At 42.5% G+C, this 576,716-nt stretch overlaps 1 protein-coding gene across 1 annotated transcript; it reads left to right on the top strand.

Annotated features, from left to right (window-relative positions):
- The first annotated feature begins 166,532 nt into the window (after nt 1-166,532).
- On the top strand, nt 166,533-448,472 carry TDRD3 (tudor domain containing 3). The gene is made up of 14 exons (XM_065405303.1): nt 166,533-166,641; nt 251,547-251,631; nt 262,017-262,082; nt 293,766-293,926; nt 313,405-313,546; nt 341,759-341,830; nt 343,985-344,134; nt 344,914-345,054; nt 353,226-353,382; nt 353,970-354,095; nt 395,037-395,884; nt 397,960-398,085; nt 440,139-440,273; nt 448,171-448,472. Exons 1-13 carry the CDS (start codon nt 166,601-166,603, stop codon nt 440,256-440,258), a joined length of 2,235 nt encoding a protein of 744 aa, XP_065261375.1. The 5' UTR covers nt 166,533-166,600; the 3' UTR covers nt 440,259-440,273; nt 448,171-448,472.
- Nucleotides 448,473-576,716: the final 128,244 nt, after the last annotated feature.

Genomic DNA, 576,716 nt, shown 5'->3' with positions numbered 1-576,716 from the left:
ACTCTTCCCCAGGGCAGGCTAGCAATTTACACTCCTCACTTTGTTATACTCAAGTGCCCAGTCCCTTGTCTTCTGGACACCCGCAATGTATTCTGATCCACGGACTACATGGATGCAGTACACCTCAGTTCAACACTTTCCTTAGCACAAGGCACTTACACATATTTATAAGAAGAACTGAAGTTTAACATAGCTTGAGCTAAAGTTTCAAATAAAAAGAAGTTTAAGGATTTGTAAACAGAAAATTGCAGGTAAAAGCATAACAATTTATAGTCTGTACTTATTAACAAGTTATCTTCCTGTATAATAAGGTTTTTCTCACCCAACCGTCAGTTCATGTAGTGCTTGTCCAATCCAGAGAGCTGGGATCCACTTTTCATGATACTGATGTTGGCAGATCTCCTCCATAATGGAGAATATTTTGTGCTATTTTTCCTTCTATTATACAGCCCCAGACTTTTGTCTCATGTCATGATCAGCTGTTTCATTCACTTCAGCTTTGTCTTAAGTTTGTTCTTAAGCAGAGACCACACATGACCACCCCCACCCTTCAATGAAGTATCAAGAAACTAATCAGATACAGATGTAGTATGCCTGCCTGGCAATGTCATCTTGTCTGGTAATGCCTGTGTCACAGGATTGGCAGAAGAGTTTTGTCTTATTGAGGTAATACAAGATAACTTTTGTCCAGCTTGTCCTCGTCCATCCCTCCACAAATGCAAGTCGACACCACACCATTCCATTTTATTGCAAGCACGTTCTTTCATTTCTGGTCATAGAATTTTGTCATGGGATTGGCCCAGCACATTTTCTGTCTGCCCTGCGGTCACTTGTGGTCTCTGGGGATCTAGTCATGGATGCGGTTGTCCACCTATTGTCTTGCTTGCAAACTACATAACCCGCCCATCTCCGCTTTGCGTCGTAAATCACCTGCATTACATCAGTCACCTCTGTATGCTTTCTGATCTCCTCATTCGGTATGTGATCATGGAGCAATATCTTACACATTCGCCTTTCCATTGCTCTCTGGATGACAGCGAATTTTTCTTCCTTCGCTTTCGTCATTGACCAGCTTTCCACCCTGTATATCATTGCTGGCAGAACAGTGGAGTTAAATAATTCTTTCCTTTTCTTCTTCTTGTCTCCATTAGAGACATCTTTATTTTGTTGAAACTTTCCCACCCCGCCTTTCTCCAGAGCATCCTTGGTTTTGGCTCTGAGTGTTATCATCTCTATACCAGTACTTGAACCGGAACAAGGTTTGGAATATGACCTGTTGGTCAATCTTTCCCATGAAGCAAATAAATAAGTTTATCTGAGTTTTGTAAAATTGGCCTCTTTCCAATACACTGCAGCTTATCTTTCTCCTTGTAGTATTGCACTGTGGGCAAAGAGGTATTTCCTGCAACAAAGGCAGATGACCAGACCCGAGAAACATGGTTTCCTCCACCAGGTCAAGGCTATCAGAAAAAACCTTGAACCTCTCCTTTGAGACTTTTGTAAAATTTCTGGACACTATGGCAACAGTGAGGGGGAAAAATCAGGGCATGAACTTACATTCTCATAGAACTGATAACCTCATTGGATTGTGCCTTTTAACTTCTACAAGTTGCCCCTTGGAGGAAAGACTACAGATTTCAGTATACATCTGTATCCCTAAATATATTCTAGATCAATAGATGTATACTAGATCAGGTTACTATCAACTTCCTGATTTATGACAAACATACTCCTGCTGATGTTCTTAAACGGGGATGTTCATCAGTTAAAGAAAGGGGTACACTTGTAGCCCTTTCCTGTCAAGAGATACTACAAAGATCACTTGTTCTTTCATGGAAACCTCTCCACAGGTTGTTACTATCCTAAAGGGATAGTATCCTAAAGGGCCAAGATGTGCATTGGAAAAGTATTCCACTACAGGCAAAGCACACAAGCCTCCTGTTGGATTATTTTACCAAGATGTGCAGGTAAGCTTCCTTCAGATCAGTAGAAAAATCTGCTTGAGATATTGCAGCACAAGTGGTGGTGTGATAATCTGGCCTACAAATTTACCCTTACTGTAAACAACTGTAAAAAGTGAGTGAATGTTCTTAACGAGTCACAATTCCCATCAACATTTTATTGTTGAAGACAATATTTGCATGGAGGGGAGAGAGGCGGGAAGAGAAGGATAGAAAGACTGAATTCTGGGAGGTGGGGAATAGAAAAACTGAATTAGTCCAAACAAAAAGGCTTGCTGATCTAATTCAAGAACTATGTTAAGATCATACCAGGTGAACAACAGTGTGAGACCAGAAAAATATCAATGAACCAAAATTGGTGCGTCAGAAGTTAGGCCTAATTGGTGGACAAAATTATAAGAAGGGCCATTACACCCCATCATTTTTTTTTCTTTTTTTTTTAAAAAGAGACCCCAAAAAAACAACTAGGTGCAGTGGAAGCTGGCCAGAAAAAATACTGACTGACAAGGGGGAAGCTAGCTACCATAATGCTGGCTAAAGAAGGGGAAGGAGCAAGCTTCATAATTATGGCTGCCACACCCACCAGCTCCTGGGATACCAGGCCTTCTTCATTCTAATCCTGAAAGACATCCTGACCAGAAAGAGGGAGCCAGCTCCGGTGAAATCCAATATAACACCTGGGATGTGACACTCTCCTGCGTGTTCTTTTCCTTCCCCACCTTATTTCTTCTCTTTCCCTCCTTTTTCCTAAAGTCTAAGAATCTAACTTAGTCAGCCAAGACTATATTTTGCAACACTCCCGTAAACACTGTGACCAAAAAGAGGCAGCTAAATCTAACGCCTTACACAACCTGATGCTATTATGAGTTTGCCATGTGCTGTGCCTATGTTTCTCCAGCAATGTGGTTTCAAGTGAGAGTCAACATCAGACAGAAGCTTCATTTTCTATGTTCATTGTTCTTTTCTCTCCCCTTTTTGTGGATGTTCATCTTGTTTTGTCTTCTAGGAAACAGATTTGGACTTGAAAAACAAACAGCTCTACCCAGTCTTAACTAATTTCTCTTGCCCAAAAGAATAGCTACTCTCTAAGATACAGTCAAACATGGAGGAGTTTCCTTCTAAAGACTCTCAGCAGCTAGAGAAAGAACAAGGAATGTAGTTAAAGTGAAAGCCTCATTTAATACTTTCCATTTCAAAATGTTTTAAATTGGTTTTTTGTTGTTGTGTTGTTGTTTTTTAAGATTTAAATATTAATCTCTACTGGTGCAGATGCAGTTCAGTTGGGAGGGTGAGAGGAAGGAGTTACATTTTAGTAATACACAAACCAAGTAGTGTAGACGCAGTGCTCTTTATCAGTATCACATCAACTTGGAAAACCTTTAGTGAGATGACATACCATATGATCAATCAAGAATAGATGTTTTACCTTACTTGACAGCAACTAATCAGGTGTGATAGAAAAATGAAGATGGAATTCTTGAGAAAAACTGTTACCTATGTTTTCTTAACCGTTGTTCTTAGAGATGTGTTGCTCATGTCCATTTCATTCTCGGTGTGTGTGTGCCCACGTACACAGTTGGAGATTTTCACCTTAGCAGTATCCATGTCAGCTGTAGCTCCCCCTTAAGTGCTGCCATGCTCATGCGTTGGTATATTAGGCACTGCTGACCCTCGCCCTCTCATTACCTTCTTGACGGCAACTCCGACAGAGGGGTAGAGGGCGGGTAATAGAAGGGACATAAGGAACACATCTCGAAGAGCAACAGTTACAAAAAGGTAGTTAACAGTTTTTTCTTCTAATGCTTGCTCATGTCAATTCCATTTTAGGTGACTAACAAGCAGTATCCTCGGAGGTGTGTTCAGAGTTCACAGTCTAGCGGCTTGCAGTACTGCTCTACCAAAGCCAGCATCGTTCCGGAACTGCTGGGTAAGTGCATAATGGGATATGAACATGTGAACGGATGAAGAGATGGCCGCCCTACAGATGTCCTGGATAGGCACTTGGGCTAGAAAAGCTGCTGAGGCGGCTTGCGCCCTGATTGAATGGGCAGTTACGATCATCGGAGGTGGCACCTTTGCCAGATCGCAGCAGCAGCGAATGCAGGCAGTGATCCAAGAAGAAATTCTTTGAGCAGACATTGGATGACCTGTCATCGTGTCAGCCACCGCAATGAACAATTGTGTCGACTTGCAGAATGGCTTGGTCCTTTCAATGTAAAAAGCTAGCGCTTTCCTGACATCTAGGGAATGCAATCTACACTCCCCCTCCAACTTATGCAACTTTGCAAAAAAAAAAAAAAAAAAAAAAAGACAGGAAAGTACATGTCCTTGCCCATATGAAACTGCGAGACCACCTTGGGCAGGAAAACCGGGTGCAGCCGTAACGGGACCGTATCTTTGTAGAAGACCGTATAGGGTGGCTCCAAGGTAAGCACCCTTATATCAGAGATCCGGCGGACGGATGTTGTTGCTAGTTGCAATATGACCTTCCAGGACAGGAGGAGGAGAGAGCAGGAAACCAGAGGCTTGAAGGGGGGGGTTCCGTAAGCCATAACAACACAAGATGCAGGTTCCATGGGGGAACGGGGTCCCTGACATGAGGGTAGACACACTCGAGGCCCTTGAGGAAACTAGCAGTCATGTTCTGGGAGAAAACTGACCTACCCTTGAGCGGCGGACGGAAGACCAAAATAGCAGCCAAGTGGACCTTGATAGATAAAAGGGACAGGCTTTGGAGCTTGAGCTACAGAAGGTAGTCCAGGATCAACTGCAGCAAGGCCCGCTCAGGTCGGATACCCTTATCTGAGGTCCAACAAGCAAACCACTTCCATTTGGCCAAGTAGGTCACTCTGGTAGAGGGCTTTTTGCTGCACAACAGGACCTGCTGGACAGCAGCCGAGCACTCCTGCTCCTCCGCATTTAACCTTGTGGTAGCCACGCAGTCAGGTGCAGCACCACCAGGTTCAGATGCAGAAGACTACCATGGTTTGGGGACAGCAGATCCAGCCTGAGCGGCAGCCGCAATGGAACAGCCACCGAGAGGTTCAGCAGTGTGCCAAACCAGTGCTGGTGCAGTCAAGCCACCACTATGAGGACCACATTCGCCCTGCCCTGCTTGATTTTCATGAGAAGACTGAATCAGCGGCACTCGAAGGAAGGCATATAACAGGAGCTGAAAAGCATCTGACAGGGAGCCATTGTCCATCCCCTGAATCAAGCAGAAAACATGGCATTTCCTGTTCTGCCTAGATGCAAACAAGTCTGTGACAGGTTAGAGCCCCTCATCCGGGATGTCACCTGATGTGCTGGGGTCCCACTCAGCTCTCCGGCCCTGCCAGACTGTTTCCCTTGCACTGGGTTGCTGTGCCAGCCTCTCAAGCCCCTTTCCAGCACACACCCAGGCAAGACCACACTCAGCAGACACAGACTGCAGTAAGATCTGTGTGAGAGGATTCACCCAGCACTCATGTGCACACCCACAGTGGAAAGGTAAACCCCAGATAATATTGTCTTGCGCTGTATAGAAAGATCTGAACAGCGCAAGCTCATAAAAATTTGCCCTCTCCCTCAATGTGAAGAAAGATATGCACAACTTCTTACCCCCGCCCCGCCCAAGGTATGAATTACACAATCTGGATTATGTTATAAACAAGAAATAAGTTTATTAACTATAAAAGGTGGATTAAGTGATTATAAGGGATAGCAAACAGAACAAACATTACCAAGCAAATAAAATAAAACACGCATACTAAGCTTAAGATCTTAAAGAGACTGGTTTCAAGAAGTAATTTTTCACTCTAAATGTTGAATTAGGCGGAATGCAGAGTTTCTGTATCTTAGAGTTTCAGCTATTTCTCTTTACAGATTAGACTCCTCTGTCTCAGTCTGGACTCAGCCCTTGCCTTTCCCACTGCTCAGTTCTTTTGTCTCTTCAGGTACTTTCAGCAGTCTTTCTTCTTGGGCAGGAAGGCAACGGAGAAGAGTCCTGTTTGCCTTACTCCCCAACCTTAAATAAGATTTACATAAGGCAGGAATCTTGTGTTTCCCAGTCTTGACCTTCCCCTCCTTTTAGTGGAAAATTACTTGAAGTCCCAGAAGTTGTTTAGTACCAGGTGACCGGACCACCTGACCTAGTAGTGTCACAACTACATCCCAGGACACCTCTCATGAAGGAGAGTGTGTGACGAGGTGTACCTACCCCACACCAGCCCCGAAAAGGTTAACTGTGCTTTACAGGCTGAGGAAGCCCCTCCCCTCAGACTCTGCTGGGCATGCTCAGCCTGGAGGCGGAGTATAAAAGGAAGCAGCCCAGCTTAGTCTAGGGACGCTACTGAAGGGAGAGGACACAGACTGCAGGCTTTCCCCAGGGAGCAGCTGCAGGCCCTGACCCCAGGAGCCAGGACAAAGAGGCCCAGACGGACTCCAGACTGCCTGACTAGCCCCGGGAAGAGACCAAGCCGGCGGGAGCTAGGCCATTAGAGGACCCCAGAGACCCGAGGGAACCATGGAGCTTCACCAAGGGAGAAAAGGGGAGGAAGCAGCCCAGGGGACTTAGAATCTTCTCCAGTGAGTGAAAGGGGGAACTGGTCAGAGTGTTTCGGGAGGATCCCCGCTGAGTAGGTGGTGAGCACCGCCACTATCGCCAGGGCCCTGGGTTGGGATTCGGAGGAGCAGGGAGGGCCTGAGTCCCCCTCCCCGGACACCACTCCCTACCCCCAAGTAGCACCCCACTCCCCCAACAGGCCAATAGGCCACACAATCCCACAGGGGTAGGCCACCCTATTGCCTGGCCATTAGGCCACGCTACCCTGAGAGAAAGGGCCGCTTACTGACTCCGGCCATTGGGCCACACTGCCCTGAGAGAAAGGGCCGCTTACTGACTCCGGCCACTAGGCCGTACTACTACGTTTGCAGTCAGGGTAACCAACATAGGACCTGACACACTGCTATTCAGTTATTCTTCCCTTCTAAAAAAATATATATATCTCAGTTATGCCATATGCATGTCATAAGCATATTTCCATAAAGCATATGGGGTGTAATGTCACACGGTCCACTTGGGGAGTTCGCCACCTCTGGAAGATGAAGCTGACTGCTTCCAGATGGAAGAACCACTTGTGGCGAGACAAGGTGGTCCAGCTGAGGTGATCCGCCAAAGCGTTCCTGGCCCCGGGGAGATGTGCAGCTACAAGATGGATGCCGTGTTGTACACAGAAGTTCCAGAGCCTGTGGGCTTCCTAGCAAAGGGCAGACAACCTGGCCCCCCCCTTGCTTGTTGATATAGAACATAGCTGCTGTACGGGGATGGAACCGAGAAGGGAACCCCCTCCAACACGAATGCAGGATTCTGCCACCATGTGAGTGACAACAGTACGTGGTCTGGGACCCTGACCACACGGTTCACGCCATGTCTGTTGGGGATGTAAACCAATGCCAGCCTCACCTGCAGGGACAATGGGGAAGAGCCGTGCGTGCCGGACCACGTAAATGCAGGCCATCATGTGGCCCAACAATTATAGGCACGCGTGAGTGGTGGTCAGAGGGTGGGCTTGCATGCATGAGATCAGGTCCGCCATGGCTCAGAACTGAGCCTCGGGAAAGAAGACTCTGGCCAGAGTAAAGTTGAGGACCGCTCCAATGAATTCTATGCGTTGTACTGGAATTAAGGTCAATTTTTTCCTCATTTATCAACAGCCCCAGGTCATGACAGGTGGAGCAAACCAGATCAAGATGCCGCCGCACCTGATCTCAGGACCAGCTCTTTATTAGCCAGTCATCGAGTACAGATAAATTTTTACCCCTCAGTGCGTCAGGTAAGCGGCCACTGGCACTATGCACTTTGTAAACACTCCCAGGGCTGACGAGAGACCAAAGGGCAGCGCCTTGAATTGAAAAGGGCGGTGGCCCAACACAAAATGGAGGAAACGCCTGTGCCCCGGGTAAATGGAAATATGGAAACTGTGTCCTTTAAGTCGAGGACAGGATACCAGTCTCCGGGATCCAGGGAGGAAATAATAGAGGCCAGGGAGACCATACGAAACTAACTTCTTGAGAGACTTGAGGCAATGCAGGTCTAGAATGGGTCTGAGACCCCCTTTTGCAATTAGGAAAGTGGGAATAGAACCCTTTCCCCTTCAAGTCTGGAGGGACTTCCTCTATCGCCCCCAGGCGTAGGAGGTTCTCAACTTACTGAACGAAGAGTTGTTCAAGAGAAGGGTCCCTAAAGAGGGACAGGGGAGGGTCGGCGACAAATTGCAGGGTGTAGCCCAAAGATATTATGTTGAGCACCCAACAGTCTAAGGTCAGCCGGGACCAGACCAACCGGAAGGGGTGCAGGCGGTTCTGGAAAGAGCAGGGGGATGGATCCCTGGAAGTGACTGGGGTGCCATCCTTGGGAGCATCCTCAAAACACTGCTTCTGGCTTCCTTGGTTCCTGGAAGAACCAGGCTGGGCAGAGGAAAGAAAGGTTAACGCCATTTACATCCTTTGTCTCGGTCCTTTCTGCAGGAGCTGGACCGGGGACACCCCAGGATCTCAATAGAGGTGGAACAGCTGTCTAGCCTGCTGAGGGGTGTGAAGGCCCATGAAACAGTGTGTCACGTGAGTATTTAAGCCTGTGGAGCCATGCGTCAGCCAGCTCCCAAAAGAGCCCTGCTCCCTCAAATGGAAGAGTAGTCTGCATCTCCAGGGACAGCCCAGAGCACTGTAACCAGAAGCTACACCTCATGAACACCGCAGAGGTGACTACCCTTGCCGCCAAGTCCGTAGTGTCCCAGGCCATCTGGAGGACGCCTCTTGCCACTACTTCGTTCTTTTCCACCAAGGTGGTGAATTCCTAGGCTCAGTCCTGTGGGAGGCCCTCCTTGAACTTGCTGATGGAGTCCCACAGGTTCAAGTTGTACCTGCCTACCAGGGCCTGATGGTTAGACACCAGAAATTGCAGGCTGGCTGTCGAATAAATTTTCCTGCCATAAAGTCCAGCCTCTTAGCATCTATTTTTTGTTGTGCCACTCGCCTGGCCCTTTCATTGACAGCGGACACGACCAGGTTACCCACCCTCCAGTGGGATCCAGGTACTCAAATCTCTTTGCGGGGATACAGTACTTCTATTCTGCCTACCTCCAAGAAGGTGGAAAAGAAGAGGGGGTCTTCCACACAGACTTGGCAATTTTAAGGACCCCTGGGTGGACAGGCAACACGGCCCATGCCAGGGTGAAGGAAGGTATGACATTCAAGAGGTTGGACTCCTCTGCTAGCTCCTCAACCTCCAAGTTCAGGTTGGGAGCCACCCTTTTGAGCAGGGCCTAGTGCTCCTTGAAGTCTTCCAGGGGGAGGCACTGCTCGTTTCTGAGGGGCCCACCACTGCTTTGTCCAAAGACAACTGCACAGCATGGGGAGGGCCAGCTTCCCCTTGCTTGTCCGGGGATGGTTCCTTGGGCATCGGGGCCCATTCTTTTGCTCCCATGTTGCATTCAGCACCATGCTCCAACTCTGGTACCGGCTGTGCCGGGGGCAGCTTGTCCACTGTGGCCTCGAAGGAACAGTGGGAGTACAGGATTGGCATCACAGGTACACCCCACAGGTTCAAGTACTGCCACTGAGTGGGTCATTGCCCCTGCCTCCACGCCGCTGCCGCAGGAGCTGTGCCGGTCTCGATTCAAGTTTTATAGATGAGGGGCTGAACTCCCCTTCAGGGTCGGACCATTGCCCTTCCGGTGACCAGGGCAGAGCCGTAGATGCCTGAGACTGCCATGATGATGGGAAACGGACGCCTGCAGTCCGGAGATGCTCCGCTGCTTTAAGGGGGTGGTCCCATAACTGGCTTGCCCATAGATGCCGGGGCCTTGGCCGGCTCCGTCACCTGGCTTGGTGTTCGAAGTGCCTATCGGCCTACTTGCTCTTTGGCCGCCAGGACCGCTTCAGGCCCTGCTTGTCCCAGGAGTCAGAGGTGGGTCCCTGACTGGACTAGGGCTCCAACTGCAGTGGTACCCCCGAGCAGCTCCGGAGCGGGCACATGGCCTGATAGGTCTTTTGCCCAAACCCCCCTTTTTCTGCAGTGCTGGTGGGCTCATCAACTTCGACAGCTTCTTAGGCACCGAGGTGCGGGAACGGTGACAAATGGATTCTGGTGCCAATGGTGCGCTGCGCGCCAGTGCTGAGGTGCCGGGCGTGGAGTCTGATCGAGAAGGCTCTGAGGTAGTACAAAGCGCAGCCTCCATGAGGAGGGCTCTCAAGCGGATATCCCGCTTCTGAGTTCAAGGGCAAACGTTTTAAGGTCAAGTGCAGCCATTTCCAGAATGTATATAATATCTTGCATCCTGAACCTTGCTTCCTTCATTAATAGAAGGAACTATCAATCTTCATTTGCTATCTTTTCAGGGACCACAAAGAACCCAGAGAAAATCCCTGAATGATGTTCTGAGCAGCTTTAGTCCCAGGTCCACCATATGAACTTTTTTTTTTATTTTTTAAATACATGTTTGCCAGCACACAAAAAAGAGAGTCTCTTAAAATTCTGTAAGAGTCCTCTTTTCATATGACATTTGTTAGAGTGGAAGCAATTTGAGATAGAAAGTATTTAGCTTCCCCACTAAACTGGAAAGTTTACATTATCTTGTGTCAGATATCTATATTGGCATCTGCTCTGCAAAGTTGCAAAAACATTTTCCCCATCGTTATAGTTGGTGGACAAGCTGGCTGGAAAGACTGCTTGTTAAATGTATTCTGAGAAATTCTGAAAGCTTATCTGTAATTCCTCACAAGGATGTTTTTCATTCCACAGAGAAGAAATTTGTTTAGTTCGGATGAATCTTTGAGAGTCTTCCGAGGGATGACCCAGATAACTTAATCCTATTGAAAGCATCTTGAAAGTAACCTCCTTATGCAATACTTATGTCAACTGAAAAGGTTAAGTGCTGGTAACTGATCTGGACCAAAAAAAGCAGCTTTAGCCAATTACACAAGATGCTCATTTGTAGCCAATTTGTGGGAGGTACTTCTGGAACTATAATGCAGCAGTAAAAATAAGCAAAATTCATTTAGCAGATTCCCTTTTTTATCTGAGGTTTCCTTCCATTTAGAATTTAATGAACTAGCTTATATGTGAGCCTCTTCTCCTAAGTGGAAATATTGAAGTTAAGATCTAAATTTTTGCTTCAAGAGGATTAAGGAATTTGGGAGAAATCCCTAGCTTTACTGACCTCAGACAGGAAAAAACAGAAAGGGAACAAACATTTTCAAGGTCCCTATTGACTAGCATACAGCTGAAATAGTACCACTTCAGGATGCAGCAAAATTAGTGATTTTGAAAATCAATTGCCTCCACAGCTCCTAGCTACTGACCAGTATCAGACACGATGAAGCAACAACGAAGTCCTCCTCCAAAGACTTAGGAAGCTGATCAAAAAGCATTGGCTGGGAACATAGCATCTTGTTGTTGTTCTGATATACACAGTGTTCTGATATACACTGTGTGAATAATAGGCACCTGCTACAGTGACTTAAAAAGTTAAGCCACACTCGAGACACGTCTTCCTTATTACTAACCTTTTAAATCAAAAATTACAACCATTTGGTTGATCAATTCATAAAAGCAGACTGGACTATCAACTGCTGGGCCACTCTACTTGGTTCTGTGGAGAACCACCAAGTGGAAGGATAGACTAGGCTCCTCTAGCAAGTGCATTGGAAAGATTCAGTAGTACAAGATTTTCAGGCTGATATCCTGCCTGATTCCAGCAAACTTGATAGATTTACCAAAACTGGCGGGGTGGAAGTACGAAACTACTCTGATAGGCGAGAAACACAAATAAAGCTTAGTAGAGCGACAAACTGGGCTAGGTCAAACTTAGGAAGCTGGTAGGCATAGCAGATTTAGCACATCTATAGGTTATCCTAGGAAGGATTGATTACGTTACAGTTGCCAAAAATCCAATTTCAGATTTCCAGCAGTGTGAGAATATATTTATATTTTTAAGCTCTAAAAACAAAAGACACCTTACACCAGGAATTAATTCAGGAAAGCTCTATGTCCTGTGTTATGTAGGACGTCAGACTAAAAGATCACATTGGTATCTTATGGCCTTAAAAACAAAAACTTGCAGCTGCAGGCTGATGAATGCCTTAAAACCACTTGTGTTCAGAGCTAGCCAACAGCAATAATTAGACCACTGGATTACTGTTTATGAGACGCTGTAGCAAGGTTGAGACTCAACAGCACGGCACCTCCTGCTGGTCGTCCAGGGAATTAGCTCTTTCCAGCCCAGAGTGCCCTCTGCAGGCCGGTGTCTCGCCTGCCGCTGGCCCCATATCCTTCCCAGACCCCGGTGCCCTTTGCCCAGGGGTTCTACCCACCGCAGTACCCCCTCACTCTGGGTCTCCCCTCCCAGGGGAACCCCCAACCCCCACCTTGCCTCACTGGCTACTGCCAGTCTCCATTTAGCCCCTGCTCACTGGGGCAGACGGCAGTCTGTAAACCACTCATCATTGGCAAGGGGGGTTGGACCAACTACCTCTGCCTATTCCTGGGCTGCACCTCTACAGCCCTAGTACCCTTTTGTGGGCCCTTAATACAGCCTGCAGCCTGGGGCTTTGCTAGGCTGGAGCTCCCCAGCTACCTCTGTCCTTGAGCTCCTGGCTCACAGCCCCTTTATAGGGCCAGCTGTGGCCTGATTGGGGCGTGGCCTCAGCTGTGGCTGCTTCCCCAGTCAGCCTTTCCCCAGCCACAGCCCTCTCCAGGGCTGCTTTTAACCCCTCCTGGCAGGAGCGGGGTGACAGCCCCACTACAGAAGCAAATCAGCACTGGACACTAGGCAACAGGTCATTTAGTTTCCATCAATGAATACAAATATTTAAGCAAGCACATGCTCACTAGTATATTAACTTGAGTCCCTGACCCAAGGAGCTTACAAGTCACATACAGAATAATTCTGGACAATATGCATAAGTTGCAAAAAACGTTGACTGATTTCCAGGTATGGGGCTGGAAAGAAGTTTTCCACCAGGTCAAATTGGCAGGGACCTTGAGATTTTTTGCCTTCCTTTGCAGCATGGAGTGTGCTGGGATAATTTGGGCATATCTCAATTCCCTGCCATTACTAGGGTCTCAAGCAGTGATGGTACCTTGATCTCTCATGTTCTCTGCCAGGCCACACAACAGTTTAGTCTCCTCAGGAATGAAATGCTTTAGTCTAATCAAAGTTATTGGGTTCAGTGAGGTATCTGGATTAAATTTAATAGCTTGTGATATTCTCGTGATCAGACTAGATGACAATGTTCACTTCTGGCCTTGAATACTTGTTGTCCTTCATGACGAAAGATGATGCTGACAATGGTATTATGTCTTAAACTATATGAAACTAAGGCCTGGCCTACACTACAGACATAGGTTGCGTTAAGTCGACCTAATTACATATGCATCTACTCTACCAGGTCCCTTCCACCAATCTAAGTGGCCTGTAAAGTCGACTTCTGTACTCCACCTCCGCAAGAGACATAGAGCTTAATTTGACATCCATGGATTGACATGGGGATAGTGTAGATGCTACATTGTGTAATTTGAATTACTTGGCCTCCAGGACGTGTCCCACAATGCTCTGCTGTAACCACTCTGACGAGCGCTTTCAACTCCACTGCACAGCAGCCACATATACAGGAAATAGCCCATCCCTTGGTAAAGCCCCAGGAACTTTTGGATTTTCATTTCCAGTTTGATCAGCATGGAGAGCTCACTAGCACAGCAGATCATGGAGACTCAATGCCCAAATGTGCTCCAGCATGGAGTATACAGGAGGTGGTGGATCTTATTGTTGTGTGGGAAGAAGAGTTAGTGCAGACACAGCTGCACTGCAGCAGAAGAAACACTGACATCTATGCAAAGTTTGCACAGAGCCTGGGGAGAGGAGCTACACCCGGGACACGCAGCAATGCCGCGTGAAAATATAAACTTTGGCAAGCGTACCAAAAGACAAGGGAGGCGAATGGTTGTTCTGGTTCTGCCCCAGAGACATACCACTTTTACAATGAACTGCATGCAATTCTCGGCAGCAATTCCACCACTACCCCAAAACACAGTGTGGATACCTCCCAGGAGTCTGAGTCCCAGGCCACCTCAGGCAACAAAGAGGACACTGTGGATGAGGAAGATGAGAAGGAGGAGGAGGAGGAGGAGAATGGGTGACAGAAGAGAGGTGGATCCATTCTCTCCGACAGCCAAGACCTGTTCTTAACCCTGGAGCTCATCCCTTCACAGGACCAAGTGGTGGCCCAGGGTGATGCCGGGGAAGGCACCTCTGGTGAGTATACATTTCCAATCAAACTGTAGTGGGTACATTCCATTATATTATAGGTTTAATCTGAAAAAAAGAAGGTTGGGTACTGGGTATCTGCTTGCCAGTGAACACTCCACCTATGCTGTGGGTGCGCCCCAGAAAGACTGCTTATGTGCATAGGGATGATATGGGAATCCTCCATTGAGATCGCTAGGAAACTTTCATAGAGGTACTCTGCAATCCTCTGCAGAAGGTTTCTGGGGAGGGCTGCCTTATTTCTTCCACCACGATAGGACATTTTCCCACACCACTCCATTAACAACTCTGCTGGCATCATTGCAATACACAGCATAGCAGAGTAAGGATCAGAGACGCTTGCAGCATCTCCTCTCTTGCCTTCTCTGTTACCCTCAGGAGACACATATCACATAGGGTCACCTAAGGGAAATGGGGGAAGTTTTCAGTGCAAGTACATGAATCGCAAACAACAGAACAAATAATCCACCCCCCCCTTTGGTGAAATCCGGGTCCCACAACCACACTTTCCCTAAGGCTGTTGTTGACAGGGACCAAAGTGTATTACAAGCAGCATTAAGAAAAGGTGGGGAGAGCTTCCTGTGTCTGTTCTCCCCTTCCCACCCTCCCCCCGGGCCGCCTTGATTAAAAAAAAAAAAAAAAAAAAAAGTGGGAGGCTTAACACTGGTGCCTGTCCTCAAGTACTGTCCATGTTGCTAGGGGGAAGGGGTTATTGCTCAACTGCCCAACTGTGCTCCTGACAACGGTTTTACAGAAGTAGCAGCACAAGACCTGTTGCCCATGCCTTACAGCCATACTCACCATGGCTGGAGCAGCAACCAACTCACGCAATAGCTAGGGATTCTGAGTATATTGTTGTTTGCAGTGAAGTATATTAAGGGGTGTTTTTTTGTTTTGTTTTTTTAAAATCAGCCTTGCTCCAGAAACAATATATGCACTGACAATGGTTACCTTGTGCTTTGTATGCCTTACAGATGAAAGCTTGTCCTTCGGTTAATCCTCCACACTGGGAGAGAGGCTTTCCCAGATTAGAAAGCAGAAAAAGAGGACTCGGGATGACATTTTCACCGAGATAATCAACACCTCTGGGCCAGCCAAGGCTGAGCTCAGAACATGGAGAATTTCTCTCCCCGAGAAACTAAACATGGACAGCAGAAGTGCATCCCAGGAGCAGGAGTGTGCCACGCAGGAGGAGATGCTGCGGATTATGAGGGCCAATCAGACATGTTGGAGCGTCTGGTTGAGCTTCAAGAAAGGCAACACAACGCTAGACTCCTTGCAGCCAAGAAAACAGATCAAGAAAAATATGCTCTTTATTTATTCAACACATGGTTAGTTGGTTCATTTTACAGAAGGGGGGAAAAAAGTAATGGGGAGATTGGTTTGGGAAGGAACAATGCAGGTAAGCTTCACACATTACTGTGGCTCATTGCTGAAATGGGTTTTCAAAGCCTCACAGAGACACAGAGCCGGTCTCTTATTACCGTGGTATCTGTCTGCTCAAAATCAGCTGCCAAGCAATTGGCCTCAATCACCCACCCCGGGGAAAACTTTTCTCCCTTTGTTTCACAGATATTATGCAGCACACAGCAGGCAGCAATAACTATGTGAATACTGCTTTCTCTGAGGTCTAACCTACTAAGCAAACAGAGCCAGCAACCTTTTAAACATCCAAAGGCACATTCCACCACCATTCTGCACTTGCTCCTCCTATTGTTGAGCCATTCCTTACTGCTGTCCAGTCAGCCAGTGTATGGCTTCATGAGCCATGGGAACAAAGGATAGGCTGGGTCTCCCAGGATCACAATTGGCATTTCAACATCAACAATAGTTATTTTGTGGTCTGAAAAGAAAGTTCCTGCTTGCAGCTTTCTGAAGAGACTTGAGTTCCTGAAGATGCGCACATCACACATCTTTCCTGACCATCCGACATGGATATCAGGATATCCCTGTGATCCACCAGCTCTTGCAACACCATTGAAAAGTATCCCTTTCAGCTTATGTACTCTTTGGCAAGGTGTTCTGGTGCCAAAATAGGGATATGCATGCCATCTATCGCCCCACTACAGTTAGGGAACCCCATTGCAGCAAAACCATCCACTGTGATTGCCCAGAATCACTACCCTTCTTAGCAGAAGTCAATTAATGGCCCTGCAAACTTGGATCACAACAACTTCCACAGTGCATTTACCAACTCCGAATTGATTCCCCGCTGACCAGTAACCGTCTGGCACTGCAAGCTTCCATGGAGCGATAGCCACTCGCTTCTCCACTGTCAAAGCAGCTCTCATTTTAGTACTTCTGCACTTCAGGGCTGAGAAAAGCTCTGCCACAAAAAGTTCCTGTAAAGTGTCTTCTACATTTGAAAGTTCTGCAGCCATTGCTCGTCATCCCATAGCTGCACAACCATGCAATCCTAGTCAGTGCTTGTTTCCCTGGACCAGAAACGGCGCTCAACCATGTTCACCTGATGTGCAACTGCCACCAGCAACTGCAAACTGTTTTGCTCTATGGCTTGCAGAAGGGCTGCTTGTGTGACATTGCAATGTTCCGCGTGGCAGCTCCTGTCTCAGCTTCAGAAATACTGCAGGTTAGGGGGATCAGGTGTTTGTAATGCTAACACAACTGCACAGCTGAGCAGGGTCCATGTTGCTCAGGCTATGGGGTATGCGCAGCTAAGCCAGGCTTTCAAAAAAAAAAAAAAAAAAAAAAAAAAAAAAAAGGTGCAAAAAACCTTGTTTAGTTTGCCAGAGATATCAGGGAAAGGAGGGAGGAAAGTGCATCATGGGAGACCGAACTCATGTTCCCATTACCACCCATGACAATGTTTTGGTCCCATGAGGCGTTGCAAACCCTACCCCAAATCCCATTAGTCTAGTTGAACTGTGGGATAGCTATGCACAGTGCACTGCTCTGTGCATCACTGCAAGCGCTGCTAGTGAGGACACACTTCACCAAGCCAATAAACGTGTTGTGCACATGCAAGATTGACTTAATTTGAAGGCTCGATGTCAACTTACACAAAATAGACTTCACTTTCTAGTGCAGACATGATCCAAGATGTGTAAACTTACTGTTCTCATTTTTTAAAAAGGAAGACTGTTCTAACCAGAAGAGATGACGCTGATGTTCATCGTTTGAGAATGAACTGCAGTATCTTGAATGACAGAAGACTTGCTACCTCATAACTATGAGAAGTCTTCACAAAGTATTTTATGTTACAAGTCTATTTAGACACACAAACCAACAAGTTTAAGTGACAACAGCTAAGCTAGTCTCAGAACATGAATTATATACTGTTATGAAGGAGGTGGGAAAGGGTTTTCACCACACATTTGCCCTGAAAGGGTTAATGAAGACAAAGAAGGGGGCTAATTAACCCAACAGGCCATTAGGTGAGAAGTATCAGGTGACTAAGTAATCCCCTGAATGAGGGAGGGAGGGAGCCCAGCTGAGGAGGAATGAGCTGGGTTGGGCTATAAAGGCAGGAAACTGGCAGCAGAAAGGAGCTGCTGGGCAAGTCTGTAGTCACTCCCTGGGAGAAGGGAGGTAGGACAGGACTCAGGGAAAGGCCCTAAGGTCTAAGAGGGAACAGACCTTGACTGCTGGCTAGAGGGTCTCTCATCCGACACCTGGAGTAGAGGGCAGGCCTGGGTTCCCCAGCCAGACACTGAGGGACTATGAAGAAGGCTGCCTGAGCCTGTTTATTTATGGAAAAGACTTTCCAACCCCAGCAGGTGAAACCATTTGGTGACCTGGCTGGAGGCAGAGTCACGAAGAGGCAGCAGCAGCTTGCAGAGTGAGAGAGGTTCTGCAGACCTACATAGAGAGGTGGAAGGATGACATGCAACCGCGGGAACGGGTATCAACCCTGCAAGCTATTCCCCAGAACTAGTAGGAGGAGACACCATCTTGGCGGTCACTGGAGCACTCCATCACAGGGTTTTTTTTTTTTTTTTTTTTTTTAAAGTACAAGATAGTATTAAACACTATTTTAGCAAGCCATGCAGCCCTAACAGGTTAACCCAATTTTTGCACGCCTTAAATGCGATTACTACATTCATTATGTGGTTTGCCTCAGACCGTTATAACTAGTTGCCCTATGACGAAACAGCAATTGGTACAGAGTACAGCAATTTAAATCCAATGACCAATACTGACATTTTTACTGGGTGCATCTAGACCAGGGGTAGGCAACCTATGGCACGTGTGCGAAGGCGGCATGCAAGCTGATTTTCAGTGGCACTCACACTGCCCGGGTCCTGGCCACTGGTGCAGGGGGCTCTGCATTTTAATTTAATTTTAAATGAAGCTTCTTAAACATTTTAAAAACCTTATTTACTTTACATACAACAATAGTTTAGTTATATAATACAGACTTCTAGAAAGAGACCTTCTAAAAACATTAAAATGTATTACTGGCACGCGAAACCTTAAATCTGAGTGAATAAATGAAGACTCAGCACACCACTTCTGAAAGGTTGACGACCCCTGATCTAGACATATCATAGACCAGTAACCATTTTTTCCAGTTTAGCCAGATTTTATCAGTTATATTTTAGCTTTTCATTCAAACTGGCAGTATTAAAAACTGTTTTTAATGGAGAGACTGTCTAGAAGCAGTGAAGATATGCTAATGTTAAAGTTGTGGAAGATATTGGGTTAGTCACCAAACACAGCAGAAGCAAAACTTTAAGTAGTCTTACCATATCATCTGTCAGTGTCTTGATATTTAAATGCTGTAAATTAAGGAAAAAACAGTCATGTCACTACCTTACTTGTAACAGTGTGTAGCGAGGCGGTGGGATACCCCACAGCCCCGCTAAGGGACGAACCTCCCCTAACACCAACGTGGGCGGAGCCACCGGGTCCGGAGCCCGCCCCTCAGAGGTCACGGCGCCGACCCGGAAGTATAAAAGCCCACCTGCCGAGCTCAGTGGAGAACAAGCCGGCAGAGAGAGCAGACGTCTGTGGCCAAGCTCCCGCTTGGGAGACAGCAGCAGGCCGCGACCAGCCTGCTGACTCACCAGGCCAGCTGAGCCTACCCCTCGCCCGTTACCCTGAGGAGGACTGGCCAAGCCTGCCCCTTTCCAGCTACCCCGAGGAGGAGCCGAGCCTGCCCCTTTCCTGCTATCCCGAGGAGGAGCCAAACCTACCCTTCGCTACCTACCCGGAGGAACCGATGCTGGTGGAGAGCACCGAGGACACTAGTACGGCCCAGGTACCCTACGACGGGGAGTGTGGAAGTAGCCCGGGGGCAGCTGACCCCAGTCTGGCTGCAGCACTGCCAGAGCCTATGTCAGTGTGTTGCGGCCAGGATCCCCACTGACAGCAGCGAGTTTCCGCCGCTGCTAGGGCCCCGGGCTGGGATGCAGTGGAGTGGGAGAGCCTGTGTCCCCCCTGCCACCCACTCCTTGGGTGGCAGACTCCCCCTTTTCCCTGGCCTAGAGAGGCTGGGACCTGTTGCTCATTGACTCAGCCCCTGTTTAAGGGCCTGGGTTCCTGACTATTTGAGTGCTGCCCTGCCCTGACCTAGGGCCTGGGCTGCTACAAACCCATTGGCTCAGCCCCTGCTTGAGGGCCTGAGCTCCAGACTGCATGGTTGCTGCCCCGCCCTGATTGAAGGCCCGGGGCTTTTTCTGACCTATTGGCTCAGCCCCTGCTTAAGGGCCTGAGCCCCTAACCGTGTGTTTGCTGTCCCGCACTACCACTGGACCAGGACTGACGGCAGACCAGAGCAAGGCGGTGGGATACCCCACAACCCCGCTGAGGGCCAAACCTCGGCCGAGACTACTACACAGCTGGTCTACTTTAAGTGGATTTAAAAAAAAAAAAATCTACAAAAACAGCAAAAGTTCAATGTGATTGAAGCCTTAAAGCTATTTTAATAAACTAATTTGAAATTAGAACCTCACAAGAAATTGCCTTAGAAGTTAGTATTACTTCTATGGGTTTTTAGGGTATTTTTTGGTTTTATTGGGGGGGAGGGGGTGTTCTTGGTGCTACTGCTTACTTACAATTGACAGCAAATTATTTGAGACACACAGCCATTTATATTTTCCAATCTCTAACAAAACTGTATAGTTACTGGACTCGTACTTGACTGAACAGAAAATAAAGCAATACCATGCAAGTACAGCCTAAAACAATTCAAATCTTACCTGTTGACCTGTGATATGTGAACTCTAGAACACCTCCCAGTAAATCAGGCAGGGGGGGTAACCAATACAAAAGTGTCTTTTGGTTCTAAACTAGGGTTGTCAATTAACCGCAGGAAATGCATGCGATTAACCCAAAATAAATTAACTAGATTAAAAAACAGTCACGATTCATCGCAGTTTAAAATTGCACTGTCAAACTATTAAAAATATTTTTGGCCGTTATTCTACATTTTCAAATATATTGATTTCAATTACAACACAGAATACAAAATGTACAGTGCTCACTTGTATTATTTAATACAAATATTTGCACTGTAAGAAAGATAAACAAAAGAAATAGTATTTTTCAATTCACCTCATACAAGTCCACTCAGTCCTATTTTTTTTCTAGCCAATCACTAAGAGAAACAAGTTTGTTTATATTTATGGGAAATAATGCTGCCCGGCTCTTATTTATAACGTCACCTGAAAGCGAGAACAGGCATTCGCATGACACTGTCGTAACCATTGTTGCAGCCACTGTTGCAAGGTATTTACAAGCCAGATATGCTAAACATTCATATGCCTCTTCATGCTTCGACTTGAAGGCTCTCAAGTTTTACACAATAAAGAGATTGCACTATAGTACTTCTATAAGGTGAATGGGAAAATATTATTTCTTTTGTTTATATTTTACAGTGAAAATATTTGTCAAATAAAGTGAGTATTGTATACTTTGTATTCTGTGTTATAACTGAAATCAATATATTTGAAAATGCAGAAAAACCATCCCAAAATATTTATAATTTAAATTGGTATTCTACTAAGTGCAATTAAAACTGTAATTGTCACTTTTTTAATCTCACAATTGTGATTTTTTTTTTTAATCGTTTGACAGCCCTATTCTAAACCCTTCTGTGCGCACCATAGTTGAGAAATTCTCAAGTTGAAAGGGAAGTTGTTAGCTGCTCCATATATTACCTCTACTTGCTGAGGTCTCTTGTCCTTTAAGGTAGTTTGGGAGGTTGCCTGTACTGGTGTTTTCCCAAGATGTGACAACATTTATCAGCTAAGAAAATAAAATGCTGCCCCATAATACAGCTGCCACCAGACACACAAGGGATCTACCAAGCAATGACCTAAATGCAGGGGTATAAGAGAAGGAATATTTATGGGGAAAATATTAAGTGTTCAGCATTGTCCTTACTCTGCCTTCACTGAAATCAACAAAAGTTCTATCACAGGACTTCAATGGGAGAAAAGTTAGGCCAATGCTGAACATTTAGGAAAATTTCTATGTAAACTTACAGTGGGATGATAGCAAATATTGAGGATGAAATGAGGACAACTGGGTACAATAATAGAAAATTGTCTTATGACGACCTTTTATCCAGGTCCCTCAAAGTCAGACTTCACAGTGGGTGTTCCTCATCTCCACAGCAACTAGAGGCAGAGTCTTTGTTCAGAGCCTGGGCTTACGACCATCTTTTAAGAAAAACCCTTCAAAAACAATAGCTTTCAAAACTAAAAATACTGTCGTCCTGGAGAGTTCTCCCTAAGAAGTGGTCCTAAGCCCAGGCTCAGAACAAATATCTGGTCTGCCTCCAGTTGCTATGGAGACAGGGAGCCTCCATTGTGAAGACGGACATGGAGGATCTTAAATGAAAGGTCACAGTAAGACAGAATTTTCCCTCTCTCATTCCATTCCACGTCAGATGTGTCACTATGTTTTCTACATTACACTTTTAGTGAAGGAGGGGGGGGATTAAATTTATCCATTAAGAATTCAAAAGAAACTTACAGGTTCTAGAACACCTTTCTACCAAAGCAATAAATACTTCAGCAGGGATGACTATGTCAACTCTATAGTGTCTGAGAAAGTAGTAGAGTTCAAACAGTGACCAGAACAATCACGGTGGGGCATTGTGGGACACTTCCTGGAGAACACTAAGGTCAACATTGGTAACGCAGGGTCTACACTGACACTGCATCACGCTAACTACATGGACCTAAGCACTACACCTCTTGTGGAGGTGGAGTGATTATGTCGGCGTAGTGGGCAAGTTACATTGGCAAGAGCAACATTTTCATATAGATCAGGTGTGGCCAAACTGCGACTTGTGAGCCACATGAGGCTCTTCTACAGTTAAAATGTGGTTTGCGGGGGCCCCCCATGCCCTCTCATTCTCCACCTACCGGGGGGGGGGGAAGAGGGGAGAGAAGAGCTCAGGGCTTTTGCCCTGAAGGGGGGGTGATGGGGCTAGGGGCTTCTGCCCAGTGGGAAGGGGGTCCAGGGACTTCACCCCCATTCTTGCTAAAGCCCCAAGCACCAGCAAGCGCCTCCCCTGGGGCTGAAGCCTCAAGCCCTGCCACAGGGCAGAAATCACGGGAAGATGTCCTGGCTCTCAAACTTCTGATTATCATCATATGCGGCTGGGAGGATCAGTAAGTTTGGCCACCCCGATATAGATGCTTAGTGTTAAGTCAACATAAGCTGTCTTGTGTCAACTTAACTCTGTAGTGTAGACCAGGCTTTACTCCAGAAGCCTTACAACACGTCTCAAGCAACTGCTTAGGGCCATGCTAAGAGCCTGGGTCTCATCATCATCTGGGGAGAAGCAACTATAAGAAGAATTTTTTTTCTTAAGCGGATGACCACGAGGGGCCACAACTGGGACACTGAACAATGCAGGATAACGAGCAAACAGCTCAGGAGGAATTTGACTCAAACCAGGGATGGCAGGAAGAAGTCCAGCAGTGGAAATGTCAACTATTCATTTTCTGAGGAACTGGATAGGATTTCGATTAGTTACACTACAAATCAATGCAGGAAGGTTGTGGATCCCACTGTCCACTCTATTCTCACCCCCAAAGAATGACCAGCAAAACTCAAAGGATGTGCACAAGGCCAGTGAAGAACTGTCCCTGGAAAACCAGGATCTCTTCATGACCCCAGACCCTGGCACTGGTCAGGTACACTAACTCCTCACTTAATGCTGTAGTTATGTTCCTGAAAAATGCCACTTTAAGCTAATCCAATTTCCCCATAACAATTAATGTAAATGGGGGGGTTAGGTTCCAGGGAAATTTTTTTCACCAGACAAAAGATTATATTATATACACACATACATACACACACACACACACACACACACACAGTGTGTGTGTGTAAGTTTTAAACAAACAATTTAATACTGGTACACAGCGATGATGATTGTGAAGCTTGGATGAGGTGGTGAAGTCAGAGGGTGGGATATTTCCCAGGGGATGCCTTACTGCTAAATGATGAACTAGCAATCGGCTGAGTCCCCAAGGGTTAACACATTGTTGTTAATGTAGCCTCATGCTCTACAAGGCAGCACGAATGGAGGGAGGGGAGACAGCATGGCAGACAAAGGCGCACACCGTGTGTGAGTGAGAGAGAGAGAGATGCGCATTGCCCCTTTAAGTACGCTGACCCCACTCTAAGTACACTGCCTTTTTAAATAGATCAGCAAGTTGAGGCAGCAGCTCCTGCCAGCAATTTCCCTCTGTCCTGAGCCCTGTCATTTGTCCCCCCTACTCTTTGGAAATGGGGTAAGCGGGGTGCAGGTGCAGAGGGAGGGGGACACCCTGACATTAGTCCCCCTCTTCTTCCCCCCACCTTGCACAGCAAGCAGGATGCTTGGGAGAGCAGCTCCAAGGCAGAGGGCAGGAGCAGCACATGGCAGTGGGGGGAAGGACAACTGAACTGCCAGCAACTGATAGCCTGCTGGGCAGCTGCCACACAGGGAACTTAGGGGAACAGGGAGCTGATAGGGAGACTGCCAGTCCACCCTGGTTCCAAACCCCGACCAGCTAGCTCCAACAGGCTGCTCTTCCTGCTTTGTCCACTGCTTGCAGGTGGCTGCCAAAAGACATTATAAGTGAGCATTACGCAACTTTAAACGAGCATGTTCTCTAACTGATCAGCAACGAAACAACGTTAACAGGGACGACTAAGTGAGGAGTTACTCTATAAGACTAGCCCAATTCCTGCTGTGCAGAAACCCATACTGATCCCCAGCCAAAAACCCAGGCTAGGATAGAGAAGGCAGATCCTCTCGAAGGAGCCTTGGCATGGAAGTCTCTCTCTTTACAATTGATTACCATTATTGTGCTATATTGCCACACTAGCTTCTGTTCCGGTTGCCCCTTGGCTGCAGACATTTTAGGCCGACATGAGCTTTAGTCTCCAGCCTCTGCAGGCTGCAACAGCTGTCCCAGCCAGGCTAATGCCCTGGCTATCAACTGTTTTCAAGTCCATACTACAGGAGGCATATGCCCACCCATCTATTTCTTTTCCTTCCCCACATCTGTCCTGCCTAGCCAACACACCACCACCCCAAGCCCCATTTGCCAGCTCACAATGGCAGCCAGCAGCATGGTGCAGCCTGCACTCCAGACACCCTCTGGTGGCATATTCCAATAATGAAAACATTAATTTGTGCGAAATTTAGTCTGAGACAGTGGTCAAGAAAAGAAGTTTGGTTAGCATTCTCACTTTACATGAGGTACACATCATTGTATACCTGTAAGGGTACAAGGACCACAACTCCTTGCTTATTAATAAATGCCCTTCAACACACATTCTTACAGAAAAAGCTTTGCCTTAGGGATAGCAAATCTCTTAATGGCTGCTCTTAGGCTTACATAGAGAACGACTGGGAACTATGTGCTTCAGACAATGGTTACAGAACCCTATATATATTTTGCTACAAACTTTCACCATGGGACAAAGCAGAATCTAAGCTAAGACTGACAAATTGCTCAATTTTTGTCTGGACAGTATGGGAGCTAACTACAAGGTCATTCTCCCCAGTGTAAGTCACAATTCCCTGGCACTCCTGCACCACCATCTTAGTGACCAACTTCACAACTTATCTTGCTCATCTGCCCTTTGCCTTTTTGAATAAGACCATTCTCTTCCTTCAACTCTACCCACCTCAGTGTAATGTAATCGAGTCAGGACAGCCCAAAGGGGATGTAGAAGGCATTATTATCCAGCTAACACACCAGATGCCCACGTGCTAAATCTCTGACATAGTGTTAGCAAATCTGCAAACCCAAACTGAAAACAGAATTTCCACCTCCCCCAGTCTCTAAGGCACAATGCCAAATCCTAGCAGCATATCCTACAAGACAAAAACCCCAATACAGCCTCCTTATGCACATACCACTTACCATCGCTGAGATTCCCCCAAAACTGGGAAGAATCTCAGGGAGGGGAAAGCAGAAATGCATATTAAAAAATGTTGTCAGTCTCTTTTGGAACACAAAAGATGATTACTTGTGTTTTTCTCCTATGCCCACAGCCAAGGAACCCACAGCGGCCAGATCATCAAGGACAGGGCCTATATCAACAACTGAGCAGGGGGTGAGAACCGAAAACTCAGGATGATATGTTAAGGTACCTCACTGCAAAGTCAAACAAACAAAAATAAAAACAGGCGGGGAATTGGAGGCTGTACTTTGTATGGGGGGGGGGAGGGGCCTCTCCAGGGAGATTATTAAAGTGGCCAAAGAGAGTGTCACAATGACCAGGGATAATGTTACCATAGCAAGAAAAACTACTGAAAGAGAAAGGGACATGCAGAAGCAAATCCTGAAAGCAAGACGGACCCAGAATGCTCTGCTACATTACATGCTACTGTTCAGGGAACAGACAATGCAGGGTTGTAAACTAGGACCCAACCATGTTCTGCAACCTCTGGATAATACAGCATACTGGGAACACCAGAAACTCCTCCCCTCTGTACTGCCACAGCATTGTTCCCAGAATTTATTCCCTTCACGGACCCAAACTCAGGGCAATAAGAACAGCTGCACCTGGGAGTCCAGCTGTTTTGAGCCATCTAATGCTCCTAATAACTTTGAACTTTTCCTGTTTGAAGTCTTCTAATGTTGAGGGGCAGAGGGAGAGAGGCAAGGCACCTACACTTGCTTGTTACTTGAATCCCCCCTCGCTGTGTCATTTTGAACATTTGATTATTGTTCTAATTAAAGAATGTAATATAGCAAAGAGAAAAAACTTTAAAATGAATCTTCAACCATTTTTATTTTTAAAGAGTCAATGCATTTTACACAGAAAATCTATAGATTTTAAATTCATAGGATTTTTTAGGCATAAACAAAATAAAATAAGGATTGCCCAATATTTCACTTCCACCACTCAAACACCACTACAGTGCTCACAATCCATTCCACCCACCCTTCACGGGTTAACAGATTGATGTCATGTTGCACTTTTTCCAGGTCTGAGATTCAGAAGTAAGAGCTATAGACATCCCTGACAATATTGCCCTGACAGTTTCCATTTTCTACTGGAGCCTAGCTAACCGCTGAGCAAGTCTCTGCACCTCTGCCCAATTTTTCCGCCTCTCATCATTAAAGCTTTTTCCCTTATTCTTACCAATGTTGTGCAAAATGCAGCATGCAGCTCTAATCTTAGGCACATTTTTTTCCCTGTAGACTCTAATCTATTCCACAGACAGTTCCGCCATCCTTGCAAAGGAGCCAAACACACAATCCAACTACTTCATTCTCTGCCATAAATCATTAAATTGGTTTGGAAGTACCATCAGTCATCTCTCTACAATTTAGGCTGATATAATGACTAAGTAAGATTCTGTCACGGAGGTCACGGAATCTGTAACTTCCAGAGACCTCCATGACATTTTCCTCTTCAGCCCCAAGGCAGAGGAGCTGGAACTATCAGCTGGCGAGGGAGCACACTGCTCACTCTGAGCACACTGCTCAGCAGCAAAGCAAAAGGACCATGTGATGCCACATGCTTAGTATGTGGCAAGTTGCCACTGTGTACACACAAGGATGCAAATTGAAAGAAGATATAGCCCTCCCATATGCACAGTATTAGTACAGCTTACATACTACAAATTAAATAATGTGCATCAAATCAATATGGCTTAAAAACCCGCAAATAGACAAGCTAAAATTAGTGCTAGAGAATATTTTAGGCATATGGCGGAACAGAAGTTGAGGCAGTGATCTAGTGTTTTAGGTGGAAGTTTGCTTTCTCCCAAAAGTAGAAACTATGATAAACGAGGCCTTCATTCTCTGCCATAAATCATTAAATTGGTTTGGAAGTACTAGCAACCATCTCTCTACAATTTAGGCTAATACAATGACTAAGTAAGATTCTGTCACGGAGGTCACGGAATCTGTAACTTCCAGAGACCTCCATGACATTTTCCTCCTCAGCCCCAGGGCACAGGGGCTTGAACTATCAGCTGGCGAGGGAGCCCTGCAATTGCCCAGCCACCGCAGGGGGACCCCACAACTCCCAGCCACCGGACCATCGCTCCAAGCTACCGTGGGCGGCAGGGGTCCCAGCAGCAGTGGGTGCTGGACTCTTCTCCCTACCCATTTTGTCACAGTTATTTTTAGTAAAACTCAGGGACAGGTCACAGGCTTCTGTGAATTTGTTTATTACCCGTGACCTGTCCCTGACTTTTACTAAAAATATCCGTGACAAATCTTTAACCTTAATAATGGCTACCAGAAACAACTTCCCATTAGGGAATGTTTAAAGGGATTGGACAAAAGAAGCTTGAATAGAAGGGTTTGACAAACAGATGAATGTTCACCAGCAGAACTGTAGACTTTAGTGAAGATGGCAGATACTTAACTTTTCAGAAAGCTAGATATTAAGGAAGCTAGCAGACACTTTGTTCACCCAGCCTGGAGAGGCCTAAGACCAACAATTTGCAGGCTCAGCACTAAAAAAAAAAAAAGTGAAAATACACCAGATTCTTATACTACTTAAAATACAAGAGTATTCAAGATGTCAGAAACTACTTTTTAAAGAGCCATCAGCTTTCTGCAAGCAAGACCCCAACACTAAGGGGGGGAGGGAGAAAGGAATCAAGTATGAGTCATCTTGTGGGAAAGAATGCCTTTGACCTTCACACACCTTCAATAGGTCCTTCACAGCTACTTCTGAGAGTGGCTGCTCACTGTCTTTGAAGTCTTCCAAATTAGGAGAAGAGAAGCATAGACAGATTGTTTACCATATTCACAGATTGTGATGAACACGGAGTTTTACAGCTGGGTTTTGGTTTCACTGACCTGGAAATTTTGTGGTTGCAGGTAGATACACAAGTCTGGAAGTCAGGATTTGGGGACCATTCAAATCAAGATTGTTGCATGGGGCATCCATTTTTCTGAATGGGTTTAGATCTTTTGCAAACAATATGACTAAAAAATTAAGAAGTCTAAGATGACTCGTTTTCCCAGGAGCCAGAGTTGTTTATCTGACCCGTTCTCAGATTGGTTCAAAACAAAGAGAAACAAACCTTCTTGGTTGGGTCAGTTCCAGATTATCCATTGGTAGCCAGAGCCAAGACACGAAATTTTCAGAGTCAGGGAACAGATCTGGCCCAGGAAATCAGATCTTTGCAGAAATGCAGGTCACCCAGAGACATGCAGTTCTAGACCCAATACCGATGTCGATTTAGAAGATACAAAGTCAAGTTCCAAGTTTGCCAATTCTCTTAACAGAAAGGCTTCTCTTGTCCTTGTCTGTGATCACATGGAGATGAGCGAATCTCAAGGAAGCGATCAGAACGTTTCTCTTTGACTCAACATTAGCCTCAAGATCCCAGAGATCAGCAAGGTTTCTTAAGATTGTGGTTTCTTAATGAAGATAGATTGCCAAGAGAAGATCTGGGATCGCATATATGTTCTCTTGCCTGCAGAGTGCTATTACCACAGCAAATTCTGAAGGTCCAAGAGTTCATGTTAGCCCAAACAATAGGAATTGACTGAAAAATAAGGTTGCCAGTCGCAAGCCTGAACAATCTCATGAACCAGGCAATGAGATGTCATCTCTGACACTGAAGCATGTGAAGTACCTTTACTGATAGCCATTTGAGCAACCTACAAGCATCTGATATTTTAGGTACTTTTTCGGCCACTTCAGGTCCAACCACCATCTTACCTTCTCAATCTTTTGATAACAATTAAGTACCCAAATAACCTGGTTTTTTTGTGTGCTTTTACCCTATACTATACAGGAGACTAGCGTTTCTCAAATAAGGGGTCCTGAGCCAAAAGGGAGTTGCAGGGGGTCACAAGGTTATTTTAGGGGGCTCGCAGTATTGCCACCCTCACTTCTGCACTGACTTCAGAGCTGGGCAGCCAGAGGGCAGCAGCTGTTGGCTGGGTGCCCAGCTCTAAAGGCAGTGCCTCTGCCAGCAGCAGGGCATAAGTAAGGGTAGCAGTACCACAACCCTCCCGACAATAACTTTGAACCCCCGCACAACTCCTTTTTGGGTCAGGACCCCTACAATTAAAACACAATGAAATTTCATATTTAAATAGCTGAAATCATGAAATTTACAATTTTTAAAAACGTATGACCATGAAATTGACCAAAATGGACCCTGAATTTGGTAGGGCCTTACATATATGGGATGACTGCACTTATGGACTGCAAATCAGTGTGGAAGGGTTACAATGAGGAATCTGTGCCATTATACTGGACTGCCCCTAGGTACTGTATTAGGAATCATTAACTGTTAGAAGTAGTTGTCTGGGGTATTTGCAGCTTTTATTTCTAGCAGCACTAATAAAGTAAAATGGAGAATTCTTGCTGCAGTCCTGGACAGAATCCAAAGCTCTGATCAACTGTATTCAGTATTGTACAGCCCCATTCTCTGTTCAATCATGCAACTCCCCCATCATTTCTTCAAAATCATAGTTAATGACTCACCATGTGTTCACAAAGTTTTAATTTGTGAGCAGCAAGTTGTGACCATGACTAAGATCAGATGAACAGTTAAAAATCAATTTATGAAAGAGTAAATCCTAAGGTGCTCTTTTACAACTGTGTTTGCAATACCATTAGGTATAATAGATTAAGAACTGTGGGAGACATGTTGAGAAGTGAAGACTACGGTTGCAAGAAAGAATGTTAAATAGCTGTCTCAAAAAATATGAAGTCCAGTCCAAAAACATACTGATCAAGACACAGTCTATTATCCTTCCCTTCTATGATTATGAGAAAAATAATACTTTGTCATGTCAAAATAACTCACCCTGTGAAAGTAAATTTTTTACAGAGGATTTTTAGATAGTATAAGGAATTCAGAGTTTGAAATTAAAGAAATCACCAGTGTACAGGAATACCAGGTACAAGTTATCCTGACCTAACTGTAAAGTCAGTCAGATCATTAATGACTATAAGAAACAAAATTGGTTAGACACTCACTAACTAGAGCAGTGGTCACCAACTTGTCAATCGTGATTGACTGGTCGATCCTAGAGGGTCTCCCAGTCGATTGCGATCTCTGGCAGCATAGTGTGGCTGCAGCTAAGGCAGACTCCCTGCCTACATGGCCCCACACCGCTCCCGGAAGTGGCCAACTCAGCCCCAAGGGTGCGAGAGCAGGGGTCTCCCTCTGTGTGCTACTCCCACACGGGCCTGAGAGCTGCAGGAGCAGTGTTTGCAGAGAGGGGCAGTGCGGAGCCATATGCCCTCCACCCCTGCCAGGGGCCGCAGGGGCACGTTGGCCCCTTCCGGGAATGGTTTGGGGCCAGGGTAGGCAGGGAGCCTGCCTTAGCCTCGCTGCGCCCACCGGTAGATGCCGGAGGTAAGTGCTGCCCGGCGGGAAGCTGCACCCTAACCTTCATCCCTGAGCCCCCTCCCAGAGCCAGCACCCCATACTCCCCTTGCACCCTGAACCCCACCCTGAGCCCCGTCGCAGAGCCAGCACCCCAAGCCCCAGCCCTGACCCCCCTTCCAGAGCCCACACCCTACACCCCAACACTCTGTGCCAGCCCAGAGCCCCCTCCTGCACCCAAACTCCCTCCTAGAGCTTGCACCCCTCACCCCTCCTGCACCCCAACCCCTTTCCCCAGGCTCAGCCCAGAACCCCCTCCCACACTGCAAACCCCTCATCCCCAGCCCAGCGCTCACACCCCCTCCTGAACACCAACCTGGTGAAAGTGAGTGAGGGTGGGGGAGAGCGAGCCACGGGGGGGGGGGGGGGGGGGGGGGAGTGGGCAGGGCCTCTGGAAAGGAGAGAGGTAGATCCTGGGTTGCCCTTATATTCAAAAAGGGATCTTGGGCATAAAAAGGTTGGAGACCACTGAACTAGCGGATGAAATCTATTAGCCAGAAAACGAAAAGCTCCCTCACCAGCAAAATCTACCCGATAGTCTACATAGAAAAGTTTAGCAGTTATACTAATATAGTTAGACATATGTAACGCTTCATGTGCACACTCTTACTCAAGTTCTTTTGTTAATTTCTTTTAGTTTAGCTAAAACATCTATCCAAGCAATATGAACTAAACAGGAAAAAATATATATATACTCAATAAAATAAGAATATCTGGGGTGTGAAATATACTGATATAACTATGTTGATTTAAATTCACACTTCAGGTTATACCCAAACAAAAACTGTTCTATGAAGACCACACTTAACTTTAATATCTTTCTGAGAGATCCTGCCCACACTTAACAGCTGGGAAACAGTAGATGCTGTGGTTTAAAAAAAGCATCCTTAACCCAGCTAAGAGATTCTCACTTTCACTATCAAATTGTGGCTATCAAGAGTGCTTTATCTGAACTCCTTCTTAATTATCCATTATGCAGCCTTCTAGGTACCACTTTTGATTTTTTTTTAATTTTCCATGAACAGCCAGCAGCTCCTGAACCCTTCTGTGTTAGTAGATCAGAAGCATTGTATTTAGTTTGTGACAGCAAACCCAGTTTACAGGAGCCCAGAGGTCCCCAACAAACAAAATGTCCTTCCACACATACAATATGAATTTAAAGGAATACTGGCAACGTCAATCGTTGTTTTGAGCCAGTTCTCTCTCTTCCCCCAGTCGACATGCCCGAGCTGTCACCACTGACCATCCACTCGCTCAGGTGAGCACTCAGCATGCTGAAAAGAAAGCCCCATCCAGTCCCGCCTCTAACAAGTACAACTTTCCAGACCCTCTCTCTGGGCGGTCAGCTTCCCCTCTCCCTGCAGGCCTCGCACGGCACTTGAGGAGAGAGGACTATATGAAACTGGGAAAGTGAATTTGGCAGGAGACGGAAGAGAAAGCACAGCGCCCGGATATTTGTGATTTTAAAACTGATTCGAGCCCACCTTTCCTCCTGGGACGGGTCGGGAGGAAAGGCAGCCACTGGGCCCCCGGGGCCAGGGAGGGGCAGCGCCGCCAGCCTTAGGTGGTCAGCGTGGGACACACCCAGGGGCCCTGGAGCTGACTTGACCGGGCAAGGCCGGGATTTGCTTCCTGCCCCACTGACTAGGGCAGCAGCAGGAGCCCTGTGCGCGCAGCGGTCGGGGAGCCCAGTTACACTAGCCGCTGCTGGCCGCCTCACACTTACAAATTTGGGTTTCCTGCAGTCCACAGCCGCGTCCTCGGGGCCGGCCCCACTCCCCGCCCCGGGGGGCACCTTCCTGCGAAGCAGCTTGTTCTCTCGGCCGCCCCGGGCAGGCGGCGGCGACGAGTCGCTGTAGCGCTGCTGCGGCCGCCGCGGCTCCATGGCCCGCGTTGGTCTTTTTCCCTGGCAGGTCGCAGGCGGGGCGGGTGGGTCACTGACCCGCCCAGGCCGGCGGATCCGGGGCTCTCCCCTGCTGGCGCCGCTGGCCTCGGCCGCGCCCGGCGCGTGTCTGTAATTAGAGCGGCTTAGCTGGGCGGCGCGGGAGGGCTCAGGGTAAAGCCGCCGCCTCGGCCCGGCAGGGGATTTAGCCGGGAAGCTCCTCTAATCTCGGCCGCCTCCGGCTGCTCGCTCTGCCCCAGCAGCCGCGCTAGGTGCTCGGATGCGGAGAAGGAAACTCCGGCTGTGCAGCAAACGGCTTCTCCAGCGCGGCTCTCCGCGCCGCAGGACTATCTGCCGCGTCCGAATAGTCCCGCCACTGGCAGTCCGCTCCCGAACTAACCAATCAGGAACCGCGGCCGAGCATGTCTGTTTTATCATTGGTCGGACCTTCTGTCAATCCCTGCCAATCAGCTGTTTGCCCGGCGAGGCTGAACCAGCGGTGTTCTTCGAACCACAGGGGCAGCCCCAGCCGGACTACATATCCCGAAAAGCAACGCGGCGATAACCACGCGGGGAATAGTTAGCATTGCATGCTGGGAACTGTAGTCGCCTTTGGGTGGAGCGTCTCCCAGCTGCGCACAGAGGGATTGGTGTACCCAGCAGAACTTGGGGCGGGAAACCAGAGCTAGGCGCTCTTATTCTTGGGGAGCTGTCAGCTCACGGGCGAGTCATGCTGACGTTATGACAAGGAGAGAGAACTGAGGTGTGTGTGAAGTGAAGCTAAATATGTGTCCATACGCACTGTCAACATAGGAATCAGTATAGAGAAAAACTAGCAGCTCCATTTCACTCCAGTTGCATTCACCGTTACAATGGTCCTTGCAAGTTGTCAGATCAGTTCCCTCAGTTGACCAGATAGTATGCACCTCTGGTATAGGAGTTGATCCCTGTGTGCCACGGGTGCTGGAGCAATTTGTATAATAGGGGTGCTGAGAGCCAGTGAACCAAACTGGAAACCCTGTATATAATGAAATCCACTTCAAGCCAGTGGGTGCAGCAACATCCCCAGTTCCAGCACCTATGCTGTGTGCCAGATAGATTCAGCCTTAGGATACTCTGAGTAGAGTGACCACGTTTTACTTGAAAATGGGGAATGCTCCTCTTCTAAGGAATTGTCCCTCAAACATTTCACACACAAAAAACGTTTTGTTCAAAATTAACTCTAGGACCAGAAGAGGCTAATTTTCAAAGATGGGACACCAAAGGGCTATTGACCACTGGAGACTTATTCCAGGACACAATACTAATGAACTTTGAACAACTCATAATTAAATTTAATCTACCTGCTCAGTTAGACATTTTCTAGATTCAGTTACTAAAAGAGAAACTCTACTCTTGGGGAGGAACTGATTAGAAAAAACATACATACAGTAGGACAGGTTAACCAAATAAGCTCCTATTTCTATAATAATAACTATATACCTCAAATTCTATAACCTAGACTCAAGATTCTAATATTCCTCTTAAAAATAATAGCAAGAAGTACTGTGAAGCATATCATTATTACTATGCATGTCACTATTTTCTTTCAATATTGAACAAGCATCTAGATCTATATTTTAGATGTTAAATGTGATTTTCAATTATCCTCCCTCATACATTGTTTATGGAGCTGTCATCATGACAGAAGACTAACAGTGAGATGACATAGGTTCTATTCTAACATTACAGTTATTTAAAATATTTATAAGTTATATGGAAAACAGGGTGAATTGTAAGGTGACAACATTGGTATGCTAGTCAAAACTGGAGAAACTCCAAGCCAATGGTTCTCAAACTTTTTTACTGGTGACCGCTTTCACATAGCAAGTCTCTGAGTGCGACTCCCCTTATACATTAAAAACATTTTTTATATATTTAACACCATTATAAATGCTGGATGCAAAGCAGGGTTTGGGGTGGAGGCTGACAGCTCATGACCCCCCATGTAATAACTCGTGACCCCCTGAGGGGTCCCGACCCCCAGTTTGAGAACCCCTGCTCTAAGCAACTTCAGAAAGACGTAACAAAGTAAATGGCCATCTCAATGGCAGATGAATTTCCTTGTTGATAAATACAAGGTAATAGACATTAGAAGGAATTAACTCTATATCTGTGCCTATGTCCTGAATATTTTATATCAAATAACAGAAGTAAAAGGCACAAGTCTCCTTTTGCTTCCATTATGTGATATAAAATACTCGTTACCCATTGTAATTTTTTCTTTGTTGTTTGTCTTTAATGCAATAAAAATAAAATCAAATTAAAAACCCAGAATAATTACAATCACCTTTTCTAAAATAACTTGACTTGCTTAAATACAAAACAATAACAAGGAAACAGTACAGGCCTTGATCCCTCAATTTGTTCTATACAGGCAGACCCCTACACCCATGTGAACCCCATTGAAGTGTTCTGTGTGTGTATACCTATAACGTTCCATATAGCCTTTTGCAGGATTTGGGTCATAATATTGTTTTATGGAAGAATAGGTTAATTTAGAACAGGAGTTACAACCAAAATTATTATATGAATGTGTGATTTTTCTTAAAGTACAGTAAAGCACTTGTGCTTTGGTAGGTTTCTCTAGCGCTTTAAATTCTGATTGGAATTCTTCATGGGGGGTATAATTAGCACAACACTGTTTAATGTCATGCTTAATTATTTTCCAGAATGTTTTGATTAGAAAATTAATCTGCCTGTGTAGTGCAGATGATAGAGCTGTTTAAATGGGACCTTTTAAATTGCACAGTTGTAGAATGCAATAGTTGTACCAGTAGATCAGTTTCAGAGTACCGTATTGAATCAATAGCAAGCAAATAAAGAGAGAGTAGTTGATTGGACATGTTGTAAAAATATAGTTAAATGTCATTAAGTAAAAAAGGTGATTATTTTAATCCTGAACACAAGGGGGTTTTAGTAGAGTTATCAATTATTATTATTTTATAGTCCCCCAACTGTGTTTGCTAGGTGATTCACAGAACAAATAAAAACAAATTAACTCTACCCCCCAAACCATCTAATTTTATACATGATATAATGCCAAGGAATCACACAATATGAAAGGGAAAGGGTGAGATAGAGAAGACTAACAGTAATAATATGATTATACATTTACTCAGTTATGGCATGCACATAGTTTGATAGTTCTGTTTTCTTGTTGTTTCTTGCATTTGTTTGGTTTTGGACCCTGCTCAAAGTAAACAGAGTTTTTCAACTGGACACAATACTCCAGATGTGGCCTCACCAGTGCCGCATAGAGGGGAATAATCACTTCCCTCGATCTGCTGGCAATGCTCCTACTAATGCAGCCTAATATGCTGTTAGCCTTCTTGGCAACAAGGGCACAATGCTGACTCATATCCAGCTTCTCGTCCACTATAATCCCCAGGTCCTTTTCTGCAGAACTGCCGCTTAGCCAGTCGGTTCCCAGCCTGTAGCAGTGCATGGGATTCTTCCATCCTAAGTGCAGGACTCTGCACTTGTCCTTGTTGAACCTCATCAGATTTCTTTTGGCCCAATCCTCTAATTTGTCTAGGTCACTCTGGACCCTATCCCTACCCTCCAGCGTATCTACCATGCCTCCCAGTTTAGTGTCATCCGCCAACTTGCTGAGGGTGCAGTCCATCCCATCATCCAGATAATTAATGAAGCTGTTGAACACAACCGGCCCCAGGACCAACCCCTGGGGCATGCTGCCAACTAGACATCGAGCCGTTGATCACTACCCATTGAGCCCGATGATCTAGCCAGCTTTCTGTCCACTTTATAATCCATTCATCCAACCCATACTTTTTTAACTTGCTGGCAAGATTATTGTGGGAGACCGTATCAAAAGCTTTGCTAAAGTCAAGATATATCACGTCCACCGCTTTCACCATATCCAAAGAGCCAGTTATCTCGCCATAGAAGGCAGTCAGGTTGGTCAGGCATGACTTGCCCTTGGTGAATCCATGTTGACTGTTCCTGATCACCTTCCTCTCCTCTGAGTGCTTCAAAATGGATTCCTTGAGGACCTGTTCCATGATTTTTCCAGGGACTGAGGTACACCCCTGTTGCACCCTCCTCCTTGTGTTTCCTCCCGGTATCCCATTTCCCCACTTACCTCTGGGCTTATGTCACTGTGCCCCAGCAAACCTAGTTTAAAGCCTTCCTCACTAGGTTAGCAAGCCTGCCTGTGAAGATGCTCTTCCCTCTCTTCATTAGGTGGATCCCTACTCTTCCTAGCAATCCTTATTCCTGGAACAACATCCCACCTGTCTCCTCATCTTGGGAGTGGTGGTCGTGGAACCCCCATCCCTAGGACAATGCATCCCATGCCTTCCAGTCGATGGGGTCTCCTTCTGATCCCTTCCCTCAGATAACTCTTTCAAACCATTCTCCGCCATAGTACCTGTGCAGAGAGCCTGAAAACGGCTTCTTACCTCTATTTGCACTGGGACTACATGGGTTCTCCTCTTTCTTCTTTGGAGGTCACATGCTGCCAATTTTCTTCCCCGTTCTGCACTGCCCTCTCTGATTCTTCAGCATGGATTATTAGCTAATCCAATCATACTATGTAACTCCAGTGTTGTTTCAAAGTGTGATTGCCCTCATTCCAACTAGCTCAAGTGTCATAACTCTAATGTACTAACTCCGATCTAACTGTTGCAGTGAAGACAAGCTCTGACAGTTACACAACAAGGGCCCCAATTCTGCAAACATTTATGCATATATTTAATTTTATCCATCTGACTTCAATAGACTAATCATATGCATACACTTAAACAAGTGGATGTTTGCAGGATTGGAGCTTTGACTTGCTTGTCCAGAATCTCCCAACCCCAATCTCTTTTCTACACTATTGCTTAATTCCCCTTCCCGCCAGAAACAAACTGTCCATATTCTGGGATATGCAGCATAGTTGTAGCTGTGTCGGTCCCAGGATATTAGAGAGACAAGGTGGGTGAGGTAATATGTTTTATTGGAACAAGTTCTGTTGGTGAGAGAGACAAGCTTTCAAGCCACAGAGACCTCAAGAAGAACTCTGTTTGGATTGAAAGCTTGTCTCTTTTACCAACACAAGTTGGTCCATTAAAAGATATTACCTCACCTACCTTGTCTCTCTCATATTCTAGAATGAGCCTGATCCTGCTGCTGCTGCTTCCTTCCTGCTAGGTCATTTACGTGAGTCTTAGAACCTGGGTCAGCTGACAAGCTCCCAGAGCTGGGCTGCATGAATAAAATAACACTGTAGAGATTCAGGGTATGTCTTAACAGCAGCTAGATACCTGTGGCTGGCCCATGCCAGCCAACTCGGGTTCCTGGGGCTCAGGCTGTTTCATTGCTGTGTAGATTTCTGGGCTCAGACTGGAGCCCCCAAGCTCTGGGACCCTCCCACTTTGCAGAGTCCTAGAACCCAGGTTCCAATCTGAGCCCAGAAGTTTACACAGCAATGAAACAGACCTGCAGCACGAGCCTGCCCTCTTTGTTTTACATCAAATACGTCAATTATTATAAACCTTCCTTCTCTTTCTTATCTAGTTTTTTACTTATTTTTCAAGGTATAGAAGCATCTGCCCCAATTATCCCTAGCACCTACACTAATTTTCTCTCTCAGTTGTACCTACCACACTATGCAATTTGGCAAGCATTAACAGAACATACATCCACGCCTCTAATTTTTATCAGTTCCTACAGTACCAAGAACAGAGGTCATACTTAGTTCACTGTAAGCTTAACATAAATGCAAAGCATGCTGGGAGCGTGGTTCACAGTTATACAGCTTAGCATAAGTGCAAAGAATACAAAGGTTCTAGAAATATTGACTAACAAAAAAAATATTTAAAATGTCATACTTGAACACTAAACCCAAGGAGAATACTACCAAGTGATATTTCTAATAATTTAAAGATATATGGTATTAATTTTAAATCATTTTTAAAATTTTAACTTGTCAGTGCAGATTCACTAGTATACCCTTAGCAGCATAAAGAAGCCCAAGCTTACTGGTTAATTTAGCTCTTAATTTGCACATGACTTATTCGTTCGGAGGGCAGTGTTAGTGAGACCAATGCTATGTGAAGCATGGCAGGAAGACTTCAGACACTGATTCCCAATGTCTTTGTGTTTTAAGGTCTTCCCCAGCACTCCTGTCTCAGTTCCCCTGTCAGTGCTGCCTCCATGTGCAGCTGATCTGAGGCAGCAGTGCCATGAGAATTCTTTCAAGCACTGACACTTAACCTCTAACAGTAATGATGGTTGGACCGAGTGATCTACCAATGAGAATTCTTGACGCACATGATCCTCATGCCACTGAGTCAATACAGGCAATAGAATTGAAACATGCAAATTAACTGTCAAGATAGAATGGTGATTGGTTGAGTTACCATCTGATGTCATAATGGGCCCACTTAAGTTACCTGAACTGTTAACCTGACCATATTTGTAGCCTAAATCATAGAATCATAGAATATCAGGGTTGGAAGGGACCTCAGGAGGTCATCTAGTCCAACCCTCTGCTCAAAGCAGGACCAATCCCCAACTAAATCATCCCAGCCAGAACTTGGTCAAGCCGGGCCTTAAAAACCTTTAAGGAAGGAGATTCCACCACCTCCCTAGGTAACCCGTTCCAATGCTTCACCACCCTTCTAGTGAAAAAGTTTTTCCTAATATCCAACCAAAACATCCCCCACTGCAACTTGAGACCATTACTCCTTGTTCTGTCACCTGGTACCACTGAGAACAGTCTAGATCCATCCTCTTCGGAACTCCCTTTAAGGTAGTTGAAAGCAGCTATCAAATCCCTGCTCATTCTTCTCTTCTGCAGACTAAACAATCCCAGTTCCCTCAGCCTCTCCTCATAAGCCATGTGCTCCAACCCCCTAATCATTTTTGTTGCCCTCCGCTGGACTCTTTCCAATTTTTCCATATCCTTCTTGTAGTGTGGAGCCCAAAACTGGACACAGTACTCCGGATGAGGCCTCACCAATGTCAAACAGAGGGGAATGATCACATCCCTCGATCTGCTGGCAATGCCCCTACTTATACAGCCCGAAATGCCATTGCCTTCTTGGCAACAAGGGCACACTGTTGACTCATATCCAGCTTCTCATCCATGGTAACCCCTAGGTCCTTTTCTGCAGAACTGCTGCCATTCGGTCCCTAGTCTGTAACAGTGAATGGGATTCTTCCATCCTAAGTGCAGGACTCTGCACTTGTCCTTGTTGAACCTCATCAGATTTCTTTTGGCCCAATCTTCTAATTTGTCTAGGTCACTCTGGACCCTATCCCTACCCTCCAGCGTATCTACCACTCCTCCCAGTTTAGTGTCATCTGCAAACTTGCTGAGGGTGCAGTCCATCCCATCATCCAGATAATTAATGAAGCTGTTGAACACAACCAGTCACAGGACCAACCCCTGGGGCATGCTGCCAACTAGACATCGAGCCGTTGATCAAAACCCATTGAGCCCGATGATCTAGCCAGCTTTCTATCCACCTTATAATCCATTCATCCAATCCATACTTTTTTAACTTGCTGGCAAGAATATTGTGGGAGACCGTATCAAAAGCTTTGCTAAAGTCAAGATATATCACGTCCACTACTTTCACCATATCCAAAGAGCTAGTTATCTCGCCATAGAAGGCAATCAGGTTGGTCAGGAATGACTTGCCCTTGGTGAATCCATGTTGACTGTTCCTGATCACCTTCCTCTTCTCCAAGTGCTTCAAAATGGATCCCTTGAGGACCTGTTCCATGATTTTTCCAGGGACTGAGGTGAGGCTGACTGACCTATAGTTCTCCGGATCCTCCTTCTTCCCTTTTTTTAAAGATGGGCACTACATTAGCCTTTTTCCAGTCATCCGGGACCTCCCCCGATCTTTTCAAAGATAATGGCCAATGGCTCTGCAATCACATCCGCCAACTCCTTTAGCATCCTCGGATGCAGTGCATCCGGCCTCATGGACTTGTGCTCGTCCAGCTTTTCTAAATAGCCCTGAACCACTTCTTTCTCCACAGAGGGCTGGTCACCTCCTCCCCATGCTGTGCTGCCCAGTGCAGTAGTCTGGGATCTGACCTTGTTCGTGAAAACAAGGGCAAAAAAAGCATTGAGTACATTAGCTTTTTCCACATCCTCTGTCATTAGGTTGCCTCCCTCATTCAGTAAGGGGCCCACACTTTCCTTGACTTTCTTCTTGTTTGTAACATACCTGAAGAAACCCTTCTTGTTACTCTTAACATCTCTTGCTAACTGCGACTCCATGTGTGATTTGGCCTTCCTGATTTCACGCCTGCATGCCTGAGCAATATTTTTATACTCCTCCCTGGTCATTTGTCCAATCTTCCACTTCTTGTAAGCTTCTTTTTTGTGTTTAAGATCAGCAAATAATCATATCAGTGACATACAACAATCATTAACAACTTAATTAAATCCTAGTTTCTTCAAATATAGCCTATGCATAATACTTTGATTAATTTTAACTACATGGAAAGTTTAAAGTATGTGCATTATTCTGGGATTAAGATCATTGTTTACAAAGGAAGAACTGACTCAGATGCTAAATTTCCAAGGACCTAGTTGTTAATTTTATCTTACAAACTAGTTAATGGATTTACCTGTACATTTTCAGAAAATTAATTTGATACTCAAAGTGTAAATGCCCTAAGTTTGAATAGGATACACTATACTTTTTCCTACAGAACAAAGAGGTTTAATTCCTGCTTTAAGTACACAGCAAAACTCAACCTTAACTACAGAGTCATATAACCAGCAATGTCATAATGTGCATGTGGTAGGGGGTCTCTTACTTCTTTGGAGCTTGGGTTAGGAAGTCTTTTGTTAAGAACATAAGAATGGCCATAGTGGGTCAGACAAATAGTCCAGCTAACCCAGCATTCTGTCTTCTGACCATGGTGGGCACCAGATGCTTCAGAGAGAACAAACAGAACAACAGAACACTTTATCGAGTGATCCATCCACTGTCATCCAGTCCCAGCTTCTGGAAGTCGGAGGTTTAGGGACACTCAGAGCATGGGGTTGTGTCCCTGATCATCCAGGCTAATAGCCATTTATGGACCTATCCTCCATGAAATTATCTAATTATTTTTTGAACCCAGTTATACTTTTTGCCTTTACAACATTTCCTAGCAACGAGTTCCACAAGCTGTGTGTGTGTTGTGTGAAGAAATACTTCCTTATGTTTATTTCAGACCTGCTGCCTATTAATTTCATTGGGTGACCCTGGTTTCTGTGTTATGTGAAGGGGTAAATAACACTTCCTTATTCACTTTCCCCACACCATTCATCATTTTATAGACCTCTATTGTATCCCCCTTTAGTCATCTCTTTTCTGAGCTGAACAGTCCTAGTCTTTTTAATCTCTCCTCACATGGAAGTTGTACCATACTGTTAATCATTTTTGTTGCCCTTCTCTGTACCTTCTCCCATTATATCTTTTTTGAGATGGGATGACCAGAACTGCACACAGCATTCCAGGTATGGAAATCTGTGGATTCATATAGTGCAAGGGTTCCCAAACTTGGTTTGTGGCTTGTTCAGGGTAAGCCCCTGGCGGGCCACGAGATGCTTTGTTTACCTGAGTGTCCACAGATACAGCCGTTCACAGCTCCCAGTGGCCGTGGTTTGCCGTTCCCGGCCAATGGGAGCTGTGGGAAGTGGTGGCCCGGCCATTGGCTGGGAACGGCGAACCATGGCCACTGGGAGCTGGGAGCAGCCATACCTGCAGATGCTCAGGTAAACAAAAAGTGTCTCGCGGCCCGCCAGGGGCTTACCCCTGAACAAGCCACAAACCAAGTTTGGGAACCCCTGATATAGTGGCATTATGATATTTTCTGTCCTATTAGCTATCTCTTTCCTAATAGTTCCTAACATTCTGTTGGCTTCTTTGACTGCCACTGCACACTGAGTAGATGTTTTCAGAACACTATCCACCATGACTCCAAGATCTCTTTCTCAAGTGGTAGCAGCTAATTTAGACCACATAATTTTGTATGTATGGTTGTGATTATGTTTTCCAGTGTGCATTACTTTGCATTTATCAACATGAAATTTCATCTGCCATATTCTTGGCCAGTCACCCAGGTTTGTGAGGTCTCTTTGTAAGTCTTTGCAGTCAGCTTTGGACTTATCTTAAGTAATTTTGTATCATCTGCAAACTTTGCCATCTCATGGTTTACCCCTTTTTCCAGATCATTTATGAATATGAACTTTAGGGTACAGACGTGGGGACCCGCATGAAGACCCCCTAAGCTTATTTCTAAAAACTCCCCAAGGCACAAATTCTCCCTTATACCTTGGATTAAGTAACGCTGCCACCACCAAGTGATTTAAACAAACATTTAGGGAGGGCCACTTGGAGCCCTACCTTCCCCAAATATTCCCCCAAGCCCCTTCACCCCTCTTCCTGGGCAGACTTGAGAATAATCCCCCAAACCCCTACACCCCCTTTCCTGGGGAGGCTTGAGAATAATATCCTCACCAATTGGTACAGGTGAACACAGACCCAAACCCTTGGATCTTAAAACAATGAAAAATCAATCAGGTTCTTAAAAGAAGAATTTTAATTAAAGAAAAGGTAAAAGAATCACCTGTGTAAAATCGGGATGGTAAGTACTTTACAGAATAACAAAAGACTCAAGAACATAGAGGATCTCCCCTCTAGGCAAAACCTTAAAGTTACAAAACCAGGGATAAACCTCACTCTTAGACAAAGGAAATCACAAGCCAAAATAAAAGTAAACTAACGCATTCCCTTATTAGTACTTATTAATTCTAATGGAATTGGATTGCTTGCCTTCTTGATCTGTCTCCGGCAAGCACACAGAACAGACAGACAAAGCCTTTCCCCCCCACCCCAGATTTGAAAGTATCTTGTCCCCCTATTGGTCCTTTTGGCCAGGTGTCAGCTAGGTTACCTGAGCTTCTTAACCCTTTACAGGTAAAAGAGGAATTAACCCTTTACAGGGTAAAGAGGGATTTTATGCTACCCTTAGCTGTATGTTTATGACAGTCCTAGCTGCAGGCTCAAATTCTGCTGGAAGGCAAGGATTAATGAGAAAGAACTAGAAGCAGGTGGAGCCCAATATTCTATCAGGAAACCAGTCTGAAGTTCATAAAGAGAAAAGGAAGAAGGAGTCAGGTACTGGCTAGTAGAAAACTAAACAACCATACTGAGGGAGCGTGTGCTACAACTATGACTTTGTTTATTGTTTTGAAATGAAGTTTTGGAGTTTATTTTTTTCTCCTTAAAAAAGAAGTAATTATTTTTGTTTAAACAGTAAGACAAAGGAATTTAGGACTTTTATTTGCCATAATCCTGAAGAAAGGAAATTTTGAGACTAGATTTAAAGTAAATCCTGAAGAAGATTTCCTTTTTCCTTATTGGTTTACCTTGTTCGTTTGTTTTTTATTGCAGATAGACCATTTTACAAATACAGTCCTTTATGAAAGAGAACAGAGATGAGTTTTCAGTGTTCATGCCATGTAGCAATGCTTTCTATTTACAGAGCAGACTACTAGATATTTCCCCCCCTGCTTATCCAGTGTGCTGCTTGCAATTTCCCATCTAGGCTTGCTGGCCCAACTGCAGCTGCTAAACTTAAATATAAGCCTGCTGATTAACCATCCCTCAGAGTCTTCCTTCCTGTTTTTCTGTTAACACCTTGCTGCTGGTTTCTCATTCCTGTGTGTCTAGTTGCCTCTGTTAAATGGTGACCCCTAAATTAGGGTTGCCAGGTATCTGGTTTTCTACCAGAACACCCAGTTGAAAGGGGACCCTGATGGCTCTGGTCAGCACTGCTGACCGGGCCATTAAATGTCCGGTTGGCGGTGCAGTGGGGCAGGCAGGCTCTGTGCCCAGTTCCACACAGCTCCCAGGAAGTGGCTGGCATGTCCCTCTGGCGGGGGGCAGCCACGGGGACTCCATGCGCTGCCCCAGCCCTGAGAGCTGGCTCCGCAGCTCCCATTGGCCAGAAACTGCGGCCAGTGGGAGCTGCGGGGTGGTGCCTGTGGACATGGGCGGTGCCTGTGGGCAAGGGTAGCATGCAGAGCCCCCTGGCTGCGCGTGCACCTAGGAGCCAGAGGGACATGCTGGCTGCTTCCTGGGAGCCGCCTGAGGTAAGCGCCGTCCGGAGTCCACACCCCAAACCCTATTCCATGCTCTAACCCCCTGCCCCAACCCTGAGCTTCCTCCCGCACCCAAACTACCTCCTGGAGCCCGCACCCCCTCCTACACTCCAATCCCCTGCCCCAGCCCCCAGCCCCCTCCTGCACCCAAAGTCCCTCCCAGAGCCTGCACCCCCTCCTGCCCCAACCCTGAGCCCCCTCCCACACTCTGAACCCTTCATCCCCATCCTGGAGCCCCCTCCTGCTCCCCAAACCCCTCATCCTTGGCCCCACCCCAGAGCCCGCACCCCAACCCCCCGCCCCAGCCTGGTGAAAATACCGAGTGAGCAACAGTGCGGGAGAGCAAGCGATGGAGGGAGTGGGGATGGAGTGAGTGGGGAGCGAGGCCTCGGAGAAGGGGCAGGGGCGGGGCCGGGCTTTGGGGCAGGGGGTGGTGTAAGGGTGTTCGGTTTTCTGCGATTAGAAAGTTGGCAGCCCTGCCCTAAATAAATAATGAATGTTATGGGCTTGTTGCTTATTACAATTGTTTCTGCTAAGAATCAGGATTAGCTACTCCATCTTTGCTGCAAAGGAGGATATGTAGATTCGTCATAAGTCAGTAACTGGGAGGATTTGTACCTGATTCTGGGTTTTCGACCTTCTGTCATCATTTACACTTATACGTAATGGATGTATAATGCCACTAATCTAATATGGTAGTGTGGGACACCCATTCAGCACTTATTTTGTACAGGTGCAAAACTCAAGGCAGTGAAAATCCATAGTTTTCACTGATTCGTGCTCTAACATAGCAAATACCCGCAACCCAGAAAAGATTTATTTAGATGTCCCAATATGAGTTTCTCCGTAGGATTGTTCTTTAAAAGACTTTTATCATCATATTTTACTCTTATTCTATGATGGTTGTTATGGAATAAAAACAAAGTAAAAAGTTCATAAAACTCCATTCAGAGTATCCTAGCATGACTGCCTCCCCCCCCAATATAAAGGTGAAGGAGGCACTCTTATGGATAGCATATACCATGGAGTTTATATCACTGTGACGGGGTGACGACTCACTGGCACGGCACCTCCTGCTGGTCATCCAGGGAATTAGCTCTTTCCAGCCCAGAGTGCCCTCTGCGAGCCGGTGTCTCACCTGCCGCTGGCCCCATATCCTTCCCAGACCCCAGTGCCCTTTGCCCAGGGGTTCTGCCCACCACAGTACCCCCTCACTCTGGGTCTCCCCTCCCAGGGGACCCCCCAACCCCCTATCCCCACCTTGCCTCAGTGGCTACTGCCAGTCTCCATTTAGTCCCCGCTCACTGGGGCAGACGGCAGTCTGTAAACCACTCATCGTCGGCAAGGGGGGTTGGACCAGCTACCTCTGCCTATTCCTGGGCTTCCCCTCTGCAGCCCTAGTACCCTTTTGTGGGCCCTTAACTCAGCCTGCAGCTTTGCTAGGCTGGAGCTCCCCAGCTCCCTCTGCCCTTCCCCCGCACTGCTCCACCCTAGGTACGAGCCTCAGCTTCCCAGACAGCCAAGTCCTTTTCTCACTAGATAGAGTATGTCCTTCAGTCCTTGGCCCTCAGCCTTCTTATAGGGCCAGCTGTGGCCTGATTGGGGCATGGCCCCACCTGTGGCTGCTTCCCCCAATCAGCCTAGCATTTCTCCACCACAGTCCTCTCCAGGGCTGCTTTAACCCCCTCAGGGCAGGAGCGGGATGATCACCCCGCTACAATCAGCCACAAATTTTTACACCTCAAACAAAATTTTACATACTGTAGGTTAATAGTACTAAGTCCATAACAGTTTTCCTGATCTATTCACTAACATTTCTAGCTAGAGTTTACATTAATGAGTAGCAGAAGAAGCTGCAGAGTGAGTATCACTTGTCTACTTTTTAAATAGAACTTATGTCCCCATGTTAAAATTGAGAATATGAGCAAAAACACAGAGAGGAAGGTAAATTGGCTTCATTAAACATTTGCAATTAAAATTTTAGAAATAACTTAGCACAGAGAGAGTTTTTTAAACTAACATAATTTAACATCATTGCATCATTTAACATCAACATAATTTAAATTAACTAACATTGCAGCTGTGGAAACATGATATACCTTCTCCAAGACTCTGCCTGGATAAAAAATAAAAGTATTGTGTAAATCAAATGGACCTTTATGAGGACATAAGAAATATAATTTGTGACACTATTGAGGACATACTTATTATATGAAGTTCAGGTTTGTACTGTAATTATGGGCCAAAGTCATCCATGGCCTAATTCCACTAAAAGTCAGTGGGACAAGTTGACTGGTATAGTAAATTATAAATTGATAAGTGGATCTAAAGTGCCATAATAAGGTGTATGTTACATACTTTTAGACTTAGGCTGGGATTTTCAAAGGAGCCTAAAGGATTTAAACGCTGATATCCCATGCACTCTGTCCCTATAATATTAACTGTCCATGGTAATAAATATTGTAAATGCCAAAAGAAAATAAACTTATTTCCTGAAAAAAATTGTCAGTGAGGCCCTGCACAGAGGTAAATGTTCACACAAGCAGATCCCTTTGTTGGAAGATGAGGCAAGGACTTCTCCGGACATGTACTGTAAGGTAAGGGTGCTTGATGTAAAATAATTACCTTTCTTTGCTCCTTGACAGCTGACAGATTTTTTTCACAGGCTGCTTCCTTCTGGTGTAATTCAGTAATTTCTTGTGATTTGTTTTTTGCTATTTGCTCGTCAAATTTCCATAGCCTTCCTAATTTCTGTCTTTCATTTTTACCTGGTATAGTTTATACTCCTATCTATTGGCTACATTAGGGATGAATTGCCATTTTCTGAAGGATATTGGTTACCTTGAACAACCTCTTGAATCTTAACACTTACCTATACTTATTGTTTTGTTTTTAGAGGTATGTGTACCTTCTGTGATTCAGTTATTATAACAGGGGTCGGCAACCTCTGGCACGCAGCTCGCCAGAGTAAGCACCCTGGCAGGCCGGACCAGTTTGTTTACCTGCCGCATCCGCAGGTTCGGCCGATCGTGGCTCCCACTGGCCGCGGTTTGCCGTCCCAGGCCAATGGGGGCTGCGGGAAGCGGCGCGGGTGAGGGATGTGCTGGCCGTGGCTTCCCGCCGCTCCCATTGGCCTGGGACAGGGAACCGCGGCCAGTGGGAGCCGCGATCGGCCGAACCTGCAGAGGCGGCAGGTAAACAAACTGGCCCGGCCCGCCAGGGTGCTTACCCTGGCGAGCCACGTGCCAGAGGTTGCTGACCCCTGTATTATAAAGTGAATAAGGCTCCAAAATGAGTCTAAAGATTTTAATTTTTAGCTCAGTGGTTTGAGCATTGGCCTGCTAAAACCCAGGGTTGTGAGTTCAATCCTTGAGGGGGCCACTTAGGGATCTGGGGCAAAAATCAGTACTTGATCCCGCTAGTGAGGGCAGCAGGCTGGACTCGATGACCTTTCAGGGTCCCTTCCAGTTCTATGAGATAGGTATATCTCCATATATATTATTAATTTTCTTATTTGACTGTCAGGTCTCTTTGACTAATTTTCTTATTTTTATTTTAATCCACTATTCTAAAGTTTAGTAATGCAGTTTTTTATATGATCCTTTCCACTTAACTTAATTCTATCATGGACACTATTACTTAGTGGGTCAACAATAATTAATCCTTGAAACAATTCTCATGTGTTATTTAGGACAAAGTGGAAAGTAACCTTTCCTCCTGTGAAAAACTAATTCAAGGCATTGGAAAATTACTTCACTAAAGTGTACCCCTATGTGAAATATGATCAATGTATACCATGGGTAGATAAAGTTGCCATTATGACTATTTCATTAGATTTTGTTACTTTTTTGTTCCCTTTAACATTGTGGACTCAGTGGACCCAATTCTTTATTGCCTTACACTTTGCATAGTCATGTTACACTTGTATGAAGTGAATACAAAATGCTACTGTAACACAAGCAGACCCCAGTCGTCAGGGGGTGGAATGGAACCTGGGAAACTCTGGAGCTTAGGGCATGAGTCTCTACTGCAGGGGTGGGCAAACTTTTTGGCCCAAGGCCACATCGGGGAATAGAAATTGTAGGGCGGGCCATGAATGCTCACAAAATTGGGGTTGGGGTGCGGGAGGGGGTGCTGGCTCTGGGGTGTGGCTGGGGATGGGGAGTTTGGGGTGCAGGAGGGAGCTCCAGGCTGGGATTGAGGGGTTTGGAGAGTGGGAGTGGGATCAGGGCTGGGGCAGGGTTTGGGGTGTGGGGAGAGGCTCAGGCGGTGCAGGCTCCAAGCGGCAATTACCTCAAGCGGCTCCCGGAATCCGTGGCATGTCCCTTCTCCGGCTCCTATGTGGAGGCGCGGCCAGGCGGCTCTGCTCGCTGCCCCATCTGCAGACACTGCCCCTGCAGCTCCCATTGGAGCACGTAGGAGCTTTAGCGGGCCATGCCGGCTTCTGGGAGCTGCATGATGCGGCCCCCAATCCTGCGACCCGGCCAGAGTGCCAGAGCGGGGCCGAGCCACGTGGTGTGACCCCTGACCCAGCACCCCGGCTGGAGCAGGGCAAGCCGTGTGGTGCGGCCCCGACCCAGCGCCGCGGCTGGAGCACCAGAGCAGGGCCGAGCCGCTGGTGCAGCTTGCGGACCGGCTTAAAACAGCTCGCGGACCGTAGTTTGCCCACCCTTGCTCTACTGCATGAGTTAAAAGCCATATGGCTTTTAGCTAAGTCTGTAGAGCAGACTCATTAGTCTCTCTATCTTAGTGGTCTCAGTGCCACTCGATGGGACAGAGCACCACACCCAGGTGTGTGGGTTACACTACCATTCTGGTGTTATGGAACTTTTTTATCTTCTGTTTTGTGACATTTCTGGAATGTACTTCTGTCATCACCTCCAGTGCAGCATAACTGCCAAGTTCTAGATAGCTGCTTGAGTGACATTTTTGTGAGGGTGAGCCTGTGAAGTTAGCAAGCTTTTTCTGATTCTTTCTTTTTCCCCAGCTAATGATGCTGATACTTCTATTTGAGGATTTAAAGTACCTTCACCTATTTATATAAGGTAAGTGTTGTTATCCCCATTTTACTCATGGTGGGTAAATTGAGGCATCAAAAGGAGACTTTCTCAAGATACTACAGTGAATCAGAGACCGAGGTCACGGTGGGAATGGAAGCCAAGATCCCTGATTCCCAATCCTGTATGTTAGCCACATGACCGTCCTTCCCCAATTTGTATTTAGCAGTGGATTCCCCCCCTTACCTATCTGTCCAAACTCATCCATCTTTTTTCTTCACCATTATCTCTTTCTTTGCCTGTCACCAGCTGTTTCCTTTAGCCCTCTTTTCCCAATAGTCACACTTCCTTCTGTCATTTCCATCTCTGAATTTCTTTGTAACCCATCTGGTCCTGTTACCCTCACACCGTGGCCAATTTCTGCTAGTGGAATGTGCCGCTTCTCAAAGCCAGGAAGCAGCAGTGCTGCCAATCTTTGCCCAGGAAACAAGTTCCTCCCTACTGTGCTCTATTGAGAGGTACAATGGGAAGGAGTGAGCCAATCCAGGGAAAGGTGAGAAGGGGATGTGTAGGAGAAAGCCTTGTCTGCCTACTCAGGAATAGCTTCTAACAGTAAGGTGGGGAAATACTTCCTTGCTGCCAGTAGTCCTGCTGCTGAGTGACAGGTCAACTGGCATGGATGAGAAAGTGAAAGCAGAGGCAAATGTATGACTGTAACTACAGGTAACACTTGGTGTATATGGTACATCTGCCCTTTCCTATCCTTTATTACCAAGTAACCATTGTATTAGAATACTACTAGATGAGGATTCTGTCAAGTATGAGTGCTCTTCAGTGCCTGTCAGCTTTTCCCAGCTTCTAGTTTAACACACTTTGTTGTTTCTCTATGTCAGTAGTCTAGTCTAGTTTGGTTGAGGTGGAGCCCATTCCTTCTGCATAGGTAATTCCTTTCCCCAAAATTTTCCATAATAAATTGAAAACCATTCTCTCTACCCTACTATATTATCCATGCATCCAAAATCCCACAGATGCTCTTGGAAACTTTTCACATGATATCACAATGCACGGTGCCTCTGGAGATTCCAGCCCAAAGTTTCTTCTCCAACAAAACCCATGCCCAGAGCAAGGAAACAAAACAGTCAACCACCAAGATCTATCAGTGGGCCATAGGCAAAACCCCCTCATGTCCACCACACAGGCCTCCCTGCATCCTGCTCCCAACTGGCTCCCCCTTGAGGGCACTCACCACCTCCCCATACTTGTAGCAGGTCTTGAGACTGTCATTGAGTGAGTCCTTTGGGCAAAGCAGAGAGGACACAGGCTTCAGGAAGTCGGGGGAGGCCAGGCAGGCCCCCCGGGAGGGAACTCTGGTGCAGAAGGTGCTCCCATGGCAGTGCGCTTTTTCTCCTTGTGGAGATACTGGTGAACTTTCCCCACACACAACAGATGATTTATTGATAAGAACAAAAATTATTTTAAAAAAATTAATTATTAAAAGTACAGAGAAAATGGAGTAAAAACAAGAAGAAACTGCTTAACATGCCCAGATTTACACTGTGAGTGAGCTAAACTAGGTAAGGCTTTTTGAGCTTATATTACAGAAAAAAGCAACAGAGGGTCCTGTGGCACCTTTAAGACTAACAGAAGTATTGGGAGCATAAGCTTTCGTGGGTAAGAACCTCACTTCTTCAGATGCAAGTAATGGAAATCTCCAGAGGCAGGTATAAATCAGTAGGGAGATAACGAGGTTAGTTCAATCAGGGAGGGTGAGGTGCTCTGCTAGCAGTTGAGGTGTGAACACCAAGGGAGGAGAAACTGCTTCTGTAGTTGGATAGCCATTCACAGTCTTTGTTTAATCCTGATCTGATGGTGTCAAATTTGCAAATGAACTGGAGCTCAGCAGTTTCTCTTTGGAGTCTGGTCCTGAAGTTTTTTTGCTGTAAGATGGCTACCTTTACATCTGCTATTGTGTGGCCAGGGAGGCTGAAGTGTTCTCCTACAGGTTTTTGTATATTGCCATTCCTGATATCTGACTTGTGTCCATTTATCCTCTTGCGTAGTGACTGTCCAGTTTGGCCAATGTACATAGCAGAGGGGCATTGCTGGCATATGATGGCATGTATAACATTGGTGGACGTGCAGGTGAATGAGCCGGTGATGTTGTAGCTGATCTGGTTAGGTCCTGTGATGGTGTTGCTGGTGTAGATATGTGGGCAGAGTTGGCATCGAGGTTTGTTGCATGGGTTGGTTCCTGAGTTAGAGTTGTTATGGTGCGGTGCGTGGTTGCTGGTGAGAATATGCTTAAGGTTGGCAGGTTGTCTGTGGGCGAGGACTGGCCTGCCTCCCAAGGTCTGTGAAAGTGAGGGATCATTGTCCAGGATGGGTTGTAGATCACTGATGATGCGTTGGAGAGGTTTAAGCTGAGGACTGTAGGTGATGGCCAGTGGAGTTCTGTTGGTTTCTTTTTGGGGCCTGTCTTGTAGCAGGAGGCTTCTGGGTACACGTCTGGCTCTGTGGATTTGTTTCTTTATTTCCTTGTGTGGGTATCGTAGTTTTGAGAATGCTCGGTGAAGATCTTGTAGATGTTGGCCTCTGTCTGAGGGGTTGGAGCAGATGCGATTGTACCTCAGTGCTTGGCTGTAGACGATGGATCGTGTGGTGTGTCTGGGGTGGAAGCTGGAGGCATGAAGGTAGGCGTAGCGGTCGGTGGGTTTTCGGTATAGGGTGGTGTTAACGTGGCCATCGCTTATTTGTACGGTGGTGTCTAGGAAGTGGACCTCCCGTGTAGATTGGTCCAGGCTGAGGTTGATGGTGGGGTGGAAGCTGTTGAAATCATGGTGGAATTCTTCCAGGGTCACCTTCCCATGGGTCCAGATGATGAAGATGTCATCAATGTAGCGTAGGTAGAGAAGGGGCGTGAGTGGACGAGAGCTGAGGAAGCGTTGTTCCAGGTCAGCCATAAAAATGTTGGCATATTGTGGGGCCATGCGGGTGCCCATAGCGGTGCCACTGGTCTGGAGGTATATATTGTCACCAAATTTGAAATAATTGTGCGTGAGGATAAAGTCACAGAGCTCAGCAATATGTTGTGCCGTGTCATCATCAGGGATACTGTTCCTGACACCTTGTATTCCATCTGTGTGTGGGATGTTTGTGTAGAGAGCCTCTACATCCATGGTGGCTAGGATGGTGTTTTCTGGGAGGTCACCAGTGCATTGTAGTTTTCTCAGGAAATCTGTGGTGTCACGGAGATAGCTGGGAGTGCTGGTGGCGTAGGGTCTGAGTAGGGAGTCCACATATCCAGACAGTCCTTCAGTGAGAGTGCCAATGCCCGAGATGATGGGGCGTCCAGGATTTCCAGGTTTGTGGATCTTGGGTAGTAGATAGAATAACCCCGGTCGGGGCTCTAAGGGTATGTTGATTTGTTCCTGTGTTAGTGTAGGGAGTGTCCTGAGTAGATGCTGCAGTTTCTTAGTGTATTCCTCAGTGGAATCTGAGGAAAGTGAGGAATACACTAAGAAACTGGAATACAAGGTGTCAGGAACAGTATCCCTGATGATGACACGGCACAACATATTGCTGAGCTCTGTGACTTTATCCTCACGCACAATTATTTCAAATTTGGTGACAATATATACCTCCAGACCAGTGGCACCGCTATGGGCACCCGCATGGCCCCACAATATGCCAACATTTTTATGGCTGACCTGGAACAACGCTTCCTCAGCTCTCGTCCACTCACGCCCCTTCTCTACCTACGCTACATTGATGACATCTTCATCATCTGGACCCATGGGAAGGTGACCCTGGAAGAATTCCACCATGATTTCAACAGCTTCCACCCCACCATCAACCTCAGCCTGGACCAATCTACACGGGAGGTCCACTTCCTAGACACCACCGTACAAATAAGCGATGGCCACGTTAACACCACCCTATACCGAAAACCCACCGACCGCTACGCCTACCTTCATGCCTCCAGCTTCCACCCCAGACACACCACACGATCCATCGTCTACAGCCAAGCACTGAGGTACAATCGCATCTGCTCCAACCCCTCAGACAGAGGCCAACATCTACAAGATCTTCACCGAGCATTCTCAAAACTACGATACCCACACAAGGAAATAAAGAAACAAATCCACAGAGCCAGACGTGTACCCAGAAGCCTCCTGCTACAAGACAGGCCCCAAAAAGAAACCAACAGAACTCCACTGGCCATCACCTACAGTCCTCAGCTTAAACCTCTCCAACGCATCATCAGTGATCTACAACCCATCCTGGACAATGATCCCTCACTTTCACAGACCTTGGGAGGCAGGCCAGTCCTCGCCCACAGACAACCCGCCAACCTTAAGCATATTCTCACCAGCAACCACGCACCGCACCATAACAACTCTAACTCAGGAACCAACCCATGCAACAAACCTCGATGCCAACTCTGCCCACATATCTACACCAGCAACACCATCACAGGACCTAACCAGATCAGCTACAACATCACCGGCTCATTCACCTGCACGTCCACCAATGTTATATATGCCATCATATGCCAGCAATGCCCCTCTGCTATGTACATTGGCCAAACTGGACAGTCACTACGCAAGAGGATAAATGGACACAAGTCAGATATCAGGAATGGCAATATACAAAAACCTGTAGGAGAACACTTCAGCCTCCCTGGCCACACAATAGCAGATGTAAAGGTAGCCATCTTACAGCAAAAAAACTTCAGGACCAGACTCCAAAGAGAAACTGCTGAGCTCCAGTTCATTTGCAAATTTGACACCATCAGATCAGGATTAAACAAAGTCTGTGAATGGCTATCCAACTACAGAAGCAGTTTCTCCTCCCTTGGTGTTCACACCTCAACTGCTAGCAGAGCACCTCACCCTCCCTGATTGAACTAACCTCGTTATCTCCCTACTGATTTATACCTGCCTCTGGAGATTTCCATTACTTGCATCTGAAGAAGTGAGGTTCTTACCCACGAAAGCTTATGCTCCCAATACTTCTGTTAGTCTTAAAGGTGCCACAGGACCCTCTGTTGCTTTTTACAGATTCAGACTAACACGGCTACCCCTCTGATACTATTACAGAAAAGAAACACTGTTTTTTGAATATGAAAGTAACATGAAAGTAATCTGTTCCCATCGCATTCTGTCCCAAGAGAGCCTCACTTCTCTGTATTCAGAGACCCCTCTTCCCTTCACTCTAGGTCCACTTGCCTGGCCTGACACACCTCGTCATCTAGGACAGCCACCTCCCATTCTCCAAGCCAGTTTTCTCCCAGTTACCTATATTCACACACAGTAGGGTTTTAGACTTGCTGCTTTCTCTACACACAGTTTTTGCATGGATTCATCTATATTTAGAAATCAATATAGTAAAATCAGTGTGAAAACTGTGCATAGACAGGGCCTAAGTCTTTTGCCTACTTAGGTTTGACCCTGCATACCTCCATCACAGTGTGGGTTGGCAGGGTCAAAATTGAGTGAGCAGCATTGTGACCTCGTGCATGGGGGTTGCAGCGCTGCTCAGGTCATGAAGGAGAGGCCATGGGGCCAAACCTGAGATAACTTTCGTGTTCCAAAACCACAGTGTTTCTTCTGTAACATAAGCTTAGAAAACCGTACCTAGTTTAGCCCACTCAAAGTGTAAATCTTGACATGTTAAGCAAACAGTTTCTTCTTGTCTTTATTTTCTCTATGCTTTTAATAATTCTTATTCTTATAAAGAAACCATCTGTTATGTATGGGGAATGGTCACTAGTATCTCCTCAAGGAAAAAAGGCACAATGTATAAGAGAAGTACAGGAGGCAAAAGAGATTGCAGAACCTAAAACCACTGCTCTTATCTTGGTCAATAAGACATGAACAAAGGTATCCAGTCCCAGGAAAGTATGTTTCAAAGTGCTGTGGTGGGCAAACACCTCTGGACACATCAACAGAACCAGGAACAAGACAAGAGTTGGCAGGAGGGTAAGGTAACAGGCATACAGTTATTATACAATAAAACAATCATTTGCAAATTTCCTTACTTCATTAAAAAATAAAATATGTTTCCCTTTGTCACAATATGAATACATTTGGCCTGTAAACATAATTTTAAACTATCCCTGGGACTTTAACAATTCACAGTCTACACATTGTCTCCCTTTCACTACATTTTATTGGACCTACTCAGATTATTTCTTAAAGGGTGATTGTAATGTTTTCCTAGTAACACTAAACTCATAGATTTTAAGGCTAGAAGGGACCATCATGATCATCTAGTCTGACCTCCTGCACATTGCAGGCCACAGAACCTCACCCACCCACTTCTGTAATAGACCCATAACCTCTGGCTGTTAGTGAAGTCCTCAAATCATGATTTAAAGATTTCAAGTTACAGAGAAGCCACCATGTACACTAGTTTAAACCTGCAAGTGACCGGTGCCCCATGCTGCAGAGGAAGGCAAAAAAAAAAAAAAAACCCAGGGTCTCCGCCAATCTGACTCAGGAAATTTTTTTTCCCCAACCCCAAATATGGTGATCAGTTGGACCCAGAGCATTTTGGCAAGGCAAGACTCAACAGCCAGACACCTGGGAAAGAATTCTTTGTAGTAACTCATAGCCCTCCCCATCTAGTGTCCCATCCCCGGCCATTGGGGATATTTGCTACTAGCAGTTGCAGAACAGCTACGTGCCATTGTAGGCAGTTTCATCATACCATCCCCTCCATACATGTATCATAACTTGAAGCTAGTTAGGTTTTTTTCCCCCTCTGCTCCCCTTAGAAGGCTGTTCCAGAACTTCGCTCCTCTGATGGTTAGAAACCTTCATCTAATTTCAAGCCTAAACTTGTTGATGACCAGTTTATATCCATTTGTTCTTGTGTCAACATTGGTGCTTCACTTAAATAATTCCTCTCTCTCCCTGCTATTTATCCATCTGATATATTTATAGGGAGCAATCATATCTCCCCTCATCCTTCATTTGATTAGGCTAAACAAGCCAACCTCTTTGAGTCGCTTCTCATAAATCCATTCCTCTGATCATCCTAGTATTCCTTCTCTGCACTGTTCCAGCTTGAATGCATCTTTCTAATAATGCCTCTGAATTAATTAACATGAAAACTACCTTGTCATCCTCAAACAATGAAAGTCTGAATCAGAATCCTTTCAAGCCAATCTGTACCATCTTTTACACTAGATTTTGTTAATCTGAAAATGTGAGGCAGGATTTCCTCCAGAAGTATTTGTAGTATGGACTTTTAGTTCCTTCAGTCCCCTTTGCTGCAGACTGCTGCAAATGTTGACATTTAAAGTAATTTGTAATTTCAAAACAGTGTAGGCATACTGACTTACAAGTTAAACTTTGTTTTTCAAAGTCTGTGATGGAATTGTTCAGATGTCAGATATGGGAGAACTAGCAAGTAGAGTCTCATATGTGAGTTAGATGCATAAAACAGAAGAACTACATTGTCCTTGCTTGTCCCCAAGACCTTTCACTCTGAATCGCTGGCCTTATCTACATGGGAAAGTTGACCAGAACAGAACTATTCCAGAATAGCTCCCTATATGGACAATATATTCTGGAATTTGTTCTGGAATAATTACTCTGCTATGTGATTATATAGGGTAAGTGCTAAAGACAGGAAGCTGCCTATTTAAAGGTGGCCTCTTGTCCCATGTCCACTGTATTTGCTATATAATAAATATGTGACTAGTCAGACAAACTGAGCTACAATTCTAATATTTTTAGACTTAAAGAGCGAATGCATAGTATTATATAATCCAATCATATTTCACTTGTCATCCTTGTGCCTATTGTAATTTCCACTCAATAGTGCTTGTGGGGATATACTTGTCAGATTATCTTTAGTTGTGATTGAAGTAGAGAAAAATTGGCCTGTATTTCTAAAGATGAACTCTGCTATTGTACAGCTGTTTGTTCTAAACTTGAAGGTTATATAAATCACATTCATACAGCTTCTCTCTCATTTATGTGAATCATGTCTTTGCAAATGTTAGTGATTTTAAGTGCCACAGTAATCTAAAATGTCATTGTTCAAAAAAGTTTGGAAAGTTGCTTGATTTTACTTTGTTTGCAAATGACAGTCGTTCTTGACTTCTGGTAATATTTTGAAGCACAGACCAAACCTTGTTTCAATAACTACATATTAGCTGGACAATAACAAATGAAATGCAGAAGTGTTCCTGTGTCTGCGTAACATTATCAGCATTCATGAGAAGCTAATAAGTCTATTTTGAACATCCTAATTGGAGTTCTGTGTACTCTGCGTACTATGAACTAAGATGTCTGGGTGATTGCTAAGAACTTGATTGTTCCTTGTGCTGATAACTTACAGGAGATTTTAATATTCGAAAGTCCGACTAGATGGGCAATTTACTGCATTTTATCATGGCTCAGTTTTAAACTGTAGCAGTTTGTCATCTCAAGGGAAAAAATAATACTAAACATCTGCACCAATGATATTTAAAATCTCTGTATTCTTGACTTTGATTCATACAATAGCCAATTTACGACAATCATAGGAATGCATAGGCCTTTCACAAAAGCCAGGTATAAAAATACTCAAGAGGGGATCAGAGATTGGATTGGAAAGAATGCAAAACTACTATTTAACTGCTGTATGCCTGCTATTTAATCCTATACGCAGGATTTAGCTTGTGGTTCTACAGTAGGATTGGAAAGTAGAGAAGGTCAGACTAGATGACCCCAAGGTCCAGAATCTATGAAGGGGGTGAAGGTGAAGATGGAGAAAAATAATTGGGAAATGGTACTTTTTGAATATCTATTTAAAAGGTTCTATGCAGTGTTGTAGCTGATATTAGAGAGATAAGGTGGGTGAGGTAATATATTTTACTGGACCAACTTCTGTTGGTGAGAGAGACAAGCTTTTGAGCTACACAGAGCTCATCTTCAGGTCATGGAAGATCTGGATTCCTTGGCCCCATTGCCACCATGGCTGACCTTACCCACTTTTTGGTCGGTGAAAACTGACTGCTGGTCTCCACAGGAGCTGTATACATCCTTCAGTGTGGCCAGTCCACTATCAAGGCCTGAAGCCTGGGTTCCAGTAGTCAGGTGAATCTGACCCAATATGTTAATCAATGGTGTAAGGAAGAGAGTACAAAAACCCCCAACTTTCATAACTGAACTGCAACTTTGAAATCAGATGCTTTCAGAAGAAAAAGCAATTGCTTTGGATTATATTAGTGATACTAGCCTTGCCTGCTGAGAGGGAGAGGAAAAAACCCATCATGAAATAAAAATGACAGAAAATAACTAGTGCACAAAGCCACTTGTACAGAATTAAAATTAGCTGAATCATGCTTGCACAGTGCAGTGGTAGTTTTCAGCCTTCAGAAGACTGTGGTGTCTCTCTTGTTCCCACAGCAGCAGTGAGCTCACAATATATGTGAAAGAGTGCCATTCTTATTGTATACTAGCAACCCCAGTGATTAATTTAAAGAGCTATACTGATAGCTCTTTTCCTGTTTGGAAGGATGATTAACACTTTTACACAGTATCAGCAAGCAATGTGGAGAGAATTGTAAGCAGGGTCTGAATGAGCTCTCCCCTGACATCTAGTGATGAACTTGGGAGAAAAGATTTCAGGAATGGACTGAGTTTGCTTAAACACACCTACTCTGCCTAGGTGTACAGCATCATGGAGCTGCTTTGCCAAAGTGATCAATTCTGGCTAGTGTTGGGTTACAAATCACTTATGTATTGAATGCCGGGGTAATGAAATGTTGTTATCCTTGTATGAGTAAAGGGCAGCAGAACTGCACTTAGCCTGCCCTAATTGAGGGGGTCACCCTCAATTGAACCTCACTTGCTAGGCAGGGGGTAGGGATGCCAACGTCTAGTGCTGGGAAGGTGGGGGGGAAATGGAGTGTGTCACAAAATATGTGGTTCTTCTTTTTCCACTGTTTAAAGATAGAACTGATCAGATTTAATTGAGAGCTATTATTTTGTTTAGTGCTCAGTAGACCTGAAATCACTGGTAATTAGCTGCTTAGTATTAGATCTGGTGTGGGATAGTATTGTAGTGAAAAAGACTGCATAGCCAGCACTAGCAGTGAGGTTTCTTACTACTTGCTGAAACTGTTGAGAGCTGGGTTAAGTGGTAGAACCTTGAAACATAAGGGTGGTAGCAGTAGGATCATAGCCAGCAGCCACAGAGTGAACAATGGTGATGGCAGAGTGAATGATGGCAGTAGTGGGCAATGACGGTGGAGGGAATGGTGGAACTGTGAGCCAGTTGCAGCAGCAATATCAGTCACAGCAGCTGAGGTGTTGCTTGAAGTTTTCCCCCATCTCTCTGGGGTTGTTGGACTTTTGCACTGCAAGGTGAGAAACTTAGGCAACGGATACTGTTCAATGTACTACGGGGTGTTTCCTTGTGCTTTCAAATTGTGGTTGTGGTGTTTTCCCAAATTAATGTTGGGTTTGTTTTTTCTCTTTTATTAATAGTTTTCTTTGCTATACACAGGCTCAGTGCTTGCAGGTGGGGAAGTATTGCCTTTTAGAGGCTCTTGGTGTGGTGTTTAATTTTCCCAGATTATTGGGTGGGCTTGAGCCAGTTCTGTTTTGTATTGTTAAGTGACACACCTAGATATTGAAGCCAGCCCTTGTTGCTGCTGACTCCACCTGGCAGAAGGGTTACAAACTGATATAATTAAAAAGTCTCATATTCAAACAGTTTGTTAAAAAGGGGTTGTCAAGACCCGCTGGAAATCATTCTGATAACCAGATGCTGATTTTTCTGCTCTCTGCTTGTGGTGTTTTTATAGGTTCCTGTTAGAAAATAGAAATTACAAACAATTAATAAAGAGAAATTAGAAAGGCATGTCTGTGATATTCCCCCTCTTGTTATCCAGACCGGTGATCTGCTAGGTCACTCCAATCCTTGACTCTGGGAAAAGGGGTAAAAAGTGAGGTGGCAAAGTTTGCAGATGATACTAAACTGCTCAAGATAGTTCGGACCAAAGCAGACTGTGAAGAACTTCAAAAAGATCTCACAAAACTAAGTGATTGGGCAACAAAATAGCAAATGAAATTTAATGTGGATAAATGTAAAGTAATGCACATTGGAAAAAATAACCCCAACTATACATACAATATGATGGGGCCTGATTTAGCTACAACAAATCAGGAAAAAGATCTTGGAGTCATCGTGGATAGTTCTCTGAAGACGTCCACGCAGTGTGCAGAGGCGGTCAAAAAAGCAAACAGGATGTTAGGAATCATTAAAAAGGGGATAGAGAATAAGACGGAGAATATCTTATTGCCCTTATATAAATTGATGGTACGCCCACATCTTGAATACTGTGTACAGATGTGGTCTCCTCATCTCAAAAAAGATATATTGGCACTAGAAAAGGTTCAGAGAAGGGCAACTAAAATGATTAGGGGTTTGGAACGGGTCCCATATGAGGAGAGATTAAAGAGGATAGGACTTTTCAGCTTGGAAAAGAGGAGACTAAGGGGGGATATGATAGAGGTCTATAAAATCATGAGTTGTGTGGAGAAAGTGAATAAGGAAAAGTTATTTACTTATTCCCATAATATGTGAACTAGGGGCCACCAAATGAAATTAATGGGCAGCAGGTTTAAAACAAATAAAAGGAAGTTCTTCTTCACACAGCGCACAGTCAACTTGTGGAACTCCTTGCCTGAGGAGGTTGTGAAGGCTAGGACTATAACAGCGTTTAAAAGAGAACTGGATAAATTCATGGTGGTTAAGTCCATTAATGGCTATTAGCCAGGATGGGTAAGGAATGGTGTCCCTAGACTCTGTTTGTCAGAGGGTGGAGATGGATGGCAGGAGAGAGATCACTTGATCATTACCTCTTAGGTTCACTCCCTCTGGGGCATCTGGCATTGGCCACTGTTGGTAGACAGGATACTGGTCTAGATGGACCTTTGGTCTGACCCAGTACGGCCGTTCTTATGTTCTTCTGTTCTTATGAGCCAGCCTTACCCTGCTCTGCTGTGAGAACCCCCACTCCTGGACTGTTCACGCATAGCCTCTGGCATATAAGCTGCTCCTTCGATTGTGCAGCCGAATGACACTAGCCAATATCTCCAGTTCCAGACACAATCCTAGGAACCTTTGACTTGCAGTGTCCAGTTATGCCAACTGGATGCTGCAAGCTTATATGAGTTTGTCAGTTTAACAAAGAAATTGATATGCACCAGGCTTGTTATCCCAAGGGGAGTCTCTGACACACTTCAAACTAAACACACTGCTTCAGGTAGAATAAACAAACAAATGTATTAACTACAAAGATAAATTTTAAGTGATTATCAGTCAAAGCACAACCAGTCAGATTTTGTCAAATGAAATAAAAGCAAAACACATTCTAAGCTGATCTTAACACTTTCAGTGCCCTTACAAACTTAGATGCTTCTCACAACACGCTGGCTGGTTGCTCTTCAGCCAGGCTCTCCCCTTTGATCAGCGCGTCAGTTGCTTGGTATGGTGTCTGTAGATGTAGGTGGAAGAGAGAGGAAGAGCATGGCAAATGTCTCTCCCTTTTATCATGTTCTTTCTTCCCTCTTGGCTTTGCCCTCCCCCTCCCATAGAGTCAGGTGAGCATTATCTCATCGCAGTCCCAAATTGACCAAAGGAAGGGGGGTGACTCACTCGAGAGTCCAACAGATCCTAGGCCAGTGTCCTTTGTTCCTGTGAGGCTGGGCTGGGTTTGTCCCATACATGCCCTGATGAGGTGTGAACTGCCCCTCTGCTCTTGGAGAGTTTTGCCTGGGCCTGTTTTAAGCCACAAGGACACATTTTCAGCCTCATAACTATATATACATGAAATTAAATCCTATAACATTACTGTAACAACAATTACTATAACAACAATGCTCAATGCATCATGAGCCTTCCGAAGACACCCGACATGACAAACTTTGCATTGGATACCACACTATCATATAAGGATGAACATAGGGGTGCTGGGTGTTCCCCCGAGGTACAGAATGTCACAATGTCCTTGGAATTATTTTGAATTTAGAATATTTACTGCAGTGTACTGGCTATTTAAGGCTACTGAGGGAACACCCCAGGGCTAGCACTACTCCTTTCCAGGATTTTCTTCTTAAGATATACCTGTAGGACATGGAATGCCATCACTGAGTGGAAGGAAGTGGTCTCTGGGAGGCAGTAGGGGGAACATTCTAGAATGCTGACTTTGTTTTGGTCTTGAGATCAGAGTGCTGCATGTAGGGTGCGTTGGAATTCCTTTCAGTGATGGAGATTAAACTGGCTCCTGGCAGTGCCAGCCAGGCCCCCATCTCAGAATCAGAAGAGCTGGGCAGCCAATCTCTAGTAGCTTTGGAAAGGTGGGTTGCAATAGCGGAGTATAAGAGTCCTACTTTTTCCACAGTCAGATTAAGACCTGCATGGAGGTAGGGCAAGTAAGCCTTTCATCTTCATGTTTTCCTTTTCTTTCAAACCTATGCTAGTCTGGTTTTTCTTAGACCAAGGAAAAGAGGTTAGGCAGGGAAAAGGAAAATGTGTGGGTTTCGTTTTTATAGGACATGCCTTTTAATGTTTGACTTGCCATGAGCAGGCTTAAAAACGAGCAAGCCAGGTGGGCTGATTTTGTTGTTCATGCATTGGAAGTGTGTGCCTGTTTTCTTTGGCTGGCCATAGATAAATAAACCAATGAAGCCAATGTCAAGAAAAGCCTTTGGACGATGTCACTTGAAGTATATTGAGTCAACTTATTATGATGGACAAGGCCACCTTGATAGCCCATATACCTAGGTCCAAAGCATGGCTGATAGCTACTAGTGCAACTAACCTGAAAATAACAAATGCTTTTGTAAGCTCATTAACTGTATGAGCTTCTTGTGGGGGGGGGGGGGGGGGGCGGGAACTAAAGGACATGCCTTCTGTAATGGATTGGTATGTAACTCTCAAGGCTGGCAAATACTTGATAATGAATAGAGAGATCATATATCTGAAGAAGATACATTTCCTAACTAGTGAAGTCTTTTAAGGAGAGCTCTGGTGGCAAGACACCCCTTCCAGAGCTTCATCTGAGGATACATGATAGACCTGTACCCCTTCCAGAAATCTCCCTCTCATCCAAACCTAGCATCATTTTTCCTGCCTCCCTTCCTCAAGTCATTCCTTCCTGCTCAGGCCACAGGCTGTCTTGATACTCTCCTTTCCACCCATTCCAACCAATCCTCACATCTTTGACATCTGCACTCCCTTCTATACAGGCTTGCCTGCCCCTCTTTAATCACCCTGGATGGCATTAGGGAGGGGGCCCATCCTCCAAGGCACTTAAGGGAGTGCTAGATATCTGCTTTCCCTACACTGGACATGTAGGAGTGGGAGTTGTCAGGTAAGTGCTACCATTCATAGAGTCTTCTGGGAGTGATAGGAAAAAATGCATCTACTGCCTATTTCTACCGCTTCAGGGACAAAAAATCCTTGCAGACTTTGCGAGGATGCATGGGTCTTTTACTTGTACATGGCAGCAGGAAGTAGAACATATGGTTTTCTATTGACTGGGAGAGGTTGCTATCATACCTCATGGGAAGGGGCAAATCTGGGTTGCAATCCAGTTACCCACCCAGAATGCTCTGAAAGAAGGGTTTGAAAGCCAAGGAAAGAAGCTCCAAGAAATTCTGTTCAACATCAGACCCAAAACAGAGACAGTCCAGATCGGGATCTCTGAATCCAATCCCTCTTTCTGCAAAATGTGAAGATTAAGACAAGAGGGAGGTGTCATTTAGCTCATATCTAAAGATGGTAACTCTGACTCTAATTTCACCCCAGTTTTTCATCAGTGTAACTTGATATATGGCTTAAGTAGAACTTATGTAGTGCATAGGCTTTTGCTGGCCCTTTGCACAGGCATGAATGTTACTCATTGTGCACAGCTACTGAATATGCACCCAAATTGGTGCAAGTTATGTTACTTGACTACTTACAGCTGTTTTATGACCATCTTAATTTACTTATTGTGACTGCAGATTATGAAATTCTGTTTGAAGTTGAAACTAATTCCAGTTGACATCCCCCCCGCCCTTTTTAAGTACAGTACAGGGACAGCGCTAGGGGGACTTGCGGGGGCCTGAGCCACCCCAAAATTTCTTAGCCTCCCCCGTAGCCACCCTTCCCACTGCAAAGGTCAAACATTATACAGGAGTATGGGTAGCATGGTATGGTATTGCCACCCTTACTTCTCTACTGCTGCTGATGACACTGCTGCCTTTAGAGCTGGGTGGCCAGAAAGTGGTGGCTGCTGGCTGGGTGCCCAGCTCTGCAGTTGTGTATTGCTGCTGGCAGCAGTGCTGCCTTCAGAAGTAAGGGTGGTATGTGCCCACAAGATGTATAGCGCACTGTCCCCCAGTTTTCTGTCTAGGCCACTTTAGTCCCTGCACTGCAAGGGGCTGGCACCACCCCTGGTACAGTATCTTAAATATACAAAAAAGCTTTGATGAGAAAGGATGACCGCAAGCAAAGGAGCCTCATCTCGCCAAATTAAAGACAACAAACTGCCTCGCAGAAGAAAATGTGCTGTATATGAAATACAGTTTATTAACAAAACTGCAAAACTTAAATGACTATCTCAGCTTTCATAAGGACATGCTGCTCTAAACATCACTATGCAGTTGCTGAAAGGCAGTCAAGCATGGCTGAAGTCCTTATTGTGGGCAGTAAATCTAGATTAAATTCAACTCCATTTATTGGTTCTATATTTAATAAAAGCTGTTGACATTAGTGTCACTAAATGGTTTGTGTTGTACCATGTTACAGTTTAGACCAACTGATGGGAAAGTTCAGATATTAGTGCTTGGAAATCACACACTGTAAACTGATTATTTTTAACTTCACTAAAACTAAACGTTAAAGGTTTTAGAGGAGCACATCTTCCCAGTAAGTAAAGTTGGTTTAAAGAATAGTGATTGTGCTATGATCATGGTCTGAGGGTTAGATTTAATGTCTGCTGTACCTACTCCACTTACTCTAGTTACCTGTGCCACGTGGTGCTGACCTGAGGAATGGCACTAACTGCTTTTAAAGCAACAAATTAATGAACAAAACTAATTAAAAAAACCTATTACTACTAATAGGAGGTGTAGGTATTTACATTTTCTAAATGGGATCCTGTACTGCATTAAAATATATGGTACTAAACAGTAAATTGAAGGAATAGTGAACGTTTGTGCCTGGATGTCATTCTCCTTAAATGAGGCACAGACAGTTAGATGACTTTCATTGCTGCCAGCTGTCAATGCACTTGAGAAAAGCTGAGCTGCTCATATGATGGAGGCTGCACAAGAAGCTTGCTCCCTGAACACAATTGGTAGCAGAGAATGACTGAATTAAATAAAATAGATGTGTGTTTACTCTCTTCTAGAAATCCTTCTAGCCAAACACAAGCTGTCTGGGTTTTTTCCTAAGGAGAACTTTTCGTACTGCAGTATGTTAACCACTCTTTGAAGCCACTAAGTCTCATAACTGCATATATCTAGATAGAGGCAATATAAAGCAGCTTTGCAAAAATACGCTTGCCCAATTGCCTGGGACAAGTAACTTTTTTTGACAGGCAAGTAAAATATTTTTGGCTTTTGTTGTTGTAATTTGTCATGGCAAATAGACATTCAGGCCAGAATTTTAAATTTAGGCATACACAGGTGTGAGCGTACATAGAATGTACTTAATTTATGGATCTGAATACCCAATGTGCATTTACAAATCAGGTATTTATACTGCACTTTGCCAGTTACCCACACTATGAGTGTTTGTGTGCATAAATTAGAAATACACAATTGTATATAGCTAATTATGAAAAATCTGGCCCATATGTTTTATTAACCCACTTCTGTTCCTTCTCATTAAACATGGTTGCTCTCAGTATTCAGTGGGAAATTAGCTGAAAGCAGTAAAAAGAGGCAAGTGAAGACAAGTTAAAGCAAATTAGTTAAAACAAAGAAGAGTGCTTAATTTTAAACTCACCCTGTACATTGTTCATATAATATATGGTGGCTGAGGAGGCCTGGACAACTGTGTTTAGTTTGCATGTGCCCCTTTAAGACCCCGATGCCAGCCAACTGATACACTGGAAATACTTAGATTAGATAGGTATTGAGCACTGTATAGATTAGAAGTTTTAATGCAGACGCCTATTTTAAGAACAAATGCAATCCTAACAAGGAAGCAAGGCGTGTGTATATGTGTGTATAGCTTTCAGTCTGTTTTCCCCCCCACATACATCAGTAATTGTTTTATCACTGAAATACAGAGCCTGATGCAGTGTAAATCAGCCTAGCTCTTTGAGGATTTAGCTCATACTGTTGTTCCAACATGGTTCAGTATCCATTGTCCTGAAGGCAGGGCTGGATTAACTCATCTCTGGACCCTAAGCAAAAACCAGCTCTTAAGGTCATCACTGAGCTAGTCTTGCAGGGAGAGCAGGGGGACCTGGGCTGCTGGGAAGTTGGGGGGATCCCTGGTACAGGAGCCAGTCCCACGGCAGCAGCGAGGAGGAACACTGTCAGCCACCCCATTGCCCATTCAGGTTTGGCACCGTGACTCTCTGATGATGAGAGGGGGTGGTGGTGAGGTCAAAATTGAGTGACTGGCCATTGCAATCTGGTTCATGGGGGTCATAGCACCACTCAGGTTTAGCCCTGCCACCCCCACGTCATGATGTAGGAGCCATAGGGCCAAACCTGAGGGGGGCAGTCAGTACTGCTTCTTCTTGTCACTGCCATCTGACCAGCTACCTGAATCAGACCAGCCAGAGTTCAGGATGCCCCCTCCTGCCCACAAATTGGGCCCCATGCACATGCTAAGGTTTCTTATGCCTTAATCCAGCCCTGCCAAAAGGTGCAAATGCTGCTCTTAAGAGTGTTTGTATCTGTGCATCCTGGGACATATGAACAATCATTCCATATAGCCATAGCAACATGTTTTTGGAGCAAGGAGTTTTGGGAAGCTTCTAACCTAGACATCCCAGTATCCCTGTCCAAACAAGGCAAATCATTCTGACAATTGCTTAATATTCTGCTTAATTTTCTCAGCTATAGCTAGAGTTACCACTATTTCTAATAGGGATGTCTACCCAGAAGAGCTATTTATCCTACTGATGGTGTGACAAGGAAGGTGCCAGAAAGGCCCTAGGGGCAGGGCTAGCCTCACCCATCTGGACCTGTCCATCATGTATGGTAGGGAGGAAACTGCAGTCAGCTGGTGGGGAAGGAGTAGGATTTTTCTAAGTGGGAGACTTGGAGTCACAGAGGGAATGACCAGCTTGGAGTTCTCCCCCCAGACCTATGGAGAGTGCAGCAAACTCTCAGGGTAATCCAGAGAGATTTATGAAGGCCTGCAAAGGGCAGGACCTCTTGCAAGTTGTAAGGAGCTGGGGCCTGTGCTGAAGATACCCACTCTAAGTAACGGAGTGTGGTCAGGTTCTCCAACTATCTGAGTGAAAACTTCAAGGGGACTCCTTTACAGATGGCTTGAGAGGAAAGATTGCCTAGACATGGAAAAGTCTGAGAGAAAGGTGGTTGAACATTAAGGATGGACAGAAAGAGCAATATAGACAATTTCACCTGTTGAGATGAAGAGGTTACTAAGTACCCAAGTTCCAGACCATTCTTATACTACCTTTGTATATTTTCAAGTTAATAATTTCATAATTATTTAGATTACATTCCATGCTTATGTTATTGTCTCTTGTACAATGCGTTCTTAAAAGATAAGTTAAATATCAACCAGTAATATTGCTTAGCCACACATTGCTAAGTGCTGTGTGGCTCAGCTTGGCAATTGTCTTGCTCCTCTGCCACACACCTATTAAATGAGGTGGTTTTTAATCCACCCCCACCTTTCTTTTTCTTGAAAGAATATTTTGGTGTCTGTCATGGTCTATTTCTTTAGTATAGTATCTTAGCACCTCACAATCATTAGTGGATCTTTACCTTCACAATACACTTGTAGTGTAGGAAAACACTACTCATTTTACAGGCGGGAACTGAGGCACAGGGTAGATTAAGTGACGCATCAAGGTCACATAAGGAATCTGTTCCTGAGCAAGGAACTGGAGCCAGGAACTGAACCCAGGTCCAGTCTCATTCCAGTGTCCTACCCACACGCTTTCTACTCTTTGAAGTCTTAAATCACTTGGCTACTCCCGCACAGTACGTAATAATTCTCAAATAGAGAGGGCATTGAGAACAAAGAATCAGACTGATTAAATTTCTGTGACCTACCTTTGCGTATTTAGTACTTTGCTTTTGTAGCTATGTACTCATGAAGGAATACAAATTTGTGCTGAATAAAAAACTGCAGTGGCAATCTGTGCCAGACTGTATCTGGCACTTGTAAAGTACAATTAGGGTGACCAGATGTCCTGATTTTATAGAGACAGTCCTGATATTTGGGGCTTTTTCTTACATAGGCGCCTATTACCCCTCGCCCTGCCCTCGTCCTGGTTTTTCATAATTTCTATCTGGTCACCCTAAGTAAAATATTTGTGATTATACAATAAGCTTGCACTTGTAATGGAAGAGAGCAAGCTAGTATAGGGACTCAGAGAGGTAGGTGACAAGGTTATATTGTTGGCAAGGAAGATGTTAATAGCCTTGTTTTCATAGTGTAAAGCGGCAGATGGTGCTTATTACCATACTATCTGAGAACCTCACAACATTAATGATTTTTTTCCCTTACAGTACCCATTAGATGCTGAGAGCAATCCCCATTTTAAGATGGGGAGGTGAGGCACAGAGATTAAGATAAAGCTGTTAAGTGACCAGTTATTTTAGGTATCTCCAATTCTTGGTGCCCCACTTGAAACAGTTTAAATAGCCCTCGTTTTTCAGAAAGTGCTCTATGCTAACTCTCTGCAAATCAGGCCTTTTAATGTATTGTATGTTGCGGCCCCAAAAACAGAGGTACTCAATCATTTGATGCTTTTTGAAACTCTAGCCTAAGTGGCTTGTCTAAGGTCACACAAAGTGTTAGGCACACCAGATCTCCTGAGTCCATAATTGTCCTCAACTGGCTCTGTTCAAGGAATGCATTGGCTGTCCTGGGGGACTCAAGGGATTCCATTCCCAAGAGATGTTCCCGCTACTGTAACAGAAGCATATTGGCTGTGTACTGTGGAGAAGCTTGTAAATGCTCAGAGCATAAACAGATAAATGTCATCCCCCATGGTTGTCAATTGAACTTCTTTCTTGAGCATGATGTTAAATATTTTAACAACGATTTTAATATATGGCTCAGAATCCCCATTTACATTTGGTCTATGAGGTGGAGTCCTATCTGAATACCATGCACTGAAGTGCTAGTGTGTTGACACCTGCCTATTTGCATATCACTGGCATATGAGTGACTGAGATTAGGAATGGCAAATTTGTTCAGAAAAAATAAAATCAACCCCCGCTTTTCATCTCTCTGCCAAAACAAATATAGGAAATATTTTCCATGCCTCAGTACTGATCTCCCCTATTTCCTGATTCTTCAGATAGCTGTAGTTTGTACTCTCGCCACACTTCTCTGACAATCTACCCAGTTTGTCTTTCCCAGTGATCCTCCAGTCTTGCTCCATCCCCATGAAATTTTCCTAAGGAGCAAAAGTAAGGAAGCTAGGAGCAGCATAGTTTCAGTTGAGAATATAGAACCTTATTTAAAAATAAGGTAAGAAGGCTCATAGAATGAAAGCTACCTTGCTTAATTGCATGGTATTTAGTACTTGTAATTATTAGGCCTTTGGCACAGATAATGTCTATAAACAATCAAAATACAGACTATGAAACATGCATATATTAGTAGCATTGGCATCGTGTGGTCATGACAGATAAAAGTCCTTGTAAAAGTACATTTTGTTCCTTTTGTAATGATTTCAGTCTTAAAATTATGTTGTTTTTATGCAGCTATATTTAATCATTCCAAGAGTGAATATCCGTGGCTTGTTCAAGTGTGTTCTCCTTCACTTAATTTCTTATCACTGACAGCATTCCAAACACTTGTCTCAATTTTCAGATCAAAGCTGATGAAATCCAGATCTCTAAAGAACTGAATTGCCTCATGTATTTTTGTTCATCACAAAGAAAATAAACAAAACCAGAACAATCATTTAAAGTGTGTTAGATATTTTAGTAGCATCTCGTTCACTGCAAGCAAATTTTCCTTTTTTAACATCTCTGCTTTGCCCTTTTCTTACTCTGTTGAGTTCATAAAATGGTTAATTATTAATTCTTGTCTCATGCATGCACTTTTGCTCAGTAATGGGGCAAGAATGCCTGCACTTAGTAACTGATTAATTACTAAGGATCCACTGTGATGCTTTGCGGGAGTGCCAGGGAAGCACTTGTCTATGCCTGCTGTAGGTCAACTCCCCAACTCCGCTAGCCCTGGCCAACACAAGCACTACCCTCTAGGCCTACACAGGCCCCACTCTTTCGCTACAGGTTAGCGATGGGCACACTCCAACCCCCAAGCTCTCCAAGTGTCTCCTTGAAATGTTCAGCCCCTGTTCCTCTGGACACTCCCAGTATTCACAGAATCACTGCTTCCAAAGAAACAGTACAGCCCAGCTTACCAGTGTCACCTCAGATCATCACTTTGCTTGACACGCTGCACTTAGATTTGTTTATAGTGAAAACAAGTAAAAGTTTATTTCGCAAAGTATAGAGTTCAAAGTAATGACAAGTAGACGTATTGGAAACAAATGGTTACAGATAAAATAAAATCATAGCACACATTCTAGAATCAACTAGGTACTTTGATGTTTTAGAGCAATGCTCACTCAAAGTCCTTTCAGGCTTGACTGTGATCCTCTGTTCATGGGATACATTGTCAGTTTGCCTCTGTGGTGAAAGATGCAGGGTGTCTCTTTGCACTCCCAGATATATCTGAAAAATCCATTGTCCTTACTCATAACATGATGCTCCCTGCTGGTTGTATTTTCCTGTATACTCCTTCCTGGTACATTTCACAATCTTTGAATCAGCATCTGGCTCAGGAGGCAAATATACATGGAGTTTGGGGAGACTAGAGAGGGAGATAAGCCTGTTACCCCTTCCTGAAAGAAACCTGTCCAAGACATGTTACTTGCCTTAAGAACATAATTTTCAGTATAGATACATAGTCCTTAAATATTAGCTGTGCATAAGTTTTGCAATGATTATGGCAATCAGTGAGTGGTTGGCTCTCAGTAGAAACCTTACATGCCACTCTTTATTGAATTAATATGCATATATTCAATGCAGGGGATCCCTTTAAAATCCTCTACACCCCATGTGCCCTCTGCTAATGGGCATCAAGAAGTTATTGAGTCACATCCACCACCACTGGGAGAAATTTCTGCTGGCTTCAATACTGAATTAACCAGATTTAAGAAATGATCACACTAAATGATTACAAAGATCAATTTCTTGTTTTTTTTTTCTTGAAACAAGTTGCACTGAACAGAAACAATTCAGAAGTAAGTAACCTTATATGCCTTCTATACTAGCAGGAACTTAAATATAAACAAACATCTAATTAAGCTACCCCCTTAAGAGAGTCAGATAAGAAAGCAAAAACTGAAGAGTTAGGGGTTAGAGTCAATAATCTGCACCATGGTAGCCCTGGAAAAAAAGTCTATTATTCAGGGATTATGCGGCTTTGTGTAAGCTCCCACAGTACAGAAGCAGAACTATGTTTTTATTAAACCCAGCCCAGACAACCATAGATGATCAGGGAAGAACTTGACAGGGTGAAATAGAACTATGCTAGTGTAGAGGGCAGGAATGGGTTGATAAAAAAGAAAAGATGGGTGTGATACTCTGAAAACTAACTTACAAATGTTACTATTAATTTGTACTTTAAAGTATTAGTTACTTACCTGTGAGGATGTTTCATGCCATTTGAGGATGATTTTCCTTTTACTTAGAATAATATGTGGAAAACTTTTCAGAAACAAAGTTTTGTATGATTACATGAGTACTTCATTTTGCTTGTGGCTTCATTATGTCCATGTATAGCTAGCACTTTGTACTGCCAGATCGAAAACTTGCAACAAATTTAGCCGTGGCATATAAATTCATAACTTCATACTTCAAAAATTGTACATGATATTGCACATATCCTACTAATATCAAATATGTTTTCCTGTTCAAGACAATGTGCTACTAAGGTTTTCAAAATTATTTCTACTGCTTTTAGATTCAGATTTCTAAAGTAACAAACAATATATTAGTTAAATTCTCACACCAGACCTATGAATCAGGAAAGCAGCATGTTCTTTAATCTGCAGTAACTGTAAGTAGACACTGTTATTGTGTGCTCTGGCAGTCCCTATACAAAATTGGCAATGAGGAAAAAATTGCACTGTGACACCAAGGCCCATTGATGGTTTGCTACTCTGTGTCAGCCATTCTTGTCGGGCCTTAGACCGGGGTCGGCAACCTCTGGCACGCGGCTCGCCAGGGTAAGCACCCTGGCGGGCCGGGCCAGTTTGTTTACCTGCCGCATCGGCAGGTTCGGCTGATCGCAGCTCCCACTGGCTGCGGTTCGCTGTCCCAGGCCAATGGGGACTGTGGGAAGCGGCACGAGCCGAGGGATGTGCTGGCCGCCGCCCCCATTGGCCTGGAGCGGCGAACCGTGGCCGGTGGGAGCCGCGATCGACCGAACCTGCCGACGCGGCAGGTTAACAAACTGGCCCGGCCCGCCAGGATGCTTACCCTGGCGGGCCGCGGGCCAGAGGTTGCCGACCCCTGCCTTAGACACTCACTACACCTAACACACAGTTATCACAATCTCTATTTAAACGGTGTCATTGAAGGTATCATGTACAAACTGGTAACATGCCGTGTGGTGTGTGTACTGGATCTGTACAAAGGGTTATAAATATGTACTAGAATTATGTTTTAAAAATGTGTTTGGCAAGCAATGCATATGCACAGTCTGCCTTAGCCAAAGGACCATGTATTTGCTTGTCTGACCAGCCTGGTCATCAGGCCGAGACAGTGAAGAGATATTTACATATAAGGTAAACAAAGCCATCAGGAAAGCAAGTGGGGAAAGATGAATATTTAACAGTTGTGACTCGGGGATGGAGACTGTGCTCCAGGAAGTCTTCCAGCCTCTTGAATCAGGGTCAATAAACTTTGGGAAGACAGCATGGCATCTATACCCCGGCAGGGAAGAAAAGCTTGGTTTGGGTTTACTTTTCAAAGCATAAATTGCAAAGGTTTACTGTGCTATAAAGACAGGGTATCTGAACCTCAAATAATGATAAGCAATTGAATCAACTGATTGTATACACAATATTACCGTATTATACAAGTGTATTGAGTAAGGACTTTTATGAAAGCTTGCGGCACACTGGTGATTAATATCATTGTTAAATGTATGCAGTAACACTGTATGAGGATTTATGGATACTCATAAGAACATAAGAATGGCCGTACTGGGTCAGACCAAAGGTCCATCCAGCCCAGTATCCTGTCTACCAATAGTGGCCAATGCCAGGTGCCCCAGAGGGAGTGAACTTAACAGGTAATGATCAAGTGATCTCTCTCCTGCCATCCATCTCCACCCTCTGACAGACAGAGGCTAGGGACACCATTCCTTATCCATCCTGGCTAATAGCCATGAATTAATCTAGTTCTCTTTTAAACCCTGTTATAGTCCTAGCCTTCACAACCTCCTCAGGCAAGGAGTTCCACAGGTTGACCATGCGCTGTGTGAAGAAGACCTTCCTTTTATTTGTTTTAAACCTGCTGCCCATTAATTTCATTTGGTGGCCCCTAGTTCTTATGTTATGGGAACAAGTATATAACTTTCCCTTATTCACTTTCTCCACACAACTCATGATTTTATATACCTCTATCGTATCCCCCCTTAGTCTCCTCTTTTCCAAGCTGAAAAGTCCTAGCCTCTTTAATCTCTCCTCATATGGGACCCGTTCCAAACCCCTAATCATTTTAGTTGCCCTTCTCTGAATCTTTTTTAATGCCAGTATATCTTTTTTGAGATGAGGAGCCCATGTCTGTACGCAGTATTCAACATGTGGGCGTACCATCGATTTATATAAGGGCAATAAGATATTCTCCGTCTTATTCTCTATCCCCTTTTTGAATGATTCCTAACATCCTGTTTGCTTTTTTGACTGCTGCTGCACGCTGCGCGGACGTCTTCAGAGAACTATCCACGATGACTCCAAGATCTCTTTCCTGATTAGTTGTAGCTAAATTAGCCCCCATCATATTGTATGTATAGTTGGGGTTATTTTTTCCAATGTGCATTATTTTACATTTATCCACATTAAATTTCATTTGCCATTTTGTTGCCCAATCACTTAGTTTTGTGAGATCTTTTTGAAGTTCTTCACAGACTGCTTTGGTCTTAACTATCTTGAACAGTTTAGTATCATCTACAAACGTTGCCACCTCACTGTTTACCCCTTTCTCCAGATCATTTATGAATAAGTTGAATAGGATTGGTTCTAGGACTGACCCTTGGGGAACACCACTAGTTACCCCTCTCCATTCTGAACATTTACCATTTATTCCTTCCCTTTGTTCCCTGTCTTTTAACCAGTTCTCAATCCATGAAAGGATCTTCCCTCTTATCCCATGACAACTTAATTTACATAAGAGCCTTTGGTGAGGGACCTTGTCAAAGGCTTTCTGGAAATCTAAGTACACTATCTAAGTACTCACTGATATTATGCTTTAAAATCTGTGACCAAACACAGGGAGAAACAGGTTTTTCCCAAACAGGAGGGAAGGCAGCTATCTACCTGTGTCCAATGAAAACTAAGCATTATGGAATCAAAACAATGGAGGCTCCATTTGCACACAAATCAGCAGGGGGATGTGAAGTCAACAGGAAGGGAAGAACATCAGGAAGTCTCCCTGTCTCTTATAATAGGGTCAATGAATGTTGTGAGATATAAACAGAAACATAAAGCCATTTTTGTATCCATCACTTGGGGGGAATGAAAGGGTCAGAGCTCTTGAAATCACAGAATGCTGGGTCTTTCAACCAAGGGAGTTGATGTCTCTGAGAACTGAAGTTAGGTGAGAAATCTGCTTAGGCAAAGACTGTAAGTTACTGAAGTTAAATTTTAGTCTTAGAAGCATATTGTTTTCTTTTTGTTTGTAAACATTTCTGTCTTTACTCCTTATACTTGGTATCACTTAAACTTTGCCCCCTTGTAAAATAAACTTCTTTTACTTTTACTGTAAACCAGTTCAGTGCTGTGAATTGGAATAACAGTGTTTGTCAAACCCTAGTTCACTTAATGAGCTTCAGTGTATTGTCTCTTTAAAGGAACAATGAGCGTAATGAATTGTGTGAATGTTCCGGGAGAGGTCTGGCGAACTTGGGAGTTGGGGTATGCTGTTTTTTACCTGCAAGGCAAGGTTTGGACTGTCAGACTCTTGAAGAGTTTGCTGGCAAGGCAGACAAGCTGGTATGGTAGCGAGTTGTCAGACAACTTAGCAGCAGGGCCAGTTCCAGGCACCAGCGCAGCAAGCAGGTGCTTGGGGAGGCCAACGGAAAGGGGTGGCACGTCCGGGTCTTCGGCGGCAACTCGGAAGGACTTGCCGCCGAATCACCGCTGAAGAATGAAGTGGCGGCGTTGGAGCTGCCGCCGAAGTGCTGCCAATCGCAGCTTTTTTTCCCCCCGCGCCGCTTGGGGCAGCAAAAATGCTGGAGCCAGCCCTGCTTAGCAGAAGCAAAATTCTCATTTGCTGAGGCTGAGAGGAGTAACAGTAACTCACAAATCTGGGAACCCAAGCAGATTGTCACACTGAGCAGATAGTTTTGGAGAAATTTGGGCTGGGGGGGTTTTGGGGTCACCCTGCTAAAAGTAACTAAGGCTGGTGAAAGCCAGGGTCTGGCATGCATGCTTGTATGCAGGCTGTTAGTGTCAGGGCTGTGAGCCACAGCAGTACAGGACTGAAGGCACCCAGTGCTGCAGGGTAGGTGGTGACACAACCCCTCACTGGTCTGGGTTGCACTCCCATCTTACAGAGGGAGGAAGCTGGCATAGTACCAAAGTTTAGACCCTGTCCATTGTGGTTCTGTAACCGGCTAGAGGTGTGGTCACTGTAACCAGGTACAGGTAACATAGTTCATCTTGTATCCACACAACAGCTTTTTTGCCAAACATGCTGCATGTTTGCATCTAACACACTACTCAATTGTATTTTATTAATACCTTTAGGCCTGGTCTACACTACGATTTTAGGTCGAATTTAGCAGCGTTACCTCGATTTAAGCCTGGACCCGTCCACACAACTAAGCCCTTTTTTCGACTTAAAGGGCTCTTTAAATCGATTTCTTTACTCCACCTCCGATGAGGGGATTAGCACTGAAATCGGCCTTGCCGGGTCGAATTTGGGGTAGTGTGGACGGAATTCGATGGTATTGGCCTCCGGGAGCTATCCCAGAGTGCTCCATTGTGACCGCTCTGGACAGCGCTCTCAACTCAGATGCACTGACCAGGTAGACAGGAAAAGGCCCGCGAACTTTTGAATCTCATTTCCTGTTTGGCCAGCATGGGAAGGTGCAGGTGAGTGCACCTCAGCAGAGGTGACCATGATGGAGTCCCAGGATCACAAAAGAGCTCCAGCATGGACCGAACGGGAGGTACGGGATCTGCTTGCCCTATGGGGAGACAAATCCGTGCTAGCTGAACTCCGTTCCAGTAAACGAAATGCCAAAACATTAGAAAATGTCTCAAAGGGCATGAAGGACAGAGGCCATAACAGGGACGCACAGCAGTGCTGCGTGAAAATTAAGGAGCTAAGGCAAGCCTACCACAAAACCAGAGAGGTAAATGGAAGGTCCAGGGCAGAGCCGCAGACATGCCGCTTCTACGCTGAGCTGCATGCCATGCTAGGGGGTGCAGCCACCACTACCCCAACCCTGTGCTTTGACTCCATCAATGGAGAATCACGCAACACGGAAGCGGGTTTTGGGGACGAGGAAGATGATGATGAAGAGATTGTAGATAGCTCACAGCAAGGAAGCAGAGAAACCGGTTTCCCCAACAACCAAGATACGTTTTTCACCCTGGACCTGGAGCCAGTAACCCCTGAACCCACCCAAGGCATGCTCCCGGACCCTGAGGGCGGACAAAGGACCTCTGGTGAGTGTACCTTTGTAAATATTACACATGGTTTAAAAGCAAGCGTGTTTAATGATTAATTTGTCCTGGCATTCACGGCCAGTAGTACAGCTACTGGAAAAGTCTGTTAATGTGTATGGGGATGGAACGGAAATCCTCCAGGGACATCTCCATAAAGCTCTCCTGGATGTACTCCCAAAGCCTTTGCAAAAAGTTTCTGGGGAGGGCTGCCTTATTCCGTCCGCCATGGTAAGACACGTTACCACTCCAGGCCAGTAGCACGTGGTCTGGAATCATTGCATAACAAAGCATGGCAGCGTATGGTCCCGGTGTTTGCTGGCATTCAAACAACATCCGTTCCTTATCTCTCTGTGTTATCCTCAGGAGAGTGATATCATTCATGGTCACCTGGTTGAAATAGGGTGCTTTTATTAAGGGGACATTCAGAGGTGCCCGTTCCTGCTTGCCTGTTTGGCTGTGGCTGAACAGAAATGTTCCCCGCTGTTAGCCACGCGGTGGGGGGAGGGGTGAAGTGATCATCTCAGAGAATTGCGTGTGTGTGTGTGGGGGGGTTATTTGGGTTTGTGCTGCACGCTAACTCGCAAACCGCAGCCCCTCCTTTTAAATTGCCAACCCATTTTAAATGGCCAACCCAGCGGCCGCTTGGTATGGGAAATGAGGGTGCTGCTGTTTGAAACCATTCCCACATGTTATGAAGGTTAAAGAAGCCAAAAGACTGTGGCTTACCATGGCTGCCTGCAAGCCGAATTCTGTTGCCTGGCACTGCTTGAGTGATCTCTCACACCAAACCGGCAGGCCCTCAATATAAGAGGCAAAATGCGACCTTGTAACGAAGGCAAAGGTGCTGTGTAATGTGAGCAGCAAGGTTTAACGGGAAAGAGTGTACCTATTGTTCTCTAAAATGTGTCTTTTTAACTACAACTCTCCCTTTCCCCCCACCAGCTGCAAATGTTTCTCCTTCGCAGAGGCTAGCGAAGATTAGAAGGCGAAAAAACCGCACTCGGGATGAGATGTTCTCTGAGCTGCTGCTGTTCTCCCACACTGACAGAGGACAGCAGAATGCGTGGAGGCAGACAATGTCAGAGTGCAGGAAAGCACAATATGAACGCGAGGAGAGGTGGCGGGCTGAATGGCGGGCTGAAGAGAGTAAGTGGCGGGCTGAAGAGGATAGGTGGCGTCAGCTTGCTGACAGAAGGCAAGAGTCGATGCTCCGGCTGCTGGAGCATCAAACTGATATGCTCCAGCGTATGGTTGAGCTGCAGGAAAGGCATCAGGAGCAGAGACCGCCGCTACAGCCGCTGTGTAACCAACAGCCCTCCTCCCCAAGTTCCATAGCCTCCTCACCCAGATGCCCAAGAACGCGGTGGGGGGGGGGCCTCCAGCCACCCAGCCACTCCACCCCAGAGGATTGCCCAACCAACAGAAGGCTGGCCTTCAATACGTTTTAAAGTGCAGTGTGTCCTTGTCCTTCCCTCCTCCCCCACCCCACCTGGGCTACCTTGGCAGTTATCCCCCTATTTGTGTGATGAATTAATAAAGAATGCATGAATGTGAAGTAACAAGTGACTTTATTGCCTCTGCAAGCAGAGATCGAAGGGGGGAGGGGAGGGTGGCTAGCTTACAGGGAAGTAGAGTGAACCAAGGGTAGGGGGTGGTGGTGTTCATCAAGGAGAAACAAACAGAACTTTCACACCGTAGCCTGGCCAATCATGAAACTGGTTTCAAAGCTTCTTTGATGTGCGCTGCGCCCTGCTGTGCTCTTCTAACCGCCCTGGTGTCTGGCTGTGCGTAATCAGCGGCCAGGCAATTTGCCTTAACCTCCCACCCCGCCATAAATGTCTCCCCCTTACTCTCACAGATATTGTGGAGCGCACAGCAAGCAGTAATAACAATGGGAATATTGGTTTTGCTGAGGTCTGTCCAAGTCAGTAAACTGCGCCAGCATGCTTTTAAACATCCAAATGCACATTCTACCACCATTCTGCACTTGCTCAGCCTATAGTTCAACAGGTCCTGACTACTGTCCAGGCTGCCTGTGTATGGCTTCATGAGTCATGGCATTAAGGGGTAGGCTGGGTCCCCAAGGATAACTATAGACATTTCAACATCCCCAACTGTTATTTTCTGGTCTGGGAAGAAAGTCCCTTGCTGCAGCTTTTGAAAACAGACCAGAGTTCCTGAAGACGCGAGTGTCATGTACCTTTCCCGGCCATTCCACGTTGATGTTGGTGAAACGTCCCTTGTGATCCACCAGTGCTTGCAGCAGCATTGAAAAGTACCCCTTTCGGTTTATGTACTTGCTGGCTTGGTGCTCCAGTGCCAAGATAGGGATATGGGTTCTGTCTATCGCCCCACCACAGTTAGGGAATCCCATTGCAGCAAAGCCAACCACTATGACCTGCACATTTCCCAGAGTCACTACCCTTGATATCAGCAGCTCTTTGATTGCGTTGGCTACTTGCATCACAGCAGCCCCCACAGTAGATTTGCCCACTCCAAATTGATGCCCGACTGACCGGTAGCTGTCTGGCGTTGCAAGCTTCCACAGGGCTATTGCCACTCATTTCTCAACTGTGAGGGCTGCTCTCATCTTGGTATTCTGGCGCTTCAGGGCAGGGGAAAGCAAGTCACAAAGTTCCATGAAAGTGCCCTTACGCATGCGAAAGTTTCGCAGCCACTGGGAATCATCCCAGACCTGCAACACTATGCGGTCCCATCAGTCTGTGCTTGTTTCCCGGGCCCAGAATCGGCGTTCCACGGCATGAACCTGCCCCATTAACACCATGATGTGCACATTGCCGGGACCCATACTTTGTGAGAAGTCTATGTCCATGTCTATTTCCTCATCACTCTTGTCACCGTGCTGCCATTGCCTCCTCGCCTGGTTTTGCTTTGGCAGGTTTTGGTTCTGCATATACTCCAGGATAATGCGCGTGGTGCTTATAGTGCTCATAATTGCCGCGGTGATCTGAGCGGGCTCCATGATCCCAGTGCTATGGCGTCTGGGCTGAAAGAAGGCGCGAAACGATTGTCTGCCGTTGCTTTCACGGAAGGAGGGAGGAAGTGGGGGCCTGACGACATGTACCCAGAATCACCCGCGACACTGTTTTCGCCCCATCAGGCATTGGGATCTCAACCCAGAATTCCAATGGGCAGCGGAGACTGCAGGAACTGTGGGATAGCTACCCACAGCGCAACGCTCCGGAAGTCGATGCTAGCCTCGGTACTGTGGACGCAGTCCGCCGACTTAATGCACTTAGAGCATTTTGTGTGGGGACACACACAATCGGCTGTATAAAAACGATTTCTAAAATACGGACTTCTATAAATTTAGCCTAATTTCGTAGTGTAGACATACTCTAAATTTAAGCTATGCCAGAATGCCTCATCAGGAGACAGAGTGCCTGGAGAACATGTTCACACAATGACAGTAGTAGTATATGGGTCAATACACTCTAAGATGTGCTTCTGCAGGGAGCTGGGAGAAAAGAGGACCAGAAAACCAGTTATAAGAGCAGGATACAGGAAAATCACCATGTAGCATGTAGCTTTTGGTGAGGTGAAACATTGTTAGCTACCATGGTGTTGGGATTCCCTCCAAGACTTTTTCTATTCGGCTTATCCACAATACCTTCACCAGTTCTCTGGGATCCAAAACACTCAGTTCGACTCTGGATTTCATCACTCAGGTTCCTTTATTTGGCATACAGCAAAGCTATGCTGAGTTGATCAGACTCAAGCATAGGGAGTGGTTATATGGCATACCAAACATCCAAAGTTACACAGACAACCTCTTCCTTTATGTACATTTACACATTATATGGCATTTGCTATACATTACACTGCACATTTTTGGACTGACTTGGTTATTTTGCAGGAACCAGTCCCTGCACAGCATGCTCTGTCCATGTGCTGTTCACATAGAACCTGATCTTTACATTCCAGGTTTATTTTCTCCATAATCCCTAGCATCAAGGTGTTGCTGCTTATCTTAGCTAGCACAGACATCCTGACTCCAGCATAATGTTTGTCAAACCTTAACCTACAACTTAACCTTCCATTCACCTTCCCAGTTATGCCCACTAAGAGATGAGGCAAGTTACTTATGCCAAGCCAGGACTACACATGATTACTAACCATTTTTGCCGTGTGATGTGTGGACACAACAATATCACAAACTGGTTACAAATTCATAGGAATTCTAGTATGGACAGAATTTTACTGATTTGCCCAAGGTGACATGGCAGAGTGAGGACTAGAACCTACCCATCATGACTACCAGTGCCGTGCTCTAATAAATCATCTTCTTCAGCCCCAAGTTAAATTATTCCTGTTTTTAATTTTAATTTTTCTATTAGTTATTGTTTATCTTATGGTGTAGGGGTGAGGAAAATATAGGGAATTATATGGATTTATTTTTCTGTCATATAAACTTTCCTACTGCATTTTAAAACTATTGGGCAATTTTCTATTTCAAACAGCTATTTTGCCCCTTTAAACGTGCCATTATGTACATATCTCATCCATGCAGAAAAGGAATGCTGTATCATCAGGCAGAAATGCAAGCGTGAATGAAATTTTGGTACAGTATCTCATCATGGTTTTAAAAATAATGTTTGTTCAGATTTCTCTCTTTGCAAAATGTGAGCCAAGAACCAACCGACCTTGTGACAACTAACAATTATAGACCACGTATTTCTGAAATATGCTTTAAAAGATGCAGCCTGAGGCATGTTCTGTTTCCTGTAATGTCAAAAGAAAAATTAATATAAAGTGGGTCCTTAAATGAGAAGAAAATAAATTGATGTTTGGCATTAGCTGAAAAGAAACATCTTTCTTTCTTCTTTTACTTCTTATTTACTTTTGCTTTTCTTCTTGTAAAGAAGATTTTGTAGTTCATCACAATTTTTCACTCAGACTTTACAAGTGGAGCTTGGTAAAGACTGGAGCGATTCGGGAGCCCAAACTTCCCATTTCAAAAGCATATGTTAAAACTGCAAACAGTGCATGCAGATAGGAATGTTAAGTTTCCCCACATACAAACTAATTTGGGGTTTGTAGGGGGACGATTAAGCTCTGCTTGAGATAAATGTGAATCATTCAAGAAACTCCATTTTGGAATCGCCTCCACAGCTATTGTATTGCTGTGGCGATGAGATAGTGGCCATTTTTCTCCAACACCCTGTGTGCAGGATTTGAAGGCTACTGAAGCTTTGAAATCCCTAGTCTAGGAGTATCTCCTCTGGCCTCCTATCAGCTTGTCTTATTCAAGGATTGTGTAGGACTTCCATCTGCAACACAAAAGGGATGTCTCTGTCTTTATGTCTTGGTGAAGAACTAGAGCAGGGTCCCCATCTTGTCATTTCACTTTCTGCACTCTATCTAGAACGATGAATTTTGCCCTATCCATAACTTATTTGTGCAAAAGTTGGCAGAGTTTGGAAGTATTTATCAATCTAGTCCTTATCATAGAATCATAGAATATTAGGGTTGGAAGGGACCTCAGGAGGTCATCTAGTCCAACCCCCTGCTCAAAGCAGGACCAGTTCCCAACTAAATCATCCCAGCCAGGGCTTTGTCAAGCCGAGCCTTAAAAACCTCCAAGGAAGGAGATTCCACCACCTCCCTAGGTAAAGCATTCTAGTGCTTCACCACCCTCCTAGTGAAATAGTGTTTCCTAATATCCAACCTAGACCTCCCCCACTGCAACTTGAGACCATTGCTCCTTGTTCTGTCATCTGCCACCACTGAGAACAGCCGAGCTCCATCCTCTTTGGAACCCCCCCTCAGGTAGTTGAAAGCAGCTATCAAATCCCCCCCTCATTCTTCTCTTCTGGAGACTAAACAATCCCAGTTCCCTCAGCCTCTCCTCATAAGTCATGTGCTCCAGACCCCTAATCATTTTTGTTGCCCTCCGCTGGACTCTTTCCAATATTTCCACATCCTTCTTGTAGTGTGGGGCCCAAAACTGGACACAGTACTCCAGATGAGGCCTCACCAATGTCGAATAAAGGGGAATGATCACCTCCCTCGATCTGCTGGCAATGCCCCTACTTATACAGCCCAAAATGCCATTAGCCTTCTTGGCAACAAGAGCACACTGTTGACTCATATCCAGCTTCTCGTCCACTGTGACCCCTAGGTCCTTTTCTGCAGAACTGCTACCTAGCCATTCGGTCCCTAGTCTGTAGCAGTGCATAGGATTCTTCCGTCCTAAGTGCAGGACTCTGCACTTGTCCTTGTTGAACCTCATCAGGTTTTTTTTGGCCCAATCCTCTAATTTGTCTAGGTCCCTCTGTATCTGATCCCTACCCTCCAGTGTATCTACCACGCCTCCCAGTTTAGTGTCATCTGCAAACTTGCTGAGAGTGCAGTCCACACCATCCTCCAGATCATTAATAAAGATATTAAACAAAACCGGCCCCAGGACCGACCCTTGGGGCACTCCGCTTGAAACCGGCTGCCAACTAGACATGGAGCCATTGATCACTACCTGTTGAGCCCGACGATCTAGCCAGCTTTCTATCCACCTTACAGTCCATTCATCCAGCCCATACTTCTTTAACTTGGCGGCAAGAATACTGTGGGAGACCGTATCAAAAGCTTTGCTAAAGTCAAGGAATAACACATCCACTGCTTTCCCCTCATCTACAGAGCCAGTTATCTCATCATAGAAGGCAATTAGGTTAGTCAGGCACGACTTCCCCTTGGTGAATCCATGCTGACTGTTCCTGATCACTTTCCTCTCCTCTAAGTGTTTCATAATTGATTCCTTGAGGACCTGCTCCATGATTTTTCCAGGGACTGAGGTGAGGCTGACTGGCCTGTAGTTCCCCGGATCCTCCTTCTTCCCTTTTTTAAAGATGGGCACTACATTAGCCTTTTTCCAGTCATCCGGGACCTCCCCTGATCGCCATGAGTTTTCAAAGATGATGGCCAATGGCTCTGCAATCACATCCGCCAACTCCTTTAGCACCCTCGGATGCAGCGCATCCGGCCCCATGGATTTGTGCTCATCCAGTTTTTCTAAATAGTCCCGAACCACTTCTTTCTCCACAGAGGGCTGGTCACCTCCTCCCCATACTGTGCTGCCCAGTCCAGCAGTCTGGGAGCTGACCTTGTTTGTGAAGACAGAGGCAAAAAAAGCATTGAGTACATTAGCTTTTTCCACATCCTCTGTCACTAGGTTGCCTCCCTCATTCAGTAAGGGGCCCACACTTTCCTTGACTTTCTTCTTGTTGCTAACATACCTGAAGAAACCCTTCTTGTTACTCTTAACATCTCTTGCTAGCTGCAACTCCAAGTGTGTTTTGGCCTTCCTGATTTCACTCTTGCATGCCTGAGCGATATTTTTATACTCCTCCCTGGTCATTTGTCCAATCTTCCACTTCTTGTAAGCTTCTTTTTTGCGTTTAAGGTCAGCAAGAATTTCACTGTTAAGCCAAGCTGGTCGCCTGCCATATTTACTATTCTTTCTAGACGTCGGGATGGTTTGTTCCTGCAACCGCAATAAGGATTCTTTAAAATACAGCCAGCTCTCCTGGACCCCTTTGTCCTTCATGTTATTCTCCCAGGGGATCCTGCCCATCTGTTCCCTGAGGGAGTCAAAGTCTGCTTTTCTGAAGTCCAGGGTCCGTATTCTGCTGCTCTCTTTTCTTCCTTGTGTCAGGATCCTGAACTGGACCATCTCATGGTCACTGCCTCCCAGGTTCCCATCCACTTTTGCTTCCCCTACTAATTCTTCCCTGTTTGTGAGCAGCAGGTCAAGAAAAGCTCTGCCCCTAGTTGGTTCCTCCAGCACTTGCACCAGGAAATTGTCCCCTACGCTTTCCAAAAACTTCCTGGATTGTCTGTGCACCGCTGTATTGCTCTCCCAGCAGATATCCTTCATTTGCAATTGTAAATGTTGGGTTGTCAAGTTCTAATTTGCTCATGCAAATTTAGACAAGTATAGAAAAATTATTGGTTCATAGAGAATAAGCCTTATTTAGTACTAATTACACCCAGTGCAATCCCATTAAAATCAAGGATGAAGGAAAAGGTTTCCTAGACGAGAGCCTGTGTCTTCCCTCTCCCTTACAAAGTGGTCGGTCTGTTAATTCTGCTATAATTCTGACTGATGCTATATTTATTAGGCAGAGTAAGGACTGTTGATAATTTGTGGGTTGCTCTGCTTTAGATCGGGGAGAAAATGTGAAGTGCTTTTCAAAGGCAATACCATGAAACTCAGTGGTGTGATTGTGTTCAACAGGAATTGATAATGCGGGGAGCTATAAGCTGTTTTGCAAGCCCACCCAAAAACTCTATGGCCGGTTCTGGTTGTTAAAAGGATCTGACTGCGCTTCAGGTTTGGACAAAGCCAGCTGCTGCACTGCAGGTAAACCCATAATTGTGTCACAAAAGCTGCTGCAAGGAGGGACTGCTAGGGAAACACAGGAGTGGTGTCGCACATGTGGTCCTTAATTTCCCCCCCACTCCCAGCTGATTGCTCCAGGAGCTTGTGAAGCTAAACAGGAAAGGTGGTGGTGAAGATGTTGTGGCATTGAATGGGAATCCATTCTATCCTCCTGCTCCCCAGTCACACAAAGGAATCCCAGTTTTCCCTCAACATAAGGTAGGGGAAAGATTCTGCTCCTGCACCTGACACACCCTCCAGCCCCATTAAAAATCAAAGAAGGACCATTACTGATTACACACTCAGCACCAGAGGGGCCTAGTCTCCAATCACCCCACAGCTGAAGTCTGCTAGCAAAGGTCACAGACCACTCACTTGCCTTCACCATTACTGCCGCTGTGAAGAACAGCTGTCACATTGAGAAGCCTCCATGTGGTTCTGGGCGGGGGGAATCATGGTGGTTGAAAGGGTATGTTATGACAAAAGACTAAATAAGTCAATCATACCACTTTAATTAATGGATTAATTAATGGATTAATGGATTTAATTAATGGGAACACAAAGGAGAAAATATCAGGAAAAAATCAAGTTATATTGTCTCATTGTTTCCTTGTCCCCTCCCATCCATTTGTTGTCTCTTGTTTTACACTTAGGTTATAAACTCTTTGGGGGTAGTGACAGTCTTTTGTTCTGTGTTTGTACAGCACCTAGCCCACTGGGGTGTGGGTCCATGATTAGGCTCCTAGATGCTATAGTAATATAAATAGTAAGTTACCACACTAAGACGGTTTACAAGTTCCATCCAGCCACATTTTATTCTTGGGTTCTGTTTCCAACCAACTCTATCTGCAACCACTTGCAGCTCATAAGTCCTTTCACCTATGCCACGCAGAATGTCCCATGTCTTAAAGGCGCAGCAACCTCATACACTCATGACAATTCTTTAAGCCTCTACATCAGTATGTCGGTGGAAGGATTATTTTCATAGAGTTGTAGATTCCAAAGCCACAAGGGAATGCTGCTGGCCGCTTCCAGGGTGCAGCACAGTCCGTGGTGCCAGAACAGGCGGGAAGCCTGCCTCTGCATCCTGGCTGCGCCACTGACCGGGAGTCACTGGAGGTAAATCTGCGCCCCAACCCCATGCCCCAATCACCTGCCGCAGCCCTAAGCCCCCCCCAACCCAGAATCCCTTCCAGCACCCCAAACCCCTCATCCCCAGCCCCACTCCAGAGCCTGAACCCCCATCCCAGAGCCCTGATCCCCTCCTGCACCCCAACCCCCTACCCCAGCCCTGAGCCCCCCCAAACCCAGAGCCCCTCCTGCACCCCAAACCCCTCATCCCTGGCCCCACCCCAGAGCCTGCACCCCCAGCCCAGAGCCCTGACCCCCTCCTCCACCCCAACCCGCCACCCAAGCCTAGAGTCCCCTCCGACTTCCTGAACCCCTCATTCCTGGCCCCACCCTGCAGTCCTCACCCCCACACTCCAACCTAATAAATAAATAAATACAACTATGACATTGTTGGCATCACTGAAACTTGGTGGGATAATACACATGATTGGAATGTTGGTGTGGATGGATACAGCTTGCTCAGGAAGGATAGACAGGGGAAAAAGGGAGGAGGTGTTGCCTTATATATTAAAAATGTACACACTTGGACTGAGGTAGAGATGGATATAGGAGATGGAAGTGTTGAGAGTCTCTGCGTTAGGCTAAAAGGGGTAAAAAACAAGGGTGATGTCATGCTAGGAGTCTACTACAGGCCACCTAACCAGGTGGAAGAGGTGGATGAGGCTTTTTTTAAACAACTAACAAAATCATCCAAAGCCCAAGATTTGGTGGTGATGGGGGACTTCAACTATCCGGATATATGTTGGGAAAATAACACAGCGGGGCACAGACTATCCAACAAATTCTTGGACTGCATTGCAGACAACTTTTTATTTCAGAAGGTTGAAAAAGCTACTAGGGGGGAAGCTGTTCTAGACTTGATTTTAACAAATAGGGAGGAACTCGTTGAGAATTTGAAAGTAGAAGGCAGCTTGGGTGAAAGTGATCATGAAATCATAGAGTTTGCAATTCTAAGGAAGGGTAGAAGGGAGAACAGCAAAATAGAGACAATGGATTTCAGGAAGGCGGATTTTGGTAAGCTCAGAGAGCTGATAGGTAAGGTCCCATGGGAATCAAGACTGAGGGGAAAAACAACTGAGGAGAGTTGGCAGTTTTTCAAAGGGACACTATTAAGGGCCCAAAAGCAAGCTATTCCGCTGGTTAGGAAAGATAGAAAATGTGGCAAAAGACCACCTTGGCTTAACCACGAGATCTTGCATGATCTAAAAAATAAAAAGGAGTCATACAAAAAATGGAAACTAGGACAGATTACAAAGGATGAATATAGGCAAACAACACAGGAATGCAGGGGCAAGATTAGAAAGGCAAAGGCACAAAATGAGCTCAAACTAGCTACGGGAATAAAGGGGAACAAGAAGACTTTTTATCAATACATTAGAAGCAAGAGGAAGTCCAAAGACAGGGTAGGCCCACTGCTTAGTGAAGAGGGAGAAACAGTAACAGGAAACTTGGAAATGGCAGAGATGCTTAATGACTTCTTTGTTTCGGTCTTCACCGAGAAGTCTGAAGGAATGCCTAACATAGTGAATGCTAATGGGAAGGGGGTAGGTTTAGCAGATAAAATAAAAAAAGAACAAGTTAAAAATCACTTAGAAAAGTTAGATGCCTGCAAGTCACCAGGGCCTGATGAAATGCATCCTAGAATACTCAAGGAGCTAATAGAGGAGGTATCTGAGCCTCTAGCTATTATCTTTGGAAAATCATGGGAGACGGGAGAGATTCCAGAAGACTGGAAAAGGGCAAATATAGTGCCCATCTATAAAAAGGGAAATAAAAACAACCCAGGAAACTACAGACCAGTTAGTTTAACTTCTTTGCCAGGGAAGATAATGGAGCAAGTAATTAAGGAAATCATCTGCAAACACTTGGAAGGTGGTAAGGTGATAGGGAACAGCCAGCATGGATTTGTAAAGAACAAATCATGTCAAACCAATCTGATAGCTTTCTTCGATAGGATAACGAGTCTTGTGGATAAGGGAGAAGCTGTGGATGTGGTATACCTAGACTTTAGTAAGGCATTTGATACGGTCTCGCATGATATTCTTATCGACAAACTAGGCAAATACAATTTAGATGGGGCTACTATAAGGTGGGTGCATAACTGGCTGGATAACCGTACTCAGAGAGTTGTTATTAATGGCTCCCAATCCTGCTGGAAAGGCATAACGAGTGGGGTTCTGCAGGGGTCTGTTTTGGGACCGGCTCTGTTCAATATCTTAATTAACGACTTAGATATTGGCATAGAAAGTACGCTTATTAAGTTTGCGGATGATACCAAACTGGGAGGGATTGCAACTGCTTTGGAGGACAGGGTCATAATTCAAAATGATCTGGACAAATTGGAGAAATGGTCTGAGTTAAACAGGATGAAGTTTAACAAAGACAAATGCAAAGTGCTCCACTTAGGAAGAAAAAATCAGTTTCACACATACAGAATGGGAAGAGACTGTCTAGGAAGGAGTACGGCAGAAAGAGATCTAGGGGTTATAGTGGACCACAAGCTAAATATGAGTCAACAGTGTGATGCTGTTGCAAAAAAAGCAAACATGATTCTGGGATGTATTAACAGGTGTGTTGTGAGCAAGACACGAGAAGTCATTCTTCTGCTCTACTCTGCTCTGGTTAGGCCTCAGCTGGAGTATTGTGTCCAGTTCTGGGCACCGCATTTCAAGAAAGATGTGGAGAAATTGGAAAGGGTCCAGAGAAGAGCAACAAGAATGATTAAAGGTCTTGAGAACATGACCTATGAAGGAAGGCTGAAAGAATTGGGTTTGTTTAGTTTGGAAAAGAGAAGACTGAGAGGGGACATGATAGCAGTTTTCAGGTATCTAAAAGGGTGTCATAAGGAGGAGGGAGAAAACTTGTTCACCTTAGCCTCTGAGGATAGAACAAGAAGCAATGGGCTTAAACTGCAGCAAGGGAGGTCTAGGTTGGACATTAGGAAAAAGTTCCTAACTGTCAGGGTGGTTAAACGCTGGAATAAATTGCCTAGGGAGGTTGTGGAATCTCCATCTCTGGAGATATTTAAGAGTAGGTTAGATAAATGTCTATCAGGGATGGTCTAGACAGTATTTGGTCCTGCCATGCGGGCAGGGGACTGGACTCGATGACCTCTCGAGGTCCCTTCCAGTCCTAGAATCTATGAATCTATAAACCCTCTGCCTGAGCCCTGAGCCCCTCCCACATCCCAAACCCCTCATCCCCAGCTCCACTGGGTCGCGGGCATCAACAATTTTCTTCAACTGGGTCCCCAGAAAAAAAGTTTGAAAACCACTGTTCTAGACTGTATCTTTTAGAAAAACATCTAACCTTGATTTAAAAATCACCCGTGATGGAGAATCTGCCATGACTCTTGGTAAATTGTTCCAATGGCTAATTACCCTCATTGTTAAAAGTTTACACCTTATTTACAGTCTGAATTTGTCTAGCTTCATGTTCTAGCCATTGGATCGTGTTATACCTTTTTCTGCTAGACTGAAGAGCCCATTATTAAATATTTGTTCCATATGTAGGTACTGATAGCTTGTAATCAAGTCACCCTTTAACCTGCTCTTTGTTAAACGAAAGTGATTGAGTTCCTTGAGTCAATCAATATAAGGCATGTTTTCTACTCCTTTAATCATTCTTGTGGCTCTTTCCTGGACCTCTCCAATTTATCAACATTCTTCTTGATGTGTGGATACCAGAACTGGATATCATATTCCAGCGGTGGTCAGACCAGTGCCAAATACAGAGGTAAAATATACTTTCTACCCTTTGTCAAGATGCCCCTTATTATTGGGCTTGATGGAGTGGGAGGAGGGGAATAGCATAATAGAAAATCCAAATGGGGTAAATCCTCCTTGCAGATCAAGCTTCACCCAGATCGGTCTCTAGCAAGGTCCTTAAGATGGTCTGGCTACATATTTAGTTTATGTCCATCACTGGTAGGGCGACCAGACAGCAAATGTGAAAAATCGGGACAGGGAGTAGGGGGTAATAGGAGCATCTATAAGAAAAAGACCCCAAAATCGGGACTGTCCCTATAAAATTGGGACATCTGGTCACCCTAATCACTGGCAATCTTATTGTGTCACTGAAGCTGTTGGTGAGCATGTGATCACCATCCATGTAGCAGCATTTCTTGGTACACATCCTTTGTAAGTCGTTAGTCTTACAGCCTAGCAACATGTCTGTACCAAGAAAGCTGAAACTGAACCAGTGCTGATGGAGGCAGTTGGTGGGTTGAACTATGAATAGCCTTGTTTCTGATCTTGTTTTGCCACTTAATATAGAGCTGCTGACAAAGACAAGAATAAAAAATGTCAATCTGCTACTATTCGCAGCACCCATGTTTTACTGCTGTATACCAGAGTTGGTCCATGGTTCTATATGTCTGCAGCTTTGTAGGAAGCTTGATGTCACAACATCCCTACAGAGGCAGCTGAAGGCATGAAACATGGCAGCAGCAGCTGTTATACGAGTGTCCACATCTTTCGAGCATCCTCCAGCACTGTCTGTGATGCTTCCTAAATATATGATAGTTGCCATTTGCTCAATGGCCCATCTGGACAGGCTAATACTGAGCTGGAGGTTGCTTAATGGTAAGAACCAGGGAATTAGTTTTATCCAGATTAATAACCATACCAATGCGTGCTGCTTCTTGCCTGACCAGATCAGCCATTAGTTGCAGTGATTCATCAGACTGAGCCAACATGACAATGCCATTGACATATTCAAGATCTCAACAGAGAATGGTGTTCAGCTCAATGTCAGGGACAGCTGCCTCATCAAGCTTCTCGTTCAACCACTCAATGCTGATACTACACAGTGATGGTGGCAGACCACTGCCTTGATGAACTCCCATGGAAACAGGAAACCATCCCATGTATCTGTCATTAACTCAAACACATCTTTCCGTTTCATTATAGAGCTCTTCTGTTAATGACAGCATCTTCCCAGGGATGCCAGAAAACATCCGCAAAGTCACCTCATTGTTCTCCTTCATATCTCTCCTTAAAACTTTCCTTTGCCATGATGTCTACAAAAATATTGACAGTGGTTAAGCAGCTTGTTTTCTGAGACTGCTGCCTATCAAGTTGACCAAAACTGTCTATTGTTTCCTTGTCCTCCTCTGTCTGTCGCCAACTGTTATTTATCAGCCTATACTTAAGTTGTTGCACAGTTCTGGGAAAACATCAAATTTGCGACAAGGACACGAGAAGAAGAAGCAGCAGCCTATACTTAGAGTGTAAGCTCTTGGGTGCAGAGATAGTCTTTTTGTTCTGTGTTTTGTACAACTCCTGGGATACTAGTCCATGACTGGGGCTCCTACATGCTACCACAATACAAATAAATACTAATTATTGAAAGTGGAAAACTCTGGAGATACCATTGTTAATATTTTAGCAGCACATTTTTGACTGTTCCCTACTGTACATTTTTGTTTTGATTATTTATTCAGATATTTAGAAGGTGTTAGGTGCCTTTCATACATAGAACGAAGACCAGTCCTTACTCCATATAACTTAATATAAATAGACAAAATACAGGTTGGGGGAAGACAGACAAGAAAAATGACCATGGTGAAATTTAACATGTGGTTGATTTAGTTTAACTTTTTTTCTCCCCCTCCACTTCAACTCCCTTTTGCAATTCTCCTCTAAAACAGTGTCCTCCTTCCCCCACTGTCCTCTCCCTGTCTCCTTTATGGATCTTGATTTGAATTATAATACACAGAGACCCATTGTGATGAAGGGAATAAATGAGATCTTCTAGAGTACTTGCCTACACACTATGCAAGGTTCTTGTTCCTGAATTTGTATCTTAAATTTATTGTTTTAATATCTCAAAGTCCAACAGCTTATTAACTGCTCAGACACTCAGAATACACTTTTTCTGATCATGTGCCACTCATTCTAATGGCTTTGTTTTTCCAAGGACCACTAAATCTTATAAGCAAAGGCTTAATTTCCTCCTTTGAAAGACGAGAAAACATGATGAAAGCGTCTGATGTGGGCTGTATAGCAATGAGGCATTCATGTCTATTTCTGTCTATTGAGATACTTTTCAGGCTAATAATTGGAGATTGATCATTGTAAAAGCTATATTGCTGCAACAAAAATGACATATGCACTGTGCAGATAGGATTATATTGGAGTTAATTTTTCATAACACTATCAAATGCAGAAGCATGAACACCTCACTCATGAAATATACTTTAAGAATTTCCTTCAGAAATATTTAGTATCTCTAATTGTTTCACATAAATTTCAGTTCCCCCACTTGCATTGTTTAGTTAATACCTATTGGAATTTTAAATTGAAGTTTTCTCACATCCTATGCTAGCATGAAGAGTATTTTACATTGTGTGGGAATTTATCTTTCCATAGGTAATAAGAACAGTCATCTGTTGTCGAGTCTTCATTCTCTAAATTGTTTTCTCTGATGTTTATGTATCAGTGGAGTAAAATTAATTACACCAGTTCTGTAATGATGATAGAATGATAATTGTTAAACATCAATGAGATATTTCGGGTGGGGGGGGGAAAGGGATTTTAAATTTCAAGAATCACTTGGGAAAAATGAATTAAAAGAAAGATCTGAACAGAACAGGTTTGACAGTTGTTTGCAATGGCCAGAGAGAGGAAATATGTGTGCAATCCCTCAGGACTCAGTAGAAGCCCATCTGCAGGCCTTCTGCCCAGATTTTCTTCACTATGATAAAATTCCTTTGCCCTTTAAATGATATAGGGTTGAACTCTGGCCACATGCAGAGATCTAAAAAGCCAGTTGCTGCTCCTAAATCTGTGTGGATTAGGAAGTATTTCCATTCCAGATGCTGGATCTTGTGGGACTTGTGAAAAGGAGATGGGAGTTCCTTACATTCCACTTCCTCTGGGTAGAAAGAAAGGAAATGTTTTGACTTGACATGTTAGCCCAGAATGGATGGACCTTTTTAACCAATCAACAAAGATATATATGGCTGGTCTCTTCATAAAAGGAAGGTGGAGAGGAACATACAATGACTCTTTGGGAGAAGTATTTGAAGAAGAGGAGGAAGATCTGTTTGTAGCTGGGTTAGTTTCTGTATTAACAGCTTCTCTTCTGTTTTGCTTGACTTACATTGTCAAGAGGCAGCACAGTCAACATCCAGCACTGGGGGTTAGGAGACCAGCAACCTGACACTTTTGACATGATTGGTGTTACTCTTGATATACATTGAAACAACAGAGCACAGAATCACATTTCTGGGTTCTAGTTCCAGCTGTACTATGACCTACTGTGTGACCTTGGGCAAATTTTATATCTTCTTTCCTCCAGTAAAATGGACATTGTGATGGGTTGGGGCTGCCAACTGATGTGCCAAGATTACTTCTGCCCCTGCTTTCCCTGCCAGCTTCGGACTCCAGCACCCTGTCTTGTTGAGCCAGACACGCCAGTCTGCTCCAACACAGACCCAGGGTCTGAACCACGTGCCCCAAAGCTGCAGCCTTAACTGAAAGCAACTTAAGAAGTGTTCCTGTCTTTAACACTCAGATGCCCAACTTCCAGTGGGGTCCAAACACCAAATAAATCTGTTTTATCCTGTATAAAGCTTATACAGGGTAAAGTCATAAATTATTTGCCCTTTATAACACTGATAGAGAGATATGCACAGCTGTTTGTCCCCCCAGACTATTAATACATACTCTGGGTTAATTAATAAGTAAAAAGTGATTTTATTAAATACAGAAAGTAGAATTTAAGTGGTTCCAAGTAATAGCAGACAGAACAAAGTGAATTACCAAGCAAAATAAAATAAAACATGCAAGTCTAAACCTAATACAGTAAGAAAACTGAATACAGATAAAATCTCACCCTCAGAGATGTTTCAATAAGCTTCTGTCACAGACTGGACGCCTTCCTCGTCTGGGCACAATCCTTTCCCCTGGTACAGTCCTTGTTCCAGCTCAGGTGGTAGCTAGGGGATTTCTCATGATTACCGCCCTCTTTGTTCTGTTCCACCCACTTATATATATTTTGCATAAGGCAGGAATCCTTTGTCGCTCTCTGGGTTCCCACCCCTCCTTCTCAATGGAAAAGCACCAGGTTAAAGATGGATTCCAGTTAAGGTGACATGATCACATGTCACTGTAAGACTTCATTACCCACTTGCCAGCACACACATATACAGGAAGACTTACAAGTAAAACAGAGACATCTACAGTCAATTGTCCTGGTTAATGGGAGCCATCAAGATTCCAAACCACCATTAATGGCCCACCCTTTGCATAATTACAATAGGCCCTCAGAGTTATATTTTATATTTCTAGTTTCAGATACAAGAGTGCTACATTTATACAAATAGGATGACTACACTCAGTAGATTATAAGTTTTGTAATGATACCTTACAAGAGACCTTTTGCATGAAGCATATTCCAGTTACATTATATTCATACTCATTAGCATATTTTCATAAAATCATATAAAGTGCAATGTCACAGACATAATACCTATCTTTCAAGCATTTTGTGGGGATTAATTAGCTAGTTTCTGTAAATTGCTTTTAATTCGTAAAGTGCTAATTATTGCTATCATTAATGAAACTAGCCATAGAAAGAAGAATATAGTGCTGCCTCAGGACAATGGTGTTTGGTTTATTTTGTTGAGGACCCAGAAAAAGAAATACAAACTTTGGGAAGAGGAGATTACTTATATTCAGTATGCTGGGATGTGTCTCTTTGGAAGAGTTGTGCTGACCAGACTCGTTTGTTAATTCAAAAATTATTAGCAGCTTGTAATTACAATCATAATTGTCCTTGATTCCTAGAATTATGTTCATTATTTGCAAAGTATTTCTTGGCATTGAAACACACACATACACACACAAAAGTTTTAACTACTGTTAGTGCAATCCTGTTTTTGTTTTGAGTGAAAGTGGTCTATAAGCTCTTGAAGTACAGTATGAGATCCATAGTGATTCTGATGAAAAGATTCAAGGGTGTGAAGGTACATTGAATAGCTTGTGGGAATGTTAATGGACATGGATCCCTTTACCTGTACAGTTTTGATCTTTATTCAGCCTGGATTAATAGTGAACAACATGCTGCTTCAATTCTGCCTCACAAAATGGCAGCTGGCTGTGCCCACAGCTGAATGCTAAAAAGTAAAGATTCAGTACACAGAAAAGAATCATTACATAGCTATATATTCCACATATTTGTACCAACTTTTTAATTTTTTTCTAAAAATTGTAGGAAATTCCTAGACCGACTTAATTAATGAAATTGTACATACTTATCAATTGCCTTAGAAAGATTTTCAGAATATTGTTACTTAAAGGAACACCACCTCATAGTTCACCATTTTGAGTCTTTACTTACAAGTGTAACAGCTAAGATTACTATAACTGAAAATAGGGTTACCAGATAGCAACTGTGAAAAATGGCACGGGGGTGGGGGGTAATAGGTACCTATATAAGAAAAAGTCCCCAAAAATGGGACATCTGGTCACCCTAACTGAAAATGATTAAAGAAAAAAATCCTGGTTTAGTTCATATTTAGTCGATTTCACTCTTCATTCTTGTAGCAGTGTTTTACCTCTCCAGTCGAGTGCCCCAGTTTCTCCTCCTGCTGATTTCATAGTTTCATGTAACTTTCTCCCTAAATGAGAAGAGGGAAAACAACAAAAACTACCCATTGTGTGGTAAACATGAGTCAAAAGCAAATAATTGGCCCAAGAAGCAGTTCTTTCCCCTCATTCTGCCACAGCACTCCATCAAGGGCCTGAGCAATATTCCCTCACATTTATACAGGGAAATAATAGCAGGCTTCCTCCCATCCTCTCTCAGAAACATTGCGATGGGCCCCAAAACTTAGAACTAACACTCAGTTCATGTCCACAGCCCTCTCTGCTCCTTTACCCATGGCCTTTTTCTTTCTGCTGTTAGTCCACCTGAGAATTTGCCAATTCTGGTTCGTTAGCCTACCAGCACCCTTCCTTCAGAACCTTTTGTTGCTATTCTCCCTCTCTCTCTGTCCAACAGCTCTTGGATCCTCTACCCTATTCCAGCTTCTTTCAGGTTCCCTCAACAGGAAGAAGCAGTGCCAGCCTCGACTCTTACCTAGCTTTTTGCTGTTAATCAAAAGAAACCTTTTTAATATTGCCACCCCCTTTCCTAGTGTGTATTACTACTCAACCTATAATCCTCAGCGTCTGGGAACTACAACTCCCAGAATTCCTTTGTTCCTAGGATAAAATTGATCTTGTAGCCACCTTTAAAAAGCCAGAACAGCTGTTACAATCCTATATAACAAATTAGTCAGATACCCTGATTTGTGTGCCTGGTTTATCTTTATATAATTAAGGTCTGTTAGGCAGAGTTAAGCTGAATTTTGGATAAGAAATATGGAATTGGGTGTAATTTAATTTTGGTTTTTGATAAGTAGTGTATAGGAATTGGTTAGTATCCTTTAACTAGTTTATGAGGCCTGTAGTGGCCTTCACTCTCTGTGTTTCAGAAACCCCCCTACCACAGCAGATGTACATTTATGTAGTTAGGCCTTGTATGTTGTTTATAATTAGTAAATATGGCTGTTCGGATCCCACTGTGCCCATGAGGTTTCTTCATAATGTGCTGGTTGTGTAAAGAGCAAAATACATAACACTAAGTCTTTATGAAAATTTTTAGCTCATCTAGATATAGAACTTGTTTTAGTATGTTCATTAATAACATAGTTCAAATATATTTGAAATTAGGATATCCCCACCTTTTGTCAGCTAGAATTTAGATAAGCAAAAAACAGGTAAAATGTTGTGAAATTGTATCTGAACCAAAATTCTGTCCCCTTACTCACCAAGAAAATTATGTACATAGCAAGTTAATCATAACAACATGGTGGGTAGATGTCAGAGGTCAGTGTTATGGCTGTTTGTGAAATATTAATTATGAATGTCCTGGTTTTCAAATGTGTATATATGTTTAACTAATTGATATATAACTAACTAAATAATATTTAGTCCTGCCATGAGTGCAGGGGACTGGACTAGACCTCTTGAGATCTCTTGCAGTCCTACGATTTATGATTCTATGTTTACAGTATTCAAACTGTTAACAAAGTTTTGTATGTGGAAAGAAATATCCAGTTGTACTGCATCAAGCAGATAAATGAGAGATTGTCATGCTTGGGGGAAAAACGCTCCATTGTTCTGCTGATTCTAAAGTAAATGACAAAAAATTGTAGACTAATTTGCATAACTGGGAGATTAGAAAAGTATTCCATTATCCTTATTAATATATTTCCCCTTCTTAATTATAAAGATTTGAATCTTTTTGAAACAACTTCATACAAAACATTCTTGGGGATATAGGCTGCATGTAAAGTTCCAGTTCTGGATAGGCTATTTGCATAACCTTACAAAAGGGATAAATTACCTCCTGTTGAACAATAGCTCTTTTTAAAAGGGGATTTGGAATATCTAGCAAAAATTTGAAACCGAGAGAAGGAAACCTTTTTCTTATATTTAAATATAGACACTTGACTAGAAGTAATTTTTTAATCTGTTACATACCCTTGCACAAAAAAGTGGTCCTTCCATTCCTTTCAGATAAGCTTACGTGCATTTAAAAATTCCTACAATATAGAATTTCAAAGAAATTGTGTGTAATGATCCTGCTTTTTTTGGTAATGAGAGATTTATTTAAAATAATAAATGCTCTGCCCCAAGAAGATTTCTTGGGACTCTCAAAAAGTGGTAATGTAGAAATCATGAGTTTTATTTGGCTTAAAAAGCAATGGGAAAGTATTTTCCCACAGTGGGGTTTCAAGGAAAATGGGACATGCAATGTGATGGTACTCTTATTATTTACCTGACCAGAAAGGAGTTCAATTTACTTCTCTTCTTTTTTCACAGTAGGTTGCAGAACCTGTAGCACAAGTAGCAAAATTACAAAGAATAGTATTATCTACCTACATCTCTGAAAAATTACCTCTTGCTGCCCTAGAAAGCATCACACCATGGGAACCCGTGGCATTTGTAATTGTGCTAACATGGTAACACCTCATGAACAAATTGCCCAGAAAGGGGAAGGGAAGAGATGGAACCAGGACTTTCCTCACCTCCACACTGGCCCATGGAACTCACTGACTCGCTGGAGGCAGTTTGTTCCATCCTTATGAAATGGAGCAGATTGTGCATCAAACAGCCCCAGGATAGACTGAGTTTCAGAAGGTACAATCTGTCCTGTTGCTCCACATAGGGTGGTGCAATTTTGGAGGGCCCACTACATAGAGCCCTGTGCAAATTGCACACTCTAGTCCTTAACTAACCAACTTTTTTACAAACCCTCAGGCTTTTAAAAAATACCCTTTGGAACTTTGAGATCCTCTAGTGAGTACAAACCTCAGAACCTTTGTACCTAGAAGGGTGTCAGAAGAAAAGACTCCAGTCATGTTGGTTCCGCTAAATTCCAGCATAGTATATCTTAGAACAGAAAATTTGCCATGCATCTCCACTCTGGGGCTGGGAGTGTTTTATACCCATCCCCTTAGTATCCAAGCAGCCCCTGTATACAGAAAGTTGTAATATTAAATATAACCAAAAGAGCAACACAAACAATTAAATTTATCATTCTTAGCAAAAATCAATTACACATAACATTTGCAAGTATCAGTCTTATCCAGAGTCCCAAAGGTGCAGTAGTACTATTGAAAGTGTCTCGCCCAGGCAGGCTTTGCTGCTTTTAAAAGGCAGAGAAAGTCAGTGAACATCTGGTTGAGATCTGTTATCACCACAATCCTAACATTGCTTTTTCCTCCTTATTTAGTTAGCTGGAAGCCCCATCTTTTCAGCAGTATCTCTAGGCTTTGGCATCCTCTGGCAACAGAAAAGATTTGGCTTGAATTGCAAATATTTAACAGTAAGACCCTTATGTGGGTGTCATCTGCATATCTGCCCTCTGGGTGTTGTTATGTCTTATTTGAGTTGTCATTCTCAGGGTGCGATTTTCAAAAGCAGCCTTGTGCGTTAAGAGCACAATTGTATTAAATGGTATTAATTTACCTGGTTGCTTCTGAAAATTCCACCCCTAGACTGAAAGGTCTTTGGGACAGAAACTGTCATCTTTGCTTTCTTGTAAAGGGCTGAGCACAGCACTGATGCTTAATTAAAAGTTTGGGGGGTGTTCAGACCCAGAGTTTTGTCAGTCTCCATGTCAAATATTTTATATTTTCCTTAAAAGGACTACCTCCCTCTGAGTCGCAAGTGATGTATAGCCCAGCAAAGACTGCATAATCCACTTTTAGGCTTGCTAGTTACACATGCCCAGATACTGTGGTGATGGGTGCCAATATAAGAACCTGGATATATGCATCACTAGGAATTCCTGATACTGCTTTGAAAGAGGGGGTATAATATGTAAAATGTGTCCTTTGTAGTAATGCTATAAGTTAACCGCTTAAGCTCCTACAGCAGTTTTAGCGTGGGCATGGTTTTTAAGCCCACATTACTGCCAAATATGGTGAGTGTTTGACTTACAGATATGCCCCATATGTGGATCTTTGTTAAAATATATTTGTGTCTACTGGGTACCTCCCTGAGGATACAAATTAAAAAAATAATAAAGGCTTCATTCTTAACATAGCACAGATCAGCATAGTAACAGGTATTTGTTCTCATTTGTGTTGTGAAGTCCATCCATAGCTGTAGGTGTTTGTAAAAAAATGTAAATAGAATCAAACAAAACCAGAAAAGCTCCATTATATCAGCCATCTTCTGTCAGACTGCTGCGCAAAACAGCAATCCTCCCCAGGCAACAAATGACATCCAACAACCTGCTCCTTTCTCAAATCCCTTCAAAAAAATAAATGAGTTTAGCAGCGTTTTTGGAAGCTCCACAAATTTGGGTTGGGATAAAGAGTGAGTTTTTCCCTCATGGTGAATATCATGTTTCTAACTTATTTATTTGCATTGCTGTAATGCCTAGATGTCTCAGCCACTGGAACCATGAAGCTGTTGACAAACTGAGGAGGCTCACTGCGATGGTAGTTCACCCTGGTGTGCCCCCTGTGGTCAGGCATGGCACTGCAGGCGATCCGCTGCCTCAGTTTACTCTCAGCCAGGGTATAAACAAGTCCAAGCAGAGTTTCTAATATTAAAGATCTGTCTCTTTGGAGAGTTTCATTTATTTAACAGAAAAGGACAACACAAAAACATAAATGAAAGCTTCAGGTAGCTTCTCCACTGGGAACTCTCTGCCCCTGTGATAATCAGTCTTATGATTTGCCCCTCTATCCCCACAGCACTATTAGATGGAATTCACTATCTGGAGCTTGAGCCCATGCTGAGTATTTGGCCAAATGTCAGTCTTCCCCCAACAATGTATTACTCTTGGCTGAGTCTGTCCCTAGTAGCTCTCCAAGGATGTCCCATGCCCAGTTCATTCTCCGGAGCTGCTTCTGTCTCTTGCCTGAGAGCACTTTCTCAAAGGGAGTAGTTTCCAACCCAGCTCCCATCTTCCTGACTGAGCCCTCATAAGCCTTTATTAGTGCCAGGGGCACCTTACCTAAGTAACAGCTGCCCAGCTAGTTAGGCAATTAACTATCCACAGGTTGATCTGGGGTGGCTCATTCTGCTTAGTGGAGTCTGGCATAGATAGGCTGCATGCCTGGACTCCTCATGAACAGCAGAGACAGCCTTATGAACAGCAGAGACAGAGCTTTTATGTGATGTGCACCTGGACTGTGGAACTCACTCCTACTAGAGATAAGTGGGACCACAGACCTCACCATGTTCAGAACTATGTACAAAATTAATCTCTTTGACTTAATTTTTCCTCCATATTCCTTTGCACACATACACACAGATGCACAAAATGTAAACTAGTCAAGCTACTTCTACTAGCTTCTTCTTGGAAAGAAAAATATTATTTCTATTTTTTAAAATGCCGGAAGACATCCTATACCATGATACTGGGGGCCACATCAGTAGTTAGGGTATATCGACAGTAGAGCTTCAAGAAGACATGCTCGAGAAGACATGCCCATGCTAAAAATAGAAGCGTAGCTGCGGTGGTTCAAGTGGTGGGAGGAGTTAGCTGCCCTGAGCAGGGACGGCTCCAGGCACCAGCGCACCAAGCGCGTGCCTGGGGCGGCAAGCCGTGCGGGGGCGGCCTTCCGGTCACCGTGAGGGCGGCAGTCAGACTGCCTTCAGCGGCATGCCTGCGGGAGGTCCGCCAGTCCCGCAAATTCGGCGGCAGGTATGCCAAAGGTGTGGGACCGGCGGACCTCCTGCAGGCATGCCGCCGAATCCGCATGACCAGCGGACCTCCCACAGGCGTGCCACCGAAAGCCTGACTGCCGTGCTTGGTGTGGCAAAATACATAGAGCTGCCCCTAGCCCTGAGTACATACCTATTGTCTCAGATGGGATCAAACTCGGGGCAGCTAGTCCCTAATGGTGCTGAGGCTACCCTTCTATTTTTAGTGTTTATTTTCAATCAGAAGTAGTGCAGGTATGTCTCCTTGAACTGGAATTTACACCTTCCAACTCTAGGGTAAATGTACCCTTAAGGCATGTCTACACTGCAATTAAAAATCTGCAGCTAGCACGTGCTAGCTGACTCAGGCTTGTGGGGCTCAGGCTAAGGTTTAATTGTGATGTAGATATTTGGACTCAGGCTTCAGCCTGAGTTCTGGGAACCTTGCTGCAAACTAAGCCAATTACTAAGCCATTTACTTCTTATCCTGCCCTTGGCAGACTTGGAGAGCAATTGATCATTGTCCTTTTTATAATAACTATTTATATATTTGAAGACTGTTATCAAATCTCCTCTCAGCCCTCTTTTCTCTAGACTAAACATACCCAATTCTTTCAACCTTTCTTCATAGGTCATGTTTTCTAAACCTCTTATTTTTGTTGCTGTGCTCTGGACTCCTTCCAGTTTGTTTACATCTTTGTTAGTGTGATGCCCCAAACTGGACAGTATTCCAGCTGAGGCCTTCTAGTTCTGAGTTATTTTTTCTTGGCTTCTGTCGCACTTCTCTTCACAGCATCACTTTCCCTGACAAAGCAAGGGAAATGGAAAACTGGAAGGAAAACAGCAAATTTGTCATATCTTTGAGAGAGAGCTAAAGAAAGCTTTCAGGGGCAAGCTGACTACATCTAATTAAGTCAGTTTCCTTCAAGATGAAAAGCCTTAACATTGTCAACATTCCAAAGTTACCAATGTTTGTCAGAGCATCTACTTGTGGACTGCATGTGATAGGGAATCTGTTGGGTATGACATTAAAAGAGAAAGAATATAAAATGTCCTGATGGATGAGCTGAGGCTGCTTGATGTAAGTCTAGAAAAGACAACAGACATCACAGCTGATGGAGCCTACACTGTGAATGAGGAGACAAATTGTTCTGAAGGGAAAGACGTTCAAGTCAGAAAAGTCTGTCCCGGACATTTTGTCTTAAGGTATTTCATTTTGATTTCTACTACCTATTTGACAACTTAAAATCCTTTGTGCTTCTATAAAATAGTGAATTCTAAATGAAGTCTTGGAATCACCAGCAGTTATGTAAAAAGTGTTGAAAACACCCAGTGTGATACCCTGTCATAGCACATTGAAGTCAAATAGATTTCTGGAGACAAATGATCACACATATGACACATTGCTGGAATCCTCAGTATCATAGGCAGTCAGGTCCTACAATTTCCAAACCTGGGTGACAACAATAAAATTCTCTGTATTGTATTTCTGTGTGAATTTCAGTCAGGGAAGATTTTAGCCAGTTGAAAGATAATATAATCCAACTGTGAATAATATGTGCTTTGTATTAGATTTTTCTGGTATACTGCTGCAGTGTTCCGTGGCTCCTTCCTCTCTTGGAACCACAGGAGTAAGGAATGACTCTCCTCCCACAGCCCAGGCATAGCTGGTGGATGGGTTTCTCCTTCTACCCAGGCATGTGGGCCAGGAGAAAAAGGTGGCCGAAGATGCAGGGAGAGGTTTGTGTGTTTCCTTTTCTCCATCCTCCCCACACTGACCAGGAGAAGGATTTGTATGGAGCTGCCTTTGACACATTCTACAAGCTCCCCTCTTATGAAGCATCAAATTCAAGCTTTGTTCCCTCACCTTCAAGGACTTTCACTACTCTTCCTCTCTACGTTTACCTGCTCTTATCATGTCACCCTACACTCTCTACTCTCCAGTGATGCCACCCTTGACCACCCATTTTTCTGCTATTCCTGCAACTGCCTTCACAGCAACTCCTATATTGTTCCCTGTCTATAGAATGTCCTCTCTGAAATGGGCCATCAGGATACTACCCTCTCCTTCAGATATCTTCTCAAGACCCATTTCTATTCTGATGCATAAAAGAAACCTGGCAAACCACTCATGGCTAAATACAGGAGCAGCTAGAGACAGTTCATGTTAATTTATTTATTTAAACAAACAAAAATAGTGGTATTTCTTCCTCACCTTTGCCTGTAGCCTGTTTTTTAGACATCGGTTTCTTTAGGGCAGGGATTGTGGACAACACCTACCACTTTATGGGCATTAGCATGATATAAGTAATACATAATGATCCTCTTTCCCATATCAGCCAGTTACCATTAAGTAGGCACAGCTGCATTACAGAAAACAGCCGATTAGATAGACCAATTGAATATTGCCCCAACTGTGTTTATTTTATTATAGGCATTTTATGGCTCTCATCACTTACAATACTCATCTGGCTGGACAGCATGAACATTCATGCTGTTTGGCAAATGTTGTATTTGATTTGCCCATCCCTGCAGACTAACAGCCAGATTCAGCAATATGTTCTGGGCTGCTTTGCAATGATCTGGCAATTCAAAGCAGTATAAATCCTATTTACCTGTCTGTCTGTGTTTCTTTTACAGACTCAACAGGATATAAGGTGATTGTTACACAGAGTATGTCCATCTCATAACCCTCTATTTATATGATATCTGACTAGCTGAAATTTTAGACTGAAGAATATAAACACAATGCGGTATATTTGATTCTGATTTTAAATTAATGATTGGCTTTAAAAATAACGTCTAATTCTGTGCTTTGTCTCCAGAAGGTTTAACATCGAAGGTGGAGCCAAAGGAGGGGCAAAAGTGGCTATCTTTGGGCCCTCTGTTTTTATAGTTGCATGATGGAGTCCAAGCTGCTCTAACTTACAGCAGCCTGTCCTCATGTGAAAGTTGTGTCTTTCCCTAAGATAGTTATTGTTGTCTCTGTGACAGACCTACAAAGATAAACTTAGCCAGAACTTCCCACCACTCACTGGGGCAAGAAAATATGTTATTGCTACTACTCAATTATTAGTATATTTTCAATAAGATGCCCAAGTATTTAGGAATATGGTTTATATTATTGGTTAACAGGAGTTACTAACACAGTTAATGTCCTAAATTGCATTGATATTGTACAAATTAGTGGTTACTAGTCCTATAATAAGATTTATCAGGCCATTACCAGATGAGTTGCAAACCCGTGCACAGCACTACCATAATGCCACTAGGCCATTCAGCTGTATTTTAATATTGCACACTTATTGTTTTATATTCCATTGAGATTTCATAAATACTGCACCACATTTTCCCCAGGGTGCTGATAAACTGCTTAAACTTCTGATTATTGTCTTGTCATGAACTCTGATCATTCTTCTGGATAGTGAGGTTTCAGATGTCATCTTTAATTTGTGATATTAAGACTGAACTTGATCACTGTTCAGTGGTTTTATTGAAGTATTTACATATAGACCAGTGAAGTGCTTTTTTCCAGAGTATTGGAAGCTGTCCAGTCCTAATTGGAATCATAAACTTAACTGCAGCATCTGCATGACATGATTTGTGCTTATGAAATGGCCTTGGAGGCTTACTCTCAAAAGCAAATGGAATGTGTTCCTCTTCCTCATCCATTTAGCCCTGAATACTTGGGGAATGATTCTGAAAGTAAGTGTTCTGAATGTACTCTGAGAATTGGTTTTTCCACCCCAGCACTCTTTTAAGCAAGATGAACTGTCTCAGCGAGTTTTACCAGGACTTATATTTTAAATTAATGAACTAATTAGTTAAGAAATATATTATTCAAAGAGAAACCCTGTTCCGCAGTGATAGCTTAGTCACATAAAGTGCCCTTTCATTTTATGTTGTAAAGGGAAGATGGACTTGTTATGGAACATTTGGACCACTGTTATTAATGATCTAAACTGAAGATCTCCTCTGCCTGTTGGAAAGATTGATATTAATCTGTATTTGATAGATTCAGAAGGATTAAAGGAGTGGGGGAAAGTGAATAAAATGGAACATCTTCCTGGTTTCATTGTTAGATGACCTTGTGTCTTAGTACGTTTAAATTGCTTACTTCCCATAACTCTATAAAGTTCTGTGTTTTCATTTGCTGGATTAGATTGAAGTGTCAACTCTTTTTGATGAATTACACTAGTAATATATGTTCATGTTCTTCTTTGCTCTTTTCTTTTTTATTTATATATGTCCAGTATAATTTATTTCTTCTGAAAAAGCTTTCAGTGAAAGTTTTTTTTCAAATCACATTTTTAACAAAGTGAGAGTTTTTTAAAAAAATGTTTTTATCTTTGTTTTGATCAAATCACTCACCTTCCCACTCTTTTTATTTTATTTTATTTTTTTAATATTAGAAAGTTTTGGTCCCGTGGCAAAGGATACACTGAATTTCATTGAAAAGACAGGAGCTTTGGAAGAGGACATGAGAGTAAGGTGAAAAGTGTACGATTGAAATAAAATGGACACCTTGTGATTGCTCATTAGGTGCCAATCCCAGCTGGGTCCATGCGGAGCTTTATAGAAGTCTCTTATAAGGTGCAGGGGGTTCTCTGTAGGGCTCCAGCTGCAGGATGGGGTTTTGTTTTTTGCTGAGTAGACTGGACCACAAAGCTAACAAGTTTTCTGTGAGAAGCTTTTGGGTGCATTATTTGAAACTTGCAGAACTTGAAACAAAGCAGCAAATAAAGTTAGGGGACATCTGTGATTTAGTATGCTGTGCTGAGAATATTTACAGGACTCTGGATATGCTGGTTTATATCCTGAGTTCACAAAAGAGACAGAGATTAACTTGATTAAATTTATTTCCTATTTTCATATTGCTTAGGTAAGGTCAGTAGATTAAATTTACACTATTAAACTGCTTTTTTGATCAACAGCAGCAATAACAGAAGGAACAAGAAACGTAAGGGTAGTACTCAAATGATCCTGTTATGTGAAATTGAAGTGTAGATGTTATATTTGTAAACAAATGAATAAATTAGATTTTACTTAACCATTACAAATACACAGATTTGGGCTTACTCTAAGCTCTGACACTTAACTGTAGAGGTTCTTTTGGTAAGAGAGTATAAACTTATGTGAGACAAACGTGATTTCTCTGTAAGGATGCTGGTGAACTTGGTTGCATCTGCATTGGAGAATTGTACTGTAGCAACTTGGACCAGTGTGACTGAAACAAGGCTAGTAGTATATGTCCATACCAAGCAACCTGGTTTGGTTGCGCACAGTGTACATCTTCACACACACTGTTGCCCAAGAGTGTTACAGGGCCGGTGCAGGGTTGCCCTTAGCCCATAATGACTGGCACAGTTTGGGAACAGGCATATGTCTATATTATATAATGTACATTTACATTGGTTCACTTTGTTTGTTTGCTCCAGTGGATGCTTCAGATAGATCTGTCCTGCACAAAGAGACACACATGCAGCATGAGATACGTCATGTGACATAAAGGGCTAAGCTTCAGCAGTAAGGTTGCTTTCAGCTAACTGAATCATATTAACTTTTTTTCTCATTTTATACCAAGCCACGATACTTCCCCAACCTAATTCTGTTTTTTACAGTGAAGGATTGTTTTGGGGTATGATTAGGTTGCTGTGGAGACAATATGGTGGCATCTGCTCCAGGAACATGACTGTGGGCAGCAGGGGAACCAACTACTCTAGCTCACTGGCACTCCCAGAAACTGAAGGTCCATATCATCCTTTAATATTTTGAAAGCAGGAGATGAAAAGAATGTAAACCCTGATCCTTTGAGCCAAAATCCATCTTCTAAGAAATACTATGGACATTATTGCCTTAGTTTCATGTGCTTCGAAGGTAACCCTGGAGAGTGTATTAGAACTACAGTGTATCACTTTGCAATGTGGCAGCAACAGTCTTTCAATTTCTAAATCATGAGCTTGAAAGCAAATATTCTGATGGACGTGAAAGAAATTACTAGGTCCCCAAAGCACCTCTCCTACACAAAAGCACACAGGAAGAAACAAATTCATTGAAAAACTATGCAGCTCTAACATATTCTCTATATATTCCACTTTTCTCCACAGGACTAGTGGGAGCATTGACCAGCCAGGGAATGGGGCCAATAAATGAAGGTCAATGATCCCACAGGTATCTGGAACCCCAAACTTACTTATCTTGGGCAGCAGGGCTGAGGAATTTTCCACCAGCAGGTGTATTAACACAGTCCATCTGTCTATTAGTCATTGGCTGCCAGCCCTCTATATGACCTCTCTGAGGTTGCGAAAGATACCAGAATGTGCAGCAGCAGTTAATGGTGCTTTAAGCATTAACTTGCAGTAGGGTTTACTACAGATTTCATGCAGTTCTGAGAGTAGGAGGGGAGAAGCATGGAGTTTAATGCAGCTACTTTCCCCTCCACCCCGCGTTAGGCCACATGACCTATCAGTGATGTGGATTTTTTATTTCAAAGGGGAAATGGCACCTCATCTTAGCTCTATTCTCCTGTCTGCCCTGTCCACTAGGGAGAAGCATAAGGGTTGAAGGGATTAATGGAAAATATAACACTGTGGATTTAGATTAGTCTTAGTTTCCTCTGCTGCAGTGAAAATAATATGGCTCAGAATGGCCCAACAGCAGGTTGGCAGGAATGTGCTTTGTGCACTCAAAGCATTGTACTGGCTTTAGTAGACCAGGCATAGAGGGGGGCTTAGTTGTGCTTTCGGTGTCTTATTGTGACAAAGACTCTTACTTAAAATTCAGATTGACTGAATATTAGTGGTGTTTGACTATTCAATTGTTAGCTTGGTTCCGACTATGATTTTATTAAGAAATATTTGAGGACAACGTTCTATATGATAGTCCTAACTGTAGCAGAGCCTTATACAAATATGGAAGAAGAATTTCCTTCATCTTGTGATAAATACTTTGCTCTCTGTTGCATATTTTAAATAACTGACTCTATTTCTATTGTGACAATGTCAGGCTGGACAGCTGCAAGTGGGTATTCATATTGGGTTCTGGGGAGGTGGGTGAGTGCAAGCCAGCCCATGGCAAAAGGACCCTCCCCCAGCCTAAGGGGAGGATCCACTGGGCCCGGGACTCAAATTATTAGGGGGGGCAACAGAAAAAACAACGACGGGTGTGAGAGTCAAAGGGCCAAAAGTAGGGAACCCAAAGGGGATACCGAGTAGAGAACACCGGACAGCACCCAATGCTCCTCTAAGGTGTCAAGGGAGCCAGCGGATGCCGCCCAGAGGAACTCTGCCCAGATATGTGAGCGGAGAGAGGAATGGAAATAGACCCACAATTGCAGAGAACCCTGTGACGGGTTGAATCACAGAAACCCTCTTGGGAGCTGCCACCCGATGTGCCAAGACTACTTCTACCCCTGCCTTCCCTGCCAGCTCGGGGCCCCAGCACCCTGTCTTGCTGAGCCAGACACTCCCGTCTGCTCCAACAAAGACCCAGGGTCTGACTTACTTGCCCCAAAGCTGCAGATTTACCTGAAAGCAGCTAACAGAAACGTTCCTGTCTTTAACACTCAGATGCCCAACTCCCAATGGGGTCTAAACCCAAATAAATCCGTTTTACCCTGTATAAAGCTTATACAGGTTAAACTCACAAATTGTTCGCCCTCTATAACACTGATAGAGAGATATGCACAGTTGTTTGCTCCCCCAGGTATTAATACATACTCTGAGTTAATCAATAAGTAAAAAGTGATTTTATTAAATATAGAAAGTAGGATTTAAGTGGTTCCAAGTAGTAACAGCCAGAACAAAGTAAGTCGCCAAGCAAAATAAAATAAAATGCGCAAATCTATGTCTAATCAAACTGAATACAGATAAGCTCCTCACCAGTTCCAGAATGCTTCCTTTCACAGACTAATCTCCTGTTAGTCCAGGTCCAGCAATCACTCACCCCCTTGCAGTTTCTTTCAGGTCTCTTTCGGAATGGAGAGGCTTTCTCTTTGGTCAGCTGAAGACAAAATGGAGGGGTTTCCCAGGGGTTTAAATAGACTTTCTCTTGTGGGTGGAGACCCCCTCCTCACTCCTATGCAAAGTCCAGCTGCAAGATGGAGTTCTGGAGTCACCTGGGCAAGTCACATGTACATGCATGACTCACAGTCTTTACAGGCAGAAGCCATTGTCCACATGGTATCTTGTAGGTCTCCAGGAAGACTTCTTATGTGGATTGGAGCATTCCAAATGCTTCCTGATCGGGTACTTAACCTTTCAAATTCCTTCCTAAAGAAGCTGACCAAATGCCTCAAAAAGCTTACTTAGAAATCAAGCAAGTATACAGCCAATATTCTTAACCTCAAGTACAAAATGATATATGTGTACAAATAGGATGAATAGATATAGTAGACCATAACCTTTACAGAGATATGTTACATGGCACAGGCAGCACAAAACATATTCCAGTTATGTCATATTCCCATAAAGCATTATGGGGTACAGCGTCACAAACCCCCTCAGCCAACATTCTCTCCCTGGTGTTGTAGATGGCCATTTTGGCCATCGCTAAGAAGAAGTTGATGAGGAGGTCCTGCGACTTTGTGGAGCCACGGACAAGGTATACATATAAGAAGGTCAGGGGAGAAGTGCAACCAAAACCGCAAAAGGAAATCCAGAAGGAGCTGGAAAAGGGGCTGCAACCTGGCACATTCAAGGTAAACATGAGCCAGGGTCTCCCTCATGCCGCAAAAGGGACAGGCATCAGGGACAGGGGTGAACTGCTCCAGGTACACACCTGTGCTCACGACTCTATGAAGGGGCCGCCAACCGATATCCCTGGTGGGCCATGGAACCAAGGTGGAATATAGACTGGCCAACCAGGGAAAGGTATCCCACTTTGTTTTTGTGTTTGTGAGACTGTTCCCCTGAGGCTGACCCCAAGACACACCCTGAAAATACGGCCAAAGGAGCACATAATGGGGAAGACAAACACTGTCCAGAGTGGGGTTGATTTACCCCAGGCCTGCCACCACTAGAAGGGGAAGTTCTAAGTCTGGTGAGTCGAAGAAGGTGTCTTGCCCCACTATGGAGAAACAATATGTTTTTGGTTTTTTATTAACTGGATTCTAATTTCTCTGGATTTATATGGTTTTGTACTTTGTGGGGTTCCTTTAGTGGCCTCTGCTTGTTCTCCTTCTCTTTGTATTATATATTCTGGGATTATTCCCATTGTCTGGGTTTCTCCAGCACACAGGTTCCCCGAGTGTGGCTTGGGAACCACCAATTGTCCTCAGGGCACTTGTTGATGGTCTGCAGAGAGCTGTCTGTTGGCTTTCCTCTTTATAGGTAAATAGGCCTGGTCCTGATCTCACTATTGCTAGTTTTGCACTGGTGTCACTCCACTGACTCCATCAGAGTTACTCCTGCATTGCACCTGTGTAAAATCAGAATTGAGACCTATGAATGTGGAGGCAGAACTGTCTGTATAGGAAGTGGGGAAGCTGCAATAGGAAAAGCAGCCAACAGGATGGTGTGAAATAAAAGAGGCCTACCTACTACAGACGCTCCCCAACTTATGCAAGCGTTCCGTTCCGGAACGCCTTGCGTAAGTCGAAATTTGCGTAAGTCAGAAACGTATACCCGACAATTACCCTCCCCCCCCCAAAAAAAACCCCAAAAAACTTATGGAACTTTTTCCGTAAGTGTGGATTTGTGTAAATCGGGTTTGAGTAACCCGGGGAGCATCTGTATAGATTATACTGTCCTGTGAGTTTACTTTCCCTCTGCAATGCCTTCCACCTCCACAACATATAAATTACACTGGATACACACATCTACATACACTCTCATCTTGTTGCAAGTTAACCTATTTTACTCTCAACACCTAAAGTGCACTTACCCTACATTTTACATCACTACAGAATTTGGCCCCTGATATCTTTCTAATCTTCTAGATCTTAGATGCTTTTTAAAATGTTACCCATGTGATGATTTAGGAACCAAAGTCCCACTGAAAGTAAATAGGATTTTGGCAACTAAGTCATGTACATGTTTTTGAAAATGTACCCCTTATAACTTTTTCTGGTGTGTTTAAATATTTTTTCAGTCCTTGTCTCTGTAATAGAGCACTGACTTGTATGTGCCGGTGCAGCCAATAGGTCTGTTACAGGACATATCCCCTTGAAGCTCACAGTTTGCTGCAAGTTGTAGTTCCTAGGTAGGGTGCATCACGCAGAGGGGATCAGCTGCCTAAGCATCATGTGACTGCCTGCTGGAGACTATATAAAGGAACTGGGTCAGTCTAGAGAAGATGAGGATTAAGGAAAACTCTGATGGAAGTCCCTACATGAGGACTAAGTAGGAGTTCCCCAAAAAAGGTGACTCAAAGGAAGGGCACATCTTCTCCCCTCCAAGCTTGCTGATACTGGAAAGGCCTTTGGTGGCTGGAACAGGTGTTTTGAGTTAATTTGATTTTGGTTTGAATCATAGAATCATAGAACTGGAAGGGACCTTGAGAGGTCTTCTAGTCCAGTCCCCTGCACTCAAGGCAGGGCTAAGTATTATCTAGACCATCTCTGACAGATGTTTGTCTAACCTGCTCTTAAAACTCTAATGACGGAGGTTCCACAATGTCCCTTGGCAATTTATTCCAGTGCTTAACTACCCTGACAGGAAGTTTTTCCTAATGTCCAACCTAAACTGCCCTTGTCTATCCTCAGAGATTAAGGAGAATAATTTACCTCCCTCCTCCTTGTAACAATGTTTTGTGTACTTGAAAACTTATCATGTCCCCCCCTTAGTCTTCTCTTCTCCAGACTAAACAAACCCATTTTTTTCAATCTTCCCTCATAGGTCATGTTTTCTAGACCCTTAATCATTTTTGTTGCTTTTCTCTAGACTTTCTCCAATTTATCCACATCTTTCCTGAAATGGATATAATACTCCAGTTGAGGCCTAACCAGCACGGAGTAAAGTCGAAGAATTACTTCTTCTCTCTTGCTTACAACACTCCTGCTAAAACATCCCAGAATGATGTTTGCTTTTTTTTGCAATAGTGTTACACTGTTGACTCACATTTCATTTGTGATCCACTATAACCCCATGGATCCCTTTCCGCAGTACTCCTTCCTAGGCAGTCATTTCCCATTTTGTATGTGTGCAACTGATTGTTCCTTCCTAAGTGGAGTACTTTGCATTTGTCTTTACTGAATTTCATCCTGTTTACTTCAGACCATTTATCCAGTTTGTCCAGTTCTTTTTGAATTTTAATCCTATCCTCCAAAGTACTTGCAACCCCTCCCAGCTTGGTATCACCTGCAAACTTTTGTGGTAATAAAACAGGTCCTGGGGAAAGGGCCATGGACTGAATTATAGTATTGTACTGCTCCAGTTTTCTCTTGGAGGCTTTACTGCATTCTTCAGAGATCTGTTCTTACATGTGCTTGAATTGTTTTTCTGATACTAGCTTATTTCTTGTGCAGTCTTCATTTAATTCTCTGCTTTAGATTTTCTTCTTTGTTTTATGCTATCTTAAGTTCATCTGTAAACTTTCCATTCTGCCTCCGCCTGATGTTTTGTGCCTCTCCGATGCCTTTTTTCTTATCCTTATCTTTTTCAATTTCTTGTTAATCTGCAATGGTCTTTTTCCTCTTGTAGTGTACTTATTGCTAGATGGTACACATAACCCTTGGACATACAGTAATTGCTTTCTGAACACCGTGTCCTTCCCTCCTCCCATTGCTAGCTTACTCCATGGATTCTTTCTAGCACTTCCCCCATTCTTCTAAAATCAAAATCCTTGTTTTTTCTCTTTTGGTTTCAGTTTGGAATAATGAATCCATCTGGATTACAGTCATTAGTGGGTCCTCTGCCTTTACATCATAACAGCTGTGCTGCTGAAAGTCAAGCCTTTACCTTTTTTGTCACCTTTTAATATATTGAGGATATAGCACAAGACTATTGCTTGATTTATTTCTCTCATTGTATCCCTTTTTCTGTATGTCTGGATAGTTGAAATCTCCTCTTATTAGTTTTGACTTCATCTTCTCATTCTTTTTGATCTTATCTTTCTGGATTATGTCCAATTCCTATTACCACTTTGCTTCCCATACTGTCTCAAATTGAGCCATAATGATCCTTTCAAACTCCAGCAAGAATGTCCAGCATCTCCAAAGTTCCCACCTGTCTGAAAGCAAAAGTTTTTAACTGTGAATATTATTTTGACCTGAATTGTGTCCTGCTTTACGGGGTCCATTCATCAAGCACAGGCTCAGTCCTGCAAACTGCTGAGCATTCTGGCGCCAAGCCTGCAAAATACTTCAGCACACACTTAAATTTAATCCTGTTAATAGTCTCAATGAATTCAACAGGACTACTTATCTGCTTAAAGTTAGGCATATGCTTAAGTATTTTACTGAATCAGGGCCCATGTGAATATCTGTTGAGTTGTAAATAAATCCAATATGCCTTGGTTAATTATACATATACTTCCCAGTGATGTGAGAGAGGTATAACTTCAGCTGGTAGAAACATACTCTTGCATGCTGGTTTTTTGTATGAAATAGGTGTAAAAAGCAAAAATAGAGAATCTGTCCCTGATCTAGTGAGCACTGAAGTCAATGGAAAGACTCTCATTGACTTCAGTGGATGCTAGATTGAGCTTTCTAGGAGGAAATATTGTGACAGCACTTATCGGACCATTCCATACTAGAGTATATTCATTCAATTGTACTCTAATCTTACTGGATCCTAAGTAACCTTATCATAATTTTTCAACGAAATTCAGAGCCTTTCAGGATAGACTGCACAAGCTACCCTTTTTTTTTAAAAAAAACCAACTATGCCACAGTGGATTTGGTTCTGTGTCTCCATTATGTTGTAGTCTTCTCTTAGAGCATATTTTAATATGCCTGACTAGAATAAAAAAGATTTAAATAAAGCAAATGTAAATCATCTAATTTTCCTTCCTCTCCCCTCCACCAGCCCATCCCAGTCTTTATACATTGAAGAGATAATAATTTAAATGAGCATTTGAACTATGTACGAACTCTTTCTTCTGTAGTTAACAAACTAAAGTATTCTCTGATTGTTTCTCAGTGATAGAGTAAACATCAAAATTAATATCATTCCTAGGCTAGGATATTTACTTAATCTAGCCCTTTGTGGTTTTCAGGAATGTTTTAAAGAAAATTATATTACCTCTGGAAACTGAACCCCCTGGGTGAAATTACATATTACAGTGGCCATGGTATGTCAGATTCATTTTGTTACAAATTAATATATCAACTTACATTTATTTTAAAATAGTTGATGCTTTCAGAATCTAAGTCTTAAAGATTCCATCTGAACAGTATTATTTCAGCAAGATGTGTCTAGGTAGACTGTTGGATCTCATTTTTAAGTGTCTCTCACTTTCTGCTTCGTGCCATAATAAACATTCATTACTGTAAGATTTTAGAGGAGATAAATTGTACTTCCCTTCTTATCTGTTTATCTACTTGCAGACTTGAAGACTATTCCTTTTCCATGGACTTTAAAGAGGTAGGAATCACTTGACTCATTTTTCTAAATTAGATCATTTAATATCATTGGAATTACTGTCTGAATTCCATCTCTCAGATGGTGTTTCATTGTTTTATTGTAAGATAATATAATAAGAACAAAATAAGAACTGCTCATATTACTGCTAGTTTCTCTTTCCTAAATTGTTATGTCAAAGAAATGTCTATTTCCTAAGTTTATTCCCCCCCACGTCTTCTTTTAGTATCTTGTAGTCTTTTTTAGTTAACTCTGAGAGATGATTCAGGAAAATGGAGTTCTTAAGACGCATTCGAAGTCTGAGTTCCAATGTACAGCACACAAGACTTTTTTGCAAAAAGTTCTTGTTTTGGCAAAACAAAGAAAAAAAATGGAAAATACTTTTCTCCATAGGAAATTACTTAAAATATCTGTTTTGGCTTGAAGAGAATTTACATTGGGTGGTCGAATGAAAAAAAAAAATCAACATAAGCACATTGCTTATTCCGGTATTAAAGGTTGTGGCCCGCCCTAAGGATTTTCCAGAGAAAAGCCACTAACCAAATCCAGCTAACTTTCCCCTTGAAGGACACGGATACAGCCCTCCGATCAAGAATAGGCAGCAAGCAGTAAATTCTTCAAAAACAAAAATGTTTATTTAGAAATAAAAGGTTACAATAAAAGTGGCAAGATAGGGATAAAAATAAAACAAACAGTAAGGGTTACAGATATAATGTAAAGGAAGTGGCGCGATAAACAAAACACAGCAATAACACTTCCACTTAAATCTATAACATACAATAATTTAACAATGTAATCATTTACTTAATACTCTAACAATATAACAAGCATGCATATAACAAAAACATGTAACAATATATCGATTAACTCAAATATTAATTGCTTAACACGAAGATCCAGTAAGCGTTGGCCTTAGGGTTACTGAATGGGTAGGGAGATCTCACTCAAACTACAGGCATCCAGCTTTATTTGCAGACAAGACCCATATATTTGAGGAATAAAAGGGTAAAAAGGAAGATTTAAACTTACAGCAGCTTCCTCAATTCGCTCTGAGACCATCTATGGTCCTTCTGTTCTGTCAGAAATAGGGAGCGATGGTATAGAGCGCGCTGGTTGAGTGGCTTCTCTAGATGCTGCTGTGCTGGGCAGCTGCCTGCTCCCGCTGAGGTAAAACGGCTCCTCAGGTAGGAGAGATGGAAGCCCATTGGTTGCTGCTGCTGTGGAGGCCTCCTGCTGGCTGGTTGCCCGAAGTGGTTATTGCCAGGGGCAACCTCGGAACCCTGGGTAGGTTGCTGCTGCGGTTACAGTTGTTGACTTTTAAGCAGCTTCTTCAGTGTCGCTTCTCAGGTGGCTTCTCTTACGCAGGTGTCTTCTGGTAGATGTCTGGCAGCGTTCCACTCTTTTGCTGGTCCCTATCCCTATGGAGTTTTTAGCTTGCTGGCTGTCACATTTATGTACAATTTCAGCTCATTAGCTATTAATTTATTATTGTAATTCAGCCAATCATCTTTGCTAATTTTCAGGCAACTGAGGCAAAACTCTCTCATCACATTGGAACCCCACTGATGTCCCAATATAAAGTAAAACAACAAAAGCTCTGACCAGCTGGTGGAGGGAAAGACATAGAGAAATCCATAATATGATCACTGTCACTCAGATACCAAGGCACGGTATACCTCTCAATCTTCAAACCTGCCAGTATATGACAAAAGCTATTGTTGCCGGCCCAGAGGGCCCCGAGGGGGCAACAGGGTTCGTTGCCCGGTGTGCACCGCACCAATAGACACACCAGGGTGGAGAAGCAAACCAAATTTATTCGAGATCTCGAAAAGGCACTCAGGAGACCAGCATGTCTCAAATCAGAAGCGCAGCAAATACAAGCAGGTTTCCCATTTTATATTCCAAGCTGTTTTGAGTAAGCCTTTGTTCTGGTTTCTCCCTCATACCCCTCCCTTCCCGAGCAGTTACAGCAGGCACACATTGTGGCATGTTAGAAAAGTTCCCGTCCGCATGCTTATCTTCGGCCTTGCAAGCTCTACATAATAGGCCTCTCCCTCCCCCTTCCCCCCCCCTTATCACTACTGCTTCTGCTAGTGCGAGCGAAACTGCAGCTGTCTGCTAAAAAAAGCTGACCATTACATATTCTGCTTCAGCATTAGGCTGCTAGCATGGAGGCTGGTGAAAGTTCACAAGATGGAGTTACTGTGGCTCACTTAGACCCAGAGCAGGGGAGTTTCATTGGCACTTATGGCCTTCCACCCCCCGGAGTTACCTGGTAGCTATGCCTAGTGACGTCAACACTATCAAAATGTGTAACAAGTAACCAAAATGTGGAACATCTACATTGTGTGTCCTGCCATAATTGACATATTATGTTTCCAGTTTTCTTTTTAAAAATTGGTTTATTTAATTCACATAGTGAGAAAACATCCTTTAAAACAGTTTTTATAATTAAAAACCAATTCCATTGTATGCAACCATAAGGTTCCTTTTCCATAGGACATCACTCAGGTTTGAGCTCTATTCTGTTCTATTTGGATTCTTATGTTAGAAACATCTAGGATGGAGGATGCTAGCCGACTACAGATGACTACAGCAGCACCAAAGGAAGAAGGAGAACTGGCTACTCTATGGGACGGAGACTAGCTCCTGGCCACCTCGGACAGTGCTCCACCCCAACCCACGTGCCCATCCATCTAAGTGGAGACCTGGTATGCTGTACTTGCTACAGGAGATGAGAAGCAGACCCCAATAGCTGACCAGGAGGAGCCACCTGCCACCTAGCCTGTGATGCTCAAAGCCAATACATCCCAGAGGAAAGAAGTCTTAGGGTGCTGGTGGTTGGGGACTCCCTTCTGAGGGGGACAGAGGCATCTATCTGCCATCTTCACATGATGTCCTGGGAGGTGTGCTGCCTGCCTGGAGCCTGTATCTGAGGTGTCATCTGTCCCTCCAATCACCACCCCATGCTGCTCATCCATGTGAGCAATAATGATACTGGCAGGTTTGACCCCAGGGAGATCAGCAGTGACTACAGGGCTCTAGTCAATGGTGAAGGAGTCAGGTGTGCAGGTTGTGTTACCCTCTACCAGCAGGATGGAGGAGAAGAGCCCAGGCAAGGACATATGCCTACTAGAAATGAGTATATGGCTGTATAGATGGTGTTGACAGGAGAGCTGCTGCTTCCTCAATCATGGGATGCTGTTCCAAGAAGAAGGTCTGCCGGGACATGATGGGGTCTGCCTACCAAGAAGGCGGAGAACATCTTAGTGCACTGACTCACCAACATAGTGAGGAGGACTTAAAACTAGGTTCAAAGGGGACAGGTGACAACAGCCCACAAGTAAGCATAAAAAAGCAATTTTAAGAGAGGGCTGAATGTTGCGGCGGGACATGGAAAATTACAATAGGATCATAAGAGTGTTAGGCAAAAAGATTCTTTTCCCCAAGAATCAGGCAGGCACAGACAATACTGAAGGGGGTTTATTCACAGTACTGGGAAGACTGATAAACAGCTTCGAAAATATGGTGCCATAGTAGCCAGTTATATATATATATTTATTAATTTAATTACATTTGTACATACAGAGACAGGCATTGTTTCAAGTCAAGAGAGAACTCTGAACAAAGATAAAAATAGGAACAGTACGTACGTATAAAGGTCATCCTGATAGCATCAAGTATCTATGGCTAGCTTGCGGGGGAAAGAGGTGGGGTTGGGGTGGGGGTGGTAGGGATGAGTGCTTACACATATCCGGTGGGCTGTGAAGGGAGGGTTTGTTCTGTTCTAAGAGCTGAGTTACTGGGTGGGCATTTGACCATATACGTTTATTCATTGTTTACAGTTGTCAGTGCCCTTGGGCTACTGAAGCATTCCTGCTTGATCTGCGTTTTCTGTCTTAGATGTTAGCTAAATTCTAACTCTTGCCTGACAAGAGCAACAAGAGGGAAATCAGTGGAGCAATCTGCTCAGCATCTTAGGTGTCTATACACAGATGCAAGGAGTATGGGGAATAAATAGGAAGAACTGGAAGTATTAGTACATAAGTTAAATTATGACTTAACTGGCATCACAGCGGTGGGATATGTCTCATGATTGGAATTTGGGTACAGAGGGGTATAGTTTGTTCAGGTAGGACAGGCAGATTAAATACATTAGGAGTAAGAGAAAGATGAAGGAAAGTATAGGTCCTCTGTTTAGAAGGGAAGCAGAGCTAATAACTGATATTTAAAAAGTCTGAGATGTTTGCCATTTTGCTTCAGTCTTCACTAAAAAGGTTAATGGTAGCCAGATTCTCAACAGAATTAATATAAACAACAAGGGGGAAAGAATATGTTAAAGAATAATTAGATAAGTTAGATATATTCAAGTTGTCAGGGCTGACAAAATTCATCCTAGAGTATTTAAGGACATAGCTGAAGTAATTTAAGAACCATTACCAATTATCTTCAAGAACTCCTGGAGGCCTGGTGAGGTCCCTGAAGACTGGAGAAGGGCAAACATAGTACCATTTTTAAAAAGGGTAATTATAAATCAATCAGCCTAACTTCAGTACCTGGAATGATACTGGAAAAAATTATTAAACAATCTGTTTGTAAGCACTTAGAGGATAATAAGGAATAGTCAGCATGGATTTGTCAGGCACAAATTATGCCAAATCAACCTAATTTTCTTCTTTGACAGGATTACTGGCTGGGGAAGTAGTAGATGTGATATATATTAGTATTAATAAGCAGTGCCATATTATTGCCTAGGCCGACAAGGCCTAGGCCTAGGGTGGCAAATTTGCAGGGGCGGAAGCTCCCCTCCGTGCCCCGCCCCCCTGCTCCAGCTCACCTCCGCCTCCTCCGCAAGTGCGCAGCTGCGTCCTGTTTCTCTCCCCTCCCAGCGCTTGCGCCGCGAAACAGCTGTTTCGCAGGGCAGGGAGGGAGGGGGGAGGAGGGGGAACGCCGCGCGCTGGGGGAAGAGGCGGGGCCGGGGGCGGGGATTTGGGGAAGGGATCCAATAGGGGAAGGGAGGGGGCGGAGTTGGGGCGGGGACTTTGGGGAGGGGGTAGGAATGGGGGCGGGAAAAGGGCGGAGTCGGGGCGGGGCCAGGGTGGCAATTATTTCCCGGCCTAGGGGCGGCAAAATTATTAATCCGCCACTGTTAATAAGCCTTCTGACACAGTTCCATAGGATATTCTCATAAGCAAACTAGGGAAATGTGGGCTATATTAAATTATTATAAGGGGTTTTGGCGGGGTGCACTCACCCTGCACTGGACAGGAAAGAGTTAACTCCTCACTGTGGTCTGAGGAAGCCACACTCCCACGTCCCTACTGGGCATGCTCCGGTGCAGCACTAATATAAAAGGGAGCAGTCGCCAAGCAGGAAGGATGCACTTTGCAGGCTCTAGCTCAGGAGCAGCAGGAATCCTTGAATGCTGAAGCTAGAGGTGCCAAGACCCAGACAGATGCACAGGTTCCTGCGGATGCTCGAGAGGGATTGGACTTACCAGGGACTGCACCCGCCAAGGAGCTTGGAGACCCTGACAATGCCTTGACTATGGCACTGAGAGACATGGTAGGAAGTGTCCCAGGGGAGACTAGCTATAGTCCTGCGGGAAGCCAGCGTGTTTCAGTTGGAGCCCCATTGGCTCAGTGGCAGAAAACTCCACTACTACTAGGGCCCTGGGCTGGACCTGCTGGAGCAGGGAGGGCTCGGGTCTCCCTATCCCAGCTGTCACCCACCCCTAGGTGGTGGCCTACTTCCCTGACTGTCTGCTGGGCCACTCAGCTCTGAGAAAGGGGTCAGCCATATTGATTCTGGCCCCCAGGTCTTACTGCCCTGGGAGCCAAGGCAACTCTATTGACTCCGGCCAGTAGGCCTTACAGTCCAGAGAGCCAGGGCGAATCTGTTGACCCTGAGTGCTAGGCCTTACAGCCCTGAGAGGAAGGTCATCTTCATTGGCTCTGTCCATTACACCTTATAGTCCTGAAGCCAAGGACAGTCCAGTGGACTTATTCATGGGGTGCACCTACTTGGCACTAACTATATCAGAGTGTTGCCTTTTTCTTGTCTTCTCTAAACTACAGGTCCATCATTAATGATCTCAGTTGAAACAATATCTGCTTTTATCTTCCCTCAGTATCCAGACTATTAAAATAATGAGTCTGACAATAGTTTCTTTGGAAGTAGTATGTAGTATTCTTTATATGTAGTTTCTGGGAAGGCCAGCTACTGTTGCATACAAAAAATCATAACTAAAGACAGGAATTAAAAATAAAGCATAAAGTTTGGAGTGTCACAAAAATGTGCCATCTCCTTGATAGCTCAGATGCATGGGTAAAATCTGTTAAAAACAGACAGTCGTCTGGCTGTAACTACACGATGGCTAGTAGCAGAAAATATATGCTCAATCTGAGGTTTTTTTTAACTTTTCCCTAAATTTAAGAAAACCTATTTGAAAAAAACGTGCTGAAAGAAAGTGCTTAAATTGTTTGCTGTTTAGCAGAAGGAACAGTGATAAAATGATACAGCTAATTGTACCTGGGGAGAAACAAATCAATGAAGGGACTTTGATGCAGAGACGACACGTAACTGTTGATAATGGGGGCAGGAGGCACAATTTAAAAGTTTTGGTGGTATGCAGTGGGGTTCAAGGCAGGGCATATAAACCCTGGCAGAAATCTGGGGGAGCATGTGACCCCACGGGGGCTTCCCCTGCGTGTTGCCTCTGCTCTAATGGCAAGTAAGATTTTGATCTGGGAAGAGCACAGAATTCTAGAACAGTTAATTCAGATTCTATTCCAATGTATTTGTGCCACTTAGGGAGTCTGGGATGTTAATTCTGCCTTAACTATCAATAGCTTTATCCATAAAGAGCCTCATATTAAAGTTGTATGTAAGTGTGGGAAATGGTGCATTTATTGCCTGGGCCACACTTGGAAATGCAACTCTAAGTCCCTCTGCTGGGCAGCAGGTTTATGACAGTCTTCAGCTGGAAGCTAGGGAATGGCACCATTGAATTGTATTAACAGAAATAACAGGCCCTTTTTGCATGACAGAGAGCAGAAAATATTGTGATCAGGCTAATATTTTCAAATCTTTAAATTTTGTTTAATATGCTTTTAAAAATGAGAACAATTATGGGGCAAAATATAAGATTTTAGTGGAAAATTTCCCCACCCATAATAATGCTACTATATTCACCTTTTATCTTTCAATTTAATTCTTCTACAGAAATAATAATTAGCTCAAATAAGAATGTTTATAATGAAGGGTATCCCTGTAATTCTGGCAAGAAACCTCCTTTCAGACTGAAAATTGTCAGGCAGACAGGCTTTCATGCTGGCAATGGTTTGTTGGTTTTGGTTTTTGTCATGTCTGAAGGTAATTGATCAGGCCATTTTTGAGATAGAGGAAAATATAACCCTGTTTGACAAAGTCTAAATTATTTGGGTATCTTTAACTCAAATCAGCTGAGTTTTAAAAGCTCAAACTTTACATACAGTGATCCACATCCTCAGCTGAGGCCAAGGAGCACTTGGCACAGTGGAGGTTGTAGAGGGTCTGTGGTGGAAGCAAAGGTGTCATTTACTTTCAGTCATGGAGCTGCTGTATTCTGATCCAGTTCCCTATTATGGGTTAGAGCAGCCCAGGCAGTTCTGTGCCAGCTGCCAATAGCCCCAAAGGGCCATTGTGGTGGCTGGGGAATGCTGAGGTGTATGGATTCTCCGGCCATGTTCACTCTTACCCAGCCACAGGTATGCCATCTGAGGATCCCTTTCTACAGGAGACATCCCTTGGTGCCAGATCTGCTGAGTCTAGACATCCTTGTGCTGGTGGAGAGCTGGTATGCAGTCCAAGCTCAGAGTCCATATTTGTAATATACCATGAAATCCAGGAAAAAGACTAGTTTTGAGGAGGAAAAAAGATATTTATGAAAGGCCTCCTTGCTTATTGCCTGCATTTGTGGCCATGGAACATTTCATTTATGAGTATACATTTAACTTTGTAGATGTCTAAGCTTAAATTTAAAAATACATTATGTAGTTCTTTTTTTTCTTTTTGTGATAGAGCATTCAAAATATATATCAGTCAATGAAGTTGTTTGTCCTGGTCAATTTTCACTAAAAGTTTATTATTTCTGTTCTTTTCCCAGCTGCCCAGTTCTGCTTTTATATTTCTTTGTTCCTGAGTCAATGGCTGTATATCAAGATGCAGGGGTACTGCCTGATCTTCAGGGAACAAGGGCCTTCCTGGATCCCAGACATGAGATGTCACACTAAGGGTACGTCCATACTACCCGCCGTATCAGCAGGTAGCAATCAATTTATCGGGGATCGATATATCGCGTATATATCGATCCCCGAACGCGCTCCCCGTCGATTCCGGAACTCCACCGGAGCGAGTGGCGGTAGCGGAGTCAACGGGGGAGCCGCGGCCATCTATCCCGCACCATGTGGACCCCAGGTAAATCGATCTAAGATACTTCGACTTCAGCTACGCTATTCACGTAGCTGAAGTTGCGTATCTTAGATCGATCCCCCCCCAGTGTAGACCAGCCCTAAGATTGGTTAGGCTTCTGAATTCGACAGGCAAGGATCCATTGGTGATGGTACATATTGGTAATAATGACACTGTGTCTGGGATTATCTTGCAGAGAATAGATGACTTCAGGGAACTTGGAAGCATGCTGAAGAAGAATAATGTCCAATTGATCTCTGTGAATCTTGTTGTCCCACTAGTGCTGGAAGACAGAAGGCAAAAGATTCTGGAAGTGAACTGCTGGCTAGGTAAGTGGTGCAGGGTTTTGGTTTTGTGGAACATTGGTCTACTTTCTATGAGGAGAGAGAGCTATATAGTTTGGATGGCCTCCAGCTCAGTAGAAGGGGAACCAGTCTTTTCAGACACAGGCTGGCTAGAGTAGTCAGGAGGGCATAAAAAGATGGAAGATAGGAACACTCATTTAGCACAAAATCAAGATGTTGAGAACAAAATTAATCAAGGAACCAAAGTACATGAAGAGAAGAAATTCTTGAATTGCCTATACACCAGTGCTAGGCACCTACATAACAAACAAGAGGAATTGGAATGGCTCATTTATGAACATAAATTTGAACTAGTAGGTGTTACTGAAACCGATTCATATGACTGGAATGTTAACATCAAAGGTTATAACGTATTTAGGAAGGATCAAGTGGGCAAAAGGGGAGGGGAAGTGGCACTCTGTCAAAAATGGTATTATCTATTTCTGAGTCACTGATAACTTGGAAGAAAATGATCGTGAATGCTTATGGATCAGTGTCCTAACAGATAAAGCAAAAGATTGGGTATTAGTTGGTGTCTGTTACAAACCACCAAATCACCTTAGGGAACCAGATGACTGGCTCTTTATGCACCTGTCTATGATGTGTAGGGGGAAAAAGCTGCATGATCATGGGGGACTTCAGTTTGAGTGACATATGCTAGAATTCTTATGCTGCCAGTACTAAAACATCCTTGGAGTTGCTAAACATTAAAATGACCATTTCTGAACTCCAAAAAGTGTTGAATCTGAGATGGGGGAATCTATGTTAGAACTCGTCCTGACAGATAAACTGGAACTGATGACAGAACTAAAAATTAATGGTAACTTAGGTACAAGTGATCATGACTTGATCATATTTATACTGTGCAAAATCCAGACCAGTAATATATACACTTTAAAAGGGCCAATTGAACAAAACTGAAAACAGTTATTATCCAAATCAGCTGGGAGGAAGAATTTAATGACAAAAATGTGAATGATAATTGTGAACTGTTTAAGAAAACTTCACTTTACTAGATGTCCAAAAGACCCCCATACTCAAGGAAGAAGGCCATAAAACAAACAACCCCCTCCCCCCCACACACACACCTGGTTTAGCAGGGAACTGAAGGGGTGTGTATATAAAAATAAATAAAACAAATGGATAAAACAAATGGAGGAAAGGGAATTTGATAGTAATGAATATAAATCAGAAGCTATGAATTGTAGAAAATTGTTAAGGGAAGCAAAGGGAGAAATCTATGGCCAGCAGAGTTAAGGACAGTAAAAAAAAGGAGTTTTTAAAATATATTAGGAACAAAAAGAATCCTAACGCTGGAATTTGTCCATTACCAGGTGGAAATGGTAGAATTAGCAATAATAATGCACAAAAGGCAGAAGCGTTGAATAAATATTTGTGATCTGTATTTGGGAAAATAGATTATATAGTCATATCGTAAGATAATTCTCTTTCTATTCCACTAGGTCTCAGGAGGATATTAGCTAAAAGTTAGACATTTTTAAATCAGCAGGTCCAGATAACCTGCACCCAAGAGTTTTAAAAAAGCTGACTGAGGAGCTCACTGGATCGTTAATGTTGATTTTCAATAAGAGTTGGAAAACCAGGGAAGTTCCAGAAGACTGGAAGAAAGCTAATGTTGTGCCAGTATTTAAAAAGGGTAAATGGGTTGACCTGGTTAATTATAGGTCTGTCGATTTGACATTGATCCTGGGCAAGATAATGGAGAGACTGATATGGGACTCGATTAATAAAGAATTAAAGGAGGGTAATATAATTAATGCCAATCAATGTGGATTTATGGATAATAGATCCTGTAAAACTAACTTGATATTTTTTTTATGAGATTACAAATTTGGTTGATAAAGGTACTGTAATAGTAATGCTGTAATATATTTAGACTTCTGTAAGGTGTTTCACTTGGTACCACGTGACTTTTTGATTAAGAAACTAGAACAACATAAAATTACAATGGTACTCATGGATTAAATGGATTAAAAGCTGGCTAACTGACAGGTCACAATGTAATTGTAATCAGGAAATCATCATTGAACAAGTGTGTTCCTAGCAGGGTACCGCAGGGATCAGTTCTTGGCCCTACATTATTTAACATTTTTATCAATGACCTAGAAGAAAACATAAAATCATCACTGATAAAGTTTGTAAATGACATAAAAATTGGAGCAATGGTAACTAATGAAGAGGATGGGTCACTGATTCAGAGTCAACTGGATCACTTGGGAAGCTGGGCACAAGCAACAATATGCATTTTAATAAGGCTAAATGTGAATGTAAATGTATACAGCTAGGAACAAAGAATGTAGGCCATGCTTAGAGGGTGGGGGTGGGGACTCTATCCTGAGAAGCAGTGATGCTGAAAAAGAATTGGGGGTCAAGATGCATGATCAGCTGAACATGAGCTCCCAGTGTGATGCTATGGTCAAAAGGGCTAGTGTGATCCTTGGATGCATAAACGGAAATTTCAAGTAAGAGTAGAGAGGTTATTTTACCTCTGTATTTGGTATTGGTGTACCTGTTGCTGGAATACTGTGTCTAGTTCTGGTGTTCACAATTCAAGAAAGATGTTGATGGTAAATTGGAGAGGGTTCAGGGAAGAGCCATGAGAATGATTAAAGATGAGAAAACATGCCTTAAAGTGATAAGAACATAAGAATGGCCATACTGGGCCAGATCAGTGATCCATCTAGCCCAATGTCCTGTCTTTCAGCAGTAACCAATGCCAGATGCTTCAGGGGGGATGACAGAACAGGGCAATTATTAAGTGATCCATCCCCTATTGTCCAGTCCCAGCTTCTGGCAGTAAGAGGCTTAGGGACAGCCAGAGCAGGGTTGTGTCCTTGACTACCATGGCTAATAGCCGTGAACTTATCTAATTTTTTTGAACCCAGTTATAGTTTTGGCCTTCACAACATCTTTTGGCAACGAGCTCCATAGGTTGACTGGTGTTGTGTGAAGAAGTACTTCCTTTTGTTTGTTTCAAACCTGCTGCCTATTAATTTAATTGGGTGACCCTGGTTTTTGTGTTATGTGAAGGGGTAAATAACACCTCCTTATTCACTTTCTCCACATCATTCATGATTTTATAAACTATCAGATCCCCCCTACATTGTCTCTTTTCTACACTGAACAGTCCCAGTCTTTTAATCTCTCCTCATATGGAAGCTGTTCCATAGCCCTAATCATTGTTGTTGGGCTTTTCTGTACCTTTTCCAATTCTAATATAATTTTTTTGAGATGGGGTGACCAGAACTGCACACAGTATTTCAGGAGTGAGTATACCATGAACTTATATAGTGGCATGCTGATATTTTCTGTCCTATGAGCTGTCCCTTTCTAATGGTTCCTAACATTGTTAGTTTTTTTGACGGCTGCTGCACATTTAGCAGATTTTTTTCAGAGAAGTACCCACAATGACTCTAAGATCTTTCTTGAGTGGTAACAGTTAATTTAGACCCCATCTTTTTGTATATAATTGGATTATGTTTTCCAGTGTGCATTACTTTGCATTTATCAACATTGAATTTAATCTTGCCCAGTCACCCAATTTTGTGAAATCTCTTTGTAACTCTTTGCAGTCAGCTTTGGACTTAACTATCTTGAGTAATTTTGTATCATCTGCAAATTTTCTTACCTCACTGTTTTATCCCTATTTTCAGATCATTTAAGAATATATTGAACAGCACTGGTCCCAGTACAGACCCGTGAGGCACCCCACCATTTACCTCTCTGCACTGTGAAAACTAACCATTTACTCTTACCCTTTGTTTCCTATCTTTTAACCAATTACTGATCCATTTGAGGATCTTCTCCCATAACTACTTAGTTTGCTTAAGAGCCTTTGGTATGGCACCTTGTCAAAGGCTTTCTGAAAGTCCAAGTATACAAAATCCACTGGATCACCCTTGTCCACAAGTTGGCTGACATTATCAAATAATTCTAATAGATTGGTGAGGCATGACTCTTTCTCAACATATTTTGTTTATCTATGTGTCTGATGATTCTGGTCTTTACTAATGATAGACTCAAACAGCTCAATCTATTAGGCTTAACAAAGAGAACATGAAGGGGTGACTTAGTTACTCTCCATAAGTATCTACATTGGGAACAAATATTTAATAATGGGCTCTTCAATCTAGCAGAGAAAGGTATAACATGAGCCATGGCTGGAAGTTGAAGCTAGAAAAATTCAGACTGGAAATAAGGTGTACATTTTTAACACTGAGTGTAATTAACAATTGGTATAATTTATCAAGTGTTTGTGGTGGATTCTCCATCACTGGCAACTTTTAGATCAAGATGGGATGTTTTTCTAAAAGATATGCTCTAGGAATTATTTTGGGGAAGTTCTGTGGCCTGTATTATACACAGGGTCAACTAGATGACCACAATGGTCCCTTCAGCATTGGAATCTCTGAATCTATGAACTCCATTTCCCCTTTCCTTACACAGATACTATGGAGAATGGCTATAAAAGTGGCTACTTAGGAGACAGAGGTGAGAGATTGCCTTTAGGAAGTTCAGGGCTCTATGCCTTGGATCAAGGGCTGCTTGGAAGCCCAAACTTGTGTGGTATTTTTTCTCTAGTCTTTTTTACTTATGTTAACTGTGATGCTGACAGACCAGGTACCAACTCATGCCAGGGCCCCTAGGTCTCACTGAACACTGACAAATACGTAGTTGAATAGCACTCTGGTTCACCTGTAAGTTAGCATTGTTTAAATAGATGCTAAATTGATAAAAATGTGTTTAGACTGGATGAAATCTTTGTAAGATGCTGCATGTTTTGATCTCACATCCAATTTGGGGTTTGTGCCCTGGTTCTTAATAGCCTGCCCTGAAGTTGGCACTCACAGTTGTGAGTCATGCTAGACAGCCTAACATTAACTTGTTTGGGCCTGATTCTCCATTGCCTTCTACCCTGTGTACATAGTCAATTATACCTGTGCAAAGGAAGTGCAGATTAAAGTGGTCCTTCATTCTCCACACCCAGTCAGTCCCTTGTTTGGATGGCCAGCTAGACTGCCAGTTAGTGAGTGATTTTGTGATGTGGAGAGCTGCCCAACAGAAAACGAATTGTGAGTCGAACTCATTCAGTAAAAGCAAACAAAGAGTCATCAAATGGTATAAATTTTAATTCACTACTTACCTGGGCATTCATCTACAGATGAAGATCCCCTGATCCACTGAATCACTCATTTACCTTTAGTATCACTCCTCTCTATGACACAAACCTACTGTATAGTATATTTTATAAGTAAATTTTCCAGCTGTGGGAATTTGCAATTGAAATAATCTTCACGTGGAGGACATTGTTGTTATGAGCAGCGCTTCTTATCACTCTATTATTTAAGTCTCCAAGATGTGAAATTGAAATGGTTTAGCTGTACATAGATATACTTCATTCTAACTATTTCCCTCTCCAAAAGATAGAATGACTGGGACTAAACACTAAGGTGGTAAATTTTCAGTGTATGCTCAGGGATTTAGCTACATGACTTAATAACATTAATGTTCATCTGCAAGTAATTATGAAATATTTTAACTAGCAGGGGTGAAATTTCATCTTTTATCCTTAGTTGATTGTAAAAAAAATGTGTGACAAAACCATCTGGCCTTAGTGTAATGTTGGACTTCAAACTCTTAATAGCCAGTTTGATTTCCTCTACTGAACTAGTTTTCTATTCCCTGGATCAATTCCCTCTCCAAACTAGGCAATGCTGTATTGTTAAATTGCTTGTCAATCAGTTCCTATCTCACCAGTTGAAATGAATAACAAGGTTGGTATAAAAATTTAGGAAGGCTCAAAGACTACTTGTCATTTATGCTAAGGTCACTTTACACCACTCTGATAGTTAAAGGGGCCTCATAGATATTGGGAATAAATGCCAGAATGTTGTAAAGTGGCCTTAGTGTAAATGAGAATCTGGTCCCCAGTGTTCAAAGCAAAAAGACTCAAAGTTGCTGATTATCTGGTTTGCTATTTTTTAAATGAAAGGTGAGATTAGCCCTGATACTTTCGTGTTCTCACAACTCAGGCATTAGATCTTATGAAGCCCATTGCTCTAAGCAATCTGTGAAATCAAATCAGTAGGCTAAATTCCATTCTCACACTTCAATGGAGCTAATCCAGATTTACACCAGTATAATTAAGAGCAGACTGTGGTCCATTGTTTCTAGTTCAGTTAAAGCATTGTTAGTATTCCATCATCCCAGAAATATTTTATTACTATCTCAAAAGTTTTTCTTGCTATAGAGAAAAATCAGTATAAATGCTATAAAGGAAAGTTGATCATAATATATTGGGGAAATTATGATTAATTTTGCATATGTTAAAATACTATAATTGTTACTTAAAATTGTAGTAAATATAGGAATTTAGTGCCATCTATTGTTGAAAAATGTAGAATTATAAGAGTTAATTTTCTACAGCATAGAGCATGAGAAAGAAACTAATACTTTACTGAATTTTATTTATTTCAAGTTAAAATACTGCATGTAATTGCATTTTGGAATTCTTATGTGGTTTGTTCTTTGGATCCACTTAATTTTAAATAGTCCCTTTAGAAACTGAAGGATAGAGATTTAAATAGTCAATGCTCTAAGTTATGCAATAAAATATTCATGTTAGATATGCAGTAAAATTTTTGAAAAGTTTGGTGTAAAATCTAAAGTGAGTTGAACTTTCATGTTGGTGCTACACTTAGCCTTCTTGATGGATGATTTCAAGGTGTTTTATGAAATATTTCCTGTCTGATTCTTATTTGCAATGAAAGCTGATAGGAGTTTGGATTTGTTTTTCCTCTGCTTGGCATTATGTCATTTTGGAATTTGAGAAAAAATGCTATATAATATGGGAAACATCAAATCTTGGGCGAGAGGGGAGTTGTTTGCTGACAATAGAAGTTTTTGAGTTGTAGGATAATTTTTTCAAAAACGCATAAGTGACTTAAAAGTCTAAGTCTCAGCAATAGCCATTGGGACTTTGGCTTTTGAGGCCTGGATCCACAAACGGCCGTGGACATTGCAATGCTCACTGTTGCAGTGCCTAATCTTAATATTACACTCCTTTTTCTTGCAATTCTATGGTGAGAACAAATGGAAAGTTGTGATTTAGTGTTGTCATCCCTTTTTCACCAGAGTGGGTAGTCAAATGTTCGAGGCCTTGTGGGTTGTTTCTGTTAGGGTGAGACACTGATGTTGGAATCAGATATTTCTTTGATGCAATCCTGTTTATCTAAAATAAATGCACACAAATTCCTGTTTTCCTGAACACCATAGGAATCAAACAACAGCAGGCAACTAAGTTCCCTCTAAGCTGTGCAGCCACGCAGCAGCCTATTAAGTGCCGCACAGGTGCTCAGGGCTGCAGCGGGGAGAGAGTCCTCTCCCCTTCCCCCAGCCCACCCCCGGACCTGCCGTGGTTGAGGGGAGAGGCGCCCCGGCCCCAACCCCGCCCCAGCACGGACCTGCCGCGGCCAGGGAAGATGCACCCCTCCCCCAACACCAACCCAGCCCCAGCACGGACTTACTGCAGCCATGGGAGAAGCACTTATCTCGCTGCCCCAGCCCCGGAGCTGCCATGGCAGGGAGAGGCGCCCCTCCCCCACAGCCCAGGTGCTGCTGAGGGGAGTTCTCTCTCCACAGAGTAGCCTGCATCCCAAACCCCTCATCCCCAGCCCCACCCTAGAGCCCACACCCCCGCCTCCCACACTCCAAACCCCTCGGCCCCACCCCCACCACATGAATTTTGTTATGTGCACCAATATGGAGGGGATGTGTCACACATCCCCTCCATATTGGTGCACATAACAAAATTCATTCTGCACATGGGTGGGAAAAATTAGAGGGAACACTGGCAGGCAGTTTCCTTCTTTGCAATTTCTAAGTCTGCGTTTTCATCCAGCCCTGCTGAAAAAGCTCTGTTTTCTCTCTGGATATTCCTACACCGCAGCTGGGAGGTGTAACTCCCAGCCTGCTAGACAGGCATGTGTTAACTCTGCTTGAGCTAGTGCCTAAAAATAGTAGTGTGGCTGCAGGTGGCTCAAGCTAGATGCCCAGCTAAAATTCCGTTCAGTGCCCTGGGTACATAATTTGGCAGCTAGCCTGAGCTGCTGCCTGTGCCACCATGGTCCTGCTGCTATTTGTAGGCGCTAGTTTGCACAGAGCTAGTCTGTGCATGTTTACCTGCGCTGGGAATTACATCTCCCCACTACTGTGTGGCATATCTTCCAGGTCCTATTTTAAGTGATTCTTTTGCTGTTTGCTGGCTTTTCTGGCTGCTTTTGGCTCACTGAGACACATACACCTCTCTGCAATGAAATATAATCACAGCCCCTTACATTTGCATTCCATCTAATTTTTGGGCAATTCTTCCTATTGTTTCAACTATCACTAAACAAAGAGGTATTTTATTTGTCTCTCAGTTAGCCTGAATGGAAGGTAGCCTGAGGGAGAGAGGGCTTTTGGGTAGAGGCTGGCTGGAAAGAAGCTTGGAACCATCAGCAAAGAAACTATCTCCTCCTGTTTGATTTCTATTGTGTTCGGAGAAACAGGACTGTATGTATATTCTTTAAATAAACAGGATTGCATCAAATACCTGACTCAAACATCGATTTCTCCTCCCAATAGAACCAAACTCAAGACCCCAAATATTGGCTAAATGCTTGGGTCAAAAGAGGTGACAGTACCAAACTTTCCTTTAAAAGTTCTTTAGCCTTTTATCTTTTTGGCTGCAACAGTCTTAGCTTTCCCTCCTCAAACTTCTGACCTTCATGGCAGACAATCCTTTCTTTTATTAGAGAAACTGGGACATGGGGGAACCATGACCAGAAGGGCTCATTTCTGTCGCCTAAAGATCTGTACTACCTGTTACTCTATGTATCATATGTCCCCATGGTTGAAGCCCATCTTTGCAATGATTGTAAAGTTGGGGCTCTCTGTGATTATAGGGGATGTATCCAGTCAGAGATAGGATAGAACTGTGGCAAACAAGCCAATAATCACCCTGAAAATCCACTGGAAGTTGTTACTCCTCATCGTTATAGCTTTCATCGCCCCCTTGGTGGGAAGGAGTAGGGTGAAGCATAATCAGGTCACCAATGATAGAACAGTTCATGACTGAGACATTGCTAGGGGTGAAATAGGGGGTAGAGGGGTAAGACCAGAGTTAGTCTGGAGCACAGCGGGGGAGGAGGGCTCTTATTCTGCACAAGTGCAATGAGAATCCTCTGACTTGGATTCTCAGTAGATAAGTAGGATCCATATAGCTAAATAGATATAGATAAATAGGATCCATAGAAGTATGGGCTGGATGAATGGACTATAAGGTGGATAGAAAGCTGGCTAGATCATCGGGATCAACGGGTAGTGATCAATGGCTCCATGTCTAGTTGGCAGCCGGTATCAAGCGGAGTGTACCAAGGGTCAGTCCTGGGGCCGCTTTTGTTCAATGTTTTCATGAATGATCTGGAAGATGGCGTGGACTGCACCCTCAGCAAGTTTGCCGATGACACTAAACTGCAAGGAGTGGTAGATATGCTGGAGGGTAGGGATAGGATACAGAGGGACCTAGACAAATTAGAGGATTGGGCCAAAAGAAATCTGATGAGGTTCAACAAGGACAAGTGCAGAGTCCTGCACTTAGGACGGAAGAATCCCATGCACTGCTACAGACTAGGGACCGAATGGCTAGGCAGCAGTTCTGCAGAAAAGGACCTAGGGGTTACAGTGGACGAGAAGCTGGATATGAGTTGACATTGTGCCCTTGTTGCCAAGAAGGCTAACGGCATTTTGGGCTGTATAAGTAGGGGCATTGCCAGCAGATTGAGGGATGTGACCATTCCCCTCTATTCAACGTTGGTGAGGCCTCATCTGGAGTACTGTGTTCAGTTTTGGGCCCCACACTACAAGAAGGATGTGGAAAAATTGGAAAGAGTCCAGCGGAGGGCAACAAAATGATTAGGGGGCTGGAGCACATGACTTAGGAGGAGAGGCTGAGGAAACTGGGATTGTTTAGTCTGCAGAAGAGAAGAATGAGGGGGGATTTGATAGCTGCTTTCAACTACCGGAAAGGGGGTTCCAAAGAGGATGGATCTAGACTGTTCTCAGTGGTACCAGGTGACAGAACAAGGAGTAATGGTCTCAAGTTGCAGTTGGGGAGGTTTAGGTTGGATATTAGGAAAATCTTTTTCAGTAGGAGGGTGGTGAAGCACTGGAATGGGTTACCTAGGTTGCCCCTAGAGCCCCCCAATGAGCCCCTGTGCATCCAGATACCCCCCTGCACCCAGATCCCCCACCAATCTGCCTGCACCCAGATTGCCCCACACAGAACCCTCTCACCCCACACTTGGACCCTCCCACACTAAGCCCCTCCACACTTGGATTCTGCTGGGCTGAGTTTGCCTGCCCCACACCTAGATTGGGTGCCAGGACTGGGCATGTGTGCAAGACTCTGTCCCTCTCGCTTACTCTGCCTGGTACAGAGGGTAGGGCCACGGAGTGTTTCTGGGTCCGGTCTGGCCCTTGTGCTGTGTCAGTGTCAGGTGCAGCCTCATTGCCAAGTCTTTGTCCTGCGGGAAGGGGAGGGGGGTTGCAGGATGATCTCCCACCTCCATGTAGCCAGTGGCCTGTGCTCCCCCCTGCCATGCTGGAGCCTCCACATTTATTTATTAATAAATAAAATTTGAAGAATTTTAAAATATTGTGTGCAGAATTTTTAATTTTTGGCACAAAATTCCCTCGGGAGTAGATAATGATATTGCCCTTGTTGTGTAAATGGCAACCATGGCACAGATTCATTATCTTCAGCTTTGTGCAGTATAAGATGTTTTTAAATTTGTAAGCTATCTGCAAGGTTGTAGAATTTAATCTGCAAGACCAAACTTTAGCAATATTGTGTTTATGTTGTAATGTCATTTGCTGTTTAATACAAATGTTCACAATGCCTGGGTTCCATATGTTAGATATAGTGAAGACAGATAAACTCTATGCAAACATAGGATGCAGGTTTCAGGCAAATTATTTTAGTATAGCCCAAACATAAAGCAAGATTTATAATATTTACATATTTTTTTTAGTGGTAGAGTAATTGCACCAAAGGTTTGACAAGACAAATAAAAAATATGCATAATTTTCTGTTTAAAATATTGCCGCAGAAGAATGGAAAAAATACACACACACGTCATATACTTTCAGTGATACTGCAGTTATGCATCTTGTTAAGTTTGCAGAATTTAGGATATAACTACTTATAAATATTAATTAGATATTGTGACATTCCCCAGGATATAATCTGGACTATTGGACAGTTGTCTCCCCTCAATTCTACAATCTGGGATGCCTTTTATACTGCTTTGCTGTAAGAGCAACCACTTCTACTCACACACAGCTTCTAGCATGCTAAATCACTCCCAGCTGAATTACATGAATGCTCTGGCCAGCACTCATGAATTATATACAGGGCGACATCAGCAATTTCCCAGTCCCAGACCTTGCTCCAGAAATGTGCATGTTGTACTGTCCAGCTCTCTACTGGACATTACAAACTAATATAAAGTCCATCCTTTCACCAATGTAAAATGATATGTAAAACCTTGTTATCTCAAGTGGAGGTTCCCAAACACTTCCATCTAAACACACTGGTTTAGATAAAACAATAAAATTACTAAAACAACAAGGAGTACTACTGTCCTGTAGTAGGTGATTTCTGGGTACCCGTCTTGCTCTGTCAATCTGTTTCCTCACTTCCCCAGGTGGGTATTGTAGTTTTATGAATGCTTGATAAAGATCTTGTAGGTGTTTGTCTCTGTCTGAGGGGTTGGAGCAAATTCGGTTGTATCTTAGGGCTTGGCTGTAGACTATGGATCGTGTGATGTGTCTTGGATGGAAGCTGGAGGCATGTAGGTACGTATAGCGGTCAGTAGGTTTCTGGTATAGGGTGGTGTTTATGTGACCATCACTTATTTGCACTGTAGTGTCCAGGAAGTGGATCTCTTGTGTGGACTGGTCCAGGCTGAGGTTGATGGTGGGGTGGAAATTGTTGAAGTCCAGGTGGACTTCTTCAAGGGCCTCCTTTCCGTGGGTCCATATGATGAAGATGTCATCAATGTAGCGCAAGTAGAGGAGGGGCACTAGGGGACGAGAGCTGAGGAAGCATTGTTCTAAGTCAGCCATAAAAATGTTGGCATACTGTGGGGCCATGCGGGTACCCATAGCAGTGCCACTGACATGAAGGTATAAGTTGTCCCCAAATCTGAAGTGGTTGTGGGTGAGGACAAAGTCACAAAGCTCAGCCACCAGACCTGCTGTGGCCTCATCAGGGATACTGTTCCTGACAGTTTGTAGTCCAACAGATTGACAGAGCAAGACGGGTACCCAGAAATCACCTACTACAGGACAGGCCCAACAAGGACAATAACAGAACACCACTGGCCATCATATACAGCCCCCAGCTAAAACCTCTCCAGCGCATTATCCACGATCTACAACCTATCCTGGAAAATGATCCTTCACTCTCACAGACCTTGGGAGGCAGGCCAGTCCTCACTTACAGACAACCCCCCAACCTGAAGCAAATACTCATCAGCAACGACACACCACACCACAGAAACACCAACCCAGGAACCAATCCCTGTAGCAAACCTCGTTGCCTACTCTGTCCCCATATCTACTCTGGGGACACCATCAGAGGACCCAACCACATCAGCCACACCATCGAGGGCTCATTCACCTGCACGTCTACTAATGTTATATATGCCATCATGTGCCAGCAATGCCCCTCTGCCATGTACATTGGCCAAACCGGACAGTCCCTCCGCAAAAGAATAAATGGACACAAATCGGACATCAGGAATGGTAACATACATAAGCCAGTAAGTGAACACTTCAATCTCCCTGGTCATTCTATTACAGATTTCAAAGTCACTATCACTGAACAAAAAAACTTCAGAAACAGACTTCAAAGAGAAACAGCAGAACTAAAATTCATTTGCAAATTTAACACCATTAATCTGGGCTTGAATAGGGACTGGGAGTGGCTGGCTCATTACAGAAGCAGCTTTTCCTCTCCTGGAATTGACACCGCCTCATCCATTATTGGGAGTGGACTACATCCACCCTGATTGAATTGGCCCTGTCATCACTGGTTCTCCACTTGCGAAGTAACTCCCTGCTCTCCATGTGTCAGTATATAATGCCTGCATCTGTAACTTTCACTCTATGCATCCGAAGAAGTGAGGTTTTAACCCACAAAAGCTTATGCCCAAATAAATCTGTTAGTCTTTAAGGTGCCACCAGACTCCTTGTTGTTTTTGTAGATACAGACTAACACGGCTACCCCCTGATACTTAATAAAATTACTGTAGTTTATTAACTACAGAAAGATAGATTTTAAGTGATTACAAGTAATGAGGCATAAAAGTCAGAATTGGTTGCAAAGAAAATAAAAAATAAGATGCAAACTAATAACTTAACAAGCAAAAGTTTATAACAGTCTGATTGGACTGCTTCAGCCAGCACCTCCCACCTTAGTTCATTGATGCTTCCTTTGTCTTCCAAACGTTTTGATGTTGTGAGTAGAGATGAGGGGAGAGATGTAATCTGTGTTGTGTGTGTTCTTGCTATACTTATACCATTCTCCCCTCTTTGAGGACTATCTCCAGCTGGGGTTCAGGTGACAGCCAGTCTGCTTATCCGGGAAACCCCAGTTCTATTGTCAATATGTAAAGTTCTTGCAAACAGCCTTCTTCCTGCCAAAGAATGGCCACTTAACCAGGTGATAGTTCAAGATAGTCCATGTGATTATGCTGATACCTGGCCAGGGTGTCAGAGTGTCTTTTGTGTCTGAAAAACTGGGTTGGGCCTGCTTTCTAACTTTGGCACATCACAGCAATGTTATACAGTAGAATCTTATAACTTTATATAGAATGTTGATACACAGGTTTTATCAGAATAATAATGTTCAGCATATTTCAAATGATACCTCACAAGGCATACTTTGTACAAAATTTATCATGGTCTTTTAAAAAGGATGAATATAGGTGTACAGACTATCACAGACACAAATCTGGTTAAAAAGAAAGCATATACAGTAGACATGTATTGTGTGAATAATGCTTTAAAGGATACTTCTTGTCATTTTTAATTAAGGACACTGATGAAACAGCTGAGAAGTAATAGGTCAGCAGAGGGCAATATGATGAATATTCTAAGGTTAAATCTGCTGATGCTCTTTTCTTCAACAACATAGATTGCTAGGAGGGAAACGTTCCATGGCAGCTGGGTGGAATGTGTCACAGAGAAAGGATGTGAAGAGCCTGGGGAAGAGTGCGGCAGTGAGAGGAAGTTGGTGGAATACTGCTTGGGACCTACCAAATGCTGGAGCTGAAGCAGTTAAAATACCTAGTGCTTGCCTGAGTCCTGGTATGGAGAGCATGCTAACAAGGACTGTTTCAGGACAAAGACTGGTGACCCAGGACTCCAGAGACCCCATGAGGTGGTAAAGAGTCCAATATGATGGAGCAATAATTTTGTCATCTGCAGTGAATCAAAAAAACTAAAAGCAAGTAATTCCCATTTTTTTGTATCAACTTGCAGACTCAAATAATAGATCAGTAAAGATAATGTAATAAAGAAAGAGTGACTCCTGTTAAAATGCTATTGAGTTAGTTTAAGCAACTATACGTTTGGGACCTGATCTTGCAACTGGATCCATTCAGGTGCCTCTCTGCCCATGCAAAGTCCCATTTACCCTGTCTAAATGGGCATAAAGGTGTGTGTTTTTAACCAAGTTACCTCAGCTGAGTTAATTCAACTAAAATCACCCTTATCACCTGTGTAGACATAGTTTAGCACATTTTAGATAGTTTGAGCTGCTGCTGCTGCTTTCATATGGCAACTTGAAAAGCAACATTAAAAGTCAATGTCCAAATTTCTCATCCACTCTATGGCTTTCCGGTGACATGGAATGAATCAAGGCTGTCCCTCTGCAGAAGGATCGTAGAGAATTCCCTGAAGTTTCATGGTTTGGATGTCTTCTCTTCATTCACATATTAGGCTGTCTTTTGTATAGGAGGCAATTGCAATGCCTGTGTGAGATTCTGATGCGATTTGGTGTGATCCATATCTTCCATGGCATGTTCTTTCCCTGCCCATACTGACATGCAATATTCAGCTCCTGATAAGATGAGGACCAAGGTGAGCATCTGGTCGCAGATAGTTTTGTGGTAACCTTAATCTTGATGGCGGTTTTCATCAGATGGTGGTGGTGTTTGAGGCTGTGACTCAGAACCATGATGAAATATTTTGAATAATCATCAAACCTATGTTTGTCACAGAAGGGTCTATTCAGGCACTTTTGGGAATGTTGGTGGCTCAGGTGGAATGTGGAGACAGCTATTTTTTTTTGTTGAGGGATTGATTGGAGTTGACATAACCAATAGTACTCCAATTTTTCAGATCTTCTAGGCGGTTGCATTCTGCTTCGGTGAAAGTGCTTGCTTGCATGGAAAGTGTGAGATGATCTGTATATCCAAATTTCCATGACTCAATTGATGAGATGTCGCTGATATAAATATTAAAGACATGGTGCCAAGACAGATCCCTGTGGGAGCCTGTTCATTAAATGTGGACTGCAGGTCTGTTTCATTAGATGTACACAAAAGTTGCAGTTGGTGAGCATGACTGTCAGTAGAAGCAGTGCTGTTCTGCAACGCACTATTTTCTAAACTTTCAAAGTTGTTGGAGCTGATCATGTTGTAGCTTGGGATATGGGAAGTGGAGTTTACAACAAAACTAGCTCAAACAATCTGAAAGGTGTTAAACTGTGTCAGAACAGTGGGGAGGAGAGGTTCAGTCAAGTTAAGCTAACTCAACTGAGGCAACTTGATAAAACATAATCTCTCCCCCCCCCCCTTATTAAGCAGTGGCTACTAACTTCAAAAGTTGTTAATGGTGACTACAGTGTGGCTTCATGCAGAGCTGGGTCATAATACCCAAGCTTTAGTTGTGCTTTTAAAGTGCACGGGTCATTTGCCTGAGTGAGGAGGCTTTCAGCTTGCTGATGTATTTATTACAGAATGTGGTTAAAGTACTGTATTTTCTTTTCCTTATATTATTTAAAAGTTTTAAATCCTTTTATACCAGGGGTCTCAAACACGCAGCCCGCGGGGCTTTTTTCTGCGGCCCGCGAGCCCCTCGTAGCCCCCCCGCCCTCCCCCAGTGTTTACCTAGAGCGGCTCCAGCCGGACGTGCACCGGGGGCAGGGCATGCTCCCTACCTGCCTGCCCTGCCCTGCGCCGCTCCGGGAAGAGGCTGGAACGTGGGGAAGGGGGGGGGGGCGGAGGGGCTGTGTGTTGCTGTTGCTTCAGGCACCGCCCCCAGCAGCTCCCATTGGCCGGGAATGGGGAACCGTGGCCAATGGGAGCTGCTGGGGGCAGTGCCTGACGCAACAGCAACACACAGCCCCTCTGCCCCCCCTTCCCCACGTTCCAGCCTCTTCCCGGAGCAGCGCGGGGGCAGGGTAGGCAGGCAGGCAGGGAGCCTGCCTTGTCCCCGGTACGCGCCGGGCCAGATCCTGCCCCCCGAACCTCTCCTGCAGCCGAACCCCCTGCCCTGAGCCCCCTGCTGCACCCTGCCTCACCCCGCACCCCTCATGCATCCCAACCCACTGCCCTGAGCCCCATGCCGCACCCCTCCTGCACCCCGACCCCCTGCCGTACGCTGCACCCCTCCTGCACCCTGCCCCCCTGCCCTGAGACCCCTGCCGCACCCTGCACCCCGACCCCCTGCCCTGAACTCCCTGCCTCACCCCGCACCCCTCCTGCATCCCAACCCACTGCCCTGAGCCCCCTGCCGCACCCTGCACCCCTCTTTCACCCCAACCCCCTGCCCTGAGCCACCTGCTGCACCCTGCACCCTGATCCCCTGCTGTACCCTGCACCCCACACCCCAACCCCCTGCCCTGAGCCCCCGCCACACCCCACACCCCTCCTGCACCCCCTGGGGGCAGGGAGGGGGCAGAGTTGGGGTGGGGATTTCAGGGAAGGGGTTGGAATGGGGGCAGGGAAGGGGTAGGAAGAGGCGGGGCAGGGGCAGGGCCTCATGGAAGAGGTGGAGTGGGGGCAGGGCGAGGACGGTGGGGGGGAGGTGTCAGTAATGAGGCCCTTGGGCCAATGTAATAGTCCTCATGTGGCCCTCATGGTCATTTGAGTTTGAGACCCCTGGTTTATACTGAGTTTGTACTCTCTGTGAAAATACTTATGGGAGGAAGTCTGAGGAGCTTGGAAACTTCTCCACGTTGAACAGAATTTCCTTGAAATCTTCCCATTTGTGGGACGGCTCTGAGACGCTGCTGAGGAGGTGAGAGGTGCAGCCTTTCAACCGCACAGAACCTCAGATCAATGAGAAAAGGAACCCTATTGAAGTGGTGCTGCTGTTGGGCAGGCAATCTGCACCACTGCAACCTCCCATTCAAAACTGGGGGAGAAGGTGTGGAGAGACTTATGCCTTGGTTTTGAGATGATCTCTGTGCATGCAGACTCCTGTGCTCACGTAGAGCCCCATTGAAGTCCATGTGCATGCAGAACTCATTGGAGACTTAGTTAATACTACTAAAAGTGGTAAGAAAGGGATGGATACCTGCTGCCTAGAGAGGGGGGTTTGTTGTGGAGAGTGACTCTATCCCACTCTGTAACCATCCAACTAGTGGAAGTACCTCCCCATCACTCAAAAGCCTTAGCTGAGTAAGCAGAAGCATCAATAGGATCATCTTATCTAGTTCTAGGCTCTGTTTTACCTAAGGTTCTATTGAGTGTTGCCTTATTTAGTTTTTCCTCACTTGCAAAGATAAGAATGTGACTTAAGTGTAAGACTTAAATGGTGATTCAAGGTTATTACAATATTCTGTCCTGTGTAATTGTAGTCATATCTATATTACTGTCTTTTCACTGTAGTGCTGTAAGTAATATAGATAATAAGACAGTAAATATCCTAATGCCACTATATAAATCCATGGTATGCCCACACCTTGAATACTGCATGCAGTTTTGGTCGCCCCATCTCAAAAAATATATACTGGAATTGGAAAAGATACAGAGAAGGACAACAAAAATTAATGATATGGAACAGCTTCCATATGAGGAGAAATTAAAAAGACTGGGACTTTTCAGCTTGGAAACAAGATGACTTGGGGGAAGGGGGACATGATAGAAGTCTGTAGAATCACAAATGGTGTGGAGAAAGGGAATAAAGAAATGTTTACTCCTTCACATAACACAAGAACTAGGGGTCACCCAATGAAATGAATAGGCAACAGTTTTAAAACAAACAAAAGTACTTCTTCATACCATGCACAGTCAACCTATGGAGATCATTGCTTGGGGATATTGTGAAAGCCAAAATTATAACTGGGTTCAAAAAATAATTAGATAACTACATGGAGGATAAATCTATCAATGGCTACTAGCCAAAATGGTCAGGGACACAACCCTGCTCTGGGTGTCCCTAGCCTCTGATTGCCAGAAGCTGGGAGTGGATGATGGGGGATGGATCACTTGATAATTGCCCTTTTCTGTTCATTCCCTCTGAAGCACCTTTGGTAGACAGGATGCTGGGCTAGATGGACTATTGGTCTGTCCCAGTATGGCCATTCTTACGTTTATGTTCTTAAGTTTGCTTTCTTTGCAGTATTAGTGCAGTCCTTCAGATGCATGAATAAATCAGAATCATAAATAAATAGACATAAATAAATCAGAATTGAAAGCCAACTAAAAAGGCTCTTAGCTGTATATTCAGTGGTTGACTTTCAGAAATGCAGACATCAGTAGCAGATGCATGTGCTCAGCATCTCTGAAAATCAGACACGTACAGTGTTTAATTTTCAAATTTACACTCTGGAATATAAAAAGAATTTCACATTTTTTGCTCATGAACTTTGTTGTACTGACAGACGTTTTCTTTAGTCAAGCTAATTTAATTTACTGATAAGATTGAAGGCCTAAGTCTTACTTTTGGGTCTCATCCTACTATATGTTTCTCAGACTGTGTTTAACTGAGTATAGAGAATTGTTAAATGAAGATAATAGGGTGATTAATTTGAACACAATAGGTACAAATTAAGTTAATTATCTTATATACATGCATCTCACTCACTTATGACTGATAAGGAAGTCTACTTAAGCTCAACTACATTTAGCCATTATACATCTTATAACTAGGTCAAGAAGGTAACTTTTTGGATCAGTTTTAAGCAGTTATGAAAGCAAAAGACTAATTGTACTGACAGTGCCTACCATAATACTGTGTTATGTATAGTATAATGATACAGGTTTGCCTATGCATTTCAAGCCTGAATTACAGTGCTACTTTTGTTGCACTCTTGAGTCTCATACCAACAGACTGCTTCATTATTATGTAAACAAATATCTGCAAAGAGCTACATTGAATAAACAAGTAAAGTTAGAACCCAGGCCTTAAAATATATTCATTAGGGCTATCTACATGTCTTAGAGGTTTTTTTTATAGTGTCCATCACCATATTCTGGCTCTGAAACATAAAGGGGCTGGTTCTCTTAGCTATTGCAATTCCTACTTTGATTTCAGTTGGAGTGGAGGATATTCAGTATCTCTGAAAATCAGGTCTCTGGATTCTCAAACTGGACACCCAAAAACTGAGGCATTCATAATACAAAAAAAAAAAAAAGGGGGGGGGGGCCTAATTACTGATTGTACTCAAATTTCAATGTCATTCCGAATATGTTCCATATTTGAGAATTGTCTTAGCGACCTTCTAATAATCTGAATGTTGGCTATTGTGACAATGTGTTCAGGGCTATACAATACCCAAAATTAAAGATGGTACTGGCTCCATCACAGGAGGAGATTACAATCTCAAAGACAAGCACAGAAGAGACAAGATGTACTGGGAGAGGCAGATGAAGGGGCTAGTTTAAGTATTTTCTTATCACTACTATTATAAATCTAATTCTATCACTCTAGGTTCCTATACAGTGCCCATGACTGTGGTATCTGGCCATCATGGAAAAAGTAAGTTTTTAGAAGGGATTGGAACAAAGAGAGAACATGGGCTTTGTTAATGGGGATTGAGAAATCATTCCGTGCATAAACATGGAAAAAGGCATAGGGATCAGAGAAAAAGAAGGAAATGAAAGGGGGTGGAGGCTGGCATCACTTACACAGCACAGTGGATAAGATGATTTGATAAAAGAGAAGGTCCAGGGCTGCTATGATTTTTGGTGCCTTTTACCTGTTATGCCTAAAGAGAATCAACATGAGTTTTTTTTAGTTTATTGAGGAGATTGATGGCTTATGTCGTGACCCATAGGTCCTGAACCTGTTTCTGCAGGGTTTATAGGAACAGCTTTGCTCCAGCCCTCCATCTGGCTGCCTGCTGATACTCGCTTACCTGGAACCCATGAAGTTCAGCCCCAATTTGAGGCTCTGCCCCTGCTGTCCTATTGGTGGAGTCCCAAAGCAGTTGATAGACCTGCTGACCCTACTTAAGCCAGCAGCAGGAACAGGAAGCTGTCTGAACAACTAGACTTCATCCAATTGTGGGCTATGTGCCTTGTGCTCCCTGCTTTTGCTCCACTGGCTTGATTTCCTGGCATCCTGGACTGACTCTGGTTCCTGACTTGTGGTTCTGATCTCCAATTTGTCTTCTGCTTCTGACCTCCTGGTGTCCTGACCCAGCTGATTCTTGACTTCTGTCTTGTGACTGTGTACTCTGGCTCTAACTACTGGGTCTGGCTGCCCATGACCTGGCTGTGACACCTTGGAAGAATGATTTGATGCTCTCCTGTTGGAAAGTTATGGTTGTGTAGATGTCTTGTACTTGTCAGTTTAACAGAATAACATGAGTGTGGTCTATATCATTCAAAGCAGGGGAGGAAGAGAGACCTCTTAGGGATCTGTAATCTCTCTCAAATGTTTCTGAAACCTTGTCTATACAGGTCTGTCGCATCTTACGCGCATTTAACATGCGCGAATTCAGCTTTACACGGTCGGCAAAAACAAAACAAAAAACAACAAAAAAAGAGAAAAATAATTTAAATACTGTTCCTGTAGTGCGGGCGATTCTGCCCGCCATTACACTCAATGTAATTTTGACTATACGCGGTTTTCGCTTTACACGCTGACCGCGGAATGTAACCCCAGCGTAAGATGAGACAGACCTGTACTTCACACTTTTGTCAACAAAAATCCGGTTTCATCAACAAGAGTGGGGGTGTACACACTGCAATGCTCCTCCTGCCGATTTAACTCTCCTGCTACACTGACAGAATAATACCACGTCGATGAGCAGCATAGAGCTTCTTGTGATGAAATTAGTGACAGTATCAGTGTAGACACTGCGCTTGCTTATGTTGCCTTAGGTGGCCACCAGGAGGTGTTCCACAATGCTCATCATGACCACTTTGATCATGCCCTGGTCTGCCCTGCTGCCAGGTACACAGGCATTCACCCCTCTACCTTTAAAGCCCCAGGAATTTTTGAAATTCCACTTGCTGTTTACTTGGCATGGACTGTTCACACAGCACCTTCCCAGCTGATCATACCAGCTTTTTGCAGCAAACGTGCACCCGACTGGAGTACACCAGAGTTGTTGAATCTGTTGAGAAAGGAGGCTGTGTAGTCACAGCTCCGCTCTAGTTGTAGGAACTTTGATACCTATGAGCAGATTGCTCATGGCATCGAGGAGAAGGGGCATGAAAGCGACATGCAGCAGGGCCTGCTAAGATCAAGGAGCTGAGGTAGATGTACCAGAAAGCAAGGAAGGCCAACAGTCGCACTTGTGTAGCGCTGAAAACATGCCAGTTCTACAAGGAGGTGTATGCCATCCTCGATGGCAACCCCACCTCCACTGCCAAGAGCCCTATGGACACTTTGGGGAGGGGGAAAGGCTGGAGGCAGCAGCCAGTGGAGTTAATCCCAAGGACAAAGTAGTGAACAAGGAGGTCGAGTTGGAGGAGGATGTGGGACAGGCAACAGGGTCATGGCAAGCCAGGACCTCTTTTTGATTCTGGAAGGGTCTAGCCAGTCCCAGCAGTCTGGCTCTGGAGCACCTGAAGCAGGAGAGAGGAGCTCCAGTAAGTACTCATTTTGCTTTGATACTATGCGGTTACATGAGGTAGAGGTGTCCTTTATTTTGTTACATGGTGCATGCGGGAGAAGAGATAGACATTAACAACACTAGGCACTGTTTGTGCATCTGCTTTTCATTCTTCTATGCAGCTATGCAATGGGGGCCCTGCAGAAAAGTTTGTTAATGGACACCAGGATCTCCCGGGATTCCTCAATAGAGATCTCTAGGAAACTTTCCTGAAGACACTATGGAATCCTCTGCTGAAGGTTCCTTGGCAGAGCTGCTTTGTTTCTTTCCCCATTGTAGGAAACTTTGCTGTGCCAATTGGCAATTACTTATGCAGGAACCAAAGCGGCACACAGGCGAGCATCTTACGGACCCGGTCTGAAGCTACAGGCATGCAGGAGATGCACCCTTCCATTCTCAGTTACCCTTGGTAGTGAGCTATCAGCTTCAATCACTCCTGCCTGTGGAAAACAGTGCCAGTATTCAGAATAGTGTCCCTAGGTGCTTGTACTGATCTCCTTCTGAAACCACCCAGACCCTTTCTCCCATCTTGCATCTTCTCCCTCTGAGCCAAACTCACCATGTTTAGGACATAAGAACATAAGAATGGCCATACTGGGTCAGACCAAAGGTCCATCCAGCCCAGTATCCTGTCTACGGACAGTGACCAATGCCAGGTGTCCCAAACGGAGTGAACCTAACAGGTAATAATCAAGTGATCTCTCTCCTGGCATCCATCTCCACCCTCTGACAAACAGAGGCTAGGGACACCATTCCTTACCCATCCTGGCTAATAGCCATTAATAGACATGAATTTATCTAGCTCTCCTTTAAACCCTGTTATAGTCCTAGCCTTCACAACCTCCTCAGGCAAGGAGTTCCACAGGTTGACTGTGCGCTGTGTGAAGAAGAACTTCCTTTTATTTGTTTTAAACCTGCTGCCCATTAATTTCATTTGGTAGCCCCTAGTTCTTATATTATAGGAACAAGTAAATAACTTTTCCTGATTCACTTTCTCCACACCACTCAGGATTTTATATGCCTCTATCATATCCCCCCTTAGTCTTCTCTTTTCCAAGCTGAAAAGTCCTAGCCTCTTTAATCTCTCCTCACATGAGACCCGTTCCAAACCCCTAATCATTTGAGTTGCCCTTCTCTGAACCTTTTCTAATGCCAGTATATCTTTTTTGAGATGAGGAGACCACATTTGTACGCAGTATTCAAGATGTGGGTTTACCATGGATTTATATAAGGGCAATAAGATATTCTCCGTCTTATTCTCTATCCCTTTTTGAATGATTCCTAACATCCTGTTTGCTTTTTTGACTGCTGCTGTACACTGCGTGGACGTCTTCAGAGAACTATCCACGATGACTCCAAGATCTCTTTCCTGATTAGTTGTAGCTAAATTAGCCCCTATCATATTGTATGTATAGTTGGGGTTATTTTTTCCAATGTGCATTACTTTACATTTATCCACATTAAATTTCATTTGCCATTTTGTTGCCCAATCACTTAGTTTTGTGAGAGCTTTCTGAAGTTCGTCACAGTCTGCTTTGGTCTTAACTATCTTGAGCAGTTTAGTATCATCTGCAAACTTTGCCACCTGACTGTTTACCCCTTTCTCCAGATCATTTATGAATAAGTTGAATAGGATTGGTCCTAGGACTGACCCTTGGGGAACACCCCTACTTACCCCTCTCCATTCTGAACATTTACCATTTATTCCTACCCTTTGTTCCCTGTCTTTTAACCAGTTCTCAATCCATGAAAGGATCTTCCCTCTTATCTCATGACAACTTAATTTTCGTAAGAGCCTTTGGTGAGGGACCTTGTCAAAGGCTTTCTGGAAATCTAAGTACACTATGTCCACTGGATCCCCCTTGTCCACATGTTTGTTGACCCCTTCAAAGAACTCTAATAGATTAGTAAGACATGATTTCCCTTTACAGAAACCATGTTGACTTTTGCCCAACAATTTATGTTCTTCTATGTGTCTGACAATTTTATTCTTTACTATTGTTTCAACTAATTTGCCCGGTACTGATGTTAGACTTACCGGTCTGTAATTGCCGGGATCACCTCTAGAGCCCTTTTAAAATATTTGTGTTGCATTAGCTATCTTCCAGTCATTGGGTACAGAAGCCGATTTAAAGGACAGGTTACAAACCATAGTTAATAGTTCCGCAATTTCACATTTGGGTGAATGCACTCTGGTCCCGGTGACTTGTTACTGTTAAGTTTATCAATTAATTCCAAAACCTCCTCTAGTGACACTTCAATCTGTGACAATTCCTCAGATTTGTCACCTACAAAGGACACCTCAGGTTTGGGAATCTCCCTAACATCCTCAGCCGTGAAGACTGAAGCAAAGAATTCGTTTAGTTTCTCCACAATGACTTTATCGTCTTTAAGTGCTCCTTTTGTATCTCGATCGTCCAGGGGCCCCACTGGTTGTTTAGCAGGCTTCCTGCTTCTGATGTACTTAAAAAACATTTTGTTATTACTTTTTGAGTTTTTGGCTAGCTGTTCTTCAAACTCCTTTTTGGCTTTTCTTATTACATTTTTACACTTAATTTGTCAGTGTTTATGCTCCTTTCTATTTACCTCACTAGGATTTGACTTCCACTTTTTAAAAGATGCCTTTTTATCTCTCACTCCTTCTTTTACATGGTTGTTAAGTCACAGTGGCTTTTTTAGCTCTTTTACTGTGTTTTTTAATTTGGGGTATACATTTAAGTTGGGCCTCTATTATGGTGTCTTTGAAAAGTGTCCATGCAGCTTGCAGGGATTTCACTCTAGTCACTGTACCTTTTAATTTCTGTTTAACTAACCTCCTCATTTCTGCATAATTCCCCTTTCTGAAATTAAATGCAGTGTTGGGCTGTTGAGGTGTTCTTCCCACCTCAGGAATGTTAAATGTTATTATATTATGGTCACTATTTCCAAGCGGTCCTGTTATAGTTACCTCTTGGACCAGATCCTGCGCTTCACTCAGGACTAAATCGAGAATTGCCTCTCCCCTTGTGGGTTCCTGTACCAGCTGCTCCAAGAAGCAGTCATTTTAAAGTATCGAGAAATTTTGTCTCTGCATTTCGTCCTGAGGTGACATGTACCCAGTCAATATGGGGATAATTGAAATCCCCCACTATTATTGAGTTCTCCCTTAGCATTTCATCATCACTATCACTGTCCTGGTCAGGTGGTCGATAATAGATCCCTACTGTTGTATTCTTATTAGAGCATGGAATTATTATCCATAGAGATTCTATGGAACATGTGGATTCATTTAAGATTTTTACTTCATTTGAGTCTACATTTTCTTCACATATAGTGCCACTTGCCCCCTCCTCTCCCCCTCCCCCCGCACAACCTGTTCTGTGCTTCCGATATATTTTGTACCCCGGAATGATTGTGTCCCATTGATTGTCCCCACTCCACCAGGTTTCTGTGATATCTATTATATCAATATCCTCCTTTAACACGAGGCACTCTAGTTCACCCATCTTATTATTTAGACTTCTAGCATTTGTGTACAAGCACTTTAAAAACTTGCCACTGTTTATTTGTCTGCCCTTTTCTGATGTGTCAGATTCTTTTTTATGTGAATGTTTCTTGTCTGATCTGGCCCCTACTTTATCCTCTTCCATCTTCTCCTCCTGACTGAAACCTAGAGAATCTCTATCAATAGACTCTCCTTTAAGAGAAGTCTCTGTCCGATCCACATGCTCCTCTGCAGCAATTGACTTTCCCCCATCTCTTAAAAACTGCTGTGCAACCTTTTTAATGTTAAGTGCCAGCAGTCTGGATCCATTTTGGTTTAGGTGGAGTCCATCCTTCCTGTATAGGCTCCCCCTATCCCAAAAGTTTCCCCAGTTGCTAATCTAAACCCCTCCTCTCTACACCATCGTCTCATCCACGTATTGAGACTCTGAAGCTCTGCCTGCCTACCTGGCCCTGCGCGTGGAAGTGGAAGCATTTCTGAGAATGCCACCATAGAGGTTCTGGATTTTGCCGTGCTGCATGTTTGCCAAAGGTAAAGTGAAAAAGAGGGATATGTAACCTTTTTATGATTCAAGACTGTGAGTGCACTCATAATACTGACTCTGTGTTTCTTTTGCTTCTGCAGATGTGCCCTTCAGGATCAGCTCCTACACACTGGTGGAGTGCCTCCATCAGTGGCTGTAGCAGAAATTCATATACGGTGGCAATTGGCACAGTTGCAGGCTGGAATTAACGCTCAAGTAGCAATCATTTTACAAGGATCATTCAAGGTGGCAAGTAAACAATGCTTGGCTGAATGCATAACAGAAAGACACATTACTGGGGCTCTTTGTCAGAACGCTGCTTCAAAATCTCCCTGATTCGAATAGCCCCCCCTCATTGAGCCTCTTTAATAGCCCTGTATCTGGCTGCTCAAAATCGGCCGCCAGGCGATCCACCCCAGAGCTCCACCTCTGGGGAAACTTTCCCCCTTAACCTCACAAATGCTATGCAGAGCACAGCAGGCTGCTATGACCATGGGAATATTTTCCTCACTGAGGTCTAACCTGCCAAAAAGGCAGTGCCAATGACTCTTTTTAATCTGCCAAATGCACATTCAGTGGTTATTCTGCACTGGTTGAGCCTTTTGTTGAAGTGCTCTGTGCTGCTGTCCAGGCTTTCGGTGAAAGGCTTCATGAGCCACGGGAGTAAGGGGTAGGCTGGGTCTTTCAGAATCACTATGGGTATTTCCACATCCCCGATTGGAATATTCTGGTCTGGAAAAAAAGTCCCTGTATGCAGCTTTCTATGCAGGCCAGTGTTCCTGAAGATCCATGCATCATGAAACTTCCCTGACCACCCCGCATTGATGTCAGTGATCCACTAGCACCTGCAATACCATGGAGCAGTAGCCCTATCTGTTGATGTACTCTAATGCAAAGTGGTCTGGAACCAAAATTGGTATATGTGTACCATCTATCAGCCGGCTGCAGTTGTGGAATCCCATTATAGAAATGCTATTTCCTGAACATTGCCCAGAGTCATTGTCATTCGCAGCAGGAGGCGATTAATGGCACTGCACTCTAGCATCACCACAACCCCCGCAGTGGGCTTTCCAATTCCAAACTGATTCGTGACTGAGCAGAAGCAGTCTAGAGTTGCCAGCTTCCACACAGCAATCACCACTCAATTTTCCACCATAAGATTACTCTCATTTTGGTGTCCTTGCACTGCAGTGCAGGGATGAGCTCTGCACACAGTTCCAGGAAGGTGGCTTTGTGCATCCAAAAGTTTTGCAGCCACTGCTCATCATCCCATAACTGCAGCACAATCCGATCCCACCACTCAGTGCTTGTTTCCCGAACCCAATAGCGACGGTCCACAATGTGCCGCTGTTCCGTGAATGCCAACATCAGTCTTGAATTGTTTCTTTCCATGGCACACAGCTGTTCAGGCACCAAGTATTCCTGTTCAGATTTGCAGCTCATGAAATACTGCAGGATCAGCCGCGTTATGTTAATAACAGTTATCACAAGAGTGGTAAGCAGTGCAGGAGCCATGCTTTCAGGCAGAGATGGTAGGTGCAAAGTTTACAGGGGCAGCTGAAAAATGGTGCGAAACATAGTTGGAAGCCAATGGAATGATGGGATGGAGAAAATAGCATCATGGGGCAGTGAGCCCACCACCATGATGCACTGCAATCCATTGCCAGAACTCCTAGTGGAAGAAGGTGGTGATTTGCACAGTGAGATAGCTACCCATGCTGCATTGCTCTCTCTGTCGGTGCGAGAGCACCAACTGTGGATGCATCCTGCCGACACAAGAAGTGTTGTGTGAACATGCACAAGCGATGTAGTTTAAACAGCAGTTTATGGTTGTCGATGTAATGGAAGTAGACTTAACTCTGTAGTGTAGACATGGCCTAAAGTACACCACTACCTGCAATTTTTTCCCCTCTCTCCTTTCTCCCCTGTCCCTCCATGACTGAAGAAGTGACAACTGGACCCTTCACCTTGAATGGTCCCTTGAAATCTGTTAACTACTTATGCTTAACAATCTGTTCTATTGATCTGTGACACTCTAAGGGCAGGTCTACACTAACCCCCAAATTCGAACTAAGGGACGCAACTTCAGCTACGTGAATAACGTAGCTGAAGTTCGAAGTACCTTAGTTCGAACTTACCTCAGTCCAGACGCGGCAGGCAGGCTCCCCCGTCGACTTCGCGTACTCCTCTCGCTGAGCTGGAGTACCGCAGTCGATGGCGAGCACTTCCGGGTTCGACTTATCGCGTCCAGACAAGACGCGATAAGTCGAACCCAGAAGTTCGATTTGCTTGCCGCCGAACTAACGGGTAAGTGTAGACCTACCCTGAGTATATTTCCCTGACCTGAAGAAGAGCTCTGTGTAAGCTTGAAAGCTTGTCTTTTAAATTCTGCTGATGAGAAAAATATTACCTCACCCACTTAGCCCTGGTCTACGCTACAGAGTTTGGTCCGCCTCCATGAGAGGTGTAGTGCTTAGGTCAATGTCATTAGGTCGACGCTCTGTCAATGTAGACACTTACACTGACTGTTGCTGCCTTTCAAAAGCCATCCCACAATGTCCCACAATGTCCCACACTGACAGTTAAATCTGTGCAAGCACTCCGGGTGAGGCTGAGCACCACTGACACGAGAAGTGTAGTGTGGACATGCAAAAGTGATTTAGTTACTGCCAGGGGCATGCACGGGAATTTAAATTTTACCGCTTTGGGCACGGGGGGCACCGTTGGGGGACAGAGAACTCCTCTGGTGGGGAGGGGGGGGTGGGAGGAAGAGCAAACTCTTCCACAGAACTCCTCTTGCTCCTGGGCTGCGGTGAAGACAGAGAGAGAGCTTCTCTTCCCCAGGGCTGTGGCGGGGAGAGCAGAACTCCTCCGTGTTCCTGGGCTGTGGCGGCGAGAGCGGAACTCCTTCAGCCCCAGGGAGATTACTGATGAACCCAGAAATCTGAGTAGCACATACTGTCTCCTCAGATGCCCCGGAACCTGCATGGGGCATAATAAAAAGCAAAAATTTCCCCTGCCAAACCCACAACTGGGGTCCAGCGGCTGCACTACCTGCTGCCCACGACTGTATTGTTTTGGTGCTTGACTTAAAGATGTGGATTGCATCTATCATTGCAAAAAGCTACTCTGGGTGCCTTTTTATGGTGGTTTTAATCCACCTCTTGAGCACAATGGAAGTGAAACTAATTAATTACATTTTCCCTGCCCCCACTCCACTGCTTCCCCCAAAACCTCACCCCACCCCACCTCTTCCCACCTCGGCTCCACCCCTACCCCTCCTCTTGCCCACCTCTTTCTGCCCCTCCCCCAAGCACGCCCTGTCCCCACTCCTCCCCTTCCCTCCAAGTGCCTCCTGCTTGCTGAACAGCTGTTCCCCTGTATGCAGGAGGCGCTGGAAGGGATGGGGAGAAGTTGAGTTGATCAGCGGGGCCCACGGACCCCCTGGAGTACCCTTGCAGACCCCAGTTTGAGAAACACTGCTCTAGCTCCTTCCCCCTTCCCCCAGCAGTGTCTTCCATGTGAGCCCTGGGCTCTGCTTGGTCCAGCAGCCCCTAGTGATGGCTACCAGCACTGCAGCCCATTTCTGTGGGGGAAAGGAAATTCTGCGCACACGTTAATTTCTGCAAATTTCTGCATTACACAGTGGTACCAAATTCCCTGAGGAGTTATAGGTGAGCTAACCTGAGTCAAGAACACTTTTTTGCAGTGTAGCCATACCCCACGTGAGTTGCACAGCAACAGGGACAAAGTATTAATGTTATCAGATTTTATGTGCAACAGAAGGGTGGGGAGAAAGCTTGGAATATATGAGTATATTCTACCTTTATGTCCAAGTCCAACAGCAATAAATATGAGAGGAAGAAAGAAAATTCAGGGACCACTGTATGTTTAAAATCTGTACTTGTGTTCCCCTGTGGCTGCTTAGTGGCAATGTTGTTTAAAGAATTATTACTTCATGATGTGTGATGGCTTAAATCAGTTGTTCCTAACCTTATAATTTTGAATTGTCACTTGCAATTAATATGGATGCCCCAACTGTTACTGGATGCTGTGGCTCTGTTACTGCCATCTTTCCTGTATTGTATCCATTTTGAGTCTCTTCCTCCTGAACTTTCCTTTCTGTTTTCTTTCTTTTTTTGTCTTTTTGCTCATCTTTCACTGTGTGTTCCAGTCCTGGTTGATTCACCCACTTGCCTGAAGGCTATCTGCTTTTTAGTGCATGTGTGTGTGTGTGTGTGGAAGGGGCGGGAGGTGGAACTTGTCTTCTGTTGCTGACTGCTTAGGGCAGGACCACATGTACTTGCTGCTGAACTGAATTTCTTGGGAGCAAAGAAAAGTGAACCTTGGCCAGTATGCACTGCTACCTGACCAGCAGCAGCTTTGTATAAAATGGGGGGGATGTGGTTTTGAAACACTTGTGGTTGTGGGAGTAGTTTTGCAGTGTAGGGTGTAGTGGATCTGGAGTCATGCTCTCTATCTGCAGTGCTCCTCTTCTCTGTCTTGTGCTCTTGGAGTTATCTGAAATCTTCCGCGGGAGGGGCTGACTTCTTCACCCCATATAGGAAACACTGCTAATACACACAGGAAGTGAAACATCTTACACTCTATAAACAAAAGTGAAATTGACTGGTCCATATCTGAGCTGAATAAATGCAAGTAGTAAACAAACTCATAAACAATGAGAAGTACATTAGATAGCTAGAATTTCAGCTTTAATAATCCTATTCTTTTCAATGATAATCATGCCTGAGTGAGGACAGCAGGATTTGAGCTGTAACATATAGTATGTAAAGACATTTTGTTTTTAATAACCTTTAAAAATTGTCAATGTCCCCTTAAGAGGCCGCTCTGCATAAATCTGGGTGTACACAGCTAATCTCCTATTTAATGTAATTACATATCACTTGGACTACCACCAGCATAAGACTCTATTCTCTCTTTCTTAAAAAGGATAAGACTTTTTAATGAAATTCTGATGATTCTTCCATTTTCCATGATCTAGTCTGATTTGCTAAAGGTTAATATGAAGGGAGTATTGAGGGCAAAACAGTAACTAAAATCAAAAGAGCCATATATATATATATATATATATATATATATATATATATATATATAAATAAAAGCCAATTGGAAAAGAAAGGAACTAAACCTCCATCAGTGAAGGTCACTGAATCCCTTGTTCAGCTCATGCATTGGATTGTTTTAAATTCCATGTAATTTAAGTTTAACTGCTTCTTGAAGGTTGTGCTAATGTTCATTTAGCCCTACCACATGGGGACTCTTCAGATCAAATATACAAACTAATGGAAAAGCAATGTTAACTGAAGCTTCCACATCCTAATAAGAAAATACACGAAATGGCTGTATTTTCATTGACAGGAAATAATAAAGGAACATTCTTGCCTGCTTAGCTCCTTCTCAGTCATGCACCCAGAGCCAAATACTTAGCTGGAGCCTGGCTTGGATTTCCATTAGTTTACCTACCTCTGGCACAGAAATACTGTAGCTTTTTGGAAAACTACAGGGTGGATCCTTCTGTGAACTGAAAATAATACTTTACATTTCCTGATGAAAATAAGTAAACGTTTTCTATCAACAGGGGTGTGTAAAGTCTACCCTGCACCCTTTCAGTTCAGAAGAGTGCAGTCTCTTCCAACTTGTTAGCATCCATAAATAACCTTGGTGAAATCACAAATATAGAATTGCTTAGTAATGGTTAAACAGCTGTTGGTAACTGCTTCTGTGTTTAAGAGCTTTCAAATGGGGTCTAATATACAGACTTCACTTTTAAATCGTTGAGCTACAAAATGCTGTTTTGAAACATAATCGGTGATAAAGCTTACAAATCTGAAATCCTCTAACCCTCTGTTTCCTCAGAGGGATGGGGAAAGTTGATGCAGGGGTTTAGCTTCATATTTCTGCCTGGCATTAAGCCAAAAGGCTGCCCCAGACTAGTAGATTATTTCTGTACTTAACTATTGGTAATTAGCTAATGCCTTAATTAGAACTCTGAGGATACAAAGCCAAAACTCTAGTAGTATCATGGTAGTGACACTAACACCAGAGACCCATATATGTGATAATACAATTGTTTACATTGCAGCATAGTTGTCTTTCCTTTTTATTTTGCCACAGAATTGTGCTCTAGAATCTAAGCCTTCTTTTTGAAAATTATTAAAGGGCCAGATTCTGTTAATCTTACTTATGTTGAGTAACATTTTACCCATTTGTGACTCCTTCTGGAGTATGTCTCCACACAAAAAATGTCCCATGCCAGCCTACTCGGGCTTGGACTGCAGGACTGTTTCATTGCTGTGTAGAGTTCCGGGCTTGGGCTGAAGCCCAGGCTCTGGGACCTTGGGGTTGAAAGGTCCCCGAACCCAGAAGTGTACACAGCAATTAAACAGCCCCACAGTCCAAGCCCCGTGAGCCCAAGTAAGCTGACAGGGGCCAGCTGCAGGTGTCTAGTTGCTGTGTAGATATACCCAATAAGATCAGTGAATCTGCTCAAGAAGTAAGGTTGACAGGTTGAAAAGGAATCTTTCAAAATGTGAAGGAAATGTAAACCAGTGCCGGGGAACTGAAATAATAGCCTTGAGAGCTGTTAACTGCTCTACTCAATTTAAAGGGGTGTTTAACTCTAATACCTTACATTAGGCATTTAATTGCTGCTTATCTTAGAAGAACAATGAAGCTAATATATACTCCATTGTTATTGGATGCTGGCTCTACTTGTATCTGTACACAGATATTGGAACATGTTACGGTTGTCACTGATTATGATCACCTCTGATTAAGCAACCTCTGCCCTTTCACTTCCATTGTCAGATGCTTTATTACCTTTTGAAAAAATATCTTTTAGGCTAATACTTTGAACAAAGAGGTATTTTTATGTAAAGCCTTTATAGAACTAAAAACTGAACAAGAGGCTTTTTTATTAAGAACATTTTATTAAAATGTAAATACTTTATTGCTCATATACCATTTTGAAGAGATAAAGCACTAGGTATGTGTAAAGTTGTTTCTTTGATGTGAGAGACTGCTGTGCTTAACCCTCAGTGCCTGGAGCTAGGAGACAATTTTCTTTAAATGAATCCTTTAGAAGAGCCATAAGAACATAAGAATGGCCGTACTGGGTCAAACCAAAGATCCATCCAGCCCAGCATCCTGTCTACCGACAGTGACCAATGCCAGGTGTCCCAGAGGGAGTGAACCTAACAGGTAATGGTCAAATGATCTCTCTCCTGCAATCCATCTCCACCCTCTGACAAACAGAGGCTAGGGACACCGTTCCTTACCCATCCTGGCTAATAGCCATTAATGGACATGAATTTATCTAGCTCTCTTTTAAACCCTGTTATAGTCCTAGCCTTCACAACCTCCTCAGGCAAGGAGTTGCACAGGTTGACTGTGCGCTGTGTGAAGAAGAACTTCCTTTTATTTGTTTTAAACCTGCTGCCCATTAATTTCATTTGGTGCTCCCTAGTTCTTATATTATGGGAACAAGTAAATAACTTTTCCTTATTCACTTTCTCCACACCACTCATGATATTACATACCTCTATCATATCCCCCTTAGCCTCCTCTTTTCCAAGCTGAAAAGTCCTAGCCTCTTTAATCTCTCCTCATATGGGACCCGTTCCAAACCCCAATCATTTTAGTTGCCCTTCTCTGAACCTTTTCTAATGCCAGTATATCTTTTTTGAGATGAGGAGACCACATCTGTACGCAGTATTCAAGATGTGGGCATACCATGGATTTATATAAGGGCAATAACATATTCTCCATCTTATTCTCTATCCCTTTTTGAATGATTCCTAACATCCTGTTTGCTTTTTTGACTGCCGCTGCACACTTTATGGACGTCTTCAGAGAACTATCCACGATGACTTCAAGATCTCTTCCTGATTAGTTGTAGCTAAATTAGCCCCCATCATATTGTATGTATAGTTGGGGTTATTTTTTCCCCAACTTTACTTTACATTTATCCACATTAAATTTCATTTGCCATTTTGTTGTCCAATCACTTAGTTTTGTGAGAGCTTTTTGAAGTTCTTCACACTCTGCTTTGGTCTTAACTATCTTGAGCAGTTTAGTATCATCTGCAAACTTTGCCACCTCACTGTTTACCCCTTTCTTCAGATCATTTATGAATAAGTTGAATAGGATTGGTCCTAGGACTGGCCCTTGGGGAACACCACTAGTTACCCCTCTCCATTCTGAAAATTTACCATTTATTCCTACCCTTTGTTTCCCGTCTTTTAACCAGTTCTCAATCCATGACAGGATCTTCCTTCTTATCCCATGACAACTTAAGGACAGTCATGACATGAGGACAGTGTGTTAAATTTCACCTCAACTGTTTGTGTGATTCCAAATATTATTGTGTAGACATTAAATGTTCTTATTTAAGATACCGAGAAACCTGTCTTAAGTGACAGATTGTAGATCAAGAAAAATGGATAGCCTAGCAGAGGTGTATATTAGTAGTAGAGCAAAAGTGTTCTTTTAGTTTAGAGATACTTTAGGTGGCTTAAAGATAGGAATAAGCCTAATAAATGTGATTCACTGTACAGTGATTAACTGCATTAGTTAAGTCGTCTATTTCCTTCAAGCTTCAAATTCTTAAATTAACGTACAAACTGACTTTATATTGCACCTATTAATATAGAACTTTCCTTATTGGTGCTATTTTGTCCCATTTCTGGGAATGGGTTGGTTGACTCTCCTACGTAAAAATGACTGGTGTATAAACTGACTAAGTTGATTTCAAAACAAAACAATAACCAAACAAAACCAAAACCCAAAGACACACACACTGAGTCATTGCAACCACTGAAAATTATTCCTCTTCTAATGTTGACACCAGCCAAATATGTCATATAAAAATGATTATTGTATCACACATATTGCCTTGTAGTGGGATTTAGATTTAGTTCTGTTAGTTGTTCCTCATAGGTCTTGCTCTCCAAGCCCATACTGTCAACATCTAACTTTTTGAAACAGACATTTGAAAGAAAAATAGGAACACATTGCCTAACTCCACTGAAATATATCCAACAAGAATGTGGTTTGGAAACCGTTGAAAAATGAGGATAAATAGGGCTGTGAAATCATGCAATCTTTCATAGTAAATGCTATGTATTTTGCAGGAGTGTGGCATAGCCAGAGGGCCCTTAATATGATATATAGGTGTGTTGGAATCAATGTATAGGGCACAATCACTACATGAGGCCATTGGTTCTCACTTGTTCGATGCCTTTCACTGACAGTGTCCAGCTGTCTAATCCCCAGGTTAGTGCATACAGGTATGTCCTGCAGAAATGCTTTATCCTGGGTGGTGAATACATGGGCCTCCTCCTGTTGTTTTGCTGTTATCTGCATGGCTGTCAGGCATTGTCATCTTCTGTTAGACTGAGCAAAACAGATCTTTCCATTTTTATTAATGTCCTCCATAGCCTCATAATCCTATAATAGAATTTGACCCAACAACTGTTGCTTACAGGTTATAGAGATGTTCTGGGACTAGGAAACCAGTAATGCATCATAATGGAGGTTTACTTCCTGGATAACATCATCTATTTTTGTATCTATGTAATTAGATTCTCTCTTTCTCTCACCTCCACATTTGCCTGTCATTTCCTAGACCCAGCCCCGGGCCCTAGTCCTGCTCCTACTAGAGCCTGCAGGGGACTATTTTTAAATCCCGCTCCCGTCCCGCAATTCCCACTCCCACTTGCTCCTGCATTGTTTCTTGAATTTTTATCCAGCTTCCACTATTATGGCAGTGGAGCCTGCAGGATCCCAGTCGTGCTGCAGGGCTCTACAACTGTCCCAGCAATGGTTGGACGTGCTACTCCTGCAGGACCCACGGGGTCCCAGTCCTGCTGCAGGGCTCTAGCTCCCACCTCCAACATTGCTACAGAGGCAGCTAACATCATATCTTCCCTCCGTATGCTCATGTTACTGAGAATCTTCATGTCTTGTAAGGAATATCTTTGATCATGCATATTTACTCCATTGATTTACATATGGAGGATATTGGATGCACACAGGGCTGCACTTAAAGGACGTTTGCAAATGGTTATTTTAAAATTCCATATAATTGCAAGGATCTACCTTCTGCTTGGGCCCTCGCTGTCCTGTATGGTCAAGGATTAGTAGACCTAATTATTTACCTGATTTTGTGACTTCGCTGTGGACAACCTAGAAAGAGCTGGGCAGTGTTGCTTGGCTACTGAAAGATATTATGCACTAATGGGGGCTTAGGCATCCACTTAGGGGTAGATGCATCTCAGCTATTATATAATCAGCTTGTCAGAGCAGATGTGTACAGTCCAGCAGGAAGGACTATGTCAGTTATTGTATTTTCTGTAATATATGATTCTTTTGTGCTGGGTAGTCGGTTGCAGTGGTGGAAAGTAGGTGCCGGTGCAGTGGAGATATCCGCACAACTACAACCAATTTAGGGGGAGATTTAAAGGTGAGCCTGAGACTCGGTGCTTTAATGTAACTCAAGATATGTTTTGATGATTTTATAGAAGTCAGTAATTCCCACAGTGACAGGTTCTCCATGTTGGTTGATTTGTATGTAATCAATGAGAGAACTCTTTTTCTTCGTAGTGGCTCCCCTTCTCTCACCAATTTGTTATGTAGGCACACTTTTTCCAGCCCTTGTACAATATCCCTGACCACTGTGTTTGTGTCTCTTCTTGACATCTAACATGCAATCAGAGAAGTTTCTAAATGAAAGCCACTTTTACTATTACTACTACTATCTGTCTATTTAGTTGACTCTGCCCCACCCTCTGAGTAAGTGGTATGAATGCATTAGAATTATAGTTCCACACCTCTGGTACAGATGCCTGCCAGCAGCTGCTATGCATAGGCATGTAACACTGCTGGAATGGAGGGTGTGGCAGAGCAACTTGTTTAATTTCTCAGACAGTTGATCACTGAGTTTTTAGGCCATATCTCAGTGCTAATATAAGAATTTTTGGGTGTAGCACTATGGTTAGCATATCTCTGTGCAGCAGATAAAACTCTCCTTGTCCCAACCACTGATTAAACTCAGACTTTGCTTAAAGTCTGCTAGGATATGGGCTGGCACAATCCTTGTAGACAACTTGAGTACAAAGTTGTCTGGTGATTCAGTGCATGTCGTGTAGAGCAGCTTTGTAGGTGGTAACCATCAATACCACCAATAGTTCTCTGTAGGTGGTATTGATGACTATTACTATTTTTTATGTACTTGCAACAAGAGGAGAATGACTTCAGTACCTGTTCAATTCATAGAGAATTTCTGCTCTTTCTCCTCCTCCCGGTCCCAGTGCATAATCATTTTCTTCTACATTTCTCCTGAAGCTAATATGAGAAAGTATGAGGAATGGCCCAGATTTACCACAGCAGTATTAGCATTGTTTCCTTGTTCTGTGTCAGTTATTATTGTTGTTCAGTGGTTGCATATTACTTGTTATTTAATTACTTGTGTAACAGTAGTGTGTAGGAAATTCAATCAAGGATCCTTATTTTGCTAGGCACTGTACAGAAGGGTGACAAAGACAGTCCCTACTTCAGAAAACTCACAATGTACTTGATAAATAAGATGCAACAGGAAGACAAAACAGACAAAATAAGATGAGGCAAGAAATTGAATGGCGGTGGTCAGAAAAGCAGAAGTTGGAGCTCATCATGTGCAGACTCATAGGCATGAGGGTAGGGGCTGCATGGAAGAAGGTATGGAGGTGCTTGAAAGAGAAGCAGGTGTTTGAGGCTGCTTTCATTGGTAGAGCAAAGGCAGGGGTCAACAGTTTGATAATCTGGTAGATCTGATAGACAAAGTAGGGTTAAATGGTGATGGGCACTGAAGAAAAAGACTAGGCGCCAGTGTTTGATACAGTGGAGGGAAGGAAGATGGTGGAAGGATGCAAAGAAGGTAGTTTTATGAGAGAAATGATAAACCAGAAAGATGACCTCAGTAGCATTGTTCTGAACAGTGAGTGAGAAATTGGTGAGAGAAGGTTTTCAGGTATGTGTGCATAAAAGATCAAAAGTTAGGTTTTGGCCATGTTGAGCTTAAGCTGCCAACTGGACATCCATGAGATGTCAGAAAGAGAGGTCGGGATTGTACAGAAGTGGATATAGAGGCTCCTTGCTTTCTTCTTCGCTCTTGGGGTTGAAAATCTTTTTGACTGAGCACATTTGCTACAGAATATTAGCAGCTTGGATACTCAGAATAGAGGCTGCATTTTCAGAACAGTTACACTATATAAATCCATGGTACACCCACACCTTGAATACTGCAGCAGTTCTGGTCACCCCCTCAAAAAAAAATATTAGAATTGGAACTGGTAGACAAAGGCAACAAAAATGATTAAGGGTATAGAACAGCTTTTGTATGAGGAGAGATTAAAAAGGCTGGGACTTTTCCAGCTTGGAAAAAAGATGACTAACGGGCTATATAGAGGTTTATAAAATTAAGACTCACGTAGAGAAAGTGAACAAGAAAGTGTTATTTATCCCTTCCCATACGAACCAGGGGTTACCCAATGAAATTAATAGGCAGCAGGTTTAAAACAAAAGGAAGTACTACTTCACACAAGGCACAGTCAACCTGTGAAACCTGTTGCCAGGAGATGTTGTGAAGGCCAAAATTGTAATGGGGTTCAAAGAGAACTAGGTAAGTTCATGGAGGATAGGTCACCCAATGGCTATTAGCCAGATGGTCAGGGAAGCAATCCCATGCTCTTGGTGTCCTTAGCCTCTGATTGCCAGAAGCTGGGAGCGGACTACAGGGGATGGATCACTTGATGATTGCTTGTTCTGTTCATTCCCTTGGAAGCACCTGGCATTGGCCATTCTCAAGACAGGCCATTGTCCAGGGTATCCAGTAAAAATGAGTTATGGTCATATATATATATATATACTCATGAGAGTTATGGTCACTCATTTTTACTGGATACTGGACAGAAACTAACAAATGCTACAATCAAGCAACTCAAATTTCATTTAACTCCTTAAACCATTTGCAATTCACACTACAAGGCAGTTCAGAATACATAAACATTCATTTCTATCTAGAGTAGTATAAGGTAGGACTTTCAAAAGTACCTAAGAGATTTAGAAATATGCATTATATTGCCTTTCAATGGGGTGTATGCCCCTAAATCACCTAGGTACGCTTGCAAATCCTACTCTAATCATTACAAAAAACAAAAAGTATCCTTCCCCCTCAAATTCAGATTAGTGCAAATTTGATAGCTCGTGCTTTTTTTAAAACTGTATTATGTTTGTGACATGTTTCAGAGGAGCTCTGTGTGCTACACTGGGCCAAAGAAAAAAGATGAGAGCAATTTAATACCAGCTTACATTGTGTTGCAATGATTAGAAACTTGTAGTGTGTAATGGTAACAGTAAAAAGTAAATTTTAAGTGTTCTGCTAAGATTTATATAGTATTATAGTTGGCATTGTAACTAGTTTAATTATTGTAATTGTGCATTCTGTTTTAATCTTAAAACTTTTAAATATCAGGAAAAAAACCCCAAAAATGGATAATTTAAAAAAAAATCACTTGCTTTGGCCATGAGGCTCAATTGCTTGACTGTCACTTTGAAAGGCCGTCTGTAAAGGAAAGAAAATTGGTTGTGCCCTTATTTGCTTTGAAACAATATATAAAGAAGGCCTAAAAGCTATGTTTAAATACACAAAGTATCCCTCCCACGAATACTAATGATCAGGTCTTGACTAATTAATTTTTCTCCATAAGATGGTATGTGTATTTAGGAAACTAACAGGACTGTGATATCACAGGCCTTAATGAAGTCAACCCTAGTGGAGGGGTAATGAATTTAGGCCTCCAGTTCCTCCATAGAGTACCACTGCACAGACCCATGCAGATAAACTGCCTCCCTGTGTCAGGGCCTTAGGTTCAGATAGAGGATGGGAGGTGCCATGCCTAGGGTGAGTATATGTGCAGGCCAGTCCCTTTTTTAAGCCCTATTCTGGCTGTCCCAACTTTTTTTGGCAAAGGTGTGCATTTGTCCCAGTTGCTCTTGCCAACTGATCAAATGCCCATCTTTGTGAAAAAAGTGAGGTGTGGTAGAACGTGCAGGGGTGTGAGAAGTGATGCCAGCCCTGTGCAGGGGGGGGAAGGCAGGGCCCGACCGAGCAGCCTTGTGCAGGAATGGGTGCGTGGGAGGCTGGGGTGGAGCTCACGCTAGCCTCACACACTGTCCTGTTTTCCCTTTGGGAAAGATGGTCACCTTAGCACTGCATTGCTAAAAGGCCTTTTTCTCTGGGCAGCGTCCCAGAGGCAACAGTTTGCACCATATCTAAGTGCTGGGAGCTGGCATTACAGCCCTGGGCAGGCCCTGGCCTGGTGAGACCTTTGGAGCCCCAGTACCTCCCCTTTTATGTTATTTACATACAGGTTTGCCCCCCGTGCTCCTCACTCCGGTACTATTGTCCCCCCTCAAATCTGCTTCCAAGTGCAAGAGCTGAGACCAGGGCCGCCTGAGCAGTCGGGATCTCGTACAAACTGTCTCCTGCCAACAAGGGCATTGACTTCATTCCCGCCCGCCGTGTGTGACAGTAACGCCCCCCCGGTCCCTAGGCCCATGTGGCCGAGCCACGCCGTCCGTGGGCTCTCCTGCCAACATCCACAAGCACCGGCGGGAGCCGGACAGTCAAGTCCTCCCCGCCCCCGTCAGCGGCCTGGCCCCACGGCGCCCGCAGGTAGCCCAGTCCCTGCGGCGGCCGCGGCGCTAGCGCCGCCTCCTCTGCCCGTCCCCGTGATGGCGGCGCCGGCGGCCTCGCTGGTGCTGGCAGAGGGCGCTGGGCCCGCGCCTCCTCAGTAGCGGCGGGGCTGGAGCCTCCCCCGGCTCGGCGGCTTTGTTCGCTTGCAAGCGGCGGGGTCTGCGCCGGGACCGCCGCCGCCGCCTCTGCCCGGCGAGCTGCGCCGAAAGCCGGCGGGGGCGCGGCCCTCAGCCGGGAGGGGCGGGCCGGGCCACGCGGCTCCTCCCCCGCAGCTGCTGCTGCCCCGGGTACGGGCCCAGCCGGCCGCCCAGCGCCGCGGCAAGTTTGTGGGAAGCAGCAGCCGAGGGCCACGAAGGCGGCGACGACGGCGGGAGCCAGCATGGCTGGCGGGACGAGCTCCGCGCTCTCGGAGTCAGGCTGGTAAGTGGGGCCTGCCCGCTGTGCGGCTCCGTGGGGCCGATGGTGGGACTCGGGGCCTGCCTGGAGGGTGGGGATTGGGCTGGGAAACGGCTGCTGCTGCTCTAGGCCTCTCTGGTTCCTGCCCCTTTCCACCCTGGCAGTACGTGCCTCCCCCTGCCTTGTGAGAGGAGCAGGAAGTGCTTGGGGTGTGGGAAGGTAGGTAGCTTTCAGATTTGAATGGTAGCTATTGATTTGACCTTTCTGGGTCACTCAGAGGGGATGTGTTAGGCACAGTCCTTGAGCAAAAGATCAGGCACCAGACCTGGTATTCTTTTTCTCAGTTTTCCCTGTTTTATACGGTGAAGGGTTGATCTAGTCCTACATGTTTTCTACTTGTTACATGGGTAGGTGGGCTGTAGTTGCTTCTACTTGCAGAGGCATGCTGTGGCTTTTTCAGTTATTTTATGCACCTGGGCAGTGGGTTCCCTTCATCATCTCCCATAAATGAAACAGAAAGTAAGGTTAACAACAGTTAATGAAGTAAGTTTCCCAGAATCCCTCAGAGTTGGTATTATTGAGCTAATGTCACAGAAATGATCAAAAGGTAAAGCTTAATGCACCACGAAGTTGTCTAAATTCGTAGGCCTTGCATAGTTTACTCCAATCTTTCTCTGAACAGTTTCCCCTCATTACTAACAATGATATTTGGGTGCAGCTCTACCGTAACAACAGTGGGAATACTGATTTAGACAAGGTTCTTAACAACCAGTGGTAGTTTTTACTGTCATTTCGTATAGACATGCTGCAAATAGGTTTAGTTGAGATGTAGTTAAAACACTGTAGGCACATGCCTTTCTGGACCACTAATACTACCACTGGTTGTGCTGCATGGGTAGAAAACTCTTTATTTAAAAAAGGGGGCTAGTGTAGACAAAGCTGTAGTGAGGGGCAGACTTAGGACTAGAACCCAGGAATCCTGACTCTCTCCAGTTTGTGCTAATTATTAGACATATTACTTCTCTCAAAAAGCAACACTTACTAGACTCACCACTTTTTCCAATACAAAGCATACACATACTCACCAGGGTATGGGTTAGCATTATTTATTTACTAGCTTAGACTTTTTTTCTTGACTATTTTACAACCCTTTTGTAAAAATGAGCACTCCTTGCAATATTTGCTAATTGTAAAAATTAGTAATTTAGGCCTAATTTGGAAAATTACTGTAGTACATGCTTAAACGTCAAGCATGTGAGTAGGCTCATTGACTTGAGTGGGAATGCTTGCTTAAAGTCCCACGTGCTTAAAATATAGCGTGTACCTCCTTGCTTCCTGTGTTTCGTTGGATTGGGGCCTTAGAGTGCCTAAATTTATTGCTGCCACTTTAAAAGGATCACAACAAAGGTCACATTTTAATTGCTGGATCTTATATACTGTAACACCTATACTGGTTCTTGAAATTTTAATTCAAAGTTCAGTTTCTGGGAAAAATAACAATTTATGGGAAGACTGTAAACCTGCTGATCTGTGAATTTTCTGCTCCGACAAACTTGGATTGCCTTTGAAATAACCTGCTGTTCTTTTATGGAATCCTTGATCAAGCTGAGGTGTCTTGCTAGGTCTGCTTCTCTGCAGATGCTTGGCTAAGGAGTAAAGGTGCTAATTTCAGAAATTATATTATTTTAACACTATTCTAGTGTGCAGACTTCAATACACAGGGTCATGGCTCTTGGCCACTAGAGGTTAGGCACAAAGATAACTTAATTTTAATAAAAACTGTATTGAAGGAACTGTATTAGCAATTATAAGTTGGACTTGGATTCCTTCTTGACTTGGAATCTGTGAATTTAAAATATTAGTCTTAACACACAAATTGAAATTTTTAGGCTGCTGCCACTTTTCTATTTTGACAGTCAAATGAATGTAGTACTAAGAAGATGGCTTGTTGATATTTGCACCACTCAAACATTTTAGTGGCTAGCTTATATTAATGTATAATTGAAGTGGTTCACACAGTTTCTGCAGTGTGTGTCCTGGACCTTGGCAAGCTACAGCATTGGGGAGTGGCTGATGTGCTTAAGCATTTGATTTGTGCCCTCATGATGTTGCAGGAGGTGAGCCAGTGGTGGGTAGTGGGCTGACTGCTAGTCACTGATCAGTCACTAGCGGCATGTTGTGACGTAGTCTTATCAGTGGAGCGGCATCATATAGGAACAAAGTGAATGTACATCATGGGAAGGAGGAGGAAGGGGAGAAGGAATGGAAAGGAGAGATGGACAACAGAAATATCATTAAGTAAACACCAAACTACTTTAATTCGCCCCCCCCCCCCCCCCCACACACACATCTGTACTCAAGATGTTCTACTATTGCTCTGTGGGGTGGGGTGATATTTTTCCTTCACTCCTCCACCCTCTGATAGTAGCAGCAGAGCTTCAAGCAGATTTTAAACAAGTCTTCAGAACTGGTACTTAACTTGGTATGTTTCTGGTCTATGGCTAGGTCTACACTACCTGCCTGAATCGGCGGGTAGAAATCGATCTCTCGGGGATCGAATTATCGCGTCTCGTCGGGACGCGACAATCGATCCCCGAATCGACGCTCTTACTCCACCAGCGGAGGTAGGAGTAAGCGCTGTCGACGGGGAGCCGCGGAGGTCGATTTTGCCGCCGTCCTCACAGCGGGGTAAGTCGGCTCCGATACGTTGAATTCAGCTACGCTATTCGCGTAGCTGAATTTGCATATCTTAAATCGACCCCCCCTCTGTAGTGAAGACCTACCCTATGTTTGCAGTTTAAAACATGATCAGCACCAGCTAAGTTGTGACTGTTGCTGGCACTGTCAGAAGTGGGAACCTTTCCTACTGCAGAGACAAGGTTAAAAGAATCTATAAGCCCAATTCTGTCCTCATTTACACCAGTTCTGCTCTTCTTTACATATGTGAAACACAATTGTCTTTTGCAACTGCAATTTAATTAACATATCTGTTGATTTGTGAGGCACCCTGTGCTCTAGCTTGCTTTCCCAAATCCTTACTGGTTCTGCTACAGTAACGAGAATTGAGAGTAGTACCAACTTTGCACCCTCGATAATCTGTATGTTATTCCCTGATAACCAGAAACTTCTATGCTCAAACTCTGTTCACTATTTTCTTTTTAACAACATCTTAATAAAATTTTTAAAACGAATTGTTGGCGCTGAACTAAGCAGATATAACTCTAAATACATTTATGGAGCTGATCCGCTGAGTAAGGTGATGGTGACATTACACAGTCATTTTGCAGAGTAGAACTGCGCTTGTTTTTTTTTTTTTAATGTAGGGATATTTTAACCTTTTTTTCTAGATAAATGTGTCCATTAAAGAGTTTAGTTTGAAATTTCCACTTGACTCCATCTTACACACCACCTAATGCAAGAACTTAAATACTTTTATAAGCACAAAGGGATATTGTAGATATATTTTCTGATTCCAGGTAAATAAATTTTAAGATAAAAAAAGAAACATCTAGGGTACATCCAACTGGAAATGTTAGAGATTTGTCTTGTATATTTGTTTTGGTATTACAAAATGTATTTTATTAAATTCTTTGAACATTATATTTGTTTGTTGTCAAGTGTAACTTTGGTAATAGTGATCACTAATTACAGCAGATGTATTTCTTCACCTCATTTGGGAAATTTAGAGATTCAGCCCCCATTGATGTTAGTGTAGTTGTATTTTCTTATGCTTCTTTAGTCAGTTTGGAATTTTTTCCCTCTGAGGGTCCAGTATGAACTTCAGGTACTATAGGGCTGTGTGATAACTAGTAATGGCAGCGATGATAGATAAAATCTGACAGATTCTGCACAAAATTTGTGTGTGTGTGTAGTATATATGAAAGACTCTTGACAATTTTTTTCTGTTATATTACATTTTATTTGGAATCTTGGATTTGGGAATGCCTTAACTTCTTTATGATTTACTTATTCTATGATGCCCACAAAAAATGAACTGAACCTAATATTAAAACAGATGCCCCCAAACCATTCTTCTTCTTTTCTCTCTGTTTCCAAGGGTGTCCCATTTTCTGTTTCTGGTTTGGTGAAAATGGGGGAGAGGGTGTGCCACTGATTTTTAATTCAGCCTCCTTGTGTGTCCCACCTGTGATCTCAATGAAGCTTGGGTCTTGTGGAAGAAGTGTATGTGATGATCCTAAATTACACTACAGTTTTTTCCCCTCTCATCCTAATGCATACACACGAAGTGGCAGATAAAAAGTAGCATGGGGAACTTTAAATCTGACATTGCTTAACTTTTGAGTGCTTGGTTTTGTAAGCTAAACAATGATGGAGTCTCACATCGATGTATGAGATTCAGCAAAAACTATAGGTGAACAGGTATATGTGAAGTCAGACCAGTGTTCCCTCTAATTTTTCCCACGCATGTGCGGAATGAATTTTGACACATCACCTCCATATTGGTGCACATAACAAAATTCATGTGGCGGGGGTGGGGCTGAGGGGTTTGGAGTGTGGGAGGGGGCTCAGGGTTGGGGCAGAGGGTTGCAGTGTGGGGTGGGGTGAGCACTTGGGCGGGGGTGCAGGCTCTGGGGTGGGGCCGAGGATGCGGGGTTTGGGGTGCAGGCTGCCCCAGGGCAGCGGTTTAATATGGCTGTGTAGTCCCACCAGCCATATTAAAAAAACATAAAAAACCCCACCTCCACGAGGGGAGTAGCTACCAGCTCTGGGAGTGCGGCTACCAGCACTGAAGCACAGTCTACAGTGTCACGTAACAGTGCTGAAACTTTCAGTACTCAGGGGGGAGTTTTTTTACACCCCATAGCGAGAAAGTTGCAGCGCTGTAAAGTGGCAGTGTAGACAGGGCCTTAATGTGCCTCACTTGAAAGCAGTTGTTGACAAATCTGCCACCACCTGGCTTTATTGTGAGCTGTTGCTTCCTAGTTGCTGGGATCAAACCTGACATGCTTTCAAGTATGGACTTCAGTGTGCCTTTATATAATTTCAGAGTAGCAGCCGTGTTAGTCTGTATCCGCAAAAATAACAGGAGTACTTGTGGCACCTTAGTCTCTAAGGTGCCACAAGTACTCCTGTTATTTTTATATAATTTGTAACCTACATAATTTTATTTTAAACTCTTTGTGTGTGTCATTTTGTTGCTTTTTTTAAAGGAAAAAAGTAAAAATATTTAATAATATGTAGCTGTGACACCTCATTCATCATACTTCTGTCAGCAGGGTTTGAACCCTGTTTGTTGCAGCACATAATCCTGCTGCCACACAAGCTACAGAACTAACTGCATTAGCTGGCAGTAGGAGAAGACTGTTATCCTAGGGTGGTGATTGGACCACTGAAGACAGGTGCTGGATCCAGAAGGTTGTCAGGGGAGCCTGGCCCACCTTGACACTTTCATCCCTCCCCACCCCCACCGCCAAGCTGGGGGAGGTTTTGTACCATGTGATGCTCATGGAGTTGGGAGTGGGCCTCTGAGATTATGTGCTGGGTCTGGATGATTGCTGTTGACAGACGCCTGGCCTGGCTCTCTCCCCCAGATGTCTGCTGCAGTTGCTCAAACAGCTTCAGGATGTTCCTAGTGCAGCAGCTGCTGCTGCTTTTGTGTGGGCCCAGCATTAGAATGTTTGTTTTCGGTTTAATGTTTTGGAATGCTCCCAGAATTTTCCTGAGGAATGCAAGTAAGTGGAGGGATACGGTAATTTTCAACAGTTGTGTATCAGCAATACTTTAACAGAATTTCATGGGACAAAGGAAATGCACCTCTCTAACCCCAGGGCTTCTCCACTGTCAGATTTCAGTGGCTTTCTATGATAGTGGATGTGTTAGATCTAAAAAAAAAAAAGAAAGGAAGTTGCAAGTATCTTTTTTTTTAATGAAAAGTGTTAGGCAACCTGAATATAGGGCTTGCTACCAGGATCCCCTTTAATAGAAAGCACTGTTTGCCAGTAGTTAATACAAAGGTCATCTATTTGTAAGTATAGGGATGAACTGGGAACATGAGACACCACTGTATGTTAACTGTTGGCAAATTCAATTTTTTTTTTTTTTTACAGCAACAACTGTGCTTGGGTGCTGATTAAAATGTTCATCACTAGATCTGTATTTATAAAGTAATTGTAGGTCTGACTCCTGTTATAACATATGGGAATCAATGCTGAAATTCCATTCTTTAAAACTGTAATCCTGAAATATTACTTAGGCTAGGTCTACACTGGGGGGGGGTCGAGCTAAAATACGCAACTTCAGCTACGCGAATAGCATAGCTGAAGTCGGTGCATCTTAGGTCGATTTACCTGGCCGTGAGGACGGCGGTGAGTCGACCGCTGCCGCTCCCCTGTCAACTCCGCTTCCGCCTCTCGCCGCGGTGGAGTTCCGGAGTCGACGGCAGAGCAATCGGGGATCGATTTTATCACGTCTACACTAGACATACCCGTAGTCACTTAAAATAATATATTTAACAGATATATTCTTCCGATGTAGTAGTAAATAGTCTATTGTAGTAAAATACTTTTATGAGAACTGAAATACTTTTTCAGTACTGGAAGCTCCAATTTTGATATAATTTTATAATATATCTGTTGTTCAGGATATATCACTAAAATATAGCACTTGAAAAACATGTAATGTAAGAATCTATCAGGTGGCCATATAATATTTACACGTTATGGTGTATCTTAAAATCACTTTTGTAACTCTCTTTTGATGTTAGTGGTTGTTGCACGCACATCATGGATAGAACAGACTTCATAAAATAATGCTGGATTATAGCTATTTCAGTTAAAAGAAAATAAAAACAACCTCCTTCCACCCAAATCCTATGTTAACAGATTGTTGAAATTGACCAGTAGGGTACTCAAATCACGAAATTCCAAAATTAATCTTGCATGGCCTGTCTTAATTCTGCCCATTTGTATGCATTATAATCTTTAATTACAGGAGTGTATACTATCATATAACATTTAAAAACATTCTACAATAATAGGTACATGTGTAGTATTGGTAATATTTTTTTTATATTTGCACTACTTTTGCTGTACTTGCACTGATTTATCATAATGCTTCAGTATCTTCCGTGACTTAAATTTGGTTTATAGATACTTTTCTCTGTGGTATGTATTATAATAGTGAGGACCCATAATTTTCATACGAGTGTTTTGTAGCCTTTTTTGTTTGAGATACACAGAACAGTACACAGTGTTACAAAGTGCTTCACATGTGTAGCTTTAAGGTCATGGAAAAATCTACCTCTTTATGCATATGGATAATTACATGCTTCTCAAATAATCCAATGTGTCATTTTTTTCTATAGCCTTACATGCGTGTATAGCAACTTCTGGGAGTGTATACTATACTCTGTATGCCAAACAGTTAAAGAAGGTCACTTGTACGAAAAGTACAAAAGGGAATCATACCTGCAACATAAACTAGAGAGTATCCCCCAATCCTGCAAATGGCTACATGTCAGTAGTTTTATTGACCAGTGGTGTCCATAGATGATGATTGGAAGATATATCACGATTCCTTGAAATAGTGCTGTAACATGTTACAAAATATAATTTCAGTGAAGGATGCAAGTACTTATAGAGGCTACAGAAAAGTTGGACAGCCTTTTAGTCCATGTAACAAAGTGCTTGCAGATCAAATTGTAAGAAAGTTGAAAATAATAATTAGGTATAGAAGGCTTTTCTTCTCTCTACCAGTGTTTTAATAAAGAATTTATTTGTGTAGTTTTGGTTCAACATTTATTACATATGGGCTATCTCCCTGGTGGAACAAACTGCTCTTGGAGTTAATTCATTTAAAGAGCGAAGAAAATGTTAATTTTTACAGTTAGATTTTCAGTTTCTTACATGTTAATTGCTTGATAAAATTGTAGATAAAGCCTCTGTGCTATAGCAAGGTCATGACCCAAAACTGGGTCACCAGAATTTATCAGAGAGTTGCATGGGAGGCGTGGGGTGGGGGGATGGAATCGGGTGTGGATGGGAGGCCTCAGGGGAGGGGTTGTAGAGCCCGCCCCACAGTCTGCCCACAGCAGTGCCTCCTGAAACTCTGGTCCTGTGGGATTGATTAGACTCTGTTCCCCACTCCAGGTGTTGCTATTTGGTGCATGGGATTGCAACACTGTTCAGGTTTGGCCCAGCAACCCCTCTGTTCTAATGACGGGTGGCCAGCAAGGCCAAATTTGAATGATTGGCTCTGCAACCTCATGTGTGAGTAATGTTGCAACCTGGCATAAATGTGGGCCGAACCTGAGCGGTGCTGTGACTCCCGAGGTCACGATGCCTGGAGTGGGGAGCCGAGCCCAGCCAGCCCTGTGGGGCTGGGAATGCCGCTGTGGTATGTACGATGTACTTGTTATGTTAATGTGTATATTGTATGTTGTGGATAAGAAAGACAGTTGGCAGTTTTTCAAAGAGACATTATTAAGGGCTCAAGAGCAAACTATCCCACTGATAGGAAATATGGCAAGAGACCACCCTGGCTTAGCCAGGAGATCTTTAGTGATCTAAAACTCAAAAAAGAGTCCTACAAAAAGTGGAATTTTGGTCAAATTACAAAGGATGAATATAAACAAATAACACAAGTATTTAGGTACAAAATTAGAAAAGCCAAGGCACAAAACGAGATTAAACTAGCTAGGGACATAAAAGGAAACAAGAAAACATTATACAAATACGTTAGACGCAAGAAGACAACCAAGGACAGAGTAGGCCCGTTAGTCAGTGGGGGGGAAGGACAATAACAGAAAATGTGGAAATGGCAGAGGTGCTTAATGACTTCTTCATTTCGGTTTTCACTAAGAAGGTTGGTGGCGATTGGGCGTCTAACATAGTGAATGCCAGTGAAAATGAGGTAGGATCAGAGTCTAAAATAGGGAAAGAACAAGTCAAAAATTACTTAGACAAGTTAGATGTCTTCAAATCACCAGGGCCTGATGAAATGCATCCTAGAATACTCAAGGAGCTGACTGAGGAGATATCTGAGCCATTAGCTATTACCTTTGAAAAGTCATGGGAGACATTCCAGAAGACTGGAAAAGGGCAAATATAGTGCCCGTCTATAAACAGGGAAATAAGGACAACCCGGGGAATTACAGACCAGTCAGCTTAACTTCTGTACCCGGAAAGATAATGGAGCAAATAATTAAGCAATCAATTTGCAAACACCTAGAAGATATAAGGTGATAAACCACAGTCAGCATGGATTTGTCAAGAACAAATCGTGTCAAACCAACCTGAGAGCTTTCTTTGACAGGGTAACAAGCCTTGTGGAGGTGGGGGGAAGCGGTAGATGTGATATATCTTGACTTTGCTTTTGATACTGTCTCTCATGACCTTCTCATAAACAAACTAGGAAAATATAATCTAGATGGAGCTACTATAAGGTGGGTGCATAACTGGTTGGAAAATGGTTCCCAGAGAGTAGTTTTCAGGGTTTCAGTCATGCTGGAAGGGCATAACGAGTGGGGTCCCACAGGGATTGGTTCTGGGTCCGGTTCTGTTCAATATCTTCATCAATAATTTAGATAATGGCATAGAGAGTACACTTATAAAGTTTGTGGACGATACCAAGCTGGGAAGGATTGCAAGTGCTTTGGAGGATAGGATTAAAATTCAAAATGATCTGGATAAACTGGAGAAATGGTCTGAAGTAAATAGGATGAAATTCAATAAGGACAATGCAAAATACTCCACTTAGGAAAGAACAATCAGTTGCACACATACAAAATGGGAAATGATTGCCTAGGAAGGAGTACTGCAGAAGGGATCTGGGGGTCATAGTGGATCACAAGCTAAATATGAGTCAACAGTGTAATGCTGTTGCAAAAAAAGCAAACATAATTCTGGGATGTATTAGCAGGAGTATTGTAAGCAAGACATGAGAAGTAATTCTTCTGCTCTACGCCGCGCTGATTAGGCCTCAACTGGAGTATTTTGTCCAGTTCTGGGTGCCACATTTCAGGAAGTCCAGAGAAGAGCAACAAAAATGATTACAATTCTAGAAAAAATGACCTATGAGGGAAGATTGAAAAAATTGGGTTTGTTTAGTCTGGAGAAGAGAAGATTGAGAGGGGCATGATGACAGTTTTCAAGTTCATGAAAGGTTGTTATAAGGAGGAGAGAGAAAAATTGTTCTTCTTAACCTCTGAGGATAGGACAAGAAGCAATGGGCTTAAATTGCAGCAAGGGAGGTTTAGGTTGAACAGTAGGAAAAGCTTCCTAACTGTCAGAGTGGTTGGGCACTGGAATAAATTGCCTAGGGAGGTTGTGGAATCTCCATCATTGGGAATTTTTAAGAGCAGGTTGGAGAAACACCTGTCAGGGATGGTCTAGATCAGGGCTTCTCAAACTGGGGGTCGTGACCCCTCAGGGGGTCGTGAGGCTATTACATGGGGGATCGCGAGCTGTCAGCCTCCACCTCAAACCCCGCTTTGCCTCCAGCATTTATAATGGTGTTAAATATATAAAAAAGTGTTTTTAATTTATTGTGTGTGGGGGGGTGAGTCGCACTTGGAGGCTTGCTGTGTGAAAGGAGTCACTGGTACAGCAGTTTGAGAACCACTGGTCTAGATAATACTTAGTCCTGCCATAAGTGCAGGGGACTGGACTAGATGACCTCTTGAGGTCCCTTCCAGTTCTATGATTCTATGAAATATTTAGTGAGATTTTTTTGCACTAAATCTATTTACTGGGTCGTAACAGGCTATCAAGGCTTACAAATGAGTCCTGAGCCCTAAAAGTTTGAGAACCACTGTTAGGCTTGGTCCACACTGGGGCGGGGGATCGATCTAGGAAACGCAACTTCAGCTACGAGAATAGCGTAGCTGAAGTCGACGTTTCCTAGATCGAACTAAGTTTACTTACTGAGGGTCCACGCGGCGCAGGCAAGCTCCCCCGTCGACAGCGCTTCCTCCTCTCGGCGAGCAGGAGTTCCGCAGTCGATGGGGGAGCGCTTCTGGGATCGATTTATCGCGTCCAGATGAGACGCGATAAATCGATCCCAGAAGATCGATCTCTACCTGCCGAATCAGGCGGGTAGTGTGGACCTAGCCTTAGACTCATAGAATTTAAGGTCAGAAGGGACCATTATGATCATCTAGTCTGACCTCCTGCACAATGCAGGCCACAGAATCTCATCCACCCACTCCTGTAGCAAACCCCTAACCTATGAGTTATTGAAGTCCTCAAATCGTGGTTTAAAGACCTCAAGGTGCAGAGAATCCTCCAGCAAGTGACCTGTGCCCCATGCCGCAGAGGAAGGCGAAAAACCTCCAGTGCCTCTGCCAATCTGCCCTGGAGGAAAATTCCTTCCCGACCCCAAATATGGCGATCAGTTAAACCCTGAGCATGTGGGCAAGACTCACCAGCCAGCACCCAGGAAAGAATTCTCTGTAGTAACTCAGATCCCACTGTTCTATCACATTCATACTTCCTTTATATTAGAAATGATCAATTGTGCTTCAGTTCTGTAGTCTGAAATACAACTATCCATAAGAAAACTCATAGACAAGATCCCTCTTGTCATATACATGCTTAACTTCATTACTGTTAGGGTCAATGCATAAAGTTTATGGGGGAAGTTTTCAAAAGTACAAAGGGTAATTGGGTGCCTATGTGCTCTTGTGCCTTTGAAAATCTCCTCCCCCTCCCTTGCTAAATTGCAGTATCACAGCATAGAAAAAGGTTTAGTTTTAAGGTTGAAATGTTTAATTCTAAATCACTGTTTAGGACCCCATTCACACGGCCATTCTAAACTCTACAGTATATACCCAGCTCTCCTGTGTCTTTCTGTATGACCCAAGGAAAGTCATGGAACTGCCTTATCTGATTATGCTTGCCAGCTTTTTAAAATACTTTGAGTTTTACAGTTGAAGAACCCTATATAAGTGCTAAGAATTTTTATTCAGTGATGTTAGGGGCCAGTGCAGGAGTTGGAGAAGAAAGTGGGTTATTTTCAGGGATCTGTCTGTGACTTTATTCACAGCAGCCATTTTTGACTGAGTTTAATACTATGAGTCTGAAGTGATGAGTGAATTTGGGAATGTTGAGAGGAGCCTCAGATAAAAAAAGTGTTATGTAATATCATGAATAGGGTGACCAGAGGTCCCGATTTTATCGGGACTGTCCCGATATTTGCTTTTTTGTCCCGTGTCCCGACCAATGTTTGGTCGTGACACTGGACAAAAAAGAAATTTTGCCCTCCCGGAGGGACTCTCACCCCCCCACCTTCTTCCCCCATTGGCTCCCTCCCCAAATCCCTGCCCTGGCCCCGCCTCTTCCCCAACCACGGAGCATTCCTTCTCCCTCCCAGGCTTGCAGCATGGCGGTGCAAGCCTGGAGGGAGGGGGTGGCGGCGGTGCCTGGATCCTGGAGCTGGTGAGTCAGCTCCGGCACCCGGGCACCGGGCGCGTGGGCAAAGGGGGGCTGGCAAGGGAGGGAGACGGGGCTCAGCTGTGAGCCCCCCGCTGCGCCAGAGGGCTCCTGCCCGGCCCCCGGGCCGCTGCACACGGGGGCTGGGGCCGGGAGCGCAGCCTGGAGGCTGCTCCAGCCCTGCAGCCCGCGGGGCAGCGCGGAGAGTCTGGGCGGGGGCAGCGCGGAGTGGGCAGGGGCCAGGTGGGCGGCGCGGGGGCATAGGCCGAATCCCCGCTGCTGCCGGGGAGCCCTGCGCCTCTCCCTCCCGCTCGTGGCTGCAGCTCCTTCCCGGAGGGAGAGGCGCAGGGCTCCCTGGCAGCAGCGGGGATTCGGCCCGCCCCGCCCACCCGGCCCCTGCCCACTCCGCGCTGCCCCTGCCTGGACCCACCGCGCGCCGCATATGCCCGTGGCGGGCTGGGGGGCGGGAGGCTCCGCGGGGTGGGCAGCGCGCGCGGCCGGGGCCTTCTAAAGCCCCCGGCCCCTTTTAAACTCTCCCTTTTTTTGTGCTCCGCCCCCCCTTTTTTTTCTTCCCCCCCGTCCCGATATTTTATACTGCTGATCTGGTCACCCTAATCATGAATGATAATTCCTTTGCCTCATTTGAAAGAAAAATTTCTTCAAAACAAGTTTTGGGAACTATGAATATGTGTAAAAAGCAACAGAGGGTCCTGTGGCACCTTTAAGACTAACAGAAGTATTGGGAGCATATGCTCCCAATACTTCTGTTAGTCTTAAAGGTGCCACAGGACCCTCTGTTGCTTTTTACAGATTCAGACTAACACGGCTACCCCTCTGATACATGAATATGTGTATTACTTTCCCTGTCTTAAGACACACTGAACTGTTTCTCTAACTGAATTTTTGTAGGTTCAGATATAGCACACATCAAATGTCTATATTTGTTTGTGTGTATATATTTTAATAGCCTTAAGAAAATGGATGACTGGGATGAGGAACTTTTAATTATCGTTCATTAAGTTTGGAAATATCTACAGACTTTGAAATTCTTGCTTAGGGTGAGCACTACTCAACACTTATTCTTGGCAATATTATTCACAACTTTTTGTCTGTAGAGTGATGTGTATATATAATATTTTAAATCTAACATTACAAACTCAATATTACAAATTCATTCTGGTATTAATGATCTACAGAAGTCATAGTAAGTAAAAGGGGAATGGTCACCCAACCTGAAAATACCTTACTTTTCATCTTATATTCAACAGCTAGCAGGTTTGGACCTGATTAATATTTAAATAGATGATCACTTGAGGACACTACTACTTAGCATTTATATAGCACTTTATATTTTCAAAGCACTGTACAAACATTAAATAATACCAGGTGCTCTAATCTCTGCTTTTCTGTGATACCAAAGGCTGTTACTGATTTCATACATGGCTTGAAACATTTGCTGTGCACACATTACCTGAAGGTCTGTGCTGATTAGCCAGAGGCACATTCCAAAAACTTGGGGAGAGTCTACAGGTAGCAAATGGGTGAGAAGACTGTGTTTTTAATCTGTCTGGTGCTTGTGGGGTGTTAACTTTTGGCTGTCCACTGTTTCCAGACTTGGATTTGTCCTTTTGTATCAATCTTGTGTGTAGCAACTGCCTGGCAAATTTTGAGGCTCCCTACTGTCTCTGGGCTGCTGAGACATAAGAACAACCTATATCTTGCCCTGGCTCTGGGAGGGGTAGGCTGGGCTCCCCACGTAAATACTGGAAAATATTTCATGACAGGCCTATTGTATTCCTTGGTCTTCATATTGGGAGGCTACCCTCTTCTAGCCCCTTCACCTCCTGCTGTTGTCTCTTTTTTGGTCCTCCTCCCACTTAGGTTCCATGTCTACCTCCTAAAACCAAACAAATCTGCCCTGTAGTGACACTATAAAGACAGCTGGAAAAAACTAATGTATTTAAAATTTATTTCATGTAATTTGGAGCTATGAAGAATAATAATATGCATAATCCTAATTACATGTGTGCTTCATGATGTCACTGCGGGGTGCAGGTTAGGTGGTTTGTTTGTCTTAGCTGTGTATTTCCATATCTTAAAGGGTTTTTGATTTCTTTTAAGTTTAACCGTAATGTTGAATTTCTTGGCTTGGGTAGTGCCTCTTTTATTTGTTTGGGTAAAGGGGGGATACTTACACCTTCCTGGTATTGTTTTTATCCTGAAGTAACGGATATGTACTCTCAACCCTAGCTCCAATTTTATGTAGTTCTTATCTGGTAATAATACTTAATAAGTACATGTGATTCATGTTTGGATAGAAGCCATAGCAATTTTATTAACTTCATGAGCATTCAGCTTTTAGTCTGCTCAGATTTTTGGAAGCATCAAGTTCATACTTGGCATGCTTAATGCAGTTATTATCATAGCCACTTTCATACTAGTAAAGACAGTTGTTCTTGAGCGCCTGGCTAAGGGCTTCTCTACAGAGTCTGGTAGTCCATAGCAAGCTGAGGTTGTTGATCTACATAGCTTGATGCACACTAAGGCTATGTCTACACTACAGACCTTACAGTGTCACAGCTGTACCGCTGCAGCTCTGTAAGGTCTTCTTCTGTATAGCCGCTCTATGCCGATGGGAGAGAGATCTCCTGTCAGCATAATTAAACCACCTCCAAAGAGTGACAGTATCTATGTCAGCAGGAGAGCGTTTTCCACCCACATAGCGCTGTCCGTGAAACTTATGTCGGTCGGGGTGTGTTTTTTTTCACACCCCTGACTGAGAAAAGTGATAGTGTAGACATAGCCTAAGTGGCCTTGTGGACCCTGCTACCATTCATTAAAGGTTCGATAGTATTCTTTGACATACTGCTTTTTTATTGTCAAAAATCCACCCTTGTCTCCCTGATCCCACTGTTTAAAAGCTCTTGTCCATGACTTGGTCTTGGTCTCATCTTGGTTACTGTAACTTCCTTTCCATTCTATCCTATTCTTATTGACCTCTCCTGCCACCTCCTTTTGCACTCTTGGGGCATCTGTACACTAGGAAATTAGGTCGAATTTATAGAAGTCGATCTTTAGAAAGCGATTTTATACAGTCGATCGTCTATGTCCCCACTAAGTGCAGTTATGGTGGTAGAATGTGCATTTGGACATTTAAAAGCACGCTGGCTCAGTTTACTGACTCAGTTAGACCTCAGCGAAACCAATATTCCAATTGTTATTGCTGCTTGCTGTGTGCTCCACAATATCTGTGAGAGTAAGGGGGAGACGTTTTATGGCGGGGTGGGAGGTTTAGGCAAACCGCCAGGGTCATTAGAAGCCAGATACCAGGGCGATTAGAAGAGCACAGCTGGGCGCGCTGCGTATCAGAGAAGCTTTGAAAACCAGTTTCATGAGTGGCCAGGCTACGGTGTGACAGTTCTGTTTGTTTCTCCTTGATGAAAACCCAACCCCTTGGTTCACTCTACTTCCCTGTAAGCGAACTGCCCTCCCCCCTTTGATCATCGCTTGCAGAGGCAATAAAGTCATTATTGTTTCAAAATCATGCATTCTTTATTAATTCATCACACAAATAGGGGGATAACTGCCAAGATAGCCCGGGAGGGGTGGGGGAGAAGGGAAACACTGGGTGGGGTGGTGGTTGAGGGGAGGAGGGAAGGACAAGGCCACACTGCACTTCAAAACTTATTGAATGCCAGCCTTCTGTTGCTTGGGCAGTCCTCTGGGGTGGAGTGGTTGGGTGCCCGGAGTCCCCCCTCCCCCGCGTTCTTGGGCGTCTGGGTGAGGAGGCTATGGAACTTGGGGAGGAGGGCGGGTGGTTACGCAGGGGCTGTAGTGGCGGTCTGTGCTCCTGCTGCCTTTCCTGCAGCACCACCAAATGCCGGAGGATATCAGTTTGATCCCCCAGTAGCCTCAGCATTGCATCCTGCCTCCTCTCATCTCGCTCCCGCCACCTCTCATCTCGCTCGTCCCTCCTGTCCTCGTGTTCATTTTCTGCTTTCCTGGACTCTGACATTGTTTGCCTCCATGCAGTCTGCTGAGCTCTTTCAGTGTGGGAGGATTGCATGAGCTCAGAGAACGTTTCATCGCGAGTGCATTTTTTTCACCTTCTTATCTGTGCTAGCCTCTGGGACGGAGATGATAGGGGAACGTTGAAACATTTGCAGCTGCGGGAGGGAAAAAAAGGGAGAGTAGTATTTAAAAAGACACATTTTAGAGAACAATGGGTAGACTCTTTCCCGGTGAACCAAGCTGTTGACATTACATAGCACATGTGCTTTCGGTACAAGGTCGCATTTTGCCTCTTATATTGAGGGCCTGCCGGTTTGGTGTGAGAGATCACACACACAATTCGGCTTGCAGGCAGCCATGGTAAGTCAGTCTTTCAGCTTCTTCAACCTTCATAACATGTGGGAATGGTTTCAAACAGCAGCACTCTCCTTTCCCATACCACGCACCCATTGGGTTGGCCGTTTAAAAGGATGGTCTGTACTGGCCTCGAATGCATTCCAAGGCTTCAGGGCAAATTAATGATTAAACACGCTTGCTTTTAAACCATCCATTATATTTACAAAGGTACACTCACCAGAGGTGCCTTCTCCGGCTTCATGGTCCATGAGCCCGCCTTGGAAGGGTTGGGAGGGTATTGGCTCCAGGGTGATAAACAGTTCCTGGCTGTCGGGGAGAATGGTTTCTCCGCTTGCGTGCTGTGTGCTATCCTCATCCTCCTCCACCTCCTCATCTTCCTCGTCCCCGAAATCCTCATCCCTGTTGCATGAGACTCCCCCCTTGCAGGTGTCCACGGACAGGGGTGGGGTAGTGGTAGGGGCCTCCCCTAGAATTGCATGCTGCTCATCATAGAAGTGGTATATCTGGGGCTCTGACCTGGAGTGGCCGTTTGCCTCTTTGGTTTTTTGGTAGGCTTGCCTAAGCACCTTAATTTTCACGCGGCATTGCTGCGGGTCCCTGTTGTAGCCTCTGTCCGTCATGCCCTTTGAGATTTTTTTCAAATATTTTGGCATTTCGGCTTTTGGAACGGAGTTTGGATAGCATGGATTCGTCTCCCCAAACAGTGATCGAATCCAATACCTCCCGTTTGGTCTATGCTGGAGCTCTTTTGCGATTCTGGGACTGCATGGTCACCTGTGCTGATGAGCTCGCCACGCTGGTCAAACAGGAAATGAAATTTAAAAGTTCACGGGCCTTTTGCTGTGTACCTGGCTAGTGCATCTGAGTTGAGAGCGCTGTCCAGAGCGGTCATAATGGAGCACTCAGTATTGGCCTCCGGGAGCTATCCCTGTCGAATTGCATCCACACTACCCCAAATTCGACCCGGCGATGTCGATTTCAGCGCTAATCCCCTCATCGGGGAGGAGTACAGAAATCGATTTTAAGAGCCCTTTAAGTCGACAAAAATGGCTTCGTCGTGTGGACGGGTGCAGGGTTAAATCGATCTAACACTGCTAAATTTGACCTAAACTCGTAGTGTAGACCAGGCCTTGGTTTCACATTACTTACTGTATTATCCCATAGCCTGGAACACTCTTCTGCTTCTTTCTGCCAAGCCTGACACTCAGTTCCTTCAAATCTCTTGTTATAATCCATTCCTTCCAGGAATCTCTTGCTTCTGCCTTATCATAAACAATTTATTCTCCTGTGGTATTTTATGTCTGGTCTGTCTTGGATTTTAAGATCTTTGGGGGTGAGAATATACCTTATTTTGTTTGTAGAGAGCTGTGTGTATTTAGTGTTATACAAAATATTATTGTTAATCCGGTTAATTGCTGCCTGTAGTTTAGTTGCACTGAATATGACCAGTCACGTACGTTTTATGCTGCTGCTCAGGAAAGCTATGGCTAGCAGAATTACTTGCTCAGAACTACTTACTCCATCCTTTGCTTCTGAGTAGTACAGGGTGAATAATGTAATGTGATACTCCTATTGTGAGTGAATAGTTAGGTGGCTGTGCAATATTACTGAATGTTTAAAATTTTTATCTGTTGAACTTGCCCCTTGTACTAAAGGTAACTTGCTTTTTTTCTCCCCTAATTATGAAATACATATAATATAAATTATTTTAAAAGGTTCAGCATTTTACAACACCTAGAAAGCCATTTAACTTTAACATAGTAGTAACATTTCTACACTGCCTCTGCCACATTTCTAAGTCCAATATAATTTTTTATTGTCCAGTGCTATCATAGCCACATTCTAGACTTGTAGCTTTTTAAAAACCCACTGAAGACAAACAAATGTGTATTTTAGAATGATATTTCTTTCAACAAAAGGAGTGGTTAAAAAACATTTTGCATCTGAACATTTTTAACCATTAAAACCTGATGGCAACAAATTATTTGATTTTCCTGCAAGTTTGAAATCCAGTCATAATACAGGTTTTTCCTTTAACATTTCCAGAACATAAGTAATTTAAAGAAAGTTTATAGGTTCCTGTTTATAAGTCTGTGACAACCATGGTACACATGTCCATCAGTAGGGAAAGAAAGAAAAACCGATTGCTAAGACTAGTGAATGAGCACACAATTTGTTTTAAGGGGCACCTGAGATTTAGTTAGGTCTTGTCCACACTACACAGTTTTGTTGGCAAAAGGCAGCTTTTGCCGACAAAACAGTGGAGGTGTACCCTCTACAATGCTACTTTTTGTGGCAAAACTCTCCTGTCTTGTTGACAAAATAAAACCACCTTGACGAGAAGCATAGAGCTTTTTGCGGCAAAGTTAAAACAACAAAGCGTCAATGTAGACTCTGCCGTTGATTGTGTCAATGTAATTGGCCTCCCACAGTGACCGCTTTGCTCACTGTTTTGAACTCTACTGCCTTGCAAGCATGCACCACTCCCCTTTCAAAGCTCCAGGAAGCTTTGACTTTCCTCAGCATAGAGAGCTCATATGCTGAGCAATGGTGCAAGTAAGCTGGTACGGTCAAGTATGCTGTACTATTAAGACATTTATTGCCGGTATGCTGTACCGGAAAGACATTTTCAAGAATGAATATTAAATACTGTTTTTGTATTGCTTCTCAATGGGCTGAATGCCAGATTTCATCTTTTGGGAAAAATAAAGAAACAGAGCTCACATCACTTCGAAAAAATGAACGAAAATAAAAAGTCAGCGGCTCATACTGAAGCTACAAAAATTGTAGAAAAAGCTAAGAAAGACATGCTGATAAACATCAATGCAAAAAGTGAAGAAGCAGAATTTGAAACCACTGCTTGTGTGTTCAGGATGGCTTACTGCATTGCGAAAATGAATCGGCCATATACTGACCACAAGAGCCTGATTACCTGCAGCAACTGAATGGGGATGAGATGGGGCGATTACTTCAAAGCCAAACTGTCTACGGTGATGTGATATAGAGCATGTCTCCACACAAATGAAGAAAAAAATTGTCTCGCAGATAGAGACCAAATCCAAGATCGCTATACTAGTTGACGAATCTACTACTCTTGTTCAAAAATCAACTCTTATAATTTATTTACAAGCCAGTGTTGATGGTGTTATGAATCCAGTAGCATTTTTTTTTTATTTGATTGAGTTAGATCAGGGGTCGACAACGTTTGGCATGCAGCTCGCCAGGGTAAGCACCCTGGCGGGCTGGGCCAGTTTATTTACCTGCTGATGCGGCAGGTTCGGCCGATCGCGGCCTCCACTGGCTGCGGTTCGCCGTCCCGGGCCAATGGGGGCGGCAGGAAGCTGCGGCCAGCACATCCCTTGCCCGCACCGCTTCCCGCCGCCCCCATTGGCCCGGGACGGCAAACCGCGGCCAGTGGGGGCCGCGATCAGCCGAACCTGCCGCGTCAGCAGGTAAATAAACTGGCCCGGCCCGCCAGGGTGCTTACCCTGGCGAGCCGCCTGCCAGAGGTTGCGACCTCTGAGTTAGACAATGCATCGGTTGAGAACATAAAGCAAGACATAATCAAATGTTTACTAGGCCGTGGATTCACTATGGAATTACTGACCGAGATCTGTCAGTTTTTGCGGTGATGGTGCAAATGTCATGCTAGGAGTCAAAGCTGGGGTGGGCAAACTCCTACAAAAAGACTTCCCAAATGTCATTCTGTGGCATTGACTTAACCATAGACTTGAACTGGCAGTTGATAAAGCACTGGATATTAATGGGGATACAAACGATTTCAGGGCATTTTTAGACAGCTTATACTTGCTTTACAGTCAGTCACCAAAGAACGCCAGTGAGCTCAGTACACATGCGAACGAGCTGCATGTTGTACTTAAAAAAAAATTGGTAGAGTTTTCAGTGTACGATGCGTAGCTTCAACATGGAGAGTTGTCAGTACAGTCTGGCAGACTTACTCAGCATTAGCTAAACATTTCGAGGAAGCCTCGCAAGACCAGTTTAGGGATAGAAGGGAATGAGCAAAATTCCAAAGTGTCTCAAAACTGTGTTTGGTCAACTTTGTGAAAAATCTATCATTAATGTTAGATGTCCTAACTGAGCTCAAGAATTTGTCTGAACTCTTACAAGACAGAGAACTGATGATCCCAAAAGCAGACCACCTGGTGAAAATCTATTTGCAGAGAATCGAGAGCCTGCAGAGAATCGAGAGCCTACATAGAATCCCTGGGTTGCACACGGCACAGCGAGCTGAAGAGGCTATGGCATTCAAGAACACAAAATTGACAGGCACTGGGAAAAGTCCTACAATTAATCCATCACAAATTATTCAGGCCATTATTGACATGAGGTGCAAGATATTCACCACCGCTACTAACCAGGTTAATCAAAGCACTGCAGAAAGCAGTAAAACTGCTTACCACAACCTGATTGAGACTGTGTCTGTTTTCAAACCTAAAACATGGCAACAACACGCAGAAAAGTTTGAAGAAACTGAAATTTGTGCACTGTGAGAAACTCTGAAGGTCAGTCACCATGAAACACACCTGGGATTTGTGGAATACAAGTGTTGTGCAGGACGGACTGTTCCTGAGAAATTAAAGAAATTACTTCTCACTGTAGACACTCTCTTGCAGTGAGTAATGCCACTGCGAACGAGGCTTCAGCGTTATAAGCAACATAGAACAGGAGTACTTGTGGCACCTTGGAGACTAACAAATTTATTTGAGCATAAGCTTTCGTGGGCTACATCCCACTTCTTCGGATGCATAGAATGGAACATATATTGAGGAGATATATATACACACACATACAGAGAGCATGAACAGGTGGGAGTTGTCTTACCAACTCTGAGAGGCCAATTAAGTAAGAGGAAAAAAAACTTTTGAAGTGATAATCAAGATAGCCCAGTACAGACAGGTTGATAAGAAGTGTGAGAGTACTTACATGGGGAGACAGATTCAATGTTTGTAATGGCTCAGCCATTCCCAGTCTTTATTAAAACCTAAATTGATTGTGTCTAACTTGCATATCAATTCGAGTTCAGCAGTTTCTCGTTGGAGTCTGTTTTTGAAGCTTTTCTGTTGTAAAATAGCCACCCGCAGGTCTGTCATAGAATGGCCAGACAGGTTAAAGTGTTCTCCCACTGGTTTTTGAGTATTATGATTCCTGATGTCAGATTTGTGTCCATTAATTCTTTTGCGTAGAGACTGTCCGGTTTGGCCAATATACATGGCAGAGGGGCATTGCTGGCACATGATGGCATATATCACATTGGTAGATGTGCAGGTGAACGAGCCCCTGATGGTATGGCTGATGTGATTAGGTCCTATGATAATGTCACTTGAATAGATCTTGATTATCATCTTGATTATCACTCAAAAGTTTTTTTTCTCTTACTTAATTGGCCTCTCAGAGTTGGTAAGACAACTCCCACCTGTTCATGCTCTCTGTATGTGTGCGTATATATATCTCCTCAATATATGTTCCATTCTGTGCATCCAAAGAAGTGGGATGTAGCCCACAAAAGCTTATGCTCAAATAAATTTGTTAGTCTCTAAGGTGCCACAAGTACTCCTGTTCTTTTTGCGGATACAGACTAACACGGCTGCTACTCTGAAACCTGTCATAAGCAACATAACCATGGATGAATGGACTGCATTGACCACTCGGCATGTGGCGGGATCTACTTTTTATTTCAGTCGTTGGACCTTGCTATGTTAAATCATGGCTGAGAAAGGAACATTGGGCGTCCCATTTAACTGAGGGCATGGCATGACGAGAGCAAGCAAAGCAACAGGATCAGGCCTACTACGTACTGCTGTGGAAGTGTCTTTGATTTGGTGAGTTGCTGTCAGAAATTTGAAAATTACTTTTATTAAATTGACTAATTTAATTAGCCATTTAAGTGACTATCAGTTGATCTAACTAGTATTGAAGTTGGTTAGCTATTGAGACCCTGAGGTTTTTGTGTTGATGGTCATGGAACATTTTTTGTGTGTGTGAGGGGGTGGGATCAGGGGGGTCGGTACTGTACTGGTAAGAGTTAAAATCTACTTTCACCACTGATGCTGAGTATGCCTGGCAGGAAAACCATGACATGCCCTCCTGTCTGAAGTATAGGGGAGGGGGTGGATCATTGGTCTGTGAGCTGAGGAGGATGTGGAAGAACTCTGAGGGAATCCCAGAACTATTAATGTGGAATCCTTCTCGCCCTGGCACTAGGAACACAGCGCTAGCCGGAGAGGGGGGAGAGACTTCTGTGCTGTGCAGAGCTCGGGAAGGAGGCGGGGGCTGATGTGTGTGTTCCCCTCCCTTGCCTCAGGGATTGGTTGGATCTGGCTGCTGTCTGAACTTAAAAAGACAGCATGCCCACACTCACTCTCCCCAACACACATACTCCTCTCCACACACGCCCCCAATGCACACTCTGTCTCCCCCCCACACTTTGTCACACACTCTACCCCCCCATCCCCCATTTCAGTGGAAAAGCAACTGGCAATCTAGATGCTCGTGAAATGATGGCATTGAGAAACCTGCATCATGGGACACTGTACCTGCCCCATGAAGCACTGCAAAGCCTTCCAAAGAATCCTGTGGCCAGTTTCACAGTGGGAAAGCTACCTACAGTGCACTGCTCTCTTTGTCGGTGCAAGAACTGCTAGTGTGGATGCACTCTGCCGACACAAGGAACATAGTGTGGACATACAACAGCGATTTAATTAAAGTATATGTCGGCATAACTTTTGTTGACAAAACTCTGTAGTGCAGACATAGCCTTGCATGTTGTTTTTTTTTTCCTAAAGGAACTCCCCCATCTCCCTGCTGTCATGAGATCATAAAAAATACAAATGATATATTTCCTGGATCTAAAAAAAGAGTAGAATACAAAGAGAAGTATAGTCCACTCCCCCATCACACCACTGTGTGTCCTTTTAAAGTGTGACAAAAACAAAAGTTAAGTGAGTCAGTTTCTTTCTAGGGTGGATTAATTTAAGTTCAAGTCACTTAAATCACCAATTTTCATCATGATTTAAATCAGCAGGCAGGAAACTTTCATTTAAATCATCAAGTTTAATCATGTTTTGCATTTGTACTCTTTAAGTTATTTTCCTAAAGAAAGGTTGATTCCCACAGGTGGGTAACCATTAAAACATGTTGATTTTTAACTAAATATAGCCATGATATTAAATTTGATGCTTTTTTCTGCTAACCAAGAGGAGGATAGATTATATCAACGCACATATCTTTAAACAGTTACATAGCTTAAATTACATTTATTCAGATTTTTAAATTTTACATATTATGTTAGAAAATGGTGGATGATGAATTATTTACTAGATTAAATTTTTTGTTGTGATTTTTGTCAAGGTCTGTCTGGATGGCAATTGAAATAAAGTAAAAATGGACATAGACAACATTTTAATTTTTTATTAAAAAATAAAATGTTGCTGGCTATATAAGAAAAAAGCTTATTAAAAGTTTTAGGTTGAAACTGTTAACCGGGATGACGTTAAGTGAGGAGTTAATTTGAAGATTCATTGATGTTAGATCTGGGACATGGGGCTGCCTGTATGGTTTGGCTTTCAGGGTTGGGTCTTGGAGTTTTATCAATTACATCCTTACTATTACATTAACATAAATATTTTTATTTTTAGTATACTTACATCTGGTAAATATACTGCATTTGCTGTTATAATGAAAATGGACCTTAAGCTATCAAAATAGTTACATATCAGTTTCTATGCGTGTAATATAACCACAAAAAAAACAGATTTGGTTTTAAATAGATCTATGTGCTGAAAAAGATATTTGGTATATGCACAATGTTTACGTTTTTCTGAGATGACCAGGCTAACATTGCTTGACATGGTTTCAATCATCTGCTTGAAAATGAAATTGAATTAGATACAGTCAAGTAAATTTTTCTATTTTAGTTTTATCGAATTCTCTGTGTAAATTGATTTGTTTATAATTATTTCATTGGTGAGGGCTGTCAAGAATAGTCAGCTTTTAATAGCCTTACACCCTCTTCTCCTCAACGCAGAAATTGAAATGCTCTCTAAAGTTGTTATGCTAAGTAGCAACAGATTCACATGGCTATGATGTAGCTGTGGTGGTGCGTAGAATGGACTTCCATGTTGAATGGTCCCTTGCAAGTCTTCTTTCTTTGGCAAGAGTCAGTGTAGGAGGATTTAGACTTCTTTAAATTTTTCTATTTTATCTTCCAGCTTTATTCGTGGTCAGCCTTGTGCTCTACTTCCTTTGACCTCAGCTCAGTAAACCTCCTGTAAAAGTGTACCTTCTTCATGACCCCACCATTGCAGTCATCTTGTTTTCAGTTGGTGCAAGACTGCAACTTGTTGGGATCATCTCAGTCTCTCCTTGTTTGTGACAAAATCAAATCAACAGATGTTAAGAATATGCTGTAACTTCTGACACAGAAAGCTGTTTAGTTTCCTCTGCATTAAGACCCTAACAATATTATTGTCACTTACATTATATAAGTGACATTAGCGTTGTATATCATAGCATTTTATTAAAAAAACACCCTAATTCATTAGATATACCTATGAAAGATATAGGTGACAAATTGAACTTAAAATATAATGCACATACAAAAAGTGTGATTAGAGTGTAAACATTTCAGGAGGAGTCTGTGTCTGTGTATGTTAGTACAGTGGTTCCTGAACTGTTATGGATGGAGTCCTTTTTGTAGCAATAGTATGAGAGTCCTCCATGACACCTTTCTGCAAACCCGATGCAATTGCTGCATCTTGCCTCTTACGTTATTTTATCTCTCATACCTTTGTCATCTTATGCTTTCCATTTTCATTCATGATTTCCCCCGCTGTCTTTCCAAATTTTCTTCTTTCCTTTGTTTCCCAGTTCCCCCTAATTTTCTGTCTTTGCACATTTCTCCATTTTTCTTAATGCTGTCATCCTTCCCCATTTTTGTTGCTTTATCTCTAGTGCTCTTGCCTGTTGTTCTCTAGTCCCAAGTCTCCCCTTTCCCTATGTGCTGTTCCTGCTACTGTAACTCAGTACTGCTCTGCAATCTCCCTTCTTGTGTAAAATACCTCATCTTTGTCACAGTGAAAATTTTAGCATGCTTGTTGTAATTGAATGTGAACGTAGAAAGATAATCTTTTTGCAAGTTTCACTGCAAGTTATTAGGAAATTGGGGAATCGGTCTCTTAATTTTAGTCAACTTTTAGGCAGTTGGATGTTGGTTGTGGAGGGATTTTTGAATATCCACACTATGAACTATGAATGTGCTAAATGTTGTTGTTTTTTCTGTGTGCTTTAAATACTGTGTTGAGCATCCATATGTCAGAAGCTTAGTGATTGTGCCTAACCAGTATTCATAGCTTTCCCTTTGTTTTGTTATCTTACCAATTGGCAAAGACTTCCTTGTGATGCTATTTTTGTCTCCATTCTTGGATGTTCTCTTTGGGTATGTCTACACTACGGGATTAATCCAAATTTATATAATTCGAATTTTGGGAACAGATTGTATAAAGTCGAATGTATGCGGCCACACTAAGCACATTAATTCGGCGGTGTGCGTCCATGTACCGGGGCTAGCGTCGATTTCCAGAGCGTTGCACTCTGGGTAGCTATGCCATAGCTATCCCATAGTTCCCGCAGTCTCCCCCGCCCATTGGAATTCTGGGTTGAGATCCCAGTGCCTGATGGGGCAAAAAACATTGTCGCAGGTGGTTCTGGGTACAGCCTCATCCCTCCCTCCATGAAAGCAACGGCAGACAACCATTTTGCGCCTTTTTTCCTGGGTGAACACTGCAGACTCCATACCACGGCAAGCATAGAGCCCGCTCAGCTCAAGACAGCAGTCATGAACATTGTAAACACCTCACGCGTTCTCGTGGAGTTTATGCTGAGCCAGGACCAGAAAAACGAGGAGAGGAGGAGGCGGCGACGGCAGCGCAGCGACAAGCGTGATGAGGACATGGACATGGACACAGAATTCTCTCAAACTGGTGCTTTGGAGATCATGTTGTTAGTGGGGCAGGTTCTATCCGTGGAACGCGGATTCTGGGCCCGGGAAACACGCACAGACTGGTGGGACCGCATAGTGTTGCAGGTGTGGGACGATTCCCAGTGGCTGCGAAACTTCCGCATGCGTAAGGGCACTTTCATGGAACTTTGTGACTTGCTGTCCCCTGCCCTGAAGCGCCAGAATACCAAGATGAGAGCAGCCCTCACAGTTGAGAAGCGAGTGGCGATAGCCCTGTGGAAGCTTGCAACGCCAGACAGCTACCGGTGAGTCGGGAATCAATTTGGTGTGGGCAAATCTACTGTGGGGGCTGCTGTGATGCAAGTAGCCAAAGCAATCACTGAGGTGCTTCTATGAAAGGTAGTGACTCTGGGAAATGTGCAGGTCATAGTGGATGGCTTTGCTGCAATGGGATTCCCTAACTGTGGTGGGGCGATAGATGGAACCCATATCCCTATCTTGGCACCGGAGCACCAGGGTACCCAGTACATAAACCGCAAGGGGTACTTTTCAATGGTGCTACAAGCACTTGTGGATCACAAGGGACGTTTCACCAACATCAACGTGGGCTGGCCGGGAAGGGTTCATGACGCTCGTGTCTTCAGGAACACTAATCTGTTTAAACGGCTGCAGCAAGGGACTTACTTCCCGGACCAGAAAATAACCGTTGGGGATGTTGAAATGCCAATAGTTATTCTTGGGGACCCAGCCTACCCCTTAATGCCATGGCTCATGAAGCCATACACAGGCAGCCTGGACAGGAGTCAGGAGCTGTTCAACTACAGGCTGAGCAAGGGCAGAATGGTGGTAGAATGTGCATTTGGCCATTTAAAAGGTCGCTGGCGATCGTTACTGACTCGCTCAGACCTCAGCCAAACCAATATCCCCATTGTTATTTCTGCTTGCTGTGTGCTCCACAATCTCTGTGAAAGTAAGGGGGAGACCTTTATGGCAGGGTGGGAGGCTGAGGCAAATCGCCTGGCCGCTGATTAGGCGCAGCCAGACACCAGGGCGATTAGAAGAGCACACCAGGAAGCGCTGTGCATCAGAGAAGCTTTGAAAACCAGTTTCATGACTGGCCAGGCTACGGTGTGAAAGTTCTGTTTGTTTCTCCTTCATGAAAACCCGCCCCCTTTATTGACTCATTCTCTGTAAGGAACCCACCCTCCCCTTTCCTCCAGCTTGCTTTCAAAGGAAATAAAGTCACTATCGTTTAAAAATCATTTATTCTTTATTAATTGATTATAAAAAGAGGGAGAGAACCCGGGTGGGGTTTGGGAGGAGGATCGGAGGGAAGGAAAAGGCCACTAAAAAAAGGTTAAAAAAATGACAGCCTTTTGCTTGGGCTGTCCACTGGGGTGGAATGGGAGGGTGTACGGAGCCTCTCCCCCCCCCCCACGTTCTTACACGTCTGGGTGAGGAGGCTATGGAACATGGTGAGGGGGGAGGGGGGTTATACAGGGGCTGTAGCGGCACTCTGTTATTCTGCTGCCGTTCCTGAAGCTCCACCAGACGCCGGAGCATGTCTGTTTGCTCACGCAGCAGCCCCAGCGTTGCATCCTGCCTCCTCTGATCTTCCTGCCACCACCTCTCATCTCGAGCGTCCCTCCTGTCCTCGCGTTGGTCCCTCCTGTCCTCATGTTGACTGGCTTCTTTCCTATATTTTGAAACCGTGTCCTTCCACTCATTCAGATGAGCTCTTTCACTGCGGGTGGATTCCATGATTTCTGCGAACATCTCGTCTCGCGTCTTCTTTTTCCGACGCCTTATCTGAGATAGCCTTCGGGACGGAGGAGGGAGGCTTGAAAAATTTGCAGTTGCTGGAGGGAGGGAAAAAAGGAGAGAATTTTTTAAAAAGATACATTTTGCAGAACAATGCTTGTACTCTTTCACGGTGACCAACACTATTCACATTACATAGCACATGTGATTTCTGTGCAAGGTCGCATTTTGCCTCTTAATATTGAGTGCCTGTGGCTTTGCTGCTAGAGATCACAGACGCAGGTCCAGGCAACAGAATTCGGCTTGCATGCGGCCATGGTAAGCCATTGTCTTTCGGTTTCTGCGCCCTTCTTTCCCACATACCAAGCAAAGCCCGTTGAGTGCTGCGGTTTTCCTGTTAACCTTCAGCAGCAGAAAACAAACTAACTGCCCCCCCCTTCCAATTCTCTGGATGATCGCTTTATCCCTCCCCACACCGCGTGGCTGGTATCAGGGAAGCTCCCTGGTAGCCAAATGCGAAAAGCTCTGGGCCAATTCCCCTCCCCCCTGCGCTTGGCTAACTGCAGGGAAGGATTTCTTTTCAGCCACAGGCAAACAGCCCAGTAGGAACCGCCACCTCTGTCCCCTTAATTAAATTCCCGTATTTCAACCAGGTTACCATGAGAGATATCACTCTCCTGAGGATTACACAGCGAGATAAAGAACGGATGTTGCTTGAATGCCAGCAAACACCGGGACCGTACGCTGCCAGGCTTTGTCATGCAATGATACCAGATTACTTGCTGCAAGCATGGCGTGGTCAAGTGTCCTACCATGGAGGACGGAATAAGGCTGCACTGCCCAGAAACCTTGTGGCAAGGCTTTTGGAGTACCTCCAGGAGAGCTTCATGGAGATGTCCCTGGAGGATTTCCGCTCCATCCCCAGACACGTTAACAGACTTTTCCAGTAGCTGTACTGGCCGCGAATGCATCCCAAGTCCTCAGGGCAAAGTAATCATTAAAAAATGCTTGCTTTTAAAACAAGTTTTATATTTTAAAAGGTAAACTCACCTGAGGTCCCTTCCATGGGGTCATGGTCTTGGATACTGGCTTGGGAGGGTTGGGACGGTACTTCAGTCAGGCTGAGAAAAAGATCCTGGCTGTTGGGGAGAACGGAGTGCTGTGTGCTCTCCGCAAGCTCGTCGTCCTCCTCCTCCCCCTATTCCCCGTCCGCAGAATCCTTAGGTGTAGCTGATGAGATTACCCCTGCCTCGGAATCCACGGTCAGAGGTGGGGTAGTGGTGGCGGCCCCCCCAGAACTGCATGCAGCCCGGCGTAGAAGCGGCATGTCCGCGGCTCTGACCCGGAGCGACCGTTTGCCTCCTTTGTTTTTTGATAGGCTTGTCTGAGCTCCTTGACTTTCACGCGGCACTGATCTGAGTCCCTATTGTGGCCTCTCTCCATCATGCCCTTGGAGATTTTTTCAGAAGTTTTGGCATTTCGTCTTTTCGAACGAAGTTCTGCTAGCACTGAATCCTCTCCCCATATAGCGATCAGATCCAGTACCTCCCGTACAGTCCATGCTGGTGCTCTTTTTCGATTATCGGCCTGCATGGTTACCTGTGCTGATGAGCTCTCTGTGGTCACCTGTGCTCTCCACGCTGGGCAAACAGGAAATAAAATTCAAATGTTCGCGGGGCTTTTCCTGTCTACCTGGCCAGTGCATCCGAGTTCAGATTGCTGTCCAGAGCGGTCACAATGGTGCACTGTGGGATAGCTCCCGGAGGCCAATACCATCGAATTGCGGCCACACTAACCCTAATTTGAAATGACAATATCCATTTTGGCGCTACTCCACTCGTCGGGGTGGAGTACAGAAATCGATTTTAAGAGCCCTTTATTTCAAAATAAATGGCTTCATTGTGTGGACGGGTGCAGGGTTAATTCGATTTAACGCTGCTAAATCCGAATTAAAGTCATAGTGTAGACCAGGCCTTTATCAACGTAGACAAGATACTCCGTGGCTTTCTTCTTAGATGTAGCATCAATAGTATTTGGTATGGTAGGAACAAATTTTTCCCATGGTGATGTGTCCAGTATAAGAACATGAATAAAATAAAATTATTCATCTTATTTGACTAATTATCTTGCCTTGAAGTTCGTGTTTGTTTTTTAATTTTCCTGAGTTCTTCTTTCTTCACTTGTATTACCTAGTAGTAGTAGATTTGTAAGTTGAAGTCTATTTGGAAGTGTATATATAAGGTGCTTAAATTTCATTATTTATTTTGTGCTATAATGCTAGCATGAAATAAAGTTGTAACTTTCTTAACAAGTTTGTCTTTATCTTGTTTACATGGCCTAATCACCTGTTGGCTTTTGCCTTTAGTGGGTGTTAAAGATGAACAGAACTCTCCTGCAGGAAGCGGAGGTTGGAGATCTGCTGGAAGGAAGACTAAAATAACCATTGAGTCTACATTTTGATGGCATTGACTAAGTGTTATTTGCTGGGTCATGAAACTCAAAGTTCTCTACTTGACATGAACAGACAAGGTTTCTTTCATTTTGAATCTGAAGAGATCAGTTTCCTTCATAAGAATAAGTCTTCTTTACCTTGTGACTTAACTCTTGACAATATTTACACTTTAGTAGAATTATTTGCATTTGTTACTTCATTCAATTCTTCATTTTCTTACCAGTTCCTTCAAATTAATGCATGCTGAGTCAAAAATTTGTACACTGACACTGGGTAATTACCAAACATTTCTAAGTTAATTGCAGTATTGGTCTGCACCTTTCATCAGTATATACAGTTAAGATGAGAAACAACTACCTACTGAAATAGTAAATTTAATGTTGTGAAGATTGAAAACTGAAAAGTAAGAAGACCCAGTTAGCTGCATTTAAAAATCATTACCGTCTGCCTTTTGCCTACTTTCCACAAGCTTCTAGATTCTGACAAACCAAGCCCTTTAACAGTTAACCCTGTCTACTCCCCACTCTTCAGTATCAAATTGTAATTGATTCCTCCCACAGCCCATGCTCTAGTCACCCAATGACTGCAACATTTTCCTTCCCCTCTAAGCTATCTCCCACCTGTCAGCTTTGTTTCCTGCTCCAGGCAAGCTCTACACAGTAGCGAGGGGGTAAGGGGGTGGAGCTGCTGCTGCAGGAGGCAGCGAGGAGGTTTTGGGACTGTCTCCTACTCGCCACCCTGATAGTGCATGCTGCCCTGCACATGCAGCCCTTGGGAGGGCCGGGGGACAGGGCAGAGAGTGGAGTGGGGACTAAGCAGCTGCCCTGAAGGGATGGGAAGTGGCTGAGGTGTTTGGGGTCATCCTCCCCCATGCATACTGAGCTGGGAGCTCTGCCACTCCCCTCCAGGGCACCCGCTTAGTCCCCACTCCGCTTTCTGGTCCTTGCTCATGGGACCCCTGCCCTCCTTGGGGCTGTGTGTGCAGGGGCGTCTGGGCAATATGCACCAAAATTTGGCTTGTGACTGGGAAGCAGTCTTTTTGCAAAAGAAATAAATAAAATAAAATTATTTTGACTGATTTCCATTGAAAACCCCACAGGCTCTCTCTGACACTGTGTTTCAGCAGACTATGGGTTAATGCTGATCTGAACTGCAGCCATTTGCAAAGGGAGGTGTGGCTTCCATTTGCAATATACTGCACCATGCATTGTTGGCATAGAGAGGACTAAGGAAGTTGCCCCAAGGATCTCAGGTAAGTTCTCAAGATAATTGAGAACTTCCGGGACCCGAGTCAAGCTGGGGCCGTGTGCACACAAGAAAGCAATAGGACTTCGACCCTTCATCCTAGCTTAACCTGGGCTTGGAGCCTCCAGCCATGCAGGGTTCGAGCCCTAGGTTAACACAATTGGTGTGTGGATGCAAGGGGGTTAGGCTTGAGCCCAGGATCAAGTCCAGGCTTACATTGGTATGTAGTCATATTCTGAAAGATACATTTTTATCTTTAGTTGTATTCTTACATTCGCACATACTGAGGTCTGTTCAGTGCCGAGTATAATTTGCAAATTTATTTTACTACTGATGTGAACTGATTGGTAGAAAAGCAGTATATTCAGCTAAGATGGATTTTATCGCTTTTCAATGTTTTGCCTTGTATCTTAACTTTTGTGTAATATCTTAATTTCATTTTTAGTGAGCTTTTTTTTTATTGCTAATACTCTAATGCTGGATTTCCTTCTCATGCTGCTGCTGTTTGACTGTATAACTTGCCTAGGTTTAGTCTGTTGTCCCTTGATGCCCTTGTATGTTTTTTGATCTTGGTGTACTGTTGCTACACCTAGTACCATACTTGATCTTCTTATGGTATCTGATCTTAAAAATCTTCTGAATTTAATATTTCAGTACCAGGGTGTTGTTTAACCAGTAGCTATACATTTACATTGTGACGCTGGCAGACCAGGTGTCAACTGATGCCAAGGCCCCAAATTCTCAACTAACCATTGATACAAACATACCTGGAAACCAGTCTGGCTCATGTGTGTGTTAGTATTGCTAAAATAGATGTTAAGTTTATGAGAATGTGTTCAGTATTTAGACGTTATGAAACGTTTGTAGAATGCTGTATGTATTACTCTCACTTATAACATCTGTGCCCCATGTTATATGGTGGCCCTAAGTGTTTGCAGTGTAATCCTCTGTAATTGTGTATGCCATCAAACGAGAAAGAAGCATTCATTAATGTAAAATACTGGATTTCTACAGAAGGTGTTAGGTTCTGCCCACCAAGAAGGCCCGTGAGCCATTGTGAAACATCATAGAACGAGAACTTTAACTGTATTCGGTTCAACCCCATGGAAAGGAGACGTGTGCGTGAACTCATCCCATCAGTTTGAACTCTGGGGAGAAAGGGAATAACAATCCCTGACAAGAAGAAACTGTATCTCTATGGTGCTTGAACTTTGCCAGGTTACGATTTCTGAGCATAAGCACGGGAACCCCAGCTTCGTAGCCTGGGTTAGCTCTAAAGGATTTATAGAGATTGCATATTACAGCAGCTTCTACCACCTGTTGGAACTTAAAGCCCAGTTGACACTACGAAGTTAGGTCAGTGCAAGGCAGCTTATGTTTATCTAGTTGTGCATGTATTTACACTTAAATTTGTTTCCTACCGATGTAAGCGCCCTATTATGCTGACATAGTAATACCACCTCCCTGATTGGTGTAGAGCTATGGCCGATGTATTTAGGTGGACAAAGGGTGAGAGTAGTGACTGTGTTACTTATGTCAACCCTAACTGTTCTCCAGCAGCTGTCCCACAATGCTCCAGACTGATGGCTCTGGTCACCATTGTGAACTCCACTGCCCAGAGGCCATGGAGACTGGAAGACTCTTCCCTCCCCCATTAAAACCCCACAAATTTTTGAAATTCCTTTTCCTGATTGCCTGTGTTGGTGAGCACACCTAGCTGCTTTCCATTATTGAGTGCAACTGCCCAGCTGGTAGGCAACCTATCGGCACGCGAGCTGATTTTCAGTGGCACTCACACTGCCCGGGTCCTGGCCATCGGTCCGGGGGGCTCTGCATTTTAATTTATTTTTAAATGAAGCTTCTTAAACATTTTAAAAACCTTATTTACTTTACATACAACAATAGTTTAGTTATATATTATAGACTTATAGAAAGGACCTTCTAAAAACGTTAAAATGTATTACTGGCACGCGAAACCTTAAATTAGAGTGAATAAATGAAGACTTGGCACACCACTTCTGAAAGGTTGCCGACCACTGGTGTAGCTTAAATGGACGGGAATGCTCTTTCACCTTCATACATTCTGTTCTCTTAATTTATTAAGTTTTTAATGTATTTGTTTTAAAATTGTATAGGGTTTTTTTAGCATGGGTTTTGTTACAGAATAAAATTCTATTTGGAACATAATTCATCTTTATTAGTTCACAACATATGCTGCCAAGTGCTCAGCAGTTCTGAAAGCAACCAATTATCTGTTACTGCACGGTGTCGCACAATGCCTAGGAGCATGCTCTAACAATTAATAGGTGCATTGACAAAGTTATAATCGTACATGTGCAGCAATAACCACACAATTTCTAGCAGGCCACAAATGAACAGGGCCAGGTAGAGCACAGTACAACACAAACTACTCTAGCTCACTGTTTAAAATGGTCTTTCAAAGCTTTCTTGAGCTGTATAGCTCCGTGCTGAGCTCTTCTAATAACCTTTGTATCAGTCTATTCAAAGTCAACCAACAGCCACTCCACCTCTGCCCTCCACACCGGTGGGAACTTTTCCTCCTTTGCTTTACATTATTATTATGCAGGACACAGCTGGCAGCTATAACCATTGGGATATTATTCTCGCTGAAGTCCAGTCTGGTCAGTAAACAACACCAGTGTCCTTCTTTCAAACAACCAAAAGAACATTTAACTGTCACCCTGCACCTGCTGAGCTGGTAGTTGAATCGTTGCTTGGTGCTGTTGAGGTGGTTGGTGTAAAGCTTCATGAGTAAGACGTAGGCTGGATCTCCCAGGATCACAACGTTCCCAATGGTAATTCAGGAAAGAGAGTCCCTGTTTGCAGTTTTCTGAATAGGCCTGCGTTCTTAAAGATGCAAATGTATTGCACTTTCCCTGACCAGCCCACACTGATGTCAGTGAAACATTCCTGGTGATCCACCAATGCTTGCATAACCATAGAAAAGTAGCTCTTTCTGTTGATGTAGCTCTTTCTGTAGCATGGTGGTTTGGTGGCAAAATAGGGATATGCGTTCCGTCTATTGTTCTGTTGCAGTTTGGGAATCCTACTGCTGAAGATCCATCCACTATGTCCTGCACATTGCCAAGAGTCCGGTGTAGCAAGTGTGCAGGGCCATTAATTGCCTCCTTCACCTCCACAGTCCCCATGGTGGATTTTCTGATTCCAAATTGAGTTGTGACTGACCAATAGCAATCTGGCATTGCAAGTTTCCACAGTGCGATTGCCACTCACTTTTCCACTGTTAATGCAGCTCTCATTTGGGTGTCCCTGCGCTGGAGGGATGGGGGTGAGCTCCGCAAACAGAACCAGGAATGTGGTCTTGTGCATCTGAAAGGTCTCTAGCCACTGCTTATCATCCAAAACTTACATTGTGGTGCAACCCCACAAATCAGTGCTTGTTTCTTGGGCCCAGAATTGCCACTCCACCAGCTGCAGCTGCTCCATGAACGCCACCAATAACCTTGAATTGGTTCTTGCTATGTCCCACAGCTATCTGTCTTCCAAGGAATTGTCACGTTCCCCACTGATTTGATTCTTCTTGCGGCTCTGCAAATACTCGAGGATCGTGTGCCCTGTGCTTGCAACGCTCATGACAGTGGTGCAGAGCTGTGCAAGGTCAATGCTTCTGTCAGAGTTGGTGGACAGCGAGGAGTGCCACGCAGGTTTGTGGGCATTTGAAAAAAGGCACGAAAACTATGGGATACTGGTAACATTATGGGGTGGAGACCATTGCAAACTGGAAAACTTACCCTGCAATCCAAGTCACCCCTGCATGACTCGTTCGGCCCTATCATGCATTGCCAAATCTTTCCAACAAGTGTGCTGAATGGTGGCAGCTTACATTGTGGGATACCTATCCAAGGTACACTTCACTATGCATCGATACAAGTGCTCCTGGTGAGTACCTGCATTGCTGATACAAGGAGCCAGCTGTGCACGCACATAAATAATGTATTAACTGCGGTGGCTGTATGCCGATGTAACTTGAGGCAACATAAGTTTGTACCTCAGATGTGTGTGTGTTTACTTGCTTTAAACTTGTAAATAACTCATTTCTTTTTCTTAGTTAATAAATCTTTAGATAATTTATTATAGGATTGACTTTGGTGTGAGATCTAAGTGCAATTGACCTGAGTTAAGTGACTGGTCCTTTAGGACTGGGAGTAACCTGAATATCTGGTATAAAGGACCATCTATCACAAAGGCAGGCATACCTTGGTGGCAAGCTAGATCAGAGTACCCAAGTGGACGGTCTGTGACTCCATGTTAAGGCTGGTATAGTGCCTGAGGAGTTTATATTTGATGATTGCTTGATGAAATCTAAGACAATTTGGGGCTTGTCTTAACAGTCTGCCCTGAATTAGTACCCATGTTCTCGAGCCACTCTAGACAGCTTTATGTATATTTGCTAGTAAAATAAAATGCAGTTTAGTCAACTTTTAAGACTTCTGAATATTAACACAGCCTTCCTCCAGTGTTCTCACTGATCTGGCTTGATATAGGAGTTTATCCCTTCCTGCCATCAGGAGAATTAATAAAAATTACAGTAAGTAGTAAGAAATTGCCCTACATTGATGCTTGTTGTTTTTATTTTTATTGAGCACTGACTAAAAAGGAGGTTTGACCTCCTCATTCTTGTAGCACTAAATAATCCCTATTTGTATAATGAACCATCTCAATTCACTATTTAGCATTTATTTCAGATGTCATCTCTTTTGTTCCTAACTTCTACCTGAGGACAAACTATGTCACTCTCTGATCTTGCTGAAACTGAGTATTTCGTAGGCATAATGTACATGCAGTTCATTGACTGTCTTCATCTAAAGGGAGTTCTTTAATGTAAACAATAGATTCTGAAATATTTTAGAAGTGATAAGAGTATATTGAAGGTAAATTCTAATTGGAAGCTGTGTACATGAAAAATTTATGAAATGTTGTAATCACTTTTCTAGGAAGACTTCATGGCAAGAATACAGCCTGGTACTTTAAAACTTAAATTACATGTACAATGTTTACACTGTAATCAGTAGGAATGAGTTGAGGTTGCAAATTGTGAAACTTTACTTTTTATTAGATAACGAATGTAACTTTTTAGCCAAATGACAGAACTGTGTGCTAAGCTATATTAAGCATAATACAACTAAAAAGAGAAAAATCCACATTAATTCTGCTTGAGAAAGTGTTAAAAAGATGACAGATTATTTGAGATAATTGGATTTTTTTTAAGTGTCCCAGAATGAAACTTATTTTAAAAAAAATCTTACTGGTAAAACTAGCATAATATTGAACATGCTTCGATATCTTTCTGCATAGCCTTGTTAATTTTCCAAATAGGCATGTAGTTTTAAGGATTAAAATTGTACCCTTCAATTTAATAGAATTAAATTTTTTGCACTGTTTTTGTGTGTTGTGACCACAAGCAGGTTTCCAGGCCTTCTTAGTAATAGGTAACTTTGTTGTTTTCTCATAGACCATCTTTAATGATCTATTTGTTTGTTTAAAAGAGAAATATTATTAAAATTAGATGATTTACCTATAACAATTACTTACTACATAAAGGTATGAGTTGATTCTTTCCCCTGTGGTATTATTCCCAGAAGCATCAACATGGTAGCAGAAACTTTATTACTATATCAGGAAATTGTTATTTTTCACCGAAAGCATTAGTCTTAAGAAAATGTCTTTTGGTCAGTGGTATCCAGGATCTTGAGACAATATGTATATCTTTGCACATATGCTATTAAAAATAGTATTTTGTCAAATTAAAGTGTTGCCTTTATTACCTGTTGGAAGTGCTCATAACATGAGCAAAGAGGAGAGGAAGGCTGCAAAAATATGGAGTGTCATGCAAATATGATGATATAGTGATGGTTAGACATAAACATCATTGACCGAATGACATGGGAGGAATTTGGAAAGGAAAATGTGTATTTGAGAATAATGAAATGGGTAAAAACTCTTTGATCTTATTTGAATGCAAGTAGATAAAGTAATGGGGAAAACTGACGAGGGAATTTGCAGTCTGATCCTCGGATGGATCCTGATAATAGATAGAAAAACACAAACTTAAGATATTGCTATGGCTAATAAATAATTGCACATCTATCTCTAGTCCCAGAAGCCCCATTAAATATTTTACAGAGTCATTTAAAATGTAACTTTTATAATAAAAAGTAATGATAACTTAAGTTGCCACATGTTTAATAAGGCACAAAGAATGATATGCTGATACATTGATTTTTATTGCCCAGAATAATGCTTCTGCATTTTTTTGCTTTAACCAATAAAACCCTTGACAAAAAATCTTGCTAGCAGTTTGCCTAGATACAGCAGATTAATTTATTAGATTTTAAACTTGTTACCTCATTTTGTGGAAAGCTTGAGGGGTTTTAAAGATATTAGACTCTCCATACTTTAGGTTGAAGCTAGCTTTCCATTATAAGTCTAGTGGTTACTATCCCTGTAGCATGATCAAAATTTGAATCTGTCTGAAATTTCACATTTGTAATCGTATGCCAAGATAGAATTTTGTGCAAATACAGAGGCAAATCTGACCAGGTGTCAGCTACAGTAAGTAGGGTTTTTTTTCTAAATGACAGTTTTTAGTTTTGTAATATTTGTAAATAAATTAAGCTGGCTTTGTCTAGAAATTCAGGGTTTGTTTTTAACTTAGGTGAGGGCTAGAAACTCCAGATTTATTGCCTTTTGACTACTCATGTTTTTCAAGTTGGGTGGGGGAGACTTTTCATGTCTTTGTTATACATAAAAAAGAAACAAAACGAGTCACATTGTTATGCTTATAAGCAGCACACCGGATCTTTTTAAGGGGAAAGGCAATACGCCACGTTTATTGGAGATAAAACAATTAACATATGCATTCAAGCACACACTGTCCCACCAGTTAATGTTATAGTTACCAGTCCAGAGTCCAGATCAATTTAGTGGCCAGCTCCACTCCGTACACCCTTGGGTATTCAATAATTTCTCCTTTTTCCCAGCTCACTGACCCGTAACCCATGATAGCCAAAAGAATCCCATGGTCAATTTTGGGAGTGGGCTCACTTTCCATATTTCTGTCTCCACAGACTGTTGGTGAGCAATTTTAACAATAATTTCACCTAATAACAATAACAAGTTAGGCTTAACCATGCTGGAAACATATTGCATCCATTCATATTTGTAGGTGTCGAACTAGGACCTCTTCTGTTGTTTTAAAAGATGCGTTAATATCCTAACATTTCCAGATATTACCAAAACATTTCATGTTCAAGTAATGCTAAACTGAGAATTTGCATTTCAGTACATCCTACGGCCAGGTGATGGTATTTAACCACTGCCACATATTCCATGTTGCTTTTAGGTTTCCCAGACCTATTTGTACCAAGTCCACAGTAGTATCTGCCTGCTTGTGAATGAGACTATCTTGCAGTTGTGACAAGGAACTTAATTTATTCTTAATTATCTCCAGGTCTACAGTATTTATAATCCCTGCTCCAAAACCAGTCCCTCCTAATATAGTGTCTGCTACCTGAGGATGTTTCCCTATTAACAGACTGGCATTCCTTGACCTCTGCCCTTCTGCAACATTGGTTTCTGTAAATACAGTTAAAATGCTTATTAATTCTTTTTTTGCCTAATGCAGTAGGTTTTTTTGTAACACAATACACAACAATGCTAGCAACAAGACAAACAACACAAGATAAAACATAAAACACAGTTTTTGTCGTGACAGTAGATTCATGGTATTCTGGGTTGCTTTTTAGCTGGTACCAGCTTTTCCTGATTTTCTGAAAGACAAAAAGAACAAGTTTCTACCTCTTTTGGGGTGGCAGATTATTGCTTAAAATATCCCTTTCTTTTACAAATACACTTGCTGATTGCAGGCAAAGCAGAGGAATTACCCCCCATACTTTCCTGTGTTTTTGTTCTATAGGCAGGCCAGGGTTTCAATGACTTCTACCTTTTAAGGGTTTAGGGTGAATTATCCCACTGTTCAGTTATTAAGTTTATGAGGTGGTGTACCTCAGTTTTTCTTCTTATACAGCAGACCAAGTTGTAGTGTTTTTTTTTTCTGTTATGCTAAGCTTTAAGTTTATTCACAGGTAATAGCTGAGAAACATCATTACCATATGACCTTAATTTTTTCTCTCAAAAAATCATGCACACTATACATTGTTACGGGGTACTTATTAACATTAAATTTATCCCAATATTTAATATTAACTTTAAATATATTTAAAGTATTTTGTTTTATCATACCTTTTATTTAGACAATTGGTTTTTGAGGCCAGGGTGTTCAATGTCCTCTTGAAATCTTTGCGTAGGCTTTTTTAATTTAATTATACTCTTGGGGTTTTGGTGAATTAAAAGATAGGGATGTCATGCATATAAACAGACCCCTTTTGTACCTATCTTCAGATTTCAGCACTGCATACACCAAAAAAAAAAAAAGTTTTAAACTTAGGGTTAACCCTTTTACCCACTTTGCAGTTTAACTGCTTTCAGAAAATTTGTAAACTATATTTTTGGAGTTAATAGTTAATATGCATGTAAACCTCAAGAAGCATACATAGTCACATCTTGACATTACAATTACTGCACTGACTTCAGCAAAGCTGGAAAGGTAGTAGTCAAAGGCCCTATATTAGAGCCACTATGTGAATTACTTTCTGCCTGCAGATTTCCTCTTGGTCACATGAGAGGTGCTGTGCTGTGTACATTTTGGGATGTTGAGTTTCTGCAGGCGATGACGGTTTTTACTCCATTGTACTCTGTTAATTAACACTCTCTCATTGGGATGACAAAACATCAGTGTTACACAGCTATCCTGGCCAATACATACATAATGCCTTTTAGAAATCTGTTATGGACGTCAATGCCACAGGTGTTCGTTCCAAGTCCATACCAAAACCTAAAGAAGATAACCAACCAGAAAGTTAACCATCGGTATCCATAACTGGAGCAGGGTGGGGTGGGGAGGGGAAGGAAGTAAGTAGGTAAAACTAGGTAACTTAAAAAGGTCATCCAGATAACTCTATATCTCTACAGGGAGACAGCCCTATGAACAACTTCACCACTAAAACTGGGCAGCAACCCGCCCCTCCCTCGTTCTCCTATTTTACCCTTTTTTTGTGGAGAGGGGAGGACATGATATGGGCAGGAGAGAATTTTTTCCTGATCCTCGCAGTGGTAGCTGATCTCTTAAAACATAAGTAATTATTGTGGGCTGATCTACCCGAAAAAGTTAGGGGGGCTTAACTAGCTCACTCAGGGTTCTGAAAAGTTTTACATCCTGCGTGATGTAATTAAGCTGACCTAAGCCCTGATGTAAGCACCACTAGGTCGACAGAAGATTGCTTCTGTTGAGCTAACTATCGCCTCTTGGAGGCGTGGATTTACTACAGTGACAGAAGAACTCCTTCCGTCGTTGTAGTAAATCTTTACACTACAGAGCTGCTGCTGTAGTGTTTCTAGTGTAGATGCACCTTGGGTGTAACTACAAATGAGTGCCTCCCAATCTTCAATGCATTTTTTTCCTCACAACACTCTTGTGAGGTAGAGAGGTGCTATTATTGTTTTTACAGATGAGGAACTGAGGCATAGACAGGCTGTGATTTGCCAAAGGTCACGCAGGAAGTCTGTGGAGGAACAGGGAAATTGGTCTCAGGTCTTCATAGGTTAGTCTCCTAATGACTGGACCATCATCCTTTTTCTCTGAAGTATTTCTGATATGTTGTTGTAGCCTTCAAACATCCTTGGTTCTGTAGATAAAACTTCATAATTTTAATTACTAATTTAGGCTTGGACTGCTTTTTCTTCACTGGTTAACATTAGAAAATCTTGGCTCTACTTTGGATAAGAAACTAAGCATTTCTAGTATGTAGAAAACATGCCATTTTTGTGTGTGTGATAACTGCAGTGTTTGATTAAAGGCCTAATATGACTGTGATGAAGCAGGAATTTTCTGTAATAAGTCTATGAATTTTCTGAATAAGTCTGTGTGCCTTGGTTTTTTCCTATAATGCACATGGTTACTCAGTGGAGGAGAAAAAGGACTGTTTGCTCTAAGGGTAGGTTAAGAGAGATAGGTATGAATGTTGCCTAGCTGTCTGAGCCTGAATGGCCATTAAAAAGGACTGGTCAAGGCTGACCCCATATCAGTGGAGAATCTGAGAAGACAATGGCAAATCCAGTCACCGGGACATTGACACCTATCAACCATAGATCAAGACAGAGATGGATTTCCCCGCTTCTCAGCAGGGAAGCTGAGCAAAATCTCCTACCTCAGAACAAAGGTTTGGGAAGGTCTGAGGGGAGATCGTGGGGGGGGGGGGGGGGAAGTTAGCTGCTGGAGGGAGTTAGGGTTCTCACAGAGGAACTGACAAGGACATGAGATGAAGAGAGACAGAGCCTGAACCTGGGGTCACTACAGCTTGGCTGGGCACTGTGAGCTAACCAGAACGATCTATGCCTTAATCTTCATTTCTCTATGCTACCCTGAGGACTTCCTATAGTGTGTGCCAGCTGACTAATAAACCCTACAGTTTTGACAACGTAGCTTAAGTGTCACTGCAAATGCTTGGTGAGATGCATTAATTCATGAAGAATGTACAAAGTCTCTACCAGGAGTCTGTCTCAGTTGGACTCACTGAATAGAGCTCATGATGTGAAGCCGGAGTGCTGAAGCCACAGAGGTTCAGTCTTAGGAAGTGATGAGGCCTCATGGCCTAACCTGAAAGAAGAGTGAATCCCCCTGGGGGTCTGGCACACTTGAGTGAGTTCCTCCAGGAGACTGTTCCAAAGCTGGTGGTGTAACACCGATCCTGTGGATCTGTGACAATGACAATCTAAATCTAAGCTGACACTATACACACTGAATTGCTCTGCATGATATTACACTGTTAATGCAGTGTTACGTATCTGTAGAAAATACTGAACATAAAGCAAAATAATGGGTTGTTATACTGTGATAGGTTTTTCCTACTAAGGTTTTTATTTTAGTTTCCTTCTCTTCTGTAGCAGAGTAAGCCTTAAGGTGACTTACGGCTTGTCTATACAACCACATACTGATTTAACTATTATGGTATAATTAAAGTGCTACAGCTCTCCTAATGTGGATGCACTTATACCAGTATGCTTATACCTGTATAGGAAGGGGAATAAGATGTACTGGTATAAGGCATCTTTTCGATTGATATAACTGCATTCGTGCTAAAGGCTGTCCTGGTATAACTCCCCCTGCCCCCAAAATAGTAACACTGAAACAAAAACTATGTGTAGACCAGGATGTGTGATACATTGTGGCACAGATATTGATAGTGTCGTTCCCCTTGTTATTTAAGGATCTGAAGGATGCTCAAGGCAGTAATGCCATAAAAATGAATTAGACTTCAAAGTGAATGCAGGGTGTGAAATTGAAAATGTAATATGTGGCATCAAAGTCTCAGAAGAATCTTGTGAAGTTTGAAAAGCTTCATTGCCTGGGGCTTTCTAGCTTTCTAGTGATGGGACACTGTATTTTCTCAAAAGTTTTCATGGGCATCCAAACTGGTGTAAAATAATTATTTTTTTCAAACTCAAAAGTTACTATTTACACTGAGGAACTTCTTGCTTTATTCAGGGTACTAGGATAAAGGATATAGAGTTGTCTCCTTTTAAACACTAGATTGTAGTGGAATGCTAGCTGTGCTACAATTGGGTTAAGACCAGCTTTCTGTTTGAAGCTCTAATCTTAAATGCTATAAATCCACACAGTTACTTGGATTGTCTTGACATTTAGTTTACCTCATAGGGGTGCCAGGGTTCAGTCAGTGATCCAAATTTGGAGTCAGTTGGGTAAGGGGTTCCTGTGGCGTAAAGTGCCCTGAAAAAAACAGCTTTTCTTAACGTTGACTTGTATTGGCAATGTGTCTCTGCCCATACTGGGGGATCAAAGCATGGTTCTAATCCTGGCTCAAGAGTCACACTCGCTTGAGGTTACCCCCAGAAATTTCATGGCACCCATTTAGCTCTTTGGAGGGTGGGGAGCAAAATCAGAATGTTGTTAACCAAAGTTTGCTTCTCCAGTTAGGCCTAAAATGCAAGCGCAAACAGATTACATTGAGCATGTGCAAAGAGAGAGCCAAAGAGTATTTAAGTGGATAGTTTTCACTGCAGTTGGCTAGCTCAAGGGCATGATCAGTAAGCCCAGGCAGCTACTGTCTGTTCAAGTCCCAACTAGGGTGGACAAGTAAATGCTTTTTGGGAGGGGAGAGCTTAGTGGGTTGCAAAATAGCGGGAGAGGATCACCAGAGACTACAGTGAGGGGGCATAAATGGGGATAACTGGAGAGGGGTTGGGAGTCTCAAGTGAGGATGGGGGGATACTGGGAAGGGAGAGGGGATAGTGGCAGGAGAACTGAGGGAGAATAAAGGCAAGGGCACTTGTCAGACCCACACTTTCTTCTCCAGTGTGTGTGTGCCAGTATCTGGGGGATACTGAGCCTCTCTCATTGTCTTCATTTGTGATCTGGGAAGCTCCTGCCCTTCGAGGGGGTATCTGAGCCCCACTTCCTGTCCCTCTAGGGGGAGTCTGTGCCACACTCGGGAGGGGGAAAGGCCTTGCCCATTTAAGGGGGTTTGACATCCTCCTCGTGAGCTGGGTTCTGGGGATGCTTGGCCCTTTGGGGGTGTCTGAGCTTTTTGCCTGCCCCCCATGTGAGTCAGGATCTTGGGAAGCCCTGCTCCTTGGGTGAAGAGCCCAATACAGTCATACTGGAGTCATGCATCAATCACACGCTGTTGTGACTGGTCTGAGGAGATGAGAACAGGCATAGTTGATGCTTATTATAGGCTTTGTCTACACTGGCAAGTGAAAAACAAAACTTTTGTCTTTCAGAGGTGTTAACCCTCTTTCCCCCAAAAGACAAAAGTTTTGCCGACAACAAGTGCCGGTATGAATAGCACTTTGTCGGCAGGAGCTCTCTCCTGCCAACAATGCTAACACCGCTCGTTGGGGGTGGAAGTTTTTTGTCGGCAGGATAGCTCTCTCCTGCTGACAAACAGCAGCTACACTGCGTGCCTTTTAGCGGCACTAAACACTGTGTAGTGTAGACATAGACTTAGGCTCTTCAACACCGGGGAGGGAGGATGAGAACACCAGCCAACATGAATGGAGCAGTTCACATGTCTCAGAACTGTTGTTTCAGCCCATATTCATCTCTCTGGGGTGTTCTGAGAACATCACGTTAAGATGAGTGAGCCACTTTGCACCTTTCAGAGCTTGCTACTTTCAGGAATATCCTGTGCTGGGAATTTGCATATAGCAAAATAGTTGTGATAAAATCTTAAATATAGCAAAACCCATATTTGCTACAGTTAAGATTAAACCAATGTTTAAAGGACAATTTTTCTAAGTGTTCCAAAATCTGCATTCATATCCATATTGTCGGGGGTGGTGGTGGTGTTGTACTGTAGGCTTAGTGATCCAAATGTGGGCTCATTTGAGTAAGATGTTTCTGAGGAAAAAGCCCTAGGTTTTATCCATGGATTTTGTGATCACCTGGCTTCTAAAATACTAATGGCTTAATGTGACAGGAGTGGGAGAGGGTGAGCTGGAAATGGTGGTGGGGAGAGCTGTATATTGTGGGAAATAGTGGAGAAGTGGGGAGGGCGAAAAGGTATATACCAGTCTTCTCTCGCATGTTTAAAGTTATTGTAACTACCATGTAATAAAACTGTCAAGTTTTTGAGACAAAGACCATGTCTGAGATATCTCTCACTGGCTGTTAACAACTACACACTCCAATTATTTCAAAGCACAGCCATTATCACCATTTCGCTACCTGTGTGCGTGACTTAAGAAGAGCATAGCAACAGTGTGGCCTAGTGGAGAAAACAGTAGACTGGGTCTCAGAAAACTGGGACTCTCCGCAGTTTCCCCATCTGTGCAAGGGGAGTAATTAACTTCCTTGAGATCAATTGATGAAAGGATTATGTAAAAACTAGGTATTATCATTACCTGTTCTAAGGAGTGTCTGAACTGCACATCTATGTGAAAACTACAACTGACCACCACCCCTACCAAGAACATTTCTCTTTCTGTTTAAAAAAAAAAAAAAAAAAAAAAAGGAAGTAAAAATATCCAAAAACATGGTTAACACAGAGTTAAAGTTACACAGCAATAGCATGCTCTTAGAGAGCATCAAGTTGGGGGAGGGATAGCTCAATGGCTTGAGCATTGGCCTGCTAAACCCAGGGTTGTGAGTTCAGTTCTTGAGGGGGGCACTTAGGGATCTGGGGCAAAATCAGCACTTGGTCCTGCTAGTGAAGGCAGGGGGCTGGATTCGATGACCTTTCGGGGTCCCTTCCAGTTCTATGAGATAGGTATATCTCCATATATAAGTTCTGCAAAACTCAAACTTGTGAAGACCCAGAAAATACAGTTAAGATAAATGTCCACACAACCTTAACTCTGCCTTTCTTGAGTGATACCCCAGGCAGCCCATTACACATACTCATGCTCTGCCTTTGTCCTGTACCGCTTAGGCAGTGTACACACTCATAGGCTTAGTCTACTCCACAGAAAGAACACCACATCCACTATATTTTACAACTTCTTCAGCCTCTTTTGCAATCCCTTTTCCCTTATGCATATGATACCTCCTAACTGCTGACAGTGCCCATGGCAAGAAGACCCCTGTGCCCTACTAGTGATGCAGCCTCTACACAATGCAATGCTAACATGAGGCATACTGGATTTCCCAAGGTACCTATGTACCTCTTTTCTTTGATCATACACACACGGGTCAGGTAGAGGGGCTCACACATACACCCAGAGGGCCAAAGCCCTGAATATCATTTAATATCGCAATCGTAGCTCTTCTGCGCTGCTCCAATTTAATCCTCCACCATTCATTACAGCTATATCTAACACAGTAAATGCAGCTGGTGTGCATGTACATAATTCCCAGTGGCTAGTGCCAGCTCCAGGGAGGAGTTAAGTCTGTCTGGGCATTTACCTTAATTCTGTATTTCCTGGTTTTCATAAGTTTGAGTTTTGCTGAACTGGGCATTCTGGGAGGCCATGAGCTGTCACCAGGCAACCTTAACTCTGCATTAACAATGTTTATTGCCATTTAATCTGTTTCTGTGGGTTGGTGCTGAAATTTTCTCCAGTTGTCAATAACAATGAATTTTTTTTATTACGTAATCATTTCCCCCTTTACTGGAACTATTCCACTGTAATTTTCAAGGGAAAGGTGGCTCTATGTTCTCCTTAACCTGCAATAATTCAGGTTCACTTTTATTTTTTTTTAATGTTTGTATTTTTTTACAACACAAATGGACCCAGTTCATCTATACCTTACATTGATGCAGTAGGAGTATTCATATATATGTTCATGGACTAAAAAGAATGGTGAAATGGAAGGAAACCAAATCCAAAATGTGCTATGGATTATTGAAATTAGTCAGTCCTCTGTAGGTAGCGTTAGGTAGGGGAAAGTAACTTTTGAAGTACCATACATTTTCGTTATGGAAAGAAGTAATGAATAAATAAAAAAACATATTCCCACAACGTATTGATTTACATGGGAGGGGAGAGGATTGCTTAGAGCAGTGTTTCCCAAACTTGGGATGCCACTTGTGTAGGGAAATCCCCTGGTGGGCCTGGCCAGTTTGTTTACCTGCTGCATCCGCAGGTCCGGCCGATCGCGGCTCCCACGGGCCAATGGGAGCTGCTGGAAGCAGCACGGGCCGAGGGACGTACTGGCCGCCGCTTCCAGCAGCCCCCATTGGCCCGGAGTGGCGAACCGCGGCCAGTGGGAGCTGCAATCGGCCGGACCTGCGGATGCGGAAGGTAAACAATCCGGCTCGGCCCGCCAGAGGCTTTCCCTACACAAGCGGCATCCCAAGTTTGGGAAACACTGGCTTAGAGGTAAGGAAAAATAATTAGAATGTATTAATTTTTTGTGTGTGTGCTAACAAGTCCCATAGAATAGCAAGCCAGAAATTTAAAAATATAATATAGATGTTTGTATGAGTATATGAATATACATGTATATCACTTTCAAAAAACTTTGCAGCCTTAACATTCTCTTTAACAAAGTCAAACATTTCCAAGTTTGGAAATGCCAGAATTATGGCTGTCTGCACAACCTTAAATTGGCCTCCTTGTGGATATGTGTTATGGTAGAATCTTGAATTATATAATCACATAATTTTTCCACAGTATCCATGCCTCATTGAATGTACAGTACTGACTATTTTTACATATAGATCTGTTTTAACTTTTTAATAAAGATCCACCAAGGACTACATTATTTACCATTATCACTTGTAATAGATGGAAAATAGTGAAGGAAATTTAAAGCTCAAAATCTGTTCCTGCATGCCTTAGACCAGGGGTCGGCAACCTCTGGAACGCGGCTCGCCAGGGTAAGCACCCTGGCTGGCCGGGCCAGTTTGTTTACCTGCTGCGTCGGCAGGTTCGGCCAATCGCGGCTCCCACTGGCCGCAGTTCACTGTCCCAGGCCAATGGGGGCGGTGGGAAGCGGCATGGGTGAGGGATGTGCTGGCCCGGCTTCCCGCCACCCCCATTGGCCTGGGACAGCGAACTGCGGCCAGTGGCTTGTATCAAAGTACAGAGCACCATTTTAGGATTTTATTGCTAGATGATTCCCAAAAAGTGAGTCTTAAGGGCTGGTCTACACTGTCGTTTAAGTCGATATAATTTGCGTTGCTCAGGTGTGTGAAAATGACAGCCCCTGAGCGATGTAAGTTACATCGGCTGAAAGCGCTGTACACACTGTCTCCAGTCTTTCACGGAGGTGGAATAATTATACCAATGGGAGAGCACTCTCCCATCGTGTCTTCACCAGCTGCACCAATGTAGTGTAGTGGCGTAGACATGCCCTCAATCCTAACGCCACATGGAATCTACACCTCTGCCTACCTATGTTCCTGACTCAAATAGCCAAATAAATTTTGTCCTCGCCCAAAATTGTGACATAATATACTGAAACATGCCCAAATGCAATTCTTCCTTGACCCAAACAGAGAAGAGAAAGCAATGTTTAGTCAGTATTACAACAATGTGCATCCAGAAATGAAACACCAGTAAAATACACTGAGGATAAGGGTTTGACTGCTTCCTCTATGTCCTGTCCTCCTTTTTGCAGCAGGAGAGTATGAATAGCCCTTTGTTCCAACACAGCTTCCCCTATGGGGGCACTTTCCTATTTTAGGGCGAAGAAGAGGGGTTCTTAGAGGTGTGACCTTTGGTGTAGGCTGACACACAGGCTGTGATTGCTTAGGAGGGCCAAGAATCCTAAAGCAGCAAACCCAGACACTGCCCTGTGAGGTTATGAGGAGGGCTAAAGGAACTGAGCTCAGATCCCCCAAAAGATGACTTTACAAACTAGGGTAGTTTAGTACAAAGCCAAAACTTTATTAAATAAACAAACAATAAAAATTTAAACAGAAGAAGGAAATGAATGTAGCTTTTTGCTGCTGTTCAGACTAGCCATGAGCTGCTGTTTATGACTGGCCAACCCTAAGGTCAGAATGGGTGCCCTGCCAGATACACTGTTTGCCTGCCCACCCCTAGACACGTGACTTGGACTGTAAGCCACGGTGTATCCTCGTAGAGTGGTTAGAGCTGTTACTGAGACAGATTCCAGGTAGTCTCTGCCATTGAGTGGGTCTGTCCTAGCTACAAATTGAATACCTTTTGCAAAGGCTGTCACAAAATCCTGCCAGCAGCTGCTTGGCTGCCATCCTGCCACACAAACTGCCTGCATGGTATTCCATGAGCCAAATTATATGTGTAGATTAAACATGAAACCCTATTTCTGTAATCAAGAGAAGGTGTCAGTAAATATTCCTTTAGAGACATCATAACACTAATTATTTCACTATGCCCCTAACCTCTGGTGATCTGGCAGTGTTTACAACCATTTAGCTGTCTGACTGAAGTGCATTCTTTTTTCAGATGAGAGCATTGTCTTGGTTAATCCCTACTACTATCAAGAACATTTCTAAAATGTATACTCCTTTTCAGCCTGGTTTCCACCCAGTACTGAGCAGCTTTCCAGATTCTGAAAAATAGATTCCAAACCAAAGGCCTCGTAGAGACATCCATTTGCAGTTGCAGGTCCATGTGGTGATCACATTTGATGATGATTTACGAGCCCATCAGCCATAGCACCACTAATAAATCTTTTAAGGACTGTAAATACTTCAAGGTAGCCTTTACTGCACTCTTGACCTCTGATCTTCCCTTAATCTTAATGTTTTCTCAAGGACAGTCTGACTCTATCAGTTTCAGTATTAATTTCTATGCTCAAATCATAAGGTATGCACAGGAGTCGTTCTGTTTTGTCTTTTATCAAAAATGTATCATGTTGCCCGGTTCCTGCCCAAAGACTGTCATAAAAATGTATCATTGCCATGACTTCTTGGAACCAATAAAGAAAATATTGTCAATGTGATGCCCTGTGATTGCTACTTTTGAAACCCATTTGACTGTCCACTCTAAAGAGAAGCCTGAACTCAAAAGCAGCATAGGAATCTGAGAACACCAGGGACCTGGCCCTGTCAGTGTAAGATGAACCTTCAGAACTAAAACCCATCTGATCAAAATAATCGAGATAATTGGTTAGCAAATAAAATGCCATCCCATTACCATATGCATGGTGTTGTTTGGCACTGTATCTAATGATGAAATCTCTTAAAATTTCAAAGAGCTCTTTAAATATGATGGCTATTTGATGATCTGAGTTTCCCCTCATATTATTTTTCTGATTATATCAGCCAGCAAAGCCACCAACCAGAAGTTTCTATACACATGTAACTTCAAGTCCATGTAGATAATTATAAAACCTTTTGAAAATCAATTTCCTAATATTCTGCTGACACTTTCATCTGAACTGTCCTTTGGGAGTATTAACTGAAGAAAAAAAATAAGGATTTGACTCCTTAACTTTTAGAGAGTCCCAATTTGGGGCCACCCTTTTCCTGGAGCTCAGCTAGGCTTTTGGCTTAATTGAGTTTTCTTCCGGATATTTTGCTTTTTTGTAATTTCCATTTGCTTCAACTCCAATTCTTCTAAGGCTGTGGGGGGGGGGGGGGGGGGGAGGGGGTTGGCAGAAAGGTTCCCTTCTGCCTAATAAGAGAGCTCCTTTGAGCCAAAGGACTTTTGGCACAGGTTAACACAAAATTGGGTTATGATTGGTTATGAAGGACAGAGTAGGATTGGTTACCATCCAGGTGCACACAATACTTAGTATACCCAGCTCAGTTGGCCACTGCTTTGTGAATCTGTGTGGAGGAGGGCTGGACTGTTAAGTGGAGTGCTAGAGCTGAATTCTTCACTTATGACACTTAATGTAAAGCCTGTTCCCATTCCCACTGATGTCATTTGTGAGTTTTGCCATTGACTTAGTTGGAGTGGTTCAGTTCCATATAACTTTTTCCAGAAAATATTGTATTGTTTGTTAGCTGGTACTTGTCAGAGATTATGTACTTTATTTTGCACCAACCAACCCACCAAAAACCTCCAAATAGTGATTAAGAATAAAAAATTACTTGAGTGAAACCAGTAAATGGAAAACTCTGGCGTTTTATATCCATCTTAGACTGTAAAGGGTGAATTCATGTATTAGGCAGAAAATATGGAGAAAGAGATATTGAAACAAAGAAACCTACCTCTCTAGGTTAGAGTGGAGTAATATTTTCAAATTGTATGCTTTTTTGGTTCAAAAATGTACTTGGGAGCAATACAGGTTAAAGGAGGTTCATGCTGGCCCAGACACTTCCATGTGAATTTTTGAGCACTATAGCTTGCATGTGCAAGTGGTTTACCATCAGAGCATATTTGGACAAATATGTTTTGTCCATGTAAATATCATTGGTGCATGCAAAAAATAATGCTTAAAAAACACATTCAATTGTCTGAGCATATAAACTTGTGTGTATGCAAAAAGAGGCCAGGGAACGAACGAACATACATACATACATACATGTGTGTGTATGCATGTATGTTCCCTGGCCTCTTTTTGCATACACACAAGTTTATATGCTCAGACAATTGAATGTGTTTTTTAAGCATTATTTTTTGCATGCACCAATGATATTTACATGGACAAAACATATATATATATATATATATATATATATGCGCATATGTACCATATATGAGGTAGGGATAATGTGATAAAGAATCATGTTCCAGCTACCAGAGATGTTTCCCTTCCCCTCCTCTCCCCCCCCCCCCCCTTTGAGAGTTATGTGGCAATTCCATGGCCACAAAACCCTGATACCACACTACGCTGTCATATATTTTATATGATAACCTGAGATAAATGTACTTATTCCACCCACTCTTTTAATCTTGGAGTGAGAACTGTCAGGTTTAGATCAAGGAGGAGATTAAGCAGGAATTGCAGGAAGGAGCAAGAAATAGTATACTATTCTTTAAAAATTAAAAATCCTACAGCAAAACCAACTTGGACCATATTATGCTCTGATACATACCTATGAACAAAAGAGAAATCAATATATGCTAATTAGTTATGCTAAATTAATATGCTAATTAGTTTTCTGCAATTGCCTAAACTAATATCACACTCATGGAGATATTAAAAAAAATCAAAATCAAAGCCTCATTAAATACACACAGTTCTTTGAATATCACAAATATAGACAAATTAATAAAGCTGGAGAAGGCTGACTAGTAAGGAGAGAGCGTCTGTTGCAATACTGATCTTTGCAACTATCAACAATGAGATGAAATTTACTTGAATTTCATGACTGTTTAAGAAGGCTTTGCTAAAATAACGATGTAATATTTGCATGAGTTTGGTGGTGTTCTGTCAACTTGTTTTCCAAATACTAGTATTGGGTTTTATGTGTGTAAAGTACAAACTCCGCATTAAAAGCAATCAAAAACACAAGATCCTGTGATTAAGAAATATTAGGGCACTTGGAAAACAACAAAGTTTAGGGAATTAATCATGAACTTAATTACAATAATTAGTTTCAAGAAATTTTGCAGAAAAATAGATTTTTGGAGACTGGATTGTGTACATTTCCGTATTTTCATATTGTGATTTCTTTTACGTGTTCTGTGCTCTTTTTATGGTTAATGATACACCTCTACCCCGATATAACGTGACCCAATATAACACGAATTCGGATATAACACGGTAAAGCAGTTCTCCGGGCGGGCGCGGGGCTGCGCACTCCGGCGGATCAAAGCAAGTTCGATATAACGCGGTTTCACCTATAATGCCGTAAGATTTTTTGGCTCCCGAGGACAACATTATATCGGGGTAGAGGTGTATATCTAGTTTCTCATTTCTGTGTGCCATGGAAACATAGTTGATTTTAAGTTAAAAATATCTGCTTTTTCTCTCAATAAAGAACTAATTGATCTGCTTACCTAGGGCTTGATCCTGCTCCCATTGAAGTTAATCAAAACTCCCATAAAAGTCAATGGAAGCAAGATCAGACCCCTGAAGAGGAGTGTCCTCTGTCTACAGGAAGGGGTCTTGCTCTCATAAACTGTAATGTAGGAAGCTCTGCACTTTCAAACATGCCAGAAATGTTTTAATCTAAATTAAGTGTTTCTATTGGTTTTTTCCTTGTAATATTTAGAAATTTTAAAACCTTTTTTTTCTTAAATCCTATATACCCTTGCATTTGGGTTACAGGTAACATACTTAATGTTCATGAGGTTTAATATGATACCAACCAAACAGGCAAGTTAACCATATCAATTCAAAATATTAATTGGCTGTAATATAATAGGTACAGTTTACCCGTCTTTACCATTTTATCAATAGGTAAGATATCAACAGTTTAACTATACTTGCCATAGTAAATATAGGCAGCATCCACATGCACTGAATCTTAACCACTCCCACTTTATTTTGTTTTCCACATATCTGTTTTACATAGAGAGTTCATAGGGTGGCAAGGGCACAAGTGCAGAGCTACGGTTGTTTGTTGTACCTTAACTGTGCATTCCCATATACCTTCCCAAGTTAGCATTTAAGTATAACATTAACTTTAGATGGTCCTGCTTTCAACAGATGTTTTTTGTTTGTTTATAAAGGTTTTTTTCTTCTGGCATATTTAAATTTAACTCCCAATTTAATAAAGTTTTTGTCTGGGAATTGTGATATTTTGATTCGAATCTTAGCCCATTCACATCAGTTTGCTTTTCCTCTTGAGTGTATTTGTAAACTGTATTTGCTTACATTTATTCATTTGGTAAATCTTCAGTGTGATGAAACAACTTCTTCTATTAGTCACTTATCAAACATGCATTTTATATACAGATGCAAGGTGAAACCAACAAAAAAACGAAGTTGTTGCTGCTTTTGAAAAAGGCATTTCTACAACTTAAGCCAAAGCATACTTCAATATTCATATGCAGAGCTTGTATGGCAGTACTTCAATCCGATTTAATTTTGAAAACATGTTCCCTATCTAATACTCTGCTTTGTACATCAGTCCTAACAGAGCTTTAAGGTTTATATCTCTGAAGTTGTAAAGGACTATAATAAAATGCTGTATTCCACTGATTTTTATAACGCATACAGTAAACAGTTGGTATATACATGGCCTCTAGTAACCAAGCTGATTACATGACACCGATTAGAGGTCTTAGAAATTCTATAAAAAGCTAGAGGAGAGAATTAAACAAGACTGGTATAAATTTATGTAATACAGCAAATCTAGAGATAATTGACTTTACAGGAACTCAGTAACAATTTCAGCAACGAGTGACTTACTTGGGAAGGGGAAAAAGGAGTCCAGTAAGAAATAGTTCTGTGAGAAACCATTAAGTAGGCTGAAATGCCTGCTACACCTCTACCCCGATATAATGCTGTCCTCGGGAGCCAAAAAAATCTTACTGCGTTATAGGTGAAACCGCATTATATTGAACTTGCTTTGATCCGCCGGAGTGTGCAGCCCCCCCGCCACCCGGAGCGCTGCTTTACCGCGTTGTATCCAAATTCATGTTCTATCGGGTCATGTTATATCAGGGTAGAGGTGTATTTACCTTTCTGTTTTATTTAAGGCGTTACTGACATTGGCAGCAATTTCTGTATTTTTCTTTTGCATCAGTTAAGATCTGAATTGCTCACAGGAGAAGAATGCAATTTTGTTGACGCTGTACAGCAACTTTTAAAAAATGTTTTGTATGGTTAGGGAACTGGAAATGTTTGGATCAGTTTAAATCTAGCCCATTATCATTAATGCCCAAAAATGATGATCCAGTTGCTATTCAGTTGCCTAAATGATGCGGCTTTGGTTCAATTCCCAGTTGATGAGCATCCATGTTCCAAAAATCACCATCCCAGTTGAAACCAATTGGCATTCACAGATGAAAATCTTAGGAAGGCACAGAAACTGAAGTAATCTCTCAAGCACAGAGTTGGTCCTCTTGTGTAAGACTAAGGCATCAAGGCAGAGAGCTGTGTGGGTGAGCTTGCACTGGTGATTCCCATACTAGTCTAGACCTGTGCTATAGAGAAAGAAAAGTGTCACTCTCCAGAGTTTCCATGTAATTCATTTTCACTAGCACTAAATTCACTAAATAAAGTAAGTAAATAAAGGCAGAAGAAAGGGAGTAGTTGGTGCAGAAATCATGCAATTTGAACATGCTATTACTCCTCTCTCTCTCTCTCACACTCACATGTAGGTGCTCTACCTTGTTGTTTTAACTTTTTGCTGCTGCTGCTCCCCCAAAATATGTGTTACTGCCTGCTAGAATAGAATGATTAGTAACTCTGTTTTAGTAGAATACTAGAAAATATAGGTGAAATGTGTCAATCACAGTGTTCGCTCACTTACTACTATGTGGCTGGAAAGTGAAGCTGTGACACTTCTTTCCACTCTAGCAGATAGGAAAACCAAGTCTACTAGCAGAGAATTAGATGTTTGTTCCTCACATATCTATCTCTCTGTTTTGCCTTAGTCATTGTGTCTTTTTTTCAGGAACATGTCTGACTAGGCAGAATTTGAAAGGAAAGTCTGAAATGTTACTGTATTTTAAGATTTAACAATTATCCGCAATTAACTTTAACTAAAAATTATTTTGCCCTAACCCATGGGTTCTATACATGGAACGCTGATTCTGGGCCTGGGAAACAAGCACAGACTGGTGGGACCGCATAGTGTTGCAGGTGTGGGACGATTCCCAGTGGCTGCGAAACTTTTGCATGCATAAGGGCACTTTCATGGAACTTTGTGACTTGCTGTCCCCTGCCCTGAAGCACCAAAATACCAAGATGAGAGCAGCCCTCACAGTTGAGAAGCGAGTGGCGATAGCCCTGTAGAAGCTTGCAACGCCAGACAGCTACCGGTGAGTCGGGAATCAATTTGGAGTGGGCAAATCTACTGTGGGGGCTGCTGTGATGCAAGTAGCCAAAGCAATCACTGAGCTGTTGCTACGAAAGGTAGTGACTCTGGGAAATGTGCAGGTCATAGTGGATGGCTTTGCTGCAGTGGGATTCCCTAACTGTGGTGGGGCGATAGATGGAACCCATATCCCTATCTTGGTACCGGAGCACCAGGGTACCCAGTACATAAACCACAAGGGGTACTTTTCAATGGTCCTGCAAGCGCACTTGTGGATCACAAGGGACGTTTCACCAACATCAATGTGAGCTGGCCGGGAAGGGTTCATGACGCTCGCGTCTTCAGGAACACTAATCTGTTTAAACGGTGCAGCAAGGGACTTACTTCCCGGACCAGAAAATAACCGTTGGGGATGTTGAAATGCCAATAGTTATTCTTGGGGACCCAGCCTACCCCTTAATGCCATGGCTCATGAAGCCATACACAGGCAGCCTGGACAGGAGTCAGGAGCTGTTCAACTACAAGCTGAGCAAGGGCAGAATGGTGGTAGAATGTGCATTTGGCCATTTAAAAGGTCGCTGGCGATCGTTACTGACTGGCTCAGACCTCAGCCAAACCAATATCCCCATTGTTGTTGCTGTGCGCTCCACAATCTCTGTGAAAGTAAGGGGGAGACCTTTATGGCAGGGTGGGAGGCTGAGGCAAATCGCCTGGCCGCTGATTATTGACTCATTCTCTGTAAGGAACCCACCCTCCCCCTTCCTCCAGCTTGCTTTCAAAGGAAATAAAGTCACTATCGTTTAAAAATCATTTATTCTTTATTAATTGATTATAAAAAGAGGGAGAGAACCCGGGTGGGGTTTGGGAGGAGGATCGGAGGGAAGGAAAAGGCCACTAAAAAAAGGTTAAAAAAATGACAGCCTTTTGCTTGGGCTGTCCACTGGGGTGGAATGGGAGGGTGTACAGAGCCTCCCCCCCCCGCATGTTCTTACACGTCTGGGTGAGGAGGCTATGGAACATGGGGAGGGGGGTTATACAGGGGCTGTAGCGGCACTCTGTTATCCTGCTGCCGTTCCTGAAGCTCCACCAGATGCCGGAGCATGTCTGTTTGCTCACGCAGCAGCCCCAGCGTTGCATCCTGCCTCCTCTGATCTTCCTGCCGCCAGCTCTCATCTCGAGCGTCCCTCCTGTCCTCACGTTGGTCCCTCCTGTCCTCACGTTCACTGGCTTCTTTCCTATATTTTGAAACCGTGTCCTTCCACTCATTCAGATGAGCTCTTTCACTGCGGGTGGATTCCATGATTTCTGCGAACATCTCGTCTCGCGTCTTCTTTTTCCGACGCCTTATCTGAGATAGCCTTTGGGACGGAGGAGGGAGGCTTGAAAAATTTGCAGTTGCTGGAGGGAGGGAAAAAAGGAGAGAATTTTTTAAAAAGATACATTTTGCAGAACAATGCTTATACTCTTTCACGGTGACCAACACTATTCACATTACATAGCACATGTGATTTCTGTGCAAGGTCGCATTTTGCCTCTTAATATTGAGTGCCTGTGGCTTTGTTGCTAGAGATCACAGACGCAGGTCCAGGCAACAGAATTCGGCTTGCATGCGGCCATGGTAAGCCATTGTCTTTGGGTTTCTGCGCCCTCCTTTCCCACATACCAAGCAAAGCCCGTTGAGTGCTGCGGTTTTCCTGTTAACCTTCAGCAGCAGAAAACAAACTAACCCCCCCCCCATCTTATTCTCTGGATGATCGCTTTATCCCTCCCCCCACCGCGTGGCTGGTATCAGGGAAGATCCCTGCTAGCCAAACGTGAAGAGCTCAGGGCCAATTCCCCCCCCCCCCCCGCTTGGCTAACTGCAGGGAAGGATTTCTTTTCAGCCACAGGCAAACAGCCCAGTAGGAACAGCCACCTCTGTCCCCTTAATTAAATTCCCGTATTTCAACCAGGTTACCATGAGAGATATCACTCTCCTGAGGATTACAGAGCGAGATAAAGAACGGATGTTGCTTGAATGCCAGCAAACACCGGGACCGTACGCTGCCAGGCTTTGTCATGCAATGATACCAGATTACTTGCTGCAAGCATGGCGTGGTCAAGTGTCCTACCATGGAGGACGGAATAAGGCTGCACTGCCAAGAAACCTTGTGGCAAGGCTTTTGGAGTACCTCCAGGAGAGCTTCATGGAGATGTCCCTGGAGGATTTCCGCTCCATCCCCAGACACGTTAACAGACTTTTCCAGTAGCTGTACTGGCCGCGAATGCATCCCAAGTACTCAGGGCAAAGTAATCATTAAAAAACGCTTGCTTTTAAAATAAGTTTTATATTTTAAAAGGTAAACTCACCTGAGGTCCCTTCCATGAGGTCATGGTCTTGGATACTGGCTTGGGAGGGTTGGGAGGGTACTTCAGTCAGGCTGAGAAAAAGATCCTGGCTGTTGGGGAGAACGGAGTGCTGTGTGCTCTCCGCAAGCTCGTCGTCGTCCTCCTCCTCCTCCTCCTCTTCCCCGTCCGCAGAATCCTTAGGTGTAGCTGATGAGATTACCCCTGCCTCGGAATCCACGGTCAGAGGTGGGGTAGTGGTGGCGGCCCCCCCTAGAACTGCATGCAGCTCGGCGTAGAAGTGGCATGTCCGCGGCTCTGACCCGGAGCGACCGTTTGCCTCCTTTGTTTTTTGATAGGCTTGTCTGAGCTCCTTGACTTTCACGCGGCACTGATCTGAGTCCCTATTGTGGCCTCTCTCCATCATGCCCTTGGAGATTTTTTCAGAAGTTTTGGCATTTTGTCTTTTCGAACGAAGTTCTGCTAGCACTGAATCCTCTCCCCGTATAGCGATCAGATCCAGTACCTCCCATACGGTCCATGCTGGTGCTCTTTTTCGATTATCGGCCTGCATGGTTACCTGTGCTGATGAGCTCTCTGTGGTCACCTGTGCTCTCCACGCTGGGCAAACAGGAAATAAAATTCAAATGTTCGCAGGGCTTTTCCTGTCTACCTGGCCAGTGCATCCGAGTTCAGATTGCTGTCCAGAGCGGTCACAATGGTGCACTGTGGGATAGCTCCCGGAGGCCAATACCATCGAATTGCGGCCACACTAACCCTAATTCGAAATGACAATATTGATTTTGGCGCTACTCCACTCGTCGGGGTGGAGTACAGAAATCGATTTTAAGAGCCCTTTATTTCGAAATAAATGGCTTCGTTGTGTGGACGGGTGCAGGGTTAATTCGATTTAACGCTGCTAAATCCGAATTAAAGTCATAATGTAGACCAGGCCTTTATGAAGAACTGTGCTGGAACTTGAGAACTTCTGATGGCTCTTGGGCTAGTTTCAGATGTTTGTGTTGCACTGTATCTTCTTCTGTTGCTCTGAGTTTAGTTACATTATTTGAGCCTCTTCTATTATTCCTTTGGCCTTCCCTTTCAGTTTCAATGTGCTTTCTAAACACTTTGTTTAATTGTTTGATTGGATTTGTGTATTGGTACATATTGCTCTTTTTGTCTCATCTACTTATGAGCTCTTCTCTGCTGCATGTTGAAGTGGTGCATCGGAAACAGGAGATGCAAATGTTGGACAAATTTATTTGACCCTTTGATTCTGAGTCCCAACTTTTACTTTCGAAACCTGTAGTTTGTACATTTTCTGAAATATAACTTCAGTTCTATATGTGCTTATTTGATGTATAGCTTCTTTTGTTTAAGACTGCTTCAGAATTGTGACGGTTGCAGAGCTAGGGTTGCAACTCTGTTCCCTTTCTGGTCTCTTTAAGTACTACCACTCTGGTATAATGCCTCATACCTTTGCTTATCTTGGGGTGTAATTTCATTCTCCCATTCTTAGACTGGGACCTGGGCTATGGTACCATTCTTACCCTGCAGGTCCGACTGAGCTCTGGTACTTAACAGCTGTTCTGTGCAGCCACTGATATACAGTGATCAGACTGCCTTGTTAAATTACAAGTATTTGTTTTTGTTTTAGCAGTAGGAACAAAACATCTAGAGAAAAAAGGATTTTTAAACAACGGTCGACATGCATGCCTGACTTACTGAGCCCCACCACTGTTGGGTGACCTAGGCAAACCTAGTTTCTCCAGACACCCCAGCTGATGCCTGTGTTTCAGTCAGGTTCCCCTGAACAACCACTCTCTCTTGAGATGGTCCCTTTTAATCTTGCCAGAGTTATTTTGTTCCCTGGGCTTTAACCTTTCCTGGTCCAAATGAGGTTTGCAGGATAGCTGAAGATATAGGTAAAATCATCAAAGGAATAGTTCTGCTGTTGCCAGTTAACACCACCTAAGAGTTTGCTGAGAGGTGGCTGTTTTGAGCTGTTCTTTTCCTTTCTGCCTGTTTCTTCCAGATAGGTCCCTGCTGGCGGGCTGCGAGACATTTTGTTTATGTTGACCGTCCGCAGGCATGCCCTCCCGCAGCTCCCAGTGGCCGCGGTTCACCGTTCCCGGTCAATGGGAGCTGCTGGAAGCGGTGGCCAGCATGTCCCTGTGGTCGTACTGCTTCCCACAGCTCTCATTGGTCGGGAACGGCGAACCGTGGCCACTGGGAGATGCGGAGGGGGCCATGCCTGCGGACCAGTGGCTGATTTAGAGTTAGTGGGGCTCTGTGTGCAGCTTCATTTTTGCCTCCGCGCTCCCCCCCCCCCCCCCAGGACCCAGCCAAGAAAAAGAACATTCTCTTTTATGTCTTCTTGCCCCCCCACCCGTTTTTTATTCTTTTTTTCTTTATTCTCCTCCTATATTATAAGTAATAGGAAGTAAATGAAAATAAAATGAGGTACCTTGATTGTTTTTGTAGTCTAACTTTTTTTTTTCACAGACCACTTGAAAATTGCTGAGGGTCTCGGTGGACCACTTAGGGTATGTCTACACCCAGCCGCTAGTTCGGCGGCTGGGAATCGAAGTTCTGGGTTCGACTTATCGCGTCTTGTCTGGACGCGATAAGTCGAACCAGGAAGTGATCGCCGTCGACTGCGGTACTCCAGCTAGACGAGAGGAGTACCGCGGCATCGACGGGGGAGCCTGCCTGCCGCGTGTGGACCGAGGTAAGTTCGAACTAAGGTACGTCGACTTCAGCTACGTTATTCACGTAGCTGAAGTTGCGTACCTTAGTTCGAATTGGGGGGTAAGTGTAGACCAAGCCTGAATAATCTTTCCAGATGTTGTTTGTACCGTTAGCTGACTATTGTAAAGTGCTTTGGATAAGAGCGCTTTATAAAGAAAAACAACAACATACCCTTTCTTCAATCCACCTGAATGGAGTTCTCGGACTACAGTTTGAGAACTTTTGGTCTAGATGAAAGCTTGTATTTGCATTATGCTAATGTGAAAAATATGTAAAAATAAAAAGTATAGATGACACATGAATGGAAAAATAAAAGTTGACTTCCTCTGAAGAAACTTACTCAATTTGAAAAAAAAATAAAAATTATTCAGATAGCTTTTTTTCTACACTTTTTCTTTACAAAATTGTCAAGTCATCGTAAGTAATATTTTGTAAAGAGGCACTTTCAGTTGTCAATATTGCTGAACTTGTCAAGTGTTCCTAACTCATCGTATTTCGCAAATAATTTTTAACTTGTTTCAATACAGAAAAAGAAAGTTCACCAGAAGCATTTGTGACAGGTATTGTTAAAAATATTTTCAGAATGGTTTCTACATTTGGAAAGGTTGCCTGCAAACTGTCACGTACAAGTCTACACAAATCAGCTGGTGATCTCGAAGCACAGAGCTCATCATTTTCTATAAAACAAATGAAATGTTTAACTTCATCATCAAAAAGATTTATGTGTATGTCCTCTCGGTAGAATTCATTTAGGCCGTGGCTACACTTGAAAGTGCGAGTGTGGTCGCGCGCCAAGTACTCCACCTCCACGAGGGGATTAGCTTACAGTGCTGGGAGCCGCGCTGGGGCACTGTTTACACTGGCGCTTTACAGCGCTGTAACTTGCTGTGATCAGGGGTGTGTTTTTTTCACACCCCTGAGCGAGAAAGTTGCAGCGCTGTAAAGTGCCAGTGTAGCCATCGCCTTAATTTCTTACTGTAGTGGCTTTTAGCATTTTCATCCATACTTCTGTCAAAAAACGCAAAATAAATCAACAGTTTTCTTTAGAGATTCATCTCTACTCTGCATTTGCACTATTACTGCGTCAATGTTATTTGTGACAGTCTCAACGATGATCTTCTCTTTCACTTTTAAATTGGTTTCATCGAAAAAATAACTTCCTGGTTTTTTTACGCTTCTCATCAGATATATGAGAGGAACCTGTATTTTCCGTTAATGTTAGTGCCTCTGCTTCCACCGAACTATAGTCATTTTGAACTTCCACGACAAAACTTTTAACTGAGGCTAACAATTGTGCAGCGTTCAATAAATTTGTATCAACCTTTTGCAGCGATTTGCTGATGGCATTAATTGTAGAAGTAAACGGTTCCACAAAAGAGGAAAAACAGCAATATCATACTTTTTCAAACTTTTCTGCTAAGGATTTTGCTTCAGTTTTCGCACGCGGTTTTTCAGAATTTGATGTGACTATGTCTAATAAGGTTTTCTTTATATCATCATAGCTCATTTTCAAAGCCAAAACAGCATCTGCACGAGCAGACCACCTGGTGTCTCAAATTCTTTTGACTGTCAAATGTTTTTCATTTGCCTTCTCCAAGTGTGATTGTAGCATACTCCACCAATGCGTGGAAACCGAAAAAAAGACACATTTTGAACGAAGTTTAAAAAAAAAAAAAAAAAAAGTAGTTCCCTCACAAAATTCGGCTGCAGCGTTGCAGATTAAATTTAAGGACTGGCTGGAAGACAGTATGAATAAAGCAGAGGGGTCTTGCATTGTTCAGTCTTGCCTGTAGACCTGAATATTTTTCTGCCATATTTGCAGTGTTATCAAAACTCTGCCCACAACAATTTGTGATGTCCAAACCTAAATTTGCAATGTTTTCCAAAACAGTTGTCTCTCTAGACATTCAGAAGTGTGTGATTTTAGTGGGGAAAAAACAAAGAAATCGCTCTACAACATAGATCGGCAACCTTTGGCCCGCGGCCCGCCAGGCTAAGCTCCCTGGCGGGCCGGGTCGGTTTGTTTATCTGCCGCGTCCGCAGATTCAGCCGATCACAGCTCCCACTGGCCGCGGTTCGCCGTTCCAGGCCAATGGGGGCTGTGGGAAGCGGCGGCCAGCACATCCCTCGGCTTCCCTCAGCCCCCATTGGCCTGGAGTGGCAAACCATGGCTAATGGGATCCGCGATTGGCCGAACCTGCGGACACAGCAGGTAAACAAACCATCCCGTCCCACCAGGGGGCTTACCCTGGCATGCCGCGTGCCGAAGGTTGCCGATCCCTGCTCTATAACTTCACCATTGTCGGTCACATATCTTAAAATCGCATCTGGTGTTGAATCGACTATTATGAAATAGTACTTGGCATCCTTTACTTCACCAGTGAATTGGTTTCTGAGCTGCTCTGGCATTATAGTGATGAATTCATCGTAAGTTTGGTGCGTTAAAAAGTTGGTCTTCCCTGAGCCTCAATACGGATAATTTTCCAAATGTTCTTTGAGAAAATCGTCAAGGCAGGTTAAAAAATTATCTTTTTGATTTGACAAACATGACTCATCATGTTCTCTTAGCGGTAGTCCCAAAGACAACAGCAGTTTGACTGTGGCAACAACATGTCTCAGCACTTTCCTCCAATAAGGACATTCCTTTTCAAACTGAGCTGATAATACAGAATCAATTCTTCCAGATAATTTACACCTTTGAATGAATTACACATAGCATTAATACGAGTTTTGGAAGTTTCATGATCAGCAATATGTCTTGCAACGTTTCTCCAATTAGAATGCCCGTTGATGAATGTTTGTTTTCCTTTACTCTGGTCAGGGAATAATTTGAAAACATAACAGGAGACTGCCTTATTGGTTTCCGAAAAAATTAACCAAATTGTCATTTCCGCCGTCCCAATTTTTTCATCCTCAGAAAATGGGACGTATGAAGACCTCTAAATTGCTTTTGTCCTGCAACCTCATACTCGTTTCTCAAATTTTCCATATTACCTACTTTTTTTGGTTTATTTATTAAGAAATATTCTATCATATCCAATGAAACAGATTCTGGCCATAATGCAATGTCTTCAGGATAGCTTTCTTTCCTTACTTTGACAAAATTACCAATATTTTGTAGTTTCATTGTCACTTCAGAGTCCACTTGTTCAACTTTTGCAGTCATTGTGGTATCCACACAACTCGGCAAGTGATCAGATAATTCTGATGTTTCCTCGCCCAGACTTTTTGATGAATGTCCACTATTCAATACTTCACGCTTTTTAAAATAAGATGACAAACTGTCTTTTTGCTTAGCTTCGTCTTCTTGCCTTGCCTTCATATTTTGCGTTTTTGACTGCCAGACTCATAGTGTTGCTTCATTATTGCTAAATAAAATGACCTTGATTTTAGGCAGGGGCGTAGCCACGGATGGGCCTACGTGGGCCGTGGATTACCCATTTAGGTTTAACGCAGTTAATCCCACATTTTTATCAGTCCATGTCGAAATAGTTAGGTCGATGCAGAGTCAGTGTAGACGCTGTGTTACTTACATCAACTTTTGCCTGCTTTCAGAAGCTGTTCCTCAGTGCCTCTCTCCGATAGTTCAGTGGTACAAGCGCTCCTGGTAAGGATGCACACTGCCGACACAAGGAGTGTAGACATGCACTGTTACCCCAAAATTTGGACCCAAGGCACCTCAGTACTGGTTTGTCTATGACCATAAACCAATTGTCAGTTTGTCCCGCCCAAACGGTTAATGAGAGGTGGCTTGCCCTAGAGGAATTGCCGGGGTTTTACCAGAGTGTTTGTCTCTGATTGCGGAGGACTCCCCAGAGCAGACTATTTCTACTAACCTGTGAGAGGACATGGATACAGCCTTCTGCCCAAAGGATTGATATTCAAGCAGTAATTTTTTGAAAACAAAGTATCATTTTTTTAAAAGAAATAATCAATTACAATACACTTAGAGCAAGAAAGAAGAATACACTACAGTACATAAGATATAGTGAAACACAATTGCTTTACATTAAGAAGTTATACACTAAAGCAGTGCAATAGAATAAAATGCACATAAGGTACATAAAGACCTGTCATACACATGCATAGAGCCCCCAATGCAATGTTATCACACAGTGCTACAGTTATTACAAGGTGACAAGCAGAGCTTCTATACATACGTACAGGAAGGCTTTACGATGTTATTTAAAGAGATGGTACTGTTTAACATAAACATTGTGTGAGCTGTGGCCAAACTGTCACAGAATGGGTGGGGTGGATCTCACTCAGACGCAGACATCTGGCTTTATTTACAGGCACACCCAGACACTCTTTTAAAATAGATAGAAAATCAGACTTACACTCTTTCTTCTCAAAAATCCCTCTGATTCATCTTTAAGGGTTCTTCTGGTCTGTCTTATTGGGTTTAATACTGCCTGTGCTGCTGCTTCTCCTGCTTCTTTTGCTACTGTGGCTTCTTCAGCTGCCACCACTCTCTTCAGCTCCTGATCTCACCGCAGCTCGAATACCCACACACAAGCCTGCTGGCTGTCAGCCTTTATATAGGATTACCAGCCCTCCTCTCATTGGTTGCTTTCTCAAGTCCAGTTTATTAGCATGGATCCTCCCCATGGAGTGACATTTGCTCAGCCAATCAGCTTCACCTGTCATTCAAGCTGCTCTTCCTCCTAACTCAGCAGTATAGATCCTCCTCTTGCCTGACTTGTTAGGATAGATCAGGGATTGGCAACATTTGGCACGTGGCTCGCCAGGGTAAGCACCCTGGCGGGCCGGGCCAGTTTATTTACCTGCTGACGCGGCAGGTTCGGCCGATCGCGGCCCCCACTCGTCACGGTTCACCGTCCCGGGCCAATGGGGGCGGCGAGAAGCGGCGCAGGCGAGGGTGTGCTTACCCTGGCGAGCTGCGTGCGAGCTGCGTGCGAGCTGCGTGCCAAACGTTGCCGACCCCTGAGATAGATCCTCCTCTCTTCGGACCCTTCCCTTTCGGTCTTCTGAAGTATGCTGAGTCATTCCTGATTGAACTATAACATTCATCCCTTAACTGTTCTGCGTCCTCCGTTTCAAGATCTCTAATAGAGAATCATTGCAGCTGACATTTTGGATTTTTTGCTATAAATTATCACTATTTACCACTTATCTCAAGTCTTAATTCTAAAACTAACTACATTTCTATGCAAGTTAAAGCATCATGATACTGTCACCGCCTTTGTTACAGTTATTGGGGGAGGTGAGTTTTTCACGATGTTTTTTCTCCCTGGTGTCACGTTTCTTTCACAGGATCAGAGCAACTAAAAAAACTCTCTTGTATCAGCAGAAGCAATGTAATTACTGCGGCAGCTGTATGCCGACGTAAGTTAGGTCGACTCTACTTTTGTAGTGTAGCCTTGGCCTTATTGTAGTAAACATGTAAGGCATTTGACTGGTGCATCTACCTACACTTGGAGTGTGGGTGTTCCAGTAGGTTTACAAATGAGCTAACAGCGAGTTGTTTGCTTTTTGTTTACTATAATGATATAATTTCTTCTACCATTAAAGTGAGAAAGCACTTATAAAAAATTAAAACTTGAATATCTAACTTACTGCATTTGTCATGCATGATGCACCATCTTTAATTCATCTCTTTATGCAGTGTTTTACATTTCAAAGCTACTGATAATTAAAGAAAACAAACTGCTAAACAGAAGGAAGACAAAAAGTTTGTCAGCTGCAAAAGCTAAAATTAGATATGAATGATCACACATTTATTATTAGTTATGATGCAAGGAAGAAATATTATTTAAGATAAGAATATAGTGCAGCATTTTGATCACTAAATTGTGAATTTTGACTTTAGACATTTAAAAAAAAAAAAGCATAATCAAAGATATGCACCCTATTGTATTCAACTTTAACACTAGGCATATTGTTGTGTGTTAAATAGGCAAGACAGCATGCTTTAAAATATCTAAATATTATGCATTTAATTACATTCATCAGTAGTTTAATAAATCTAGTTAGATTTCACTTTTCATCTTTTTGCGATATATTCGTATTTATGCTGTAGGGATTGTGAAAAATCTGTTTTATCCTTTAAAATCATAATAGAAATAGAATTTTAATAGTTTGATTAAAAGGACCATAAGTAAAAGCTTACATTTAAATTACACACCTCTTGAAATTCAACCTTATTTATAGTCTACCACAGAAAGAGAGCAAATCAGACTTGTATAAAAATACTTTTTATTAATTCATAAACTTATTTTTTAAAGAAATCCTTCAGTGCTATTTTATACATTATATTGAAATAAGGAATAATTTTGCTATTGCTATTTACTTTAGATAGCCTGACATGCAAAAAATATTAAAAACATTAAATTTACAAAGTCAAAAGATAGAAAATGTCAGAATGAAGCTTTCCTCTGCAGCCTTAACTTGGTCCCCTTGTGTATATGGATTATGATGTAATCTTTAAGTCAGTGCACAGAATGGACAGTGCTCACTTAATAAGTAACTATTCAATGTTTTGTTATCCTCATTATTCAATGTGTGGCCCTATAACGCCTTGTTTACAACATACTACTCAAATCCTGCTCTGGAGACCGAGCTGTTAATTTCTTTGTAGAGTTTTCTGTGGTGCGCATCGCTACAATATGTGAGTACTTCACAAATGTTCATGCATTTAATTTTACATCATCCTTGTGAGATGAGTGGATATCACAGTAGAGTCACCAGAATTATGAACTGACTGGTCAACTACACACCTAACTTGGAAGCAGAAGTACACAATCAGGCAGCAGCAGAGGTCTCTCCCCCTCCTTCCCCCTCCCCCCCCAAAAGCCTGTACAGTACTGTGTTAAACATAAACTACTAAAAAAATAAAGGGAAAGCAGCATTTTTCTTTTGCATAGTAAATTTTCAAAGGTATATTAAGTCAATGTTCATTTGCAAACTTTTGAAAGAACAACCATAATGTTTTGTCCAGTTACAAACATTTCAGAGTTACAACCTCCATTCCTGAGGTGCTCGTAACTCTGAGGTTCTACTGTATCCCCAATTTACAGATGGTGAACTGAGACACAGAGAAATTAAGTTTTTTTTTTTTTTAAACGTATCTGCTAATTTTAAGTATCTGACATGCTTAGGATCAGATTGTTCAGAATTATATAGTACTTAATATATTAAAGCAAAGCTCCCTTTGTGACTTTAGTTGCAGCCCTGAGTGCTCAGTCCTTCTGCAAATCAGACCTCAGCCAACCTCTTAATTCTGTAATTAGTGCATGTGTGAACTGGAATTTTTTTCAAAGGTTTGTAACTTGGTAAAAGTTGGGCAGATTTTCACAGGGATAGCAAAAGGCACATCCCTGAAAAAGGATCATCTCTGGCCAAATTTCAGGCAGTCAGAATTGTTTTTAACATTGAGAGTGAAGCTGATAAGTTTTTTTCAAATAGCTGAACCATTTTGGCTGAAATTTGCCAAGGAAATTCAGCCTGAGCAGACACCTGGCATAGAAAATTTCAACCCAAATCATTAAAGATTTGGAAAGATTAGAAAGCGTCTAACATGTTCTTTGTTCAGTGAATTAAAAATGTATATTTGCAATTGTTTTTGTGGACTGAATTTATGAAAATTTCAATACTGTATAATGTAATTGGTGTGTACATATAACGGTCACGCTTCCTTTAGCTATTTATAGGTGGGTGAAGTGTTGTTAAGGTTATATTTTCTTTTGGAAAGGCATTAACTTTCAAGTCAACTCTCCCTCCCCCCCTTCTTCTTACTTCTGGTGTCTCTTTTTTTCTATAAGGTATTTGTGTGTGTATTGTGTTTGTTCGCTTGTAGTAATGAAGGATGTATCTAGAGTGTGCAGTATGTGCAGTGGAGAGGTATTGAGGACAACAATTGATATATTTACAAGTATTATCATTATTTCTGGTACCATAATATACTAGATGCTATATAAACACAAAAGAAGGCGTAGTGCCTGTCTCAGAGTTAGGTTATTTTTCATCTTTATCAGTGGTTTAAAAAAAAAAATGCATGCTTGCTAGAAGCCCAGTTCTGATATGAGAAAATGGGCTATAAAAAGCATGCAATAGCCCTACTAGTGTTAGTATTATTTGGAGTTAGAGGCTTTGCAAACAGCAACTGTTAAAATAAAACATGTTTTAAAACTGCAAGACTGGGAAACTTGTACTCAGGAATTTTCAGAGAACTGGCTGAGGAGAAATTGGAGCCATTGGTTTTGATATTTTAACAAATTTTGGAACACAAGAAATTCCAGAGGCGTGAGGGGGAAAAATACCCCAAACCTAATGTTCCAGTATTTAAAAAGGGAAAATCTAGGTAACATTGTTAGGTGAATTTGACATCTGTCCCAGACAAAATCATGGAAAGGCTGATATGGGATGCAAATGTTTAGAATTAAAGAACAGTATGAAAATTAATGCTAATCAGTATGATTTTATTTAAAATTGGTCTGGTCAAACTTGATACTATGTTTTGATGAGATAAGTTTGGTTGATAAAGACATAATTTACTTAGACTTCTGCAAGGCAGAAGTACTGCATGACATTCTATTGATTCTGTATAATGTTTTATTTTTAATGTAGCAATTCTGTTCAGAAACATGGGTCAACATAAATGTCTCTTCCAGTGTTGCAATCTTTGCACTGGCTCCCTATTGAATAAAGGTTCCAATTCAAAGTCTCTTGATACCCAAATTCTCAGTGGGACTGGCCTCTCTCTCCAAGACCACAGTTCCTACAACAACTGTGTTCTATTGGAATCTGTGTTCTATTAGATTGCTAAACTATTATGGATGGACTCATGAGTGTGGGAGATGGAACTTTCACAAGAGTTGGACCTAGTCTATGGAACTGGATCCCAGAAGATATTAAAAACACAGACTTCATTGTTTGTTGAATATAATGCAGAACTCATTTTTTCAGTTAAGTTCTATATTTTCTCTCTTTCTCTCAACCAATCAAGCAATTTTTTTCTTACAGTTTGGGAAGCAAAAGAGTAAGTATTTCTGTACTTGGGAGTTGCTTAGCTAGTATAGTGTGTTGAGGGCCATGTGAGTACCTTAGAAAGAAACTGTGAGTGAGAGTCATCTCCACTTCAAACTGTTCATATTGGGTAAAATGTCTGGAGTGGTGTAACGCAGCCCTAAGAAGTCTGATTCCAGTTGGAGGAGAATTTTGCCAGCACAGGAAGTGTGGAAGAGAGCCATAAGGCTGTCTTCAGAGCATCTCCTTGGAAGCTCTGGTATAAGGAGTAGAGTTGGGCAGGATGGGTGTGTTGGGAGCAGAGCTGATGATTGGGCTGAGGGCAGGAAGTGTGGGGCCAGAGTATGCAGCACTGTGAAGACTGAAGACCGTGTTATGGCCCATAGAGCAGCTCTGGGAACCTACCATAATTTATATGGGTCCCCAGGGCTGTCTTTTATTCTGGGAGTCTTTCCAGCCACCATGAGCATCCCACGATTAGGTATTTGGAAAGCTGACTCAGTCATTTTTGTCCCTTGTGCTCCCTGGCCTGTGAGTTTTGTGCTGTGCCTCTTAGCCTGCATCTTCCCTGAAAGAAAGCATGTTTTTACCACAGAATAACTATTGTGTGTAAAAACATCATGGAGACAAGGCACTTGAGTTTTACTACAAGGCTAGCTGAAGTAAGCAGGTGTGTGTGGGGAAAAGGGGTATAGTGCTGACCTTGCCTAGCTATTCTTGGTAAACCCTACATGTGCGTTGTCTCCATTTAGGAATTTACAGAGAAGTACTATTGCAAGTTTATCTCACTGTTAAAAAAGAAAACAAACAAAAAAAAACCCTTTGTGTCAGTGAAAACAAAGCTTTAGAGAGACAGCACAGAATCTTATCCATCATGTGTATGCAAGGAAAATATCTTGATAAGCAAATACATTTGTTTTAAGAAAATTGTGTTATTTTACTTTTTTAATTATGATAAAATATCTTGATTTTCTTTAAAGATTCAATGAGTGCCTTTTTAACATTTCTTTGGACATATGTGTTTAGCAGTTTTTATTTTTTACTTTGCATTATTATAGGGATGCCATTCACATTCCTACAATTGAATGTGTCCTTTTTTTTTAATGAAAGAAATTGGCCTGGCAAATTTTTATGCCATGTTATAGGCCAGTTTAAAATATAAATACACCCCTCCCCTCACAAAAAACAAAATAAAGCAAAAATACAGGCCAAACCTTGAAAAGGTAATGTTTTCAGCTTTGAAAAATAGAGTATTTCATCTGGCTTCATACAACTTATGCTCACTGTAATACCTGGGGTGCTGGTGGTGATAGTGGTTGTTGTTAGTCCGTTTTGTGGGTTAATTACAATAGAATCTTGTTTTTTTAAATGAAAAACTGCTGAATTGTACAAAAATCTGTCGACCACAGCGTCTCAAAGATATTCTGATTGAACAGCAGTCACGTGAATACATAATTCCATGATAAAACAAAATCCTGAATATCTAATACAGGGATCGGCAACCTTCGGCCTGCGGCCCATCAGGGTAAACCCCCTGGCGGGCCGGGCCAGTTTGTTTACCTGCCGTGTCCGCAGGTTCGGCCAATCGCGGCTCCCACTGGCCGCGGTTTGCCGCTCCGGGCCAATGGGGGCTGCGGGAAGCGGTGTGGGACGAGGGATGTGCTGGCCGTGGCTTCTCGTGCCGAACCACGTGCCGAAGGTTGCCGATCCCTGATCTAATATGTCTTAAAATGTAATACTTGAAAAATTGTAAATACATACTGTTTTTAATCCAATAAACAGCCCTTAGGAATCATTTCATTCTACTGGCTGAAAATGGTGTATTTGAAAAAAGAACAACAACAAAAAATCCTGATTAATTACATACTTGGGAGAATGGTCTCTATGATTAATAATGTGCTTTTTACCAACTTTTTTCTGATAGCGAGAGACTGGGGGAAAAAGGAAACAAACCAAGACATTTAGGCCTTGTCTACACTACATAATTTTGTCAATAAAAGTCTGCTTTCGTCGACAAAACACAGAGGTGTACACATTGCAATGCTCTTCCCACTGATTTAACTCTTCAGCTACACTGACATAATAAACCCCCTTGACGAGAGGCATATAGCTTTTTTTTTTTTGACAAAGTTAGAATGACTGTGTCTCTGTAGACGCTGCGCTTGCATATGTTGCCGTAAGTGGTCTCCAGGAGGTGTCCCACAATGCCATCCTGACTGCACTGGTCAGCAGTTTCAGCTTTGTTGCGCTGCTGCCAGGTACACAGACATGCGTCCCTCCTCTTTTAAAGCCCTGGAAATTTAAGAAATTCCATTTCCTGTTTCCCCGACGTGGCGAGTTCACATAGCATCTTCACAGCTGACCGTGCTGGCATTCTGCAGCAAACGCGCTCCTGCCTGGAGTACACATGAGTTGTTGGATCTGCTGGGTCTGTGGGGAGAGGAAGTTGTGCAGTCGCAGCTCCGCTCCAGATGTAGGAACTTTGATATGTATGAGCAGATTGCTCATGGCTCGGAGGAGAAGGGACACGCAGCAGTGCCGTGCTAAGATCAAAGAGCTGGGGCAGGTGTACCAGAAGGCAAGGGAGGCAATGGTCACTGTGGTATGGTGCCAAAAACATGCTGCTGCTGCTTCAAGGAGCTGTATGCCATCCTCTCCGGTGACCCCACCTCCACCACCAAGCCCCTGTGGTTACTTCAGGAGCACCAGAGGCAGTGGCCAGCGGAGTCAACCCCGAGGATGAAGTGGTGGACAAGGAAGTAGAGTAGGAGGAGGATGTGGGATATGTGACAGGGTCGTCTGGTGGTGTGGTGAGCCAGGACATCTTTTTGACTCTGGAGCCAGCAATCCGGGTCTGGCACTCCTGAAGCAGGAGAGGGGAACGCAGGTAAGTACTCATATTGCTTTGATACTGCATGGTGACATGAAGTAGAGGTGTCCTTTATTTTGTGTCATGGTAGAAGTGGGATAAAGGAGAGAAATTAACAACACTAGATACTGTTTGCATCTGCTTCTCATTCCCCTGTGCAGCTATGCAATGAGAGCCCTGCAGAAAAGTTTGTAATGCACGTCAGGATGCTCTGGGAATAATCCTTAGAGATCTCTAGGAAACTTTTCTGGAAGTATGCTGCAATCCTCAGCCGAAGGTTCCTTGGCAGAGCTGCTTTGTTTCATCCCCCGCTGTAGGAAACTTTGGTGTGCCAATCAGCAATTACTTCTGCAGGAACCAAAGCAGCACACAGGCGAGCAGCATATGGACCTGGTCTGAACCATAGAATCATAGAATATCAGGGTTGGACGGGACCTCAAGAGATCATCTAGTCCAACCCCCTGCTCAAAGCAGGACCAATCCCCAACTAAATCATCCCAGCCAGGGCTTTGTCAAGCCTGACCTTAAAAACCTCTATGGAAGGAGATTCCACCACCTCCTTAGGTAACCCATTCCAGTGCTTCACCATCCTCCTAGTGAAAAAGTTTTTCCTAATATCCAACTTAAACCTCCCTCACTGCAACTTGAGACCATTTCTCCTTTTTCTGTCATCTGGTACCACTGAGAACAGTCTAGATCCATCCTCTTTGGAACCCCCTTTCAGGTAGTTGAAAGCAGCTATCAAATCCCCCCTCATTCTTCTCTTCTGCAGACTAAATAATCCCAGTTCCTTCAGCCTCTCCTCATAAATCATGTGGTCCAGACCCCTAATCATTTTTGTTGCTCTCCACTGGACTCTTTCCAATTTTTCCACATCCTTCTTGTAGTGTGGGGCCCAAAACTGTACACGGTACTCCAGATGAGGCCTCACCAATGCGGAATAGAGGGGAATGATCACGTCCGTCGATCTGCTGGCAATGCTCCTACTTATGTAGCCCAAAATGCCGTTAGCCTTCTTGGCAAAAGGGCACACTGTTGACTCAGTTGACAGCTTCTCGTCCACTGTAACCCCTACGTTCTTTTCTGCAGAACTGCTGCCTAGCCACTCATCCCTAGTCTGCAGCAGTGCACCCTAGTCTGAAGCCGCATGCATGCAGGAGATGCATCCTTGGTTACCCGCAGGAGTGAGATATCAGCTTCAATTACTCCTGCCTGTGGAAAACGGTGCCAGCATTAAGAATAGTGTCCCTAGGTGCTTGTACTTCTGAAACTACCCAGGCCCTTTGCCCTATCTTGCCCCTTTCCCCCCTGGAACAAACTCACCATGTGGAGGGCTCTTGCTGTTCTGTGCGCTTGCCAAGGGAAAGTGAGAAAGAGGTGTATGTAACTTCTGTGATTCAACACTGTGAGTGCACTCAAAATACTGCCTCCGTGTATTGTTTGTTTTGCTTCTGTAGATGTGCCCTTGAGGGCCATCTCCTACAGACCAATAGAGCACCTCCATCAGATAATGAGACTAATGAGGAGTAAGGATGACTACTAAGAGAAGAGAGCACTGAGCCTGGAGAGAGACAGTCAATGAAAAACTCAGAACGGATAGCCAGGAGAGGAGACCGGGCAGAAGTGGATGGTAAAATGATGGAGGACCAAAGAGGGATGCTGAGGTCTCTGATTGTGCTGCAGTCGGCACATAACTGTGCTCTACTCCCTCTGCAGCCCATACAGAACTGCGTTCCATGTCCTCCACAAACTCGCCACACACATTCCTCGCATGGTCCCAGCCTGTTGCAGTACCCCTGGCACTCCACAACTAGGGACATGTTTCATAATGACAGCTGGACTTACATGCAGCTGTGAGAGCCGCATTTCAGAGAGTGCTGCTCAGTGTCATGTCTCTTGAAAGAAATGGAAATCTGTGTTTTACTGTTAAAAAATTATTAGGGCTGTAAAGCGATTAAAAAAATAATCGTGTGATTAATTGCACTGTTAATGATAGAATACTATTTATTTAAATATTTTTGGCTGTTTTCTATGTTTACAAATATATTGATTTCAATTACAGCACACAATATAACGTATACAGTACTCACAAAAGCTCAGTGCTTACAAATACTTGCACTGTAAAAACGAAAGAAATATTATTTTTCAATTCACCTAACCCAAGTACTGTAGTGCAATCTATTTATCATGAAAGTTGAATTTACAAATGTAGAATTATGTGCAAAAAACCCCTCTATTCAAAAATAAAACAATTGAAAAATATGTAAAGGACCCATTATTAAGTACAGTTTTTAATATTTGTAATTTAATTTGCTTAATAGATGAATATTGACTAAAGAGATATTGGGCTTCATTGATTTTGCTAAGTATGGAATTGATATTTTGCAACTCCTAATTAGTTCTAAATATGCATCTCTAATTTGTTTTTCGACTGTGTTCCAAGTAAAAATATCTAAATTTGAAATATTTTTTTAATTATAAAATATTATAGTTGAACCTCACTAGTCCACGTACCGGTGATGTGTTTCTATTTCACCCCCCTTCCCAAAAAGAAAAAAAAGCCTGCCTAACTGTCACTCCCTAACTTTCATCAGTATTTTGTTTGTTTTGTTTTGTTTGTTTTGCGTTTTTATGTATGAATCTAATAATCTGAAATGTGCAGATTGACACTGTTGTGGAGAATGAAGCCTTTGCTCTCTCTTTTTAGAACAGGAACAGTACAGGTGGCGAAAGTACAAACATTTCACCCCTGTTTTTGTCAAATTACCTCAACAGCCTGCGGAAAGGACCACCTCTAGGGATGAAAGAGTACTTTCTTTCTTTTCTGTGTCCATGCATTTCTTGGACATCTTCTCTCCCCCCCCCCCCCCCCCCCCAGACTGTCAACAAATGCGCAAGCTATCGTCAGTTGTGATGGTCGTTCTTGTGATGAAGGTGCTTGAACATAGTTTAATGTGCTGAGATCAACAAATTCATTTCACATATGATACTGAAAAGCCATCCAGTGTTGAAGATGTTTTTTTTTTTCAGTACCAACCTTTGCAGGATTCAGCTTGGCTTGAAAGACTTTATATTGTATCTCATCACAAAAGTTTACTATTACATTACCATAACTGTTTGAGGCACATAAATTTTCCTGTGTGTTTGGACAGTGCCTAGCACCATGTGGGTACCACTGGAATACAAATAATATTACTAAGATTTCCTTACTTTTATGAAACCTATTACAGTATATTTACTAATGTTCTACTGCTGTCAAACGATGAAAGATGAACTACATTTGTAAAATAGATGAACAAAGAATGTCTGTTGCAGTTTCTTAAATATATTAAATTATTTACTTAGGGCTTGATCCTGTGAGGTGGTGAGGATGGTGCTGAACATTTTTCAATCCTTGCTAACTCAAATGAGAGCTAAAGGCACTTGGGAACTATTTCTGCAAAATACTAGTTCACTAATACACAGATTTTTATAATCCTTGGTGGATTTTCCAGCCAGTGTGAATTAGCAAAGTTCTACTCTATTCAGAAAACTCTGAACTCACATATCACTCAAGCTTTTAATGGTGGTATAGTGTGACAGAAAATACCTTTTGCTATGTACATTGTAATTCTGATGAATCTTGTATTTATTCTTTTTCTCTCAGCTGGTAAAATGTTAAGTTATTCTTTAAATAAATAAATTAAATAAACAAACAAACAAACAAACCCCCAAAATTCAAGGGGAAAAAAGCACACAGTTCTTTTAAGAACTGCAATATCTTGGTTGCTGCAGTAGCAGAATATGTTCCTAGTGTTATATAGGTAGTAGGGAAGTGCATAAAAACTCTTCTCTTTAAATCTATGATTTTCCTGCTTTAATATAGAAATATTTGTAAAACCCATTTTTAGAAGCTTTAATGATATAGTCACTCGGTAAAATTTGTGACACTGCAGCAAATTTTTCTTCCTTTAGAAAACTGATGTTATAAGTCCAGTAGAAACCTTTGAAACTATATTGGGAAAAATATTCCTCAAGTTTGAAGTGACTCAGTAATATAGAAAAGCAATATTGTTCTTTTATTATGTAGCAATGGTGCCACCTAGTGGATGTCTCAATGTTGTGTATTCTTTCTGTAATTTCACCTTCTATGTACACTTTATTTTAGATGAAATATAAAGATCTTGTTTTTTGGTCACTGGACAAAGATATTTGAATGTTATATATTCAGATACTGAATTTAAAGAAATTCTCTTCTGGTTTTGAGGTTATATTTTGCAGGAGAACTAAAAAAATTCTGACTGGGTTCTCAGTTTGAAAAAGGATTCTAATTTTTGATACCTGCATATTGAAGGTTCAGCAAATATATAAAGTTTGGCCGTGAGATTCAAAACTGTTTCATGTGACTGAAAGTTGAGTTTAAAACAAGCTGTTGCAGGAAATGCTGTAAAGTTGATTTGCATCTTCTGCCTCCACTAATCAGCAGGTTTGTGGTGAAATGTAACTCTGTATTGAGTTTGAGTACAAGTGCTAATTTTATTGAACATTTATTGAAAATTATGAATCTTTCATGTACTTATTTGTTTTATTTTCTTCTTAGCCAGAGCTGCTGCTTGCCTAATGTGTAAACAGAAAGATGAGAGTAGAAGAAAATTAAAATAGATTTCTGTGACAGGACTATAATATCATGGGATGGCAATAGTATAAGTAGTTGAATATTTATATGTGCATATGAACCATAAAACCCCCAAAATGATAATTGAATACATTTTTAAAGAGAATTTACTATTTTATAGAATAAATCTTATTTTGAAAATTGCTTACCTGATTGATTCAGTTCAATGTTAAGTGCTCATACTTAAGGTGCTTCTAAATAATAGATATATAGTTTATTGGCTTGATCCATCTTTATAGAGACTAGAGAGCAAATAAAAGCAGATCTTATTTCAGCTAACATTGTTTTGGTTCTGCAATTCAGGCATTTGTGTTATTACTGTTGTAAAAATGATCAACTTTATCTATTTAGATATGTGGGTTATTACCTGCTTTCTTTAAAAGGTATAAAATAGGACTGATGGACACACAGGTGGACAGTGCGAATGGATTTTGTTGGCAATTAGAGATGCTGTAAATTATGGTTTATATGCCTTCAACAGAATAGGGTATATTCCTGCAATATAGAAACTTTAGATGTTAAGTATTTACTTCATTTAATATGAGGGGACAACTGGAAAATAAAACCAAGTATATGTCTTCCACTGATCAGGTTCATATTTCTTTGGGTGCTAATTTAGTTCAGACCATGGAAACTACTTATCAAAGAAGCAAGTAGAGGCCTTTTGTATGTAAAAATGTAAACTCATCTATCAGTGAGTGTTACAAATGAAAAATATTGACTATCAGTATTCTGACTATTCTGCATTAGTAATAAACTTATTACTATATGTCATCGTAAGGAGGTAGGGTCAATGGTACTGCTGTTCCCTCTGTCTGAGAAAGGTAATATTCACCTGACTAAAGTTGTTGTGGTTTATTGGTTAGAATATAGTTTTGGTTCCACTCCACCTCTTCCTGCTCCCCACCAGGTGTGGAGGGGCAGGGGATATGAGAAACATCTCCTTCGAACTCTTAGTGGGCATAAAATAGAGGCGAGAAATGTGGTGGTGATCTGATATTGCATTTTATGTAGCTGCCAGAATTTGTTCCCCACCAAGTGAAAATTATACAAATAAATTGGGGAGCCAATTGACTCTTAGCCATTGACGGGTTTGTGTGCTTTCTGGTGAGCTATAGATTCCTTTTTTGCCATAATCCAAGATCACAAAATTTACACTGATTCACACTGGTAGAATTCCATTGAAGTCCAAGGAGTTATATTAGTGCAGAGGTTGGCAACCTTTCAGAAGTGGTGTGCCGAGTATTCATTTAGTCACTCTAATTTAAGGTTTCGCGTGCCAGTGATACATTTTAATGTTTTTAGAAGGTCTCTTTCTATAAGTCTATAATATATAACTAAACTATTGTTGTAAAGTAAATAATGTTTTTAAAATGTTTAAGAAGCTTCGTTTAAAATTAAATTAAAATGCACAGACCCCCAGTGTGAGTGCCACTGAAAATCAGCTCGCGTGCCGCAGGTTGCCTACCCCTGTACTAGTGTAAAATGGAAGTAATGCAGCAGTGAATTAGATCTATAACCTTTCAGGCTGTTTTTAAACAGCATTCTTATCAAAAGCAAAAAAAAAAAAAAAAAAGAGGGGCTCTGGATTTGGGGCGTCTCTGGGCTGGGGCAGGGTGTTGGGATGTGGGAGAGGGTCAGGGCTCTGGGCTGGGGGTGCAGACTCTGGGGCGGGGTCATGGATGAGGGGTTTGGGGTGCAGGAAGGGGTTCTGGATTTGGGGGGGGCTCAAGGCTGGGGCAGGGGGTCGGGGTGAAGGAGGGGGTCAGGGCTCTGGGCTAGGGGCAGCACTAGCTGACTAGAAGCCAGATCCACTGCTGGCCACTTCCGGGGTGCAGCGTGGTGTAGGAAAAGGTAGGCACTAGCCTGCCTTAGGTGGGCAGCACCGCCGCCGGACTTTTAATGTCCCGGTCGGTGGTGCTGACCAGAGCAAGGCGACCCAGTCCTTTACATGCTGCGACCCAGTACTGGGTCGCGACCTACGCTTTGAAAAACACTGGAATAAATCCTACATTCCCCATTTCATATTGTGTTAATAGTCTGCATCAGAGTTCATCACCATAATGCAACATTGTAATTATCTACAATATTTAGCTCCAGTGTTGCAAGGTATGTATAATATGGGTAAACAAAGGAATAATTATGGGATGTTAAGAAATCAGGAACATTTTGGAGGAATATCCAAAAATTCAGATGTTCGTGTGAACTTCAGTTTTTTCCTACCAGCCTTGCAACTTCATCTATTTACATTATGGAAATAATTCATGCCTTCCTACCCTCCTTGGCATGTATGTAGTGGATTGGGCAGTAGGCTTGCTTCTCTGTAGGTGTTTTTGTGGGGCAATCTCTTCTGTTTCTCTTCTTTCTCCTCTCTTCTCTTTTGTTCTTCTTCCTCCATCACTCTTGCACTCTTTTTCCTTTGTTCAGCAGGTGCTTTTTAAGAGTGTATATGTATGTGGGAGTCTGTATTAAGGGAATGTTTCTGTTGCTATCCCAGCCAATCACTCCTTTCCCTTCCTTGTTGAGAAGGAAGGAGTGGATAGTGATAGGGGAAGGGGATCAAGAACTAGCCAAGGCACAGAGTACTGTGCTCTCAGGTGCCTGCTGAGAAGAGCACTCTGTCTGTCTACTGCAACAATAGCGGCACAACCTCTAGTGGAAAGCAGATGTAAAGGGAGACTTTTTGTTCCATTACAAACTTATGGAGTGTTGTGTCTGGGGAAAGCGGTCTGTCCTTTTATCATTAAATTTGACTTAAAAGACAAACATGAAAGTAGGTAGTTTAATCTTTCCCCTCTCCCTTGTCCCCATGGTACATACACACCACCGTATTACATGATTTTAATTGTAGCTCTACCTCCAAGGTACATAATTTCACTCATTAAACAGATCTAAATCTGGTCAGTACTTGGAAGAGAGCCCTCCAAAGAGAAAACAGATCTGGTATATGTGGAAGGAAGTGGGAGAAGGTCTGTAGGTGCTGAAAGAGCTGGCCATGAGGGACTGAAGGGCAGACAGCTATATTTGGGAGTGTGAACTTCCAGTATGAGAGTGGGGATTGCGCATACACAAGTTCTGTGCATTTGGGCATGGTGGGCACTATGGTACTTTATTCTCTTGTGCCTGGAAGGGACCAAGTAGTCCCTCACATTGAGGAGAATGGGTTCCCTTAGGTCCCATCCCAAGAGTTAACTTTTGCAAGCTCTGTCTCCGCTTGGGCATAGCTTCAAATTTCTGAGGGGTGTGTGTGTGTGTTTTTCATGTTAAGTGTACTGAGTCTCTGTAATCGATTTTTTTAAAATGTAAAGCACATTTTATTTGTAATGCTTCAATTCACAAAATTTTGATGTCTTGTGAATAATAATTTGTGGGCCGCCTTTAAATATATCAACCAAATAATTAAGAGAGAGAGATTTTTCATTAGCTGTGATGAAACATTGTATGGACAATGAGATTATGAAAAAAACCACAGCTGAAGTAGAAACTAGCTGAAAGATTTTTCTTCTTTTAGCCACTCATACAGGAAACCTGTTTGGCATAGTTAGAGCTCAGGTTGTGCTTAATAAAGCTGAATGTGTACAAATATATGTTTAGTCAGAATATAAATGATTGGGTTTGGAATACAGCACATCCAGAGCTCCCATTGGGGAGGGAAAAAAGCATTCTCTTGCCGGTTGTTTTAGTAAACAGGAGTCCTCTAGGGTAAGAGGTTTTTTTGGTACTTACAGTAGTATCTGCACTCTTGGGTCCTGTTTGCTTACAGGCAACACCTGGGAACTGATTAGAAAGCTCTAGGCATTTTGATCCTTCTCCTGAGGTCTGTCAATGCAGGTGTGCTGTGGTATCTTTTGAGTCTCACTCTATACTTGTCTTTTCTTTTTCCTTGTGATGGAAGTAGTGTTGCTGTTAAAAGTTCTGTTACTTAAAAATGAGAACAGTTTTCTAATACACACCTTCAAACTTTCTCTTAAAATGTAACTGGGTTCTTGCATTTTCTCTTTAATTTACTCACAACAGTGTTTTTAAATGGTACATATATTGTGTTATAGAAAATATTTTAAAATGTTGGATGAAGTTTATTTTAGTTTTTTTGTTAGCTGTTAATTATGTTGAAATGATATAGTAGCTGCCGAAAACTCCTTAGCTGATGTCCCTAATTGGACATTTGTTGTTGGTGAGACTGTTGTGTTGGCAAAGATTGTAATAGTGCTGGCTAAAGAGATGTTATTTAGGTCTCTTAAAAGCCAAAAGTGACTGAAGTTTGTTCTCTGTGTCTTTCTGGGGGAAGGAAGGGGAAATACTCTGATTTAGAGAGTTACTTCAGTTGACACCTTGGTTAAGTGATCAGTACCTCAAGCCTTATGACCCACTTTGTAATCCTCATTTTAGGGTGAGACATTCAGTGGTAGGGCAAAGAATCCCCTTGATGCAGAGGAATAATGTAGGCTGCTTAGGAAAATTTCAGGTTCTAGTGCATAATTATTTTAGTCATTCAATAGAGAGAGGGTTTCTCTTACTGGGAAACAGTTGAGCCACTATCTAGAAAGCACTGCTTCTAAGCAAGGAACTTTTTCTGTTTTCATCTGGGAGCAACTGGTAGACTATATAGTTTTGCATTGGTTCCCAGAATTTCTGTGTGTGAGAGTGTAAATTATACGGTATAAAACGACTGACATAATTCCAACTGGTAGAGTTAAAACTGAATTTAGTATTTAGTGTCCTGACTTTTGAGGAAACATACAATCTTCCTTAATGTTGCAAAAATATTTTTCTTTTGGATAACTACATTCGTAGTCTAAGAAGATCAGCCAAAAATTTGTTCTGAGGTTGAGTCTGAGGTGTGTGTATATATATGTGTGTGTGTGTGTGTGTGTGTGTGTGTATACACGTATTTATATTATTGTAAAATCTGAGATAATGGAGAACATTGGAAATATAATTACAATATTTACTTTTAGGCTCTAGACCGGGGTCAGCAACCTCTGGCACGCGGCTCGCCAGGGTAAGCACCCTGGCTGGCCGGGCCAGTTTGTTTACCTGCCGCGTCGGCAGGTTCGGCTGATCGTGGCTCCCACTGGCCGTGGTTCGCCGTCCCAGGCCAATGGGGGCGGCGGGAAGCGGTGCGGGCGAGGGATGTGCTGGCCGCGGCTTCCCGCCGCCCCCATTGGCCTGGGACGGCGAACCGTGGCTAGTGGGAGCTGCGATCTGCTGAACCTGCCGACGCGGCAGGTAAACAAACTGGCCCGGCCCGCCAGGGTGCTTACCCTGGCGAGCCGCGTGCCAGAGGTTGCCTACCCCTGCTCTAGACACATAATATTTTTACCCTGTTGACTACTGTATGTTTCTATTAGCTTCTCTCGCCTATTTTCTTTCATTTTGCCTCATTAAAAAGATAGTTTTCACAAATCTTGAGTTTGTTCTAATTCTTAATGAGAGCTGATCAAAAAACAGCCAGGGGGTGGACTTTGTAGAAGTTTTTGCAAATATGAAAGTATTTTTCATTTTGTTGTCATAAGGGGTTTTTTTGGGTGTAACTGTCTAAGGAGTTTTTTTCTTTCTTTCTTTTTTTTTTTTTTTTTTTTTTTTTTTTTACAATTTTTTGTTGAAATTGGAAATTTCAAAACTGAATCGTGATAAAACTGATCAATCAAAATTAGCAATACAAAATTGTGTGTTTGTGTGTGAAGCACAAAAATAACTATTTCAGAACAGCTGCCATTTTTAATTTAAAATTTCTGTTAATTCAAATAAAACTTTGTTAAAATCTTTTTTAGGGAAGCTAAAAAGTTGTCATATTTTTCATTTGAAATTTTTTGGCCAACTTGAATAGTTGTTAATTAACATCGGTGGGAAAAGCACATTATCTTCTCCAGTAACTGAACCTAGCTGACCACTGTGTTCTGCTAAACCTGGGTGTAGGCTGTTACGTGTTTGTGTGGATAGTGTCATCTTTGTTTAGCATTTACGGAAAAAATAGTCTCTGCCTTGTAACAATCTTGGGGTTCATTAAATAACAAACCAGTGAATGATAAAGAAATAAAACTTTAATAAAACAACCTGGAGAGTTTCTGTAGTGAGCTGCGCCACACACAGCCATGTGGTGTTCCCAACCACTGCCTCCAGAGCACATGTCTACACCAACACCCAACACTGTCCCTTATGAGGGAGTGTCTCCAAATCACAGTCTTTCATAAATATATCTTTGCATGCCTGTAAGAGCTTATTAACTAGTGCCTCGATCATTCAATTGGATCTGTACAGATAGTGTTGCTGTAGATTTCAGTGGGACTCCACAGGTGCAAGGATCTGCCTGTTTGTCTGTGTGGGTCTGAATGCCTAAGTTACAATGAGGGGAGGAGAAAAAACGGGATGGGTAGATGAGGGCCATGGTGCAGTAATTATATGATAAATTGGGAAATCAGTGTATACATCTCGGAGTTTACATAAAAATAATTATTAGTTTTATATATAAATCCTGAAGCAATGGAGAAAAAGGGAGTAGGAATGGCAGACATGACCTGTAAGGGAACCACCAACATAGGGGCAGTGTGAAAGAACTCCTCAACTGAAGGAATCCTTTCATCTGTCAGTTGTTTTATAAACTGCATTTGTAAGAATACAGAAAATACAGAGTATTACATATATTCCTACTGAATAAACCTAAAGTCCTGCCATTGTGGATACTTAGGGAATCTAAAAGAAGGATTAACTAATAGCTTAGTCTAAAATGTGTTTCAAATACCTTCCTAAAATAACTTCATTTTGTTTTAACAGGTATCTTTCAGATGAAGGAATTGAAGCTTGCAAAAATTCTTCTGACAAAGTCAATATAAGTGACGTTATCCTGATTGCCCTTAATGTAGGTTATGGTTGTGAAATTTTTGGAAAAATCTTATATCAGATTGTTCAGTCTTTACATGTTGTACATAATACGTAATGTTTTTATTTCAATGTGTTGTTTAATTTGGTATATCTGAATTACAGCTCAGAAATGCCATCTTTGGCAGGCAGTGATTTTCTTTAAAAATTCAAGCTAAAGGAAATTTTTAAAAGCATATTTTGCCATGGAAAAATATGTAGTGTTTCTTTTTTTTAAACCAAATTTTCATTTATTAAAAAACAAACACCAAAAATACATTACATTTTGTGAATGCATACTGTCATTTAAATATAAATACAAATGTTAATTGTTGTGGTAATTAAGGTATTTCATTGGGCACTTATGGTAGTTCAGGCTTGAGATCCAACATGTCTTAAAAGTGATATGATGTAGAAATTAGACTCTTATCTATTTATGTATTTACAAAGATACAACTTTGAAGTAAAAAGTTTACTGTTGCAGGTGCTTTGTGTGTTGGCCCTGCAATAAAAATTAGTTAGCAAATATTATGCCCATGTCTGTTTTGACAGCCCTAATGATACCTGTGTACAAACAAGGGAGAAGATGGACCAGAAAGTTAGTTAAATGAAAAAGGCCAAAATTGAATTGAATGCTTTAAGTTTTGGGAGAATAGTTAATAGCATCCTTTGTTAAGGATACTGCTTTATGATATAAATATATTCAAAAAACGTTGCGTGCTTGTAACTCTTTTATGCATAGTGTTCTTGTATTACATTCCATCCATGGACTGTATAAACAAAGAAGGGCATACCTGAAAATGCTTTATAAAAAACAGTATAAATACAACATAATTATGGCACTAAATAAATGTGCATTTACTGAACTAATCTGGATCAGTAGTCTACCTATTCCTGTCAACATGTGGATAAAGAAATATAAATGCTATATAAATACCTCAGCCTCATATTGCTCATTTATTTTTTTAGAAGATGAGAAAAGTACCTATGAAACGTTTAGAAAAGTTGTTCAGAATTCAAGTAATTGTCTCCTCAATAAACATGATGGAGATGATCATCTGGTTCCCCCCCCCCCCCCCGTCCGCCCGCCCCCCCCGTTATAAATGACTCTTCAAAGCATAGAAATTTCTAGCTAGGGAAAGAGGCCTGTCAATGTGTCTAAGTTAGCACTGGTCAAGAAACTTAGGGCCTTACTTGGAATGTGGGAGACTCTGTCCCCAGGCTGAGCAGGGACTTGAATTTAGCTCTCCTATATCACAGATGAGGGCCCTAACTACCCGGCTGTAGACGGTCTCTCAGTCTCTGCTGTTGGAGTTGTTACACTTTGTATAAATAATTAAATATTCGTTGAATGAGGGAGAGGCTGAGGCCTTTTCTACACTACAGAGATTTGTCGATGTAAGTTACGGCAATGATCAAAAAAAGGTATAATTACGTTGCTTGTGCATGTTCATACAATGCTCATTCTGTCAGCAGAGCGGGTCCACGGTTGGTGGAGGTTCAATACCAGCAGCACCAGTTCCTTGACACCCTCCAGTCTCAGGGACCCTCAAGGGTGGCACTCCCATTAATGATGCCATACTCCAGCCTGTACAGCTGTGTGGCTTTCCCTGGCCACCTTTACTCCCACACCGAAATGAGCAGAACAGCGCTCTTTCGTCCCAGCTAGGGAGGCAGACTTTTTGTTTCCCCTCCCCATCCCCCCAGCTCCCTGGTGGTGCACGTGGCCACAGAGAGGGCACGCCAATGCCCCCAGAAGTCCACTTCTCTGGTCTGGGTGGTGAAATAGTAGACTTTTTTTGGTGGGGAAGGTCTGCTCCTTGGCGGCGTTGAAATTTTGCATTCCCAACTACTAGGCTCTGCTTGCCAAATACAACTTTAAAACCTGCGCCAGGCTAGCATAGTTCAAGGACAAGCTATCCCCAGATGAACAGCAGCAATATCAGGCGCTAGTGGGCGAAGGGTGCCTCATAGCCAAGGTCGCCTCCAAGAAGCTGTCAACACGGCTGACGTAGCCTCGTGCTCACTCACGATGGGCATTATTATGTGCTGCAACTCCTGGCTACAGTCCTCTGGCTTCTTTCGAGAGGTCCATACGACCATTGAGGACCTCCCCTTTGATGTGGACAGGTTATTTTATTCTAAGACTGACGAATCCCTTCACTCGTTAAAGGACTCAAGGGCCACACTACACTCCCTGCGGATCTATACTCCAGCCCAAAGATGCAAACAGCAGTGACAAAAATTCCTCCCCTGGTCATATACACCCTACCTGCTGTACTACAAGTGGCACCAGGAACCTCCACACAAGCACCACCGGTCCCAGCGTCAGTGACACACAATCTCTGCTGTGGCTACTTCCTTGACCCTCACCCACCAACAACCCAAGGCACAGTTTTGATGCATTGGTTGGGAGCTGTGAACTGTCCCGTTGCCACCCGTAGACCCATATATCATCTTTGGAGGCCATCATGCCCTATTCGCCCACAATTGGGGGCAAGGTTACCACAGACCACTGGGTACTGGAGATTAGCCACCACGGATACTCTATAGAATTTCTTTCATTTCCCCTGCAACTCCTCCCAACCCATACACCCCCAGGGGACCCTACCCTCAATGCCTTCTCCAACAAGAGGCTGAAGCTCTTCTCGCAAACGGGCCATAGAGACCATGGCACCTTCCTATGTAGGCAGAGGCTTCTACTCCCCATACTTCCCCATCTCCAAGAAGGGCACCGCCCCATTCTCGATCTTTACTTAGTGTTACCCTTACCTTAATGAATGGCAGCTCATACTGCTCTCTTGACAGGAGCTTACCTCTGCCATCTCCACTCTTCGTGCTCTCTGGCCTCTCTGAGCATCTGCATCAATGAGTGGAAGTCAGTGCTCGTACCTACGCAGGTGATCAACTTAATTGGAGCATGGCTCGACTCAGTTGCAGATCGAGCCTTCCTTCCACCAGACCACTTCGCAACACTGACTGCCCTAGTGACGAAACTCTGCCACCCCCCTCACATCATGGTATGTCATTGCCTTTATCTGAAAATCCAAGTTCTATGTGGTGATGCTGGCTTCTATTATCCTTTCCCTCCCACCTGGGGCCTGGTTTGCAGCTCTTGACATCGATCTGGCCCATCGGAGATTTCTCTGCTTCCACATGGGGCAACACCACTGCCAATTCCGAGTCCTCCCTTTCAGCATTTTGATGGCTCTGCGAGTCGTTATGAAGGCCTTTGTGATCGTGGTGGCTCACATGCACAGCCTCGGCTACTTGGTGTTACCCTTACCTCAATGAATGGCTCCTCATAGTGCTCTCTCGACCTTACCTCTGCCATCTCCACTCTTTGTGCTCTCTGGCCTCTCTGAGCGTCTGCATCAATGAGTGGAAGTCAGTGCTCGTACCTACGCAGATGATCAACTTAATTGGAGCACGGCTCGACTCAGTTGCAGCTCGAGCCTTCCTTCCACCAGACCACATCGCAACACTGACTGCCGTAGTGACGAAACTCTGCCGCCCCCCTCACATCATGGTATGTCATTGCCTCTTTCTATTTTCCCATATGGCGGCCTGCACGTATGTGACACCGCATGTGTGCGTCTATGTATGTGTTGTCTACAACAGTGGCTCCTCTCCCTGTACAGACCCTCAGAGATCATCTGGTGGCCAAAGTCATGGTTCCTCGGATGGTTTTGGCTTGCTTCACCTCATGGGCTGACCCTTCCAATATCACGGTCGGTACCCCCTTCACTTCTCCCACCCCGCAGACCACCATCACAATGGATGCCTCCCTTGTGCGCTGGGAGGTGCACCTACACCATCACACAACCCAGGGTATTTGCATGCCACAAGAGGCCAGACTCCACATCAACATTACGGAGCTCTGAGCAGCTCGCCTGGCTTGCCAGGCCTTTCTTCCTATGATCCAATCACAGCACCTGCAGCTCCTCTTGAACAATACTGCAGTAGTCACCTACATCAGCAAACAAGGGGGCGCCAGGTCTCCATCACTCTGCTCAGAGTCCATACACGTGTGGAACTGGTGCATCTGCCATCACGTCCTGCTCCAGGCCACATACCTCCTGGGCACCCAAAATTCCATAGCTGATGCTGCTCAGCAGTGCTCTCCACTTCAACCATTATAATAATTAGGATATCTCCATTAATTATAATTATCTCCTAGAGCTGGAAGGGACCTTGAAAGGTTATTGAGTCCAGCCCCCTGCCTTCACTAGCAGGACCAAGTGCTGATTTTGCCCCAGATCCCTAAGTGGCCCCCTCAAGGATTGAACTCACAACCCTGGGTTTAGCAGGCCAATGCTCAAACCACTGAGCTATCCCTCCCCCCAAACCATGTAACCATGAGTGGGAACAGCACAATCCCACTCTTTGCTACCTCTTCCGAGTCTGGGGCACCCACTCTGGGACCTTTTTGCCAGCCATGAGAACTGCAAGTTGCCTCTTTATTTCCCAGGGGAGCCCTGGGGCAGGACTCCCAAGGTGATGCACTTCTGCTGTCCTGGATGGGAGACCTCCACTGTGCCTTTCCTGCCATTCCCTTCCTACCACAAGTCTTCCGCAAGATTTGACAAGACCAGGCTGCCATAATACTCATAGCCCTGTATTGGCCACATCAGTTTTTGTACCTGTACCACCTCAGACTCTCCACCCAGGCATCTCTCTGCCTCAAAACACTCCCAGACCCCCTCAGGCAACATCGGGGATGAGTCTGGCATCCCAATCCACACCTATTTCACCTCATGGCCTGATTTTTGGATGGAGCTCGAGGATAGACAAAACACGCTTTACCCCCAGGGTACCACATCCTTACTCAAAGCAGGAGGGCCTGCTACCAAGTTAAATGGAAACATTTCACTGCTTGGGCTCGTTGCCATCACCAAATCTGAGTGAGATTTCAATACGCATCATCCTTGATTACCTCCTCGAGTTCAAAACGGCAGGCTTCACCTTCAGTTCTATCCATGTCTACTTGGCAGCGCTTAATGCCTTCCTCCATGCGATGGATGGTGCCTCAGTGTTTACTCATCCTACCACCATTTCATGAGAAGTCTTCCCAACACCTTTTCTCCGGTATTCAAGCCCATGGGACCTTAATCTTGTCCTTATCTGCTTTCACAAAGCTGCCCTTCAAACCAATGGCAATGTGCTCCCTGTCTCATCTCTCCTATGAAGGTACTGTTCTTGGTAGCCATTACCTCTGTTAGATGGGTCAGTGAGCTGGTGGCCATGATGGCTGGTCCCCCCTACCATGTTTTCCAAAGACAAATTTTCGGTAAGGCTGCACCCTAAGTTCCTTCCAAAGGTGATGTCAGAGTTCCATCTCAATCAGTCCATTCACCTCTCTGTTTTCTATCCCAAAGCACATGCCTCCAATGTGGACAGGACTCTTTGCTTTTGCAACGTCCGCCGTGCACTAGCCTTCTTATTTCCAGAGGACCCGTGCCTTTCTGGCATCGCTGAAGCTGTTTGTAGGAATTGCAGACTGGTCCAAAGGTCAAGCGCTCGCCTCCCAACGGAAATGAGTCTCTGGGTGCATCCGGACATGCTACGCGCTCTCCAGCATACAGCTGCTGGATCCAGTTACAGCGTACTGTATGCGAGCACAAGCTACCACATCAGTGTACTTAACAGATGTCTTGTGGCAAGATATCTGTCCAGCAGTGACATGACGCTCTGTTCACACCTTCACCTTCCACTATGCCATCGCCTAAGGGGCAGCTGCAGTTGCTGCCATGGGCTGCACTGAACTACAGATGACATTTCCTCCTGCATCCTAGCATGCACCTCCACGCTGATTACTGCTCGCTACTCATCCACAATTGAAATACGTATAGAGACCATCACTCAAAGAAGAAGAGGAGATTACATACCTGTAACTGGAGGTTCCTTGAGATGTGTGGACCCTATTTGTATTCCAGTACCCACCGTCCATCTCCTCTGCTGGGGACTAGCATACTCAGTGGTAAGAGTGTCACTGGAGAGGAATCAACTCACATGGCCTATTATAACCTTGACTGGGAGCATGAGGAGACACATGACACTTGAGGATCAACGGAAACTGCTATGAAAACCTTCCAGCTCTGGCACATACACACCCATGATAGGAATACAAATAGGGACCACACATCTCAAAGAACCTTCAGTTACAGGTAAGTAACATCCTCATCATACGCAAGGTTGTCACCTGGCCAAGTTGTGTGTTTTGAATAGCAGTGTAGTCTAGAAGAAAGAATGTAGTGTTGGGAGTGTAAGGACTTATTGGGGATTTTTAATGAAAACCGGGTTAATCTTAGAAGTAACTAGCTCTTTTTTTTTTTTTTAAACGTTAAGAATAAATATGTTAGGTAGGGTTTTCAAATGTTTCCATTGTCTGCACAATGTCTTACAAGAGTGTTACATGGGATACCCATCCCGTCATTGTTGGGATGGCATAATGTCTCTGTGACAGCTATAGCAACTGCTTCCATGATCAGGAATATTGGGGAAATATGAAATACCTATTTAGCTAACTCTTAATGTGATTTAACTTTTGAAAATGAGAAGTCATTGCCAAATGACAGGTCTGTTTCCTGCAGACCACTTACATTCTGAGTGAGGATTAAAGAAGGTGAAAAATCTGCTCTCTACCACTGAGTCCTTACAGTTCTGAAGTCTGGAGAATAACCATCTGGACCAACTTATATATATATAAGTTATATACGTTTTCTAGTGTAATATAATTTATCTAGCTAAATAAAAACATAAAAGAAAACATCAAATTAAAATAAAATGGATTAATATCAAATCATCACATGAATCTAAAATAAACCAATCATTATTTATAAACTTTAATCTGGGAAGGAAGTGGATCTTGTTTGGTGCTCACCCAAGAATAATTAACATTACCAGTTTCAGTGCCAATTTATATTTTTATATTCAAACCAAGTGGCTGATGCCGGGAGGGTTAAATCACTGCAGAGGTGAAATTAATATTTAGACTACGACTTTGATGTCAGCTAAGGTAGTTTGTCTAAATTGCTAGTGATAGTTTAATAATAATTGATCTCCCGCTCCTTCCAAACATATCATTATAAAAGTTTTTCCAGAACAATCCAGGATGACACAGCTTGTTACACTAAACTGGCAAACATAAATTTAGGTGAAAATAACATTTTTTTCAAGATTTAAACACACATCTCCCAAACTATAAAATATAAATGTGTGTGAGATTTCAGACAAATGAGGTTATTTAACCTTATGCTGTTTTATATTTTTGAAAAACCATCCTATAGGTGCTGTTTTCAAAATCGCGCATGTGCAAGGTCACTGTCAGTCACTTGCTGAACTAAAAAAAATAATAAAACAAAATGCAAGAATGTTCAGGTAGAGTAGAGGGGAGCGATAGCTCAGTGGTTTGAGCATTGGCCTGCTAAACCCAGGGTTGTGAGTTCAATCCTTGAGGGGGCCATTTAGGGATCTGCAGGTAGAGTAGTGGTTCCCAAACTGGGGTTCGCAAAATGTTACAGGGGGTTCTTGGGGAAAAAAAAATCCCTAATGGCAGCCAGAGCTGTCCCTAGGGACCCCGGGAAGCATGGGGCCAGCAGCCTAGAGCCCCTGGACTTCCAAGAGCTAAGTAGATCAAAGCAAGCCTATCTATCACACCGAGGAGATTGAAACTTCAAGACTCCTTATAAGAAATGGAAAGGGAGGTGGATATTTTTGGCTGTTTTTAAAATGAAATAGGCAGCTAGTATTGTTTTTAAAATTACTTTGAAGAACAAGTTTAAGCTTTGTTGTAACGTGCGTTGTTTGCCTGGACTGCTCAAGACCTGAATGCTTGTGTGGGAGGAACTCTTTGAGTTGGCTTCTTAAATCCCTTCATGCTTTTCACATCTGATACTCCTTGATGAAACATAGGAGCCTTGTCTTATAACAGGCTTATTCAAAGCGATACAAGCTACAAAAGTGAGATCTTGGATGAGTATTGCTGTTTTCATAATGTAATAAAAATACTATCATGATAAATAATAATTAATAAGAAATAGTGTGTAATAAGCATGTCACAAAAACAAATTTTATTTTTCTGAGATCACTGCTTTTATAATTTATACTCAGGTAAAGGAGAAAATCCCTGGAAATATTTATTTTTAGGAGGGGGTTCATGATACTTGACATTTTAGTGAAAGGGGCTCACAGGTTGTTAAAGTTTGGGAACCACTGAGGTAGAGGAATCCTTCTACTAATAAAAATTGGAGAATCAAAAGGTTGATACTTATAGAAGATGGTTGTTACAACTCGTGTGGTTTCAATCAGCTTCAGGAAACTGGTATATCCCCTTCCCCTCCATGACATTGGCAGCAAAACACATTTATATGATTTATAAAATACAGTTTAGCCAGTGTCAGAAGTACAGTAGATCACAGAACATTCTTGTAAAAGAAGTTTGATTACTTTTTGCTATCTGGTGAAATGGGAGAGACCCCCCCCCCCAAAAAAAACACCCCACCCCAATATCCCCCCACCCAAAACAAAATATTGTTTCAAGTACATTGAGCATGAATTTCTCTTTAATTTCAATACTTTATGGCTGTTATTCCTAATTATATTATTACAGTTAAGGAGCTTGGGGAAATGAATACAGTAAAAACCCTAACATAACAAATTTTGACTTAAATATCTATAAAATATTTTTAAATTTAATTTTAAGAATTTTAGTACAAGTTCAACTTTAAAACTTATCTGCCTTATGTGCATATTAAAATTAGGAAAGGCTCATGTACAACAAAATGTATGGAAGTTCAAAAGCAAATATATTTTCTCATGTACATTGTATATGACTATTTTTACACTGCAGAAAAAGGGCAGAAAGTGGGTTGAACTTTTTTAAATAGATATTTAGAGTAAAACCAGTGAGCAGCTTCCATTCTATAAAGTGTGAATAGTTTCAGTATTACATACGTGTAAAAGTAAAAGCATAAAACATTGGATTAATTTATTTTAACTGCTAAAAATTGGGATGATAGCCCATATAAGATAATAGCCCACTGATACCAGGGCAAATAAATATCCAATAGTAGCAATTCCATTCTATATTTCTGGATGAATAAGGTTTATATGAATATATGACAGACCGTTTTCAAAATTTGTAAGAAGGCATTAATAAAATAAGGAAGTGCTTGGTCTTCAACAGAGAAATTTACATTATCCATAACTTTTTTTTTTTTAAAGGCAACACTTATTTCAAACATTGAAATATAGAAAAAATGTAGAGCTTGTCTACACTGGGACTTAGTGCATGGCAAGCGAGGGTGTGAATGTACACCTCACTAGCTTGCTGCATACTAAGTCACTCTGTGGACCTTGCTACCACATGCAAAAAGTGTCAAAAAGCAGTATGTCAAAGTGCATGACAGAATTTTTAATGCACTGTAGCAGAGTCCCATGCAGTGACTTAGTGCGTGGCAGGCTAGTATGCCGTGCATTCACCCTGGCTTGCTGCACACTAAGTCCCTGTGTAGATAAACCCTTAGATGCCAGTCTAGGCTGCACTCTTGTTTTTCCTTGTAACATGTAGCCGCAGTAACAAGTCATACAAGAAGCTTAGTAAGATTTGGATTAATTTCCACTAATTTTGCATTGTGCAGATTTTAGACACGGAGTACCATCCTGTTATCCAAACCCAGAGTAACTGAAATGCTTATTTAAATTGTGTTTATATCCCCTGTTGCGAGTGCTTGTGGTCCAATTGCTTCCTTGATCATATGAATGCTTTTTCTCTAATTTTTGATGTCCCTGTCACATGTCTGCTGAATGGGATAATACTGATTAGCTACTTGGCTCAATCCCAAAATAAACAGTCATTTAAACTCAACAATATTTAATTCCTTAATGTAAATGTGATGTAAACTCTGTCTGGATATAATTGTGAAAATCATCCACAAATTTTGAGTGATTTGAAAGACATACAACTGGAAATTGGTCTTTTAAAAAGTGTGAAGAGAGGAAGAAAGAAACATATGTTAAATGTCTAAATGACTTCTATTAATGTGTTTAATGATTAGTGTTACCTAATACTTGAGAAAAAATATGCAACTTAAACATTTTAACAATTTTTGAAAAGCAGTCTAGAATAATGAGTTCATAAGAATGAATATGCCTTTAAAATAACTATCTTCATAACTCTGTGTGTACTAATTATTTTTCTAGAATAAAGAACTTCTTTTCTTATCAAATGTATACTTACTGGTATATGTAACACATAATGTGCAAGCTACAAGTATTGTGTGTAATATTGGAAAATGTAGCCTGTTTCTGCTACTGTATTTAACAAAGCATATTTGGGATAATATATTTAAATTGAAATTTTGTTATCCTCTATTTTGATTTCAGACAGATTTAAGAACTATTGGCAAGAAATTCCTCCCCAGTGACATCAATGGTGGAAAGGTGGAAAAGGTACCCAAGAATATGAGTTACTAATTTATCTTCCTCCATCCATTTTGACTTCTTGATAATAGCTATATGTTTCGTCCTATTCGCGTATTCTGGCTCACGTTACTTCATAAATATCTAAAGACTGTATCTGCATAGTATGTATGGTTTTTTTTTTTAGTGCATACATATATTTCATTCACAAGTTTTTGACATTTTGAAAAGTGTAAGCCACTTCTGTCTGTGGTTGAGCACAGGCTTCTCTACACCTTTCCCCTGTTCCGCCTAATCAGCAGGGTCCTCGAGAAGATAAAGTTGGACACCGCACGGGTCCTCCTGCTTGCCCCGGTGTGGCCCAGGCAGCACTGGTACCGGACCCTCATGGGACTGGCGGTAGCTCCGCCGTGGCCATTGCCACTCCGCCCGGACCTGCTCTCTCAGGACCAGGGCCGCCTCCTCCATCCCAACCTAGCGGCTCTTCACCTCATGGCGTGGCTGCTCAGTGGTTAGGTGGAGAGGAAAGGATGTGCTTGGACCAGGTTCAGCGCGTCCTCCTCAAAAGTAGACAGCCCTCCGCGCTTATTTGGCGAAGTGCTCCCGGTTTTGTAGGTAGGCGGCGGACCAGGGCGTCTCCCCGGTGACGGCCCCGATTCAGCTTATCCTTGATTAACTCCTCCACCTGAGGACCCAGGGCCTGGTGCCCTCATCGGTCAGGGTGCACCTGGCAACCATATCGGCCTTCCATCCGCCCGTGCAAGGGCACACGGTCTTTTCCCATGCTATGACTGGCCGGTTCCTTAAGGGTTTGGACCGTCTTTTTACGTATTCTAGACCCCCAGTCCCACAGTGGGACCTAAACCTGGTGTTGGCTTGTCTCATGGGGCCCCCATTTGAACCGCTGGCGACGTGCTCCTGCTCTCACCTCTCGTGGAAGATGGCCTTTCTGGTTGCAATCACGTCGGCCAGGTGAGTCTCGGAGCTCAGGGCCCTGACCTCCGAGCCGCTGTACACGGTCTTTCATAAGAACAAGGTTCAGCCCCGCCCACACCCCGTGTTCCTCCCGAAGGTGGTCTCCGCCTACCACATGGTTCAGGACATTTTTCTACCGGTCCTCTGCCCCAAGTCCCATGCGTCCAGTGAGGAGCACTGTCTCCATACGCTCGATGTGTGGCGGACTCTGGCTTTCTACCTCGAGCGGACTAAGCCGTTCAGAAAGTCTTCGCAACTGTTTGTCGCCTCGGCTGAGCGCGCGGGGGCCAGCTGATTTCCACCTAGCGACTTTCCAATTGGATCACTCCGTGCATCCGTTCCTGTTATGAGCTGGCGGGTGTCCCCCCACCACCCATTGTGAGGGCGCACTCGACTCGGGTGCAGGCCTCGTCGGCTGCCTTCGAGGCCCATGTCCCCATCCAGGACGTTTGTAGGGCCGCCACGTGGTCTTTGGTTCACACGTTTCACCTCGCATTATGCGATCGTCTCCCAGACCATGGAAGACGCTGGGTTCGGCAGGGCTGTCCTCCATCCTGGGAACTTGTGAACTCCTACCAACCTCCAACAGATATAGCTTGGAATCACCTATTGTGGAATACACATGAGCAATCACTCGAAGAAGAAAAGACAATTACCTTTTCCATAACTGGTGTTCTTCGAGATGTGTTGCTCATGTCTAGTCCACATCCCACCCTTGTTCCCCTCTGTCGGAGTTGTCTGGCAAGAAGGAACTGAGGGTAGGGGGAGCGTGCAGCTCCCCTTATACGGTGCCAGGTAGGCGCCATTCCAGGAGGTGCAGGGGGCGCTCCCTCCTATGGGTACTGCTAGGGGAAAAACTTCTGGCACCGGTGCACGTGGCGAGCACGCACACCTACTGTGGAATAGACATGAGCAACACATCTCGAAGAACACCAGTTATGGATAAGGTAACTGTCTTTTTCAGTTCTTATTTAACCCATCAAAACTATGTTTTTGTAAATATTTCTAGCAATTTTCAAGTTGGTGATTTATCATGTGTAGCTGGTAGATGGATTTTTAGCCATTGAAACTTCTAAATTGTATGTTGTTTAAGTTTGAGGTTTCCATTTCAGATCATACGAGTGATCTCTTCTCATTTTGTTTTTCATTAGAATTTTTTTTGTTTATCTATTTCCATATCTGCTTTCTGAAGTTTTTTTGTTTTTGTTTTTTTGAAAAATTATATCCAGTTGATGAGTTGATAGCTTTTGTCATACTGAGAAATTAGCGTGAAAAGGAATAAAATACTTCAGGCTTCCTCTACCTCAACATAGTTGCACCCCAGATCAGTGTTGAAGTATCGCTGGGTTTTTGGTTTTTGTCTCATGTAATATCCATCAGACCCTGGCAAACACACAGCTTTGAGAACTGATTTAATTTCTAAAATGATTTAAGTGTTATAATTTTCTGACCTCTTATTACACTCTTATGTATTACTTGAAGGGTAGCTGTTAGTTTTCACTGATCACTCAGAGTAGACCAGTTAATTGTACTTGTCATCTACTTCAGGGCTTTGCCCTCAAAGAAAATGCTTGCTGAAATATTTGTTACCATGACCTCATTAGTTCAAAATGTGAAAGCCATTCTCTCTAAGAAATATATTTGCATACTGAAAACTTAGTTATTAATCTAGTTGTCCTGGTCGCCACTCTGTACTATTTTTACTGCCATCTCAGAACAGATTAGAGAATGCAACTCTGTCATGCGTTTTCCCAAGACTGTGTTTCACAAAGGGCCTTTGGATGCCATGGTGATAGGTGCGTTAGAAGTAACAGAGATAGTAATGGCCAGCTGTTACATGAAGAAATTACCAAGAAATACAACTATACTTTGTAGGATTGCATGCAGAAAAACAGTGAACTGTGCTTTAAAGCTTCTGCTTGGGGAGGTGAAAAAAGAGTTCAGCACCCTTAGTTTAAATTTCAAAGCTCTCTTATAAATCTATTGTTATCCCTCAGGCATAATCTAATGTATATTGCTACATTATGTGCATTTGAGGGATGTGATTCACACTTTGAGGCATTTATTGCCCTGTATGCAAAACTTAGTACATAATGATATTGATATATATCCAATAGGGTTTGTATGGCAGATAATTTGTCTAATGTACGTTGAATATTCACAGAGCATTTAAGAGCATTAAAGAATTCTTTTAATTATTTTTATCAACCTATTATTTGGCTTTCATTTTCTCTCTCCTGTTCTTTTTGCCTTTTTTGGTTTGTTTATTCATCTTTTCCTGTTAATATGTTCCTCTGTCATGCTATGCTGAGTTGATTGGATCGGAGAGGAGCACATAAGAGGAAGAGTGTAGTAAATCTCACTTCACTGCTTGCAAACTGAGCATAGAAATCTGGGGGAAATATAAGAGGTTAATCTAAAAATCAGATCATGTTGGGGTAATGTGTGACCTTTGAGTCCAGAACTGACATATTCCGAGTTGTCACTGAGGCCATATGTACACTAACACTTATGTCAGCAAAACATATGTCGCTCAGGGGTGTGAAAAAAACAGCCCCCTGAGCCACATAAGTTTAGCGGCATAAGTGGTAGTGTGTGCAGCGCTATGTTGGTGGGAGAGTTTCTCCCGCCGACATAGCTACTGCTGCTTGTTGGAGGTGGCTTAATTATGTCGACAGAAGAACTCTCTCCTGTCAGCATAGAACGGCTACACAAGAGATCTTAAAGCGGTGCAGCTGCATCGGTACAGCTGTGCCACTGTAAGCTCTCTAGGGTAGACATAGCCTGAGCATCAGGAAACTCAGGAATGTCAATTTCTAGAGGTATATCTTTGTTAGTTGAGTCTTAAATTGGATATTAAAATTATCTAGTGAGAATTATCTTTTGGATTCTAAATATCAGCTTGACTATTTTAGATTTTTCTTACCTACCTCTGTTGAAAGAATTAAAAAGAAAAAATACCATAATGCCTGGAAATGTATTGTGTTTTTGTTCTGTTGCTGAAGACAGAGCCCCCAGTAGAGGGAGCACAAATCAACTAACCCAGTGGTTCTTAAACTGTGGGTCGTGACCCCAAAGTGGATCGTGACAGTTTTAATGGGGTCACCAAAACTGGTGTTAGACTTGCTGGGGCTGAAGCCCGAGCCCAACCGCCCAGGGCCGAAGCTGAAGCCCAAGGGTTTCAGCTGTGGGTGGTGGGGCTCAGGTTACAGGCTCCCCACCTGGGGCTGAAGCTCTTGGGGTTCAGCTTTGGCCCCTTCACCTGAGGCAGTGGGCTCAGGCTTTGGGGCCCCTCAGCCCTGGGCAGCAGGACTCGGGCTTTGGTCTCCTCCCCCCAGGGTGGCAGGGCTCGGGCAGGCTCAGGCTTTGGTCCCCCGTCCTGGGGTCATTTAGTAATTTTTATCGAAGGGGGTCATGGTGCAATGAAGTTTGAGACCCCCTGACCTTCCACAAAGTGGAAGACACTTCATCATAATTGGGTTCTGAGATTTATCTCACTGTGAGCTACAGTTGCCAGCACTGTATTTCAGAAATACTGGACAGACCTCAGATGTTCCCAGTCTTGACTTGAACCTCTGAGGTTGAGTCCCTTCTCCCCTGCTCTTTCTAGGAGTTCTCTGTCTTCAGTTCTGGGTGCTGCACAGAACCCAGGGCCTCAGGTGCTGGGCAGCCGCTGTGGCTTCTGTTCAGGTTCTGCACAGGTGCCTGGAGTTGTCAGAGGCTGAAGTTGATAGTGTTTGCCTGCTGCAGTGCTGTGCACCTCTGGGAGGCTTGGCTGTAACTACCCGGGGACACCATTCCAAATTTCAGTGGGGGGGCAACTTTCAGCAGGGTGACAGGGCCAAATTTGAGTGACATTGCAAAAATGTGCATCTAGCAAGTTGCCAACCAGCAGCACTTGGCAAAGTGGAGTACTGTTCTGTCCTGGAATCCAGGTGCAAGAGCAATGCTCTGTACCGCTCTGGCAGCACTACACCCTAGTTGAAATACAGGATAAAAGGTGTCCTATACTGAGTAAGTAAGAGAGAGGCCACTTTTTATTTAAATAAGGTATGTCCCCTAAAATATAGGATTGTTGGCATAAACCAAAAGAGCCATGCCCTGGCCTAAGCAGTAACTAGGGAAGGCCCTCTCATTATTAAGCTCCCCCTACAACACACCCTGATCCTGTCTGCTAACAGTGGAGGAGTACTTGTGGCACCTTAGAGATTAACAAATTTATTTGAGCATAAGCTTTCGTGGGCTACAGCCCACTTCATCAGATGCATAGAATGGAACATATAGTGAGAAGATATATATACATACAGAGAACATGAAAAGGTGGAAGTTGCCATACCAACTCTAAGAGGCTAATTAATTAAGATGAGCTATTAATTAAGAACTCTATAACCATTCCATAACTTCTCTCCTAAAAAGACAAAGTCAAAGTACACAGAAGGTTATAGATAAACTATATGATCTTGAACAAACCTTATTCCTAGAATGTTGACTTCCTCATCAGCAGAATCAGTTGTTAAAAGCAAATCCATATGTTTCTGTGGAAAGAACATTGTGGCCCAATTATATGACCACTGAGGGAGACCAAAAAAGTATTACTCTCCCTTGTGAAATTGCTTCTGCAGATGTGCAGTGTAAGAGTTGCATGCTGTGCTTTGCAATCCTGGAATGGGCAACAGGGAGTGGATCACTTGATGATTACCTGTTCTGTTCATTCCCTCTGGGGCACCTGGCATTGGCCACTATCTGAAGACAGGATACTGGGCTAGATGGACCTCTGGTCTGACCCAGTATGGCCGTTCTTATGTTCTTAATCATTCAAAACAGTTTAACGGTTGGGGAACCCATGCACATTGACTGTAGAACCAAATGTTACAAACCACATTTATTAAAGGTCCCATCCACCTAACATCAGCTGTTCTCTTTCCATGAGTGTAAATGGTATTTGAGCCATCTTCTTTGTTTTGGTAGTTTTAAATATTTAGCTTTAGTGTTTAATATTTTAAAAAAGTAGGCTGTTTTATCTAAGGTTTTAGAGTAGCTGGATTCATGGCAAATAAAGAGAAGTAATCAGGTGGTAACTGCTTTATTTCATGTGGTAATATATACAGCCTAGCATGCTTGCATATAATTCTTAGGAAAAAAAGATTTCCCCTGAAACAGTACTCTGCGTGTGCAGCCTTTATGGTAAGAAGCTTTGATCCAGAGGACTCCTTTTCCAGATTAGTTCTTATTTAGTTGGGACCAAAACCACTCCTGCTGATTGGTCTCCTTCCTGCTCAAGGGTATAACATGAGAGATAAAGGAGAGGGAAGATGTCAGAGAGAGGGAGGGAGGTGTTCCTTACACAGATGGAACATCACTAACACGTGGGACTCAAACTCTGATATGTTGCATAAGAGGAGAAACGTCTGAAAAACAGGCATATACCGTTAAAGATGTGACCATTAGAATTTCTTTAGGTTTAGAGATTTGGACTTCCTTAGGTGAGGCTAGGGAGTCTGAAATCTGTGGAGTTTTTTGTGCAGTTTTGATTATGATCAACTCCTTTCAATTTTTGTAGCAAACTTTATTTTATTTAAATCATGTTAGAGCTGGGATTTATTTTCCTGGTAGTTCCCTATAGTCTATTCCAAAGAGAGGTAAATGATCTTCTGAGATAATGAGATAATGAATGCTGAGAAGAACTTTTTGTCTGGATATTGCTTTGTTTCTGAGTCACAGGCCCAGATCAACAGGTACCGTTATCAATAAGTTTATTTTCTAAAATGAACAATATTTGAGTAATTAAAATCACCTGATATGCAGCAGATCTGACAACCTCTTCAATCTTTTTAGTATTTATTACTTCTGTGGGATATACCATAAATTATTCAAACACTGCAAAAGCACATGAGATCATGTAAAAATGGGATATTATATAAGTAAGCCTGGTTGTTGTGATTCAACAATACTTGCTGCTTGGGATTCTCTCCAAGCCATAACCAGTCATTTGTGACTGAGAGGAACTTGAGAAAAAAAATCAGAAAGTACATTTCAAGTTATTTATGGGAGGAGTGCCACTTTTACTTTCTTCTTCTTTGAATTTAACACATGATTAAAAGTTTCTAGATTATTTTGGAAAGTATTTTCAGATCAGCTGTAACTGTCTGCATATTGAATAGATGCATTTCTAATTAATCTAATCTTCCTTGGGAAATGACTTTTTTTTGTAAAATAACTAATGTGAGTGCCGAGACACAGAGATTTGCAGATTTAAGTCTTAAGAATTACTCACAGTTAAGATACCTTGAAAGACAGCACAGAGTCCATATAAAATATTTTGTGACAGACAAGAGATGTGAAGTGTGACACAGGTATTCAGATATCATCACTGGCACACAGGTTCATTGTATTTGCGTGTATTAACACACACATTTTATTCTCTATATATGTTTTGCATGGTTTTTAAAATCTGTATTACCAACATCAACCACCAGATGGCTACATTAGCTTAAAATTAAAAATTTTTTCCCCCTCTCCGCCAAATGCATATATACAATGAATAACCAAGAAGCATCTTAAATTAAATACAAATAAGACTTGTAAAATGCTTATTATTGTTGGCATGTTTAAAGTATTTCTTTAGTTTTCTGTTACAAGTTAAACATTCACCTCAGAAAAAGTGCTAAAAAGGAACTTCATTTCTGATAATTGATTGGAAAGGTGCTTTTGGAAGTAATCAAACCTAACTGAAGTTATGAGTTACCCTGTAATTACTATGCATTCTCTTTAAAGTTACATAGTAGGTTTCCTACTATTTCTGTAGTAATTTAAGTCACATCAGCAGCATACATGATTGTATACTTTTGTTCCTTCCTCAGCTTTCACTGGCCATTTTTTTTCTTGATTGTCATATACATTAGTTGGTAAAATCAATCAAGTAATACAGGATGGTCTAACTTTTTCATAATGTGAGCCACATGTTAGGAAGATCACATTGTGGAACTCTTCCTTTCTCATTCGCTATCCCACTTTTGACTATGTAGCATCTGTGACAACTACAGTAATTGCTTACATAAGAATGTATTGTTAGGTAAGTAGTTATTTTCATCTTGAATGCACTTGCACTCAACTGACATAGCTCTCATCAATGTGTATAATGACTTCTTAGCCAAATGTCAAAACCAGTACTCCATCCTCATTTTCTTTTATCTGGTAGCCACCGTAGACACAGTGGTCCATGCTCCTCCTCTTGAAATTTTATACTCTGTTGACTTCTTTTCTTGGTTCTCCTTGTACCTCTCTAGTCACCTCTACAGTGTTGGATCCTCCTCATCCACCCTCTAGCTTTCTGTGGCTGTTCCACAGGACTCTGTCCTTGGCCGCCTTCTTGTCTTCCTCTACACCTTATCTCTGAGTAAGCTCATTGCAAACAGATTCAACTACCATCTGTATGCTGACGACTCATGGATGTACCTCTCTGTTCCAGATGGGACTCTTTCTGTCCAAACTAATATCTCTGCCTGTCTCTCTGATATCTCATAGAAGTCTAGCTGATGGCTCGAGCTCAGCATGGCTAAAAGAGCTCTCTTAATGCACTGTCCCCACCCCACAGCCATCTGTGCTATCTTCTTTCTCGGTCTCTGTGGACAAGACAATCATCATGCCTTTCATTCAGGCCTGTAACCTGGATGCTATCTTCAATTTGGACTTCCTTCTGTGTCTTCACATCCAGGATGTGTTTAAATCTTGCTGATTCTTTCTATATAACATCTCTAAGATATGTCCTTTTCTATAGATCCACTCACACAGCGAAAACTCTTGTCCAAGATCTCATCATCTCATGTCATGATTACTGCAACATCCTTTTCTCTGGCCTTGACAAAAGCAGTCTTACCCTATTCATATCTATTCAGAATGTTGCTGCAGAGATGATTTTCCTAGTCTGTGGTTTTGACCCTGTCACCTCTCTCTTTGCTTCCCTCCATTAGCTCCCTCTTTTTTCTATTGTATCAAACATAAGCTTTATGTCTTCGCTTTCAAGGCCCTTGATGGCCTATCCTCATTCTATCAATCACCTTTCATTCAGCATCAAAAGGTTGGATTTTTCTCTGGGCATGGTTACACTGGAAACTTCAAAGTGCTGTCGCGGGAACGCTCCTGCTGCAGCGCTTTGAAGTGCCAGTGTGGTCATGCGCGAGCGCTGAGAGAGAGGTCTCCCAGCGCTCCTGGAAATCCACCTCCAAGAGGGGATTAGCTCCGAGTGCTGGGAACACCGCTCCCAGCACTTGGAGCCTGTTTACACTAGCGCTTTAAAGCGCTCAGACTTGCTGCGCTCAGGGGGGTGATTTTTCACCCCCCTGAGCCAGGAAGTTAGAGCGCTATAAAATGTAAGTGTAGACAAGCCCTCTGATTGGCCCATGACATCAGCTTTGAGCGCTCACTGTTATATATTCAAACAAACCTTTCCATTCTTCTCTATGTTGGCCTTCATGCTTGGGAGATGCTCCCTCTAAACTTCCACAAAGCCACTTGATCACTCTTCAAATCCCTCCTTAAAAATCTGTCCTTTGCCATGTTATCTACAAAAAAATTTGACAGTTGTACAGCGCGAAGCTCAGTGGGTTCTTGGTCTATGTTTAGGATTCCTAGGTGCTATCATACTACTACTAATTAATACCTTAAGTGTGGTGTTCATTTTAGGGAAAAAATCAGTCTCCTTTTGCTTTTCATTTAATCTCTAATCTGATTTATTCTGTTCTTCTCTCCTCAGCCTGTGTTGCCTACTCGGTGGCTCCCCTGCATATTTATCACCTGGCAATGATTTCTAACACCACACCCAAGGGGATGGGAGGGTTGATAGTTGCCTGTAGCTTCAGTCCTGCTGCTGCCTCCATTCCTTTGAACAGCTCCTGCTTCCACTTCCTCTTCTATGCATCATTAGTCTCTAAAGAAGCTGTTTTTGATTGGAAGTCTTTAAGAAAACCCCACATGACATTGGATACAAGAAGAAGCCAAACCAATTTGATATGTCAACTCTGTGGTCCACCAGAAAGTACTCTGCAGACCAGTTTGGGAACAGATGAAATAATGCATTTCAGGCATTTAGGAATGAAGTACAACAGCAGTTTTGGAAACAGTTGTGCATATTCCATTTTCACGTCCCATAACATAACCTGAATTATAAAATATAGGTATTGGTAATAGTTTATAAGAAAATCCTTTAATAACATAGGGCCCACAGGCACCAACTTGTGAAATAAAATAGTTAAAATATACTCTTCTGTCTAGATTACTTATTTGCTACATTTTTTATACACTTTGTATCTTCCCTACCTGGCTAGAATTGTAGAACCTATTACTTGTATTCAGAAGGAGAGCACTAATGGACTTCTGTCTGCTGATGATCAATATACATTGTAATATGGACAGCTTTATGTGCCTGAGAGAAAGATGTCAAGCACCTGCCTCCAAAACCAGTTCTTGACTGATGTAATGGGAGTACCAGTGTTTTATCTAGAGCAGAGGTTCCCGAAGTGGGCGATACCGCCCCCTGGGGGGTGCTGGAATGATCCAGGGGGGCAGTAGTAGCCTCGGGTGCAATTGGGGGGCGTTGAATAAAAATAAGGGGGCGGTGGAAGCATAAAGAAAGAAGAGAATATAAGAAAATTTTGAAAAACCGTTCGTACATGTTTCATCTGTTGTGTAACATAGAGTTAAAGTTGTAGTGATTACTTTATTTTCCAAATAAATTCACAAATTATAACCGATCAGGTGTCAAGTCCGCCAACAGCTCTTAACAAGCAAGTGTTGGCAGGCGATCGTGTTGCACATTGTCGGGAAGTCCAGCATGCATCGGCAGGAATATGTGCGTGTAATGACAATACGATACTATAAATAGGCGACATGTAAGAAATCTGATTTAGATTGTTTCTGAATTGTGTAAAAAGCAGTTAACAATAGTGCAATAAGTATTTAAAAATTTTTATTCATATTCGATACCTTCGATCTTTACGGATTACGGATCACATACAAAGGAAATTGTATTATTGTTGTTTCAATAAAACAGCAATTTACACGTGAGTATTTTTATACATTTTCTTACATACCTACCGTACGTTTCTGTGTCTCTAGTGCTTACTAATAATAAAATCATAGAAGGCTTGTGTCGATACAGTACTATTTGAAGTGTACAGTCAATATATTTGTCATATTTTTTATTACAATATTAACGAAAACGGGAATGAAATCGTAAAAAAACTGTTAACTATTAACATTTTATATCTATCGAATCATCTGTGTTAATTGGTAAATAAGGCGTGTGTTAATAAGGAACAATTATTTAAATAAGGGCAAACTAAATTAAAACTATTAACTGATTTTTAATTGCATATTGATTATTTTTTAAATTAATTATTTCTTGATAAATTTAGTTTATTTGACAATTTAATATCAAATACATATATCTAATGCTGAGCAAAGAACAAAACCCAGTTTATTAGTTTCATTAGTATTTTAGTTTGGTTGTCTTTTGCCGTTTTACGCAAAAACCACTGTATACCTGATGTTGTGGGCGATATTCTAATAACACATCTTTCTTTACTATATTGTAGGACGTAGGTAGAAATATAGATACATAAAAGAATACAAATTTGTCACTGCATCTTTCTGTTTGTTCGCTTAAAGAAGGTAGATTTCCAGGGCGGCACTGAGTAATTTTTTTTCTGAAAAGTGGGGCGCTGAGTAATTTTTTTTCTGAAAAGGGGGCGGTAGGCCAAATAAGTTTGGGAACCTCTGAGCTAGAGCCATACTCCATGGTCCAAAATAGTTCTAATTTATTAATCTTCTGGGCATGCTAGTCTTGCCTGTTTGTTTGCTGTAGGTGTGAGGGAGATTCTGCTGGAAAATCATAAATATCTACAGTATGTGTTCATTTGCTTATATATGCTAATTCAGTGAAGAAGGTCAGTGCATTTGTCTATTTATATAATTGAATTTTTAAACTTAAGGAATACTCTGAGCAAAGGATAAGCACTCCTTAATATCGAACGATTGTATAAATCAAAACAAAAGTAAATTGAGCAATACTTAGCTTAATTTTACAATTCTGAGCTATTGTATGATAATATTTTAATTTATTTAAATAGTACATTTGGGGTCGAAAGGGGTAATTTTAAATTGTTGGATACCAAGTCATTTTATTTTAAAAATGACTAAAAAGATTTAGTTTAGAGAAACAAGAAATGGTAGGTCAGCTCTTATGAATTGTTTCTCTTGCTGCCAGTTCAGGGGTGTGACTCCCACTGCTTTAATCCCAGGTATTCTTTTATATATCTTTGAGGATGCCACAATTAAAGCCAAACAAAATAATAAATTATTAACTAGGGCTATTTTATTATTAAAGTGAGGAGAAGAAAACATGAAACAAAACTGATAGAACCCAAATGATAAACTGGTTAATTCTGTTAAAATCTCTTCTGTATGCCACTCAGAGAGCATTTAACAGAGATTACATCTTGGAGAGTGAACCGCTTCTGGGGATGTTCTTCATTTGATAAGTTGAGACCTAAGTATATATTGTCCCAAATTTACTAAGGACAGCTTAGTATCTCATAGGTACTTAAGCTGTTTATAATTGAGCAAAAGAATTTGTTTAAGGGCAGGAGGATCCTGTTGACTATTAATAATAACCAGACAGTTTAGAACAGGGCAAAATAAGCAATCTTATGAAATCAAAGAAGATATTTAAATCAGTTACTTAGAAGAAGCCATTTAAAGAGCTGTCTTGAAACAGCTAATTACAAATATTAAGATTCTAAAAATTGATTAAATCCCACTATTTCTCTGTTAAACAGTGTTTAGCCCCTGTCTCCTCTCCAGGAATATATGGTGTAACCATTTGGTAATTTAAAGGAGAAACTATTAAGATATTAAGTTACAACAGCATTTCCATATCCCAATAAAATAATCACACACATTTTTAAATCAAATCCTTTGAAAGTGTCTTAGTTAACTTCCTCTTACCAATCCATGCTGAAGTTTTGGGAACAGTTCTTGGTTTGATTTCTTCTTGAATCTTCTCTGATTTTCTTAGCTGTCTGTGGTAGCTGCTTTTAAAGATGAACAGGATAAGCTGATGCATGCTTGCTATTTAAATAGGCTAGCAGGGGTATGTGTGCGTGTTTGAGCATGGTTATCAGGAAGCGTGTTTGTATGAGGAGTGCTCACTTCAGAGGTTTTTTAAATACTCTTCTCCTTCCTTTGCCCATGAAATTAGAGGAAAACAGACCTCTTCCAGGGTTTTCTAGATTTAAAGACGGTTGCTGTCATTCTCTTTGGCTCATTAAGTTCCATTGGGTTGTCCTTTGTCACCCCTTCATCTTATGAACATGTAGTTTGTTAATTCATATATGCATTAGGGTTGTCATTCTTTCTTGATGTCATATTTCCTTTGTCTTTATGGCGGGAAATTCTCAGGACATCTTTAAAGTTAATTTTAGCTTTTTCTTTTTATTCACTCCATTTCTGAGATGTTTCTTTAATTTTATGAGAGACCAGCTGGAAATTAATTTCTATTTTCAAAAAGTCCAAGCACTCCAGTTCTTTATACAAAGTTTTTTAGTTCTTTTTAAACAGTGTTCTAAAAAATTCAGTAATTCTTAAAAAGAGTCTTTAGCTTAAATAGTTATTAAAGAAATTGCTGATTTTTTATAACCGTTTTTGGAGAAATGATTCTTCTGGTCTTCCTGAGGTAGGTGAGGGAGTTTCTTGAGCAAAGCCAGTAATTAATTCTCCATTAATATAAATATTCTGTACTTAAATGGCTTTTTACACTAGTAATTAGTTTAGCAAGATCATTCGATTCCATGTTGGTGAATAAAGCATTTTACTATTTACACTGCAATGACATTAGGAATTATGAGGCGCTTTGCATTTAGGTAGCATATTTGCAAGTATGCATTTCACAGAGAGATGTTTGCCATTTCAGCATTTAAGAAACTAACAAAAGGTTTAAAACATTTCCAACTACACATGTTTTTCCTAGAAGCTTTTCTTTGCAAAGAGGGGAAGACTGGGCTTACTTTACCTCTAGGCTTTATGGTTTGATAAGAAACTTCAGTGTTCATTCTCCCTGAAGTCCTTTTAACGAAATTGTGTTTACCAGTTACAGTCTTTACATTTAAAACTTCTATCAAACATTCTGTTCGAAGCACCTATCATACCAACCAAGCATAAATCCATTTTTCAAAACATAGCATAAAAGTAATTGACACAGAAAATGTAAAGCAAGAAAAAGTTAAAAATGCAGCTTTTCTGATTTTATAGAAACACCCTTAGGAGTAATAAATGTGGTTTTATGGACAAGGAGGAGTTACCTCCCTGACATTTACATGTCTCTGTTAAACCAGAAAGCAGAAGCCTCCTGGAAATTCCTTTGGTTAATTTGATTTTTTTTAATAACAAAACTAAATAAAATATGCACAAGTATTGTTATGTTTTCAAATATCTTGACTATAACATACTTGTTGTGACGTGTTCGGTCACAGAGATCCCCTTGGGCCTGTCACCTGACGTGCTGAAATTACCTCTGAGCCCATTTTCTCTGCCAGCTTGGGACTCCAGAACCCTGCCTTGTTGAGCCAGACATGCTAGCCTGCGGCAACACAGACCCAGGTCTGGTCCATGCCTCCAAAGCTGCAGACTTTAACTAAAACTGCTCAGCAGCTTACCTATCTGCAGCACCCAGACACCAAGCTCCCAATAGGATCCAAACCCCAAATAATTCTGTTTTACTCTGTATAAAGCTTATACAGAGTAAATTCATAAATTGTTCGCCCTCTATATCACTGATAGAGAGATATGCACAGCTGTTTACTCCCCCAGGTATTAATCACTTACTCTGGGTTCATTAATAAACAAAAGTGATTTTATTAAGTATAAAAAGTAGGATTTAAGTGGTTTCAAGTAATAACAGACAGAACAATGTAAGTCACTAAGCAAAATAAAGCAAAAACACGCGAATCTAAGCCTAATACATTAAGAAATTGATTACAGGCAATATATCACCCTCAGAGATGTTCCAATAAGCTTTTTTCACAGACTAGACTCCTTCCTAGTCTGGGCCCAATCCTTTCCTTTGGTACAGTCCTTGTTAGTTCCAGCAAACATCTCATGTGGTAAGCCGGGGTTTTCTCACGACTGGCCTCCTTTGTCCTGCTCCACCCCCTTTTATAGCTTTGGCACGAGGCGGGAATCCTTTGTCTCTCGTGGTCCCCAACCCTCCTTCTAAATGGAAAGGTACCAGATTTAAGAAGGCTTTCAAGTAACTAAGACACTTTACAACTGATTGTTTCTGGAGCACTGTTAATGGCCTCCACTTAATATGTTTACATCAGTGATACAAGTTTATATCTTATTCTCCTAAGTCCAGATATAGAAATAATAAATGCAAACAAATAGGATGAACACACTTAGTAGATTACAAGCTTTCTAATGACACCATAGAAGGGGTATTTAGCGTGAAACATATTCCAGTTATGTCATATTCATAAGCATATTTCCATAAAGCATATGAAGTGCAACATCACACCCTCCTCCTGAACTTACTGCCAGAGACTTGGACACTGTCCATGGTGGAGGCAGTACATTTAAAATTCTGGTTCAGCTCTGGTCATACCACCATCCAGCGTTATCAAACACTATAATGCTATTCATAGGGGTTCTTGCAAAGTTCTGGGTTCCTGGTCCCCAGGTGCCCGAAAATGTGTTGGAGTGTAGTATTGCTAACAGAATGCAGATAGCAATATCTGTTAAAGTGTAGGTGTCTTGGCATTTAGCCACCAATGCCATGAGGCAGTGTGTCTCAGTTTCCCCTTCCACACAGCAGCGTAGGCTTGTTATGCTTTTGCAGCTGTGCCAAGCTTCCAGCCTGTTTACAGGGATAAGCTGAAAAGCAACATGCTTGTGGGACTGTCTTGTCACCAACCCTAGCATGTATAAAAGTTTTTTCCAAAAATCAGGTATGTCACACATCTTCAAAGCATTTACCATTAATATTAACTCCTTTGTCTTGACCCATAGGTGAAGTAGTCAAAGACACAAGATAACCAGCAAATCCATGGCGGACAGGCTCTGTTCACACAGTTTAGCTTGTTCAGTGTCTATTGCATTTCCCAATTTCTTTGTGTACCATGGTAGGGGTTTAGACACAGAGTCTCTTGTCTTTTTGGTGAAGGCTCTTAATTCAGATATGTGTTTGGGGTGTTAGCAAGGAAAGGGTGCAGTGCAACCAGGCCTGCCCTCAGGCCCTCCCTCTGAATCTCTTTGTGTCATGCCCCACCCCTGCTTGTGAAACTTCCTAAATGCAATGTTTTTCTTCTTTCTGCCTTGAAGAGACAGTTTTATCTCTTACAAGTGTAGCAGAAACAACATCCTTCAATGGAGTGCTTTGGATTGGTAAGATCCCCTCGGTCAGCCCACACTCTGTTTGCAAAAGGTCAGCTGGGTGGACTCTACCCTCCAGGATACATGCCCCTGTGCACCTAGGGCAGGGCCTGTCCCCTGCTGACCTGCAGCTTCCTGGCAGTCAGCAGCTGGGAAGGCCCCCCTGTTACCAGATGGATCATCCCCCTACCCCAGGGAGATGATCCCAGTACAGGAGCTGGCTCTATCCACCTCCTCCTGCAGGGACCGGCCTTGAGCCCCGGGGCTATAGGAACTGGTCTCAACCATCCCTGCCCCTAGCAGCCCATTTTCTACTGCTACAGAGGAATTAAAGAAACATTCTCCTGTTTCCCCAGCAGCACATGTGACTTTCAGCACAAGATGCCTTCTTGCTGCTAACAAACCCTGGACAGATTCTGCCACATCAAAAAAGTCATTCCCCAGTAGAAATGGTGCAAAATTGTATGCCACTGCTGTGACAGTCAGTTCAGCCTGCAAATCACCAGTTTCCATGTGTACCTTAGCTAAAGGTTCAAGGACTTTGTAACCACCCACCAATTCTAATTCTGCCATTCTTCCTGGTAACAAATCCTTCTCATGGATCAGGTCCCTCCTGACTACAGAAATCTCTGCACCAGTATCCCTCCGCCTTGAAGAACTTTGTCATTAAGCTTAACAGCATACATATGCTCACTGCTTGGTTGTGTAGAAGCAACCTTTACAAATCCTGTGTGGTAAGAGGCAGTAGCCTGGGATACCCCTGTGCTCTGAGAAACAGCAGTTTCATGTGTTACCTGGTGCTTGTTCCCACTCAGCCCAGGGCATTTATTCCTCAGGTGCTCAGTGGAATTATAATGATAGCACCTTCTGGGCTCCTCTGCTTGTACAGGAGACTTGGGATGAATAACAGGGCAATGGGGCGGTGAACGCCCAGCCTCCTTTTTCTCAGGGGTAAAACAGTGATTCTGCTTTCCACCAACCCTGTACCCCTCTGCCAGTGGTTTGTTTAATTGCAGCTTGTGATTGCTCATAAGAGTCTGCATACTCAGCTAATTCACCCACTGCATCCACCTTTTTGTCCCACAAGTACTGTTTTCGTCACTACACGTATTCAGGAACTGCTCCTGAGCAACCAAATTACACATTTCTTCAAAGCTTGTAATGCCTTTTCCCCTCACCGTCTTGTCTAACAAATCCCTCATTTCATTTACATAAGACATTACTTAATCCAGCTTCCCTCTTAAGTCTCCTGAATTTAACCCTGTAGGTTTCAGGTGTAATCTGAAACTGTTTCAAAACCAATTCCTTAAATATACCATAGTTTGAAGCATCAGTAATAGCCATCTTAGTGACTATGTCCAGAGCTCTTTCAGTCAATTTTGCAACCAAAGTAGGCATCTTTTGATCCTCAGGAATCGCATGGAGAGTGCACAGTCTCTCAAAGGTGACGAAATATTCGGCAGTATCACCGGATTCATCATATGGTGGGCATAACTGTTCCCATCTGTGGATTTTTGGGGAAGTGAAGCCAGCTGCTGAAGAGTTCTGTCTCTTCCACTCCATTATAGCCAGTTCATGCTTCTGGGTCTCAATTTGGGCCTGCATTTCTTTGTCTTTTATTTCCAGGGCAGCTTTTTGTGCTTCAATCTGAGCCTGTTTCTGGGCCTCAGTTGCTTTGTCTTTTAACTCCAGAGCTTGCTTCCTCTCTCGCTCCTTCTCCTGCCTTTTTTCATCAGCCTCCAGCTGCCTGAGTTCCAGGTGCGCAGCTCTCTCCCTGGCAATTTGCGCATCAGTTTCCATTTGTCTTCATTCCATCTGCCTTTTGTGTTCATTTTCCTTCTCAGCAATCTGCAACCTGTGCAGTTCTAGCTTCTTCTGAGCTTCACTCTTGCTCATTTTGCTTACTTTTCTGTCCCTATTTCCCTTAGCCGAAATAAGCAAACAGAAAATATCAAACCAGTAACTTCTTTGTCTGTTCTTCAGCCACCACACTCAAAACTCACTTAAAATCATTACCAGTGTCTCAAAGCAATCAGCTGTGCACATATCCTGCTGACTACGCCACTGTGACGGGTTTGGCTTGGGACTGTCACTTAGTAGATTACAAGCGTTCTAATGACATCATAGAAGGGGTATTTAGTGTGAAGCATATTCCAGTTATGTCATACTCATAAGCATATTTCCATTAAGCATATGGAGTGCAACCTCACACTTGTAAAGGCACAAACAAGTTTGTAATGACCTAATATTAAAAATGTTATAATAATTTTATTAAGATCATTTTGCATCAATAGTGAGGTCTTCCTCCCCACCAAAACCTTAAATTGTAGGTGTATTTTGATATGCAGGAAAGATGTGGACATAGTTTGCTGTGATGAAATGGTGTGTCTGAGAGTCCTATGTGCTTCAAGCTAGGAATGCATTATAAAAATAATCTAAAAATTGACAGAGATCTGCAGTTACAGGACCTAGCAGATTTTTTTTTAAATGTATTCGATTAAGACTAGTAAAGGAAAAGGCAGGAGATCATATTTTAACAGATGCTTTGCTGGAAGAAAGCTAGTTGATACATTTTGCTCTTAATATTTTTCAGTAATATTGCTTCATGTACTAAAGTGACCTGATCCATGTAGGTTTTGCCTTTTAATTTCGTTTTAAACACAGGAAAGGAAAGGAAAACCTGAGGCTTTATATTTGAAGGATGCTATCTGTAGTATAAGCTTTTCTTATCTAGTTTGTTTCTGTATGTTAGTTTTTCTAATGGTTTCTTTAATGATTATCTTTTCAGTTGATTTTTTAAACTTTGCAATTACCTTTTGAAATTGTTAGTGATTTTACATTTTAGTGTATTTTTTAAAATCAGACCATTTAAAAAATATGTGCCCCTCATATAATTTTCAGAAGCCAGTGTTCAAGATTCAGTGTCCTGCTCTATGACAGCAGGTGATTTTTTTCCCTATTATGTTTGTGATAAAGGCAAGTAAGATACTCCTTGCCTGGGGAACTCTCAACATAGAGTTAAAAGTACTTTTCAGTGACAGTGCTTTAAACCCAAAGATTTCAAAGCATTACTAAAATTGAGTTAAGGCTTATCCTCTGTGAGGTAGAATAGTAGTATTATCCCCATCGTACCAATGGAGAAACTGAGTCCCGAAATTAGTGGGCTGACTTTTAAAGAGGCTGAGTGCCTGAGGTTAACTTAATAGTAGTTGCAGCTGCCTAGGACCTCTAAAAATAAACCCACAAGTGACTTGCCCAGTGTCACAAAATGAGTACATGACATTACCTGGAACAGAGCCTGGAAGTCCTTACTTTCAATCCTGTGCTTCAAAGCCATATTTCCTGTCCAATCCCAGTAGTGTTGAAGGTGGTTGTGATTTCACCAGTTTTTGAAAGGGAAATACAGAATTCTGAGCTCAAAAGTGAAGAAGGATCTGTTTTAAAATATTTAATTTACGAAAGGTGTGTAAACTCATTAATTAGTTAAGTAAACAGATATTACAAGCATATGTTTTATTAGGGGTTTAGTTTCTTAATGGAGCTTTGCACTTTTAAGTTTTCAGTATTTGCGTGGCAAATTTATATGTAATTAAGCACAAAAAACTCTGTTACTAGAATATTATTAAGCTTGAAAAATCAAGTACTCAAAATTAGGGAATGCCAGAATTAAGGTTGACTGTACAATCTTAATTCACCCCCCTTGTATGTGTGCATTATAATACAGTCTTTACACCATCACTAGGGCCCTACCAAATTCATGGTCCATTATGGTCAGTTTCACGGCCATAGGATTTGAAAATTGATAAATTTCACATTTTCAGTTGTTTACATCTGAAATTTCATGGTGTTGTAACTGTGGGGGTCCTGACCCAAAAAGGGATTGGGGGACGGGGAAGTGGGGGTTCGCAAACCTGTTTTAGGAGAGTCATGGGATTGCCACCCTCACTTCTGTGCTGCCTTCAGAGCTAGACTCCAAAAGTAGCAACTGCAGAGCTTCCTTCAGCCTCAGGAGGTTCTCGGGGTGGAGGTGGGTCAGATCTCACCTGTGCTGCTGGGAGCGCCCCAGCCAGGGGCTCCTAGCTGCTAGTCCTGGCTGGCTTGGAAGGGACAACCAATGTTCCCTCTAATTTTTCCCATCCATGTGCGGAATGAATTTTATGTGCACCAATATATCGGTGATGTGTGGTGGGGCTGGGGCAGAGGCAGAGGGTTGGGGTGTGGGGAGTGCAGGTTCTGGGGTGGGGGCCAGGGATGAGGGGTTTGGATGCAGGCTGCCCTGGGGCTGTGGCGGGGAGAGAGGACCCTGACAAGCAGCACCTGGGCTGGGCGAGTCCTCTCTCCCTGCCGCAGCAGCTCCTGGGGCCGGGAGGGTGTGTGTATGTTTGGCCTCGCCGCAGCCTCGGGGTTGGGAGGCGGGGGTGTTTGGCAGCCCCACATACCCCAAGTTCCCCCATCACCACCCCCCATCTCACCCCACTGCTCTCGCCAACCGCCTATTCCCCACCTCACCCCACTGCCATCTTCCAGCCCCACCTTGGCCGTGTACACCCCTGAGTGCAATGTGCATACCTGCACGGCTCTGCTAATTAAGTGCGCGGCCCTTGGTGGCCTGCTGCGCAGGCGCGCACCTTAGAGGGAACGTAGGGCAAGACTTGCTCTTCATCTGCATGGCTGCTCTTTGGGTACCTCTCTTGGTTGCAGAAAGCTCCGCATCTCCCCCTCCCATTTCTTGCCCCCATCGCTCTGCATCCGCAGGGGGAGGGGTGACTGTACAGGGTGTGCCCCCTTTCCAGATGCAATTATTAGCTTGTTTCAATAAAATAAAGAAAGTTTATGTGAATTTGACAGGGTTTATTGATTGACACCTTACAACAGCAAATAACACTCAGAGCTCAACTCCCTGATTGGTAGATTTGGGCATCTGAGACAGTTTTGTAGTGCAGTGATCTCAATTGGTAACCTCAAACTTGAGAACCACAGCCTTAAGTTAACAAAAACTTTGAGCAGAGGGTTGGACTAGATGACCTCCTGAGGTCTCTTCCAACCCTAATTTTCTATGATTCTTCTGGGATTCTATGAAAAACAAGTGCGGGGGAAAAAAAGTTCTGGTTTCAAATGTCATTAATTGAATGTCAGCAGGGAGCATCCAGCAATCATGTCTTTCTTCATTCCCTGTCTCTGTGCTGAAAACACCTGTCCGTGTTTAGACACTGCTGTCTCTGCATCCATGGAATTTGTTGTAATTGTCAGCGTCGAGCTAGACTTGCAAGATGGGGGATTCTGCCTTCCACTGAGTTCCAAAACTGTAGCAGAGACAAACTACAGTTCGCTTCTTTCACAATATTTTCATAAGCAGGCATCTCCAATCTACAATTCTTATCAAAGCCAGGAATTGCATTAAGTGAGGTTAAATCTGCCATCAAAAGGTGCATTTGTGCAGGGTCAAAAATACACACTGCTTTTAGGAACCCTGCTGCAGGTTGTTGAAACTTTTGAGCCGTTTTTGTTACATCTATTGACTTCTCCATAGCAGTAGAGTGTTTGAGCTTTTTTGCCATGCGTGAAAACACTTGCTGAGCACTGGCATTTAACTCAGCTTTGTCAGAGCGATTTTCGTTTGACTGTGCTTCAGCCCAGAACAGTACATCCGTTACTTTGTTGTACGCTTGGTGGATTGTGACATGTCAAGATTCAAACCAAGTGATTAAGTCCATAAGTCTATGACAACGAACTGAACTTCCTCATTCAGCTGAGCATCGTTTAGAAGGGTTGACAGTTCTGTTAAAACCTGCGTTTTCGGTGTCAGTGTCAGCTCTTCTGAGACGAACTCAGAGTAGCACTTCAGGTGACCTGCATGGTATTGTACAGCCCGAAATTAGGAATTCAAACAAGTAATTATTGGCTCTTGGGGAAGTGCAATTTTTTGTTCCCCAAGTTCAGTAATTTCAGTTGTGTTTGCAATGTGCTGCCTGTATCAAAGCTTGCAGCTAGGGCAGTGTTAAAAGATCTATTTAATGTAGCTGACCAGTTTATCAACTTTACCAAACTCGCACCTCCACAGCTCACTGACAAGAGAAATTATATGTGCATTACATGTAATATGGACAGCATTTGACATTAGAACTTGGAGAACCAATTTGAAAGATTTAGTTATGTAAGTTGCATTGCCACTTATGAAAACAGATACTTTGTCAAAATTTGCACTGTATTTTGAAATGGTTTTAATTATTGCTTGAGAAACTGTAGTGTAGTTGACTGCATTTATTTGGATGCTGTTGGCAAGCACTGTTAGCTTTCCTGTCTGTATATCTTCGGCCTTGTCAGAAATAAAATCAAACAGAACATGCAGTACGTAGTTGTCTTGCTCATCTAGTGGACTCATCCAAAATAATTGCAAAAGACTCAAATGGGTTAATTTGAGACTTCATCTTCTCAAAATGTGTAGCAAAAACTTTTGGAAGGTCGTCCTGTCGTAGCTTATTCTCACTTGGTAAGCAGCCGGCTTTTTGTACATTCCGTTGAATGAACTCACACTGCTTTGGGTGATCAAGTTTTTCCAACGGTACATTAGCACTTGCAAATGCATCCACAAGTTCCATTCTAGCTAAATGACGGGTCTCAGAGCTCTCTGTTTCCTTCTTAAAAAGAGAAGATTTTTTTTTTTAAAAACAGAAATGCACTATCTGCAGCCCTCTTTCTGCTTCGATGGGTTTCCAAGTCTAGGGCCATGTCTACACTACCAATTTTTGTTGACAAAAGTGATGTTGAAACCCAAAAGTCGACATGATAAAAATCAGAATCTCATGTTCACACTTGCTTCCTTTGTCAGCAGATTGTGTCCACAGTGGGGGCACCATCATTGACAATGTGAGCAATGCACTGTGGGTACGTATCCGACCGTCCAGCTCAATACCTTCTGTCGCTAGGTGTTGTGGGCAGGCAGAGCGGATCGCGGTGCATCTTGGGACCGGGCTCAATGTCCTGTGATGCATTGCTTTCTGTCCCAGCACTCCATGGGGCTTCCGGCTTTCTTTTGCAGTATTTTTGCAACAGCCCCCCTTTGCTGTGCACTCCGGCATCTTTGTGAGAAAGGATAGATGCCACACTGCTCTCCTGTGCTCTGTTAACTGCACTGCCATCCGTTATGTCTTCATGACAGTTAATTGTGAAATTCCTAACTGAAGAAGACTCGCAGGTGCCTGACATTCTGTGTGATATGGATAGGAGCAACTTTAGATGGCTTTTGGCATTCACAGAACAGCTGCATAGGATAGACTGTCGCTTCTGGGCTTGGGAAACAAGCACTGAATGGTGGGATTGTATCATCATGCAGGTGTGGGATGAAGAGCAGTGGCTACAGGAAGGAAGGTGGCTTTTGGATGCGGAAAGCCACCTTCCTTGAACTGTGTGCGGAGCTTGCCCCAGAACTGCAGTGCAAGGACACCAGCATGAGAGCTGCCCTATTGGTAGAGAAGCGTGTGGCAATTGGCTATGTGGAAGCTGGCAACGTCAGACTACTACCGGTCGGTTGTGAATCAATTTGGAGTGGGGAAGTTGACCATTGGGGCTGCGTTAATGCTAGTGTGCAGGGCAGTAAATCGCATTCTGCTACGGAGGACACTGAGAAATGTGCGTGAAATAGTGGACAGCTTTGCAGAAATGGGTTTCCCTAACTGTGGAGGGGCGATGGATGGCACAAACATTCCAATTTTGGCACCAGACCACCTTGCAACAGAGTACATCAATAGGAAGGGGTACTTCTCCATGTTGTTGCAGGCGCTTGTGGATCACCGTGGGCATTTCACTGACATCAACACGGGGTGGTCCGGGAAAGTGGATGGTGCACGCATCTTCAGGAACACCGGTCTGTACAGAAAGCTGCAAGTGGGGTTTTCTTTCCAAACAAGAAGATTATGGACATTTCAACATCCCCCACTATAGTGATCCTGGGAGACCCAGCGTACCCCTTATAGCCGTGGCTCATGAAACGTTACACAGGACACCTGGACAGCAGTAAGGAGCGGTTCAACAACAGGCTGAGTAGGTGACCGATAACAGTTGAATGTGCCTTTGGCAGATTAAAGGCACGCTGGTGATGCCTCTTATGGCAGGTTGGACCTCAATGAAGATAATATTCCTATGGTCATAGCCATGTGCTGTACGTTGCATAATCTCTGTGAAGCTAAGGGTGAATGGTTTGCTCAGGGGTAGAGTGCTGAGGCAGACCGCTTGGCCACTGATTTTGAGCAGCCAGATACCAGGGCTATCAGAGGAGCCCAGAGGGGGGCAATTTGAATCAGGGGGGCTTTGAGGCAACACTTTGACAATGAGTGCCAGTAATGTATATCTCTGTCAGAGATGCTTCAATGTTACATTACATGTAGTTTTCCTAGGAGGCAATAGTTACATCTGGGGCCTTATATTCCAGTAAGAAAATGATTAAAATGCCTATGCATGTATTGGTAGTGCCTGCAATCTCAATTTGTAGAAAACTAATAAAGATGATTTACCGTTATAAAACTTCACTTTTGTTGGACAAGAAACAGCAAACACACAGATGTTCAGTGGGAAAGGAAGAACTAGGGAAAGGCAGACTTTCACAACTGTGTGTAGGTCCAGCTATCATTTTGAAAGTTGTCCGAGGGGGTGGAGTGAAGGGGAATCCGAGAAGTCCTGGAAAGTGAAAAGAAATGTGTGGGCGGAATTTGGGGGGCACAGAAAGGATTCTGAATGTGCTGCAGGGGAGGTTGAGCATGGATCTTCTCAGTCTGAAGCATCATTAAGGACTTCATTCTGTGAAGTCCTCCATTACTTTAATCGTCCACTCAGTTGCATCCTTAACAAACTCCTGATTCTCTTTTCTATCCTGCTGTTCGGCTTCCCAGAACTCCTTGCATTCCCTTTTTTCTGCATTGCAGCACTGCAGTACCTCCTGGAACATGTCTTCTTTGCTGCATCTTGAGTGCTTTCTTATCTGGCGGAGATGCTTGGCTGAGGAGCGTGGGGTGTTTGTGAAGGCCACATCTGGTGAAGCACAGGGGACAATGCACAGAAGTGGGATTGTTAAAATCACGCACAGCATTGAAACATTTCAGTTAAATACTCCTTTTGCAACATTGCAATCACTTTCTCACTGACCCTAGCCAGACACACATCTCTGCAAACACTCAAAGCATGGTGAGTGTTGGTGGGGGGTGAGAGGGGTGCTCCACGTGCGGAAAAGAGCATACACTCTTTGCAAGGGTCATGGTGCAGCATTGTAGGGAAAAAAATCTAAAATTCTCCCATGCTTTTCCACAGGTGGGGGTCATTTTAGCAGATATCTCACTACTAAGGATAAGCAAGGAAACGAGGGCACATCTACTCCATGCTTGTGGCTTCAGCCCTTCTCCCTATGCTCCTCGCGTATGTGCTGCTTTGCTCCCTGCAGAAGTGATTGCTGAATGGCGTGGGAAAGTTTCCTACAATGGGGGAAAGAATAAAGCTATTTTGCCATGGAACCTTTGGCAGAGGATTGCCGAGTACCTCCAGAAAACTTTACTGGAGATCTCTCTGGAGGATTCCTGTGAGATCTCGGCGTGTATCAACATACTATTCCGCCGTACTGATTAGTGATGCAGGGAAATGTCCAGCTCACAGAAACATATCCAGCCTCCCACATTTCTATACCCTGAACCCACCTCCGTACTACACAAGCCACAGCCGTTTACCGGGGTCTCCTCTCCTGCTTCTTGTTCGCCGGAGAGCAACTGCTGAGACTGGCTAGGCATCTCTGAAGTGGAGAACGGTTCTTGGCTGCCTGCGCCATTGGGCGACCCCACCCGGAGCTACACATCCTTGTCTAACTCCACCTCTTTTTCAATAACTTCGTCCTCTGGATTAGGTCCTCTTTCCACTGCCTCTGGGCCCTCCGAAGTATCCACGGGGCTCTTGGCGGTGGAGGTGGGGTCGCCACTGAGGATAACGTCCAGCTCCTTATAGAACCGGCAGATCTAGGTGAAGCAGTGGAGCAACAGTTTGCCTCCCTGGCCTTATGGCATGCCTGCCTCAGCTCCTTTATCTTCGCTCTGCACTGCAGCGTGTCCCGATCATAGCCCTTTTCACACAAGCCTTGAGAAATGTGCCCGTAGGTATCCCAATTCCTACGGCTCAAGCTGAACCTGCACAGCCTCCTCTCCCCATATACTTATCAGATCCAGCAGCTCTGCAATGGTGCGATAACCCGCCATGGTCACCTGGGAAGCTGCGATGAGACCTTTCCAAGCCAGCAGGAAATGGAATTTCAAAAATTCCCAGGGCTTCTAGGGGGAGGGGTGGATGGTGGTTTACTTGGCTGCAGGGCAGTGGAGCTCAAACTGCTGACCAGAGCGGTTAGGATAGGCATTGTGGTACACCTCCTGGGGGCCAATTAAAGTGATAAAATCAAGCGCGGAGTCTACATTGGCACTTTGTCCAAAAAAAATGTAGAGGAAAAAAAACGTAAGTCTCTCGTCAGGGTGGATGTATTTAGTCGCCAAAACTGGGCATTTTTCCCGATGAAAGTTGCATTGTGGTGTTTACGCATTCACTGTTTGGTCGACAAAAGGCAGTTTTTTGGTGACAAAACTTGGTAGTGTAGACAAGGCCTAAGTGGCGCTGAACTGTTGCCCGACATCTGTGATCCAATGGAGTATTGTAGCTTGTTCAAACTAGTTCGTCACCATTGGCATGTGGAATTTGGCTTCCAGATTTTTTCACACGATCCGTTGCAGTAATCATTTTTGAGGTTTTTGATTTACTTTGGACATTCATTTTACAGGCATTGCATGTGTCTTCTGGTAGACAATCAATTGAGATCACTACACTACAAAACCTCCCCAATGTCCATATCTGCCAATCAGTGAGTTGAGCCCTGAGTGTGATTTGCTGCTGTAAAGTGTCAATTAAAAAATTCTGTCATGTGCATCACTTTTCTTTTTGTTTTTATTGAAATAAGATAATAATTGCACCTGGAAGGGGAGGGGGGGCAGGTCCTTGTACAATGTCCCCTCCTCAGGCAGCTGCAAAGAGAGGGGGACAGGAAGCGAGTGGGGAGGAGGAGGTGTGGAGCTATCTACAGCTGGGAGAGATATCCAAGAGCAGCCTGCAGGAAAAGAGCAAGTCCAGCCCTGCCCGGACTAGCAGCTAGGAGCCCCCAGCTGGGGCACTCCTTCCAACTGCAGGAATCTCTGGGGCTGCTCCCCACTCCCAGAGCGTCCTGCAGCGGGAGCAGGTACCTGTAGGTGGGTCTGGTCTCTCCTCCCCCCGAGTGGCTGTGCAGGGGATAAATAAGTTCTGTACCTCCCCAGCCCAGTTGGAGCTAGAGCCCCCCTTGCTGGGGCTCTCCTAGGGGGAGACGTGTCCGTGACACGTTTTTCATGGCCGTTGAAATTGGTAGGGCCCTAATCATCACATAATATTTTTTCCACCAGACCCCAGCCTCATTTAGTACACAGAATGGCAGATGCTTATATAATGAACAACTATCTAATATCTTGTTTTATCTCCAGTGTACAGTGTGTGGCCCCAAGCCTTATTTACTGCACACTATTCAAACCCTGCTTTGGAAAAAGAAAAAATATTTTTTTGGGGGCTATTCTATGGCATTCATCTATATAGTATCAGAATGCTTTACAGACCTTCTGATACTTTTAATTTTGATGTCTGGCCTGTGAGTTGAGCGGGTGGTATTACAAATGGAGAGCAGAGGCACAGAGAGCTTAATGTCAAAAGTGTATACTAATTTTGCGTGCTCAATTTGAAACACTGAGGACCTGATTTTTAGCATTGTATAGCACTTTGTATATTCAAACAAATCTCCAGCTGACTTCAGCTGCAGCTATGAATGCTTAGCCCTTCTGTAAATCAGACTCAAAGGTCTCAAACTAGGTACCCAGAAAATGAGAAACAGCCACTTAGTGACCAACTGTGAAAACTTTGGTTTAAGTGACTTGCCTAGCATCATGTAGGAATGCTGTGGCAGAGGCAAGGATAGCACCTGTTTCTCCAGGGCAGCATTCAGCAGCCTTAATCATGAGATTGTCCTTTGTTTTCCTGCAGTCCCCTGCCTCCTTTACTACACATCATAACTTACTCAACAAATGAGACGGAGTTGTAGAACAAACCACCTCCTTCACTACCCAGCCCGTATTCATCGCCAGATCAGGTTCATCCTGTGCACTGAATGAGGCATGAGTCCTGGTGTGTGCGTGTGTGTGTATACACACACACGTAGGTATGTGGATGTCTATGTGTATATATAGAATGTGATCATGTACTTAAAGACTGATTCATAATCATAGACACAAGGGGGTGAAATTAAGGTTGCACAGTCAACCTTAATTCTGGCATTTCCTAACTTTCAAGTACATCATTTAGCAACCTTAATGATGGTATTTTAACCTAGGAAATTGCCCTCAAAAGTTAGTTTTTTTTAAAAAAGCAAACTGATAAAAATAGAAATTCCATGATGTAGCATCATGGTTCATCAGATGGCTTGGAACCTTGAGCTCTATCACAATGACCTCTGCCACTTTACTGATGGAGTAATTGATAGCAAAAGTAGGTTGTTATCCTGCTATGTGGACCAACAATATAGGGGAATGAGACGCACAGTTGGCCAGTGGGTTTCACAGAAATTTGCTGACAGCAGAGGAATGGTGCGAGACTCAAGAATCTTGAGTTCCATTTCAGGCTGTGGAGGGGAGTGCGCTCTTGTGGGCTCAGGCTCTTCTGCCCATTCTCCCAAACTTGACCCCATCAGGTTCATCATCTCTGACCTGTCCCTGTTCCAGTCCTGTCTCTTCCTCTTCCCTTTCTCTTTGCCTGCACACACTCCACTCTTCAGTCTTCTCATCCCACTTTTCTTTTCCAATCAGTCCCAGTTCCCCTATCTCACAGCTCCTTTTCCAGTCTGGCTCTCCTTTCCCCCCTTCCTTCCCCTGGCTCCCAGTCCTAATCTCCCACCCAGGGCAACCCATCAAATTTCAGTTGTCCCTCTCCCCACCCATCTCAGACTCCTTGCCCTAGTCTCTTCCCCGTCTAGCTCTTTGTTCCAGTCTCTTCACCTAGTTGGTCCCACTTCTCCCTCCTTACTCCCGTCCCTTGTCAGAGCTTTCTACCTTCACCATTGCCCCAGTTCCCCATCAAATTAAGTTTTCGTCCAGTTATTGCTGTATTGAGCCCAATAACTTGAGCATAGGATATGACCATGGAGGATAGGTCAATCAGTGGTATTAGCCAGGATTGGCAGGGATGCAAAACCATGCTCTGAAGTGTCCCTAGCCTCTGTTTGCCAGGGCAGCTCAAGCTTTATAAATAAGTTACAATGTCACATATTGCATTCAGTATCTATATTATTTTCAACCTTTACAACAGAGTGAATGCTGGTATTTAGATTTTTTCCCAAATGTAATACTTTCAGTTTCTGTTGTGCAGGAAAGCTTTTGCCTTAATTATTTTTTATTTCAGTTTATTTAGCAGGCGCAGAGACAATATTTTCTTCATTTGGAGTAATTCATTAAAGTTTGGAACCCAACTGCAAGTTGTAAAAGCAGGAGAGTTTGTTTTCCTTTTTCAGTCTATGAATAAAAAACAGATGGGAGAAGATGACATCTACTAATTCTAAGAATTTGAAAGACAGGGGGGCAGATTATCAAAGGTATTTAGATACCCAAAGATTCAGATAGGTGTCTAGGGAGATTTTTTTTTAAGTGTTTAAGCAAGTTAGGTGCCTAACTCATATAGATTTTAACAGAAGTTAACCTTCTTAGGCACGTCAGAAAATTCCTCTAGGCCAGTGGTTCCCAAACTTGTTCCACCACTTGTGCAGGGAAAGCCCCTGGCGGGCCGGGCCGGTTTGTTTACCTGCCGTGTCCGCAGGTTCAGCCGATCGTGGCTCCCAGTGCTCCAGCAGCTCCGGCCTGGAGTGGCGAACCGCAGACACTGGGAGCCACAATCGGCCGAACCTGCGGACGCGGCAGGTAAACAAACCGGCCCGGCCCGCCAGGGGCTTTCCCTGCACAAGCGGCGGAACAAGTTTGGGAACCACTGCTCTAGGCATCTATCTGCATCCTTAGGCACCTAAATAACTTTGAAAACTTGGGCCATGATGACCATCAAATCACTAACTACAATTAATACTTTCTTTTTTTAATAAATCACTTAGTTTTAAATGCAAAGTATGTTTTGTTAAAACTTTTTTTCTTATGTATCCAGCACATTCAGGGTAATTTTATTTAATTAATAAAAACAAATTTAAAATGCTGTTATTGTGCATTTTTAATTGAATTCCAGTGTCCATTCTAATACAGCTTGTCACAAATCTTGAGTCAAGAAAAATGATCATCCGGTAAAAAAGAAATACATTGTTTACTATTTTTTAACGTAATACAAATGTAAACATTAAGACTCTGAATAGATGTATTTTAAGTTATATAATTGCTTAAATAAAATATGTATAGATATAGCGTATACTTGGGTTACACTAAATTTAGTTTAGTTTTTTTTTTGGCTAACGGCTATATTTGGTTGTGAATCAACATGTTTTAGTGGTTGTACCAACCTTTTTTAGGAAAATAACTAAAAAGTACAAATGCAAAACAAGACAAAAATGATTTAAAGCAAGGTTTTCTGCTTGCTCATTGAAATCATAATTAAAATTGGTGATTTAAATCACTTGGATTTGTATCGCTCCACCCTGACTCGAAGTCGAGCAAAATGAGATTCTTTCTGTGGGATAGCTAGTGAAACATGGATTTACTGAATTTAGTTAAGTGAATTTCACTAATGTCTTCTGGGGGCCATACTTTGTTAACCCCCTATTTGAAGACCCTGTGTTCCTAGTTTAGCTGCCAGAGCTAGCTGGACTACAGCTCTGTTAAAGCCAGCTGGTCTGTAAAGCCAGCTGATGTTCACTTTACTTCACTCTGGCTTTGAGAACCTGTGGTATAGCATTTTGAAATCCTAGTGTTTGGCCTCCATGATCATCTGAAAGTGACAATATTTTCACAGCATTTTTTAAAATACTCTTCATCCCCTTCAGATAATTGGCATTGTAGCTAGTATATATGTAGAAGGATGCCTTTTCTCTGCAAATTCATTTTATGTACAAGATAGTCTAAAACATGAAGTTTCAGAAATTGCAGACCATTAGGCTGTGTCTTGCCTATAGGCTTAGTTTGTATGGCTAGACAACACTGTGTAGCAAAATCCCAATGTTTAAAACAAAGCAAAACAAAAAAAAGTGATTGAGTTTTTCATGTTTTCACTTTTCATTTTTTCATTTTGTATTTATAGCTGGAAGGCCCATGTGTCCTGCAGATACAAAAAGTACGCAATGTTGCTGCACCAAAGGATAATGAAGAATCTCAGGCTGCTCCCAGAATGCTGCGTTTGCAGATGACTGATGGACACACAAGCTGCATAGCAATAGAATATAATTACATGTCAAAAATAAGGTGAACAACAATTTTCTTCACTGAGTCTTTGTTGCAACATTTAAACATTATATAGTATTAATGGAAAAATCAGTAATATGCAAAATATTTCCCACTTTGTCAAAATAACTCAAAAAAATAAGCAGAATTAATTCTTACAATGCAATAGACCTTTTTGTTCCTGACTGCATTGCCTTTTTCCCTTTTCTTCCCTTGCTATTCTTGGTTTTTATCCCAAAAATATCATAGCTTTTGCTTTTTATTCCCGCCATGTCAGAGAGCTTGCAGTTTTCCTTGTACTTGTTATGTTTAAGTTCCACAGAGAATAAATAGAAAAGTCAGAGACAATTGTCTGGTAAATTTGAGATGAAGAGGAAACCTGAAAAATAGTGAAATGTCAAGCAACCCAGGTAAAATTAGCTATTGGCATACAAGAGATGAGTAGATGAAGTTGCTCCCCAGAATATCAGAAGCATTTCTTTGAGGCTTTTTAATTGTGGAATCTTAACTAGACATGGAGAGAAGAGAAACTCAGAAAGATTTAATTTTATAGCCCATGAAAATGGCAACACTTTCATAACACTTTTCCCTTTTTACAATTTTTTGACATGTATTTAGTTTTATTTATCTGCCCATGAGTAACAGGGCTTTGGATTGACTCTGGGGAAAAGCTTAGGGACCAAGACTCTAATATCCATGGGGTAGGAGAAAGGCAAATGGATAAAGTTTTTGGGACATGCACTTTTGCGTCGCGTTCTTACAAGATTGATTTGTTTCCTGGTTCATCAGCTGCCTAGCTAGTGACTGCTTTTTGATCATGGTATTTTTCAGGAAAAGTAATAGGGTGTTCATGTTGAAAGGGCAAGAATGATGGAAATGGAGTTCCCCCCCACCCCTCCAAAAGATTGTGTGTCATGGATAGTGACTTGAACTATAAATTGCATTTTTCTGGTTAGTGCTAATAAATAGGTCTCAGTGCATGCTGTGAAAACACTGGATATGTTAGGAAGTTGCCGTACCACTACCAACCTTGACAAAACCTTATCTAACTCCAAATTTTTCTTTATTTGAGGAAGGAGAAATCTTATTACCCTGTAGGAGTATAAGGGTCTTTCACTAGTCTGATTTTTGTGCCATTGCAGTTGTTGAGCTCCTCTTACCTATTGGTTTTTGATGCAAGCTGTGGTTTAGTTGATCTGTATCCTAGATTCTTACTGAAGTTGGTTCAACTGTTATCCATTACGTCTCATCATACATATACATTTCAAAATGTCCAGTATTATGAATAATTTTGGTAAGAAAAAAGAAAAGAAAATCAGGCACCATTTCTACTGATGCAGTGGCGATAACAATTCAGTCTTATAGATGCTTTTCTCAATTAGTTTCACTTGTACTACATTCAGCCTTAGGATATTGCACTAATATGGGCTATTTCTGTTCAAGTCATTGCTGCTGAGGTTTTGTTCATTAAAGAACACTTTCTGAAAAGCAGTACAATATTTATGCTTGCTGAGGAAGTCATTTGTACTGTTGAAAAACACCAATTTCAACTTTCATGTTTTCTTCTTCCTTCACTGAATGACCTGTTCAAAGACCTAAAATTTCTATGAAGATAACAAAACCTGGAGCAAATATACTATCCATTCTTGACCCATCCCCTGCCCTAGGAGTAGTATGTGTGATCAGAAAGCCCGCAGAGTTAGATCCAGGAATATTTTGCCTGTGAAACTTATTTTAAATGCATCTTTCTTCCTGCTTCCCAGCTCGTAAAATAAGCATGCAAGTATATTTTATGTACGTAATAATTAAAATTCTTCAGGTGATTGCACATATACATTCCACATTAGGGGTGTGTACACCCAGTACACTGAAGCCAGAGATTTTTCCCATAGCGGTATCTTTTGGGCCAGCACATGTCCCCTGCATCTGCTTGTGCTCACAGCCAAGGGTATAAAGGCTGGAACTTCCCCGCCCGCCCATCAGTTCTTTCTTCGTGCCTGTGGTCAGTAGTTGGAGCATCTTGTGGGTGTTTGCATGTAACCTTTTTTCCCTGAAGAGAAGTATTTCCTGTTGTAAATAGTTGTTTAATAGCTCTTAGATATATAGTTTATGGAATAGGGGTTTTTTTTGTCTCATTTGGGATTTTTTTTTTAACTTCTCTCTTTCACCTATCTGCTCATGTTGGAGTTGGCTCCTGGTGCTATCCTTTGTACCATTGAGATTGACACCAACTACACTTCTTTGCAGTGTTGCTGTGGCTGTGTTGGTCCCAGGATATTAGAGAGACAAGGTGGGTGAGGTAATATTTTTTATTGAACGAATTTCTGTTGGTGAAAGAGACAAGCCTTTGAGCTTACACAGAGCTCTTCCTCAGGTCTGGGAAAAGCACTCAGAGTGTTGCAGCTAAATAAAAAGTGGAACAGATTAAGCATAAGGGGTTAATACTGTTGCAAAGAGACCATTCAAGGTGAAGTGGGCAGTTAATGCTTCTTCAGTCATAGGACAAAGGAAGGTTAGTTGGTTACAGGGTATTGTAATGAGCCAATCCAATATATTCATTGAGTCTGTAGTCTTTTGTGTGTAGCATAGTTATAAATTTAAGCACCCAGACTCCTCATCTTAAGATGATATGCATGTTTCCTTTAGGATGAGGACTGAGAGGTCAGATATGGAATGATGGTTCTGTGAAAAGTGTTCGCCCATGAGTGATATGAGTTTTTTTGTGTTTTTATCATTTTCTATGAGAGTTCATTCAAGAGTATAGTGATTGTTTGGCTTCACCCACATAGTTGTTATTGGGGCATTTAGTGCACTGGATGAGGTACACCACATATTGTGATGGGCATGTGTAGGACCCAGGGATCTTGAAAGGTGTGTTGCAGGGGGGTGGAGGTGCTTGGAGTTGGTGAATCTTGGTCTGTGGGGAGCTTCCTTCTGACTGTGAGGCTGGGGGGTTGTTTGAAGACCAGAAGAGGGGTTTTTTAAAAGATTCCTTTCAGGATATGGTCCCCATTGAGTATGGATTGTAATTGTTTGATACCCCATAAGAGTTCCAGTGGGGGGTGACAACTACGGGTGTGAGGTTGGAGGGTATTTTTTTCCTGTATTGAACCAGATTGCCTTAGGATATTTGGGCTGCCCATTCCATGTAATGAACTACTATTCTGGTGAAGTGTCCTTGTTTGGGGAAGGTGCTTTTAAGTGTATTAAAGTGCATGTCTCAGACCTTCTCCTTGGAGCATATACTGTAGTATGTGAGTGCCTGGCTGTGGATAACAGATTTCTTGGTATGTTTGGTGGTTACTGGATCTGTGTAGGTAAGTGTGATGAGCAGTGGGTTTCTTGTATGTAATTGTCTGTAGGGTTCCACTGTTGAAGCAGATTGTGGTGTTGAGGAAGTCAATGTTGGTAACAGAGTGTTCTAGAGAGACTTTGGTGGATGTGTGGTGGTTGTTGAAGTTGTGGTGGAAGTCTATGAGGGAGTTAAGGTTATTGCTCCAGAAGATGAAAATACCATCAGTGTGTCTCAGGTAAATCATGGGTTTTGTGGTGTATTTGTCCAGAAATTCTTCCTCTAAGTGGCCAGGCAGAGTTTAGCTTATTGGGAAGCCCTGCTGATACCCATGTCTGTTCCCATGGTTTGGACAAAGTGTTTGTTGTTGAATATAAAACTGTAATGGGAAAAGGATGAAATGGCTGAGTTTGGCATTATGATGGGTCTGCCTGGTTTCCCTTGTTTTGTGTACCTTGGGAAGCATTAACAAGGTCCCTGGGGTGGGCTCATGGGCAATGAGGCTGTAGAATTTCTTTTGAAGAGTTGTTTGGTAAAGGATTTGTCAATATCATGAGATTTTTAGGTGGATTGTGGTGTGAGGTAGTCTTTGAGGGTTTTTTTATAGTAAGTGGTGTAAGAGAATTGTCAGTTGGCCATGTTGATATAGTCATCGTGGTTGAGAACTAATGTTGTCCCCTTGGTTTGATCTTTGTGGTCGTTGGATTTCAGGGATTGTATAGGTTTCCTTTTGTCAATGGAGTGATTGTGGTGGATATGGTGTTTCCTTAGGATTTCACATTTGATTTTTTCCCCCCTGAAGCAGTCAATGTAATGATCAGCTGTGTTTTCATCCGCTGTGGTGTATCCAATCAAATCATTCTTTTTTCTATGACTGTTGGTTGGGACATGGGTGGTGTCATTTTTGTCGTGGAAGAATTCTTCGAGGTGGAATTGGAAAAAGAATTCTTCTAGTTCTCCTTTGTTAGAAGAACAGTCAGTATGGCCATTTGACCATTTGTTCAGACCAGCGATCCATCTATCCCAGTATCTTGTTTTCTGACAGTGCCTCCTGCCAGATGCTTGAAAGGGAATGAACAGAACAGGGCAATTACTGAGTGATCCATCACCTGTCATCCACTCCCAGCTTCTGGCAGTCAAAGGCTCCAGAGCATGGGGTTGCGTCCCTGACCATTTGTTAATAGCCACTAATGGACCTATCTTCCATTAATATATCTAATTATTTTTTAACTCAGTTACCATTTTGACCCTGGCAATGAGTTCCACAGGTTGACTGTGTGTTGTGTGAAGAAGTACTTCCTTTTGTTTGTTTTAAATCTGCTGTTTATTAATTTCATCGACTGACCCTGGTTCTTGTGTTATGTGAAGGATTAAATAACTCTTCCTTATTTACTTTGCTTACACCATTCATGATTTTATACACTTCTGTCATGTCCTCTCTTATGCCCCCATTTCTTTTCAAGCTGAACAGTCCCAGTCTTTTTAATCTCTCTTCATATGGAAGCTATTCCATACCCCCTAAATATTTTTGCTGCCCTTCTCAGTATCAGGGTTGGCTTATCATCCTGTAATTGTCAGGATCACCTCTGCAGCTTTTCTTTTCTTTTTTAAAAGGCTCAGCGTGATATTAGCTATCCTCCAGTCGTCTGGTATAGAGGCTGGTTTAAGTGATAGGTTACATACTCTAATGTATAGTTCTGCAATTTCATATGGTTTACTTTAGAACTCTTAGGTGAATACCTTCTGGTCCTGGTCACTTATTACAGAGCCCTACCAAATTCATGGCCAGGAAAAATGCATCACGGACCATGAAATCTGGTCTCCCCCCGTGAAATCTGGTCTTTTGTGTGCTTTTACCCTATACTATACAGATTTCACAGAGGAGACCAGCATTTCTCAAATTGGGGGTCCTGGCCCAAAAGAGAGTTGTAGGGGGGGCGCAAGGTTATTTTAGGGGGGGGGTGTCACGATATTGCCACCCTTACTTCTGTACTGCCTTCAGAGCTGGGCAGCTGGAGAGCGGCGGCTATTGGCCAGGTGCCCAGCTCTGAAGGCAGTGCCCTGCCAGCAGCAGTAAAGAAGTAAAGGTGGCAATACCTTACCATGCCACCCTTACTCCTGCAATGGTGCCTTCAGAGATGGGTGGCCAGAGAGTGGCGGCTGCTGACTGTGAGGGTCCACTTCTGCAGGCAGCAGTGCAGAAGTAAGCGTGGCAATGCCATGCCATGCCATCCTTCTGCACTGCTGCTGGCAGTGAATTTCCCTCAACTCCAGCTTGATATTCTCCTTTCCCGAAACTTTTATCTTCCTCAGCAACACAGAGGCTGTCAGGCTGGAGGTGTCAGTTTTGGGGGGCTGTTCTACTAAATACTGGAAATTCTTCCCTATGTACCTCTCTGCCTCTCTTTGCTCCTCCAGTTCAGCAACTCTGTCTCAGGAGCCCATACTCGGTCTCTGAGGGCCATGAGCTGCTTGCACCGAATGCACACATATGCCATTCAGTGCAATAAACTGGATAGCTCCCATTCTGCTACTGGACTTCTGGCTGCATTATTTTTACCCTTATAGGTGTTTTTGTTGTGGTTGTTTTTTTTTTGGGGGGGGGGGGGGGAGCGTGTTTGTTGGCTAAGTTTAGAGAATGTGAGGTGTAACTAGCTCTCATGGTCCCTCTCTAAACTCCTTTGCAAAACTCCCCTGTTTGCTGCTCCTGTTTGCTAACTCCTCTGGTTGCTTAGGAGCTGACTTTTTAAGCCCCCGTTCCTCCTTGTTAAGGGATCCTAAAGAGATTAGGGATCAAAGGATGGCAGGCCAGACCTCCGTTTGGAAGCTCTCAGCCTTGTCTAGCTGGCTGCTAAGCTCAGCACACAGTCCCCCAAACAGACCACACTAAAAACTTTAATCGAGCAGGCACATGGCAAGCAGAAAGCACACAACAACTAACGGACAACAAACTCACCCCTAGGATCTTCTCATTCACCTGGAGAACTCCCCTTGCAAAACTCCCCTGATTGCTGCTGCTGTTCGCTAGTTCCTCTGGTTGCTTAGGATGTGGCTTTTTAAACCCCTGTTCTCCCTGAGTAGCCTTGCCCTTTGTTAAGGGATCCTAAAGTGATTAGGGATCAAAGGATGGCAGGCTGGAGCCCTATTAGGGGGCTCCAGTGTTTGGGACAGTATCAGTGTTGGGACAGAAGTTCAGTCCATTGTAGAGTGCAGATAATTCAACTCTACTTAGGGGGTAGTCTTCATAATTTATTTTTGGTGTGTCATGTAGTGTCCATGTGGTAGGTCCTGGTGTTATGTTTCCCCCCCGAAGGTGGTGTTCTGTGGGTTGTGGAGTTGTTGTAGATGGTTACACTTTTTATTTTTGTGTTGGATGACTGTCATCAAGAGGTTTTTTTAATAATTATTTTGGGTTTCTTGCATGATCTCCAGATAAGCTTTCTTGATTCCGCCCCCCCCCCCCCCCTCCAGTGTGTGTGAGTATGTGATGATTTTGTATTTGAGGTGGTCCCTTCTGTAGTATGTGAGGTTTAGGAGATGATTCTTCAGTTTTTTAGCATATTTGAAGTTTTATGTTGTGGTCAGAGGGTTATAGATGGTGAGGCCTCTGGGGATGATGTCTGTTGTGCAGCCAACCTCAACACCACCACATACTTTGGTGCAACGAGTCCTCTTGATGTTGACAACACTGGGAGCAGATGAAGCTGCTATGGACCTTTTGTACTTCATGATGTGGACTCCCCACTGCTTTAAACTGATGGGGACATTTCAGCACTACTCATTTCCATGGTGGAAATGCTTGTGGCAGCCTCTGTTTGTCAGAAGCTGGGAAGGGGTGACAGGGGATGGATCACTTGATGATTACCTGTTCTGTTAATTTCCTCTGAAGCATCTGACGTTTGCTACTGTTGGAAGACGGGATACTGGGCTAGATGGACCTTTGGTCTGACCCAGTATGACCGTTCTGCTCTGCCAGCAGAGTTGATGCATACTGTTAGCAACCAACCCTTTCCTCAGTACCAACTGTGAAGAAGTCTCTCATGCAAATTCAAGAAGTAGACCCAGAGACTGGACTTCTTGGAGTCGGTACAACTGACCTCCTATGCCCACCTGGGTTCCACTTTGGCCCTACTGTTATCCATGGAGTATGCCCTCTAGTTTGAGATTGGGCTCCCCTGTTTTATCGAAGTCTGTGGTGCATAGAAGGGAGTCAGCTATGCCCAGTGTGACAGGTTGGATCACAGGAAACCCTTTGCAAACTGCCAGCTGATGTGCTGAGACTACTTCTAACCCATTTTCCCTGCCAGCTTGGGACTCCAGAACCTTGCTAGTTTGAGCCAGACATGCTAGCCTGTACAAACCCAGACCCAGGTCTGAACCCTCTATAACACTGATAGAGAGATATGCACAGCTGTATGCCCCCCTCCCCCCCCCCAGAGTATTAATACATACAGTAAGAAGCTGAATACAAATAAAATCTCACCCTCAGCGATGTTCTAATAAGCCTCTTTTACAGACTAGCCTCCTTCTAGTGTGGGTCCAGCAATCACTCTCACCCCCGTGGTTACTGTCCTTTGTTCCAGTTTCTTTCAGGTATTCTTTGGGGGTGGAGAGGCTATCTCTTGAGCCAGCTGAAGACCAAATGGAGGGGTCTCCCAGGGGTCTAAATAGACTTTCTCTTGGGTGGACACCCCTCCCTCCCCCTGTGTAGAATCCCAGCTACAAGATGGAGTTTTGGAGTCACATGGGCAAGTCACATGTTCATGCATGACTCAGAATTTACAGGTAGCAGCTATTGTTTACATGCTACCTTGAACGTCCTCAGGTAGACTTCTTATGTGGATTGGAGCCTTCCAAGATACATTATCTGTTAAGTGTTTCTTGATTGGGCACTTAACTTGCAAATTCCTTTCTAAAGAAGCTGCCTTACTAAGGCTACTTAAAATCAAACAAGTACACAGTCAATATTCATAACTTCAAATACAAAAATGATACATTCATACAAATAGGATAAATATATTCAGTAGATCATAACCTTTACAGAGATATGTTACATGGCATATGTAGCATAAAACATATACCAGTTATGTCATGTTTACATTCATAAGCATATCCCAGTACCCGCCTAAGTACCATCACTGCTGAGGCAGTATATCCTTTAGCAGCTAGATCAATACAACTAGACCCTCAGGAACAACCAACTCATATTGAAGCTGCTCTCCTTCCCATAAATACATCTTCATCATCCCCTGATGTGCCTCTGGTTTTCAAATCTTCATCTCCAATTCCTGATGACTCTAAAACATATCAGGAACTACTAAAGAGGGTGGCTAATTCCTTGGGCATACAGTTTGAGTTAATACAGGAAAATCCACACAAATTGGTGGACATCTGCCATACTTCCACTCCAGGCAGGGTGGCATTGCCCATTAATGGAGATACACTGGAACCAACAAAGACTCTCTGGTGGACACCCTCACCCTTACCTTCCATTGCTAAAAGGTTTGTGCACGGATATCAGGTTTCTTCACAAGAATGTGAAAATTTTTACTTCCACCTGACCCCAGGGTCTTTGGTGGTTGTTGCAGTTAATGAGAGAACTAATCAGGGCTGCCCGAAATCTACCCCTAAGGACAAATACTCGAAGTTGGACTTATTTGGTCATTAAAATTTTTTCAATATCAGGGTTATAAGTTGGTATAGCCAATCATCAAGCGCTTTTGGCTAGGTATGATTTCTCCAACTGGGACATGATGAACTGCTGGAGGTGGTCAAGGAGGAGTTCCAGGCAGTTGCGATGTGTGGTGGCAAGAACCGCTTTCCAAGCAGACCTAGATGTGGCTGACACAGCAGTAAAGGTGATGGCAACGGTGATATCTATGTACTGGTCGTCGTGGTTTGCAATCCTTTGGCATACCTATGCAAGTCCAGCAAACGCTTCTCTGAAAAAATGAGTGAGGTTCTACATTTTCTTAAGGATTCTAGAGATACTCTCAGGTCCTTGGGCATCTACCTGCCATCTCCAAACAGGAAATAATACCACCCTTAGAATCAGCAGACGCAATCATGTCCCTTGAGACAACCTGACCAGGCTAGAAGAAGAGATAAGTCTCTGAAGGAGATCACCTCCTCCTTCCACCTTAGCTTCATCTAAACAGCCGTGTATGTCAAAGACATCTGTTTGACTCTTTGGTTGAGGTCAGCATATGAAACCCATCAGAATCTTTCCTGTCCTACTCCTCCTTGGAAACAGGCTATCTTACTTTCCTCAGTGCTTGGATCATCATCATAATAGACCGATAAGTTCTGAGTACTGTGGGACTGGGTTACAATCTGAAGTTTCTCTCTGTCCCTTTTACCCACACCCCTTTTCTGTCCCTTTTTGGAGACCAATGTCATGAGGCTATTCTCAAGCAAACAATACAGACTTGTTTTAATTTAGATGAACTATATGGACTCAAAGGGTTAAAGGTGTTTATATGACCATATCACTATCCAACATTTATCAGTGTTAAACAAGATACGAGGTTTGGTATATGGAGACCTCAGCCTACTTAATACCACGGCGACACACTAGAAAGTTCACACTAAAGGTTAGAAGTTTATTGATTAAAATGCACAAAAGGAAAGGAATCAAGAAAAGGTAAAATTCAATGAAACTGAAATTGAGTGTGGCAGAACAAACTTAATTAAAACCTATCAAACTTTCTTTGTAAAGAAGATGAATATTGGCCCGTTTCTTAATCTGTCAAATAATCCTTTTTAGTGGGGGAAAAAAGGGTTAGTTCTGTTGTTCAATTCTGAGTCAGAAATGATAGTTGCTTTCTTGCTTTAGACAGAACAGAGACACATGCGGGGGGAGAAGAGATGGTAAAGATGGGAGAAATACGGCTTTTGTTGATGTTCACAGGATAATAGTGTGGCTGGTCAGTCATGGATGGATGCTTTAGGTTGGTCACAACAGTTGTTGCTCTGGCCCCAGGCTCTCTTCCCTGGACAGGGACAGCATCTGATTAGATCGGTCCTATCTCTCTCCTTCAATGGTCCATTTCAGGCTGAGCAGAGTTGAATGGGAGGCCTCATCTCCCCATGCTGGTGCTGAGCAATACAGTTCATTGCAGGATCAGATCAAAATCTGAGAGAGAGGACAGGAGGATAGTGGAGCATAGAAGGGGGGGACACTAGAGGGAGGGAAAGACAGAGCAGGTTCTCACATGTATCAGCTTGGTGTCCTCACTAGTGCAGCAATGATGCATCCCCACTGGAGTATCAAGGTCTGTTGCTATGCCAACAGTTCTGCTGCTGCAGCTTCCATGGTGGCAAAAAGTTTATTTTTTCTCCATCAAGCCTCTCTTGAAGGGCCACAAAAAGGGTGAGTGGAATGGTCCATCCTCTCATTATTTTGCCCAGCAATTAGGCTGAATTTTTGAAGCATTCCTATTCATCCATTGATTTCCAGTATCCTAGTATTCTTATTTACCAGTTGTAATCGTAACACAGTCCTTTAGTAGTGTCAGTCAACCTTTTCTGTTTAAATTAATTCAGTCTTTGTCTCCTTCTCAAATCTTTTCTTAAACAATTTTATATAACAGGTTATTGTAACAAATTCATCAACCATTGCCTACTTTCCACCAGTTAGCTTTAGAATTAAGGTTAATTTATAGGCCCAATTATCACAACAGACTGTTTAAGTCAGGAGCCATAGTGTGGGTGCATCCACATTATCAGGGAAAGGGTGTTTTATTCTCAGTGTTTCCTCATACCCAAGTCCAGAGGGGGCTTGAGGGCTATCCTAGATACTTGAAACTTGAACAGATAGTTTTTTTGCATGGTTTCTCTGGCTTCTGTTATCTCTTCTCTAGATCCTGATGATTAGTATGCTCCTATTGACTTGAGCGATGCTTTATTTTCATGTGGCTGTCCATTTGGGTGACAGATGATTCCTCAGGTTCACAAATGCTCACTGCTAGTTTACAGTCATCAGCCCCAAGGGTTTTCACAAAAAGTATGGCAGTAGTGACAGCTTATCTCAGAAAAATCAGTATTCAGGTCTGGATGACTGGCTGATCTGAAACTGCTCCAGTCAGCACATGGAGGACATCATCAGACAAATCCAGTCCATTTTTGACACCTTTGGCCTGTTAATCAACAAAAACAAGTCAGTCCTGTACACCATGTAGGAGAGTGAGTTTATTGGTGGGTTCTCAGTTCCACAACAGCAACAGCTTACTTGCCTCAGACCAGGTTCTAAGTGATTCTGGACTTGCACATCACTCTTCAGGCTCACTTTCCGACTACTGCAAGAGATTGCCTGACACACTGGGGCATATGGTTGCTCACATGTACATGACTCACATGCTAGACTTGACCTGAGGTGAATACAGGGGTGACTGAAGTCTGTCTATTGTCCATGAAGGCACCCACTGGATGTGCTTATTCATGTTATCTGCAAGAGTTCTGTCTTCCTTAAACTGGTGGATGGTGTGACAGGTTGGATCACAGAAACCCCCTTGGGGCTGCCAACTGATGTGCCAAGACTACTACTGCCCCTGCTTTCTCTGGCAGTTTGGGACTCCAGCACCCTGTCTTGTTGAGCCAGACACGCCAGTCTGCTCCAACACAGACCCAGGGTCTGAACCACGTGCCCCAAAGCTGCAAACTTAACTGAAAGCAACTTAAGAAGTCTTTAACGCTCAGATGCCCAACTCCCAATGGGGTCCAAAACCCCAAATAAATCTGTTTTACCCTGTATAAAGCTTATACAGGGTAAACTCATAAATTGTTCGCCCTCTATAACACTGATAGAGAGATATGCACAGCTGTTTGTCCCCCTCCCCCCCAGAGTATTAATACATACTCTGGGTTAATTAATAAGTAAAAAGTGATTTTATTAAATACAGAAAGTAGGATTTAGGTGGTTCCAAGCAGTAACAGACAAAACAAAGTGAATTACCAAGCCAAATAAAATAGAATACGCAAGTCTATGTCTAATACAGTAAGAAAACTGAATACAGATAAAAACCTCACCATCAGAGGAATTCCAGTAAGCTTCCTTTTACAGACTAGACTCCTTCTTGTCTGGGTCCAGCAATCACTCACCCCCTCCTGTAGTTACTGTCCTTTGTTCCAATTTCTCTTAGCCTCTCCACCCCCAAGGATACCTATCTCTTTAGCCAGATGAAGCCAAAATGGAGTTTTGATAGGGGTTTAAATAGACTTTCTCTTGTGGGTGGAGACCCCCTCCTCTCTCCTATGCAAAGTCCAGCTCCAAGATGGAGTTTTGGAGTCACATGGGCAAGTTACATGTCCAAGCATGACTCAGTTTTGACATGCAGAAGCCATTGTTTACATGCTACCGTGAACGTCCTCAGGTAGACTTCTTATGTGGATTGGCGCCTTCCAAGATTCATTGTCCTTTAAGTGTTGCTTGATTGGGCACTTAATTTGCACATTCCTTTCTCAAGAAGCTGACCAAATGCTTAACTAAGGCTACTTAGAAATCAAGCAATTTCTATATTCAGCCAATATTCATAACTTCGAATAACAACGACACATGCATACAAATAGGATGAATAGATTCAGTAGATCATAACCTTTACAGAGATATGTTACATGGCATATGTAGCATAAAACATATTCCGGTTATGTCATATATATACATTCATAAGCATATTTCCATAAAGCCTTATGGGGTGCACCGTTACACCCTCTTCCTAAACTTACTCTAGTTTCCCTCTAGTTTAGTTCAACCTATTTGTTAAGTTAGAGACTTAGCAGGTCCCTAAAGGGACTTTGCCTTGGGATGGGGCATGCCTCGGTCCCCAGGCTTTAAACCTTGCGATCTCTGTAAAAGGCCCCCACCCGTTAGCGATCCACATAATAGTTGTTTAGGGTGCTTGGGTGAAGGTTACATTAGTGATAAGTGCAAAATCTGCAAGTCCTTCAAGCCCAGGATGAAGAAGGAGCGTGACATTTGCTTGACGGCACTCCTGATGAAGTCTGCCCTTACCCAGTGCTGGAGCAGTGCTCTGATTCGGCGCTGAGCACCATGCTCTTGGTGCGTAGTGCCCCGTCGGTACCATCTACGAGCCCGCACTGGTCTCCTTCCATGGCTCCAGCCAAGAAGCCCAGGAAGACTGGGCGAGGGAGGTCTCCAGCTTCCCGCAAGGGAATGGACAAGTCTGGGGTGGACCAAGGCCCTGTCTTGGGCACCTCTTCACCCCCTTTGGGATCCCAGGCCCCAGCTCAGGTCGAACGGTGTAGCCCAGCCTGCTCCCCTGGATAGCGGTGGAGGTCCTCGTCAGCTCTGGGTGCCGTCCACGCCGGAGGCCCTCCAAGCAGTGCAAGACATTATGTCCCTCACGGTGCCGCCCACTCTGGCCCTTGCGGGGTCCCAGTCCCAGGGTAAACCCGCACTGAGACTACCACAGTCTCCACCTTTCCGGCAGTGCTCCCCGTCGCGGGGGTCATCATGCCAATGGTTGCCTTCTCGCAGCCGACACGCTTCTTGATAGGCATGATAGGCAGAAGCTTCATAGCCTCATCGGGTCTCCTGACCTAGGAGAAGATCAGAGAAGCTCAAGTCGCGGCTCGCCGGTAACTGGTACCATCGAACAGAAGGGTAGGTAAATTACATCTGCTCAGTTGTTAGTCTTGTGTGCAGACACGTTGAAGGGGAAGGTGGTTTCCACACAAAGGATTTCTAATTAGATTACAACATGTTTACCAACATGTTATGAGATTCTAAAAATAACACCTCATGCAAAAAATGCTCTCAGCAGACTCCACAATAGTTCTAGCAGCTTCAATATCCCGTTGAGGAAACATCCCTATTTCTGACATTTGCAGAGCAGTTACTTTATTATCTGTTCCTATGTTCACCAAGCATTACATATCTCAGTAGCTTCTAAGGATGGAGCCAGCTTGGGAACGGTGGTTCTGCAATATCTTTCAGATAGACTCCAAGTCCTGCCTCTGTCATGAACTACTTTGATGTCGCCTAGCATGGAATGGACATGTGCAGTCTCTTTCAGAAGAAGAAAAGGCTACTTTTGTGTTTTATAACTATTATTCTTCGAGATGTGTTGCATGTGTCCCTTTCATGATATCTCCTCCTTCCACAATGCTTCAGAGTCTAGTTCATTTTGGATTCCAATGTTAAAGAACCAAAGGGTGGTTGGGGTGGTTCTGCCCTTCATACTCTTACCCTGCATCTGCTTATGCTCCCAGCTATCATTCTGGGAAAAATTTCCAGCTTTGGGCATGCACACAGCTAAAGTGGAATGGATATGTGCAACATATCTCAAAGTTCAACAGTTACAGAATAGATAAGTAACTATATATCTCTCTGTATATCTATGTAAAATAAATACACACACACACACACACACACGTATGTATATATAATAGCACCTTTCATACTGAAGGATCCCAAAGAACTTTGAAAACTATGTATCAGATGAGTAATTGTGCAGCCACCTCCAGAATGGGAGGAGTCAACAAACAGCCAGTACAGTGCCTAGGTTAGGGTAACTTTTTGCTAAGGACCCAAGGAGGCAAGTAACAGACAAGACCTTTATTTTTAAGGTCTCTTGAAAGATCCCTGCCACCCTATATAGTACACTAGGTATACTTCAATTTATTTCCCTTAGATGATGAGTGGCTGAGGTTATGTTTGCACAGCAAAAAAAAAAAAAAAAAAAAAGCAAACCTGCAGCTGGCCTGTGCCAGTCGACTCGGGGTTGCGGGGCTATTTCACTGCTTGTGTAGACTTCCGGGTTTGGGCTGCAGCCTGCGCTCTAGGACCCTGTGTGTGTAGACCCAGAAGTCTATACAACAGTGAAACAGCCCTGTAAGCCTGAGTTGGCTGTCACAGGCCAATTGTGGGTTTTTCTTTTCTGTATAGACATACCCTAAGTCAGCCCCGTTGAGATTTAAACCTTGGCTTCCAGAAGTCTAGTTATTTCAAGATTGACTTTTAGACTACTAATCCTCTGTGGTTTAATATAGGTTAAAACATTATTTCACTATTTCACTTGCTCATCTACCAGTAGACAATATTGGTAGCTCAAACTTCTAAACTTTAGTGACCCATGTAGTTCTTAATGTATAGAATCTGGAACTGCCATTCTCTCCGCTCGGTGCTCATTTGTTAGCATCTTTTTCTCTTTATTGCTTTCTCTGCCTGTTCCACTTTCTCCTATTTTTGTCTTGTCTTTTTGTACACAAAACAACTTAGATTACTCATGGTTTGCCTTACTACTAGTGGAAACAGCTGTAGTAGTCAAGATTGCATGATTCTAATCAATTTAATTATGCTGCTGGCTTTACAAGGAAAGGTAGCTTAGCCTGGGAACTGCAATACATCTGTGTGTAAGTAGCACTGGCTGTCCTGGAGAAACCTGCTGGCAAAGTGCCTTATGGATGAGAGGCAGACTTTTGATGAGGGAGCATGGCAGAGTTGCTCATATAGTAGAGGTTAGATTTAGGCTAGATTTGTTACACATAATTGTGTTTGGAATAGGAATGCTGTTATGGATTATAAATGTAACCTAAGGAGTGCTTTATAATCTACAAGTCTTAACTCTAAGAATTCTAGAACTTGAATTTGAATCTGAGTAGTTGATAGGCCAGGTCAGGATTGAAAACCTGCTACCGCTATGACCATAAGTGGTATAATCTGTGTTGGTCAACACCAAGTGCTGGGCGGTGATTAATTAACCCAGAAACTTCAGGAAGCACCAACGGCTTTGGACTGATGAGCGCCTGAGGAGGGTAGTGGAACCCTTAATGGAGGAAATGCCATCAAGAGGCGGATGAGCAAATTCACTCAGTGTTTTTGCCAACGACATCCACACAGGACAGATTGGGTCCTTCAGCTGTGGCTGATAACCAATCTAGGAGTGGAGCCCCGAAAGGCAGACAGATGGAAGATCTGCTTTGCTCTGGCAACTCCTGCAGCGTAACTGGTTCCAAATGTATCGACTCCCGTCCTTCCTTTGGTCCAAACCAGTGAAGTGAAGAGAGGGACGCTGACATATGGACAAAGCAGTGCCTCCATATCAACTGCCCAGGCTATTGCAGCCACATCACATGGAGAGGACATTCCATCCTTGCTGGTAACATTGACACAATACAGAAGGTGGCAGTTGCAGGTTATAAGCTCTCACTTGATTGGCGTAGAGGAGAGCGCCACAAGTCACCTTCGACGGTGGGAGGAGTCACTGCATTCCATTGGTCAGCCACCGCCTGCCACAAAGCTGGGCAGCCCCCAGACAATTGAGTGCTGACCCGCCACAGTCTGCCCGCCTCATGGGGTGCGGGCAGACCCAAAAGTTGAATGGCAGACGGAAACCTTGCACCTGGCAAAAATAAGAAACCAAGAACTTTCCGGCTTGGTAGCTGGAATGTCAGGACCATGTGTCTGGGATTGACAGACGATGACGACCTACAATACACAAGCAGCATACGGAAGTCAGCTTTGATACACCGTGAGCTGTACAAACTCAATGTTGACATTGCAGCACTTCAGGAAACAAGACTTGCAGATGCTGGTTCTGTCTAAGACACCAATTACACCTTCTTTTGGCAAGGTAACAGCAGCCAAGAAAATCGTCTGCATGATGTTGGTTTTGCTGTGAGAAACAAGTGAGTAAAGCTCCTAGAAACACCCATTGAGAAGTCAAAGCGTATCATCTCACTTAAACTTCAGACGACCATCGGCTCTGTGAACATCGTTCGTGCCTGTGCACCAACACTCAAATCTAGCCTGGAGGAGGAGGATACATTTTACAACTCTTTGTATCAAGTTGTCAAAATAATACCATCGGCTGAGCAACTTTTCCTCCTTGGTGACTTTAATGCAAGAGTCGGTGCAGATAACAACTCATGGCCAGATTGCCTAGGCCAGCGTTTCCCAAACTTGGGATGCCGCTTGTGTAGGGAAAGCCCCTGGCGGGCCGGGCAAGTTTGTTTATCTGCCACGTCCGCAGGTCCGGGCGATCGCGGCTCCCACTGGTTGCGGTTCGCTACTTCAGGCTAATGGGAGCTGGTGGAAGCGGCGCGGGCCGAGGGATGTGCTGGCCGCCACGATTAGGCCACTGGCACCAATTAGACCTTGTTATCGTCAGGAGGAAAGACCTACCCTTAGTGCAGAACACTCGCATGTTCCACAGCGCTGAGTGTGACACTGAACACTCCTTGATTATTAGCAGTGAAGATTACAGCTAAGAAACTACATAGAACAAAACCTAGGAGCAAGCCCAAAATCGATGCTATTAACACCAAAAACCAGAGGAAATGCCAGAAGTTTGTGAACTTAGCATGCATGGGAAGTCATTACCAGAGAAGGCAGAGGAATGTTGGGAAGATTTAAGAACAACAATCCATGAAACAGCTTTAGCCACATTTGGGGGGAAAGAGACCATCAAAAACGGACTGGTTTGAAGAAAATGAAGCGGAACTATTACCTCTCATCAACATTAAGAACACAGCCTATCTGGAACACAACAAAAAGCCAACAGAGTGCACCAAAGTGAGACTTCGACATGCAAAAACCGAGATACAGCGAGCAAGCAGACTCTGTTTAAATCATAACTGGATCAAGTTCTGTGAAGAGATACAGACAGCCTCAGACACAGGAAACCTCGAAGTCATGTATGATGGCCTGAGGAAAGCTCTAAGTCCCACTGTCACAAGGTTGCCCTTCTCACATCACACAGCGGTGAAATCATTACAGATAAAAGCAAGCAGTTGACTCATTGGGTTGAACATTATTTAGAGCTATAAGCATAAGAAAGAAACATCACCAGCAAATCACTGGACCAAATACCAACTCTACAGGTCATGCCAGAGCTAGATGTGGAGCCCACTGTAGAAGAAGTAAGCAAGGCCATTGATTTTCTATCAATTGGCAAGGCTCCTGAAAAAGATGGCATCCCAGCAGAAATCTCAAGTGTGGGAAACACCGCCTATTACCATATCTTTATCAGATACTACTTAAGTGCTGGAAAGAGGGTGAGGTACCACAAGAGATGCGCGACACAAACATCATCACTTTGTAAAAAATAAAGGCGAAAAGGGCGACTGCAACAACTACAGTGGTATCTCACTACTAAGCGAAGCAGGAAAGGCTTTCACAAAAGCCATCTTAGTGCGCCTACAACAGCTGGTGAATCGTGTCTACCCTGAATCATAGTGCAGATTCAGAGCTGGAAGATCAACTGCAGACACGATATTTTCTCTGGGTCAACTCCAAGAAAAGTGCAGAGAGCAAAACCGACCATTGTACATCGCCTTCGTGGACCTAACAAAAGCATTCGACACAGACAGCAGAGCAGATCTATTTGCAATACTAGAAAAGATAGGATGTCCACCAACCCTGTTAAGTCTTATACGTTCATTCCACAACAAAATGAGAGCAACCGTCCAGTTTGACGGGTCCACTTCGGACAGCTCTTGAGATGAAAAGCGGAGTGAAGCAAGGATGTGTTCTTGCCCCTATGCTCTTTGGAATCTTCTTCTCAGTACTCTTGAACTGTGTGATTAAGTACATGAAAGATAGAGTGTATCACCACACAAGATCAGATGGGAAACTCTTCAACCTGTCCTGACTTCAGTCAAAGACCAAAGTCAAAAAGGTGCTAATCAGGGAACTTCTATTAGCTGATGATGCTGCCCTCATAGCCCACAATGAAGATCTATTACAAGAACTCATGGACCGCCTTTCAAATACCTGTCAGGCATTTGCTCTCGCCATCAGCATTAAGAAAAAATGCAATCCTAATGCTGTGTTTTATTTATTGTATTTATTATTATTTAATACATTGCAAGAGTGATTTTGTAGCTGTTTATCTTAGTAATTTGATATCAATAGTTTTTCCTATGTATTGTTTGTTTCAGTCAAATCAAACATTTAGCACAAAAAGCAATTAATCCCACCAACCCACTCCAAGAATGTTTCAGGTGTTTTATACTTGCAAAGTATTGACTTTGGTTCCATAAATAGGTTTGTTCAGACATTATTATTATTAAAAAAGTAACCGAATATTTGTTTTTATATAAGAAAACCTATTTATAGCTAATTTTCTGTCAACATTGCTTCACTTTATTTAAATGTACTGCTATTTAATAACCCGTGGTGGGGTTTTGTCTGGTAGAGTCTCTATATATAATGTTTGAGATTTTGTTTGTTTGTTTCTGTTTTTAGCCTGAACACTCCACCTGGAACAAAAATTAAGCTGTCAGGAATTGTTGAAGTGAAAAATGGATTCCTGCTTTTGGATGACAGTAACACTGTAGTTCTTGGCGGTGAAGTGGAGCATCTTATAGAAAAGTGGGAGTTACAAAGGGTGAGGTAACATCACTGTGAATTCTTGTCTTACAGGAGGTTAATTATATATAACTTCTGCAAGCTAATTGTGACTAATAAAATGTTAGAAGTTTTTATACAATAATAGTGTTTTAAATGCCCAAGTTATTGTTATGGATAAAGCCAAATGACCTTAATTAAATGTAATATTTTATGCTGCAGTTCAGATGCTGTCCACGCAGAAATCAATGAAGACCTTTGAGCAACAAATGATTCCTTTTTTATTCTGCAGAATTTTAAATTTAAAATGTGGGTTAAAAATTATATTGGCCAGCAAAGTGTCTTTAGCTAATCATTCTCTTTACCTGAAGCAGGTATGCAATGTATTTAAGTGTGGTGGTGATTGGCAGGATTCTTGTGGTTTCCCTGACCAGCGTATAGGTTTTTTTCTTGCAACAGAATTTTAAAATAAAAGCTTTTCAGTTGTAGTCTGTAGCATACTTTTATGTTAACTATGTTTAAACATAATTTTTGCTTATGTTTCAACAGTAGTATAAATACGGCTGCAGTCACATAAGATGAACTAAAGGTGTTGAGAGCTTTTAAAGAAACCACAAAGACTTTTAATTTAGTTCACTCCACTCTAATATGGCCAAATTAGGAGAGCATATCACTGGAGAAAATGTTACAGGCTGGCTATTTCGTTCTCCTATATAATACAAAGCAGTGGTGATTATTCCTAGAGGAGGAAACTCTGGACTTGTGACAGTGTTCCAGTCTGTTGATTGATTTCTGTTATATTAAATGGATAATGTAGATTTAGTCACTTTGCCAGATGGATGTAGGGAACATTGAGTGATATTTGATGGCTCAGAAAGTAGACCTGTTGCATATGTCAGCCAATCAAAGAGCATCTTATCCATGAGCACTATTTTCAAATGATGCTAATTTTGGCAAAAGTATTCTTTGTTATTGTTGAAACTATCTTTGGTTTGATTAAGTGTTTTGTTTTTTTTTTAAAAACTATTTTGGACAAACTGAATTATAATTGATTTGAATGATTTTGAGTTATGAAAACACACAAATAAAGAAAATGTGTGTTAACATCTTTTTGTGCTCCTGTAAATGAAAAAATAGTTGTAAAAAAATCAATATAATCTATAAACTGTGTAGGTATCCTTAAGCAATGCTGCCTTCATAAAAAGAATGTCCTAAATGCTAAATCAAATTATGTAATCTCATATCCTGTGCATCTCCAAATCTGGTGTCATAAAGGGAAGAGGATTCCAAAGGTAAGGGCTGTCAGGTGTAGAGCTCCGCTAATATCCTTGAAAATTCAGCTCTGGGGCCGACAGCAAAATAATTTCATTCAATCGTCTCTGTCTCATCTCATTGTCTCTATTCGAATATAGGTTAAAAAGAGGTCTCTTGGGTACTATAACTGGGTTACAAACCGTTTCAGGGTTTTAAAGTAGATTGAAATTCAACTGTGATGTCAAATATGTCCAGGAGGCTGTAATTACATTGAAAAACAAAAGCACAATAAGTTGCATTTGTCAATGTTGCATTAAACTTTATAGTCAAACCTTTCATTCTATATATAGTGCTGTTGATAAATTGTGTAGTTATTTTTTTGACTGCACTTTGGTTCATTATGACATATATTCAAGAGGACATACAACCAGTGTCAGGTTTATTACTCTAAACTGGGGGTTCTCAAACTTCATTGCACTGCGACCCCCTTCTGACAACAAAGTTACTATATGACCCTGGGTGGGGGCAGAGCCTAAGCCCCGCCACCCCAGGTCGGGGTAAGGGGGCCAGAGCCCAAGCCCCGCCACCCCGGTTTGGGGTGGAGCTGAGGCTTCAGCCAGGGGTTCCAGCAAGTCTAATGCTGGCCCTGGCGACCCCATTAAAATGGGGTTGCGGCCCACTTTGGAGTCTTGACCCACAGTTTGAGAATTGCTGCTCTAAACCAATAATAATATTGCACAGGAAAAAGGTTCTGTCTGATACCAATCTCCGGGAAGCCATCTCTTGCATCAATGTTTTGTTCATCTTACGTTGAAGGTGTGCTCCCAAAGTTACACATTTCAATAGTATGATGATTTTACAGGTTACACATCTTTGTACACGTCACTAAAATCCAACCCATTTGTCCCATTTCCCTAACTTGTTCTGTTCCTTTCTTATCTTTGTTTTGGATACTCGCATTTCAGGAACTGGCCTGTGAAGGTACTCTCTAACTAGTGCTAAGACATAAAATGAATGTATATTGATTATGACAAGTTTCCTATCTGCTTACACCAAATGCTTACTTCAGCAAATGCAAGGTGCTATAGGATACTTAACAGAAGTGAGCAGGATTGTGGTATAAGCCAGCTTAGGCTATATCACTGTTACAATATTTGTGCTTAATGTTATTGGTGCTTTATTCATACATACATAATATAAAAATATGGTTCAAATAGTACATATTATTATGAAGAGGCATAAGACCTCCCAACAGACAGAGAGGCAGGTCACTGGCACCAAAATCCTCTAATCATGGGGGTAAGAATAGAATGCAGCCAAAATCCAAGTGCTCCTCTTCACTGGTAGCACAGAAACTGGCACCATTGACTCTGGACCTGAGGCAGGTACGGTAGAGTCCAGGCCTTGAAGGGGCACCTTCTACATATGCGATACGTCAGCATCCAAAGACCATCTCAGTACTGACAGTGGTGTAGGCATTTCTGGCAGTGAGAGATCTGCTGAGCCTACCTGTACCGCTATCCTTGGTACCATAGGAAACCATGCTCTGGGTAGCAGACAGTGGGGCGCCAGTATCATTGATGCCACACTTGGTATGGCAACAACCTCCATTGCCTCAGACTTCACATCTGTAGGTACCATTGAAGAGGAAGCCTGCTGTGTTGGCTGCTCTACACTCTTCACCAACTTGGCACTGGTATCTGGCATCGTCAAGAGCAGCCCTCCCTTGGTGAACAGAGAGGGATTTGTCCTACTCTGAATTGAGAATTTGCTCCTACATTTCCTGGCCTCAGAGCCAGACTTACTTCTCTACACAGAGGCATTACCCTGGGTTGCCTCAGGCTCCTTCAGATGGAATAGGATTGGGTATGAGATTCAATGAGATTAAAATAGTTGGAGACATAAAGGGTAACAAGAAAACATTCTACAAATACATTAGAAGCAAGAGGAAGACCAAGGGCAGGGTAGGCCCATTACTCAATGAGGTGTGTGTGTGGGGGGGGGGGGGAAACAATAACAGAAAACGTGGACATGACAGAAGTACTAAATGACTTTTTTGTTTCTGTTTTCACCAAAAAGTTTAGTAGCAATTGGACATCTAACTTAATGAATACCAATGAAAATGAGGTAGGATAAGAGGCTAAAATAAGGAAAGAACAAGTTAAAAATTATTTAGACAACTTAAATGTCTTCAAGTCACCAGAGCCTGATGAAATACATCCTAAAATACTCAAGGAGCTGACTGAGGAGATATCTGAGCCATTAGTGTTTATTTTCGAAAAGTCATGGAAGATGGGAGAGATTCCAGAGGACTAGACAAGGGTGAATATACTGCCAGTCCATAAAAAGGGGAATAAAGGCAACCTGGGGAATTACAGGCCAGTCTGTTTATCTTCAGTAACTGGAAAGATAATGGAGCAAATAATCAATTTGCAAACACCTAGAAGATAATAAGGTGATACGTAACAGTCAGCATGGATTTGTGAAGAACAAATCATGGCAAACCAACCTAATAGCTTACTTTGACAGGGGAACAAGCCTTTGGATAGGGGGAAGTGGTAGTTGTGGTATGTCTTGACTTTAGTAAGCCTTTAAGATACTGTCTTATGACCTTCTCATAAACAAACTAGGAAATACAACCTAAATGGAACTACTATATGGTGGGTACATAACTGGTTGGTAAACCGGTCCCAGAGAGTAGTTACCAGTGGTTCACAGTCAAGCAGGAAGGGCATAGCAAGTGGGGTCCTGCAGGGATCAGTTCTGGGTCTGGTTCTGTTTAATATCTTCATCAGTCATTTAGGTAATGGCATAGAGAGTACACTTATAAAGTTTGCGGGCGATACCAAGCTGGGAGGGGTTGCAAGTGCTTTGGAGGATAGGATTAAAATTCAAAATGATCTGGAGAAACTCGAAAAATGGTCCGAAGTAAAGAGGATGAAATTCAGTAAGGACAAATACAAAGTATTCCAATTAGGAAGGAACAATCAGTTGCGCACCCACAAAATGGGAAATGACTGCCTAAGAAGGAGTACTGTGGAAAGGGATCTTGGGGTCATAGTGGATCACAAGCTGAATATTAGTCAACTGTGTAACACTGTTGCAAAAATAGCAAACATCATTCTGGCATGTATTAGCAGGAGTGTTGTAAGGAAGACACGAGAAGTAATTATTCTGCTTTACTCCTCACTGATTAGGCCTCAACTGGAGTATTGTGTCCAGTTCTTGTTGTCACATTTTAGGAAAGATGTGGACAAATTGGAGGAAGTCCAAAGAAGATCAATAAAAATGATTAAAGGTCTAGAATTCATGACCTGTGAGGGAAGACTGAAAAATTGGCTATGTTTAGTCTGGAGAAGAGAAGTGTGTGTGGGCGGGGGAGGGAGGATAACAGATTTCAAGAACATAAAAGATTATTACAAGGAGGAGGATGAAAAATTGTTCTCGTTAACTTCTGAGGATAGGAGAAGAAGCAGTGGGCTTAAATTGCAGCAAGGGCAGTTTAGGTTGGAATTTAGGAAAAGCTTCCTATCAGGGTAATTAAGTACTGGACTAAATTGCCTAGGGAGGTTGTGGAATCTCCATCATTAGAGATTTTGAATAGTAAGTTAGGCAAACACCTGTCAGGGATGGTCCAGATAATGCTTAGTTCTGCCTTTAGTGTAGGGGACTACACTAGAAGACCTCTCAAGATCCCTTCCAGTCCTATGATTCTATGTGATTAGGGAGTCTTTGAGGCCCATCACCAGTCCAGTGGCCCTTTTGGAATCTGTGGGGATTCCCCCCGGTTTCTAGATCATACATGAGGCATTACTGCTCTGTGTCCTTTGGGAGGCATTGGAAATTTATGCACCAGGTGCTGCCGGTTCTGAGCAGCAAGAGGCAGTTCAAAAGGATCCTGCTGGACAGCTAGTGGAGGAAGAGCACCCTCAGGCTATGCTGGCTTCTTCATCCTCCTTTTCTCCGACAAGAATGCTTCCTCAGAAGGCATCTCACCCCACCCTCTTGCCCCTCGGCTGATTATAAGGTTCAACAAGACCTACTGAAAAGGGTAGCTTCAAGTTTAGGGATCCAGGTGGAGAGAAGGTTGAGTCCTCCTGCTTCCTTACTGATATTTTGTGCACCAGAGGCCCTCATTGGGTGGGCCTTGCCTATTAGTGACGTAATTAAGTAGCCCATTAAGTCTCTCAGATCCCTTTCTGCCACCTCAAAAAGGGCTGACCGTAAATATTATGTTCCCTCCCGGGTGTTTGTATATCTGTATGCTCATTTTCTCCCAGGTACAGATGGGCCAGTGAATGGGAACAACAGCGCCAACAGATGGAAATCCCCAAATCAAAGGATGCAAAAAACCTAGATTTTTGTGATAGAAAAGTTTATTCTACTGGGGCGTTGCAACTCAGAATTGCCATCCAACAAGCTCTCTGGGTATTTTATGATTGTAATGTTTGGGACTCCTGGTTAAAGTATAGGGACATGTTGCCAGAGGATGCTAGACAGGAGTTCTCCACTTCAGTTGATGAGGGGAAATCTGTAGTGAGAACTTCACTGCAGGCTGCACTCGACTCAATGGACATGACTTCTGGGACCATGGGTCCATATGCAAGAGCTCTTGGCTGAAGACCTTGTGGCTTCTGCAAGAGGTCCAACAAATATTACAAGAGTTGCTTTTTGAAAGGTATTCACATTTTACAGAGCAAACAGACTCTAATCTCCATGGCTTTAAGGATTCTAGGGCAACTTGAATGTCTTTGGGGTTGTATACTCCTGCCCCGTCCAGGAAACATTTTTGTCAGCAGCTGACCCATTGTTACTCTGCCCCTGCTTCTTGTCAGGATCTGCAAAGAAGGAAAAATAGAGGTTATAGATGCAGACCACCTCCTCCTTCTGCATCAATGCATGCTCCATCTAGATGCCCTAAACCGGCATTTTGATAGGTTGCTTGGGGACACCAGGCCAGTTTCCCAGGATTCTAGACAGTTATCTCTATCAAGGTCCATTTGGCAGGAATATAAGATTTTCATTCTCATACGGACAACCATTCTATATTTTCTAATGATATGACAATCAGGTTTTTGAAGAGACTGGAAAGGTTGTATCCTCAAATAAAGGAGCCCGTTCCCCTCTGGGACTTGAATTTAGTTTTTGTCCAGGCTAATTGCCCTTTGTCAGAGCCTCTAGAAATGTGATCCTTGCTTCACCTATCACTGAAGGTGACTTTTTTAGTATCTATCACAGGGGTCGGCAACCTTTGGCACGCGGCCTGCCAGGGTAAGCACCCTGGCGGGCCGGGCCGGTTTGTTTACCTGCCGCGTCCGCAGGTTCAGCCGATTGCGGCTCCCACTGGCCACAGTTTGCTGTCCCAGGCCAATGGGGGCTGCAGGAAGCAGCACAGGCTGAGGGATGTGCTGGCCGCCACTTCCGCGGTCGGCCGAACCTGCGGACGTGGCAGGTAAACAAACCAGCCGGGCTTGTTTACCTGCTGTGTCCTGGCGGGTGCTTACCCTGGCGTGCCGCATGCCAAAGGTTGCTGATCCCTGTCCTAGATGTTAGAAGAGCTTTGGCATTCTACATCAACAGGACTATGCAGTTCCATTTGTCAACCCAACTATTTGTGGTCATTGCAAACAAGATGAAGCATCTCCCAGTTTGTTTTCAAGGAATTTTATTGTGGATAACATCCTATACTCCTGCATGTTATGATTTGGCAGGCATTTCCCCACTGAGCAAAGTGACTGTGGATACTACAAGATCACAAGCAGCCTTGGCAGCATTCCTTGTGCATGTACCTATCCAGGAAATTTGTAGAGTGGCAACCTGGTCTTCAGTCAACATCTTCACATCCCATTATGCCATCACTGATCACTTCAGAGACTATGCTAAATTTGAATGAGTACTCCAGTCTGTGTGTACATATGCACTGATTCCTCCTCTTACTTTATGGCTTGTGATTCACCAAGAGTTGAATGCATGTGTGCAATTAATCAAATGAAAGATGCTTATTAATCTTCATTGACTACCGTTCTTCGAGATATGTTGCACACGTCCATTACAGAACCTGCACTCTTACCCTTCTCCATTAATGCAGGAGTATAGGAGGTTATCAACAACAAAATTCCTTGAAAAGAAACTGGGAGATGCTTCATCTTGTTTGTAATGGCCACAAATAGTGGGGTTGACAAATGGAACTGCCTAGTCCTGTCGATGTAGAATGCCAAAGCTCTTCATCAAGAAGGAACTGAGGGGGCTCTGTGGCAGCTGGGCCCTTTATACTGGCACACAGTAGTGTGTGGTGGCGGAGGGTGCTTATGCTGTCCCTGGACGATACCACTGAGGTTAAAATTTCAGACAACTGTGAGTGGGGTTTGCACACACAGTGGATTGGACTTGTGCAACACGACAAGAGTTATGGAGGTTAGTAACTGTCTGTTTCCAGTGGGGTCCAGCAGGGATCCATTCTTGATCCTACACTATTTGACATCTTTATCAATGACCTGGAAGAAAACATAAAATCAACAGGCCTGGCTTGACAAAGGCCTGGCTGGGATGATTTGGTTGGGATTGATCCTGCTTTGAGCAGGGGGTTGGACTAGATGACCTCCTGAGGTCTCTTCCAACCCTAATCTTCTTTGATTCTATGAAAGTTTGCAGATGACACAAATTGGGGGAGTGGTAAATAATGAAGAGGGCAGGTCACTGATTTAGAGAAATCTGGATCTCTTGGTAAACTGTGCACCAACAAACAATATGCATTTTAATACCGCTAACTGTAAGTGTATTCAGAATGTAGGCCATACTTACAGGATGGAGGATTCTATTCTTCAAAGGAGTGACTCTGAAAAAGATTTGGAGATCGTGTTGGATAATTAGGTTAACATGAGCTCCCAGTGTGATGCTGTGTTCAAAAGGGCTAATGCGATCCTGGGATGCACAAACGGGAATCTGGAGTAGCAACAGAGAGGTTATTTTACCTCTATGTTTGGCACTGGTGTGGCTGCTGCTAGAATACTGTGTCCTGTTCTGGTGCCCACAATTCAAGAATAATGTTGATAAACTGGAGAGGGTTCAGAGAAGAGCCAAGAGAATGATTAAAGAATTAAATACCTTATAGTGATAGACTCAAGGAGTTCAATCTATTTAGCTTAACAAATAGAAGGTTAAGGGGTGACTTGACTACAGGCTGTAAGTACCTATATGGAGAACAAATATTTAATAATGGGCTCTTAAGTCTAGCAGAGAAAGGTATAACATGATCCAGTAGCTGGAAGTTGGGGCTAGACAAATTCAGACTGGAAACAAAGTGTAAATTTTTAACAGCGAGGGTAGTTAACCATTGGAACAATTTACCAAGGGTTGTGGTAGGATCTCCATCTCTGGCCATTTTAAAATGCTTTAGAAATTATTTTTGGGAAATTCTATGGTCGTTATACAGGAGATCAGACTAGATGGGCACAATGGTCCCCTCTGGCCTTGGAATCTATGAATTGAGGTTAGAGGCTCTCTGTTCTCAGTTCATGTGCTCAGCCATACCCTGGTCTAGCCTGTGGCAGGTGGGAACAGCCATTGGAGGGAAAGTCCAGCTTTGCCCTAGTAGCCCTGGGATGGAGCTTGCTCAGAAATTCTGTTTCTGTGGTGATGGCCCATATGCAGTCCTTTCACATGTAGCAGCTGAGAGAGGATAGAGTTTGCTCAGTTGCTTCGTGGGGGTGGTGTATATGCAGTGTTGTTAGCACTGGGAGCTGAGAGAGGCTGGAGCATGCTCAGTGAGGATGGGATCTTCTGAGAATTTAGCTTCTAAAATCAAAGTGTGTTGTGTGAACATAAGAACATAACATAAGAATGGCCATACTTGATCAGACCAAAGATCCATCTAGCCCAGTATTCTGTCTTCTGACAGTGGACAATGCCAGGTGCTTCAGAGGGAATGAACAGAACAGATCAAATGATCCATCCCCTGTCTTCCATTCCCAGCTTATGTGAACTGTGATTCTCTTCCTTCCAGTCCTCCTCCCCCCCCCCACCCCCCACTCCCCAAGGCTTGCAACTTGGCCAAATGTGGGCAGATTTTCATAGGGACAACAAAAACTATATATGTTACAGGAGACCACACCCTGTCAAATTTCAATTCCCTACTTCAAAGCCTGTGTGAGCTAGAGGTGTTCAAAGAGAAGATCTCAAATATTTTATCATGAGCAAAACTGTTAGTTTCCCTAGCTTTGTTCTTGGAAGTGATTGAAGCATTTTTGCTGAAAATTTGTGGAAAAATTCAGTCTGAGGCAGACACCTTTCAGCCCAAATGGTTAATGGGAAGTGTTAGGCAACTTCAATAGGTGGCACTACCAGTTCTGCCTATAATTAATAAATTAATTTTGACTTGTACATTTCCTTAACTTTATAAAAGGTATCCATTCATCATTAATAAAAACGTTACATGCTTTTTATAATATTTGCTTTCTCCACACGTAAAGAAACAAGTTCAAAGTATTTCTTTGAGAAAATTAGGATGGGACTTTCAAATGGAGACCCTTTTGAAAATTCTAGCTTTAATTCAAATATAAAACCGTTCTTTCCATAATAGTGTTGTTTGTGGTAAAACTTCCTTGTTCTTGCTGTTATGCCTGCTGTTCGTTAACTCAGAGTTTCATTCACCTTTGCCATATTGTTTCCTCTATATGCCATTCTCACTATTTGTGCCCTTTTGGCCAACTCCATCTTGTTTAAAACAAGCTGCGACAGTTTTATCTGGGTTGCCATCATTTTCTCTTGGTGTCCATGTTCTATGAGAAAGGGTGCCTCTATCGCACTTGATCTCAGATGAGTTCAAAACATATCTTGCCTTCAGAGAAAAGTGTTCTTCTCTCCCCAATCTTTTACCTTAATAAAGATAGCTCCCTGATGTTACTGTTGTCTATCAGTTGTCCTCATATACTGAAGACGTACGACATTTCCACAATCTTAAATTAATTCTCAAATTTTCTTCATGACTTTCATATATTTATTTCACTCCCTCAGACCTCTGTCGGTAAATGTATAGTACTCCGTTATCTACTAGCCTTCTAAACTGGAAATAAGCCATCCCTTCCTTTTGTAAGTTTTCTGACTCTTCCTATTTTTAACTTTTATTTTTATCTTCATTTATTTGAAGTCTCCATTGTAGCTTAAGAAAAATTAGCTTGTTTGGTAATAGTGGAATAAAACAGGAGTGCTGCATTTAAAAAAAACTTTGAAGTGGACATCATGAACTATCATACACACATCTTGTTTGATCTCCTTTTATTATTGTTCTTTGTATTTGTTCTTAAATGCTATTTAATTCTGGGTTCTTAAGAGCTGTTTAATTCTGGGTTCTTATATTGCTCAGAAACACAACAATTTAATGCTCTTTGTTTCAGTAGTTCCACATTTTAATGTGTTTTCAAGTGTGAATATATGTTTACTGAGGAATTAGTGGATGTTTGTAAAGTGCTTAGAAGATGGAAAGCTGTTGAAACTCCTTTTGCTTTTAGTTTTTTTAATCTTTAGGTAATGGTATAAAGAAAAAGGGAAAAAAATGTTCTTTATGCATGGGGAGAATTAGATCATAGAATTGCAGTGTTGGAAGGGACCTCAGTAGGTCATCTAGTCCAACCCCCTGCTCACAGCAGGACCAATCCCCAGACAGATTTTTGGCCCAGATCCCTAAATGGCCCCCTCAAGGATTGAACTCACAACCTTGGGTTTAGTAGGCCAATGCTCAAACCACTGAACTACATTCTGTAAGTTTAAAAACTTACATTGAATCCCTCACAGTCTTTTTCCCAAGTTGGTGTAAGTTTCTATGTTTATAATTATTATAAGTAATCACAGTGTAATATATATTCCATTTATAGGATTTTTTTTTAACATGAAGACTAACAATGAAAATTTGATAGCTGTCTGTTGTCTTCTGTATGTCACCATTTTGATGTCACTTGAGCTATATTGTAGCAAAGTTTAATATTTGCCCTTCTGCTTTGCTTTTTTACAGTGTGTAAAAACCCACCACAGGAGCATATTTTCCTGTACAAAAGTTCCCCAGTTCTTCCACAGCCATCCCAGTGGCCCTGTTAGATTCCTTACTGAGGAGATAGTCCACAAGTGTAAATAAATACATTGCGTAATCATTGGCCATCTGCAGATTTTCTGATCTCTGTGATATCGTTACTACAATGATGAAAGAGCCACACAACAAGAGAAACTTTGAAAGGGCTTAATCTGTACACAATAAATGGAAATCTCAGCAGTGGTGAAGTGTTTTGGAAATGCAGGAGCTCTTGGTCAGCCTTTTGAAACAAATAGGGAGTTGGTTTTGCTGAGGAGAGAAAATAGGAAAAACATTTGTCAAAATGCAATAAACTGAATTTTCTACACATTCAGCTTGATCAAAACCTCTTCTCTCTTTCAACTCTCTCATCTGTACATTTGTTGTACAGCACCCCATGGCATGGTTTTATTATTAGTCATAGACACTGAGCTCAAAAAAGTAAAATCCATATGCAGGTAAGATAAGAAAACATTATTCATATACCTAGATTGTAAGAGCTGTGGGTAGGGGCCATTTTTGATATGTGTGTGTATGATGTGCAGCACAATGGGTCTTCTCTCCCTGATTAGGGCCTTTAGGGGCTACTTTACTAATTTTCAAAAGGAAAATGGCTTCAGCCATCGAAAGAAAGTGGCCTGGGACTTTCTAGCTCCTTGCTCTTCCATACCCAACCTGCGCTGCTTGTCGTCATAGCCAGAGATATAAGCAGACAGGCACATAGGGCTTCAACTGTCCTTTATTGAAATAATAATACTCTGATGAGGTCAACTAGAAGATTATAAGGTCTCTTCTGGCTTTAATATCTATGGAAATTCTGTAAATAACTCTTTCTGTACAAAGAGTATACTCTATAATAACCCAACCTGAATTTTGGATTTTTTCCTCCAAATGAACACAGCTCCAGAAACAGAAGCAGCTAGAAGCTAGTCCAATGTGTTTATTTTCTAGTGAGAGCAAGAGCTACTTGCATCTTCAGCTCATATGCCTTCAAAGGTGAGGGAGTGGGAGAGAGAGATTATTTTCTTTATCCCCTTGTAAGCAGGAGAGAGGTCCAGGGGTTAGGACACGTGTTTAGGAAGTGGGAGACTTGGGTTCAATTCCCAGCTCTGTCATAGACTTTCTGTGTGACCTTGGGCAAGTCACTTAACCTCTCTGTGCCTCAGTTCCTCATCTGCAAAATGGAGATAATAATGCTTCACCTACAGAGGTGTTGGGAATACGTATTTGAAAGATTATAAAGCACTTTGAGATCTACCAGTGAAAACCACTGCAGTATAATTAGTTATCAGAATTCCCTTTATCCAAAAATCCTAGGTATCTGAATCCACAGTGCGTCCCCCATGTACCCCTATGCTAATTAATCACTTGGTAATAATATCTCAATTAGCCTATTAGGGCCTGTGCACTGTATTTGGCAGCAAGCTTCCCAGCCTTGGTCCACAGACTTGTGCTAGCAAGGCTCACGCTAGCACTCTAAAAATAGTTGTGTACACAGTACTTTGACATTGCAGCTTGGGCTGGAGAACAGGCTCTCAAGCCTACCCCTTCCCAGGCCTCAGAGCCTGAGCTTCAGCCTGAGCTGCAATGTTTGAATAGCAGTTTTTAGAGTGCAAGCACAAGCTGTGCTCGAGTCTGTGGATCCAGGCTGGGAGGCTCATTCCCAGATGAAGTGTACACATGCCCTTAGGGTAGGGGTGGGCAAACTTTTTGCCCTGAGGGCCACATCTGGGTATGGAAATGATATGGCGGACTATGAATGCTCATGAAATTGGGGTTTGGGTGTGGGAGGAGGTGCGGGCTCCAGGGTTGGACCAGAAATGAGTTCAGGGTGCGAGAGGGGACTCTGGGCTGGGGGTGTGGGGTTGGGCTGGGGATGAGGGGTTTGGGGTGTAGGAGGGTGCTCTGGGCTGGGACCGAGGGGTTCAGAGGGCTTGAGGGAGATCAGGGCTGGGGTAGGGGGTTGGGGCGCTGGGGGTGGCTTATGGGTGCAGGCTCCGGGCGGTGCTTACCTCAAGTGGCTCCCAGAAGCAGCGGCATGTCACTCCTACAGGGCCAAGTGGCTCTGCTGCGCGCTGCCCCGTCTGCAGGTGCTGCCCCTGCACATCCCATTGGCTGTGGTTTCCGGCCAATGGGAGCTGTGGGGGCGGCATTTGAGGCGGGGGCAGCATGCGGAGCAGAGCCCCCGGGCTGCCTTTGCGTGTAAGAGCCGGAGAGGGGACATGCCACTTGTTCTGGGAGCCATGCAGAGCGTCCCCCGACCCTGCTCCCTGGCGGGAGCTCCGGAGAGGGGCAAGCCCCAGACCCTGCTCTGCAGCGGGAGTTCGAGGGCCAGATTAAAATGGCTGGCGGCCGGATGCGGCCTGCGGGCTGTAGTTTGCCCACCCCTGCCTTAGCGCCTATTAGCACTAATTTATGGGTTTGTATTTGTATAGGGTCTTGAGCAGTTACCTGCAGTTACATAATGCTCTTACAGCAGCTCTCTAGGTCTACATCAGTGAAACTGCAGTGCAAAATAGAACATCTGTTTATCTGAACACATGGTTATCAGAGAGTTTTGGATGTCCCCCAGGACAGTCAGATAAACGGAAGCCTACTGTATATAAGAAATAGGCATTATTATATTTATTAAGGTAACAGGAAAATGCAGAGGAATAAAAGATGGCTGAAGGGTGCATGCCTTCTGTCTATTATGTATACTTTCAAGTTAGAAAAATAAGTGGGGGTGGGGGAGTGAAAGAGGAAAAAAAAACTTGTCTCCTTCTTTGGGGTGATGTGTTGAATAGCTCACAAACACATAATAGGAAAACAAGTCCCTGTTCTGACGAGATTACAGTCTAAGTAAACAAAACAGTGAGAGATGAAGGAAGGGATCTGAGCAAGGTAAGTTTGGCATGTGTTTTGATGGGTGTGTGCTTTTGTATAATTTTTTTAATGAAATTTTCTAGTACATTTTTTTCTCCTTGTGATAGCTCGACAATCTTCACCACCTATCTGGAGTGGCTCACAACTGTGAGTGCTTACCTCAGGGCAGACTGTCAGAAAACAGAAATAATTAGACATGCAATAGCATATAGTAGACAGTGTTACAAAGGAAACATTTAGCTTGCTGTGCTATAAAAACCTCTCGTCTTCTTATGTTCTAGAAAATTGTTGCAATTTCAGGATGATAAAGTAAATGTTATGATAAGATAAATCTTCCCCTTTAAAAGTTGAATATATAGTAATTGGACATCAGTGAGGTATATGATGTCTACAGAGGCTTACTTCTGATAGTCATCTAAGTAACTTGGAACAAAGGGCAGAATTATGAAGTAGGTCCTAATATAAAGAAGCACAAGTTTCAAATACATAAAGGAATGAATATTGTCTTCCTAGCACGTGAAATTGCACACAGATAAACAACGAGGAACATTGTTTCATTCTGTCATTGATAGTTTAGTGGATTTTATAAAGTATACAGTATATGTATATAAGTGCACGTCAGTTTTTTAATCAAAATGATCTCTCCTGCTTCTGTCATTGTCAAAGCTCCTTCCCCACTCTGAACTTTAGGGTACAGATGTGGGGGCCTGCATGAAAACTTCTAAGTTTAACTACCAGCTTAGATCTGGTCCGCTGCCACCACTCCCAATGTGCTAATTCCCTTCCCTGGGTAGCCTTGAGAGACTCTTCACCAATTCCCTGGTGAATACAGATCCAAACCCCTTGGATCTTAAAACAAGGAGAAATTAACCATCCCCTCTCCTCTCTCCCACCAACTCCTGGTGGATCAAGATCCAACCCCCTTGGATCTAAAAAACAGGGGAAATCAATCAGGTTCTTAAAAAGAAGGCTTTTAATTAAAGAAAAGTAAAAATCATCTCTGTAAAATCAGGATGGAAAATAACTTTACCAGGTAATCAAACTTAAAGAGCTCAGAGGACCCCCCTCTAGCCTTAGGTTCAAAGTTACAGCCAACAGAGGTAAACACCCTAGTAAAAGGTACATTTACAAGTTGAGAAAACAAAGATAAAACTAACACGCCTTGCCTGGCTGTTTACTTACAAGTTTGAAATATGAGAGACTTGTTCAGAAAGACTTGGAGAGCATGGATTGATGTCTGGTCCCTCTCAGTCCCAAGAGCGAACTCCCACCAAAACAAAGAGCACAAACAAAAGCCTCCCCCCCCCCCACCAAGATTTGAAAGTATCTTGTCCCCTTATTGGTCCTTTGGGTCAGATGTCAGCCAGGTTACCTGAGCTTCTTAACCCTTTATAGGTAAAAGGATTTTGAAGTCTCTGGCCAGGAGGGATTTTATAGTATTGTACACAGGAGGGCTGTTACCCTTCCCTTTATAGTTATGACAGTCATCCAAAATAATTTCCTTTCCTAGTTGTTTATAGTTAGACTATAGGTGGCTGTATGTATGCACATTGACTTCCAGCCTCTGGTGGTCCACTTTTTTTCTGATGGTAGGAATGTGAAATTGAATTTAATGTTCCGTTTAGTGGGAGGATACAAATGTTAATCTAATCTCTGACAAGATAATGTAGGAAATGTAGGAAAGATGCTAGAAATATTTTCAAAAAGTGCTTGTTTTATATTACATACTATAATACATACTATTCACTGGTGATGTCTGGGGGTTAAATCCAGTAAATGTAAGGGTATGTCTACACTACGAGAGTACTTCGATTTTAGTTAATTCGACTATGTGGAATCGATATTACAAAGTCGAACGTGTGTGTCCACACTAAGGACAGTAATTCGACTTTGTGAGACTTTGTGAGTCCACACTAACGGGGCAAGCGTCGACATTGGAAGCGGTGCACTGTGGGCAGCTATCCCACAGTTCCCGCAGTCCCCGCTGCCCATTGGAATTCTGGGTCGAGCCCCAAATGCCTTCTGGGTAAAAAAATGTGTCGAGGGTGCTTTTGGGTGCCTGTCGTCATCCGTCCGTCACTCCCGCCCTCCCTCCCTCCCTGAAAGCGCCGGCGGGAAATCAGTTCGCGCACTTTTCTGATTACTGACAGCGCGGACGCCACAGCAGTGCGAGCATGGATCCCGCTGCGACCATCGCTGCAGTTGTGGCAGTTCTCAACGCCTCGCAGCTTCTCATCCACCTTTACCAGAGGCAGCTGCAGATAAATCAGGAGAGGAGGCTACGGCACCACCGTGACGGCATGAAGTCGGACACTAGCTCCGACCTCTCAGAAAACATGAGACCCAGCGCCCAGGACATCTCGGTGTCACTGGGTCTTGTGGATACTGTGGAACGGCGATTCTGGGCCCGGGAAACAAGCACGGACTGGTGGGACCGCATAGTGCTGCAGGTCTGGGATGAATCCCAGTGGCTGCGAAACGTTCGCATGCGGAAGGGGACTTTCCTCGAACTGTGTGAGTTGCTGTCCCCTGCCCTGAAGCGCAATGACACCCGGATGCGGGCAGCCCTGACTGTCCATAAGCGAGTGGCCATAGCCCTCTGGAAGCTTGCAACGCCAGACAGCTACCGGTCTGTCGCGAACCAGTTTGGTGTGGGCAAATCTACCGTGGGGGTTGCTGTCATGCAAGTAGCCAAGGCAATCGTCAAGCTACTGCTCTCAAAGGTAGTGACCCTGGGAAACGTGCAGGTCATCATAGATGGCTTTGCCGAGATGGGATTCCCAAACTGCGGTGGGGCTATAGATGGGACTCACATCCCTATCCTGGGACCGGACCACCAGGCCAGCCAGTACATAAACAGAAAGGGATACTTTTCCATGGTGCTGCAAGCACTGGTGGACCATCGGGGACGTTTTACTAATATCAACGTTGGATGGCCTGGCAAGGTTCATGACGCTCGGGTTTTCAGGAACTCTGGTCTGTTTAGACGTCTGCAGGAAGGTCTTTACTTCCCGGACCACAAAGTAACTGTTGGGGATGTGGAGATGCCTACAGTGATCCTCGGGGACCCTGCATACCCGCTCATGCCCTGGCTCATGAAGCCCTACACTGGCGCACTGGACTCAGGGAAAGAACTCTTCAACTACCGGCTCAGCAAGTGCAGAATGGTGGTGGAGTGTGCTTTTGGCCGTCTCAAGGGGAGATGGAGAAGCTTACTCACTCGCTGTGATCTCAGCGAGACCAATATCCCCATTGTGATAGCTGCTTGCTGTGTGCTCCACAATCTGTGTGAGAGCAAGGGGGAGACCTTTATGGCGGGGTGGGAGGTTGAGGCAAATAGCCTGGCTTCTGATTACGCCCAGCCAGACAGCCGGGCGATTAGAAGATCCCAGCGGGACGCGCTGTGCATCAGGGAGGCTTTGAAAGCCAGGTTCCTGACTGAGCAGGGTCTCCAGTGACTGTTTAGTTTGTGGACTCAGAACCTGAACCTGCCCCCGTTTCTTTACCCAGTTACTGTTCACTATCCTTCCAAGTTACATACCCCCTTCACCACCTTCCCAACAAATAAAATCTGTTCCGTTTTGTTAATGAACAAGGTTCTCTTTCTTACTGTTTTCGCGGGAATGTTTTAAACCGGGGACGCAGACTGTGGCGGGGGGCGGGTTTAGTGTTTTGATGCAAATGATGCTTCTAAACTCCTGGAATGACAGGCTCCGCAGTGCTGGATTGGTTGTTTCAACGGAGCCTGCCAGCGGGACTGCGTGTATGTGTCCCAGCGGGACTGAGTCCTGGGCGGGACTGCGTGTATGTGTCGGCCAAGTGACTTTCTGGCAGGGGGCGGAGGGTTACAGACCCCCTGCTGCGTGGCTCTGTGATCCAGGATAAGGACCGCGGCATAAGATCTCTAACTGCCCTCCCCCGCCACAAAGTCACAGATCAACCCCCCCGCACCCCAGAACATGAAAACCGCCTCCCAGACTGACCAGGGTAACTGGTGACTGCACTGTGTATGTGTCCTGATGCTGGACCTGCACCCGCCTCTGTAGCCTGCTAAAGGTGACTGTCCTGTCCAAGTAACAAACCCCTTCCCCCCCTTCAGACAGAATCCCCTCTAAAAGACACTCTCGGAAACAGTACTTAACAGAAACAGATGTTTTATTATGAACCGCACATGAAAAGGGGGGGAGGAAACTTGGACGGGGGCTTGTGTGAGATGGGTAGGAAAGGACTTTTCAAACTTTGTGGAACGAGAGCCTTACATTGCTGCAGCAGTGTGCAGGGGCTGACTGAAAGTTTTAATGGCCCTTGCCGCCCCTCCTTCTTTGGACTTTTGGTGAGGGGGGTGTGGGACTTGGTGGCGGGAGAGGGCGGTTAGAGATAGACAGCAGCAGGGCTCTGTCCTCCTGCCTCCGGTCTTGCAGAACATCCACTAGGCGCCGGAGCGTCTCCGTTTGCTCCCTCATTAGTCCAAGCAGGGTTTGAGTAGCCTGCTGGTCCTCCTGGCGCCACCTCTCCTCCCGTTCCATGACTGCTCTGTGCATTTGTGACAAGTTCTCCCTCCACTGTGTCGTCTGGGCTGCCTGCTCTCGTGAGCAGTCCATAAGTTCATAAAACATGTCCTCACGCGTCTTCTTCTTCCTTCTCCTAATCTGCGCTAGCCTCTGGGAGTGTGATGCCAGGCTGGGTTGGGAGACAGTCGCAGATGTGTCTGTGGGAATGGGAGAAAGGGAGTGAATTCCTGAGACAGATAAATGAAGTTGCTAACAAAGAACATAGTCTTTCTCTGTGAACAACACCATGCACTGCACCTTTCACATGCGCACTCAGGACAAGGTCGAATTTTCGGCCCTCGCCTTCAGTGCCTGGGGTCTTGCAGTTGCGATTAGAGAAGCATTGCAGGACACCTCTACTTTTGTTGCAGGAAAACATGGTAAGCCGTAGACTTGTGGCAGCTTAAAAATGTAATAGTAGCACTGGGCTCCTTTCGCACTGAAAGCAAGGCCACTCTCTGCTGGCAGCAATCAGGGAAGCATGAGCTCTGCCCCTGTCCCACCACCTCGCGGCTGTCCCCGGGAAAGATCCCTGTATGCTGCCCCTCTGCCGCCTCCACCGCGTGGCTGTAAAGCAGTCCCAATACTAACATTCCCCTCCCTAATTTAAAGCAGGGCGTCATGTGCGATATAACTCTGATGAGGATCTCGGAGAGCAAGAGGGGACGGATGCTTCGGGAGAGCATGCAGAGGCCAGGGCCGTATGCCGCCATGCTGTGCCGTGCCATGATCCCGGACTACTTAATAGACTCATGGCGTGGGAACGTGTGTTACCACGGTGGACCGAACAAGATCGCCCTGCCACGGAACCTGATGCGCATGCTTGAGCGGTACCTCCAGGAGAGCTATGCAGAGCTATCCCAGGAGGACTCTCTGTCAATTCCCGGGCATATTGACCGTCTTTTCGTTTAACTGCAGTAGAAGGGACTACAGAGTGGAGCGTCCTGTGGTGGCCTAATCATGAAAATCCGGACATTATTTGATTTTTTATACATAGTTGGTACTAAATAGTTGAGTAAGCCAAAGAAATCATGAACACCCAATTGCTGATAGAGTTAATATTCCTGTTTTGTTATAAATAAAAGTTTCTATGTTTACATGAGTGAATGAAAAGCCCATTCTTAACAATATAAATATTCCAGTTATGTTAAAATTAAATGTTTAGATGTTTAAAGCACTCACTGCTTGATCCTTCCCCTGATTCGGTGTCCGGGGTAACGGCTGTGGACGATTGGTAGGGGATCTCTGTAAGGGTGATGAAGAGCTCCTGGCTGTCGGGGAAATCAGCGGTGCAAGCGCTGTCGACTGCCTCGTCCTCCTCATTTCCTTCCTCATCTTCCCCGTCCGCTAACATTTCCGACGAGGAACCGGCCGTGGACAATATCCCATCCTCTGAGTCCACGGTCAGTGGTGGGGTAGTGGTGGCGGCCGCACCTAGGATGGAATGCAGTGCCTCGTAGAAACGTGATGTGTGGGGCTGGGATCCGGAGCGTCGGTTTGCCTCTTTGGTTTTTTGGTAGCTTTGTCTCAGCTCCTTGATTTTCACGCGGCACTGCGTTGCATCCCGGCTGTATCCTCTCTCTGCCATGGCTTTAGAGATCTTCTCGTAGATCTTTGCATTCCTTCTTTTGGAGCGCAGCTCTGAAAGCACGGACTCATCGCCCCACACAGCGATGAGATCCAAGACTTCCCGATCAGTCCATGCTGGGGCCCTCTTTCTATTAGATTGCACGGCCATGTCTGCTGGAGAGCTCTGCATCGTTGCCAGTGCTGCTGAGCTCTCCACGCTGTCCAAACAGAAAATGAGATTCAAACTGCCCAGACAGGAAAAGGAATTCAAATTTTCCCGGGGCTTTTCCTGTGTGGCTGGTCAGAGCATCCGAGCTCGAAGTGCTGTCCAGAGCGTCAACAGAGTGGTGCACTGTGGGATAGCTCCCGGAGCTATTACCATCGATTTCCATCCACACCTAGCCTAATTCGATATTGCCATTTCGAATTTAGCGCTACTCCTCTCGTTTTCGAGGAGTACAGAAGTCGAATTTAAGAGAGCTCTATGTCGAACTAAATAGCTTCGTGGTGTGGACGGGTGCAGGGTTAATTCGATGTAACGGCGCAAAATTCGACATAAACTCCTAGTGTAGACCAGGCCTAAGACTCCAGAGTGAAAGTCGGCTGAGCAGCAGTATCATGAGCTCTGTCCTCAAGTGTTTACTTCTCTGTCTGAGTGATTTGCTACTTTCAAATGCTTCTTGATGAATCAGTCTTGAGGAGTGCTAGCAGCTTTTATTTTGATCAAACAAATCAGTAATTGTGTTTTTCACTGCAAGTGGGACTCCTATAGAAGGCAGTGATTTGGCAATTGCATATACTGAGTTATTTGGTATCTCATGCAATCCAGAAATGCTGTTGTTACTTGACAGTGTTCTAAAAAAGTATGTCAGATTTAACCTTAAGGGTACTTTTAGAAGTCTTTATAATTATGGTCCAAAAATCTACACTTATTCTATATTCAGAATGCTGTCAGCATTCTAGTGTTGGAGGGAGAAGTCATTTTATTTTTTCAGCAGTGGAGTTGTGTTTTTGAGCTACTGTTGACTGCCTTCCTGTCTTCCTGTTCCACCCATGTGACTTGCAAGGTCCTGGCTTCATTAATAATCAGATATGGAGGATGGTTCATATGGATGCTAGTAAATTCTGCTTTAGGTGATGAGTGACAACATTTGATGCGTCTGTATGTATTATATAATATAGACACACAGAGAAATTCATAATAACAAAGAAGTGGGGGATGGGGGGCTGTATAATGGGTAGGTGGCATGCAAACTGCTGAGCAGATATAAGCCTCTCCTTTCATTGTATGAATGTATTGGAGTGTTCTTTAATAATTACTAATCTCAGTGGAATAATCCAAGCACATCTGGTAGGGTGAAGGAGCTCCAATTAAACATTTTGGATTTTTTTTGAAAAATGAGAAGTTGTAGTAGCTCTTTTAGGAACAAATGCAGATACTGGCTTTTTTTGAGTGATGTCCCTATTTTATTCCACTGAGGGGTTATGCACATGCACCATGTGCCCAGAGCCGGAGCTTTTCAAAATAGTACTGTTTGACAGTCCACGCATGTGCTGCCTTGTGGTTTTGCCTGAGGTGATAAAGAATGCAGCGGGCCGCTGGCATCTCCAGTTCCTTTTTACCGCCACATGGTCCGAGTTGGAGCTTCTACTCTCCTATCATCCTTGTGACCCAATTTCCAAAATTTTACAAAAATATCCTTAGTACTGTCCGTACACCAATGCCCATCCTTCCTACCCCCTTTGGGGGCCACATCAAACTCTTTCTGCCAGCATGGAAAGCCATAACAATGGACAAGTGGGTCCTAGTTATTATCTAGGGTGGCTATGTCATAGAGTTTACAGCGATGCCCCCATCTCACCCTCTTCCTCAGTCCACATGCATGCAACACCTAGGCAATGACCTCCTCCACCTAGAGGTTGACTCCCTATGGCGGAGGGAAACTATGGAACTAATCCCAGTCCCCTTTCAGAGAACAGGGGTCTACTTGAGCTACTTCCTAGTCCCCCCAAAAAATTTTGCATCTTGGATGCCTCATCTGTTTGATTTCCAAACCAAGATTCTGCATGGTCACACTTGCAACAATCATTCTCTCCCTAGAAAAAGGCATGTGGTTTACGGCTCTCAATATGCAGGATACCTACTTCCATATTGATATACACCTGATACACAGAAAGTTTCTGAGGTTCAAGGTGGGACCTCAACATTTTCAGTACAGGGTTCTACAGTTTGGACTTACCACTGCCCCATGAGTATTCACAAAAGTTTTCTCAGTGGCAGCTTATCTCAGACGTCAGAGGATCCTCATTTCCCCCTATCTAGATGACTGGCTGATAGCATCACAGTCCAAAGAAGAGGCACAGGAATTTGACGTCCCAACTGCTTCTACTCTTCTCTCTGGGGGCCAATGTCAACATCGAATAATCAACTTTACACTGTAACACAATCCCTGGAGTTCATAGGAGTTTGCATAGATCAGACTTCTGCACAAACTTATCTACCATGGGAAAGATTCCAGGCAATAAGGGAACTAATTACTTCGGTGACTTCCAATCCTTCCTATGGCCAAAATATGCCTCGCTTTCTTGGGACATATGACGACCTGCACATAGGTCATGCCCTTTGCTCACCTACATCTGCACCATGTTCAACTCTGGCTACAAAGGGTTTACTCATCCATGCATCAACCTATTCACACTCTGGTCTGCATGCCACCAGAATTCTCTCCTTATTACAATGGTGGATGAACCCACTATGAGTCTGCTCGGGCATGACCTTGCTCCCGTCCTCAACCACCATGATTATCATAATGGATGCATCCCTCATGGGCTGGGGTGCCCACATGGGTGACCGCATGACACAAGGCACCTGAACAACATAGGAGGTCCAGATGCACATAAACATATTGTAACTCCGGGCAGTACGCAAAGTTTGCCAGGCGTTTTTGCTAGCCATCCAGGACTGACATGTACTTGTCATATCAAACAACACTACTACAGTCTTCTATATAAACAAGCAAGGGGGAACGAAATCCCAAGCTCTGTGTACGGAAGCTATATGCCTGTGGGAATGGTGCATTGCGCACCGCATTCTTTTGACAGCAACCTAACTGACGAGCACCCAGAATGTGATTGCTGATGCTCTCACAGAAACTTTGCAACCCACCACAAATGGGAATTGCATGACTCTGTAGTCGCGGACATCTTTGGCCGATGGGACCCCAGCAAACGATCTTTTCACATCTCAGAACACCACCAAATACAGCCAGTATTGTTCAAGGGGAGGAATTGGAGCCCAATCACAGGGCGATGCCCTAGTCATAGTTTGGTCAGACAGCATGAACTCTGCCTTCCTCTCCTTAACCCTCCTAGTATAAGTAATCCATAAGATCAGATGAGAGAAAGCAACAACCATCCTGATCTCCCTCTTCTGGCCTTGTCAATTCTACCTCCTGTTTCTCCTCTGCATTTCAAAGCACTCTTCGCTCATGCTTTGGACATTCCCGGAGCTACTGACTCAACACAATAGCATATTCAGACTCCCCAACCTGCACACTGTTCAACTGGTGGCTTGGTTTTTGGATGGACATCGCCACTAGCTCAGGAGTGCTCTCTGGCAGTGCAAGATGTCCTTTCAAGTAGCAGGAAAGATTCCACAAGATGCTTGTATTGAGCCAAATGGACGCGTTTTGCTTCCTGGGCTACATGACAGGGCCTTGTCTCCAAAGTGGCATCCCACTACTTTTGGAGTATTTACTCTTTCTGAAGGACTCAGGGCTGGCCCTCAATTCCATCAAGTTGCAGTCAGCTGCCATTAGCGCTTTTCACCCATCGGTGGATGGCCAATCAATTTTTGACCACCCCCTACTTGTATGATCCTGGAAGGGCCTTTTTTGAAAATACCCTCCCATTCAGCCTATGGGACCATAACCTAGTCCTCACCTCATTGACTACCACCACCTTTGAACCTATGGTCTCCTGCTTGCTATCTCTCTTTTTTATGAATGTCACTTTCCTCATCACCATTACGTTGTCTAGGAGGATTGGCAAACTGGGAGCCATGGTGGCTAACCCTCTCTTCATGACTTTCCATAAAGACAAGGTCTCTCTCTGCCTTCACCCCAAGTTCCTACCCAAGGTGATTTCCCAATTCCACCTCAATCAAGCCATACATTTACCTACCTCCGAACAGTACTGCTTTCAAAAGCTCCGGCTCCTGATGCATGGCGAATGCGCAGAACTCCTCAGTGGAATACAGATAGGGGCCTGTCATAACTAATAAAGGGAAGGGTAACAGCTCTCCTGTGTACAGTACTATAAAATCCCTCCTGGCCAGAGACTCCAAAATCCTTTTACCTGTAAAGGGTTAAGAAGCTCGGGTAACCTGGCTGACACCTGACCCAAAGGACCAATAAGGGGACCAGATACTTTCAAATCTTGGTGGGGGGAAAGGCTTTGGTGTGCTCTTTGTTTAAGGGGTTGTTCGCTCTTGGGACTGAGAGGGACCAGACATCAATCCAGGTTCTCCCCATCTTTCTAAACAAGTCTCTCATATTTCAAACTTGTAAGTAAAAAGCCAGGCAAGGCGTCTTAGTTTTACTTTGTTTTCTCAACTTGTAACTGTACCTTTTACTACAGTGTTTATCTTTGTTTGCTGTACTTTGAACCTAAGACAGAGGGGGGGCCTCTGAGCTCTTTAAGTTTGATTACCCTGTAAAGTTATTTTCCATACTGATTTTACAGAGATGATTTTTACCTTTTTCTTTAATTAAAAGCCTTCTTTTTAAGAACCTGATTGATTTTTCCTTGTTTCTAGATCCAAGGAGTTTGGATCTGTGTTCATCAGGAGTTGGTGAAAGGAAGGAGGGGGGAAGGGTCAATTTCTCCTTGTTTTAAGATCCAAGGAGTTTGGATCTGTATTCACCAGGGAATTGGTGAAAAGATTTCTCAAAGCTTCCCAGGGAAGGGAATGGTGGCAGCGGACCAGAACTAAGCTGGTAGTTAAGCTTAGAAGTCCTCATGCAGGCCCCCACACTTGTACCCTAAAGTTCAAAGTGGGGATACAGCCTTGACAGGGCCACACATCTCAAAGAATCTCCAGTTACAGATAAGCAACTTTGTTTTTAAAATAATTGTGTGTGTTGTCAGTTTGGTATTCCATATATGCAGGAGCGAGTTACATCAATTTGCAAAGTAAATGGAGCAGATATATTTCTTCCAATATTCTACCTATTACAATAGCCAATATTGCATACTTCAGATGAGAGAGTCAGAGTCCTATATTTCACTTAATTGTGAAGTTATTTACCATTGGGGTGGTATTTCTTTTTGTTCCCTGAAGATCATCTTAATCAGAAGTAATTATAGTATTTATAGTCCTTGTAATTGTATCTTAGCTAATGTAACCACATGAACTATTTTTATTCCTATAAATGAATAATCCTTTGGTGAATCTCACTAAATTTATTTACTTCAGTGATATATCTTGGATCAGTTTTTTTCACAGTCACTCCTTATCACCCTGATTTATTAGAGCACTGAAATAAGTGCTTAACATTTAGCATGTTCTTTAGTGCTTTCATGAATAGGAATGCTTTCCTGGATCAGGCCCATAAGAATAAGGGGAAAATGGCTAATTCCTATTCCTCGATATTGTGTAGTATTGTTAGCACTATTAAAACCACTGTTGCAATTCACCCCAGAAGTGGCTGAATTGCTCTGAGGATGAAATTAAATATTTTATATAGATTGTAATTTTTAGACACTCAAGAAAGGCCCCATATAAATCACTTTTTATGCAAGATACTGTGTAATTTTCTTTTTACTGTTTTAAATTATATTAGTCTCATGGCTTTCAAAGCCTTGTTATTTTTGTGTTCTTGGAAAGGGCATATAGGAACGTCCTGTTATGTTAGATATTATGTTGATGAGAGCATAGTGTAAACACCTATATAGCTACTGTTTATTGGTATATGTCTATTATTTCTTCTCATGTATGTCCTTTTCAAACTAAGTAGTCTTTTAAATCTCTCATTTGATGAAAACAGTTCTTTTCCTGAAATCTTTTATACATTTGCCCGTTTTCTGGAGCTTTCTTGTTTCTGCTAAGTTTGCAGCTGAGTATGGTCAAGCCTCTGCTGTAATTTATTTGGAAGTAGGGAGAAGGTGGGGCTGTATAAGGCTATGTCTACACTTAAAATGCGACAGCGCTTCAGTGTAGACACTTACTACAGTGTCAGTAGGGATTTCCCCATCACTGTAGGTAATCCACCTCTCTGAAAGGCGAAGGTAGCTAGGTCAGTGGAAGAATTCTTCCATCAACCTAATGCTGTCTGCAACAAGGGTTAGGTCAACATAGCTGTATCTCTCAAAACTGTGGATTTTTCAAACCCTTGAGAGATGTAGCTGTGCTGATGTAACTTTTTCTGTGTAGACTAGCCCTATTACTTTGCACACAGTAATGTCTTCCATTCAAGGATCTCAAAGCACTTTATACATATTAACTTGCAAACTCAATGAGGTAGATAGTATTTTCATTATAATGATGGGCAAACTGAAATACAAAGAAGTTATGACTTCTCCAAGTTTATATGGTGAGGCTAAGTCTACACTATGACTTTCTGCTGGCTAGCTATTACAGCTAGGTGAAATTTTTCAAACAAGTAGACTATTCTCTGAAGATGCAGTTTTGTTTGACCCAAAATTAATCTTCTCTCTGTCTGATTCAGAGAAGGGATTTGAATCCACACCTTCTTCCGCCTAGCTGAGTGTCTTAATCATCAGGCTATAGAGTTGTTCTCACTGTCTGTCTTTGGCCGAGTGAATATTTAATTATTTATACAAAGTGGAATAGCGTCAACAGAATAGCCCTGATCCTTCAATGAGCTCTGCACAGACAAGCCCCTTTTGTACATTGTACCAAGTACATTGTCAGAACTAAATTAATAATTATACTAGTAAATTCTTATTCTTAATGTAAGTGTTAGAATCATAGAGTTTAAGGCCAGAAGGGACCACAAGATCATGTAGTTTGACCTCCTGCATAGGACAGGACACCAAAACCACCCAGAACCCCACACTAAACTCAACAACCTAAATTAGATCCAAGTAGTATAGTAGTGATTATAGTACTGTTTTCTAAATAATTTTTTTGAATTAATGAAAGTGAAATAACTGACTGTTCATTACAGATTACATCATTTCATATTCTTTCATTAACATTTGGTGTTTACCCTAAAAAAATCTACAAACTGCTCAGTTTATATTAATTTATTTTTATGGCTAATGTACAGAAAATAGTTATCAAGAATGTAATTTTTCTGTTACTAAACACCCTGACACTGCTAGATGGTGCACTAAAATAAATACCCTTTTCAGCAAGCGTTCCCTGTTCAGTTAGACAACTTTTTCTTTTTATATGGTATGCTGAAGATGAGCTAATGTATGCATAGCTTGGAAGCTGCGTTAGTGTCAATTTGTATTTCCCACTAGAGTCTTTCCTTCCTGAAATTAGGTGTGGGTTGGTGTTGAACTTGGGGGTGAAGAGGGGTAAGTTACACATCTGGTATGATTGTTTTCATAAATCTACATCAGAGGGTTAGTAGGGAGGTATATCAGCTGCCACTTGTTTCATATTCTAGCGTCATCTCTCTGTTTTAGGATACAGTGCACAGGTTGCTACTGAATGACTAGCTAATTCTTATGTTGTGAAGGACTTTGCTTTTGAAAAAACTTACCTTATCTAAGTGATATTGATATTAAAGGGCCTTTCCTGTTTGAGATTCATTACTCAAGCTTAATGCTTGATAAAAGTCATAAAGCAAACATTTTTATAATGTTGAAGAATTTATCTTATTTCCATTAACTTCCCAAAATACTGAGATGTTTGTCAGATAACCTTGCCATGTTTTCATTTGCAACTTGTTAATCAAAAGCTGTTTTTTAAATTTTACAGAGTTTATCAAAACACAATAGAAGTAACATTGGAACAGAAGGTGGACCACCCCCTTTTGTGCCTTTTGGGCAGGTATAGTAACTATTTTTTTACTTTTGACCTTGGTATAGATGTAATCAGGATTAATATTTTGTAAAATAATTTTAAAACCATAATGACTAGAAGTTCTGTTGTTAGAATGGATAACGTGAATATTTCCCTATGTAATAGGAAGTGTGAAATCTTCATTTTAATACATTCTTTTTGATGTTTCAATAGAACATACTTTTTTACATTTTTTCAAAATGTTAGTTAAATATTCATCACTATGCCAAATTGATACTTTAGATAATTGGGAACATTGCTGACTCCAACACCTCATAGATTTCAAGTCATGATCAACATTATCTCTTTACAATTAAAAAAAATAAAATCCCAAAACACCCTGAAAATAACTTAAAATGCAATCTAATGGCTAATGAAAGTGTGTGTGTGGGAAAGAGAGATTACTTTTCAGTATATTTGACCTTGGTAGATTGAAGTCAGGGGTGTCAGGCTCTGATCCTTTATAAGTAATTGAAACGTTTTGCCATGGACATCATGGCAAATATCCAGGCTAACATTCAATACATTGTCCAAGATAATACTGGCTGTGGACAATGAGGGAATTGTGTATAATTTTTATGACTATCATATGCCCTGCAGTTATAGCTGATATTAATCTGCCTAACTGCCAGGAGTTAAATCAAAAGAGACCGTTAAGGGAGAAACCAATAGGAAATGAAACAATGACACACATGAGCGTCCTGGAGGAAACGAAGGAAAAGCTTTTTATTGGGGAATACCCCAACTGACTCATCCAGGCTAGGATGATTTACTCTTAGGCTGAGCCTAAAATCAAAGGGAATCCTAAATCCTTGGGAAAGAGGAGTGTGAGAGTGGGTTGTGAGCACATGGAAGCTGACATCCAGATTGGCAGAGATTCGGGGAGTATGCTGTGAGTCAGATAGGCTCACTGATGGGAGTAAGCTGTACCTCCCAGAGCTACTAATAGGCTAAATTTTTAGAAGGAAGAGCACATCTAGAGCTTTCATTTTATTAACAAATTTAGGAAAATGCTTTATACCTTTGAGGAATGAACATATAATGCTTTGTTTTGAAGACACTGCTTTGTGTCACTGCTAATATACGCTTTCACTGGCTCCCAAATGGAAATTCTTACAGGAGCCAAAATTGGGTTAACATAGTTGTGAGCCAGTGGGACTGAAGCCTAGAGATCCAGTCTGTAAGTGGTCAGACCTGAGGTTCCACCCAGAATGAGGTGCAGAAGGCCTAGTCTGTCACCTAAGAGATGCATTTGAGGGAGACTAAAAAGGGGTCTAAGGCACAGTTTTCCCTGTAGCCATGTCTCTGGCTGACTGCTTAATTGTTTCAGTTCAGACCTCGATATCTTGGACCCATAAAAATAAAATAAATAGTATCTAGTTGTGTCCCTGTGAATTCCAGATATTTCAGAGGAGCAGGCTTGGACTTGAGATTATTTATTAAGATCCCTAGTAAATCCTGCAATCAATCATGTGATGATACTGGTGGATCCTTTGATCCCTGCCAAAGTACTGAACTTGATCAACCTGTCATCCAGAGAATTGTTCAACACTAGTTATCTTTGAGACCTTATAGCTCTAAGTGGTTGGCAAACACAAAATGCTGCTCCACAATCAGATATCTGGTGTGTATGTGAGCCAAAATATACAAACTTAGGGGTGTGTCTAAGGTTAAACACTTAATAGATTTTAGAGGTATTGTGCATCCCCAACTCCCACAGAAGACAATGGGATTTGCTTTAATACCTCTGATGATCATTTTTATTTAGGGGTTTACCTAATGAATTTATGGCTAGCACCTGTGAGTCAAGTTCAAAAATGTTAACTTTGGCTTTTGAAAACTTCCCCTTCTAATCTTTCTTGCCACATTTTCCTGGTAACTGGATCTTCCATCCTTGGAGGGTAAGACTGTGTGCCAAAATTTTGATCCCCTCCTCCTTTACTAGAGGTGAAAGTTTGAAGGCCACTTTCTCCCATGGAACAGACATGTGTTGTCAACCAAGATGTTTAGTTGTCCTAGCTGTATATTTTTGTGTTAACTTTTTTCAAAAGTTAATACTCTAATGAAATATGAATATTTTGTTTTGTAACTGAAAATAGAAAGGAGAGAGTAAATTTCTGTAGTACTGCTTTTGTGTTACAGAAATGTGTGTCTTCTGTGCAAGTGGACAGCAGGGAACTTGATCAGAGAAAGACTCTGCAAATGATGAGCACTGCTAAGCCTGTTGGAGACAATGATGAATTTGAAAAACAGAGAACAGCTGCTATTGCAGAAGTAGCAAAGAGCAAGGAGGTTAGAATATACATTTGCGGCAGTATTTTACTTGGTGTACTTCATTATTTTAGTTCAAGTATTTATCTCCTTAATGTGAGTCACATTATGGTGTCTGTTTTCTTATGTTCCTTTGTCTACCAAGTATTTAGAAAAATAAAAACCGAAGGCAATGAGCCTTTTCGGAAACTTGGGGTGTGTTCTCCCTTTTCTAAAGAGGTAATGTGATGTAGACTGACCATAGAATATTTTCTTATGGATCTAATTTTGATCTAAACCAAGTCTGCTAATATATGCATGAATTTTATAATTCAGTTTTGCTTTATGCAAACAGTACAATTTGAGTAAGCAAAACTAACTTACTAGGCAGCCTGTATTGAAGCTATTTTGATGCTGAGATTAAGGTAATGAATATATTTCCAAGTCCCAACAGACTTTGATTCATTGTGTTCAGTATTGTTGAATTGCTATGGAACTTAACATGTTTAATCCTTGGGTTATTTTATATCCTCCCTTACAGTTTTCCATTTAATTTTATTTTTATGATTTGCCTCAGAGCAACTCATAAAAATTAAAATTATATAACTTTTTTTACACCCTCATCTGGACATAGGGAAATTCTAGCTAGTAAATTACTCTGTTATTTTATGGAAATTAATATTTTATGTGTCTATATAAAGGATAAGGATAAACATTTAGGTACCTGAGATTTACTGCATTTTTCTGTAGTAGCATAAACTTAAAGGTTATTTTCCTAACTGTGTTGTTTACTGAATGTTTATTTCCCTTCTTATCTAAAGACCAAGACATTTGGAGGAGGTGGTGGCAGTACTAGAAGCAATCTTAATGTGAGTGCTGGAGGGAATCGAAACAGGGAAGTGTTCCAGAAGGAAAAGATAACAAAACCTGAGGGGAAAAATGAAGGTGTCTATCGTGAACTGGTAAGGCTGAGGATCTAAATGGAACCTTAAATATCCGTATTTGACATGTAGACTAAAACTATGAGCTAATGAATTTTCCTTCAGTTTCTATAAAAGGTTGTATAGATTTCTGTATTTTACTCTCTGTTGAGACTGGTTTATTTTCACGGAATACCTAACTCATGGGGGATACAATTAATCAGGCTGTGTATTGCAACTGTGTAGAAACTCTTACAAAATAAAAAATTGTAACAAATTTTGTGATAGTCTCATTACAGAAATATTTTTCTCTCTTGATTTTTAAAATAAATGCAGCAGTTTGCAAGTCGAAGTAACTTAACTGTTATAATCAATGGCATTTTTATAGCACTTTTTAAGAGCCCAAAGCAAGACATTTTAAGACCATTTTCCTTCTGGATTAATATTGGTTTATCATCAAAAGAATATGTTTAGTGTTTAAACCAGGGATCGGCAACGTTTGGCATGCGGCCCGCCAGGGTAAGCCCCCTGGTGGGCCAGGCCGGTTTGTTTACCTGCCTCATCCGCAGGTTCAGCTGATCGCAGCTCCCACTGGCTGCGGTTCGCCACTCCAGGCCAATGGGGGCTGTGGGAAGCGGCGCGGGCCAAGGTATGTGTACTGCTTCTGCTATTTAAACTGGTAATAAAAGAGCAGGGAAACTCCTGTTCTTTCTCACCCTGGAACTCCATGCTGTCTGGGTCACAAATAAGGTCTCTCGTTTTGTAAGATGGTGGCCGCTGGCAGGAGGCTCAATACTATCAATTTTAATTCAAAACAATATTTTTAAAGCTATATCACAGTTACTTGGTGAGAAGTGTTATTAGTTATGTGAACTTTCAGAACACTTCATTGAGCAAAATGGATAGTCTATACAAACAGTCCTTAAAAAAACCTGCATCGGTTTTGCTCAGTCCAATGGTCTATAAGTTCATGAGGTTAGAAATGGTTTTCACCATGAACAAACCATGAAAGATATTTTTAAGTATGTAATTGCAATTGACATTTCTGTGTTTTAGTGCTGGAGGCAGACATCTTGCTGGAAAGAGGTGTCATTTGTGACAATGGGGCAGCACCATAGAAGAGACAGTAAACTAGTTTGACCTGCTTTAATAATTGCTTAATAATCATAAAAATATTGTATATGTTTAGTTTTTCTTCCAACTGTTAAAATCATTATTAAAGCAGGTTAGAGATTGGCTTAAAGTAACTGTTTAATAGGATTTTTATACTTTTGTGTGTCATAAATGCCATCTGTTTTCAGCAAGATGGCTGCCTCCAGCACTGGATTTAAAAATGCTAAATGTAATTAAAGACTTTTTTTAAAAAAAAAAAAGTCACAGATCATTAATGTGGTAGGTGTTTCTTGCATTTATATCCTATGTGTTTCTGAGATACATGTCACCATAGTATCAGGGTGCTATTTATATGGAGTTGAAAAAATGGAATTTTTCATAAATTAGGTTATAATATTCTGCCTTCCTCACATGACCAACTTAATAACTCCAACTGCACGAAGGGCGTAGAGCTTAGGTTGACGTAGGGTGATGCAGTGTCAGTCTAGACACGCAATTACATCAACTTTAGTGGCCTCCAGGAAGTGTCCCACAATGCTCCCCCACCCCATGACCTTTCTGATCACCATTTTGAGCTCCGCTGCCCGGTGGCCAGATATGCAGGTACATGCCCCTCTCCTTTTAATGCCTCATGAATTTTTGAAATTCCATTTCCTGTTTGCTCAACATGGAGAGCTCACATAGCAACTGCATGGCTGACCATGCCGGCTCCACGCTGCAGACGTGTTCCTGCCTGGAGTACACCAGAGGTGACGAATCTCCTGGGTCTATGGGGAGAAGAGGCTGTGCAGACATAGCTCTGATCCAGCCATAGAAATGTCAATATCTATGAGCAAATTGCTTGGGGCATGGGAGAGAAGTTCTACAACAGGGGCATGGAGCAGTGCCATGTGAAGACCAAGGAGCCTGCGGCAGTTGTACCAGAAGTCAAGGGAGGCTAACAGTCGCTCTGGTGTGGAGCTGTAGACATGCCACTTTGACAAAGAGCTTCATGCCATTCTTGGCGGCGACCCCATCACGTCTACAAGGGCCCCGTGCGTACTTGGGAGGAGTCACAATCACAGGCTATTGGAGTGAACCCTGAGGATGAGGTGTTGGACAAGGAAGAAGAGGAGGCGTAGGAGAATGGGGGACAGGTGACCGGGGATCCAGTGACTCAGTGAGCCAGGACCTCTTTTTGACTCCAGAGCCGTCAAACAAGTCCACACAGTCCATCACGGGAGAGCCTGATGAAGGGGAAGGAACAAGCATGCAGTTTGATTTGATATTTCAGGGACACATCTGTTCATTTACTCATTATTATCATGCTACAAGAGGTAGTGAAATAACCAATAGAGGTAGAGTTTCTGTCTGCTTCTCATTCCCCTGTACAGTTAGGCAGAGGAGACCCTGCAGAACAGTTTGTTATGTGTACCGGGATGTCCCTTGAATCCTCCATAGAGATCTCGAGGAAACTTTCCTGGAGGTACTCTGCAATCTTCTACTGAAGACTATTGGGGATGGCTGCCTTATTTTTTCCACCATGGTAGGACACTTTCCCACACTACTCAGCAGGCATCATTGCAGCATACAGGCTAGCAGCCTATGGACCCGGTCTCCAGCTGGATGTGTGCAGGAGCAGCTCCCTTTCAGCCTCTGTTACCCTCAGGAGTGAGATATCAGCTAAAGTCATCACTGCCTGTGGAAAATGGTGCCAGTATTCAGTTTAGTTACCCTATCTGCATATACTCATGCCTGTGAGCTCCCCTCCCCCTTACTGTGCCAGCTTGCCCCTCTCCCCCCCAGGCGCCATATTTGCCATGGCTGGGACTACCACCGTTCTCTATGGATTCCAAGCAGAAGTGAGAATGTAGTGCTTGTAACTTGTGTGGATCAAGGGGAGTGAGTTCAGTATACCAAGTTTCCATTTATCTTGTGAATAAACTCACAATAGTATCTATGTGCATTGTATTTTTTGCAGCTGGAAATGTGGCCTTGAGGGTCTTTCCAACCACACCAGTGGAGTAACTCAGCCAGATAAGGAAGAGGGCGCGGGACGATATGTTCAAAGAGATCCTGGAAGCCTTTAGTGCTGTGGGTATTGAGCACAGGGCTTGGAGGATCAAGCTCACGGACAGAATGGACAGGGATGGTGCGGACAGGAGAAAAGCATGGGAAAAGGAGAGTGATGTGAAGCAGGAGATGCTAGCGCTTCTGAAGCATCAGTCAGACATGCTTGCCCCCCTCCGTAGCCCATAGAGAACTGCATGTTGGGACTTCCCTACGCTTCCTCCCCCCACACTCCACGTGGCATCGGGGGTCGTTGCACTATCCCTACCACTCCACCCCCACGGAGAGTACAGACAATCACAGCTGCATATACACTGACCTTTGAGAGAGATAGTTGGTGTATGTGTTTGCGGAATGGAAAGGACTGTTCTTTCCCCTTCAAAGGTTCTTTCCCCTGTATTCATAAAGTTTCATTCAGTTATAAATGTCTGTTTGCATGTGTTTGGAACAAAACTCTATTTATGGAAACTTAATTCATATTTATTAGTTCACAACATATGGTGGCTGGGACTGACATCATTCACAGATAATAGTGATAGAGGCATTTGCACTGTTATATTACCACTCGCACAGCACTACTTATAAGATTCATACTGGGGTGCAAAAAAACAGTATCAGGCACACCACACAACAGCAACACACATTATTGTGACTCATTATTAAAATGGTCTCCACTCTCTGAGCCGTATAGCTCTTTTTATAGCTCTGGTATCTGGCTGCTCAAAATCAGCAGACAGCCATTCCACCTTCACCCTCTTGGAAACTTCTCCTCCTTTGCTTCAGAGATATTCTGAAGTGCACAGCTGGCAGTTATAACCATGGGGATATTTTTTTCACTGAGGTCTGATATTGTGAGTAGACAGTGACAGCGGCCTTTCAAGCAGCCAAAGGCACTTTCAGCTGTCATTCTGCACCTGCTGAGTCTGTGGTTGAAGCGTTCCTTGCTGCTGTCGAGGTGGCCAGTGAACAGCTTCATGAGCCACAGGAATAAGGGGGTAGGCTGTGTCTCCCACATTCACTGTTGGCGTTTCAACATCTCCAATGGTAATCCTCTGGTCTGGAAAGAAAGTCCCTTCTTGCAGCTTTCTGTACTGGCCTTTGTTCTTAAAGATTCATGCGTTATGCACTTTCCCTGACCATCCAGCACGGATGTCAGTAAAATGTCCCCAGTGATCTTCCAGCGGTTGTTATACCATAGAAAAATAACCCTTCCTTGATATACTCTGTGGCAAGGTGGTCTGGTGCCAGAATAGTGATATGCATGCCATTTATCACCCCAATGCAGTTTGTGAGCCCCAGTACAGCAAAACCATCCAGTATGTCCTGCACATGCCCCAGAGTCACAGTCCTTCATAGCAGGATGCGATTAATGGCCCTGCACACTTTCCCAACTCCAAATTGATTCCCAACTGAGCAGTAGCAATCTGGCATTGCTTCAAGCTTCAATTCCGCGATTGCCACTTGCTTCCTCATAGAATCATAGAAGATTAGGGTTGGAGAGACTTCAGGAGGTCATCTAGTCCAACCCCAGCTCAGCGTCAGTGCAACTCTCATTTTGGTGTTACTGCACCGGAGGGTTGGGGCGAGCTCCGCACACATTTCCAGGAATGTGGCCTTGTGCATCCAAAAGTTCTGCAGCCACTGTTCACCATCCCATACCTGCATAACCGTGTGATCCCACCAGTCAGTACTTGTTTCTCGGGCCCAAACCAATGCTCCACTGTCTGCAACTGCCAGCAACAACCTGGAATTGTTTCTTTCCATGGCGCATATTCCATGCGGCTCCTCTCCTGACTCTGGAAATACTGCAGGATCAGGCGCAGATGTGTTCACAACGCTCATTGCAATAGTGCAGAGCTATGCAGGAACCATGCTTCTCACAGAGATGGTGGCTGTGCGGATTTGTGGGGCTTTTGAGAAGAGGTGCAAAATGTTATAGGATGCAGATAAAATTATGGGATGGAGAAAACACCATCATGAGATCTTGAAATCATGTTCCCAGTCATCCCTGCATGTCTCGTTTGCCCCCATGAGGCATTGCAAACCCTTTACAAAATACCCTGCGCTAGATGGTGGTGAGTTGCACAGTGGGCTACTTGCCCAGGGTGCACTGCTCTCTGCATCGATGCAAACACCACTAGTGAGGACATGCACCACTGATACAAGGAGTGTAGTGTGGACATGTAAAAGTGATTTAATTACTATGACTGCAGTCCGTGTAGGCTTGCCACCAGACCTGAAGAAGAGATCTGTGTAAGCACAAAAGCTTGTTTCTTTCATCAGCAGAAGTTGGTCCAATAAAAGGTATTATATCATCTACCTTGTGTCTCTAATATCCTGGGACCAACACAGCTACAACAACACTGCATACAACAGTGTTCTGATTTGGTGGTGGTGTGATAATGTAAATGTTTATTCAAGGTCCTAAGATGGTGAAGAATCAGCTCCTTTTATCCTTTGTAGCCCTAATATTAGACATGGTTGTTTAATTGAAACAAATTTTTTAACAAAGATGGTTTCATTCATTATGTTACCTTCTCCCACATCCTATAAAAGAATCTGATAGCACAACATCTTTGCCTAGTGTACTATGAAGCAATGAAGTAGTTTCTGTCTTAGTTGTTATACCGGTACCTGACTACTTACTTCCAGGTCAATTGTTCTGCCTCCTTCAGCTTTAAAACACAGACCCTCCTGTTTTAATCTTCCTTTTTTTTTTTTCATTCCAGTCTTATTATATAATGATGAGCAAGAGAGAGAGAGAAGCTTTTGGTGCAATATATATATATATAAGAGAAGGAAGAGATTGACTGGCCTTTGGAGTCCATAGATACCTTGAAAGTTACAAGGACTGTGTGAGAAAGAGGGTCTCTGGGAAATTGCCTATCCCTCAGGTCTCAGATTATGGTCCTGTCCAAGATTAGCTCTCAACTGTTCAGCCCGAGGATGCTGCTTAGCTCCTGATGAAAAGAGTAGCTGTCATATACAGCAGACAGGAACACTGAGTATTTCCAGCTCCAAAAGGAGGTGATGCACCACTGGTGCATGGTAGAATATCCCTTCTTCTCTATGACAACTATGTAAAAGATATTACCTCACCCACCTTGTCTATCTGCAAGGGAGATAGAACAGTAGAACAGATTTACTGGGCAGGCTCCAGCTGGCACTAAAGGAATGGATTCTAAACCAACACTGTTTTCCCCCCCATCCCCCAGGACAGCTGCATTCTAATCTGCCTGTTTTTTTACTGATATACTCACCTACATGGCCCATGTCACTGTACTATCTGTGTGCCTTTTAGTCATTAATGTATTTTATCCTCATCACACCCCTGTAAGATAGGGCGGCACTATGCCTATTTTACAGATGAGAGACTGAGTCACAAGTTAGATTAAGTTGTTCAACCTCATATGGGAAGTCTGTGGCTGAGCTGGGCATTGTACGTAGGCCACTTTAGTGTTAGTAACATAGACCATCCTTCCTACGACGTTGCAGGGAACATTAGTAATTGTAAGTCTTTTTATTTAGTGATGGTCCTGTGCTTCAGTTTGTGGACATTCAGTCTAAGAATATTGTTGGGTGGACTTGTTTGTTTGGGGGATGCAGAAGGAATTATGAAGGAAGTGGAATCAACTTAGCCAGAAGTGTAGGAGTTTTACTTTATCCCCACTCAACTGTACTTCATTCTTTTAAGAAGTTATTCTTGCATGCTCCAGTTTGGTTTTGGAAGTGAATTTGGATATTTATATCTGCAAACTAGATGGCTGATGTTTAGATACTGTTATTTATTACTTGTATTGTAGTAGCACCCATATGCCGTAATTAGGATGCATCTAATTGGAAGCAAGACAAGTGAAAGTAACAAACTATAGGAGGAAAGGAGAAAATGGGTAATAATGATAATATCACATGGTCACGTTAGTTATTGCACAACTTGTACTAATCTCTCAGCAAAACTAATTGTGTTCTTTTAAGCAGGTTTTATTTAGTTTGCATTAAGGAGTTACTCAATTTTCATGGTTGAGACATATACCAAAATATTTCTAAAACATCCACTGCACTGTCAACCTATTGAGTCATATGGTTCAGTTTATCTGGTTTGTTTGTACCAGCACAGGGTTGTCCCTTTTCTCTTTTTTTGGGCAGAGAAGTGTGACATTTTTTACAGGGAGGTGTGTGAGGCTAGAACCTTTTCCTCACACTACACATTTATTAGACGTAATAAAATAGAGGATTGGAGGATTCAATTTTCAGCTTGGTGCTTCAAACAGCAATATTATGTAAGGCCATCGCCTTTACTATGTGTACACTGATAGTTATATTTGCTGTCTGTCAGAATGTTTCATATCATTGGGAATGAGAAGTCATGTATTACTGAAGAAGGAAAATTACTTACTGGTATTTCTTTCAGTTTTATTCTGCAGGATCTTTAGTCATTATATATCTAGTCTCCCTATTTTGGAGAATGTATAATCTGATTTTGCACAGCCATTGTCAGTCATAGCTTTGGAAATGTTTGTACCAAGCACAAAAGGCTGGCCCGTTAAGCTATGCTTGATATATTTTTGCCTTCTTTCTTCCTGCTAAGGGGAGAGATACTGCTGTCTATCAGGATACTCCTTTGTTTGATGGAGTGAGAGTTAAACGATGGGAATCAGAGTTTGACATCATCTAATATTATTCCTTTGGTTTTATATTTGAAATTAAATCAAAGCAAAAAAACCAAACGAACACACACACACACCAAAAATCCCCTCCAAAAAACGAAACCCAAAAATCAAAGAAACACCCCAAAGCATGTAAAATCCATCTCCTAAAATTACCATCTGTCCCTGTCTCCTCTCACCTCAGTGTACTCAAGTCAGTTACATGAAGCCATGAAAGCTTATTTGTTAGTATTTTTATAAATGGCCCTAAGTATTTATCATCATACATGAAAAATAAATTAATGTTTTAATTAAATATTAATGTGCAATTTACAAGCAAACCTAGTATTTTATGGAATCTGTGTTGTAGCTTGTGATTACTTTTGTGTATATCTTTTGTTACAGGTTGATGAAAAGGCTCTAAAGCACATAACAGAAATGGGTTTCAGTAAAGAAGCAGCAAGGCAGGCGCTTATGGATAATAGCAACAGCCTAGAAGCAGCATTAAATTTTCTTCTGAACAGCAGTAAACAGAAACCTATTCAGGGACCACCATCTAGAGGTATAACTTGTAAAGCTGTGTTTTAGACTAAAGTGTCTATATAATAGGGGATCTTGTGTTAATATATGGAGATATACCTATCTCATAGAGCTGGAAGGGACCCTGAAAGGTCATCAAGTCCAGCCCCTTCCTTCACTAGCAGGATCAAGTACTGATTTTGCTGCAGATCCCTAAGTGGCCCCCTCAAGGATTGAACGCACAATCCTGGGTTTAGCAGGCCAATGCTCAAACCACTGAGCTATCTGTCCCTCCAAGCACAAAAATATAATATTGGTCTTTGCTACTGTATGTGGAGTTATGCAGGGGCATAATTGCATATATGTTTTCCTCTAAGTCATAATGTAGTCAAGACCTGACCGTGAATATTGGAAAAGTACCTCTGTGTATTATATCTGTAATTGTTTCCTGGTTAAAAATCGCACAGTTAAGAGTTCTTAATTGAAAATAATCCATGTAATTCATGGATATGATTATATTTTTCCTGTTTAAAGGCTTCATCTGTTTTATAAAAACAATTACAATAAAAAGAAATGTAGAGTTACTGTAGATTTGTCTGGCTGTAAGTCATCTGTTTGTAATATCCACAGGGAAAGGAAAGGGCAGAGGCCGACTAAGACCTGAAGATGAAGAGGAACTAGGAAATGCCAGACCTTCTGCACCCAGCACACTATTTGACTTCTTAGAGTCCAAAATGGGTACTCTGACAATAGAAGGTACGTTGTTGAAATTAAAATGATCTATGGAAGCAAGATCAGACACTGCTGGCCTAATTTTTCTAAGTTGCTAAGCACCTTCTTCTCTATAGATGTAACTGAGATTTGTGTTGGGTCAGAACATCTGAAAATCCAGGTTATTCATGTTTCATGTATGTATGGTGTTCAATTAACAATGTATATTCGTCTTTTCTCACTACCACTTGGTTATGAAGAGCTGTTACAAATTTATTAGTAGAAAAAGACTTAATTGCTTCATCGTCATCATGGATCTAATGGAAAATATTACATTATCTGTTTGCCATTGTAGTGTGTTAGCGGTTGTCCCTCCCGCTCTGGCTCAGTGGGAGGCCACTCCGCCTCACTACAGCCGTGAAAATGTTAAATTGTCATTTTCTGAGTTTTCTTTCAATATACTGCTCAGACAAAAGGCAGATGTGGATGTAATAGTGTGTGGTTTTGCTGAAGTATGGGTGAGTGGGCATGAAGCAGATTGGAAGTAATGGGGCCTTGGGTTATCTCAAAGTGGGTCTGCAGATCCAAACCACTTAAGAGTGCGGGGGACAGGAAGTAAAAGGAAATAAAGATGCTGTAACGGGGTCAGGACTCACCACCACTGGCGCCTCCTGCTGGTTGCTCCGGAAATTAGCTCGTCAGCAGTGGAGCGCCCTCTGCGCGTGGTGTCTTGCCTGTTGTCTGCTCTGCTGGTTTGGGACCCGCGTTGTTCCCTGCTTGGCGGCATCCGCTTCAGGACACTGTCCTCCGGCAGCTCCCCCTATTCCATTCTCAACCCCTTCGGGGGGGGGGGGGGAGAGGGGAAAGGGAGTTTAACGGCAGTCCTTCGGGTTGCATCTGCCTCAGTGGCCAACCACAATCCCAAAGTCTAGCCCCTCACCTCAGGGGCAAGTTGCAGTCTGTCTCAGCCACACTTCTCCGTGGCCAGATGCAGTGCAAGGGGGGAAGGGGGGGAACCCAGGCCCACCCGCTACTCTGGGTCCCGACCCGGGGACCCTCTAGCGGCAGCCTCTCTCTACCCTCCTTCTCTCCCCTCTTGTCCGCCTATCTTCCCTGGGCCACTTCCCCTTTGGCCCCGTGCACCTTCTCGATCCTTTTTAGCAGGAGCCACAGCCTGGCAGGTAATTGGGCTGGAGCTGTCCTCTGCTTCCGTGAGCCTGCCCAGCACTGCTCTGTCCAAGGTGCTACCTCTTTACCTAAGGGTACGTCTACACTACCTGCTGGAGCGGTGGGTAGTGATCGATCTATTGGGGATCGATTTATTGCGTCTAGTGTAGACGCGATAAAATCGATCCCCGAGCGCTCTCCCGTCGACTCTGGTACTCCACCGCCGCGAGAGGCGCAAGTAAGTAGACCTAAATACGTTGACTTCAGCTATGCTATTCTTGTAGCTGAAGTTGCGTATCCTAGGTTGATCCCCCCCCCCCCCCCCCCTTCAGTGTAGACCAGGGCTCAGGAGCCAGTCCTCCTCCCTTGCTAGTCAGGGAGAGACTGCCCTCTCCTTTGCTAGGCAGACTTTATATAGGGCCCAGCCCGGCCCTGATTGGCTGCCTCTTTCTTTGCCCTGACTGGCTCTCCACAGGCCTTTGCTGATTGGCTGCTGGTGTGCGCAGCCTCTCTGGCCTGTTCCAGCCCTTTTTCTCATGGAGTGGGGCAGCTGTCCCAAAAGAACTATCCCAAAGAAAAGAGTACTATTTTCTCATGAGAGGGCTAGTTTCCTTTTCTTCTAGGTTCATAGGGTTTCAGTTCCTTCCTCTTCAGCCACATTTAGATTGATATAAGATGCTTTGCGTCCACCTAGCTGTGGAAGTATCTTCACTTAAATTTGGCTCCCACTGATGTAAGTGCCTCTCTACACTGATTTAGTAACACCACCTCCCCAATCTTCTGTGCATGTCATCCTGCCCACCGATTACCATCCTGACCTTCCCAATCTTCTGACCCAGTACAAAATGGCAAAATCAAGCATCCCAATCAATCCACGTCTGCTCCATCTCAGAGTGTGGTATTTAGATTGTCATCAACTATCGAACAGGCATGTTCCTCCGCTGTATAAGACATTCTCTTTAATAGTATGAAAGATTCCACTAGATAAAGTTATTGGGGTAATTGCAGATGGTTTTCATCTTGGCCACAACATAGGTTTTACCAGAAGCAGCAGAGATTCTGCTAATCCTGGACTACATTGTATCATTAAAGATGTTGGATCTTGCCCTCAGCCCTTTGAGAGTCCACCTAGCGGCGATCAGCACATTCCATCCTTCTATGGAGTGTTACTCTGGTTTTACAAACCTGCTAACTGCTAGATTTTGGAAAGGCCTCCTAAGAACCTTCCCACCCCTCCAAGTGATTGCGCCTCAATGGCATCTGAATCTGGTACTCTCAGTATTAACAAAATCCTCATTTGAACCAATGGCATCTTGCTCCATGTCTCTTCTCTCCATGAAGGTCACCCTCCTTTTTGCTATCACTTTGGTGAGAAGGGTTGGGAACTTAGAGCTATGATGGCGGACCCATCATTTACAATATTCCACTCAGATAAGGTCTTCTTACACCAACACCTGAAATTTTTACCAAAGGTGATCTCCCAGTTTCATATTAACCAATCCATTCACTTACTGATTTTCTTCCTGAAACCACATGCATCTGCAGAAGAATGTCTCTCAATGTTCAATAAGCTTTAGCCTTTTACCTGCAGAGGACAAAAACAATCAGGAAGTCCCTTAGACAGTTTATTGCGATAGAAGAGAGAGTCCAGGGACAGGCAGTCTTCACCCAGAGAATCGCCAAATGGATTTCCAGCTGCATTAAACTCTTCTACCAGTTTGCAAATCTACCTTGCCCCTGTAGAGTATGGGTTCACTCCACTACAGCGGAAGTAATAAGCATGGCATCCCTTCAGCAAGTGCCTCACATGGATATATGTAGAGTAGCCACATGGAGCTCTGTCAACATGTTTGCAACATGCTATGCCTTGTTCCACGACTCAGTCACGAATACTTCTTTGGCACGGCGATACTTTGCACGACCCTTCTGTCCTCATCCTCGCACCCTTCTCCAACTTAGGTACTGCTTGTCAGTCACCCACAGTGGAATATAATAGGAACAACCACTCAAAGAAGAAGAGGTTACTTACCTGTAAATGGAGGATCTTCGAGATATGTGTATTCTGCTTCCCGCCCTCCTACATCTCTGTTTTGAATCTGTCAGATTTATGGTGGAGAAGGAACTGGAGCCATGGTTGGTCCGCCCTGTCCTTTATCACTTTGAATGGATGGACAAGGCAAGTCTGGGCACATGCGTGGACCAATGGATACTACTTTCAAATTCTCCCACTCCAGGCATATGGTGTACATGCATAACCCACAGTGAAATATAGAACCTCCAGTTACAGGTGGGTAACCTCCTCTTTCCTCAAAGGCAACCCTACCCTCTGATGATGATTACAAGACTTATCAGAAATTGTTAAGGAGGGTAGCTTCAGACTTGGGCATTCAAGTCAAGGATGTCAGGGAGTCCTCTCATTGCCTGATTGATAGAATATCAGTGGCAGGTCCATCTAGTGTGGCACTGCCAATCAATAAAATGATATTAGCGCCTGTAAAGTCACTACAGCAGACCCCATCTTCATTGCCTCCCACTTCAAAGCATGCGGAGCCCTCCCAAAGGTTTGACTATCTTTACTCCCACCCGCCTCCAGGATCGCTAGTTGTTTTAGTGGCTAATGAGTGGGTGTGTCAGGGGCATCAGGCTGCCACCCCCAATCAAAAGAGGCAAAGAAGCTGGACTTGTTTGTACATATACTGTGATTCTGTGACTCAGCAGCAGGCACAAAAAGCAGAATCTTGCAGATGTTTTAGGGAGCATCTCACAGAGCACGTTAGAACATCTGTCTCTTATGCAAAAATCTGCAGTTCTCTGTGGCATTGATGGCATGCAAGATAATCTTGGTGTCAGCCTCGTGGGAACTATGAAGAAACTCCACTGAATAGTGTGAGACAGCAGCTTCATTATGCCATGTGACGATGAAATTCTTTGAGCAACTCTTTGAATGCTGGAGGGGTTTTTGTGTAAGTTGCGTGGTTAACTTGTCCTTTGTACAAGTATGAGACAATGACTTTTTCACTGTGACATTGGAGACACTTGCAGGGGTCAATGACTTTCTAATGGACAGGTTCAATACAATGGAGTCTCTTCTGGTAATATTTTTTTGATTCCTTTACATATGTCTCAAACACAAAGGGGAAATTCATATGTCCAGTATTTTCTCTGTATCCTCATAATTAAGTGTTCGGACAAATTTTAGCAGGTGTTAATAGTTTCTGCTTTGTCTAGATCTTGTACCTCAGCCATACTACGAGCTACACTGAAAGGTCTCTGCTGGAATAAGGTACCGGTCACGTTGTCTGTAGGTGCTGGTATGGGAAGATCATGCAAGATGTGCATTAGTTTGTTTTTTGCCTTGCACATATGCATTGTTACATAGCATTTGTACACTGATTGTGGTACCTTAGAGAACTTCTATTTTCCCAAAATAGATCAACATCACACTAAGATCTAGACACAATCAGAAGAAGAGCAAACCTGTCTCTGGTTAGCTCTGTAATAGTTCCTACCACCTTTGCTCTGACGTTCTTCTTTACATTTGAGCACAGCTTTAGTCTTTTTTTCTTGAATGGAGCCCATAGATTTTCCATGCAACTTTTTCTCTGCAAGAATTTGGTTCACAGTATTGTCACTGTACAAAATCCCTCAGATCTCAGGAATACCACTGCTAACAACGAAGGAGGCGATTGCATGTATTGCTGCAAAGAATATGTGCAATTCACTAGGATGTAGAATCCTCTGTCCAAAAAAATCATAATGGGACATTATTAGCTGTTGAACAGGCCTGTAAAGGCCCAAGTCTAGTATCACAAAATACTTTGATTTAGTTCTGCAAATGTATTTGTTCATGTGTTCTGGCTGGGTTAGGAACGTTAACTGAACTATCAGTGGGGCTAGGCAAGTCTGACTGGCAGGAAGCATACATGGGTCATTCACTCTAGCGCCGTCTGTAGTGCCAAATTAAAGGCAGACCATGTTAGAATGTATGTCTCCTGAAATGGTATGGTATGGTGTGTCCTGGGTGTACAGATCATTCGAGGTTACCTCTTCCATCTCTTCAGCTGAAGCTGTATTCAATGATTTTTCACCTCTGGAATGCATTCCACTTTTTCGCAATAACCAAGTGATGTCAAGATTAGTGAATGTAGAAGGTTCTACTATAGTTGATTCAACTGCTGCTTCATTGAAAACTGGACTTCTTGGCTTTGGAAGTTTTGTACCTTGTTAGGAAAGTGAGTGACTCATGAAGTCAAGAAGCTCCTTCAAGGAGCGGTTCTTTACTGTCTAGACAACACTTGAGGCTGGGGCTTGCCCCATTACTACACTCCTGATAGCAGACCATAATAGTATCTTTGCCATCTGCTGGATCTTTAAGGAATAACTTATCAGGAGCACAAAATCTAAACCCACCCGTGACGAGTTCCTGGAGAACATACAATTCTTCATTCAGTTCCATGTGGCAAAGAACCTTGTTTGCAATTGCATTTTCCAAATGGAATACTTTGTTGCAATCAATGGAGGAGCCAATGCTGTGCAAGATACACGAGGAATTTGCCGTGAGTTTTGGAATCAATTGTTAACCTACCACTAGAAGCAGCTGTTGGTTTATCTGTATGCCGCACAGTTATTGTGTATGTGTTGAAAATCTGCCTTTTACTGAAGCACTCGTACATGAGGCTTTACGATAAATGGCAGCCTTCTGCTCCATTTGCTTGTTGTCATGCTGGTGCTAAAGTCACTTCAACCACTGATACATCACTTAAAGTAGTAGTACAGGTTAGGCAGTAATTTTTTTCAGATTTGGCATCAGCGATGGATCCCTGAAACTCTCGTGTACTTCAGGACAAATTGCTTTTCCATAAAAATGTAGCAGCTGCAAACAGTCTCTTCATATTACTGTTGACATCAGCGCTTTCTTCCACTTTTGATGGTGCCACATCTTTTGTAGCTTTTAAGAATATGCACTGTGATTAATTTCTGTGGATGGGATTGCTAAGAACTATGATCATATCCCACAGTTCATCTTCAATAAGAGTCTTGCCGCTAAGCATTTGCTCCTCTTCAGTCCCATTCAAAGCATGTATTTAGCCTCTGCATTGGCCATCGCCATTACTTTCCCATCCATTAGAGCCACTGTGATTCAATTTCTGTACTGCAGCTGAGTATTACAGTTTGTAGGAATAAAATTAGTATTTGTTTCGGTTTCTTTTACCTTTTGACACAACACATTACATACATTCTTGGTGTAACACTCAATGTGATATGCAGTGTGGTATGTCTTTTGGGTCAATGCACCCACTTAACTTTCCATGCAACGTTCTCACTAAGAGTGATTTATTCATACAGTTTCTCCTCTTTCACGTGTTGAAACTGAACTTAATGGATGCTTTTGGGCTTCCAGCTTACCACAGAAGAAAGAGGTGTTGTTCTTGAAGCCTAATGTAGTGAGTCTTGCCCAGAGCTGGCACTTGTCCTGGCATCTTTAACTTTTTCATGATGCTCAATGTAATTCCTCTCCAACCATGCCAAATTCAGCTTGTGTGCACATTTTATAGTATATAATGTCCCCTGGAACATTGTGTTTAACCAGATCCTATACGGTGGTATTCTCCAAAGATTAAGCTACTAGTAGGTCCATCAGTGGTGCTTAGCAATGGCATGGAAAAAGAGCCCAATGCATGAGCAGCAATCCTTCCCACAGTGGCTACAGGTCCACTTGTCAGATGGAAGTTGAAACAGACTCTGCTTTCTTGCTTGCCTGCAGGTCTCAGCCTGGGCTCTCTGCTTGGCTCTCCATGGGGACTGTACCAGCGTTAACCCGGCTTGTCCAAACTTAACGATTTTGGACAGGATTTTCCCAGTTGTCAGTGGGAATGCTGAATTCCTTGAGCCCTTGCTTCACCTTATCGCTCTATCAGAGCTTTGGCCTTCCTCTGCGTCACTGGTGGTTCTTAAGGTGGTTATAGAGCACAGCCTTCAGCAGATGATCTTGAGGGATGTGCTCCACATGTCCCAACCAGTGAAGCCTGCGAATGTCCAGCCTAGTCTGCATAGGCTGTAGGCTGATTCTCTCAACAGTCTCGTTATCGGTGATCCGTTGGTCCCAAGTAACGCCAAGGATTTTTTTAAGACAGCGGAGGTGGAAACAGTTCCATCTCCACTCCTGCTTGGAGTACATAACCCAGCTTTCACAACCATAAAGGGGGGTACTAAGGATACAAGCCTGATAGACACCTTTGTGTTCAGGGTTAGCAACTTATTGTTCCAAACATGCGAGGTAAGTTTGCCAAAAGTAACAGAAGTTTTGCTAATTCTAGCATCAAGTTCCCTATCAATGTTAAGTGAGCTGGTAAGAATTGAGCCAAGATAGCAGAAGTGATCCATGTTGTCCAGAGCTTCATTATTGACATAGATTTTAGGTGGAATGTTGGTACCTTGTAACATGACAGCTGTTTTCTTGATACTGATTACCATGCCAAACTCGGTGCATGCATCAGAAAACTTGTTCATCATGACATGCAGTTCATCAGGTGAATTAGAGATGAATGCAGAATCATCTGGGAAAAGCAGGTCCCGAATAGTAAGGTGGATGATTTGCTTTCTGCTCTGGAATTGTCTGATGTTAAACAAGCTGCTGTCCCTCTTTGATTCAATTAGTATGCCAGATTGATCATTTCCAAAGGTGTACTTAAGAAGAATAGAGAAGAAGATGCCAAAACCAGTGGATGCTAAGATGCAGCCTTCCTTCGTAGCAGTATCAATACTAAACTCGGATGTTTCATTTACATAATGGATGATTGCCTTCGTTCCCTCTTGGAACGCCTTGAGTACACCTTGAATAGGGAGAGCACCTTTTGTGGACAGCCAATTTTCAACAGGATCTTATAGATGCCGTTCCTGCTAACCGTGTCAAAGACCTTTTATAGGTCAAAAATGCTACATAGAAAGGTTTCTGTTGTTCATGGCTTAATATACAAAGCTGATACTCAACACTATTGAACTGCTTCTTTTTTGCCGATGATGGCAATTCAACTTGAAATACTCCTTTTATTTATATTAATCTTTAACATAAAAAAAAATTAATTCTGAGCATTAACTGATAACCCAGTACTTTCAATCAAGGGCCACAATTTATCTTTGTGAGGGCTGCATGTTTGACATGCCTGTGTTAAAAAAGTTGATTTTTAAACATTTCCATGAATATATATATCTACATAATTGTTCTATGTTTGTCATTATGTTAGTGCAGGGATCGCCAGCCTTCCAGAAGTGGTGTGCCGAGTCTTCATTTATTCACTCTAATTTAAGGTTTTGCGTGCCAGTAATACATTTTAACGTTTTTAAAAGGTCTCTTTCTATAAGTCTATAATATATAACTAAACTATTGTATGTAAAGTAAATAAGGTTTTTAAAATGTTTAAGAAGCTTCATTTAAAACTAAATTAAAATGCAGAGCCCTCCAGACTGGTGGCCAGGACCCGGGCAGTGTGAGTGCCCCTGAAAATCAGCTTGTGTGCCACCTTCGGCACGCATGCCATAGGTTGCCTACCCCTGTGTTAGTGGGAGAAAGGGCTTTTGAGTGATATCCAACTCAGCCCATTTCCGATAACATTGTATTACCAAAATTTCCATCAACTGAAGGACCAGAAGCTGGAAGAGCAGCAGGGTTCTCCCTGCCACGCTGCAGAGGATTACACCATTGAAATTATGATTCTGAGATTTTTACAACTCAAATGACACTTCCCTGACCAGTCTATCATTAGGTTGCCCATGCAATTACACATGCTTCCAGGCTTTTTGTTAAATATTGGCACACAGTCATACACAGGCACTAATTCAAGAAGTGACAGTTAAGATGCTAAATTAAAGTGATTATAGTATAATTAGGTTCAATATCATATCACTTTCTACAGGGCTGACTGGGCTTTCTCTGCTGTGTGCCAATTGGCTGCTTGCTCCAACCCTCTCCTTCCCCCTCCATCAATCTCTTCACTTCAGCTTCATTCCACACCTGCCCCTCTTTTACCCCTGTCCTGTCCCTCTCAATCTCTTCCCCTCAATGTCCACTTACCCATATTTGGAATATGTCGTTTAGGGTATGTCCAGAGGTGGATCCCATTGCCACAGCCACAATCATGAAGTGTCGTCTGTTCTGTTCGGGGATGGGAGGACCTAGGCCTTCAATCTTTGGGAGATGCCTTTCTCCTTCCTTGGGTGAAGGGTGTGTATTACACATTTCCCCTAATGCCTCTAATTCTTCAAGTGATGAACAAGTGTCAGAACAAGGCCAAGGGTATCCTGATAGTTCCTATGTGGGTGAGACAAGCATGGTATCCTTACCTGTTTCAATTGTCTCCTTGCCTGGTGATCAATCTTTCATACTTTCATCATCTTCAAGATGCAGACTGAGTGCTTCATCCCCAACTAAAGGGTCTCCGACTTAAGGCATGGCACCTCAATGGTTCACAGGTAGAGTCTACCTTTTCAGTAGAGGTACAGCAAGTTGTTGTTAAATGGCAGGAAGAAATCTAGCCATAGTACCTACCTTGAAGTGGAAAAAATGCAGCTGTTGGTGTGAATACTGGCAAATTGCACCTGAATCTTCCTCACTTTCACTTATCCTGGATTATCTGTTACAACTGAAGAAAACAGGTTTATCCAGTAGCTTGATTAAGGTTCCTCTGGCTGCAAGCCTTCCATTCTTCAGTGGAAGGGTTCTCAGTATTCTCTCACCCCCAAAAACTGTAAGGTTCATTAAAGGACTGGGGTTCCTCTTTGCTCGAGTAAAATACCCCGCTCTGGCCTGGGATCTGAATCAAGTTCTCAAAGCTCTCATGGGTCCTCCTTCTGAACCCTGCTCATTATTAACACTATCCACGAAGAAGGCATTTTTAATAGTTGTTCCATTGGCTCAAAGAGTTTGGGAAATTGGGGTTTTGATGGCAGATCCTCTCTTTACAGTATTTTTCAAGGATAAAGTTGGCCAACGTCCACATCTCAAATTCCTTGCTAATGTATCATACGAGTTTCATCTGAACCGGACCATATGTTTACTGTTCCCCTCACCCCCCCCCCAAACCCCCACATAATTTGAATCAGGAAACCTTTTTTAATACCTTAGATGTCAGAAGAGCACTGGCTTTCTATCTCAGTAGGACCAAACAATTTCGGAAGTCTCAGACTATTTGTCTCCACTGCAGACACATCTAAGAGTTCCATAATTTCTACCAAGACACTATCAAGGTGGATTTCAAGATGTATTGTTGCTTGCTATGAGGTTGCCAATGCTTAGCCTTCTGCTAGGGTTTTGGCCAATGCTTAGCCCTGAAATCTGCAAGGCTGCCATGTGATCTTCAATACTTAGATTCTTCAAACACTGTGTCTTGGTCCATGTCTCTAGATCTCATGCAGCAGTGGGCAGTGCAGTTTTGTCTTCTGTGCTAAATTTTTATTCCAAAGCTCCCTACTCCTGGGAATGCCGCTTGAAGTCACCTGAAATGGCGCTCACTGTGAACTCACTGTGGAACATGGGTCTGATCCATTATGGCAATTCCTATGGGAAAAATCTGAATTTCTGCTGCACAAATCTGAATGACATGTACTTATGTTTGCACTTTTGTTTTTTTATTATAAATAAATAAAATTGGAGCCTGTGATCCTCATTTACTATCTAGCCACCATTAAGCAGCTGACTGCTTTATGATGGAAAAAAATGAGAAGGAATTAGAGATAAACAAAAGACTGAATGACCTAAGGATATTGGAACCAAGAGTAATATTTAGCATGGCTTTATAGAGAATGAATCTTGCTGGGGAGAAACTGATTGTTTTTTGATAGAGTAACAACATTAAGGGATATGGGGGAATACAGATGTGATGGATCTGGAGTTTAGTAAAGTATTTGATACCACCTCACTTAATCTTAATTGAAAAATAATTCAAATTAATGTTAATTAGAACATTGTTATGTGGGATAGCATTACAGCATCAAGTTTAGGGGAGGTGTGTACTGGATTATTACTGGGATTGATGTTATGATCCAATTTATGTAATATTTTAATGATCTTGAAGAAAGAGTAAACAGTATTACTGAAATCTGCATATGATACAAATTTGGGAGGTGTTGAGAACATCAGTGAAGACAGAGATTATATAAAACAATCTGAAGGCCTTGTCTGTATTAGAAATATTAATTGATTTAATGAAATATATTTTAAAAATGATCTAATTAAACTGGTGTGATCCTAATTTACACATATTTAAATTGGTTTAACCCTTACTTACATTGATTTAGCTTGTGTTGATAAATTACCAATATAAGCTAAATCAATAAAAGTAAGGGTTAAATCAGGTTTAAGTGTGCCTATATTAGGGGTTACAGGAGTTCAGGTAAATCAGTTTTTTAATCTATGTAGTTAAACCAGTACATTTTTCTAGTATAGAAAAGGCCAAAGAGATTAGCTCTTGGGAAAGTAACTAAATTAAATTCAAATGGGGGCAAGCTATGTAAGGTTTTGCTGATTGATGATGATAACAATGGATGACAGGTGCCCATGGTAATTTGTTTAAAATGTAGCAACTACCTCTGATGCTGTTGCTCATAGGTTGACCAACCTGTAGACGGTAACAGTGCTATGTATTGATTTCTATCAGTACTTGCAGCTGTGTCAACAGCATCTCATGGTCAGTGATCTTGAAGGCTGCTAAAAATGTGAAGGAATCAGCATTGACACTTGCTGTTCGTCCATCAAAAAAAACCCCAAAACCAATTTTCCAATGTGTATGTCAAATATTTTTTTTCATGACTTATTTTTGTCTGATAATTCAAACCCCTGATATGAAATTGTACTTTTACAATCCTATTTGCTTATGCGCTATAGTGTATTGTTTTAATAACAAAAGTTCTGGTGTTTTTTGTGGAGGCTATAGCAAATTAAATAAAGTCAGAAAGTTCAGATGGAGAAGAGGAGAACGGTTTAGAAAGCTAATTCTTGTAGCTTTACAGAGAATTCCATCTTCATTTCATGAAGGCTCAGCAAAGAGAGAGGACAATCTTTTTTTTTTTTTTTGTAAATGATCATGGTAGACTCTTGAAACAATAGTTGGGCCCCAGAGTCAGTGAAGCAGCTGTCAAAACCAGGTGTCTTATACTATTTCCTTCAATGTCAGATGTGGTATGAGCCACTCTAAAGTTCACCAAACGTTTTTATGATATGCTTGGGTCTAATTATTAACAGAAGTGCTTTTTCTGATAAGATGTGATTGCTGATAATTGTGTTTTGCTAGGAAATATTATATTATGGCACTTATATAATTTGAGCTTTATTGCAACAATCCCTTGTTTGCCTCTGAGGCCTTGTCTACATTACCGGGGTAAGTTGACCTAAGTTACGCTACTCCAGCTATGTGAATAACATAGTTGGAGTCGATGTAACTTAGGTCGACTTACTGCGGTGTCCACATGGTGCTGCGTTGATGGGAGACGCTCCCCTGTTGACTTACCTTACTCTTCTTGTTCCGATGGAGTACCGGAGTCGATGAGGGAGTGCTCGGCGGTTGATTTAGCGGGTCTGGACTAGTCCCGATAAATCGACCCCCGCTGCATCGATCGCAGCAGCATCGATCCCAGTAAGTGTAGACATGACCTTAGATACATGATTCTAAACAACTGAATATTGTTTTAATGTCATAGTTGGTTAAAACAAACTGTACTCCTGGGGGAATTCTGCAGGACTGCGAGCCCACAGAAACTCCCCTCTCCTGCCCCACAGAATTTCTGTGCTTCCCTGCGGAAAACATCAGGGAAGCAAAGGGAAGCCATGCCCAGGTAGAGGGGAGACCCCAAATAGAGGCAAGGCATGGGGGACACACACAGGGTTATGTGCCACTGCCCCCCCCCCCTCATTTCTGGAAGCGCAGAGCTGTCCAGCTGAATGAGGCTGTGTTTGGGTTCTGCTGACTCTGCAGCTGAACACTGCCTCCTCGGTCCTAGTGCTAGTCGTGCTCCCCTTCTGTGTGCTGCGAGCCCCTGTGCATTCAGATCTCCCACTGAGCTGCCCTCACCCAGATTGCCCCACACCAGGATCCCCACACACAGTAAACACCTCCACACGTGGATAGGCCCAGCCCTTGCACTGTGTCAGGGTTGGGTGCAGCCTCACTGCCAAGTCACTATACCGGGGCGGTAGAGGCTTCAGAGTGATCTGCCACCTCAATGCATCCCGTGGCCTGTGCTCCCCACTGCCAGTCATTTATTGACAAATAAAATTTGCAGAGTTTTGCAGAATTTTAAAATATTGTGCACATAATTATTTTGGTGCAGAATTTAAAAAAAAAAATTGGCGCAGAATTCCTTCATGAGTAAAACTAAAGCAGTTTATCCAGAATTAAGAAAAAGTGTAATGTGTCTTCTGTGTGTATATATAGAGAGAGTTTGTGATTTTTTTGATGGTCTATATATAGGGTAGGGGGTTGCTTGGTATGTTTGGTTCATGGCTATAAAACTTAGTAACAATGGTGGACATTAGATAGTCTCCATCATAGCCATCAATAATGCAAAGTTTTTAAAAAACCCTGTTCCACATACACAAACACTTTACACTAGTTGATCAGATTTTCTTTTGGTCAAGAATATACATAGAAAGGTGTGAAGGAAACAAAGGATAGCTGTATGATTAAAAGTGCATATAAGCAATTGTTGTTGAAGTCTATTATTATCTCAATACTGAGGGCTTTACATAGTTAACATTATTCACCAAAGTGAAAATGTAGACCCCTTTGCAATGGCTAGAAATGAATTAATATTGTCTTTGCTGTGGTAGTATTTTACTATCTTGGGGCAGGTCTTCTCTACGGGGGGGGGTGTCGATTTAAGATACGCAAATTCAGCTACGCGAATAACGTAGCTGAATTCGACGTATCGGAGCCGACTTACCCCGCTGTGAGGACGACGGCAAAATCGACCTCCGCGGCTCCCCGTTGACGGCGCTTACTCCCACCTCCGCTGGTGGAGTAAGAGCGTCGATTCGGGGATCGATTGTCGCGTCCCGACGAGACGCGATAATTCGATCCCCGAGAGATCGATTTCTACCCGCCGATTCAGGCGGGTAGTGTAGACCTAGCCTTGGATTCGTGTATGGCATGTGTTCCAACCTGAGGCAGTACAAGGTGGATGGGGCAAGTTTTTATGCATGATGGGGAGAAATTTAAAGGAAAAACATTTGGAAATAATCCTTAAACTTTGAATTGGAGGCAAATGCCCTTCCTTATTATTTAACACCCATAAATCTGGAAATAGATCAGTAAAAGAATTAACTGCCATCTTTTCAACGAACGCAGAGAGACTCGGAGAGTAATAGTAATTTGCAAAGCATGTTTGTGAAATCCAGTACACAGCACCTTTTTTTAACAATATCCTTGGTAAGTTAACCATTCAGCTTGTGATTGTGAAAAGTAGTTTTAAAATTATGAGTTCAGCATAACTGGGAGCCAAGACATTCCTCAGTACACTCTGTTCAAAGAGTAGAAAAAGCCAGTGATGCTGGCACATGTCTTCACTTCTGGATTTTAGAGGTAAATAATGTATCTTGCAGTTGTGTAATTTCTTTCTATTTAGTATTTCTGAATAATAATTACCTTCAACTTTTTCATACCTTTTTTCTTAATCATAAGGAATAAAAAAGAGGCAATTTTCTGCCAATTTTTCCCCAAAACCTCAAATTCCCTCTTAAGGGAAGATGACACATTTCCTAGCATGTCATACAGCTCTTCGTAATATTATTGTTTACATTTTTTCTTGTGTACTTTGCATGTAGTGACAATCTGATCTATTTTCCTGGATCAGATTTTCAGAGAGATGGCCCAACTGAGTTCACAAACCGTGTAGAAAATCTTTTAATTGAGGGGCTGAAGTGACTAAATTTTGCATAATTTTTTGTGATGCTGAATCCTTTCTCTCAGCTGTGGAAATGGGAATAATTGCCAAAGCAGTTTTCTGTATTCTCAGGTCCATGGACTCTCAGTGCTTGTGCAGTCTTTGTAGGTGCTAAATGCACTTACTGATTCCTTTTCATTTGTATTACATTTCTTACTGAGGCTTTGTGTCTTATTGGTCCCATAAAGAATACCTATGTTTTTAGACCAGATCTTTGGTTCAAAGTATTTTATGGAGTCCATAGCAAGTGTATATTTTTCTGTATATACATCAGAGTCGGGTGAAAAACTTTTGGGGCTGTTGAGGAAAATGATCAGCAAAAGTCACCTGGAGGAAAAAAATATGAAAAATGTGAATGAAAATTGGAAGACCTTTTACAAGAGATATGTCCCAAAAGCCACAATACTACGATCAAGAAAGAAGATAACTTTAGTTAAAAGGGCATCCTGGTTCAGTGGTGGCATAAAAGCAGCAGCTAGAAATAAAAAAGCAATATATAACAAATGGAAAAAAGAGGAAATAGAATGAATTAAAGCTTTTGAAATGAAGAAAATTGATTTGGGAAGCTAAGAACATCAGGGGAAAATCATGGTTAAAGACAATACGAAGTATATTAGGAACAAACTAAATCCTAGCAATGGCATAGATCCATTGTTAATAGTAACATTGGTTAATAATGGTAACAGTGTTAATGATGCAGAAAGGCGGAAGTGTTCAGTAAAATATTTCTGTTGAGTATTTGGAAAGAAGCAGGATGATATACTTGTATCCGATTTGGATGATGAAGCACTTTCCAGACCATTACTTATCTAGGAGGATGGTAAGCAACAATGTACTAGGAGTAAACATTTTTGAATCAGCAGGCCTGGATTACTTGCACCCAAGAGTCCTTAAAGAGCTGGCTGGGGAGATTTCTGGCCTCCTGATAATTTTTAATAAATGTTGGAATGCTATGGAAATTTGAGAAGACTAGAATGTTGAACCAATATTCAAAAAGTGCAAGCAGGATGACACTGCTAACTATAAGGCAGTTAGCCTGACATCAGTCCCGGGCAAAATATTGGAAAAGTTGATCTGGTATTCAGTTGATAAAGAAGGATAATGGTAATCAAAATGGTTTTATAGAAAATAGATCGTGTCAGACCAAATTGATTTCTTTCTTTGATGAGATTACAAGCTTAGTTTGTTTTGATAAAGGTAACTGCATAAATGTAATATACTTAGGCATTTGTAAGGTGTTTTATTTAGTGCCACAAGACATTCTGATTTAAAAAAAATACCTCTTGACAATATCAATAAAGAACACATTAAATGAATTGAGAACTGGCTAACTGACAGAGCTCAAAAAGTACTCATCAATGGGGAATCTTCATTGAATGGTGTGGAGATTAATGGAAGAAGGAGGCACACGTCAGGACCCTAATGGGGCTCTGGGTGATCGCTACTTCCCACCACCCAACACAGCTGTAATGAGGTTGAGTAGTGTCCGCAAAAGAGAAACTAAACAACTAATTATTCCTCAAGAAAGGTTTTTAATGTCTTATGACTATAAAGGCAACACAGACAGAATGTGCCTAGCGACTTTACGTGTACTGTAACCATCCCCAACCAACACAAATTCATATGCAATGCTGATACATTAATCAACTATAGTTTACTAATTTTAACCTACCTATTAACTTATTTAACAACTTATAAACTTTTACTGACTTTTACGATAAACTTGATGGTAACTTATACTGAAGACAGACACAGCGACTTGTAAAGCTTTTATGATTTATAAACTGCTAACTTCACCAATGCTGTACCCGGTTTCAGCAAGGCACAAAACATATACAGTTACTATATATTGATTAACTATTGACTACTACTATTTTTAAACTACTTAAACAATTTACTAATATACTTACACTATAGTATTAATACAGACTTAAGATTAACCAGCTCGAGCATAACCAGACCTTTTCAGTTCAAAATCTTAACCTGCATTCTTCCAAAGATACTACCTTCAATTGACCATGTCCTGCACTGGCCAGGCACAGATCGTCAGTGAAGCACAAGTCCCTTTGGTTCAGGGGGTGTATGTGAGCCTGACAAAGAGTGATCTCCTTTAGGTGTGTACACACACACACGTCTTTACACCTATTTTATACGGCATTTGCTGGCCGTGTTTCAAAACAGGTCAACCAATCAAGGTGGTCAAATGTTCTAGGGTGGTATTTGCGGTTGTTTTGAACTTATGAACTGTGCACCTGTGCTCAGCTCATCTCTTCTCTGTGCGGCTAATTGTGGTCAATTTTCTAGACTCAAAAAATGCTCGAGTCAGCTTAAAGAGGTATTTGGTTGCAGAGCACAGTAACCACAAGTCTGTATCTACCTTTACAGAGTTTCCTTTTTAGTCTATAAAGCTTCCTAGATAGATTATGCTTATGCTTGCAGGATTCTACTGTACTCGCTTCTTAAAACTTCCGGAAGTTTTAGGCCTAACTCTGCTTAGCCTGACACTACTTGACAAGGCTTGTGCACATTAATCACAAATGGGTGTGTTTCAGTGAGGGTTCTGCAGTGATTGGCGCTACGCCTGACAATATTTAACATTTTTATCAATGATCTGAAAGTAAATGTAAAATATTGCTGATAAAATTTTCAGATGACACAAGGATTGGCAGAATGGGAAATAAGGATGAAGACAGAGCAATCATATTGAGTGATATTGTTCTCTTGGTGAGCTGGACCCATTCAAACAAAATGTGTTTTAATGCATCCAAATGCAAAGCTATATATTTAGAAACAAGGAATGCAGGCCATACTTACCAAATGTGGGACTGTATCCTGAAAAGCAGTGACTCTGAAAAGCAGACATAGTGGAAAAGCAACTGAAAATGAGCTCCCAATGCAATGCTGTGGCAAAAAGAGCTAATGTGATCCTTGGATGTATAAACAAAAGAGTAGTGAATAAGAAAATGATTGTTCCTTGAGATAGATAGTGTGACAGACCCAGACCAGTGGGGTACAGGAGTCTGGTAGAGGGCAAATATACTGGTCACTGGATGAATAGTTTTCTGTTCCCTGAGTGACCAGAGCAGGGGCTGCACTAGAGTAATCAGGAACCTGCTCGAACCAGTTAAGGCAGGCAGGCTAATTAGGACACCTGGAGCCAATTAAGAAGAAGCTGCTAGAATCAATTAAGGCAGGCTAATCAGGGCACCCGGGTTTTAAAAGGAGCTCACTTCAGTTTGTGGTGAGAGTGTGAGGAGCTGGGAGCAAGAGGTACAAGGAGCTGAGAGTGAGAGCGTGTGCTGCTGGAGGACTGAGGAGCACAAGCGTTATCAGACACCAGGAGGAAGGTCCTGTGGTGAGAATAAGGAAGGTGTTTGGAGGAGGCCATGGGGAAGTAGCCCAGGGAGTTGTAGCTGTCATGCAGCTGTTACAGGAGGCACTATAGACAGCTGCAGTCCACAGGGCCCTGGGCTGGAACCCGGAGTAGAGGGCGGGCCCGGGTTCCCCCCAAACCTCCCAATTGACCTGGACTGTGGGTTCTTCCAGAGGGGAAGGTCTCTGGGCTGTTCCCTAACCCACATGGTGAATCTCTGAGGCAAGAAAATCCGCCAATAAGCGCAGGACCCACCAAGATAGAGGAGGAACTTTGTCACAATAGATAGATATAAATATAATTAATTGGTGAGGCCAGTACTGAAATAATGCATCCAGTTCTGGTGTCCATATTTTTTAAAAGATGTTGAAAAATTGGACCGGGTGCAGAAAAGAGCCACAAAAATGTTTTGAGTGTTGAAGAAAATGATTTGCAATGGGAGACTTAAAGAGTACAATCAGTTTAGCTTATCAAAAAGAAAATTGAGGGATGACTTTATCATTGCATAAGTACCTTCAGGGAAAGAAAATAATGAATACAAAAGGGTCTTTGAGTGGAGAAAGGTATAACAAGAACCAATGGCTGGAAGCTGAAGTCAGACACATTCAAATTGGAATAAGGCGCACATTTTTAGTGGTGTGAGGGTTCTTAATCATTGGAACAAACTACCAAGGGAACTGGTGGATTCTCCGTCTCTTGATGTCTTCAGATGTCACTTGGAGGCCTTTCTGGAATAAATGCCAATCACAAGTTATGCATTAGTCAACAATAAGTTATTGGGCTCAAGACTGGTAACTGGGTACAATTTAATAGGCTATGATTAAGGCGAAGATTTTGTCATAGTTATTTTTATTAAAAGTCACAAACATGTCACAGGCAATAAACAAAAATTCATGGAAGCCGTGACCTCTCTGTAACTTTTTCTGCTGAGGTTCCATGGTTTCCCCCACCACTGTGGTGGCTGGGAGCGGTTGGGTTCCCCCTCTGCCCACGGCAACTGGAAGCTGCAGGGGGCTCCTCCTTATCTCCCCGCGAGGCTGTCGCCCATCCCTGGAACCCTGAGGAGGGCCCCCTCCACCTGTAGCTGGAGCCATGAAGGGGTCCCCTGTTGCTGCTGTCTCCTGTTGCTGGAACCCTTCCAGGGTCCTGTTGTCTGCCAGTTCCAGAGTCCCGCAGCCCCTGGGGCTGAAGCAGAGAATGTCACGGAGGTCTCTGGAAGTCACGGATTCCATGACCTCCGTGACATAAAGGTAGCCTTAGCTATGATATACAAGATGTCAGACTAGATCATCTAATGGTCCCTTTTGGCCTTAGAAGTCTACAAATCTCATCCTCACCATGCTTTCCATGTTGTTCACCAAGCTCCACAAAACCAGGCCAGTGTGAATTTAAACATCGTTTCTTATGGTGCAGTTCAAATCATGAAATAGCTTACTGTCGGTTGTTTTTTGTGCTTCCTAAGCATATGGTCTTTAGGTGTCTGTTATCAACTGAAATATAAAGCCTGCATTGACATCACTGTGCAAGCTTTTATCAATTGTAAGTCCTTTCCTGTCGGCTCTCTTGATAATCCTCTTAGTTTTGGATAGAGTTTCAAATATGATTCTAAAGTTGTCTGTGAACTCAAAGGTCAGGATATTTTTGAGTCCACTGTACTTACTATGCTATTTGGATTTTTTATTTTATTTTATTTTATTCTCTGTGGAGGCTGCCTTGCAGTGTGTTTGGAGAGTAGGATATTCATTCCAGACATCTTTTTTGGATCTCACTGCATTTCATATGATACATAAGAGCTTGCCAATTGTTATCTGTATAGGCACAAAGCTTTTTCTTAATCTTGGAAGATAAATTATAGAAAGCATAGAACTTGTCAAAGAACAATTGCAAGCAGTCCATTGTGTAATGTTGTGCCTCTAACAGCAAGGACCAGTCTGTGACTTTCATAGTGTGCCAAATAATTGTGGTAGTGAGTTAATATGGAGGCAGCAACTCGGGGTATTTTCCTCATTGTGGTGGATCTTCCATCAAATGCAAAAGAAATCCAGTTGCTCTGCAGTTTTGGCTGACCTGGTTATCCTTAGTCAACCCAAAAAAACTGCTAACATTACATCAGCTATACAGTCATTCAGATGAATGATCTCCTTTAAGAAATAGTTGTTTGGAATATGGTGACACTCCTACCACTGCCCTAAGACATGTGGTCAGTAACAGAGGTTATCTGAGATCATGGACTCAGCTGTCAATTCCCAGTGAATGTTACTGTGTTCTGAAACCACTTTTAATTTTCTACTGAAATATTTCAGTGGTATCTACAAATACAAAAATAAAAGGAAACAAAATGGAATCTGTCAAAATATTTTTGAATTGTATGTTAACTTTTAAAGAAAATATATAATTTATGTGATGCAGGGAGAAAGAAGTTTAAAGGAAGTGAATGTTTTATTTTCTGGCAGAAGTAAAATAATTTTTTCCCTTTTTGTCTAGTGTGTGATTATCAGTTTCTAATTGCATCATAAAACATCATGCTCTTGCTTGTTGAGACTATCAAAGTTTAAAACATTGTACTTTGTAGATTTAATTTCTATTCTGGTGTAACTAGACTAGATGGTTCAGTGTATATCTGCTTTATACTACATGAGCTTCACAGGAATTATTTTGGATTTATCATCTTTTACTGACTGATTATTTTTGCCTGGTAGGAGGAGGACCAAGCAGAATATTATGCTACCATGTTATGCTGCTGCTAGTACCTAGCAATTATGTAGCACTGTATATTTTCCAAGTGTTTTTCAAATATTAACTAAGCCTCACAACATCCATAGGAAGTACAGTTATCCACATGTTAGAATCATAGAATATCAGGGTTGGAAGGGACCTCAGGAGGTCATCTAGTCCAACCCCCTGCTCAAAGCAGGACTAATCCCCAGATTTTTGCCCCAGATCCCTAAATGGTCCCTTCAAGGATTGAACTCACAACCTTGGGTTTAGCAGGCCAATGCCGCCAGTGACGGTGCGGGAATGTCTGCTGCTTCGGCTAGCCCACGGGTTCTCAAACTAGGGGTCGGAACCCCTCAGGGGGTCATAAGGCTATTACATGGGGGGTCGCGACCTGTCTGCCTCCACCCCAAACCCTGCTTTGCCTCCAGCATTTATCATGGTGTTAAATATATAAAATAGTGTTTTTAATTTATAAGGGGGGGGGGTCGCACTCAGAGGCTTGCTATGTGGAAGGGGTCACCAGTAAAAAAGTTTGAGAACCACTGGGCTAGCCTTTTCGCTTCGTTCAGTGTTACAAACTTTTCTTGTAAAATAGTTGTACATAGTTAACAGTATCCCTTAGTTTGTTAGTGTGTTTTACTTAGTTAGTCCCGATCCGGACTCAGCCTAGGGATGGGGCATGCCCTGGTTCCCAGGCTTTAAGCCCTGCGATCGCTGCAAAAAAACGATGTTCATCAGTGATCTGCATAACAGTTGTTTATAAGCGACAAGTACCGTATCTGCAAGTCCTTCAAGCCTTGGACTAAGGAGGAGTGAGACATCTGTCTCAAAGTGCTCTTGATGGAGTCAGCTCTAACTCTGGCACCGGAGCAGTCAAGGTCCGACTCTGCCCTGAGCACCGCAGCATTGGTGTGGTGCTCTCCACCGGCATCGTCGATGGACTGGCACCAATCCCCCTCTCTGGCACCTGCCAAGTGGCAAAAGAAGACCGGGAGAGGAAGATCTCCTACATCCTTCAAGGGGAAGGAGAAGGGAGGAAATGATCCAAGACCTGAGAAGGGTGGCTCAATACCTCTGGCCGGGAGTCAGGCCCCAGCTCAGGTCGAGCGGTCTAGCCCACCCCGACCCATGCCTGCCAGTCTGAACTGTGAGCGGGCCTTCATCAGTTTGAGGTCCCGTCAATGCCTGAGGCCCTGCAGGCAGCGCAGGATATCCTGGAACTACTGGTGCCATCCACACTGGCTATGGTGGTATCCCGGTCCAAGGGTAAACCCACCTTGGGACCTTTTCATAAGTCCCCATCTCAGCGGCACCACTCCCCATTGCAAGGAATGTCCCGCCAGCGCTCGCCAGCATGGAGCCACCAGGCCTCGAAGGCAAGGAGGCAGGCTCCGCAAAGCTCTTGTCGGTCTCCAGACTCAGGGAACCGCCCTCAGGGCTCGAGGCGCACCTTGCCAGTGACCTGACACAGGTCTATAGAGGTGCACCCTTCCTGGGATCAACAGCACTGAGACCGGCCCAGCACTTCACCCATGGCTCAGCACTGGTCGTGGTCTCGAGGCTGTCGATCCCAGGAGTGGAGTCACCGGTCGTCGGTTCGTTGGTATACGTCTCCGTGACACGCATCCCTCAGTTTGGAAGAAGGTCTTCTCAGCAAGTGACCCGGTCCCGCTCCAGCTCCTGGTACCTGTCGAGCAGCATGAGGCGCGGAATGCTGTTGTCAGTCTGCCGAATGCTGCTGGTCTCTGAGGACCTGCAAAAGGGACTCATCCCGAGCGGAGAGCTCCCCATCGAGGCGCAGCAATTGGCACCGCAGTGAATGGGATCGCCTATCCACCCGCTCGTGGTCGCCTGAGCGCAACCACTCGTCCTCGAGCTCTGGCACCGGGCAGGAGTCGTTGCCGGTGGGCTAAGCCCCTGCACTGGTGGTACCCTCTATGTCAGCGGTACTGCTAACTACTCCATGGCCCCAGGGCCTGTAGCTGGCTGCTTGGTACCCATGGAACCCATGGGGCTTTACCTAGCCTTCACAGGGGCTCAGGTCATGGCAGGGGCCTCAGTATCCTGCCCTCCCCCGGAGGCAGACATCCCTGAAGGGAGACCCCCTCAGGTTCATGCAGACCCCGGGGAACAGCCAATTGGACCACCAATGGACATGGCAGACCCCATGGCACCAGCTTCTTTCTCATCTTTGCATGATGAGGGGATTGCGGGTCCACCTCACCCAGTTCCTCAGGATGATGCTAAGTCTCAGCAGGAGCTGTTGAAAAGAGTTGCCTCTAACTTGGGGCTCCATGCGGAGGCGCTAGAGGAACTATTCAATGTCCTCTGCTCTACAGCACCGGCCAGGGTGGCACTGGCCCTGCATGGCGGGGTGTCAAAGACCACAAATGCCCTGTGGCAGACCCCCTCATCCGTGCCCCTCAAGAGGGCAAAAAGAAAATACTTTGTGCTGGCTAAGGGTCATGAGTACCTCTATACCCACTTGTCCCCAAGCTCCCTGGTAGTAGTGGCAGTTAATGAGCGGGAGAGGCAAGGCCAACCGGGAGCTACACCTAAAAATAAGGACTCAAAGAGGCTGGATTTGTTCGGACGCAAGGTGGTGAGAGTGTTAATGGACAGTACGGCCTTGATGTTCTACATCAACAGGCAAGGGGGAGCACACATGTTGGCTCTCCGTCAAGAGGCTTTCCATTTGTGGAATTTCTGCATCAAGTACACAATCTACCTGGAGGCCTGTCACCTCCCTGGGTTCAGGAGCACGCTGGCAGATTGCCTCAGAAGGTCCTTTTTTTCTCACCACGAGTGGTCACTCCATCTGGAGGTTGCTCGATCGCTCTTCCAGAGGTGGGGAACTCCCCAAGTGGACCTATTCACCACCAGACAGAACAAGAAATGTCACTGGTTCTGTTCCCTGCAGGGTCTGAGCAAGGACTCTGTCTCCGACGCCTTCCTACTATCATGGTCCGGAGGTCTGATATACGCGTTCCTGCCGATCCCGCTCATTAGCGGAGTCCTGTCAAAGATTGAGACAAGGCCCAAGTCATCATGATTGCCCTGGCGTGGCTGTGCCAACATTGGTTCGGCATGCTGATGGACCTGGCGGCAACACTCCCTGCCCCCTTCCCAACTGACCAGATCTGATTTCGCAAAATCATGGGTGCCTCCTACACCCCAACTTCACCTCCCTCCACCTCACGGAGTGGATGCTGTGTGGTTGAACCTGGAGAAGCGGGCATGCTCTAACGAGATCTAGTAAGTCCTCCTGGAAAGCAGGAAGCCTTCCACCAGAGCACCCTACCTGGCCAAATGGATGAAGTTCTCCCACTGGGTGTCTGAGCGTAGCATCTCTCCATCGCGCTCCTCTTTACTATCTATCTTAGATTACCTGCTTCATCTTAAGAACCAGGGGCTGGCCTTCTCTTCCATCAACCTGCACCTTGCGGCCATCTCTGCTGTATTGCCTATGGAGAGAATTAATGATGTGTTGTCTCACTCTTTAATAAGTTGTGACTTTCTGAGAAATACCTAGATGTGGTCTACACTTCCGACCTATATCAATATAACTACAACACTCAGGGGTGTGAAAAATCCACACCTCTGAGCAATGTAGTTATACCAACCCACCTCCGTGTGTAGACAGCAGAAGAGCTTCACCGCCAACATAGCTACCACCTCTCATTGGGGCGGAGGGGGAGATTAACTACGCTGATGGGAGAGCTCTCTCCCATCGGCTTAGAGAGACTTCATTAAAGTGCTTCGGTGGTGCAGTTGAGCAGATGCAGTGTTTTAAGTAAATTAAATCCAAAGTATATTGTTTCCAAAATTTATTGTGTGTCCAGTTTAATATCTCATAGATACTTGAACTGTTTGTAATGGGACGAAATAATTTGTTTAAGGGCAGGTGGGCTCTGTTTGGTATACAGTTTAGAATAGGGCAAAATAAGCAATTTTAACTAAATTCTATGAAATTGAAGAAAATATTTCAATAGTTACTTTGAGGGAGCCATTTAAGAAGTTGTCTTGAGGCAGGCCAGTTATGAATATTAAAATTCTTAAATCCAATTAAACACCACTGTTTCTCTGTTTACCAATATTTAACTCTTGTCTTCTTCACAGGAATACATTGTTTAACCGTTTGGTGATTAACAGGAGAAAAGTTAGTATCTTAAATTACAACAGCATTTCCATATCCCAACAAAATTATTACACTAATTTTAAAATCTAATCCTTTGGCAGTGTCTTAATTAACTTCCCCTCACCAATCCATGGTGAAGTCTTGGAGGCTTTCCTGGGGCTACTCTCTTCTTGCGTCTTGTCCATTTTTAGCTGTCTGTGGCAGCTTTCTTGCGAAGATGGCCAGAATAAATTGATAACCGACATCTGTGTTTGAGCATGGTATCAGGGAGCATCTGAGATAGGTATTCCAGAGGTTTTTTTTTTTTTTTTTTTTTTTTTTTTAATACCCTTCTTCCTATTTTCACAAAATGAGAGGACAACCTATTTCTTTCAGGAGTGTTTGGATTCCAAGATGGTTGAAATTATTCTTTCATTGACTCCATTCCTTTGGGGGTTGGCTTAAGTGACACCTTCAGCTCCTGAATATGTAGTCTGCCAGTGTTGACCTGAATTTATGGGCTAGTTTATTATGGCTCGCCACTGATCTGATCAGAAGATAGTTTAGGTTCTTGTCCCAATTCAGGCTACAGGGTTAGAGAACACAGAGAGTTCAGTATTGTGAGAGGACTCTTGAGGTGTATGGCAAGGACACTTATACTCAGGAGAATACCAAATTGTTAAGATCTTTATTAAAATGAATACATGCTACAAAACACAGAGTCACAAAGGAGAAATACAATTCTGTGACCCCTGATGGTAACATCTCTATTCTAAAAGACTACTTAAACTAGCATACTCACATTCTTCCGTGAAGACCTGGTAGTAGGAGACAGGACCAGCCTCGTCTCTGGCATGCCCTATGAATTCGATGGTACAGGCTTCCCAAGTTGGTAGGATTAGGTTTGAGTGTTGAGTAGCTAAGATGTAGTGCAAAGCTGAGCTGATAGCTTGACAGAAGATAGGCAAAAGCGACCCCCCTGCATGGTTGTTTGCCTGCTTATAGGGTCCCCGGTACTGCCCACTGTTGGAATCTAGGCCCAACCTACCATGCCCAAATCTTATTTCCTCACCCAAGTAAGTCTTCGGGTACACTTACTCTGTAGGTTAACATGTTATGAGATGTATTCATACGTATTAGTATCAATTATCTCATTCCTGAAACCTTTACCTTTGGCTTAACTCATGACTTTCATGTTCTGCGGTGTGCCCTGCGGTTATCGGTAACCGGTAGGCCATTTACTTATGCCAAAGGTTACAAACACTCATACTGACTTGCTCTAGCTAATCATACAGGATACAGGCCTGTAGGTTGCTTGCATTACAGCCAACTATTATGAGTAACCATGAATAACTCTTATGAATACAATAAACTGGAATTCAACATAAACAAACCCTAAGAAAATAATATGATTCACTAATAGGATATGAGAACAAAATAATATTAATCAGACCAATGAAGAAAATACATTATGTAATATAGCACCAGTCTGCCTAATGAATGTGCAACACTCTTCTAATTTCCTTTATTCTTCTTGTGGCAGGAAAGCATCAGATAACATTTAAAGTTAGTTTTAACTCTTTTAATTCAGTCCATTTTCTGAGATAGTCCTTTTATTTTATTAGAGTTCAACAGGAAATGAAATTCTGTTTTTAAGAAATCTAGTATTCTTTATAGTAGAAAATCTTTTATTTCTGTAGTCTTTTTTTAAAAAATTCAATAATTCTTGAAGAGTCTTTAGCTTAAATAGTTATGGGAGTTGGTTCTTTATAACATTTTTGGAGAGAAAACACTTCTTCTCTTTCTAAGATAGGAGAGGTAGTTGCTTGAACAATGCTCATAATTAATTAATTCCCCATTAATGTACGTATTCCATACTTAAATGGCTTCTTACAATATTACTTAGTTTAGCAAAATCATTAAATTCCACATTGGTGCATAAAGCATTTTACTATTTTGATAGAAATGATATTAGGAATTATGTTAGGAGCTTAGCATTTAGCTAACATATTTGTAAGTATGCATTTCACAAAGATGTTTGCCATTTCAGCATTTAAGAAATCAACAAAGGGTTTAAAACATTTCCAACTACACTTGTTTTCACACAAGCAGAGATTTTTCTTGCAAAAGGTGGGAGTTGACGGAGGCCCACCTTACCCCTTGATTTTTATGGTTTGATAAGCATCTTCAGTATTACTTCTTTTTGAAGTTTGACCAAATTGCATTAACAGTTGCAGGTTTTGGAATTAAAATGCCTATCAAGTATTCTATACAAAGCATCAATCACAATAACTAAACTTTTATAACCTTTGGATGGGCTAGCATTTACTTCATTGCTCTTCTCCTAGTGCCTAAAAACAACTACATAGAAAGGCATATGGAGACCCAGAATTCAGTCATCGAGGATTTTCAGCAAGGATCAACCTCCGCTCAATCAAGTCCAAAGAGAACAAAAAGAATGAACTTAATTCCTAAGTACCAACTTTCTAACATCTTATAATGATATAATAATAATAATAATAATAATAATAATAAAACATAATTTAATTTCTGCAACATAACAAGGCTACCATATAATCCACATACATTATCTTCACAGTTACACATGAACATAAATAAAAAAACCAAATGAAATCTAAACAGGCCAGTCCCCACAGAAACACAGCAAGAAGAAACTCAAAGTCCCCAAAAGCTTAAATTGAGTTCACCTGAGTCTCAATTACAGTCTTTGATCACCAAAATCTATACAGTCTGCTTAGCCAAAAGCACTGCAACAACATCTTCCCTCCACTTGCTGTAGAAATCTCTAGCTGGAGTCCATGCAGACTCTTCCTCCACCTCTGCTGAAATCACTCTGTTAGCTAGTCAGCTAATTAATTAATCAACCACTCAGATTAGGTATATAGATTTAAAAAACCCTGTTACAAGAAAAATACGACTTGAGAATAGCAAAATATAAATGACTCTTTCGACATCATTACATTTAAATTAGAAAAAAGGTTGGTGAATCATACTAGTTGAGAGAATTTAACTAAAATCAAATAACATTCCAAGTATACAATTAAAATAAAATATATGAGTTTTCTCTCCCAGTTTTCCCTTTCTATAGTTAACACTGCCAGGGCTTCCCTGTTGGAGTGTTAACAATATCATTAAGCTGCTGCAAAATTTTTCAGAGTTAGGGGAAAACAGCCTGCTCTCTGCTCCTGTGGCCCAGCTTCTCCCAGCACACACAGATGACATTGCCTTTTGCAAAGCAGTTGCCCTGACTATTTGCCCTTAGTGGAGCCTGAGTCCAGCTACCAGGAACCTATTGAGCATACCCAATAGTAGTAGTTTTGTAATAAAAAATAATATAAAGTGAGCACTATACACTTTATATTCTATATTGTAATTTAAATAAATATATTTGAAAATGTAGAAAAACATCCAAAATATTTATAATAAATTTAAATTGGTATTCTGTTAAGTTTTAACAGTGTGATTAAAACTGTGATTAATCACAGCTATTTTTTAATCTAGTTAATTTGTTTTGTGTTAATCACTTGAGTTAACTGTGATTAATTGACAGCCCCTAGTTCATATAATTAAATAAACAAAAACAAATATATCTGAGGTACCTTTTCCAAAGCACCATATGTATTAAAGTAATGATAAATATGCCTTATGCTTCAAGCAAGACCCAGGCAAGTATGGTGACAATTAAGTTATAAAAAAGTATTAATATGTTTTCTGCATCAGTATTGAGGTCCCTTACCTAAAACAATTGTGGTGATCCAGTCTGACTTCCTACATATTACGGACCAAAGAACCTCACCCAGTCCTTCTGTATCAATTTCATAATTTACATTTGAGCTATAGCATATCATTTAGAAACATATCCAGTGTTGAGCTAAGGGCTTGAAGTAATGGAGAATCCTCTACGTCCCAAGATAAATTGTTCCAGTGGTTAATTACAGTAAAATTTGGACCTTCATTTCTAGTCTGAATTTGTCTAGCTTAAGCTTCCAAGCACTGGAACTTATGTCTTTTTCTGCAAGAATGAAGAGCTATCTGTTGTCACAAATCAATTTCCCTTGTTAGGTACTTGTCAACTATGATCAAGTCTCCTTTTGACTTTCTCTTAGACAAGCTAAATAGATTGAGCTTCTTTACTCTCCCACTATAAGGTATGTTTTCCAGACCGTGGGCTGAGGGATGTGCTGGCCGCGGCTTCCTGCCACCCCCATTGGACTGGAGCGGCGAACCGCAGCCAGTGGGAGCCACAATCGGCTGAACCTGCCGACACAGCAGGTAAACAAACTGGCCCGGCCCGCCAGGGTGCTTACCCTGGCGAGCTGTGTGCCAGAGGTTGCCGACCCCTGATGTATCCCATATTTTGGCAGGAGGTCAAGGGTTATAAGCATTGGATTCTGTGGACTTGGGAATGGATTACGATAGCAGTGAAATGTAACAGAAAGCATTACCTGTAATTATGAACTGGAACAGGAGTACTGTAATTGGGTCTAAAAGAAAGCAGGTGACTATGTGAGTGCTAGGGGTAAAGAAATATTTCTTTCAGGGATTATTATTGATATGAAAATACAGACCACCAATAAAAACCATAGTGATGATGGTAAATTATAGTATTTTCTTAATTCTCTTACCAGTACTCTAAGTATGCATTCCTGAAGCACTCTTTTTTTTTTTTTTTTTTAAAGGATGGTCAGGCCACTAAATTATTATCTGGGAGTACATTTTCTTTCTGGGCAGATCTTCACTTTCCTTTTCCTTACATAGTGACTTGATATGTCTGTGGACAGAAAAATTGGTACAAGAGGGCTTTCCTACCCTATCTTCCTAAGCAGAAATTAGTGTCCATTAACCGTCATAAAAATATTTGATGACTAATGTGACTGATATGGCAGTTTCTTGTAATGTGTTTGGGAGATCTTAACTATATTAAGTTTATGTATCATTGTGGGCCAGGGGATTGTCTGGAAATTCCATGGAGGAGGGTAATCACAGCTACTCCAGGAATTAAGAACAGTGGGCGATGATTAAGCAAAGTCACTCAGGTTGTAACACCTCAGAGAGGTACCAGCATCTGGAGACATTTGCATGTAATGGTTCAGACTGGATTCTCCAGAGGCCAACAGACAAAGAAAGGACTTCTGGATTAATAGTCTGAGTTTAAACTGACTCAAGGCCTTCTTTCTGATCCTGCAAAAGACAGGCTCTTCTGTCCAAGTGGAGGGGTGGGGTTGAAAGGATTGACATCTGCCAGAGCCATTGTTGGAGTTGGGGTGATCTCTGGTAAGTTTATTAGCAAGCATGTAGGTTCTGTTGTTTTTAATGTTTTCTCTGTAATGCTTTTACCTCAGGAACAAATGTACTTGCATAGAAAGGACCGTGTTGTAACTTACAAGTGTGACCGTTTTGGCAGTCTGGCATGCTGAGGAACTCAGTGTAGGCAGGGAGATGTACAGCCTGGAAAACCCCAGTCAGAAAAGAAAGAGACATGGGTCTCCACCAGAGAGAGAAGATAACTGAGGAACCATAAGCCTAAAATGGTTACCCTTGCTGGACCATGAGGGGGAAATAGATATACAGTTGCCCTAAACTATGATAACTAAGTTGGAGTAAAACAAATATCACAAGGTGCCCAAAGCTTCAGTGAACTGTGAGGTGATGAAACAAGCTATTATGTTTTTTAGTATCGAGTGGAGTATCAAGTATAGCATTGATGAAAAGAAGATGATGCGAGAGAGGGCAGAGCCAGAAGGGATGAATATACAAAAAGGCAGTTTCAGTACTGTGCAAGGGAAAGATACCAAATTCATAAGACTCATCAAGGTGATTACTTTATGAGACATTTTTGGACTAGTAATTTAGTGTGATTTAAGGATTTTTGCAATCAAAAGAGGGGATGAAGATAGGTAGCTAAACTATACAGTAATTCTTAACGAAATCCCAGATGGAAATCAAAATATTTAATATTAATCTTACTGTGGAAATATCAGCTCACCATAAAATCACCTGGTAAGAACAAAATTTTCCGTTTTGCTATGATGATTTAAATATAATTAAATATGCTAACATTCTATTTCTACAATTAAATAAAATGTGTATGTATGTTCCTAGAATTTTTAATAGACCCACATTATAGAAGAGCTACTAGCTGCATTTTATATGTTGTTATATTTATATATTTTTATTATATATATTTATATATCTTATATTTATATATCTTATTATTTGCTACTCTGCATCTAACTTCTATGTAAAGTAACTGTCATTATAGTGTTTCTCAAAGGCTTTGTCTAGGTTAGGAAAATAATTTGAGGTTAGGCCAGGGTTAACTAATATGAGTTTCCTAACCCCAGGCCAATCACAACATTTTCCACAGCATACACAAGTCTATGTACCTTTCATCTTCAATTTACTTAACTGAAGTCAGATATAGGGTAGAAGGTACTGACCTTCATTTTTACACTCGAGAAAAGTTAAGGTTAGTTAATGTTCCACATCCTCAACAGCCTCATTTCCTATTCTAGACAAAGGTAAAATGTGTCATTGTTATCGTTCCGAATACATTTTCAAAATAAGGTAAAATTTTATAAATGAATTTGTGCATTTCGTTTGTCAGGGCGGAGTAGAAAAATGTAATTTAAAAAAATTGTCTCCCTGCTTCAATTCAATCCAATTAACACCTAAATGTAGGTTTTGGTATTATTGACAAAATTTATGATTTGGAGCGGGGGCAGGTACAAAGAATACCACCCTTCTCCCCACAATAACAACCAAACTTCCTGATTGCAACATCTCTATGAATCAAAAAATATTTTTTTCTTATTTGGACTTAAATACTCCAGTGCAGCATTTGCACCAAAAGCATTGCAGCATGGTACTAATACATGAAAACGAAAAAGTGAAACTGCCTACAAAACAAAAGTGAAATTGATGGCGTGATCTATTTTTATTTTCCTAAATGAGTGAAATGCAAAAGGTAATTCAGCATTATTGGTAAAAATTGAACTGGATATACTCAAAGCTTTAACACTGTACATTGGCATTGGTAGGGTAGGTAAGGATTTTTTTTTTATTTTGTTAATGTCTCTTTAATTATTTACTTTACTATACTTACTTTCATCTGTTACACTGAACCAAAATATATATAAATATATATATTTATTTATTTATTTATTACATATATATATTTCCCTCCAGTTCATATCCATTGCGTGTTACTTCAAGGTTCTAAGAGGTCAATTAATCTTTTGTAAATCTTAGTCTGCAATTACAAAATAGCAACTTCCCTTTATTTTTTGTGCCAAATGAAATACACAGATACATTTCCAATTGCTTAATTTATATTCAGAAAATTAGAAATAACATCTTTATATATTGCAAAACACCATTCCCTTAATAAAATTGATTTTATTAAATAGCACTGGCTGGTATTTCCTACTCAACAAGTTCCTGCTGATTCCTTTAAAAAAGGGAGTACGTTTTTTTCCATGTAATCTTCTTAAGGTCACAGATGTATAGAGGCCTAAAGGAGTAAAATAATTGACTGACAGTTTAAAAGGGAAATGCCAGTTGACTTCCTTAAAACTACTTGGCAGAAGATAAAAGCCTTCTGGCATGTAATTAATTTTGAAATGGAAATTTTTCCAAACCATTTTCCCAAACTTCCAGTTATAATAATAATAACCGGGCTGATGTGTCTGTGTGTGTGACAAAACAGCATGTCATCTCTATAAAGTGCCAAATTTAGTTTTGTGTTTTTGCTATCCTATGGAAATCTATTGCTTTCCTGAGAGCTTTAGTTAGTGGTTCACTGGAGAGGGCAAAAAGCAGTGGAAACAAGGGACATCCTTGTCTGCCACCTCTGCATAAAAAGAAAACCTTTGACCAGCATCCATTAGTGCTAAGTTTTTCTGTTAAGGGATGCATAGAATACTTGCACCTATTTAGTGACCAATTTACATAGCCCAAATTTATTGAAACACTATAACCTTTATGCAAATTTAACCCTATTTCAAAATTCTTCGACACTGAATGACAAGGCAGGTAGACTTCACTTATAATCTATATTTTTTCTGTATATAACTGATGATGTCAAACATTGCACAATAAATTCATTAATACCCTCTTGCTAGGTCCAGGCTATGAAGTATATTTAGTCCAATAGATGTTACTTCACTAATATATGTTTGTCCCCTGTAATTAAATGCGTTTGTAAGACTTATAGTTTTAGATTTTGATTCTCTCAATGTAACGGTATAGGGCATTTTTATAAAGGCCCCTTGTGGGTCACAGTAAATATACATAGAAAAGAAGAGCCAGTTTGTATTTTCTGTATTGAACTGAACCCTAATTCTAACAGATCCAGATTGTCAAGTTTTAGTAGCAGGGGGGATCTTCATGTACTGTTAAAGGATCTAATTATTCCATAGGCAAAGTGGAATGGGAATCCAAATAATCTTTTAAAATTATGCTCATTTCTTTGATACCGTGATAAAAACAATAACATTTTTATCTGTTTGTACCACCCCCTGTTCTGCTACTCAATAGCACTTATGTTAGAAACACATTGTTCTCCAATATGTTAGGTCAGGGGTTGGCAACCTCTGGCATGCGGCTCACCAGGGTAAGCACCCTGGCGGGTTGGGCCAGTTGTTTACCTGCCGCATCCGCAGGTTCGGCTGATCGCGGCTCCCACTGGCCGCGGATCGCCGCTGCAGGCCAGTGGGGGCTGCGGGCCGAGGGATGTGCTTACCCTGGCAAGCCGCGTGCCAGAGGTTGCCAACCTCTGTGTTAGGCCAATGTTTTCCCAACTTTGTTACCTTGCTTCTAAAGTTTGTGATGTGTGAAAAAAGGTTGTTACATGAGTTCCTCCAAGAACTTAATTTTGGACATATTTAGCTGTATCAAGTTCTAAGCATGCTGCCAAAACCATTCTACTAAAAGATTCTATTTTCTGCATCACTGTTATGCTATTCTGAATCTTTTTGCTCCTCTGTGGGATGGAGGGTAATTGCGCACCTCAGAAATGAAGTGTCTGTCTTTTAAATGAACGTTATCTTCTAGACAGGCAATTATCTTTACAGATAATTTGAATTTTAAATCATTAAAAATTCCTTCTCTTGACCTTAAAATCGATCTTGATTTTAAAAAAATGAATGGAAGCATTATCTGAAATAGTAATGTTCTGTAACTATTCCTTTAAATTGAAATCAGTAACAGGGGGAAAAAACACTTGAAGCAAGGGGAGGGATAGCTCAGTGTTGTGAGTTCAATCCTTGAGGGGCCACTTAGGGATCTGGGGCAAATCAGTACTTGGTCCTGCTAGTGAAAGCAGGGAGTTGGACTCGATGACCTTTCGGTGTCCCTTCCAGTTCTATGAGATAGGTATATCTCCATATATTTATTTATTTATAGTTTGTGGAATTATATATAATAGTGTTCCCCGGGATCAAATGAATGTCCACAGTGTAACAATTCCTGCTCTCTCATATTCCCCTACTGGAAGTAAGCTTTATCAGCCCCGTAATTATTTATACCTGCACAGCAACTCATCCATATTGAGGGGGCAGAGTCAAGACTGCCTTCTCTTTCTCCCCGCCTTCCCATTCCCTGCTCAGTTGTGTGGTAGAGAGCATGGTGGGCCCCACAGCAGCTGCTCTCCCCACCTGGCACAGACTAGTGGTATGGGTTCCCATCTGAAGGAAATAATGGGGTGCCTAATGCCCTGTTACTCCTTTCCATGGGTATTAAAGGTGGTTCAAGATTGAGCCCTTGCATTTTTATACCCATGAGCATTCTCTAAACTTTAAACAATTTGGAATTCATTACACAGTATATTTAGATGTGGGACATATTCAGATGGCTGGAAAAAGACACAGATTATACTTCTTTTAAATATAGACCCAAAGTGTAATTTTTTTATTACATGACATCCAGAACTGTGTGCTTAATATTTTTGGAGTTTTATAATATTATCCTGAAATAATTTTTATGATTACATTTGTGTGTTTATGCCCACATATATATCTGTTATACCTGATGCTGCATCATGCATCTCGGTCATCTATTAAATGGACTTGTCTGTTTGTTTTTACTTCCTCTCAAATTTTTTGGCTCTCTTAAAAATATGAATCCCTTCAAATGAAAGCAAGGGGCTGCCAAGATCCAAATGTAGTGTAGGAAGTTACAGGGCAGATCTGTGTGTGAGATACTTACACCATGCCTATGCCCTGCAACATCCCAGCTGTTTTGCTGCTGGTTACTTTGCTGTTCAGGGATTGTTAATTATATGAAGTTATATGGTGGCTTTGTAGCAGAATTGCATTATTCAAATCTAGCATGTGGCATGCTACTGATTCTTTATTGTACATTTCTTACTTTGGGTAATAAACCTTCTATATTTGTTAGTATATACTTAAGTGCCTTGCTTGCTTGTGGCCTTAAACTGCAACCCCCACCAAAATAATTTCATAATTGGCAGAAAGTTTTCAGAAAATGACAAAACAACAACAGTGTTTCCAGATACTTAAAAATTTAAATCCACAGCAAGTAAACTCAAAAAACACCTGTTTTATAAATTTAAAACATTAAATTTATAGTAATTACATCAGATACTGTTATGTAAGATACGAACAGACTATACAATAAATTAACAGTCTTCTTTTTCAGAATGACTACTTTAAAAATTATTTTGAAAATTCACCATTATAGAATTTCTGCCCATCCCTAAAACAGATACAGGAGTTGAATATAAAAATCTCCTCCAGGTTTTTATGCAGACATAAATATATGCCTCTGATGTGCCTCAAGGCAAACCGGTCTGTTTAATAGCTGACTGTCATCAGTTTAATAGGAAGTGTCCTCAAATCATGGGAAATTATGTTACCAATATGCACTCCAAATGCTCTTCAAAAACTTATTATATCCAGATTTAGTTTAATCTATCACTTACTTTGAGTGACAGTTTATACACTAAGTAATATATTATTTTCACATCAAAATAAATTGTAAATATAATGTTTTCATTTATGGAATATGAAAAATGACTGTCATTATACCAGGGTGGAGAAAAATCAATGATTGTTTTTAAAAACAAACAAAAAAAAAGGATTTTTTTAAATTGTTTAAATTATAATATGAGATTTTCTTTTTAAAAATAAAACTTTTAAAAATGAAATCTCAATTTAATATACAATATGTGTGACTGGAGTCCCAGGGGAGCCTACTGAGTTCACTCATTTAGGGTGAACTGCAAAGAATGGGGCAGACAATCCCCAAAGCTGGTGGCTATTCCAATATGTAGATTTACCAAACCAGCACAAAACAACTTCTGTAATACCTCTCTGGCTACCCAGAAGCCAACAACACAGTTCCCTTAAAGTCACCAAGCCTCAGGCCTCCACCCAGACACCCAAGTCAAATATGATGAGGATTACTGAAAATCTTATTCATCATATAAGAAAGTTCTACTAATCCCAACGGATCTGACACATTACCTCCCAGGCTAATGAATATTCCAGATCTTACCCAAATACACGCATACAGCCAATTCTTATTAACTAAACTAAAATTTATTAAAAAAGAAAAGAGAGTGTTGGTTAAAAGATCAGTATACATACAGACATGAGTACAATATTGAGGTTTAGATTCATAGCAGGGATGGTGAGCTTTGTAGTTGCAAAGAGTTCTTTCAGAATTGGTCCATAGGTTATAGTCCAAATTATATTCAGGGTGGTCCAGTTAGAACTGGGATCTCAATCTTGTGGTTTAAGCTTCCCCTGCATTGAAGCATCAAGCAGATCTGAGATGACAGGATCAGGACCCAAGGGTCTTTTATACAGTTTTCTAGCAGCCACTTGACCATACAGTCCTGGGTGAACAATAGGCTTTTGATGTAACCTTCTGTTTCCTAAACCTCACCGGTAATTAACTACATGGATTAACATAAATAATTTATCCATTAAGGAGTTTATCACAAACTTTAAAGAGACACATAGACAATGACATTACTGCACCCAACATTCATCTAAATGTTAATATCCCCCTATGATCTCTGAATTAACAGCTATAGTGACAGACAGGAACTGTCTGTTTACATGGCAAACATTTAACCAGCTATAATTAAACACATACAATTAATATCACCAATTCTCCTACAATACAGGTTTGCACTTCGAAGTTCTAGCCTGTCTAGCAGAGAATGGCCCTAATTACCATGCACATACTTTCTAACATATCTTTAATGTTTGGCTTTGGGTCATTTAGCCTGCAAGATGCTTAACCCTTTCTGGCCATGTGTTACATTTTGTATAAGGTTTGTTGCAATTATATAACAGTGGTAGCAACAATGGTTTGCATGGTTATATTTTAATTAGACAATGTCACAATATGTTGAGGTCTAAACTACTTATAATCTCTTAAAATATGTAAATAAAAAAATATGCTGACTCTATAAGCCTGTATCAAAAACTTTGAATTAAAGGCTGCTTTTCTATATAATTAAAGAATCAGGGGAAAACATCTGACTTTTCAGGTCAAGTTTTATAAATATGGCACAGTAGGTCAGCCTAAATAATTTAGGAGGCAGTCTCATTTTCAAGAGACTTACGTGTGACTAGGAACTTAAGCTCCAGTCACTTTTAGTTAGGCATATTTGAAAATTTTCCCAGGCTGACCTGAAATACTCAGTTTAATTCACTGACTATAGTTAATCCCTCATTTAATAAATCATTTAGTTGTAATTGTGAAACATGTTTAGATAAAAGAAGTTTTTGTATCCAAAACCTTTTAAGATTGTTTTGTTTAATACAAATAAAACTTATACGCGGCTTTGTGTGTTTAATTAAATTCCAGTTACCATTCTAATGAAGCTTAATACAAATCATGTGCAAAAACTTAATTATCTGGTAAATAAGGAATATATCATTCAGCATTTTCTAACATACTAAAAATGTTTGCAGTGTTGTTGTAGCTGTATTAGTCCAAGGATATAAGAGAGACAAGGTGGGTGAGATGATATATTTTATTGGACCAACTTCTCTTGGCAAAAGAGACAAGCTTTTGAGCTATACGGAGCTGAAGAAGAACTCTATGTAGTTCAAAAGCTTGTCTCTTTCACCAACAGAAGTTCATACTAAAAATATACAGTTAATAAGAACCTGAAAATATTAAGCTATATTAATTGCTTAAATAAATATATATCATTCTAGTGTTCCCTCCTAGTTAGCAAAAAGATGCACCAAATCTAGTGTAAATGCTCTATTTAGTTACAAATCAACATGTTTAATGATTATATCAGCTAGTGAGAATGCATCTTTCTTTAGAGAATAACTAAAGTACAAATGGAAAAGTTGATGACAATTAATTATTTAAATTTAGGCCTTCCACTTGGTGATTTAAATCATTAATTAAATCACTGATTTAAATAGGCTTGATTTAGATCAATGTACCCCACATTAAGCCCTTGATAACCCCTAAAGGAATTGCACGTATTCTGGACTGCTTGCGTATGTCTACACTGCAGTTAGACACCCAGGGCTGGCGTGTGTCAGCTGACTCAGGCTCACGGGGCTCAGACTGCAGGTTAAACTCCACTGTAGACATCCAGGCTTGGGCTGCAGCCTCAGCTCTAGGACCCTGCAAGGTGGGAGGGTCTCAGAGCTCAGCATAGGCACCAGGTTCCACTGACACCTATGGCTACATGGTACAATGTGTTAACTTGAGACCGAATTCTAACTTGAGGTACACAGCTGCAACTCCCGTTAACTTTGGTTGCAAATGAGTATACTGAGGACAGAATTTGCGTTTACTTTTTACAATTATTCTGTACTGCTGTATCTCAAAATGAACAGTGTGAATAGCTCTATTAAACTTGAAAAGACTACTTGAGAAGGAAGAATGGTCTTAAAACTTGCTAAAAAGTGCTGCTAATAAAAATGCTTTATACCCTTTTCATAAGACTAAGTAAAAAAGTTGACATTAGAGGTTTTCAAGAACCCAATTCCCAGTGAAAGTCCTGTTTTTCGTAAATAGTTTTATTGGACTAAGTGACGTACATCTGACTATAAAATAACATAAGCAGTGGTTCCAAATTTTTATACTCAGTTTGCTCCTTTTGATCATTTTCTGCAGGGACATGTGCAATGAATTGTGATTAATATCCACTAAATAATTGGCCAGAAAAAAACAGGATACCCTGAAGGATAATATATTTACTTACACAATGTGTTTTTGTAATGTTCTGTGTAATTTGACTTACAATTATAATTCTCAACTATTAGCTGCTAGTACTTGGTATAGACTTGATTCAGCAAGGTAATAAGCATGTGTTAACTTTAAACACATGAGTAGTCCCACTGAAGTCAGTGGGGCCATTGATATGCTTACTTCCCTTGCTGACTCAAGGTCTATTTTGGCACTTCTCTGGTAATGTCATTTTATTTTTTATTTTTTTTATTTGTATGGCTCTTTCCTTATTTGTACATGTCTGTTTATAAATATTTTTTCTCACATAATTTCATTGCTATTTTCCAATTTATTCTGTTAAATGTTATTCCAAAATTACATAGAAGAATATTTTTGCAAATGTAAAGCCAACATGAAAGATCGCTATTAAAAACATACTGAAAGCACGAAATGCACCTTATTTTCAAATGTTTTCCAGCAAAAGTGACCCAGGAATGGTATTGCTGTCTTGTTGGAATCTTCCTGCCATGTTTGTGAATTGGGGGTAGAGAACAGACAAGATTAAATATTGAAAAGATGGCATAAGCAGATAAAAGCTTTAGTATTACCTCGTAGTCTCTGAGGCTTGTAAACTTTCTAGTTAGCTCACTGACTTTTTCATAAGAAGGTCTCCCTGGTACGTCCCATTTAAAGGTTTTAGTTACTATCCATTTTTCATATACTGTACCTGTGCCCATTTGCTGCCAAAGAGAAGAGGTTAAGAGAAGATGGTGACCCTAGCCTCTGTTTGCCGGAAGCTGGGAATGAGTGACAGGGAATGGATCACTTGATGATTACCTGTTCTGTTCATTCCCTCTGGAGCACCTGACATTGGCCACTGTCGGAAGACAGGATACTGGGCTAGATGGACCTTTAGGCTGACCCAGTATGGCCATTCTTACGTTCTCAAACTCACCTTGTTGTATCTAGAGTATGTCTGAGATCATCTACATCGTGCTCTGAATTTGGAAGCCTTAATTTAAATTAGAAATCTTCTGTTTTTTTCTTTGAGTTCTCCCCTTCCTTTTCTCCACGCTGGAAGCTTTATTCCCCTCCCCTCCCCCCCTTAAAGTGGCAGTTGTTCAAGCAAGTTGCCTTTGGGGAAAAATGAGTAGCTTCCTGCAGATCTCTTACCCACACTTTCATGTGAGTAGGTGTTTTGATGGAAGTACCACAGAGTATGGTACATATTTCCCCCTGGCTTTGGTAATGATAATCTCAAGTTCAAACCTAGTTCTGTCCCTGTTAAACATGGTGTACTATTCCATTGCCACACCACATGGGTGAACGCCACTTGTTTTTCTAAACTAATCATAGAACTGCTGTACTTTTCGGTGTCTGACATGTTATTTCTTAAAACTCATTCTTTGTATTTGAAGTAAATTGTTTGTGCTACAAATTAATTGTGCCAGTAATTGAAACACTGTGTTCTTTTTCTTTGTAGAACCAAAATCACAGTCTCATCCACAGCATCAAGTACAACACAGAGTACTCAATATAGAGCAGAATGGCATAAAAGACTACAACCATCCAAGACATCTTTCTCGAAATGATACTAGACAGCCAAGAAATGAGAAACCCCCTCGTTTTCAAAGGGACATTCAGAATTCAAGACAGGTTTTGGAAGGTAGTGGCTTACCAAGAAACAGAGGTCCTGAAAAACACAGCACTTTAGGACCAGAGCAATGGACTGAGGATAAAAATAAGTGTGATAGACCTTATCCAAGGAATGATAGGCTAAAGGATATTGGTTATCCTGCAGCCACTCACCAGAGTGATGTTTCTTTTAAAAAGAGGGATAATGCTATGCAAAACAGACTAGGAAAAGGGGCTGCATTCATGGAATTGAGAGAGAATTCCAGTGTTCAAGATACCATAGATGATAATAATCAGAAACGAGGAAAAAAGGAAAACCAAATACATAATCCTGACAATTTTTATGACAGGAAAACACGAACAATAAGTAATGAAACGTTCAGTTTAAAAAATGAGCAACATTTTGGTATGAATATTGACTACCAGAATCCTATTAGAACTGATAGTTTTAATGCTTTATCAAATGGAGATACTGAATATCCACAGAAAGGAAGACGAGTAGGACCTATTAAGTCACCAGGACCCAATGTTGTTCCACCATTTGAAGACAAAATGTTGTATTATAACGCTGGTCCCAAAAGGAGATCTGGGCCCATCAAACCAGAAAAAATATTGGAACCATCTATTCCTGTGGAGTATGGTAAAAGCTGGAGGCCAAGGGATGAATGTTTTGCTCTTTATTGGGAAGACAACAAGGTATGCCCCAGTCAAGTAGGAAAAACTGTAAATTGTATCTTTAAAAACAAAAGGGATGGTGGCTTTAATGTGCTGCCACAAAGAGAGAGTGTGTGTGTGTGTGTGTGTGTGTGTGTGTGTGTGTGATTTCTTACTTGAGCTAGTATCTTGTTACCTAGGGCTGCACACATGAGGTACATGGTGTACTAAGTCTCAGGGAAGGGGAACTGAATTCCTTGCTCTCCAGAGTGATCTTTATGGTGATCGGATGACATTTTTGGTAGTAGGAGCAGCAGCCTGCAGCCCTTCTTGATATAGGTGAAGATCACATTGATCGGGGAAAGTGTGCACCTCCCATGATGCCCGATGCCCATCATCTTGGGGAAAGGAAACTTTATGAAGATTCTCCCTACTGTTTGACTTTTTTACATCACTAGGAGATTGTTTATTAGCTGAAATATTTCTAGAATGGGTTAATTATTTGTGTCCATGTTAAAAAGCCAACAATTTTGTTGTCTTGACTTTAAAAGTATAAATATTCCCTTGTTTCATTTGAACTTTTTAATGTTTCCAATGCCTACTAATTATTATTATTATGAGAAGAAATTTTCTTTTCTTTTCTCATTGTTACGGCCATTTTACATTATTTTTTTCCCAATTGTTGATCTCAAGAGCTATTGCCATCCATCTTTTTTGTTTTTTTAATCCCCCCTCCCCTGAGTTTTTTGATAATCTGAAAAGAAAAACTACATTCTTGTATGTGTTTTTTAATGCGTTTTTTCATTGTTGATCTAACAGCTAATATTTCTAATGATTTCATGTGTCTATTTTTTTTATCAGGTGTGATTTGTATTATTTTAATATTTTAAGCAGTCATTCTGCTTTATAAATGTTCAGAGTGGGAAGTGGCCAGAGCAGTTTTGGAAACGTGTACAATGTGATTTTTTTCTTTTAAATAAAGGAGCAACTAAGGTTTTTTATTTTTAATCTGCCTCTTTGGCTTATATGACTCAAATGGTCAGATGTTCATACATACATGTTTTCAGTCATGAAGACAGGTTAATATAGGGGGTTGCATGTTTCAGATATGTGTGCATATTTGGAACTGGTTCATATGCATCATGTACACTGATTATGGATGGAATTTTTTGAGAAAAATAATGTAATTATTGTGTGATGCTTGAATTGCTGGGTTGTGGATAGTTAGGAACTTGCAAAATGTGCTAAGCAAGAACATTAATTTATTGCTTGTTATTGATGTAGTGTATCTTGGTGAAAATTAGCTACAAGAAATGTATTGATGCAGCAGATATTTGTGGACTGGTGTGTGCCTGTGCTATCTCCAATGGTTGTTTGGAAAGATCCTGTAGCCAGGTAGTCAAGTGCAGTGGTGATTGTAATTACTATAGGAAACAATGATTTCTTCATGTTCAACTCTATAAAGAGTGATAGGATATCCTCCAAAGATTTGTTTCAGTCTGGAGGTTATCTGAAGATAGACGCTTGATAGGGAGGATTAATTTAAGTGAACTGATTTGAACGTATTTCAGCTTAGTTCTGTTTGGAAGAAGGCTGAGGTTAGTTTGGCTCACCGCTGCTCTAAATCCCCTTTAAGATCCTTTCAGAAATGAAATAAAAGTGTATTTGTCCTTCTTGCTTTGTTAGAGTTAGAAAAGTGAATCCCTACTCTCCTTCTATAAATCCTTCTAGAAAGGTAAAATAGTTGTCATCTTCATACCACTTTTCTGTCTCTGCATTTTAAACCCTAAATCACTTAGGTATTCTGTTGGTCTAGAAATGCTCACACATTTTTGGTAATAACCTGTGTTCTGAGTAAAAATTCCAAATGAATTGCTAAATCTTAGCTCTGTCCACTCACTATCTTTTTTCTATTATGTAAAAATGTCTAGATAATGATGGACACGTAAATTTGCATTTGGTTTGAAACTGACATGAGTTTCTAATATATGCATATTTGGTACAAACATTTTTTGAAAATTTAATAAATTGTTTAAAATATAATCTTTTAAAATGTTATTGATTTTCTTGCAATATTTAATCCAGTGTTTTATGACCCTTTGAAATTTCTCTTTAAGTTTTACCGGGCAGAAATTGAAGCTCTTCATTCTTCTGGAACAACTGCAGTTGTTAAATTCTGTGATTATGGAAACTATGAAGAGGTGCTACTAAGCAACATCAGGCCCATTCACGCAGAGGCATGGGTATGTGATAACAAATTGTATACAAAGATATAAACTACATTTTTCTATAAAATATGTAGCTTTAAACAGATGAGTCCTGCAAAGGGTGTAAATGTAAAAGCACTGTGTGGAAAAATACTTTAAAACTGAATAGATCTGCCTTAGTTATTTAAATAAACACCCCTAGATAATAGAAAAGAATCCTGTGGTATTATTTTTCATGTATAATAAAATTAAATTGTATTGATTTGAAAACGAATAACATTATTTTCTTGTTAGAGAAACAGTGATTTGTATATGCAAAATGGGCATTTTATGTATATTTTATTCTCTCTCAAGTTTGTGTTTACTCTATATATGGAATACCAAGTGATTGTCAAAATAAGATTTCTGATTCACTAACATGGCTATTGTGTTTTATTACATGTAAAGATTAGGAAAAGAGCCTTTCAAATATACAAATATATTCCAAACGTTTTTATTATGTGTATATGTATAGGTAAAAAAATACAGATTTGTTTGTATCATTATTTTTCTTTTTTTGTTTTTTTGTTTCACTTATTTCTTCTTTGCCAAATATCATGCCAAAACTGTGATTACAGAGATTCGCTTAGAACGTATTGGCCTTATAGCATCTAATTTGTAAAAGGCTTTGGGAAATATACAATGCTACATTTGGGTAAAAAAAAGAGAGAAAAAAGGAGTAAAGAGTCATTTGTTCTTACTAAGGTTTTTATTTATTCTCTGACTAGATGTACAAAAGTTATTCTTCACTACCTATGTAACTAATTTCTTTTCTTATTATTGGGGGTGTCTGTGTCACCCCAAGAGATCTTAACTGTCATTAGTGTTTTTAATGGTCCTTACTTCCTAGACACTTCCTAATAGGCATGTTAGTATCCTGGAGACAGAATAGTCACCCAGTGTTCACTGCCAGCTGTCTTTCATCTTGAGTTGTTACCTCTCGTTCTGTGGACCTCCCTTGTGGATTTTTTGTTTTTGTTTTGTTTGGCAACCCTACAGGAAATCTGAAACGTTTTCTAGTTTCTACATTAATATTCCTATGAAGTCTCAATATCTTATTTCCACTGGTCGAACTGCTACTTACCACCACTTGGGACACAGTTGTTTCCCAACTCTTGACATTTCAAAATCTTTCACTTGTAGGGTACCTCATTCCTTTCTCCCATCTTCTCTCTGAGTGTCACCACAAGCTAATAGTTGGTCTCAAAGTGCTTATGGAGAAACCCTGAGATTTCACTATTTTGCTGCTCAGATATCCTTGCAGCTCTGAGTTTCTTGCACAAGAAAGCTATTTGCACTTTGTGCTTTACTTTTGTGTCCTGTTGCTAGATCTAATTCTCATTTTAAATACATGCCTCTTCAACTTCTCAACGCTTATTGGAATCTTGTTCTAATGGTAGTAGATATCTTATAAGTTATTTTGTGATTTCTCTCTCTCTCAGGTTTTACATATTAACCAATGTAAGAGTGACTTAGGCTACATATACGGCAATGCAAAGTAAAGTTCTAATGCCTTGTGGTTCACCATAAGATTTGAGACTTTCTGGGACTTGGTTAATATGATCCAGCTTTTGCCTTCTCCAAATTGACCGCAGGGATTCCTTTTCTTCAACCATTTTCTATTGTCAACTAGAGTGGCTATGTTCCATCCTTTAGAGGGATTCTCTGTGTTTGACTCTAGTCTTTCCACGTAATACTGGTCCTTGATACTCTGTATTGAAGATGTGCTGTTATGTGCTACATACAGGCATCTTCTTTGTCCCATAATTCAACTCTGGTTCTGTAATAATGCTTGGTTCCCCACATAGTATTTAAAAGCATCCTTTGAAGCAAGGGTCAGTGCTGATAGGAGGAGCTTTAATGATTTGACTCTATAGTCTATGCTGCAATAAGACCACAAGGCATATTCAATCTATTTTTCAGATTCCTTGTCACTGTTTTCTCCAAAACACTTTTTTGGTGCTTAGAAACTGAATCACACCCAAAATTTCTCAACATACATCTAAATAGAGAAAGTACTCTGCAGGAGGAGGATGCAAAAATGTTATGTCAGTCAGCAGCAAAGTAGGAACCACTGAACTGAAGGCATATGAAAATCCAGTTTAACCACTGTGTTATTCTGTTTCTTTTGGCTGATCTCCTGTGTGACCACCCAAATGATGCTGAGATACTGCTGATATCCTGCTTTCCCCATTAGCATAACTATCAAACTGCTTATTGTAGAAGTGTGGTGATTCTTGGTGTTATCAATCAGAAAAAGATTTTTCATTGTCAGTATAGATTTAGGACTGGACTGCTTTAGTGAAAGAATCTTCTCTCTTTGCTGGGATGTAGACTAGATCCCATCTGCCTGATAATTCTGGGATCCCCTTTAATTTCCGCCTCATCTGAGGAAGTTAATGCAAGATGATCTGAAGGTTCCTAGAGCTATACTTTACATGTGGAAATCTATTGCTGCAGAGTGATAGTCCTGTTGTAGCGTTCTTCCATTATCTCATTTTCTTTGGATCCTGGTATGTTTCTTTTAAAAACCTCTCTGACAGCTAACATGCTGATTGCTACCAAACCATTGGCATTAGTATACCAAATGTTACAGATCTAACTCTGATAGGTTACACAAGGTAAATAAAAGGGCTACTGAGTATTTTTTTTAAAGACCCCATTAACAACTAGCATTGTACTTGTCATGCAAAAATAATAAATCTTTATAGTTTTGCTTAGTTCTTGTAATATATGTATAAAAGCCCTGCAATCTGACTGTTTTAATAAAAATATATATATATTTTACTTTACATTATTTAAAAATTCTCTTAGTGTTCATCTCCTACACACGGTTTTGAAAATGTACCCTGGTTTTCCCTAAATGTAGCAGTGATCACTTAATGAAAATGTTATATTCCTGACAAAAAACACACCAAAAAAAGCCTTTGTAGAAATAACAATTGCTTGTTTTTCTATTAAAAGATGTAAAGTTATACTAGTAAACTGAAAAGCATGAAATGTTAAGGGGCTTCATGACTAAATTAATAGTCTGTTGTGTGGAAAAATAAAATAAAGTAAAGATAATACTTTAAACCTAAAGTGTTAATTTTTTCCTCTAAGTTTTAGGATTATTTTTTCTTATTAATTACTACTGGTTTTCTTTCTAGCATAAGTGTTTACTTGGTCACTTCACTATGAAGATCATTTATTTATGTTCTCCTTTTCCTTCCTGTCATCCCTAGGTAATAATCTGGTAGGGTTTGCTCCTGGCTCTACAGATAGTGTTTTAGCTTGTGGTTATAATTGCTTTTTTCCTGTAATGTAAAGAAAGGCAACACTTTGTCTTCCCCTACCTCCACACATGGTAATCTCATTCTGGTGCTTCTAGAGTCCAACTAGGATTAGGTTCATGGGAACTTTTCTCCATGCCTCTTTATTTTATAATCACTATTATTTAAATAAAGTCTATAGTTTGTTTGTTGTTAGTCTCTTCTTCCTGAATCCCACCGTACAATTCTGCATGGAGAGCAGTATGTCTCCCCTCACCATGAAGCAAGGAGGTAAAGAACTGTCAATCAAGATAAGTATAATGATGCTTTCTACACATTCTGTTGCTTTGTGAGGCATGGAATCCATTCATCACGTAATTTCTTGTTTTGGACTATCCAATATGGGAAGGTTGCGGAAGAGAAAGGAAAAGAGAAAGGAGTCTAAGGCTCCAGCTGCATTATTCTTGCTAGCATAAGTACTTCTTTTGGGGCAGGGTAGCAATCTTAATTCCAGGTGGTCTTGCTTTCAGCTTTCTGTCTCCTTCCTCACAGACCTGTAGGCGCTTTAAAAGTTCTGACCCTTTCTTAAAGCAGGCTGTATCTTTGGCCCTCTCCCACAACAGTTTCTAGTGCCGGGTAAGTAAAAAAAAAACGTAGGGCCCTTCTCCAGCAACGTTCCTCGGTTAGAGTAATGCACCGGGCAGGGCTTTCAGCTGCCTCTTCTACCTACACTCAATCATGCAGTTCTGTCTTGGCTGGAGAAAACTTTAGCTGCAGCTTCTGAAAATCAGTCTTTCTGGGGCTCAGGGCAACTCCACCTCTTCTCCGACTCCCCCTCCCCCAAGATCTTCATTTATAGCAACTATGGATTCCTTGAAGGATCTGATTTTCTCTTTGTGTTCTAACGTATCTAATGCCTTAGCATCACACCACACTGCTTTCACAGCTTACATTTAGGCAGCAAGCCTGCCTGTTATGAATATTTAGGCAGGCAAAATGAATATGACTGAGACAACTTTGTTATTCTTTTATCTAACTATTGATGACTTCTTGCTTATCATCTTGTTTGTCTAGCCTCCTAAAAATGAGGCAGCCAAGTAAGGTTCTTCTAACATAGTGTTTCTCAAACTGGGGGTCTCGACCCAAAAGGGGGTCACAAGACTGTTATAGGGGAGTCATGAAAGCGGTGGCTGCTGGCCAGGTGCCCAGCTCTGAAGGCAGAGTTGCCGCCAGCAGCAGTGCAGAAGTAAGGGTGGCATGATATGGAGGTGGGTCGTCACAGTCTGAAATATTTTCAAAGGTGGTCCCAGCAAAAAAAGTTTGAGGACCCCTAACAATCTAATATAATAATCCCAAGATTGTCTTAGGAGAACTACCCATGTCTAGCTGCATCCATTAGAAACACAAAATTCTTCTTTTTATATCTGCTTCAGATAGGCTTCAAGAACTTTGGCTCTTTGACCATTAGGAAAACCTCCTGGTTGATAGTTGGATTCACTATGTGTTGAATAAATGACTGAGGATTCCCTTATGCAGGATTTCCTACTACCTCCCCTCTTCCCCTCCCCACCCCCCAAGCACTCTCACATAGTTTTGATCTGGAAGGCTACCATTGCAGATTCTATCTCCCATAAAGGGTCTCGTGGTCATGGTCTCTCTACTCCCATGAAAACACTAGGTTTGGGTTTTTGTGGATATGTGTCTTCAAAATCCCATTTTCCCATTATGATGGTTTAGTTTCCTTTCTCGGCTCAGTTAAACTAAAACAAGACTTTGCTGTGGGTCTCTGAGTTTCTTGATTCTTTCCCCCTTCTTGTGAGGGAACTCTTTGACAGAAAGAAAACAACAAGGAGTCTTAGATTCCTGTTACTTCTTCCAAAGGACGTCATTCATGTGTTGGTCATCTGTTCCTTTTACATAGGAAGTCCTCTCGTTTTGAGTGGTTTCCTATACTTCTGAGAGTGTGTTTTCCTTTCCTCCATTATTTTCTAACAGACATGACTTAGGGTACATCTACATGATAGCTGGGAACATGCTTTCCAGCTCAGGTAGACATATGTGCTAGCTTTGCTTGCATTAGCATGCTTAAAAAATAGCAGTGTAACCAAGAGATGGCTTGGACTAGGTTTGTATGCAGGTGGTTACCCCGGCTACACTGCTATTTTTAGTGTGCTAGCTTAAAAAGAAGTAGTGTGTGTTTATCTACCCACGCTGGGAAGCACACTCTCAGCTGCAGTGTAGACATACCTGTACAGACTCAAGCGGTACGGAAAGCAGCTCTTGAGGTTCACCTGGATTAGGAGTCAATGAGGATTTCTCATCTTGGTACATGTAGGCTGTACAATTCTACATGTTTCTCTCTAACTCAAGGTTGGCAAATGCTTGTCAAGCAGACCATTGTAGGCCATTTTCCAATCTTACACTCAGGCATTTCTCATTCATCCAACCTGTGTAATATCACTACTTGTTACTACAGATCACATCCCTTTCCCAGTTTTGTGGTTGCTCAGAAGTGTTAAACACCTTTTACCATCTAAAGGATAAACTCCCACTCTTTTAACCTTTCAGATATTCTTTAACTGAAACTAATCAAAGTCAATGGTTTAGGTATCCAGTATGATGATTTTCTCATGTTGGGGACAGAGTAATTTTTTTGGTACAGTCCTTAAGTTTTTTTTTAATTGTAAAAGAGACTATTTTTCTGCCTCCCACTTCCTCAAAAAAATAAATCTTCCAGGCCTGTCAGAGCATAACGCGACTAAGCTGTTCTGACTTCTGTTTTACAGTCCTCTTGTCATCTAAAAGGAGACCTTTAGTTTCTCTTTTTATGGGACTTTACAAACTCTTGTGTTTAGCTCCCTTAGTCCAATAAGATGATGAAAAATCTAATTTCTTATAGAGAAAGCATTCTCTGTGCTGAAGTGAATTTGGTCAGTACATATGCCGGTTACAGAAAGAGATAGACACACCTCTTGGGTAGGTATTGTTTCACCACATCTGCTCTCTGTCTGGAAGCATATGATGGGGAAGAGACAATGGTTGACAAAAAATTACTGATTGAGTAATTGAAACAATCTCCTTTCTCTATTTTGCTTCCCAACCTCTTTTTTCCCATTAATTTTGGAAGTCTGATTGGCTGCCCTTAAAGGATTAGCTCTGGAATTTCATGAACTAATAAGGAAGTGAGAGGACTCGAAGAATTATCCCTACCTTGATTGATGGTTTCTTGCTCTCTGATGAGAGGAGATGTACATGTTGTGTTGGGTGGTAGTGTGGAGAAGAAATTATGACAAACCCTATTCTTAGTAAATAATTGTATTCTGTTTTTTATTCTTTCCTACTACATACAGTACATATTCAGTAGATACAGAAGGTGAAGGTTTAGTGTCTCATCCTTGGACGGTCACACCGAATGCCCTGATAATTTGGGTTTTCTTCATTAGTTGGCATTCTGTAGGCATTATCAGGTTCCCTCTGAGAAAATACTTTAAAAAAAATTAATTGCAATTGACTGTGAAATGGATTGGTGGCAGAAAAGCAATCTGGCTCCCTGCCTTGGTAGTGATAAGTCATGTAGAATATTTTTTTCCCCCATTGAGTCCTCCAAAACATAGCAAAAATACTAAGACAATTAGTAAAAACTTACTAAGAGTACTGTGTTTCCTGCCTCTGTTGTTCAGGCAAACCATTTTTTGTTCTCAATTGATAGTTTATTTCATGTCCCAAGGAAGGCTTTTACAGTTTGGAGAATTAACTGGTAGTAGACTTCTGAATTTGGACATTTCTGTTTACAGCTATAGGAGAATAGTGATAGTTTAACAATCAGTGCTGCTCAGGAAACTTATGAGATCTATAATATTTCCTACAAATTAATCTGCTTTTATGTCCTGTGAAGATGGTATACCCATATTTTCAAAACTTGTATTGGAGAGGTATTTATCTGTTTGAGCCTTACACAAAAGTAATGTCTACACTTTAAAAATTGCCATATTTAAGCATGGCTGTTAGGCAAATTTAGGGAACAACTAACCACTTAACTTAATTCCTCTTCTAGCTCTGATCTGTTGTGTTGCATAATGAGATAGAATCATAGAATATCAGGGTTGGAAGGGACCTCAGGAGGTCATCTAGTCCAACCCCCTGCTCAAAGCAGGACCAATTCCCAACTAAATCATCCCAGCCAGGGCTTTGTCAAGCCTGACCTTAAAAACCTCTAAGATGAATACATATGGCTAATTTTGCATGTGTGTTCTTCCCAAGTATGCAGTGTTGTTATGTCAGTCCCAGGATATTAGAGAGACAAGGTGGGTGAGGTAATATCTTTTATTGGACTGATTTCTATTGGTGAGAGACAAGTGGCATTTACAAGGGAGCTGAGGTGGGAGAGGCCAGTTTTCGTTTTTAGCCTCAAGCTTTGAAGTGAGCCAATGTGGAGAGAATTGTAAAATTTAGGTCAGACTATATCATTAGTTATCCCCTGTGGAACAAACAACTAAAAAATGGTTTTGGCATTTCAGTTGCCAAAATATTTACACAACTATATTTTCTTATCATAGTTTTGAGACCCAGTTAGGCCTTACACAAACTAACTTAGGGTATGTCTACACTACCGCGGTAGTTCGACGGCTGGCAATCGAAGTTCCGGGTTCGATTTATCGCGTCTGGTGTGGACGCGATAAATCGAACCAGGAAGCGCTCGCCGTCGACTGCGGTACTCCAGCTAGACGAGAGGAGTACCGCAGAGTCGACGGGGGAGCCTGCCTGCCGCGTGTGGACCGCGTCTGAACCGCGGTAAGTTCGAAGTAAGGTATGTCGAATTCAGCTACGTTATTCACGTAGCTGAATTTGCGTACCTTACTTCGACTTGGGGGGTAAGTGTAGACCAAGCCTTAGTGTCTTTTCCCTTGTAGCCAGCACTAAAGTTAGTAAAGTTAATCAAAACATTGTTTCAATATGAGAAATTCTGAAGCTTTTCAATAAACTGGAATTAGGGGGAAAGTCTTCCTTTGTCTTTATACTGGGTTTTATTTAAATAGTTATATAATCTAGAATGTTCTTTGTTTACCAATAATAATAAAAAAAAAATGCAATAGTTGGTATTAAAAAGTTAACAATTGACAGTAGTTATCACAGTTTGGCATTGGAGATATCACAGTATTTCCTAATATTCAGAAATAAGATTTGGCTTGTGGTATCTCAGATACTCTTGTGGAGTGACTGTTGGCAAATGTTGGCCTTTTTAATGTCAAACTCTATAAGTGAATCGGTAGGTCTTAACAAGTGCCAGATTGACACCCCTGTAGACTGAAGTCTTGTATCTAGGTTCTTAGATAATCTCCATCAATACATTTTATATTATATGTACTATTATTATTATGTATTACCAGAGAGCCCATTTCCCTAGTCATGTACCAGTACATCATTGAGCTAGTTGCTGTACAAATACAGAACAAAATCCCTTGTGTAGATCTAAGACAAGTAAGAAATGAAAAAAGAAATGGAAAAAAGAACTATGTTCATTGTTGAACAAGTGATTTAAGCCAATTTACAATCTGACAGATAATTATTTCCTTCTCTCTTTAGGGAATTTGCATAGGTAATTCAGAAAAAATAAAATTTAAAAAGAACCACTGAGTTAAATGCAATCTCGATGAGACTCTAAAAGTCAAAATATTACCCTTCTGGTTAAATACCTCACTACTGTTATTGCACATCTAAGGGCTTGTCTTCACTGCTGTGCTAAATCAGCACCGATGCAGCTGGTCTGCTGAAGACGCGATAAGTCTATTGGAAGAGCATTTTCCCGTCGACATAATCAATCCACCTCAATGAGAGGCAGAAGCTATGTCAACGGGAGAGCATCTCCCACCAACATAGCATGGTGTAGACACCGCGTTGTCAGTGTAAGTTACGTTGCTCAGCTAATTGAGTTTTTTACACCCCTGAGCCACATAACTGACATCGACTTAAGCAGTTGTGTAGACAAGGCCCTAGCTATACAACCATTTTTGTCGTAGAGGACCTGAGTAATTTGGTGATTGGAGTACTTCATGCAAATATGTTCTCAATATAACCAACTACTGTAATATATAACTCCTTGCAGAAACTGAAGTTTTCTTTAAATTTACAGACATCCCAACTTTCATAAGTAACAGGATATAATACTTACAAGGAGTCAGATGATTCAAATCTTCCAATTTATCCTCATTGTTGGACTCCATATGAGTCGTCTTTGAGAATCCATATCATATTCAGTGGGGTATTGGATACTTACACTCCACCTGGGAGATATGGAAAATAAGTAAAACTTGGCAATGTAGTATAGTGGATAGAGCATGCACTGGGACTCAAGAGATTAGGGTTCTATTCCTGGCTTCAGCCACTGGTTTGCTGGGTAGTCTTGGACAAGTCACTTCTCCTCCCTGTATCTCAGTTTTGCCATCTCTTTGTAAAGCCCTTGAGATCTACTGATGAGAAAAGTGCTATAGAAGAGCTAGGTATTATTATATCCAAGTTGTTAGAAGTTAGTTCACAGTTCATACTAAATTTCCCTGTGCCATTATGTCATTAATAGCAAAGTATACTAATGATATTTTTAATATTCAGAATAGCACAGAATCAAAATAAAAATGAACAGCATACCAGCAGCTTACCCTATGAACAGACAGCGGGAAACTTAATCAATTCTTGTGTTCCTCAATTCGCGATATGGTGATTATTTACATATTTAGCTGCGAGCAGTACTTGTGCCCATACTTCAAGAGTAGTTTCAAACACATTCAGAATATGGATATTTTAATTTCTAAGTTTAAGTTACAGAACACAAACTGCAAAAAATGTCTTCTGGATGTGAAGTACTCAGTGGTATTGGATCTGTTTACAACTCACTGCGGGGGGGATCGACCTAAGATGCGCTACTTCAGCTACGAGAATAGCGTAGCTGAAGTCGACGTATCTTAGTTCGACTTACCTCGCGTCCTCACGGCGTGGGGTCGATTGCCGCAGCTCCCCCGTCGACTTTGCTTCCGCCTCTTGCCAAGCTGGAGTTCAGCAGTCGATGGGAGAGCGATCGGGGATCGATTTATCGTGTCTACACTACACGAGATAAATCAATCCCCGATAGATTGCTTGCTATCCGTCGATCCGGCGGGTAGTGTAGATGTACTCCTTGTCTCAAGAATCAACTTCTTGGAAACCACGACATGTATGCCATGACAGCATGTTGGAGATCTTTGAAGTAATGTGACCTGAAATCTTGAAAACCAGATTTAGGCACAGACTAATTGAAATCTAACTGGAAGTAACTTATTGGTCTCTTTCTGACTAAGGGTTCAATCCTGAAAAGTACTAAATCTCTCTTGTGAGGTTTACTGAGCTGTCTTAACTCTCATGGAAATCAGCATCTCGTTTTGGGCCCTGTGAAAGTATGCTTGGTGCATACTAGTAAATATGACAACCCAGTACTCTCAGAACATGGATAGATGAAAAATATAAATACATTTTCCCCTTTCTCCAAATTTAGGATGATAGCCACCAGTGTATGAAAGAAATAATGTGGAAAAAAATCCTACATCTCTTCCCTTTTCAAATTGCATAGACTGCAAAAAAGGAGATAAAAGTTTCATAGAGATGATTTACCTCTTAGGTTAGAAAAGTGTTTTAACCAGTATAGCTGCACATTATCCACAATTGTAGATTGTCTGGAGTATCTCTTTTCACAGAAATTACATCCTGTCAAAGGTACACCTGACAGCAACTCCATTAGGGTTTTCAGAATTAGTGTTCATTTTACTTCTTTTGGTTTATATAAAAAAAACTCTTAACCAAGAAATCAGGGCTTTAACATCATTTAAAATGCACAGCCATTGAAAAAATGAAGATATTAGTCACAAAGCTACACTATTTTTTAAACACATATGCAGAAAAACTAAACTTGCATCTTTCTGAAATCTTAATGCAGTATTCAAATTAAACTCTTGGGCTCTGAAAACTTGTGCATATAATTACCATAATTAAAATAATTTTATAACTGTTGAATCTGCCAGAATTGGGTTAGAGTGAGTACTTAAATCTTTTTGCAGGGAGGAGTCAAAGGACTTTTAAGACTAACAGCTCCTTCACTTCTAAAACTATGGATTTGAGTATCATTTTCAAAATGTGTTTATGAGCTCTACTCAAGTACCATAAATAATAATCCAGTTAAACAATAGGAACTGGTTATCAAGAGAACAATACATTTCTCTAAATAGTCCTGTGGCACCTTATAGACTAACAGATGTATTGGAGCATAAGCTTTCGTGGGTGAATACCCACTTCGTCAGACGCGTGAAAGCTTATGCTCCAATACACCTGATAGTCTATAAGGTGCCACAGGACTCTTCGTTGCTTTTTACAGATCCAGACTAACACGGCTACCCCTCTGATACTTGACATACATTTCTCTGTTAGTTGTAAAATGTTTTAGGAAGTGCTATAGATTACGTTCTAAATAATAACACGGGGGGGGGGGGTAAATTATTGTAAACTGAGGCATATTATCATTCAGCAAAACGCCAGGCATTGCTTTGACAGTACAGTAGCCAGAAATATTGTAACAGATTCTCCTCTGCATAGGAGCATCATGGAGCCAGTTACAGCTCCCTGACACTGTGGGCCAGTCTATGGTGGCCCTAGTGAACCTTATACTCATGAAGGTAGATCTAGCAATAGCAGACTTTTGTTCTATATATGCCCTTTGTATTGGGATAGGAGTGGCCGGAGCAAGTGGTGGAGCAGGCTTTATGCAAGCAGTAAGATACAATCTGCCATGGAATTCCCAGTGGGCCACCAACACCATAATCCAACCGCCTGAGCAGAACAGCAGGGTTGAATCATATTCTAGAATCTGGCCTGTTAATTATTGAAAGTGATTTTCCTGTCATCTTATTGTAAGCCTTTGATGTCATATACTATTAACTCATTTCGCTAGAGGTAGTAATAATAATAATTAATAATTCTTGTACTGGAATTGGTTAATCAAAATAGTTCATGAAGTTATTTCATGGGCATCCTGCTGTACTTATAACATAGTCTCCCTGAGCTCATCTTTTTTTCTCTGATGTTCTGGTAGTTGTGTCCTTTTCTTATCCTACTGTTTTTCACCTTATTTCTGTTCTTAAAGATCTTGCATTGTGGGCGAAATGGAACTGAGGAGGAAACAAAAACAAGAGCAGTGTCTGTTCCTTTGTTGATGGAGCTCCCTCAGTGCACACCTCCTTTCCTTTTTCTCTCTATGACAGTGATGGTGAACCTTCTTGAATCGGAGGGCCACAAGTGAAATTTTGCTAGTTATTGGATGCAGACTTTAGAGGGGCTTCAATGGTGTTCAATCTTTTCCTCTTCTAGCTTTCACTCCTCTTCCCTATTCTACCTTTCTCACCTAATCTGTCTCCTCTCCTTGACATTTTTCCCCTTTCAATTATTTCTTCCTGGTCTTTCCCTCCTTTCCTTTCAGTCTACTGTCATCTGTCTCATTCTGGCCCTGCCTCTCTTGACATCTGACATCAACTGGATTACGTCAGCAATCTCCACTGCTGATCATCACTTCTACCAAGGCTCAGAACTCCATTTGTGGCACAGCCAACACAAATGGCATCAAATGCCATAGAGGTTCATCATCACTGTTCTAGGAGATGAGTGAAGTTGAGCCCTCAGTGAGAGAATCACTCTGGCTTTATAGCATAAGTTTCAGCCCAATTAAAGGAGGGAACTGCGGACCAAAGCTTGATGTCTTGACCCGAAAAGGACTATCTAATGCCATGTCATTGGGCGAGCTTCATCAAGGAGGGAAAGGAAGTACTGCAAACGTGAGTAAATCTTGTTTATTTGGGTTTTATTGTGCAGTGTTTTGCTTCTTATGTGAACTGAAAAGCTTTTAGTTAGATGTATGTCAGATTACATGTTGACTTAAAAATTGCCACAACCAGACTCGTCCTTCTGTTCTTCCTGCAGCAGCTGATGACATTTCTAACACCTGAAAGGAGAACATCCTTGCACTGCTTAGGTGCACGTGATACCATCAGCTCTTGCAGGTGGACCCAGAATCCTGAACTCTGATTTTAGCACATAAGTAAAGGTGGAATTTTTGCATGTATTTTCTTTTAAAATATAAATGTATTTATAATTTTTGAAGTCTGCACATAATGTTGAGAATACTGCCTTGCAAGCTAACACATACAATTATTCACAAAATCTTCAATTTTGAGTTATTGCATGGACAGTTGAACTTTTTTCTCAGTTTTTTAATTGTTTGGACCTCCATACAAACAGTGGTATGCATTTGTAACATTTAATTGTTTTTGCAATAATTCCCTTGTTTATCATTTTAAGAGCTAGATATTAACTAGCTTTGTCACATTCTTTCCTTCACTCGGTCTTAAATCTTCAATATCATGTGCACATATTTGAAATTATGCAAATACCCCAAGTCATGTGAAAGCTAGAGCTTGTTTATTCACATAGCCATATACTGTGTGCCAAAACTCCAGCCTGCAACTCACATTGGGGGATTTTCATACCAAATTTTGGATCATGCGTGTGCATATATAATTCTTTCTAACTTAAAAATTTTAACTTTAAAAATATATATAATAATTTTTTAGGATGTTTTTTTACCCTGGCGCCAAGTGGTTTTTCTCACTTTGTCTTTTGGAGGCTTCCTTCTAATCCCTTGAATTTTCTGTCCACTGCCAAAAGCCGGGATGCATGATGTCATTCTGACTAGATTGTTTTATCAGTTGTCTAGCAGTATAGTAAATGTTTTTCTTACTCTAAAAGCAAAGCATATTATCTCTGTTAAGTGTGTACTCAGTTCAAAAAAGCAGAGCCCTGAAATTGCCTATAGCATATATTCCACATGGCAGCATGATTTGGGCTGCTGATATATCACCAGATTAACCCATCATTCTTTATTATCTTTGTAGAGGTTTTAATTTTTTTTAAATCTTTTTTTTTTTACCTCAATCATTTAAAAATTTAGACTTATTTTTTCAACTACTGAGCCAATTATTGAGATACTCTTCTGTAACTCTCATATTTATTTCCACTTGCTGGATTGCTTGCCCTTTCACGTGTGATTTCAGAACCCAAACAAAATTCTCTGGGATTTTTCCACAAGAAATAAAGGGGTGTATATATTTTGACACACATACAATATGCATTCTCAGTTTCTAATCAGTGATTCTTTTCCTGGTGGTTTGATAAAATTTCTACTCTCCTGCCTTAATTAATGAAAGGTTTTTCTATAAGATATCTTAGTGCATCAGTTTTTCTTTAAGAAACTGCTAACTAATATTTACAACCTAGTATTTACCACTGTATCACTTCCTTAATGCTTTGTATAAAAAAAACCCTTCCTTTTTGTGATAGCAAAACCAAGATGCTTAGTTAGCAATTTCCAATATTTTCAATATTACTAAATAAATCATTGTCAATTTAGAATCCCAATTTAGTATGTAAAGAAGCATTTATTTTGGTTATTAGGAAATACTGGGACTAATAAAGCAGTGAGGACTGTTAAAAACTTGACAGCATGCCATGCCCAATGGAAATACATCATAGACTTTCATAGGATCCACCAAGGAAAATATAAAATCATTTGACAACTTCTGACATCTTACTAGGGATGCATGTTGTAGAAAAGGTCTTGTACGAATAATTTAGTTGCTATATTTAAGGAAGGAACAAAGGATTGTTCAAGGAAGTGTAGACTTATAATTTCATTTGTAAAAAAAAAAAAAAGTGTCTGTGAAATCATTACTGAAAGGTGAAATAGGAGGCATAATATATGTGGATTTCACCTAAGCATTTAATACTTTGTAATGAATGAGATACATAGTGTACAGTGCATTTATACAGTTTGGTTGAAAAAATGGAATGAAGAACAGTTGAAATTTGCTTAGGGAAGGAAATAGGAAAGTTTCAGGGGAAAATAAAACTGCTTAAGGTACATTGCAGTGCCTTACTGAAGTTTCTGTATTAGAATCACTTATTTACTTTTGGACAGAAATTCTGTTACTGCATTCTTTATGAAAATGCAAACATTTGTTGCTGAAACACAATATAAAAGCAGTGGATTAAAAAAGGAATAAAGATTTGTAAAGGATTAAATGAATGCGGAGTGTGGTTTTATGGACTTGCAGTAGCTCATGAATTTCCATATTCAGACAGCAGCGAAGCAGGAAACCAAAGTCATAGCCTATGTAAAAGACATGGTACACTGTAGAGAATGGATATTGGAGTTAGGATGATTGTTAGATAGTACATTAAAATATTTACATAATGTTGAGCAGCAGCATAAGAGATAAAGATTGTTTCAGGATCATGTGTAGATATGGAGCATAAATAGACAGGAATTATTCTGGCTGTATATACTGTGCTGACACAATAATTACATAGTTACTATTCAAAGTCTCAAGAGATTTCTCAGTAAATCTTACAATATCATATGCTAATTCTATTTTATCCCATTAAATAAAATAGATTTTGCAGTAAATCTCACTGTAATTCTCATAATACCTGTAACTGTGCCAGTTGTCTGTCACCATTATCCCATATTATTAGTAAGACTACATTTAGAATACTGTGTAAATCAAATGATTTTATTATAGTTAGGATGATGCTAAAGCTGAAAAGGTTCAGCAAACGATTCAAGATTTTAGTGTCAAAATTAGAGTGAGATTAATCAAACTTGCCATTCTTGCTGTCTAGCTATTGATAGTTATACACTGTGTAAGTCTAGCTACAGATAGATATATACTGTGTGTGTGTGTATTATATATGTTAGAAAAACTAATTATGAGTACATCTGATAGTAACGAGTTCATGAAAGAAAACACAAATGAAATCATCTGTTTAAGGTACTTAGTTATTTAAAATCTAATTCTGACATTTACTTATGCTGAGTAGTAGTATCTTACTCCACGAGTAATGACTTAGAAAACAGTGGGAGTGTTCACACATTCAAATGTTACTCAGCAAGTTTAAAGCTGACAGATTTGGACCATCAAAAAAAAGATAAATCAGAGGCAGACACTGAGGAGGAAAATGGCTTATTATTCATTGAGGTGGAATTCTCTTCTGTTGCAATATATATATTTTTGTAAAAATTCCAAAATCACTAATAGATGTACAAGTTTAAATCCATTCAACAGGAAAATGTCTATTTATTGTTTTTGTTGTTGTTTTTTAGAATGAGAGACTGGAATTTAGAGGGAGTCTAGTAATCCATGTCCTTATCAAAGCAGAATTTTTCCTACATTATGATGTTAAGTGCTAAATCTGGAGTGCTACAGTTTTTCCTGCTATCACTGGGGGGCCATTTTACAGTCTTAGATAGATGTCACTATTAGGAAGTATTTCATTATATCCAGCCTATATTTTCCTTTAATCAGTTTAGGGCACTACTACCATGATATTTTCCTATAGATCAGCTTAAACAAGTTATCGCCTTCTTTGGGGTTCGCACCTTTCAGATACTTGTAGATAATAAGTGTGTCAGAATCTCTGAATACTGATATGTAATAATTAGGGCGGTCAAGCAATTAATAAATTAGTTGCAATTAATCGCATGATAAAAATAATAAAATACCATTTAAATATTTTTGGATGTTGTCTACATTTTAAAATAGGTTGATTTCAATTACAACACAGAACACAAAGTGTACAGTGCTCACTTTATTGTTTGTTACAGGAGTGGATGGGTGAGATTTTGTGGCCTGCGTTGTGCAGGAGGTCAGACTAGATGATCATAATGGTTCCTTCTGACCTTAAAGTCTATGATTCTATGATTACAAATATTTGTGTGGTAAAAAAACAAAAGAAATAGTATTTTTCAATTCACATAATACAAGTATTGTAATACAATCTCTTTATCATGAAAGTTGAACTTAAAAATGTAGAATTATGTACAAAAAAAAACTGCATTCAAAAATAAAACAATGTAAAACTTGAGCTTTCAAGTCCACTCAGTCCTACTTCTTGTTCAGCCAATCACTCAAACAAGTTTGTTTACATTTGCAGGAGATAATGCTGCCCGCTTCTCGTTTACAATGTCACCTGAACGTGAGAATAGATGTTCGCATGGCACTGTTGTAGATGGCGTCACAAGATATTTACGTTCCAGATGCGCTAAAGATTCATATCTCCCTTCATCTTCAACCACCATTCCAGAATATGCATATGATGACGGGTTCTGCTCGATAATGATTCAAAACAGTGCAGACCGACGCATGTTCACTTTCACCATCTGAGTCAGATGCCCCCAGGAGAAGGTTGATTTCTCCTTTGAGTGCTGTCCCTGTGGGTGCTCCACTGTAGGTGTCGGTGTGTCCCGGCGCCATTGATCGGAGATTTTCGGTAGCAGTACTTGGTCAGGATGCAGGCGCTCAGTTGATATCTCCCGTCTCGTTGAAATCTTCCTGAGCGCCTGCGCCCTGCACCCCCCCTTCTCAACTGTCCCCGGCTGAAGACGGGACTCGGGGCAGTGCTGCTTCTCTTCCCTGGTCTCTGTAGGAAAAAAGTAACAAAGAATACAGAAATACTTATTAGTTACATCCTAGTTGTTTCCCTTCCTTTAGTGTAGTTACATAGTTAGTTACTTAGTTTAAAAAAACCCAAAAAACAAAAAAACTTTTCGCTTCAGGCTTGTCTCCCGCTGAGACACTCTCCCCTGCCCTTTCTAATTCACAATGCCAGGGGCTTCAGAATTCAAAAAGTGTGTTTCCTGTCAGGACTCCATGCCACGGTCGGATGGGCACTCATATTGTGTCAGGTGCCTCGGGGAAACCCACATCCCTGCAAAGTGCCTCCACTGTACGAGCCTCAAGTCAGAGCTTGGCGCGACAGGGACATGCGGCTTAAAATGCTTCTGATGGAAGAATCCCTGCAGCCGCTTTTGGAGACGGGGAAAGCTAAACCCACACGCTCCCCGGCCAGATCTGAACCAGTTGGGAGCGTTGCTTCACCCTCTCTGGAGCAGAGGCAAGAAGCACAGCAGTCTCACAGGAGAGACGCTGACAAGGGTAAAGGGTCTCCCGCGAGATCCTTACCCTCTGTGCTTACAGTGCCACAGGCAGGCGCCTCAGCTCTTTCTAAAGCCTCAACCACGGCTCCCACAGACCTCAGAGGCGGGAACCTGACCTCCCATACAGGGAAGTTTTCCACGGCACCGAGCGCCTCAGTGCTAAAAATAGCCACGGTGCTGACTGCGCGCTCTGCCCCGGTGCCGGAAAGAACATCGGCACTGAGCCTGTCGCCTGCCCCAGCACCAGCGGCGGACCCCCTGCAGGGCACCTCCAACAGACCCACGGCACCGCTGACACTTTCACTTGCTAACACGCTAGAGCACAGTCCAGGCTCAGCACAGCCTAGGGAGCAGGAGTAACAGTTCCTCACTCAATGTGACCTCTCAGTGCCACCTGAGCCTCACTCGCCGCTCCTGGAAACACAGGGCTCACTCTTCGAACAGCCGTTCTCACCACCTGAACTGGCTACCTTCACTGACAGTGGACCTGATATACAGGAGCAGGCGGAGTTCTCCCCACCTGCCTCTTCTCCTCCACTGGAACCTCTTCCACCTCAGGCTATGGTCCACAGCCACCAGCCTCAGTTTCCCTACTTCGCACCCCCGTGAGCGGCACCTGGGTTCTCCTACCCTATGGCTTGGCCTCAGTGGTACCCTTGGCCACGTCCTCCTACCACTCATCCTCAGACCTCTGTGCCTCGATCTCCAGCTCCGTCCACTTCTAGAGTACCTGAATCCCCTCTTGAGAACGTGAGCTACGAACCATATCCGAACCCTAATTCTCCATCTGCTCCAGACGGAGCCCTCTCCCCCCCGCCTCCACAGAATGTGGACGACTGTAAACAATTTCAAGAGCTTTTCAAGAGGGTGGCACTCAGTCAAGACATCCCCCTAGAAGAGGTTCAGGAGACACAACACAAACTCCTCAGAATCCTTCAACCCTCTGCGCCTGCAAAGATCGCGCTCCAAGCACTCCTGGAACCAGCTGACACTCTCTGGCAAAGTCTAGCTTCTTTACTATCTACCTGCAGAAAGGCCGAACGTAAATACTATGTTCCTGCTCAGGCTGCTGACTTCCTATTTTCTCACCCACAACCGAACTCTCTCGTCATCGATGCAGTCGCACAAAGGACAAAACAGCCACAATATTGGCCCACCCCGCAAGACAAGGACCTTAAACGCCTTGACGTCTTGGGTCACAAGGTTTACACATCCTCCACTCTACAATTCAGGATTACAAACTACACTGCATTCCTTGCCAGCTACGACTTTGATAACTACAATAAACTTTTTGAATTCACCTCCTACATTCCAGAGGATAGGCGAGCGGACTTTAAATCAATTCTGAGTGAGGACCAATTGATTTCCAGAACGGCCCTACAAGCCTCTTTAGACACGGCGGACACAGCAGCCCGTACTACTGCAACTGCTGTGGTTATGCGCAGATCTTCATGGCTTTCTGCATCTGGCATCCTTAAAGGTCTGCAGACCAAAATGGAGGACCTCCCCTTTGATAAAGACAAACTGTTTTCCAAAAAAGCCGATAAACTACTTCACACCATGAAAGATTCTAGAGTGACACTGCGCACCCTGGGCATTCACCCATCTCTTCCCAGTAGACAGCGATACCAACCCTACCAAAGACCGCACACACAAAAATATTATGAGCCTCAACCCAAACCATATGACGTAAATAGGAATCGCTCTAGACCCCCTAAGTGCAGACAAAATCAAGCTCAAGTAACCACCTCCCGCCTATCTGGGAATAAACAACAATTTTGAAACGTTGGTCGAGGGTCTGCGCGACCACTCCTTGATTCCACAGCCTTCTTGCCCATTTGGCCATTGCCTCCAGAGTTTCCACCATGCCTGGCAGCGAATTACACGGGACCGCTGGGTCCTCAGTACTACTGCCGATGCACTCAGCAGGCACTTCTCAACAAAGCACGAATGGGAGCTGCACCCCGCAATACTTCAACAGCTCTTCTCCCTCTGGGGCACCCCATCAATAGACCTCTTTGCCACAACCCAGAATCGAAAATGTCCCATTTTGCTCCAGAGCGGGACTCGGGACTGCATCCCTAGGAGATGTGTTCCTCATCCCGTGGAACAACTCTCTCCTGTATGCCTTCCCACCAATCCCTCTGCTCCACGGGTTCTTCGGAAGATCGAAGATGACAAGGACCGGGTCATCCTTATTGCCCCAGCTTGGCCGAGACAGACGTGGTATCCTTACCTACTCCACATGTCCTCCCATCATCCACGGGCTCTCCCCAACAGGCCAGATCTCCTTTCCCAGGACAACGGACGGGTTCTTCAGCTCCACCTCACAGCCTGGTTCCTTCATAGTTCCAAACCCATGAACTAGCCTGTTCCGAGCAAGTCCGATATGTCCTCCTGCACAGTAGAAAAGACTCCACTCGTAAAACCTACCTGCAGAAGTGGAAGCATTTCGCCCTCTGGTGCTCACATAATCACTTAACACCCAATATGGTGACCCTCCCTAACATTCTAGACTACCTTCTGAAACTAAAACAGGATGGACTTCCCCTCCGCTCCATCAAAGTGCACCTGGAGGCACTTAACACCTTCCATGACCTGTTAGAAGGTTATTCGCTCTTTACCCACCTCACCATAAAACGATTTCTCACAGGCCTGCAAAATCTGTACCCTGAAATTTACCCAACGGCAGCTACATGGAACCTTAACCTCATTCTTCACGATCTCATGAAACCTCCAGTCGAGCCCTTGGCTACCTCCTCTCTTCTCCATATGTTCATGAAGGTAGTTTTCTTAGTTGCAATAACATCAGCAAGGAGAGTAGGTGAAATAAGCGCCCTGATGGCCCATCCTCCCTACACAATCTTCTCCAAAGACAAAGTCACTCTGAGACCACATCCTAAATTTCTCCCTAAGGTGGTGTCCACCGTCCACCTTAACACTTACCTACTTTGTATCACAAACCTCACAAGGCTCCACACGAGGCAACCCTGCATACTCTTGATGTCAGGCGAGAAATCGCTTTTTACTTAGACAGGACTAAGCCATTTTGTAAATCTCCACGACTTTGTCTCCATCATCGAAAGATCGAAAGGTATGGCTATCTCTAAACAACGTCTGTCTAAGTGGATCTCTGACTGCATCAGATCCTCTTACCGTATTCAAAATATTCAACCGCCCGAGGGCATTAGAACTCATTCCACTCAAGCTATGTTGACATCCGTTGCCTTCCTACATAACATACCCATTTCTGACATCTGTAAAGCGGCTACATGGTCCTCTGAATACACGTTTGCCAAACACTATGCTATCATGCAAGATACCACGGCAGACACCATAGTAGGCCATATAGTACTCACTCACTGCCGCATCGCCAAAGTCCCACCGACCATAGTGGGAACTGCTACACATTTACCTAGAGTTGAGCACACACAGGGACAGCACTTGAAGAAGAAGGGGAAGTTACTCACCTTGCAGTAACTGAAGTTCTTCGAGATGTGTGTTCCTGTGGGTGCTCCACTCCCCATTCTCCTCCCCTCTACTTTGGAGTACTAATATAATCACTCCATGGTAGAGAAGGAACTGAGGCAGGTGCAGGACGGAGGCGCTCAGGAAGAATTCAACGAGATGGGAGATACCAACTGAGTGCCTGCGTCCTGACCAGGCACTGCTACCGAAAATCTCCGATCAACGGCACCGGGACGCACCGACACCTATAGTGGAGCACCCACAGGGACACACATCTTGAAGAACTTCAGTTACTGCAAGGTGAGTAACTTCCCCTTTCTTTTGTGATGGTTCGGGTTCTGTAGTTTCCGCATCAGTGTGTTGCTCTTTTAAGACTTCTGAAAGTATGCTCCACACCTCCTCCCTCTCAGATTCGGAAAGGCACTTCAGATTCTTAAACCTTGAGTCAAGTGCTGTAGCTATCTTTAGAAATCTAACATCTTTGTGTTTTGTCAAATCTGCAGTGAAAGTGTTCTTAAAATGAACTACATGTGCTGGGTAATCATCTGAGACTGCTATAATATGACATACATGGCAGAATGTGGGTAAAACAGAGCAGGAGACATACTATTCTCCCCCCAAGTTGTTCAGTCAAAATTTAGTTAACGTTTTATTTTTTTAACGAGCATCATCAGCATGGAAGCATGTCTTCTGGAATGGTGGCCAAAGCATGAAGGGGCATACAAATGTTTAGCATGTCTGATCCATAAATACCTTGTAATGCCAGCTATAAAAGAGCCATGCGAACGCCTGTTCTCACTTTTAGGTGACATTGTAAATAAGAAGCGGGCAGCATTATGTCCCGTAAATGTAAACAAACGTGTTTGTCTTAGCGATTGGCTGAATAAGAAATAGGACTGAGTGGACTTGTAGGCTCTAAAGTTTTACATGGTTTTGGTTTTGAGTGCAGTTATGTAACAAAAAAAAATCTACATTTATAAGTTGCACTATCACGATAAAGAGATTGCATTACGGTACTTGTATGAGGTGAATTGAAAAATACGATTTCTTTTGTTGATCATTTTTACAGTGCAAATATTTGTAATAAAAATATGAAGTGAGCACTGTACACTTTGTAATCTGTGTTGTAATTTAAATCAATATATTTGAAAAAGTAGAAAAACATCCAAAATATTTAATAAATTTCTATTGGTATTCTATTGTTTAACAGTGCGATTAAAACTGGTGTAATAACACATCTGCTGTTATTTCCAGCCTCACTGTGAAATGAAGATGGAAATTTAATGTCTGCACATCCTAAAACAAAAGAAATTAAGCATTAGGAGTGAATTCCTGGCCTTATTGATTCAATGGTTGTTTTGCCACTGGGGCCAGTATTTTACTCCAGTTGAATATAGTCACCTTAAAACTCCTTACTGCAGTTTCCCCATGCCTGTATTCCTAGCGACCTTAATTTAAGACCTTCCCAGGAAAAGGCTCTTCAATCAAGTCTGCTTCCATGTATAAAAGCAATCACATCTCCCAGGCAAGGTGCAAGACTACCATGTTTTTAAAATCATGACTGGAAAAATAAATTGCAACCTTTCTGGGATGCAAAGAAATAGATCTACATAAAGCAAAACATCTTGATGCCGTTCAGTGCACCTAAATAAATCAAGTTCCGGTATATTATTTATATTTATTAATATGTCCACTTTAGGCTAACTAGATTTTCAATCCATCTCTCCATATAAAATATGAAGATTACCTAACTATAGAACCAAATAGATCATAGAAGGGATACTACTGGCTGGCTATGCAAAATGTTAATGTTTTAAGCGGGCAGGAAAAGGATCCCTGAGGATTTTAGGCAGAACCTGAAGAACTCCTGTTCCTTCCTAAGGCAGCTCAAAGAGGGTGAAATCAAGTCCTCATTTTATCACTCAGCTTTGGAAAAAAGTTTCTCAAAGAGCTCAAGCTAAGCATCAGTACATCATGGGAAGAACCCACAAAAAGAGTGGTGGGAAACCATGTCTGTAGAATACCCAGAAAATGTCTTTAAACTTCTTAAAACATAACAAACCCTAAAGCATAATGTAAAAGCTTACAAAGGATCTTAAAATGTTGTATCTTTTTCTTTCTTTCTTTCTTTTTAAACAGCTAAACCTTACCTAGTCTTTCAATACTGACCTCTTAGATAACACTGCTCTACAGCCAAAATGCTTCTGAAATAAATGTAGTCAAACTTTACTAATTCTGGGTCACTGAGAACAAAAATGATGTTTAAAATTGTTGATTGGCTCTAGTTTTCAAGATATGCTATTGGGTCAGTATATACGACCCTTGACTTGGGAATGGCAGAGGATAAGTGAGTTATAAAGGGAAGGGATCTCAATTTAAACCAGAAATGACTAAAATACATCTTTGACTGGATCTATGAATAAATCTATGACTGGGTTTGGACAGTACTTGCTTTTTAGGCAAAACAATGAATGATGCAATCTGAAGCTGGTATTGCGTCATACATGATATGAATTGCATCATGTTATTCCTAGAAGTCGTGGATGATGCAATCATAACGAAGCTTACATCACTCTGCTGAACAAATTGCCCTATATCAGCTCTAGAAATCATACAGTGTGGTGCTCTCTTATTTGTCAGTGTTTGATTTTGCAAAGGGACACATTTCTGTTTAGCCAAAGTGAGCAGAGATGCCTCGTACTTGTGTGAACAGTGCAGATAACTTCTGCTATGTTTATGGTGAAGTGACTTTTGCATCACAAAAGTGCAGTATAACCACTATGGTTAAGAAAGCTTATCACCTTTATTTTGGCTGCAAAATTGGAGATCAGGACAAGAGGTGGGCCCCACACATATGCTGCAACACTTGTGCAACAAATCTTCGCCAGTGGTTGAACAGGAAAAGGAAATCTATGCCTTTTGCAGTGCCAATGATTTGGAGAGAGCCAACAGATCATACCAGCAATTGTTACTTCTGCATGGTGCCTCCAGTTGGGAAAGGTGTGTCAAAGAAGAAAAAGCGGACTGTGCATTATCCAAACATTCCATCAGCTATACGCCTAGTACCCCACGGAGAAGGACTGCCAGTTCCTGATGCACCAGAATCATTCTCACTTGAGTCAGACGAGGAAGAGGATGAAACTTCTGGTCCTGAACCATCAATGTCACAGGACCCACATTTTCTCCCATCCTCCTCCTCTGAACCACACCTCATAACACAAGGTGAACTGAATGACCTTGTCAGGGATTTGGAACTACCCAGGAGTAAGGCAGAGCTGTTGGGCTCCAGACTACAGCAGTGGAATCTCCTGGCAGGTGATGTTAGGGTTTCCATGTTCCGTGACCGTCAAAAGGATCTTGTCCCATTCTTCTTCATGGAAGGTGATCTTGTAGCCTGCAACAACATCGATGGTGTGATGGCAGCCCTCAACATCGTTCACGATCCAGATGAGTGGAGACTGTTCATTGATTCATCGAAGACGAGTCTTAAAGCTGTTTTACTGCAGAATGGCAATGTTTTGCCATCAATTCCAGTTGGTCATGCAGTCCATATGAAGGAAACCTATGACAACATGAAACAACTTTTGAGGTGCATAAACTATGACCAACATCAGTGGCAGCTTTATGGCGATTTGAAGGTTGTTGCTCTCTTGCTTGGTCTGCAGACTGGATACACAAAGTACTGCTGTTTTCTCTGCGAATGAGATAGTCGTGCAAGAGATTCCCACTACATCAAGAAAGATTGGCCACTCGGACAGTCATTGAAGCCTGGGAGGAAAAGTGTTCAGCATCCACCACTTGTTGAATCAAGGAAGATTTTGTTACCACCCTTACACATCAAGCTGGGTCTGATGAAGAACTTTGTCAAGGTCATTGACAAAACACAAGCAGCTTTCAAGTACCTCCGTGGAAAATTTCCAAGGTTAAGTGAAGCTAAGATAAAGGAAGGTGTCTGTTGGTCCTCAGATTCATGAACTTCTTCGAGATGATGCATTTGACCATGCACTGCGTGGCAAGGAAAAGACGGCATGGAAAGCCTTCCAGTTAGTGGCAATAAATTTTCTCGGAAACAACAAGGCAGACAACTACAGGTTGTTGGTGGAAAACCTCCTCAAGGCATACAAAAGCCTTGGTTGCAACATGTCACTAAAGATACATTTTTTCCACTCTCATCTAGATTTTTTTCCACCGAACTGCGGAGCAGTGAGCAACGAGCACGGCGAGCGATTTCACCAGGACATTGCAACAATGGAGAAACGCTATCAGGGCAAATGGAGCCCATCAATGCTTGCAGACTATTGCTGGACAGTGACAAGAGATGCTCCATTTAATGAATACAAGAGACAAGCCAAGAAGCACCGAGTAGACACTGAATAGGACTAAACTATGTACAGAATAGTTTTTTGCCTTTTGTTTCATAATACATTTTATTTATATAACCCTTTTGCTGATTTTTAAAGTGTTACATAAACAGGACAGGTGAAATATTATCATGTAAAGCAACCATAAACACATGAAAAGACCTAGGTTTACAATTTATGATTAAAACTCTACTATCTACACAATATACATAGACATAAAATCCAAAAACTTAAATATCTTAGAAACAGTAGCCAATCAGTTGTTTTAATTGTCATGTTTGAATTCAGCACATCAAAATACATAATAAATAGCACATTTTATCTCTGAAGCAGACCACTTCTCAAAAATTGTAGACCAGTGTAATTGGCCTGGCGATGATGGTTGGATTACAGGATTTATATCCAGTGAGCTAATTAGAATCTATCCTATTAATGCATGGAAGCTGCAATTTTGTACAAAAGATGTCAGGAAGAACAGGAAGAGAAGGAAAGCCTGGACCCATTAGAAACACTTGGTCTTGGCCTTGAAGGAATTTTAAGCAGCCCAGAGTCTTTTAAAACTGAGTTGGAAGGAATCTGTGTGGTCTCTCCAAAGAGAAGGTTTCCCAATTCCTTGTTTTCATAATGTGTTTGGCCAGGAAGGGTAGAGGGAGATTCACCTGATCAATCTAAATTTGTCTAGGACTTCCAAGTCAAACTTCAGTACTCTAAATACAAAGGCTGAAATAAATGTGCTACAGATATTGTGCCCAAAGTAAACAGGTAGGTAAAACCTTTTAGGATCCTCTTTGACTTTCTAACTAGAAAACATTGTCTTAGGAAACTCAAGTGTCTAATTATATAGGTGTATACTGGTTTTGTTTATGAGAACAAGAATCCAGAGTTTAATGACTGAAGCCACTATACTGAAATAATTACAAGAGAAGGTTTACAATGTTCTTCACAATAAAGAAATTCCTACTGTGCCATTGGATACATTGCAAATGTAATGGGCTATGTGAAACAGGCAGGGTGATCTAAGGTAACACAGAGGTGCAGATGTGTGCAAGGGCAGAGATGTGGATTTCTTTCTTTTTATGGACTTAATCCTGCAATGTTTCCAGGTGTCATTTCCACATGTGCAGGCCGTGCTATGGTCAAGGCTTATGTGAATGATCCATGGTATTTGCATTGCTCCAAACCGCATCAGCACAACAGACTGATGCCATCCCATTCATTAAGATACAAGTCATTTGCTAGTCAGGAATTAAGACTACCATGAAGTTATTTTATTAACATGCTGTTACACTTGATTTTTCATGTGGTCTCATATGGATTTCTTTGTGTGAAGTTTGTTAAATTTTGAAAGGTAATTTATTTGATTTATGGGAAGGATATTCAAACTCGGGTTAATCATACAAATCAGGCTGAATTTTTTTGATATAATTGCAGATATTTTACTTTCTGCATAATTTGTCTTTTATGCAAATTAATCTTCTAATTTGAAATTAATTACAAATGTTTTGAAATGTACAGTTATAATAGTGTTAGTTTTCGCTATTGCCCCCTCTTCCCCCTTCCTATCCTTTTAATTTATCTTGTAAGAAAAACAAGCATATAGCAATACAGTTATTTTGGTTATGGTTTTATATTCTTTCTAATCCCAAACTCAAATTACATTCTCATTACTGTGTAATATCATGTTTTTTCCCAAAGTGACTATTGTACAATCCCATAATTCTTAATTAAATGAGCTTCTAAACTAGCTTTTGAGTAAAATGAAATGATATATCATAATCTTTCAATGCTCTGCAAAAAACATCTGATTGATAGGGCTTTAGAAGAAGACTGAAGGTATGTCTCTTAGATTATATAGAGATAGAAAAATGTTTTGGTAGGTGACAGTCTAGTTGATCTGCTGAACTGATCATTTTAATCCTGCTGAAATTTAAATGGTGGTGTTAATTGTGTGTTATGGTGCCTACAGCCTTGGACAGATGTATTTTTAGTTATTTTTAAAAATCAAATAAATTTAAAGGCATCTACAGCCTCAAAGTAATGATCCAGATTAGCAACTGTGTAGCACAGACATACACTCCTGGGCTATCTCGTCCTTTATAATAATATCTGTATTTTGAAGAGTATTACAGTGCTGAGGTGGCCAGATCGGTTTAACCTTTCCTGTTAGATTAATGGATACAAGTGTGTGTTTTGTTAATACATTCGTTTATTTGAAATTTTAGATCTACCTTCTGGTTTAAGGCTACTTGAAATTGCAATAACGCTTAAGGCTGTTAAAACAGTACCCTGTTAATTTTTATAAGCCTTTTGCCTTTTATTCAAGACCTTTCAAGGATTGAGGTTTAATTTAGTTTTCTTCCCTTCCTCTACCCTATGAGTTTGTGGCCTTCTTTCTCCTTGGCAAAAAACTGCCTCCTTTCAGGGTATGATTTAGATTGTAGTACTTCACGCAGGATACTCCATGCAATACTTCAGGCCCTTAAGATAGGCGTTTAGAGATGGAGAGCAGTTTGCTAAGGAGCTAAATATTTATGTACTGTAGGAAATTCACATAATGCTAGTGCAAATACTGTATGATTTATTTTGACATTTTTTCAAAGAAATGAACTATTGTAAATAGCTAAAGAATGCTAATATGCTCCACCCTCCCTCTCCTACACTGATCCCAAATAGTTATAACAATAGTTGTTCTTGGAGTGCTTGCACATGTTCATTCCAATGTAGGTGTGTGCACGCCCAATACACAGTTACCAGAAGTTTTTCTTTTAGTGGTATCTGTTGGGACCGTTCTAGTGCCCCCTGGTGCTGCACACTCATAGCGCCGGAATGAGGTGCCCTGCTGAGCCTGCACCCTTCAGTTCCTTCTTATCGCTCATGACAGTTGCTGGACCTTCCCTCATTGTTTCAGCAATCTTTTCCAGTGGTTTCCTCTCATTTGTTGTGTATATAGTTTTTAGTAGTTAGTTAGATGTGTGGAAATTTATTTGATTTTTAAAAATAACTAAAAAGTAGTTTTAGTAAGTTTAGTAGGTAGAGTTCTTGGACACCTGTACACTTTTTGGAGAGGCTTATCGACTTCCCGGTGCTGGGGTATGTCTCAGTCACCAGACTTTAAGCTCTGCTCTTCCTGTGGCAAGTCGATGCCATTGAGCGACCCGCACTTGAGTTGCCTCAACTGCTTAGGGGAAGCTCACAGGAAGGATCGCTGACAGATCTGTAGTGAGTTCAAGCTCTGCACCCAGAAAGACCAGGCAGTGAGGTTGAAGACCCTGATGGAGGCAGCACTGAGACCAGCATCAGAGTCGCAATCACACTCGGCACTGAGCATCTCCGTTTCGGTACCGAGCGCACATCCCGCCAGTAGGGACTCTCAGCACCGTTCCTCCTTGCCAGTGCCTAAGGAGGCATTGCAAGCACCAAGACAAAGTCACTCCCTGGTACCAAAAGGGAGCAAGCAAGGGGACTGGGACAGTGCGAGACCTGTGTCGGGCCGCTCTTCCTCCCCAATACCACTACAGTCCCCACCAGCGGCACTGGCACCCACGCTGATCTTGCATACCTCAGCAAGGAATGCACCATCCTCCAGCAGACAGTGTACCGGGCAGTTCGGGGTACCATATGTGCACATATGTGGTATGACATGCGAGGCTGTGGCTCAGACCTCACCATGCCTGGTTGGCCACAGTATACTTTCCTTCCAGACATATCTGGACATGATGCTCACCATTCCATCTCGAGTCCTCAACTCAGTGACATGGTGGTTGGATTGCCACACAGTCTATGTGGGAGTACCCTTTGTGAGGTGCCGGCCATCCACATATCTGGTCTCTGATGCCTCGGTGCTGGGTTGGGGAGTCCACCTGGGGCATCTCAAGACCTGAGCCCTGTGGTGTCGAGAGGAGCTTTCACTCCATATCAATATCAGGGATCTCAGGGCAGACCTCCTGGCCTGTTTTTGGCTCACATCAGAAACAAGACAGTCTTGGTTCTCACAGACAATGCAACAGCCATGTACTACATCAACAGGCATGACGCAGCTCACTCCTCCCCCCTCCCCATGTTGGGAGGCAGTCCGTCTGGGAATTCTGCATTTCATATTCAATCAGCCTAGAACATCTTACCTACCTGGTGCACAGAACCAGCTTGCAGACTGCCTCAGCAGGTCCCTTTCCAGTCACCACGAGTGATCCCTTCACCCAGATATCACAAGGGATATCTTCCAAGAGTGGGGGACTCCCCATATAGACCTGTTTGCCACCCACGACAACCGAAAATGCCAGCAGTTCTGCTCCCTAGGGGGTCACAGCCCCAGGCCTCTTATGGACACCTTTCCTGTTAGCATGGATGACTTCCCTGTTCTATGCCCTTTCCCCCCCGCCCCCCATCCTATTGATTCACAAGGTTCTGATGAAGATTAAGCAGGACCGAGCACGGGTCTTCCTGATAGCTCCGGCGTGGCTATCCTTGTACGCCTTTCAGTGGAGGCCCCAATCCAGCTTCCGCTGCACCCAGACCTGATCACACAGGACCATCACCAGCTGCTCCACCCAAACCTCAGCTCGCTTCATCTGATGGCCTGGAACCTTAATGGCTGAACCCTGAAGAGCAGGCTTGCTCATAGCAGGTTCGTAGCATCCTTCTGGGCAGTAGAAAACCCTCCACTAGGGCGACGTACCTGGCGTAGTGGAAACGATTCTCCATCTGGTTTTTCCATCACAGAGTTCTGCCCATGCAGTTCTCATTGCAGCTTGTTCTGGAATATCTTCTGCTTTTGAAGCAGTAAGGACTGGCCTTCTCTTCAATCAAGGTTCAGCTGGCAGCCATTTCAGCCTTTCATCACAGTAGGTCGGTTTTCTCACGCGAAATGGTAATTCATTTTCTCAAAGACCTGGTGAGGATATTCCCTCAGATAAGGGAACCAGTCCCCCCCCCCCCCCCCCCGGGCCCTAACCCTTGTCCTGTCAAAACTAACAGACCCGCCCTTTGAGCCACTAGCGACATGCTCGCTGTTACACTTCCCTTGGAAGGTGGCTTTCTTGGTGGTCATTCTATCGGCCAGGAGACTGTCAGAGATCTGAGCCCTCACCTTAGAGCCCCCATATACAAACTTCTTCAACGATAAAGTGCAGCTATGCCCACGTCCAAAGTTCCTCCCGAAAGTGTTTTTTCAATTCCACTGCAACCAATCGATTTTTCTGACAGTTTTCTATCCTAAGCCACATGTCAGACGGGCCCTGGCATTCTGTAATCAGAGGACCAAACCATTCTGTAAATCAACAACGCTTTTCATAGCGATAGCTGAAAGTATTAAGGGGCTCCCCATCTCCGCTTAGATAATTTAATCTTGGATCACATCATGTATCCAGGCATGCTATGACCTCGCAGGGGCCCCCCTCCACTGAACCCGACTGCTCATCCCATAAGGTCTCAGGCTTCTTTGGCAGCTTTTCTAGCTCAAGTTCCTATCCAAGATATCTGAGGGCTGCAATCCTTGGTGCACATGTTCTCAGCGCACTATGCCATCACTCAACATCTAGAGATGATGCCCACTTTGGCCACGCTATGTTGCAGCTTCTCCTTGAACTCCAAGCCACCTCTGGTGCAACTGCTTGTGAGTCACCTACATTGGAATGGATGTGTGCAAGCACTTGAGGAAAACTGATTACTGACCTTTTGTAACTGTTGTTGTTTGAGATGTTGTATATGTCCATTTTGAGACTAGGGGTGTAAAATATTAAATAGTTAAATGGTTAACTGGTAAGTATTAGTCTGACCATTAACCCCCTGCGCACCGGCCGGAGCAGCCCCAGCTGCGCCAGATGGCTGGAGCAGCCCCTGCCCCTTTCCCTTTAATCGATTACCCAGTTAAACGATATAGTTTTAATCATTTAAATGGTTATCTTTTAAAATGATATTTACATACCTATCCAAGACCCACCCACCAGCCCCTCTCTCAGAGTGGTTGGTAAGAAGAAACTGCAGGGTGCAGTCTTGGCAGGGCCTCTTATACCGGCGCTATGAGTGTGCGGCACCAGAGGTCGCTAGAGCCAACCTGACGGATCCCACTAAGGGAAAAAATTCTAGCAACTATGCTCACGGCACGCACTCACCTACATTGGAATGGACATGTGCAACACATCTCGAAGAACAACAGTTACAAAAGCCAGTAACTGTTTTTTTTTCTGTTTGTGCATTTAACTGATTGCTTTGTACCTGCTTCGGCCTTGTGTAATTTTCCTTATGTATTCATTATTATTATTATTTAATATTTGTTACAGTAGAGTCCGAGGTCCTGACTAGGGCCCATTGCAGTGGTGCAAAGAGGTAGACATGATCCTATCCCAAAGGGCTTACAATATAGGGAAACAAACAACATACAAAGAGATGGGAAGATGGAGACAGTCAAATATATACAATTTTAATATAAGTATTAGGGGCAGAGAGCAAATGAGAAACCTCTCTGTTTGTGATGGAGAAAGAGGATAAAGAGTTCTGGAGGAGGTGGTAGATCATAGAGGATCATGTAGATATTTGTAAGAGTTGGCAAGATCTTGTACAGAAAAGGAGAAGAGGGCAGGCGGGATCTTGGAGGCAGTCAAAGTTAATAAATAATCAATTGTGAACATGACTCAGTGAGGCTGGAGAAACAGTGTTGTTAGTCAAGGCATGTGGCATAACTGAAGGAGGACAGCAAATTTGTAATATAAGTAATTTATGTGGTCATAGAATCATAGAATATCAGGGTTGGAAGGGACCTCAGGAGGTCATCTAGTCCAACCCACTGCTCAAAGCAGGACCAATCCCCATACAGATTTTTGTCCCAGATCCCTAAATGGCCCCCTCAAGGATTGAACTCACAACCCTGGGTTTAGCAGGCCAATGCTTAAACCACTGAGCTATCCCTTCCCCCCCGGGACCTTCTCCAGAGGTGTTCAGGAGCAGCAACAAGGAAGTGGATCTTGGAAATGCATTCGTGACCCAAAGGATGGACTTTGTGCTGGAAGAGGAAAGACAAAGAGGAATGGAAGGATCTGACAGCAGATTCCACAGATGGAGATGAGTTAGAGAGGCAGAGAAGTCCTGGGCATAAATGGATAGGTAGCTAGCCATGAAAGAATAGATGGGTGGGCAGTGGTCAAGGAGGTGAAGTGCTGGTGGCAGAGAGGGAATGTAGAAATCAGAGAAGGAGATATACATAGTGAAGATAAGGTCAATCAAGTGGCCATTTTGGTGCGTGAGACAGTTGTTTTAGCATTTGAGATCAAACAAGGAGTGAAGGTCAGAAGGAAAGCAGCTAACAAGGGACAAGACATCAACAGATGAGGGTGGGAGATTGTGAGCAGAGGCGGGAGAACCAGGTATTGGAGAGAGGAAAGAGAATGGGAGGGGGATGCAGGGAAAGAAGAGGGAAGAGTCAGATGGAGTGTTGTTTAGTAAATTATCTCTCTGTCATTATCACTTGTTACAAAGCCTCCTTTTGTGTCACCCAAGGCTTCAAAGAAGAGGGAGAAATGGTGGTGGGGGGGGTTGTTTTTGTTTTACATTTCACTACAGACTGTATTGTAGCAAAGCTAACTGAATTGGAATGTGTGCACCTTCAGCTCTTCACTATATTTATAATGGAATGACAGTACAGTAAAATTTGTCTTACTCAATTTTTAGTTTTAATTTGGACTGATCAGTTGTGTTTCTGGGGTTCCAAGGACCAACAGCATTAAGAACAGAGGCTTTGTACAAGCCAGGTATTGTGAAAACTCTCTTGTTATAACTTATCAATGACCTTTACTCTGAAGTGCTTGTCATCCTTACAACGAGACCCCATTCATTATGGGTGAAAGGTAATTCATTCTTTAATTTATTTAGTCTGGGTCTTTTTTGAGGAAAGACTATCACTCCTGTGAAATAATGTGTAGTGTTTTTCATGGTATACGCAACTACTGAATAGCTTCAAGCCTGGCTTAGGCTGTTAAAATGAGATGGCTGATTCACTACACTCATTTGAAAAATACTAGAATACATTGCTAAACCTTCAGCCACAATTCTGTGCAGTTTAGTCTGTCTGTTCCAGAGAAACCTACATTTAACAGACAGACCAGGTTAATTCTCCACTCTTAAGAAGGGTAGTCTTTTTATTTTAGGGTTGAAGACTTTGGCAGGGAATTGTAGGAAATCTCAGATTGCATCTGTCTTCATTCTCTTGGCAAGTAAATAAATGTATAAAAAACTTTTTGCTTTTAGTTCTGCTGATTCCGTAACTTAGAAAGAAAGATACACTAACAAAAACTGAAAATTGACAATGATGAAAAAATCAGGAAACTTTCCTATTAAAGTTTTCAGCATCTCAAAGTTTAAATAATTCCACACTGACCTTAGTAAAAGTCTGATTATGGTATAAAATAGGGTTTCATGGTTTAGGTCCTAAGACTTACTTTACTTTAGTTTGTTATATTGTAGATCTTATTTTCTTTCCTGTGAAGGGTGAAAAACCTTCTGTATTTCATATAGCTCAGTGTTGCAGAAATGAAAGTGGGTTAATTAGGTGCTGAAATGTCATTGTTAACTGTGTTTGCTTTATCTGCAAATTTAGAATAACCAACACTGATACATACTAAATTTGTTTTCAAGAACATGAATCTAATGACAATAATACATAGTTTGGTAAATAGTGGAGAGTTCTGTGATTTGTGACAGGTGTTTCCCCCTTTCTAGCACACTCAGTTTTTTTGGTAAGCTTTTCATAATACAATACAATTACACAGAATGATTGACTGGAGGCAACCTTGTAGGTGGATAGCTGAAAAGGATTTCATTGCATAGGCCATTAAACACATTTGTTTTGTCAAACATATTTGGTAACAGTTGTTGAACAAACTGTATTATTCGAAGGTTCTCTTCATCCATTACGTTGTTTTCCCTGGTCCCACTCAGTTGTTGTCCAGTTAGTATCTACGATGGAAGTTTTAATTTGTCACTAACAAAAATAAAGAAAGAAAGGGTGCAATCAGTCAGAGAATCTTGGCATGAAAAGAAACTCTTGGTATTAATTATATTAGTCTGTCACGAGGATTTAGAGTAGTGTATTGTTCAGGGGTCATGTTTATTTGAACTGTGTTTTAACACAGAAACTTTTTAGAGGGTAGAGGAAGGAGATGCAACATGGATCGTACAGGGGCTTGTGAATAGGCACAGTCACATTTTTTAAACTCAGGAACTGCAAGGAACAAGAGGGTATAATGCTGCCAGTAGTTCTAGGGCAAGGGCAGGGGCAGGGCAATAGTCCTTAAACTACTTCAGAGTTGGCCCCAGGTGGGTCAAGTGCCTTCTACAGTCTGATGCCTCAGTACATGCTGACCTTATGCTCCAGGAGGTATTCTGCTCCGGGATGATTCTAAGAGCTTCCTCTTCTCCGACCCCAATTCTGCAGTGTCTGAAAAGCCATGGTCTAGCCCTTTCTTTATTGCATTTTCCTTAGAATGAATGAGAGAGACCTAAAGGGAGGTACTTCAGAGATAATACTTTGCTTTTCTATAGCATCTTCCATCCATAGTCAAAGTTTTTTACTAATTAAAGTTAACTGAGAGTTGCAACACCCCTGTGAAGTAGGCAAGTATTTTATCCCCATTTTGCTAATAGGGAAATTGAGGCACAAAAAGATTTAAGTGACTGGTCAGAAGTCAAAAAGGAAGTTGGTGTCAGAACCAGGAATAGAACCCCAATCTTCTGACTCCCGATTCTCAGACTTAACCACAAGACCAATATAAAGCATCTGTTAACGAACTAAAATATTTCAAAACACGGTTACATCACAGAATTGAGAACATAAAACTACAGCTGTACCTTCATAAACACTGATTAACTTCTGTGCAAGTGAAACTAATATTCCAGCTCTGTCTCGTACTGAGAGCTATCAACCATATTTGTTCTGTTGCAAGGGATTATTTGAGGGCTAAACAATTGCCGGACACTTTCAGAGATGAACTATTGAAAAATAGATACAACTTTAAAGAAAGGCTAAAACCTTTACAGATAACAGAAGGCGAGATATCCAAATCCACAGTTTCCAACCTACAGTCTCTGAAAATTTTTGACTAAGGCACAAAAGGTTGTGCTATAATGCTAGCTTTCACTCCTTATGGGTTTAAACTGTCTTTTAGTCAAGACAATGTTTTTGTTAATTCAAGTAATTTGTTTATCCTTGAGATTAAATAGGAGCAGGTGTTCAAATGATAAAAATAACCACCCTTTTGCCTGCTACTCCATGTTCCTACATTTGTCCTTCTGCTCTTACAATAATTAATGTGAAAAGTTATACATTACTAATATGTCATTGCAAAACATTTTGAAATACTTTGTATGCAAGACAGATTAAAATAATCACCCTTCTTTCCCCTTCTTCTTCACATTCTCTTTACTTCTTTTCTCATTATGAGTTTGTGAGAAATTGATGTTGCTAATGTTATTTCATGTTATGAAGAATGTTATAGTATTAGGTGCAATATGCTGTGTATTGATTTGAATGAGCTTTTATGCCAGAACCCATTTTTTCTTTGCTTTTGGATATGGTGAATCCATAAAATGTAAAAAAACAAAAAACAAAAAAAAAACCTACATGTCCCTTCTATGTCTGTACAGGAAATTCTGTTTTCTTCTCTTGGCCCTTCTTCATAGGGCAATCAAATCCATTTGTGCCCTAGGAAACTTAGCTGTGTCCAAGAACCTTGTTTATACAAAGGGGACCTTCATTTAAGCAGCTGGACAGCTAAACAGGAAAAATCTTTTAAAATAATATGCATTTCTAAAATAACCTCCAAATCATTCAGTCTGTTTAGAAAACAGATTACAGATTAATTTCCATTTAACTCTTTGTTAACTGCACACTGCATTATAGGAGAGGAAAAGCATGATATTTCGGTTCTAAAGACTTTTGGCTTCTTACTCAACTTTTAAGAAACCAGTACGTCTGCCTCCTTAGTTATAGTATTTGACAGAATTAAAGATGCTTTTTCTTCCTCTTAGTCTTTCTATCCTAGTTCTCACTTGTCTTCTTTTTTGGTATTGATTTATATTGCTATTCATTATGAGGAAAACAGCCAGCAAGAGAGAACCAAAAGTGATCTACTCACTATGCAGGACTCAGTTTCCTAAGTGGCTTTCTTAATACACCTATTCCGCCTCTTGAGCTAACATTTCCCTGTACCCCTTTAGTTCATAACTTTATAGGGCAAAAAGCTAATAGTCTCCTCTAGTTTGTGTTCAGTGATAGGTAACATAGGATTATGGGTTGGTATCAACCAATAATGTCCCCCTTTTCAACTTTTCACAATCCTGTTTGTCTGAAAAACTCCTCAGTACAAAAATAACTGTTTTCTTGAACTGAATGTGCTGTGTTTGAGCAGGGGATTCCTCTTTGAGGCATCAAATCAGAAATGAAAGCAACCTGGGTTGGTATTCTTGCCAATCCCCAGAGCAAGATTGTTTTCTACAGTACACCTAGTGCTTCATCCAGGCTAGTTTTAATACCCCAAGAAATTGAGCTTCCACCACCTCCGGTGGGAGATTATTTAACAGTCATAGATTCATATATTCCAAGGCCTGAAAAGGATCATTGTGATAATCTAGTATGTGATCTCCTGTATAAGATAGGCCTTAGAACTTCCCCAAAATAATGCTTGGAGCAAATCTTATAGAAGAACATCCAAGTCCTGATTTAAAAATTGTCAGTGATGGAGAATCCACCACAACCTTTGGTAAATTATTCCAATGATTATATTACCTTGATGGTTAAAATATACTCATTTCCAGTCTTAATTTGTCTAGCTTCAACTTCCAGACATTTGATCATGTTATACCCTCCTCTGCTAGATTGAAGAGATCATTGTTAAATATTTGTTCCCCATATAGATACCTACAGATTGTAATCAAGTCACTTCTTAAACTTCTCCTTGTTAAACTAAATAGATTAAGCTTTTTGAGTCCATCACTGTAAGACTTGTTTTCTAATCCCTTAATGATTCTCATGGCTGTTCTCTGAACCCGTTCCAATTTTTCCATATCCTCCTTGTATAGTGGATACCAGAACTGGATACACTATTCCTGCAGCGCTCACACTAGTGCCAAATACAGAGGTAAAATAATCTCTCAACTCCTCCTCAAAATTCCCTTATTTATGCATCCCAGGATCGCATTAGCTCTTTTGGCCACAGCATCACACTGAGAGCTCATGTTCAGCTGATTATCCATGATGACCCCCCAAATCTTTTTCAGAGTCACTGCTTCCCAGGATAGAGTTCCCCATCCTGCAAGTGTGGCTTTACATTCTTTGTTCCTAAATGTATACATTTAGCTGTATTAAAGCACATATTGTTTTCTTGCACCCAGTTTACCAAGCAATTCAGATCACTCTGAATCAGTGACCGGTCATCTTCATTATTCACCATGGTTTCATGGTCAGGATTTTTTCCCCTCATATTACACCAAAATTTTCCCTTTGTCATGGCATTTCTCTTAATTCTTTGAGTGCTTGCTCATGTCGATTCCATTCTAGGTGTGTGCGTGCCCATGTGCACAGTCGTTGGAGATTTTTGCCGTAGGGTTGGCTGTAATGCCCTCTTGAGTACCGCACTAATGCGTTTGTATAATAGGCGTTGCTGACCCTACGCCCTCTCAGTTCCTTCTTACCGCCCATGACGGTTGGTCAGAGTGCCTTGTCTTTCATCGCAAGAGCGTTAGCAGTTCTTTCAGTCCATTGTTCTGTCTCCTTTGTTGTTAATTGATAGGCACTTAGTTAGATCTTAGGGTCATCTTTGCCCGAAGCGGGCCTGGCGGCCACAGAGGAAGTAGGCCGACCAGCACTGCAGACGCCAAGCCAGGTGACGGACCCAGCCAAGGCCCCGGTATTAACGGGGAAACCGGTTATGGGACCATCCCCTAAAGCAGTGGAGCATCCCCGATCCCTGGACCGCAGCATCAGTCCCCATCACCACAGCCTCAGACCGCGGCACCGCAGCCAGTCCCCGATTAGAAAACACAGGGCCCTGATGTCAAGGTCTCCACTTGCAAAGCATGGGACACCTGAGTCGTGATGCCGATCCCCGTATTCATGGTACTGTCGGGCCTCCCACCAGAGTTCTCCACAATGCAGATCATCGCCTAGGTGGTCTCCCAGGCGTCGAGCCCCCCCCAGTTCAGGATTGTTCCCGGTCGCGGAACTGGTCTCCGGCTCCTTGGTACCACTCTTTGGACAGGCACCAGTTCTCACCCTCTCCTTACCAGTCGCCGATGAGGGTCAGTCAGCGGTCACCGGAAGGAACATGGTCCAAGCCTGAAGGGGAGGTCAGCCCCTCGCCTATAAAAGGTGAGTCGCCACCGGCCTGTGAGATCGGCACGGCTGCTGCGGTGGTGGCAGCATGGAGACAGGGGCAATGGCCTGCTCAGTTGCAGTACTGGCACCGGTGGGGTGTACCTATTATGCCGGTCCCGTACTCCCACCGTTCCTCCCAGGCTGCATCAGACAAGCTACCCCTGACACAGCCAGCACCCAAGTCAGAGCATGGTGCTGAATCCGACACCAGGGCAACACAGCAGGCCCTGACGCCCAAGGAGCAGCCCCTCCCCCTGCTGTGCATTCATCTTTGTCATTTCCGGACAAATCAGTGATGGGCCCCATCGCAAACGAGCAGCGCCCCCCGACGACTTCAAGGAGCACCAGGGCCTGCTCAAAAGGGTGGCTGCCAACCTTAACTTAGAGGCGGAGGAGCTAACGGAGGAGTCCAACCACCTCTTTAATGTTATACCCTCCTCCACTCCGGCCTGGGTCACATTGCCCATCCACCCAGGGGGTCCTTAAAATTACCAAGTCTTTGTAGCAGACCCCCTCTTCCATTCTACCTACCTCCAAGAAGGTGGGAAAGAAGTACTATGTCCCTGCAAAGGGATTTGAGTACCTGTCACCCACCCTCCAGTGCGATCCCTGATCATTTCTGCCGTCGATGAAAGGGCCAGGCGAGTGGCACACCAAAAAATAAATGCCAACAGGCTGGACTTGTTTGTCAGGAAAATTTATTCAACAGCCAGCCTGCAATTTCGGGTGTCTAACCATCAGGCCCTGCTAGGCAGGTACAACTTCAACCTGTGGGACTCCATCAGCAAGTTCAAGGAGGGCCTCCCACAAGACCGAGCCCAGGAGTTTGCTGCGTTGGTGGACGAGGGCAAAGCAGGGGCAAGAAGCATTCTCCATTTGGTCTGGGACATTATGGACTTGGTGGCCAGGGTAGTCCCCTTCACAGTGATCATGAGGTGCAGCTCCTGGTTACAGTCCTCTGGGCTGTCCCAGGAGATGCAGACTACTCTTCCGTTTGAGGGAGCAGGGCTCTTTTGGCAGCTGACCAACGCACAGCTCCACGGCCTTAAAGACTCCCGTGCCACCCTCCATTCCTTGGGTCTTCACACCCCCCAGCAGGCTAGAAAGCCGTTCTATCCGCTGCTGCCTCCGCCTCCATCGCGATCCCAGGGTGTCCCCCCGTCCAGCTCCTACAGAAAGCTGGATAGACACAAAGGATTTAAATGGCGTCACCCTTTGTCTTCCCCTTCCTCCTTCCAGCCTTGTTCTTCCACAGGCCAAGGAAGCCGAAGCAGGTGTTTTGAGGATGCGCCCTAGGACGGCACCCCAGTCACTTCCCAGGATCCACCCCCCTGCTCTTTCCTCAACCACATGCTCCCCTTCCTGTCGGCCTGGTCATGACTGACCTTGGACTATTGGGTGCTCAACATAATATGTTCAGGCTACACCCCAAGTGCCTATCCAGGATATCTGTAGGGCGGCCACCTGGTTGTCTGTCCACATGTTCACCTCCCATTATGCACTTACCCAGCAGGCCCAGGATGATGCTGGTTTCGGTAGAGCAGTACTGCAAGCCGCTATACTGTGAACTCTGAGCCCATCTCCGAGGATACTGCTTGTGAGTCACTTAGAATGGAATTGACATGAGTAAGCACTCGAAGAAGATAAAATGGTTACCTACCTTTTCGTAATTGTTGTTCTTCGAGATGTGTTGCTCATGCCTATTCCATTACCTGCCCTCCTTACCCCTCTGTTGGAGTTGCCGACAAGAAGGAACTGAGAGGCCGTAGGGTCAGCAGCGCCTAATATACCAATGCATGAGTGTGGCACTCAAGAGGGCGCGACAACCCACCCTACAGATACTACTAAGGCAAAAATCTCTGACAACTGGGTATGTGGGTGTGCACACACCTAGAATGGAATGGACATGAGCAACACATCTCGAAGGACAACAGTCACAAAAACATAGGTAACCATTTTTTATATCCTCTTGTGCCACTCAAAATAATTCTTCCCCATTCTTAATGTATACACCCTTTAAGTTTTGTAGACAGCTAACATTTTGCACCTTAAAATATTTCTTAGAGAAGCTATATATTTAGCTCTCTTTAATCTTCTTTCATAAATCAATCTCTCCAGCCCCCTAATTATTTTTGTTGCTCTTCTGTGAACTCGCTGTAATTTGTCAATATCTTTCTTGTTTTGAGGTGCCCAGGACAGAATGCAATATTCTAGGTGTGTAATTACTTCTCTATGCCATTACTTGGTACCTTTGAATATACAGAGGCTATTTATTTATTTTAAAGGATTTGAACTTTTATACATGTATGTCTCTGCTGCAAGTCTCTTAAAACCTTTTCCTGCTGTTTCTGAGGTCTAGTTTTGAAACTTTTCAATTTTTTGCTATTTGATTTCCTAGTTTTGAAAAAATTTGAAAGAGTGATCCATTATGGCAGTTTCCATGTCATGGTAGTTTCCTGAGTGATTATCAGCATAGACGCAGCAGTTTCTATTCGTCTATAATGCATTCATTTACGCTCTACATTTAAAACAATGCTGTTTACCTGCAGGAGGAGGAGGAAGATACTTATGAGCAAACTCTAGAGTTCCGCAGAGGAGGTGATGGTCAGCCAAGACGGTCCACACGGCCAACCCAACAGTTTTATCAACCCCCAAGGGCTAGAAACTAATAGGAAAAATAAAAGGTAAATATGTAGTAGTGACATTTTATTTGTGGATTTCAGTTTCAACAAAAGTGCATCCATTGTGGCAAAGGGTATGTACCTTAGTGTTATAATATGACCTGTTCAAAGTTACCATAATTAAAAAGAAAAATAACTTTGTGGGATTATTTTCTGAAGCTTTGTTGAGTGTTGAGTTGCCAGTTGTGAGCAGGTTGAAAAAGTACAATAAATTATAGTAATTTCTATTATAAGGTACTAGGACCAAATTTACAATGTAAAGTTCCTAGGGGAAAAAATGGGTGTTTCTTATAAAAAGTCTTATTAAAATAAGTAAGCAATAACACATGACATGGCCTGCTTTATATTGTAATAATGGCATTTTTCAGAAGTATAATGCGGCATAAGCCAAAAATCCACACCTAGAAATGACTGTTATTACAGCTTTATGTATGTACTAGAGTCTTTTAGTGTCGTTGTAAAATACTTGTTTTAACAATTATACTAAATTAAAAAGTTTTATATTTTCCTTTTAAAATATTTTATCAAGTTGATAATAAAACAACCTAATATGTAATCTTTAAAATAAAGATTCACTATTCATGTCTGTTTTTTCAGAATCAACCCTTTGCAATCAGACAGAAGAAAAAGCTTTTACACAACAAATTTTATACTATTTTGCTTTGATTTAGTTCTTTTTCCCCTTGACTATAAAGACTTAGTATCTTTTTGGTTGTAAATTGTGCATACATAGGGTACAATTCTGTAGACAGAACATAGATAGATGGAAAATATATTTGGCGTTTTTGTCACTGAATGTTTTTCTGAGGTATACCTGAATATTGACAGCAGAGTGGGGGCTGTCCAGTTTATTGCACCTAGCAGGAGCCCCAGGCAGGCAGAGTGGGGCAAGTCGCTGTGCCCTGATCCTGCTCCCCAGCAGGAGTGCCGGGTGGGCACAGCGGGTCGGGGCACAGAGGCACCCTAATTGGCCCAGGCTCCTGGGCACGGACCCCATTGGCCCAATGGCTAATCCGCCACTGTGTATGCATTCGGTGCAAGGAGATCATGGCCCTCAGAGACTGAATGCAGACTCTTGAGACCAAAGTGACTGAACTGGAGGAGATAAGAGAGACAGAGGTACATAGACACAATGTTCTGGGACACAGTAGAGCAGTCCCATGCCCAGTCTGACGGCCTCTGTGCTGTTGAGAAGGATGAAAATCTTGGGGAAGGAGAACATCAAGCTGGAGCAGAGGGAAACAATCTCATAGTTGGGACCTTACTTCCAGATGATGTCATGGTATCCTCTCTCACTGAGGATGCCCCTCCTAGGTGGGAATCCCAGTTATTAGGAAAAGGCAGATAATAGTAATGGGGATTCAATTATTAGAAATACAAATAGTTGGGTTTGTGATGTCTGGGAGAATCGCATGGTGAATTTCCTGATGAGTGCAAACGTTGCTGACCTCTCAAGATATCTAGATAGACTTATGTGCAGTGTTCGGGAGGAGCTTATGGTTGTGGCACATGTAAGTACCAGTGACATAGGGAAAGGTAGAAGAGAAGTCCTGGAGGCCAAATTTAGGCTTCTAAGAAAGATTAAAGTCCAGGACCTCCATGGTAGTATTCTGTGAAATGCTTCCAGTCCCACACACATGGCCAGTTAGACAGGCAGAACTTCAGAGTCTCAATGAGTGGATGAGATAATGGAGTTTGGAGAAGGGATTTAGGTTTATTACGAGCTGGGGAACAATTTGGGGAAAGAGGAATCTATACAGGAAGTATGAGCTCCACCTAAACCAAAATGGAGCTAGACCGTTGACATGCAAAATTAAAAAGGCCATAGAGGAGTTTTTAAACTAAGGGCAGGGAGAAAGCTGACAGGTTTGAAGGAGCACATAGTTCGAACAGACACATCCCTTAGGGGAGGATTTATTAATGGGGTTACTCTATATCCTAGTAAAGAGGAGAGGAGAGAAGTTGATAAAGTACATGTAGGAATTGAAGAGAAACAGACAAACAAAAGAGTCCCATTCCATTACATCACATGAAGGCAGACAGCTAAATATTGAGAGATTTCGTAAGTTCTTGAATATAAATGCAAGAAGTCTAAGGGCTGGTCCACACTAACCCCCCAGTTCGAGCTAAGATACGCAACTTCAGCTACGTGAATAACGTAGCTGAAGTCGAAGTACCTTAGTTCGAACTACAAAGTACTTACCGCGGGTCCACACGTGGCAGGTAGGCTCCCCCGTCGACTCCGCATACTCCTCTTGCGGAGCAGGAGTACCGGCGTCGACGGCGAGCACTTCCGGGATCGATTTATCGCGTCTAAATCGATCCCAGAAGATCGATTGCTTACCGCCGAACCCGGAGGTAAGTATAGACGTACCCTAAGATGGGTGAACTTGAGTGCCTGGTATTGAACTAGGACATTGATATAATGGGCATTGCAGAAACTTGGTGGAATCATGGTATTGGTCACGCTAATACCAGAGTACAAAATATATAGGAATACCAGTGTAGGTCACACTGGAGGGGAAGTGGCGCCATATGATCCAACTTAGCTATTACTACTCAAGAAAGTGACCTTGGAGTCATTGTAGATAGTTCTCTGAAAACAGCCACTCAGTGTGTAGCAGCAGTCAAAAAAGCTAACAGTATGTTAGGAACCATTAGGAAAGGATAGATAATAAGACAGAAAATACCATAATGCCACTATCTAAGTACATCCTACATCATCACCTTATATACTGTGTCCAGTTCTGGTCGTCCCATCTCAAAAAAGATATATTACAATTTGAAAAAGTACTGAGAAAGGCAACAGAAATAATTAGGGGTATGGAACAGCTTCCATATGAGGAGAGAGAAAAAAGACTGGGACTATTCATCTGAGAAAAGCAACAACTGACGGGGCATATGACACGAATGGTGTAGAGAAAGTGAATAAGGAAGTGTTATTTACCCCCTCACATAACACATGACCAAGAGGTCACCCAATGAAATTAGTAGGCAGCAGGTTTAAAACAAACATAAGGAAATACTTCTTCACACAAGATACAGTCAATCTGTGGAATTCATTGCCAGGTGACTGCTCCTGTTTTTTCCTATTCAGATGCCTATTCCTTCTGTTCCATGTCCAGTTACCCAAAGTCTCCTCTCAGATACATAGGTGAAATTTCTACTGAAATCAGTGTTGTCTTCCTGTGTCCAAGACTTCTGCACTCCAGCCACTTTATGAGCAATGTACACAGCCAAGTAATTTCCCCTTTTTATCGACTCGCTGAGCCCAACAAAAAGTCTCTACAATTCTTGCATTAGAGTCTAGGCCTCAATGAGCCTATCGTGGAATTGTCAGGTGAAAGGATACCTGACTTCAGCACAAAAAATAGCACATAAAAATCTTCATTGTGGTCTGAATCTTTAGCGAAGATCTCTTTGCAGCTATAGTTTATTAATTTATTAATAGTGTATTATTTTAAAATTAAGATGATTCATCCTCAGAAAATGTAACTGGCATCTATGCTAACAAATTTAAAAGGCAAACCATACAATCTCTAGACCCCCAAAACGCATGATGTTACTAAATTAAAACAACAATGCAGTGACTATTAACAGCTGAGTTATCAAGCGTGCCCCGCTTGTTAGCTTTTTTCTTACTTATGGATCTAATGAATCCTTCAATCTTTAAGTGTTGATCAAAGGTTGGTAATGAGTGAAGTGAGATGTCTTAAATCGCATCATGTTGGTTGAGCATTAACCAGTGAATCTTTTTCACTTGCCTCTTGTTTTCTTGTATGTTTGTTTTTATTAAGCAGTACTTAAATTTGTGGTTGGCTTCTACTGTCCTCTTCCTCCTTCACATGGCTTGGAGTATACTGCTCTAAGTTCCGTTGCAGGGGTCGGCAACCTTTGGCATGTGGCTCGCCAAGTTAAGCACCCTGGCGGGCCGGGCCGGTTTGTTTACCTGCCGCGTCCGCAGGTTCGGCCGATCGCAGCTCCCACTGGCCGCGGTTCGCCGTCCCAGGCCAATGGGGGCTGAGGGAAGCGGCGGCCAGCACATCCCTCGGCCCGCACCACTTCCCGCAGCCCCCATTGGCCTGGAGCAGCGAACTGCGGCCAGTGGGTGCCACGATCGGCCGAACCTGCGGACACGGCAGGTAAACAAACTGGCCCGGCCCTCCAGGGGGCTTACCCTGGCGGGCCGCGGGCCAAAGGTTGCCGATCCCTGTTCTAGAGTATGTTTTCACTGCAGTTAATCTAGACTATAACTAGGGCCCTACCAAATTCACGGCCATGAAAAATGCGTCACGGACTATGAAATCTGGTCTCCCCCCAGGAAATCTGGTCTACTGTGTGCTTTTACCCTTTTGTGTGCTTTTATGATACAGATTTCATAGGGGAGACCAGCATTTCTCAAATTGTGGGTCCTGACCAAAAAAGGAGTTGCAGGTGGGTCACAAGGCTATTTTAGGAGGGTTGCAGTATTGCCACCCTTACTTCTGCGCTGCGTTCAGAGCTGGGCAGCCAGAGAGCAGCGGCTGCTGACTGAGGGCCCAGCCCTGCAGGCAGCAGTGCAGAAGTAAGAGTGGCAATACCATATCATGCCATCCTTACTTCTGCACTGGTGCTGGCTCTGGCTCTGCCTTTAGAGCTGGGCTCCTGGCCAGCAGCCGCCACTCTCCAGCTGCCCAGCTCTGAAGGCAGCACCGCAGCAGGAGCATTTGCAGAAGTAAGGGTAGTAGTACCATAACCCCATCTATAATAACCGTGCAGCACTCCCCTTTCTCCTCCCGCCCCACCTCCTTTTTGGGTCAGGACCCCTACAATTACAACACTATGAAATTTCAGATTTAAATAGCTAAAATCATGAAATTTATGATTTTTAAAATCCTATGACTGTGAAATTGACCAAAATGGATGGTGAATTTGGTAGGGCCCTATCTATAACCTGGGTGTTGACCCAAACCACCTTCTGTCCACACAGAAAAGCCTCTAACCCAGTTTTGAGGGTGCTTTAAGACAGATTAGCAGGCATGGCTTTAGCTTGGGTTTCACTTCAGCCTGTCAAATCTGCCTACTTTGCCGTGAGAATGCAGGATAATCAAACCTGAGCGCTGTTAGTCCTCCAATCAAATCATCCAGTTCCATCTGGGCTGTTCTACTTGTCTAACAGCTCCTTTCTTCAGCACTGCACTTCTGCACCCATGTTTGCCTGCTCCATTTCTGCTGCATTTCCACACCATTTGAACAGAGATGCCATCCAAGAAATCTTGCCTCCGTGCTGCCAATTGGTCAGAAGCTGACACCAGGCTTGGGGGGAGGGATAGCTCAGTGGTTTGAGCATTGGCCTGCTAAACCCAGAGTTGTGAGTTCAATCCTTAAGGGGGCCACTTAGGGATCTGGGGCAAAAACAGTACTTGGTCCTGCTAGTGAAGGCAGGGGGCTGGACTCAATGACCTTTCAAGGTCCCTTCCAGTTCTAGGAGATAGGATATCTCCATTAATTTGTAATTTGTAAAATTTAATTTGTGTTTCTGAGGCGAAAGGTCGAATACTTTTCTTTTCTGATGCTAAAATACCCTGCTTTCTTGGGGATTATTCCTTTAGTTTTGGCAACTGGGCATACAAAATTTATTCCTGGCTTGTGTCTAGGTGATAATTGAGCTAATTATTGACACCCTGTTTAGTGTTCTCTAGAGATTCTGTTTTGATAGCCCAATATATTTACTGAGAAATTTGCTGAGAAAAGGTGAGTGAGTCACCGACACCAGAAATTTCACAGATAATTAAAAATGCAAACAAACGTTTATGTATTTCCGAACCTCGTGGGGTATAGACAAACCTGGATTCTAAATTAACTGTAGCTGCTGAGGGAAAAAAAGACTTGAGTGTTGTGCAAAACTTAATAAAAACCCTGTTCAAAGTTCAGTGGCTGTCGATAAAGCTAACAAAATAGGAAATGATAATGAAAATACTGTATTTTCATTATATGAATTGATGGTACAATCTGTCTTGGAATACCATGTTCAGCTGTGATCACTCTTACTTCATAAGAGATATAGAAAGAGTAATAGAAGTCCACAGATGGGTGAGGATAATGGTTAGAGGCATGGACAATCTTCCATAAGAGAATGATTGAAAAGCTTTGGGATTGTTTAATGAGATGAAAAAGAGAGTGTTATATTTGGTTGCTCCTTCTTACCCTTCCTCATATTGCAAGAACAAAAGGATATTTAATTAAAATGAAAGTCAACAAATTTTAATTTACTAAAAAGAATCTTTGCTGCGAGATAAATCCTGGAGTTTCCCGTTGACTTCAGTGGGGCCAAGATCTAATCCCTATAGTTTAATAGGATTCAAAAAAGGATTAGGCATTTATATGGATAATGGGAACATCCTCAGTTGCATAATAGGTGAAAATACAGGCTGGGAGGCGATAATAACCCTCTATTTCACAACATAAGCAAACCACTAACTGATGGGAGTTAGGAAGAAACTTCCCCAATGAGTAGATTCTGTAATTGTTTACTACAGGGCTCCTTACACCTTCCTTTGAAGCTTCAAGTACAGGCCAGTGACAGAGACAGGATACAGGATTAGCTGGACCTGCTGGTCTGATCCTGGGTGGCAAATACGATCTTCCTAACAGTTTTCTAAAATGTCAAACATGGGGTTTTTTTCAGGATCTCTCTAAATTAAGTGGCTATATTTAGGTGGAAAAATATCTGCACAACAAAACAAACTTAAACACGCTCTATCTATAGTTAGTAATTAAATTCTGCAGAGAAAATTGATATATAATTTATTTTAAAAGAAAATAGAGGATTTTTTTTTAAAAGGTGTCTCGTGAAGCTGAATAGTTTCTCAGCATGTTTTGTCATCTTTTAAGAGACAGTCCTAATAATATGTTTTAAATATCACTATACTTCTTCCTCACAATTTAAAACATTATTCCTTAACTGAAGAAATCAGATATTTCCTCTCCTCCAATTCTGCACAGAAGCTGTTTATTTCAAAATTTGCTCAAAAAGATACATCCAATAGCTATTTCTCGCCCAAAACTTGGGGTTATTGGCCAAATGTAATAAATGGCCAATGGCAGCTTAGACTGTTACACCTTGGCTAATGTTACCAGTCCCAATGCAGTTCAGTCTTAATGTACTTGTATTTATGCAGTTCAAATATAAAATGTAGTGGGGTTATGCATATCCAATATTCATTGTCATTACAACTCATTATGAAACTATATTATTTGCACGCTGACTAATATGAATCTTGAGTTGCACTAGATCAAAAAATTTTGCTCTCCTTGCCTATTATAATGTAAAATCTCAGTAACTATGACTAAATATAAACTGTTTACTTTTCCAGAAATGGGTTAGACTTTTAACCATCTCACTAGTAAGCATTTGTGCTTAATTTTAGAACTTTGTGTTCACTAATCTGTTTGGATACTGAAGTATATATCAAAGTTCTCTCTATTTAACTGAGTTTACTAGGTTTGCTTTGTGGAGTTTGTGATGAGTCCAACAGAATCTATAGAGGAAATTGGCCTGTCTGAGGTGTAGGCAGGAGAAAAAAAGATCAGCTTTACATTGCAGTAGATGGGTTTTCAAACATGGCAAAGACATCATCAGACAGGCCCTCTTAATCTCTTTTTCAGGTAGATCACTATGCTGCTCTCTGTGCGTTTCATTTTGGGTGGCGGGGGGGGGGGGAAGGTTGTTTTGTTTTGTTTTTTGGTAGTATAGTAGCAGTCATGTCTATTGCATTGGAGTATAACCTTCCAGTTTACTCTTCTAAAGGCTTATTTCTCTAAGTACAATAGAATAGATATGTACTCTTTTGGATGAAAAATAGAAATTGTACAGAAAACAGAGAGCTTTGTAGCTTATGTATCTTATTTTTTCATTTAGCAAATTTCTTGGGGGGAAAAAAGTCATCAACAGCCCCCCAGTGCTCGAGACTTCTAGAAGAACTGCTGGCTTTTCCTGAGGAACAGGATACAAGAAAGATGGCTGGTGTGATCAGGAGGAATCCACAGCTGACCAGCACCCGAGATTTTTTTAAAGTTCTTAGTTGTATGAAGCAAAATACTTTTTACATATGAAAAAAGCAAATTGTTATTGCTCCCATCAATAAACCCATGGTGCACTATTCTGTTATTTGCCTTATATTTTAGTTATCCTTGGATATTACTTAAATTTCAGTATGATCCTTTTTACTAATTTAGAGTAGACTTTGCATCCAATCCTGCTTCCATTAAAGAAAACAGCAAAACTCCTACTACATTAAATGGAAGCAGGATTGGGCCCTTAATATTATTTTATTTTTCTAGAATAACCATTCTAAAACTTGTTAGAACATCTCCAGTAATTATTGTAGAGTGGAATCATGGACTGACTCCCACACAGCTTGGTATGTTTCTTTTCCAAAATTACCTAAGGCCAAAGTTATGACTTTGCATGCTATGCTGTTCACAAAATGTGCTTAAAAGGCTAATGAAGGATAATTGGTCAGTATTTCAACAGTAATATCCTAAATAATTTTAGCCAAACATTTCCTTTTAAAAAATTGATTGTACTTTGCTGTGGAAACAGATATTGAACGTGGCACAGCAAGGTATGCCTTTGCATCAAGGTACTTTTAACTGAGCGTACAGCACCAAGGACAGACTCAAAGGCACAGGAGAACACAAAGTACACTTGAACTGTTGAATATTAAATTCTCACTTTTTCTTATAGTTTCACATTTTGCTTTTATTGCTTCAGTTACTGTTGGAAATGTTTTAATTAATCTTCTTTGAAGCTTGACAAAGGGGCCCCCTGTGGGGAAGGCTACATTTCACTTCAATCCTTATTGCAGAATGGGTGAAATTTTATCCCTGTGCAGAGAGGCAGTACAAGACCTATGCACCACCCATGTCCCATGTAAGCCTTATTTTGATGGCTGAAGTGGGACTGAAGTGGTGTACAAGGGCAAGAACAAGTTAAAAATTACTTAGACAAGGTAGATGTCTTCAAGTCACCAGGGTCTGATGAAATACATCCTAAGATACTCAAGGAGTTGATTGAGGAGATATCTGAGCCATTAGCGATTATCTTCTAAAAGTCATAGAAGACGGGAGAGATTCCAGAGGCCTGGAGAAGGGCAAATATAGTGCCAATCTATAAAAAGAGAAATAAGGACAACCTGGGGAATTACAGACCAGTCATCTTAACTTCTGTACCTGGAAAGATAATGGAGCAAATAATTAAGCACTCCATTTGAAAACACCTAGAAGATAATAAGGTGATAAGTAACAGCATGGATTTGTTAAGAACAAATTGTGTCAAGCCAACCTAATAGCTTTCTTTGACAGAGTAACAAGCCTTGTGGATAAGTGGGAAACAGTAAATGTGGTATATTCTGACTTTAATGAGGCTTTTGATACTGTCTCTCATGATCTTCTCATAAACAAACTAGGGAAATACAACCTAGATGAAGTTACCATAAGGTGGGTGCATAACTGGTTGGAAAACTGTTCCCAGAGAATAGTCATCAGTGGTTCCGAGTCAAGTTGGAAGGGCATGTCAACTGGGGTCCTGCAGAGATCAGTTCTGGGTCTGAGTCTGTTCTATATCATTATCAGTGATTTAGATAATGGCATACAGAGTACACTTATAAAGTTTGCAGACAATATGAAGCTGGGAAAGGTTGCAAGTGCTTTGGAGGATAAGATTAAACTTCAAAATGATCTGGACAAACGAGAAATAGTCTGAAGTAAATAGGATGAAATTCAATAAGGACAAATGCAAAGTACTCCATTTAGGAAGGAACAATCAGTTGCACACATAGAAAATGGGAAATGACTGCATAGGAAGGAGTACTGCGGAAAGGGATCTGGGGGTCATAGTGGATCACGAGCTAAATATAAGTCAACGGTGTAACACTGTTGCCAAAAAAAAAAAAAAAGCAAACATTCTGGAATGTATTAGCAGGAGTGTTGTAAGCCAGACACAATAAGTAATTATTTCCCTCTATTCAATGCTGATTAGGCCTCAACTGATTGTGTCCAGGTCTGGGTGCCACATTTCAGGACAAATGTGGACAAATTGGAGAAAGTCCAGAGAAGAGCAAGAAAAATGATTAAAGGTTTAGAAAACATGACCTATGAGAGAAGATGGAAAAAATTGGATTTCTTTAGTCTGGGGAAGAGAAGACTGAGAGGGGACATGACAACAGTTTTCAAGTACATAAAACATTGTTACAAGGAGGAGGGAGAAAAATTGTTCTTCTTAACCTCTGAGGATAGGACAAGAAGCAATGGGCTTAAATTGCAGCAAAGGCGGATTCGGTTGGTTATTAGGTAAAACTTCCTAACTATCAGGGTGGTTAAGCACTTGAATAAATTGCCTAGGGAGGTTGTGGAAACTCCGTCATTGGAGATTTTTAAGAGCAAGTTAGACAAAAACCTGTCAGGGATGGTCTAGATAATATTTAATCCTGCCTTGAGTGCAGAGGACTGGACTATAAGACCTCTCAACGTCCCTTCCAGTCCTATGATTCTATGTGATTGGGGAATCATTGGGGCCCACAACCAGTCCAGTGGCCCTTTTGACATCTGTGGGGAGTCCCCGCAGTTTCTAGGTCCTGCTCTGTTTCCTCTCAAGGTCCCTTCCAGTCCTATGATTCTATGATTGTGATGGTCCTCTGCACAAAGGTGAGTTTCATCCAGGTAAGTGTAGCAGGGTGATTTCTTTGGTCAGTAGGCCTTGTGGTCTGGGCCTATAATTCCAGTCTTTTTATCAGTTCGGGGTGTTCCGGTCCTCTGGATGGACTGGCCCAGCTGGATTTGCTTCTTGGCTGGTAACCCCTAGGTCTGTCCTCCTTGGGGCCAGGAATTGTAGCTCTGGAGTGGGTAGGGGGACCTGGACCCTCCCTCTCCACCTGGTCCCTACCCAGGGCCCTGAAAGTTCAGTGGCGTGAGATGGCCTAGGTATGGCCAGCCCTTTGCTCACCTTTCCTTGGGCCACTTCCTACCAGACCTTGTGTCTCAGTTTGGCATGTGGCTGTAGTTTACTTAGTCTTTACTTCAAAATCCCTGCAGTCTAGGGCCAATGCCTGTGGCCCTCTTGTGCCCCTTGCCCATGGTTCTTGGCCGGGGTGGGGAAGGATGAGACTCTCAGCCACATCCCATCAGTAGAAGCTTCTGCTGCTGCTGCAGAGTGGTGCTCCTCCTGGAAATGGCCTCTCTTACTTCCCTTAACTGGGGCTGTGGAAGCTCCCTTTATATTTGTCTTCTCCCCAGGAGCATGCTCGACAGTGCCTGAGGTACAGGGCATTCTGGGCCTCGCCCTTCCCCCACCTCAGCCTTAGTATGGGGTTTGTAAACCCCATCACAGGAAGTGTTAATAACATGTATGAAAGTATCAATTCCTGGGTGGAAGTTGGATTTCTCTCTACTAAGTGCTAATACAAACTATACTAGGAACACCAGAACTACTACAACAAAAAGGATTTATACTGATGTAGTTAAATACATTTGTATAATATATAAGGCACATACTGTGGTCTCAAATCTACAAGCACTTATGCACATGCTTCACTCTTAAGTATCTGAGTACTCATACTGCAGTCAAACTTTAAAATTAGCACATGCATACATTTTGGCAGGATCATGGCCTTACCTGTAATTATATATATAAATGAAATCACTATCTTAGAGTAAGTGGGTTTTTTTTTTTCTAGTCAGCTAAATAAGGAACAGAAAGTTTTGCCATCCTAGTAGATCCTAAACAATGGCCTGAGAATTGTTATAAAATTCAGAAGTAAAATTAAAACAAAAATGTAAAATTATTAGCCACAAATGAGCAGTACAATGTGGAAGCTATTCACTGTTTATTAACACATAACTATCTAGTTTTATGAAGTTTTCTGGTTTACTTTCCAACTCCTTACCAAGAGACAATCAGTCAATCTGAACAGTGCAACTAAATTGTACCTGCAACTATAATGACCGAATACCTAAATTATAGGTCTAATATACTGATTGCTGTTTGACGTTTCCCTTCCAGCATTATCAATGAGACCAGGTACAGCAGCTATTCAACTTCACAAAGCTATACAGGTTATAGTACTACTTTAAAAGTACTTTTGTCTTTCCAATGCTAGTAGACTGTGTGCTTGGACAAGTATTATTAAGGACAGAGCCCTACAATCGATGTACCAAAGCAGTCAGTGAAATTGAAATAATTTTTTATATTACTCTGAAATCTCTTGCTTCCTTGAACTAAATCCATAAAATCCAGGAAAAGAGCAGTCTGATTTAGTGAAATGCAAAACAATACAAAGTCAATTTAAATATGGTGTGCCTTTTCTCTATGGCACACTCATGTGATTCTGAAATTATCGAATGTAAATGGACCAGTCCATTTACAAATGAAATGTGTACATAACTATTTTTATTTATGAAACACTGAGGTCAACATCCATGTCCCATTTCTCCCTCTGGCTACGTATGTTGCTTGGTGGTACACAGTAACTAGAAAGCTTGTGTAACTGGCCACCATGGAATTCTCATAGTGTAAGAAGGGAACTTATTTCCCATATCTTTATAGTCCCTGTCCTATCCTGAAGTAGTTATCCTTCCTGTGTTTGAGTTAACTCTGTTTAAATGTTGCTGCATTGCTCTGATTCTTTAGATGCTTGAATATGATTGATTTGATTAAATAGAGAATGTTTGCATCAACCTGTTTCTCGGGGGAAGGGCTTTTTAGTTTTTAAATGAAATATTGTCATGGCAATTAACCTTGATCATTGATCCAACATATGGAAAAAAGAAGATGATAATATGGGTCTCCTTATATCTTATTTCCTTGATTTACATAATGCATCTATCAAAAACAAAACATCTCTATGCACATGAACAACATAAACTCAAGCATATGAATATCAGTCTAAATATTTGTCTATAAAAATATAATAGAAAACCCATGCAAGAGAAAAATGAAACAAAAACTCTTCAGTAAGCCTTCTCTTTCAGAAAAAGCCTTAGTGAGGCAGGCTTTCAAGTATGCCCCAAGAGTTAACAAACTTTAGTTTGGCTGGGCTAACAAGGGAAGTAAATTCCTGATTCCAAGGCTGTTGGTCTTCTGACATGTACTTCTAGGCAGAGCTGGATTCTCTGCTCTGAGTGACATTCAGACACTGAATTGGAACAAAAAGTCAATTCCTAAGAACCAAAATTTCCCCCCCAAAAAGGTTAATCAAAACATTTGTATTGATAAAATCAAAATGTTTTGTTATAATTGTAACTTTATTTTATATCAACAATACATATATAATGCTTGAAACAAAAATGAAATGAAATATATTTTGTAGGGCTGTCAATTAATCGCAGTTAACTCATGATTAATTCAAAAATTAATTGTGATTAAAAAAATTAATCACTATTAATCGCACTTTTAATCACACTGTTATTCAATAAATTTCAATTGGTATTTTATTGTTTATTTTGAATGTTTTCCTACATTTTCGAATATATTTATTTCAGTTCCAACACAGACTACAAAGTGTACAGTGCTCACTTTGTATTATTATTTTTATTACAAATATTTGCACTGTAAAAATCATAAACAAAAGAAATAGTATTTTTCAATTCACGTCATACAAGTGCTGTAGTGCAATCTCTTTATTGTGAAAGTACAACTTACAAATGTAATTTTTTTGTTATATAACTGCACTCAAAAACAAAATAACGTAAAACTTTAGAGCCAACAAGTCCATTCAGTCCTATTTATTGTTCAGCCAATCGCTCAGACAAACAAGTTTGTTTACATTTACAGATGATAATGCTGCTCCATTATTATTTACAATGTCACCTGAAAGTTAGAACAGGCGTTCACATGGGACTTTTGTAACTGACGTTGCAAGATATTTACATGCCAGAGATGCTAAACATTCAGATGCCCCTTCATGATTTGGCCACTATTCCAGAGGACATGCTTCCATGCTGATGATGCTCGTTAAAAAAAAAAATGTGTTAATTAAATTTGTGACTGAACTCCTTGGGGGAGAATTGCATGTCTCCTGCTCTCTTTTACCTGCATTCTGCTATATATTTCATGTCCTAGCAGTCTCAGATGATGACCCAGCACGTATTGTTCATTTAAAAAAAAACTTTCACTGCAGATTTGACAAAACACAAATATGTTAGATTTCTAAAGATAGCTACAGCACTTGACTCAAGATTTAAGAATCTGAAGTGCCTTCCCAAATCTGAGAGGGAGGAGGTGTGGAACATGCTTTCAGAAGAGTTAAAAGAGCAACATGCCGATGCGGAAACTACAGAACCCGAACCACCAAAAAAGAAAATCAACCTTCTGGTTACATCTGACTCAGATAATGGAAATAAACGTGCATTGGTCTTCACTGCTTTGGATTGTTATCAAGCAGAACCCATCATCGGCATGAATGTATGTCCTCTGGAATCGTGGTTGAAGAATGAAGGGACATACGAATCTTTAGTGCAACTGGCACGTAAATATCTTGTGATGCTGGCTACAATAGTAATATGTTAACGCCTGTTCTTACTTTCAGGTTACATTTTAAACAAGAAGCGGGCAGCATTAACTCCTGCAAATGTAAACCAACTTGTTTGTCTTAGCAATTGGCTGAACAAGAAGTAGGACTGAGTGGACTTGTAGGCTCTAAAGTTTTACATTGTTTTATTTTTGAATGCAGGTTTTTTTAATGTAATTGTACATTTGTAAGTTCAACTTTCATGATAAAGATATTGCACTACAGTAATTGTATTAGGTGAACTGAAAAATAAAATTTCTTTTGTTTTTTACAGTGCAAATACTTGTAATAAAAATAATATAAAGTGAGCACTGTACACTTTGTATTCTGAGTTGTAATTGAATCAATTATTTGCAAATGTACAAAATATCCAAAAATATTTAAATAACTGGTATTCTATTCTTTAACAGTGTGATTAATCACAATTAAGTTTTTAATAGCTTGACAGCCTTAATATTTCAAAATGAAACATTCCATTTTGATCTTATCAAAATGCTTTGTTTTGATTATTTTTTTCTAATGAAATTTTGCTGAAATTAACATTTTCCCATTAGGAAAAACTGGCATTTTCTAGTGGAGGAATCATCCATTGGAAAATTAACCAGCTCTAATTTTAGGGCCCATCAAATACATCCATTGATCTTAACGGGAAGCGGCAGCCAGCACATCCCTCGCGCCGCTTCCCGCAGCCCCCATTGGCCTGGGACGGCGAACCGCGGCCAGTGGGAGCCGCGATCGGCCAAACCTGTGAACGCAGCAGGTAAACAAACTGGCCCAGCCCGCCAGGGTGCTTACCCTGGCAGGCTGCGGGCCAAAGGTTGCCAATCCCTGGATTAGAGCGTTACCAGAGGGTTGGTCCCTGAGAGATAGAGCCCCTGAATCATGTAATAGTTTATAGATTATGCAGAGACCTGTCATTTACTGAAACAATCTGCAAGCCAATGGAGTCTATGGAACGCTGATTAAATAACCCCCATGCATGAAATTGCTCCAAGTAAGCAAGCAGCTATAGTCTGCGCTATCTGAAGTTAGAATGATCTTTAAGGGTAAAATGTATGAATATTATGACAAAGTTTGCATGCACTGTAATAATTTGTAACCTCACAAGCACAGGCAGAGAAAAATACGTAGCCATACCTGTTCTCTGGACATACAGAAGCAGCCAAAGTTACAATTGGACCCTTAGACTACATATTTAGTCACAAAAGTAAGTCCTCCAGGGCAGGGATTGTCTCTGTTTATACAAAGCCTCACACCATGGGGCCTCAATCTCAATTGGGACTTTTAGGTGCTACCATACTGTAAATATATACTACTGATACCAAGAAAAGGTAATTATTACTCCAGTCAAAGGAGGTGATATCTCCTCCCCTTCTTTGGTTGTTTCCCCAGTCCACCAGCTGTGAGAAACAGGTTCTTTTCTCTGTGATACAATAGTTTGTATTCTTAGAATCCGTGTCTCGTAGATCAATAAATTGGAAAAGGATGGCTCAAGATGGAAGCTGGTCTGAAACCGAGATCATGCTTCATATTCGGTAAACATTCATCAGGAATGTAATGCCTTATCTAAATTATAATATAGCCAGGATCTAGTCCTACAAAAGGCAGGGCTATTCACTCACTCGAACAAGCCACGCTTACACAAATGGTGAGATCTGCACCAGCTTTTCACAAGGTAGGTGGTAAGAAAGGTTTTTATATTTTTAAATAATTTTTTCAGTAAAGAGCTAAGGAATGTTTCAGCTCACAAGCCCACAATGTTTTTATTCAGCTAGCTGAGCCCATATTCACCAGTATCTACACAGCCCTCTAGAGCGTTAACCCAATGAACCTGAGAGTGTTATTTCCAATTCCGGAAACTTTTTGTTTTATACCATTTCATTCCTTAGATAGGTCTTTTAATGCAGACTGGAGTCTGGTGTATTGGATGGGGGTGTGTTTTCAGATAAGGGGAATCCATGTGATTCAGTGCAATATTTGTTATGCCAGGTTTATTGTTGGCTTTCTCCCACTCTTCAGCTCAACTCCTACCTCTCTCCCTCCTTCCATATAGAATCCCAGTTCAATAACTCCATGTCAAAGGGCCTGATCCAACCCCCATAAAATACTGTTATTGACTCAGTGAGAGCTGGATAAGATCCAAAGATTCAAGGTTCCTCATTAGACAATTCAGCAAATCCAGGTGTGATGCTTTTTCGATGCATCCAAATCTGCAGGTCATTGTGTAACCCCCCTTCCTTATCAAGAGAGATATTTGCTGCTAACTGCATGACAGCTGTCATCCCTCTGTGTTAGCCACGTTGACAAACTTCTCATGACTCTGCCAGCCCTCACTTTGCTTTGCAGATAACACTTTGTGCACCCCAATTCCCAAGCCCCCTGGGAAAGTGTTCCCCTGGAGTATCCAGCCCCTGTCACTAGATCCTCACAGAAATGACGAAATTTGCTATCTCCAAAAAGAGTGTTCTCACCAGCCTGTTTGATTCAACTAAGAATTCACACTTCACTTACTACACTGAGCACTGAGATCTATTTATGAGAACACAGGGAAGTTTATTACCAAAGAGAGATTTAAGTGACACAAAGTGAGGATAATGGAAACAGAAATGGTTACAAATAACACACTTCTAAGAGACTAAACATGACTTTGACCTGAAGAAGAGCGCTGTGTAGCTTGAAAGCTTGTCTCTCTCATCAACAGAAGTTGGTCCAATATATTACCTCACCCCCTTGTCTCTCTAATATCCTGGGACTGGGTACCTGGAGCCTCCCCCACCCACGTTCTTGGGCATCTGGGTGAGGAGGATATGGAACTTGGGGAGGAGGGCAGGTGGTTATACAGTGGATGCAGGGGGGATCTGTGCTCTTCAGAGGGAATAACTAATGTTTTGCTAAGGATGCTTTAATCGTATGTCATTGGCTTTCCCGCAGCTCCACCAGATGCCTCATCATGTCCGTTTGCTCCCCCCATAAGCCTCAGCATTGCTTCCTGCCTCTGCTCATCGCGCTCACTTAATGCTTTCCTGGCCTCTGCCACTGAATGCCTCCATGCATTAAGCTGTGCCCTATCACTGCAGGAGGACTGCATGAGCTCGGAAAACATGTCATCGCGAGTGCATTTTTTTCGCCTTCTAATCTGCGATAACCTCAGGGATGGAGATGATAGGGGGAGCATAAAAACATTGCACCTGCGGGGGGATAAAAAGGGAGAGTAAAATTTAAGATGATACATTTCTAAGAAAAAAAGGGAGACTCTTTCACAGTGAATCAAGCAATTCACAGCAGACAGCACATGTGCTTTAGGTACAAGATCGCATTTTGCCTTTTATAGTGAGCGCCTGCTGGTATGGTGACACATCACACACGGCTGGGCAACAGAATTTGGTTTCCAGGCAGCCATGGTAAGCCAATGGGTACACGGGGTTGGCTTCTTATGCCTTCATAACATGTGGGAATGGTTTCAAACTGCAGCACCCTCCTTTCCCATAGCAAGAAATGCCGGTTGGGTTTCACATTTAAAAGGAGGAGCTGCGGTTTTCGGGTGGATCTGCAGCACACACCTCCCCCCACCCCTCCAAGTGGCTATTCTCTGGAATGATCCCTTCACCCCTCCCCCCACCGCGTGGCTATTCTCCGACATGATCCCTTTTAGCCAAGCGCAAACAGCCCAGCATGAACGGGGTCCTTTTACTGTTCCCTTACAAAAACTCCCCCATTTCAACCAGGTGACCATCAATGATATCACTCTCCTGAGGCTAAAACAGAAAGATATAGACCGAATGTTGCTTGAATGCGACCAAAACCCAGGACCATTTGCTGCCATGGTTTGCGCTACAATGATTCCAGACTACTTGCTACTGCCTTGGCGTGGTAAAGTGTCCTACCATGGAGAACGAAATAAGGCAGCCCTCCCCAGAAACCTTCTGCAAAGGCTTTCAAAGTACTTCCAGGACAGCTTCATGGAGATGTCCCTGGAGGATTCTCGCTCCATCCCCAGACACATTAACAAACTTTTCCAGTAGCTGTACTAGCCACGAATGCATCCCAAGTCTTTAGGGCAAATCAAACATTAAACACTATTGCTTTTAAACCCTGTACTGTAGTCACAAATGTGCAAGATCCCACCTTGGGAGGGTATTAGCTCCAGGGTGATGAAAAGGTCCTGGCTGCTGGGGAGAACAGATTCACCGCTTGCCTGCTGCACATTCTCCTCCTCCTCCTCTTCCTCATCCACAAAATCCTCCTCCCTGTTGTGTGAGACTCCCCCCTTGCAGGTGTCCATGGACTGTGGTGGGGTAGTGGTAGGGTCCCCCCCTAGAATGCCATGCAGCTGATCATAGAAGCGGCATGTACAGGGCTCTGACCCGGAGTGACCATTTGCCTCCTTTGTCTTTTCGTAGGCTTGCCTGAGCTCCTTGACTTTCACGCGGCACTGCTGTGTGTCCCTGTTGTAGCCTCTGTCCACCATGCCCTGTGCGAGTTTGGCATATATATTAGCATTTCTTCTTTTTGATCAGAGTTCGGCCTGCACAGATTCTTCTCCCCATACAGCAATCAGATCCAGTGTCTCCCTTTTGATCCATGCTGGAGCTAGTTTGCGATTCTGGGGGGACTGCATGGTCCCAGGGCTTTTCCTGTGTACCTGGCTAGTGCATCTGAGTTCAAAGTGCTGTCCAGAGTGGTCACATTGTAGCACTCTGGGATAGCTCCTGGAGGCCAATACCGTCAAATTGCGTCTGCACTACCGCAAGGTCGATTTTAGCGCTACTCCCCTTGCCGGGGAGGAGTACAGAAGTCGATTTTAAGAGCCCTTTAGGTCGACAGAACGGGGTTGGTTGTGTACACGCATTCATTTTAAAATCAACCTAACCCCGTAGTGTAGACCAGACCTTAGTTTAAACATATTTTTGGTACCTACAAACATCTTCTTACATGACACCTGTACATACATATCACCATGCTTATGATGATCAGTATGATAGAAGCTTTTATTTGATACCTTTTGTGACATTCTTTATAGATAAATATGACAGCAATGTGTTTGATGTAGTGAGTTTGTCAGGCCTGATAGGACGCCTTTGCCAGTTGGCATTGAGGGGCTCTGAGGCTCACACCAAGGTATGGGACTATACAGTTGACCACAGTGATGGGCATGGCACAAAATTCTATATAGACACCCTTTCACTTCGACACATTTCCAGAAGCGGCTTTTCTCAGCAGAGTAGATAACCACGATGGGACTTTACAGAATGTGCACATGCTCTCTCTCGCTCTCCTTCAAAGGCAATGGTGTTCTTTTTTAGTTTGCTGGATTTTTCCAGTGCCCATTTCTTATTGGATTATATGGATTAATTTTTTTCTCCTGATCTGCTATTTGTTTACTGGACCATTCTGTCTTTAATTATAAATTTTTCTTTCAGTTACATTTTCTTAGGCACCATGAGAGTCCTTTGATTCTGAATACCTTAGACATTAAGTTACTGCTGCAGCATAACTTCATTTATCTCAGAAGTTTTACAGACCACAGAATGAAGCATGCATTTGGATAATCAGGAATGTTCACTGATCCACATGCTCTGTGAAGAGATATAGTTACATTTTGGATGTAACCATGACTGCATACGTGAGACCAGAATCAAGCCTTTTGAAAGTACAGAATATTCCAGCAAAGGAAGCCTGCAAATGCTATCCATAAAAAAAGGGGACATTTATCCTTACATTTAAATAGCTAGACCCCTAGAAAGGAAGATAAGCACTGTAGATAATAACAATAAGACATTTGTAAAAATTTTCACTGAGTTCTAAGGAAAATATTTCTAACAATGTTCTACATAATTGTTACAAAGAGAAAAAACAACTCAGTATGAAATACCAAGACATTTTAAATCAAAACAGCTTTCTTCAACAGCCAATACAGACTTTGATGTACAGTAATTAGTCAGATTATACATTTGCCATCAGTTGACAAGAGAAAAAGGATATTTTACACAAGATGCTCCTGTCATTTGCAAGCTTCGTAATATGCCTTAAAATTGAAAATACAACCCTTTTTCTCACTTTGTTTTGTATCTTTCTTTAAACTGTAAAGGTTAAAACAGTAGGTAACATTTTAAAACTGCTTTACAGTAAAAATATTATTCTTAATCCCAAATTTAGCACTCCAGCTATTAGAGGGGATAACTAATGTTTTGCTAAGGCTGCTTTAATCGTATGTCATTGTGCTCCAATTTAAAATCCACATTAATTATCTATCTCATGTTGATTCTTCTCTTGTGCTAGTCAGCAAGAGAATGATTTAAGAGTTGCATAACTCTGGCTGAGCATGATAATAAGAAACAAATCATAACCTCTTAATGAAAAGGAATGTGGGTCTTTAGATAACAGAAAAAGCATAAGCAATATGATACACTGTGACAGTATTGACCTGGCACAAATGAAATAGCAGTCAGCTCTCTAACTGAGAGTATAAAAGAGCAAGATTACTGTAGTGATGTTCTGAATAGCAGCCAAAGCAGTAAAATAGCCTTCTTCAAAAATAAAATAGATTTTCTTTCTTTAAAAAAAATATTTTATTCTATCTCCTGCTCAGGTAATTATATCCAAGTTTGACTGTTATGGGATGTTATTGATGATGTGTTTTTTGCTTTGTTTTGTTTGGGTTCATTTTGATGATTAAAGTACTGCTAATAGTGTTGACTGATCTTAAATACTGTGTTCCTTACTCAGGGTTCACTTGGTCATTTCTCAAATTCCCACAGAATGAAACTGTGTAAAAACTGAATTAAGGACCTCAGGATTTGGCTCTGTTTGTGTCACTGTCTACACCTGTCACACTGACATTAACAGTAGAAGTGAGATATATAGCTACAGCTACAGAATTCAACCCTTGACACAGAATTGTGCTCCAGAATCTTAGCTTTCATTTAAAAAAAATCTAATTCTTATTCTTGTGCAGGTAACTGTACAAAATGTGAACTGATGCGGTGGTGCCAGCCTGTGTCTTCAGTCTGCCAGGCAGCAGAGGGTTAGGAGCCAGAGCTAGGGTCTAATTTGCAGCCAGGGAATGGAGGATCTAGAAATATAGGTTGATGTGTGGGGCTAACTGAAGAACAGTGCAGTGGCCAGGCATATTAGATGGTGAATTCAGTTTACAAACTTTTTCTATCCTAACGCACATGGCAAGAAGCCTGTTGTTGTCTAGGGTGCTTGGAAAACATGACAGGAGCTGAGGCCTGGGAAATGGAACTTGGACCATCTGGAGAGCATATGCTCTCATCCTCAAAAATAATCACTGGACAAAAATTAATTGTTGAAAATAAGCTCTGATAAATGTTATGTTGTTAAGTATGTTTGATTATTAATCTTTGTTGTGCAGGAGAGAGAAGGTATTTTGTGACAACAGAATAAATTAATTTTGCTACAGAATTTAGGGGTTGTTTCTGCATAGTATATGGGGTCCTGAAATGCAATACCTAAAGATCTAAAGTGCCAAGTGTTTAAGATGTCTCCTCCAGATTACAAATGTTTCCCTTTTATTTTCTCTTGTCTTGCAATGTATATAAACATTTTGATAGAGTTCATTACATCAAAGACGCTCCATGTTGCATGACTCCTTATTACTGAGCTCTCCTTAAATGAATAGGGTGTACCTGAGGGTAGTTGATGTGTTGCTTCTGTTCCTGTGTGACTAAGAAGAATGACCTGTTACTAACGCAAGGCTGTCTTTCCTTTTGATTTGAAGTCAGATATGATGACTGTGTTAGTGTCTCCTTCACACTAGACAGTGGAGCTTGTGTTTATGTTGCAAATACCTGGAATAACACGTGCCAGCAACTTGACAATTAGTAATACTAATGCTCCCTTTTATGTCTCAGCATGCACAGGATCATATTCATAGCCAATATAATTTGCATTGTGATTCAGAACTGCCATTTTTTCTGGATTTTTTTTCATTGCTATAGCAGATGGCAAAACTTGTGCTATTATTTGGTGCTAGTTAGAGCATATACTTTTGTGCCAGTTACTTTCATTACAGACCATTTTCCCCCAGTGTTAGTTTTACCTGCTGATATTTATTCACAGATATTAAGCCTATTAAGAACACCTAATTTGACCTCCTGCACAGGACATAGAATTTCACTCAGTAATTTTCCATCAAACCCATAACTTCTGGCTGAGCTTAGATCATCTATTTTAGAAAGGTGCCCAATACTGGCATATTCAAGTTCAATTTGGAAAAGGTTTGTGAATTTTTGTTTTGAGACACAGCTTTCAAAAGGGTACTCCCAGGGGAATTCTGCACCACTGTGCATGCACAGAATTCATGTCCCCTGCAGATTTTTTTTCTTTGCAGAAAATACATTCTGCTGGAAAGTGCTGCAGTTACACCTTTCGCCCACCAGGGGCTGCTGTGGCACCAGAACAGAGGGCAGCCAGCTCATCAGACATAGCAGTCACAAGGGAGGAGGAGAGGCTGCGTTCTTCACAGCGCTCTGCCCTCTGGGCCAGATAAGGAGGCCCGGGTTATGGGAGGGACGGATAGAGGGGGACACACAGGAATACTGGGTGGTCACATAGGCTGGGGTTCAGAAGGGTTAGTGGGGGGGACAGACTGGGGCAGGAGCTGAATGGAAGTGGGATGCAGGGTCAGAGGGGGAGAAGGTGGAAGGACCACATGGGGACATTTATTTTGCCTAAAATTTTCCAGGTTTATTTATTTATTTAAGAATTTCTCTACAAAGGTTCAAGAAAATTAGTCAAACTGTTCTTTGAGTTACAGACCATTACAAAAAACACCCTAATTTAATTTTTTTACTTGTATTTTACTTTTCTTTTTGTCTCAATGATGACATTGTGGGAATGGCAATGTGAATCTCTCAGTACTTGGTGATTTTTTTAAGTCCCAGCTCCTGGAGTTATTTTATCCCATGGAAATCTCAACTCTCTTTTAAAATAAAAAGTACATTTCTAGCCTTTAAAGCTATTAGAGAAAAGCTTGAAAACATGAACCCTGAAGGCTTTAAGAAACAGATGGCAAATAAAAAGAACTCCAATTTTATTGTTTAAAAAATCTCATGATTTTTAAGCCAATCCGTTGCTCTTGTTGTGGGAGAAGAAAAGCTGACTTGTGATTTTTGTATGCTTGTGGTTGGCAATAATGAACTGAGCACAGTAACTCAAACAGGGTTTGTTACTATCCTCTTAAAGTTCATCATAGTAAAATCTCCTTGAAAAATAAACTGTATTGGAAGAAAGCAGGTTTCAATTAAGCAAAGTTTTTCACAATTGTTTTATATAACTAAAATGGTTAATATTGTATATTAGAGGATTTCTACTGGCCAGTTAGTGCTTAGAGAATACTTAGTTCTTCTATACTTCAGCAGTATAACTGAGACTGGGTCTATACCAGAGAATTAGTTTGGCATAACTACATTGCTCATGGGGTGTGAAGAATGTGGATTACCTACGCCGACAGGAGAATCCATCCTGTGGTGCAGCTATGCTGCTGTAGCACTTTACATGTAGACAAGCCCTGAGGTTTCCCTCATAGCATAGAAAGGCCAGTCATAGTCCCTGCTAGGCCTTAGCAAGCTAGAGTTGCTGATCCAGAGACCATATATCATTGACTTTAGCCCAGCAAGGTAATCCTCAAACTTAGATAGGCATGTGCCTTAACATCAGCCCTGCAAGCTTGCGGTCCCACGTTCGTGACCCCAAAGAAGTCTGCCTATGCCTTGACATAAACACAGGTAGTTAATGAAGCTGAGCCAATAACTGAGGCCTATACCTTGACATTAGATACTCATTCTCTGTCAGTAAGTTCTTAAATATTGTTTTATCATTGTTTAAGAAATGGTCTGGCTAACAATACTAAAATTAGTCAAAGATATTATTTTCTGACATTTTTGGGTTAATTTGCTCCTTGGTGAGTATTTGTACTTCTCTGGTGCTTTCTCTTGGATGATCTCAAAGAACTTTTCCAGCATTCAATATGTTTCGCAGCCTTAGCTCGCCATGAGGTAGGTGAGTAGTAGTATATACATTTTACAAATGAGAAAACTGAGGAACAGAGAGGAACTAATGTTACAAAGATCACATCATGAGTTGAGAATAGAACACAGGACTCCTGCCTCTCATGCTCCATTTCTCTAACAAGCCCATACTTCTATCAGTTACCCCTTCTGAAGTGTTTAAGAAGGTAGAAATAAAATGGATGAACTGGCGAGAAGCGATTTGGTCACTCTCCTGCTCCTGTGGCTGAGTTAACAAAAGAAACTCAGATATTATGACCTCACCACACTGTTGCACAACATAGCTTATGCCCAGATGCCTCAAACAAACCTTATGAAGGGCTCTTTACCCAGCATTGCAAATTGCAGCTAATTGGGTAAAACAATCTGAATTATTTGGTCATAAGTGGTTTGAGCATGAAATTTCCATAAAGAAGACTTGCCTCGGGCACCTCCCTAATAAAAAGAGGATGGAGAGACTGTCAAGAAACCTTCTGCTGGGACAGGCACTCGGAACAACAACTAGAAAAAAGTTTCATGAGGGAACCATGTCCAACCCCCCATTGGAGATATCATAGTGGCGTTTTATATATATCATGGAAAAGTAAAGGGATACTTCCCAGCTGGGAAAAGTGTAAACTGATCAGGACAAAGCCCTGGCTAGCCATCATTTGGCCCTCTTGCTGGATAAGAGGACTTCAATTGGTCTTTTACATCTCTAACCTCTATGATATCAAACCAAATTGGATAATAGCATTTAACTGGATTTTGCAGCAATCCACACCTCTGTTGGAATGTGTTGCTTCAAACTTGTCTGTGCTCTCAGTAAGCGCAGTAAGCAAGTGTGTTAGTTCATATTAGAAAGGTTCTCTTTGTAACCAAAGGTTCTCTTTGTTAAGGCCTGCTGCTGCTGCTGGACAAATGCAGGAAGAAATCAGGCTGGAAATCATGGAGGAGGATACTCCTTTCTTGAGAATTCCAGCACTTTCCATTTTTAGCTAGGTTAGAAAAACTAGATCATTTTCTGGCATTTTGGCTGGAACCAGAAAGCACAAAGGTAGGTAAAGGAAAGTGTAATAGAGTCCTCGGAGGGCCAGGTTGCCTAGTGGGTAGTGCACCCAGTTTCCAGTCTCAACTCCCAGTGGGAAGGGCTTTCAGTCCAGTTCCTAACTCGTGTGTGGAGGTTTTACAACATCCTTGCTCTTTTCTTACTAGAGGGGGAGTGGAGCCTGGGCCCTCCCATTCCACCATGCTCTGACCCAGGGGCCTATGAGAGCCAACAGTGTCCATCACCCTGAAGTGCCCTTGGAGTAGCCTCCATGGGTCACTTCCTATCATCCATATCCCCACCTCCAAGTCCAATGTAGGGTTATTGGCCAGACAAGGGTTTCCTGCTCAAGGTACAGCTTCAAAAGGATGGATCTGGAGGTGGGTCATTTGCATTTCTCTCACCCCAAGTGTTTCTTAGGAAATCCATCTCACACATACAATCCTGCAATAATGCATAAACATTTGTATTTTTAATACAAGTTCCTAAGCACCTAATCCCATATCAACAAGGTTTAACTTCATTCCATAGGTTTCTCCAGACATTGCAGGATATTCTCACATCTTGTGATAAGAATCAAAGACATTAAGTAGCCATCATCATAGACGATGTGAAATATTTCATTTCTATTCACTGAGTGCAAAACAATTTTCTTTCCATGTTACAAAAGCAGCTCATCTTCTTGGTAAACACTAGGAAGACCCAGAAATAGCTATTTAATTTCTTTAAAGAAAATAAGTGTATATTTTTGAGTGAAATAACACGAGTGAGCTCAGATTAGACACCCCTTACAACAGCTGAATCTGAACCAATTCATGTTGGGTAGTTTGATGCAAACCAAGAGCACTGTATCTGCTCCATGTTGGTGAGGTTCTTCTGGTGACTGAACCTGCTTTTGACAGGTAGTGGAACCCTGCATGGAAGTGCTATGAATTCTTGCTAAGTCACTGTAGCAGATAACTCTACATTGGATATAAGGGTGAGGCTTGGGTAGAGAAGGCTCTGGGCTTGAGTGATCCTTTAGGAGAAACTCTGGGAGGTGGCTTGGGACTAGAATTTATACTATATTTTTTGCTTTCTTTTTGTAAGTAAAGACAAATTTCATTGTGGTGTGAGTTTTGACCCTATTCAGCCTGTGTAGATGGTGTTTTGGAGTAGGGTGAGAAAGCCATGTGGTGACAGTGATACACTTTATGATGCGGTAAAACCCAAAAGCAAAACAGTCTAATACTGTCAGAGTAAAGTCTCTCTGCTTGCTGCTTGTAATTCTGGAGTAGACTGGAATAAATACCTGTCATGATGTCAAAACAGGGCTAGCCTGAGAGGCAAGCATAACAACGTCTGACAAGCACTGATTCGGCAACCCAGAGACGGATCCCTCTACTTTCGGCAGCTGGACTGGAGAACAAGCAACTCTTGGCCTGCACTCCAATTGCCTCTTCAGAAGTTTGGGAATGTACAAATGGTAATGCGGGTCCTAGCCTGAAATGCCTGTCCAAAGAAAAAAAATTATTGTCCTCCTGGACTTATTTTGAAAGGTGTCATAAACAGACAGTTAAGGGTTAAGAAGTTCACATCGCCTAGCTGACACCTGACCAGAGGAACCAATGGGGGGACAAGATGTTTCAAGAGGAAGGAGGGAAGTTCTTCCCTTGTTCTATTCATTAAGTTCTGTGCCGGAGTGAAAAGATCCAGGAATCAACCAGGGTAGTGAGTATTAGAGAAGGAATAAATTAGCTTATGTTTATTTCCTTTTGTGACTTCTTTTGCAAAAGAGGGAGAATTAAATTGGGTTTTTCTTTTGTGTAACTTTATGGTTTTTGCCCTAGGAGGACTCCTCTGTGTTTTGAATCTGTTGTCTGTGAGATTTGCTTGCATGTTAATCTCACAGAGGTTTTCATTTCACCTTTCTTTTTCTTTAATTAAAAGTCTTTTCTTTAGAACCTGATTGATTTTTCCTTGTTTCAAGATCCAAGGGGGTTGGATCTGGGCTCACCAGGAATTGGTGGGGGAAAGGGAAATTAAACTCAAATCCTGCCAGGAAAGGGGGAATGAGTAATTTCTCCTTGGTTTAAGATCCAAGGATTTTGGATTGTGTTCACCAGGGAATTGGTGGGTAGGGGGAAGGAAAAGTTTCCAAATGACTTTCCCATAAACGTTTGTTTAAACTATTTGGTGGTGGCAGCATACTGACTTGAGTTGGTAAATCAGCTTAGGGATTCTCATGCAGGTCCCCACATCTGTACCCTAAAGTTCAGAGTGGGGGTGAAACCTAAACAAAAGGTTATACTTTATTACTAGCTATCCTTAACTGTAGCAGTAACATATATCAAATTATTCCAGCCAAAGCTTGGAACAGAAGGTACATCTGCAGAGGGACCATAAAGAATGAAGGTCCTATTTTCTTTTCATAGATATTAAAAATCCCATGGCACTTTGGAAATCCATCTCAGCTTCTGTAGCTGCCTGTGGAACTTTGTACAGTCAGAGCATTGCTCAGGCATTTTATGCATAGCTATTTTGAAGAGAGTCTTCAGATATTATAGTGAGCCATTTTTGTCCCCTTTCCTCTAGCTTTTAGTTGTGTGTACCACATATGGAAGTCATTAGCATCTTCCTATGTATCCTGTTTTAGAGTGTGGTCATTGTTCTGAGCAGTGGTACATTGTAAAATAAGTAACCCAAAATATGGATTAAAGTCAACATATATGCATGATTGAGAGAATTATGGAGGAGAGGCTGAAAATGTGCTTTGGCACATTTAAACAGTGCTTCCAGTTTGTCTAGTTCTAAATAGCTCCTATATAGTATGTAGGATCAAATTATGGTTCATTGAGCATGATTGATAATGAGATTAGTGTTCATACTCTCAAGACAGATCATTTAAAATCATATAATAATTTCATTGTTAGTGAAAACCATGATGGTTATAGCCTGATAAGGTTTATCTTTATGAAAAATAGCCAATTGTCTACAGTATATGATTCACTCTAAAGATCCTAGTATAGATAGACTTCTTATGTCATGTGAAGATACTGTTTGCAGTGTTGTTGTAACTGGGTTGGTCCTAGGATATTAGAGAGGGTAATTGCATTAACTTTGATTGGTGAAAGAGACAAACTTTCAAACTACCCAGAGCTCTTCTTCAGGTCTGGGAAAGGTATTCAGAGTGTCACAGCTAAATACAAGGGGAAACATTGTTTAGCATAAGTAGTTAATACATATTGTAAGAGACCATTCAAGGTGAAATGGCCAGTTAACACCTCTGCAGTCGTAGGACAAAAAAGGGAGGTTAGTGGATTACAGATTGGTGTAATAAGCAATAAATCCAGTGTCTCTGTTCTGTCCCTGATTTTTAGTGTCTAGCAGAGTAATGAATTTAACCTCCCAGGCTCATCTTTTGAAAGTGTGCAGGTTTGCTTTGCGGATGAGGACTGAGAGGACAGATATGGAGTGATGGCTTTGTGAAAAGTGTTTGCCCATGAGTGATGTGGTGGTTTTGTTTTCTATATTTTTTCTGTGTGAGCTCATTTGAGAGCATAGTGATTGCCTGGTTTTACCCAGTTTTGTATTGGGGCAGTTAGTGCACTGGATGAGGTAAACCAAATGTTGTAATAGGCATATGTAGGACCCAAGGATATTGAAAGGTGTGTTGTGGGGGATGTTGATCATGGTAGCAGTGGGGGATATGTCTGCAGGGTTTGCATCTGTTGTTATGACAGAGTCTGGTGCTGCTTTGAGTTGGTGAGTCCTGGTCTGTGGGAAGCTTGCTTCTGATGATGACTTTAGGCAAGGTTGGAGGGTTGTTTGAAGGCCAGAAGAGGGAGTTCGGGAAAGATTTATTTCAAGATGTGGTCCTTAATAAGTATGGATTATAGTTGTTCAATGATACTGTTAGGTAAAAAGCAAGTTCTTACTTACCTTTTCAGCACCCGAGTTTGTGCGGAGTTGGTATGGGCTTACAATTTGTCAGAGACCAGACACCAATTTGTTGATTAACGGGCTTACACTATTCTTAGCTTAAAAGGCTTTAGAGTAATGTGGCAAGTTTATTAGGGGTGAGCATTAATATTTATACACAGAAGTAAACAAAGTGATTAACAGATCATAATGGTTATGCATAATTAATTAAGATTCTACAGGATAAAACAGGTTAAAATGTAGATTCAAAAAGACAAAAGGGGAGATTGCTATTTAAGGGGAAGGGGGTGTCATGAGTAGTTCGCAGGTCAGAGCTTTGATTAAAAGTTCAGACAGAGACATCAAGTCTGGGTTAAGTTTAAGCTCATTAAAAGTTCAGACTCAACATTCCTTCATTTGTAGCTTTGGGATAACTATTTACCAAAAGCTACACCCCATTTTAAGGAGCCAAGGGCCGCTTGGCAATTTTAGCCTGGGCCAACTTGAAGAGAGTAAGGCCCTTGGCTGAAGTAGGAAAAGAATAAACTGACCCACATGAGTTTATGAGGGAGAGGACACACTGAATACAGCAACACAGTATTATAAGGATTACTATGGCCCCAACAATATCCATCAAGAGTTTTTTAACCCACCCAAATTCAGGCAGCCAATTTTATAAGGCTTTTTACCAATTATAAGGTGGCTGGCCAGAGGAGTAGTTCTTAGCCATTTTTTTTAGATGTTTGGTACGTTGAAAAGTGTTAGGGTAGGTGTTATTTACAAAAACACAGCATTTTTTATTTATGAGGGCGCAAGTTTTTTTTTGGGCTGCTAACATTATGTTTAAAGCCATTCGGTTTTGCAAAGCTAACTGGCGCAGCTGGGGCATTTTTTCGGCCTGATTTTTAAATAGGGTCGCAGTTTTATTGGTTAAAGACTTTAGTAGTTTCTGTAGACGGATGACACCACCCCTTAAGCTAATGAGACCAGCCCACCGCTGCCACGACAAACCATTACGGATATTAATATTTTTGAAGGTTTTACGGATGTTACGAACGTGGGGAAAATGAGGGGGAGTGAGGGAGATGCGAGAAGGCGGTGTTAGCCACGCTAAATAACATGACCCTGCCCAATTAGGGGAGAGAAAGTAATAAGCTTTGGGCCCGCACACCCAGTATGTTTCATACAATGCGTTTCGGGTATTTTATTGCTTAAAGTAGGAGGTAACCCACCACCCGTTGGACCACTGTTTTTCTGGTAATGCAGAGGGGTCGTTGTGCGAACTGCAGAGGCACAATTTGGTAGTGGTGTTTTTAAAGTGCAGTGTAGTACTGCTTGAGCAGTTGTAGAAGGCAATTGTATATTTTTTAACAATTAGTTGGACACCCTTGTGATCTGAGCAGGGCTTTTTAAAAGCTGACTTTGAAGGCTTGCCCACCCATGAAAAAGTTGGATTGGGGTGAGGGATTTACATATGGGATAAGTGGGATGCACAAGGCTTGAAGCCAAGATTTTTACTAAAGGCGGTGCCATTAAAATACATGTTGCATTGACTTGTTTTTACAAAAGTTGACCCCTTTTTTTTAACAAAACACAGTGATCCTGTTTGATTGGTTACCCTGAGATATTTGTTAATTGGCACTTTTGTTTTGTTCCATGTAAGATTGTGTTGGACTGGATTTTTTTTTTTAGCCGGTGGCATTTAAGTTATATTAGCAGTGGTTAGGGGAATGGGTGTGAAGGGGAGTTTCTGTTTTGCATTTACTGGAAATTGAGTACATACCCAGCAATTACTTTTATTTTTTAAAATACGAGTTTTAACCTTGTGGGAATATTTAATAAAAGCATTATTTTTATAAGCAGAAAATAAACTAAAAAGGCATAATAAAAAACATACAGTTGTCAGAATAAAAGGTTTTTTTATTTTTGCCGAGTTAATTTAAGTCTGATGTTTGAAAGAGGTAAGCTGGTTTACTGGTTGGAGGCAGTGTCCTTAGTGGTGGCAAGAGCTGCTGGTTTGTTACTGTGGTTTACTACGGCTGGCTTGACGTGGGAGTGGTGGATTCAGGATTTGCGTTCTTTCAGGAACACTGCAGTTTGGGTTGTTAAAAGAACCTGGTGGGGTTCAGTAAACCTTGGCTGGAGGGTGTTGCCACGAACGAACTTTTTGGCCCAGACGAAGTCCCCTGGTTGGAACGGGTGGATTTGTTTTTTTAGCGGCACGGTCTGGGAAAACTGCGAGGCTTTTTAAAGGGTACGGAGGCGAGCCTGTAGGGAGAGAAACTGGCACGCGGTTATATGATCCCCTTCCAATAGTGAAACATTAGCACGTGGTAGCGCCCCGCCTTTGAAAGGGGGGTGTTTATAGAGCAGTTTAAAGGGGGATAATTTTAATACACGGGTTGGGCGAGTACGAAGGTGAAACAGGACCAAGGGAAGTACCTGAGGCCACTTTAACCCTGTTTTCTGACAGTATTTAGCCAATGTAAGCTTAAGCTCCCTATTCATACGCTTAACTTTTTCGCTAGACTGGGGGTGGTAAGGTGTATGAAAGGAGTGTGAAATGCCCAGTCCTTGTTCTAAACGGCCAAGGACATGACCAGTAAAGTGGGGTCCGTGATCTGAGTTAAGCACGAGAGGGATGCCAAAACGGGGTACAATGTTTTTAAGGAGAATTTTTGCCACTGTGGCAGCAGTACAATTAGCAGTAGGAAAAGCTTTGACCCAGGAAGTTAGAGGGCAAATCAAAACAAGGAGGTACTTTTTTTAAAAAGCCTTTGGCATATTTGCAAAGTTAATTTGAAGATGTTGAAATGGAGCAGCAGGCGGAGGTTTTTTACCCTTAATTTTGTTAAGAGGCGGAGCAGATTTATTACGCTGACATGTGCTGCATGCTTTTACTATTGACAGGCAGTAGGGTTGAATGCCTGGAGCATACCAAAAGCGAGCGATGGTGTTCACAAGGGCGTGCGTGCCGTAGTGACCCCCCTTATTATGGTGCCAGCGAACTGCCACGGGGTATGTGGAGCGAGGGAGGCAGGCTCGGCCATCCGGCATAAGCCAGGTCCCTTTGACCAGAGTGGCTTCGAGGCTTTTTTACGACTGTAGTTTAGCAGCGGGTACTGGTATGGGGTGCGGTGGAGTAAAGGAGGAGGTTACAATAGCCAAAGTGGGCATGGCTAAGGGTAAGACGGCAGCCGTCTTGGCGGAGGCGTTAGCCAGGGCATTTTTACGGGTGACGGGGCTATTATTTTTAGTATGGGCCCGGCAGTGAACTACAGCCAGGACCGAGGGTTCTTGGAGGGCGTCCAAAAGCTTGTGGATGAGGGGGAGGTGCTGAATGGGTTTACCAGCAGCTGTCTGGAAACCTTAAAACTTTCAGAGGTGGATGTGACAATGCACAACTCCAAAAGCATACTTGCTATCAGTAAAAATGGTAACGGTTTTACCAGCGGCCAACTGGCAAGCTTGGGCCAGGGCATAGAGTTCGGCGGCTTGGGCTTCCCAGTTGCCTGGCAGTGAGGCGGCCTTTTGAATGTCCCATTCAGAGGTGACTGCATAACCGGTGAAACGCTTGCCATTAACATAGAAGGAGCTTTCGTCCGAGAAGAGGATGCAATTAGGGTTGTCCAGTGGCACGTTAAACAGGTTGTTTCTTATCTGTAAGATGCTATGAACTACTTTTACACAGTTGTGCTGATTCTGGAGGACTGGCAGGTTAGGAAGCAAGGTAGCTGGATTAAGGGGCCCACACCTTTTAAAAATTAGGTTAGTGTTTTTTAAGAGTTTGGCCTCTAGCTGTTGCTGACGATGGGCCGAAAAGACTTGGGTTGTGCCCCTACGCAGAAGGGCTGACAAGGCATGAGAGGTTTAAACCATGGTAAAATGACCCAGGGTCAGGCTCTTTGCCTTTGTGATCAGCAGGGCAGCTGCTGCCAGAGTCCGGGTGCAGGATGGGGTTCCCTGAGCGACAGGGTCGATTTGCTGAGAGTAAAAAGCAAGCGGGAAATGGTGGGGCCCGCTCAGCTGGGTAAGGACGCCACTAGCAATTTCGCCCCTTTTTTGGACAAAAAGGTGAAAGGGTTTGCTGTAATTGGGGGGGCGGAGAGACATGGAGGAGGCCACACTGTTCTTGAGTAACTGAAAGGCTTGGATCGTGTCTGGGGACCACTGCAAAGGGTCAGGAGCAAGGTTAGCAGTGAGTCGGTGGAGCGGTTTGCTTAACTCCCCGCAGGACGGCAACCAGGGGCGACAGAAGCCAATTAATCCTAAGAAACCTTGAAGTTGTTTCTTGGTGTTTGGCAGAGGGCAGTTTTGGATAGTCTTTATGCGGACTGGGTTCATTTGTCTCCCCTCTGGGGTTAACAGGAAGCCCAGATATTGGACCTTCTGTGAGACCCACTGAATCTTGTTAGGGTTTACCCTGTGGCCTTTGGTGTGTAGGTATAATAAAAGTGCCTTACCATTGATGCGGAGGGCAGCTTCTTTGCGGTTACCTAATAGGATGTTATTTACGTATAGGACTAACGTGGATCCCTGCGGACTGGTGAAGCCTTCCAAGTCGTGGCGGAGGCATTGGCTGAAAATCGTGGGGCTGTTTTTATATTCTTGAGGAAGTTGTTGCCAGACATAACTTTGTCCCTTCCAGGTGAAACCAAAGAGATACTGAGAGTCTGGGTGCACAGGAATGCTGAAAAAGGCTGATTTTAAGTCAATAACAGTGAACCACTCAGAGCATCCCAGGGGATTTGGCTGATGATAGTAGCTGGATTAGGAACTACTGCATGAAGAGGGACCACATACTGATTAACAACTCGTAGATTCTGTACAAAGCGCCAACGAATAGGGTCTTCGTCCTTTTTAGGAGGCTTTTTGACAGGCAGTATAGGGGTGTTACAGGGAGTGCGCTGAGGGCGGACTAGCTTTTGTGCAATGAATTTCTTGATAATGGGGCGGATGCCCTCCCGGGCTTCCAGCGACAAGGGGTATTGAGGGACTGACGGGGGGGTTAAGGAGGGCTTCACTTGAATTCTTACTGGCTCTGCCGAAAGGAGCAGGCCAACATCAGTGTCAGAAATTCCCCAGAGGGTTAAAGGCAAGTCAGTGAGGTCAGGGGAGAGAGGGGGGGAGGGGGTGTTTCCAATTACCCTGAGTTGGGGCCGAATTTTTTAACACTGTCATTAATAATCCTACCCCTTCAGGAGTGCAGGTTAAAGTAGCCTTAAGCTTACAGAGTAAATCCCGGCCCATTAAAGGGATTGGACAAGCTGGGGAAAAAAGAAAACGGTGAGAAAAACATTTATCAGCATAAATAACATTTAGAGGCAAAGTGAGTCCCAGAGACTGTGGGTTGCCCTCCACCCCAGTTGCAGTTTTAACCTCAGAGGATAGCCAGGGAGAGGGGGCATGATTTAAAAGAGAGAAAGTAGCTCCAGTATTAATGAGGAAGGAGACAGGCAGTCCTTGGACTGAAAGGGTTAGACGAGGCTCTTTGCTGGGAGGGGAGAAAGTGAGGAAGGAGCCGGCTAAAGACATTAAGGAAATAAGACCATCACATTGTTTGCCTTCACCCCCGGGGTACCGTCATTGAGGAGGCTGAGTTTGCTGCAGCTGCTGCTGTTGCCCGTAGTTGATTCAGGCCTGGGGAACGGGCTGAGCTGGTGGTGCAGGGGTGTATTCGTCCCTGGTGTAAGTATCTGCGGATGCGACCGGACCCTCTGGGCGTCCCCAGGGGAGGGATATGCATCCTGCTGCATTTGCTTGATCTTTTGCCTAGTAATTACTCCTCCCGAGGTGTGCCCTTTCATTTCCCCCTTATCCCTCTGCAGAGATTTCGATTTGGAGTCCTGCAGATTCCCCTCTGCGCCCTGGAGAGAGTCCCCCTGCGGAGGAATAGGGGCAGGTGCAGTGGGGACCAACTGACGAGTCAAAACACGCCGTGGTTTACACCCTTCATTGAAATAACATGGAGGGGATTCACTCTCGGGAGAATACCTGACTGCCATAATTTTTAAAGATTTTCACAGCTCTGCTGCTGTGTCCCAACAAAACCAGTAACATAACTGTCCCGGATGGTCTTTTTTGATCTGGCTCCTTACTCCTCTTAAGGCAGCCTGTTCGAAAGAGCCATACGAAGGCCACCTCATCTCCGGGTCGGCCAATACCGCGGTATACCCAGTTCAATTCCTTACACACAGTGTGTACAACTTCCTCCTAGACATTCCTGTCTGTACTGGGAGTTTCCCTTCGTACCATAACTTATTTACAATCCCCAACGGACTCTCAAGAGGCACGCTAGTCCCTTGACCCATGGTGTCTGACAGGAGCCCTCCAACTGGCGTTTATCCTGCTGTCCAGTACACGACCCCTCAATATTGAATTGGCTGGGAGAAATCTCCCGTGGCGCCTGCCAACTCGTATATGAGTGGTCTGACCACTGGACAGAGGCACCGCACCAGAAGGAAATCCCGGACGAGCCCCCAAATTGTTAGGTAAAAAGCAAGTTCTTACTTACCTTTTCAGCACCCGAGTTCGTGCGGAGTTGGTATGGGCTTACAATTTGTCAGAGACCAGACACCAATTCGTTGATTAACGGGCTTACACTATCCTTAGCTTAAAAGGCTTCAGAGTAATGTGGCAAGTTTATTAGGGGTGAGCATTAATATTTATACACAGAAGTAAACAAAGTGATTAACAGATCATAATGGTTATGCATAATTAATTAAGATTCTACAGGATAAAACAGGTTAAAATGTAGATTCAAAAAGACAAAAGGGGAGATTGCTACTTAAGGGGAAGGGGGTGTCATGGGTAGTTCGCAGGTCAGAGCTTTGATTAAAAGTTCAGACAGAGACATCAAGTCTGGGTTAAGTTTAAGCTCATTAAAAGTTCAGACTCAACAATACCCCATATGGGTTCCAGTGTAAGATGGTAGGTGACAACTAAGGGTGTGCAGTCAGAGGTTTTTTTTTCACCTGTATTGATGCAGGTTCTCGCAGCATATTTAGGTGGCCCATTCCATGATGCAATCTACTCCTCTCCTGGAGTGTCCTTGTTTGGTGAAGATGGTTTTAAGTGCATTAAAATGTGTAACTCAGACTTTCTCCTTGGTGCATATTCTGTGGTTATCTGAGTGCCTGGCTTTGGATCACAGATTTCTTGGTGTGTTTGGGGTGGTTACTGGATCTGTGAAGGTAAGTGGGGTGATCCTTGAGTTTGTTGTGTATAATTGTCTGTAGTGTTCCATTGCTGAAGCTGATCATGGTGCCCAGGAAGATGATGCTGGTAAAGGAATGTTCTAGAAAGGGTTTGATGGATGGATGGTTGTTGCTGAAGTTGTGGTGGAAATCTATGAGGTAACTTAGGTTGTCGATCCAGAGGATGAAAATATCATTGATGTATCTCAGGCACATCATTGGTTTCTTGATGCATTTGTCCAGGCTTCCTCAAGGTGGCCCTTGAAGAGGTTGGCATATTGGGGAGTTATCCTAGTACCCATCGTTGTTTCCATAGTTTGGACAAAGTGTTTGTTGTTGAATGTAAAATTGTTTATGGGTAAGGATAAAATAGGATAAGCTTGGCAGTGTGTTTGGGGGTGGATATCTGAGTGTTGTCCATTGTCTTGTAGATATTTGAGGCAGGCAGAGATGGCATCATTGTGAAGAATGTCGATGTGTAGGGAGGTGACATCATGGTGCCAAGGATGATGTTCTGAGGGAGGTTGTTAATGTTGGGCCAGAAGTTCAGTCCCTTGGAAAGTATAGATAATTCAGCTCTGATTGATACATTGATGATGTTGCGGTGATGATAAATGGATGATGTTGGGGAGTCATGTAGTGTCTATATGGTGGGTCTTGGTATCATGGTTTCTCCCAGAAGTGGTGTTCTGTGGTTTATATAGTTGTTGTAGTTGGTTCCACTTTTTGTTTTTGTGTTGGATGACTGTTGTCAGTTCTTTGATGAGCTTTATAGTTGTTTCGGGGTTCGTGCATGATCTCCAGGTAAGTTTCCTGATTTTTTCTTTCCAGTGTGTGGGAGTATGTGACGATTTCTTGTCTGGTATGGTCACTTCTGGAGTATCTGAGGTGCAGGAGATGATTCCTCAGTTTTTCTGAAGTCCTTCTGCAGAGCTATTCAACATATTTGGAATTGTATGCAGTGGTCAGAAGGTTACAGATGGTGAGTCCTCTGGGGACGATGTTTTGTTTCTTGCATTTGCTCAGGAAGTAGATATCACTGTTAGCTTCTGCTTCTTTTTTCTTTATATTGTGGAGTTTCCTTTTCTGATGGCAAAATTTGATATCTTCCATTCTTGCTTGCAGTGTTGTTGTAGCCAAGTTGGTCCTGGGATATTAGAGGGACAAGGTGGGTCAAGTAATATCTTTTATTGGATCAACTTCTGTTGGTGAAAAAGACAAGCTTTCAAGTTACACAGAGCTCTTCCGCACATCTGGGAAAGTTACTCACTGTGTCACAGCTAAAGGTGGATCAGATTTTTTAGCTAAGTAGTTAACATAAAGGTACTGTAGGACTCCCAAGTGCAGCTGTAAAGGAACAGGAGAATCTTGTATGTTAACACGTGCTCCTTGGAAGTGTTCTTGTAAACTCATATTGGGCTAGATGGGCACTTTGCACTGAGTAATGAGCAGCTCTTACAAGGCAGGGACTGTGACGAAGAATCATGATTTGGCCCCTGCTTACCCAGGCTATATGAGGGAAGTAAGCTTCACCAGCCCTCTTCCTGGTGTAGCTTACTTCCCTCTCCATACTGATTCCTGCCAAAGTTCTGCCCATTCCTCACCACTGTCCACCTAATCCCCACCCACCTGAGTGGGAAGGGGAGTGGTATCCTGGTGGCAGCTGAGTTCCCTTTATGCCCCACCCCAGCCTAGTAATGTGGGTAGCCCACATAGGATGCCAGGGGACCCCTTATACCATTTTATTACTCTACGTAGGCACACAGTCTGACTCATAATTGAGCCCACTGTATTCAATAAACCTTATACCTAGTAGTTCATATCTATTTTTTCCATTACATATAAAGCATGGTGTCTGTGTGTATAATCTGCCAAACTCATTACCAAGATGCAAGATGTTCCTTGTGAAATATGTGTCTGTACACTTATTCCTCTGCAAGTTCTAAAAACTTGTAAAATAACTGTATTGCTCTGAATTAATCTGGCTCCATGGGCACTTGCTGCTTCAATTTTTTTAAGGGTGTCTCTTCTGCTAATCCAAACCTGTAAAGGCAGATTTATTAGTAGCGCTTACACAGCACTTTGAAAATGTAAAGCTCTACGTAAGTGCTAAGTATTTATTATCCAGGGAACTAATGTGGATGAATCATGTCATTCTAGCTATATTCTCTTCCTCCTCTTCTTCCTCTTCTTCTTCATGCTGTGGTAGCTTTCGGTTGTTTAGAATTGCCAGATCAGAATTGTGCTTACCTTTTTATTTTCTCTGAATATTTTGATTTGATCACTGGCCTTTCTATGGTAGTTTTGTCCACTTTTTTACATTTTTGCTAAATCTATCTGAACGTATGTATGCCCTCTTTGAATGTTATATGGGACTGTAGTCCTTTTATTGGGAGCTGGAAGAATTTTTAATACCTAGCCCATAGTGTCAAGGCATCAAAGAAATCTCTTTCTGTAGCCTAGCCATTGCTGTAGGTGACTTGCAAGGGGACATAGTGGACTTTTATTGAATGATACAGAAAATTCTAAAAAGGAATGTTGTATTTTTACATAAGCAGATCCTTCAAAAATAGCAGTTTCAAAAAAGAAAAAGAAAAGAAAACTAGAACATTATGATTTAAATTGTTATTCACATATCGAAAGGTTACAAATTTTGCTTTGTTTCAGGACTAAATTTCAATTTTCTCTTTTTTGGCTCAGTATTTTTTAACACAATCGATTTAATTGTGTGTCGGATATGTTTTGCTCTGATTTGACACTGCTTTAGAATTAAATTGGCTTCTTCATTTCTGCTTTTGTAATTCAAACATTCATTGTGTTTTGATGAGACTCCTTTCTTCTAGGGAATGTGATTTCATTGTATGTTGGTAACAATATGTTTCAGGCTTTGACATTTCTTCTTGTAAGTCTGTTGAAAGTAGCAGGATTCTGTGACTGTGCAGGACAGAAACATTTTCTTTTCATATGGTCAAGAAAGTAATGGCCTTGTTCTATAGAAGAAATCTATGTGTATCATAGCCAGAATGAGATCAGCTCATATGACCAGGAGCCTGGATGAATTTTTGTGTTATTTTGAATTGGGTAAAAGCTCAGAATCCCAAGGGACACCATTAAGTCGATATCTAGATAGTTTAAAAAAAAAATACAGAGTTCAGAGAGGTTTCCTGTACTGCACCTGTCTGAATTTTCCTTCCAATCTTTGTAGCTTTACAATTATATGTTCCTATATTTTTTTTTTAAATATTCCTCCCTGTTGCTGCATGAAAGACCCCCACAAACAGAGGACACTGATTATTCAGGGGAAACAGTAAAACTGACTATATACAAAGTGCTGACCAATTTAATGCAGCAAGTAAACAAACCGATGAAATACAGAAATATTGTTTTCGCTAATATTTTAGTTACAGTAATTTTAGGCATTACTTTGCTAGTAGTTGCCTCCTTAAGCTTTTAAAATAGTTTTAATTAGGAAAGACTTCATCTAGATTTACAGAATTCCTTATTTCTGTAAGATGCATGCTTTCTGGAAAACTGAGAAAAATTCAGCTCTTGCTAAATTCTTATCTGATCTTTTCATTTGTAATAACCTTAATCTGTCAACACCTATAGAGAACAGAACCATTATAAAGTATTATGCTTAACAGTGTTTTACTGAACAGAGCAAACAGATACATTTGTATACACAGTGTTTACTGCCAGAAAGTATCAGGGACATCATACATGATGTGGGACTGGTAAGGTATTTTGCCAATTCCTGTAAATGCCCATTTAAATGGTTGAGCTAAATGGCTCAGTGAGACCTACAAAGTTTTTTCCCGGTGCCACAAGACCCTGCTATTGTATTTTTCATCATTGGGTTGGAGTATCATGCTTTGGCACATTCTGGAGAAGAGTGCTTTTTAAATGAGATCATTCCATATTATATGAGAAGACTTCACTGTTAAATAGAATTCTGGATTCACTTAAAGGTCCTAGTCCTGATCTAAAAGCACTACATAGGGTAGGACCTAGCTACTTCAGGTACTGCCTCCACACAACACACCATGATTCACAGGGACATTGATGAAACTTAAGGTGTATCTCTCATGTGCCAAGGAAAATTATTTTTGGGTCTGACAGGTGGAACATCCTAATACTGGAGATTAGGAGTAGTCCATGAGTTTTGGAGCAAATTGCACATTGTATTTATTTGTGAAAAACTTTCCTTCCAATAGAGGAGTCTATATCCATGCAACAAACAGATCCATCCCAAAATCTAAATACTGCTCCCCACAGCACATGCTTCCCTCACCCAACCCTGAGAAAAAACAAAGCTAATGGACTATTTTCAGTCGGTCATGAATGGGTGCTAGATACTTTAGTGATATGTGCACTACATATGCATAAGCTTGATAAGGGTCTTTCTGACTGTTTTCTTTGAAGTGCTCATATTGATTACTTGGATTTTTAGTGCCATTCTCTGGTAATTACATTGACAAACCCGTCTTACTTGCTGCGTCCCTCCAATTCTGAATGAAAATGTCTAAATCAAAGTTTGCCAAATTGCAAAGTCGCTTAGGAATCCAGTTTGTGTATTAGGGCTACTTTTCAAGCAGATGCCACTTACTGCTATTGAAAGAAGTCAGGTTTATTGCTCTTTCTTTGTTTTAAGTCATCTCTGTCTTCTTTAGTAGCTGTAATATAATCTCTCTTTTCAGGCTGGTTAAGGTCACTCTGCTTGCCAATATTTAAAATAAAAATGTGTCAGGCCTGGGAGAGGAGGGTTGATACATTTGTGTTTGTTACTGTGTCTTGCAAAGTTCCGCCCTCTCCTTCTACCTATATTTTCTCCTGCAAATATTTATTTAAATATTTTTATTCCACCCATTGCAGTTAGACCACATCAGTTAAAATATAGTACCTTTCATTTCCATAGATTTTAATTTTGAGTTTTTCCTTCTGTATCACCTGTTGTCATTAATTAGCAGCTTGTTGCAGGTTAGCTAACCTGCATTTAATAAATGAGTTTAGCATTAATTCCTGTGGGTGGCCCATGTGTACTTTCCAATCCCTTTAGACTGGAGCTAGCTGGGTTGAAAGACATTGACAACATGGCTCTCCCCGAATGACATGCTGCCATAAGGGATGAGGAAGCCAAGGCGGCAGTGTCTTGTAATAAAGTGTGTAGATTTGTCCTTGGTTGCATGGAAGGGAATTGAGCTGCCTCCATGTCACTATCTTCAACAGATCCATGGAAGGTGTGGAGTAGACACAGGCAACTTGCAGGAATTGCACAAGACACGTTGATGCAGACTCACAGTGTATCAACTATTCTAGAGAGCTGCTTCCTTTCAAGGGATCTCTCTTAAAACAGGGTCCTGTGAATTGCCAGAGTTGGAGGAAGTACAAATGGAGCTACACTGCCAGTGGCCCTGGAGTCAGTGCCAAAGCAGAGGATGTCTATATGGAGAGACCTGTGCCTTCAGACCTCCTCCTGCTCCTTCTGTTGTAGGGTAAACAATTGGATACTAATGGAAGAATCTGGCAGAAACTCCATGGGGGAAACCTTGAAGAGTTTCAGGGCAGGTCTACACTACAGCTGGGATCAACGCTCTGAGATCGATCCACCAGCGGTCGATTTAGCGGGTCTAGTAAAGACCCGACAAATCGACAGCAGATTGCTCTCCAGTCGACCCCTGTACTCTACCCCCAATGAAAAGAGTAAGGTAAGTCAATTTTCTCCCATCGACCCCCCACAGTGTAGACCCCACGGTAACTTGACCAAAGGTACATTGACTCCAGCTACATTATTCATGTAGCTGGAGCTGCGTAGTGTAGGTCGATTTACTGCAGTGGTGTAGACATAGCCTTATTCCTTCCTTTAGTCTCTCTTATATTGAGAAGTGTGTGAGCTGGGTCAATGTCATTTTGGAGGTGAGAGGAAAGTAATGAATGTTAATAGTCTTTTTAGTAATATTAAGTGCTGTTTAAGAGATGTGACTTATTATATAAGGCAAGATTGTAGTAATGGATGCCTTGGGAGAGAATCATAAATAAACAGCTTGCATGTGGGGTCCTGCTACTCTTTAGCTTCTGTATGGATTAAATTGGTGTCTTTGGGCCCAGGCTTTTCATAGGGCATTCTACTTTCAATCTGTTTTTAAGGAGTGATTCTGTTTATGCTGTGTTGTAAATAAAACACAATCCAATATACTTGCTGGTTGCCTTATTAATCCTGTATTTAAATTCACTGTCTTTCAATCTAATTGAAGCGTTCAGCTCTTGGATAAAGGACGCTTATATCTTTGTGTATTATTAGTTCCATGATACCATGTGTTATTTGGATATTCTCCAAATTTGCTGTTAAAGAAAATGTTCCTCCTTCAGAGTTCCTTTCCTACTTGTCCACAGAGGGAAGGTAGTTCTGTTAGTTTACAGAAGTTTCTGGTCAAAGGGGTCACCAGGAGGAAGCGTATCTGTCTTATTTCCATTTTTATTGCACATGGGAACCTCTTAATCTGTAAGTTTTATAGGTTTTTTAAATTACAAGATACAATGGCATTCAATAGAGGATGATTGGCTTTTTTGCTATCATCCTTGTTATTTTCAGCTTAGATTTGTTTAGTTGTTCCAACTGTTTTCCTATTAGGGGAAAAAACACACACTATTTAATTGTTTTGTTATTACCTGTACTAAGTTTGGAGGGGGTGGAGATGTAGAGATTCCAGGTCTATTAAATTTTTTTGAGTAATTCTAAAACTGGACTTAAAAGTCAATTGTATTAATACAGATTCCAATATCACAAGTGTACTAGTTTTAAGTGTAAAAATTTTGCTGGCTGTTACAATGGTTGTGGCCTCAATATGAGGTTGTTTTAACTTTGGATATGTGACAGAGTTTAGGGATCTCTTCTAGCTCCTCTCTTTTTGTAATCTTTCTGGTCCAAGAATTTGGTTTGAAGTTGAAGAAAGAGTTAAAGTGGGGAGAAAAAGGGCAAGCTGAATCTAATTGCACTAACTGTTAATGGATTAAACAACCCAACAAAGAGGAAAACAAATGTTTTCTTCTTTAAATAAATTAAGCTGTTTGTGGTACTACTTCAATGGACACATTTAAAAGACCCAAAGGGTATTGTGACAAAGTTCCTCCTCTACCTTGGTGGGTCCTGCGCTTATTGGCGGATTTGCTCGCTTCACAGATTCACCCTGTGCGTCAGGAAACAGTCCAGAGACCTTCCCCTCTGGTAGAAGCTATAGTCCAGGTCACTTCCTCCTGTGTTTGATCAGGAGTTGGGAGGTATGGGGGGGAACCTGGGCCCGCCCTCTACTCCGGGTTCCAGCCCAGGGCCCTGTGGACTGCAGCTGTTTAGAGTGCCTCCTGGTACAGTTGCACGACACCTACATCTCCCTGGGCTATTTCCCCATGGCCTCCTCCCAACACCTTCTTTGTCCTCACCACCGGACCTTCCTCCTGATGTCTGATAACGCTTGTACTTCTCCGTCCTCCAGCAGTACGCCTACTGACTCTCAGCTTCTTGCACGCTTCTTGCTCACATTTCCTCACACACACTTGCTCCCCCTGGCTTGAGTGGAGTGAGCCCTTTTATAGCATCAGAGGGGCCTTAATTAGAGTCAGGTGCTTAACTGCCTCACCTGACTCTTAGCAGGTTAATTGGAGTCAGGTGGTCTATTAGGCCTGGAGCAGCCCCTGCTCTGGTCACTCAGGGAACAGAAAACTACTTATCCAGTGGCCAGTATATCTCCCTTCTGCTACTCTGCTGTTCCCAACTGGTCTGGGTCTATCACAGTATGGAATGTTAATATGAATGGGAGGGTATTTTCTTTAGCTCAACTCAGAATATGCCCACACAAAAATCTCTCTAGAGCAAGCAGATCCCCTCCCTCACTTTGGCTGCTTTTCCAGCAGGGGTTCTTTGAGTGGACTAATTACGTGGTACCATCTCTCTGTCCCCCTACAGCTGCTGGTCCTTTTGTGGGATGGGCTCATCTCAAAGGTTCCCCCATTCCTCATGGTTATTGATCCTACCACTGGGACTAGAACCAGGGTTCACCTGCCATTCCCCCCTCATCCATCTTCTCCTTCTGCTGTGGGAGCTGGGATCTCTTGAATGGATTATTTTCTTCCTAACTTCCCCACCGCCATGGTTACTGCTCATTCAGTGGGGGCAGGGCTCAGCAGTTCACTTGCTCCCTTCACCCTCCAATCCTCAGAGCTCCTGTTTATCACATTTGGGGTGGGGTCCATTTTTTCCCTTTGAGTGCTCTCCAATTTTACTACATCCCCATATTCAGTTCTATGTGTCAGAACGCACCCCACCCATCATCCAGTACGGCCTCCCACAAGTTCAGCTATCCTGGCTCCCACCCATTCAGTTCACCAGTCACTTCAATTCCAGCTACCCCCAGGTTCATATGTTCTCTACCCTCTCCCAAGATTGTATCTCTTTCCCACCCTCCATCAGCCCCAGCATCATTTTCTCACCTCGTGATTCCGCCACCCCCACTCCCCTGATTTCCTTTACTTGTGTTGGACTCAGAAAGAATTGAGGGGGCTTCTGGACTGGCTGGGCGAAGCTGGGGCTGCTCCTTGCTCTAGGGTTGGGAGAAGGCTCAGCAGCCCTTCTTTCATTCACTTCACTGTGTTTCAGCACTCACTAAGTGGTGTAGTTGTGCAGCACTCTGTGAGGCGCAGCCTGAAGTAGCATTCCAAGCTTTCCCAGCCTGCACACCAGTGGCAGCAGGAAGCACATCAGCCCTTTATGGGGTCCCAAGAATCGGCCAGGATGCTTTGTGTGGGTGATTTTGATTATTTAGTACAACAGAGTCTAGACAGTAACGAATAAATGCGCATGGACTCCAAACACCACTAGACCTTATGTAACACTCTTACCCGTGGCGTTGGCAGCAAAAAGGTCAATTCAATATCAAGTGGTTCCTTTTTATATTACAAAACAGAACCAGTGCAAGCTCCCACCCAGAAATCTGGGAAACCTGAACTCCATCCCTGGGTGCCTCTAAGAGGTAACACTTCCCCACTCGTAAGCACTGAGTCTGCATATAATAAAAGAAAACTTTTATTAAAAGGGAAAGGGAACCCAGCATTAATTAGGGAAAACATGACAACAATGATTCAAAATGACGCAAACTATAAGTAAACGCCTGCCCCACAGTATCTTGGTCTGTATTCCTTTGCCTCAGTTTTCTACCTTGCAGTGTGAAAGTCCGATGGATGAATGTCCCTTTCACATACCACTCCCCTTTCCCTCTGCTGCACTCCGCTCACAGTTGGTTGTGTGAAATCAGCCAAGTCCCAGTATTTGGGGGGAGTGTTCATGTGGTTTCACTTCCCACCCCTGAAGGGGGAGGGGTCAAGCAATGGCTCTGCTGCTGCTGCTGTCTCTGCTGTTACTTGCCACATGCTGCCATCTTTGCCTCTAGCTGCGATGCCATGTTCTGAGGTTCCACAACTTAACTCAGTTCTTAGTGATTTTAGCGCTTAAGTGATTTCACCAGGTAGAGGAGAACCCCACTGCTGCTATATCCTCTGTGTTGTCTTTCACTGCAACACCATCCCCAAACCAGGTCTAAGGTTCAGTCCCCACGCCCTGCTCATTAGTGATTTCAGTGCCAGTGATCACTGACCAGAAAAGAAGGACTCTGAATTGAGTCTGATCAGCCAGTCTTTGAACACTGGAGGGGGAGGGCCAAATGGTAGCTATGACTCTTTAAAAAAGAGTCCACACTCCCAGGTAGGAACACCTGTCTCCTCCCCACCCCTGACTTTCACTTCGATTTGGCATCACTACCCCCTGCTTAGCAAGTGAGGTTAAATGGTGACCATCCTCAAGAAGGTATGTTAAATACAGTTCTGCTGCCATTTAGTCAGATAATAAGGATAACATTTACTTACTCCTGTATTCAAGTCTAAAGTGAATTTTAACCCAAAATTGATTATTTTAGCAAAGCAGGTCTGTCTGCTGATCACCAAAGGCAAAGTTGATGTGTCTTTTCTCCCGGTTCCTCAATAAATGGCAGAGAAAAGCTCATTCAGACCCTGGTTTATACTTAAAGATGACAGAACACAGAGGGGTGGGGAAGTAGGGAGGCTGGGACAAGTAGCCTCGAGGGTAGCATGGAGGGACTGGGATTTGTAACTGGGGTGTGTGGAGACTGGGACAAGGAGCCAGGGTGTGGCTGGAGACTGTGATGAAGAACTGTGGGGGAGGGGAAGACTGAAACAGAGATGACAAATTGAGGGAGGATTCAGGGCAGGTAAAAAGGGATTAGGCTTGGATAGGACAGGGCATAAGTGTCTGTAACTGCTAGAATACATTCCTGTAGTATATAGAGACCCAAAACAGATCAGAACTGGAAAAGGAAATCTTTTATTCCAGTACAGGTTTACATACAAAACTAATCAGCTTGCATTTTGGAAAATCTTCCTCATCCCCCACCCCAACTCTCTGGAGCATGCTCAGTAGATCTTCTAACAGTAAATAGCTATTCTCTCATTGGCCAGCAGGTGGAAATAAATATAAAAATACCTACAATGTTAAACTCCTCCCCCTTTACATTATTAGTAATAACAAACTTAAAACATTAACATAACAACAAAACAGAACATCCTCACTAAGAGGTTGGGGCAGATTAACCAAGCAATTACAAGGGATTATTTTGCAATCTCCATCATCATTGCCTTACTACTACTAATCCAGACTGTCTCTAGGTCTGGGAGAGCTTCTTGAATGGCACAGTGGAAACACCTGTGGTCCTTGACTATTAGCAGATGCAGAAGGGCTTTCTGATGATACAGCTCTCTCTGCAGGCTCAACTTCCAACTCCACTCTAGTGGTTGGTTTGGGGTCCTCAGCAATCTTGCTATTTCTGGATTAGCAACTAGGTAGTCTAATGACTCCATAAAATGTGGTTCTTCACCATCAGAAACAGAATGTGATACAGGTAACTCCTTGTGGTACTGCAGATGAACCCGTTTATGATGTCTATGAATGTGCCTCCCATCTGGTAACTCAGTCACCCAAGAAAGTGGTCCCACCTGTGCCATGATGCGACCTGATAATGGTGAGGGACATGGTGAAAATTAAGAGCATATACTGTAGTACCTACACCTAATGTTCTTGGTGATGCTTGTACTTCATAACAAACTTGTGCTGCCTGCTTTTCCATCCTCTGCAGTTTCATCAGGGTGTAGAGAATACAGATGAGTTCTTAATTTCCTTTTGATTTAGAGTTCTGCATGTGAATTTCCTATTCTGTCTTATAATATCACATGATACTGGAAAAGGAGTCTGGCCATCTTGGCTTCTACATTACCACATTCCATCTTCATTCCCTCGTTTATGATTTGCACAGCCTGCTCCCTAGGCCAATTGGAGAAGGGTGGTACGGCAAAGTTCTAATGTGTCTGATGCTGGGTTTTTTCCCTATGAATTCCTGAAATACACCACCAGTGACCTGGGTATCATTGTCACTCATCACTGTGTCAGGCAATCCAAAAATGGAAAATGTAAGTTATCAGTTGTAGCCTCAGCTGTAGAGGAGGGCATCACATGCGCCTCAGTCCATTTTGAATGAGGATCAATTATTATTAAAAACATTTTCCCCATAAATGGACGAGCATACTCTACATGAAGCCTCACCCAGGTTCGCTGAGGCCACTCCCATGGCTGCAAAGGAACTTCCACTGGAATATGGCAGCTGGATTGGCAAACCACACATTGTTGCACAACAGTCTCACTTTCCTGATCCATTCCTGGCCACCACACATACTTACACGAGAGCCCCTTCATGCATAAAAGGCCAGGATGTGCTTCATGTAACACCTTCACCATTGGTCTACTTACTGGGTATGATCATTCAGACCCATTCTGGACCCTCAAAGGCTCCTTTTGATAGTAATAAGGTTGGAGTTCTGTGCTTAACGTCTCTGTCCAGTCGTTTGTAACCATTCTCTGCACTTGAGACAATAATGGGTTTCTCTTTGTTTCTTTGCACCTGTGCTGCATTGATTAGGGACGTGGATAGTAGTTCAGGAAGGAGGATAATTTCTGTAGTCTGAGGTACATTTGGTGATCTAGCCGATAAAGAAAGGCTACTTGAAGAATTTGCATTACCCAGTGCTTTTCAAGGTTTATAATCAAACCAGAAGTCATAAGCTGATATGGTCAGAGTCCATCTCTGAATTCTGGCAGATGCCATACGGGATACAGGTTTGCTCTCACCAACCAGGCCTTTCAGAGATTTATGGTCCGAATGTATAATAAAATGCCTGCCATATTGCTAAGAGTGGAATTTCTTTACCCCAAACACTACTGCTAGCCCTTCTGGTTCTAGCTGGGAATAATTTTTTTCTGCTGGAACTAGTGACCTTGATGCATAACTGATAGGATGCTCAGATCCATCTGATGTTCGACGAGCTAGTACTGCTCCCACCCCACATGGTGAGGCATCACAAGACCATACTAGTTCTTTCCGGCTATCTTAATGAACTAAAAGGTTTGATGAATTTAGCAATTTCTTTGCTTCTGCAAAAGCTATTTTTTGTTTTTGAATTGGAATGTATTCCCTTTCTGTAACAGTTTGTGTAATGGAGTGAATATGGATGCCAAGCTGGGTAAAAAGTTACCATAATAATTTAGCAGGTCTAGAAAGGATTTTAATTTGGATGCCGATTTTGGTGGTGGTGCCTTGGTAATGACCCATACTTTCTCCTCTAACTGGATGTAAGCCAGTTGCATCAATTGTCTGCCCAAGGTAAATATCTTCAGCAGCCTGGAAAATACACTTGTCCCTCTTAAGACTCATATCTGTGTCAGCCAATTTTTGTCGCACATGGTCCAAGTTTTGCAAGTGTTCTGACTCAGCATCCCCTGTAATCAGGATATCATCAAGGTATATACAGACATGGTCATGCCTTGAAATAAACTGTCCATTGCCCTTTGAAAAATACCCAGAGCTGCTAACACTTCAAATGGGAGGTGGATGTAATGAAACAACTCTTAGGGAGTACATAGGGTTTAGATCTATTTTCTAGAGCAGAGAATCTCAGCTGAGGGCCTGTGAGCTGGTTTCAAGTGGTCTGCTAGCCCTGAGCCCCCCTGCCCTATGGGACTAAAGCAGGGCCAGATTAACTTTTTGTGGACCCGGTGCCAAACATATTTGTGGGCCTCCATTGGGAAAATAGGGCATCTGATGGGGGGCGGTCCGCAGAGCGAGGAGCCGGTTGGGGGCAATGAGGTGCAGCACAGCGGGAGTGGCCCCACTCAGCCCAGCACAAGGGCACTGTTTTACAAACCCACAACTGCTAGACACACACTGGCCCGCCCAGCCCTGCGCTGCCAGCGTGCCCCTTCCACACTGCCCCCCTGCCCAGTGCCTTGCCCTTATGCCCAGCGCCCCCTTACCCAGAGACCTCCCCCACAGATCCCTATACCCAATGCCCCCAGACCCGCTATGCCCAGCACCCCCTGCCCAAAGACCCCTCTTGTTAACCTCCCACCACAACTGCACAACACCCTGCACACCATACCCCCTGCCCAGCTCCCCACCTACAGATCCCCTACTGTCCAGCACCCCCTATAGAGTCCCACCATCACAGGTGTACAGAGCCCCATATTTCTGAGGGAATTCTGCATCAAATTCTGTGCATATTTTAAAATTCTTCCTTCCTGCAGCCCCCATTGGTCTGGAGCGGCGAACCGTAGCCAGTGGGAGCCGTGATCAACCGAACCTGTGGACACGGAAGGTAAACAAACCGGCCAGGCCCGCCAGGGGCTTTCCCTGAACAAGTGGTGGACCTAGTTTGAGAACCACTGATCTAAATTAAGATGGTTAAAAGCAGCATTTTTCTTCTGCCTAGTAAACTTTAAAAGCTGTTCAGTCAATGTTCAGTTGTAAACTTTTGAAAGAAGAACCATAACATTTTGTTCAGAGTTACGAACGTTACAGAGTTACAAAAAACCTCCATTCCTGAGGTATTCATAACTCTGAGGTTCTATTTTAGTATAACCCGAGTCCTTGGCTTCTGGCTCCTTTTCCTCCTCCACAATAATATGAACCTCTTTCTTGTGACCACATTTTCCCTTCCATGTGCCCATTTTTATGGCACTCTTTCGCAAGATGTCCTTGTTTTTGGCAAACCCTATCCTTATGGACAGGAGATATGGTCACATTTCTCCCCATATCTAAAGCAATTTTCTGTACTCTTGAGGCACCTCAGTTTACTTAAAGATTCATTTGCTTTGTGTGGAATGCTGGACAATTTGTACATGGTGCCCACAACTGTCTACATACTGCTTAGTACTTCCCTGTAAATCCGAAGCATGCTGTGCAGATACTTCCATGCCTGTGTTATTTCCAGAGCTTTTTAAAAGTCTAAGGTGGATTCTGTCAACAGATGTCTCCGAATTCTTTCATCACTGTTACCACAGACAAGTCTGTTCCACAGCATGGCATTTAATGTATCTCCAAACCCACAGTGATCTAACAAATGATGTTGTTCTGCTACAAAAACTGCAATGGAGAATCCATGTTGGCAGGAGAAACTTAACTGTTTGTATTTTATATAAAAACAAAAATAAAGTTAAACAATTAAAACAAAACATATATAAATACATGCACAAGATGGAAATATCATATAAATAATAAAATTCAACATTCATTATTTGCAAAAACTTGGAAAAAAACAAAACCAACCAAACAAAAAAACCCTGAACCAGTAGAGGTCATGCAGGTCATCAATTATTGAAGTGACTAAATAAATAAATGAGTTCAGAACATAACCTATAAACATTAGGACCCAACATGTACTAAACTGTAAAAGTATGCAATAGTTTTATGTCTGACCAGACATCCTCATATTTTTTCTAAGTGTTTCTATTACACAGAGTCATTTTTTCCATTAATGCAGTAGTAGAGAGCTCACTAAACCAATCTGAGGGAGGAAGTGCAGATTTCTGTTTTCTCAAAATAACTCTTTTGGCCACTAAAATAGTTACTGCCATCCATGTCTTAATGTTATCTGGTAACACCCACTCATCCAGCACCCCTAAAATACACACTCTTGGAGAAGGAAAGATAGCGACACAATGTTTTTGAGAGATCACTTAATATGATGTTCCAGAACACATGAATTTTTTTAGCAGGCATAGAGAATGTGTGAAAGGTTGGCATGTAACTGCATCTCCAACATTTTCTGTGTGGAGATGTTCTGGAATACAACAGAATCTCTTTAATAGCTTGTTCTGGAAGAATGGCAAGAATAAAGAACTTGACGTATCTTTCACATTAATTCAGACAGCCTCCCAGGTTTCTGTTGTGATAGTAAGGCTAAATGCTTTCTCCTTTTTTTTTTTTTTTTTTTTTTGAGACTGAGAGGGTAATGGGGAGAGCATTAAGTAATTCCTACAAAGTGACTTTCGTTTCCGTGTTTCTTAACATTTTCTTCTAGAGGTGAGAGAGTTGAAACAGACCAATTGTCCCTGTCCTTTCATGAATCCTTGAGCATAGCTGTGAAAGAAGGAACTATGAGACAGCAGTAGCTGATATTTTTTACACATGTCATCAAAGGAGGTCAGTTTATCATCTCGTTTTATATCTTTAATTTTTGTTAATCCTTGTTCTATCCAAATGTCTTAAGCAAGGAATTGGCTTTGATTCTGAGGCATGGGTTATCCCATAGTGGTACAAGAAGAGAATTAGTAAGATTAAAGCATCCAATAAGCTTAATGTAGATGCAAAGATCAGAATTTTTTTATTAAGGTATATATAAAAAAGGAGAGGGAAACAAATGGCATAGCTAAGCTTTTATCTATCTCAAACCAGGCTAGTGAGTATACAGAGCTACTGGAGGGGAGTCTGCTAAATCTATAGTGAAAGTGGATGGTCACTTGATGCTGTATCTGACTTTGGTCCCCCTCAGGATTTGCCTCATGCCGTTGAATGCAGCCCTCTTTTTGTTAAGCTCAGCTAAGAAGTCTGGAAAAACAGAAATGTTGTGGCCTTTTGTAGATAAGGGTTTCAGCTTTTCCGGCAGCATTAATTGCCATTACTTTATCATTGAACTTCAGCAGTTTGAAGATGATGGGTCTGGTCTTAGAAGATTCCTGCCACCTAGTATGAGGCATTTGATGAGCCCTTTCAATATCTAATGGGGGCAACTGGGCGTCCAATTTAAGTATGTCAGGAAGCAGCTTCTGCAGAAAGCTAATAATATCTTTCTCCTCTAGACCCTCAACAATTCCCAAGAGGTGAAGGTTGTTTCTTTGGATAACTTAGAAAAAAATCTCAGTTTTCCTTCCAGTTTGTCTAGTCTAAGCTTTAAGGAGGCAGTTTCTTCTTTAATTTCACTGGTTTCAATGACAGTCTTTTGTAGTTCATGTTCCAAGTGAACCATTTAGGATTTTACATCATATATATCTTTAGAAATGCCACAGATAACTTGAGATTGAATCCAGTCAGTCTATGAGGTATTCTTTCAGTGCTGCGATATCCTGGGCCAGGTTCTGCTGTGGCCTGATGGTCTTTCCCTTCAGCTGCTTAAGTGATTCGGGCTTTTGTTGCCTCTCATTTTTTCATTGGGATCCATAGTCAACAGTTTGAAGTTTATCCAGGGGATTAATTTAAATGTTTATGTCACAAACTTATTGCCAATTTGCTAGGAAAGTAATTGCTAGAGACAAACTGATATGTGGGCAGTGAGGAGGTCCCAGACTAGGCAGCCATCTTCCTTACAGGTACCCAACTGTTAAATTTTAAATGCTGCACCATCTCTGAATGCCTGGGGTTATGATGGTGCATGACAACTTTAACCAGTTCATCAAAGGATTTGGCACTGGGCTTTTCTTGTGCCACTAAATTTCAAATTAAACTATAAGTTTTTCCTGCACAAATGCTCAGTAAAATGCTGTGTTTCTTATCATCCTCCATATCACTTGCAATGAAGTGTTGAGAGAGTCCCTCTGGGTACTGACTCTTCCTGCATCATACTCTTCCATTTTTCCATATCCAGCCATTTTTCTTTGCAATTAAAAAAGGTTGTCACTTACTCACACAGTGTGTAGAACTTGCTGGTGGTTGTTTTCAGTTTCTCCTTGTCACCAGTGTAGTATATGGAGACCTAGACCAGATTCGAATTGAAAAAGAAGATCTTTTATTGTAGTACTGCCTCCATCTTGGAAAAACTTCCTCACCTCCTGCCCAAGCCCCCTGGAACATGCTACGTACAATCTTGGAGGTTCTACCAATAAATAGTTATTCTTACGTTGGCCACCAAGTGGCAATAAGCATAACAAAAAATACTTAAAACATTATAATTCCCGTCACAACCTGGAATAGAACCCAGGCTTTGTGAGTCTCAACAGCTCAGATCCACAAAGAGTAACACAAACAGGTCCAATCCATAAAAGAAGAGTTTGAGTTTTTGACTGGTAGTATCTATAATCTTAAGTTTCCAAACGGTGACTAAAATCATTTTTAAGAAACAGAAAGCATGTTTGGAAAATGGAAAAAAAAAGTTGTTCTTTTTAATACTGTCATTTTGCTTTGCATTTGTAAGCTACAAAGCAGTGTTTACATCATGTAAGGATTGGAGAGTGTACAAAAGATTCAAGCAAACCCAGTGAACTTTGACACTCAGATGATTGACAAAAAGCTTATCTGCTTCCCTAAAGGCTTTTAAAGTAATTAACTCCCCATCATTTTCAGAGGGAACAGTAATTGTATATTGATTTAGAAAAGGCAAAGTGTAAACCACATATGAATCAAACGAAATCAGTAAGTAACATCCGTATCTGTGTACGAATGTTCCCATTCCATATACACTACTCAGTGAGAGAAGAAAAAGTGTAGGTCAGTGGCTCTCAAACTTTTTTACTGGTGACCCCTTTCACATAGCAAGTCTGTGAGTGCAACCCCCCTTAAATATACAAAAAAGTGTTTTTAATTTATAACACCATTATAAATGCTGGAGGCAAAGCGGGGTTTGGGGTGGAGGTTGACAGCTTGCGACCCCCCCATGTAATAACCTCGTGACCCCCTGAGGGGTCCCGACCCCCAGTTTGAGAACCCCTGGTGTAGATGGACTTGTGTGGTGCTTCAGCTCAAAGGGAACAAAGTACAGGTGGAGGATAAGTCACATACAGCAGAACAGTTCTAGTCCACTCCTTAACTGAGCTGTTTGCTCTCCTTTCACTATCAAGATGGGTTTTTAAACCTTCTATACTATTTCTTTCTTTCAAACTCTTCATCATTAGCATTTCCTTTTTGTTCAAGAACATTTTTTATTTTCTTCAGGACGAGTGCTGCTACGGAGCACCTGCTGGAGAAAAAATGCAGAGGCTCGAGTCCTTGTGAATCCTGCTCACTTTGAACACTGCATCCATGTTGACAGCAAACGATGTAGGTATAAAATATACAGACACCAGTCTATCAAAAAGTACTGTTAAAACTCACATAAACTGGGTGAGCTGGGCTTCAGGATCAGAGGATGAGAGGGGCTTCACAAAAGATGTGGGCCGATGTGTGTAAAATCTCAGAGACAGAGACTTGGGGTATGCCTACATTGCATTAGGTATGTGATTGTAGCTTGTGTAGACATACTTGAGCTAGCTAATGAGGGAAGCCACAGGAGTATGGACTTAAGCTGTACAGGCCCACCAAGGACCCTGGGTACTTACTTGGGTGTCTAGCCCACACTCAATTCCATGCTGCTCTAGCTTCTTATGAGCGATACTCACGCTAGTTAGATTAAAACTAGCTGAAAGCTAGCTTAGGTATGTCTACACAGGCTGCAATCATACCTCCAACTGCAGTGTAGACAAACCCTGTATTGCTTCTGGGGCCTTGTCTACACAAGACATTTTTACTGTTAAAACTTGCCTTTCATTTGGCACATCTCTGTGTACATCCACATGCAATTTTGTGTACTGCTGGTAAGACCCGTACTTTCTGTTGGTGGCTGAAAATCACCTCCCTGAATGACATACAATGTTTACTGGTACAATGCCAGTACCACTAAAAACAGTCCTCCAAGAACAGTCCCACAATGCTCTTGTCCCCACACAGCAACTGCTCTGGTCACAATTTTGAAGTCTGGTGCCCAGACTGGAAGCTTCCCCTCCTCTTTAAAATTCCCAGCATGGTTTTGAAATGACTCTCTTCCTGCTTTATGAGCACATAGGTATGGCTCCACTTAAAGTTACTTTACGCTGCTGCTTGGTCCAGGAAAGCAGCCTTTTTCGCAGCCTTTGGGAAGATTGAGCAGCGCAAGCCCAGCTGCAGAATAGCCATAGAAATAAAGATGTCTGTTTGGACATTGCAGAGGGCATGCAGCAGCTGAGGTGCCATGGGAATGAGCTGCAATGCCAGGCGAAGGGGAATGAACTGTGACAGTCCTACCAGATCGTGAGGGAGGGCAATAGAAAATCTGCTACCCCCCATGCCTGCTGCTTCTATCTGGAGCTGGATGCCATAAATGGAGGGACCCTTCTATCACCTATAAGTGGCAGTGGGCACCTCATGAGACCAGTAGTGCCTAATGATGATGAGCTCATAGAGGATGGGGATAAAAGCCAGGAGCTTTTTTTTGAGATGCTGCCAGAGCTGAACCAAACGAGTCCAGAGACAGAATCCAGAGGGGAAGGGAGTTCAGGTAGGTGTATTAATACACATTTCCTTTTTCTTTTCTCTCTCTTCATGTTCCCTGAAACAAACAAACAAACAAACAAACGGCTTCACATTCCTCAGCTTTCCAAAATAGTTAGTGCATGGGCAGAGAACATAGGAATTGCCTTGTAAAGTAGCCAATTTTTATTTCAAAAACATGCCTTGGCGGTAAAATTAGAGAAAACTGTAAGAATTTCAAGATTGTGACCATTTCAAGATTTTGTCCTGGCAGCAAGATCAAATTTCTACTAACCACTGCATAAATCAGTGCATTGATTACAAACATGAAAAGAAATGTACTGAAACTGTTTCCTGAGGAGTCAAATAAAATTCACAGAATATTTCAAATAGCCTCTGTAAGCAGTCCAGTAAGTGGTCATTCAGACTACCCGATTTTTATGAATAAACTTGAAAACTGAACATGTAACGTAAATATGCACAGGGCAGTGCTTTGGTTCTCCAGTCCAAGAACCCATGTCCCAAATGAATCATTCACAGGCTATGCTCTGGGGCTGGTTCACAAGAAGTCAGGGATTGGAGGAAGCACATGATAAAAGAAAAGTAGAAGGATCAAGAGGAAAGGTAGAAGAATCGAACAATCTATCAAGAAGTGCATCAAGGAACATTGCTGCTCCTGACAGCAAACTCAGATGCTTCAAAACATAATGAAACAAAACACACACAGACTTTTACCCCGGTAGCAAGGTTTGAACAATTCTATGTTCTTGGGCCATATGCCATACACACCACCCCCAGCAAGACAATAGCGTAACCAGCCACAGTACCCTTTCCACCAGGGCCAGCTCCAGGCACCAGCGCAGGAAGCAGGTGCTTGGGGCAGCCAATGGGAAGGGGCGGCATGTCTGGGTCTTCGGCAGCAATTCGGTGGCGGGTCCCTCAGTCTCTCTCAGAGGGAAGAACCGGCCGCTGAATTGCCGCAGAAGAATGAAGCGGTGCGGTAGAGCTGCCGCTGAAGTGCTGCCGATTGCAGCTTTTTTTTCTTCCTTTTTTCTTTGCCACTTGGGGCGGCAAAAAAGCTGGAGCCAGCCCTGCTTTCCACCCAATCCCAGTATAAAACAAGAACGGCTATGATTTAACCAATGGAATGTCATGACATTTTTAATAAGGCATGCAACAGGGCAGGTGCAGGGCATGTACCTGGGAGCTCAGGTGCTAACTGCATACTGCCTTCTTTCAGTAGGAGAGGGGCTTGATGGTCTTTTCCTCCAGATACAGCCGGCAGCTCAGTACCAGGATGGGCCTGAAGTCGCCTGCTGTCAGGCCAGAGAATGGCATGGGCAGCAGATAGAAGTCCACCTCGATGCTGAGGACAAGGGGTCTTTGGCTTGGTCTGGCATACTGTGGGCAGTACACACAACTCCACGGGGGATGGCAGTGGCTGCTGTGCCCCTCTGGCCCTGCAGGGGGCACCCCAACCTTCGTGCCACGCCTGGAGACTCAGTGGGTGGCTTCGACGCCTCACTCCACTTAGGCCTTCTCCAGAACCATGCAGGAAGTGGCTCCTGCTCTCCGCTCCACCTGCCACTGCTGGGCTTCAGGTCCCATGGACAAGTCCCTTCCTGCTGTGGCACCTCCTATCTGGGCTCCTGGTTTCTGCCAGCTGGGAACAGCGGCTGAGCTGCAGCTGCCCGCGGGCACTCAGCAAGCTCTGCTGCTCCCCATCCAGCCATCTCCTGCGCCACTTCTGCTTTCAGGCCCTGATCCCCACTCCATAATCCAGCGGACAATTCAGTTCTACATTTGCATGCCTTAGCTACATTTTCCAGTGCACAGCTGGTCAGGAAGTCTAGGCAACTTGGAGCATTGTATACCTTACCAGCAAAACAAGCTGAGAGGGCAGAATTGGGATATGTGTCCCGTCTATTGTACCACCACAGTTAGGGAAGCCCATCACGTTGAATCTGTTATTTTCTGTGCATTGCCCAGCACCACCATCCTGTGCAGCAGGACATACTTAATGGCCTTGCACACCTGGATGATGACAAGCACCCACCACAGATTTTTTTCCAATCCCAAACTGGTTGCATGCTTCAACTCATGACAGCCACCCATTTCCCCACCGTCAAAGCAGCTCTCATTTTGGTGTGTCGGCACTGGAGGGTTGGGGTGAGCTTGGTACACAACTCCAGGAAGGTGACCTTCCACAGCTGAAAGTTCTGAAGCCACTTCCGATCATCCCATATTTGTATAAAAGGCCAAAGGGTGAAATCCTGGTCTCAATGAAATCAATGGGAGTTCTGCCATTGTCTTCAATGGGCTCAGGATGTCACCGCATTTGTTTAAAATGGGCCTTATCTTTATAATGAGACAAACGAAACTATGGAGCTGAACAGTCTCAGAATTATGCATGTTTTGAAATCCAGAGCCAAATGTTAATTATATCACAAATTCCTGATTCTCCATTCCAGTCCATTTATTTTGGTGGTTACATCAGTACATGGATTGGAGACTCAGGCACTTAGCATTTAATTGCCTTTGTGCAGAACATTTTTCATTTTACAACAGTTCCAGAACATTTGGACAAAGTGGGCTCCAACTTTGATTTAATGACAATAGATTTATTTTATAGGAGGTGATTTTTTTCCTGGCTGATCATGTAAAATATTAATTTGTATTTAACTTTAGCAGAGAGCGCTTCAATTTGTTCCTATACCCGAATCTGTTATTATCTCACCATTGCAGGCCTAAGGTAATTTCCCATTTTTGTATACAAATCTTAAGTGACTCACAAATAGATTTCAGCTGTTATCAGAGTCGAGGCAAGCTATTTGTCAACTCGTTGGATCTGGGCTTGTACAGATTTTTAATCTTGTAGCTGTTTCTAATATCTTTTATTCTTATTACATTTTCCCCCGTCATTAAGAAAATATCCTTTCTGAGGAGATACCAGTAGAAATACTTATTATTGATTTTAAGCCAGTTTTCTATAGATCATATAAACGTTTGAATAACAGGGGTTTGTATGTTGTCCACTGTCTTTTTAGCTGTTTAGTAAGACCTTTAAATAAATAAATGGAGATATACCTATCTAATAGAACTGGGAAGGGACCTTGAAAAGTCATTGAGTCCAGCCCCCTGCCTTCACTAGCAGGACCAAGTACTGATTTTTGCCCCAGATCCCTAAGTGGCCCCTTCAAGGATTGAACTCACAACCCTGGATTTAGCAAGCCAATGCTCAAGCCACTGAGCAATCCCTCCCCCTAAGACTTCTGAGGCTACATGGCGGAGCTATGTGACCTTTATTTTGATATGAAAACTTGTTGTGCAGCCTTCTTTCATATTCTAGTTCAGAATTAGATGTACTGATAATTTGTTACTTTGTTTGATATCTTCATATAAAATATCTAAGAAGGGGATTGGAACAGTTTGATTTTTTGGAATAATTTTACTATGTTACATTTACACTGGGCTGCTTTCATGTAGGGAAGTTGCAAGGTCCCTTTTCTGATTCTAGGTACACTATTTGGCCCAGAAATAGCTGGATTGATTATCTTGAAAATTATGGGAATATTAACAGAAAAACTTGATGAGATATTTAAAGGGTGGCAAGAGTAAATTAAACAAATTAGGAGGGGTAGATCCTCAGCTGGTGTAAATCAACAGAGCTCTGTTGCAGTGAATGGGGTGAAGGTAATTTAACCAGCTGACAATCTGTTCCTAGGGTTTATGTATTTTTTCTTCATTTTGCTGTTGTTTTTTTATATTGAGAGGCTTGTGAATGAACTTTTTGACTAAATTGTTCTGTTGGGGGGTCAGAGCACATCCTGGATAAAACAAGATTAGAGATCAACTGATATCAAGGTAATTCCTTATTAATTATATCCTAAGCATGGCATCATGTGGGCCCACAACTTTCTTTGCTGTCTGTATTTTCTTCCCAAATGAGCCTACTCTAGAATTACACTGCACCTAAGGATTGCTAGGCCATGGAGAGTACTCTCTGCTTTCAGCCAGAAGGATAGTGACCAGGCCTTTCTCCATTGTGATATTAATTTAGTTTCCAAACTATGTGGATTGAACAAATGAGTCCATTGTACCTATCTCCCCAGTACTTAATCTCTCTCTTGTTACAGTAATAATGGGAAACTATATAGCATACCAATCAGTTAATGACTACTAATTGTCCTGGAAACTGAAACCACAGGCAGGTTGCTCTTGAAATATGCAGTGAGAATATGTCAAGGTAATATATTATAGTGGACGGTGACTCTCTAATTTTTTCCTGTAAGTGAAGTTTGTAATTTGGGGAATTTATTTAGATTTGGTAAGGATAAAATCACCTAAATGGGAATGTTTGTCTATTCCATTGGTTCTCAAACTTACTTGATCAGGCCCCCTTCTTTGTGTTTGTAGTTGTTTATGCCCCACCCCCAACCCCGGTCACTTGGCCAGCAGCCACTGCTCTCTGGCTGCCCAGCTCTGAAGGTAGAGCAGAGAGCAGTGGCTGCTGGCCAGGCATCCGGCTCTGAAGGCAGCACTGCCACCAGCAGCAGTGGAGAAGGGTGGCATGGTATGGTATGGACACCTTTACTTCTGCGCTGCTGCTGGTAGCGGCTCCGCCTTCAGAGCTGGGTACCCGGCCAGCAGCCACTGCTCTCTGGCTGCCCAGATCTGTCTGTGTGTAGTAAGTTTCTTTTCCCCTAAATTTTCTCATGCCCCCCAGAATACATTCCATGCTCCCCTGTTTGAGAACCTCTGGTCTATTGTAATCCAATACTAATAAATTGACAAACAGTACTAAAGCAAGAGATGATGCAACCAGTCAGAATGCATAAGAGCTAAGTTTTACTTTGCATTTACCAAACAAAAGCCTATTTTTCTGTTCTGTGATTAGTATAATTGTAGTTAATGTTTATATTGTCTCTATAGTGAACAAGTAAATAGTGAATTGCTTGTTTTGACTTTTTAAAAAAAAAAACCACAGCCTAATGAAATATTTTAATATATTCAGCTCTAGTTCTAATTCAATGGAAGAAAATGAAGGTGTAGAATAAAATTGCATTTTTCTTTTGAAATTTCTAAGTAGTTGGTTTCAGTCATCTCTGTTTAATAAGGTCTATGTCATGGCAGCAGGGTGGACTGATTTAAATCAAAGCAATTTAAATAACTGATTTTAATCCTGATTTAAATCAGCACACAGGAAACCTTGATTTAAATAATCAATTTTAATTGTGTTTTGCATTTGTAACTTTTCAGTTATTTTCCTAAAGAAAGGTTGATTTCATGTTGATTGGTAACCATTAAAACACATTGATTTGCAATTAAATATAGCATTTGCACTATATTTGGTGCTTCTTTTTGCTAACCAGGAGGATATGTTATGTTGGTACACTTTTATTTAAGCAATTGTATAGCTTAACTTATCTATTTTCAGATTTTCAATTTTTACATATTTTATTATATCAGAAAATGGTGAATGCTGTGTTTCTTATTTATGAGATGATTACTCTTCTACTTGTGATTTGTGTCAAGCACTGTTGGATGGAAATTCAAATTCAATTACAATACACAAAAACAGCATTTAGTTTTTGTTATTACATAGAAGTACTTTATGCTGGATAAATAAGAAAAAAGTTTATCAAAACATATTTGTATTTAAAACTAACTGATTTATTAAACAAAGTAAGTATTATCTGTACATAATGAATTGAACTGATTGTTTCTGGTCACCATGACCTTTAAGATTTTAGAACTAGTAGATCTCATTCTCTTATGCGTAGTTCGTATTTATAGACTGGAAGAGGAAAACAAACTTTCCTGGTTTTTCAACTCCCAATTGATTTCTCAACTGTAAATGAGCCAGTTATTGAACTGAGCTAGTTGAATAAACTGAAATGAAGAAAATATTCTCTCTGCACAAGAAGAAGTGGCTACTGTTGTCAAAAGTCAGCTTAGTGCAGGGGTCGGCAACCTCTGGCATGCGGCTCGCCAGGGTAAGCACCCTAGCGGGCCGGGCCAGTTTGTTTACCTGCTGTGTCCGCAGGTTTGGCCGATCACGGCTACCACTGGCTGCGGTTCACCGTCCCAGGCCAATGGGGGTGGCGGGAAGCCACGCCCAGCACACCCCTCGCCGCGGCCACTTGGAGCCGCGATCGGCCGAACCTGCAGACGTGGCAGGTAAGCAAACTGGCCCGGTCCGCCAGGGTGCTTACCCTGGTGAGCCACGTGCCAGAGGTTGGCGACCCCTGGTTTAGTGCTTCAGCAAACTCTGGTTCCAGGTGCTTACCTAAGTGGATTGACTTTCTTTAAAATTTGGCAGCAAACATGTTCTGCTTAATATTTTTTGGTTTTAATGTACATTATTATAATCTATTATAATAAATTTAGATCTTAACAGAGGCTGTCAGTTTCAAATTTAACTTCAGGTTTATACTTTAAAAATAAACCTATATTTAATTTTAATTTAAAAATCTAATTTTTAAAAGAATCATTCATCACATTTAGAATTTGAAAATATTTCCCTAAAATGCTGTACAGATATTTCAACAAATTTGCAAGTGACTGTATCAGTGGCAGAGATCTTCATTATTTGTGCATTTTACAGGTATTCAGGAATAATATTAAATGTTTCTCTATTTTCTACGCTCTACAATTTCAGTATATCTACATAGTTTCATTCCTGTTGTTATTGCATAGACACATACTTCCTGGGGAAATCAGTCGGAGTTTCGTATTTTACTGAAAGATCAGACCTATGTAATGGGACCAACCTTCGCATTCTGAAGTGACTGGATAAACTTAGAGGGTCAGACTAATGCTAGTGGTGTTATAGGAGGCATGCATGTAATCTGAACATAATTTGAGAGCAAATCCAAGCCTTTTAGATTGAATGGCCACCATTATGAAGTTTGGATTGTGCAGGAGTAACTATGCCTTGTCTTCTCTTGGGTCATGAAAACAGGGTGTGTATCTGATCATTCTAGCTGACTTGTAAAGCTTCTGGCAGCAGGGAAATGTGATACTTGTCCTCTCTTATTGAGATCTTGGGCATCCCGACATAAGCCTTATAAGGCACCTAGACACCACAGAGATGAACCACAGACAAATATTTATAATTCTAATGCTGACACTATTTCACAGAGCTCAATTTTAAATCCATAAGATCTTCTGGGATATTGTTACATCATAGAGATGGATCTTGGTTGTTTCAGTTATGTGCCATGCTGAGAAATGCAGCTGGAGTAGCTGAGAGATTAGTTGGTGGGCCCTAGTGAGAGAGAGAGAGATGGCTGGGGAACAGATTGGGGCAGTCTTTCTATCCATGTTGATTTATATGACCCCCCCTTATCTTACCATAGTATCTGAACATCTCACAGTCTTGAATGTATTTGTCTTCAGAACATCCCTGTGAAACAGAGATTATCCCCATTTTACAGATGGGGAACTGAGGCATAGAGCACTAAGACACTTACCCAAGTCACACAGGAAGTCTATGGTGGAGCAGGGAATTGAACCTGTGTCTCCAAGACTAGTATCCTAAACACTGGACTATCCTTCCTTGTGTAAATCACAAACATGTGGGCAGCCTCACAACTTAAATATAAATTGATGCCTTAGTATTCACCTGATCTTGGAACATCTGTGTGCTGGACCAGTGTCTCACTGTGACTTTGAGCATCCTGACTGCTGCTCCAAATTATACCAGCTCCCCTAGGAGTCCATATGGCAAGTATCAATTGTCAGGGCTGTCAGTGGGAGTCAGAGATAGTGTAGAAATTGCTGCATCAGTGCTATGTCACTGGAAGGCTCTCCTGCACTGAGGTAATCTACCTGTGTAGCACAGTGTAGCTACACTGCAGCATAAAATATAGGCCTGGATGTGTAAATTCAGGACTGGTCTGTTCTGTACATAGTAGTTGAATCTCTAGAAAGGATAATCTCTGCCCAATTATTGTTGAGTGAATTGTGTGCAAAATACGGTGCATAGCCAGTGCCTCACTTGTTGTATTTTGAACTTTGTGTTAGTCTTTAGGTGATTCTGACCAAATGCCTTTATTATTTCTTAGCTGGTCACAGCTTTAAAATGTAATCATAATTATTCTGAAATTGTTTCCTTTATTGTACTTCAGTTATTAATGGATGCACTCAGTATAGCCAAACTGCTTACAAGTAATGTAGTCTACTTCCCTAAAGTTAAATTGACTTAGATGTATTACAGCCCAAACTCTGCTAATATGTTTCTTTCTTTGTCTTGTCGACTTTAATCATATCCAGTATTAAAACAGAATCGTTGTTAAATGTAGTTAATAAAACGTTCAAATTCCTGTTAAGACTTCAGCTAGTTGTTGAATCTCGGAGAGTCAAGTACTTTAGAAGGACACACTGAGTAGAGAGTTCAAGTGATTATGCAGAAAATTGTGTGAAGGTAAGTTAGTGATCTGTGTTGTGTGTGGCAGAGGAATAGTTTCCCCTATTGCTCCATTCCATTTGAAATGTGTTAGATGTTGCGTGACATATTGTAAAGCTCCAGTGATTGTAACTGAACTTTTGTGAATGTTGTAAGTTTTGAGCGGCTGTTAGAAAGGTTAAATCTTGGTTATTTTTAACATTTTCTATGCTGATACAATTTTTACCTTCCAATATTTACTTTATTCCAAAATTGTTTAATACACCTCTACCCCGATACAACGTGGTCCTTGGGAGCCAAAAATCCCTACCGCGGTGAAACCCCGTTATATCGGGGTAGAAGCAGCAGGGCTCCAGTGGTGATTTAAAGAGCTCCGGGCTCCGGCCGCTGCGGGGAGCCCGGGCCCTTTAAATCGCCGGCCAAGCCCCGCTGCCGCAGCTCTGGGGTAGCAGCAGCAGGGCTCCAGCGGTGATTTAAAGAGCCCAGGGCTCCGGCCACTGCGGGGAGCCTGGGCCATTTAAAGCGCTGCCCAAGCCCTGCTGCCGGAGCCCCGGGGTTACCGTGCGATATGCGAACCCGTGTTATATCGGGTCGCTTTATATCAGGGTAGAGGTGTATGTATTTTTATTTCTTTAACCCTTTGGTAGTTCTTTTCTGTCTCATTTGTACAGTATTTCAAGAGTCCAACATGTAAACTTGGCTGTAAATACCAACCTTTTCCAGAAGAGGCTCTTAGCTACTATTAAGACTAACAGAAGTATTGGGAGCATAAGCTTTCGTGGGTAAGAACCTCACTTCTTCAGAAGTGATCTGAAGAAGTGAGGTTCTTACCCACGAAAGCTTATGCTCCCAATACTTCTGTTAGTCTTAAAGGTGCCACAGGACCCTCTGTTGCTTTTTACAGATTCAGACTAACACGGCTACCCCTCTGATACTTAGCTACCATTGTTAGCTTGTCTTTGGTCTTTTATTTTAAACTGCCATAATTACTTCAGACCAACATATTTCTCATTGATTATTGGCCAGTGAAAGAGACATTCTCCTGGATTCATTAACTCCCAGTGGTCTTTATTTCCTGCAGAAATGCATGGTTACTATTATGAGCTACATAACGATATCCAGAAATAAACCTTTAAAACATCTTTTTGAACCATACCAACAGCCTCTTTTTAAGTTATTTGTATTGCTAATTAATTATTTTCATAGCACCAACATTGTGCTAGACATTTGCGTAGGGCTTGGTCCTGTACCCTTGAGCTTAGGGCAAGTGTTTCCATTAAATTGAATGGATGCAGTTTCAAGCCACTAGTACAGTGGTATTCAACCTTTTTTCATTTGTAGACCCCTAAAACATGTTGAATGGAGGTGCGGACCCCTTTGGAAATCTTAGACGTAGTCTGCAGACCACAGGTTAAAAACCACTATTCTATGGTAACGACAGCCTTTTGTGGAGCCCTTAGACATAGTCTGTGGACCCCAGGTTGACACCCACTGCTCTAGTGCACTAGATGCTAGTTTAGTGGCAAAATTGGGCTGCTGTGCTTTGCATTTGCATTCCTCACAGTTCAAGGGCTGGGCGTATTCTAGAATCAGCAAACCTCCCTTGGAGGGGAAGGACTGACAGTTGGGCTGATTTGGATAATCTCGAGAGGAAGTCGCATCTGAATGGTCTTGGCTGGGAGAAAGATTGCCCCGATGCAAGGCACTAGAAAGGTGAGGAAGGGAAAAAGAAAATGAAGCTTGATGTTGGTGGATCACACCTTTACCCAATCCCTTTGGGAAGTTCTGGTGGGCAAGGGGGATGCCTTTTTTCTGCTTCTTTTGTTGCATGTGTAACACTGTCGGACCCCGGTTGTCGGTGGCTGGGATCAAACCTGGCACCTTTGGAGCTTAATGCATGAGCTAAAAGACATGGATCTTTTAGCTAAGGCTGTAGCAGGCTCATCAAGCTCTAGTTGCCCCTAGAGAGGGATAGAATGCCACACCAAGATGGCATGGGTTACATACTTCCCTTAGCTGAGGAAGTGCATCCTGAGCTTCAGAGACTTTCCAGTTGATATCCTTGATGTGCCCCCTCTTGTAACGCCAATGGACCCAGGTCGTTGTCAGCCAGGATCAAATCTGGGACCTCTGGAGCTTAAAGCATGAGCCTCTACTGCATGAGCTAAAGGATACATGTCTTTTTGCCAAGTGTGTAGCAGACTCATCAATCTATAGCTGGTCTAGCTGCCACTAGAGCAGGACAGAGTGCCACACCCAGCAGGCATGGGTTACACATGCACATGATTTGACTGTACCAGGCATTACAAGGAAATGGAATATGCCCTGAGGAGAAATAAAGGGGACTACAAAGGGGGTCACTCACCACTGTGGCACCTCCTGCTGGCTTATCTCAGTGGCAACTGCAGTCCATTGTCCCAGGGCTGCTTCCCACGTGGCTCCAGCACCTTCTTTGCCCTTGCTTCAGAGCCTCAGCCTGCAAACCCCAGAAGATGTCTCCCATTCCCCTGGTCCCTGCTAGCAGCATTGCTCTGTCCAGGGTGCTGGCAGTTCTCTCAGCTCTCCTGAGACACAGTCCTTCCTCCCTGGGCTCCCAGCAAAGAACTGCCCTCCTCTGCCCTGCAGCTCCCTTTTTATATGGACCTACTTGGCCCTGATTGGCTGCTCCCTTCAGCCCTTCTCTGATTGGCTGCCTCCTGCGCAGCCTCCCTAGGGCTCTATTAACCCCTTAGAGCAGGGGTCAGCAACCTCTGGCACGCGGCTCGCCAGGGTAAGCACCCTGTCGGGCCGGGCCGGTTTGTTTACCTGTTGCGTCCGCAGGTTTGGCCGATCGCGGCTCCCACTGGCTGTGGTTCGCCGCTCCAGGCCAATGAGGGTGGCGGGAAGCCACGGTCAGCACATCCCTCGGCCCACGCCGCTTCCCGCCGACCCCCTTTGGCCTGGAGCAGCGAACCGCCGTCAGTGGGAGTTGCAATTGGCTGAACCTGCAGACGCGGCAGATAAACAAACCGGCCCGGCCCGACAGGGTGCTTACCCTGGCGAGCCGTGTGCCAGAGGTTGCCGACCCCTGCCTTACAGCCCAGTGTGGGGCAGGTGCCCCATCACGCAGACACTTTTACTATTCTATTGATGACTTCCTCAGTGCAGTTGCAGAACTAAGCAAGTCTCACTCCTCCTATCATATTTCCACTCCCTTCTCCCCATTTGTGTGTGTGGTTACTCCAGTGAATGCTTGGCAAATTGGCCAATCATGTTTCACTGCTGCTTTATGACCATTACACTTAGGCCTCACCTGCAGAGGTTTACAAGTCAACAATTTTTGGGGGGTATAACTAAGGTGAGAATTTAAACTGCAGGTGCACTATTCTGGTATAAGAGTGTCTTTTCCAGATTTGTTTGTAACTTGGGAAGAGATGTAAGCTATACCAAAAAAGACACTCTTATTCCAGAATAAGTGTGCCTACACTGGAGTTATACCATCATAACTATATTGGTATAACTGGTAACACTTTTTCATGTAGCCAAGCCTGTAGCCTATGGATATTCTGGGATTTCATTTTGATCACCCTCCTAAGAGGTCTAAATGCTCTACTTATTCTATTTTTCATATCTTTTCCTTTTGTCTCTAACTTCACAATGACTGCAGGGAGAATGGAGATATGTATATCTGGGGGTAGTAGAGCTGTTAAAATGTTCAGTGTTCTTTGCTGAGAAAGGGATACTTTTACAACAAATCAATGATTACATTTCCTGATTACTAAGAGAATGTGGGGATATTAGTATTGCCTTTTAAATTAAAAGAAATCTAATATGGTGATTTATCTGACACAAGTTGCAGTACCTTATGTATGGTATTGAGTTGTTAGGGTATTTGTTTTGATTTATATACCTGCGTGCACTTAATTATTTCTGTTTCTTCTTGACAGCCTGCTAGAAATGCTGCAGCTCACCTTGTCCCTTTGTAGAGTTGATGAAAAGCACCTGTGTGGGCTGGAAGCCTTCACAAAAAATTCACAAGGTAAAAAAAGTTATCAAGATCCCTTCCTTTTATAGACACTCTAGTATCAGTGAAGTATAAGGAAATAAACAGTAATGAGCATACAGTGCAGTTGATGATTCCTCTGCTATGAGAATTGTTGATTCTAGAAATGTATTTTAAAAGATCCACCAGCAAACATTTAAAAGTAATTGCAGGGACCTCAGTGGTACACATAAAAGCCAGCACATCACAGCTGAGGTTGAAATGCTGGGTTTTATACTGCAAAAAAAAAAAGACTTATGGCAAAGAGTCTCAGAGCCCAGGTCAACTGCTTGGGCTAAAAATAGCAGTGTAGATAGTCCAGCTCTGGCTGGAGTCCAGGCTCTGAAACCTCGGCAAAAGGGTGGGTCTCAGAACCCAGGCTCCAGCCCAAGCCAGAATGTTTATGCTACTATTTTTAGGCCCATAGCCAGAGCCCTCCAAGCCTGAGTCAATTGACCTTAGCTCTGAGACTCTCTTCTGCAGATTTATTTTGCAGTGTAGACATACCCATAGACTCCTGCTGCTGTGCCTAGGTATTAGCATGATACATAAGACTACCCACTCTTTACAGATCTCTGTAATGACTACACAGAAGGTAGTGAAAGCGAGCTGGTTATAGGATGTGGCTGTGGGACAGATTGTGGTAAAATGAAATCTAAATAGGTAAGGAAGTTCTCCAGTGGTGATAGATGCTGTGATATTGGGTCTTGTCATCATGTGGAGATGTGGCACTGTGTATTCACGGCCATCCCTAGCTATTCTGGTTTCTGCACATCCTGCCGCCGGTGAGTGCAGGGCCGGCCCTGCTGCAGTCCTAGGGGAGTGGGGGCAGGGCTGGGGTGGAGAAGGGGCGGAGGCTTTGGGGAAGGGGTTGAGTGGGGGCGGAGCAGGGGTGGAAAGAGGTGGGGCTGGGGCTGGAGAAGCACTCAGCTGCGCATGGCACCAGGAAATGTGGTGCCCCAAATTTCCTGGTGCCCTACGCAGCTGCATACATTGCGTATGGGTAGGGACGGCCCTGTGTGTATTGATGGGATGCAGTATGAAGCAGATGAAAAGAGACACACACAGAAATAATCTGAAAGGAGCTTGTCCTCAAACTAAGCAAGAAAAATTTAGTGTATAGGTTGCATATCGAAAAATAACTGGTAACTCCTCACCTCCATACCAAATTCTGATCCTGCTTGCCTTACTCAGATGTGTAATCCTACTAAAATCAATGGTGCTGTGTAGTGGTGTGGCAGATTCCAGATTGCATAGGACAGCAGAACTCATTTTTTGACCCACCCTAAGCTCATTGCTAGTACCCTGCATAAATCTCCAGAGTAATTACTGATGACTCATGCAGGCAGGCAGTGGTGGTCGCGGGTTAGCCACTGGGCCAACAGAGCCATGCCCAGGGGCCCCAGCCAATTGGGGGTCCCCAGAAAAATGGGTGCCCCCATGCCCTGATGCGCTCCGCCTGCCTAGCAATCCTGCCAGGGAGTGGTATCAGGACTCGGGGGCTTGCCTCGCTCCGCCCGCCTGGCGCTCCAGCCAGGGAACGGGATTGGGGCACAGGGGTTCCCCGGCAGGAGCGCCAGGCGGGTGGAGCAGGGCAAGCCCCCAACCCTGCTCCCCGGCAGTAGTGCTGGGTTGGCGGGGCAAGCCCCCCACGACCTGACCCCATTTTCCCTGCAGGAGCGCTGGGGGTGGGGCAGGTGCGACTGCAGGCGGAAGGGGTGCAGAGGGGCCCCCACTTGCTCTGGACCAGGGGCCCCACAAAACCCTAATCCACTCCTGATGGCAGGTGGATCTTTTAGCTCCAACCAGGAGGCTTGGAAATATCTCTCTGAATGATATAGAACTAGAGTTGGGGACAAAAGAGGGTCCTTGAGGATAATCAAGCTTGCGGAGAAAACACTGTGTAACCTGAACAATTATTACATTTATATGATTATGTATTGAGCTGCAACTTACACTTGTCAAGGATAACGGGTTCTTTTCCTGGGTGGCTACTTAACGTTAATTGAGAAGATGAAATGTGCTGAGACACAGCGAGAAACTTTATTTAATGCAGACAAGTATAATTGAAATCATAGGAAAGGATCAGTATACATAAATATAAGAATATGATAAATACAGTAAAGTGCTTTCCTGTATTGTTCATATTTACAGTCTTGTACTGTGCCTACTTACAATTTATGGAGACCATATATAATCTCCCAGCAGCTTGTCATTAATTAACTATGGAAGTACCACTAACAATTCCAAGAATATGGTCAGCTTTTCTCTATACTACAGTCCTAATCCTGCAAGTGTGAGCATGTGTATAGTGCCAGGGAACTCAATGGGACTATTCACATGGGAAAGTGGCACAGGGTTAGATTCACAAAGGGACTTAGGGCCTAACTGCCTTTTTAGGTACTATGGTGGTATGAAGTGTTGTTGTAGCAGTGTTGGTCCCAGGATATTAGAGAGACAAAGTGGGTGAGGTAATATCTTTTATTGGACCCTGTTGGTGAGAGAGACAAGCTTTCAAACTGACATAGAGCATCCTGAAGAAGAGCTCTGTGTAGCTCGAAAGCTTGTCTCTCACCACCCACTTTGTCTCTTTAGATACCACTGACATTCACAAAACTACTGTTCAGCTGCTGCCTAATGCTGTAGGTGCCTAAATTCCCACTGGTGGGCATGTGCAACACCACTTAAGTCCTGATGTTGCCTCAAAGCTAACAAGCTGCTTGGAGCCCTTACTTACACCTAAGCCCCAGCCCTCAAACCAGGCATTTCCTTGCCTATCTTGCCTGTGAGACACGATCTGGTAGGCATGTTGAAAGCTTCTCTAACTCACACAAAAGATAGCTGGGGCAAGCAGGTGTGTGTGTGTGTCTCCCACATCCCAGGTGAGTGTTCTAATCACTGGGATATTAGTGTGTGTGTGTCTCGCTCTTTTGTTTTTTGCAACCCTCCAGGAGAGGGTTCACAAATGAGAATCCTGGGAGGAGGGAGGTGCCTCCTTCTGGCCTATCTGTCAGGACCAGAAAAATAGGAGCTAGGCACCTAAATGCCTTTGAGGGTCTGGGCCTGAGCCCTGCCCTTTTCTTTGTAAACCTAGTCCAAAGTGCATAAACATTTGCAAGGTTCAGGGGGGTCTAACTTTTTGATAGTCTTAGATTGTTTTTGTATTCTAGTGTATGCCCACTCTCTTGTTTTGCTTTTGTTTTAACTTTTCTTTATCTTGAGAATCATAATAAAGAGCAACCAATGTGAGTTTTGACTGGGTAAGGACAGCAGAATTTGTCTCTGGGAAAAATACTGTCTATCTCCCATCCACAACCAGACCTTTTAAGTTCCTTCATCCTTACACAATAATGTCCTCTGCCAACTAAATCAGAAAATATGTAATTTATTATTGTATTTTTAACAATGCACTATCTACAAAACAATTTTAGAAATTGATGTTTGCCCATATTTTTGTTCTTCCTTTTTCTACCCACCCTCTGTTTCTTTTCCTCTCGTTCCCGCCTCCATTTTCCTTCTCTACCAACCTTCTAATCCAGGGGTCAGCAACCTTTCAGAAGTGATGTGCTGAGTCTTCATTTATTCACTCTAATTTAAGGTTTTGCATGCCAGTAATACATTTTAACGTTTTTAGAAGGTCTCTTTCTATAAGTCTATAATATATAACTGAACTATTGTTGTATGTAAAGTAAATAAGATTTTTTTTAAATGTTTAAGAAGCTTCATTTAAAATTAAATTAAAATGCCGGTGGCCAGGACCCGGGCAGTGTGAGTGCCACTGAAAATCAGCTTGCGTGCCACCTTTGGCACATGTGCCATAGGTTGCCTACCCCTGTTCTAATCCATTCTCCTGTATATCCCCTAATAATTCTGTCTCTTCCTTCACCTCTTACTCCACACTTCCACCTCACTGTTCATCTCTTTTCTTCAAGGTCACACACTTGTCTGCAGGGTTGTTCTCTTACCATTAGACAATACTGCCTTCCACAGATACAAGGGAAGAAATGTAGCTAAAAGCAATGATTCTTAAATTATGGTCCATGAAGCCCTTTTTGTTGTTCCAAGAATACAGTATCTTAGGAACAAAACGGTATTAGGTAGGTGATTGAGAGGCCTAGGAGAGAAGTCCATGATAGACCATTTATCTTAGAAAATGGTCTGCAAAATGAATAGTTTAGAGAATCACTGGGCCAAAGTATGAGTTATATCTTCTCTTATGCATTACTTACTGATATTAAAGATGCATGATATACATTTCTGGAAGCTAACCACCATGTGTCCTAACAATTATTCATGTAACAGTGAACATTAATTTTCCAAAGATGTGCACTTTTTTTTTTTTTTGGCACAGTGTGGATTTTAAGAAATGCCCTTAATAAAACAATTAAAGCAAACAAAGCTTTGTCAGACACACTTGGAAGAAAATGTTTGATGTAATTTTTGATAATGATTGTATAAATAGTGTACACTTTGTTTGCATTAAATGCCTCATGATTCAGATATTCTTCATGAAACCTATGGTGGATTTTTTTCCTCAGAGGAAAACAACATTATAAATGGTATGATTTATAAAATTCACTGCATAAATATTTGGAAAACACTTTTTCACATCCCATTTAATATTGTTTAGAAAGTTTTAATATATAAATCTTTGAATAAGATAAAATTAAATATTTTGAAATTAAATCTATGAAAAGTTTACTATGGAAAAAAGTAATTAGTATCCTGAAAATGTTGCTAGTAACAAACTTCAGGTTATGAGACATGAAATTAAGTATGCATATACTTAAGTTTTGCTTTAAATATACAATAACTTATTTGATAGTCTTGTGCTTAAAAACTATATGTAAAGTATTATGACATTATGCTTCAATATACGGTATTGAAAAGGCAAGTTATTCTCCCAAATTTTTTCTTTTGATAGCATCTCTAGGTCTATTCTGTATTGTCCCAACATGTGCCTAGCCTGCACTCCTTGGGAGCCTGAAGCTCCCAAAACAGCTGTTGTAAATGTGAATGTTTCAAGACCAAGAATTGAAATGTGAATGTTTCAAGACCAAGAATTGTGTCAGGTCCACCTGACACAATTTATCCTTCTGCACAAGGGTGTGTGCAGGAATAAAAATTTGACCCTTTTTGGAGGGGCACATCCTGTGCCCCAGCCGCAGCCCTGGGGCTGGAGGAGCTTACTCTCTTCACCCTGGTCCTGGAGCTGGAGGAGTTCTGTGCCCCTGCTGATTACTTGGGGGGATGGGGGGCTGTGCCCCTGCTTGATCCCCTTTGTGCATGCCCCTGCTTCAGTGCTATTGAACTGTCAATAGCAAATTAAAGGCCTGATCCTGCACATCTCGGCCCTGACTCCCACACAGAATCCCATTGACTTCATTGGGATTCTTAATGGGAATAACAGGCTAGGTAGAGCTGCTTGAAGCATTTGGCTCTAAAATTCTTTTTTTTATAATGTATTTCTTACTGATGACCTCTTGTGTGTGTATATAGCATTGTAAGTTACCTTTTTTTTTTTTTTTTTTTTTTTTTTTTGCACAATAGAAATACCAGGGGCCAGAGTTTGCCACTACTCAGCCCAGGTAAGAGTGGCAGAATCGAGCCCCAAGTAAATATTGTTCTTTTGCCAAAAGGTCTCATATTTTTAGGGTTTTCCCATGGGTCAGTTACCTGTCAGTAGAGAAACTCGGTGACATTGACTCAGGGTATTTTCTAGTGTAACATATTTATTTACAAAATGTATACAAGTCCTATTTGCTTTCAGCATAGAGAAAAAACAGCAGACTGGTACAAAGCCTGCTAGCCAGGAAAGCAGCTCTGACTATTGGTCTCCCTCCCTCTTTTGGCATGTCTCTCTTCCCATCCAGCCTATCTCTTTGGCCAAGGAAATCCATCAACCCAAAGTCAAATGGCCTTCATTTTCCTAAATACTGAGACTGGATGTTTCAAGTGGGCCTGGCTACCAACTCTCCCCTTGTCCAGCTGCTCTGAAACTCAGAGGAACTTCAAATTTGTTTTAAAGGTATTTCTTTGAGGTTATAGATGCCCATCTTATAGGTTAAAACCAACAAAATAATACAAAAGAGTGGCAATATCTTCAACTCAGTCCATTCCCCCTCCTCAATAGTCTCAGAAAAGATGGGTTATGTAGCAAATCTGTGCTCTGGCTGACAAAGTGGGGGGAACTGGTTCCAAAACTAAGGTCCCCTCCCAGAGAATGCTCTATCAGCAGTGAGGGGCGCCAGCTCAAGATCCTCTGCTGATCTTAGCTGTGTCCATATGTCAAAAGGAGAGAGAGGCAGTCTTTCAGGAAACCAAGTTCCAAACCACTTAGGGATTTATATGTTGAAACCAACACCTTGAATTTCACCCATGAGCTAATTGGGAACCAGTGGACACCAGAGCTCCCAGCCAGTGACCCTGCTTAAAATGTAGACCTCGGCATTCTGCACTACCTTCTGCTTCCACATAGTCCCCAGGTGTGGCCTTGTGTACAATATATTGTGGGAAGGCCCATATCAGAGAGAAAATGTTGTACTGTTCTTGCCAGGAGAAAAAATTGCTCTTGGTCTCAGTTACCACTTGGATATCAGGAGCAGCCCAAGATCTATCAGCATCTAAATGAATATTTTGCGTCGGTCTTTAATAAGGCTAATGAAGGGCTTAGGAATAGAGTGAGCAGGACAGAGGGGAATAAAGGAGGGGGGATTGACATTACAGCATCAGAGGTGGAAGCCAAACTTGACCAGCTAAACGGGACTAAATTGGGCGGACCGGATGATCTTCATCCTAGAATATTGAAGGAACTGGCAAGAGAAATTGCAAGCCCCTTAACGATAATTTTTAATGAATCTGTAAACTCGGGGGTGGTACCGTTGGACTGGAAAATAGCTAATGTGGTTCCTATTTTCAAGAAGGGGAAAAAAAGTGACCCGGGTAACTACAGGCCTGTTAGTTTAACATCTGTAGTATGCAAGGTCTTGGAAAAAATTTTGAAGGAAAAAGTAGTTAAGGACCTTGAGGCGAATGGCAATTGGGACAAATTACAACATGGGTTTACGAAAGATCGTGCCAAACCAACCTGATCTCCTTCTTTGAGAAAGTAACAGACCTTCTAGATAAAGGAAATGTGGTGGATCTAATATACCTCGATTTTAGTAAAGCGTTTGATACTGTGCCGCATGAGGAATTATTGGTTAAATTGGAAAACATGGGAATCGATATGAAAATCCAGAGGTGGATAAAGAACTGGTTAAAGGAGAGACTGCAGCGGGTAGTACTGAAAGGTGAACTGTCAGGTTGGAGGGAGGTCACCAGTGGGGTTCCTCAAGGTTCGGTTTTGGGTCCGATTTTATTTAATCTATTTATTACTGACCTCGGAACCGAATGTAGGAGTGGGCTGATAAAGTTTGCGGATGACACAAAGTTGGGAGGTATTGCCAATTCGGAGAAGGATCGGGATATTCTGCAGGGAGACTTGGATGACCTTGTAAATTGGAGTAATAATAATAGGATGAGATTTAATAGTGAGAAGTGTAAGGTGATGCATTTAGGGATGACTAACAAGAATTTTAGTTATAAGCTGGGGACGCATAGGTTGGAAGTGACGGAGGAGGAGAAGGACCTCGGAGTCCTGGTTGATCGCAGGATGACTATGAGTCGGCAATGTGACGTGGCTGTGAAAAAAGCTAATGCGATCTTGGGATGCGTTAGGCGAGGTATTTCTAGTAGGGACAAGGAGGTGCTGCTTCCGTTATACAAGGCGCTGGTGAGACCTCATTTGGAGTACTGTGTGCAGTTCTGGTCTCCTATGTTTAAAAAGGACGAACTCAAACTGGAACGGGTACAGAGAAGGGCCACTAGGATGATCCGAGGAATGGAAAACCTTTCCTATGAAAGGAGACTCGAGGAGCTCGGTTTGTTTAGCCTAACCAAAAGAAGGCTGAGGGGGGATATGATTGCTCTCTTTAAATATATCAGAGGGATAAATACCAGGGAGGGAGAGGAATTATTTCAGCTCAGTACTAATGTGGACACGAGAACGAATGGATATAAACTGGCCATGGGGAAGTTTAGGCTTGAAATTAGACGAAGGTTTCTAACTGTCAGAGGGGTGAAATTTTGGAACAGCCTTCCGAGGGAAACGGTGGGGGCGAAAGACCTCCCTGGCTTCAAGATTAGGCTAGATAAGTTCATGGAGGGAATGGTTTGATGGGATAACGTGATTTTAGTCAATTAGGCAATAACGTGCCATCGCTGGTAAAATGAGGGTCCGGCTGGAGATTCTTGCCTGTATGCTCGGGGTTCTACTGATCGCCATATTTGGGGTCGGGAAGGAATTTTCCTCCAGGGTAGATTGGCAGAGGCCCTGGAGGTTTTTCGCCTTCCTCCGCAGCATAGGGCAGGGGTCGCAAGCTGGAGGATTCTCTGCGACTTGAAGTCTTTATATCACGATCTGGAGACTTCAACAGCTGAGTTAAGGGAAAGTGGGTGGGTCAGCTTTTGTGGCCTGCATCATGCGGGAGGTCAGACTAGATGACCACAATGGTCCCTTCTGACCTTAAAATCTATGAATCTATGAATCTATCAGCACCTCTAAGTTGTGCACTTGTTTGATTAATGGTGGACATCCTCCTTCAATGGCGGGTGCCAGATGTTTCTCCAGCTGTTCCCCCAGACAGGTCTGACTATAAGCAGTGTCCAGTGTGGACAGGTCTCTGCTAATCTCCATGCAGATAAAATGAGGGCTTAATCCCTAATGATCATTTTGGTGAGGTTGCTGCGATCAACCCTGCATAGCGTGGTCCTGGGTGATGCTCCAAACATTTAACCTTTCTATCACGTTTTGTATCAGATATTTATATTAGTATTTCACAGCATGCTTTTCATTGCTACCCTTGCCCTAATAATATAGTGTAATAGGGAATTACTGATTTTTAGTACAATTAATGATTTTGGTACAATTAAATCGATATCAGATTTGTCTTCAGCGTTTGGCATTGTTAGTGGTAGGCTGCAGATTTATTTTTTAAATTTTTGGCTTGTGTGTCAGCCTTTGAGGGGGAAATAAGACTTTTTCCTTACATTTATTTTACCACCTCTTAGCTATTGTGCATCAACTGTTGATCAAAACTTATTACATATAAATAACTATGCCTGTTAAAGAAAAGAAAGAACAGTCAGCAGCACAGTTTTTTCACAAAATTTCATAACTTCTGCTAATAAAATAAGTATTTCCTCCCCATAATCCACCCAGGACAACTCCAGTTTGAACAAGCAGAACTATTTAGGTTTTTTTTTTTTTTTTTTTAAATAAAGAAACCAGTATGTTTCTGGAGACACACAGCCATTAGCTCCAAGCAGTTTTAAACTGCCTGCTATAAAGAGGGTGGTTTATTCATAAATCAATTGATATTTTTCTGTAATCTTTCGAGCTTGTAGTTTCTTAACCTTGTGCCACAAAATATTTCCATAGAATAAAAGGCTCCAAGATGAAATAGCAAGCAGAGGAATCACGAGTAGTAAATTGTAAAGACTAGGAACGTTCATTTCTTTATTAAACTGTATCTTGTTTGAACAACAGAGAAAACCAAAGTCTCATTCTTCGAAATGTGGTGTTATAATAATGAGTGATTTACTATTTCAAGTTAGTACTGTAGTTGGAAAAATCACTTTTTTGGCATATGTTTTCCAGTACTCAATCATACAGACTGGATTATTTATTTCACACATTTGTTTCTCAGGGCGAAAGGCAAAATAGTTATAAGGTAATAGTGTCCCCCTCTCCCAACTGGCTTCCAATCCCCTTCCATTTCCCTCACTGGCTCCCAGTTCTGGTCTCCTTGCCCAACCAGTCACAGTCTCCAACTCCCATTTGCAGTTTCTCTCCACTTCTCCATTCCCAGTGTCACCAGTCTACTCCCTTCCTCCCCCCATCCAGCTTTTTCCCCCCGGCAGCAAGGAAGTCATTCAGAGCAAAAGAGAGAGAGAGAGAGAGAGAGAGGCTCCATATTCTCAGTTCCAGTGCCCAGTCCCACTCAGAGCAGCTGTGGGTAACCATTATAGGAAAAGTCCTTCTGTATTGCCATAGCCCTGGGCTGGAAAGAACATGCTCAGTCACTCTGTGGAGATAGCACACATGCAGTATGGTCGCAGGGAGAATATGTGACGAGATGAAGCATGCTCAGTTGCTTTGTGGGGATGATGCATGCAGCCTGATCAGCACTAGGAGCCATGAGAGGCTCAAACATGTTTAGTGAGTATGAAACCTTCTGAGATTTTAATGGTTAAGCTCTAGCTAGTGTCTACTGAGTAGGTGCAAACTGTGATTTTTTTTTTTCAAAGGCTCATCACTTGGCCAGATTTGGGCAGATTTTCACAGGGATGACAAAACGCCACCCCCTGCCAAATTTCAAGACCCCTTTTCCAAAGCAAAGGGGCACTAGAGCATTGACAAGACAGGGTCTGAGGCAGACACCCAGGATGGAAAATTTCAACCCAAATGGTTGAAGTTTGGCAAAGTTATGAGCTACTGAAAACAGGGTTTTATAATGGGACATGTTGGGCAGCCTCACCTATAATATGTCACGGACATGTAAATTCAAGTCTGTTTATGACTGAGGTAAATACTATTTCTTCCATCTAATGAACTAACTTCTGTGAAGTGCTATTGCATCCCCAGGCAGTAGCTTTGCTACTGTTGTATTAAATGTATGAATGGTTTATGTATCACTGTGTTCTACTCCGGGGTGGGGGTGGGGGTAAGGTTAATAAAGCTCCTATAGGAACTATAACAGATGGGGATGGTTACCTCTGGGATTGTAAAACAGCTCCAGAAAAGTTCCACCCGTTGGGGTTGTTCGCATATAGCGGTTCAAACTGGGTTTTCCAAAGACTAGGAGACAAAGAAAGAACTTTGTATAAAAGGGATGAGCTTGAACTGACACAGAACCTTCTTTCTGATCCAGCAAATGGACAGGATCTTCTGTCCAAGGGGGGCCCAATCCTTGCAGAAGGGTTGGAAAGATTTGGCTTACTAGTGCCCCATAAGACTGATGAGTGACTCCTGGTATTGTTAGTGTGTATTTAAATCTGTTTATTGTTTTTATGTGTTTTCTTTTTAATGCTCTTCTCTTAAGAATAAATGTGCTTGCTTAGAAGGAGCTGTGTGGTAACTGCTGGCAATACACTGCTCATAGCCCTTGGAGAGAAAGAACAACATGCAGGCACTGGCCATTAGGCAGACTGGCTTGCTAGGTAGAGAGAGAGACTTGAAACAAATCAATAAAACTAACACCGAAAATCAATTTATGAATTTTTAAAAGTTGCTAATTTGAAACACTTAAACTCACAGAGCTTTTAATTAATTAAGTTATGCTTAATCTAAGCAACTAAAATTAATTATTTAATTATGGCATTAGTCAGTGAAGTCTAACTCAGTCATGAGACGTGTTCGGAGTCTTTTCTGCAGACAGAAAACTGCACAGGTCCAAGATATCTCAGGCAGATTGCAAGATAAAAAAACAGCATGGAGTCTGTAATGCTACTTTCTGTAACTGGAGGAGTAAAGGTGGACTGACGGGGCGGGAAAGGAGTAGATTGGTGATTCTGGGACTCGGGAAGGGGGAACAGTGACTGGGAAATGGAGATGACTGGGACTGGTTGGGCAAGGATTACATTTGTCCAAGTTGAATTTCATTTTATACTGGTAAATTTCAAATATCTGAGGCCCTTTGGATTATTTCTCTGTCCTCACTACACACACTAGGTTTACTATACCTTTCACTTTCATTTGATGCCCTAATGATGCACCAATGAGCAGTGAATAAAACTCTATAATGCATTATTTTAAATAAACATAAATTACTTTAGTGTAAGAATATTCTATGCCTTTTAAGGCACTTTTGCTCCTATGGATTGAATCTGTAAAGTTTAGAATTTTAACAGACATATTTTTACTTGTTTTTTTTAAAGGAGTTTAAATAACCTGGTTCTCTATGCATTATTCAAAATAGCCAGATGCTTTGGGGATTTTGGTTGCCTTTGGAAGGAATCTAGCATTTCCAATTTAGTGTAAAAATTTAAACTGAAATATCTAGGTCTAGCATAGTTAGCATACTTCAATACTTTCTAGCTCATTGAAGACATGAGTGAATTGTCTCTGTAATTAGTTAGTTTTGGTTTCTAAAGTCTTCCAGACTCTCTTGTGGTTGGAAAATATTAATGTTTTCTATGTCTCAAGGAAGTATTTTCTCCAAACAGCTTTGAAGAGTTTTACACTCTTGGCCCCATTGCCTTTTAATTTATTTTCTGACTAATTAGGGCCAAATGCTGCATTATAAAGACTGAGGCTAGGACAAGAAGCAATGGGCTTAAATTGCAGCAAAGGAGATTTAGATTAGACATTAGGAAAAACTTTCTAACTGTCAGGGTAGTTAAGCGCTGGACCAAATTACCTAGGGAGGTTGTGGAATCTCCATCATTGGCAGTTTTAAAGAACAAGTTAGACCAATACCTGTCAGGGATGGTTTAAATAATACTTAGTTCTGCTTCTGTGCAGGGGATTGAACTAGCTGACCTACTGAGATCCCTTCCAGTCCTACTTCTGTGAGTCTATGTAAAACCTCCATTGATTTGGAGTTGTGCCTAAGACCTTGATTCAGCACTTTAGAATGGAGGCAGAATTTTTCTGTGTGTGTGTGTGTGTGTGTGTGTGTGGTTTTTTTTTTTATAAATTGAAAGCTCTTCCTGCTGGCTTGTTTGCTGAACTGGCCACAATTTCCACAGTTTCTCTGCATTTCTGGAGGAGAACTGATGTTTTTTCTTCTGCTCTCTGAGAGAGACTTTGTTAAGGATTTTTTTTTTCCTGGGAGTTTTCTCCCTTTTTCCCCAGCTTGGCCTTTGTTGGGAGGGGGAGGGAGAGGGTCGACATGGAACTTCATTTGGGAAGGCTGGGGACTCTCCTAGCTTAGTGTCAGTGATTGCAGTAGTTGAGCAGCCCTAGCATTAACAATTAAAGGTCACTTACTTTCCCATTGAGTGAGTGAAGTGCAGTGCATGGGGAAGATTACCCCAGTGCCAGAGGTTTCTCCTGGTGATTACCACCCTATGGAAACATGGCAGGGCCTGTTCCTGTAGCCAGGGGATAACTGCCCCCTGCTTTGATGCATAGTGCATTGACGCATGCTAAAAGGTTCAGTAAGGTGGTTCATCATCATGCCTCCTGTATAAACAAGTCCTCCACTTTGCTACCAAATATTCTGGGATCGCCTTGAGGCAGCTTTTGGACCAATATTGACTGTTTGCTCCTTCACTGGAATCTGCCTCCAGACATACACACACGAAAATAGCCCATTCTCTCAGAAAATATGGCAATTTGGTGCTTTCATTCAGATATGGCTCTCCAAGTCTGGTCCTGCCAGTTTGGCAGACAGTCTCTCAGTTGCTTGATCAGTGCTCTTGAGAAGTTGAAGGAGAAAACAGCCAGCTGCTGGCCCAGCACTGTGGGATTCCAGGGTGGTGTTTTATTTTGCTGTTATTTTAAAGTGCATTAGTTTCTTTCCAGTGCAAAGGTGTATTGACCATGCTGAGAATCTCTGAAAACAGGTTCTATTTGATTTACAAAAAATAGGTTATGAGCAGGAACATGTAGTGGTGAATAGAACTGGCCCAAATATCCATTGCTCCAGAGGGAAATGCTGACTCTAGCCTGGTTGTTAGGGTACTCACCTGGGATATGGGAGACACAGGGACTTGAACCCAGGCTATAGGCTCAGTCCTTCTGGCCTAATGAATATTAAATTATTTTTATTACGTGAAACATCTCCAACAGGAGCAAATGAGAGTGACACACCTCAGAATAGTCAATAGCCTGTCAGCTATGGCACTTAGCTGGAATGGGGGACACCCAGGTGCAAGCCCTTGGTTTAAATAGGGCAGAGCAGGGGTTTAAACCTAGGTTTCCCACATCCCAGGTGAGTGTCCTCACAGGTGGAGTATTCTGGGGTTGGTCTCTGTTTAGTTATTTTTTCACAAGAAAAGGACACCATTTCCTGCCCAGCTCCAATGTGAATAAATTGGGTTAAAAATAGAGGTCTGATACAGCCTAGTCACCATCTGATCACATTAGAAATCCTGCATGCAGTATCGGCATGCCTGGCAGTTCGAATAAGTAGGGCGGGTGGAGATAACGATGGAGATGCATTGTTTGGGGAAGTTGGTGTTATATCTTATCACTGTATGACTGGCCAATGGTGGTGGATTAACTTCTCTCTCCAATAAATTCACCCACAAGCTTATGGACAAAGTGTGATTTTCTCTCATATTAATTTTATAATGCCCCAAACTGTGCTAAGTATTTCACAGAAAACATAGTATCAGAGGGGTAGCCATGTTAGTCTGGATCTGTAAAAGCAGCAAAGAGTCTTGTGGCACCTTATAGACTAACAGATGTATTGGAGAATGAGCTTTCGTAGGTGAATACATGCATCCGACAAAGTGGGTATTCACCCACGGAAGCTCATGCTCCAATACGTCTGTTAGTCTATAAGGTGCCACAGGACTCTTTGCTGCTTTCACAGAAAACATAGAAAGTTCTGGTCTCTGCCCAGTGGAGCTGAGAATCTAAGGACTTGATCCTACAATTGGCTGCAGGTGGTCAGATTGCTGTGCCTCCAGAGAGCCCTACTGAAGTCAAAGTGGGTCCACGTGGGTGCAGGGGAGCTTCCCAAACATGACTCATGGTAGGATCTGGGACTGAATTTTAGACAAGACAAAATGAAGTGAGTCAGGACAAGAGTTACAGAAATAGAACGGGGGTCGCAATAATATGATCATGCAGTAAGTAAGTTTTGGCCTGTCCACATCTTGTTTCTGTTAAGATTATTTTAAATAAAAAAAACAAGAAAGTGATAATGCATCCAGTTTTGCCCCCCTCACCCCCAGAAAGGATGTGAAAAAATTGGAGAGTCCAGTGGAGGGGAACGAAAATGATGAGGGGGCAGGGGCACATGATTTATGAGGAGAGACTGAGGGAACTGGGATTAATTAGTCTGCAGAAGATAAGAGTGAGGGGGGATTTCATAGCAGCCTTCAACTACCTGAAGGGGGGGTCCAAAGAGGATGGAGCTTGGCTGTTCTCAGTGGTGGCAGATGACAGAACAAGGAGCAATGGTCTCAAGTTGCAGTGGGAGAGGTCTAGGTTGGATATTAGGAAAAACATTTTCACTAGGAGGGTGGTGAAGCACTGGAATGGGTTACCTAGGGAGGTGGTGGAATCTCCTTCCTTAGAGGTTTTTAAGGCCCAGCTTGACAAAGCCTTGGTTGGGATGATTCTAGTTGGGGTTGGTCCTGCTTTGGGAGGGGTGGGTGGGGGGAGTTTGGACTTGACCTCCTAAGGTCTCTTCCAACCCTAATCTTCTAGGATTCTCTGATTATATGATAAGGGAATGAATATTATTGGCTCATTTGTTGTGGGCATCTCTGAAGAAGTCTGTTTGAAGGAGGAATTTAAATGAGGGAATGAAGGTGGCTTGTCAGATTATTTCCTACATATGAGTGATATTAGAAAAGGTGCAGAGACCAAGTGGCAAGGATTGGGTTGGATTTCAATCAAATTTAAACTTTTATAGTGGGGGAATCAAAGAAGGGGAGAAGATGGTCAGATTGACAGTCCAGGAAGATAAACTGAATGTCTGCAATTTAGATGGACAGGAAGGGAGGCTATGTAGATTTCAAGCTGAGTAGGGAGGAGGGGCTGGGGAATGGTTGAGAGTTCTGGCTGGGTGTTGGGGTGGAGAAAAACGATCAGATCTTTGAGATGTCGTGGAGGGAGAAATGGCAATATTTGGACATGGCCTGGATGAGAAGGGAGAATGAAAGGGTGGAGTTTAAACTCACGAGCCTGGGTGACAGAGGTTGGTGTTGGGAGTACCAACAATGATGGAAAAAGAGATGCTAGTGAAACTCACTAGTCAGTTTATGTTACAGGGTCCCCTATTCGATCCCCAGAGGATATGAGTCTTTGCAATCTCAGCTACAGAGGTTGGCTTTTTAGCTCAAACTGTAGTGACTCATGCTTTTACTTCTGAAGGTTCTTGGTTCAATCCCTGGTGTGTTGATCAAGATGGAAGCTGTCACACTATCTTACATTGAACACTTACTAGTTGAACACTTGTGTCATGTTCAGTCTCCTTCCCCTTCCAGCAAAATGTCACATGCCTCTTTCTGCTACACAAGTAAGATAGGTTTCTTTAAAATCAGAGCCCTACTTTCTACCTTACTTTGATATTCTGATTTTACCATTCCCTCTATTATGTTTTTTAATAATATATTTGGTTGTAATTTATAGATGGTACTAGGAAAAATGAGTGATGTCATGTCACAATTGCAGCCTTAGAAATGTAAAGTTTAATTATTATCCAGTGAGTGTATATTAAGGCTAATGAAAGAGTAACACAGTGGATTTATTGTTCACCATTAATCCACACAGCAGAAAAAGTTTAGGCAAGTGTAGTTGAACCCTTTCCCGACTTTCAGCACCATGCCATAAACTAGCTTTGCTGTGCAGTGCTGCAGCTTGCAGATATGCTATTGTTGTTGCCTCATTTTTCCTATTTATTTCCTTTTATCCAGAACAGAGGGAAGAAGACAATTGGCTTTTATGTTGAGATCATCAGTTAGGTGGGGGCAATCAACACTGGGGGCAAATTGCTCAGCCAGGGCTGGATTAAGGGTAAATGGGCCCAGATCCACCAAAAACTTTGGGGCTCCTTGAAATCAAAGGGTCTCTTTTGAGCTCTGATAGTCTAACTTCATCATCCCCCAGAAAGATTCTTTCTCCTAATCCTCCCTTAACTCTCCAGTGGGCTTCTTGATCTAGTCCACCCATAAATCTTGGTTTCTCACTGCAAACCAGCTCCTCTCAGACCTCCAGGATGGATCCAAGCATCTTGCTTAAATCTGCCCTAGCAGAGCATTCTCTTTTTAGGTGTTTTCTAAAAAATCAAAGATAGAGTGGATGGCAGAAAAATCTCACTGTTTTGTTAAAATTAGGATAGGTTAAGCAGAGCCAGAGACTTAAATCTTTAGAATGCGGCTGTCACATTCTAAAGGGGCAGATGGTAGGTAATTCTTCTGTGATCTGGCGCAGTGAGAGTGAGGAGATATATGCTCCTCCCGATATATTACTCCTTCAAGAGTGATTTATTGTAAATATATAGAAGTCATGTAAGTGTATATATGTCCATAAAATAAGGAAAACCTGGGAAATTACAGACCAGTTAGCTTAACTTCAGTACCTGGAAAGATAATGGAGCAAATAATTAAGCAATCAATGTGCAAACATCTAGAAGATAATAAGGTGATAAGTAATAGGCAGCATGGATTTGTCAAGAACAAATCTGTCAAACCAACCTAATAGCTTTCTTTGACAGGGTAACAAGCCTTGTGGATGGGGGAAGCATTAGATGTGGTATATCTTGACTATAGTAAAGCTTTTGATACTGTCTTGCATGACCTTCTCATAAACAAACTAGGGAAATACAATCTAGATCAGGGGTTGGCAACCTCTTGCACGCGGCTTGCAAGGGTACAGGGCCGGCTCCAGGCACCAGCCCACCAAGCTTGTGCTTGGGGCGGCACCTGGAGGGGGGCGGCGCGGCGCTCCGGCCGCCGGGGAGAGCGGGGCCACGGCTGGGCTCGCCGCCCTCCCCCCGGCGCTCTGGCCGCCCTCCCCCCCGGCACCCTCCCCCCGGGTGCCGGGGGGGAGAGCGGCGGCCAGAGCGCCGCCCTGCCCCCTGCGCTCTGGCCGCCGGGGGAATAGCGGAGCCCCGGCCGGGGCTCGCCGCCCTCTCGCCGCCCTGCCCCCTGCGCTCTGGCCGCCGGGGGAATAGCGGAGCCCCGGCCGGGGCTCGCCGCCCTCTCGCCGCCCTGCCCCCTGCGCTCTGGCCGCCGGGGGGATAGCGGAGCCCCGGCCGGGGCTCGCCGCCCTCTCGCCGCCCTGCCCCCTGCGCTCTGGCCGCCGGGGGGGATAGCGGAGCCCCGGCCGGGGCTCGCCGCCCTCTCGCCGCCCTGCCCCCTGCGCTCTGGCCGCCGGGGGAATAGCGGAGCCCCGGCCGGGGCTCGCCGCCCTCTCGCCGCCCTGCCCCCTGCGCTCTGGCCGCCGGGGGAATAGCGGAGCCCCGGCCGGGGCTCGCCGCCCTCTCGCCGCCCTGCCCCCTGCGCTCTGGCCGCCGGGGGGATAGCGGAGCCCCGGCCGGGGCTCGCCGCCCTCTCGCCGCCCTGCCCCCTGCGCTCTGGCCGCCGGGGGGATAGCGGAGCCCCGGCCGGGGCTCGCCGCCCTCTCGCCGCCCTGCCCCCTGCGCTCTGGCCGCCGGGGGGATAGCGGAGCCCCGGCCGGGGCTCGCCGCCCTCCTCCCAGAGCTCCGGCCGCCCTCCCCCCGGGGCTCCGGCCACCCCCCCCCCCGCAGTGGCTCCCACTGGCTGCGGTTGGCCGCTCCAGGCCAATGGGGGCTGCGGGAAGCCGCGGCCAGCACATCCCTTGCCCGCGCCGCTTCCCGCAGCCCCCATTGGCCTGGGCCGGTGAACCGTGGCCAGTGAGACCTGCGATCGGCCGAACCCACCGACGCGGCAGGTAAACAACCTGGCCCGGCCCACCTGGGTGCTTGCCCTGGTGAGCTGCGTGCCAAAGGTTGCTGACCCTTGATCTAGATGGAGCTTCTATAAGGTGGGTGCAAAACTGGTTGGAAAACTGTTCCCAGAGAGTAGTTATCAGTGGTTCACAGTCAAGCTGGAAGGGCATATTGAGTGGGGTCCCACAGGTATTGGGATTTGGTTCTGTTCAATATCTTCATCAATGATTTAGGTAATGGCACAGAGAGTACACTTATAATGTTTGCGGATGATACCAAGTTGGGAGGGATTGCAAGTGTTTTGGAAGATAGGATTAAAATTCAAAATGATCTGGACAAACTGGAGGATGAAATGGAATAAGGACAAATGCAAAGTATTCCACTTAGGAAGGAATAAGCAACTGGACAAATACAAAATGTGAAATGACTGCCTAGGAAGGAGTACTGCCGAAAGGTATCTGGTAGTCATAGTGGACCACAAGTTAAATATGAGTCAAAAGTGTAACACTGTTGCAAAAAAAGCAAACATCATTCTGGGATGTATTAGCAGGAATGTTGTAAGTAAGACAAAAGAAGTAATTCTCCCACTCTACTCCATGCTGATTAGGCCTCAACTGGAGTATTGTGTCCAGTTCTGGGTGCCACATTTCAGGAAAGATGTAGACAAATTGGAAAAGTCCAGAGAAGAGCAACAAAAATGATTAAAACATGACCTATGAAGGAAGATGGAAAAAACTGGGTTTGTTTAGTCTGGAGAAGAGAAGATTGAGAGGGGACACGATAACAGTTTTCAAGTACATAAAAGGTTGTTACAAGGAGGAGGGAGAAAAATTGTTTTTTTCCTAATGTCCAACCTAAACCGCCCTTGCTGCAATTTAAGCCCACTGCTTCTTGTCCTATCACTGAGGATAGGACAAGAAGCAGTGGGTTTAAATTGCAGCAAGGGCGGTTTAGGTTGGACATTAGGAAAAACTTCCTAACTGTCAGGGTGATTAAGCACTCGAATAAATTGCCCAGTGAGGTTGTGGAATCTCCATCATTGGAGATTTTTAAGAGAAGGTTAGACAAACACCTGTCAGGGATCGTCTAGATAATACGTGTCCTGCCATAAGTGCAGGGGACTGAACTAGATGATCTCTTGAGGTCCCTTCCAGTTCTACAATTCTATGATTCTATGAATGTCCCGTTGAACCTTACATCTCAAGATATTAGAGTTGGAACCATGAAGAGTAGCAGTAGACCTTTATTACCATTCCTATGTAAAGTTATATACCTAGGAACATAGATTGCATTCTGGGATGCAGTGACTCTGAAAGAGACTTGGGGGTCATGGTGGATAATCAGCTCAACATGAGTTCCCAACATGGGCTAATGAGATCCTGGGATGCATAAACAGGGAAATCTCAAGTAGGAGTAGAAAGGTTACATTACATCTGCCTTTTGCATTGATGCAACTGCTGCTGGAATACTGCATCCAGATATAGTGTTCACAATTCAAGAAGGAAGTTGATAAATTGGAGATGGTTTAGAGGAGAGCAATAAGGTTGATTAAAGGACTGGAAAACATGACTTATAAAGAGAGACTCGAGAAGCTCAGTCTATTTAGCGTTTCATGCAGAAGGTTAAGAGATGAATTGATCACAGTCTACAAGTACTTACCTAGAGAACAAGTATTTGATGATGAAGCGTTCTTCAATCTATCAGATTAAAGTTGATTGGAAGTTGAAGCTAGACAAATTCAGACTGGAAATAAGGTGCAAATTTTTAACACTGAGGGTAATTAATTGTTGGAACAATTTATCAAGGGTTATGCTGGATTTTCCATCACTGGCAACTTTTGAATCAAGCTTGGATACTAAAAGATATTCTGTAGTTCAAAAAGGAATTATTTCGGGAAAGTTCTATGTTCTATTATGCAGGAGATCAGCCTCTATATCAGGGATCGGCAACGGCATGCAGCTCGCCAGGGTAAGCATCCTCTTGGGCCGGGCCGGTTTGTTTACCTGCCGAGTCCCCAGGTTCGGCTGATCACGGCTCCCACTGGCCGCGGTTCGGTGCTCCAGGCCAATGGGGGCTGCGGGAAGCGGCGTGGGCCGAGGGATGTGCTGGCTGCTGCTTCCCGCAGCCCCCATTGGCCTGGGATGGCGAACCGCAGCCAGTGGGAGCCGTGATTGGCCAAACCTGTGGACGCAGCAGGTAAACAAACTGGCCCGGCCCGCCAGGGTGCTTACCCTGGTGGGCCCGTGTGCCAAAGGTTGCCGATCCCTGCTCTATATGATCACAATGGTCCATTCTGGCCTTAGACTATATGAAAACCATTTCTTGTTTATACAAAACTTACTGGATCAAAGATATGGTTAAAAAGCATGAACAGCGACCCAAACTGTTTTAAAATTACTATATCTCTGTTACCAAGCCACCCAGACCACATCACGTTGTCAGACCTGTGCTACCAAATATGCTGGACTGCCTAGTCATCACTGCAATAGTGCTATCTGGCACTCTGCACTTTTCAGTCATAAATATGCTAGTGCCCTCAAGCATTCCATACTACTTCAGAATTTCTACACCAGAGTTCTCAAACATATCAGAGTGCTCCAGCATCATTCAACAGTGCTAATAAGCACTTCAGTCTGCTCCAGCATAATAATACCCCAGTACTACGACCATTTGCAGACTGCTCCACCAGATTAATCAAATACTATCAAAGTACTCCTAAATGTCCCAGGACCATCACCCCACATCTATACAAGTTGCCTGTTGCTAGGCTCCAGTTGTATTGAACCTGTTATTCTGACCTCTGTTAGAACCCTTGTGAAATCAATTATGCAAAATTCACTTTTATGAGCAGCGCTATATTTGGTGTGCATTGATTCTCCCTGAAAGACTTCTATAGCTTGATTCCCACACAGTGGAAACTGTTACATACTCATTACCTTGGCTAAGAGTACATGGGGACTGTAGTTATCAACATATTGACTTCATTAGGAGCTGTGGGTACTTAGCACCTTGAAAATCAAGCCATTATTATAGAAGCATTTCTGCTCTCAGTTACTCCAGTTTAAAGCAGGAGAAAGTCAAATGAATTTCATCAGATTTAAACAGAGATCAGAATCAGGTCTTTAGATTTTGAATAGCAACATAGAACTTGAAATGTGTTGCCAAGAAGTCAATGAAAAAATGGAGTGCAACAATATCCTTTTTTCAGAAATTTGTTTTTGGTGAATTTAAATTCCATCTCCTCAAATTATTTTATATCCAGTATCTGAGAATACCCCACAGCTGGAAATCCAAAGAAGGTCATTCTGCAGGAGCATTTGTTGATAGGCTTTTGGGGATTTTTGTGGTACTTAATACATAATATATAACAAGATGCCACCTCATAATATAAAACTGTCAGAAGAGTGCACACAGAGTAATAAGAAATAGTGAGAGGTACAGTAAATGAATCATTTCTTTGTCAGCCAGTAAATTCTTCTCCAGACCTCTTTAGAGGAAGTTCTTCACGTCTAGCTATGTTTCTCTATTTTTTCTGTGGTGATTCAAGATGACTCTTACTCTTCAAAGCAGTATCTTTAATTCCTGCTCTCTGGCAGGGGCTTAGAGTTTATGCTAAGCTGTGGCCTAAAAAGAGAAGACAGGAGGAAAAGAGAAGTAAAATAAATAAATCACACAGTAATGTAAACATCTTAGAAGTCATTGGCTTGCTGTCAATGAAAACTGATTAAACTTGCATGGGGATAACCTCAAGAGATTAAAGCATTGACATGCCGCACTGTGCTACTGAACGTTAGAGTACATATTAATAGTACAGAAAAAAATCCTACACAGTTTCCAATGACCTGTACAATTAAGGAATGAAACATTTTGATTGTCTCCTGTGTTGGCAGTGAATGCTGCATCAGACACTTCATTAGTATGCATTGTTGTATGATCTGATTTCCTATTGTAGCTGCAGACTACCACTGGCAATCATAGGAGGTACAGGAGATTATACAATCTATAGATCTTGGAATGATTTCTAATTGAATGTAGCAAATAAGGAATCTGTAGTTTGCTCTGATTCATTTATGTCCAAGTTAATATAGTTTTGGTGAAAAATATAAATATAATAACACTTAAATTCAAAGTCCAAACACAAATTCATAGATTCATAGATTCTAGGACTGGAAGGGACCTCGAGAGGTCATCGAGTCCAGTCCCCTGCCCGCATGGCAGGACCAAATACTGTCTAGACCATCCCTGATAGACATTTATCTAACCTACTCTTAAATATCTCCAGAGATGGAGATTCCACAACCTCCCTAGGCAATTTATTCCAGTGTTTAACCACCCTGACAGTTAGGAACTTTTTCCTAATGTCCAACCTAGACCTCCCTTGCTGCAGTTTAAGCCCATTGCTTCTTGTTCTATCCTTAGAGGCTAAGGTGAACAAGTTTTCTCCCTCCTCCTTATGACACCCTTTTAGATACCTGAAAACTGCTATCATGTCCCCTCTCAGTCTTCTCTTTTCCAAACTAAACAAACCCAATTCTTTCAGTCTTCCTTCATAGGTCATGTTCTCAAGACCTTTAATCATTCTTGTTGCTCTTCTCTGGACCCTTTCCAATTTCTCCACATCTTTCTTGAAATGCGGTGCCCCAAACTGGACACAATACTCCAGCTGAGGCCTAACCAGAGCAGAGTAGAGCGGAAGAATGACTTCTCGTGTCTTGCTCACAACACACCTGTTAATACATCCCAGAATCATGTTTGCTTTTTTTGCAACAGCATCACACTGTTGACTCATATTTAGCTTGTGGTCCACTATAACCCCTAGATCCCTTTCTGCCGTACTCCTTCCTAGACAGTCTCTTCCCATTCTGTATGTGTGAAACTGATTTTTTCTTCCTAAGTGGAGCACTTTGCATTTGTCTTTGTTAAACTTCATCCTGTTTAACTCAGACCATTTCTCCAATTTGTCCAGATCATTTTGAATTATGACCCTGTCCTCCAAAGCAGTTGCAATCCCTCCCAGTTTGGTATCATCCGCAAACTTAATAAGCGTACTTTCTATGCCAATATCTAAGTCGTTAATGAAGATATTGAACAGAGCCGGTCCCAAAACAGACCCCTGCGGAACCCCACTCGTTATGCCTTTCCAGCAGGATTGGGAACCATTAATAACAACTCTCTGAGTACGGTTATCCAGCCAGTTATGCACCCACCTTATAGTAGCCCCATCTAAATTGTATTTGCCTAGTTTATCGATAAGAATATCATGCGAGACTGTATCAAATGCCTTACTAAAGTCTAGGTATACCACATCCACAGCTTCTCCCTTATCCACAAGACTCGTTATCCTATCGAAGAAAGCTATCAGATTGGTTTGACATGATTTGTTCTTTACAAATCCATGCTGGCTGTTCCCTATCACCTTACCACCTTCCAAGTGTTTGCAGATGATTTCCTTAATTACTTGCTCCATTATCTTCCCTGGCACAGAAGTTAAACTAACTGGTCTGTAGTTTCCTGGGTTGTTTTTATTTCCCTTTTTATAGATGGGCACTATATTTGCCCTTTTCCAGTCTTCTGGAATCTCTCCCGTCTCCCATGATTTTCCAAAGATAATAGCTAGAGGCTCAGATACCTCCTCTATTAGCTCCTTGAGTATTCTAGGATGCATTTCATCAGGCCCTGGTGACTTGCTAGCATCTAACTTTTCTAAGTGATTTTTAACTTGTTCTTTTTTTATTTTATCTGCTAAACCTACCCCCTTCCCATTAGCATTCACTATGTTAGGCATTCCTTCAGACTTCTCAGTGAAGACCGAAACAAAGAAGTCATTAAGCATCTCTGCCATTTCCAAGTTTCCTGTTACTGTTTCTCCCTCTTCACTAAGCAGTGGGCCTACCCTGTCCTTGGTCTTCCTCTTGCTTCTAATGTATTGATACAAAGTCTTCTTGTTTCCCTTTATTCCCGTAGCTAGTTTGAGCTCATTTTGTGCCTTTGCCTTTCTAATCTTGCCCCTGCATTCCTGTGTTGTTTGCCTATATTCATCCTTTGTAATCTGTCCTAGTTTCCATTTTTTATATGACTCCTTTTTATTTTTTAGATCATGCAAGATCTCGTGGTTAAGCCAAGGTGGTCTTTTGCCACATTTTCTATCTTTCCTAACCAGTGGAATAGCTTGCTTTTGGGCCCTTAATAGTGTCCCTTTGAAAAACTGCCAACTCTCCTCAGTTGTTTTTCCCCTCAGTCTTGATTCCCATGGGACCTTACCTATCAGCTCTCTGAGTTTACCAAAATCCGCCTTCCTGAAATTATTGTTTAGTAACTCAGATTGAGAGTCAGCTATGACAGTTTACTGAAATACACTAGGTATTTAATCTGTACTATGTATTTTGTCAGTATGTGGAACATTTACCTATATTAGGTGTGAGATCTTCTACAAGCCAAAAAATACTTCAATTTGACTTTAGCTGTCAGTACCTATTTCATAATGGAATGGTCATGAGAATTATAGGTTTCATTATATGTCTAGTTCTTAACAGAGGATGATTTTATCAATCTCCTTCTCATGAAACATTTGTTTCAATCTCAGAGCATTTGTTTGTAAATGTTGCGAATGAATAAATTTATGAATAAGCTGGAAAATAAACATTTTTTATTAGAGGTCTACACCTTTTTGACTGGCTTTGTTCTGGGAATCTTACAATACCTTGCTGGCTATCAAATATTAGCTGTTAAAAAGATTTAAGATTGTTGTCTAATATTTCAGTGACACCAATAACTTATGCCGTGGTTATGTTTGCATGGTAAACCCTGGTTTTCAGGGAATAATATTTTAGCTATAACCATTCATTTTGCTTTAAAACTCAGCTAACAAGGTCAAAGCCATTGTAGAGGCCTGTTCTTATTGAAGTCAATCGTACAACACACATTTTGTGATTAGTATCAGAGGGGTAGCCGTGTTAGTCTAATCTGTAAAAAAGCAACAGAGGGTCCTGTGGCACCTTTAAGACTAACAGAAGTATTGGAGCATAAGCTTTCGTGGGTGAATGCCCACTTCATCAGACACAAGTAATGGAAATTTCCAGAGGCAGGTATAAATCAGTATGGAGATAACGAGGTTAGTTCAATCAGGGAGGGTGAGGTGCTCTGCTAGCAGTTGAGGTGTGAACACCAAGGGAGGAGAAACTGCTTCTGTAGTTTGATAGCCATTCACAGTCTTTGTTTAATCCTGATCTGATGATGTCAAATTTGCAAATGAACTGGAGCTCAGCAGTTTCTCTTTGGAGTCTGGTCCTGAAGTTTTTTTGCTGTAAGATGGCTACCTTTACATCTGCTATTGTGTGGCCAGGGAGGTTGAACTGTTCTCCTACAGGTTTTTGTATATTGCCATTCCTGATATCTGACTTGTGTCCATTTATCCTCTTGCGTAGTGACTGTCCAGTTTGGCCAATGTACATAGCAGAGGGGCATTGCTGGCACATGACGGCATATGATGGCACATGATGGCATATATAACATTGGTGGACGTGCACCTGCACGTCCACCAATGTTATATATGCCATCATGTGCCAGCAATGCCCCTCTGCTATGTATCAGGGTTGGAAGGGACCTCAGGAGGTCGTCTAGTCCAACCCCCTGCTCAAAGCAGGACTAATCCCCAACTAAATCATCCCAGCTAGGGCTTTGTCAAGCTGGGCCTTAAAAACTTCTAAGGAAGGAGATTCCACTACCTCCCTTGGTAACCCATCCCAGTGCTTCACCACCCCCCTAGTGAAAAAGTTTTTCCTAATATCCAACCTAAACCTCCCCCACTGCAACTTGAGACCATTGGGCCTTCTTCTGTCATTTGGTACCACTGAGAACAGTCTAGATCCATCCTCTTTGGAAACCCCTTTCAGGTAGTTGAAAGCAGCTATCAAATCCCCCCTCATTCTTCTCTTCTGCAGACTAAACAATCCCAGTTCCCTCAGCCTCTCCTCATAAGTCATGTGCTCCAGCCCCCTAATCATTTTTGTTGCCCTCTGCTGGACTTTTTCCAATTTTTCCACATCCTTCTTGTAGTGTGGGGCCCAAAACTGGACACAGTACTCCAGATGAGGCCTCACCAATAACGAATAGAGGGGTATGATCATGTCCCTCGATCTGCTGGCAATGCTCCATTATTAGTTCATAATGAAGAGTAAGGACCTACTATTTAAAAACACCAAAACACTTAAAACAACTAATTATATAAGGTAGAGAAAAGAGTCACTGTTACTGCAACACCCTTGGTTTTTACTACATAGTCAGCATTATGGAAACATAAGAGTGTACCAGCGCATATGATGGATCTTTCATGTGCAAATGTATTATATTGTGAATATGCATTTGCACTGTATTGTACATAATAATGATGTCAAAGCAGCCATTACAGTGTAATCTGTCAATGTGCAACTGCCAACCTGTCAATTAAGACTCAAAACATGACTGAATACATTTGATGTTGTGGTTCTATAAGACACATTAACAACAGTTTGCATGCTATATTTGTAACTTTCTCAGTCATTGCAGTGTGCACTGTGAATGCATATTAAGAATAACGTATTGTGCTCAGCTAAATTTTAAACATACTGATTGGCATGTCTTCTCCACCTTTTTTAAAGTACTGCCATAATTTCTCCTACAGTCAAAACAAATTATACAAAACTGCCATGGCCTATGTTCAGGGCCGGCTCTAGGATTTTTGCCGCCCAAAGCAAAAAAAATTTGGCCGCCCCCCCCCCCATTTTTTAATTACCCCACCCCCGCCCCGCCTCAACTCCGCCCCTTCCCCAAATCCCCAGCCCTGCCTCCTCCCCGCAGGCTCTCAAGCCTAGGAGGGAGGGGGAGAAGCGGCGCCCGCGCCGTGGCCACGCGGAGTCTCCCCCTCCCTCCCAGGCTCTCAAACCTGGGAGGGAGGGGGAGCAGCGGTGCGCGAAACAGGTGTTTCGCGCGCCGCGGCCGCTCGGGATCTCCCCCTCCCTCCCAGGCAGCAGCAGCGGAGGTGAGCTAGGGCGGCCGCGGCACATTTTTAGGGGCGGGATTCTGGCGCCGGCCATGCCGCCCCTAAAAATGTGCCGCCCCAAGCACCAGCTTGTTTTGCTGGTGCCTAGAGCCGGCCCTGCCTATGTGTATAAAATGTTACAGGTCTGATTTAAAATCACAAAAGTATGACTGTATTTCTCTGGGTGTTTGTAATAAGAAAACTGAATCTTTAATTCAAATCACTGGCAATAGTGGCCTTAAGTTATTATCATCTTCAGGCTGCATGGTGGTCCATGTGAAATAAGTTAATAGGCTCAGTCCAGTTCACAGTGGGCAGGTATCCACATCATACAACTACCTCCACATTTGTTACTACTGGGAGCTCTTGTTGGAGTCTTCAAAGAGAGGTCAAAGATTCTGTGAGTCTGGAAATACTCCATTATCCCACTAATAGTGGTCCTGTCAGAACAGAGTTGAGGCACATCGATGGTGACGTATGGGAAGTGTGCACTCCCACTATACTTGCTTTGCCTGCTTTGGGGAGTATACAAGGGATTCACTCTCCAAGGCTGTTAATCTGTGCACTTCTTTGGCTTCACCCTGATGCCAAGTGGCAGGACCTACTGCCATTTTGTGAAGGTGTAGATCCTTGCTGAACAAGTTGCGACTCCACCCTAGTTTCACATCCTGCAGGAACATTGCTTCACATTTCCTCCATGGAGTCCTTTGTGTTCACTTTTTATGTTGTTTATAATTTCCCAGAAATGTATTAGTGTGTCCTATATAAATTAATAAATGAGCAAAAATCAGTGCAAAAATTAATTTGTGTGGGTTAGTATTGGGGACTGGGAAGACAGAAAAAAGCAACAAATAGAGGAAAAGTAAGGGTATTTAAAGTAAAAACAGTTTAATGCTGGGGTTTATTTCATAAACTGTAAATTAACAGTTTGTACACATATGTGCACACATGCATGTATGTGTATCTTCTATTACATTGCCTTATTTTAACTGACAGACTCGTATTTACACTTAGACTAATTTATTATTAAGATAAAAATATCTACCCAGTGTAGGGGGATTGGATTTTCTTAACATTATCAGTATTTTCATGAATGTTCCAAAGTGTGGGTGAAAATCAGTAAAATCAGTTTTTGCCAGTATAAAATCAGTAAATACTGAAAAAAGGGCCTTAGCCCATGTGGCTGTGATCACAGGAGCATCATTGGTACTGTTCACTGATACCTTCCGCGCCTGCCTCTTTTGGAGAGAGAGGAGGACCCTGCAATGTGCCAGGTTGCAGCCTCATCTTTCATCTTCTCTAGAACCTCTTATAGAGTTTCTGGTTTCATTTTTTCCTGCTCCTGTTCCTCTATGCGCTTCCTATCTGTGGCTCTGCAATGTCCTAAGACCTCTTCATCAACTTCCTCCTGGCATTGGCCTAGATGACCATCTGTCAATCCAGGAGAAGGAGTCTGGACTGGGTGTTGCTCTGTGAATCTGCAGCCTATCTACAGTCCTTTGTCCATTCATGCATCTGTGCAGAGTTCCTTTGGTTGGTGTCCATTGACTCCTTGGACGACTCCTCAGAGCAGTGGGCATTGTCTGGGGTTCTCTGCTTGATCATGTCACCCTCTGAATCCCTTGTTTTGACCCTGCACCTTGCAACTTTGTCCCTGTTCTCCTCCCCTTCTTTGTCTCATAGAATCTGTTGGCCTTAGTCACTCTTCCCTCACCTGAGGTGCCTTTTATTGTTTTTGGCTGCATTCTCTTTTGTCAAATAGGCTGGGACTTTTCATTACATTCATATAATGATTAGTTGCCACTAGATGGCACTGGTTATTGTTTGGGGAGTATCTACCTCTCTGGTTATTATGAGCCCAGCATGGCATGTGAGATTTTTTCACTTGTGACCTGGGAGCCCAGAACAAGCAGCTGTGCCATGGAGAGACATTTATTAAAGAGCACTCTATTACCTAAAACGTCTGGTCTTCTCATGCTACTGTTACTAGCATACTAGGAAGAATCAGCCTATTCTGTCATATATACAGCATATGATGTGATTCCTGCAGTACCTAGGAACAGGCAGAGGGTTAAAGGCAGAATTAAATCTTAGTGCAAATTTTCCCTCCTTGAGGAGTTTAAGTCAAACTCAGTATTATTTCTGTATAGTTTTAACTCATTTAATTCAATGAAATCAGCTTTATGGAGATCATGGCCACTGTGAGCACCCTCCCCCTTGTGTCTTTAATTGGATTTCCTATGCACATCTCATTTATTACAATATTATCAAATGATACTGAAAGTCAGTATTATTCTCTACATCAGAGCCTGCTCATCTCAATATGGCAATTGCAGAGATTGTTATTCAACTTGTAGGTAGAATGGGAAAAAAGACATAAAAGGAACATAGATTATTTCTATTTTAAAGTCTTCATTCCAGGCAAGCAGAAATTGCTTGTTTGCTGCATCTACTAGTCCACTGACTAAATCCTTTATTGGAATGATGATGATAATATATGGTAATTAATATGTTCACTCTGCCTGGTGGGAATATTTCACAATTCAAGTGATTGAGTTCTCACAGGGATTTCTTGTTAGTGGAGTTCACTTATTTATTTCCTAATGCTTATTGAGTTCTCTGAACCTGTTCAGTGGAATTTCTTGAGAGCAAGAGGATAAACTAAATGGGCTGGTTTCATGGAGAGGTGTGTTCTGTTCTTTTTTCTTTTCAGCTTTTAAAAACTTTGTAAGGGCATATGTACAGTTAAATAGAATATCTCTTCTGTGATAATTGAGGGAAAATAATTGACAAAATCCGATGGAAACCTGAATATCAAGAAGTCAGATAACACTGCTTGAATATTACATTGGGAAAATTGAGTTTATGTTAGAACTTCAGATCATATGCTGCTTTCATATTGGAAGACACATCCAACTGATGGAAAATGCATTTCCAGTGAAATTATTCAGGGTGGGATTTTAAACAGTTGAAAGTCACTGGCACTTGTGCTCCTAGCTCTGCTTTTAAAAATCACACCTCAGCAGTGTTCCATACTGATTCGTCTAACACATGGGACCATATTTGATTGATATCAGATTTATTGTAAAGTAAATGATCACTGAATTACAAGGTTATAAATAAATTGCAGTAAAGGATTCTGGTGCCATCATTAACACAGGAGCACAGCATCAGTTTTCTTCTATCTGTTTTATTGATTTAAATCCATTTTTAAATTCACATTTTCTATTAAGGTATCAGGCCAAACTATTTTTGATTTCATTTTTTTAAAGTGAAGCTGAGAGCTTGGTAATGATTCATTGGAGACTGAGAGTGCTCAGAGACAATGCCTCAGTGCCAATCTGGAAGGACCATTCCTAAATCTCTCTTGCTGCAAACTAAGCTGATTACTTCTTTTCTTACCTTTAGTGGGCATAGAGAAAAATTGACCAATACTGTTTATAACAACCTTTAACATATTTGAAAACTGTTATCATGTCCCCCTTTAATCTTCTTTTCTCTAGGAGACTAAATATGCCCAGTTTTTATTAACCTTTCTCATAGGTTGTGTTTTCTAAATGCTTTCTCATTTTTGTTGCTCTCTTCTGGACTCTCTTCAGTTTGTCCAAATGTGTGGTGTTCAGAACTGGACACAATACTCCAGCAGAGGCCTCACCAGTGTGGAGCAGAGTGGAACAATGTAGACACTCTTTGTATTACATATAACACTCTTGTTAATGCACCCCACAATGATATTTGTGTTATTTTGCAACTGCATTACATTTTCGGTTCATATTCTATTTGTGATCCACTGTAACCCTCAGCTCCTTTTCTGCAGTGTTATTACCTAGCCAGTTATTACCCATTGTGCATTTGATTTTTCCTTCCTAAGTGTAGTACTTCACATTTTTCTTTGTTGAATTTCATCTTGTTGATTTCAGACCCATTCTCCAAAGTCTCAAAGTCATTTTGAATTCTAATCCTGTCCTCCAAATTGCTTGCAACCCCTCCCAGCTTGGTGTCATTGGCAAATTTTATGAGCGCACTCTTCTCTCCATTATCCAAATCATTAATGAAAATAGTAAATAGCACCAGACCCAGAACAGACCCCATGCTGGACTCCACTAAATACATCCAACCAGTTTGACAGCGAGCCATTGATCACTATTCTTTGAGTACATCTTTCAACCAATTGTGCACCCACCTTATAGTTATTTTATCTAGACCACATTTCTCTAGTTTGCTTATGAGAATGCCATGTGGATTTGTGTCAAAAGCCTTACTAAACTCAAGATATATCTACTGCTTCCCACATCCACTATGTCAGTAGCCTAGTCAAAAAAGATTAGGTGCATTTGGCATGATTTGTTCCTGCTGGCTATTATTTATCACTCTATTATGCTCTAGGTTTGAGCAAATTAAGTAATCAATAATTTGTTCCAATATCTTTCTGGGTATTGCAGTTAGGCTGACTGGTCCCCTTTGCTCCCTTTTTAAAGATGGGTACTATGTTTGTGCTTCTCCAGTCCGCTGGACTTCACTCATCCTCCAAGCGATCTTAGAGATAATCCCTAATAGTTATGAAATTGCTTTAGCACGTACTGTAGGGTCAATTTCATCAGGTCCTGCTGACTTTAATACATCTAATTTATCTAAATATTTATCTAATCTGTTTTCCCTGTTTTGGCTTGTATTCCTTCCCCTTCTTTTTTTGTACAATGACCAGCACAACGAGGTCTTTGGGTATTGCCATAATGTAAATGGATGATAATAAAGACTTGCCTGATAGTTTAAAATTGCAGTGAGTTAACATTTTTATGCTACATATTTGCAAATTACATTACTAAACCTTATGGAATGTTATAGCACTATAGAGCATACTACCTTAATTTGACTTCCTGCAACTGCTTACATAGAAAAACAATCCCCTTACCTCTGGGGCAGCCGTCAGTCCCATATTTGGAGATGTTCAAAGCCTTGTGGGAGTACCAACCTTCATCTTTAGAAATAATCAGATTGGCCAGTTTTGCCAGTCCAGAAAACAGGGAGAGTCTTGGGAGAGAAATACATTGTCCCCTTTCCAACTAGTTCACTGAAATGCAAGAACTGGAGGGGTATGATGTGGAGTGCCTCACTTCTGATAGTCCGGTTGAGCTCTTGAGCAGAGTAATTAAAGAAATACTTAACCTTATTTCTATGCAAAATTACACCAGAACTCTGTTCTAGACTAGACCCTTGGCAAAGTGGCTTATCCATAAAGTATTCATTACTTCTTGCAAACGGGGGCCCTGTACTGCGCTAATAAAGATCTTTCCTCTAAAAAGGAGAAAATATAAACAAACAAAACACACAGACACAGTCTGAGTAGCACAATGGAATCTCTAGGAGCTCGGCACTTCTGGAAATCATGCCACTTTATTTAGATGCCGAACTATGGATTTAGGTACCTAACTTCAGGTATCTGACTTTGGAAAAACAATTTTCAACTGACTTGACCAAGGCAACAGAAAGGAGAGACAGTGCCATCTTAGTCTGATGAGGAATAAGTTCTAAAGAGATTTGAAGGAAACATGGCTAGTAAATGCCACTCATCAGAAGTATTTTATATATTGGGATAGGTATAAGGGTTCTACTTTAAAAAAAATCATTTGCATGAATTGGCTAATGGAACTAGAGATGTGATTCTTTTCTACTTGGTTTATTTTTTTCCATTGTGAATAGCTATAATCTATCATGTTGTGGTTAGTAAATTTCTACTGAGAGTGTTTTTACATCTTGTGATGAAAATGAATCTGGAGCTAACTTGCCAGTTATCTCACTTATCAAATTCCCATGCTTTTTGAGTTTACATAAGAGTTTATTGATAATGGCCTTGAGTGCTGTTGATTTATCCATGCCTAACTAGGCAGGGAGATTGTCCATTTGAGCACATGGATTTCTATTCCCCATACACTCTAAAATGACCTCCTCATATGAAAAATCTTTAACTGTAGTCACTGCTGCAAATGGTATGGAATAGTGGGAGGATGAAAAGAATGCTGCAATTCACATGAAAAATGGTAACAAGGCTACATAAACATGGCTGTGCAACCTTGAAAAGAACAATATGTTAAAGGAAGTTAGCAGTAATACGTTTTTTTATTGGACAGCTTTATGTAGATACAGAAGCTATTTAAATTTTAGTAAGGCATAGATGAAGCGCACATGTACAGGACCGCAAGTCCTTTTATCAGGTTAGTCAAAATATTAATGGAACTGTTTATGGGTTCACTACATCAGTAGGTTTCACACACCTCCTGCAATTCACCTCCCTGTGCTTGTATCATCACCTCATTTCACTGCTTCCTTGCTACCCTTTTCTATGATTATTTGCTGTGTGTAACCATCTTCCATGCCTGCTCCTATACTATTTGCTATACTACCAATCAGCTGTTTGTAATGAGTCTCCAAAGTGAGAATTCAGAAGTCCCAACTGGAATGCACCACTAGCATTTTAAGATAGCACATTCATCTTACCTGGTTCGTGTCGCCATATGCTATCTCTGAAGTAATTGTCTCATTGTTCCACATTGACTCCAGCTCCAGACTGTTCAATCTACATCACTGACTGGGTCATATGTGTTTCCTCTTCCATCTCTTGATTTTCCTTGTGATAATGTTCATCATCAGCTAACACAGTTGCACAGCCCCTATGGTGTGGTTCTGTTGACTAAAACATTGCTTGTACTGTATTTTTTCATTCAGTTTCCACAACTTCATCCATGTAATGTCTCTTCATAAACTCTTGGTTATGGATGGTGGCAAGATCATATTCAAGGATCTTTTAGGTGTGTAATTTTAGATCAAATGTCCTTTTAAAAATGGGCTGCCTCTTTTGTGTGCAGTCTACAATGTTGTTGCTGGACCAGTGGTTTAGGGGTTCTGAGCCATACATCAAACCTTATTGGTTTGGTACACTAGGTAAGGTGGGCCAGAGTCTTGACCATAATATTACATCCAGTACAACATAATTTCTAGTAATGTCACATCTCCGTCAACCGGGCCAATGGGGGCGGCGAGAAGCGGCGCGGGCGAGGGATGTGCTGGCCGCGGCTTCCCGGAGCCCCCATTGGCCCGGGACGGCGAACTGCGGCCAGTGAGGGCTGCGATCGGCCAAACCTGCCATGTCAGCAGGTAAATAAAGTGGCCCGGCCCGCCAGGGTGCTTACCCTGGCGAGCCGCGTGCCAAACGTTGCCGACCCCTGCCTTAGTATATAGTGATACCTCTGTGCTCTATTTAACTTTGAACAGTCTTAGAAATTTTGCAAACCAGTGACCTGTGTACATTGTGATTTTCCCTGTCTGAATTTTAAATAGTAACCCCCACCACTCAGGGAATCCCCAAACCCAAATAAAACATATTTAGGGAAAAATCAGTAATCAGTTTACTTTTACACATGTTGCATCAGGGAATCAAGGGTCTGTTTTCTTCAGATCAGTTCTTAGCACGCACATAGACAGCTAACTTCTATGTCAGAAGTTATGAACCGTGCATCATGGCACTCTGCACTTCTTCAGAGAAAATTAGATCCAACAACATTGTCTTTTTTATATCTGTTATTTAGAGTCTTAGCTATTAAAAATTGATCTCCTGAAAACTCAAGATTCTTCATAGAAAGTTGATAAGTTAAGGATACAATGAATGGATGCAATTAAAATCTCCACATTTTCTAGGCCAGGTGTCTGCAGTAACTGGAAAAAGAGATACTGTGGAATTAGTTTGTGGGGAGTAGCCAAAATTGGATTTTATTGGTTCCCAACATATATTGGTGAGCTTGGAAATGAGAAATTTAGACTAGTGAACCATTATAACAGGGTGATGGGATGCAGAACTATTTTTTGCTGACTCTCTCAGATGTCAGGTGTTAGACATGCAGAACTATTTTTACTGACTCAATCTGACATTAGGTCAGCTAAGTTCTATCAGCTATACCAGAATACAAGGTGAGATGGAGTACTTCTCTGAGGCAGAGAGAACTAGGGGGCTCCTGTCACGAAAACACAAGGAACAGTTACGCTCAGGAGAAAACTTAGGCTGAGATTTATATTGCAGTTATTTAAGTTTTCCATAAAGGGAAACTCCAGGAAGAGAGGGAGGGGGGATTCTGGGCCACTTTCATTAGCTACTGTGGTAAGAGCAAGGTAAGAACTACACCTGCCCTGTGCTTGTGGGGAGAGGTTTGTACTCTTGGCCTTAAAACTTGTGAAAACAATAAATGCAGTCAAGGCAGAAGAGAGGAGTACCTATGGACCAGTGGCTGAGGATCCACCTGCATGGAAACCTGTGCATTGTATACTCAGTCTAATAGGCAATTACAAGCAAGCCAGCTAGTTAGCCTATCCCTCACTAAAGAGATTTTCTTTGTTAAGGATTTTTTTCACACCAGAGCATTGTAAAGATGTCTCGAATGTTCTCCTGGCAAAGAAAAGCAGACAAGAAAGTTCTTAAAATAAATCAAAACTCAATAAAAATATGGATGCTCTTCTTGCTGTACTCTCTTTTTAACTTTATTTTGTATTGTTTTTATATAAAATATAAACACACAATGAAGCAAAACATAGAAAGAAACACACAAGATGGAAATAGCATATAAACAACAAAATTCAACTTTCATTATTTACAAAACCTGAAAAACCCCCAAACCCAAGACATAAACAAAAATACCCTGAATCTGTAGAGGTCATGCAGAGCATCAATTATTAAAGTGACTAAATAGATAAACAAGTGAGAACATAACCTATGAGTTTTGGGGACTAATGTATACCACACTGCAAAAGAATGCAATAATTTCATGAATGACCAGACATCCTCATATACTGTACTGGCTTTAATAAACTTGTAAGGAACTTGAATACTATTGTTTTGGACATGATATAAGAACCTAGACAGACAGTGGTAGTGTTAGACCCACATTATGGAGCAATAAACTGTGGCACCCTTTCTGTATTTAAGGGGCTGATGTTGCATCTGATTAGGCTCCCACTGCTAAGATGCAGTGCTACAAGACCGATCTCCAGATCATCCATCATACCATAAAATGGGGCATAATTTGACTAAAATGGGATGGAAGCTGCACAAAATACTAACCCACAGTCTGTCATCGGGAAAATGTGGATAGGAAGGTGACATTTTAGCATGTAAATGTCAACCTTATGTGGAATAAATTGCACACTTCGGTATCCATAGCAATAGGGGCACTAGGAAGATTTTTGGCTTCTTATGACTTCCATATCAACCAGCTACATCAGAAACAAAAATATAAAACTGAGGAATACTATGTGAATTTGTCACATTTCCTGGAGGACACTGGGTCCATAAACCAACAAATGCATGAAAATGAGATAAAAATATCTCATGGATAGAGATAAAAATATCTCTATCCATTTTCATCTGGGATAGATACAATCTTGCTTCAATACTGTTCATTTTATGTAAATTTGTTCTTACTTTCCTTAGACCAATAATACTAAATTTTTCAAGTAAAGAATACGTTGTGAAATATGTATCATCATTAACTTGTCATTTTCTTATTTAGCTGAATACATCTGAGATGAGCAAAATGGGTAGCGTTGTCTTTTTATTGTTTTACAATGCCCTGTGTGAATGAACCCTTCAGAACAGAAATAGCTTGAGCAAAACATGAAATGAACTTGCAAGTATTTTCTGGAAAATGCTTTTTTGTAAAGTGAGACATGACAGAAACATTTGTGTGTGTGTGTTATAATACCTCAGATGTGCTATACTAATAACTAGTTGTGGTGATACAGTCTAGATCAGTGTTTCTTAAACTTTTGTATTGGTGACCCCTTTCACTCAGCAAACCTATGAGTGCAACCCCCCCCTTATAAATTAAAAACACTTTTTTTGTATTTAACACTATTATAAATGCTGGAGGCAAAGCAGAGTTTAGGGGTGGAGGCTGGCAGCTCGTGACCCCCCAAGTAATAACCATGTGACCCCTGAGGGGTCACGACTCCCAGTTTGAGAACCCCTGGTCTAGATAGCTCGCCACAGTCAAAAGACGTGTGTATGTTCTGCTCTTAATAGTATCAGTTGAGAAAAGCTATTTCTTATGCTTGATATCATAGACAACATAATGCTTTAAGAAGACAATAAAGAGACTGACTGGACCAAACAGTAGTTCCCTTGAGACATTTAGTGGATGCTTTCAAGAGCAGTTAAAATAAGGTAGAGATTCTCCACTAGTATTTGTGGTGATTGGGTTCACAAAGCACATTGTTGGGCCTGTCTGCAATACTGTCATTACTCCCTGCTAGAAGAGTTGACTTGGTAGAAGACTCTTAAAACTTTCAGGCAAAATTTCCAGGGGTATTAGAGGACCTGAGCAGACTCCAAGGAGATTATAGGATTCAGATGTGAGAAAACGCATTTCCCATATTCTTTCACCTTGCACACTTCTCATTTTTGTAACAGTAAAAAGTTTGTGATGAGTTACACTGCCTACAAAGTAGCTGGAAGACTTCTCTCATGTTCAAACTCCTGTTCAACCTGACCAGTGCACACAGGTGCTGGCTAGGCTAAAACCAAATGGGAAAATCCATGCCTGTATAGATGTAACTTCTTGAAATGAAGAGACTAAACCCACTGCAGTATTCACACCATAACTAGACTTAAAACCAGTGGACTGGGTGACATGGATGAAGCTCTATTCTCAGTAGTTGTTGCTGGTTAACCTGACACACATTCCTTTTGAGACTTTAATCAAAGCAAATAATTTAAATAAAACAATTAACATGCGACAAAGATATAGACATTTTTTCCATTTCCATTTTAACTTTATTTGCAATGTTTGTAGTAGCCAAATCGACTTTATCTATGTTTACAGAGTCACTGCTTTCCAAAATATAGTTTCCCATCCTGTAAATGCTCCCTACATTTTTTATTCCTAAATGCATCACCTTGCCTTTGGGTGTATTAAAATATATGTTGTTGGAATGAGACTAGTTTACCAAACAATTCAGATTAGTCTGTATAATTGACCTGTCTTTTCATTATTTACAACTCCAACTTTTGTGTCACTTACAAATTTTACCAGCAATGATTTTACATTTTCTTCCTGATCATTGAGAAAGATATTGAATAGCACTGAGCCAAGAACAGATCCCTAGAGGGCCCCAATAGAAGCACATTTTGGATGATGATATCCCGCTGATAATTTTTTTTTGGAGATCTATATATAGAGTTGAGCCTGGGACACTTGTAGCACATTTAAAATGAGGATAATAGCTGGGTAATTGGTTTTGATTGTAATAAGCAATTCAATACAAGAGATCAGCTCTTGTGGGTTGGCTTTTATTGTTTCTATTGTGTTTTAAAAACATATTTTCTACACTCAAATGCCATTAGTTGTAGTCAGTCTTGTGTTGCATAAGCCATATTCTTCTATGACTTTTTTGCTATTAACCAGGAATGTCTCCAATAATTTTGATGAAATTTTGGCTGGAAGTATGTGATGCTTCCTGGGGGATACCCAGCATTGTGAGGCACTTCATTACCATCTGCCTTTAGCGGGAGGAAGTTGTGTCTGTGCCTGCCAGGGGTCAGCTCCCCAACTCCACTGGCCATGGGCACTCCCATCTAGGCTTATGCAGGCCCCGCTATCACTCTAAGGGTTAGCGACAGGGCCCTGAGCCTTCTGAGTGTCTCCCGGGAGAGTCCAGCCCCTGTTCCACTGGACACACAGTATTCACAGATTTGCTGCTTCCAAAGAAACAGTACAGCCCATCTTACCAGTGTCACCTCAGATCACTTCTCTGCTTAACACACAGCACTTAAATGTGCTTATAGTGAAATCAAGATTAGATTTATTGACTAAACCGTAGACATTCAAAGTAATAGCAAGCAGAAGCATTGGAAACAAATGGTTACATATAAAATAAAAAGTCTAGGCATTCTAGACACCAGACTTATTAAGATGGTACTCTAATGTCTTGTAAAGTAACGCTCACCTGTAGCCCTTTCAGCATTTTACAGCCACAGCAGTGATTTCACCAGGCAAACACGCTTATAGCTTGTCTCCCTGGGAAAGGATCCAGGGTGTCTTTTGGTATCTCATGATCTATCAGAACAATCCTTTGTGCTTATTCATAAACAGGATACCCCCTGCTGATTGTTTCTTCCTGTGGCTTTCCTCTTTTGTTGATTTTGCAATATCTTGATTAGCATCAGGCTTAGTATGCAAATAGACATGCATTGTGAGGTGGACAATACATATTTGATTAGACAGAGAGATAAGCATCTGTTACCACTTGCCTGAAATGAATATTTCTGAGGTTTGTCACCTCCTGGTGACTTCCATTGATCCCAAATCTTTAAGAACATAATTTGACTACAGATGCATAACTTAAATAATATCTGTAAATACATTTCACAATGATTTTGATGACTAGAAGGCAACTGGCTTTTGGTAGAGACTTCACATGGTGAACTATAATGCCTATATCTGACCCAGGGGATCCCTGTAAAATCTGTGTACCCCTGTGCCCTCCTTCAGTTGGTCCCAAAGGGTCACAGAGTGGATGTTAGCCACTACTTCTTCAAGAATAATATGTAGTATGTAATGCTATTACCTGCAGCCCTGGTGGTTGAGGGACAGATTTAGATTACTCCCTGAATTTGTATCTGATCAATTTGCTTTCTCACAAGGGAAGAATTCCTTAGTGTTAGATGGGCAGGATCAAGGAATGAGTAGATTATGTACATATTATTATGTAGAAGTCACTTTTAATCTGGCATATAATAGACAGCCCTGTGATAGTAATTACAAAGAACCTATCCTTATCACAGATTCAGTCTTTGTGGTGTATGGTGTTTGAACATGTCATAGGAGAATGTTGACCCATTCCTTGTATTGGAAGGTTCTTTTTGCCAGAGGGGTCATTGTACATTGCAACCCAGTGAAAGTTTAATTTGCTGGGTTCTCTGGCTATTGCTATATTATTCCTGTCAGGGTTGACATATCCCTAGGTCATAAAAATAATTTTAAAGAGCAAATATTTTGGAATTGTCATTTCACCAGGTTATCTCACATATCAGGTATTTAAAAAAATCCTATTCTGTGATAGACGTTCCTTCAATCTCTTCCTGCAAAATCTTTGTCCTCACATTCATTTCAATTGATATATGCTGAATTCTGTGATATACTATCTATATCAAGGGTCGGCAACCTTTGGCATGTGGCTCGCCAGGGTAAGCACCCTGGCGGGCCGGGCCAGTTTGTTTACCTGCCGCATCTGCAGGTTCGACCGATTGCGGCTCCCACTGGCTGCGGTTCGCCGTCCCAGGCCAATGGGGGCGGCGGGAAGCGGTGCGGGCTGAGGGATGTGCTGGCCGCCGCTTCCCGCAGCCCTCATTGGCCTGGAGCGGTGAACATAGAAAAGATCCATCAAATGCACTTCATATAAGTTTGTTTGCCAAACAATGTTTCATCCTTATTTCCAATTATGAAAAAAAAAGACTAGACCACCCTGTCCTTTGTCCTTCCTGTCTGCCAGGACATGCAGTTCTGGTACACAGAGTTGAACACAGATTGAGGGAAACTTTTGTGGAAGCTCCTTGTTGAATTATTGGCAGCACATCAATAAAGAAAATAGTAAAAGCTTAAAAAACCTTCATTTACCAAGGACATGTCTGGACAGATTCAACATCTGACTTACACAGGTCTCCTAAGGCTGCATCTCTCAGAAGTGGTCTTTGATTGATACTTTCTGACCTCAGGGTGCAATATCTCTGCTTTCAAGGCCTGATGTTTGTCTCTTTCTAGGGGGGCGATTTCTGTTTCTGCTTATCTCTCGCAAATCAGCTTCCCGTGTCTGAAGAACATTTCACCTATCTCCCATTCCCTTTCTGACAATTGTCTGGTTTTAGCTGACATCCTTTTCCTAACTATGATTATTTATTATTTATGTAGCAGCATAGGTGTGCTATAAAAATCCATTGTGAGACATGGTCACTGCCGTGAAGTGTTTAGATACCACGACGCATAAGAGCTCTTTAGATAGACCTAAATTCAGTACAATACAAACAAAGGATGAAGCAGGAGGATGGGAGCAGGCAGACTTGTAGTTGATATGTGATGGAAGGCAGTGATGCTAGGGTTCTCTTTCAGCTTTCAAGTAATTTCTTCTCCAAGCATAAATTGGCCACAGACCATCCTCACTTCTCCAAGGCTGTCTTTCTTCCTCAAGCCATCCTCAAACCACCACCTGTATCTCACGTGTTCCGACGGCTCATTGAAGAAGTGTTATACATTATTAATGAGTTAATTTGTAGGCCGTCTTACTGTGGGGCTTGTATTTATTTGTCAAATTAAAGTTAAAAAAATATCAGGTGAAAGAGCTCAGTGGGGATCTTTCAGTTGAAAAAGTGGTTTTAAGGTTTTTTTTGGGGGGAGGGGGTTATGTAAAAGTTGCAAGATTTACATATAAATTGATGATTTCTCTGAGGAGTTGAAAACATTAAAATCTATTTATGACTCAAATGTGTTGGCGTTACCAGCATTTTTGCCCCCTTGTGTTGCTTTCTTTAGAGGCTAAACTAAACCTATTTTTTAAACTGCTGCTGACACTGCATGTGGCAGGAGGGTTTGAAGGCAGGAGCTCAAGTATCTCGTGTATGGTTGTGATAGTGGTGGCTGCTCAATTGCCAGTTGAAGGCAATTTTCTTGCCATGCTGACTGGCAGCCACCATTAAAAATGTAAGCTACTGATATCATGATTTCAGCCAACAGCCCAGCTAAGATCTGCCCTATACTAAACTGCTTAAGATGCAGCTGTTTTTGAGGGTGCCTCTTTCTCTGTGGCCCTGTTGTGGAATTGGCTCATATTGTTCCCTGGACTGAAACATCTGTACTGTTTTGCTGATTTGGATCACTAGTTGAGTGGTAGTTTATCAGTGGGCGGGACCGGTGGTGATGTGAAAGGGGTTAATTGTCTATTTTGTGGCTAAGTCTAGCAAGATAGGTATTGATAGCTTTTAATTTTTTGTCAATCTGCCCAGTCATGATGGAAGTGACATAAGTCATTAAAATACCATTTCCTAACTAACTTTACCAGAAGCAGCACTAACTTGGCCACATTACATCGTGGGCCACTGAATCTTTGTATGATCTGAAAAAGGATGTGGCATTTCAGATGGTACATTGCTCATTGTTGCTCATGCACTTAAACAAGCAAATGTTTCAGGATATTTTTCTAAATCTGAAACCTTACATTAACTAGCCATCAGGAGTCTGAGTCTCAAAAGCTGTGACCAAAATAGTTGGCACCATCTCAACTCTGTGCGCTGATTCCTACTTAATTTGTGTGCACTAACCCCATTTGTATGAATATAAAGAGACACTTGTACTTGTTAGCTTTTGACAATAGTTACCACATGGTCATATCTGAGTGTAATTTCTCTGTTTATACCCAGAAGGAAGCAACTGTAGCTGATTTGAGATATCTGTTGGCAAATATGGATTTTTTAATAGTGCCCACTGTAGAAGTGCAGTTACTTATTTAAAAGACTAGGCTTTGTCAGTGCTATATCCTCAGCCAACATACATCATGTATTTTAAAGTGGTCTCACTGCAATGACCTCACACTTGGCATAATGGGAACCTTTTCTTTTCCAGCACATAGTCTGTATACCCTAAAGAAGAGTACTTCAGGGGTTACACTGAGCCACTCTGTTTTTTATTACTTCTGTAAGTCAGGAGAAATGATGAACTATTCATCTTTCATAAAATTTATTGATCTTCTTAGGGATGATTTCAACATCTGTTTATACTCTCTTGCAGCTTCCCCATAATATGAAACACAGTATCTCCTCTCTATTTGCAGTTCTTACTGTGCCATGAAAATCTCACAATTACGTTAATTTCCTTTAGTGTTAATTCAGAAATATCTATTTCTTTTTACTGTTAATCAATTATAGAAAATTACTGCATCAGATTTAGGTGGCTTTTCTGATGTTAATGTCATTCTCATCTCTCCATATCTTATCTGATTTGTTGTCTGTAAATTCAATATAGATTGATTCTTACTGTGGAAAATCAGAAAACAAGGTGTCTATTTAGCAAGAGTCAGTCCTAGGAAGTGGTCAAAATTAACTGCTGGTAAGCTTCACTTTTCTGTGACTGGCATATAGAATTAATTATAGTCTAGAGTTAGTATGGGCTGGTGAGATATTGAGGCTTACTACAGTACAAATGTAACACAACAATTGTGTAACCTCCACAAACTATCTGGGGACAAAAGTATCCTTTACTTGGAATTTAGAATGGTTTTACTGAAACTTAATGCACCAGTTGTCAGTTGTTCATTAACTAGACTCTATCATTCTGTTTCCACAGCATAACATTTGATTACTTCAAAATTATATTTGCTATTAATTCAGGAATCATGTCTGGATGACTGCATTTATAATTGCATTATGTAGGCAGTGTAATCACCCACAATAGCAAAGGAGGCCTGACCTTCAGATCTGGCCCACTACCTCCGTGGGTACTTACTTTCCTCCATTGTTCTGTACAGTACATTGTTCAGTTGGATATGTTTTCATTCTTTCAGACTTTTTTTTTAGCATAATTGATTAAAGCACCTTCTGTATAAATTGAGTTTCCCATGTGGAGTTTTTAAAGCCTCTGGAACCTGATAAGCTTTTGTAACAGAAGAAGAAATGTTTCATGCAGCTTGAAATCCCTCTTGCATAAAGCAGCATTTCATCAGCTACCGTCTGCTCTGTTGAGCTCTGCTGGCACAATGATACCTGAAGCCCATAGCCTAGCAGTAACTAGCTTTTTTGTCCTTGCCTCAGGGAATGGGATTCAAGAACAAGTTGTTTTGTTGTTCAGGAATGGGAGATATTGGTGAATTGGTGCATAAAATAATATAAATGTTCCTTGTTTTAGTGGAAAGAATTTTGCTTTAACCTTATGGGGGGGATCCAGTCTCTGTTAATGGTAAATGTAACCCCTTGGTCCCATTTATAAAACTGCGGGTAAGTGCAAAACCATTGGGATTTAATTTGCGAACTTAACAAAGATTGGATATTAAACACACTGACTGCAGGTTAAATGCATTACAAATCAGAATCCCAGCAAGCTGTTTTGTGAAAGGTTCAAACTCTGGCAAACAAGCTGCTACCTCCTCACCAGCTTTCATGTGGCCAGCAGTGACATTCGGCTGCTGGTAAGGTGAAGTCAAATAGATGTGGGAGAACATTATTTTTCATACCTGTCACTTTAAAATATGCCCACTCCTGCAGCTGCTCTGCAGCAGTGAAGTAGATGTGGAAGTGGGTATATTTTAAAGTACCAGCAAGGAACTATAATTAAGCTCTCACTAGGCTTGTGAACCTATTGCCCTTTTCTTCCCTAAAAGACATGTGCTTTTCCACAAAGCACACTTTTCTAAACACCCACAGCTGTGGCAAACTGCAACAACAGTACTTTTTTGAGTAGCAGATTGTCTTTTTATGTTTGAGCCACTCTAACAATTAAAGAGAATAAATGTAAAAGGCTTATTTTAAATTTAACGTTTTTAAACACTAGCTTTTATAATATGTCAATGGTATGGATGAAGGTACTTAGACTTAATGATTCATTAAAAGTGTGTTTGAAATATTAGATCCCCAAGAGATGAAAAGTAATGCAATGCCTTGTGATTAGTATAGCATGTGTATGTGCTGTTTCAGGTGTCACTCTAATAGGGTAACTGTGGGACTGCAGGTGTTGTCAGGAGGGAATATTATCCTAAACCCATAACTACCCTGCACTGCTATCCTATCCTATGTCATAAGCTCAGTAAACTTGAATCAAGTCTATATTTGGATGGGTGACCTATAAGCAAAACTTGGGTTCTGTGGGAAGTGCTGTTAGTGGTTCAGTAGGTGGCACTGTTTTCTCTCAGTTGGTGTGAGCAGATAGCAACCACATCATGGTATTAGAGGGCATTGTAATGCTAGAGGTGTGGTGGATGGAGTCATTTTTTGGATTAATAATACTTAGCATTTTTCTTGCTTAGATCTCAAACTGCTTGACTAAGGTAGGTAAATAATATTATCCCTGCTTTATGGATTGGATAAATGAGATACAGAGAGATTAAGGGCTAGATTCTGAAGTTCTTGCTTACGCTGATGTTAATACAGCGTATACCCCACCCACTCGTTCGTTTTGGCCAGGCCGCTTCACAACCCCGCAGCAGACCCGAAGCCAGGAAAGAGGCCCAATAGACTGCACGACCTTATTAGGGCTTAGTGCTTATCACAGGAAACTTATGAGGGACGTGTCCCTAGTGTTACCACACAAAAAGCCATTTCTGCAGTTTCCGTATTGTACTGTTCTTCCTAATAAGGGGAAGACAGTGGGACACTAAAAAACCAATCAACGCGTGCCACATTCACTTCCAAAAACTATATACTTAGTCGCCCCTGTATAGCAATTAGAGATGTCCCGAAAACGAATCTATGTCACGGCCAGTCCAGGTCTGATCAACTTGGGCTTGACCCTCCCGCTCCCGAATCCAGCCTGAGCATGTGTCGTATAGCCGGCTTGAACTCATTATGTATATGCTCTCCCATCTGGCTGTTATCTGCATGGTTGTAAGTAATTAGTTAACTATCATTGCTTTGTTTGTGGTTACTTTGCTTGTTACCCCGTACTGTGGTTAGACTGAAAAAGGCCTCAATTGTTAATGTGTTTCCTTTCCCTTATCTTGTAAGTGCTTTTTAAAGTTAGTTACATAATAATTGCAAGTGTTACAAATTTAGTTACATAGTAATATAGTTGCTTAAAATCTGTTACATAGTATAGTAGCAAGTTAATAAGAATTCATAAAATTAACATTTTATTATAATTATCATCATATAATAAAATTGAGTTATATCCATTTCTCCTCGTCCTGGGTCATTCAACTCAGTCCTTCACTGAGAACCCCTAAAGAACCACAAGCCCCTTTTTTGGGTCGAACAGCTGAGTACTTTACCCTGCAAATAATTACATTGAAATCAGTGGAACTGCTTGTGGAATGAGATGCTATTCAGCAGGGATAAGAGTTTCAGAAACCATAAGTGACCTATGGAACAACGCAGTGCCATACCTGAGAATAATACCTAGTTTTTCTGACTGCCAGTCGCATACCTTATCTACAAGTATAGTCCTACTTATAGTCAGTGGCGGATTAGCCAATGGGCCCATGAGGCCCATGCCCAGGGGCCCCAGCCAACTGGGGGGCCCTGGAAAAATGGGCATCCAGTCCCCAGCAGACAAGCACCAGGGCAGGATGGGGGAAGCTCCTGTGTCCCAACCCTGTTCCTTGGCAGCAGCGCTGGGCTGGCGAGTGGGGGAAGCCCCAGCACCCTGACCCCAGCTGTGGCCTGGGACTGGAGGAGCTCTGGCTCCCTGCCATGGCCTCAGGGCTGGGGGATCTCTCACTCCCCGCTGCATCCCTGGGCCCTGGAGAGGAGACAGAGCTTCTCCAGACTTGGGGCTGGGGGGGGCGGGGAGCGGAGGCATAAAAGAGCAAACAGGGGGAGGGTGTAATTGGGGGGGCAGAGCATGTAATTGTGCAGTTTCCATATTATTGCCCACCTATGGGTAGAAATCTCATGAATTAGCCAAGCTAGTGAGATTTTTCATTTTGGACCTAAGTGTCTGAGAGCTGTGCTTGAGATTTTGTGCTGTAAAATCCAAGATAATGATGACATTATTCATATCATGGGAGCACCTAGAAGCCCCAGCCATGGACCAGGACCCCATTGTGCTAGGTGCAAACACAGGACAGAGAGAACAAAGAGGAATGAAAAATACAGTAAGTAGGTATAAATGTACAGCACATGAAAAGATGGGAGTTGCCTTACCAAGGGGGGGGGGAGGGGGTCAGTGCTAACGAGGCCAATTCAATTAGGGTGGATGTGGCCCATTCCCAACAGTTGACAAGAAGGGGTGAATATTCATATTGCTTACTGTACTTTTCACTCCATGCATCTGATGAAGTTGGTTATAGTCCATGAAAGCTTATGCCCAAAAATATTTGTTAGTCTCTAAGGTGCCACAAGGACTCCTCATTGTTTTTGCTGATACAGACTAACACAGCTACACCTCTGAGAACAGAGAGACAACCCCTGCCCCGAAGATCTGTGATATCTAGCCCCAATTTGACCTTGACTCTGAACACCAAACTCTATCCTAAACCCAATCCTGATCCAGTCACCACCTCCTTTGCCTATCTCTGGTATTAGGTAATTCCTTGAACTTCTCACTTCTGAATGTTTGTGTCTCTGGTCAGATGGAAGTCATGGTTATTAAAGGGTTCTAGAAACCTTCTGCAAAACTATACCTTATCCATCATTCACATACATCCACACAACTCTCAGTGAAATCAATGGCTGTTCTCTGTACATCTCTGGGTGAGAATTGGGTCCTGTGATTCAGTCTCCCCAGATTTTGATCAGAACTGATCAAAAATTTCTGCTGAACTGAAATCTTGAACAAAACCAGAAAATAATTTCCACATGTATGTGTTGTCAACAGGAACTGCTTTTGAGAACGGAGCCATTCCTTTTGGTACCTAAATATACTTTCATTTAAAAAAAATAATTTTGCCTATATTAACTAAAGCGAACATCATTATATTTCTTGAATCACATGCAGAAGTTTAGAGGGAGAGAATGAGGAAGAATTAGGGAGAAAGGAGAAAAGTAGAGTGATATGAAGTTTTATAGTAGCAGCCGTGTTAGTCTGTATCCGCAAAAATAACAGGAGTACTTGTGGCACCTTAGAGACTAACAAATTTATTAGAGCATAAGCTTTCGTGGGGTACAAGAAGTGGGTTGTAGCCCACGAAAGCTTATGCTCTAATAAATTTGTTAGTCTCTAAGGTGCCACAAGTACTCCTGTTATTTTTATGAAGTTTTATCTATCTCCATGTGTTTTCCTCATTCTTCCTGTAAGAGGAATGTAAGGTAGTGTACTCATCATCTGTAGCACCCCTTTCTGTCATGGCACATTGCTATAAGGGGTCCTTCTCTTCAGTACCTCTTGCTGGCCATTTGCCTTTCATTGGATCTTCCATGTTTCGGCCTTCCGGACATGTAACAAAGTTCAGTTCTGTTCTGGAGTAACAAAGGGTATGTCTACACTGTGTTGTAAACCCAGATCTGTGGGACCCGGGCTTTTGGGCTGTGTTTCCAAGCCTGTGTTTGAGCATCCACGCTGCATTATAAACCTGGGTTTACAATGGCTGGACCTGGGTCTCACAGCCATGCTAACTTCTCCATGCCGCACTACACAGACCTTCTGACTCAGCCTGTGGCTTGAGCTGCATCCACACTGAAAAATGACAAGGTATAATGGGACTCAGGATCTTATCTCCCCCACATAGAGTTATAGGATCCAGGTCAGACTGATTTGTTTGTGAATGGAATGGGTGTGTGTGTGTGTGGGGGGGGGGGAGTTGGGATCAAACCTGGCGCAGAGCTTGGGCTCAGCATGCAGTATAGACGTATCTAAAATGTCCAACTGAAAGTCCAAGTGAACATTCAAATAATAATTCTTCCACATCTCTTGGGCTCTACTGAAGTGTTCTTACTGGCCCTTCCTCAGGGCTTCACTCCCAGGACACTGATCTGCTCTAGCAGTTGGGCTTGCATGCCTCTTCCTCAGGGGCTGGTAGAGGAACCCAGGCACACCCTCTACTCTGAGTTCTAGCCCAGGGACACTGTATTAAACAGATAGATTTGGTTCTTCAGACATACTGCTGTTTGCCCCTTCCTACAATTAAGCCCTCTTATGTTTCTTCCTTGCAGCTTGTGTTTAACACAGCCTCCCTTTAGTTCTCATGTCTCTGGCATCTCCATTGTCCGGTGACCTAATCAGCATTCCACCCCTCTCGGACTCCACTGAAGTGCTTTTATTCACCCTAACTCTGGGCTTTCCCCACAGGAGCCTAACCTGCTCCTGCAGAGTTCTTCCTTTGTTCCTTGTTGTCTTAGCAGGTTTTTCCTCACTGCCACCCTTCCCCACGGTCTCTGGCAGCTTCTCTTATGGATCTCCCTGCTTCTTGTCTGCCCTAGTTCAGTGCTTCCTTCACAGGAGCCGAAGCTGTTTCGTGTGGGTTCTCCTACCTGACTTCCTGCTGTTTAAGCCCTATCTCGGGGTTCCTGCCCACAGGTACTTGAACCTTCAGGTTCTTCTACCTGCAATAGAGATCTGCTTTCTCTGGAGTCTCTCCCGCTAGGCTGAATTCTCAGCTCTATATGAATAGTCCTTCCTAATTCCCTGCAGCTAGGGTCACTAATATAATTAAGTTGCCATATTACCATAATTTGGGATAGGCCACAGACCAGGCTGAGCCTGGCTTACCTTAAGGGGCCAGCCAGCCTGTGACAAGGAAAGAGTACTGAGTTGCTAAGTTTGTACAGTATAGTCAAGATTTCCATGGACACAGCTGATAATGAAATAAGAATATAAATAGCATCTTGATATATTCAGTTTAAGTAGACATCTCTGATTAGTAGTAATTGTGGTCTGACATAGGGAAATATTTTGTTCGCTTTTTATCATATCTGTTCTCCCGCACCCCCAGTTTTTATAACTTTGTCTAAAGTTGCTGCTATATTATTGTTACACATTTAATTTTTTTTTAATAAAGAAGAAATGTAAAATATGGCTCCTTTTGAAGGATAATCAGTGTATAGAAACATCTTGCCAGCATTATATAAGGGAAGGGCTCTGACTCAGTAAGTAATCACAATAGTTTCCAGCCCAGGTGTTGTTTAAATATCTAAGCATAAGATGTGTTGATTAGCACTAAAAGTGGGCTATTCAACATCCACGTTCTTTTTAAAAAGTATTTTTCTTATTTCCAGATCCCTTCTCCACTGAATTTTCTCACATCCTTTGTGTTGGCAGTGGTAAAATTTCCTATCATAGTCATACTGCTGACTTATTTATTAACATTGTTTTGTCTAAGGAGATTATCTGTCCAAGGAGTAACTCCTTAGGAGTTGGAGGTACTGTACCAAAGGAATGTATAGTTAATTGAAAAATGTGATGGTGATTTTATAGTCCCCCAAAATCCAGTCAGTTAATCATGCCCTTTAATTTACCAATTGTTTTAATTGGGTTAAAATAACAACTGGAAAATAAGCAAATTAGCCAATGATGGAGACCATTTTTTGAAAATTATATCCAGTCCCACTTTATTTTTAGGTATAGGCTTTAACTATAGTTGCAACTGTTTCCAACCTTTTGAACTGTTTTATGAAGCATATTCTGGGTCTTAAATGGTCAGTAATAAAACACAGACACCACAATTTTTAAAGTTCCATACATTACAGAAAATTTGTAGGATTTAAATGGGTAAACTTTTCACTGTGGTTCCAATTATTCATTGCACCTACTCCTTATACGTGCCGAACAAAATCAGTATAAGACCAAGACTCTCACTGACTCAATGGGAGTTTGGGGTAAGCAAGAAATGCCCATAATATAAATATATTAAGGTTGTAAAGGCCCAGGTAATTAATATAATATAATATATTTTTGCTAACAGTTTCCTATAACTCACATTAGGGTGATAAACCAGATGGATGTGTGGAGGAGGTGAAACTGGGGCACCTAGCAGAAGGGCTTTGTCAATTTGAACGAGGGTGATTTAAAAGTGAAGATGATTTTAGGAACCAATATTTCAAAATCAGACACCTACATTGTGAATGCAAAGCCTAGACAGGCATCCCTCATATATATAAAATCCTCTGTTGCATGCAGAAATAGACATGTATTCATGCAGTTAATCATTTTGCATGGGTAAATGAAAGTTTTTCATGTCATAGATTCACACAAATATTTGTATAAACATATAGGCAGTCATTTTTTTTATATTGTCCTGAAATGTGTTTTCACTGAAAAATCCCTCATCATGAGAGGGAAGATATTTTTAAAAAACTACTTAAAAGTGAATCCTAAATGAGGTTATCTCCTTCAGATTAATGAGACCTGGGAGGCTGGCAGAGATACTTATGGCTGTATTTCTTAGTCCATTATACAGAACAGAAACAAATGTAAAAAAATTAATAAAAAGTCTGTCAAATGGCCAGCACAGAGTTGTACTGGATTTTCTTTCTTTCTTTTAAATTTGAAATGAATGTAATACTTCTGAAAAATGCCAGAATAAGAGTGTTGGGGACAAAATTATTTGCTTTATCCTCAGATCTGTTACAGCAGTGCCAATATGAGAAGTGGCTTTCCCCACAATTTCTCAGCTATGTCCTTACCCAGACCAGTCCTTAGAGTCCAATTTCTCAGCTGCGTGACTTACCCAGGAGCTGGAGAAGACCATACCTCTGAAATACCTGACCTCTCTACAGACACTAATAGGAAGGATGCCATGTGAGTGTGGATACTTGACTAGAAAACTTTTGTTGTTGAGATAGGTCTAACCTACTTTTATCCTGAGATATAGTAAGTCTAGCAGCTGGTACACTAGCATAATCATCTCACTGTTACCTTTTGTTCTCCTCCATTTGTTGTATTCGCCTATTGTCTCTCATCATATACTTAGGGTCTACACTGGAGCTGGAGGTGCTATTTCCAGATTGGGTAGCTCTGATTGAGCTAGTGCACTTAAAATAGCTATGTAGTTGTGGTGGCATGAACGACAGGACAGGCTAGCTTCTCTGACTAGAGTCCTGCCTGAAATGTGAAGTACATACTCAGGGTGGATAGCTTATCCCATTGCTTGCACTACCATGGTTACACTTCTATTTTAACATGCTAGGTCAAACAGAGCTAGTGCAGGTATGTCTACCTCAGATGGAGATTACACCTCCAGTTCCAGTGTAGACATACCTTTAGATTGTAAGCTTTTGGGGCAGGGACCAACTTTTTGTTATGTGTATACAGTGCCTATCGTAATGGGGCCCCAATCCTGATTGGCATCTCTCAGCATTACTGCAATATGAATTATAGTAATAATAATAATAATGTCAGTCACCTTATTCTCATACACTAAGTTAATCTAAGGCCATGTCTACACGATGGGCTAAATTGGCATGCTGCGATCGATGCAGCAGTGTCAATTTAGCAGGTCTGGTGAAGACACAACAAGTCGATGGGAGAACGCTCTCCCATCGACGTCTGTACTCCATCTCCCCCAGACGCGGAAGCTATGTCGACAGGACAGCGTCACCCATCGGCAGTGTCGATGCTGCTGTAAATCGACATAAGATATCTCAAATTCAGTTACTAGCGTAACTTTAGATCGATTTACCTCGTTAGTGTAGACCAGTCCTTAGAGTCCAGTGTGTCTCAGTACTAAGGAATGTAAAAAAAATTAGATATTTCTGATTCTTCCTCATTTTCAACTGATCGTGCACATTGACTTTGCCAAATTATTGCAGCAGCAAATTGTCAATTAGGTGGGGAATAAAAAGCCTCTATCGCCCCAGTGACCAGAAAGAATAAAGTAAGTGCTTGGCAAGCACTTGTGTAGTGTTCTACTGACTGTAAAATTAAACAGGTCATGTCTAATCTTTTAGGTTAAAAAATTAGTGAGGAAAAAGTAATCACAATATTTTTCCAGTTTACTACAACATCAGTAAGTAATGTTGTAAAAAAGACAGCTGCTATAAAGAGTTTACATACCACTGTGATAGGTGCCTACTCTAAGGTAGATAAGATTATTTTTAGAGGATCTGCACGTATTTTTTGTTTCTTTCTGCTTTACAGAAGCATTCAAAGACATTTTCCCAGACCTGTGCTGACATCACAGATATAGTTGATGGTAAATAAGGATGTTTCGGCATAAAAAGGTGGTATGTAAGTTGTTAAATGTAAGCAGATGTTTCAATTTCATTTCCACTCACACATAAGAACAAAACAATGTTTCTGAAATGGGAAGTACAAAATTGGCAGCTCTTTTGTGGACAACCAGACATAAGGTTGAGGTAAATAAATGAAAGTTTTATCTTTTGCTAAGCTTTACAAGGGTGGCTTGTTTAAGGTGGCTCCAAGCAGCTACATTATCACACATCCGCTTATCTATTCCTAGTGATAAAACATGTATCAACTTAAAAAAAAAAAAAGACAGAACTTATTCCTTCTTGCATGCATCACCCTGCATTTGTCAACAATGAATTTCATCTCATCATCCACCTAGCTTGGTTAGATCCCACCATGAAAATATCAGAAGTAAATTACAGGCTAAAAAGCAGTAAAAGGATTATGGTAAATTTTCAAAAGCACCTAAGTGACTTAGTAGCCTACAATCAATTTTTTAAAGTGACTTAGGTACTTAGGAGTCTAATTCTCAGTAAAAGTCAGTGAAACTCCTAACTGCCTAAGTCAGTTTTGAAAATGAGTCTTAAGCTCCCAAGTCACTTCGATGCTTTCGAAAATTTTACCCATAGTCTTGTTTTTTATTAGAAGATTATGTAAATTTATAGATTCATAGCACGATGAAAGAAAGAATAGATTAAAAAAACCAAACAGCCAAGCAACCCCCCACAAAACCTCTTATAATTACAGAAGGGAAAAGAACAGAAGTCTCAGTTGTGGTTACCTTTGCACTAGGGGTCAACTACTATCTTTCTCTCTCTCATCTAATCTAAAGGTCTTTTATTTTATAGCATCTGTCACCACAGTATCTAACGGCTTCCAAGGTAAATTACATCTGCACAGAGCATTCCTAAAAAAAAAGGAAATATATATTTTTCATGGCAAATGGACTTCCAAACAAAAGTGATTTTGTTTTCAAAGCATTCAGACCAACCTATTTGCATTAATATATTTTAAAATGGAAATAGAGTTTGTCAATTGCTCATGAAATTGGTGTGTCATCTATGTGGAAATGCTACATAATGCTATATTATGTAATAACAACTGATATTGAATTAATAGAAATGGAAAACTCTACAAGGGAGAATGTGATGCTTCCTGGGAGTACCCAAGGTTACGAGGCACTTCACTACCACCTGCACTTAGCATGAGGATGCCTGGACTGTCGGGAGTGAGCTCCCTGACTCCACCAGCCACGGACAATACAAGCACTCTTCTCTACATCTCACAGGCCTTGCTGTCTCTTTAAAGGTTAGCGATAGACACACTTCAACCATTGAGCCCTCTGAGCATCTCCCTGAGATGTCCAGCCCCAGGTCTACTGGACACTCACAATGTTCACAGATTTGCTGCTTCTAAAGAAACAGTATATCTCAGCTTACCAATTCCACCTGAGATCACCACTCTGCTTAACATACAGTACTTAGGTATGTTTATAGTCAACTCAAGTATAAGTTTATTTAACAAAGCATAGAGATTCAAGTAGAAGTATTGGAAACAAATGGTTACATATACAATAAAATTAGAATATGTATTCTAGAGCCTACACTTAACTAACTAGATAACCTAATTTCTTGTAGAATATTGCTTACCCAAAATCCTTGAAGTGTTTACAGGCAGGTGTGGCTGTGATCCTTCGTTTGTGAGACAGACATATTGTCAGCTTGTTTCCTAGGTGAGAAACCCAGTATGTTTCCTTGTATGCCCAGATATACCTTAATAATCCTTTGTTTTTAGTCATAAACAGTACCCCTCCCCCTGCTGTTTTGTTTCTTTCTGTAGATTTTCTGTCTTGTAGATTTTGTAATCTTTCAACTGGCTTCTCGCTTATTATGTAACTAGGCATCCACTGTGACACATACAATGCACAAAACACGCATGGCCAGACAAGTGGATAAGTGCCTGTTACCTCCTGCCTGAAAGGCACATGTCTGAGGTATGTCATCTCCTGGTGATTTGCCTTAACTCTAAGACCTTAAGAACATAATTTTTAGTATAGATACCTAACTCCTTAAATATTATTCATCCATACATTATGGAATGATTATGATAGACCAGTGGGCTCTTGGTAGAGACCTCACATGGCACCCTTTGATGAACTATTATGCATATATCTGACCCAGGGTATCCCTATAAAACCCTATGCCACCCGTGTGCCCTCTGCCAGTAGGCACCAAGAGGTTCTTGGGTCACAGAAAGTACAGAGCCTGTAACAAGAGCGTTAGTGCTAGAATAAGCATGTAATGGTATATAGAAAACATACCATTCAGTACACTCAATGATATGTCTTTGAGAGTAAAGTTTTGTAAATAGAAATTGAGTGAAGAGACTGAGGCGGTTTGTTGAGTACTAATAAAAACAACAGACATCTTAAAGGCAGCAGAAATACAGCTTGAGGAGAAAGAAACTGATCAAATTAAAGTAAATGAGCAGAAACCGGGGGGGGGACGGGGGACGCCTAAGTATAAGTTGCTTGAGTCCGGGAATGTGTCTTGTAACAAATGAGTTGCTTATATAAAACTGTCAAAAGGCACCAATAAGCACATCACCTTTAGTCTGCTAGCTAAGTTACATTATAATCAAAAAGTGTTAAAGGATTCTTTGCGATAGCACCGGAATTAAAATATACTGCTGAACTCCCAGCTGTCAGTGGCTTTAACGCGACTGGGTCTAACATGAGGTCAAGGAACAATGTATCATGATAAGTCTCACATTGCTCCACCTTAGAGCTTAGTTTGGTGAAGCTGTTCTTATGATTGACAATCAGACTGCAGTCATATTTCATTTCATCACCACAGAGATACAGCAGATAATGAAAAAATTGTGATTTAAACAGAACATAGTGGACAGATACCGTGGACTTCAACCATAGTCTTTAATCACTCTGCTCTTTCTGGTGAATACATTTAAAGTGAACAAACTAATGTAGAAATCATCAAGATTCAACACTCCACTACCATCAAAAAGTGCCTTGGCAAGCTACTATTTTGAGTGGTTACGTGCATTGACTATATCAAATTAGTCACATTGCTTGCAATCTGTGGAAGAAACCTTACATCTAAATACATCAATAATAAGTTGGGACTACATTCATCAGTGTTCATTGGGCTCACTTCTGAAAAGGAATCACAATAATTAATACATCATTAAAAATATCTAGTATTTCATCCTAAAGGCTTCCAAAGTGCTTCACAAATGGATGCACACTTATAGACAGCGATCACTTCATTTATCAGCTGAGGTTTTGAGGTGAAACGCTGCAGCTACAATGTATGATATGAGATAGGTGCATAGTCTTATATTTACATAATATTCAAATTCATGGGTCAGGAAACAGCACAATTCCAAATCAGAACATCATGAACGTGACCCTCCTGCTCAATAGGGTGGAAATTATCACCATCCCTTTTGGCTGACCTTCCTCCACCTTTTCTGAAGTGTCTAGGACTTTCACTGCAGGTGTACAGATCTGCTGATGACATCTCCATGTGTGGTAGTGTAAGTGGTAGCTAGGAAGTGGACCCCCCACTATCCATGAGCTAACTATTGCCCAAATTTGGCGTACAGAAGAGCATTAATATTCATGCTGTTTGGAAGATTTAAATTTGGTTCACTCGTGCCCCCCAGCAATCTCATGCAACAGCAATACACAGCAATCTCATGCAACAGTTTGAAAGGAAGTGATAAAAAACACCATATCCAATTGAGAATTGGAGGGGAATTTACACAGGCATACTGTAATTATCAAAGTTCCAGTTAAACTAAGGCACCTGTTTGGTGCAAGTGGTCAGGACCCAAGTTTTACTTCACATCCAAAAGATGGAAGCTCCAGCAGCAAAATGTCCCTTTATACCATAGGTTGTTTGTTCAGTACTGACTTAGAGAGAGAAATGCCATTTCCTGAATTGCTAACGAAACTTCCTGCAGCAACAACATGTTCCTTGGAGGTCTTCCGGCCAAGTACAAAATGGGCTTGACTCTGCTTAGCATGTAACATTTGGTTTGATCACAGCACAAAGTGGTATGGGTGCAAGATTTATACATCATAATGTATAGATCCAGCTGCTGGCTTATAACGTTTTCAGGAGGAATGGGAAGTATTGGTTTGGTGTGCATTTATATTGTATTTATTATATATATAGTATTTATATTCTGTGTCAGACCTGTGTGCTGAGCCAGGTATTTTCCAGTCTTTGTTTTGTGAAATCAATAAAACAGGCATCCGATTCAAGCTCTGTTTCTATATGTGTAACACAAATGAGTCCAATTAAATAACTGGGAACAAATAGAAATAAAATGAGAGGTTATAAGAGCATCCTTGAGGGAAAAACAGTCAATAATATCAGTTATGTAAAACAATGAATCACTGTGAAACTGTCTAGGCTTAGCTCTAGGGAGATTTACAGTAATAAGAATGATCAGATTTCCTGAGTTCAAGAGAAACTTCATGAGTCATTATATGTACTCTACCTCTCTAATAAAAAGAATATAAACTCTTGGTATCTGATTCTCTACTGCCTAGCACCTTTTGTAGTCATTAAGTTGGTACAAAGTGAGTGTAAAAATCTTACAAATCAGAATACAATAGCCTTTTACTTTCTTTTTGGACAGCTGTAAATCAATACACCAGGTGTAAAAAAATGTACAAATGAGGCCATTATTCTTTAACCTGAGTGGGGGTGAATGCATGTTGAGCAAGATCAAAGATCAATCAAGAAAAATCAATAGGAAAAACAACAACATATTATTCAAGTGAAAATGTTATTGTTAGTTTTTCTTTCTTCATTATTTCACTAGGTATTGGGTCAAATTTTCAAAAGCACTTAAATGACTTAGAAGCTTAAGTCCGATTTTCAGACCTTAAGTCACTTGTGAATATGGCACTTAAGCTCCTGGCCCACTCATTCTTTGGCCTCTCTGCTGAAAGCGTTAACAAGAATACCCGTTGAGATGGTAGTTTTATGTGATGTGGACATTCGTCCACCAGTGAGTGGATTGGTACCGCACACTCATTGTGTCCAGACCATTCATGCAGATTGATTGTTGGTCATCATTTACCTGGACAAGAGTTGAACCAATGGCCTAGAGTTGGAAAGCTCAGTATCTCATTTTCAACCCCATTACTACTTGAGAGAGGGCCTGCTTCTTCAGCCATTAAAGTCAATTGCAAAACTCAGTGGGAGTGGGATGGTATGCATAGACACTTAAAAAGTAGGTCTGATGACTAGTAATCTAGAAACTGCAAGTAGATCCATTATACTATAGAACGTGGGACAAAATTGAGTCAAGAGAGCCCACTTAACTTAGCAAAATAAAAAGAACAGGATTCATAGATTTTAAAGCCAGAGGGGCCATTGTGATGAAGTAGTCTGACCTCCTATGTAACACATGCCATAAGACTACCCTGTATTAATTCCTGTTTGAATCAGAGCATATATTTTGGTAAAATTTACAATCTCAATTAAAATAATTCCAGTGATGGAGACTTAATCACAACTGTAAATTGCTCCAACCGTTATGTCACTGTTAAGAAATTGTGCCTTATTTCCAATTTAAATTTGTTTAGCTTCAACTTCCAGGCATTGGATCTTGTTATACCTTTGTCTGCTAGATTTAAGGGCACTCTATTATCAAATTTATATTCCAGGGATCGGCAACCTTTGGCACATGGCCCACCAGGGTAAGCACCCTGGCGGGCCAGGCCGGTTTGTTTACCTGCCACGTCTGCAGGTTCGGCCGATCGTGGCTCCCACTGGCCGCGGTTTGCCGCTCCAGGCCAATGGGGGCGGTGGGAAGCAGTGGCCAGCACATCCCTCGGCCTGCGCTGCTTCCCGCAGCTCCCATTGTCCTGGGACGGCGAACTGCAGCCAGTGGGAGCCGCGATCGGCTGAATCTGCGGATGCGGCAGGTAAACAACCTGGCCCAGCCCGCCAGGGTGCCAAAGGTTGCCGATCCCTGTTATATTCCCATATAAGTACTTATTGACTGTGATAAAGTCACCCGTTAACCTCCTTTTTGATAAATGAATAGATTAAGCTCCTTGAGTCTACCACTACAAGGTATGTTTTCCAATTTTTTAAACATTCTTGTGGCTCTTCTCTGCACTCCCTCCAATTTTTCAACATCTTTCTTGAATTGTGGACACCAGAACTGGATACAGAATTCCACCAGCACTGAATCCAAAACTAATATAACATCCGTACTCCTGATCAACATTCTCCTGTTTAAACACCCAAGAATCACAGCAGCCCTTTAATCACAGCATCACACTGGGATCTCATATTTAGCTGATTATCCACCATGACTCCCAAATCTTTTCCAGAGTGTCTGCTTCCTAGTATAGAGTTTCTCATCCTATAAGTCGGGCTGTCACATTCAGAGGTGCAATTCAGACCACTGAAAGGTAGTGTCACCCATTGTTTATAACCAGGAGTGCCCCCAAATGCTTCTGCTACTATTGGTCCCTGCCTGGGACACGCATACAGCCAGCATGCACTCTGTGTTTTGTGTACTGTACAGCTCTGATTCAACCACTTTGAACCCAACAGCTTTATCACAGACTCACTCTTATCTTTACCAGACTTGGTTAAAATTAGCAGATGACCCCGAAACGCCTCCCCCCCAAGCTCTCCCAAACATGTGTGCTCTGTAATATCCAGCCCTCTTCTGCAACATTCAGCAGAATAATAAGGTCTGTTTGCACCTGTAAAGTGACAAAATGCACAGATGATCACTTTAACTGGAGATAAACACAACACTGTTGGTTTAGATTACAAGTAAAATAAGTTTATTAACCAAATAAGAGAGGTTTTTAAGTGAGGTCAAGTACAAGAGAGAATTGAATACAAGTAAAACTGCTTTCTAGCGAATACAACTTAATCTAGCAAGATACAGTCTTTGTCCAATATGACTTTTTCACCCAGAATCTTCCTGCAAGATGGCTGACATCCTCCGCATCCCCAGTCAGGATCTCCTGCATAAGCCCAAAGTGCTGGTTCCTTTGTCTTCTTAGCTGAAAGAGATAATATGGTGTTCGTTACCCCTTTCTGTTATAGTCCAGTGGAGCTTTGAAAATGGATTCTCCTGAAAGTTTCCTCTCAAAGTAAAGTGTATTCAAGCTGTGAAGAAGGCGAGATGGAGTATGGTGGTGAAGGAATCGCCATACTGGTTTCTTTCTTGGCAGTGTTTGCTAACATGCAAACTGCGCTGTTTCCTGCAATCTCCTCCCTTTGTTAACTTGATGGCCCTGTTTACTGCTTATATGTACATTGAGGTAAACCCACATTCCTTTCCTTAGGACAGACCTGTTTAATATTTTTATGTAGGCAAGGCTCTCTGGTCTTGAACATGTGCTAGTAACATCATACAGGGGGCATTCATAACTTTACATATAATGTTTCTACATACATTTTGCCATGGTATTATTGACCAGTGAGGAGTTAGTTTTCAAATGATACCTCACAAGGTGTATTTTTTTACCATGTTTATGACAATTGTGTCTAGGGTGTGAATACAGAGGTACTTAGGGTCACAAAGGCCTATATTCTTCATTCCTAGATGTATGACCTTACATTTGGCTGTATTGCAATGCATATTGTTTGATTGTACCTAGCTTACCAAGCAATCTAGAGCACTCTGTATCAGTGTCTTGTTCTTTTCATTATTTATCACTCCCCCAATCTTTGTATGAGCTGCAAACTTGAACAGTAGTGGTTTTATATTTTCTTTGCAGTCATTGATTAAAAAAAATTAAATAGGGAGGGGCCAAGAACTGATCCCTGTGGGACCCCAGTAGAAACACACCCGCTCTGATGATTTCTCTTTGACAATTACATTTTGAGGCTCATTAGTAACAGTTTCTAATCCATTTAATGTGTGACATTTTGATTTTGTATTATTCTAGTTTCTTAATCAAAATGTTGTGTGGTACCAAGTCCAATGCCTTGCATAAATATAAGTATATTGCATCAACACTATTAACAGCCAAACATGTAATCTCATCAAAAAGGAATATCGAGTTAGTTGGACAAATTCTATTTTTGTAAACCAATGCTGATTAATATTTCCTTTCTTTAAATTTTTTATTAGTTGAGTCCTGTGTCGCCATTAGCATTATTTTGTTGGGTATCGATGTCAGGCTGACAGGCCTATAATTACCTGGGTCATTTTGTTTATTGTTTTAAAATAATGGCACAACATTAGATTTCTTCCAGTCCTCTGGAACTTCCTCAGTTTTCCAAGACTTATTGAAAATCAACATTAATGGTCCAGAGAGCTCCTCACCCTGCTCTTTAAAAACTCTGAGATGCAAGTTATTCAAATTTGCTGATAGAGCAGAGATTCTTGCTAACAGGCTTTCTGCGATTCCTGGTAAATATCACTACGGATGTCTGGGAAGGCATCATCTATGTAAGAGAGCAGCATCTGTGATGGAAGTGTTCTTGTCTGATGCCTATCTCTCTGTCTATTTTACACATTTCCCTGGTTTTTCTCTGCAGTAGCTGCTGTGTACCCACTGGAAGATGTGGAAGCTGCATTGCTTTCTGCTTGCATTTTTCCTCAGGATCAGCATGCTCAGCTATTCCAGACTGTGACAGAAAAAGTGACAGTTGATGCAGACACAGCAGTGAAATGAGAACAGACACACAGATAGATTTTAAGCAGCAGGATGCAACTTTTATTAAACTTTAATAAGTTACCCTCCCCCCCCCCCTACACACACAGTGGTGGTGCTAGCACATTGGGGCCCCCACAATACTAACCTAACCTTCAGCCATGATTGTCTAATCAAGCTAACATCCCTCTTGGATTCTGTCCCTGAAGTTGACTCAAGTGCAACCCCCCCCCTCCCCCCAGATTGTTCTCCCGTAAGTGAATGGCCAGGAAAATGAGGTGAGGCTGCATTGTTCGTCAGTGAGTGAAGAAGTGGCATGAGCTGATTCCCACTGCATGCCTCTTTTTCCAAACCACTGGATGCAAATATCTTTGGCCCTGAGCTGAGATCTGACAGTGTCCTGGCTGCCCTCTTGTGTGCCCAGTGTAGTGTAGTGTGCCAGCAAATCCAAATATTGAGTAAGCTCTGGATACCTGCGGGGAAAAAAAGTGCATGGGGTTAGTTACATTTTTTTTACTGTTCCCTGCCATTTTTTCCTTGGTGCAGACCGAAGTCTTGTAACACCTTGATTTCCAGCCCCTATCTCCTGCACTGTCTATGGGCCAAAACTCACTGCAGCTGCTAACATCATTGCCCCAGTTCTTAAAGATCCCAAATTTACCTAGGACAAGACCACAGTAGTGCCAGGCTTTTCTCAGAACTATTGCCAATTGGTACCTTGTCAGGAAGTTGCCATCACCGTGTAGCAACCGCAGGCCTGGCTGCTGGCCCTGGATTTTTAGTAAGTCTTTTACTGCTTTTATGGGGCACAAACACTCATCCGCACATTCCTTCACCACCACATAAGCCCCCCTTTCCTTCTGATCTGTTTTTGAGTACCTTAAGTGCAGGGACACTGCTCCTGGGGGTAAGTGATACATACTTTAAGTTCAATGCACACTGGGACCTGAGTGCAACTTCCAAAGGCACCAGCTCAGTCATTAAAAGTGTCAAAAAAAGGGCAAAAACGAATGCGGTCCTAAATAAAATGGACTCTCCCCCCGCCCCCCAATAGCTGCAGAGCCTTGGTAGAGCAGTGGTACAGCCTTTAATAACCTGGTCAGAGTTTCTACTGTTATGGGTAGCCTGTCATTCCTTCAGCACCCAACCCTCCTTGACCATCCTTCTAAGAGCTTCTGTATTACAAAATCCCTGCATCGGTCGGGGAAATCCACCAGCCTACTTCAGTAGGACAGGCCTACTAGCTGGCCAGATATAGTGGAGGGATCCAACCCATTGTGGGCTAAAGACACTACTTATTGTGCCATCTGCTGTGTAGATATGGGCCATTCTGATGAAGCCCTTGGCCTTATAGGCCTTCAAAGTTTGCAGGGCCACCAAGCCCTCAACTAGCCCCACAGATGTCATGAACCAGGATTCAGAGTTGTTGGGGGCATCACCCACAAATCACTGCTGGAAGGTGGGGTGAGGTCCTAGCATACGTCATCCTGAAATCAAGATAGAGAATCGGCAACATCATTATCCACTCCTGGGACATGCACGGCACGAAAAAGGATGTTAAACCACGGGTAATGTAAAATGAAGGCCATCACCAGCCTCATTAACCAAGTAGTCTTAGCCAGCTGTTTATTTACAATATGGACCATGGATTGGTTGTCACACCAGAAATGGAAGTTTTGGTTCTGCAATTTTTCTCACCAAATAGTGACTGCTATCAGTAAAAGAAAAAACTCAAGGAAGGCAATGTTTCTTGTGATGCCCTAAGCCACCCAGTTTTCTGTCCACCTGTGCGCCCATCACTATTCTTAAAAGTAAAGCCCAAATCTATGCCTCCTGGGACATCAGATTGTACCTGCAGCTCAGTCTTGAGCAACCATGCGAAACGTCATATTGAAACCCCTTAAGCTCTTCCAGGAATCTTTCCCATGCTTCTTAATCTTCCTTTGTTTTCTGACAAAGTGGTAGGGTTTTAGTACGCCTGAGGAGGCTGATGCCAGACAGGCACAGAATGCCCAACTAGGAGCCACCAACTGGCACTGAAAGTTTGGGTGCCTCATGACCATCTGTAGTTCACTCAGTGTAATTTTCTTTGTCCCTTTGAGAGTCCGCATCAATGCCTGACTGATTCCAACTTCTCTGCATATAGCCGTTCAGTTCAATGCCCAGTTAGGTGAAACTTTGGGCAGAACCCTTTGTCTTCTCCGTGGCGATGGGGACCTAGGGTGCTTGCTTAGGTTCTGGAGTGCCTGATGCAAGTACTCGCAGATGCCTGTCCCAATCTTCCTGCAAATAAGAAGTCATGAAGATTGTTCACTGTGTGATGCAGGCCAGTCTCGTGCACAATCGCCTACTCTAGCATGGAACTAAATCTTTCAAAAGTAGCACTTGACACCGAGCATCCCATGGGCAAGTAGTAGTGGCCTTTAACCTGAAACCCAAGTGAGTTAAAGTCTCTGGGATGCACTGGAAGCAACCTGAATGCAGACTTGATGTCACATTTAGCTAACATCACCCCAGGGCCACACTGCTTAACCAAAGCTACAGCCAATCAAATGAGAATCTCACTGAATATAGTTGGGGGCGGGGGGGTCAATATGGTTGTTTACTGATGAGCCCTGGGGGTAGGACAAGTGATAGATAAGCCTGTATTCCTCCCTTTCATCTTCTTTGGTACCATACCCATGGGAGATATGCACAATTCCGGCATTGGGAAGGGACTGGCCACTCTCTCTGCTGCCACTTCCATGGTGATCTTTGCCCTTACAATCTGCTCGAAGCCTTTAACGGACTTCAAGTTCTCTGCCCAGGAGTGGCATGTCACTCCCTCATATGGGATTTCAAACAGGGTGAAAAGCCATTCCATAAGTAAGGGGTATCCTTTTTCCTGGGGTAGTTCATAACAGATTCCATAACATCAGTATTTTAATTGGAGAAGGAGCTTCCCCACCATGCCCACATAGCATCTCCCAAAGCACTGGGTCCTTGTGGACCCCCTTTCTCACCACTCTGTTGGAACAGCCCTTTATCCTCATAACAGGAGAGAGCACTATGCTGACTCCCTCACCTCCTACAGCAGTATTTGTACTTGGGAATGACAACACTTCCCATACTTAAATGCAAAGCAAACATTCCCTTTTATATGCACATTTTGAAACTCAGGTTTTGGCACTGGTTACCCACTATCTGTGAATGTCAGCTGGGTGGGGCAATAAGGAGTCGTCACGTACCAGCCAGAGTTCCTGGTCTGTTTTACCCCAGGGTGAATAAGACTCTTCTGTTGCCCTCTGTCTAAATTTTCTGTCATACCTTAACCATGCTACTCCATCATATGTAGCATAAGCCCTCACTATTAAGTCCTTGAACTTGAATAAGGAAATACACCTTTCAGGGCTCCTCACACAAATTTATACTTGCATAAATGTGAAAGGCTGTGGGGCAGTTCTCACGAGTTTGAGGCACCTTAGGGCTGTGTGGTTTGTTCTTGTCTTTCCTGTCCTTTCTGCGCTCTTCCATAAACAGCAAGGTAAATAAATTCACAAATTCCCCTTCCAAATTTATTCCTTAGCCCCTTTAGACAGATGATTCCTGAGGGGCTGATTGTATCCCACATAAGTTCTAGGGGCTTTAGCTGCCCCCTGGCGATAGGGAAGTCCCTCCCCAATTGTTCCATATCCCTTGTCAGGATATTACTCCCTCCCCAAATCTCTGACAGTGTTACCCCATTGCCTGAAAGTGGCCCACTTTTCTCTGGCAGGCTGCCCACCAATGCCAACAATTTGGCCAGGTGACCCCAAATCCCTTGGGGAGGGGCTGTCAGAGGGAGGAGTGACCTTGGAAGCCACCATTGCCCCGAGTGCCAAGGTTCGCAATCCCTTCCTTCCTCATCTACGGGCTGCTGGAGACTCCCGGCGCCGTATCCTGAGGAGACCTGCTGGACTCTTGGTGGGTTCTGGGAGTGAGGAACACTCACCCATTCCTTGTCACCCTTATCCATCTCAATAAGGCTCAGACCCTCTCTTTCCTCAAAGTCAGACCCTGAATCCATCCCATGAACCTCCTGTATGAAGGTTCAGGATTCCATCCCAGAGGAATGGACTTCTCCGGCTCACCACTATCCACAAAGCGAATTATCCCAGCCAGTGTCCTGGCTCCTGTCCACTGTTCCCCTCATCCTGCGACTCTTCATCCGCATTGGTTGTGGCCATTGATCCTTGCTTGATTTCTATTCCTGTGAAGACTGAACACATCCTTCCCCAGGGGGCAGTAATCCCACGCCCAAAATTCCTTGGCAAAGCTGCCCAAATGAACCCTCACCCACCTCGGAGGTCACCGTTTTCAGTGCCTCTAGTAAGGCAGGGCTGGGTCCTGCCAGTGCCCACTGGAGGATACCCCTACTACCTGTGCCCCACCCCAAGAGAGCAGGGGGAAGGCAGTGGGCATTCTGCCTGGCTCCCTCAGAGTGGCGCCTGGAATGGGAATTCACAGGCCTTCTGGCCACACCCTTGGCTGAAGCCCCATATGGGAAGAGGGGGTATAGTGGGACATAAGGAGCAGCATGCTTCTGCAGTAGCTGAGACATGTCCATGGTCTCCCCTCCCACGAGCACTGTGCCAACAGACCTGGTCCTGGCAGTGCCACCCAGCCCTTACTGCCACATTAGTGATCCCACATGTCTTCTGTCCTCTCCTCTCACGAGCGTGTGTGTGTGTGTGGGGGGGGGGGGGGGGGATGGGAGAGAGCCACAATTTCAGGCTTAACATGGACTGCACTATCCCAGGACCCAGAAGCCTCATCAGCTTCCCCATACAGCCCTGGCCTCCTTCCACCCAAACAGAGAGGGTGGGAAGCCCTTGTGGAATTTCTCCTGCTCTGATAGCAGAGAGAGTCCCCATGTGGGGGGGGAGGGGAGGAAGGGGAAGGGGTATCACCCCCACAGCTGGACAGAGTAACCACTGCCAGGGCAGACTCTCCACCCTGGGGAGAAGGGCCCCAGAGCCTTTATCTATATTCCTTTGCATCCTTTTGCTGCCGGAATGGTGACTAACCCTTTCTCTGCTGGATCAGAGTCAAAAGAAGTGCCATAGTATTATGGTGCTTGGTTAAATCCTGGGAGCTGAGGAATGCTGGCCAATCAGCCCCTTTTCCCCACAGCTGGCCAATGGGTGCCAGAGACTCCAAGGGTGTGGAGGAGGTAGTTGGTATCCCTCTGTGAATGTTTCCCCCTTCCCCACTTGCTTCTGGGACTGTTTCCTTTCATTGTTGACCCATCAAATTCCCCCATCTATTGAGGCAGGTGGGTGATATTTCTCACTGAGGAAACTGTGGAATGAGTTCCCGTAACAATCTCATCCCAGAGACTCCAGCATATTGGATTACTCAGGTAAGAATTGTTGATTGGCAGTTTGCTATATTTTTCTTTATTTCCGTTTTTTATCTTATCTAGCGTAATATTGCCACTCTTTAGCTAGATTTTTTTTCTGCAAGTCTTAAAAGTGGAGGCTTTAGCGTCAAAGCATTTGGCTGTACTATAGAACCAACATGGTACAAGCTTAAAGCA

Source organism: Emys orbicularis, chromosome 1, assembly GCF_028017835.1.
Source record: "Emys orbicularis isolate rEmyOrb1 chromosome 1, rEmyOrb1.hap1, whole genome shotgun sequence".
Lineage (NCBI taxonomy): Eukaryota > Metazoa > Chordata > Testudines > Emydidae > Emys > Emys orbicularis.
Note: the sequence above shows the minus strand (reverse complement) of the source record. Positions and strands in the feature narration are given on the sequence as shown.

What these genes read in the sequence shown, in the direction of transcription:
- TDRD3 (XM_065405303.1), top strand. Translation starts at nt 166,601, where the DNA reads ATGGCTGGCGGGACGAGCTCCGCGCTCTCGGAGTCAGGCTG. An exon ending in TCAGGGACCACCATCTAGAG is followed by an intron (nt 353,383 to 353,969) that starts GTATAACTTGTA and finishes TAATATCCACAG; the next exon opens with GGAAAGGAAAGGGCAGAGGC. An exon ending in CCATTCACGCAGAGGCATGG is followed by an intron (nt 398,086 to 440,138) that starts GTATGTGATAAC and finishes GTTTACCTGCAG; the next exon opens with GAGGAGGAGGAAGATACTTA.